General features: G+C 50.3%; 7 protein-coding genes and 2 long non-coding RNA genes across 21 annotated transcripts; 6 read left to right on the forward strand and 3 right to left on the reverse strand.

The window, feature by feature from the left end:
* Positions 1 to 22,330: 22,330 nt before the first annotated feature.
* BEGAIN (brain enriched guanylate kinase associated) lies at positions 22,331 to 72,647 on the forward strand. Of its 7 annotated transcripts, none has more exons than XM_050796709.1 (7): positions 22,331 to 22,534; positions 41,958 to 41,986; positions 63,217 to 63,378; positions 64,707 to 64,773; positions 65,798 to 65,905; positions 69,199 to 69,282; positions 70,481 to 72,647. In XM_050796709.1, the coding sequence occupies exons 1-7, from the start codon at positions 22,493 to 22,495 to the stop codon at positions 71,825 to 71,827; spliced, it is 1,839 nt and encodes a 612-aa protein (XP_050652666.1). In that variant the 5' UTR covers positions 22,331 to 22,492; the 3' UTR covers positions 71,828 to 72,647. The 7 variants fall into 7 exon arrangements, with proteins under 7 accessions (XP_050652666.1, XP_050652669.1, XP_050652671.1 ...); XM_050796710.1 differs by lacking the exon at positions 22,331 to 22,534 and adding an exon at positions 40,919 to 40,997; XM_050796711.1 differs by lacking the exon at positions 22,331 to 22,534 and adding an exon at positions 41,405 to 41,453.
* On the forward strand, positions 60,606 to 278,528 carry WARS1 (tryptophanyl-tRNA synthetase 1). Of its 2 annotated transcripts, XM_050796736.1 has the most exons (12): positions 60,606 to 60,615; positions 233,402 to 233,461; positions 242,300 to 242,473; positions 250,155 to 250,368; positions 251,402 to 251,510; positions 258,309 to 258,428; positions 259,000 to 259,182; positions 267,383 to 267,483; positions 269,198 to 269,310; positions 270,011 to 270,184; positions 275,131 to 275,271; positions 277,296 to 278,528. In XM_050796736.1, the coding sequence occupies exons 3-12, from the start codon at positions 242,363 to 242,365 to the stop codon at positions 277,455 to 277,457; spliced, it is 1,428 nt and encodes a 475-aa protein (XP_050652693.1). In that variant the 5' UTR covers positions 60,606 to 60,615; positions 233,402 to 233,461; positions 242,300 to 242,362; the 3' UTR covers positions 277,458 to 278,528. The 2 variants fall into 2 exon arrangements, with proteins under 2 accessions (XP_050652693.1, XP_050652694.1); XM_050796737.1 differs by lacking the exons at positions 60,606 to 60,615; positions 233,402 to 233,461 and adding an exon at positions 234,087 to 234,450.
* WDR25 (WD repeat domain 25) lies at positions 80,049 to 233,288 on the reverse strand. 3 transcript variants are annotated; one of them, XM_050796731.1, is made up of 7 exons: positions 233,217 to 233,288; positions 228,258 to 229,094; positions 138,716 to 138,863; positions 125,789 to 125,919; positions 84,586 to 84,756; positions 81,138 to 81,278; positions 80,049 to 80,528 (listed from the first exon to the last, which is right to left on the reverse strand). In XM_050796731.1, exons 2-7 carry the CDS (start codon positions 229,053 to 229,055, stop codon positions 80,307 to 80,309), a joined length of 1,611 nt encoding a protein of 536 aa, XP_050652688.1. In that variant the 5' UTR covers positions 229,056 to 229,094; positions 233,217 to 233,288; the 3' UTR covers positions 80,049 to 80,306. The 3 variants fall into 3 exon arrangements, with proteins under 3 accessions (XP_050652688.1, XP_050652690.1, XP_050652689.1); XM_050796733.1 differs by having other exon boundaries at positions 233,015 to 233,236; XM_050796732.1 differs by having other exon boundaries at positions 232,911 to 233,236.
* Positions 278,529 to 281,581: 3,053 nt separating the features above from the next.
* On the reverse strand, positions 281,582 to 288,687 carry SLC25A47 (solute carrier family 25 member 47). The gene is made up of 6 exons (XM_050796762.1): positions 288,566 to 288,687; positions 286,157 to 286,200; positions 285,762 to 285,833; positions 284,605 to 284,787; positions 282,931 to 283,249; positions 281,582 to 282,615 (listed from the first exon to the last, which is right to left on the reverse strand). The coding sequence occupies exons 1-6, from the start codon at positions 288,591 to 288,593 to the stop codon at positions 282,335 to 282,337; spliced, it is 927 nt and encodes a 308-aa protein (XP_050652719.1). The 5' UTR covers positions 288,594 to 288,687; the 3' UTR covers positions 281,582 to 282,334.
* An 18,637-nt stretch (positions 288,688 to 307,324) lies between these two features.
* On the forward strand, positions 307,325 to 322,012 carry SLC25A29 (solute carrier family 25 member 29). Of its 4 annotated transcripts, XM_050796765.1 has the most exons (5): positions 307,325 to 307,660; positions 314,260 to 314,303; positions 318,094 to 318,189; positions 319,742 to 319,825; positions 320,087 to 322,012. In XM_050796765.1, the coding sequence occupies exons 4-5, from the start codon at positions 319,763 to 319,765 to the stop codon at positions 320,843 to 320,845; spliced, it is 822 nt and encodes a 273-aa protein (XP_050652722.1). In that variant the 5' UTR covers positions 307,325 to 307,660; positions 314,260 to 314,303; positions 318,094 to 318,189; positions 319,742 to 319,762; the 3' UTR covers positions 320,846 to 322,012. The 4 variants fall into 4 exon arrangements, with proteins under 4 accessions (XP_050652722.1, XP_050652720.1, XP_050652721.1 ...); XM_050796763.1 differs by lacking the exon at positions 318,094 to 318,189; XM_050796764.1 differs by lacking the exons at positions 307,325 to 307,660; positions 314,260 to 314,303; positions 318,094 to 318,189 and adding exons at positions 317,308 to 317,490; positions 318,933 to 318,973.
* Positions 322,013 to 326,546: 4,534 nt separating this feature from the next.
* LOC126958458 (uncharacterized) lies at positions 326,547 to 335,459 on the forward strand. Its single transcript, XR_007727197.1, has 2 exons — positions 326,547 to 327,068; positions 333,391 to 335,459. It is a non-coding gene; the product is annotated as an uncharacterized LOC126958458 (long non-coding RNA).
* On the reverse strand, positions 330,842 to 376,391 carry YY1 (YY1 transcription factor). Its single transcript, XM_050796759.1, has 5 exons — positions 375,613 to 376,391; positions 351,134 to 351,296; positions 338,716 to 338,776; positions 336,824 to 336,982; positions 330,842 to 336,027 (listed from the first exon to the last, which is right to left on the reverse strand). Exons 1-5 carry the CDS (start codon positions 376,289 to 376,291, stop codon positions 335,845 to 335,847), a joined length of 1,245 nt encoding a protein of 414 aa, XP_050652716.1. The 5' UTR covers positions 376,292 to 376,391; the 3' UTR covers positions 330,842 to 335,844.
* A 44,027-nt stretch (positions 376,392 to 420,418) lies between these two features.
* Positions 420,419 to 431,537, forward strand: LOC126958457 (uncharacterized). The gene is made up of 3 exons (XR_007727196.1): positions 420,419 to 420,493; positions 421,458 to 421,574; positions 431,172 to 431,537. It is a non-coding gene; the product is annotated as an uncharacterized LOC126958457 (long non-coding RNA).
* A 3,323-nt stretch (positions 431,538 to 434,860) lies between these two features.
* DEGS2 (delta 4-desaturase, sphingolipid 2) lies at positions 434,861 to 448,021 on the forward strand. The gene is made up of 3 exons (XM_050796760.1): positions 434,861 to 435,064; positions 444,433 to 445,175; positions 447,533 to 448,021. Exons 1-3 carry the CDS (start codon positions 434,983 to 434,985, stop codon positions 447,677 to 447,679), a joined length of 972 nt encoding a protein of 323 aa, XP_050652717.1. The 5' UTR covers positions 434,861 to 434,982; the 3' UTR covers positions 447,680 to 448,021.
* Positions 448,022 to 449,425: the final 1,404 nt, after the last annotated feature.

Genomic DNA, 449,425 nt, shown 5'->3' on the forward strand with positions numbered 1-449,425 from the left:
ATTCTCCGACGCGCAAAGCCGGCGCATCAATGAGCCTCTGATTGCAGCCACGCTGCGCAGCACAGCCGCCCAGCAGGACCAGCGAGGACATGGGAGGGAGGACCCGCCTCTCAGAGGGTCTGAGCACCGGGCTGAGGGAGGTCCCCTGGCTCTGGGGTCACTCTTCCCATCCTGGGTGCAGGGCCCCTCACATCCTTGCCTGAGTTTCTGACCCTGCTGAGCCTCAGTTTCCTCACATGTAAAGGCGGGTCCCACTGCTGGCGAGGCTGAGCCAGACCAGGGGTCAGCACACTTTTTCAGGGACAGATCGTAAATATCTTAAGCTCTGTGGGCCAAGCCGCCTCTGTTGCCTCAACTCTGCCGCTGAGATGTCAGAGCAGCCACAGATGGGACAGGAACCAGTGAGCTTGGCTGGGCTCCAGGAGCACTCAATTTGTGGACACTGGATCTTGAATTTCATATAATTTTACATATCATGAAATATTCTTCTTCTTTTTTTCCAACCATTTAAAAATGTAGAAACCATTCTTAGTTTGTAGGATGGACAAAAACAGACAGTGGCCCGGATTTGGCCCACTGAATTAGGTTACAGAAGGCACCCTAAATGCAAGCCTTCTCTTCATTTCCAGCATTAGTGTGTGTTTCTGGCTATCTCCAATCTTCCACTTGGAGATTTGATATTAAAATAATTGTTTTGTTTAGTCATTTACTCAACATGCAGTATTTGTTAAGTAGCTAATACATTTCAAGCAGTCAGGGACATCTATAGATGGAGCTGGTTGCTGCAATGGTAGTGAGCTCCCCATCTCTAGGGGCATGCAAGTGGAGTGGAATCACTGGGGTAGGAAAGTTGTAGGGAGTATTTAGGCATCAGGTAGGGAGTGTAAGGAAGTGTCCATCAAACACCAGATCAGGTACTGTGTGCTGGCCTATGGCCTCAGCTAGACCTGGGGGGCCAGGCCCTCTCTTCCTCCCCTTGCCCTCCCCACAGATCCTGAGCCAGCACAGAGAACACTCATGCAGAGGTTAAATAAAAAGTCGATGCTCAATGTGCCTGGCAGCACATTGTACCTGGATACAGGAGGGTCAGGCCCCAAATGTTGCTCTCTTAGTTTGAAGCCCCTAAGTCAGCCCTGAGACTAGCATTTGGGTACCAGTGGCTTACGTGGGAGGTGATTCCAGGAAGCGTGTGCAGAAGCATGTGCAGCAGTGGGGAAGTGAGACAGGGTGGGGGTGTTAGTGAGCAGGTTAACTCTGTGGTGACCGGGGCTTAGCCTGCTGAGGACCCTCCAAGTGGTGGTGCAGAACATACCCCGGAGTTGTGCCACTGCAGAGCAAGGAGGCTAGGGTATTTGTCCACCACTCCCGCCCCTTATTAATTGAGGGTTTGCTCCAGGGCTGTTATCTCTGGCACTTCCAGCCTGCCCAGTGCCTGCAAGCCTAAGTGCGGGGCCATGACCAGAGAAGCCCTCAGTAGGACAATGTAGGTGCTTGCATTAGAAGCCCACAAATCCCAGTACCCTCTGGGGTGGGAAGGGGACATAGTTCAGGAAACACTGAGGACCTAGTTCATGCTGGCTTTTAGCTCCGGACTTGCACAAAGCCCCTGCTGTAAATGGAAAACCAGACCTGGGCACCCACCTCGATTCTGTTCGAGTTGTGGGGCCATCGCTGCGTGGCTGTGTGGTGACGTGGCTGCACCCATCACAGCTTTAGCCTCCTTGCTGGTAAGATGAAGTCCGGAGTGCTCCTCTCTCAGGGCTGTGATGAAGATTAAATGGGACTGTACCTATGAGGGCAGCAGATAGATCCTGTATATCACAGGTGCTCAATAAATGACAGTGTATTGCCTGTGCTGCCTGGGCTAGGTGACTCTAGTGGACTTTCGTTGGTCACCTCTTCTTTCTCTGACCAACTGAGACGCGACTCTCCAAAACTGACTCTAACTCCATTCTAAGCGTGGCCACCATTGGCTTAAGCCAATCAGCACCTCCCACCCCTGGGTACAGGGATTGGTTAGGAATGGGCATGTGGTCTACTTTTAGCCAATAAAGGAGGCAATTTCAGGATTGTCTGGTGTTACTGAAATTGATCCTTTCTTCCCCAGAAAGGAGTGGTGAGGAGACCTAAGGGTATGAACTTGCAGTGTGGGCAGACATTTTACTACCAAGAGGGGAGTGTCTGGGCATGCTGGGGGCACCATTTGGATCCCAAGGATGAAGACGGAAAGAATACGGCTGGGTCTGTGGTGACAGTCTTTTGAGCTTCTGGATCAAGCCTTACCTGAAGCTTCTGAACTCTTCATTTACATAAGTCAATATATTTCCTTTATGTTGAAGCCACCAGGAGTTGTATTCTTTGTTTTTTTGCAACCTAAACAGTCCTGACAAATAGGGCATCTCCCTGGTTGCCTGAGACCCAAGAGCGGGAATGTAAAATATGAGATTCCCTGAATGGACAGGAAGAACAAGCGCTTTCCAGTCTGGAGCCAGTGGGTGGGCGAAGAGGAGGCTGAGAAGCTCAGCTGGCTTCCTGCTTCTTGCTGCAGCAAAGTCACTGTTGGCTCAGCTACTGTGATGCCCTGAGAACACCACAGAGGTGCCTCGAATGACCAAGTGGTCGGCTAGGCAGGCAGGGGCCTCCAGTTATAACCACAGGCCCCAGAGGCAAGGTGAGGGCAGCAAAAAGGTGGGCGTTATCCACACACATGGGCCCACTCCACCAGCATCCGTTTGACAAGCACGCCCACAGAGGACACGCAGGGGCTCTCGCCTTCCCTCTGGATAATTTCAGTGTGAAGAAAACCTCCGGTGACGCAGCCCACGATGATCACTTTGCAAAGCCTGGAGACCTTGGGAGTCGCTCTTCGCTGGGGAGCTGCGGCGGGGGAGAGAGGCATGTGGGAGGAAGGTGGAGGCTGGGCGGCCTGGGGCTTGTGGAGCTTAGAAATCTCCAACTTTGCCTAACACAGTTAACTCATTCGTGCCTCCAGAGACATTGGCAAGGAGGATGGGGGTGAGAACTGCCGGGTTTTCCTTTCCGTAACAACAGTGAAATAGCCATCCTGCGTTCAGCCCCTTACCGGTACATTAACCGGCACTCCTAACAGGTTGGGGCAGGAGGTTCAGGACAAAGAAAGTATACACGGGATACCAGAGCCTAGCTTTCAGGGTGGCGGGCTGCTCAGTGCGTGGGTGGCCTGGTGGCCACAAGGCCTCAGATAAGCCCAAATAGAGACCAAGTACATGGCCAGAGCCAGCAACAAGGCCTCTTGAATGCCTGGTGCTCAGAGCCAGTGACCAGCCTGCCCCGGAGGCAGGAAGGGGAAGTACTTACTGAATAAAGCACCAGGGTGTCCTGTGTTCTTTCGGTAACCCCAAGTCCTCCATAACACATCCATTTTACAAAAGGCTACACCTGAGGCTGGAAGACAGTGTGGTTCGTTCAAGTCATTCAGACTTTCTGAGACCCAGAGCAGGACAAACCCAGCTCTCCTTTTCCCCCTCGGACATGCACCCACCCTCCTCAAACCTGCTCCCAGCCACACTCTGGGCCACCCGCCCCCTGCCCTGCAGATCCCATCCCTCCGCACCCCCAGCCCCCAGCCCCTCTGCTCTGAGCTGGCTCCAAGTTACCCTTTGCTGAGTCCCCTCATGGACCCAGCACCCAGGAGGGGTGGGAACTCCCGGGCTCTGACAATAGCAGAGAGACAAGCAGCAAGGCCCGAGGGAGGCCCAGGACACTGGTTGGAATGGGGAGACCTACTGGGCAGGGGTGGGTCGAAGCCTCCTGACACTGTGCGTGTGTTGGGCCTGACGGCTGCTCTTTGGGGCCCTGATGAGGACATCCCTTGAAGCCCAAACAGTAGGACGGGACCCCTAGTTACACTGGATTTCTTGATAGCACCCCTCTTCCCCAACACACACAGAGCCAGGGGGCTGCAAAGCTGCTTACGAGAGAGAAGCAAAGAGAGTGAACCTTCCCCTTGATTCCCTCCTCCCTGTGGAGACCAGGACCTCCCCAGCTCTCAGCCCATAGCAGCTTCCACAGCCTCACCCAGAGCTGCTGGCAGACCACAGGCCCTGCATGGTGCAGGGAAAGAAGAAGTGTGTAGGGCACCCAGGTGGCCCTCGGAGCCGCCATCTGCTCCTCTGCTCCAAGCACGAGGGCTGCAGGGAGGAGCGTGAGCTGGCAACGCTGGCAAGGACAGGGACGGGGAGGACGCTGGGCTGAGCCATCCTGAAACCAGAGCAGAGGACACTCCGCTGCACCACGCGGCACCCGCAGGCCTGCAGACCGGGCACGGGGGGTGGGGGGAGGGCAGCTCTGCTTTTCGTTTTATTTCATTTCGGAACAGTACGCTGAACAAAGCGCGCACAGCTGTGCGCCCGCCACACGGAAAGGACAATCACTAGCATTCTGTCCCGATTGTTTCAACTCTTTCCCTTTTTTAGAGCAAAATATAGAAACACTACAAATAATATTGAAGTCTCTGTGACCCGGGGTGAGGTGGGGACCATCTGGGACCCATATTCTCTTGCCATCTCCACCCCCACTTCAAGGAAGGAAAACAAGCCCTTCTGGGGCGCATAGTGTGTCCACAGCCTGTCCCGGGAGCCCCCACCATGAGCCCTTTGCTCCTCCCGATGACACAGGCAGGCGGTGACTCTCATCCTCGCATCACAGCGATGAGGAGGGCCTGCTTCCTAAGGAAGGGATGCAGATGGGGATATCTCAGCACCTCGGTGGCTTCATCGGGGCCTGGGTCCTTCCCTCATCTGCTCTCCCAGCCTTGGTGGCTCGGCCTCCATCCCGCATGTCCCAAGGTGGCCCTTGGTTCCAGACGTTGCCTGCACATGTTAACACACCCTCAGGGAGCAGTGACGCAGTGACAGTCTGTCCTGTGAGTCTTTTTGATGGGTGAGGAAACATTTCCCCAAGTTCCCTGGCACATTTTCTTCCCGTCTCCTCGGCTCTGCCCCAGCCACCTCCTTCCCCATCCTCAACCGTTGCTGGCAAGACCAGTGGCGCCATGATTGGCTTGGTGGCCATGTGCAAGAAACCAGGTGATCAGCGCAAATCAGGGTTCTCTTAGTCAGATGGAACGACAGGCAAGGGAGTGAGGAGAAGAGTATCAGGTGGCAACACCCCATAGGTTGGCCACCGTTGCCAGGGGGACAGCAGTCTATGGGAGGCAGGAGTGAGAGGGAAGTCTCATCGTCCACGCCAAAGTCACCCCCTTGCACTGCACCCCACCCCACCACCAGGACTCCCTGCACTGCCTCTACTACCCACCAAACTGCCAAACCACCCCCATGGCTCCACCCCTGCACCAGTCACGCCACTGCCCCCACCCGCGACTGCATCCCACAGGGCTACCGACTGCACTATCCCCACCACTGCTCCTTGCAAGGTGTGTGGGCCCAGCGGGGCTGGGCCAAGGCTGGAAATGATATTTGAGGAGCACGGGCAGGATGGAGAGGCAGGATTGGGAGCAAAGGCCACTTGTGAGCCAGCATCAGGAAGAATGCCAAGACCTCAGCCAGGGAGACTGGCCAGGGGAGGAGCCACCACTCAGAGAGGAGGAAGCTGGAATGAGAGGTGGGAAGCAACAGGGAGGAGGAAAGCCGGGCAGAGCAGGGGTGGGAGGGGTCCTGGAGAGCAGTGGCAGCTGCCGCCTGCTGGCATCAAGTCCTAACTGAGCAGGGGAAGGGGTCATCACAGAAACTGAGCCAGCTTTGTCACTCCCTGCCGTGGGTCGTCATCCTCTGGGCACTCTCTGGCTGGACACTGGGGAGATAAATTAGGATGTTTTGGGATGGGGGCTTCTGCGTCCATTAGAATTAGGTTTGGCTACAAAACAGGAGGCATAGAATAGCACAGGATTCAACACACAAGGATTTATTTTCTCCAGTAAAATAACTTGGGACATCAGCCATCCAGGACTGGGGTGGCAAATCATCAAGGACCCTGGATCCTTCCACCCATCTGTTTTTTCCCACATCTTCGGCATATAATTTCCATCCCTTAAAAAACCTTCTGGTCTAAGAAAGATCTTGGAACTCCAGCTATTACATCTTCATTCAGGATAGCAGGAAGGAGAAAAGGGGGAATGCCAAAGAAGGCTTGGCCTACTTGTCTGTTCCCTTCTGAGAAGTCAAGCTAAGAACTTCCATTGCCTGGTAAATTGAGTAAGAGGGATCAGATTTACCCTCCCACCTTACTCTACACACACACACACACACACATGCACGCACACACACACACACACAACCTTATACTACACACACACACACACGAAATTACAGTTTTCAGACACTGGATGAAAGGTAGCTCAGAAGAATGAGTTCAAAGCAAACATAAGCAAGCCAGGTGAGCCCTCTGACTGCCCCTGGAGAGAATTTCCAGGCAGTATTCCTAGGAAGAAAAATCCAAAGAGAGCCCAACAATCTCTCTGAGTTGGAACACAGAGCTCAGGGAACAAAAGACACCCATAATTCACAGTGTAGAACACCAGAGGTGAGAATGCTGTAGAGACAGAAAGAGTGTTAGAGATCTGCAGAGGTTTTCTACTGCAATCTTTAGCTAAGAACTGATCAGTGCATGAGCTTGAGGAAACTGCCAAGACTGAGGAAAGGGCAATCAGAAAAGAAGAGGCAGAACAACCTTATTGAGAAATGAAAATAGTTTATCTTCCCACTAGCCAGAGTAAAAAGACCTCCTAATGATAGAACATGGAGTCTTCAGAAGGGTGTTGCCTCAGTCGTGGGGTCAAATTAACTCTGGACTAAATGCTGACCTGGATCTGCCTCCGAAGCTTAAAAGTAAGCCTTGAATGGACCAAACTGTCTCTGAGCAACTTAACTGTGTCTTAGAACACGTCCAAAAAACATTTAAAGGAAAAGGAAACCTCCAGCACCTAACAAAGTAAAATTACAATGTCTGGCATCCAATCAAAAATTACTAGGCATGCAAACAAGGAAGAAAACATGGCCCATAATAAGAAGAAAAATAAATCAATAGAAACAAACCCAGACAGGATCTGATGTTAGAATGAGTAAAATAGGTGGTAAAATAGGTATATGTTCGAGAAGGTAGCAGAAATCATAAGTATAAAAAAGAAACAAATGAGCCAGGCATGGTGGCTCACACCTTTAATCCCAGCACTTTGGGAGGCTGAGGCGGGTGGATCACCTGAGGTCAGGAATTCAAGGCCAACCTGGCCAAGACGGTGAAACCCTCTCTCTACTAAAAATACAAAAATTAACTGGGCAAGGTGGTACATGTTTGTAATCCCAGCTTCTTGGGTGGCTGAGGCATGATAATTGCTTAAACCCGGGAGGCAGAAGTTGCAGTGAGCTGAGATAGCACCACTGCACTCCAGCCTCGGTGACGGAGTGAGACTCCATCTCAAAACTTAAAAAAAGAAAGAAAAGAAAAAGAAACAAATAGAATGTATTTTAAAAGGCCCAAATTGAACTTTTAAGAGTTGAAAAATAAAATGTGTAAGGTAAAAAATACACTAGATTAGATAAGATTAACAGCAGATTAAATGGGATTAACAGAAGATTAAACACTGCAAAAGGAAAGATTAGTGACTATAAAGGTATGGCAATTGAAACTATCAAAAAGTAACAGTGGAAAATTACTGGGGAAAAAAATGAACAGAGGATAATTGAGTTGTGGGGCATCAAGTGGCCTAACACATGTGTAACCTGAGTCCTAGGGAGCAGGGAGAAAGGAAGGGAACAGAAAACAAAAATTGAAGACTTAATAAACAAATTTTCTTCCAAATTTGATGAAAATGATAAATCTACAGATCCAAGAGTCCCAATGAACCCTAAGCAGAAAAAAGAAACAGGAAGAAAACTACACCAAGCTACATAACAACCAAATGCTGATAACGCATAAAGCAGAGTACAGAGACACGTTATGTAGAGAAACAAAGAAAAGAATGACAACAGACTTCATATTGGAAATAACCTAAGCCAAAAGAAATGGCACAACATCTTTATTGAAAGGAAAAAAAAAATCAACCTAAAACGTAACACTCAACGAAAATATCTTTCAAACATGGAGGTGAAATAGAGACTTTTTCAGACCTTTTAAATCAGAGGGAATTGATCACCAGCAGTCCAGATCGAAATGTTAAAGGTAGTCCGTCAAGTAGAAGGAAAATTATACCGGAAGACATCTGAATCTACCCCAAAGAATGAAGAACACCAAAAATGGCTATCATGTGGGAAAACATAAAAGGCTTTGTTGGGCAGATCCTGAGGTCAGGAGTTCAAGACCAGCCTGGCCAACATAGTGAAACCCAGTATCTACTAAAAATACAAAAAATGAGCCAGGCATGGTGGCAGGTGCCAGTAATCCCAGCTACTCGGGAGGCTGAGGCAGGAGAATAGCTTGAACCCAGGAGGTAGAGGTTGCAGTGAGCCAAGGTCGCAACACTGCACTCCAGCCTAGGCGACAGTGCAAGACTTCGTCTCAAAAAAAAAAAAAAAAAAAAGAAAAAAGAAAAAAAAAAACTCTTTCCAAGATATGTAACTTTCTAAAGCAAAAATGATAACAATGTATTTTGGAATTTACATATAGAAATAAAACGTATAACAAAATAACTCAAAATCTAGGGTAGGGGAAAGTGGAAGTGTATTGTGATGAGGTTCTTATATTACTCATGAAATAATCTCGTATTATTTGAAGAGAGAGTGTGATAAGTTAAATACGTAAACCACTAAAGTGAGTTAAATAGATACACCTAAGTGAAATATGTATACCTAAAGTAATCACCAAACAACAGCATATGTATACACATAAAACAAAGAAGTATAGCTGATGAACCAACACAAGGGTAAAATGTAATCATAAATATTACTCTAATCAAAAAGAAGGAAGGAAAAGAGAAAAAGGGAACTAAAAACAAACAGGCCAAACAGAAAATAAATATTAAGACAATCGAATTAAACTGAACAAAATTAATAATCAAAATGTAAATTGTGCAAATTCACCAATTATAAGATAGAGATTGTCAAACAGAAGAAAAAGCAAGACCCAATTATACAGTGCCTGCAAGAAACCCACTATACTTTCATGAAACCCATTACACATAAGTATAAAGGCACAGATAGACAAACAGTAAAAAACATAGAAAAAGATGAACTATATTAAAACTAAAAGAAAGCTGGAGTGTCTATTATCAGACTAATATCAGGCAAAATAGATTTAAGACAAAAGAATATTACCAGAAACAAAATGGGTAGTTTTGTAATGATAAAGAGGACAATTATTCAAGAGTTCATAATAATCTTAATGTGTGATACAAAAACCAATAGAACTGCAAAGAGAAATTAACAAATACACAACCGTAGTTGGAGCGTTCAACACTACTTTCTCAATAATTGACAGAAGCAGACAGAAAATCAGTAAGGATATAGAAGATCTGAATAACACTAACAATGAATTTGACATTTATACAACACACCACCCAACAACAGCAGAATACACATGCTTCTTAAGAGAACACAAAACCGTTATCAAAAGAAAATATGTTTTGGGCAATCAACAAGTCTCAGTCAATTTTTAAAGAACTGAAATCCTACCAAATATATTTTCTGACCACAATGGAATTAAATTAGAAATCAATAACAGAAATATGCCAAGAAAATCACCAAACCTTTGGACACTCAACAATAAACTCCTAAGTAATCCATGAGTTAAAGAAGAAATCACAGTGGAAATTAGTAAATGTTTTAAGTTGAATACAGTGAGAACACGGCATATAAAATGCAGCTAAAGCAATGGTTCGAGGGAAGTTATAGCACGAAATGCTTGTTATAAAGAAGAAAGTCTCAAATCAATAACCTCAGCCTTTACCTTATGAAACTAGGAAAAAAGAAGAGAAAAATCCAAATTAAGCAGAAGAAAGGAAATGATAAAGATAAGAACAGAAATTAGTGAAATGGAAAACATTAAAACACTAGAAAAATCAATGAAAACAAAAGTTGCTTCTTTAAGAAATCAATAGAATGACTAAACCTCTGGCCAGATTGATCAGGAGAAAAACAGAGAAAACACATATTACTAATGTCAGGGATGAGAGGCATCATTATGGATCCCACAGACATGAAAAGGATAACAAGTGAATATTCTGAACAACTTTTTGCCAACAAATTTGACAACCTAGATGAAGTGGAAAATTCTTTGAAGCATGCAAACCACTGAGGCTTTCTCAAGAATTAATAGGTCTCTGAACAACCACACATTTTTTAAAGAAATTGCATATATAATTTAAGAATCTTTCACAAAGAAAATTCCAGACCCAGATGGCTTTTCTGGAAAATTCCACCAAAGCACTTAAGGAAGATATTGTATCCATTCTACAGAAACTCTTCCCAAAGATAGAAGTGAAGAGAACTTTTGAACTCATTTTTTGAGCCTGCCATTACCCTGATACCAAAACTGGAAAACAACATCACAGAAGAAAGCTGCAGACCAATATTTCTCATGAACATGGACACAATAAGTCTTAACAAAATATTTGCAAATTGAATCCAACAAAATATAAAGAGAATGACATTATGTCAAAATGGGGTTTGTCCCAGCAATAAAAAGTTGGTTTAACATTTGAAAATCAATCAGTATAATTCAGCATATTAACAGGCTAAAAAGAAAAACACAATCATCTTGGTAGATGCAAAAAAACATTTTTTATAAACTTCAACTTCCATTTCTAATAAAGACTCAGCAGACTAGGAACATACAGAAACTTTCTCAGCTGGGCACGGTGGCTCACAACTGCAATCCCAAAACTTTGGGAGGCCAAGGTGAGTGGTCTTGAGCCTAGGGGTTCAAGACCAGCCTGGGCAACATAGCAAGACCCCCATCACAATATATTTTTTTATTTTTTTAACTTGGGCTTTTCTGAGGCCAGGCATGGTGGTATGCACCCGTAGTCCCAGCTACTTAGGAGGCTGAGGTGGGAGAATCACCTGAGCCCCGGAAGTTGAGGCTGCAGTGATCTGAGATTGCACCACTGCACTGCAGCTTGTCTCAAAAAAGAAAAAAGAAAAAGAAAAAAAGGAAAGGAAAGAAAAGGAAAAAAGAAGTGTTCTCGACCTGATAAAGGGTGTCTAAGAGAAGTTTAACAGCTTAGTAGTACATTACACTTCATAGTAATGGACCAGAGCTTGCTTTCTAAGATAGGGAATAAGGCAAGGATGTCTGTTCTCACTGCTGTTGTTCAGTATTGCACTGGAGGTCCCAGATATGCAGTAAGGCAAGAAAACAAAACAAAACAAGAGGAAAGTCATTCAGATTGTAACCCAAGAAGCACAGCTGTCCTTACACGAAGATGACATGGTCATCTGTATGAAGATTTCTAAAGAATTTGCAAAAAACCTACTGGTACTAATACATAGGACTCAAAAGATTGCCAGATACAGGGCCCATTGACTTCTGTATACTAGCAACAAACAACTGGTGAGGAAAGTTGTCTTAACACAATAAACACGAACTATGAAAGAAAAATCAATGAAGTGGACTTTAACAAAATTAAGACCTTCTTTTTCTCTTTGAAAGTCACTTTTAAGAAAATTAAAAGGCAAGTAAAAGGCTGGGAGAAAATATTTATAAAACACTTCAACTGAAATTAAGGCTGTTGAGGCAGAAATAATTTGATCAAGGTTTGTTGGAACCCAAATGTAAGGCTCAACCCGGGAAGACTCACCAACAAAGTTGGGCATATTCCAAAGTGTGTTACTGGTTGAAATGCTTTTAGAAGAAATGTAGCAGCAGGAAGGAGGGCTCCTCATATTGCAGTTGCCCTTTTTTGTTTTTCTGAGACAGAGTCTCGCTCTGTTGCTCAGGCTAGAGTGCAGTGGCAGGATCTCAGCTCATTGCAACCTTCACCTCCCAGCCTTCTGAGTAGCTGGGACTATAGGCATGTGCCATCACACTTAGCTAATTTTTTTTTTTTTTTTTGTAGAGACAGGGTTTCACCATATTGCTCAGACTGGTCTTGAACTCATGGGCTCAAGTGATCTGTCTGCCTTGGCTTCCCAAAGTGCTGGGATTACAGGTGTGAGCCATCGTGCCTGGCCGGAGTTGTCCTTTTCCATTGGTGGGTATATTAATACAGAGGTTACAATCATTGGCTGCAGATGACAGCATATAGGCTAACACGTTCCACGTACAAGACATTCAGCAAAACTTCACGATTTAGAAACAAATCCGTGTCCTTGTTAGCGCCGGTGGGTTACGTATTAATTGGTACGTCAACAGTTTGGAGGACTCACGTTAACATTCTTTGCTCAGGAACAGAGTGTAAGCCATGAATCGGAAGACGTTCCGTGTCAGTTAATTCGGAAGCCTGCCAAATGTGACCTGTAGGTCATCAACATTTATCTGACAAATAACTTACATCCAGAAGAGATGAAGAACACCTACAACTGGATACCAGTAATACAAACAATCCAATTAAGAAATGGGCAGACCGGGTGTGGTGGCTCAGGCCTGGAATCCCAGCAGTTTGGGAGGCTGAGGTGGGTGGATCACCTGACGTCAGGAGTTGGAGACCAGCCTTGCCAACATGGTGAAACCCCGTCTCTAATAAAAATACAAAAATTAGCCGGGCATGATGGTGGGCACCTGTAATGTCAGCTACTCAGGAGGCTGAGGCAGGAGAATTGCTTGAACCCGGGAGGCGAAGGTTGCAGTGAGCCGAGATTGCACCACTGCACTCCAGCCTGGGCAACAGGCTTTCATCTTGTTTCGTTTTGTTTTCTTGCCTTACTGCATATCTGGGACCTCCAGTGCAATACTGAACAGCAGCGGTGAGAACAGACATCCTCGCCTTATTCCCTATCTTAGAAAGCAAGCTCTGGGTCCGTTACTATGAAGTGTAATGTACTACTAAACTGGTAAACTTCTCTTAGATGCCCTTTGTCAGGTCGAGAAGGTTTCTTTTTTCTCTCCTTTTCTTTTTTTTTTTTTTTCTCTGTCTCAGAAAAAAAAGGAAGAAACGGGCAAAAGATTTGAACAGACAGTTCACTAAAGTAGGTTTCTAGCATCATCTGTCATTAAGAAAATTAGAATTAAAACCACAGCAAGCTGTCACTACACACCTATTAGAATGGCTCAAATTAACAAGATGCACCATACCAAGTGTCAGCAAAGATGTGGAGTAACTGAATCTTCATACTCTGCTGGTGGAATATAAAATGGTGCAATCACTTTGCAAACAGTCTGGCAGTTTCTTAGCAAGTTAGACCAACCATCTCCTGTACAACTCAACCATTCCACTCTGAGGTGTTTACCCAAGAGAAATTAAAACACTATGTCTTAACACAAAGACTTGTACACAAATGTTCAGAGAATCTGTTTATAACAACCCAAAACTGGCCGGGCGCGGTGGCTCAAGCCTGTAATCCCAGCACTTTGGGAGGCCGAGACGGGCGGATCACGAGGTCAGAAGATTGAGACCATCCTGGCTAACACGGTGAAACCCCGTCTCTACTAAAAAATACAAAAAACTAGCCGGGCGAGGTGGCGGGCGCCTGTAGTCCCAGCTACTCGGGAGGCTGAGGCAGGAGAATGGCGTGAACCCGGGAGGCGGAGCTTGCAGTGAGCCGAGATCGCGCCACTGCACTCCAGCCTGGGCGACAGAGCGAGACTCCGTCTCAAAATAAAATAAAATAAAATAACAACCCAAAACTGGAAAATCCCTAATATCCATTATTAGAAGAATGGTTAAACAAATTATAGCGTATTCATACGGTAGACTATTACTCAACAATAAAAAGGAATGAGCTATTGATACACACAGCAACATGGGTGAAACTCAAAAATCATTATTCAGAGTGGAAGGAGGCAGACCACCCCCCTCCCACTGCACAAAAAAAAAAAGTACATACTATAGGATGCCACTCATATAAAATCCAGAAAAATGCAAACTAATCTCTAATGACAGAAGGCAGATCAGTGATTACCTAGGAACAGGGGTGGAGGGAGGGATGGTTTACCAAGAGACACCAGGAAATGTTTGCAATTGATGGAAATACACGTTATCTTGATGGTGGTGATGGCTTCAAGAGTGTGCACATGTCAAAACTTATCCAATGATGCACTTTATGAGCAGTTTACTGTAAGTCAATTATGCCTCAATAAAGCTGTAAAAAAACGACAAAGAGAATCTGTTTCAATGACTTCTTCCACAGGATCCTGGTCGTACCTGGCTGCAAGGGTGGCTGGGAAATGCACCTGCTGGCTGGTCCCATTCCTCCACTAGGCTTGCAGGGCTTCCATTGGTGAGGAAGGAGCCGAAATGGATGGGGAGGCACGTGACACTCGCCAGGCTCTGAGATCAGAGGGACAACTGGGCCTGTCCAGCCTCTGCCTTCCTGTTGTGACAGCAGATCCCAGTTCAAATCCCAGCCCCTGACTGCCGTGGAGCACACTTACCCCGTGGTCCCACACCTCGGTTCCCCAACTGTAAGGTGGGGTTGAGACCCCAGGGGAGCTGGACCCATGGTGATGCAGAAAGGGCTCTGGTGGCCACGTGAAGCTGCTCCATGAACTTTTCCTTCCTGCCCCTCACTTTCCATGTGTGGACCCCAGGGTGAACACATCGGCCTGGTTTGGGCGTCACCAGCACAAAGCCCAGAGCAAGGTGATCATGGGATAGGGGGGCTGTTGGGAGAGCCCTGTCACCTGAGAAGGCCAGAGGTTGGTGGAAGAAGACTCGGTCCACAGGCCTGGGCCAGGATGGCTCCTGCCTCCTGCCTCCTGCCCTCCAGTCCTGGCTGGAGCGGGATATCCGTGTCCACACTGTGCTTTTCAGGCTGGCTGCGGCCACCATTCCATGAGCTGAGCAGCCCCTAGATCCCTTGCAGGCACTAGAAGCGGCTGGAACACAGAGGAACGGCGGAAATAATTTTCCTGCCCAGTGGAGTGAGGCAAATTGATGGCCACCTCTGTGGCCCTGTTTCCAACAAGGGCAGCCTGGAGCATCCCGCAGCAGCCCTCCTGCCACCTCGCATCCCTTTACAAGGAGCTCAGTGTCTGGCACAGAGGGTGCCCCAGCATCAGAGTCTCCCAGTTATTTGCCCCTAGGACTGAAACTGCGAATGCCTCCTGGACAAGCCTCTTGTTTGCTGCCTCATCCCCTCCTCACAGGGAAGGTTTTCTGAATAGTCATGTGAGAAGTGGACCACGGCTGGCGGTGCATTTCCAGTCCACAGAAGAAGAGACAAGGAAACTGAGCACAGAGAGGAGAATGTCTTGCCTGGGGCAGTCGTGGGCAGGCAGGACCAGGCCCAAGGTTTCCTGGGGCCCCGGGCAGGCCAGGCCAATGGCCCTGTGGATATGTGGGGGATGTACGGGTCATCCATGCCTTGACTGGCACTGTCCTGTGTAGGAGCCAGAAGAGCAGCAGAAGCGGGCATACCCTCGAGGGGCCACCGTGAGGCCAGGAGGAGCGCATGTGGGGCCATTAAAGGATGGAGTGGCGAAGCCAGGTGCATCTTGTGGGCCAAGAAATGGTGGTCTGGAGAGAGGTGGGGGGCACAGACTGAGCCCCTCCCCCCACCATTCCAGAGACCCTGGATCACATCAGTCTCGTTTTTAATTCCTTTTTTAAGAGACAGGGTCTTGCTCTGTCAACCAGCCTGGAGTGCAGTGTGCAATTACAATTCACTGAAGTCTTGACCTCCCACCTCAGCCTCCTCAGTAGCTGGGCCCACAGGCACCCGCTATCATGCCAGGCTAATTTTTAAATTTTTACTTGTTGTAGAGATGGCGTCTCCCTATGTTGCTCAGGCTGGTCTCGAACTCCTGGGCTCAAGTGATCCTCCCACCTCGGCTACCTAAAGTGCTAGGATTACAGGCGTGAGGCACCGGACCCGATGGAGCCTCTTTTTTTTATAGGAATGTTGCCTCCTGTTTTGAGCAGGGACAAGGGGAAAGGAGGCTGAGTGTGCGTGCCTGTGGGTGGACGGGGTGGAGGGCAGCCTGCAAGGGGAATGAGGGGGCAGGAGAGCCTCAGCATCTGCCAAGAGGATGAGTCACATCAGAGACACCAGTGAGCCCATGGAAGGCCTTGAGTGCCTGGATGGGATGCGGCAGGCAGGCAGGTGAGAGCCATGGCAGGTTCTTGAGCAGAGGAGGGACAGGGTGAGAGGATGCTGGAACAGACACAAGGCAGGATTCAGAGACAGGAGCAGGCAGGAGACTATGGGGATACCCAGAAGGAGGAGGGAGTTTCTTGGCTGGGAATGGGGGATGTGAGGGTCTGCCAGGCTCTGGGCACCCTCGGCTTCCATCTTTCAGGCCAGCATCCCAACTCCACACTGCCTTGGTCTCCACCTCCAATCCATACCACTCAAGGCAGTGTCAGGCAAGCACAGCAGGAGTTGATGTCCAGCCTCCAGGCAGCCTGGCTTGTGGCCATCCCTGACCTCAGGCACTGCTTCTTGCCATGTTCCTGCCACCTAAGGCTCTTAGAGGCCTAGGATCCATCTCGCTGCCCTAGAGTCCAGGCCCCTGCAGGACACTCCTCCTTCCACCAGCTTGGCAAGGTTTCCCTAGGCCTGGAGTCCTGCCCAGAGGCACTGACCGCACTGCCGTTGTCCGGATGCCACATACACCTGTGGGGCAGAGTGCAGGGGGCAGGTGTGTTCTCCCTGTGGTCCTACTGCATCAACCACAGAGGAGTTGATCGGTGCCAGCCTCTGGCTTCACGCTCTGGTATGGCCTGCCATGTGCCGAGGCTCTTGGGGAACTTTCTTTAGCCCTACCAGCTGACTCCCCCTCACATTGGGGTTCAGCCCTCTGGTGTTCCCATGGTCACTCCATTCCTCCCTCATTCATTCATTCATTCGCTCATCTCTGCCCGCACCTTCAGTGGTCTCAGCTCTGGGCAACAAGCCTCTGTAGGTTTGGGGAGGCACCTGGAACCAGGGCCAGTCCTGCCTGGAGGGCCCATGGTGGGGCAGAGAAGGACATCCCTGGGCAGGGACACTAACTGAGGTCAGAACCAAGCTCAAGGACACACAGAGATACACACCAACTAGGGATCGGGGAGGGCTTCCTGGAGGAGGGGGTGCCTGAATGGAGACCAAAAGGCCTAGCTGTAATGCAGGAGATGAAAGGACAAGGAAGGCTGCTCCATGCTGAGGAACAGTATGTGCCAATGTCCCCTAGGGGTCCTTTGCTGTAGCTGTCCCCTGCAAGCTTGGTGAAGACCCTGCTGAAGAAGGGGCCCATGTTCTGCCTCCTAGCCTGGGCTGATGGGATTGAACAGCACCCAGGATGGGGCCCCAGTCTGGGCCTCTGGAGGGGCTGATGTGTGTCCTGGAGAAGGGACTGGGAGAAATGGCTAGGAGAAGACGGGAGGGCACTGGTGGTTTCCAACTCCCTGAAACACCGTCCTGCCTTGGCAGAGGGGTTAGCCCTGCCCCTGTGGGGCCACAATTGTAGCTCAGAACTTTCTAGGCCACTGTTGAACTGTAGAGGCTTCTTCAGGGAATTTCTCGTCACCTGAGGGTGGGGAGGCTAGATGCCTCCTTTAGCCTGATGTATGGATTTGACTATGAGCCTTGCTGGGCGTCAGCTGTGGGGTAGGTGGGAGAGGGCTAGCTGGGAGCAGCCTGGGAAGGCTTCCAAGAAGCAGCAACTTTGGGGGCTGAGATGAAGAGGTTTCCACATGGACACTCCATAAAAGGGCATCTCAGGATGAGGGAACTCCGTGTGCAAGGACCCAGAAACAAAAGGTATGGACAGGGCTGATGTAGGCGGAGCTCAGCCTGGCTGGGGAGGGCACCACAGTGGAAGCAGGGCCAGGCCTGGCCCAGGACCTAGCAGGGGGGCCCCTGAAGGAGCGCAGGTCCCCAGGTGGTCTTGGTGAACACCTGCTGACTGTCCACAGCAGCATCATACACCCAGTGGCAGTTTCTGTCTCAGTGAGGCCACCTCGGTGCCATCCCCTGCTCTGTGTCCCCTCCCCTTGCCCAGGCCCAGGCATGGGAGGCCAAAGACGGTGCCCTTCGTACCCAGGCCCAGTGCCTAAAGAGACAAGCCCAGTCACACTGAGATGAGGCGGGATTTTGCTTTGGTAAATATTTGTTTGAAAATGGTTTCCCCTATTTACAGTTTTGAAGCCCAAACCACCTCCACCTGCTGGGAAGGCCTGACATGGGGTCGAGCCCCAGGGAGGCCACTGCTGCTTCCCATGGGGACAGACCAGGGCAGGCAGTGGGGTGGGGGCCAAGGGGCTCAGAGCACCACCCCAGGAGGAGCAGTGGGCCGGACCCCTGGGCCTGGGACCTACCTCAGACAGAGCACCTATGAGGCTCCCAGCTGCCCCTGCCCACTTCCTACGGTCCCAGGCACCCCCATAGTTGCTCAATTTATTTTAGAAAATGCTCCTAGGACAAACCGGTGGAGGAACAGGGCAGCAGGGTATGGTTAGGGTTAGGGTTAGGGTTGGGGTTAGGATTAGGTTTAGGGTTAGGATTTGGTTTGGGATTAGGATTAGGGTTGGGTTGGTATTAGGATTAGGTTTGGGGTTGGGATTACGGTTAGGATTTGGGTTAGGGTTGGGGTTGTTGTTGGCAGTGTTTAGGGTTAGGGTTAGTGTCGGGGTTGTTGTTGGCAGTGTTTAGGGTTAGGGTTAGGGTCGGGGTTGATGTTGGCAGTGTTTAGGGTTAGGGTTAGGGTTGGGGTTGTTGTTGGCACTGTTTAGGGTTAGAGTTAGGGTTGTGGTTTTTGTTGACACTGTTTAGGGTTAGAGTTAGGGTTGTGGTTTTTGTTGACACTGTTTAGCGTTAGGGTTTGGGTTGGGGTTGTTGTTGGCACTGTTTAGGGTTAGGGTTAGTGTTGGGGTTGTTGTTGGCAGTGTTTAGGGTTGGGGTTAGGGTCGGGGTTGATGTTGGCAGTGTTTAGGGTTAGGGTTAGGGTTGGGGTTGTTGTTGGCACTGTTTAGGGTTAGGGTTAGGGTTGGGGTTGTTGTTGGCACTGTTTAGGGTTAGAGTTAGGGTTGTGGTTTTTGTTGACACTGTTTAGCGTTAGGGTTAGGGTTGGGGTTGTTGTTGGCAGTGCTTAGTGTTAGGGTAAGTGTTGCGTTGGGGGTTTGGTTTAGTGTTGCTTTTGCGATTTGGTTTTGGGTTGGCGTTTGAGTTAACTTTAGGGTTTGGTGTGGGTTAAGGTCATTGTTTTCCGGCAGGATAGTGTTGGGGTTAGACTTAGGATTAGGGTTGGGGTTACTGTTATTGGTCAGGTTAGCATTGGGGTGGGGTTAAATTTCATTTTGGTTTTGGGTTCCATTAGAGTTAGGTTTAGCATTTGATATGAGATTGGAATTTGGGTTAATATTGCAGTTGGGGTCATTGTTAGATACACACTTGGGCCAATTCAGGGCCTTCTCACCACCTGTGGAGGGCAGCTGTAGCCTGATTCTGCAGGGGACCCCAGAGTTTCAGTTGGAGCACCTGTTGTTTGTGGGAGAGTGGGAAGACACCTTTCACCTTCCCAGAGTCTCTAGGGCTCATAGTCAGAATCCTTGTTCATTCTGTTCTTGTGGGTGGGAATTAGAAGATTAGGCAGGGAACTGGTCAACACGGCTAGGTGATGCTGGAGCCCAAGAAAATGCCGCATCCTGGGCCCCTGTATGTGACTGTCTGCAGGTACCTCACTGTCAATGACCTCCCTGATGTGCTGTCCTTTCTTTTATACTCAGCCACCAGGGCCAGAAGCCTGGCATCACACCAGGCTGTTCCTATTGCCCCCTCCCCATCCATCCATCCATTCTTTGGCACATTTAACCATGAGCCCCAGTGTGGTGCCACTTCCTGCCCTGCTGCCCCCACCACAATAGAGGACCATGCATCCCGGGGCAAAGATTGATGTCCACATCAACAGACAGATCAGATAGCTCTGGAATGCAGTAAGAGATATACAAAAAACAAAACAGGGCAGTGGGATTGAGCCATGGGGGTTGTGATGTCAAACAGAGTGGTTCGCAGAGGTCTGAATGAGGGCAGGGCCTAGGGAGAGGGTCCTCTGCAGCCCCTGGACATCACCTCCAAGTACTGCCACTTTCATCCCTTCTTCCCAACCCAGCTGAAACCTCGCCTCCTCCAGGAAGCCTGCCTGATGTCCCAGGCTGTGCTGCACTGACTGTAGTTTCCCCATCTACAAAAGGGGGCTAGTACCACTTCCCCTACAGGGGCATGACAGGGATGCTCCCAGACCCAAAACCAGTGCCTGCTTTCTCTCTGCCTTCCCAGCATGAGGGGTTGGAGTGGGAAGGATGGAAGAGAGGGCAGGGAGAGTGGGGACAGGAGGTGCGTGCAGCATGGGGGAGGGGCTCTCCTGGGGCCTTCCCAGGCAGGCCTGAGCTGAAGCCTGCAAGCTGCTGGAGCTGAAGCAGGAGCCGCCCCCACCCCACCCGCCCCTCCCCCGCCTCCCCAGCCATCTGTGGCGTTGGCAGCAGCAGTGCCAGGGCGGGCGGTGAACATTCTGGCACCATCTGAGCAGGACCAGCCTCTGGGGAAGGGCCACAGCCCAGGAGGAGGCAATGTGGGCAGAGCCCTGCCTGTACCCCAGGTTCCACATCCCCCAATGGTGTTTGTCCCCTTGGGGACTGGGGAGGGAAGGGACACTGGAGCTGGCAGGCTGGGCCCACACTACCTTTCATGGGCTGCCTCCACTGCTGTGTGCTGTGCTGCCTGAATGGTGTCAGAACCTGAGAGGCCAGAGTGGAGGTCAGAGAAGCTGTTCTGACTCCTGCTGGGGAAACCAGGGCTCCCTGAGCAAAGAGGCTGGTCCGGGGGTGCACACCAGGGACTGGGTTTGGAAGAAGTCTGTTCACGCTTCGAAGGACGGGGAGAGCCCAGTCCTGAGCTGCTACCTCTCATTTTGTCTTGACTGTGGCCGCGTGCACTTGGAGGCACCTCCCTCTGTCCATTGGTTACCCAATCATGTCCCTGGGACCTGAGAGTGAGCAGAGACCGGACCTGAGAGTGAGCAGAGACAGGACTTTGCTTGACACTAAATGGCTCCAGTCAGCTGCTGGTTCTTTTTCTTGTCTCCTTTTTATCTGGGTTTTCCCTCTTGCCTTGCTATCAGCGCCTTTTTTCAGCACTGACACTGCCTGAATGTAGCAACCCAGATTAAATGAGAGAGTGTAGAAACTGCAAAGCATACAACATACAGCATATAAGGATGGTGGTGATGGTAGCACAACAGTGGGAATTCAATGTCCCCAAACTGTACACTTTAAAAGTGGTTCAAATGGTAAATGTTATGTTTTCCATGTTTTCTGCAATTAAAAAACAAAAATGTACAAGGTACTCATTGGCAGCATCTTCTAATCTGCCATGTACCTGGAAATGATATAAGCATGTGTGAACCATGAGCCCATAGGTCCAGACAGAGGATATGAGCAAAGCACACGGGCTTTGTCAGCTCTGTTTCCACCATGCAGGACCCTCCCCGGCTGCCAGTGGTCCTCCCGGGGTTCCCACGCTGGCTGCTGCTGGCCTGGCTGGGATGGAAGACCCTCATGTAGCTGGCACCCTCAGGGCTGCCCCTTACCCGCTCTGGGAGGAAAGCGGAGGATTCACACTGTACCTTTACCAGGGCGGGACTGAGCCAGCCTGGGCGCTACCCGGGCAGGTCGGTGGGATGCTTCAGACTAGGGGGAGAGGCAGGGGGCAACACTGGTCCTCCTGAAGCCACCTTTCCTTCCTGAGAGCTCCCTGGGGAGAAAGAAGGCCCTGAAAGCCACCGACTGGGGGCTGGGGCAGAGCAGGGGCAGCTTGGCCAGGCGGCACCCTTGGGAACCAGGGTTTCCTCATCTGTAAAATGTGACTCTGCGAGGGCAGGAGCTTGGTTTCTCTGGCTGCTGTACCCCCTGGGGCCTAGAACGAGGCTGGTTGGTACACAGAAGGCGTCTAATAAATGTTGAGGGATTGAATGGATGGACCGATGAAAAGGTTGGGCAGGTTGTTACTGACGGCCTCTGGGTTTCAAGGGCCCATTCACTCTGTCACTCACCTTCGCGCCCGTGCATTAGTTCCCTCATTTATTCATTCCTCCCGCAGGCTCTACCGCACTCATTCATTCATGCACTCTGCCATTCATGCACGCGCGGGTTCATTCATTCCCTGCCCCTCTGCCATTCCTCGCCCGCCCCCCGCGCACGCCGCACCCCCGCGCCCCTGCCCGGCCCTGCGCCCACCACGTGCGCCCCGGCCGAGCGCTGCCGGGGGGAAGTGCGGGCTCAGCCGCGGCTGCGCGGGGCCGGGGCTGGCGGGGAGCCGGGCTGGGGGCGGGGGGCGGGCGCTCCCTGCGGGAAGCCGGGCGGGGTGGGGGAGCCCCGGCCGCGCCGGCTCCCGGCGCGCTCGGCCTCGGAGGGGAGGGGGCGGCGGTAGCGGCGGCGGCGGCGGGACCCGAGCGCGGCGGCGGCGGTGAGCGGCGCGGCTGCCCCGGGGCCATGTGGACAGGCGGTCGCCGGCCGGGCCGGCTGCGCCGGGCGGTGAGTACCTGCGAGCCGGGAGGGCAGGGCGCGGGCGCGGGCGCGGAGGCGGGGCGGGCGCCACCCACGCCTGGGGCGGTCCCTGCTCGGCGCCGGAGGTGGCCGGCCCCCCGCCCTGCTCCCCTCCGCGCGGCGCCCCCGCCGTGGCGGCTTCACTGGCCCGGGAGGAGCCGGGCCGGGTCTCCTGGGAACTGGGCACTCTCGGGTGGGGCGGGGATGCCCGGCCTCCGCGCGCCGCCGCGAGCGCCCGGGTCCGATCGCGGGGTCCTTGCGCCCTGACACGCGCGCCCCTGCGGCGGGAGGAAGGGAGGGGCTGGGGACCCAGGGCGCGGCTGGAGGACTGGGGACGCGCCGCTGTCCCAGGCGGGTGGCGAGGGTGCGGGCAGGCCTGGACCCGCCTGCGTCAGGGGGCAGGGCCAGCCCCTGCTCGGGAGGCCGGAGAAAGGCCCGGGAGCCGGAAGGAGGCTGGACCCGGGGCCGCCTCATTGAGCGTTTGCAGCGCGTGGGCGCGCACGAGCCTCGGACACCACCATCCCATTCAGTGCCTCGCGGCAGGTACTATCCTCCTGCCCCTTTACAGGCGAGGAAACTGAGGCTCAGGGAGGCCAGGGCCTCGCCCAGAGCGGCTCAGCCAGCGCGCTCACCCTCCCTGAGCCCCAGCACGTTGGATGGGAATTTCTGCCCCAGCGTTTCCGCTTCCTGCTTGGTTTAGAGGTGTTTCCTTCCTCATCTGTGCCCCACCCCATCCCCAATGTGGTTTCCTCAGGGCAGGAACAGCGTGGGCGACACGCTGGAGTCTCCTGAGCAGGCAGAATGGGAGCAGAGTGGGCACCCGGGAGCGGGCCGGATGGGTAGGGAGCATTGCACGTGCAGAGTCCGCATGGCCAAGGTCGGGCCAGTGCAGATTGGGGGTCCAGTCCTGGGGGTATGGGTGGGGCGGGGTCTCCACGGCCACGCTCCGTCGGAGGCCCCAGTGCTCTGGCTCTCTGGAGGCCATGGACAGGTCCTTTTCCTTCTCTGGGCCCCAGTTCCTCTGCCTGTCAAGAGCAGCAGCGACCCCCACCACTCCCAGGGCCAGGCTCCCACGAGGACTGTGGGCAAAAGCCCCTAACAAACTGTGGTGTGCAGCCCTGCCAGGCTGGGCTTGGTCTTGCCAACCGAGGCAAGTGGCCGTTGGGGGTGGCTCTGCCTGGCATCTGTGACACGAAGGGCGGGGAGACGGCAACAAGGGCCCCAGCAGCATCCTGCAAACCCTTAATTTTCCCGACTCTCACTATAATCAGGGCGGCTTGGAAAAGCAAGCACCGTGGCAGATGCGGCTCTGCCTGGGCTCGGAACGCGGGCTCGGGGCGATGGGCGGCTGCGCTGCTGCCCAGGGCCCTCCCCAGCTTTTGTCTCATATTTATAGATTCCTACGCTCCGCGTTCCGTTTGTCGTCAAAACCTGGAACCGTTCGCACCTGGGAGCTGAGTGGGGAGGAGGGCTGCCTAGGACCTCAGCTTGGAGGATGAGTTTTCCATGGGCTGGAGTGGAGTGGGGGGACACCTGTCAGATCCCAGGGCCGGGGAGAGGAAATGAGCCCTAAGCAATCTGGATGATCTTCCATCCACTCTCCCAAGACTAGGGCACAGGGTCTGGCCCACATAGCTGCCATTTATGGAACGCCTGCTATGTGCTGGGCCCTGGATCAGCATTTCCACGCATCATCTCCACGGCAACACTTTGAAGGAGCTTCCCTACTCCTGCAGGCACTCCTGATGTTGAAGAGTGGATGAATGGATAGATGGATGGATGGATGGATGGATGGATGGATGGATGGATGGATGGATGGATGGAAGGGATGGATGAATGGTTGGATGAGAGGGAGGGAGGGAGGGATGGATGGATGGATGGGAGAGAGGGATGGATGGATGGATGGATGGATGGATGGATGGATGATGGTTGGATGAGAGGGAGGGAGGGATGGATGGATGGATGGATGGGAGAGAGGGATGGATGGATGGATGGATGGATGAGAGAGAGGGAGGGATTGATGGGAGGGAGGGATGGATGGATGGGAGGGAGGGAGGGAGGGAGGGAGGGATGGATGGATGGATGGGAGGGAGGGATGGATGGATGGATGGAAGGGAGGGATGGGAGGGACTGACTGCAGCCCATGAGTCCATGACTATTGAACATAGTCCACAAATCATTACCCAGGGTCAGAGGAGGTGGGGCCCAAGGGCTGAGTAGTTGCTGAACAGATGAAGGGGTCAAGGCGTGTTACCAGAGCTTGGCCCAAGGCCTGAAAGTGATGGGGAGAGTGTAGAGTGTTCAAGTCTCAAGACTTAGAGAGGCTGTGCCCTGCTGGAGTGTGGAGGCCATGGTGATGGGGAGGTGTGGCTGCTCCCCCTAAGGGAGGTAAGGATCCCTGGGACAGATCGGAAGGTGACCCTAGGACTTGCCATGTTGGTCTAGAATCAGCCCGCAGGGTTCTCTCCTGGCTCCCCCTCCTGCCGAGAGCTGGTCACTAGCCTTAGTGGAGAGGCCTGGACGGAGGTCTGCAGCCCTGGGTTCTGGTTCTTCCTCTGCCGCTGACTCACCGTCTCCTCTCTAGGGCTCCGTATCAGAATCTTAACACCCATTACAGTCAGGGGAGTGACTACTGTGTCCTAAGAGCGGCACCAGATTGTGGCCTGTGGTGGGAGAAGCTGGCCAGAGGTGTCTCTATTGCTTTAATCATTATAGGAGTGAATGAATGATGAATAAGTGGATGAATTCTACACTCACCTAACATGCTGTCCCTAAGCACCCACTCTTCCCTGCTCATTGGGGTCGCTTAGGTGAGTCTGACACAGACCTTGCCCTCCATGAGTCCACAGTCTGCTGGGAGATGGACCCTGGCCAGTGTGGCAGGAGTCAGGAGATGCTGGGGCTCTTCTCTCCCCTCTAGCTAGGAAGGGAATTCAAAAGTGGCCCTTGCCTCAGCAGGCCATGAGTCTGTAGGACAGTACAACAGCCTCTGGGGTCTGCCTGGGGTGGGGATCAGCCAGGGCCCAGCTCTGAGCCAAGTGGGGGAATTGTAATTGTTGGTTCAATCGGCAATCCCTGAACCCAAGTCAGGGATGGAGATGAGTCAGGCCTGGGCTTTGCCTGGGGAAGCCAGACATGGAAACCCGGTCATCCCGCAGCGGGTGCATGCTGGGATTAAGAGGTATATGAGGTGGAGAAGCAACGCGGACATAATGAAGGGGACGCATAGGTGGATGATGCTGTATGGAAGGGAAGCACTAGCAGGATAGAGCAGCGGATGGATGGGTAGAAAGCTAGAGGGATAGGCCGGGTGCAGCGGCTCACGCCTGTAATCCCAGCACTTTGGGAGGCTGAGGTGAGTGGACCACCTGAGGTCAGGAGTTCAAGACCAGCCTGACCAATATGGTGAAACCCCATCTCTACTAAAAATACAAAAAAATTAGCTGTGTGTGGTGGTGTGCACCTGTAGTTCCAGCCATTTGGGAGACTGAGACAGGAGAATTGCTTGAACCAAGGAGGCAGAGGTGAGGTTGCAGTGAGCCAAGATCATGCCATTGCACTCCAGCCCCTGGGCAACAGAGTGAGACTCCATCTCAAAAAACGAAAAAGAAAAAAAGAAAGCTAGAGGGATAGATGGATGGGAGGAGAGGTTGATGGATGTAAGTAGCAAGATAGGGATGGATGGGTGGACAGATGGAAAAGTTGATATGGATACAGGACTGGATTGATAGAACAAAATATCAATGGATGATACATGGGTGGAGAGAGGGAGACTTCTGATACACAAGGCAAGATTGGTAGATGAATGGATGGGAGGATCTTTGGATGGATGGATGAAGGGATGGATACATAAATGGATACAGGTGGTGCCTGGATGCTGGGATGGGTGGATGAATACTTGAATACATGTCCACGAATGATAGATAGAGGAATGAATGGACACTGGAAGAGCGCATGGATAGGTGATGAGAGTATATTGATGGATATGTGGATAGAGGCCTGAGAAGGCAGCTCATTGCACAAATGGATACAAAGCAATGGATAGATGCATGGATACGAGACACAAGTAACAGAGGAATAGACAGACACATGGAGGGATGGGCGGGCGGATGGATGGAGACGGGAGTGAGAGGACCAGTGGACAGATGAGTGCCTGTCAGCGGGTGATGGACACAGACATAGAGGGATGTGTTGGTGCGTGGATGGCACCTGTAAGTGGGTGAGCGGTCACGGGTGGATGGTGGAGGATGGTTGGTTGAATGGGTGGAGCTTCAGGTCACTCGTGCCTTGATTTCCCTGATGCCAGTGTTTTGCTCACAGACCCCCATGTCCCTCTGCTTCAGAGACATATACTAGGTAGGCGCAGGGTCAGGAGGGGGCTGATCAGACACGGAGACTTGACCCCACCTTGAGTATTTGGTGGGAGAAAAGCCAACCCAAACTAACAGCCATTCGGCCTTTCCAGGCCCGCGTTGCCCTGGAAGACACACTCAGGCAATGAGGAAGCAGCAGTGAGGCCTCTTCTAAAGGTCAGCGGCCAGCTGGGGTTCCTGCAGGGGCGCCCTTGCCCAGGGATCTCCCTGGAAGGCCTGGACAGCTGTGTACGTGTCCTATCTGAGGAAGGAGAGCTGGGGCAGAATTCATGTGCCGATGGTACAGCCTGTGCTTGGGTGCTGGGGACTTGGAGACATCAAGACCATGGCTGCCCTTGGGGATTCTCAGGCCAGCGTGGGAAATCCAGGGACAGCAGGGCAAGTGATTAGGAGCACAAGTGTGCAGATTCCCAGAGCCTCAGTGTCCTCAGCTGCAAAAGGGGGATAATAATAGAAACTTCCGACCAGGCGCGGTGGTTCATGCCTGTAATCCCAGCACTTTGGGAGGCTGAGGTGGGCCGATCACAACGTCAGGAGATCAAGACCATCCTGGCCAACATGAAGAAACCCCGTCTCTACTAAAAACACAAAAATTAGCTGGGCGTGGTGGCGCATGTCTGTAATCCCACCTACTTGGGAGGCTGAGGCAGGAGAATCGCTTAAACCAGGAAGTCAGAGTTTGCAGTGAGCCGAGATCGCACCGCAGCACTCTAGCCTGGCAGCAGAGTGAGACTCGTCTCAAAAAAAAAAAAGGAAAGAAAGAAAGAAAGAAAGAAAGAAAAAAAAAAACTTCTGTGCTGGGACAAGGGGAAGGTTAGTGAAAGTGACCACACCCCTGCTGGCCTATGCTACAGCCCCTGGCGCATGCCCGCGCCATGGGGGTTTACCTGAGGCCCCTCAGAGCCCAGTTTCCTCCTCCATGAAGCGGGGTAGCTGTTCCTAGCTTGCAGGCCTGCTGTAACAATGAAGCAAGGTGATGTTTGGCACTGTTAGCAGAAGCCCAGCATGCCTGCCCACACGGCAGGGTCCCCCCAACATCCTGTGGCCTGGTCTTCCTGCTCCAGTCCCAGCAGGCAGTGGGCAGCCTCATGCCCCTTCTCTCAGAGCTGGCAGGAGCCAGCTTTCTGACCATGGGGGCAGCATGTGCCAGGCAGCAGGAGAGGGGCTTGGGCATCTGGAGAGGAAGCGGGTGTGAGTGCCTGACCTTTGGGGTTCCGTCCTGGGCCTGCCATGCCCAAGCCATGTGATCTCTGACAGGTCACTGCACCTTTCTGAGACTCTGCTCCTTTTAGCAGAAAATAGAGCCTTTGGCCATCGTGCTGCACAGGGGCAGGTGGGGATTTGGGGTGATGACGCATGCCCAGCACGGAGCTTGGCACGCGGGAGGGGCTTGGGAAGCAGGACTGAATCAGATGAGTCAAGAGGCAGGGGCTACGGTGCCAGGAGCTGGAAGCCGCTCCAGGAGAGGTCATCCAGGATGGTGGTAGGCGAGCCGGCCCAGGCCTTGAGCCCATGGCAGCCGGCAGCATCCTCAGAGCCTCAGGCCCAGGCGCCTGAGAGCCAGCAGGTTGTTATGACAACGGAAACTTGTCTGATGCAGCCTGAAACTCTGGAAGCAGCTCAGAGGACTGGTTGGCCAGGGCCCCCAGAACACTCCTGAAACCATGGATGCTAGTGAAATGGACACATCAGAGCCCCAGTGCTAGTGAGTCCTGAAATCCCTTGCTCACGCCACTTCCCAGCACTGCCATGGGCTGAGTGCTGTCCCATGCCCACCTGACAGATGAGGAGGGGGATGTGACTCGCCCGTGGGCCTGTTGGAGTGTTGGAGAAGGGATTTGAACTTGGATCTGCCAGCCTTGAAGTCTCTTTCTCACTGGTGATAGGGCAGGGGCTGAACGACTGCTGCTGGGGAAGGGCTGTTCAGGTGTAGAGGGGCGACTGTTGGGCACCACGGGGTGGGAGGAGGACACTGTGGCCTCCCAAGAACCTGAGATCCCTCCCCTATATTCTCATCCTGTTTCCGGTCCGAGTAGGCCCACACCAGGCTGGGGATGTCTGTGAACTGACAGCCTGAACCTGCTATGCCATTCATTCAGTCAGTCATTCAAGAACTACGTATTGAGCACCTACTATGTGCCAGGCCCTATGCAAAGAGCGGGGATACAGTGGAACTTCCATTCTTTGGGGGGACACACACACAGATAATAAATAATTGCAAGCACATTAATTACAGTTCGGGGCCAGGGCTATAAGGGGCTGCCGCAGGGGTGCTTGATCTAATCTGAGTGACAGAGGGGGACAGGCTGTGAAACTGGGACCCTGAAGGTCAGCTGGGAATTAGATGACGGGAAGGAGGGAAGGGAGAGAGTGGGAGTGTTTCCGGCAGAGGGAAAGCAAGTGCAAAGTCCCTGAGGTCAGGTAGAGCTTAGCACATTCAGGAACCTGAGAGACGTTCCTTGGCAGTGGGGAGCACAGGGCGGGAGGGTAGCAGAGAGAGAGAAGACACCAGCAATTGTCAGGGCCTTGCAGTGTGTATGAAGGTGTGAGGTTGTCTAGTCACCTGGCCTGTGATTTTATTTATTATTTATTTATTTCTGTATCTATTTTTTAGATGGAGTCTTGCCCTGTCACCCAGGCTGGAGTGCAGTGGTATGATCTCAGCTCACTGCAACCTCCACCTCCCGGGTTCAAGTGATTCTTCTGCTTCTGCCTCCCAAATAGCTAGGACCACAGGTGGGCGCCACCACACCCAGCTAATTTTTGTATTTTAAGTAGAGATGGGATTTCACCATGTTGGTTAGGCTAGTCTCGAACTCCTGACGTCAGGTGATCTGCCTGCCTCAGCCTCCCAAAGTGCTGGGATTCTAGGCGTGAGCCACTGTGCCCAGCCTGGTCTGTGATTTTAAAAGGTCATACTGGCCGTGTTTGTGGGATGGGCCGGGCTGGATCTGCATTGACTCAGGAGCCGCAGGAAGGGATGCTCGCAGGTGTCCAAGTGAGACGTGGTGGTGTCTGGTACCAGCAAAGTGATGGTGAGGATGCAGGGAGGTGGCCAGGCCTGAGAAAGGCTGAATCTCCAGGGCCTGGCGGCCAGGGATGGGTACAGGGAAGAGGGGGAGGAAAGAGTCGAAGCAGCCCCTGTTCCTGTCTTGGGTGGCTGAGGCCATGGTGAGGCCATGCACTGAGTTTTGCAGACTCAGTCGGGTGCCTTGGGCATCCAGCTGAACTCAGAAAAGCAGGGGTCCCCAGCACCCGATGGAGGCATCCAGACAGGGCCCGGGTGTACAGCTATGAGCATGCCGCGCAGGGCCTCAGCCTCGCTCCAAGCAACACCAGAGGCCAGGCCAGGGATGGTGGCAATGCGTGCCAGGCCAAGGGCCTGGGCTGCCACCCCTGGAGAGCCTTCCTTCACTCTAGCACCCCAAAGCCGCATCCTAGGAAGGATCTCTGCGTGGGGTGCAGCGGGCAGGTGTGTCTCCCTTCACACAAAGGATGGAGGGTCCAGGTCTGGCTCTAGCCCTTCTCTAAGTGTATCTCCCCTAGCCCACTCTCACCTAACTACACCCCAGGCCTCCATGTGCCAAAGGCTCTTGCTCATAGTGTTAGCAACCGCTTTTTCTCACCCTAACCCTGTATATCATTGGAGAATTGCACACAGCTGCTACCAACAGAGATGAAATAACCATAGCTTAAAGACAAGGGTTCTTTTTCTTTCAAGTTAAAGAACTACCAGAGGAAGGCCAGGCACAGTGGCTGATGCCTGTAATCCCAGCACTTCGGGAGGCCAAGGCAGGCGGATCACCTGAGGTCAGGAGTTCGAGACTAGCCTGACCAACATGGTGAAACTCTGTCTCTACTAAAAATACAAAAATTAGCCAGGCGTGGTAGCAGGGACCTGTAGTCTCAGCTACTTTGGAGGCTGAGGCAGGAGAATTGCTTGAATCTGGGAGGCAGAAGTTGCAGTGAGCTGAGATCAAGCCATTGTACTCCAGCCTGAGCAACAAGAATGAAACTCCGTCTCAAAAAAAAAAAAAAAAAAAACAGTACCAGAGGCAGGTGATGCAGGGCTGGTGTGATGATTCAGTGGTCATGGGAGATCCAGATTCCTTTTGTCTTTCTGCTCCTCCATCTTTTATACATGGCTTCTGCCACAAGTTTGTCTCATGGTGCAAAATGTCTGCCACAGCTCCAGCCATCACTTCCATGTTCTAGAGAAGCAGCAGGAGGATGGGGAATGGGAAAAGGACACAGGTTGTCTGTCTGATCTTTTTCGCAGAGCTCTGCCAGCAGTCACACCCAACTTCTGTTTATAGTTCATTGGCGACCTCCTGGCCTGGCTGCATAGGAGCCCAGGAAAGATGGTCTTTTAGCTAACTACCCTGTATCTCAAAAGAGAATGAAGGCTCTGTAATAAGGATGCATGGGAGGACAGTGGGCTGCCCGCGGCCTCTGCCGACCCCTCCCATTTGCTGGTTTGCTGCAGTTCCAGTTTGCCCTGCTTCAGGCCCAGTGCTCACGCTGTCATGGTGACCATCGTGGCCATCTGTCCACTGCCTGTCCTCTGTGCCCCTGCACCCTGGACTGCACCTGGCAGAGGAGATGTCAGAGTAGGAGAGGGGGAGGCCCAGTCCAGGGTCCTGTGTACCACAGGAGCTCACTCAGGGCGGGCTACCTCCCCAGGCAGAGCCCAGGACATGACCTTCTCCTCTCTAGCACTTTCTAAGCCCTGAAGCTCAGCTTCCATTTAGTGAGAATCGATTTGGGGGTGGGAGGCCGTGAGGCCCTGCCACTGGATCAATGGGCAGGCGGGCATCTGGCTGGTTGCCCTGGTCTGTGAGGACGGGAGGCACAGCCCCCAAGAGGGCACAGGGATCCCAGCCCCATGGGAGGAGAGGAGTGGGTCACGGCGCTCTTGGGGAGCCCAGACCTTGGACTGACTCAGGAGGATGTTCTCAGGGGCCAGCTCCCAGGTACGGGGCTCTAACCCTGCCTGTCCCAAGCAGGGCAGCTACAGCTCCCTCCTGGAGCCCAGGGCAGCAGCCGCCATCAAGGAAGCCCACAGACAGGACCTTCGAAGCCACATGCCAAGCCCCAGCCAAGGTCGGAATCCTGAGGGCAAATCATCTTGCCCCAGCTGGGCAGCTCGGCCCAGCCAGGAGATGGCCCAGGTGTCGCCAGTCCGGCCGTCCTCCCCAGAGTCCCTGAACACAGGCAGCCGGGCTGTCACAGGCTCCCTCGCACGCCTGGGCCGCCGGCGGGAGGCCAGACTGCCCTTCTCCAGGTTCCTGGATGAGGTCACTGTGCGGGTTCTGGACCCTGGGACCCTGGAGGCCTTCAGGGTACCCAGAGGCCGCAGCCCAGAGCCCTCCGCAGTGGATCGAGGCCAAGGCCTGGCCCAGGAGGCCCTTGCAGGAGCTGCAGCCCCAGGGGAGAAGGACCCGGCCCTGAGCTCCCAGCTTTCTTCGGAGGCGGCCGCTGAGGCTGCAAGCAGAGTGGGGCCAGGCCAGGCCGTGGGAACTAGTGGGCCTTGCTTGGGCAGTGGCAAGCGCGGAGGCCGAGCTGCCTCCCCTTGGAGGCCTCCAGGTCGGGTGAGTCTCAACCCCAGAGGTCTCTTCCCTCCTCATGTGCCGTTTCCCCACAGGTCCTGTCTGACCTGCTCCAAGTTCCCTCCCCACACCCCTTTTATAATATCTGTAATAGGAAAGGCCTTAATTGCCAAAGGAATGAATCTCTAAGGTGAAATTTCTGACTTTGGGGCAGGTAGACTATTTCTGTATGGAATGCACATGCGTGAACAGTAATGATAACAATTATCATAATCCTCTCCCCACTGTGGCAAAGCCTTGGTGGTTTACCTCGGGCTTTCCTGTGATTATCCTTTTACAGTTTTGAGCCTGAGACAACCCCACATGAGGCAGGCTGTCCCACAGGCTTGTCAGGCAGGGAGGTGAGCTTTCATAGCTGCCCCCATTACATGGAGTTGGAAACTGAGGTTGTGAGGGGCTGCCACTTGCCCCAGGTGACACAGGGAGTCCTGGCTTGGGCTGTAGAGCTCTTTCATCGTACCCCGTCCACACATGCACTCTGACCTCAGACAGACAGACAAAAGATGTGGTGAGATTTCCTTAGCTGTCCTGGGGACGGAGCTGTGCAGAGCATTGGGCAGGTGGGACCTCACTCAGGGACTGGCACCCCCACCTTGGTGCTGACCTTCCATGCCCTGCACCATCTGTGTCCCGTGGGCCAGGGAGGACCCCTGGGCTGCCTGGATGTTGCTCGTGCCCCAGTTCCACCTTCTCCCAACACGGGATGGAGGCAGAGGCGGTGGGCTGGGTTTGTGGGATATCAACCTGTAGCCTCCCAGGAAGGCTTTTCTGCTGGGAGGGGTTCTGTTCTGGGGACAAACCCCGGCTGAGTGCGGTGACTGATACTCACGGAGCGTTGACTAGTGTTCTCAGCTTCTGACCCCCAGCTTGGGCGCAACTCCAGGAGGTCAGCGCCATCATTATGTCCCCAGTGCACAGAGGAAGAGGGAGGTGGAGGAGCCGGATTGGGCCCAGGCACTTTGCCCTCCACCTCTGCACCTCTGCCACCTGTGTGCTGCTGGCCCTCAGGTCACCTGCTCTGTCCAGGGATGGCCAGGGACAGGCCGGTGGGTGGGAAGTTCTGGTGATTTGAAGCCCTGCCAGCCCTTTCCCCGTAGGTCTGCATGGCCAGCTGGGGCCAGGCAGCTCTGGGTGGAAGCGCATCTCGAGGGTCAGTGGCCTTCTGTGTGACTCTGGACAGGTCACCCAGCCTCATTGTGCCTCAGTTTCCCCAGCAGTGAAAAGTCAGTCATGGTCACAGGCACCTAATAAGCATTGTGTCCCCATCTGCTCCTCCAGGGGGTGGTGAGCTGGGAGCCCCGCTTCTCTGCTGCTCTTGGCTCCGCTTACCATGCAGACCGCCCTCTGGGGACTGCTGAGCCCCAGGGGAGTCCTGGTGCCGCCTGGGCCCTGGAAGATTCCATCCCAGGGCTTCTTGCACATATCTCTCGGGGCCTCAGGGCCTGCTGGGGCCCAACAGTATGTTCAGGGGGCGAGGCTGCACCCTGGGGCCTGGCCAGGGTGGCCCCACCCAGGAGCCCAGCTTGACTCCTTGAAGTGAGAGGTGGCATCAGCCTCAGCAGGAGGGGCTGGACCATACCTGGCCTCAGAGGCCCCGGTCTCCAGGCCTAACTCCTGCTACACCCCACCTTCTCCCACCAGTCCCCCAGGATCGTATCTCATGATGGGCGCCAACTCTGAACCCCCCAGCTCCAGCCTCAAATCAAATACAGCAAGCCTGTGAAAGGGATCCTAGGGTCAGGCTCGTTCCATAAAGCAGGCACTGAGGCCCGGAAAGCTGAGTCCAGCAGAGTCCTGGTTGGGCTGTGCCCTGGCTGAAGTCACACCCCCCCCAGTGTCTCCATGGGGACATTAGAGATAACTGAGGAAGGGCCCTGGCACAAGGTAGGGATTCAGCCGCCGGGATGATAGTGGTGATAAAGATAGTGATGCCAGCCCTTCACAGGGGCTTGTCTGTTGATTTGAGTACCCACTGTGTGCCCTGTACCTTCCTGGCCTGGACAAGCCTCTATCCCCAGAATGCTTTCTGGAGGGGTAGCTCCGGGGAAGCAAGGCAGATCCCGGGCTTCCGGTCACCAGCCTGCAGACCCTTTGTTGAGAGACCGAGCCTGGGGCTTCACCATGAACCAGTTCTGGGAGGAAGCTGCTGCCCCAGGAGAGCCCTGGGTTTCATTCCTGTCCTGTGCTGTCCTGCCTGGCTGAGTGGCCGTGGGTGAGTCTCTGGTCCTCCTCTTCGTTGGTCAACAAACAAGAGGCAGCTGTAGAAGGTCTCTGGGACCTCCGGTTATCACAGTCTTGGGACTGAGCCTCATTTATACTAGTGTGAATGACTCAATCCAGTGTTTATCTGAGAACAAAAGTCAAGACGGAGCAGGAAGCACAGGGCCAGGGGCAGAGCCCTGGGTGGGGTCGTGACAACACCCCCAATGCCAGTCCCCAAGGCTGCAGTTGGATCCTGTCTGAGAGACTTTCTGGCTGAGTGACCCTGAATAAGCCACTCTGCCCGCCTGGCCTCAGCCTCCCAATGATAGGGAAAGCTCAGATGTGGATGGCGCCTCTCTTGAATGGGGGACCCCCGAGGTGCCTGGAGAGGGGGCAGCTGCTTCCCAGCCCAGCTGACTGTTGCCATGTGGGAATGTGGGCCGACGTTGCCAGATCTTCCAAAATTTTCAGTAGAAGCCAAAAATACGGATTTTAAAATGTAAACTCCCAATTTTTAAATGTTGGCTCGAATGTTTAAAAAAAAAAAAAAAAAAAAAAGCCTTGTGCAGGCCAAATACAACATGTCGGTGGGCCAGATTGAGCTCTGGGAGGCCAGTTCGCTGTCACCAGCCTAGCCCGGCAGCACCAGGGCACAGCTGGGTAAAGGGAGGCCCTGTATGAAGTCACACAGAGCCTAGACAAGACCCAGACCTCAGGTGCGAGAGGGTCACCTCTGCAGCTGAGGCCAGGAGCGGGGATTCCCCAGGGAAAGGACATTCTTGGCCCCCTGTGGGGACAGCCCCAAGCCAGGGCCTGGGTTCAGATCCTCAACTTGCTGGATAACCCTAGGCAAGCGCTCTTCCCTCTCCCATTGATCGGATAAGGCCAGGAAAGCCCGCGGCTCATTTGCTGCTGCAGCTTGGGGATGCCTGGGGTTCACAAGGCCCAGGCACCTCTCCATCCTTATCCTACCTGTGGGTCAGCCCGTGACACCGATGATCCCGCTCTCCTCCTTGAGACAGCCCCCAAAGGACCACCCCCACCCTTACTGCAGACTCTCCTCCCATCTCCCACCTGCCCCTTCCCAGTCTCCTTGGTTAGTCCTGCTTGCCTCCTGACCCCCAACAGTGGCAGGGTCCCAGGCTCCATCCCAGCCCCCGTCCCCTTCCACCGTGGCTGCCCCGGTGGCCTCCCCAGTGTCACTCTGATCTGACTACTTTTAGGTTCACGTCTCCTGGAGCCTCCCCTGAACTCCAAGCCCATTTCCCAGCCCTTGGTGTCTCCCCTGGGATGGCCAAGGGGCACCACCAGACCTGAATCCCCCATGTTCCCCCGCCTGTCTCCAGCTGCTCAGGTCACAATGCTTCTGTCACCTCAGGGGTTCTCTTCCTTTGTGTCTGTTTCTAGACTGCCTGGGAATCCAAGAATCCCTCCCACCTCCACCCCAGGCTCCGTGGGCCTGGCTGGACGCCCTGGGGTCCTGCATTTGCCCATCTCCACACAGCAGTGTGAAGGAGACGCCTCCGTTCATCCCTCCAGGGACTCGCATCCATCTCATGGCAGAAGCCAAGGTCCTGATGAGGGCACACAAGGCCCCGCACCCCAACCGCTCCTTCCCACTGGTGACGGGGATGCTTCCCAAACTCACCAGACGCAGCCCCAGGGCTGCTCCTCCAGTGACTTCCCAGGACTCACCCGCCCCTCTTCTGGTGGTTCCCTGGGAACTCACCCGCCCCTCCTCCGGAAGCTCCCCGCTCCACTACCTCCACCCCCCCGCCCCCCCGCCCCCCACGCCCTGCTGCCCCAGGACTCACCTGCCCCTCCTCCGGAAGCTCCCCGCCCCACCAACTCCATCCCCCGCCCCACCACCTCCATCCCCCGCCCCCTCCACCCCGTCCTGCTGCCCCAGGACTCACCCGCCCCTCCTCCGGAAGCTCCCCGCCCCACCACCTCCATCCCCCGCCCCCTCCACCCCGTCCTGCTGCCCCAGGACTCACCCGCCCCTCCTCCAGCGATCCCCTGGGATTCATCTGCTCCTGGGCTCAGCTCACTTCATCTGGACCTCCGTGTTCATCACTGCACCTCTTCCCTGCCCCACCCTGCCTCCCATCGTTCTCTGTACACATATCCCCATCGAACACACAGGGTGGGAGGGATGGTTTACTGATTCCTCTCTTGAGGTGTCTCCCTGCATGAGAATATCAGCACAGTGACGGCAGAGAATTTCATCGTTTGACCAGTGCTGAATCCCCCGGAACAGGGCTCTGCCCACAGTAAATGTTGCCAAATGAATGTCACAAGCCAGGGTACCATGTAAAACATCTTAGAAAGCTGTCCACCCCAAGTGATCAGTTAGAAGGCTGACTCTTCAGAACAGCCACACCCCTTTCCCAGCCCTGTCCCCAGGATGGTCCCTTACACACAGCCACCTTGTCGCTCCCAGTGAAGGATTTTCCATCTTTCCTTCCTAGATGAGTAACTGAGGATCAGAGAGGTTGAGAGCCCTGCCCCAGGTCCCACAGCTGCAGAGGAGGCCCCACCCCCAAGGCCTCATCTCTGCCCTGCACATGTTAGGCTCATTCCCTCCCCTCAAGGAGGGGTAGGGGCAACAAGATTCAGGGAAACTCAGGAAGCCGGAGCCCAGCGTGTGTGTAAGGAGTCTCTGGGGGCCAAGCACAGGGTTGGGGTCGGAGAGGCCAGCCCCATGCCCTGAGGGAGGGTAGGGCTGGCCTGAGTCGGAGGCAGAACTGGGACAGGAACCCAGGCCTCTGTCCTTGGCATGGCCCTCAGCACCTGGCAGGCCCCCTGCAGAGGTGGGCTCACTCTCCTCTTCATGGTGTCAGAAATCAGCCAGATTTAGGGGACAGTGGGCAGCCGTGCAATGAGGCCAGAGGGTCCGGCAGAGGATTTATGTGCTCCATTATGGGGGCCACAGCAGGACTGACCCGCATCCACAAAGGGGTTTCCCAGGGCAGAGCTCTGCGAAGATACTGTGCCAAGTACCAAGGGGCTCCATGCCCTCTGGCACAAAGGCAGGCTTGAAGAAGGGACGCGGATGGTGTGAGAATGACGAGGGCCCTGCCGTGAGAGCAGGAACGATGCTGTCCAGGGCTGGGAGCAGGTGCCTCTGGCTGGGGATTAGGACGCACTGCATTCGTTCAGGCCAACAGCACCTGCTCACCACAGGGCCTCCACGCCAGGCCCTGGACACAGGGAGATGCAGCGGCAGAATGGAGGAACTCTGCTGTCAGGGCGCCACCGATGCTTTAGACGGGTAGTCGGGGAAGACAGGCCCCAGCCGTGCAGTCAGGGCAGAGCATTCCAGATGCAAGGAACTAGTGCAAAGGCCCTAAGACGGGGATGGGCCAGGTGAGCCTGGGGCCAGCAAGGCAGCCAGTGTGGCCAGTGTGTGCCTAGCGAGGGGAGGCTGCTGGGCATGGGGGTCGGAGGGTTAGGCAGGGCCAGGTCAGTATTGACAAACCCCTCATGGAGGCCTGACAGGTGGCACAGAGTCACCTCCTCAACCTTGTCTGGCGAGGCCCTACTGTGTGCCAGTGTCTGTGCCCAGGTGCCGCAGGGAGGATAGCGAGGGCCCTGGCCCCAGATCCAGATCCCCAGGCTCCTGCCTATAAACTGTAAATGCACAGCTGATGAGACCCATCCAGCAAAGCTGCTGTGACACTTCAGTGGAACTGATTTCTGTGACCGGGCCCAAGGCCACCCTGCGAACAGAGCAGCGGAGGAAAGGGTGGACGGGCATGTTTCTGACCTGGGCAGCCCTCCCGATGCTGGTAAGAAAAGGAAGTAGGAGGTGGGAGGGAGGCAGCCAGGAGCTCCACAGGGCTCAGCCCATGCACGGATGGGCACATCATCAGGACCCAGACGTCCACAGGTGGGAGTGAGGAGAGAGCAGGGGCCAGTGGCCAACAGGCAGGGCTCCTGTGAGGGGTCAGGAGATAAAGGTGGCTGCTGGGCTGGACCACCAGAAAGAGGTAGGGACTTAAGGCAGACATTGGGGAGAGGTGTGTTGCAGGAAGAGGCAGTGGGTATGAGTGTGGTGGGACAGCGCCCAGAGGTGGGGAAGTACTATGCCCTGAGGACTGTCCCCCGAGAGCATCCAGTGTGCACCCTGTGTTCCCAGTCTCCCTGAGGGAGATCCTGCCCCCTCAGTTCATAGTGGGAACCCTGGACACCCCACAGACTCATCCTCATGGCCCCCACCCACTGGCCCAAGACCCAGGCAGCACCACAGTGCTCCAGCCCATCAGGCAGGCCTCGGCTAACCTCAGGGGACTTGAGCAAGCCACTTCATGCACTGGCCTCGGTTTGCTCACCCATAGCAAGGGCCTCACAGAAAATCATCCAGTCCTGTGGTCAAGGAACGGCTGAATCAAAACTTGCACCTGGGGTGCTGGTCCTGTGCAGAAGCCTCACGGGAGACTGTCCCCGAGGGCACAGCACCTTGGCTGGGGAAGTTTCCCTGCTGTCTCCTCCCTCGCCACCCACAAAGATGCCTGCGTCACTCCTGCATGGAGAGCGTCAAGCACAATCCGCTTTTTAGTCCCCCCGCCCCTGCCAGGTGCTGGGCTGGTCCAGGGACACAGAGCTGGGACACAGAGTCCTGTCCCGTCAGGTGTGGTGGTGAACTCAGTGACTGCACTGAGTTCCCACAGAGGGCCGCGTGGAGGACACAGCCTTCAAGGGCGAGGGCAGTAGTTGTCCCGAAGGCTGTGGTTGGCCCGAAGGTAATGGGTCAGAAGAGGATTTGAGCCACAGTAGCATCAAAGCCAGGCTTCAGGCTCCGGAATAGGCAAAGTGTAGGGGCTGCCTGTTCCCTGCCTGTCTCTTGCCCTGCCCAGCCCCCACCACTTAACCAGGGCAGCTCAGCAACCTCCCCCGCCTTTCCCCCCAGTTCCCTTCTAGGGGTGGGGGGAATTCCCATACAGGCCTTTTAGAAGGGCTGAAACATTCAATGTAAATAATTAATGCTAGATTTTTTAAATTAAATGTTAATGCATTCATATTAATTATAGACAAACTCCCTGGCAGGTCATTTGCCATGAGTGATTGAGGCAACCAGAGACAGCCTTTGGGTGGGAAAGTCTCCTGAGCAGTGGGGTCCAGGTGCAGCTGGGCCCCTTCACCTGCGGGATCTCCAGCAAGCCTCTTCTCTCTCGGAGCTTTGCTCCTGCATGGGAGGTCCGAGGCTCTCGCAGTAGAGCTGTGGTGAGGAGCGCTGTGATGTGTAAGGGGCGGTAGACGTTATTGTTATGACTATCGTGGCCATTCTGCTGAGGGTGGCCTCCCAGGACCAGAGGAGGGGGTGGGGGTCTTCCTGATTAGCCCCTGGAGAGCAGAGCTTGCTTCGTCTGCTGTCCCCTCTCTGCTTCGTCTGCTGTCCCCTCTCTGCTGGAGAACTTAGCCCAGAGCGAGTGAATGAGTGGGTGTTGTTGGTGGATGGAGGAACACTTGGATTTCTTGGGTTTGGTTTGATCCTGGTTCAGGTCTGACCCTCTGAGCGGACGGCTCCTCCCACCCTGCTCTGGCTCAGCGCAGGCCAAGCCTGCTGGGTGCTGGGGGTGTCCTGGTGAGAACACAGGGCTCCTGCCCGGGAGCTCACAGCCAGGAGGGGAAAGGGCCGTGAAAGACAGGCTCCAGTGCCGTGGGATCCAGGCATGCAGTGTCCGTGTTTATTGAGCGCCTGCTGTATGCTGGGACCTAGCATGGGGACCCGGAAAGGTGGGCCTGGGGAAGAGAGCGGTGTGGGGGTCGCGTTGGCCGGCGGCAAAGTCTTCCCGGCAAACTCCTTGTCTTGCAGGAGAAGGGATTATGGAGGGGTCCAGGCTCGTGGTCTTGGATAACTTTTAGAGCGTCTGGGGAGGGGAACCAACATCCAGGCGCCTTGGGGATCCCTTCCCCTGAAATTCCTTCCCCCACCCCAGCCGCTCCGCAGCCCACGGGTGCTGAAGGGCAGTGGAGCGCCTTGTCCAGCTGCCTGCCCCTTCCCCCCAGCTTTCAGGTGAGGAAACTGAGGCCGGGAGGGCGCCGGAAGGAGGGCCCGAGCACCCGGGAAGTTGGTGGCCGAGCCTGGCCGAGGCCCCCGGGCCAGGCCTTCTAGGTTGGCGCTGCGGCCGGGCTGCGCCCTCGCCCGGCGGGGCGGTGGGGGAGGCGGCGTGGGGCCCGGACCCGAGCGGAGCGCGCTCCCGGCGGACGCGGCGGCGGCGCCTGGCGCGAGGGGCCGGGATGGGCAGTCATCAGTCTTCCCAGGTCTGTCGCGTGGTCCCTGAGCTCGGACCCCCGTCCCCCTTGAGTGCCAGTCACGGCACAGAAAGACGGGGAAAGCCCCGGGGAGCGGCCTCTCTCCCGGGTGATAGAGAGCCCGCCCCGTGCCCCCCGCTCCACGCAGGAAGTGCGATCCCGCCCGGGCCGCTCGCGGTCCCCGTCGCTCGCCCGCGCCCGCAAGGTTAACGGCGGCCGGTGGGTCCCCCAGCCCGGCGCGCGGAGGGGCTGCCCGGTTGCGCGGGGCTGGGCAGGGAGGGTCTCCAAGCCGCGCGCGGGCGGGTCTGCGCAAGCCTGACAGGGAGCCTCGCCGGCGAGCCGGGCGCTCACGGGTTAATCCCTGGGGCCCGGGAGGGGCGAGCCAGGCCCAGAACCCCAGAATCTGAGGGCAGCGGGTCCCTGATTGAGGAGTCGAGGCTCCAAATGCCATCACTCTGGGATTGTGTGAGTGTCAGGTTCTGCAATCCTGCACGGCCCCGAATTCCCCAACATTCTCCGACTCGGAGATACTGAGATTCCGGGGCTCGGTTTCCTCCGGGAGGGAGCGCGGGGCAGGAAGGGTTAACGGGCGGGGCGCGGGGAGCAGCGGGGCCGCGGCCGCCGGAGAGTTAACGGGGACGGGCCGAGTCCCCCTACTCCGGGCGAAGCCGAGATCGCCCCTGGCCGGGCCATCCCGGGCCGGGCCCCTCTTCGCCCCGGGGGGCGTAACTCGGCGCGGGGAGCGCGGCGGCCCGGGCTGGCTCACCTGTTACTCGGCCGCGGCCCGGCGCGCCCACTGAGTCACGGGGGCCGCGGCCGGGACTGGGGGCTGGGGACGCGCAAGGCCGGGCTTCCCACGGACGGGGCCCCGCGGGGTGCCCGGCCGTGCCCGCTGCGCCTGGCTCTGCCCGGCGTGGCCGCGGAGCGCACACCTCCTGCCTGCTGACCCTCTCGTTTGGTTTCTCGCAGGCCTCTGCCGCAGACATGGAGAAACTCAGGTGAGTGGAGCGTCTCCCGTGCCGCGGTTCGCGGGGGCCGGGGCGGGGGTGAGGGCGCTGGGGAAGGCGGGGGAAGGGGGCGCCACCCGAGCGCACCCCACTGGGCCCGCGGGCGGCCTCGGCGGGGCTGTGGGCCAGGTGCGTGTGTGTGGTGCGTGTGTGCGCGCTGCGAGGCAATGGGGAGCCCCGCGCGGGGGCTCCTCGGCCGGCCCGGGCCGCTGCGGCGGGGGCTGGGGCGAGCGCCACTGAGGGCCGGGCCGCCCCCCACCCGGGGGCCGCCCGGTCCTGTGCGGTCCTCAGCGCGCCTCTGCACCCTGCCCTGGACTCTCGCTGGTCCCCGGGGACCCTTCGGGCTCCGTTCGTGCCGTTCCGCACCGCCCCGGCGCTGGCTCGCCCCCCACCCACCCCCACCCCACCCCGCTTGCTGCCAGTTGCCTGGCTCTGAGCTTTTAAGTGTCCGCCTCTTGGGGGCGGGGGTGGGGGATGGAGTCCTCGCGGCTGGACCCGGCAGCCGCGTCTTGGAGCCATTTTGGGGGAATCCCGCGACAGCTTCTGGGGAGTGTCCCCCGCGGCCTCCCTCCCGATGCTAAACTTTAAGCCTCGGTAGACTTCACGGGGCCACCTGCACGGCAGGCCTAGGATCAGTCCGTTTGAATATTTGCCACTTCCTCAACGACTTCCCCTGGCACCCTGACCCCTACTTTGGGAACACCCCTCCCGTGTTTTCCTTCCGGAGCCTGAGCCGAGGCGTTGTGTGGGCGGCAGGCCCAGCTCTGGCTGCTGGGTCTCGGCACCGTCTCCCCTGGCCTCCAGGGTCTCTGTCCTCGCCACTCCCTCCCGAGGCCAGAACTGGCATCCTGGGGAGGAGGCCAGGTAGAGGAGCACCCCTCCCTCAAGGAACAGAGCCCCAGCAGAGCCCTGGCTGGGCCCAGGTCTAGGGGAGAGGGGCCCTGGGCCCTGCCGGCTGACCCTTAGTGGTGTGGGCGAGTGGCTTGGAAATACCCAGGTGGGAGCCTGGGGACAGGTGGGCTGGCACAGAGACCCAGGGTGGACTCTCAGAGCGGGGCAATCTCCTGGGCCACGGAGCTGATGTGCAGCCCCCAATGTGGGTCCCACAGGGACAGGACCCACATGTCTTGTGCTGGGAGGAGGGGTCCAGTCTCTGAGGTGGTACAGTTTCAGACCCCAAATACCTGATACCCGTCAGCCAGGCCCACCTTGTCATGGCCAAGGTCCAGGTGTGGGCAGTGAGGCTCAAAGAGCCACAGCCCTGGCTGTGGTCACACAGATGACCTCAGGCCCAAACCCAGGCTCTGGCCCAGGCCCGGGCCCTTCCCTGGCGCCCCACGTCGGCTGTCATTTCACCATCTGGGTTGTACCGCTTGTGGGGGAGGGAACGCTGCTTAACTCAGCTGAGACTTGAGGAAAAACTTAGCATTCATGGGGTGTCCTGAGGCCAGCCTGGGGGTTCCCCGCGGTGGTTCTCTTTCTCTTTCCCTCCTTCCCTGTGCCCGGCCAAGGCTCTCCGGCACTCACTTCTGTGTGCCAGGCACTGAGGACAGAGGCATGACCCCGCCCGACTGGGTGCACAGGTAGGCAGGTGTGCCAGGTGGACGGAGCTACTGCCTGAGCTGCTGATGGTGTCAGTGTTGCTGTCCCAGGCGGGCTGAGGCTTCCCTGGGCTAAGCCATAAAGGCTGGAGGCAGTGGCCAGGGCCTGGGCTCCTGGGCTGCCCTGGGCCATGTGGCCTTTCTGGAGTTGCCAGGGGTGGTGGTTGGGCAGGGACTCCTAGAACTGGGGAGGAGTCTTGCCCTCCTCTCCCTCTCACCCAATTAGTGTTCTCAGAGTTGCCTGAAGGGCTTTTCCAGAATCTTCCCTCCTGGTCAGTGTCAGGGCTGTCCCAGTGGGTTTCTGTCCTGCATTTGGTGCCCGGGATTCAGAACCAAAAGCCCAGGGGAGTGGAAGGGAAGTTGGTCAGCATGGCTTCCTGCAGGGAAGGGTGCAGGATTTGGGGTCTCACAGACCCAGTCACTGGCAAAGTCCTGGCCCTGGTTGGGCCTCAGTTTTCTCCTCTTTAAAGTGGGTGTCCTAACCCCAACCAGGTTGCAGGGATGTTGGGTGCCATGAGCCCCTGTGGTGGGAGCATCTCTCCTGGGACCTGGCCCAGAGCAGGCCCAGGTAGAAGGTCTCTGGGGAACGTCAGACCACACAGTGGTCATAGTGAAGGGGTCCTGGGGTGTCCAGAGGGATGACCCTATGGTCGGTCCTGCCTCCCGGCTCCTGGAGTATGGGGTCTGCACATCACAGGCTGGGTCTATGGGTCTGGAATGAGCTCTGAGCGCGCTGGTCCTGGCCCCCTTCTCTCCCAGATCCCTCAGGGCGTGGAGCCGGGACTGACTCACGGGACAGTCCTGTAAATATTCGCTGAAGAGCAAAAGGACCATGTCACCTGGTAGCACTGTGGCCCTCAGTGGCTCCCTTTGGTGGGCAGGTGTACATTGAGGGGTCTCTCTTCCCTGGCCCCTCCGGCCGGCTGCCCCTCCATGCTGTCGCCCTGCTTCCGCGTTCCCCACAAGCAGCCACCTTCATGCCCCTGCCTTTGCCCACCCGGTCGCCGCTGTAGAGAATGCCCTGCCCCTTCTTGTCCACATGACAAACTCTGTGTCTTCCCTGTCGCCGTTTCCCTGGGGTTTTCATGACACTCTTGCCCCTCCCTCCCAAGGGGACTCCGGCCCCCTCTGGGTACCGGCTCTGTGAAAAGACCCAGGTTGACTCCAGTGCCGGGGACAGAGGCCCACAACAGATCCTCCTAGGCTGGTGGACAGAATACAGAAAGGATTTGCCCGGAATGCGCTGGGGTCCCAGGTTATGAACCCTGGCCTGGGATATTGGGAAGAGCTTCCTTCCAGGAAGCAGGGACACTTGAGCTGAGGCATGAAGGATGAGTAGGAGTTTCCAAGGACAGACAGGCTGCCCTCCAAGAGGCGCAAAGCCCTGGGGGCTGCCCAGAGCAGATGTGTTTAGGGAAGACAGGTGAGGGATGGGGAGTGGAGGTCAGTGGGGCTCCCACTGACACCTGGGGTGTCCTCTGTCCTCCCCAGGGCCCCAGATGGGCACCCCAGAGAACAGCCTGGGTCTGGCCCCTGGCATTCTGGCAGCCCCAGTGCCTGGCAGAGGCTGGCACACAGTAGGGCTCCCACAGGCCAGGGGGGCACACGGTAGATATGCAGCCACACCATTTGATGGCCTGGCTCTTGTCCCTTGACCCTTGCTCAGCCACGCTCAGCTATCCTGCCTCCAACTGCTTGAAAAACTATTCTTGTGACACTCAAATATTTATAGATATTACCAAGTCCCGGCTGGCTCTCTGTGTGCTCAGAGCCGCTGCGCCTCTAATCCCTCAAATTAATCCCCTCCTCTCCCTCCAAACGGGGTCCCTCCTGCCCGCCTCCTGCAGCGTGCTGCTGGGCAGCCCCTTTTTCTGTTTGGCTTCGGTTCCCTCCTCTGCGAAACAGAGAAGTAGGTCAGTCGCCTCTCATGGCTCCCGGGGTGCCCAGAGCTACTCCTGTTTGGTGTCCACATTTTCCCCCCAAAATAGAACTTTTCAAAGTCCTGAACTGTGATAGGACTGCAGAGACATTAACAAATATCCACACAGTTCAGCGGTTAAGTTTAGAACGACCACCTGGCGACCACCACTGTGTCAAGGAGTTCAACATGGCCAGCCCCCAAGATCCCCTAAGACCCTTCCCCAAAGGCAGCCCCATCCTGCTCCTGGCCCGCCCCTGAGATCCCCTGAGACCCTTCCCCACAGACAGCCCCATCCTACTCCGAGCGGTCACGGGGACGCCGACATTGTGCTCAGTGGTTCCTTGCTGTACTCATGGTTCTGCCACCTGAGAGGGCATTCCCAGCAGGGACGATTGTGTATGGCCTGCTTTGGGACCACATACCTGGATTCCGTCAGCCTGTGCTTTCGGGGTGGCTTTTTTTCACCAAAACTATTCTGTTTGTGAGGGTCCCTTGTGGTGGTAGGTGGAGCTACAAGTTGCTGTTGTCATGGTAAATTGTCTTCCTGGTAGCTTCCCTGCAATCCGTTCGTTCCCTGGCAGACTGCTGGGCAGTGTGCAGCCTGGGCCAACTTGGGAAACTCCTGTGCGGGTGTCTGGGGATGTGGGCTGCGATTCTGGGCGTGCACCCTCAGTGGAACCTCCGAGGCACAAAGCGCGCACAGGGTCAGCTCTGGAAGATCGGGACACACTCTCGAAACCGCTTCTGCTCATCACCGTCCCTCCAGCGTTGTTGGGGTGGGCATAGCGCAAACTACACTGCCCTGGGTTGCTGCCCGCTGGGTTTCCTCACCGGCGAAGGCCGTGTGCACTTTCTACCAAGGTGTTTTGTGTTTTTCTCATTGATTTGCGGGAGCTCTTCACATTGTCAGTTACACATGCAGCAGACACACCTCCTGGGGGACGCCGGCTCTCGCTGTTCACACAGTTCTTCGATGAACAGAAGTTCTTAATTTTAATTTTGTTGAATGTCTTGGGTTTTTTTTTTTGTTTTCACGTTCTGATTAAAGCGTTGTGTCCTGTTTAAGGAACCCTCCTGAAGAATTGAGGCTATTGGCTTTTCATCCGCTTGAACTTGGGTTTCCCTGTGGTTAGAGGTCAAAGTTGAGCTCCCTTTTGGTGTTGGTTTTGGTTTTGCACAAGGACACCCAGGTGTTTGGGCCGCACTCTCTCCTTCACTCCTATGACCGGTGCTTGTGGTCCTCTCCATGTCAGACACTTGTCCAGGCTGAGACGCTCTGCGGAAATGCCAGGCTGATGTCACAGGGATGCAGACAGATGGACAGCAGGTGGCCTCGAAGGTCCCGGTCCTGTCCCGCCCTGCCCCTCCATGCCTTCTGCCGAGGGGGCACCCTCTCCCACCCAGGTCTCCCACCTGGGCCCCGCGAGCCGTCCCTGCTGCTCTCGTTGTTCACGATCATGGATTCCACACGCATTCACTGAGCACTAGAGGCTGCTGTAGGCGCTGAGGACACTGCAGTGACCGCACAGGCAGAATCTTCTAGTTGGCGGGAACAGAAAACTTTTTAAATTAAATAAATATCACGGTGACAAGTGCTGCGGGGACAAAAAGAAAGGAAGGCAGTGAGTTGAGGCGCGGGGAGTGGGTGACCTGTACAGCGTGGCTCGGGGAAGGCCCTGAGCGGGTGCCACCGGGTCAAGGCACCAGGAGGTCCAGGCAGATGGAGCAGCAGGTATACCGGTGGCCTGCAGGAAACAGCAAGGGCTGGTGGCCATGGAGGAGGGCAGAGGTGCTGCGTTCTGGATGTGTTGGAGGCTCGAGCGACGGGGTCTGCTGATGGGTGTGACGGGGGTGTGGGGGAAAGGAGGGTGTCAAAGGCAACTCCAGAGCATTGGACGTGAGCGACTGAAAGAAAGGATCGACTTTCTTCACCTGAGGTGGGGACAGCTGTGGGGGAGGAGCGGGTTTGGGGGCACACAGGCTTGAGGTGTCCCCTTTTATTTAGCAAACCCCTGCTGCACACCTGCTTTGGGCAGGCCCCTGTCCTAGACAGCATCCAGATTAGGTTCTCTGGGCATGCAGTAGGTGCTCATTGAGGGTGGGGAAGTGATTGCACTGTGGTCTGGGCTCAGGAAGAGGTGTCCTGGGGGTGCACCCACCTTCAGGATGGCTGTTGAGTTTCTTTGTCCCTTTCCCCTAGGCCCCCTGCTTCTCCATCTCTTGTCTCCTCCAACCCACCCACTACCCCAGCAGGCCACACCCCTCCCTGAGTGTGGTCCTTCAAGGCTCTCTATCCCACTTCTAAACTTGATGCTACTAGAGGAAGTCTTAGGGACTAATTCTCACTAAGGTGTGAATGACTGCCTCACTTTGATTTCTCCCTTTGCAGCTAGGGGCTCAGAGGATGAGAACTCAAGACACTGAAAGCTGGGGTATGAGTCTGGGAGTCACTCCTAATCTGGAGCAGTTCTAATGGTGTCAACTTGGGGGGTTGGGGTTACAGGTGGGGCCAGGGTGCCTTTGTCCCCACAGCCCAGTTGAGTTCCCATTCCTCCCTGATGGGCCTCCCTGATGGGATACGTGGTTAAGAAAGTAGACACACCTAGGTTTCAATCCCAGGTCTGTCATCACTTACTGACTGTGTGGCCGTCGGCAAATTTTTTTTTGTGTTTTTTTTGTTTTTTTTTTTTTTGTTTTTTTTGACAGTCTTGCTCTGTCCGCCAGGCTGGAGTGCAGTCCAGGGCTCAAGCAATCCTCCCACCTCAGCCTCCCAAATAGCTGGGACTACAGACAGACACGAACACGCTGGGCTAATTTTGTATTTTTGGTAGAGACAGGGTGTCGCTATGTCACCCAGGCTGGTCTCGAACTCCTGGGCTGAAGTGATCCTCCTGCCTCGGCCTCTCAAAGTGCTGGGATTACAGACATGAGCCACTGTGCCTGGCCTTGGGCAGCTTTCGGAAGCTTTCTGACTCTCAGTGCCACATCTGTAAATGGGGGTAGTAAAAGCACCTACCTAAGAAGGTGGCTCAGGGGAATCAGTGCACTCTGGGGTCATGCACTTGGCTGATGGGCTGGGCCTTGCTGTTGTGGCCTGTCTCAGATGGCTCTGCCCTGCTTGGGCCTTGCTGCCCATCCCTTGGGTGGTGACATCATTCCCGTGAAGGAGAGGGCCTGGCAGCATGGGGCCCTCTGAGGGTCTCTGAGCTGGGGGCAGGGCCAGCTCTTCTGCACCCTAGACTGTCCGCACTTTTTCCGGGGGGCCGTCGATGGTCAGGGCAGCGGCTGGGTGCTTTAGAGGAGGCAATGCCATGTACCTGTTTCTCAAGGCTCCATGTCAGGCCCGCATGGGGCTCCCTCTCCCCACCCCCAGCTACCACAGACAGAAAATCCTTCAGAGGGCTGGAGGCCTCTGGGCCTGAGCTCTGCACTGGGGACTGCCTGTCTCTGAAAGGCTTCCCCCTGTGTCTACAGAGCAACCTGAGAGAGGCCTCATGCCCCATCCCCTGACAGACCCACCGAGGCTCTGGGGCTCGTGTGGAGGGAAGCTGAGGTGTCTATCCTGAGCAGCAGCAGGACCGAGTTACAGGACCTGAGACGGGAAGCGGGAGATGGGGCAGGGGATGCTTGTCGGGTGAATGCAGCAGGGCCTGGGAACCAGGTCTTCTGGGCTCCTCAGCCCCACTTCCTCTGCCCCTTGTGGCCACTAGCACGGGTGATGGTCGGGGGTCTGCCAGGAAGTGGCCAGTGCCAAGTCTCTGTGTCCTGGGGGTCTGGCCGGACTGGGGAAGCAGCCACTGCTGGGTCTCTGTGTCCCAGGGGTCTGGCTGGAGTGCGAGGGACTGGTGGTGGCATGTGGATGGCCGTCTCAGGGAGGGGAGGCTGCCCTGGCCGCACACCACCCCAGGCTGCTGAGGTTGGACACCCCACAGGCGCCAGCCATGTGTCTGGGGGATCGCCAGTGAGGGCCAGGGGAGACACATGGCTGGGCTTCCCTGGGCAGGGCTTTGCCAAGCAAGAGAGAAGGAAAAGAGAGGCAGGGGCAGGTAGTGCTGCTGGGGACACAGGAGAACCCAAGACACAGAGCTGGGCCCGAGTCACCCTTCACCTGGAGCAGCTCTGAGGGTGTCAGCTCAGAGTGCGGTGGGGCTGTCGGAATGATCCCTGGATCTCAGGAGCATCTGAGGGCTGGCTGGGGCTTCTGCCCCCATTCCTTCTTGAGGAAACTGAGGCTCTGAGAGCTTGAGTGCCAAGCTCATTACCCCCAGTGGCCTGTGGCAGAGCAGAGACTGCTGAGGTTGGGGCCTGCTCAGCCACCCACCCTCTCCCGCCCACACCATTCAGCAGGGTAAAGAGTCCACAGGACCCTCTCAGCCCCCCGGGGCTGGTGCAGGGATTGGGGGATCCTCGACACCGCCAAAGGGAGGCTTAGGGAGCCCGGGCCTGGCTTCGGGAGGGAGGACAGATGCCACCAGTGCCCCCAGCTCTCTCCTTGGCCCCGACGCCTCCCTCCAGCCCTTGCTGCTGCTGACAGCCTTCCCCGTAGCTGCAGGCTCTTCTTGGAGACTGAGTCTCGCCTCTCGAGTGTGAGTGTGAGTGTGTGTGCACACCTATGCAGAGGCGAACGTGGAGTGGGACCAGCCAGGTACTGAGAGCATCCCAGAGAGGCCCAGGGCATGGAGGGGTCCAGGTCCTGCAGTCCAGGGTTACTGATAAGTGTCTGCCGCTCTGATTAGTTCTGTGATCCCTGGAATCCCAAAAAACAGGCCTCCTGCTGATCCAATTAATAAGTTTGCCCACGTCTGTTTGCAGTGGTGAGCAGGCTGGTGGGGTGGTCAAATTAGCAAAGCCAGCGTGGGTTCCTTAGTGGCCAGTAATGAAGCCAGTAATCGAAGTGCTGAATCGCAGCCCCTTCTCTCCTGGGCACCAGGGTGGGTGGCAGGTGCTGAAAGGTTCATTTGGGAGTCCCACAAGGAGCTCGTTCCTGGCTATGGGGCCGGCCCATGGCCATCTGTCTGCTCATGCTGCCCCTGCACACTGACTGTGGGTGGGTGAGACAGGGGCTCCAGGGCCAGGGTGTGTACAGCCCCACCCTCTGGCCAACCCCATCTTCTCCAGAGGGAGAGACGAGGGAGTAGTGATGGTGGTGCAGGCTGGTGCTGGGAAAGAGGGGCCCAGGCAGGGGTGCCAAGGAGCCTCCTGGGTCCACTGTGCAGCTCACCTTGGCTCTCGGAGACAGCCCCACTGAGGCTCCCTGCTCTAGCACTGCTCTCCCACCAGACGGACAGCCCCAAGCCCAAGCCAACTTCTGGAGCTCCTTGATGTGAGCATCTCGGTCCCCCAGGAAGAGGATCAGACACTTCAGCACACGCTCAGGGCCTTCTGCCAGCTGACCCCAGGCCTACCCCTTGTCTGCACCCCCTCCACAACCCCCAGGCCCGAGGCTCCGGCCACACCCATCTCAGGGACACGCCCTGGCCCCACTGGCATGCTCCCAGCTGTGTGTCCTGCACACAATGGCCCACCTCCCCATGGATGGGTCTGACGTTGGTTTCAAGAAGGTCTCGGGCTGAGAGCAGATGAGGGCAGGTGCTGGGGCCTGTATCGGGGCTGTGTGGCAGTCACGTGAGAGGAGTGGGCCTGGTGTGGTGGGTGGTCCTAGAAGGCGAGGCTCCTGGTATACTCCGGGGGCAGACCCTGGGGTTTGCTGCTGGCCTGGAAGGATGGGGAGAGAAAGAGAGGAGTCAAGGATGCATCGAGGCATGGGAGAGGACTTGTCTTGCTGCAGGATGTTGGGGGAAGCTGTGGATTTGTTGGGGCGATGGGAGTTCAGCTGCGCCGTGCAGATCTGTGCTGCCCATGAGACAAAGGTGAGGCAGTGGAGTTGGGGAGCCGCAAATGTGGGGCCTCAGCAGAGAGATGGTATTTGCCGGCTGGGGCTGCCACTGGTGAGTGCACACAGGGAAGGAGATGCTGGAGGCCAGATCTCTGGGACACACTGGTGCCAGGAGGCCAGGAGATGAAGAGCACCCCACAGAGGAGCCTGAGAAGGGGCAGCCGGAGAGCCCAGTGAGGGTGGGAGGTGTGGGAGCAGGGAGAGGTGGCATGTCCCTGACTGCTGAGAGCTCGGGTCAGGTGAAGGCTGAGACAGGACCAGTTCAGTGACATGGAGGAGACAAGATCCTGGCGGGTATTGGTCCTGTCCCAGCAGGCTAGGAGTAAGGAGGCAGAAGCAGCAAGATCAGACACTTCCATCAAGCGGGGAACAGGGACTGTGCCTGGAGGGTGAAGAGAGGGTTGTTCTCAATATGGGAAGAGCAACCACGAGTTTGCCTGCCAGAGAATGACTGGGAAGTGAGGGAGAAACGGATGGTTCAGGAGCAAGGGAGACTACCTGGAGCCCACCTGCAGCTGGGAGAGGCCGGTGGCCACGGTCCAGCCCAGCTGAAGGGCTGCCTTGGCTGGTCTGTAGGTAACGGCGGGTGTCACCAGGTGTTGGGCAGATGCTGGTAGGTGGGGCACGTGGAGGTAACATCTGGGGAAGTTCCCTTTGGAAGGTTTCACTTCTCAGCAGAAAGGGAAGAAATGGAAGCGAGGTCATCAGCCTGAGTGGGGATGGGGAGGAGGTGTTGGGGAGTTGGGAGGCAGGAGGGGAAGGTGTGAAGTCACTTTCCAGGAAAGTCGGTGGGGGGAATGGCACAGGCATGCCTAGGATTCCTGGGTAGGTCTGTGGATGAATGGAGAGCGAGGCCGTCAGCCCGCCGCTGTCTCCTGCCATCCATGTGGGTATAGGAGCCCAGTGGATGGAGAGGTGGGTTTGGCACCCTTAGTACAAGGAGGAGAGTGATGGGGAGGAGGCCGTAATGCCGTCATTGGCTGCCAACTGAGGGCAAGGCTGGTGAGGGGCTGTGAGAGCCCCCAGTGGCACTGATGGAGTGAGGGGCATCCTCAGGCCTGAGCTGGAAAGAGAGGGGGTGTCAGAAGTGGGACCACATAGGGGTCCGCATGGGTGGAGCACAGTGGGCATCACAGAGAGTCTGGGAGCTGGGCCTGACTCCCCTCCCACCTCCAGCAGGGCAGCCTCTGACATGGCAGTCATCTCTCAGCAAGCATGGCTTGTGTGCTTCTGCCCACTAGGCTCAGTGCCAGGGTCTCACACTCCCTCCTCCCAGTCCTGGGCTCTGCAGGCCAATGCACTCCCTGACTGTCTCCTCTCTGTAGGTTCTGTGGCTGGAAGAGGCCAGCAGAGCCCACGCTGGGATTGGGGGCCTGGGTTTGGCCGCCCTGACTCAGGTGTGGCTGGAAGAGGCCGGCAGAGCCCACGCTGGGATTGGGGGCCTGGGTTTGGCCACCCTGACTCAGGTGTGGCTGGAAGAGGCCGGCAGAGCCCACGCTGGGATTGGGGGCCTGGGTTTGGCCACCCTGACTCAGGTGTGGTGCTTTCAGCCATGCGACTACCCAGGGCCTGGGCTCTTCATCTAAAATCCAGGTTGGATAGAGATCAGTGGGGACAGCAGTGGACTGTGACCTGCAGAGAGGGGGCATGGAGGGATGCCCCGGGACATAGCCTGCTGCCCCAGGTGGTTCTGCCCCACCTACCCTCCTCGGACACTCAGCTGTCCCCTCACTAGGGGACAGAGTCCCCAGGCCTTCACCCTGCAGGCCTTTCCTGAAATCGCAGCTGGGAGCTCAGAGCTGGCTGCCCTCTCTTGGGGCACCTCCAGTCCTGCAGCAGGCACTGGGTCCCTGACCAGGAGGAGACAGCCCCTGTGCCCTGACCAGGAGGAGACAGCCCCCATGCCCTTGCACTGTAGGGCTGGGGTGAGGATGGAGAAAGGGCTCCTGACGCAGGGGGAAGGTCAGGGAGCCCTTCTTGGAGGAGGTGAACAGAGTGAACTGAAGTGCAGGGAAGGGCATGCTCTGAGCAGGGGGCAGCCTGTGCCAAGGTTCAGGGGTGACTCTGCAGCCACCCCATCTTTCTGCCTGGGTTGGCCTGCTCTGCCCTGGCCCTGGGCACGCCCTGGGTCTGCTTACCCTCCGAGGGCTCCCCAGGACATGGTGTACCAGCTCCCAGCACGTGGTTCTGCAGAGAGAGGGGGCATCGGGGCAGGGCTGCGGCTGCCCAATAAGATGAGGCGAGATGAAACATTTCCTGCTGCATCCAGGCAGGAGGCAGCAGCGGCGGCCGGCCAGGTCATCCCGGAGCGGAGGTTCCAAAGGGAGAGGTGGGGCCAGTGAAGGAGGGGGCAGGGAAGGGCGGGGGAGCAGGACGGGAGGTCTTGAGCCCAAATCCACACTGTCAGGGTGGCCCCAGTTGAGCTGGAGATGACCGAAGCTCACTCCTCTCCAGGCCATGCCTCCTGGCTGTGCGCCCTAGCTCAGCACCGTGACAGTCCCCTCCTCACTACATACACACCACGTACACACACAGGCACATGTATGCACGTGTCTTTCCCCCGGGACAGTCATACAACAGCGAGTGGCCGTGGCGATGACATTCAGAGTCTTCTCTGTGCAGGTGGAGTCCCGGTATTGCTGCAGAGGTCAGCCACGGGATTGTCCAGGCCTGGACGGGCACGGCTGAGCCCAGAGCAGTGCCAGCAGTGACGGGCTGTCCTGTTGGACTCCGGGGCCACCGTGGTCGACCCTCCAGCCACACAGGGGCGGAGGGCAGCTCGTCATAGTTGTCTCGCTGTGCGGGAGACACGCACCAGGATGGCTAAAGCGCTGCTATTGCATTAAAATCTGGCATCTCAATGTGAGGCTGGCCTGGAATGGAACCCCAGCCGGGCTGTGTGACCTCCGACAGGCCCTGTTCCTTGAGCGCTGTGAACCTCAGTTTCCTCATCTGGACAATGGAATGGGGTACACACCTCCCTTTCTGGGGTCTGAGGACTAAATGAATGGGTGCACATGGTGGGCAGGGGCTGGGGTGCCCCCCACCTTCTGTTGGGAGTGGTCTGCTGTCGGCTTCCAGGCGACACAAAGGACAGAGTCAGTGCAGCAGGAGCAAGTTGGAGGGGAAGGAAAGGCTCTTCTGAGCCATGAGGAAAGAAAGTGGCCATGGGCGCAGGGAACACAGGCTGCCGGCACAGGAAAGGCTCTGCCGGGCAAGGGATTCTGCCCACTCAGCCCGGGTTCCCACAGGCCTTGTTGCTGCTCCTTCAATGGAAGGCTTGGGCCACAAGGTCTTCTGCAGGGAGACCCCAGATGGCCTTGGCGGGGGCAGAAGCGGCTCTGCGAGGACTCAGCCCTGGGCCCGCAGCTGGCATCCCAAGGGTCTGATGTGGGCTTCCTCCAGGGGCCAACTGGAGGTTCTGCTGGGAAAGACCAGGCTGGGTGAGAGCAGCTTTGGGGACAAAGACCTCCCAGGGCTGATATCAACTCAGTGGAGGCTGAAAGGGTGGGTGTGTGACCCCCCTGCTCGGCCTGGTCCCGCTCTAGGCACTGCGGGGTGCGAAGGCAGGCTCTCAGGGGCATGTGCACAGCCCGAAGGCCAGCGCCTGGCGGGAAGGTGGGGGGTGCCAGCAATGGCGAGGATGGGGCTGCGGCGGGTCCCAGGGGATGGGAATTTGGGGTGAGGAACTGGCCTTTTAGTCTTGGTACAGAGAGGAGTTGGGGGAGCTCTGAGCCAGGGAAGAACATGGTCTGGTTGGGTCTAGAAATGAGCCGTCTGGGGGGGACTACAGTTTGGGGGGCCAGGGTGGGAACAGGAGACCTGGCACTGCAAGTCTCAAGGACAGGGCTGGTGGGGAGTGGGCTGGTGGGGAGTAGAGGCAGCAATCGACCTCGTCCAGGGCAGGGTGGGGTAAGCTGGGGTTTCAGGCCCCCTCAGGTGCTACATGGGGAGGAGTTAACCTGGAGCAGGAGGGAGGGGTGAGATCCTGGCAGAGGGGACTCGGGGACAAAGTCACGGAGATGAGAGCCTGGTTGCCTGCAGCCTGGAAGGGAGGAGGAGTAATTTAGTGTTGCTGGCGCATGACACTGTGGGGCCAGGCTGAGAGCCACGACCAAAGAGGGAAGACAGAGGCCGTGCCCAGGGCATGGTGGGATCCCACAACATGCCAGGGGCATAGGGCGGGAGCGGCTCTCGGGCCCTCAGCTGACTGTGCAACAGTGACAGCCGCAGCCCAGCCCCACCCCATTGTTGTGACGTCAAGTGGGAGGATGGGAGCCAGGCCTCCCCCGCAGCCTCCAGGAACCTGCTCAGCGCCCTCTGAGCTCCGGGTTCCCGTGTCCCCAGCACACCATGGAGCTAGAAAGGGTTTCCTCCTGACACCAGGGGCCCTGGAGCTCATGTGACTATCCTCCCCCAGCCCGGCAGGGCCCCATGGGCATCAGGGGAGCAGGAAGGGCACGGCCCCGGTGGCCTCACGTGATGGAGGGAGGACAGCAGGATGACAGACGCAGGGCCCTGGGGCTCCGGCCCTGACCCTAAGTGGACACTCACCTGCTCCACTGAAGTCACCCTGTCTGAACTCCATCAGCTGCGCCAAGACTTGCAGGGTGGTGGGAAGCCAGGGAGCATCCCTCCTGTTTGGAAGCGCCCTCTGGCTGTCTTGTGGAGTGGCCTAGCTGAGCAGAGGAGGGAAGCAGTATCCCAGCAGGAGGGTTGTGTCCAGCACAGGCTAGACGTCCAAGGTGAGGGGAGACACCTGGAGAGGAAGAGAGGGACCTTCAGCAGAGGGGACCGAGAAGGGCTTCCTGGAAGAGGTGGCATCTGAGCAAAGCCTCACAAGAGAGGAGAGGATCTGAGGACACAGAGAAGGGAGACGAGGACATGTCCAGGGGAGAGGACAGCATGAATAAGGGTCTGGATGGGTGTGGGGGCGGCCACATTTGGGGGAAATCTGAAGGCCTGCAGGGGACAGTTGTGCCTTTTAGCAGGGGCGAGAAGAGGCATCAGGCCTGGCTGGCTTGAGGCAAAATGTCCCGTCATTTTTCCTGGGGGCCAGAAGTGTGGTGTTGGGGTGTGGCCAGACCTGGCTGTCACCGTCTTCCTCCCATCTTTTTGCCCTGGAATGGGGTGGGGGCAGTCACAAGGTCCCACAGGTGGCCATAGGCTTTTCTGCATCTGTAGGATGGTGGCAATGGTGGCATCCCTCTCAAGGCTGACATGCAATGGGAGGGGCATCTCACCGGTGAGAACGGGACACGTGTGCACCTTGTGGTCCATGCCTGGTGCTTCCTGAGTGTCCCGTTCTCCTTCGCCACCCATCAAGGACCTGAAGCTGGCTGTGCAGCCCCTTCAAGCCATTCCCTGGGGGAGAAAGACAGGCCTCTGTTGACAGTGCTGCCCCCAGGGTCCAAGCCCTAAGAGGAGGTATGCCCTGGAGACATGGACACAACCTGCCCAGTCTCCTGTGGGGCTCCAGGCTTCCTGGGGTCATCTCATCCTGACACACACAGGGCCCAGGTGGCAGCTGCTCCCCACGTGACTACACCCATGTCCACAGAGGTTGCCAAGAAGCACCAAGGCGAGGTCTCTTGGCAGGTCAGCCTCGGTGGCCCAGGCCAACCCCCAGTCCATCTGTCTGTCCAACAGTCACCAGGTCCTTCTGCCAGCAGGAGCAGGAACGTGGTTCCATGCACCCAGCTGGAAGTGACACTGAGACAGGTCGTCCCTGGGGCCCGCGTGCTCTACTGGCTCCCCCTGGGGCCATCACTGGCTCTGCTGACAGCCGGGCCAGGAAACCAGTGGGAGGCGACTCATTCCCCCTTCCGAGGTCCCACAGGTCATGGCTCCCCTGCTCTCAAAACACTTCGGCAAGCCTCTCAGCTGGGCAGCCCTCCTGTGCCAGGCTCTCAGCGGCATGCCCCTGCCCACCCTTCCTTCGAAGGGGAGTTCAAGGAAGGGGAGGGCGGCAGCCCCAGCAGGACCCAACAGCCCTGGTTCTTACCTCATCCTCACCGAGCCTTGCTTTGTGATCCTGGGCCTCTTACTTTACTTCTCTGGGCCCCAGATTTCTCATCTCTAGGGTGAGATGGTCCACATGCCACAGGCTGGGAATGAGAATTTCCATCCAAGTGTTGTTACCTGGCTCGGAACCAGAGCGGGTCACCAGTGATGCTTAGTAAATGTCCTGTGAGAGACCAGAGTCAGAGCCTGGGTCAGGTCACAACCGTGCCCCCACTCACTGACTCACTGCACCTGCAGGCAAGCCCTGCCCCTTCCTGGGCCTCAGTTTCCCCTGGGTCCTAGCCTTTCTACTCTTAGCACCTTCATTCTTCAGCAATCCCACCTACCATAAGGCCCCTGCAGAGGGGACCTGCTGGGGTGGGGTCTCCTTGGCAAGGGCTGGGAGGAGGACGCTCATGGGAGTCGCTGACCTTGGTCGGGCCTCGGAGGGAGGGCAGTTGTTCCTGGCAGCCTCAAGTGAACGCACTCATCCCGTCCTGTTTTCTGTTTGCTCGGCAGCACTGGGGTCATCTGCTGAGGGTGGACCTGGGACCGGATTTCCAAAGTCCAGTCCAGCCAGAGGCCAAGCCCACCGCCCTGACCCACTTCACCTTCCCTACCATGCGCTGGGGCATCAGACCCCTGCCCACTTCTGCAGAGCAGCTCAGGAATCCGGTGATCAATGTGTGGCTCGTGGCCAGCACCAAGAGCTTTCCCTGACCTCTGCTGCCCCCTCGGCCTGACCCATGGGAGCGAATGGTGACTTTTGGAGTGGGGGTACCAAAATTTGATCTTCAGCAATTTTTTTCTCTGATTTTTGATCCTCACTGTAGAAAATATGACAAATTCAGAAAAGTATAAAAGAAAAATGTTAAATTACCCAGCATTTCACCAGCCAAGTATAACAACATTAACATTTCTTTGCTTGCATTACTGTCCGTGGCTGTCCATATGCAGTTATTTTTTCAATGGGATTAGATTATACAGCTCTGTTTCTGAGCATGCCCATCTGCCCGAATCTTGAGGCACTCTTTGAAAGCCTGATTTCTGGGGCAGCATCAGAGCCTTATTGATGGAACCAGCTCCTCTAGGCAGAGGTCAGATCTCCCGCTTTGGCGCAGAGTCAGCAGGGCTGCCCAAGCGTCTCCGCGAGCCCGCCAGCTGATCCCCAGAGAGAACCCGGGAGGGGGACAACCAAGTGGGTGCTCGTCTGGGCGCTGTGTCCTCAAGCAGGCCAGCACCCTAGCAGGGCCGGGGCGGGCGCTTGTCCTTCCTCACACCCATCGGTCCAGCCAACGCAGGCCACAGGCAGAGGCAGAGGAGCAGGGGCCCCATGGCAGGGTGAAGTGGACCCCGGATCCCTAACATCTGCCAGGTCCCGCAGCCTACAGGACACTCCATACATCAGCCATCAGGGCCTCCTCCTGACCGGCCAATCCTGCATGCCAGGAACCCAGCCCTACAAATGCAGGCACCCGACAGATGCAGAGCTAGCAGAGAAGGGGAACTTGCCCCCGTCACTCCCCTCTGAGGCTGAGACAGTGGACCAGACCCCACCTGTGTCCTGTGAGGCAGGGCTGAGGGTAGACCTGCTGCCCTGCAGGGAACAACTGGCTTCAGAGGCTGCCGCCGCCCCCCACCCCTGCAGTGATGGGAAAGGATGCTCAAAAGAAGCACTGAGCGAGTGACCAGTGACCCTGCCATGATGGGACTCAGTGCCACCGCTGAGCTGGGACCCTTCAGAGTGAGGAGTGAGGTGCAAGGCAGGTGCAAGGCTGGGCCCCCGTCTCTGGTACCCACATCCCCAACCCCTGCTACTTTGCAGATGACAAGGAGTTTTCTTGGCAGGGGGTGGGGACCAACTCCCCATCTCTGTCGGTCTCACAGCCCTCCAAGGGGCTGTGGCTGTGCCCCTGATGGTGGGCCACGCATGGCCCCTAGCCCTGCCCACCCCGACCTGTTCTGAGCAGCTCTGTCCTCTTTGCCCACAGGCTGCGCAGCCCCTGGGTGCCCTTGTGCCTCGGGCAGCCCCGAGTCCTGCAGGGCCGGCTGGCCAGGTCCTCGCCCTCGATCTGGGACAGGTAACACACCTGTTGTCTCCCCTGGCTCCCTGGTGTCTCTGCGTCTGTCCCCAGACATCTGTCCCGTGTCTATGTCCAACTCCCCGAGACAGATGCAGAGGCCCAGAAGGTGAAGGTGAAGGCCTGGGCCAGCAGCACAGCCTCACAGCCCTCACCCCAGCAGCCCAGCCAACGGCTCCATCCTTGGACTTGGGCCCCCTGCAAGTGGCCAGAAGAGGCTCCCGGTGGAAGGCAGAAGGGAGATCCCTCAAGGCCTCCCCATGTGCCAGGGGAGGTGGGCACTCATCCCCATCCAGGGAATTCCCACAGGCAAGGAGGGAGCCAAGAAGCACATGCGCATGCACACACATACGCACGCACGCACGCACACACAGGCACACGCACTGCCGGTTAGCCCCAGATCCTGGTGTGACTCACCAGGCAGCAAGCCCAGCAGGGCCCCCCCCAGGTCCCCAGACCTGGACGGGTGACCCCAGCCTGGAGGGCGTGGCCGTGGCTGCTCTGGGCACCACACTCCTCCGTGTGTGTCTGCTAAGGAGCTGTTTCCAGATGCTGGGGACTCCCTGACCCATCTCAGCCCTTGCCAGGCCACCTTTTCACCCAGGGCAGGGGGCAGAGGCCTCTGAGCCGCAGGCCTCCAGCAGTTTCCCCCAGACTGCCAGTGGCCTGGTGACCCCACCCCACACAGTGCCATCTCTGACACTGTCCACCGTGTGGGGGGTGCTACCATGTAGAATGTGGTCCAGCGACAGCCCTGCCCACGTCTGGGTGCATCACTCTGTTCTGCAGATGTGGAGACTGAGGCTGCTGTGGCCCGGCAGGGCTCGGGTTAGTGTCTGGTGTGGGGGACACTGGACAGGGAAGGAGGTACTGTCTGGGCGACCGCAGACCCTACGTGCACAGCCTGGACCGGGCAGAGGGGACACGTTCAGAGGTGTGAGAAGCTGAACCCCCAGGCCTGGGTGACAGGGCTGTGAGGGGTAAAGAGGGGTCACCATGGCCACCCCCAGGGTGGGGAACGTGGAGGGCAGTGAGGGTGTGGTGGATGTGGCTGCACTGGACGGGTTGGGTGTTGAGATGCCTGAGGGCCGTAGGTGGGTGGCTGGATGTGATGGGGGTATGGAGCCTGACAGGCACCCCGCCGGAGTTGGATGGAAGCCTGGGAGGGGTCCTCGTGCAGCTGGCGTAGAGGGGATTCGGCCTGAACATGCAGGACGGGGGTGCAGGTGCAAACCAAGGCCTCAGGGAATAGCCCAGGCGAGGTCAGGAGGGGCCTGTAATGTTACCGCCGGACCAGCAGAGGTGGGGAAAGATGTGGCAGGAACCCTGGGGCGGCCAAGTGCGGGGCATCAGCTATGCCTGGGGACGGGGTGCGTGTCCGTGGCCGGGTGCCTGCCGCAAGCGGACACTGAGGCAGAGAGGGGTGCGAGAGCCAGGGGCCGGGGGCACTGCTGGCCCAAAGATTGTTTGGGTGTAGCAGGTGGGTGAGTGTGAGGGACTTGGGGAGGGGGGAGCAGTATTTAAGGGCTGGTGGAGCAGGGAGTCAACTGCTATATCTGGAAGGCCATCCGAAGGCCGGGGTAAACTGAGGCTCTGTGAAGCTGCCTGACTTGTGAGATGTCTGCCCCGAGCCCACCCCACAGCCCCTTCGTCCTCCCTTCCCACCCCTGCCCCGTGGAGAATCCCAGCCGCAGGCTGCCGAGGCAGAGGCAGGGCTTCTCTTACTCCTGGCTGTGAGGTCTCACACCGGTTGCTGGCTCTGAGAGGTTAGGGTAGGGCCTCAGGGTGCCCAGGAGGGGCAGGGCTGGGTGAGGGGGCACAGTGAGCTGGGGGTGCAGGTCTCAGAAGAGCGAGGGCCTGAGGCTGGTCAGTGAGGCCTGGGGTATGGCTGGAGAAGGGGTGAGGACTCGGGGCTGAGGTGGCCACGTGGGTGGATGGACGACGCCCTCACCTCTTCCCGAGGGCTGTGTGCACACCGGGAGGCCTTGCAGGGAGCAGTGGACTTCAGGGACTGCTGCCCAGCCATTGTGCCTGCCCTGGGAGCCCTGGATGGCACAGGAGTCCCCGGGAAGCTCACCACCTCCCTGGGGAGGACAAGCCTGTGCTGGGAAGCAGCCTGGAACCTGTAGCTGTCAAGTGCTAGAAGTGGGGTGGCCACGGAAGGCTGCCTGGAGGAGGTGGAAGGAAGCCTGAGCACTGTCCCAGAGAGCGCTCCTGGAGGCAGACCCGTGTGGGCAGCTGTGGCACTTTGCCTCGGGATTCCCTCTTTGCTTGTTACTCTACATCCTCTTGTGGGGACTGACTCGGGAAGACCCGCCCTGCCCTTCTCTGATTTTCTCAAAAACGTAAGCAACTCTTTATTTTTATTTATTTTTAAAAATATAGTCCTGGGCAGGAATCCAACAGTGCTTCCTGGAGGCTTGCTGGGTGTGTGCCCGCGGTGCCACATGTGGTTTACTCACAGGGCCCAAACAGAAAATGCCTCTGCTCGGGGCTGGGGGACAGTGGTGGCCCGAGGAGGACTGGGAGCCTCCTGCCTGCCCTCTACTCCCCTCACTTGGGTTTGGGTCGGGAATGTAAGAACTCGGGTTCTTGCCCAAGGTCCCACAGCACATCCAGACAGAGTCAGGGTTCCAGGCCCTCTCCCACACCTCAGGTTTCCTGCATGACACCCAGGACTTCTGTCTTGTCCCGCCCCCATCTCACAGCAACACCATCCTAAAGATGTTGGTCCCAGATAGCCCCTGGGCTGTGCACCCATCGCAAGGAAAGAACTGCTGGCTGCAACCCGGCTCTGACCCAGCCAAAAGGAAGTGTAGCCCCTGCCTCAGGGAGCTCAGAGCCCGCCCTGTTGGAGGCCCCCACACTACCCTCCTGCCTTTGCACAGCTTTAGTTCAGGTGAATTGTTGGCAGGCGGTTCGGAAGAGTGGGTGACGGTGGGTCTCTGTTTCCTGAGCATGTGGGGCTCTGCATCCTGGGGGTCTCCTGCATCCCAGGAGATCCCGTTCTGGGGGAAGAAAATAGCGCCTCAAGAGCTGTCTGGGTTTCTGGAAGGCTTCCTGGAGGAAGGGGAACTTGAACAGGCCAGGACCTTGCCAGGTTTCCTGTGCTGCATGCAGCTCACTGGCCATGGTGGACACTGCCTGGGCATGGGTCATCGCCACCAAACCTCTCTCTGGCCCAGAGAAGTGACCCAGGGTCCCGGGGCCACACAACCATTTTGGGGAAAGCAGGTCTGGTCTTGGGCATGGCACTGCTGACTGGGCCTCAGCCATCCCACCCTAGCGCTGCGGAGGGGCAGGAGTGAGGGCCCTGGTCACCTGCGCCACCAAGGGCCAGCTCCGTGATAGACAGCCTGGGTGCTGATGGGCGCTCTTTATACCGGGGTCCTTTAAACCACCCCCAGTGCACTGGCCAGGTTCTGGGGTCAACGACTCCTCCAGCCACCACCTGGGATTTACCTGAGAGGGGCACTGGTGGAGTCTGAGGAACCGCCGGGCCAGACTGGCTCAGGGTCAGAGTCCCTAACTCTGGGGCGCCGTGGTCTCCAGTGACGCCCGGGAGGCTGTGTGTGTGTGTGTGTGTGTGTGTGTGTGTGTGTGCGCGCGCGCGCGCGCAGGTACTCGCGTGTTAGTGCGGCACGCCCTGGCTGGCCCGCGGGCCTCAGTTTCCCCCGCTCAGCGCCGCGGCCCCGCCCGCCGCCGCCATGTCGTTGCAGCGCGCTGCAGGAGCAGAAGGGCGAGCTGCGTAAGCGGCTGTCCTACACCACACACAAGCTCGAGAAGCTCGAGACCGAGTTCGACTCCACGCGCCACTACCTGGAGATCGAGCTGCGGCGCGCGCAGGAGGAGCTGGAGAAGGTCACGGAGAAGCTGCGCAGGTGAGGGGCGGGGCGAGGGCCGGGCCGGGGCGAGGGCCGGGCCGGGGCGGGGCGAGGGCCGGGGCGGGGCGGGGGGGGGGCGAGGCCCGGGAAGCCCCACGCGGTGCTCCCCTCCCACCCTGGCTGTTGACCCCACTCAGATGCGGAGTCCAGAGGTTCTGGCAGGGGAAGCGCTTCCTCCAAAGTCACACTTTGGAGCAGCCGAGCCAGGATTTGAACCCCGGCAGATGTCCAGACCCTGACTGGTCCACCCGGAGCCCAGCCATGGTCCCCTGGGTCCTGATGGGAAAAGCTGTGTCTAGCCCGGAGATGAACCAGTTTAGGGACCATTCCCTTGAGCGTGTGCGGGCTAGTGAAGTGTCGATCAAGGTGTGCCGGACTCCCTCAAACACCACACTTTTCTAAAAGCAGTTTTCTTGTGCACATTTAAAATGGATGTTTTTCTGAAATGTAATATGCACTTTCCCGTCTTCTTAAACAGAAGATGAAAGAAGCATGCAACCTTTGCTGTTGGCTTTATTTGCCTCCCTGTTGCCCCCCAGGGAGGACTTGCCATAGGGAGAGGGTTTGTTCCTCTCCGAACGGCCCCACCTCCTGGGTGTTTTGAATGTTACCCTCCATTCATATGGAAACCAAGTTTGGGCAGTGCGGTCAGATCTCAGTTAAAGTCTGGGCCCTGCCCGTTACTGCTTTAAGTAATTAAAGTTTCACCTCAGTTTCCCTATTGGCAAGACAGGGGCCATAACACAACACATAGGTTCTCTGAGGCTGGACACCATCCCCAAGCCCCTCCCACCAGCAATAGAATCTCCAAACACCTGATTCCCACCTGACACTCGGCTCCACTCCTCCTTCCCGGCAGAACCGGCAGAACCGAGTCTTGTTCACTGTGAGGTCTCCAGCCTTACCCCAGGGCCCCTCACATAGTTAGTGTTAAGTCTCTTCCCTGCTCATTTGCATTTGAACTGTCAACCCCATAACAGATTTGTAAGAATTGTGGGTCAAATGTGAGTAAACTGGCTCCACGTGCAGTGGGACAGAGTCTCTTGTGAATAACAAGCCTTCGCTTCTCATCTTCAGGGGATTCTGGGGTGGAGGGGGAAATACAGTCCTGGGCCCTGGCCTAGGAACAGCTTCTACCAAAGTTTGCTTTAATGGGCTGTTTTCTGCTCTGTGCAGAGGGGCACAGATTCCACCAGGGTGAGACTGGTGGGGTGAGCTCGGGAGGTCCAAATTCAGTGCCATCCTGCTCAGCAGGCTGTGCAGCCATGAGGGTCGTGGGAGGGCCAGGCCTGGCATGGCAGTGACCCCATTGCCTCCTGCGCCAGGATTCAGAGCAACTACATGGCACTGCAGAGGATCAACCAGGAGCTGGAGGACAAGCTGTACCGCATGGTGAGGCCGCCAAGCAGCACCCACTCCCCCACCCCGCACCTCCTCCCCTGGGGGAGCCACCCAGCTGACACACCTGGCCCACTCAGGAGCTGGGACACAGGTCTTGCTGGTCCCACCCCTTTCTCCACGGAACATGTGGAGCCGGGTGGGTGCTCTCCGGCTAAGTGCGTACTTGGGTCCAGGGATCCCCCGTGCTGCCTGAGCAGCGGGTGGGAGCACTCTAGCCTGGGGGCGTGTAAGAGGGGCTGTGGACGGAGGACATAAACTGGGAACCGGCCCCCCAGCTCAGCCTGCCAGTCCAAGGACCTGGGCCCAGGAGGATAGAGAGGCCGAATTCAGGCCCTGGGTAAGCCAGAGGCAGGTTTGAGTCCCAGCTCCACTCTCATGGGGACCCTCACACCACCTGCAGATGACCTCAGTGGGGTTGCCATTTTCTCTGTGACCGCACCACCGGGATGTGTCCAAGAGGGACAGGGTGTGGGTTTCTGGTGCCACCCCCTCACTAGGATGAAGAGGTTTCCTTTCTTTCTACTTTGGTGACCGGCTCATTTTGTTTTTGAAAGCAACAACCTGCCCACCTTTGCGGTGCTGTCGGAGAGGCGGGGTGGCAGGCCTGGGGACCGGGCCTGGCTCTGCCTGGGTCCCTGGACACAGGCCCTTTCCTTTCTGAGCCTCAGTTTCTCAATCTGTCTAGTGAGGTGGGCTGGGCTGTATGCCAGGCGCAAGTCATCTGTCCTCCGTCCCCACTCCCAGCTGCTGAGGCAGGACGCTGTCACCTCTGTGTTGCACATGAGAAACTGAGGCTCAGGGTGGCAGTGACATCCCCAAGGCTGTCTGGATTGGCAGTGTTGGACCCAGGAATTGAACTAGGGTCTGTCTGTGCTCATTAACCCCGCACCCTTGGCCCTTCAAGTGTCTTGTCATTCATAGCTACAAGAGGCAACACAGGGGTTGCAGTTGAGTGACTGGGCTGGCCCACCAGGAGCCAACCACAGACTTCCTCCTCCCACTGTCCCACCCCCAGGGCCAGCACTATGAGGAGGAGAAGCGTGCACTGAGCCACGAGATTGTTGCCCTCAACAGCCACCTGCTAGAAGCCAAGGTGACCATCGACAAGCTGTCGGAGGACAACGTGAGTGCCGAACACACTTGGCCCGTGGAGGGCTGCTGGTGGGCCCAGGCGAGGGCTTCCCAGGATGCACTGGGAGTCACAGTCTGACTCTGAAGGGGACTGAGCTCAGCTGCTTCAACCCCAGCCTCAAGGGGCTGGCACAGGGTACAGGTGGATGGACAGGCCGGTCAGGGCTTTGAGAAGGACCTAGTGCAGTTGGGGAAGGATGGGGCTGCCTCGCTGAGGACGCCAAGAGTGTCCTTAAACAGACCCTCTGCCGTGAGGACTTGAGCTAGGGGATGCGGGGCCATATTATCCCATTCAAGGCAAGGCTTCCTGGCCCCAGGGCGGGGTCACGGCCACTCAGGACTCCTGCCCTTGGCCTGTTCCAGTGTCGCATCACAGCCGTGTGGCTGCCCATGGGGCCTAATTTCAGGTACCCTGTGAGATGGGCCCAGTTGCCCTCCACAGACCCCGGACAGCTGCCTCTGAATTCACGAATTAGCTTCTACTCCTTGCCAGACCCTACTAGGCTCCAAGATGATGGTGTGAACAACACAGGCAAAAAAAAAAAAAAAAAAAAAAAAAAACCACGTCTGCCCACGTGGAGTTCACATCTGAGTGGGGCAAACTCTGGAGTGCGTGAGACGTGTGAAACGCTGTGAGAAACAGGAAGTGAGGAACGGCACCAGGGAGTCGCCAGCTGCGGGGCCTGCAGATTTCAAGAGGGTGCTTCTGGAAGAGGCTGCTGGGCCAAGCCCTGAGGGAGTGAAGGAGCCAGCCATGCAGACACCCGTGGGAAGAGCGTTGCTTCCAGGCAGAAGAAAACGGGGGTGTGCAGCTGTACCTGGTTAACTTGGAGGACCCCAAAGAGGCCAAAGAGCGCCCAGCGGGAGGGGGAGCCAGGGTCTGAGGTCAGAAAGACCATAGGAGGCAGTGCTGCATAGGCTCCTCTCAGAAACCTGGGCTTTATTCTGAGTGCAGTGGGGAGCCATGGAAGGGTCTTAAACAGAGGAGCAACGTGATTGCATGTGCAGCTTCCCAGGGCTCACGTGGCTGCCGTGCTGGGAACAGGCTGTACGGACGAGGGCAGGAACAGAAGATCAGGAGGAGTCCAGGGCCATAGTCCAAAGGATGTTGGTGGCTCAGGCAATGGTGGAACTGGGCAGAGGGCTGAGATTCTGGTTGAGTTTTGAAAATAGAATCAACAGGACTAACCAAGATTTAGGATGTGGGTTGTTAGAAGAGCTGGGTCTAACCCAGCTACAGGGTTCAGAGCCCAAACAAAAGGAGTTGCCTGCCATTTCCTGGCTGGGGATAACTGGGGAGGGGCAGGAGCTGGGTGGGAGATGCATAGGAGCCCTTCGAGGGGAGATGTCACCAGGGCAGCAGGAGGTCCGGGTCTGGAGTTGAGCGTGAAGGCCGGCATGCCAGTGGAGACTGCCGAGGCAGCGTGCAGATAAGAAGCAGGGAGGCCCCAGGACGGAGTAGGGACCAGCAAGGATGCCTGGGAGGGAGTGGCCAGCAGGCGGGGGGACACCAGGCAAGTACAGTGCCCCGACAGCCACTTGAGAAGGGGGCTGCAGTCAATGCCCTGGCCGGCTGACTTGCCAGCTACTGAGAGACCAGGTCAGAGGGCAAAGAAGAGGCATTGGGATTTGGGGAACTGGAGGTCGGTGGTGGAGTGGAGCAGTGGTTCCAGGCACAGGCCACCCTTCTGAGGAGTGTGGCTCTAGCAGGAGGAGGACAGGAGGACATGGGCTCGGGACAGGAGGTGCTTCTTAACGTGACAAGGCCAGGCCCCTTACGTAAGTGGGCACTAGTCCTGGGGGCCTCTCTGCAGGGATGGTGCACATAAGGAAACTAAGGCATGGCCAGCTTCAGTGGTTTCCCAGGTAACCCAGGTGGTCGCTCGCAGACGGGGCCAGAACTCAACCTCGGGACTCTTGACTCCAGCAGCCCTGGGCCCTGGGCGGCCGGAGCGCTTGCCTCCACCTGCTTGCTCTGCCAGAGTGTCCCATGAGCATTTCCTCCCCAAGCCAACAGCTGCAGCTGCTCAGGAAAGGCTCCCAGCTGTCCCAGAGATGGCCACCTCAGACACGAATAGCCCAGGCGGTTGGGTACTCAGCCAGGTGCGCCAGGGGCTATGGACATGGCACCGGCTTCCCAGTGGCAGCCACTCCTGGCTGTGGCTGGTGGGGCTCAATGGCAGACCTGGGCTGGCTGGGCAGTGCCTGCAGCCCTCTGGTGCCAGGGGCAGCTGATCGACTGGGGTCACACAAGGGGCCAGTTCTCAGCTCTCAGGCAGTCGTGCTGTTCTGTTCCTAGGAGGCCCAGGAGGGCACTGAGAGGGGCTTGGTGACTCCAATTCCCTCCACCGTGTAGGCCAAGTTGGGGGCACCAGCCTTCAGTGAGGGAGGCTCCAGGGCCGTGGTGGGGGGACAGAAAAGTGCCTGTGTCAGAGACAGCCTTCCCTGGACAGCAGGACGCCTGGTGCTGGTTGGGTTGGGACTGTGGCCAGCCTTGCCAGGAGCAGCCATGGGGCAGCTCAGGTGGGTCACAGGGCCTCCGGGCCACCCCAGGGCTAGCTGTCAGAGCCCTCGCAGTGGGGACCCCTGTGGGGCGGGAATGCAAGCCCCAAACACAGGCACATGCAACAGAGATTCTCAGTGGCGAAGCCACACCCCTTGAGTCCTACTGTTTGCATCTGTTTTCAGCTCAGGAGGCTGAGCCAGTGCCCGCCTGGGCCTGGGGTCACACACCTGCCCGGTCCCTGCCCAGCCCTGCAGCCATACTGTTTCCAGGCCACACTTTGGGAAGGGGGGTGTGAGCAGCAAGTTTGAAGTACGGGGTGGAAGGTGCTGGGGGCTCATCCTGCCTCCCATTCCTGCCTGGCACTCCCTCCCAATCATCTTTGGAAGGACTCCGGGAGCCTGAGGGACAGGTAGAGGGAGACCAGGCCTGCTCTATGAGCCTGGGGGACCCCCGGGAGCTCAGGGCCATTGGGGCTCCTTCTTCTACCACTGCCCCCCACCTTATGGGAGGTTCCCATCTTGGCAGGGTCCCGAGGGCACCGGCTAGGGCAGCGGCAGGGCCCTCCATGCTCCAGCAGCCCCAGGTCAGAACGAGGCCCTCATTTTGCAGGCAAGAGTGTGGAACCCAGAGAGGGCCGGAGCCAGCAGTGGGTCCCTGTCCTGCCAAGCGCACAGCAGGCCCTGTGCACCCCACTGCCCCTGCTGGCCACTCGGCACTGGTCAGGGCGGCGGGGCCTTGGCTGGGGTGAGTGGCGCCGAACGCCTTCTCTTGTCTTTTAGGAGCTCTATAGGAAGGACTGCAATCTAGCGGCCCAGCTGCTGCAGTGCAGCCAGACCTACGGCAGGGTCCACAAGGTGTCTGAGGTAACGTGGCCCCGCAGCCAGGCCCACCCCACCCCGGGACCACCGGGCTTCTTTTGTGCCAGTGCCACCCCAAGGCCATTTCCCAAATATCTTTGAGGAGGAAGATGCCAGCTGAGCCTGAGCCTCCTCTATCCCCCTCGCTCATGTGGGGCCATGACATTCCTGATGGTGGAGGGGCTGCCAGAGACACCCCACCTCACACAGCCGTGCAGCCCCTGGCCCTCACCAGAGTCCCTTTGGCCCACCCCAGCTGCTGGTTGCCCTCTGTTTCCTTCGAGGGCTGCTCCAGGTCCTTGCTTCCACTGAGCACTGACACGGCAGAGTGACCTTTGCGGAACTTTGCAGGAGCCTGTGGTTGGGCACGATGATTGACGGTGCCTATTTCAGAAAGAAAACGTTCAGGAAAGAGGGCGGGACTGACGCCACACGGCGGGCAGGTAGCAGAGCCGGGACCCAGAACCAGGCCTGCCCGATGCCAAGGGCAGATGGGCCAGCGGCCCACCCCGGCCTGCCTATGGCCGCCGCACCGGGCGCACCCCGCCCCCCAACCCTCCCCTCACATGCAATCTCCCAGCCAGGCCTGTGTTCCTTTCCCCTGGTCCTGGGCCATGCCTGAGACACTCACAAAATAGATCAAACAGTAGCGGGACACCCCCAATGGCACCAGGCACTCTCAGCCCTGGCCCTCAATCTTTGTTGCATCTGTTTCTGAGTCTGTCTTCTTCAGGAATGCTCCAGCAGCATAACTGGGAGGCTGGGGAGCAGGTCATGCCCCCAGGAGAACCCATAGAACCCATGGCCCTGGGAGAGCAAGTCAACCCCTTGCTGGGCACAAAATGGGTGGCCTGGGGCTGGGAGTGGGTGCAGCCTTGAGTGGGACCTGAATCAGACCTGGGTTCTGGCTTCTCCAGGCGACTGCAGCTTCTGGGCTGTCCTGGGTGCAATGGGAGTGGGGTGGGGAGAGATGACCCAGGATCCCCAGGCACTCACAGCACCCACACCCCTGGGAGCTTGTTCAGTACATCGTCCTGGATCCAGGCTCCCCGTGGTGTGATTTGAGAAGCTGGGAGGCCCCGTTCGTCTGTCTGTCTGCCTGTCGGTCATGGCTAACCTCAGTCCTCAGCTTCGGGGCCAGGGCTGGGCCACCATGCTGACAGTGACCCTGTCCCTGCCCTCCCGCTCCTCCCACCCGTTCCAGCTGCCCTCAGACTTCCAGGAGCGCGTGAGCCTGCACATGGAGAAGCACGGCTGCAGCCTGCCATCCCCGCTCTGCCACCCGGCCTACGCCGACAGCGTCCCCACCTGCGTCATTGCCAAGGTGCTGGAGAAGCCGGACCCCACCAGCCTGTCCTCGCGCCTGTCCGATGCCTCGGCCCGCGACCTGGCCTTCTGCGACGGGGTGGAGAAACCAGGCCCGCGGCCCCCCTACAAGGGAGACATCTACTGCAGTGACACAGCCCTCTACTGCCCGGAGGAGCGGCGGCACGACCGGCGGCCTAGCGTGGACGCGCCCGTGACCGACGTGGGCTTCCTGCGGACCCAGAACTCCACCGACAGCGCGGCCGAGGAGGAGGAGGAGGCCGAGGCGGCGGCCTTCCCGGCGGGCTTCCAGCACGAGGCCTTCCCCAGCTACGCGGGCTCACTGCCCACGTCCAGCTCCTACTCCAGCTTCAGCGCCACGTCGGAGGAGAAGGAGCACGCGCAGGCCAGCACGCTGACCGCGTCGCAGCAGGCCATCTACCTGAACAGCCGCGACGAGCTCTTCGAGCGCAAGCCGCCCGCCGCCACCTATGAGGGCAGCCCTCGCTTTGCCAAGGCCACGGCCGCGGTGGCGGCCCCGCTGGAGGCCGAAGTGGCCCCAGGCTTCGGGCGGACCATGTCACCGTACCCGGCCGAGACCTTCCGCTTCCCGGCCTCTCCGGGTCCCCAGCAGGCCCTGATGCCCCCAAACCTGTGGAGCCTGCGGGCCAAGCCGGGGACCGCCCGGCTCCCCGGGGAGGACATGAGGAGCCAGTGGCGGCCCCTGAGTGTGGAGGACATTGGCGCCTACTCCTACCCAGTGAGCGCTGCCGGCCGTGCCTCACCCTGCAGCTTCTCTGAACGCTACTACGGCAGGGCCGGGGGCAGCCCGGGCAAGAAGGCGGACGGCCGCGCCAGCCCGCTCTACGCCAGCTACAAGGCCGACAGCTTCTCGGAGGGGGACGACCTCTCCCAGGGCCACCTGGCAGAGCCCTGCTTCCTGCGGGCGGGCGGCGACCTGAGCCTCAGCCCCGGCCGCTCGGCTGACCCACTGCCCGGCTACGCACCCAGCGAGGCGGGGGACGGGGACAGGCTCGGGGTGCAGCTGTGTGGGGCCGCCAGCAGCCCTGAGCCTGAGCAGGGTTCCAGGGACTCCTTGGAGCCAAGCTCCATGGAGGCCTCCCCGGAGATGCACCCTGCCGCCCGCCTCAGCCCCCAGCAGGCCTTTCCGCGGACTGGTGGCACGGGGCTGAGCCGCAAGGACAGCCTCACCAAGGCCCAGCTCTACGGAACCTTGCTCAACTGAGCGCCTGCGTGCAGGCCTGGCCGTGGGCCCCTCCCCACCAGCCCACGGTGCCCCAAAGGGGCCGGCCCCACCTCTCCCCAGCCCCCGCTGTTCCCCCGCCCCTGCCAACAGGAGTCTGTTCCTCCCAGCACCTCCTCTCCTCCCCAACCCTGTAGGCCTGAGAGGAGGATCCCCCACACCGCGGTGTCCACCCAGCCCCGCCCCGTGGAACTCCACTTAGAACGTTTTTCACACGTCCTTCCCCCATGTGAGAGGAGCATCCCCCCTTTTATAAAGCGAAACTATTTTTATAGAGAAAAAGGGTCTTTCTTAACGCACTTGGCCTCCAGCTCCCTGGACGGCTGCCTTGGCGTTTTCAACACAAAGCTCCTTTATTTTTTGGGTGAGGGTGCGTGGGGCCTGCCCCTTGGAAGGGAAGGGAAGGACGGTGTCCTGTGGAGACCAGACTCTGCAAGTAGGAAGTGGCAAGACCACCCCCACCAGCCAGTGACAAGGGAACCCTGAAGTGTCCACAAAGAGGGAGCTGAAACGAGTTCGGGGCTATGAAGTGTTTTAAAAATCCATTTTTCGCAGTGTGGCCACCACACCGCCCTGAGCCCTCCCACGGCCCATAGTCCCTGGTGGGCCGGGATGATGCCCCAGTGCGGCCGGTGCTCATCTCCGCCCCCCGGGTCCGCCCCCTGACACCGTCTACTCTACCTCAGACATGATGAGGCCCTCCACTCCTGGTTTCTGTAGCTTGCATTCCTGTCGTCTCTGATGCATGCCCTGTCAGTTAGTACTGTATTTTGCATTCATTAATAAAAGACGCTGGTGGAAAGAATCTGGGTTGGGCTTTTTCTCCACCTCCTGCCTTTTGGTCTTGGGAACCTGGGGCCCCTGGTGTCCCTCCCCAGCTTTGTTCTCTGCAGCCAAGTTGGGCCCCTTAACTCCACTTCATACCCCATCCCCATAACACCCGGTCCCCACCCCGGCATCCAAGTTCCTGTCTAGGGTGTGGATTCTCCTGCTTTTCCCAACCCACCGGATACAACAGCTCTTTTATCTCATGCTCCTGTGCGCTGCCCCACCGATTTCCTGGCCTCTAATCCTCGTGTCTCAGACTTGGCTTCTGCTCCTTGAGAGGTACCGGGGGTGCAGACGGCATGTCGGCAGGCAGCCTTTTCCCTGGGCACACGGGACGCTGCCGCTCTGCTCTGCCTTCCTGCTGGCACTGGGAACTGGCTGTCAGTCCAGGAAACGCTCCCCTTTGGTTAGAAAACAAAATTGCTTTCTTTTCTCCAGCTCTTTGAGATTTTCTCTTTGACTTTGGCTTTCTGCGGTTTCCCTGAGGTGTGTCTGGGTATGGAGTTCCTTCTTAGGAATCCTTCTTAGGATTCTCAGGGAGTCTCACATTGTGATTGGTGTACTTCACCAGTTCTGAAAAATTCTCAACTATTGTATTTTTAAAACATTTCTCTGCCCATTCTGTTTTCTCCCTCCGGGTTTGTTCCCCAGACCTGTGCCACCTCAGGCCTATAGTGGCCTTGTCACCCCCACCACTGTGCCCTGTGCCACCCCAGGCCTGTAACGGTCCCTGTCACCCTTCCCCACACCCTGTGCCACCTCAGGCCTGCAACAGGCCCTGCCACCCCTCCCCACACCCTGTGCCACCTCAGGCCCACAATGGGCCCTGTCACCCTTCCCTGCACCCTGTGCCACCTCAGGCCCACAATGGGCCCTGTCACCCCTCCCCCACCCTGTGCCACCCCAGGCCTATAACGGTCCCTGTCACCCTTCCCCACACCCTGTGCCACCCCAGGCCTGTAGTGGGCCCTGTTGCCCCTCCCCACACCCTCTGTGGCTGCTGTGCTCTCCCTGCTACACTGTGCATCATCTGTCTTCTAACTCACTAATTCCCTCTTGTGTCTATTCAGCCGCCACACACAGCCACTGAGGTTTTCATTTCAGTTATTCATGTTTTTCATTTCTGGAGTTTCTACTTGGTTGTTTTACAAATCCACAGTGCCACTTTCTTAGCTTCCCATTCCCTGGAGATATTTTCCAGCTCATCTCATTTCTGTCAACATGGTGGGCACAACCATTTCACAAGCTGGTCTGGGACTGGACCATGTGTGATCTGTGCAGGCCTCCTCATGGTTCCTGCTCCGGCAGCCCTGTTTCTCTGGACGCCTGCTCATCTTGGACACACACTCATCCCTGCCCTTGAAGATGTGCATGTGTGGGTTCAAGGCTGAGGATGGAGGCCCCTCCCCAAGGGGGCCTTTATGGCTGTCCCTGTAGGTGCCTGGGGGCACGTCCCAGTGGGGAGCACCTCACCCCAGGCTCATGCCTGGAGGGTCCCTGGCACACCTGGCTTTGTGTGTAGCTCTAGCGTTGCTCTGTCTCTGGTCAGATGACTCCAAGGAGAGTGGGCATCAGCCATGGCTCCCTGCATCCTTGCCCTTCCGCTTCCTCTGCAGAAGAAGCCAGAGCCAGCCTGGCTGTGTCTTCTCCAGCCATAAGTGCCGCCCCAGGAAGCAGCATCCCTGAGCCAGAGGAAGCTTGGAGAGGTTCGGGATTCTGGTCTCCGCTCTGGGGCCGTGGACAGAACAGGAGCCACAGCCCTCACTGAGCTGGGGGCAGCCAGGAGGGCAGGAGAGAGAAATAACTGCACCCGGTGGGCAGAGGCATCCCCAGAGGGGAACCCAAGCCTCAGCTGCCCCAGTGTTAGCTGCAAGATTTCTGTCAGACATGGGAAAGCTGAGGTCAGAAAGAGGGGCGCTCTGGCTCTCCCACCTCTAGGTGACAAAGGCCCTGCTCAGCTCTCCTGGGGGCTACTGAATCAGACATACCTGCCCTGGGTGGCAGCCTTGGCCCAGATCTGGAGGGCTAGATTCAGGCTGTTGGCCCCCACATTGCCACCTCAGAGCCTGCGGTCCCCAAGATGGCCTCTGCACCTCACAGGGCTCTCCTGCCTGGGCTGCAATGCCTACCACAGCCGGGCCTGCAAGGTGTCCTGTTCCCAGAGCAGCCAGCACTATTAGACCCTTGCCTAGGACTGGGTAGGAATGGTGACTCTGGTTGCAGAGCCAGGCAGCCTTCTGACTCAGGAGAGAAGAGGAAGGAGAGGGTCCACACGGCTTGCAGCAGCAGGGTCAGGCTGACACCCCCAGGGTCGGGAGTAGTCAGGACACTGCTCCTTGTGGTGCTGAGGCTGGGGAACCTTGGTTCACCACCCCCAATTCTCATGGCTCAAAGCTGGCTCAGCAGGGCCCTGAGACAGGAGCACCTATGGCTCTGACTGGTGATTCTTTTCTCGCAGGATCCCTTGGGCTGGGTCTCGGTGCCCCGCTCCTCTCCCTGGTGCTGCTGTCAGCTGGCAGCCTCATGATGGCCTCAGGGACCTGGCTCTGCCCACAAGGAACTCAGAGGTAGAGGGGGAAGGCAGACAGTGTAACACTCAGCTCAGGGCTTCCAGAACACAGGGCCTGTGGGCATCTGAGAAGGGAGGGCCCTCATGCTCCAGGGGGATGAATGAAAGGGGTCAGAGGAGAGGATCACACTGGGTGCTGAAAGATGAATAGGAGTTCAACAGGTATTTTAGGCAAATGGAACAGAGCCATGAAAAGGCACAGATCTGTGACAGCTGGAGAGTTCCAGAAACTGTTCAGTGCTCCCGTGGGGCTCCCAAGGGGCTGAGCTCTGGAGCTGGCAGTTTCCCTCTGGATCTGCCCTTCAACGTTCTGCACTTGGACTGTCCCCACAGCTGGACGGGAAGTCCTGGGCAGTCGCCATCTACCCAGGCAGCTGGCCATGGCATGGGGTTCCCTGCTCCACCCCGACCTCTCCCTGCACTGAGATCCTGCCTTGTCTTCAGGGCGGCCCTGTCTGCGCATCCACCACCCGCCCGCACATCCATGTATGTTTCGCCTCAGCTCTCAGTAGGGCAGCGCAGGGTTGGGCTCTGCCACCAGTTGACAGTGCCACCTTGGGCAAGACCCAGGCCTGCCTGGCCTGCTTCCCTTTTTGGAGCCTGAGGACATTCATAAATGCAATTTCCAGGGACCCTCTAGGTAGCTTGGTCTCCCACCGTACAGAAAGCCAAAGTGAGGTGGAGGTGGTGCCCACAGGAGGCCATTTGGGAAGGGATCCCAGGTGCAAAAAAGAGCACAGGCTTGGGGTCAGAGGGCCCTGGGCACGGCTCCCTGCCCTCAGGGCAGCAGTTTCCTCTGCTGGACAGTGGAGTCATGGACACCCTGTCAGGAGCTGTGAGCACCAGCTGCACTCAGAAAAAAGTCACGGCCACGCCTGGCATACAGCAGTGCAGCCAGCACACGCAGTCTGCACGGCCACGCCTGGCATACAGCGGTGCAGCCAGCACATGCAGTCTGCACGGCATCTGGAGGTGAAGCCGTTTTCTCCACGATGGCTTTGGATCTGGCATCTCAGATTTTCTAGGAGAGGATGAAGGTGAACACTCAGCCCCAGGAAGGTGGGTGGAGGGAAGAGACCACACTCCTTTTTCATTCCTGCTCCACATTTTCTAAATTTAGCTTTCTTATTTTAAAACTGCAAACAGTGAACTCCCTGACACCTTGCCGAGGATCAAAGTCAGTCTTTAAGAATGTTCTTTGGAAGAAAGTGTTTGGAAAAAGAAACAGATAAAAGCATGGTGCACACCTGCCATTCTTCCCAATAAAATGACCTAAAAAGGGAAGGGGCTGGCAGCCAGCTGGCACCCACAGCGGCCTGTGTTGAGAAATCAAACCCGCAGAGGGTGGAGCTAAGACACCACCACACTGGGTTTTCTGCGAAGCCCTGGGTGGCCCCGCGGCCCCAGAAGGGTCAGAGCTTTGGGTTGGTTCAAGGCCACCAGCTTGGAAAATAAATGGACTTCAGGTGCACAGAAGTGGAAGGTGTTTGTCCCAAGTGAAGGTGGGTGACAATCTGCAAAGTTCTTTCCTTTGCCTCGTCTCTCCTCATCCCCACAGACCCACTTTACAGATGAGAAAACAAGGCTCAGATAAGCAAGGCCCCTGCAAAGGTCTCAGACCAGCAGGAAATGGCCCTGGGACATGAACTGGTCTCCTGGCTCTGAGTCCCACAGGTGGCAGGCAGTGATGTGTGCCCAGCACAGGAGCGGGGCCAGGAGCCCAGGTAGACAGGAGGCCTTTCAGCAGCTGTATCCCAGCCCTCGGAAGCCTGACGCAGTGTCATCTGTGACTGATGCTCACGCTAAATCAGTGGCAACATGAACATACAATGGTAGGGAACAATCACCAAATGCTGCGACGAAATTCTCAATCACAAAATCATCATCAGGAAGGTGGAAAACCACTGGGGTTTGCACTGGGTCAGGAAGCAGAGCATCCAGACTCCAAGGTCTGGGGCTGGCAGTGAGGTGTGGAGATGGGAAAGGCAAATGAGAAACGGCCTGAGAAGCCCAGGCCTCCCTCCACCCCGACCACTGCAGCTTTCCCTCCCCAGTGTGTCTGGGTTCATTCGCACAGCATCCATTCATTCCACAAACACGTGCTGAGGCCTGCTCGGGCCTGGAGCTGGGGAGACACACCCTCATGAAAATACTTGTAGGAGGGTCCTGCACTTGGGGAGGAGACCACTTTCCCTGCTACAAATCACAGTTCCCACCACACCTGCCCAAGGAACCTGGGTGTGGAGCATGGGTGTGACAGAAGTCAACCAATCTGAGTCCTTCCCTGGACTCGTCCAGTGGGAATGAATGAGGGTGGCAGCCCCAGTTGGTGGCTTCTGCCGTTAGATCGAACCCGGACAAGGCCAATGCCCAGAGAGTGACAGGGACAGCAAGGGTAGGAACAAGGGCCCACCACCCCATGGTCCACTGTGGCAAGGTCTGAGAAGGGAGCCACATCCGCCCTCTCCCCTAAACTGGCTCAGCTCCTGCGTCAAGTGGTCAGCCTGACACTAAGTCCCAGCACCACTTCCTGAGCGCCTATGACACACGGGCCCTACCAGGAAACACACAGACACAGTCTCATGATCCCCACGCGATGTGTTCTTGTTTCACAGAAGGAGAAACTGAGGCACTGGGAGCTAGGCAGCTTGCCCAAAGTCACACAGCAATGAAGGACACCGACAGGCCCACGTCCTGTCACCGGGCCACACCTGCAGTCACTTGTGGAAGGCCCACTCTGTGCCAGGGTCAGGCACCAGCACGGAGCAGGAACCCCAGCCTGGGGCATGTGCTCCACTGCAAATGCAGGTGGAGGGCATCAGCGGGGCTGGGGGCTCTGTGGGGAAAGGGGTCTGTGGGTGAGGGTATCAGTGGGGCTGGGGGCTCTGTGGGGAAAGGGGTCTGTGGGTGAGGGCATCAGCGGGGCTGGGGGCTCTGTGGGGAAAGGGGTCTGTGGGTGAGGGCATCAGCGGGGCTGGGGGCTCTGTGGGGAAAGGGGTCTGTGGGTGAGGGTATCAGCGGGGCTGGGGGCTCTGTGGGGAAAGGGGTCTGTGGGTGAGGGCATCAGCGGGGCTGGGGGCTCTGTGGGGAAAGGGGTCTGTGGGTGAGGGTATCAGCGGGGCTGGGGGCTCTGTGGGGAAAGGGGTCTGTGGGTGAGGGTATCAGCGGGGCTGGGGGCTCTGTGGGGAAAGGGGTCTGTGGGTGAGGGGAGCTTTCATGAAGATACCATCCAAGCAAGCACTGAGGGAAGGAGGCTGGGGAGGGGGATGGTGGGCCCAAAGGCCGTGAGGCACCATCAGCCTGCTGGGTGGGGGTGATGGGATGGGCCCCACAGGTCACAGGAGCTCCCCTCTCAGAGCAGGAGGAGAAAGGGCAAACGCCAGAGGCGTGACAAGAGGGAGGCCCCAGCAGCCACATGGGGCAGAGGGCAGAGACTACCCATCTCCCACACCAGCCTCAGCACCACCACCCCCAACCGCCTTGCTCAGGCCAGTGGCAATCTTCCCTTTCGCCAGTGACCAAGCTCGCCGGGCACAGGGTGCAACTCTTTTCACCAAAACAGCCGTTCTTGAGCCTAAAAGAAATACACAGAAGGTGCTCCCACTGTGGGTCATGAGGACGCTGCCCCCACATGGGCCAGGGGATCCCACTCACCCTGTCCTCAGGGCACCGTAGGGGGACACTGGGGCCGTGCCCTCAGCACCCCGAGTGCTCAGCTCCAGCTTCCTCTCCCACAGACAGGCACACAGTAGGTGCTGTAGACCCAGATGCCTGCCATGTGTCAGGCTCTGCGGTGACTGTCGGGCAGGAGGGTTCAGCCCTCAGAAGCCCCACCTCGGGGCCTTTGCACAGCTCCTCCCTCGTCTGGGATACTCCTCCAGAGGAGCCCAGGGATCCCAAGGACCCCCTGGACACACTGACACACAGGTCTTCACCCACCGGCTCCAGGCCAGCTTCAGCCCCCTCCTAGGACACTCCCAACAGACTTGACCTTCTCTGACCCTAGCTGTGAGCCTGCAGGCTGGCTCTTCCGATGCCCCACTTTACAGATGCGGAGATGAACCTGGGAGAGGAGTGGTGCCTTGCCTTGCCTCTGCTATGGCGACAGTGGAGCGGGGACAGAATCAGGGGGAGGGAAAGCCAAGTGCCCACCTCTTCCTGCGTCCCCCACTGCTCTGGTCCATGGGCAGCCTCTTCACATTCTCTGCCTTTCTCCACTGACTCCCCTGCCAGGGACACCATCTTCACCAAGTTGAGGTCTGCCTCCTCCAGGAAGCCTTCCAAGGTACCCGTGGGCCCCACCCTCACCTGTCAGCAGATCCCTGGGCTCCTGGAGTGGCCCCTCAGTTACAATTCTGTTGGGGTTTCCATCTAGTCAGCCTGTGCAGGCACCTGGGGAGCCAGGCCTCCTCCCAGCCCAGCTCCTCCGGCTCCTCAAGGGTCCCTCCCTCACTTCTCCACGAGGCTCCCTCAGCAGGTGAGCACACCTGCGTGTGCAGCACGCACACTGGTGGGGAAAGAGGCGGCCCAAGGGGCCCAGGGCTTGGGCCAACCAGGGGCCCAGCTGGCCACAGTCCTGGGGAGTGCAAGCGGCTGGGGCCTGTGAGGCTGGTGGGGCACTGAGCTCCAACAGAATCCCTGAGGGCAGACCAAAGATACAGACTACCCCCACTTCAGGACTCCCTTGCTGGGACCCCCAGAGCGAGATGATCCCATCTCAAGCTCGCACAGTTCTCTCTGTCTCCAGAGCTCCAGCAGGCCTGGGAGGAAGGAGGTGAGAAGAAGCCGCTAATGCAAACTTATTGCTGAAAACACTTAACAAATAGCAAAACACACGTTTATTAGGCATCGCCGGCCGCCTGCCAGGCGCTTTCACTATTGTAGTCCTCACACTCCTGAGGCAAACAGACTTTTGTCCCCACTTTACAGATGAGGAAACTGAGGCTCAGAGGGTGGTACCCAGGACCCACAGCCAACCTCTGTGCTCATTCCTCTCATACACCCTTGAGGAAGAGGGGAGTCCCAGAGCCCAGCTGGCAACGGGAAGGTTCAGTGACACAAAGCTCAGTGCCAGATCTTCATGTCCCCTCCCCAGGAGCAGGTGGCGAGGACGGAGGGCAGCACGGGGTGGTAGGTGGTGCCAACACAGGCCTGCGTGTGCCCCTGCAGTGTGCATGCCCGGCTGGCCGTGCGGAAGCTGTACATCAGGACCCGGCCATCGGCGCTGCCCGTCACCAGCAGGTCACCGCCTGGGGAGCACTCACAGCCCACTGAGTAGCCCTCCACCTGCAGAGAGGGACACAGCGGGTGAGTAGGCTGCACCTGTCAAGCTGGGGTGAGTACACCCATTCTACAGAGGAACAGGCCGAAGCCCCGAGCTGACAGAGCAGAGCTGGGCTTCACACCCCATTCCCTGAGGTCAAAGCCCAAGTCCCACCCATGAGGCTGTAGAGCCCTAATGCGGGCTCACATCCCAAGGCCAGTTCAGCAAATCCAGGGAGATCAGCTCCAGCCCAGCTGAGGGGTCTGGCCTCAGGGACAGTCACCCAGCCCCCAGCCCCTTTCACCCCATCAAGGCTGGCCTCACTGTGGAAAGGGGAGGGTGCAGAAATGACACCCATGACCATTCTGTCCTGTTCCCGCCACCCACCTCTGAGACCTGTCTGTGTGAGCCAACTACTGCTTCCTGCCCAGTACCTGGGCCCTGGGGTGAGGACCAGATGTGGCTCAGGGACTTGAAGAGATAGCAGGCCACATGGCATGCACTCACCCAGGAAACAGAAAGCAGGATCCGCCCAGACAGAAGCTCCATGCACCCCGGGGCCCATATCCAGGACTGCCAGGAGGCTTGGGGCTGGGGCTCATCATTCGCCTGGGAGACAAGGACAGAAGTACCTTGTGCCCTTCATAGCGCCGCCGTCTGCTCATCCGGTAGGGCCACACAGTGGAGAAAAGGGCCATGTAGTTGCCATTGGTCTGTGCCAGGAACACGGGCTCTCTCGGGTGCAAGGCGAGGCTGGGGCAGGTGAACCTCTCCTGAGAAAAGCAGAGCCACAAATGGGTCGGAGAAGACACCCCCTACCCGGCACTCCGCTCTGAGGGGAAGCTCCGCTCCAGCTTCCCCTCCCACAGACAGGTACACAGTAGGTGCTGTAGACCTGGGGCCTGCTTCCAGACCCTTGCTGGGTGTCTCCATGGGTTTCCTATCGCTGCCATGACAAATCGCCACAAGCTTGGTGGCTCAAGACACACACATTTTACATCACACAGTTCTGCAAGTCAGAAGTCTGAAAGCAGCTTCACTGGGCTGAACTCAAGATGTTGGCGGGGCTGGACTTCTTTCTGGAGGCTAGAGGGACCCAAATTTCCTCCATGTTTCCCAGCTTCTACAACCTGCCTGTGTCCCTGTGGCAGGCAGGAAAAAGCCCCCCAAAATATACCCATGTTCTAATTCCTGAAACCTGTGAATGTTACCTTACAGGGTCAAAACCAAGGGTCTCTGCAGACATAATTAAGGATTCTGAGATAAGGAGATGATCCTATGTCACGCTACATGCAGTCACGTGCAGCCTTACAGAAAGGAAGCCAAGGCTGGGCGTGGTGGCTCACGCCTGTATCCCAGCACTTTGGGATGCTGAGACGGGCGGATCGCTTGAGCCCAGGAGTTCAACACCAGCCTGGGCAACACAGCAAAACCCCCATCTCTACAAAAGAAAAAAAAAAAAAGAAACAAAGGGAAGGTGCAGAGATGTGACACACAGTGAAGGTGGTGTGAAGACGCTGGCTTGGAGGGCTGGAGAGATGCAGACACAAGCCAGGAATGCCGGCTGTCACCAAAAGCCAGAAGAGGCCAGGAGGGATTCTCCCCTTGACACTCCAGAGGGAGCACACCCTGCCAACAACTTGATTTCAGCCCAATCAAACTTAATGTTGATTACGAACTTCAGGCCTCCAGAACTGTGAGGGAATAAGTTTGTGTTCTTCCAGCCACCAAGTTTGTGTAATTTGTCACACAAGGATAGAAAAGGAATCTACATGACCATCTCGCCACCTCCACAGTGAGTCCTCAGGGACAGCCCAGCCCAGCCCAGCCCAGGGACCCACACAGCCAAAATGCACAGTAAGTGAGGAGGTAAGTGGCCAAATGAGAAAAGAAATGCAAGCACAAACCTCAAAACACAGGGGCACGAGATCTCACTGCTTCATTGACATGGTCCTACAGAAAGCACCCCTAAACTGCCCCCTCAAGCTGGCTTTACATTGTTCTAACTATTCTCCCTAGGCCACACTCTCTAAGAGAGCCCAAACTCAGAGGGCAAAGTGGGGAGCAGCAGGAAGCACAGCTGCAGGCTGATGTGCCCATCAGAGGCACAGAGGCTGCCACGGTCAGACAACGAGCTGCCGGTGTGATGGTGCCAGGCTGAGCACCTGTTCCCTCCGCACAGACAGCGTGCAGTGTAACTACAGTTCAGGCACAAGGCACCTTCATCTGCCTCACTTCCCCTGGGCTCCCGGAGGCAGGACACCCTCAGAGGTCCAATGTCCTGCCTGTCCTGCCCAGTGGGTTGCCCTGGGACACCCTGCAGTGGACGTCTAGAAGCAGGTTTGCTCAGGGCCACTTAGAACCCATTGAGAACAAGGAAAAGGCAGGGAGGAAAAGAAGGTGTATACAGGATAGATATTTCATGTACACCCACATATATCATATACATGACATAAAGTTTTAAATTCGGAGATTAGTCATGGATTAGTTGAAATCTCAAAAGATGATGATGATGATGATGGCGGTGTTAGTGGTGATGATGATGGTAGCGGTGGTGGTGGTGATGATGGTATAACAGAGATGGTGGTGGTGACAATCATGGTGGTGACGGTGTGACAGAGGTAATGGTGGTGGTGGTGCTAGACATGCTGGTGACAGTGGTGGTGATAGAGATAGTGTGGTGTTGGTGTTGGTGGTGGTACTGATAAGAGATGGTAGTGGTGACAGAGATGTGGTGTAATGGCAGTGATCGTGGTGGCAGTGATACAATTGGTGGTAGTGACAGAGATGGTGGTGGTGATAGAGTGGTGGTGATGGTGGTGGTGCAGCAACAGACATGCTGGTGACAGTGAAGGTGACAGAGATGGCAGTGGGGATGATGGTGATGGCGGTGGTGATAGAAATGGTGTGGTGGTGAGAACGAGAGTGGTGATGGTGACAGTGATGATGATGGTGGTACGGGAGATAAAGAGGATGGTGGTGATGGTGGTGGCGGTGATGATGGTGGTGATGGTGGTGGGTATACACATGGTGATGCTGATGCTGATGGTGGCAGTGCTAGTGATAACAGTGGTGGCAGTGATGGTGGTGGTGTGGTGGTACAATGATGGTGATGAGTATAGAGATGGTGATGGTGATGCTGATGGTGCTGGTGATAATGGTGGTGACAGTGATGACAGGAGTGGTGGTGGTGACAATGATGACAGTGGTGGTGGGTATAGAGACAGTGATGCTGATGGTGATACTGTTGATGGTGGCAGTGATGACACTGGTGGTGGGTATAGAGACAGTGATGCTGATGGTGCTGGTGATAACGGTGGTGGTAATGATGGTGGTGATGACAGGAGTGGTGGTAGTGACAATGATGACGGTGGTGGTGGTGGGTATAGAGACAGTGATGCTGATGATGGTACTGGTGGTGACGATGATGGTGGCAGTGATGACACTGGTGGTGGCAGTGATGTTGATGGTGGTGGTGGTAATGACAGTTAAAGTACAGAAGCACTCCCTGTACCTGGCACTGTGCTATACCCTTTACAAGCATTCTCTCTCTCTCTTAATTCTCAAAACTATTTTCTCATAAAAAAGTGAGAATCAAAGAGGCTAAATAGCAGGTCCAGGGCTCTCTGCCTTAGAAGGTCCTAGTGAATCCAGAACCTTAATGCAGGTGTTCTAACTGTGGGGCCCCTGCTCTGAACTCCTGGGCTACATCACCTGCCAATGCCACCGAGGGCCAGAAATCCCTTCTGAGTAGCTGGTTGTGGTGGCAGTGGGAGGGTGGGGTTTCTCAGGTTGCACTGCCACGTTCCCCATTGATCTGGACTGAACTGCCCCCCGCCCCGACCCTTACACTGTGGGGTGGCCGTGCTGGCACAAGAATAGCAGAAGGAGATTGCATCTGGAAGCCCACAGCAAGCTCTCCATGTGTGCGGTAGGCTGAGACCTGCCTACCCCCCTCCTGGAGATTTCAGTCAAGTGAGTCTCCTCCCACAGAAGGGACCTGGGACCTCAGATAGATCAGAACTACATGGATACACTCTGTGGCTGAAACTGACAGCAATGCCAAGTGGGATTTCTTACGTGAAAAATCTGGTTGGAGATTTTGGCAGAGGTCCGGAAATCCCAGGCAATAATGGTGCGGTCAGCTGAGTCACGGGTGGAAGCATCTGTGCTGCTCAGGAACTCGGAGCCTTCCCGGAGGAACAGGATGTCCAAGGTCTGCTGGATGGTCGCCTTGTAGCTTCTCATCACCTGCAAGAGTGGACACCAGTCATGCTGGCAGGCCTGGGAGCACGGACAGGCTCCTGCCCAGGGAAGGCCAAGGACTCAGCGGGCAGGCGGGTTTAGTGAAGTCTATGCTGGGTCACACACACCCAGGCTGAGCAGCATCCTCAAGCCATATGTGGAATCATGGTCCCTCCCGCCCCACGCCCAGGCTAGTGTCTGTCAACTTCTCAGCCCCCCTGCTCTATTGCCACATGGGCCCAGAAAGGCATTCCTACCACCCCTTGAGAGCAGCAGGATCCCAGGGAAAGTGCTAAGGGAAGGGCCCTTCACTCGCCAAGGGCACCTTGAGAGCATATTGACATCCATCAACACTGGGGTCATGTTTTGAGTGGGTCTTGCTTCTGAAGATGTCACATAATTCACAGCTTGCAAAGTCCCAGATTGTTGTCCCTGGAGGAGCCATAGTAATGCAGGAACAAGTGTGCTTAGGGACAGACCATAAAGCCAGAATCACAGGCCATATTTTAGCTTTAACGACACTTTGTATTGTTTTAGCATCATCACCGATACTTCACAGTCTCCTGTCTCATAAACTGACTTTATTAAGTATCGAGCAGTTGTTTTTCCTTTCTTAGAAGATTTTATCACATTCAGCCTCTGCTCTCAAATATCCAGCTCTGGTGGGGGGATGGAGAAGGGTCCCAGTACCAGGACTAGCAAGTAGCTCCACTTAACAAACTCACAGAGCACAGGACTTTAATTACAATACAGAAATAACATGCTGGGCACCCACTCACCACCACGGAAGCACAGCAAGGTCTCAAGTTGTCAGAGGGGCCAGCCGGTCCCTTTACCAGTTCCTGGGGCGCCACCATGTGGCTGCAGCATAAACAGTTCAGTCCCTGGGCCCCACCAGCTCAAAATGAGCCATCTTGACTTTTTAATTGGAGTTCACACCTTTCAAATTTTGCAGACATATTTTCTATCATCCTCCTTAAAATGTATATGTCAAATTCACATTAAATGTGGCACTCCATAATTTCAGTTTAGGTTAGAGGAGGAGGAGGTTGAGACCCATTCTCTTGATGAGGTTCACTGAGGCCCAGAAAGAGGTAGGGATGTGCTCAAGGTCACATGGCCGGGGCATGGTGGAGCCTCTTCCGCCCCCCCACGGCTTCCCTGGGACCCACAGTTCATTCTCCTGCTGGTCATTTCCTGCCTCCTGCCTCTGTAATTCCTCAGGGAGGGTGGGCAGCAGATGACTGTTCTTCTCTGAGCCTCTTCCAAAGCAACCCTCAACTAAGGAGATTTCAGAGAGGGCCCCCTGAAGCCTAAACAATGATCCGGGGTGGAAAAAACAGTTTTCTGAATGCAGGACAGGGAGACAAGCTGCCCCTCACGGCACAGCTGCCTGCCTTCCTCCGCGTACTGGATTCTGCATGCCCGTGCCTGCTCTATCCTCCCACGTGGCCTTAATACCACCGCCCCCACCAGCCTCAACACTTCGATCTCTAAGAGGCGGACCCAGGGAAAGTATGAGGAAGATGACGGCCCTCCCTGCCACTCGCTGAGTGCCCGTTAGGTGCTGGCCCCTGGCTGGGGGGTTCACATAAGTTATCTCATGACAAGAGCCCCACAGGTAGCTTCTCTCGATGGGCATGAAGTCTCAGAGACAGGCAACTTGCCCAGGAGCCAAGAACCACCTGCATGCCCCTGCCAATGCACCACCTGCCTCCCAAGACAAAGTTTTTGAGGAGAAGCAAAACAGTTGTTCCGTACATTTTCTGAGAATGGATGGAAATGGCCCAATTCATTAGAGTGTCATAAAAGTGAATGGCTGAGAAACAAGCCGTGTTATGGGCGATCCCTGCCAATAATGTGGCTGCAAGTGGAAGGCTGGCCTTTGAAGTGATCGCCGCCGAACATGATTTACTCGCCTTCACAACTGCTTGTGTCCCAGGAAAGAGCAAAGGGGCCATTTGTGTGTCTAGCTGGTGGGTTTTATGGCAACCTTAATTACACCAACAGCTGGCATGGGACAGTGCTACCCGAGCCTAACGAGCTGGATCCAAAAGGGAGCCTCGCTCAGACTCTTCTGGCAACTGCGGGCCCCTGGTGGAGAAGCAGGGACATGGTCTTAGGGAAAGCAGAAGATCGATCATGACACATGCAGGGGTTATGTCCCTACAATCTGCCCACTACTTGGCCTGCCAGCAAACCTGGGTGACGCTGGGCTGCTGCCGACTCGTCCAGAGCAATCTTGGGTTCCTGCCACTTCCAGGGTGCACAGGGTTGGGGATGGTCACTGGGCTCCAATCTTGGCCCACTAAGATTCACTATGTGCCTGGGGAAGGTTCATTCCCTCCCTGGGCCTAGCTTTTGAGTCATCAACACGAGGGGCCCGACCGCACCTCTGAGCCTCTAAGTACTCCTGGTCCTCAGAAAGGACTGGCGGATGCACCCAGCTATCCCTCACCCCATGCTGCTAGTCCTCTGCATGCAGATCTGAAGGACAGGAGGTGGGGAGGCATTGCTCTGGGCTCACACGCAGCCCTGTGCTCCTTTAGCTGCCCACCTCAGCCACCTGCCTAAGCCACAGGACTGTGAGCTCCTGGCACAGATGCCCTGCTGCCCACATTTCTGGGTTATCCTTGGCTAGCACTGGGTCTGCCCCCTGCAGGCATCAGTAAGGTGTGTCAAATTGATGCTGGATAAGTGAGTGGATGCATAAATGAATGAGTGAATGAACAAAAGGTCAACTACTTTAAAAGAAGCAATCCAGGGTCCTCTGGCTCCCAGCAACATCCTAGCACACAGGGCTAAGGCAACACACAAAAGCCTTTGCCACTGGCTCTCCCAGGACCCCCAGGTGAGATGGCATTCACTCACAGGTCCTTCCCATGGCCCTGACTGAGCCAGCCCCTGCCCTACCCCTCAGACTTGGAGACAAAGGAAAGCTGCTCCAAGACCTTGGTGGGAGGTGGGGCACAGCTGGACTGTGCTCCATGCTGCAGCCTCACAAGAGCCAAAAGCCCAGAGGTGGGTGGGGCCTCTCCTGGCCCTTGGATGAGCAGGGGTGAGATGACAAGTGGGAGGGTCCAAGTACTTAGGCAGACACCCTGGGGACCTGAGCCTGGCAGCCTATTACTGGCTGCATCACTGGGGCAAGTAACTTCCGTCTCTGTTCTTCAGTCTCCATACCTGTAGAGTAGGGGTAACAACAGGACCTCCAGCTGAGGAAGTAAGGGTGATGTGCCCAGCTAAATGCCCAACACATATGAGCCTGATGCTTGTAAACCTTCTCCTCCCCAGCCAGCCAGAGCTAGAGTCCCTCGGATAGAGCTGTGAGTTCTTGGGCAACTCTCAATAATAGATGTATTGTCTTCTTCTAGTGCCAAGATGCAAGGCAAAGTGGAAAGGTAGCACAGGGCCCACTGCTTTGGTTTAAACTCGCAAAAGCAGAAGCTGCCAATCACACAGGATGGTGGCTATCAAAAGCAATTGACATTTACATTCAACAAAGTAAACCATAACTATGAGGAAAAACACGATTCAATTTCTCTACAACCTGGGGCTAGGGAAAACTTTCCCAGCTATGACTCCAAAGCCAGAAGCAGTAAGAGAAAAGTTGAATAAATTGGACTATATAAAAACAATAATAATTAAAAAAAAAATACTTTGGGATGGCAGAAAGCAAGCAAGTAAATAAATAAATAATAAATAAGGAAAGCAAAAAAGACAAGTAGGAGAAATATTTACCACTTCTATTACAGGCAAAGGTCACTATCTGTAATATACAGATGGTCCCTAAAAATAGACGAAAAAGACCAATAGCTCTACAGAAAAACAGGCAAGTAAACAGAGCTCAGAAAAAAGGAAATGGTCCTTCCACTTTGCTCATAACAAAAGCAATGCAAATTTAAATCACATAGAGATACCATTACTTGCCTATCAAATTAACAAAATCCAAAAGTTTTGCAACACCCTTGTTATGTGGCTCTGGGGGTGTTAGGTATATACATATGGCTGCCAGAAATGCAAATGGTACAAGCCCTGTGCAGAAAGGATTTACACAACTTTGAGCAAAATAACATATGCATCGTTACTCGGCAATACGCATGACCCAGCAACCCCACTTTTAAGAACTAATCCTAAACACACTGGCAAAATCCCAAAGAGATATAAGCACAATGCCACTGAAAGCAGCACTATTTGTAAAAATAAAAAACAGGGAACAACCCAATGTTCATCAAGAAAGGACTGGCTGAATAAATTTCGGTACACTAATACTCTGGACCACTATGCTGTTGTAAAAAAGAATGAGGAACATATCCTGCTATGGAGTGATCTCCAGGACACATTGTTCAGTAAAAAAAAATCCAAAGTGGGAGAAAAAAAAGTGTGTAAAGAAGAGGTGATATGAACATGTGTGTGTGTTTGCTTCCACTAAGAAGCAATAAGAAGACAAATGAGAAACTAAAATAAGTAAATAAATAAGATTGCCTTAAGAGGAAAGGAGGGGAGCAGCCTGGGGGAGACAGAGTTAGAGGTGGAACATGGATGATTTCTCGAAATGCACCTTGTTTTGCAGATTTGACTCTAGAATTCTGTAAAGAGCCAGTCAGAAAATATTTTGGGTTTTGTAGGCCATATATAGTCACTGTTATATATACTTCTCTTTCTCTCTCTCTCTCTCTCTGTATGTGTGTGTCTGTGTGTTTGTTGGAGCTGGTTAAAAATGTAAAAACCATTCTCAGCTCAAAGACCATATAAAAACAGGTCACAGGCCAGATAAGGCCCATCAACCATAGTTTGCCAATCCTTTCTCTGGACCCACGTACACATTTTATTAAATTATGCAACAAAATTAACTTAAAAAGCAATCTCTAAAATGTGAAAGCAAAATTAGGCAAACAAAATTAACCACTTATTGATTTGGTAGCTTAACTGCACAAATAAGATTTCTTTTAAAAGACCTGAAGCACAGTAATTTAATGGTTAAATTAAATGGTTAGTTGAATATACATTATTAATAGAAAACGGCAATATGGTGGTAAAGCCTAATTAGATACACATTGTGAACAAAGAGAACTGCAAGAAATCTTAAAGTGTTTTCAGTCGTTTCATTGTTAGTGTCAATATATATAAAAGAAATGTGTTAAGGCAGATGGAAATTTAAAATTTTTAGCATAAAAGAGATTTTAAAAATATAAAAACAAAAAGTAAAGAAAATTCTGTAATCCTAAATTTGAATTGGAAAAATCAGTATAAACAGTAATATATTTTGTCTTCACAATGAAAATATTTCCCAGCTCTGTCCACAGAAGGAGCGTGGAAACAATCAGTAAACTCTGCACCTGGATTATAGTCCCTAAGCCCAGCTAAACTGACCAGAAGTGACATAGATAATAGACCAAGACACGAAAAGTTATCATAATTCCATAACATATGTTTAAGAAGGTAGAGGAGAGAGTGACCCTGGTAAGTAGAGAATGGAAGAGAATGTATATATATACACACACTTGTGTATATATATACACACATACATATATGTAGTCTTTGGATATATGATTATACATGTTTTATATAGAGAGACTATATGTATATATATAGACTACATAAATGATACAAAGACTATATGTAGATATAGAGATAGTCTTCCATATCTCTACTACCATGGTCAGTCTTTCCTCTACCTTCTTAAACATATGTTATGGAGTTATAATAACTTTTAATGAATCATATATACATATATGATCCAAATCACACTTCTAGAGATGAAGTATGCAATGTTTGAGATAAAAAATACATTAGATGGGATTAACAGCAGATGAGACACTGCAAAAGAAACCATTAGTAAACTAGAAGACATAGCAATTAAAATTATGCAACATGTACCACATAGAAAAAAATTCTAAACTTTAAAATGAACAAATCTAATGTAAACCTGAAATGGAGTAAACCCACTATGCCTCTCTCTCTCTCTCTCTCTCTCTCTCTCTCCCTCCTATAAATTACAAAAAAAAAAAAACTTTGGACAAAATTTTAAAAGCAACTACCTGAAGACTTTGAAAAGCCAATAATAGCAGGTGGGTTGGGAAGGGAAGTCAAAATTTGAATAAAGACCAGTATGGCAGATGAGGTTCCTAATTGGTATTCACTTTTGTGTTTTAACTCCTGATGTTGACCCAAAGACTGACTGGATTAAGGCAGTACATAGAGTACATAGTGGGCATGGACAGCAAACATTCTAAAATAAATCCATCATTCTGCCCAAATGATCAATCTGAAGAAAAAGTAAACAGAGCTATGGGGATCTATGGATAATATCAAAAGCTTAAATATTTTTGTCAACAGAGTTCTTTTTATTTATTTTTTTTTTTTTGAAGATGGAGTCTCACTCTGTGCCCCAGGCTGGAGTGCAGTGGTACGATCTTGGCTCACTGCAACTTCCGCCTCCCGGGTTCAAGCGATTCTCCTGCCTCAGCCTCCTGAGTAGCTGGGACTACAGGCGCACGCTGCCATGCCCAGCTAGCTTTTTGTATTTTAGTAGACACAGGGTTTCACCATGTTGCCCAGGCTGGTCTCGAACTCCTGAGCTCAGACAATCCGCCCGCCTCAGCCTCCCAAAGTGCTAGGATTATAGGTGTGAGTCACCGCGGCTGGCCATCAACAGAGTTCTTAAAGAAGGTAAAGACAGCAGTACCCAAAAGAAAGAATATTTAAGGAAGTATTGAGTGAACTGTTCCCAAATTTGGTTAAAGGCACAAATTTACGAAGTCAAGAGGCTCTGCAACTACAAAGAGGATAAATTAAAAAGAAAAAACACAATACAAACCAAGTTCTGCATATCCCAATCAAACTGCTAAAAACCTCAAAGAAAAAACCTTGACAGTGCCCAGGGGAAAAAAAAAATGAAGAATTACACAGAGGAGAACAATTTGAAATACCACAAATTTCTCATCAGAAACTATGGAGACCAGAAAACAGTGGAATATACTGAAAGTGGTAAATTAGTGTCAACCCAAAATTGTACAGACAGCAAAAATATCTTTCAAGAATAAAGATAAAATGAAGACCTTTACAAATGAAGAAGACCTAAGTGAATTTGTCATGAACAGACCTAATCTATCTAAAACAAATGCTAAAGGAAGTTCCTCAGGTTGACAGGAAATAATGCCAGAGGAAAACGGAGCTTCAGGGATGAAGGAACAGCAACAAAAACTGGTAAATGATTAGGTAAACATAAGAAACCATTTTTTTTCCACTTGTTATATGAAGTATGTATGACTCTTGAAAAAAAAATATATAGCATTGTCTGGGAAGGGGATCTTCAATGTATGTAGATGTAACCCATATCACAATTTTAACATACAGGGTAAGGGGTAAAAAGGCTTCTCTGGTTAGAAGAATCATGTTTGTTTTGTTTGTTTGTTACTTTGTTTGAGACGGAGTCTCGCTCTGTTGCCCAGGCTGGAGTGCAGTGGTGCAATCTCAGCTCACTGCAACCTCCCCTTCCTGGATCCAAGTGATTCTCCTGCCTCAGCCCCAGGAGTAGCTGGGACTACAGGCGCATGCCACCACGCCTGGCTAATTTTTGTATTTTTAGTACAGGCGGGGTTTCTCCATGTTGGTCAGGCTGCTCTCGAACTCCTGACCTCAGGTGATCCGCCTGCCTCAGCCTCCCAAAGTGCTAGGATTACAGGCATGAGCCACCGCACCTGGCCTAGAAGAATCGTACGTTTTACTTGAAGTGGTAAAATATTAACAATAAGTAGAATTGTGAAAAATTAGGCATGTATATTGTAGTCCTTACGGCAACAATTTAAAGGTATAATACAAAGAGACATAGCCCAAAAGCTAATAGATAAAATATGATATAATAAAAATGTTAAAATAATCCAAAGAAGGCAGGAAAAGAGGAAGTAGAATAAAAACAGAGGAGATATGTCAGGTGCAGTGGCTCATGCCTGTGGTCCCAGCTACTTGGGAAGCTGAAGTGGGAGGACTGCTTGAGCCCAGTAGGTCAAGGCTGCAGTGATCTATGATCATACAACTGCACTTCAGCCTGGGTGACAGAGCAAGATCCCATCTCCTTTAAAAAAAAAAAAAAAACAGAGGAGACAAATAATAAAATAATAAAATGACAGGCCAAATTCAACCATAGCAATAATTACATTAAATATAAATTGTCTAAAATCTCCAACTAAAAGACAGATTGTCCAATTGGCTTTCAAATTAACATTTCAAAACATCCAACTGTATCTAATCTACAAGGCGGCCACCTTAAATATAATAAAATACATAGCTTATAGGTAAAAGGATGAAAAAATATACCATATTAAAAATAACCAAATGAAGGCTGAAGTGACCATATTTATAGCAGGCAAAGTAGACTTCAGAACAAGTAAAACTGCCAGGAATAAGAGGAATACAACGAAAATGTAACAGTGTCAATTCATCTAGCAGACATAACAACCCTAAATATGTATATACCTAATAACAGACTTTCAAAATACATGAAGCAAAAACTGATAGAATTGAAAGGAGAAATCATACAAGTCCACGATTTTACCTAGAGATATTAACACTCCTTTCTTTATAATAAATAACACAAATATTAATCAGTGCATTCATGTAAGGAAACTACACAAACCAGGAAAGGAACCACCAAAAGAGAATAAGCAAAACAATTGCCAAGTTTCACACAGAGCTAGGAATCTTTCATTTTCCCACCAGTTACAGGGGGAAAACCTTGAAATACACAGGGCATTGGATAGAGTACTCACAAGAGTATTACCTCAGAAATGAGGCAAAATTAGCCCTAGTCTAAAGGCTGTTTTGGTTCCACCAAACAAAGCCTAACAGCAAGCCTCAGAAAAATCAAACCATTATCAAGCAATACAACTGCATCCAAAAAATCTCTCAAATCATGTAAAGGACAACAAAATATTGAGTACCCAACAAGTAAAATTCACAATGTCTGGCATCCAATCAAAAGTTACCAGATCTGGAAAGGGGTAAGAAAATGCTTCCCATAATGAAAAAAAAATCTGTCAATAGAAACAGACCCATGAGTGACACAAATGATAGAATAAATAGAAAAGAGGTCAGACATGGCGGCTCACGTCTGTAATCCTGGAACTTTGGTAGGCTGAGGCAGGTGGATCACCTGAGGTCAGAAGCTCGAGACCAGCCTGGCAAATATGATGAAGCCCCATCTCTACTAAAAATACAAAAAAAAAAAAAAAAAAAAAAAAATAGCCAGGTGTGGTGGCATGTGCCTGTAATCCCAGCTACTCAGGAGGCTGAGGCAGAATTGCTTGAACCCAGGAGGCAGAGATTGCAGTGAGCCAAGATTAGGCCACTGCACTCCAGCCTGGGTGACAGAGTGAGACTCAGTCTCGAAAATAATAATAATAATAAATAGAAAAGAACAATAAATCAGTTATAATTATATACTGTATGATCAAGAAGGCAGAATATAGTATGAGAAGGTTAAGGATAACACACATGAAAGACATCTTTTAAAGACGCAAATCAAACATGTAGAAGTGATATAAAACAATGTCTGCTACTAATAGATTAGAAATTGCATAATATATGATTACTAAATTTGAAGATATGGAAGAACAGAGGATCAGTGAGCAATGGAATAAATCCAAAAAACCTGAATATGAATATAAGTGAGACAGGGGGATGAGGGGTGGGGTTTCAGGGACAAACAAAATTGAAAAAACTATGAACAAAAATTTTCCAAATTTGATTAAACTATAAACCCACCGATAAAAGACTATAATACATTGATTAAAACTATAAACACATAGATAAAAGAAACTAAACAAAGCCTAAGAAACATAGAGAAAATTACACCAAGGCCCATTGTTTAAATTGCTTGAAGCCAATGGTAAAGAGAAAAATCTTAAAAAGCAGACAGAGAAAAGATGCATTACATACAGAAAAGCAAAGATGAGAAATACAGCAGACTTCTCACTGGAAACGGAGCAAGCTAGTGATAATTGAGTGACATGTTTAAAGTACTGGAAGAGAAAAAAAAAATCATCCACCCCAAATTTTCTACCTACCATAAATATATTTTAGACAAAAGACAAACTAAAGACTTTTCTGGGCAAATAAAAGCAGAAATAATTTATCACTAGCAGACCAAAAATACAGGAAATGTTAAAGGAAATTCTTAAGGCATAAAGAAAATGATACCAGATCTAAATTTACACCCAAAAAAGTGAAAAGCAATGGAAATAATACATATGTAGGAAAATAGATAATACCTTTTTCTTATTAAAATATTTTAAAATTATTGGCTACTTCCAGCAAAAATAATAACAACGTATTACGGAGATTGTAACATATGTAAGAGTTAAAAATGTATGCCAGCAACAGCACAATACATTGAGGGGAAAAATTGAGAATCTGTATATTGCTGTAACGTTCTTACAGAAAAAGATATATAATATGACTTAAAGGCAGACAATCATTTTTAAAAAAACAAACTCCACAACACAAAGCCACAGATGACAAATCAACAAAAAAAATTAGATGAAATCATAAAAATACTAAGTTAATCCAAGGGGAAAAAAAGGTTGGGGGAGAAGAGATGGAACAAATAAAAAAACATAGCAAGGTGGTAGATTTAAACCCAACCATATCAATAATCACAATAAATTAAAACAGGACAAATACTCTAGTTTGAAAGAAGAGATTGTTAGACAGGTTTAAAATAAGAAAGCAAGATCCAGCTATATGCTGCCTAAAAGAAACACACTTTAAATATAAAGATACAAATAGGTTAAAAGTAAAAAAGATATGCCGTGCTAACAATAATTAAAATAAGTCAGGAATGTCTACATTAATACCGAAACAGATTTCAAAGTAAAGAAGAAAGGGATAAAGAGGGTCTTTTCATGGCTGGGTGCAGTGGCTCATGCCTGTAATCCTAGCACTTTGGGAGGCCGAGGCGGGAGGATCGCTTGAGCTCAGGAATTCAAGACCAGCCTGGGCAACATAGTGAGACTCTGTTTCAAAAAAAGAAAAAAAAAAAAAAAAAAAAAAGAGGGTCCTTTCACAATGATAAAAGAATCAATTCATTAGGAGAACATAATAATCCTAATTGTGTATGCACCTAGTAACAACTTCAAAACAAACGCAGGAAAACTAACAGAACTAAAAAAGGAAGTAGACAAATCCACTCTTATAGACACAAATTGCAAGCCTTGTCTTAGTGCATTCCTGCTGCTAGGACAAAATACCTTAGACCGAGCAATTTATAAATAACAGAAATTTACTTCTCCCATTTCTGGATGCTGGGAAGTCCAAGATTGAGGTGCCAGCAGATTCAGTATCTGGTGAAGGCTTGCACCTTCTTGCTTGTCCTCACATGGCAGAAGAGATGGAAGAGCAAAAAGGGCCCACCTTGTTCCCTCCAGCCCTTTTATAAAGGCATTATTAACTACACTAACAAATGTGGAGCCCTCATGACATAATCACCCCTGTACGTGCCCCACCCCCAATACCATCCCTTTGGGGTTTAAGTTCCAACATATAAATTTTGGAGGAATACATACAGTCAAAGTGCAGCACAGCTCCTGTAGAATAGACAGAAAAATCAGAAAGGATATAGAAAATTTAAATAACACTATCAACCAACTTGATGTAACTGACGTTTATAGAACACTGTACCCAACAACCGCAGAACATACATTCTCTTCAGTGCACACAGAACACTTACCAAGAGAGACCATATTTTAAAACATCAAACAAATCTGAATAAATTTAAAAGAATTCAAATAGACAATGTATGTGCTGCGAGCACAATGGAATTGAATTAGAAAAAACAACAAAGAGGCATCTGAAAAGTTCCTAAGTGTTTGGAACCTAACAAACACACTTCTAAATAAATAATGGATCAGGAAGAAATCAAAAGGAGGAAATTAGAAAGTATTTTGAACTAAATGAAAATGAAAATGCAATATATCAATAGCTTGGGTCGTGCAGCTGAAATGCCTACAGAAAAATCAATAGTATTGAACATCTATATTAGAAAAGAATAAGTCTCAAAACCATCACTTCAACTTCTACTTTAAGAAACTAGAAAAAGAAAATAAAACTAAATTCAAGGTTTTTGTGAAAGAAAGGAAATAAGATAGCTAAAGAAATTAACGACTTCTGTAAAAAGCAAAGAAAAAGAGTAAAAGACAATAAAACCAAAATCTGATACTTGATCAATAAAATTTGTAAGCCTCTAGCTAGACTGATCAGAGTAAAAAAGAGAGAAGACAAAAATCACCAATATCAGCAATGAGATAAATGAGGTGATGTCACTACAGATTATACCGATTTTTAAAAATAACATTATAAAAAACTTTATGCCAAAAAAATTGGACAACTTTGATGAAATGGACAAATTTCTTGAAAGGCACAAGCTACCAAAAGTCACTCAAAAATAAACAGAAAATCAGAATAGCCCTATATTTATTCAGGAGATTTTATTTAAAATTTCACATCTTCCCACACAGAAAATTTCAGGCCGAGGTGGCTTCACTAGTCAATTCTAGCAAACATTTAAGGAATAAATGATGTCCATTTTTACACAAACTCCTCCAAAAAATGGATGAGAAATGAACATTTCCCAATTCATTCTATGAGGCCAGAATTACCCTGATAGCAAACCCAGACAAAGATATTACAATAAAAAAGTTCAGATCAATAACCCTCATAAACATAGATGCAAAAATTCCTAACACAACGTTAGCTGATATAATTCCAAATTATATAAATGGAATAATATATTATGATCAAGTGAAGTTTATCCCAAGAATGCAAGGCTGTTCTAATATTTGAAAATCAATTGACAAAATCCACCATATTAACAGAACAAAAAAAAACACATATGATCATTGAAATAAGTGGGAAAAGGCATTTGACAAAATCTAACATTCATTCAGGATTTTTAAAAAACTCTCAGCAAACTATGAATAAAAGGGAGTGTATTCAAACTGATAGGGACATGTACAAAACAACTAGTTAACATCATATGTAACTGAAAAAGAATACTTTCCCTCTAAGATCAGAAACAAGGCAAGGATGCACACTCTCACCACTTCTAGATAACATTGTTCTAGAGGTATGAGCCAGTGCAATAAGGAAACAAGAAAGGAGGGAAGGAAGGGAAGGAGAAAAGGAGTAAGGGAGGGAGGGATGAAGAGAGAAAATAGATGAGAGAGAGAGGATATGGATAGACAGATAGTGTCCAGATTGGAAAAGAGTAACTAAACCTGACTTTATTAACAGACAACATGATTATCTATATAGAAAATCTAACAGAATCTACAAAGAAACAACCAGAACTAATAAATGAGTTTAGAAGAGTTACAGAATTCAAGGTGAATATTCACATAGCCACAATTTTTCTATATACTAACCAGGAGCAACCAGAAGTTGAAATTTTAAAATACCACTTACAATAGCATCAAAATATAAATACTTGGGGATAAATCTGACAAAACAATGTGAAAGACCTACACTATGAAAACTACAAAACATTGGTGAGAAAAATCAAAGATTTAAGTAAATAGAGAAGTATACTATGCTTATGGGTTGAAAGAAACAAAATTGTTAACAGTACAATTCTTTCCCAAATTGCTCTACAGATGAGATGCAATATCATTTAAAGTTCAAGCCAGTTTTTTTGCATAAATTGGCAAAGCAATTATAAAATTGAAATGTAAATGCAAAGAACCTAGAGTAGTCAAAACAACTTTGAAAAAGAACAAAGGTGAAAGACTTATACTAGCTGATTTCAAGACTCATTATAATATTACAATGATGAAAACAACAGTATAAAGATAGACAAATCAATGGGGCCAGTGCGGTGGCTCACACCAGTAATCCCAGCACTTTGGGAGGTCAAGGCAAGAGGATCACTTGAAGTTAGGAGTTTGAGATCAGCCTGGGCAACATGGCGAGACCCTGTCTCTACAAAAAAAAAACAAAACAAAAAAATTATTTTATTATCATTTTATTTATTTATTTATTTATTTTCGAGATGTTGTCTCGCTCTGTCACCCAGACTGGAGTGCAATGGCGTAATCTCGGCTCACTGCAACCTCCGGCTCCCGGGTTCAAGTGATTCTCCTGCCTCAGCCTCCTGAGTAGCTGGGATTACAGGCACCCGCCATCATGCCCAGTTAATTTTTGTATTTTTAGTAGAGACGGGGTTTCACCATGTTGGCCAGGCTGGTCTTGAACTCCTGACCTCAGGTGATCCACCCACCTTGACCTCCCAAAGTGCTGGAATTACAGGTGTGAACCACTGTGCCTGGCCAAAAGAAATTTTTTTTAAATTAGCTGAGTGTGGTGGTGCACACCTATAGTGCTAGCTACTCAGGAGACTGAGGCAGAAGGATCGCTTGAGCCCAGAAGTTCGAGGCTGCAGGAGCCATGATCGTGCCACTGCCTGGATGACATAGTGAAACCCTGTCTCTAAATGGAGTCTCGTTCTGCCTCACAGGCTGGAGTGCACTGGTGCAATCTCAGCTCACTGCAACCTCCGCCTCCCAGGTTCAAGCAATTCTCTTGCCTCAGTCTCCCAAGTAGCTAGGACTACAGACACGCACCACCACGCCCAGCTATTTTGTGTACTTTTAGTAGAGACAGGTTTTGCCATGTTGGCCAGGCTGGTCTCAAACTCCTGACTTCAAGTGATCCACCCACCTCAGCCTCCCAAAGTGCTGGGGTTACAGGTGTGAACCACTGTAACCAGCCTACAAAAAAAAATTTTTAATTAAAAAAAAAAAAGAAATCAATGGAACAGAAGAGAGAGTACAACAATAAACCTACATCTATTTAGCCAATTTATTTCCCACAGAGATGTAAAGGCACGGATATTGTTTTCAACAAATGCTGCAGAAATTTGATTATCCATAGGCAAAAACATGAAACTACATCCATACCTGTGCCATACACAAAAAATTAATACTAAATAGATCACAGACTTTAATATGAAGCCTAAAACTATACAACTTCTAGAAGTAAACACAGGGGCACAAAAACTTTTGAAGGTAATGGATGCATTATTTATCTTGATTGTGGTGACTATTTCATGGATGTATACATATGTCAAAACTTAAACTGTACATTTCGAATATGTGCAGCTTACTGTATGTCTTTTATATATAAAAATATACTTTTATATTTCCATAAAAGTATAAAAAGGGCAGGACATGGCAAAAATGAAGGAAAAACAAAGAAATTTTTGATAAACAAAACAGAGAATTCCCCACCACAAACCTGTACTATAAGAAATGCTAAAGGAAGTTCTGCAGCCTGGGGGGTAATGATACCAGATTGGCACTCAGATCAACAAGAAGAAATGAAGACACTATAGCCATTAAAAAATAAGGTTAAAAACAATTGTAGGGAAACAAATTTGACAATTTAGATAAAATGGAAAAACTCCTTAGAAGATAAAGGATAACAAAAACAACTAAAAGAGAAATAGGACACCTGAATGGCCCGTGTTATATATACTTAATTTTTTTGTGATTCAATATCTACCTACAAAGAAAGTCTTGTGTCCAGATGTCTTCACTGCAGAATTCTATCATTTAAGGAAGAAATAATACCAATCTGACACAAACATTCAAAAACATAAGTAGAGAACATTTCTCAATTCACTTTTCTGAGGTCAATATTAATCTCACATCAAAATGAGACACAGAATATAGGAAAAAATGTATAGCTCAATAATCCTCATCAACATAGATTTTTAAAATCCTTAACAAATTATTAGCAACTTGAATTAAACTCCATATGAGGACAATATATCATAAAACCAAATAGGAAAGATATGGTTTAACTTTTAAAACAAATCAATGTAATTCAACATATTAACAGAATATAGGAAAACATATAGATGTAGTAAAATCATTTTTGACAAAATTCAACACCAATATATTTTTTTAAAATTCAGAAAACTAAGAATAGAAGGTAACTTTCTTGAACTGACTTAAGGTATCTATGAAAAACCAATATCTAACATCATACTTAATGGTAAAAGACTGATTGTTTTCCCTACAAAATGAGAAACAAGACAAAGATGTCTATTCTCACAATTTCTATTCAGTATTGTACTGAAGGTTCTAGTTATTGTAATACAGCAAAAAAAAATAAACAATTGCACATGCATTAGAAAGAAAGCTATAAAATAGTACAGGCAACATGAACATGTAAATTAAAATTTCTAAGTAATCTATGAAAAACCTACAAGGACTAAGAAGTGAATTTTAGTAAGGTCACATGATATACAGTCCATATTTAAAAAGTCCTGTATCTTGCCTGATTGTTCTGGTTGGAACTTCCAGTACTATGTTGAATTAGGAATGGTGAGAGTAGGCACCCTTGTCTTATTTCAGTTCTCAAAGGGAAAGCTTCCAGTTTTTGCCCATTCAGTATGAAGTTGGCTGTGCGTTTGTCATAGACGGCTCTTTTTATTTTAAGGTATGTTCCTTCAAGGCCTAGTTTCTTGACGGTTTTTATCATTAAACGATGTTAAAAAAACATCCTTTTTCTGTGTTTATTGAGATAATCTGAAAGCTTTTTCTGTGTTTATTGAGATAATCATATGGTTTTTGTTTTTAATTCTGTTTATGTAGTGAGTCACATTTATTGATTCGCATATATTGAACCAACTTTGCATCCCAGGAATGAAGCCTACTTGATCATGGTGAATTAACTTTTTGATGTGCTGCTGGATTTGGTTTACTAGTATTTTGTTGCGGATTTCTGCATCTATGTTCATCAGGGATATTGGCCTGTAGTTTTCTTTTTTCTTGCCAAGTTTTGGTATCAGATGTTGGCTTTGTAAAATGAGTCAGGCAAGAAAAATAAAGTGCATCGAGATAGGAAAAAAAGAAGTCAAACTATCTCTCTTCACAGATACTATTATTCAATATCTAGAAAACTCTAAAGACTATGCCAAAAGGCTCCTGGAACTAATAAATGACTTCAGTAAAGTTTCAAGATAAAAAACTCGATGTGTAAAAATCGGTGGCATTTCTATATGCCAATAACATTCAGGCTGCAAACAAATCAAGAATACAATCCCATTTGCAATAGCCATTTAAAAAAACATACAAATACCTAGGAATACATCTAACCAAGAAGGTGAAAGATCTCTACAAGAACTACAAAATACTGCTGAAATAAATCATAAACAACACAAACAAATGGAAAACCATTCCATGCTCATAAGATTGGAAGAATCAATATCATTAAAATGACCATACTGCCCAAAGCACTCTACAGATCCGATGCTATTCCTATCAAACTACCAATGTCATTTTCCACAGAACTAGAAAAAACTGCTCTAAAATTCATATGAAACCCAAAAAGAGCCCAAATAGCCAAAGCAATCTTAAGCAAAAAGAACAAAGCTGGAGGCATCATATTACCTGACATCAAACTATACTATGAGGCTACAGTAACCAAATCAACATGGTATTGTACAAACACAGACACATAGCCCAATCAAACAGAATAGAGAACCCAGAATAAAGCTGCACACCTGCAGCCATCTGATCTTCAACAAAGTCAACCAAAATAAGCAATGGGGAAAGGATTCCCTATGCAATAAATGGTGCTAGGATAGATGGCTAGCCATATACAAAAAAATGAAACTGGCCCCTGCCTTTTACCATATACAAAAATTAACTCAACATTTAAATGTAAGACATCAAACTTTAATACTCCTATAAAAATAAAACCTAGGAAACATCATTTTGGACATCAGCCTTAGGAAAGAATTTATTGCTAAGCCCTCAAAAGCAACTGCAATAAAAACAAAAATTAACAAGTGGGACCTAATTAAACCAAAGAGCTTCTGCACAGCAAAAGAAACTATCCAGAGAGTAAACAGACAACCTACAGAATGGGAGAAAATATTTGCAAACTAGGCATCTGACAAAAGTCTAATATCCAGAATCTATAAGAAACTTAAACAATTGAACAAGCAAAAAAAACAAATAACCCCATTTAAAAATGGGCCAAAGACACGAATAGACACTTCTCAAAAGAAGACATACAGGCAGCCCCCAAATATGAAAAAATGTTCAACATCACTAATCAGCAGGGAAATGCAAATCAAAATCACAATGAGATAATTTCTCACACCAGACAGCATGACTATTATTAAAAAGTCAAAAAATAACAGGTGCTAGCAAGGCTGCAGAGAAAAGAGAACACTATGCTCTGTTGGTGGGAATGTAAGTTATTTCAGCCATTGTGGAAAGCAGTTTGGAGGTTTCTCAAAGAACTTAAAACAGAACTACCATTCAACCCAGCAATCCCATTACTGGGTATATATCCAAAAAAAAATATTATTCTACCAAAGAGACACATGCACTCACATGTTCATCACAGCACTATTCACAATAGCGAAGACATGGAATCAATCTGGGTGCCCATCAACAGTAGATTGGATACAGAAAATGTGGCAAATATACACCATGGAATACTATGCAGTCATTAAAAAGGATGAAATCATGTACTTTGCAGAAACATGGATGAAGTTAGAGGCCATTTTCCTAAGCAAATTAATGCAGGAACAGAAAACAAAAATACTCCATGTTCTCACTTATAAGTGGAAGCTAAACTTTGGGTACTCGTGGAAATAAAGATGGCACAATAGACACTGTTGTCTAGAGGGTGGAGGGAGGGAGGGGGAAAGGGTTGAAAAGCTAACTACTGAGTACTATACTCGGTACCTGGGTGAAGGGATCAATCATACCTGAAATCTCAACATCATGCATTATACCCAGGAAACAAACCTGCACGTATATCCCCTGAATCTAAAATAAAAGTTGAAATTATTTTTTAAAAAAGAAAGTTAATAGTATTTCTATATACCAACACCAAACAACTGGAAAATGAAATAAAAAATAAAATTCCACTCAAATCAGTATCTAAAAACATGAGAAACTGAGGAATAAATTAATACAACATGTGTAACATCAAACACTGAAAACTACAAAACACTGCTGAGAGAAACTAAAGAAGAGCTAAATAAATGAAGAGATGTACTACATTCATGGAGAAGAAGATTCAACATTATTAAGATGTCAGTTATCCCCAAATTGATCTATAGATTGGACACAATCAGTATCTTTGTAGAAAAAGATAAATTGATTGTAAAACTGAAATAGGAATGTAAAGAACGTAGAATAGCCAGAAAAATCTTGAAAAAGAAAAACAAAGTTTGAGGCTTACACTTCTCAATTTCAAAAATTATTATAAAGCTACAGTAACCAAAAGAGTATGGCATTGGTAAAATGATAGAAACATCACGGAACAGAATTGACAAGCCAGAAAGAGATCCTTATGTGGCAAAATGATTTTCCACGAAGGCTCCAAAAACAATCTAATGAGGAAAATAATGTCGTTTCAACGAATGGTGCCAAAACAACTGGGTATCCCACATAGCAAAAGAAATAAATAACCATCAACCTTACCTCACACCATAAACAAAAATTAACTGAAAATATACCATAGCCCTGAATAAATGTACAGCAAAAACTATGAAACATCTAGAAGAAGACATAGGAGAAAATCTTTGCAACCTTAGGATAGGTAAAGATTTCTTAGAACACAAAAATCTATGTAATAGGAGAAAATAATACCAGAATATATAAAGACTCTTAGAACTCAATAATAATAAATTTATGTAGGCTAAAAAATTTGAACAGATCCTTCACAAAAGAAGACATTCAAATGGTCAATAAGCCCCACAAACAGATGATCACCATCATTAGTCATCAGGGAGAAGAAATTAAAGCCACAATCAGATACCACTGCACACCCACTAAAATAACTAAAATGAAAAAGACTGACAACACCAAGTGTTGGTGAGAATGTGAGGCAACTGACACTTTCCCACACTGCTGATGGAAATGCAAAATGGTACAAGCACTTTGGAAACAGTTTGGTGACTTATTAAAAATTTAAATATATATATACTACACCACTTAGCAATTCCACTCTCAGTTATTTACCCAAAGAAATAAAAATGTATATTCACATACAGACCTGTTCATGAATGTTCACAGCAGCTTTACTCATAACAGCCAAAAACTGGAGACAATTCAAAACGTCCATCCACAGGTGACTGGATAAACAAACTGTGGTATGTCCATACAACAGACTATGACTCAGCAACAAGGAATGCTGATACATACAATAGGGATGAGGCTTGGAAGCAGCAGCAGACTCACAAGCTCCCCCAGTGACCTGCTTTAAGATGAAACTACCAGTTCATAAGACATACAGAAGAACAGAGGAATGTGTTAAATTACACCAGAGGGATACAGTCAGAAAGATATAGGACAAAGAATTGATTTGTTAACCAATAAATAAGTTATAAGAAAAAGAAAGTAGGAAACAAATATATAGACTTAAGAGACTTAGCAATCAAATGTTAGGGTCCTGATTTGAACAAGGCACTGTCTAAAGCAAATTATGAGACAACCAGGGAAATTTGAACATGGATTAGAGAGTTGATGATATTAAGGAATTATTGCTAAATTACTAGATGGAATAATAGTTTTTTAAGCCCACATCTTCTAAAGAAACAAAAGTATTTACAAATAAAATGACAGGATGTCTGGGATTTGCTTCAAAATAATCAGTGCTGAGGGTGAGGAGGGTAGAGACCGTTAGGAAATGGGTAGGATTATGGATAAAATAAGCATGGCCATAATTTTATAATTGTTAAAACAAGATGCTGGTTGCATAAAGGTTCATTAATTAGTCTTTCTACTTTGGTATATGTTTGGATTTTTCAATAATAAAAAGTTTTTTTAAAGTGCTCTGAGGGGAGGAATTAGCTCCACAAATGTTAGTTCTTCTTATCAGCTGGGCCTGAAATAACAAGCAGAGTTGGGACCAACTGGAATCAAGCAGTGGGCACAGAACAGACACAATTAAAGCCAATTACACCTGTGGTAGCGCATCTGTCCCATCTGTCCAGAACCCAACCCCTCTGCCAAGGGGAATATAGCAGTCTTCGGGGACTGGGGCTGAGGCAGCTGGGGCTGGGGACAAGGTTGTGTTGTGTAAGTGAAGCTGGGGAGCCCAGCAATTCTCCTACCTAGGTGCTGGTGGTTTCTATAGAAACCACCAGAGAAATGATATTTCACAGAGCACAAAGCATCTCCACTGGCCTCCACTGGCTTTGTTCACACTTGCCCATCAGCATCTGAGATCCAGCCTATCAAAGTGGCCCTCACAGCTCACTTTTAAATAGGTACAGCTCATTATAAAGCACCTGCTTTCAAATGTTTCCAAGGAAACAGAGGCCTCAAGACACCCCTCTCTCTAAATTCATTAGCATTTAACACTCCTTAATGAGGCTTAAAGATGGCATGCGTTAATAACCACATGCGGGGGGCCGGGGGAGGACACCTTTCCCTTTTACATTCAGGTGTAACTGATGAGCTGGCTCAGGCTCCCAGGGGACACGCTTTAAAGGCAATGGTGACAGCATGCTGGGCATGTCTGGGGAGGTCTCCCTTATCTCTAACGCCTCCCTTGGGGTGTACAGCTCTGGGTCACAACCTAAAAATGGCTAGGGTGGAGACCCTGCACTGGCCGCCATGGGCAGCCAAGCCGACCTTGTTTCCTAACTCGCCTCTGAACGCACATGTGTGCACGCGCGCGCACACACACACAAACACACGGACACAGACACACACACATGCATGGATGGACACACACACATGCAAAGACACACATACATACAGACACACACACTCACAGACACACACTGCATGCTCTCCAGTGACAAAAAACCCTCACCATTCCTTCATGCGTTGTGCCCTTTAGTGCCTATGTGCCTTTATACATTCCTTATGCCTAAAATAGCCTACCTTGACTTGCTGCCTAGAAAACTCCTATGTATCCTTTGAAACCCTCTGCCAGCCAAGCCTCCCAACGTGGCAAGCAAAATCATTAGCTCCTTCTGTGAGTCTTTATCAGCCCCCACAGCCATTCCCACCACGATGCACTCTGTGGAGACTGGCTCCTCTCCTCGCCATGCAGGGAGGGGCCTCATGTTCCCCCACGCCGTGGCCATTTGGCCATGCGGTGGTTAATTCAGCAAGTGTCTACAGGACTCTTAATGAAGAAATTTAAAGTGAGCAGCTCCAGGACACTGGTGGAACTGGAGCTGGCAGGTGGGGAGCAGCCTGTGAGTGTCTTGGGTCCCCCAGCTCCCCCGACTCTAGAAGAGCTGGCTGACTACCGGCAGCAGGAAGGCCTTGTCAGGGTCGTTCCCAGCTAACAACCGGAGGTTGTGCTCTACACAGGTTAGGTCATGGAGTTTGGCCTGTTCCTGGCAGATGGGGAAAGTGAGGACCAGGGAATGAGAGCACTGAATGTGGGGGGCTCATGAGAGCCCCTTAAGCAGGGAGGTTGTGAAACTGTCCCTCGGACAATGTAGAGAGGTGGATGACACCAGGCTCAGAGCTGAGTGGGAGGGCAAGGGCCAGCACAGTGGGGGGCTCTGCTTGCACCTCCCACAACTATCAAGGGGCTGTGCCTGAGGCACTTCCAAGCAGAAGCAGAACATGTCCTCCAAGGACAGCTTTTCTAGGGGTGAGCCCCATCAAACAGCCCAAAGAGCTGTCTGGGGACAGGTCATGGGGCCTGGACCAGGGGAGGGATGGGGAACAGGATCTGCCAAAGGGTGGTAGGAGGGGACAGGGGAGGAGGGCTCCCTGGGGCTCCTGGAGAGTGAGATGAAGCTGGCCCTTGTCGGCTGCACAGCTCCAGGCAGACTGCACCGTCCTCCTCTCTGCGTTGCCTAAGGGACTGTTTCCCAGCATCCTCCCCCAAGGAAAAGGCCCAAATGGCCTTTGTGAGCCCCCACATGCAGTATCCCCATTCTCTGGTCCTCAGGTTCTCCATCTGTCAGGAAGGGTGAGCTGTACCTTCCTCTGTCTTGGAGGGTATCTACTGGCTTGTTGCCATGTGGGAATCACAGGGCCTCTGATAGCTCCTGGGGTGCCTTAGGCAGGGGTTCCCACAGTGACAGCTCCTAAGTTCCCATTTTAGGTTCTTTCCCCCACATCCTGAGCATCCTTATTCAGCAATAATTAATTCACTTCTCCCTTTAAAAAACTAATCAAAGACAGGGGAGAATGTGTATCTGAGCTTCTGATCAGCCTGAGATGACCGGTGTTATCACACTGGGTTAGAACATCTTCAGCCAAAAGCACAGGCCCTTGACATTTTGGCCAGGTATGCTGCCCGGCTCGGGGGAAAGTACAATGTCTGCTCCACTTTTAGCAAAACTGAAGACGGCTCATGATGGCCAATTATCATGAGCTCGTGGAGGGCACAACCCTGTTGTGATCATCATCTGAAGACATCAAGATAGCCAGGAGCATTTATTGAACACTCTAAGTGCCATGCATCTTGTTAGGTGCCTTACATGTGACCTCCTTAATCCTTGTGACCACTTTGGGAAGTTGGGCTTGCCACCTGCACTGTACAGTTGAGGACACTGAGGTCAGAGAGGTGAAGTGCCCTGCCCACGATCATGAAGCGAGGTGGAGGCAGAGCCACTGTCACACCAACTCCGTGGCCTGACATTCGAGCCGGACCCCTCTGTACCATGCACTATACCAGGTCGCCCAGTGCACACAGTAGCTGCTCAATTAGTGTTTGCTAAATTTGAATTGAATCTAAACATACCCACAGAGAAATTGTCATGTTGAAGACTGAAATTTTAAATTACAGATACAAAACACAAGGGAAAGGAAGAAAAGCAGAAATAGACAATTACACATGTATCTGTGTGCTGATCCTCTCAAGTGAAAAATTGGTTTTCGTCAGTTTATAGTGGAGCCACGAATTAAAAGTGGGCTCTAACAATGCAGCCACCCCCAACGGCAGCCCAACTCTGGAAAGCCCAGGCCCCTGCCTTGCAGCACCACCTGCAGCTGCCTCCTCCCCGTACCATCAACCCCCAGGAAGCCACATAGGACAATGGACAGAGGCGCAGGCCTACTCTGAACAGAGATGGAGATGGTGAGGCTCGCTTGGCTGAGCCAGCGTCAAAACTGTGGGGGGCCCCAAAACCCCAGGCCCTGCCTAGCCCCAGAGAAACTAACTAGGGCACTAAGGGGAGGGGTCTATCTCTCTGATGAGGCACAGGGTCAACAGGAACCAAAAAAGGCCACTTTGTGGTGCACTGGCCTTGGGCTGGGCCACAGAGAAAGGCCCGTGCCCAGCATGCCTCCATCTGACCATCTCCACCCCTCCTTCTCCACCTTCCACAGCCAGAGCCACTTCACTCTCCTCAGGTGCCTGGAAGAAGGAGCAGAAGAGGTGAGCTGGCCTGCCTCCAGGCCACTGAATTAGGGCAGGGCCTCCCCCAGGGCCCCCACAGGCCCTGAACCACACAGAACCACAGCAGGAGAGAAGTGAGGGCGAGCAAGCCACCCTACTCTCAGGCCCCTCCAGTGTTCTCACCAGAAGCACACACAATGCACTAGGAGGGAGCTGCTCCGTCCAGTCAGGCTTGCCCTCCTCCTTGGTGCGCAGAGAGGATGCGGCAGGTAAGAGAGAAGTAGGGGAGGACGGTTGTGGCACCTCTGGGAAGACAGCAACCAGATCCCAGGGAACCTCTGGGTGGAGTGGGGCCAGGCGGGCAGCAGGACCCCATTTCCCAACGCTTGTACCATCCCCCATCTCGGGGACAGCTCTGTCTTTGTATCCCACCTGACTCCGGACACTGAATTCTACATTCACCAGGTGTGCAGTGAACCCCGGTCACTCCTTTGAGTTCTGAGGTGCTTGGCTGGGCTGATTAGCAAGGACTGGGGGAAAGCAGAACACAGCGAACTTCACCCCAGAGGCCCACTCCACAGCCCAGGACAGGAGTTCCCGAAGGAAGGAGGCCTCCTGTGGCCCACCTGCCCGATCTCCCAGCCCCACTTCCTTCCTGCCTCAAGAAGGAGGTGGCTTTCTTCCCTACCCCCACCCTCAGCCACCACCTCACCTCCAGCCCACCTCTCTGCACCAGTGCCTTCCTCCAGGATGGAGGTGAACATGCATTAAGTCTCACCTATGCTGAAAACAAGCAAACTAACGAACGAGCCCCATTCTTCAGGGTTAGCTGGCAGCTCCTTCTGGAAGGAAGCAGGCAGTGGTTTCCAGAACCTAAAAACCATGCTTACCCTTCGATTAATTCTGCATTTAGGAATTTACGTGCAGAGACGTTTGCCTTAGTGTTGTAATAAGGGAGCCACTGGAAATCTTATAAATATCCAACAATAGAGAGCTGGTTAAATACATCTTGGTATAATATATTGGGTAATTATTAAAAATTATGCATCCAAAAACTGTTAAATAATATGAGAAATGCTAATGATTTTATAATAAGCTGAAGGACAATGATATAAAAATATAAATATATATGCATAAAACAATTGAATGAAGGATATAAACTGTCAATGGTGGTTATGGATGGGTTGAAGTTTAACAGGTTATCTTCTTTATATTTTTTTCATTTTCCAAGTAGCCAACAAAGACCATATATTCCTTTTCTAATCAAAACGAACAACTAGAGAAGTACCACCTCACCCTCCATTCTGAAGTCGTGGGCAGCACTTGGGTCTCCAGGTCTCCAAGGCCCTTTTTTGCCTCTACCCCTACACCCTGCTTGCACCCAAGTCACAGGAGTCCCCACGACAAACCCTCTCATTGGCTCACAGCCCCACTCAGGCCAAGTAAGAGACAGAAGGGGAGGACAGGGCTGCCACTGGCCCACATGGCACCTTGGTTCCTATTAGAGAAAGATACCCCTTCAAGTAGAAACCATCCCAAATCAGGGGCATGGCCTGGCCAGCAGGGCTTGGAATAGAATCCAGACCCCACCTACCCCTCAGCAAGGAGCCTCTCTGCACTGGTCAGCCTGCACACGTTGGTCCCAGAAGAGGAGGACACACGGACTGGGGTGGTGGAGAAGGGAGACCCTAAAGCTGCTGCAGAGGTTTCTGGCTGGGCCAGCAACTGGGTGGAGGTGGTGCCAGCAGCCAGCAGCAGGGCAAGAGACATTTCCTGCAGCTTCTCTGAATCCTCTAAACAGTGTTCAATGAGCAAATGAGTGAGGCGAGCCAGAAAACCAGACCTTTTTGAAAAAAAAAAAAAAACATTCAAGACAAAGACTGTAATTCAAAACCAAGAAATCTGTTTGGTGGAAAAGGGGCATGCAGAGGGTAAGGAGAGCTATCCACTCCTCATCTCCCTTCTGAACTAGGCGTGGCGATGGCCCGCTCATTACAGGACGTGGCCCTCGGTCTCTCAGCACATCCATCTCCCTCCACAGCCTCCGCGCTGGATTTGCAGAGAAGCACCAAGCAGGCTTCCTTCAGGGGTATGAGAAAAGGTTGTGGCTGCCAGGAAAGCCTGCCCACTGACAGAGTACAGGGAACATCCGTGTGCTTAAAACCACACAGCCATCAACACCCTCCTAAAACTGGGAATCTATTTGTTGGGGCACAAATTGAATTACACGAACTTTCCTGAAGTCATACAATCTTTGCAGAGTTATACTGCAGGTCCATGGAGGTTGGTACAATCACTTATTCAAGAAACAGTGACTGAACTGCTGACCAGGTGCCAGCACACACAAGGTCTGGGGATACCGGGTTGGAAGAGACCATCATGTCTCCCAGTCCTCACAGGGCTTGCATCCCAGTGGAAGACAACCAGGGGCTACAACCCAGGCTATCAGGCTGTGGAAGCAACACCACCTGGCAGGGGCAGGGGGACACCCAATCCAGCCGGGCTTGGGAAAATTTCCTGGAGGGAAGACATCACTGGAGACTTGAAGGACAGGTGATGTCTAGTCAAAAAGAAGGGAAATTCAAGCAAAAAAGAAAAATATATTCAAAATCGACCTGAGGCTAAATGGGAGCACACCTCCTGTAGTCCACCTCTCCACTGATGAAAATTGAAATTCTGGACAAAATACAAAAAGCAACTCCCTGAGGACTTGAAAAGTAAACAAGAGCAGGTGGCTTGTGAGAGAGAGAGAGAAACTCAGAGGAGTGACTAGTACAGAGGTGGGAGCCCGATTTCTTTTCTTTTCTTTTTTTGTTTGTTTGTTTCTTTTTTCTTATTTTCTCTAACAGCTTTGACCCGAGAGGAGGACTCTAGTGGAGTTGTGCTGGCAGCTTCAAAGTATACAAAGCAAAAAATCACAGAACTGAAGAGAAAAATACACAAACTCACAACTATAGCTTGAGATGTCAACACTCCTCTCTCAGTCACTGAAAGAACAAGTAGATTAAAAAAAAAAAAAAAAAAAAACAGCAAGGATGTAAAAGAACGGACACCATCATCAACCAATTGACCAAACTGCCATTTATAGAACATTCCACCCAACAACAGCAAAATGCACGGAGCATATGAAACGTTCAACACAGCAGGCTATATTCTGGGCCATAAAGCTAACCTTAATAAATTTAGAAGAACTGCAATACAAAGTATGTTTTCTGACTATAACAGGATTAAACTAGAAATTAATGATAGACAGCTATCTTCCAGCCTGACCAACACAGTGAAATCCCGTCTCTACTAAACACAAAAATTAGCTGGGCGTGGTGGCACATGCCTGTAGTCCCAGCTATTCTGGAGACTGAGGCACGAGAATTGCTTGAATCCGGGAGGCAGAGTTTGCAGTGAGCCAAAATCGCGCCACTGCACTTCAGCCTATGGGACAGAGCAAGACTCTGTCTCAAAAAAAAAAAGAAAAACCTGGCAAATCTCCACGTTTCTACATGCTTGGAAATTGAATAATACACTTCTAAACAGCCCATATGTCAAAGAGAAAGTCTAAAGAAAATTAGAAAGTATTTGTAATTGGATTAAAATTAAAATACAGCCAGCATATTATGATTAAAATTTGTGGGATATAGATGAAGCAGTGCTGAGAGGAAAATGTGTAGCATTAAAATGTTTATATTAAAAAAGATCTCAGGCTGTGCACGGTGGCTCACGCCTGTAATCCCAGCACTTTGGGAGGCCAAGGCGGGAGGATCACAAGGTCAGGAGATCGAGACCACGGTGACACCTCGTCTCTACTAAAAATACAAAAAAAATTAGCCGGGCGTGGTGGCGGGCGCCTATAGTCCCAGCTACTCAGGAGGCTGAGGCAGGAGAATGGCATGATCCCGGGAGGCGGAGCTTACAGTGAGCCGAGATCGCGCCACTGCACTCCAGCCTGGGGAACAGAGCAAGACTCTGTCTCAAAAAAAAAAAAAAAAAGATCTCAAATCAATGGCCTAACTTGCCTCCTTAAGAAATTAGAAAAAGGGCAAATTAAATCCAAAGCAAGCAGACAGAAGAAAATAAAAATTAGAACAGAAATTAAGGAAGTGGAAAAACAATAGAGAAAATCAGTATTTCTTTGAAATGATTAATAAGATTGATAAATCTCTAGTCACAATGACTAGGTAAAAAGAGACAAATATCATTATCAGGAATGAAAGAGGAGACATCACTATAAGCTCTAAAAATATCAAAAGAAAAAGAGAATATTACAAATCAGTTTATGTACATTGTTTCACAACTTAGATGAAATGAACCAATTATTTGAGGCATGTAACTACCAAGTCTCACTCATGAAGATATATACAATCTGAATAGTTCTATATCAAACCTCAAAGAGATCAAACAAGATACCACTTTGTACCCACTAGGATGGGACAAGTAAGAACAAGTGTTGGTGAGGATATGGAAAAATCAGAACCCTCATACATTGTTGATGGGAATATAAAATGGTGCAACCACTTCGGAAAACAGTCTGGCAGTTTCTCAAAAGTTTACACATACAGCTACCAACCATATGACTTTGCAATTCCACTTCTAGGAAGAACCACGAGAAATGAAAACATATATGCACACAAAAACTTACAAACAAATGTCCAAAAATGGAAGCAATGCAAATGTCCATCACCTAGAGAATGGAGAAACAAAATGTGTATATCCATACAATGGAATATTATTTGGTCATAAAAAGAAGTGGAAGACTTTCTGTTAATGGTCTGGCATGTAAGGAGCTTATAAATCAAAACTCTGTCCTAACAAGTAAAAAGAACAAACTGTAATACTCTTCTCAGATCCGGCCGGGCGCGGTGGCTCAAGCCTGTAATCCCAGCACTTTGGGAGGCCGAGACAGGCGGATCACGAGGTCAGGAGATCGAGACCATCCTGGCTGACACGGTGAAACCCCGTCTCTACTTTAAAAAAAATACAAAAAACTAGCCGGGCGAGGTGGCGGCGCCTGTAGTCCCAGCTACTCGGGAGGCTGAGGCAGGAGAATGGTGTGAACCTGGGAGGCGGAGCTTGCAGTGAGCTGAGATCCGGCCACTGCACTCCAGCCTGGGCGGCAGAGCGAGACTCCGTCTCAAAAAAAAAAAAAAGAAAAAAAAAAAAAAATACTCTTCTCAGATCCATAAAAGAAATGAGATCACAGGGCAAAACCACTGCCCCCAGAATTGGAGACACAGACAGGTGAAAAAACAATCACAACATATTGGAGCAGAAATTTCCATAGGAACCAGGGCCAGGAAACTGAATAATTGACAAATTGCTAGAGGCTCATTGTGGACAAGTTGGACAGATTAAAAACTCCGGAACACCTGGTCATCAGTGGCCCCCAAAATTTTGTGCATTTTACCTCCAGGAGCTACCAGGTTCTCACGGTGAAGACTGGAGAAAATCCCCTTATGTTTCCAGCAGAAGGAGAAAAGGAACTACTTTGTTTTTGTTTTTGTTTTTGATATGGAGTCTCACCCTGTAACCCAGACTGGAGTGCAATGGCACAGTCTCAGCTCACTGCAACCTCCACTTCCAGGGTTCAAACAATTCTCCTGCCTCAGCCTCCCAAGTAGCCAGGATTATAGGCACCTGCCACCACGCCCAGCTAATTTTTGTATTTTTAGTAGAGATGGGGTTTCACCATGTTGGCCAGCTGGTCTCAAACTCCTGACCTTGTGATCTGCCTACCTCAGCCTCCCAAAGTGCTGGGATTATAGGCGTGAGCCACCGCACCCAGCCACAACTACTTTGAAACATAACAGAGCATTCTGTTCTTCTTTTATGCATTTATTTTTGTAGAGTCAGGATCTTGCTATGTTGTTTGTTTGTTTGTTTTTGTAGAGTCAAGATCTTGCTACGTTGCCCAGGCTGCTCTCTAACTCCTGGCCTCAAGCAATCCTCTTGCCTCGGCCTCCCAAAGTGCATTCTGCTCTTAATGAGGTCTGTCCTGCAGAGAAATTAGTTAGCCAGAGTCTAACCTGCTGGGTTTATCACAGCCTAGCTGACCTGGGGGAAGGGGAATACCCAACCCCCACTGGCTCCCGCCTTTCACATCGGAGAAGGGAAAAACCCAATTCCTGCCCCTCTAGCCTTCTAGGTGGAGGAAAACACCCAGCTCCAGCCCATTCTAGCTGTCCTGTCCTATCTAAAGGGGAGAGGGGACTAAGAAGTACGTGTGAGCTCACAGTCCAGAAGCAGACTCTCTAAAAGACTAACCTAGTCGCAAGACGCTTCCCCCACCCCCCAACACTTCCCCACATTACTTAAGTCCTTTTTATAGCACTCCCTTTTACCTAGCTCATCTTGTCTGACTAGCAAGAAAGAATTATAAGGCATACTAACAGGCAAAAAACATAGCTTGAAGAGCAAGTACCAGAACTAGACTCAGACATGGCTGTGATGACGGAATTATCAGGCTGAAAATTTAAAACAACTATGATCAACACGCTAAGGGGTCTAATGGAAAAGTAGACAACACGAAGAACAGAGGGGCACTGTAAGCAGACAGACAGAAATTCTAAGAAAAGACCAAAAATAACTGCTTGAGATCAAAAACACTGTAACAAAAATAAAGAACATGCCCTGCTGGTGCAGGGGCTCACGCCTATAATCCTAACACTTTTAGGAGGCCAAGGTGGGAGGATCCCCTGAGCCCAGGACTTTGAGGCTGCAGTGAGCTGTGATCACAGCATTGCATTCCAGCCTGGGAAAGAATGCGAGACCCTGTCTCCAAAAATAAGAAATAAAAACTGAATGCTTTTTATGAGTTTAGTAGCATGGATACAGCTGAGGAAGGAATCTTTGAGCTTGAGGATATCTCAACAGAAACAGATCGGGTGTCTGGTGAAGGCACTCGTCCAGGTTTGCCAACGGTCATCTTTTTTCTCACTGTATCCTCACACGGTGGAGAGATTCATCTCTCTCGTGTCTCTTCTTATAGGAGCACTATCCCCAGTCCTATGGGCTCCACCTCATGTCCTAATTACCACCCTTCGACCCAGCAACTCCACCATCTAATATCATCACATTAGGAATTAAGGTCTCAACATATGAATTTTGGAGAGGATATAAACATTCAGTCTATATTGTACATGTCATTAAACATTTGTCCAAACTCATAGAATGTACAACATCAAAAGTGAACCCTAATGTAAACTACAAACTCTGAGTGACGATGATGTGTCACTGTGGGTTCACCACCTGTAACAGATGGACCACTCTGATGCAGAATGATTATGGGGAGGTTGTGCCTAAGCACGAGCAGAGGGTAAGTGGGTAATCTCTATCCCTTCTGCAAAATCTTTTCTGTGAACATAAAACTCCTCTAAAAAATAAAGTCTAATTTAAAAAAAAAAAACAAACATAAAATAAAGGAGTGAAGTCCTGATATAGGCTACAATGTGAATGAATCTTGAAAACATTATGTTAAGTGAAAGAAACCAGTTACAAAAGACCACTTATATAAAATGCCCATAACAGACAAATCTATACAGACAGAGTAGATTCATGGTTGCCAGGGGATGGGGAATTGGGGGGGACAGGCGTGGCTGCTAAAAAACATGGTTTCTTTTTGGGGTGATGAAAATGTTCTCAACTGCTGTGGCTGCATTACTCTGCAAACATACTAAGAACTGAGTGAATGAGTGAATGAGTGAGTTGTACAACACAGAATAAAGCTGTTACCAAAAAACATTTAATGAGTATTTACTTTTGGCTCAATGTGGTGGCTCACACTTGTAATCCCAGCACTTTGGGCTAACGCAGGAGAATCGCTTGAGGCCAGGAGTTCAAGACCGGCCTGCACAACATAGTGAGACCCCTTTTCTACAGAAAATTTAAAAATTAGCCAGGCATGGTGGCAGGCACCTGTATTCCCAGCTACTAGAGAAGCTGGGGCTGGAGGATCCCTTGAACCCAGGAGTTCGAGGCTGCAGTGAGATATGATCATGCCACTGCACTCCAGCCTGGGTGACAGAACGAGACCATGTCTCTAAAAATTTTTTTTTTAGTTAAAGTATATTAAGACAAAAAATAACTAGGGCATCAAGCCCATGATTTTTTGGACGCTATTAGTTATGCCAAGGCTAAAATAAGTTTTCAAGTAAAAGAATTGTAAATCAATAGCAAAAAAAATAAATAAATTTTTAAAAATCTTAAGCAGAAGCATGTTCAGTGCAGCACAGAGATTATTTTAGTGGCCACATGTATTATAGAAGATTTATAAATTAGAATTACAGAAACGTCATATTTAGAGAATCAGCACAGGTCCAAAGAACCTGCTTTATATTTTCTGAAATTGCCTGTTGCATTTTTAAGGGCATAAGTTATCAAATGGGGTGGGTGTTAATTAAAGTCTTGGAACATTGCCCTCTTGAGTGCCATGGACCTCCCACTGTCATCCACTAAGCTTGTTGGCAGCTCATGTGTGGGTTTTAAACAGGGGTCTTCTTACCCAGTCCCAGTGAAAGTGATGCAGAGGGAGGCTGAAGAGGAGGACTGGCTTGCAGGACAGGTCTCTAAGGTTCCAGATTCTGCGAACCAATTGCCCACTTCTGCCTAAGACTTTAGACAACCCAGGGGATGCACAGGGACTCCCCAGCCAACTGTGTGAAGGCAGTCAGTGAAGCTGGTGGATCCACTGAATATTGAAAGAAACAGATGTTCTCAGCAGTCCCTTCTACAGCTTTAAAACATGGACTGTCTAACTGGATTTTGTTGTCCCATGCCCTGGGACAATGCCTGGTTTCTGGTGGGGGCTCAGAAAATGTTTGTGACGTGGATAAATGAAATGTGTCCTCTTCCTGCAATAAGGAGAAGCAGAAAATAGAGGAAGACCTGGGTTCAGATGCAATCCCCCTCAATGGCTGCCTACCCTGCACTGACAGCTGAACCTTTCAGAACCAGTTTCCTTGCCAATGCTGTGGGAGCAGGAAGGCTGCTCTCACAGACATGTTGGGTTCTGTTTTCAGGCCTGAGGTTACAGGGCTGTGGTCCCTCAGAACAAAACCCACCACTGTCCCATCCATGGCCAGGTCCTGACAGCAGGTGCAGAGCTGCACGCGGCAGTGCTCAGCGAGCATGTGAATGCCAGGGCTGTCCATGCAGGCTTCTCCAAGAACAAAATGCACAGTCCTCACTGATAAAGATTCAGTCATATGATGCTTAACGACAGGGATACAGTCTGGGAAATGCGTCATTAGGCGATTTTGTCATTGCGTGAACATCATGCACTTACACAAACCTTGACGGTATAGCCTGCGATACACCTAAGCTAGTGGTCTAGCCTATGGCTCCTAGGCTATACATCTGGATGGCTTGTCACTGTACTGAACGCTGCAGGTGATTACTAGGTGATAGGAATTTTTCAGCTTCACTATAATCTTACAGGACCACTGTCCTATATGTGGTCTGACATTGACCGAAACGTCATTATGTGGTGCATGACTGTATGTTCATTCAAGACCAAAGCTGAATTCACACTGTGAACAAGAGGATCTGTAAGGGTTTAGGCATCAAACCACCCCAGTACACAGTCTTACCCCACTACAAACTGGCCGTGTGCTTGTGGTGTATAACTGAGTCCTTCCAAGCCTCAGGGCCCTGACAGAGGAAGGGGATGGTGGCAGCACCCAGTCCACCTCCCAGGAGGCCACAAGGAAACGAGCCATCGCACACACAGTGTGCACAGCGTGATGCCCGCAGGAGGCGCACTGTGGTCAGCACTGGCTGCTGAAAGGGGTTCTTGAGATCAGCAGGCGTTCCGCCACACCCCAGTTGACAGATGAGGAAACAGGAGCCAGGAAAGACAAGGAACAGCCTTGGGTCCTCTGTCTTTGCCACCATTAGGCTCCTACTCTCATCTGCATACAAAGTTTAGCTTGCAGCAAAAGCTTAGTCAAGACTGTGGAAAGCACAAAAAGTCCAAATAAAAAGTCGTTTTAATATAAAACAGATGAAAGAGACAAATGGAGAGTAATCAAAATCTCATTAGGGCAAATAAGCAACCTGCCTACAATGCCACAAAACTGATGGCACTTTGAGCCAAGTAGGCGAAGCCATCTCTTGGATGGCCACCATCATAGAAGTGCAAATCTCAAAGACGGTCTCATCCATTGGGGCAGAAGCCCCACAGAAACCACCTACACCATGGCTCCCAACTCTGGCTATACATTAGAATCACCTGCAGAGTTTTCAAAAACCTCAATGCCTAGGCCATCCTGGGCAGCAATAGTTTCTAATGCTCCCTGGGTAGCTCTGGCCCGTGCCCTAGATCAGTCAGGCCAGGCCGGCCCAGCCACCACCTGCTGCTTTACCAGCTCCTATTACTACCATCCTGAGACTACTCCCATCCAAGGAAGGATGCCCACAGGAGGGGAAGGAGATAAGCAAATTAATGACAGCGGCTCAGCCTCCATTCAACTGGCTGGGTTAATTACTTGTGATTTTAAGAATTGGTCTTGATTAGAGCTATCAGTCATTCATGCGACAGTCTGCGCCTCCCCTCCCTCCCTACTATGTGCTTAGCACTATGGTGGATGCTGGGAATACCACGGTAAATGAGGCACAACTCTTTCCCTCAGGGAGTCCACATGCCACCAGAACGCTACAGCATACTAGTGATGAGCTGGGCTCATAGGAAGCTGAGCTGAGGATCCACACAGGCCCAAGGGTGAGCCACCCACTCCCCTGTCATCTGCACATTAGGACACGTGCCTGTAGAGGGTGTGGGACAAAGTTAGAGAAGGAGGTCAAGAAACCAAGATCTGGAAGTCAAGATGTCCCTTTACAAATTTAAAAATAATAATAAAAGTAGGGAGAAAAGATGTAGAACAAGCATGAAATATTCACGATTAGTGTCAATGTGACACCAGGGTGTGCTGGAGAAAGTGAGCTGGCTTGTCAGAGCTGGTTTTATCATGAGAGTCCCAGAGTGAGCAGGGAATTGGGGTTTTAGAGGTGTGCAGCCTTCCCCGGAGGAGCAAAGTTGGCAGATCTGAACGCACCTGCAACTCTTTTTCTCAGGCGCAGAGTAGGAGCTAGACAACAAAAGAACCACTCGACCACTAGCCTGCCCAATGTCACCCTGCACATAGAAAGAGAGGAGGAACTAGGGCAGAGTCCAGGCTGCCAGCTGCAGGAACCACATGTCCTAGATTTTCCAGGGCTGCTCCAATTTCCAGTATTCAATCTTGCCTTAACTGAGAGGTAATTTGTTGAGGTTGGGGTTCCATAATGTAGTCCTGCAAAAAAGGTGATTCACCAAATTTGCTGTATATGCTTTCTTAACAAATCTGATTCATGTTACAAAAGGAGAATTTCTTTTTATTTTTATCCTAACTTTTGGTTCAAAATACATAGTCATCTTAAAGTGAACTTGAAGGTGGCTACCTTGGAACATTCCCCACACTGCTAGAGGGCCCAGTACAGCTGAGTCCGTGTCTTGGGCTTCTCTTGCAATTCTACAGCTTCCATTCTGTGCTGGGCACAGAGCCACAGCACCGCAAAGCTGGAAATGCAAGAAACTCATAACTCTGTTATCCACCAAACACTGGAGAGCAGAGGAGCTCAGCCTTAGTGGAGAACTACAGTGCCTCGATGGCCACACCATATCTCATCTAACACAGGGTCTCCCAAGTCCTCCTGCCTCTGTCCACACTTCTGGAATGACTCACTACAGTTGAATTCCAGCTAGCCTTCATATCCCATTTGTCAGAGGGGCCATGCCTTCTATGTAGATCCCAGGGTGGCCACTGCCCCTGAGGTTGTGGGCAGGTGGTGCAGGACCCCATCAGCTCACTCCAGGTTATCCTGAACACCTCCTCTGGTCCAGGCCCTGTCGGGGATGCCAGGCACAGAGGTGACTCAGGCTCCCACACCAGGCGGCTGTAAATAAACACCTGTGGATAAAAGCGCCCACAGATCAAAAGTGATCACTGTCCCTGAGATAGGTCACAGATGGTACAGGCTAATTGAAGATAAGGTTCAAATGAGAGAAGCAAGGGACTTCTAAGTTCAGAGGCCCTTTGGTCCTTAGCTTCTCAAGATGTTGTCCATATACTATCCTCCCCTTAATTTCCTGGGAGCTTGTTAGAAATGCAGGGTCTCATCCCAACCTGGACCTGCTGAAACAGAACCTGCATCCTAACAAAAGCCCAGGTGCTCTCCTACACGTGTGAGTTTGAGAAACCCTACTTTGGAGGTGCCACTTTATGATACCAATTAAAAAACTGTGGATCAGAGAGGCTTTTGCTTAAGGAATGTGCCCGAAATCACCCAGCCAAGCGAGTAACAGAGGGAGGACGTGAGCCCAGGTCTCCTGCAGCTCAGGCCAATGGCACTAGAGGCTCAGGGGGCTTCTGCAGAAATTGACCCTCATACTGTAAAGGTCAGACCACAAGCGTCCTGGGTTCCAGACCACACCCATGTTCAAGCAGACTGCCGGGAGGAGAGGGGTCAGAGGATGCTGCAGCAGCAGCAGGAAGCCAGCTTCGAGTAAATACACACAGCTGGCTTGTGCAGAACACGTCCTGCCGGCCTCTGGAGATGAAGTCAGGCACATTGCAGTGACGAGATGTGCTACAAACATCAAACCCGAGGTGGAGAGATCACCCGAGATCAGCCAAGAAGAGGAGACAGGGAGTCAAATAGCCCATTTGCTGTAATGAATTGGGCTAGACTACAAAAGTCCAGAATCTTAACACTTATCACTTGGCTACGTTTAAGGAATCATAAAACCTCATGACTGGAAAGTAACTAAAAAGTTATATGTTCCAACTACTCACCGTGCCCTAAGATCCCAGGGAGAGGTTGTCTGGCCTCACTCCCCTCAGTTCTGCTGGCAGAAACCTACTCCTTACCTTCAAAATGTAGGCTTGGTTTGACCCAGAAATTTTCATCCTGAGATTCAAGCTTAAGGAAATAAATCCCAAATGTGGAAAAAGCTATATGCACAAAGATGTTTCTTACAGTGGAATGTGTAATAAACTCAACCTTGATAGTTTGTTTAGAGATTGTAACGAGAGAGAAACAACTTATATACCCTTGACTGAAGGAACAGTTCCCACCTAGAAAACACATTCTCTGAGCACCTGGTTTCTGCAAGGAACACAGAATGGGGCAAGACACCCACCTTGTCAGCCAGCTCAGGAGGATTAGTCCTGACAATCAACAGGGTGACAGATGTCAGAATCACATCTCTCTCTGCCAAGGTCAGCCCCCAGATCTTAAACATCTTTAGTTTTGTGGGCTATGTGGTCTCTGTTGCAACGACTCCACTCTGCTACTATAGTATAAAAGCAGCCACGGATGATACATAAATAAATGAGTGTGGCTGTTTCGTAAACCTTTATTTACAAAACTGGCAGCAAGCTGGACTAGCCTCGGGCTATAGTTTGCTGACGGCTGATCTCTATATTCACATCTATTAATTTTAAATGGCAACACAGGGAAATTTAAATGGCAACACAGGAATTTAAATGTCTAACACAGGGAAATGGTTTAATATGTTAAAGCATGGCTTAATGGTTTAATATGTTAAAGCATTCATCTGATTCATTTGATCCATAGATACTTACTGAGTTCCTGCCTAGGCCAGCCATTGTTCTGAGTCCTGCGGAGACTCGAGGCAGTGAGTCAGGGACACCCTGAGACAAAGGAATATGACTGAAGACCTTATGAGAGTATGCTCTAACAAAGAATATCCTTCTAATGCCACATGAAAAGCAAAATACAAAATTGTGTATAAAAATAAGACCAAATAGTGCTTTTATAATTTTTTTAAAAACCACAAGGGAAAAAAAAAAAAAAAAAAAAGAAAAGAAGAATATCAAAATGTTGCTAATGTTTACCTTTGGCTGCTTGGACTACCCCTCCTCTCTTTACCTGAATTTTCCAATGTTGTCATATGATTACATATTACTTTTACAACAAAACATTCCTTCCCCACTGTATTTAAAAGGGAAGGCCTGTCTTGGTTTAAGCTAAGGTCTGTGTCCCTCCTACTTCCACCTGCGGTTCCCACCGCAGTCCCTGAAGGCAGCTGGAAAAAGTCAAGCTGCTTGCTTCTGGATGTTCACATACACGCCCAGGCTGAGCCAGAAGGTTCAGCACCTGGGACAGCGCCACAGGAGCCCACAGGGATGAGAAGGGAGCAGCCCCAGGCGGGAGCCCCTGGAGGGCAAGGGCTGTGCCTCCTCCCTGGTCCTCCTGCTGAGTTCATTTGAGACACATGGGCAACACCTGTCAAAGCAGGAAAGAGTGTTGTCCCCTGAGCCCAAATGATGCAAATGGAACGAGCCCCGTGACCCGGCGGGGGAGGATTGTTGGTAGAAAGGAAGTAAAAACAAATACTGCACAGATCCCTTAGCCACATTACTATCTTGGGAGAGACTCGCAAACATGCCAACACCAGTCACAGCAACATCTGCTTCTAATTGCTTCTCCCCCAGCATTTTCAGAGCTCGTCAGCTGGCATCTGCCCTAGGAAAAAATCCAGTATTTTTAACAAATGCTTAAATCAGATGGCGTCCTTGGTGAGTAATTTCTTACGTGTTTGGTCTTTGAGGCTAAGAACAGTAAGCGCACCCATAAGGGACGTGGTTGTCAGGAGTGGCTGGGTGCTCAGGAGGTCCCACTTCAAATGGTATGACTAAGAGTTTCCAGTTCACAAGGCACGTTCAAATGTTTTCTTTCACTTGTCATGTATTTGTATCCTAAATATAAAGTGTTTTGGCGGGTTTTTTTAAAAATGCCACTGTGTCCACTTCTTTATGGGTAATTTCCTCTCTTTTCCAAATATTTTTATAAGAAAGTTCCTTTGTAAAAGAAAAATGTGTGATTTTTTTTTAAAGACTACATCTATCTATGCTCCCACTTGTGAGTACTTCAAGCAAGATCTCATGTACAGACAAAACTTCCCATTCTCTGTCAAGAAAAGTCTCTGCATTTAGGCTCTCCTCAAAAAACCCACAGCCCCTTCCAACTGCCTGTCGGGAAAGGGTCTTCCTGTGCCAGCCAGTCTGAAGCAGGAAGGCAAATTTGGAATCTAGGCCTTCAGGGCTCTGTCTCACCCTCCTCCCTCTGGAACACATGGACAGCCTCTATTCAGGACAGACCTGCTTGGACGCTGCACCTATCTAGGACCAAGGCAGGAGATGTTCACAAACCTCCCGTGGCTCCCCACTGTTGAGACCAAGACACACAGCGTTGAAAAACTCTCTGCCCAGGCCACCTTGCTGTGTGAAGCCCACGCCCAGCCAAGTCCCCACAGGCATCCTGTGTTCCCACCTCCTGTATCTGCACTCTCTGCATGACTCTCTTCCTCCGTCATTTACTCATTCAGTCAATCATGATTCACACAGTGCCTACTATGTGCCAGGCACTGTTTTAGAAGCCAGATGTCAGCAGCAAACAAAACTCTCTGCCCTCAAAGAGCTTACATTCTAGAGGAGGGAAATAGGCAAATGAATGAACACATAAAATCCGTAATACGTCAGGTGATGGTAAATGCTATGGAGAGAAATGAGATAGCAGAGGGGACTAGCAGATGCTAGTGGGTTGTGGGCAGGGGGCACCTCATGGAGAGGTAACATGTGAGCAGAGCCCCACGACAGGGGGCAGCAAGCCTCTACCTAGGAAACAGGCAGAAGAGCCTTCCAGGCAGAGGGAGTGGCAAGTGCAAAGGCCCTGAGGCAGGAATGTGCTGGTATGTTCAGGGAAGGCAAGGAGCCTAGTGGGGCTGGCACTAATGGCACCCAGGCCAGGGAGGTACATTTGGGCCTTGTGGATCATCAGAGACATTGGCTTTTACTGCAAGATCAGAGCCTGGAGGATTCTGATGAGAGGAGTGACATGTCTGAGTCACACTGTAACAGACCAGTGTAGTGGCTGTGTTGAGAACAGCCTGCAAGGGGCAAGGGGGAAAGTGAGAGATCAGATGGGAAACTCCTGCAACCATCCCAGTGAGAGACAATAGCAGAGCTACAAGAGCTGATGTGGGGAAAAGTGTCCAAGTTTTGGAGAATTTGCTAATGGTTTGCATATGGGGATATGATGCAAAGAGCAGAGACAGTGCTGATTCTGATGTTTTTGGCCTGAACAACTAGGGTGGAGCTGCCATCTAGTAAGTGGTGATGGTAAAAGGCTCAGCAGGTTGTAGTAAAGGATGGGTATGGAAATCACAACCAGCCTTTAAGACCCAGGAACAGTGGCTCCTCTAAGAAGCCTTCCCACAGCAAGCTAAAAGCACTTACCTCCTCCCTTCCTCTCTCACAAGCATGCATACAAGTGCACACACACACACATACACACACACACAAACCAATTCTCTGTACCAAAGTTATCTGTATCCACACATTATTCCCTTGAGTAACCTAGCAGATTCATTTTATATCATCTGGAAGCATCTGTGCACAGTAGGTGTTCAACAAATATTTTTAGTAATATGCTGCATAAAATTGCACCTATGATATTTTAAGTCTGACAACTCAAGAATGTTCTTTCAAAACATCTAAAAATTATGCTTAGCACTGATTAAATATTAAGTGGTAATTATTCCACCTCAAGGGCCCTATATATAGATGCTGACCTGCCCCCAATTATTCAAATTGTCGAAGCAAGCTCTCCTGTGGAAAGACCAAGTTAGGAAGATGGCTATTACCTTGCCAGTCCTTATATCCCAAGCTTTCATTTCAGAGCTGAAGCCTCCACATAAAAAAATGTTGTGGTCTTTTGGATGGAATTTCAAGGTAGTGATTCTAAAGTCACTTCGACCACTAAATAGTTGGATTCCTACAACACAAAAAGAGAAGAGAGGGTTAGAAAACTTAGGTCACAAAACAAATATCTTAAAACTAAGATGCCATCTGGTATGGGGCCCATAGCAAACACAGCTTCCCTGGGCCCAATGTGGCCCAACGGAGACTTTCTGGAAATATGACAGTGGCAGCAGCAAGATTTGCCCTTATTCTCTGATTCTCTGGCCAGCCCACCCTTGACTAGCTGAACATCCCCTCCGCCTGGGCTGAGCTTAGATGGGTGGATCAATGAGTGCACCTTTCATATTTGCTGTCAGCATGACATGCATTAGCTCATATAAACCACACAACGACCCTATGCCCACTTCACAACCAAAAACCAAGCCCAGGGAGGTCATGGAACATTTCCAAGGCTCCACGGTTAACACAGTAGATTATTTACCTGGGAGTCTAGAAACCAAAAACAGGACTGCTCTAAGGTGATACTTTTCAGGATCAGCCACCTTATAATAATGGATGAATGGTCTGCTATGGAGCATGGCAGGTGGGATGGCCTGAGACGCTGGGCGATAAATGAGAGTGGCCATCATAGTGGCCCAAGCACAGATTGGACAGAGTGATGTGGGCCATTGGGGGTCTCACTGGCTCTACAGGACATGAGGCAGTCCTTGTCCTTTATAAATACATCATAAACTGTTGTCAAGCATTTATATGCATTATGGTAAGTGTCTGTGTGTGTACATATATACACATATGGTGTGGAAAATGTCTTTTTTATCACTATGATCTTTTAGAGGTAAGCTATATAAACTTCGAAAACATCAATCATTTGGAGCAGGTCAAAGCTGGTCCTCCTTCCACTACCCAGTGCAGCCCCTGTGTCCCAGAGCACTGGCTGTCATTCTTGTCTGTCCACACCTCATCCATCTGAAACTACATCAAGAAGGCAGACCGGCCTTGGCAGGGTGTTCTCACCATGGGAGTCTCTGGGTGCCACCCCATATATGCCCCCCACAGGCAGGGCTCACACACCAGGCAGAGCACCTGCCACACGCCACCCAGTCAGAAACGTGGAGCAGGCTTCGCTCAGAGGTGCCATGAGGGCTCTCACAGCACAGGAGGAAGAACCTTGACTGCCTTGTACCCATAGAAACTCCCCCATGGGACTGAGCAGTGGGCTACTTAGGGACACGGGAAGCTGGTGGCGAAGAAGACCATGAAGACACCGAGGTCTCAAGCATCATTTCCACTCACAAGAACCCAGGAAACAGCACTTGCTCATTCAATTCAGAAAGCACAAAAGGTTGCCCAGCTTTGTGTTCTGTGACCCCCACACATTAGTGAAGGCCTCTGCCAGCTCACCAGGTGTGGAAATGAAAGTCATCAATCAGTACTCACGACAGTCACAGCGGGAGGCTTTCACAGACCCAATCTGCCTAGATCCATGGTCTCCAAACTATTATAGTTTGACGGTACACCCCATCCATGAAAAACCTAAGGCACACATCACCAATATATAGATATTTGTTTTAAGTTGTATAATGTGCTTCTGTACCAACATATTATAAACATTATTAAAATATCAAAAATAGAACACTTTAAAGGATGATACAAGGATAAAATAGTCAATATTTTAAAATATATTTTAATATACCCTTATATGTGCCTATGCCAGGGACTCAGAGCAGCAATGTGGCAGCACAGAGGCCCCAGGACACTCACTTGAGCCACGTGGCTGGGGGGCATCTGGAGACTGTCAGAAGGGACCACCATCACATCCCCTAGACAGAAAAGGAGGACACGGATGCCACTGCAGTCCCCATACCATCAAGAAGGCCCAGGACTGCCAGACTCTTTCCCCCCACAGGGAATACTGCACTTATTGCTGAGAACATTCAGTGGCCGGCTTCTTGCTCACTTGGCATTCATTGCCAACCCTTAAATCCAAAAGGAAACATAAACTCTATCTGCCTGGAGAAAAAAATGTCCCTTGTTTTTGGACCATAGCATATAACCATATGCTTAATTTCAGAAATGACAGTGAATTATCCATATGTTTTTTCAAAAGTGCAGTGATACAGTCTTGCCAACAATGGGGAAGAAAGATGAGAGAAAACGTGAAAGCTGAATTGCTAAAAGATGATGATCGAACTTTTTCTGCTAAAACAAACAAAAAATCTGAATGTTATTTTTCCTCAACCCCCTAAAGACATTGAAAATCTGTCTTTTTAAGTATTTCCATTTAGAAGATAAGCTGTAGTTTATACATCTTTCCTATTTTTACTTACAATAACTAGGCCCTTACTGCTTTTCTTTGTTAAAAGGGTTCAAAACTACAAGATTTTTAAATTTTTTAGTAAGTTTCTAGATACCTAGTGAAAACACTAAGGTAGAAATCTTGCTAACTAAGAAGTTCTCAAATAAGACTTTGTTTCAGAGATTAGGACCATAGCCATCATTATCTTCATTATCTGGCACAATGTTGGAAGCAGGAGATGGTATAGTTGAGGAGTTCAGAGCCATGCAGACCCAGATCCCATCCCAGCTCTGTCGCTTCCAGCGGAGGGGCCTTGCACTGCTGTGTCTCACACTCTTACACATGTAAGGTTGTCATGACAGCTAAATGTAACATGGTGCATGAAGCCTTCCACAGAGCATGGCAAACAGCAATCCACAAAAGGGAGCTATTAGAGTTTACAAAATTAAACCCCAAATTATTGAATTCATCATTGGTTCAATTACAAACTAAAACCAAGGGATACAGGTTTGTTTTTTGGTTTGTTTGTTTGTTTTTGGTTTTTTTTGAGATGGAGTCTCGCTCTGTTGCTCCGGCTGGAGTGCAGTGCCGTGATCTCGGCTCACTGCAAGCTCTGCCTTCCAGGTTCACGCCATTCTCCTGCCTCAGCCTCCCAAGTAGCTGGGACTACAGGTGCCTGCTACCACACCCAGCTAATTTTTTTATATTTTCAGTACAGATGGGTTTCACCGTGTTAGCCAGGATGGTCTCAATCTCCTGACCTCGTGATCCGCCCACCTCGGCCTCCCAAAGTGCTGGGATTTCAGGCATGAGCCACCACGCCCGGCTGGGATACAGGTTTTTAAATAGCAATAACCTCCAGAGATTAATGCTTTTGGGCTTTTCCTATGAGGCTTTGAAAATACAACGCCCTGGGCTGCCCTTTACATGTGTTAAAGAGATATGGGTAAAGTCTGGAAAATATTCATCAGTGAAATATTTTGAACATGAACACTAGCCATGCCAGAGGAGAAGGTCTTAACTTGTCAGACAGGCTCTTCCTCTCTACCTTTTCATAAATTAAGGAGCTTGTTTATCATATCCTCTCCCGGGCAATGTTACTTTCAGCGCAATGGTTAGCTGTTACATAACCTTTAACCTTAAGACCATCTTGCTTGTTTACCTGTTTGTTATAGAAAATTCTGTTTATTCACTGTATCCTTATTATAGGAAACTGAGTTTTAAAATGTTTAATCCACTGGCACTGACTTTATTGATCTCATTATAATGAGCTCAACCAGTATAAAAACTGTTTGGATCTTCTTGGAGCTAGTAAAAATCACTTATTTTCTCCTTGAATCAATAATGATACAAATAAAAAAATTGTTAAAGCAAAAACATGTTTAAAACACAATACAGAAATTCCATTTGTTCTGCTAACTCTATGACCAGTGCTTCCATCCCCATATGACTGTGATAAGGCACCTGGGAACTCTGGAATGGTGGCTCCCCCAAGCTGCCCCTCTTCCTTTCTCAGGTGGAGACATCAAGCTCCCCAAGGTGGCCACCCATGTGGCCGGGGCAGCACCACCTGTCCACCCTAACATCTATGCTTGGAATCCTATCATCACTCAGGGCTCCAGGCCCGTGAGGGCCCTCCTCTTCCATTCAGCATGAATGACTCCCAGTCTAGTTCCTGGCACATAATAGGTATTTGATCCAGGTCACATGAAACCCAAGTATGGGTCTCCAGGAGAGAAAAGAGAAGCTCATGTCCCCCTCTCCAGGGAGCCCAGAGGCAGACCTGGCAAAGCAATTCACAGTCAAGGAGGGGGAACGACATTTATCAGGAGCCTGTTACCTCCAGGCCTGTCTGGAGCTTGCACACATCACACAGCAACCTCGGTGGTAGGTGTAATTAACCCATCTCTCACAGCCAGGGAAACGGAAGCTCAGCGAGGTGAAAGATTTGCCCAGAGCCACATGAGTCAGCCACGCTGAGACAGAGACTGGCCCTGTCTAATCTCAAGGCCAGGTCTCGGCACCCTACCTTGCATCCCCGCCAGTTATTCGTGACCTTTCCTTCTCCTAGTGCTTTGTTCACATCCACAGACTCATGAACACGTAGGAAAAATGTTGACAAGGGAAAGCTTATGCTGTTGGCTTGTGGTAATTGAGCTTGTGTTCCCAGGCAGTAGGCATATGACTCATTTCGCTAAAATCAATATCGTTACACTCATCCTCTGGGAAGTATTCAGCCAGCTGTAAATTTCACCATCCTGACTCAAAGTTAACGAGAAAAGAAGCTTACTAACTTTCAAAGCAAACTCTGTGCATCAGAAACAGAGGCCATCTTGGTAATCCGGGCAAAGGCCTGGGAAGGGTCTGGCCTGAGAGCCAGCTGGGCCCGCATCTGAACATTCCCTATCAGCTGTGGCCCTGCATCAGCCAGCAATCCTCTCCAGCCCTGGTATCCTCATCTGTAGACTCAGGATCACAAAAGGTGATTGTGAGAATTAGAAATAATGTATGTAGGAGATCTAAGCCCCAGACAAATGATAGGGCCCAATAAACAGTAGCTGTAGCACTGCAATAATAGTAATAACAGAAGAAATAGTAGTAGTTGCAGTCATTTTTTAAAATTTGTCTTTCTTTTTTCCATTATACTTTAACCAAGTTGGAAAATTTGTCTTCTAATGACGTACTTACACCTGCTCTTTCCTTCCCATTCTTTTTTGTTTCATTTTAAATTTAGTTTTAATTGATAAATAATAATTATATATATATAGGTGGTACAATGTGATGTTTTGATCTGTATATACATTACAGAAAGATTCAGTCAAGCTAATTAAGATATCTATCACCTCACTAATTTTTTTTTTGTGGAGAGGATGTTAAAAGTCTATTATTTTAGGATAGCAGTTTATGATTAATTAATTTAGGATTAGCAGTTATGAAATACACATTATTAACTGTGGTCATCATGCAGTACAATAGATCATTAAACTTATTCCTTCAGTCAAACTGAAACTTTATACCCTTTCATCAACATTTCCACTTACCCTATCCACCCCTACCCCCAAGTCCCTGGTAACACCGTTCTACTCAACGCTTCTAGGAAATCAACTTTTTTAGATTCCACTTGTAAGTGAGATTTGTCTTTCTGTGCCTTTGCTTATCCCACTTATTGTAATGTCTTCCAGGTTCACCCGTATTGTCAAAAATGACAGAACACTCTTCTTTTTTAAGGCTGTAGAGTATTCCATTGTGAATATTCACCACATTTCCTTCATCCACTCATCTGCTGATAGACACCGAGGTGGCTTCCATATCTTGGCTACTGTGAACAGTGCTGCAATGAACATGGGGGTGCAGAGATCCCTTCCACACACCAATTTCAATTCCTTTGGAGATACACCCAGAAATGGGATTGCAGGATCATGCGGTAATTCTATTTTTAGTTTTTTGAAGAACCTCCATACTATTTTCCAAAATAGCCATATTCATTTACATCATACAAGGATTCCCTTTTCTCCACATCCTCAACAACACTTGCTATCATTTGTCTTTTTGAAAATAGCCATTCCAACAGGTTTAAGGTGATATCTCATTGTGGTTTTAATTTGCATTTCCCCGATGATTACAGATGTCGAGCATTTTTTCATGTACCTGTTGGCCATTCATATCTTTTCCTTTGAGAAAAGTCTGTTCAGATCCTTTGCTCATTTTAAAAATCAGGTTATTTGGCTTCTTGCTGTTGAGTTGTTTAAGTTCCTCATGTATTTTCCATATTAGCCCCTCATCAGATGTATGATTTGCACACTTTCTCTCCCAGTCCATGGGCTGTCTCTTCACTCTGTTAACTGTTTCCTTTGCTGTGCAGAAGTTTTTTAGTTTGATGTAATTCTATTTGCCTATATTTGCTTTTGCTGCCTGTGCTTTAAGTCCTATCCGAAAAATCATTGCCCAGACCAATGTCAGTCACTGCTTTTAATTCTCTGGACAAGACCAAATGTTCAAAAATTTAAAAAATAACAAGAGTTCTAAACTTGCAAACAAGGTGTATCCCAGTGCTTTACTAGTAAGTTGGTTTTTTGAAACTCAGAACTCGCCATTCCAATAGCAAACATGCCATAACCACGTTTGGGCTCCAGAGTCAGTCAATAATGGCAGCCTTACCTGACAAGGGCACCAAACTGTGATGCAGCTGCAACCAAACACACACACGTCAGACATCACCACTGCGCACTCACGGTCATGAACAAAACAAGAATTTGGATTAGAAACCATCTTTTCTTTGTCTGGGAGCTGGCGTGAGCTGTGTTTGTGGAGATGTGAAGGATCTCTAGGCACTTTCCCAAGTGGCAGTTAAGGGCTGGCATGGTGTTGTAATGAAGTTTAATAACATTTGATTTAATATCCGTAACTAGGGTCAGCTTCTCACTCCAAAGAAGTAAGGAAAGAGAAAGAGAAAACAAGATTCAGACAGAGGGGAAGCACTTTCAGAGTGAGAAAGGAAGGATATTTGTGGGAACAGAGACTGGCCTTGGAAAATAGACCCACTCACAAGTGGGCAAGAAAGTAGGCGGCTGCTCACTGGACAAGGAGGCACTTGAAGGATGGCAGCCAGGGAACCCTCATCAGCTCAGACCTCGCTAGGCTGTGGAGCCCCTCTGAGCCTTCACTTCTGGATCAGTGGCAACAATCCCTAGGACTCAAGGAGCATGTACATATAAGTATCAGATGCTTTGTAAATGTGCCCACAAGCTTCCTTCTACTTCCTCTGGGTCTGTGGGTGCCTGAGGGATACCTAATCAAGTCCTCCTGAGCTATGCTAGGGAAACTCCAGCCACAGTGCCAGAAAGCCAAAGAACCGAGAAGCCCAGGTCCCTCTGCGGCACTTCCAAGGACCGGCAGGAGCCAGCACCACCTCAAAGGCTTAGCACAACAAGAAGCCTCCTTCTCTGGCCCTTTCTCCAAAGCCCAAGAGCTCTTGGGGCTCTTTGCCATGGATTTCATTTGGACACTTCTCACCCTTCCCATGCCAAGTGGTCTGAAGTCGTCAGGGCTAGCATTTATCCCACTGGAGCGTGGCCATCCATCGCTGGAGGGGCATCTTTCCTTCATGGACCACTTAATTACAGGGATCAGTCCCCCTCAGTCTGGGGCACTCCTTCTTCCCAGAGGCCACAGGTTATCTTCTGCAGGTGGCCAGCTGCTGCCCAACAGGCTCCCCAGAAGTCAGGTTAAGTTGGGTTCCCCGTTGTTTCCCTGTTTGCTCACAGCAGGGAAACAGATGTGGGGAGAGCATGCCACACCATGCCTCAACAGCAGGAGCTCTACTAGTCACAGGCCAGCACTGGATCCCAGCTCTGTCACCTCTGGCTGGGAGGCCTCAAGAAAGTCACTGACCACTCTAAGCCTCAGTTTCTGGGTCCATGAAATGGGGATAAAAATACTCCTCTCACAGGCTAGTGGGGAGACTAAACGTGTCACATAAGCAAAGCATCTACCATCCACTCACTCATTTCAGCTCCACACAGGCCAGGCAGCGTGTTGGAATCCAGGGCACACAGCCCAGGGCCCAGCCCACAGCAAGGGTTCGATAACCTGTCATTCTCTTTTTCCTTGTAGCATTTCTGTGATGGAAGCACCCGGTCATAGATTGAAAACAAGGGAGAGACCAGAAGACACCTCTTGGAAAGCAAGGAGAAATGGTCATTTATGAGCCCAGTCCCAGTTGGCTGCTCACTTCCACACACCATGACTCCCACCAAAAGACACTGAGACCCCAGGGCGGGACGAGCCAGTCAGAAGCTGGGGACAGCAGAGCTGTAGGCAACGGCACCTGAAGGAAGAGGGCCATAGGCCTTCTGTAGCGATGAGTGCCTGGGGCTCTGGAGAGGGTCAGGCTGGGCAGGCTGGGGGTCTGCATACTCACTCGAGAGCCCTAATAAAGGGCGTGTGTTGTTCCATCACCAGGAGGAAGGGAAATGTGGAGGAGATGCTGGGAGAACCCATGATGGCCCAAAGCCTCCTCCCAGTCTGCCCCCAAGACCCATGCATGAGACCAAGGGCACATCTGTAAGCTCACTGAGGGGACGAGCAGGGGCTTCTGGATGATGATCAAAAAGTGGCCCCATGTGGGGAAATGGCCCACCAACAAGGACCGTCTGGACAACTTAGCAGAACAAGGGCCCCATGGGCTGTGACAGAGGAGGAGAGGAGCTCCTTGCTGAGGACCTACCACGCGCCAGGCATTCTGCAAAGTGCCCTAAATGTGTTATCACAGCTGCTTCCTTCAACAGCCCCAGCACCAGGTGGTGTGGTAGAAACAGGTGAAGAGGCCTGGCTCAGGGAGGCAGAAGAGCCAACACCTCTACCCTGTCCATGTGCCCTCTTGCACATGCTGCCTCCAGGATCTGGGAGGTAGAACCAGGTGACACTGCACAGATGGCTCAGATGAGCCAGCACACATCAGGAGAGCTGGCCCATGCACAGGAAGGAGGACAGGGTTCCCTGCCCAGCCAGGGCCCCAGGGCTCCAGGAAGAGGAATCTACTTTGCAGCCAACAAAGGTAAAGGACAGAGGCCCTGCATGCCTCTACAGCTGCATCCTCGAGGGTCAGGCTGGGACACCTGCCTCAGGGCCTGGAGTCTGCAGTAAACATGACAGGACCACTTAGAACTGAGCAAGCTCTACGGGGGATTCTGAGGAGACTGGCTGAGCTGGCGTGTGGCACAGCTGACTCATAAGACAGGCGACACTCAGGGCCCTGGTGGAGTCAGCCAGCGTTCCCTGAGGCCACCTCAACCTAAGGTGCCACAGACGTTTTGTTAGGAAGATTACAGACTGAAACAAGAGCACCAAAAATAATTGCAAGCAGGTTTTATTTAAGTGTTGATTCATGGTTGTTCTATAAGCCAACAGCCTGTCAGAACTATAAATTAATGAGATAAAATGTTGCTGGCCCTCCATATTTCAGGCCGGGTATTGACATTTTAGAATCCACAGATTTTTAACTGTATTGATTGAGGACACCAGGATAAATGGCCTTGGCGCCAAATTCCCATTAACGACAATGGGCACCAAGTGACTAATTCCCAAAGCGCTGCGGTGAGAACGCCCTGCACTGCTTTCTCCTGGCAGGGAGTTCTAATTAGATTGAAATGAAAAAGCCAAATCACCAAGGGCGGAAAAAGGCAGATCCAGTAAAAAGGGAGATCAGACTCAGCGAAGAGAAAGGACAAGGTAAGTCCAAGCAGGACAAAAGCCACAGGGGCTGCAGAGCCCACCCCAGTGGCTAAAGAGAGCACTTACCAAAACCCGGGCTGGAGGTGGGATGTGCACAGATGAGGTAGGAGACATAGGGGGAGACACAGGTGGAGCCCTGGCAGTCCCTGATGGGCTTCACTGCCCAGGTAGGAGGACCTGGCAAGGACCAACCCAGCTCATCTTACCCACACAGGCACTGAGCAGCTGCTCCAAGCCAGCCCTGGCCAGAGGATAGAGACACAAAGAGCACCGGGACAGGACCCCATCCTCATGGAGCTCCCATGCTAGCCAGGGAGAGGGACATGGAAACCAACCACCCTCAGCAGAAGAGGCCCTGTCTGAGTGTGGGGAGCTTACCCAAGGGTGAGGTCCAAACCCCTCAACCATTCTTTCGCAGGGACCCACCATACTCTCCACTGTGGCCTCAGCACCAAGTCTTACATGCAGTGGGTGCACAGTAAGTAACTGCAGAGTGAATGAAACTGGGCCTTCAACAGATGAACCCAGTGGTGAGCGCCATTCCTAGCAGAGGGATGGAGTGAAGAAGTCCTCAATCACCTCCCCCACTGGATGGCAATGCCCTGGGGGCAGGGCCATGCTTTTCTTTACCCACAACACACCATAGCTAGAGGGGCACATTGGGCCTGGGGCCAGACAAGCTGTTCTCCAAACGCAGTCTCGGCAAGGCATTCTACCTCCCACTCCAACTCTCCACCAGGGGCTATAGGTCACCCAGGACCAGCGGGAGCTACCAAGGAGGTCTACTCAAAGCACAGATCGAGCCCTGACTCTTGCCTGCTTCAAATTCAGCAATGGCCTCCGCCTGCCACCTGCTATGGTGGTCCCTGACTCGTCAGGCAGGAGGACCCTCTTTGAATGTCTAAAAATTTCAGAACCCCCTGTCAAGACACATCCACACATACCCACCCACACACACAATTGCATGCATTTGTTTAACATCTGTTGATTGAGAGAATAATGCTTAAGGGCCACTATGAACCCATCAATGCCATCAAATGAATTTGATTTGAGTAACCCAACAGTGTGAGTGAGTGAGCTTGTCACTCTGTGAGCAGTGTGCTACCCACATGTGCTCATGTGACCCACAGGCTGGGGTTTCCCCTCCTGCACTCCTCAGACTCATCTCCTCCAGTCCCAGGACCCCATATTACATCCTGCTTTGGTTTCCATGCATACTACATGGAACCCTGTTCCTGTGACAACCCTGTCCTTGTTCCATCTGCAAGAACCTACTTTCCTCCTCATCAACCATACCTCCTCCATCCTAAATCTCTGTCCACCTAATATGTGGCTCAGCTCAGGTTTCACTTCCTCCAGGAAGTCTTCCTTGATTTTCCAAGCTAGATGTTCTTGTAGTTCCTGTGTCTTTCTACATCACTGCAATTTGGGATTGACTGCACTTCTGTCTTCCCCAGCAGACAGGAGCTTCTCCAGGGTAGGCACTGGGTCTTGTTCAGCTGTGTCTCCTCTATCAAGCATATCTTATGGGACATGCAGACAACAGTGTAACAGTCAGGCAGCAGGCTTTGGGGCCTGGCAGACCTGCGTGCATCCTGGCTCTGCCACTTGCTGGTTTGTGCCCCTGGCCAGCGTGTGTACAGCTGATTCTGATGGCGCCTGTCTCAAAGGTGAGCGGGGCCTAAATGAGACGCTCTATAGAGGCTGCAGAAGAATGCCCAGCACATAGTGGGTGCTCAGTAGTTAGTGCTGCCATCATCAGCCCAGTCATCACCATCAACAAGTGGCATTAAACTCCCTGAGTCTGGCCACTCTGCAAGGGATTAAGAGAATCAGCAAGACCAGGGAAGTGCTTCATGAGAAGAAACCGCCACACACATGGCACGGTGGGAAGGGCACAGGATCTGCAGTTGCACAGACATGGCTTCAAATCCCTGCTGGCTATGCACCACTGGGAGGCACTGAGCAAGCTGCTTCGCCCCTCTAAGCCTCAGTTTCCTCTCCTTTAAAATGGAAATAATCACTGCCGGCAGCTGCAGTGAAGATTAGACATGCTGTGTGCAAAGCCTATAGCACCTGGCAGGGGGCCTGTGACCATCAGTATTGTCCTCTCCCCTACTGAGCATGCAAGGAGCTGCACGGCCGCCCACATGCAAGGTGGAAACAAACCACCCTCTCCATTTTCCCTCTGCGTCTCCTCGGGGCTGCTGGGCATGAGCAGCAGGGGTTGGACCAGCAAGTTATCATCTCCGTCTTGCCAGACCCTGGGAGAGGCAGGCCCCAGAGCCCCCACCACTGCAGGGCCAGGCAGGCAAGATGCTGGCCTGAGGGCTCAAGGGGAGCCCCAGGGACTGGTGTGAAGTCTGGCCTCTCCCTGGGCTCCTGGCAGTGGAGCCCAGCAGAAACAGGACCTAGGAGGAGCTCTGGGGAGGAGGAAGTGTGGTGCTGAAAGAAGCTGGATCCTGCTTATGGAGGGGGATAAAAACGTTTTTAAAAAGGAAAGGAAGAAAAGAGAGAAAGAGAACAGAGAGGGGAGGGGAAGGGAGAGTAGGGGAGGGGAGGAGAGAGGGGAGGGGAGAGGGGAGGGTTGGGGAGGGGAGGGGAGGGGAAGGATGGGGAGGGGAGGGGAGGGGAAAGGAGAAAGAGAGGAAGGGAGTCAGATGGCAGAGGTGTGAATCCCAGCTCTGCCACTCCCTGGCTGTCTTCACTGTAAACCCCGGACAGGGCCCACTGGGGGCCATGGCTGCAGTGGGTGTTGACAGTGCCTGTTGCACAGGAGCGTTCAGTAAGGAAAGTTCCTTCCACTGACTTCTCTCTCCTTCTCACCCTGCTTGTCAAGAGCCCCCTCAGGATTTACCCAGCACGAATCCATCTTGCCCAAGTGCCTTTTCAGTGTGGGCATTAAAGCAGAACTCGTTTGAAGACTTTCCTTATGAGCTGGAATCATTTCTCACAGCCTTTCAACGATAATGAATTGACAGGAATTCTAACCTGATTCCAACCAAAGGACACAGTGATAAAGTTAAATCTATTTCAGCACAAATTGCATGTCAGAAGTAGATTAAAAAGCCACCTCTTTATCCAGCCCCATGGCTTGGGGCTCAGACAACCTTGGGGCTCTGTCCTCTGTGTTGGCTGGCAGAGGCCCACCCTCTGTGGGGAGTCGCAGTTCCAATGGGCAAGCAGTCTGGAAGCCCTCTCACTGAGCACAAGCCCACCCTGAGGCCCCTCTCCCTCTGCCACACAACCGTATACAGCTTGTGGCTGGATGCCCACCAGAGAATCTTCCCCAGGGAGAGAGCTACCAGCTCACCTCAGGGTGGTGATATAAGAAACGCACCTGTTTCAAGGTCTGTTAGGTGCAGGGCGAAGTCAAAGCCACCGCTGAGGATGCGCCGGCCACAGGGAGCCCAGCGGGCGGCCCGCACTGCCTCTGTGTGCAGGGAGTATGTCTGCAGGCAGTGCCCGGAGTCCACGGCGTTCCATACCTGCAGGCAAACACAGACGGCACCAGGCGTCACAACAAGGGCCTGATCTACAGGACTAAGCTCCACCCCTCTGTAGAAAGAAAAAGGTCTCGGTGGAATTAGATTCCCATTATTTTACCATCAAATCTATATCTAGATGTTAAACTTTTCATTGCAGAAATGTAAAGGCTTGGGATTGGTAAGTTGGGAGGATCATTTCCCCAAATTTTTTCTGGGGTTAAGAAAACAGCATTCTGGACGGGTACGGCAGCTCACACCTGTAGTCCCAGCACTTTGAGAGGCAAAGGTGGGCAGACTGCTTGAGCTCAAGAGTTCGAGACCAGCCCAGGCAACATGGTGAAACCCTGTCTCTACAAAAAATTAGTTGGGCGTAGTGGCACATGCCTATAGTCCCAACTACTCAGGAGGCTGAGGCAGGAGAACTGCTTGAGCCCAGAAGGCAGAGGTTGCAGTGAACCATGATTGCACCACTGCACTCCAACCTGGGTGACACAGTGAGACTCTCTCAAAAGGAAAGAAAAAAAGAAAATAGCATTCCTGTGTCTGCCGGTCACCTACCCAGCCCTTCCCACCTGCTTCATCCCTGCGGCCAGGAGGGAGTCCTGGGCCCTCAGCATTCACAGCCCTATCCCAGTTTCACCTGCATCCCTGGCATCTTATCCTGGGCTCCCCTGCATCCCCAGCATCTTATCCCAGGCTCACCTGCATCCCTGGCATCTTATCAGGCTCACCTGCATCCCTGGCATCTGTCCTGCCACGGACACTGCCCAAGGCCAGGCTATTTTCATGGTTCTGCTGTAAGACTGAGATCCAAAAAGGAACCTGCCACACTCGTATTTACAACCAGTCAAAGTACAAATATCTGCCATAGGGGCAGCTGTCCTTTTGTTGGGGGAGAGAAGGTGCTGTCTCTCCTTCCCACCCTGGCCTTCCATGAGGATATGAGGTTATGAGGCTCGTGGGAGAAAACCCTGTTACACTCAATGACTTCTGAAAAATTACCTAAGATATCACGTATAAAACTGCATGTTCCCAGAGCCAGGGCCACACCACGTGAGAGCCCCTGAGCTTAGCTTTCCACCAGCTCTCCCAGCAAATGCCGCCAAACACACCGTGCAGCCCAGGGGAACAGCCACAGAATTCGGAATATGTCAGGGTAGGCCCAGGGCCTGACACACAGAGGTACTCAGCAGTGCTAGTCCCCTACCTTCTTGTCACTGCAGGATGAGGGCAATGCTCTCACCTACCACCCAGGTAGCTCAGAGGCTGAACCCGAGCAGAGGAGCACTTGTAGCCAGCACGTGGGAGTCAGAACTAAGGCCTCCCACCTGATACGGCTGCTGGCAGGCCTCGGGCCTTGGCTGAGTGGCTTTGCCTCTCTGGGCCTCAGTCCCCCTCTCCCTGAAGTGGGGATAAGAAGGGCGTCACCCCAAGGGCAGTGGTAAAGGCTGAGGAGGTAATGGCTACACAGCACATGGCATAATGGCTGGCACATGGCTGAACGTGGATTCCAGACCTGTTCCATTAGGAAAACCAAGCTTCATTTTCTTTAATAAGAGAAAAACCCAAACAAAGTACACCCATGCACTTCTACAAACCTGATCCCAGGGATAACCTTCTCATTAAAAATGAGAAAATTCAACCTGCCAAGTCCTGAATGTTCTCAGAATGCAAGGATCAGAGCTCTGAAACCTTGTTTCCTGGGATTATGTAAATGCCTACACTTAAGAAAACAAAAGGTCAAGAGTAGCCTTCAAAAAATGTGAAGAGAGCTCAGTTTCTTTCTTCCTCACTAAGGGTCAATAGCTGGGGTCTCAAACTGAAAAAATCTAGAAACAGCAGTATTTACATTTAGAAACACGACACAGCCAGAAGACTTCAAAGTGGAGTGAGAATTCATGGGAGAGAGATGGGGCACAGGGAACTGCTGCCTTCCAAAACTATGTACGAATATGAGTTTAATTTTATTTAAATAGTAAAATAAGCTAGATCTACAGGGTTCACATGGTTAAACAGTAAAAAGTTAATATTAAATACGTAAGTCAAGCTGCATATATGAAGTACAATGCCATTTAAGTTTTTACATGAAACACCACCTCGTACCCATTAGGATGGCTGCTATCAAAAAACAGAAAACAAGCATTGACAAGGATGTGGAAAAACTGGAACCCTTGTCCGCTGCTGGTGGGCATGTCAAATGGTGCAGCCACTGTGAAAAACAGGATGATGGTTCCTCAAAAAATTAAATGCAGAATTATGACATGATCCAGTCGTTCCACTTCTGGGTAAATGCCCACAAAGCTGAAACCAGGGTCTCAAAAAGATACTGTACATCCATGTTCATAGCAGCATTATTAATAACAGCCAAAAGAGGGGAGCAATCCAAGTGTCTATGGACAGATGAATGAATTGTAAAAGTGTGTTCTATCCATACAGTGGAAGAGTATTCAGCCTTAGAATGGAAAGAAGCCTTGGCACTTGCTACAACATGGATGAAACTTGAAGAAATTATGCTAAGTAAAATCAGCCAGACACATAAGGACAAATACTATATAACTGCACTTCTATGACGTAGCCAGAATAGTCAAAATCATAGAGACAGATAGAAAGTAGAATGGTGGTGGCCAGGGCTGGGGGAGGGGGAATGGGGAGTTGTTTAATGGGGACAGAGTTTCAGTTTTCCAAGATAAAGAGTTCTGTGGACAGATGGGGTGCAGGCTGCATAACACTGTGAATGTGCTTAATGCCACTGACCTGTATGCTCAATAAGGGTGAAGATGGTCAATTTTATGCTGTGTATTCTGCCACAGTTTTTAAAAATACACGTACAAAAAAAAAAAAAAAAAAAAAAAAACAGATCTCATTTATTTGTGAATTTGTAGCCAGGCTATAAAAACATGCATGAGGAGGGCCATCACTCCTGGGAAGGGAGGGAGAGGGGCAAGGCTAGAGGAAAAAGCTATGAACACTACACAGCAGCTCTTCCAAAGAGAGGGTGGAGCATGTAGGGGAGAGCAGATAAGGCAGGGGAGATAAGATGGGGTAGGGGAGAGGAGATGGAGTAGGGGATGTGAGATGGGGTAGAGGAGATGAAATGGGCTAAAGGAGATGAGATGGGGTAGGGGAGAGCAGATGGGGTAGGAAAGAGTAGATGGGATAAGGGAGAGCAGATGGGGTAAAAGAGATGAGATGAGATGAGATGAGATGAGATGGAGTAGGGGACATGAGATGGGGTAGGGGAGGATGAGATGGGGAGGGAAGGGGAGATGAGGTAGGGGAGATGAGATGGGTGAGGGGATGAGATGGGGAGGAGAGATGGGGTAGGGGAAGTGAGATGGCGTAAGAGAGGTATGATGGGGTAAGGGAGGTATGATGGGGTAGGGGAGATGAGATGGGGTAGGGGAGAGTAGATGGGGTAGGGGAAGTGAGATGTGGTAAGGAAGGTGTAATGGGGTAGGGGAGATGAGATGCGGTAGGGGGGATGAGATGGGGAGGGGAGAGGAGATGAGGTAGGGGAGACGAGATGGGGTAGGGGAGGTGAGATGGGATAAGGAAGGTGTGATGGGGTAGGGGAGAGTAGATAGGGTAGGGGAGGTGAGATAGGGTAGGGGAGAGTAGATGGGGTAGGGGAGGTGAGATAGGGTAGGGGAGGCAAGATGGGCTGGATAAATAAGATGGGGTAGGGGAGAGGAGATGGAGTAGGGGAGGTGAGATGGGAAGGGGAGAGGAGAGAGGTAGGGGAAATAAAATCGGGGATGGGAGGGGAGATGGGGTAGGGAGGTGAGATGGGGTAGGAGAGATGAGATGGGGTAGGGGGAGTAGATTGGGTAGGGGAAGTGAGATGGGGTAGGTGAGATGAGATGAGGAGGGGAGGTAAGATGGTATAAGGGAGATAAGGTAGAAGAGGTGAGATGGGGTAGAGGAGGTGAGATGGGGTAGGGGAGATGAGATGGTGAGGGGTGATGAGATGAGGTAGGGGAGATGAAATGGGGTAGAGTAGATGGGGAGGGGAGGCGAGATGGGGTAGCAGAGAATAGATGGGGTAGGGGAGGTGAGATGGGGACAGGAGATGAGATGGGGAGGGGAGATGAGATGAGAAGGGAGATGAGATGGGGTAGCAGAGATGAGATGGGGAGGGGGAAATGAGATGGGGTGGGGGAGGTGAGATGGGGAGGGGAGGTGAGATGGGGTAGGGGAGGTGAGATGGGGTAGGAGAGATGAGATGGGGAGGGGACGGGAGATGGGGTAGGGGAGGTGAGAGGGGGACAGGAGATGAGATGCGGAGGGAAGATGAGATGAAGAGGGAGATGAGATGAGGAAGGAGATGAGATGGGGAGGAGAGATGAGATGGGGAGCAGGAGGTGAGAGGGGTAGGGGAGGGGAGATGGGGAGGGGAGATGAGATGGGGAAGGGAGATAAGAGGGGGAGGGTAGTTGAGATAAGGAGGGAGATGAGATGGGGTAGGGGAGAACAGATGGGTTATGGGAGATGAAACAGGGAGGGGAGATGAGATGAGGAGAGAGATGAGATGGGGTAATGGAGAGCAGACAGGGTAGGGGAGATGAGATGGGGAGGGGAGGGGAGATGAGATGCGGGAGGGGAGATGAGATAGGGTAGGGAAGATGAGATAGGGAGGGGAGATGAGATGAGATGGGGTAGGGAAGATGAGATAGGGGAGATGGGATGGGGAGGGGAGATGAGATGGGGAGGGGAGATGAGGTGGGGAGGGGAGATGAGATGGGGTAGGGGAGATGAGATGGAGAGGGGAGGTGAGATGGGGTAGGGGAGATGTGATGGGGAGGGGAGGGGAGATGGGGAGGGGAGACAAGATGGGAAGGGGAGAGGAGATGGGGAGGAGAGGGGAGATGAGATGCGGTAGGGGAGATGAAATGCACTGGGGTGATGAGATGGGGTGTGGGAGATGAGGAGAGGGAGAGATGGAAATGCTCTGAAGAAAACATGCCCAAATGTTTCCTCTGAAACTCATTCATTTATTCATTCATTCAACAAAGATTTCCTGAGGACCTGCTATTAGCCAGGCATTGTGCAACAGGAAGCAAATAAGACAAAAATCTCTGCCTTCAAAGAGTTTATATTCTAGTGAGGGAGACAGACACTAAACAAATAAAAATCCATAGTCCTTACGGCAGTGGTGAAGACTGATGTATTAAAAAGTAATCAGGAAAGGGCTCTATAAGGCTAAGGAAAGGCGCTGAAATGGCGGCCACGGAGGACCTCTCTGAAGAGGTGACTTTGGAGGAAGTCCTGAAGGGGTGAGAAAGTCAGCTATGCAGAAATTGAGAGAAGAAGCTTCCAGGCAGGGATAGGAGTATGCCTGGCATGGCCAAGCAACAGCAAGAAGGGCTACTGCAGCTAGAGAAGTGAACAAGGCTCGGGATTGGCAGGGAGGTGGTAAGAAAGGGACGAAGTCGGAAAACCACAATCCGTTGGCGCATCCCAGGGTTCTGCAGGTGGAATGGAAGGGAATGAGGGCCAGTTCCACTCCAATAGGACCACTCCAGCTGCCATGCAGGGAGGAGAATGAAGGGCAAGGGAGATGAAGGAAGACGATCAGGAGGCTTCTGCAAGAATCCAGGGAGAGAGGAAATGGTTGGGACCAGTGGGAGGCAATAGAGAAGTTGCCTGCCTTGGAGGGTAGAACCAACAGGATTTCCCTGGACTGGAAGTAAGATATGAGGACAAGGGAAAAGCCCAGGGCATATTTGAAGTTCCTGGACCGAGCACTGAAAGGGGTGGAGTTGCAGGGATGGGTCAGTCTGCAGAAGGGGTAAGTTTGAGGGAAGGAGCACCTGGAGCTCAGTTTTGAATGACAGAGAGCAGACAGTATAAAGACTCATCCCATACCAGTGTGATGTTCAAAAGAGAGGTCCAGGGCAGAGGCTGAGCTGTGGATGCCATTGTGGAAATGGTGCTGCAGCCATGAGCAGGATGAGCTCTCCCAGGGAGCAACGCAGACAGGACAGAGAGGAGTCCCACATTTCAACCCTAGACCTCCAAAGTTCACAGGCTGGGAGCCAGGGGAGGAGAAGGAGAAACCAGAAAGGAGTCTAAGAAGAGGCCAGTGAAGTGGAAGGAAAAAAAACAAAACAAAACAAAACAAAACAAAACAGAAGAGGAGAGTCCTGGAAGGCTAGAGAAGAGAGTGTTTTGACAAAGAGACTGGTCACCATGTCAAATGCTGATGGGTGGGCCCGCTGAGAACTGAGAACAGACACCTGGGGATTTGACAATCTCAGTGACAGGTGTATGGGTATCTTACCTTCTAGACTTTTGAGTATGTTTAAAACACTTCATATTTAAAATAAAAAGTTAAATTAACAAGAGGGAGAGGAGGCAGAGAAGAAGAAAAAAGGAAGGGAGAGAAGAAGTGATGGAGGAAGTGGGGAGAGGAAAGAAAAAAACACAGGATGGGAAATGGAGGGGAAGGAGAAGAGAAGGGAAAAAGGAAGGAAGGAGCAAGGGGAGAGGAAGGGGTGAGAGGAGAAGAGAAGGGAAAAAGGAAGGAGCAGGGGGGAGAGGAAGGGGGAGAGGAGAAGAGAAGGGAAAAAGGCAGGAGCAGAGGGGAGAGGAAGGGGGAGAGGAGAAGAGAAGGGAAAAAGGAAGGAGCAGGGGGGAGAGGAAGGGGGAGAGGAGAAGAGAAGGGAAAAAGGCAGGAACAGAGGGGAGAGGAAGGGGGAGAGGAGAAGAGAAGGGAAAAAGGAAGGAGCAGCGGGCAGAGGAGAAGAGAAGGGAGAGGAGGAGAGGATGGAGAGGAGGAGAGGAGGGAGCGGGGAGAAAGAACATGGTAGTCATGCAAGAAAGAAGAAATTACAAAAAACTTGAACTCTATGACATCCAAGGCCAAAAGCAGCAAACGGGAATGTTTGAATTCTTGTCCAGGGGAACTCCCGAATCAGCCACGGAAACATGTAAGGAAGATCCATCAATCTGTAAATCCTGACAAGTTCCCCCTGAAGTGAAAAAGGCACACTTGGCTCTCCTAGTAGATGCACAGACAATGATAGCATCTGAATCAATGCAGACCAGTCAGCTGCCTCTCAAAGCTACCCAGGGTGAAGGAGGGAAGAATCTTTGCCAGTCGGTCTCCTTAATTGAATTTAATGTTCACTGTCAGGTTTTAAAGATTAATTCCCCAACATTGAAGCAGACTGAAGTGCGGGCCTTTTTTCAATTAAGTAATTAGAGATCCCAAACTGCCTTCATAGAATTAAGGAGTTAAATCTTCTGTCAAATGTTCCAAGATGATTTCATGTATTAACTAGAGACGTTCTTTGTGTCCGACAAAAGTAACAGATTTGAAAAGAACATGACAAGTAAAATATGGTGCAGTCACTTGTTGGTGCCGTATTTACCACGGTTTCTGTGTCCTTGTTACCAAGACATGGCCCTACCAAGAGTTCCTCACAGTCTCCAAAGACTGAACAAGTATTGATCTAGCCACAGGTCATGTCCTTCCTGCCTGCCAGCCTTTTGTTTTTGGTTATAAAAAATACAGTCTTCTTGTAAATTATTCAAACTATACAGAAGTGCAAAAACAAAATCCCATAGGAAACAGCTACAGGATTGTTGCTTCTCTGATTTCATTGGAAATATGTGTGCTCTGTCCCCAAAAAAAAAACAGAAAAATACAACAAAAATAAGAGTCATCCATAACCCCATCACCTAGCCGTCAAAATTCTGGGTGAACCTTTGCCTCCCATGTGGCCCTATCCTACTCACTCTTATCTCAGAGACCCTCCTAGTCAGGCCTGGCCCCTGGCCTCATCCCACCTCTTGACAGTCCCTGTTGCCCCAGAAAATAATTGTAGAGACCATTCTCAAACTCACACAGCTCAGCACAAGCCTGTGCAACCAGTGCCTAACCCTTTACCAAACGGATGGGATCAGTCCATTTGCCAAATCTTTGAGAATCCTCCATGATGTTTGTGTTCTACAGCTGGAATTGCATTGATTCTAAAACATTTGGGAAAACACCTTAATAATATTGAGTCTCCCATTCCATGAACAGATGTCTCTCTCCCTTTATTTAGGTCTTCTTTAATTTCCCTAAGCAACAGTTTGTGGTTTTTTAAGTGAAAGGATCTTGAATGTCTTTTGTCAAATTTATCTCTAATTATTTCATAGTGTGACACTATCATAAATGTTATTAACTTTTATTTTCAGATTGTTCATTTCTCGTATGTAGAAATACAATTAATTTTGTATATTGACCTTGGATTCTGCAACCTTCCTAAACTCACTTTTTAGTACTAGAAGCTTTTTAAAATAGATACAGTGGAATTTTCTTTTCTTTTCTTTCTGAGTCAGGGTCTCGCTCTGTTACCCAGGCCGGAGTGAAGTGGTACGATCATAGCTCACTGTAAAACTTTGAACTCCTGGGCTCAAGCAATCCTCCCACCTCAGCCTTCCGAGGATCTGGGACTGCAGACACACGTCACCCAGCTAATTGTTTTTATTTTTATTTTTGTAGAGCTGGGGTCTCACTATGTTGCCCAAGCTGGTCTCAAACTCCTGGCCTCAAATGATCCTCCTGCCACAGCTTCCCAAAGGCTGGATTACAGCATGAGCCACTGTGCACAGCCTGGAAGTGTATACAGATAATCATGTTATCTGCACATAAAGGCAGTTTTACTTCCTCCTTTCCAATCTGGATCCTTTTCTTATCTTGTCTTATCACACTGGCAATCTCTAGCAGAATGCTAAATAACTACGGGGAGAGTGACACCCTTGCCTATTCATGATCTCACTGGGAAAGTGGTCAGTCTTACACTGTTATAAACGACACTAGAGCTAATGGTTTTGTTGGTACCCCTTATCAGTTCAAAGGAGTTCTCTTCTATTTCTAGTTTGCTAAAAGTTGTTTTTTTTAAATCATTAATGAATGTTGGATATTGTCAAAAGCTCTTTTGGCATCTATTGAGATGTTCATATGGTTTTTCTTTCATAATTAATCATTAATATTATAGTTCAATCATTAATGCTGAGTTACATTGATTTGCAAATGTTAAGGCAAGCTTACATTCCCGGAACAAATACTACTTGGTCATGATACGCATATATATAGTTGGATTGATTTGCTAAAATTTTATTTAAAAATTTTGTATCTATGTTCATGAGAGATATTGGTCTCTTGCTTCCTTCTCTTATGATGTCCTTTTCTTGGTTTGATACCAGGGTAATAAAGACCTCATAGAACGAGAGTGTCCCCCTTCTTTGCTATTCTGGAAGAGTTTGTGTGTGTGTGTGTGTGTGTGTGTGTGTATATCCATTTCCCAGGGCTGCCATAACTAGAGTACCATAAACTGAGTGGCTTAAACAACAGAATTTTGTTGTCTCACAGTTCCAGAAGCTAGAAGTCTGAAATCAAGCTGTTGGCAGGGTTGGTGCCTTCCGAGGGCTCTGAAGGAAGGATCTGTTCCAGACCTCTCTCCTTGACTTGTAGATGGCTGTCTCTGTATTCACATAGCGTTCTCCCTTATAGAAAGGGGAGATTCAGAGATAGACATTCATAGAGAGAGAATTGGATAGGATGCACCCTAATGACCTCATTTTGACTTGATTACCTCGGTCATGACCCCATCTCCAAATAAAGCTACATTTTGAGGCACTGCGGGTTAAGATTTCAAAATATAAATTTGCAGTTGGGGGTAGGTACAATTCATCCCATAACAAATTGGTATAATTCTTCTTTAAGTGGTAGAGTTCACTAGCGAGTTTTCAACTGGAGTTTTCTTTGTGGGAAGGTTTTTAATCATGAATTCAATTTTTTAAATAAATATGAGGCTTTGGGGGTTATCTATTTATTCTTGAATGAGCTTTTATTGTTTGGGTCTTTCAAGGAATTTTTCCATATCATCTAAGTTGTAGAATTCATTGGCATAAAGGCATTGGCATAAAGGTGATCATAACATTACCTTAGTGTCTTTTAAATGTCTGCAGTATCTATAATTAGGTCACTTCTCTCGTTCCTGATATTAGTAATTTGTAATTTTTCTCTGTTATTTCCCATGAGTCAAGCTAAATATACCTTTCAATGGTCTCAAAGAACCAACTTTTTGTTTCACTGATTTTCCTCTACTATTTTTCTATTTACCATTTCAGTTATTTCTGCTCTTATTTTTATTTGCTTATTTGGGTTGAATTTGCTTTCCTTTTTCTGGTGTCTTAAGGTAGAAGCTGAGATCACAGATTTGAAAATTTCTTCCCAACTAATATAGACATTTAATGCTATAAATTACTATCTGAGCACTCTTCTAGTAACATTGCACACATTTTTTATATGTGTTTTCATTTGCATTCCATTCCAAATACTTTCTAACAACTCTATCTGTTTCTTCATTGACCCATGGGCTATTTAGAAGTGTGTTAGTCTCCAAATATTTAGAAATTGTTTAGATATTTTTGTTACTGATTTTTAATTTAATCCCATAGTAGTCAGAGGATATACTTTGAATGATTCCAATCTTTTTAGATATACTGAGACTTGTTTTATATGGTCTCTCTTAGTGGACATTCCATGGGCAATTGAAAAGAACGTATATTCTGCTGTTGTTACATGGAATGTTCCATAAACGTCAATTAAGCCAAGCTGGGTGACAGTGTTGTTCAAGTCTTGTAAATCTTAACTGATTTTCTGTCTACTTGATCTATTGATTATTGAGAGTGGGGTGTTGAAATCTCCAACTATAATTGTGGATTTTACTATTTCTCCATTCAGCTTCTGTCAGTATTGCTTCATGTATTTTAGAGCTCTCTTATTATTTATGTAAATATTTATGCACCTAATGTTTATGCAGCTGACATTACACACCTAATGTTACGTCCTTTGATGAACTGACCCTCTTGTTGTTATGAGTCTCTTTATCCTGGTACTATTCTTTGCTCTGAAATCTGCTTTGTCTCTGTTAACTCCAGCTTTCTTTTATTACTATTAGTATGATATATCTTTTTCTATCCCTTTACATTTAATCTTTTTGTGTCTTTATATTTAAAGTGGGTTTCTCATAGGCACTGAGTCTTGACTTTTTATCCAACCTAACAATCTTTGTCTTTCAAATGGGGTGGGTAGAACATTTCATCCATAACTGATATGGTTTGGGTTTAAATCTTGCTATTTGTTTTTATTCCATCTGTTCTTTGTTCTCTCTTTCCTAATTTTTTTGCCTTCTTTTGCATTGAATATCTTTTGTTATTTTATCTCCCATTGTTAGACTTATAACCATAAATCTTCGTTTTGTTTTATTACTAGTTGCTTGAAGGTTTACAGCGTACATCCTTAGCTTATCACAGACTACTTGCAAGTAATATTATCGCTTTCCCTATAATATAAGAACTATAACAATAATATACACAATCTCCTCCATCCTAGCCTTTGTGCTATTGTTACAGTGTATTTTACATCTACATATGTTATAAACGGCACAATACATTATTATGTTTTTACTCTAAACAGTCAATCATCATTGAAAGTGATTTTTAAATAAGAACAAAAAACATCTTACATTTTCCCACACATTTACCATTTCTAGTGCTCATTATTCCTCTCTGCAAATGTAGATTTCTCTCTGGCATCATTTTCCTTCCGTGTCAAGGACTCCCTTTATTAACATTTCTTATAGTGCAAGTTTGCTGATGGCAAATCACTTCAGTTTTAAAATGCCTGAAAAAGTAATCTGCCTTTCTTTTTTAAAAGATATATCACTGGATATTAAATTTGGGGTTGATAGTGGTTTTGGTTTTGGCTTTTCTTTTCAGTGCTTTCAAATGGTGTTCCACTGTCTTCTGGCAGTATTTCCAATGAGAAGTTTGGGTCACTCTTATCTTTGCTCCTCTGTATGTAATGTGCCTTGTTCCCCCCTCTGGTTACTTTTAAGTTTTTTTTTTCCCCTTTAACAGTAGTTATAAGAAATTTCAGGCCAAGTGCGGTAGCTCACACCTATAATCCCAGCACTTTGGGAGGCCGAGGTGGGTGTATCACTTGAGGTCAGGGGTTCGAGACCAGCCTGGCCTACATGGTGAAACCCCGTCTCTACTAAAACTACAAAAATTAGCTGGGCATGGTGACAGGCGCCTGTAATCCCAGCTACTTGGGGGCTTAGGCAGAAGATTCGCTTGAACCTGGGAGGCGGAGGTTGCAGTGACCCAAGTTCACACCACTGCATTCCAGCTTGGGTGACAGAGTGCAATTCCGTCTCAAAAAAAAAAGAAAAGAAAAAAGAAAAGAAAAAAAAAACTTCATTATAATATACTTTGGTGAACTTTTTTCTTCATGTTTCCTGTGCCAGGGTTTCATTGAGATTCTTGAATCTATGGATTTATGATTTTCATCAAATTTAGAAAACTTTCAGCCATTATTTCTTTAAACATTTCTTCTGTTCTCCCCTTCTTTGAGGACTCCACTTTCACATATATTGGGTGAACCTGAAGTTGTCCCACAGCTCACTGATGATCTGTTCTTTTTTCCCTCAAGCTTTTTGCTCCCTGTATTTCATTTTGGATAGCTTCTATGTCTTCAAGTTCGCTAACCTCTTTTATAGTTTCTGATCTGCTGTTAATTCCATGTACTGTGTTTTTCACTGAAGACTTTGTTTCATCTCTAGAAGTCCAATTTGGATCTTTTTTGTATTGCCCATGTCTCTTCTTAATAAGCTCATGCTAGTCCCTACCTTTTTGCATATATGTAATATGTTTATAATAGTTGGTTGAATAGTTCTTGTCTACTAATTGTATCATCTGTGCCATTTCTAGGTCTGTATCTATTGACTGATTTTTCTTCTCATCATGGTTCATATTTTTTTACTTCTTTGCATGTTTTGTAATCTCTATTTGGATACTAGACACAGTAAATTCAGGAGGCTGAGTACTCCAGCCTGGGTGGCACAATCACAGCTCACTGCAGCCTTGAACTCCTGGGCTCAAGCAATCCTCCCATCTCAGCCTGCCAAGTGGCTGGGACTACAGGTGCACGTCACCATGCCTACCTAACTTTTTGAGACAAGGTCTCACTGGTCTTGAACTCCTGGCTTCAAGTGATCCTCCTGCCTCACCCACACAAGTAGCTGGGAATACAGGCATGCACTATCATGCCTGGCTTCACATTCATTCTTGAAGGATACAGAATCATGAGTTGACATGTTCCTAGTTTTCTATCTTTAGAGATGCCATCAAAGATACCCCACCTCCTCAACTCCACCTCACACCTGCCATACACATACTCCATTACTCCATTTCAGTCAAATCTTCCCCACACCCAGCCTCCTGATATCCTGATAGGAATATTTAGGAGAGTGAGGAGATCCAAGTATTTGTTTTATGGGTGAGCCATTGTGTCACAGATAACAAGAAGGCCAGCGGTGATCTACAAACTGATCTCATTCATTGTATGTATGAACTTTAAAGATACCATTTTTAGTTTTCTATCTTTAAAGATCCCATTCCATTGTCTCTGGACTCCATTATTTCTGGTGAGAGGTGAGTAGTTTTTCATGTGATTATTCTCCTCCACGTGACATTCTTTTTTCTCTGACTGCTTTCAAGATTTTCTCTTCATCTTTGGTCTGACCACCATATGCCTAGGTGTGGTTTTCTTTGTATTTGTCCTGTTTGCAATTTGCATGGTTGGAATTGTTTTTCTTTTAAAAAAGAAACTCGCCAAATTTGGGGCATTTCCTGATATTATTTGTCCAAAATATTTTTCTTTCCCATTCTCTCCCTCTTCTCCTCTGGAACTCGATTATTTATATAATAGATTTTCTGATATTGTCCACAGTTCTCTGAGTATCTGTCCTTCTTCTCCTCCATCATTTTTCTCTGTTTTAAGGTTGAATACTTTTTATTGATCTATCTCTAAGTTCACTGGCTTCGTCAGCTCCCTCTGTTACGGAATCTAAATGGTGAATTATTAATTTCAGATACGTATTTGTCAGTTCTAGAATTTAACACTTGTTTTTCTTGTAGCTTCTATTTCTCTACTGAGATTCCCCATTGTTCTACTTGTTGTGAGGGTATTTTCCTTTGTACCCTTCAGCACATCTATAATAACTGTTTTAAAATACTTGTCTGCTAATTTCAATATTGGGATCATCTTGGCGATAAGCTCCTTTGATGGTCTTTCTCTTGAATATAGGCCCCCTTTTCCTGTTTCTTGCTTTATCTAGGCATTTTGGATGGAATACTGAACATCACAAAATGTATATTATCTCTAAATTTTTTTATGCTCCTCTGAAGAATATTGATTTAAAAAAAAAAAAAAAACAGGCAGCTAACCTGGCTCTACTCAAATTTCAAACTCTGTTTCCCCTGCAGTGTGCAGCAACAGAAATTTCTATTCAGTTCTCTTCGCCTTTGTTGAGCTGCTTAGAGTCTGCATTCAGAGATTTGGGTAGAGTTTATAGACACTTTCCAGCTTCTGTGGTTACCCCAAACTCTGTCCTCTGGCTCTTTGAGCCAGTAACACTACAGGTTTTCTATACAAATTTTTAGCAGCCTATCTGGCACAGACTGGAGCCTATGCTTAGACAAAACAAACAGGCAAAAACATAAAAGTCAGAAACTCATCCAGTACCATTTCCTTCTTCGGAGGGTAGACTTCTGTCCAGTCTCTGCCTGCTTTTTATTTTGCTCTTGAATACCTTCAGGTAGTTTTGTTGTTGTTGTTGTTGTACAGTTTATAGTTGTTAGCTGTGGGAGGGTTAGTCTGCCGGAACTACTGCTTCATTACTGGAAGCCAAACCTAATTTTCAATTTTAAGCATCTGTTTTGCAGTAATTATAAAGTAATACTTCACCCCACCTCCTCATCTCCACCCTCACACCTGCCATACACGTACTCCATTACCCCATTACTTCAGTCAGAATCTTCCCCACACCCAGCCTTCTGGCAGGAATGTTTAGGAGAGTGAGGGGATCAGAGTATTTGTTCTGTGGGTGAGACACTGAACACCACCACCACCACCTTCACAAAAATTTGCAGAGAACCTGGGAACACTTCAGGGTTTCTAGGATACATGGTATGGGAGTTTGAGCCAATTTCATTTGCATCTCCAAGGGCAGGGTACCCAAGCTGATATCTGGGTTACAAGGGGCTCAAATTTGCAGAAATAGCAAGAACAAAAGCAGCATTTTCATTTTACACCATCTTCCTAAGTGCTTCCTAAAGTGTTTTCTACACCAAATGATGCAAGGTCTCTCAAAGTAAAGGTTGAGGAGAAACTCGATCAGAATCTGTAAGTACATGAACATTCATTATACAGAGAATTCCAAGAAATTATTCTCTCTATTCAATAAGGTCAGAACAAAAGGAAAGAATTTTAAATGTCAACAGAAGATGTAAAAGGGCAAAGAAGAGTTTTCTTAAAGCAAAAAGGATTAAGAGCAAGACATATCACAGAGGGAGCTGAAGAGAGTGTGGAGAGCTGGAGGCAGGGGCTTCCGGGGACCATCAGCTACACCTGCCTCACAGAGTGGGAAGATCCCTCCACAGCCTGCCCGGCCCCCCAGCAGGTGCAGAGCCTGTCCAATGGTGGGAGTACAATGGTCTCAGGAGGAGCCAGTGCACCTTCTGAAAGCATCATAATCTGGGACTTCATATCCGGGACATTTGAAAGCATCATAACCCAGGGCATTATTCTAGGACCGCCTCCAGGTAACAATAATCATGTATTGAGCATGTTACTACATGCCACACATGCTTTTCAGCACTTTACAATTGAGTTAGTTGAGTGAACTGAGTTAACTGAATTAACTCAATCCTCACCACAGCCCTACAAAGTCTAAAATTAGGTCCGTTTTACAAATGAGGAAACTGAAGCATCGAGAGGTTGCCTGTCCCAGGCCATACTGTGAGAGGTGGGGCAGGCACTTGGACCAAGGCGCTCTGGCTCGAGAGTCTGCAGGCTCCAGCACCACTAACGCTCTTCTACCTCCCACCTGCAATACCCCTCAAGGTCCAACCCACTGCCCTAATCCGGTGCTCCGGAGAAATACAACTCAAAGCCAGACTAACCCCTCTTCCTACTGCCAGCCTTTAGGTTGTCTCATGGTGAGTTCCCCACTGAATCCCTGTCTCCTAGTTTGATTGTCTAAAGTGCTAAGGTCCTCTTTTATGCCCTTCCCCATCACTTGTCAGCTCTGTCAACCCAGCCACTTCTCCGCGCTTCTGTGGCTCCATCCTCTGAGCACCGTCCTCTCTCCCCAGCACCACTGCAACAGCCTCAAAACCGATGTCTGAAGTTTCACAGGATGAAAGCGTTATGGAGAGGATGGTAGTGATGGCCACACATAGATACACTATGAATGTATCTAATACCACTCAACTGTATGCTGAAAATGTAACCTGGTACATTTTATGTGTATTTTACCACAGTAAAAACGTTTTTGAACAAAATAAAAAACTAATTAGCCGGGCATGGTGGCGGGTGCCTGTAGTCCCAGCTACTCGGGAGGCTGAGGCAGGAGAATGGCGTGAACCCAGGAGGCAGAGCTTGCAGTGAGCCGAGATTGCGCCACTGCACTCCAGCCTGGGCGACAGAGAGAGAACTCCATCTCAAAAAAAAAAAAATACAAAGAAAAAAACAAAAAACTGGTATCTCAGCTTCCACTCTTGCCCTACAATCTACTGCCACACAGCAGCCAGACTAGACTCTGCATAAGAGTCGAGTTATAGTCCCCCACCCCACAAACTCTCCAGTGGCTTCCCATCACACCTGGAATAAATCCTGTGTCACCTGGCCTAACTCCACTCTAGCAGCACTGGCCTCCTGGCCTGTCACACTCCAGCACCTTCCCCCTCACGCCTGGGCACCTGCTACTTCTCTGTCCAGGTGCTCTTCTCTACCCAGCCGCTGGGCTCACTCAAGTCTCTACTCAGAGAGATGTTCCCTGAACCACATGATCTAAACATTGCTCTCATCACTCCCCTTCATCTTAGCTGGCTCTACTTTTCTTCAAAGCATTATGTTACTGCCTAACATATTTATTTATTTGCTTGTTTGTTGTTTCTTTATTTCTCCCACTAAAATTAAGTTCCACGGGGGTAAAGACACTATCTCTTCATTATCTGTTTTATTTGCTTCTATATCCCCCAGTGTCTTGAACAGAGTCTGGCATATACTAGAAGCCCAATGTCTCTTGAGTGAGTGATGGCATTGATGGAATAAATGGATGGACGGATGGATGGAGGGATGGATAGAGGGATAGATGGATGGATGGATGGATGGATGGAATGGATGGATACATGAATGAATGGAATGGAATGGAATAGAATGGAATGGAATGGATGAATGAATGAATGAATGAATGACATGGAGGGATGGGTTATGAATGGATGATGGATGGATAGATGGATGGATGGATGAATGGAATGAAATGGATAGATAAATGAATGGGATGGAGGGATGGGTGATGAATGGAGGATGGATGGTTAGATGGATGATGGATAGACAGAAGGATAGATGGACAAACACGTGGACAAAAGAATGGCTATCCTAGCTTTGGGTCATCTGCAGATTGGAAAGCAGACCTCCCTTCTGTAACATTACCCAATTTATTTATTATCAAGCTGTGGAAAAGAATGCTGAGTACAGTACCCTTTAGTCATGAGAGACCTCCTCTATTCTGAGAGTAAATAATTAATTCTCAGAGTTGAGTGCTCTTGTTCAACAAGCCATAGGTCATCCAGTTGGACTGTACGACCTGGTAGGTACCTCTTTATCTCTCTCACCTTCTCAAGAACAGTCTGAACCTCTCTGGCACCACAAGGACCTTAGGCTGCTTTCTGCTCTTCTGTAAAACAAGGATGTGATGCAATCACCAAGGCTCTAAAGGCGTGAGGCTCTGAATGTCAGCACCTTTCCAAATCAAGACACACTCAGCCTCTGGCCTCAATACACATAGATCCTATAAGTCTAATAGTTCATATAAGAATGAATGAGCCAGGCACAGTGGCTGATGCCTGTAATCCCACCACTTTGGGTGGCTGAGGCGGGCAGATCATTTGAACCCAGGAGTTCGAGACCAGCCTGGGGCAACATGGAGAAACCCTGTTTCTACTACGGTGGCACACAACTCTAGACCCAGCCACTTGGGAGTCTGAGGTGGGAGGATCACCTGAGCCCAGGAAGTTGAGGCTTCAGTGAGCCATGATTGTGCCACTGCACTCCGGCCTGAGTGACAAAGTGAAACCCTGTCTCAAAAAAAAAAAAAAAAAAAAATGAACGTTTTGGCGAATGAATGCTGGCTCCTGACAAGCATATCTGTCTTTTAATCCTGCAAGGCCATGAATTCTACTGCCTGCCTGGTGTTCATTTTCTCTTTCTCTAGTATAAGTGTCCCTCCCCAACTCAGTCACTATGGTACATGGGGCTTCCAAAACTACTTTTTTTCACTCTTGGAAAACGGGTTTTCCACTTGGGCACCTCTAGTCTCCCAGCTCTCTCCCATTCTCTGTAATTTCTCAGCACTCTCACGTGGATTGGCACAGCTGGAACCCCTGAGGTCTAAAGCCTGAGCTGCTTTGACATTGTTAGGTGTTCTTTCACACCTGCCTCACCTGTAGGGACTGTGAAGTGCTTTTGGGGCTGCATGTCACATCTTCCCTCAAGCCACAGGCCTCTTTCTTCCTTGGTGTGCTTAGTCTGCACACAGTAAGAGGGGCTCTGGACTGCTCCTACTCTCTTATTCTAAGACATACTCCCTCTCTCAATAACTGGGAGGAAGAAGAGGTTGTGACCTGATTAGAATGAGTAGCAATAATGTTATACCTTTATTTTTGTGTATCACTTTTCACATTCATGTGCCCCTTACACAAACCTGCAAGGTTGCCAGGGAAACTGTCATCTCCATTTTACAGATGGGTAAAGAGAGGCTTACAGTGATTGGGTGACTCATTCACTCGCTAGGTTTGTTCAACAGATATTTACACTAGTCTGCTATCTGCCAAGAAATTTGCTCACTGCTGGAACTGCTAGAGAAGAAAATAGCTCATGAGAGTCTAGTGGAAGAGAAAGATATTAAGCACACACAAACAGCTCTTCTAACTCAGACCAGTGCTGTGAAGAACAGAACTGGCTCCAGGAGATGACAATAGCAGTTGGAACGGATTCACCTTGATTTCCACTGGGGAGGTCGGCAGGCTTCTCTGGAGGAAGGGGTGAGGTGGAGAGGGCCTGAGCAAGGCATAGTCACACAGCCTGGGGGACTGAAGGCCAGTGTGGCTGGAGCCCTGTGTGAAGGAAGAAAGCAGCAAGAGTGGGCAAAACACAGATCACTCAGGGCTTGGCAGACACTTGCAAAAGTTTGGAATTTTTCCCTCCATGGAAAATGGATGGGTTTTTAAGCATTGGAGCAAAGTGATAAGCAGATTTTTGTTTTTAAAGAGCACACCGGCTGCTATAGGAAAGGCCAGAATAACACAAGGTGACCAGCAAAGAGGGTGCGCAGAGGGGACAGAGCAGGCCTGGGCCGCCGGACTGTGGACGCACTGAACACCCAGTTTAGAGAAGAATCACTGGGACTTGCGGGTGGATCAGAGGGGAGTGAGGCAGAAGAGAAGCAGAGGAGAAGGCAGGGTGTCGTGGCACATGGCGGAACAGCAGGAGAGAGCCCCCTTCCGATCACACCCTAGCAGAGGCAGGGAGAGCCAGAACCTGGGACGCCTCATTCCTATGACCACACGATGGTGCCATCTCTAGAAGTGAGGGCAGACGTCACCTAAGCCAGGACAAGGAGCTGCATTAAAATCACTCTGTCTGCATCATCCACGTGCGGGGACTCAGGGATGCTCTTGGCAGTTACTGAGTGGGGGCTCCTGGAAGCATTATCTGATTTAGTTCTAATGGCCTCCAACTTAATTCCTTCTGAAGGCCCAGTCTGGGCAGGGTGTCCTGGCTGTCACACATAGCCATGTCCCAGGACACAGACCTCCCGAGCTCAGCTTTTCCAGAGACCCAGCTAAGACAGCCTCTCCTACCATCATGCAACAGCCAGCCGGGGCAGGGCCCCAGAACAGAGGTGACCACTCTCAGAAAGTGAGGTTGCTCGGGTCCTGCTGCCATGGCAACCGCCACAGGCCAGCACCAGCCTGTCTCTGCTCCCCAAGGAGGCCTCCTAGGGCAGCCCTGTGGACAGGCTCCAGCAGGCCCACGCCATTACCGAAGCCACAGTTCTCCCTGGCCCTCCCTGATGGGGTTGGGATGGAAGTGATTGTTTTCATCAAGATTTCTCAGTTTGCATAAAAATGAGCACTAACCCTTTGCTCCAAAAATTCCATCCAGAAGCCCAGTAAGGGGTGCTCTCCGAGCCTTCTAGCCATAAGGCCTTATCTTACCAAGCACATCCCAGGGGCTTAGGGGGGTATAAACAGCTACAGTGGGAAAGTCAGTGGCTGAAACCAGAGGCCTCACTCACCTGCCCAGCCTCATCTCCCATCACGATCTTCCTTGCACACCACTTTCTAGCCATGTTTCCCAAACTCACTCTGTTCCTTGAACCTCCAGCCTTACATATGCCTTCTCTCTGTTTGAAGTACATTCCTCTGTCTCCAACTGGTTGGTTCCTACTCTTCTCTCCTCTCTCCCATGAGATACTCCTTCCTCCAGGAAGCCCTCCTGACTCCTGTAAGCCAAGTTAAGGTCCAGTGGATGTTCCTACAGGTCTCCATGCAGCTAGGTAGACTGCATTGTTTCTCCACCTCCAGTCATTGCCCTGTTCTTTTATGTGTAATGTTTTTCTGGTTGTGAAAGAAACAATGCATTTTTATAATGACCCCCTCACCACCACAAGGCTATGGTTTATCTAGACTGCCACATGCCCACACTGCCAGGTGTTTATACAGGTGATGGAGTCTTGGCAGTGCCCCTCACTCCTCTGAGATAGTGTAACTGGGCCACTATACAGATGAAGAGAATGGGGCTCCTAGTAGGAAAGAAGTTGCCCAAGGTTATACAACAAGCAGGTTAGCAGGCCCACAACCCAAGGCCAGCATACATGTGCTTCCCTTTCTGGGGTGCTTCTCACCTGGGGACCAGGTGTCACCACCTTGGGCAATGGCTAAGATACTGAAAAGGAACAGAGGTGACACTGGATCTAATCCCTGCACTCAAGCACAGGTAAACCGTGCAACCTGCTGGCAGTCTCCACAGTATTTTTCTATGCAGACACTGTTTTTCCTGAGATCCTACTGAATGTATAATCTGGCATCCTGCTTTCTTCACTTAACAGTTTCCAATGTTCCTAAAATCTTCTTTTTTTTTTTTTTTTCTTTTTTTTTTTTTTTGAGACGGAGTTTTGCTCTTGTTTCCCAGGCTGGAGTGCAGGGGCATGATCTCAGCTCACCACAACCTCTGCCTCCCAGCTTCAAGTGATTCTCCTGCCTCAGCCTCTGGAGTAGCTGGGATTACAGGCAAGTGCCAACACGCCTGGCTAATTTTTTGTATTTTCAGTACAGACAGGGTTTCTCCATGTTGGTCAGGCTGGTCTCGAACTCCCGACCTCAGGTGATTCGCCCGCCTCAGCCTCCCAAAGTGCTGGGATTACAGGCGTGAGCCACCGCACCCAGCCCGTTTTTTTTTTTTTTTTTTTTTTAAGTGCAGTTACTCATCAATTCCCAAAGAAAAGAGCACAGATTTGGCAGGGGCCTTGAACTTGACCATTTTTCCCTGGTGCCAATAGCTCTGTGCACACAGCAAGAGGATTTAACAGCCTGATTCAGCACGGTGGGAAGGAGTAAATTGCTTAAGTCTGGGAAATACATTACCTCAATCTCGCAAATGGTTTTTGAAAATCATTAGGCCACAGAAGTGTCATTCTGCAGGCCTGGCTTTTGCTGCCTCCCCCACCCTGCTCAATACCACCTACCTCACCATGTCTGGTGCCACCAAACAGAGCACTCAAGTCTGGGTGACAGCTGGCTGAGCCCCTTGGCCCAGATTACCCCAATATCCCTCCTGAAAGACAAGTAAAATGTGACCTCAGGCTCCCCAGTTTGTTCAAGTCAGAGATCAGAAAAGAGCTGCAGACACTTGGCAAAGAGCAGCCCCTCCTCCGCTGCAAGGCTGGCACCCCCACGCCTCAGCACCCCACGCCTCGGCTCCCCCACGCCTCAGCACCCCTCTGCTACCCAGCACTGCTGCTAACTCGTGGGAAATGGTCTTTGTGGGCTCCAGGTTGGTGTCCAAAAATAAAATCAGAGTAGATTTATGGGTCTCCAGTCCATTTCTGAGAAACAATCCCCAAGTTTAATCGCTTCTAAAAAATCCACCTAAGTAAGGACAAATGGAACAGCTTCCAGTAGTCTCCAGTTCACTCAACACTGCTCAGCATCCAAGCTCATGCGCAAACCTGGGGTACTTTTGGGTTGAATATGCAAGGTTCCCTAACAAACTGCACTTAGAATGCATTAGCTGTTATTATAAATGGAGCCCAAAAAATTTCTAATAGCTTTGAATTAGTCTGTATAATTACATTACTTCAATGAGCACGAAATTATTTTACCTACAAAAGTTTAACAAGTGATTCTAAAGGATTAAGAAGAATCATGTGATGGGATAATAATGATGACTCTGTAGCACTTAGTCAAGGATTTCTGTGGCCACAGCCTATAATTTTCAGAAGCTGCCTGGCCATATAACTAACAGCCAGGAATCCCCGCATCTGTGCAGTGCTGACAGCAGCAAGAACTCACAGGGTTAGGGCATAACCACGCCCACAGAGCCAGGAGTGACCAGTGACACCTGCCCAGATCACAGAAGCCCTCTATCTGTTGGCTGATATGCCTGTCACTCCTCCTCATTCTTACTCACAAGCTTTCAGATACAGTGTGTGGCTTCTGATATTTCTAAGAAACAGCACAACTGCTGATTAATTTCAAGCTGCTGCTTTTGAAGTGAATTATGCTTGATATTGTGTTGCTTACCATGTGTTGTGACTTATACATTTTTACATTTTTTTTTTTTTTTTTTTTGAGATAGAGTCTTCTTCTGTCACCCAGGCTAGAGTGCAGTGGTGTGATCTCAGCTCACTGCAACCTCTGCCTCCCAGGTTCAAGCAATTCTCCTGCCACAGCCTCCCGAGTAGCTGGGATTACAGGCGCACACCACCATGCCTGGTTAATTTTTGTATTTTCAGTAGATGGCCTAACCGTGTGAGCCAGGCTGGTCTCAAACTCCTGACCTCAAGTGATCCACCTGCCTTGGTCTCCCAAAGTGCTAGGATTACAGGCTGGAGCCACCACAACCAGCCCATTTTTGCTAATTCTGATCACTGACATCAACAAAGCTACTTGCCACGGCTCTGTGTCACTTGTGACCACCACCTCAGGACCCCAGAGGCAGGGGCTCACAAAGCCAGAAGGCTCCTCCTCTGTACTCCAACTGAGCTTCATGGCTACCCTTCCCCACCACACCAGGAAGAAGGTGGAGCACAGCACTGAGATAGTCAGGGGGTACAATATCTGGGGCAAACAGCAAACTCAGCAGTTAACCTGAAGGCTTGGGGTCATCCTGGGTTGAACCTTCTTTTCTTTTTTTTTTTGAGATGGAGTCTCGCTCTGTTGCCCAGGCTGGAGTGCAGTGGCGCCATCTCGGCTCACTGCAAGCTCCGCCTCCCGGGTTTACGCCATTCTCCTGCCTCAGCCTCCCAAGTAGCTGGGACCACAAGAGCCCGCCACTTCGCCTGGCTGTTTTTTTTTTTTTTTTTTTGGTTTTTTTTTTTTTAGTAGAGACAGAGTTTCACTGTGTTAGCCAGGATGGTCTCGATCTCCTGACGTCGTGATGCACCCATCTCGGCCTCCCAAAGTGCTGGGATTACAGGCTTGAGCCACCGCACCTGGCCGAACCCTCTTTTCATCTACCAGGATGGCCAGCCTCAGATCCTTTACCTCAACATTGGTATCGCCGGGCCTCACCCCGTGTCTTCTTGGAGGGGCAGCATGGGTTGGAATCGCAGGGTTCTAAACCCCAACTGCTTCTTCCAACTGTGGTGGAAATGGGCTCTGACAGGATGGCCCAATGCCTGAGTCAGGGTGGAACAAAGGTTCTTTCTAGCCTGGTCCTTATTCTCCCAGACGCTTCCAAACAGGTTCTGTGCCCACCTCCTCCTACAGGGAGGTCAGAAGCTAAATGAAGCAACCTGGGGGTTTCAGAACAAACGCCTGGAAACTTCCTACTAAAATCAAAGATAAGAAGCCTAGAAGCCATCCTGTCCCCCTCTCAACCCTGGCAACAAGGAGGCTTTGGTTCACCTCTAAGGCCCCTGAGTCACATGGCTGCAGCAGGTCTTTCCTTCTCCACTCTCACCCTGCAGGCATGTGGCTTCCCGGTCTTCTTTTCACCTTAAAAAAAGGATGTTTTGAAACCCTTGTCATGTGTGAGTTTTTATGATAACTAGTCTAAAATCTTTTTTGGTAAGTTGTGGCATAAGTTATAGAAAAAGACCAACACAGCTAAGGCTCTGAGGCAAAATTTTATTACCACCTTGAAGAAGTTCAGCATCATTTTTCTTCCAGTAAACATGTAAATCTGGTGTCCAAAACAACACAAGTTGCTTTGTTCCATGGCTTATTTGCATGATTTTTAATGACAAATAGTAATAAAGTGTAACCAAATCCTCTAATTCTAAATTCATCCAGACTTTGCTGCAGAGAAATGCATTGATAATAAATTCTAAAGTTTTGTCTGAGAACTCATAGGTGAAACTCTGAGGTTGCTGGGAGACAGGAAAAGAGTGAGTGAGAGGGGGCCTGGTGGGGATATGAGGTGACAGCAAGAACACGGAGGCCCAATTCCACGGGGGACTTGAGGGTCAGACACCCCTGAATCCTAACTCTGTTCTGCCCCTTCAATCCACGTGGCCTGGGTAAATGACCATTGTCTCTGAGCCTTCATTTCTACAGCTAGAAAATGGGGCTAATCCTCCTACTTTCCAGAGCGGTGGGGAAGCTTAAAGGGAATTAGGTCAGGCGCGGTGGCTCACGCCTGTAATCCCAGCACTTTGGGAGGCCGAGGCGGGTGGATCACGAGGTCAGGAGATCGAGACCATCCTGGCTCACATGGTGAAACCCCATCTCTACCAAAAATACAAAAAATTAGCCGGGCGTGGTGGCGGGCGCCTGTAGTCCCAGCTGCTCAGGAGGCTGAGGCAGGAGAATGGTGTGAACCCGGGAGGGGGAGCTTGCAGGGAGCCGGAATCGCGCCACTGCGCTCCAGCCTGGGCGACAGAGCAAGACTCTGTCTCAGAAAAAAAAAAAAAAAAAAAAAATGGGAATTAAAGTGATTAAGTAGAAGGTGCCACAGAAGGCACTATCAACTTTGGTTCTTCTCCTGTCCTTCACTGCCTGCTGCCAAGAGAGCGTAGTGTTCGTACACCAGGCTCAAGTCCCTAGGGACGTGAGGAGAAAGATGAGCTGTTTCGCTGCCTCCTTCTAGACACAGTCCTCCAGATGAGCCACTAGTACTGTGAATGCACCAACTATCCACCCTCTGTATAGTCCCAGGGGCCTGAAACCAAAGGCCCAGCCCAGGACTTCTGTAGGCCATGGCAGGGCATCAGAGGCACTTCACCTGCCAGGTATGGTGGGGCCTGGGGCCAGTGCAAGAAGGAAGTCACCTGGACCCAGATGTGTCCAGGGAAAGGTAGCAGCTCTGGCATGGGCCTTAGCTAGGGTAAGGGGGGCAGCAAGCCTGACGGGGCCCCATACGCCTGGGTTCTACCCTTCACTACACGCTTTAGAGACATCCATGCTGCAGTTCTCTGCAGCAGCCTCCCTGACCCACAACTAAGTGGCATAGACATGCTTGCAGGCATGCCCCTCAGTGGCTGCAGGGCTCCCGGGAGGACAAACTGCTACCTTCGAAGCAGCAAAATTTCCAGCAGCACCAGTGAAGCTTCAGCTCCCTCTGACTGCCACTTTCCTTCCATTTTCACGGGTTCAAATGTTTCCTCTCAGCCCCAAATTCAGCCAGACATAACTTAGTGCTTCTCAGGCATCCCCTGCCTGGTGTGCCCATCTTCCTGTGGGCTACCCCTTGCAGAATCCTGAGGCCACAGCTGCTGGTCTCAAGGCCAAGTAGGGCTATGGACAGGACAGGGCTCTGGGGCTGGGCTCCTGGTGTCCAGGCCTGGCTCTCCCTCTGGCTAACAGGTGGCTGTTGGTTCACCTCTCTGAGCCTCAAGATCCTAAGCCACAAAACAGAAAAGGTGGTATCTCCTCCTCAAGGCTGTGGGGAGCACAACAGAGAATACGCATGAGGACCATCTAGCCAGTGCCCGGCACTAAAGGACAGTGATTATTATTACTCATGTTCTAATCACTCAGCACATATTCCTCATGCCTTCCAAATGCGCTCATTTCACATCAGCCCGGAGCGCTCCCAATTAATGAAAGAACAAATTAAACTGTCATTACTTTGGTTTAATTCTGTAATTAAAGAACTTCAAGAGGCGACAGGCTCTAAATAATGCATGCTTTTGTCAGAGATATGTTGAGTTCTGGGCAGAGAGAGAAAATAAAGGGGGAAAAGCTTTGGGGAAAAGGAGAGGGAGGAGACATGAGGCCGCAGCAATGATATTTATCCCCCAAAATCGGAGGGAACAATCGAGTGACAGCTGAAGGACTCAATTCGTTTTTGAATTAAGGCTTCGGCTAGCGCAGAAAGCAGAGAATGGAGGGCCCCACCCCCCACTCCCACCCTACATCTGCCATAAACAGAAATGGTGTCAGGAGGAATTCAATCGGTGGCTCTTCCAGTAGAGGGGGCGAAGCAAGACAGTCATTCTGACATCTGCTTGTGTGTGACTCTCCTTTTTATCTCAGTTCAGGGGAAAGAGAAATAAAGAAAGGAAAAGCATGTGGCACGTAAATTTTTCTAAATGTGTGTCTCTTACCCAGCAGGTCACGCAGCTGCCACATATTACAAACCTAACAAGGTTGTTATATGCAGTGGTGGAGAAAGACAGGCTTGAAGCCAGAAGGGCAAAATTCAAACCCAGCTCTACCTTGCCATGGCCCAAGGTGTGAACACACCCCACAGAGCACGCCCAGGTCCCCACCTGCAGCGGGGTCAGGACTCACAGAGACAGGGAGCAGTGGGCACCTGTGTGCGAGTGAGGCCTGCCGAGCAGTGTGGTAGGTCTGAGTGGGGAACCAGCCAGCAGGCCTGTGACTCCAAATTAAATAACTTACTGAGCTGTTTTCTTCTAGTTAGGCATGAATGTTACCATAAATCCCATACACTGTGTAATTGCTATGTCCTGATTCTCTGAATCACATAAAGAAATGGCTTTCAGACATGGCCTCCATTTATGCTTCTATTAGCCACAGAACCCAAAGGATGAAATGTTATTAAATAGAACGTTTTTTTTTTCCCTGCAATATCGCTAAGTTCCAAGAACAGCTTGGAGGTTTCCCTGAAAAGGTTGGCAAATGTGCTTAGTACACAGAATAGCAGCTGCTTTACAAACTGCATACTTTTATTAAATTACTGCCCCTGCAACATCCTGCCAGCCACAGGATTAAAAGGAAAAAGAAATTAAACTGATGGGAATGATTCCTGAGCAACAGGTCTAGATACAAGGGGACAGATCACCTTTGAAATCTATGCAGTTCAGGGGCAAGAGAGAGAGTTCTGGTCTGGTTTTGTGTGGCAGGGAGAGCCTAGCATATAAAATGTTAATAACATAGACCCACTGTTTCAACGCTGAAATATTGCTTATCCGCAATGCTAGATGTGTGATCTTTTTCCTTCCTTCTTTCCCTGCCAGCCTGGGAGCTCCACCAAGGTGAAAACACAACTCTGGTACACCACCATCTACCCAAGACCTGGTGGACCACATGGCATGCAGTAGGTGCTTACTAAATACCCGCTTTGTGGCTGAGGGAATGTGTGTACCCCCAGCAGAGGGCTGGCCACAAAACAGGTGCTCAGGAAGTGTTCAATTTATCAGTCCATCCAGGAGCAGTGTGACAAGCACACTGTCCCTGTAAGACCCTCTGCAACCCAAGCCCACCCCTCCAAAAGAAGAGCTCAAGCATGGCTCTGGCCACAGTCAGAGCTGGCCCTCCCCATGGCCCTGCTCCTCCTGGCGCCTCCCAGCCCCTGCACTGCTGAAAGGAAGCCCTTGGGAGCAACAGCCTGGTGTCAGATCTTCTCTCTGCCTCTCTCTATGTGTGACCCTGAGCAACTGCTTTACCCTCTAAGAAGTTTCTCAGCTATAAAATGGGAATAAAAATACCTAACAGAGAGTCAGCGCAAGGCCTTCAGCCCAGCGCTTGGCATGCAGTAGGTGCTCACTACCCGGCCACTGCTACTGAGACTGCATCTAGGAAGGAACCTCCCTCTGCCTCCTCCATCTCATCACCACGGCAGATGCTTGTTGACTAGGCTCTGTATGCCAAGCACCAATCAGGGGCTTTCCTCCTACTGTCATTTCATCCTGCAGCAGCCCTTATGATAGAAGCGAAAGTAGGATTGTCCCATTTCACAGATAAGGAAACCAAGACCAAGAGCTGCAGTAACTAACTCAGCATGCAGGCTAGGAAGCAGCAAAGTCCATACTGCGCTCCATGTGGACCCCAGCCCGTCTGCAGGGCCCAACCAAGCTCTCCTGTGTGCCTTCCACCCTCCCCTGCTGCCCCTCTGTGTGCGCGCAATCTGACCCACACTCTCTGGGCACTGCCACTTCCGGCCTCTGCCTGGAGAGCTCCAGAGGTAAGACCTGTCTGGAGAGGAGACCCCCTTCCTGTAAGACGCAAACCACCCCCCGCACTGCCTTCCCTGTCCCACCCCACCCCCTGGGCAGTGAGGCAGGCCCAGTCTTCCCCTAAAGTGCTCAGTTCTCACAATCATCCCCATAAACATCTTTCTGGCCCCCATTCTACAGTGACCACCCTTCAAGGAGACAGCGCCCAATATCACACACAGGACCTAGCACACAGAAGGAGCTCAACAAATGTTTGATGAGTACGTGGTAAATGAACAGAGTGCCTCCTACGTGTCCCTCATGATGTCCATATCAGAGTGTTCTGGAAACCTAAGCCAGGAAGCAGAGTCTTATCTCCCTGGCCCAGTTTCAAGACCAAACCAGGAAGGGCTCTGTATGTCTTGGTTGATTAAAGTGATGAACAGGAAGAAAACACAGGCTGTTTATTGGCTTCACACAGAATCCCTTTCTCAAAATGCCAGGGACCGGGTACTTTGACACAAATTCAGCAGCAGCATCTTTAATCATTTCAGGGTTAATAAAAAATGTCAATTACATTTGTCATCAGGACTATCCTGGGGGAACAATCCCAGTGCAGACAATCTCTGGCCAAATGACAGCCTGGTCTGTTTGTCACACATCCCTCCAGCTGCCTCGCTGACGAATTTATCGAGTTGGTTACCTCCCCCGGCCAGTCCCTTCGTAAATAATCAGAAGTAATATGGATCTCCTAAATAATCCTGACCTGAGAATTGCTGCTCTGGCTCTCCCTAAATAAAATAAGGGAATAAAAACAGGGAATGAGACTAAATAAACCAGAAGATGAAGGTTGCCTGGAAGGGTGAGTATAGCAGCCAGGGCAGCTGGGCTCCTTCCACATGGACAAAGCAGGGGCCTGTGTTTTTCTCCCAGTGTCCCTCAGTGCTCAGCACAGCCCCCAGAGAGCTAGCATGCTGAATCATGACAGTCAGCCCCTCCCATGCCCCAAAACCTTGAGGGTCCCATCCTACAGCCCATTCTATCCGCCTGTAAACAGCTGCTCAGAACAGACTAAGAGGCATGCCTCCACGGGACTCAAAGCCAGGTGTCTGGCGCCACCCTGCTGCCGTGGCCGAAGGGCTCCCTGAGTGTGGCTGCCTGTCTGCATCTTGAGAGTAGCTATTTTGCAATCAAGGAATTCCTGCACATTCATTTGCCAGGTGCAAACGCATCCAAGAGGAAAACACTCCCCTGCTATGACTGACACACATAAAGAGAGGAATGGAGTCAGGTTGAAACTGAAAAAGGAAAATGCTGTTTTCCACCCAGGACTACTCCAAATGTTCTGAAATCCTGAAATGTGCCTAAATGAAGTGTTCTATCTTTATCAGATAGTGACTCGAAAATGACTATGCTGCTTTTAGGGACTCTCACATGACAGTTTCCCACATTTGTTTCTTAACAGTGGATCCTTTCCTTGACAAGTGGACCTGAACATGCACTGGAAGTCAGGAAGTCAGGGCCCAGGCTTCCTCCTACTGCAAGTGGGGTTTGGGCAACTCCCTCAGCCTCTGCCACAGCGCATGAGAGCGCTGCCAGCTAGTTCACTCCCATACACTGCAGCATGCTTTACAAATGGGAGGAATTTTTGCTATAAAACCCTATAAAAACCAAGATAATGTTTATTATCTTGAATGAAGAAAATATGGAGAGTGTGAAAAATATATAACTGTTTCTAGTATTCATTTTAAAGCTATGGCAAGTCAAAGAGTTAAGCTGAGCACAATGCCTTGAAGACCACTGTTAGTTTCTCCAACTCACTGTCACATAAAAAGCGTCCACTCCCACCCACATGGCAACCAGGGGCTGCCCAGCTGTCCTTCCAGAGAGTTCTGTCTCCAAGGAGAAATCCAGGTGACGCTTTTTCAGCAGCCCCACAGGCATTAGGTTTGCAAGTTAACTTTCACGAGACAGGCAAAGGCTCTTATTTTGACGGCTTCCCTCCATCTCGGCAATTTTATCACCTTCATAAACACTAATGGCTCTTGAATACCTGCTGTGGGCGGGACTGAACTGTGCCAGACTGAACTGCACAACGCCACACAAAATGCCATCAGATGAGTCACCTGTCTGCACTGAATCAGCTCTGTGATGCACAGGAGTCCGGGGGCTGAAGTAACAGCAGCTTCTTCACTGAGGCCACAGCCATCCACGCATTCTGACAAGCAACAGATGCCAAAGGGCAGGGTCTTTCACTTCCTGAGTGCCCACCAAGTGCCAGGTGCCTCACACATGTTGTCTGTGACCCTAACAATAACCCAGGAGGGTATTCTACCACCAATCACAAGTGGGTGCAGTGAAGGTCAGAAAGGAGGACTTCACTTGCCCAGGGCATAGAGCTAGGAAGTACCTGGGAAATCGATGACCAGCCCCACTCCCCACTGCTCCTCACCTCCAACTGCAGGAGGGTGCCCTAGCCACCAGGGCCAGGCCATTTTTGTGGGCAGGTCAATTGGCCATGTGCTAAAGGAAGTGCAGACCCCTAGAGGGGTTCTAGAAGGAACTCTGGCCTTGCAGCCAGGCAGTTCTGAGTTCAAATCCCAGCTCTGCCTCTTACCAGCTGTGTGACCCTGAGCATATCACCGTACCTCTCTGAGCCTTACTTTCCTCAGATATAAAATAGGAAAAATGTAATGAACCTCACAGGGCGGCTGAGAAGACTAAACAATATTCAATGAAATAACATGAAAGTCACTCAACCTCTCTCTTCTCCTTAATCAAGTCTGCCTATAATCAGCTTTGGATGAAAAAGCCAGAGAATCAAACCTAACTTCAAATCCCACCTCCCAGGTTTGCCAGCTGAATGATCGTGAGCATGGGGCAAAACCTCCTCTGGCTCAGCTCCCCATAGCCACCTACAGGGCAGTGCAAGGGTTAAGGAGCCGGTGTCTGGCACAGAGTGGGCGTTCAATAAAAGCTCATTCAATTCAATTTGACTTAATTAAAAAACCTTACTCATAGCCTCGAGAATGGCAGGAGCACAGAGGGCTAAAACTACAAACAGAAATCCATTTGAAGCCCATAAATTTTATATCCTGCCAATGAACGCATTTTCTTATTAAGCGACAATATTATAAACCTCTTCCGAATTCCTGGCAATGCCTAAGAGTCATATCTTCATTGGGCTGAAAGCTATTGTCAAATCACAAAGAACTTGAAGGGGTTCTAAAACAACTCATGAAAAGGAATAACTGAAACCAAGTTTACTGAACAAATCAAATTATTTCATTGCGTGCCTGTCTTTGCAAAGCTTCTCCAAATTACACTTCATTACAAGACTCAGAAATTAGACACCAGCAACAAAATAAGAAAGCCAGAACACATAAATATGTACATAATCATCAGAATAATAATATTCTCCTGTGCAAATCTACCTACTACTTTGTTTATTCTTATTAACTCAAGTTTAGAAATGGGACAATCATCTGAAACAGGGCCCTGGGGATTTCTTTCCCAGACTCCAACTATTTCTTTCTTTTGCAAAAACAATGGTGTGTAAGGAGAGAAAAGGATGAGAAGGCAAGGACAGAGGGAGGTGCAGTGCTCCTTGAGCCCCTTAGCATCCTTGATGGTCAGCTCAGGGCTCAGAGCAGCTGGGCAGATAAATGCTCTGAGCTGGCTCCTCTCTTCTCTTCTTCACTAAGGGGGTGTATAACACCAGTGCTGTGTGTGAAAGTAGGGGTGGAGAGGTAGAGGGAGAGAAAGGGAGTTAACAGTAGTGGTGACAGTAACATCAGTAGTAGTAACAGTAAAACTACTACTAATAATACTAATAATACTAATAATACTACTAATAATAATGGTAACCAATGCCCAAGTGTCTGGGTGCTGGAAGCATGTCATCCCAAATCCCTACAACCACTCTCTGCTTAGTGGTATGTCTCTGCTTTACAGTAAGGAAATCAAGGCTGCCAGAAGTTAAGCAACCCACCTTGCCCAAGGCCACACAACTAGTAAGTGCCAAAGCTAAGGTATGAGCCCAGGTTCGGGTGGCTTTTTTATGCTGCTATAATACCACTTCTTGGGCACTGAAACCCAAGAACTGAAACAGTGAGACTCAACACTCAGCGGGCTCAGACTGGAATCTCAGATATGGGTCTGGGTCTTGCTAAAGTCAAGCTGTGGGGCCTCTTGAGGAGAGGACGGGGCTAAGGCTGGGCTGTGGGGGACTGGGCAGAAGGGACCTGCTCTCTACAGCCAGGTGCTCTTCCACGAGCAAGACCAACGTGTGGGCTGGGCCCTGAAAAGAAGTCCCTGCTCTGGGCTCCACCTCCTCCTTTCCTGCCACTCTCCTGAGCCCTCAGCCACAATAATCAAACATGCACACAAGCATTCAACACACAAGTACCAGGCCCTTACTCCAGTTCCAGCCCCTCACCAAGCACTGAAGGGACACAAATGGCTAAGGCACAGCCCTGGTGCTAAAAGGCCTTCAGTGCTCTTCTAGGCAAGACTCTAACTGTTGTGCCACATTTTCCAAAACAAAAAGGCAGAACAGATGGCTCACCATATGGTGTGGCACAAGGACAGCAACTGAAAGCAGGGCCAACCTAGCAAATTGAGGCCCTCTGGGAGCCAGAGCTTTTGCTTCCGGGGTGTGCATGTACCCTCCACAGCTCAGGGGGCTGGAGGGAAGAGACCCTCTCTTCTGCACATATGATGCCCAGCCAGATGTTCCTAGGTGAAACACAACCCCAGGAAGGACCCAACGACATGGCAAAGTAAAACCAAGCTACACAGGATGCCGACACACAGGAAACTTGTCCCCGGTGTGCAGAGTCCTCCACAACCCAAGAGACACCAAACACCTAACTCAGAGAATGCCTGGCCGGCCTAAAGGGAAATCCAGGCCATAGTTCATGGCCACTCTGCGATATAGTGCTATTATACAGGGAACTTAGAATGACAAAAGTATCGGCTGCAAATCCATGGAGACAACATTAAGATGTCATTAAAACATGTAAGCTCAATGTAAAACTATTTCATTGCAAATTACACCGCTGTAAAATAAACAAAGGAAATGAATTCTAAAAAGCATTAAAGTGGGCCGGGCGCAGTGGCTCAAGCCTGTAATCCCAGCACTTTGGGAGGCCGAGATGGGCAGATCACGAGGTCAGGAGATGGAGACCATCCTGGCTAACCGGGTGAAACCCCGTCTCTACTAAAAAACACACACAAAAAAAAAAAAAAAAAAAAAACTAGCTGGGTGAGGTGGCGGGCGCCTGTAGTCCCAGCTACTCGGGAGGCTGAGGCAGGAGAAGAGCGTAAACCCAGGAGGCGGAGCTTGCAGTGAGCTGAGATCCGGCCACTGCACTCCAGCCTGGGCGACACTGTCTCTCAAAAAAAAAAAAAAAAAAGCGTTAAAGTGACATTAAAGCAAACTGAACTCCTTTCTCAAGTACAAACAAAATCTAAGTATGACAAGCACACACAGTCTGTGGTGAAAAGGCGGGCCAAGGTGTAGCAGTCATCCCTGCGTCCCTGCTCCCACTGGCTGTGGGGCCTTCCATAAGTGCTTCACCTCTCTGAACCTCAAAGCACTCATATGGAAAATGCTAGATGGGAGGGTTCAATCAGATAAGGTGAGAAAGAGAAAGTTAGCAAGGCTCAGACATAACACATCCCAAGGACACATGGCTAGTCAACAGAAGAGCTGAGAATTTGATACCTGAATCTGGCCTCGGCAGATGCAAAGAACTTGCTGGAGAGGCCAATGGTACTATCCTTCCCCATTACAGAGAAGACAACTAAGGCCCAAAAAGATTAATGATTTGCTCAGAGTCAACTCTTCCACGGTGCTGACCAGCAGCTATACTCCCTCCCCTCCAAGCCTCACACCAGAGGACTCACATATACACTTAGGCATCACTGTTCTCCCTGGAAGTCACATCTAACCCCCAGACCTCACTTACAAGCCCCTCCTAGGTGACCCACGGCACCATGTCCTTCCCTGATAGGCCTCACTGTCCTTCCAGCCATGAAGATCCCTGTCTGGACTTGCAGATGCTCTCTGAGGTCAGGGCAGCACCCTCCTGCTCACTGTGTTAACCTCACTGCTCAGTCATACTGAATGAATGAATGAATGAATGAATGGATGAATGAATGAATGAATGAAAGAATGAATGTCTTGTTGCCCCCATAGCAGGAGCAGGTGGCATCACAAGCCCTCATCTCTGGATGTTAAGGCCAGACCAGGGCTCTCTCCACTTCAAAACAGCTGAGTGAGCTTCTCTTTCTGTGATCTCCAAACTTCTTTGATCACATATCACTATTATTTTTTAAAATTTGTTCTGAGCACAGAACTTTGGGTACATAAACCCTATTCTACCGATACGTTATACTCATTACAAAACACGTACACACAACAAATTTTAAAAGAATGATGAGGAAAGCAGTTATAAGGGGAATAGCTCCTCCTTTCTCCTGGGTTATCCTTCCCTCCCTGGGGCCTTTATCCTTAGCACCCAGGATGATGCGAGCCCTGCTCCTGGCATCTCAGGCATGCAGTGAACCCCAGCAGGAGGAGCAAGTATACCCGTCATCCACAAGTTTCAGCTCTGGCACCAGACAGTCTGGCCTCAACCTCTAGGACCAGCTCACAACTGTGTGACATGTGGTCACAGGACTACTTTGAGCCTCAGTTTCCTCCTCTGCCCACGTTACCACTCTTCCAGAGTCAGGTGGAAAAGGCACAACGCTGGGTAAGGGCTGTGCTGTCATTAGCACCTAGGCGCACACTGCACAGTTCTCATGCACCTACATAACAGCCAAAAAGGAGACCATAACAGACCCCTCAGGAGCAGAAGGAAGGATCAGGGACCCTCGGGACTAATGGAGCCTGCTCGGGCACACTGTTAAATGAGAAACAGTAAACTGTGAAAGAGGATTGAGAATATTCTACTTTTTATGAAGAAAAAGAGGGGAATAAGAAACTACCCATTAGAGCAAAAAGAAACATAGAAGGAAAAAGCACAGAGTAATAAGACTGGTTCCCTACAGGGCACGGTGGGAGTTGGGTAGAGGGCACAAAGGGATTGGAGTGGGAAGGAGGGGGAGCAACTCTCTGAAAAGAACTTTTTGTACAGACCTGCCTTTTGGAAAGGTCCGTGGTTCACACAAAAGGGAGGGAAGAGAAAATCCCTGAAATTGGGGAAATCTTTCAAATAGAATACAAAGAAACAAAGGAACCAAATTGTATTTCAAATGAATAACACAACCACACTGAAAGGGGGCAGCCGGGAACAAACCTAAGAAACACCTGAAATGTAGACTATATGCTCTCAGTCTAAAGCTGAAAAGAGCTCTAATACTGAATTCTAATCACTAGACCTCTTTTTGCAGAGGTTAGCAATTTTGAAACTACTTTTTGACATTCTAGAATTGAGCAAATACATAAATATATTGTGAAAACCAGGAAGCCAGGTTTCACTGTTGGAGAGGGGAGTGACAAATATGGAAATGGAAAAGGGCAGAATGAACCCCGCAGCACTGCATCAGGATTAGAGATACCAGTGTAAACTCACGGGTTCTCCTGGAAAGAAGTGAATAGAGGCATGTGTGCATGTATAAGCAGACATCTCTTGCCAAGATCTGTCTTCTGAGAAGCAATGACCCCTGGTAGCAATGAAGCAATGAGCATATATAATACCCAAATCCCAAATCTTGGTTTCTCTCTCTGTGTCTCTCTTTTTGTTTCATGTTTTTGTTGTTGTTTTTTGTTTGTTTGTTTGTTTGTTTTGTTTTGGTAGAAACAGCTTTTCACTATGTTGTCCAGAGCGGTCTCAAACTCCTGGCCTCACGTGACCCTCCTGCCTGAGCCTCCCAAAACACTGGGATTATAGGCATGAACCACTACGCCTGGCCAAAATCTTGGTTTCTAAATGCCTTTCTCCACTAAAAGGAACCAGAGCTCCTTGGAGATGGCTGATTCTAGGACTGGGGCAGGAAAAGAATAAGTGAGCCCAGAACATCTTGTTGTGCCAAAAAGTCAAGTCATGTTCAAAGAATATGGAGACAGGAGCTAGCGTGAAGAGACTTCTCTTATCAAATGACAAAAATGTATTATTATAACTTACTGTTAAACTAAGAAACTAGGAGTCCGTGAGTCCACATGGATACAAAATAAACAGACTAATGGGGGGAAATGAAAACTTTTCTTTCTAGTTAGGATGAGAAATCCCCACGTGATAAGCGTGATCATAGGGATTGACTCAGGTAAGAATCATGGATGGATGCTAAAAGGAGTTGATGAGAGGTTGAGGAATAACAGTATATTTACATTGTCTCAAAGTGTCTCTCCATATGACACTTTTTAATTGCAAAAGGCAAAATATTAACTACACTGAAGAAACCCAGCATCTCAGCCAAGTGATCAAAGTTAACACTGCCAGCAATAGGACAAACCAACAACACGTGCCTCCTGGTAGGAAGCACTGAGAGACACAGCATCACCCAGAACACTCCTGCCAAAGGGCATCACCTGAACCTAATCACAAGGGAACACTAGACACACCTACATTGAAAGTCAAAAAATAACTGGCTTGTACTCTAAATGTGAGTGTTGTGAAACTGAGGAACTGTTTCAAACTAAAGGAGACTAAAGAGATAGAATGATGAAGGGAACACATGACCATGAATTCTCTTTTGCTATAAAGGATATTTTTGGGACAGTTGACAAAATATCAGTAAGCTGTGTACAGTGGATAAGATCATACAGCTATGTGCTACATAACAACATTTCAGTCAATGACGAACTTCTTGCACTACACTGGTCCCATAAGATTAGACTGTATTTTTACTGCACCCCTTCTAAGTTCAGTTATGTGTAGATACACAAATGCCCTACAGTATTCAGCACAGCCACATGCTGTACAGCTGTGTAGCCTAGGAGCAATGGGTTATACCATACAGCCTGGGCGTGTAGTAGGCTGTGCCATCAGGTTCATGTAGGTACACTACATGGTGTTCCCACAACAACACTGTCTAACAATGCATTTCTCAGAACATAGCTCCATTGTTAAGCAACACATGACTAGCGCTTCAATGTTATTTTCCTGATGCTGATGATGACACTGTGACTACATAAGAGAATTTCTTGTTTTAGGAAACACACACTGAAATATTTGGGAGTAAAGGACTATCAGTCTTACTCTTATATGGTACCAAAAAATATATATATATGCATGCTTATACATGTGGGATGGGGCATAAAATGATGTTAACATTTGGAGAAACTGGGTAAAGAGTGTCTGGGGATACTTGGTATTGCTCCTGCAGTATCTGTAAGTCTGAAATTACGTCAACATTTTTAAAAAGGGGAAGAAAGGTGAGAAAATGGATTTTTTTGTAGGCTAGTAAACTTGATGGAGTTATTTGCAAGGTCTCTTTCAGCAGGCTACATTTTTGGAAGATTCAGGCATCGTGACAGTAAGCTTTCTAAAAATAACGAATGAAAGGAATTGACTCTTTTATAAGTGAGATAATACCCATTGACTTACTGTATTTTTATAATGAGTGTTTCTACAAGATATTTTCCTTTCCTTTCTTTTCATTTTGTTTATTTTCTTTCTTTTCAAATTGATAGCTTCAGCAGACTTCCTAACCCAAGTAAGATGAGAATGAAACACCTGAATTCTCCTTGGTGCTCCTATTTCAACCAGTCATAATTCACAACTTGCTGTTGCTGAAACTGGGATGTACAAGTGTAACACATCAACTGCACAGAATAAACTCAAGGAAGAAAAGCACTCATCTTTGAGGAAGAATGGCAAAAGAAATTACCAACAAGGCTGGGTGCCGTGGCTCACACCTGTACTCCCAGCACTTTGGGAGGCCGAGGCGGGTGGATCAGCTGAGGTCAGGAGTTCGGGACCAGCCTGATCAATATGGTGAAACCCCATCTCTACTAAAAATACAAAAATTAGCTAGGCTTGGTGGCAGGCACCTGTAATCCCAGCTACTCGGGAGGCTGAGGCAAGAGAATCACTTGAACTTGGGAGGAAGAGGCTGCAGTGAGCTGAGATTGTGCCACTGCACTCCAGCCTGGGCAACAGAGAGAGACTCCATCTCAAAAAAAAACAAACAATCAGCTGGGCATGGTGGCAGGCACCTGTAATCCCAGCTACTCAGGAGGCTGAGGCAGGAGAATCACTTGAACCCCCACAGTCGGAGGTTGCAATGAACCGAGATTGCCCACTGCACTCCAGCCTGGGCAACAGAGTAAGACTCTGTCTCGAAAAAAAAAGAAATTACCAACAGAAATGCACGCCTATGTCTCTAGGCCAAATAGGCTTTCCAACTATTATATTCTCTGCATATCATCCTCAATATTAATTCAGCTCTTATGGATTATTTCCCAATACATAAAGAAGGAGGCTTTTATAAATAATCCTTCAACTGCTTTTATCAAATGTATATTACTTTTAATCTGTATTTAGCAAAACCAAACGAAAAACCAATTTCTTTTGGTTAACTAGGGAATTAAAGTACCTTGCCAGGCAGTTATATGATTCTAGAGAAATCCTTTAGAAAATATAATTAAGTCTAAATGTTCTAAAACCACTAGTCTTATCAAAAGTTATTTTATTAACTGAAGTTCCAAGGATACAGATACTCAAATCAATTCATGTCAATATTTTAATATCATCCATTAATTAGCCATACTAATAAAATAAGAACGCACTTAATTATAAATGTCAGGGGTCAAAGAGAATGACAGGTTAGCTAGCTGAGCAGAAAGGGCATTGATTTCAATCCGTAAGTGTGGTTAATGTGTCCTTCCATCGACTCACTCAGGAAACACCTACTGAAGGCGGGCCACATAGAAGCCAACGATGAGGCCAGAAGGAAGCCCTTCACCAGCTATTTATTCCTGCAGGCTGAGGCCAGAGGACATCTCTGGCACTACAGGAGTTAGTGGATGAAATGACCCACAAGGAGGGGAGTGGGCACCTCTTAGGCCTCTCCTCGACAGCCAGAAAGGTCCAGGATGCCAGGTTGGGGAGTACACAGCAAGCCTCATCTGTGCAGGCCCACTCGGCATGTCAGCATGGGCCTCCTGCATCTCCACCGTCCCTTCCCCAGAGCCTATCGAGATGCAGCCTCCCTCACTGGGCCACCTATAACAGCCTCTGGTTCTCTCTGTGCCTCAGTGTCCTCATCTGCAAACAGGCACCATAGTCCTGCCTGGCATAAGGTACAAGGTTATCAGTATATGAAGCCATTTTGCACATCAAGACTAGCTGTTATTTTAATTAAATCAACACCCAATGAGTGAGCACTTACTTTGTGCAGATGCCATCTGACGTGCTAATGATAAAACACACTCCCTGCTCTCATGCAGCTTTCATTACTCAGCTGTAAGGTATTATTAATGAATAAACAGACTAGGAATTTCAGCTTCTTGGTATATGGCACCAGTAGTAGCACCCCATCACCTAGGGCAAATGTCACAATTCCTCCATTTCCCCAAAGAGCTAAGGAGATCAGGGAGCAGGAGGTCTGGAGGTGGCTCTGACTGGCTGGGAAGAGGTGGAGCTCATCTCCAGCCTATACCCAACACACCAGCCAGAGCCAGCAGGCCAAGCTTAGGATGTGCCTTCCTGGGAACACACACACACACACCTACACACCAGGCCCCCTCGGTCTGCAAGATTTGCCTAGAGCCTCTGGGGCCAAGTCCATCTCATCTTTCTGGAACTTTTCAGATTCAAATATAACAAACATTCACAGAGCACTTGCCATGTGTCAGGCAGCATACTAGGGGTGTCATGGATGTGTCTTCCCCAAAATTCATATGTAGAAGCCCTAACCCCCTAGGGTGGCTGCATTTGGAGATGGGACTTCTAAGGAAGGAAGGAAGGAAGGCTAAATGAGGTCATATAAGTTGGGCCCTGATTCAATAGGATTAGTATCCTTATAGGAAGAGACATAAGAGCCCTCTCTCTCCCGGCCCCAATTCCCTCCCACTGCCACCACCCCACCCCAGGAGCACACACACACCAAGGAAAGGCCATGTGTGCACACAGTGGAGAAGGTGGCTATGTGCAACCCAAGGGGAAAGCCCACACCTGACACCAACGCTGCCGGCTGATCCTGGACCTTGGACTTCCAGTCTACAGAACTGGCAGAATATAAACTTTCTGTTGTGTGAGCCACCCAGTCTATGGTATTTTGTTATGGCAGTCCAAGTAGACTAAGACAAGCAGTGTCACCTGTATTACGGGGTTGGATATTTGATTTTCTGAAGTTCTCAGAAGCTGTATGTATAGGACTGCCTAGGCCTCCCCCTAGCCACTGGGATCTTGTTTATTAAAGGCCTCAGGGCAGATGAACAGTGGACTCTGATATAAGATGAACAGACATATCCTGAACCACTTCAACCCCTTGGCCCAAGGAAGCAGTTCCTTCTCCTCTTTCTTTCACACCAGGTCCTGCACGCCTGCTTATAGGTAAGTCTCCTGTTAGCCCCATAGGGATGGAAGCACACACAGCCCACCTCCCCATGACAGGCTGGCCTCTGCTGCACCACCCCGTTTCCCAAGGAAAGAAGAAGCTGGTGACAAGCTGGGGTCAGAGTTCTAGAAGGTGGTTGGAGCACCTTCAGTGGAGCTCAGGGTCACTCAGCACTGTGAGTCAGGACAGGTCCTGTTCTGCAGCCTAGATCAAAACCTGGGGACAAAACACAAAGTGCCAAATGGAAGAAAATGTTCTAAAATGTTACAATCGAGTATCCATGGCACAGTGGAAACTTCCCAATGACAGCAGTATGCACTGATTCAATAAGCGCAGGATCTGAAATGACTTATGTGAAGTGAAGCTGACACGCTCGGGAAACCATATTAGATGACTCAGAGTGGCTCGGGGGATGACGCCTCTGGTGCCAAAGACGCAAGAGGAGCGCGAGTGATATTGCTTCATGAAAGGGAAGAAGAAAAACAAACCAATATCATGAAATTAATTCATATGAGATTTTAAATATGAATGTGCAACTAAATTAAAGTTACATTCAAAGTAGAATAAAAGCGAAGGTACAGCACTTTTGAAAGAAGGTATCAAATGTTTAAAAATACATCCACTTGATGAAAGAAGTGAAATGGCTCCTCACAGGGGCAGCTCTCAGTAGGGCACCTCTGAGGGATAAGACCAGGGAAGAGGGGGCTCCGCTGATGAGGCCCCAGTACTCTCCTGGACAGCACAGGGCAGGCCAGCAGGTCGGCCTCAACAGGGACCACCACAGGGGCCACCTCCACTAAGAATGCAGGGAGACAGGCGCTGTATGCAGCCCCCAGCGCTCAGGCACTGTCCCCCCTCCACAGAGGAGGACGCTGAGGCCGAGAAAGGCTAAAATGGCTGCTCACACCAGGCTGGTGAGTGGCACAGCCAGGACCCATAGCCAGGCCACCTAACTCCAGACGCCATGCTCTGACCAGGCTCGCTACACACACCAGGAAGAGGAAAGGACAACGCCCCAGCTCAGTCACCCCACAGGGCCACCTGCCTCCCAGGTCACACTCACTGCCTGTAGGCAGAGGGAGACCCAAGACAGGCTGAGGCACAGCCTCAGCATCTCACCTCCACTCCACATGCAGAATTCTAGACGCGTCAGTGCCTACGCTTTGGTCAGAGCACACGACAAACATTTCCTCAGATGGGAAAAGTGACCTTGCATGAGTGCTCCCAGGGGAATTGTGATGAGGCCCTGCTGCAGGGAACCCGGCTCCCCTCAAAAACGAAAGGAAAGGGAGTGTGTTGGGGTCTCAGGAGGAAAAGGCCTGCAGCCCCATAGAAGGAGCCTCAGCCTGAGGGCACAGCAGTCGCTGCAAGGCCTCTACTGGCTGTTCTGGGCAGATAAACCCACTCCAGCACCACATCACCAGGAGAAACAGCAAGGGTGTGGAGGGAGCACAACACTGAGAGTCAGGAGGCCAGGGCTCCCTGGCTCTGGCCTCATGTCTGGGCAATGGGTGGGGTGGTGGCAAAGATGCCCATCAACCCTGTACTCCTGCCAGAAGCTATTTCTCTCACAGCCCAGACACCCTTGAATTTGTACCTTAAAACAAGCTATTTTTCCTTCAGTGGTGAAAGATGTCAGGTGATATGACCAGTTTAACAAAGCAAGTGATGACAGGATCCCATAGCACATCCTTCACCCACACGTCACCCCCGGCTCCTGCCTGGACACCTGCCATTAGCATGCTGATGGCCTCCAAGGCCAGCACCTACTCGGCACTGGGACTCTTGCCTCACGGAGACGGCACCTTCCTCCAAGGCACCGTGTGTCACTTTGCAAATGTTTCAAAGTGCCTACTGCGCCCTGCTGACTGTGATCAAGCTGGGGATACAATGCAGTGAGCAAGACACACAGGCCCCACGGTGAATGGGACACAGTTGGAGCGGGACAGATAAGTGCTGCAAGAGAGGAGATCGAGAGGCAGTAGGAACACACTGGTGGGCGCATCTAATGCAGCTGGGGGGCATGGAGGGCTTCATGGGAAAAGGGCTCTCATAAAGTCAAGAAGGATGGAGCTGAAGAAAAGAGTAGGAGGAAGAAATGTCCCAGGCAGAGGACAGGCACAGGTGAAGGCCGGCCAGGCAGGGTGGAGGACAGCACGGCTTCACATAGCCAGAGCAGCAGAGAGGAGGACGAGGGCCCTAAGGTGGCAGGGACAGGTTCCAGAAGGCCTTGGAAGATACAGTGATGGACCTGGCTTTTATCTGGAGACCAAGGGGGAGTTGCTGAAGGGTTTTAAGCAAGCCCCCGAGTGATAAGCTCATGTATGAAACTCTCTGCCTGAGATTTCACCAGCTGCCACTAGAGAAACCACCACACAAGTAATAGACACTGGGCCCCAGCTGGCACTTTCCTAGGACTGGGACGCCAATGGCAGGGCAGCACCCACACCAGGCAGCACTGCTAGGGCAGGGACATATCTTTCATTTCTGTGTGCCCGGTTGCCTTGCACAATGCCTGGTACCTAGCAGGCCCTCAGTAAATGGGGTGGGGGTGGGGGCGGCAGTCTTCCTCATCTGGGAAAGATGGACAGCTGCACTCTGGGACCAGGGCACTTGCTCCAGAGGCTCCAACAGATCCCATTCTAGCTGTGGAGCCCAGGGAAGGGGCAGAGTGAAGAGCTCTGGAGAACTTGGCTCTAATCCGCCTTCCAATCCTGCGCAAAGTACGCAGAGAACACTTGACAAATGCGGGCTGGGCGTGAGCAGGCGTCTGAGGACTTTATTGACTTTTGACAGCTCTACACGCCTGCCTGAAATACAGTGTCACAGTGCCATTGTCGAAGATTCATGCTTTCTTCAGAGAACTTGGGGCACAAATTTATAACTTGTTGTCAAATAGATGCCCACTGTTCTTTGGAAGGGCAATCCCATTTGGGAAAAGTAGCCAATAACTCTTCCGAGTTGGAAGCCCATTCTCAGGTTGATTTCCCAAAGCACAAAAAAAGAAAAACAAAGAAAAGTGTAATTGCAGAAAACAATAACCCTATAGACGTAACCCAATATACAGCCCATTATCTTCTCTACACTGACTTTTCAATAATTTTGTGATGGATTCTCCCGGAAAGCTTAATTTGTACTTTTAACCACAAGAGTTAGTGGGCCAGAAAAAATTAATTCCAAGCTTTGGCTTGTAGAGAGAGAAATAAAGGACATATCTATTAATTTTTTAAACTACCCCATGTGAAGCTGTGGAATGCATATTCACAATGACGGCGTGCAGAGAATAACCCTGCACTCATTTGGGCTTATGCAAGTCCCATTTGGGGTGGAAATGTCAGGACGGCGCCCTTGCAAGGCCCAGGGTCTCACCCTGGCCCCACTGAATACCCCTTGCCTCATGTTGAGGGTCAGCTTGCCCCAGGTGATTTCCCTGGCTGCATATCTGTGCCTGAAACCAAGCTGAAATTGCTTTAATTCTGTCCCTAGGTCATCACATGCCAGAGCTTGGATAAACAGTCCAGAAATTTCAGCCAGGGAACACTATTAGATTAACAAAGACCCTTGAAATAAAACCTGTCATTTTCAAGAACTCCTTCAAAACGAAAGCTTGCCAGGACCTCATCAATGGCCTGCTGAGCCTGTGTCAGCACAGGGCCCGGCCCCCACCGTCAGTGTCCGACAGTGCTGCCTGATGAGCTTCGTGTTTAGGAGAGCTGGGCTGCCAGGGACCTCTACTGTAACGTGCAAAAGTCGGGTTCTGTCCTGGGTATATTTCCCCATCAAACATATTTCACAATCCAGGGGAAGGAGTAAAAAGAGCAGGGGCTTTGGAATACAGCAAATGTAGATTCAAATCCTAGCCTCCCTAATTTTTAGCTGTGCAACCTATGGCAACATTTGTATATCCACCCAACAGCTCCTCCTGTGTGTGTGCCGCCCCTGTGCCAGGCACTGGGAGAGGTCAGGGCAAGTGACAGCCCTGCCCCGTCGTAGCCTAGGCCCATGGGGTGACAGGATGTGCACATTAAGGGAGGTAAGATGGAGAAGGGCTGACACAACCAGCCTCCAAGGACCCAGGACCCACATCAAGGAAGAGGGACTTGATCCTGAGCCCTCCAGGCCATGGGGCCAGCAAGGGACACACCCAGGTGCACAGTTTTTAGAAAAATCCTGGCTGCCTGGGGGCATGAAGGGGAGGCAGGGGAGAACATTTCTGAGGCTGCTGCACTTATCTTGGCAAGATATGATGGTAGCCTGGGCCAAGAAGGTGTGGATGAACAGAGAGACAGACAGACCCAAGAGATGCTTCACGGGGAAGCCATGGGCTGTGTGACTGACAGGCCTAAGCCACCAAGTAGGAAGTGGCATATTATGCCAGGACGGGCAGGGCAAGCGGAGCATGTGTCCTGGGAAAGGCATCGCCTTGTTGAGCCTGAGTTTCCTTGTCAGTGGAATGGAATGATCAAACTCTTACTCTGCTAGACTACAGGGTGCCTGGCAGAGGCTGCTCCATAGTAGATGGTCACCAGGTGGTCACGGCTGCCACCACTGCTGAAAGGAACCCTGAGATCAGCCTAACTACCGAATCACACCAAGATTCTAGGAAACCAAGACACCAGGGCAGGATGGGCTGGTCCCAGAACCTGGGCTCCAGATCCCCAGGCCTAAGACATTCCCACCCAAACACTGGACAGGCAGCAGGGTCCTGGGCCCCAGATCCCACAGGCAGTTAAACCCCTTGGCTGAGCACAGGCATGTCACACCTGGTGTGGGGTCTGCTCCCAGGTCCCAATCTCATGCCATTTTGTTCCTCTTGATGCAAGAAAGCCCTGGGGTCAGTGGCAGGTCCCCAGTAGCAAAGGATTGTCCTGGTGACTCTTAACATGCAAACAAGGTCTGAGGTTTAATTAGGATAACAGGTGCTGATGTTTGTTTACACAGGATGCAAACTGTGAGGTGTGAACAGTCTGTCATGGAAACAGAGGCTAATGCCCTGCCCCTTGTTAGACTTCTGCTGGCACCTAGAATGTGGTGTGAAAACAACGCAGGCTCTGAAACTCAGCTCCCTGGAAGTAGTGCGGGCATCGAAGTGCCTGGGCTCAGGAACACTCACCCAGCCAGCCTGGGAGGCCTCACCCGAGGTGCCTTCCTCCCCTTAAAACAACAGGTAACGAATGCCTTGTTTATACCCAATCTGGTTGGTACAGGGAGGCCCTGTGAGATGGCCTGTGGCACACCTGGCTGTCCCCACTGTTCTGAAGGGCAACATGTGTCATCTGCCTCCCTGGGACCAGCACCAAGCCCATCCTGGGCAGCTGCTCCACCTGGGACTCCTAGAGTGCCCCATGCCCCATCACAAGGTGTGGACAGCAGTGCCAGTGATGTTTTGAGGACACACTGCACCCACATAATTCAGAACAGTAGCCCCTCAAGATGCAGATGCTGTTTCCTGAGTGCCTGCAAAAGACCTGGGCTGACTCTCAGTGCGTAGACAAGGTCTCATTTCTGCAGCACAGGCTCTGGTTCTTAACACAGATAAGAAGCCAAACACCGCTTAGGAGGGAAGCAGAGAAGATAAATATTCTCCAGCATGCTGCAAATAGTGTTCAGAGTGTTCAGATGGAACCAGATTAAATTAAAAGTAGTCAAAAGTTCCATTTTCAAGGAAATTCATCATAAAATTCTTGATCCGACATGGCTATTTTCCAGATGTTTCTGAGAGAAGTCAGCAGGTTATCTTGATAATTATAATAACTGAACATTTTGAATTATTTGGTTCAACACGTTTCCTAAACACTCCCCAGTGCCAGCCTTTGTGCCAGGATCTGAAGGGACTTTCCTCTACAGCCTCACAGTATGATCTGAATAAGGTGTGTCTGACTAATTGGGTGCTATGTGGCCCAAGGAGGAAGCCCGCAGCCAGGGTTCACACCCATACCCATGCCACAGCCCATACCCGTGGGTCCAGGTATGCCCACACTGGGGCCTGCCAACCACCGACAGCTTCCATCCTCAGTGGCATTTTCCACAGAAGCTTTGTGCGCACGCTATTATAACAGGAGAGATCAGGCTGGGGGAAATCAGTACCAGAAGTAATTAAATGACCAAGAAGATAGCAAGAGCTGGAAGAGAGACACATATTGGCACCATTTCTTATTACTATTATTGTAATAACACATACTAAGAACAGGGCTCCCAGACAAAGAGAAAGCAAGCTTCAGGGCATTTTTAAATTGGGCAAATTATAGAGAGGTGAGAGATTAAATGAAAATCTATCACATTACAAATACAGCCTGCAGTTACTGAAATCATATTTTTTTCATAAATGAGTCATACCAACAGTAACTCCAAGACCTTCATAATAGTTTGCAATAAACTCTGTGGGATGCTCGCCACTTCAATCCTGAAAAATTGACATCATAAGCCAAAAAATAGCACTTTGACGTTTCTGTCTTCTTTAGGGCACCCAGCTGGAAGGGGAATAAAACACCACCCCCAGGAGGGAGCACAGGGCCTGGCCTCACCAGTGGGCAGGCAAATTAAAACAATAAGATCCTACTTCACACCCACCAGAGGGGCAAAAAATCAAAATCCCTAACAGCAAATGATGGAGAGGGTGTGAAGAAATGGGAACGCTCAGTACGCTGGTGGGCGTCTATGGAACAAATACGCAGGAGGGGAAGCTGGCAACACGTGGTTGCGTCAAAGAGGGCCATCTCGAAGGCCCATCAAGTCACCATGAGGGGTCCCAGCCCCAGAAGCTCTCACGGGGGCGTACAAGGAAGTACATCTATAAATGCTGGAATGAAAACAGGTCTACCAACTCTGTGAGGCTCGTCCCGTTGAAGATGGAGTCCAATCTCCCATGCCCTGAATGGGGAGGCAGCCTCAATGACTTGCTTCCAAAGAACAGCATGAAGACAACAGACGCTGCCTGGCCTTTGAGGCTGGGTCACAGAGCAATCTGGTTTCAGTATGGGGCCTCTCAGGACACTAGCCCCTAGAACCCAGCTGCCATGGGATGAGGAAGCCCAGGCCACAAGGAGAGGCCGCGTGCAATACTCCAGCAAACAGCACAGCCAGGGTCCCAGCAGACAGCCAGAACCACTCATCGGATTCTAAGCGAACAGACCTGCAGATGCTTCCATTTCTAGCCTTTGAGTTGCTCCACATGACACCAAGTGGAGCAGAGATGAGCTGCCCACACCAAGCCCTGCCCAAACTGCAGATTCAGAAGCAAAATAAACATTATTGTTTTAAGCTACTAAGTTTAGAGGTGGCTTATTAAACAGCAATAAATAACTGAAACACATGTTCACTACAATATTGTTTGCAAGAGACAAAAAGTAAAAACAACTCCTTCCAAGAGTAGGAAAATGAATAAATAAACTTCAGCTTATTTATACAGTGGAATCCCACACACCAGTGAAAATTGAATGAACTGGACGGAGAGATGGATGGATGGATAGAAAGATAACAGAAAACATAATGTTGACTACTTTGCAAATTGCAAAAGGACACAGAGTGTAATAACATGTACATAAACCTTTAAAATACAGAAGTATTACATATTGTTTATGTCATTCATAACATATGCAGGAAACATTTAAAAGCATGCCCACCAACGTCAGGAGAGTGGCCACTAATGGAAAGGGAATGAAGTAGGGTTTTAGCTCTATCTGCCATATTTCATTCCTTACAAAACAAAAAAGAGGGACCCAGTATAAATATGGAAAAATGCTAATAACTAAAACCTGGTGGTACGTCTATGCAAGTTTATTTTATTTTTTTGTCCTTTTCTGTAGGATTAACATAGGTCACAAATCACTCATTTCTACTCAGCCAAGGTTCAGCTTGGTTGACACAAGGGTAACAGTGTGATAGGGCAGGGGTAAGTCAGCCTGCTTCCTCCCCTCTTCTGTGAGCTTCCGGAAGGCCACGATTGTGGCTCACAACCCCTGCTGCATATGGTAGGTGCTCAATCAACCTCCCTTTGTAAGACTGACTGGGGGACCAATAAGCGAGGACGATTCTGTCCCCTTCTCTGGTTCATAGGAACCAAGCAGAGAGCAAAGGATATTTTCTAACCCAAGGGACTCTGCAAACTCGAAACACAGGGATGAAAGATTATCCCATTAATAACAAAGAGGAGCTCTTGGTCAGGCGTGGTGGCTCACACCTGTAATCCTAGCACTTTGGGAGGCTGAGGCAGGCGGATCATGAGGTCAGGAGATCAAGACCATCCTGGCCAACATGGTGAAACCCCGTCTCTACTAAAAATACAAAAAATTCGCTGGGCATGGTGGCAGGCGCCTGTAGTCCCAGCTACTCAGGAGGCTGAGGCAGGAGAATGGCATGAACCTGGGAGGCGGAGCTTGCAGTGAGCCGACATTGCGCCACTGCACTCCAGCCTGGGCGACAGAGCGAGACTCTGTCTCTTAAAAAAAAAAAAAAAGAAAGAAAGAAAGAGGAGCTCTTTCCTAGTCCCGATGCATACTCTTCCTCTTCTCTGTCTGTACACTGTTAAAATTCCAGCTTTGGCCAAATGGAAAGTCACAAACACAGGTAGTTGTAGATGAGGGACATGCAGGAAAAATAATCATATTTCTCCTTATAATGACCCAAAATGCAGGAGATACACTGTTTCAGCAGACGGAAATAAAAAGACTCACCCAGCCAGAGGTAAGAAAGAAAGACTGAGAGGAGGAAGGCATGGTGTAGACAAAGGCCAACAATATCCAGGACAGTGGGACAGAAAGATGCAAACAGCCAGGGTCGCTCACAGCATGGCTTCACCTGGGTCCCGCCCTGGACTCTCCCTCAAGCCTCCTGTTCCCTGAGACAAATGAGCCTCTCTCCACCTGTTGAAGCCACTCGAGTTGGGTTTCCTGTTATCTGCAGCCTCATACACTCCTAGCTAATACAGTGGTGAACACTGCATGATGGGACAGCTGGGCATCTTTATTTTCCTTTTTCTACCTTTTTCTGTTCTTCAAATATTATTACTATAAGAAGATTTTAATATTTTTTTAAAAAGTTGTTCTTAGTCTTGGCTAGCAATTCCAACCCTAGCAATAGAGCCTAAGAAAATAACTGCACAGAAGCTAAATATTATGTACATAAAGATGATCACTGCAGCACTGCCTATAACACAACAATAAAAAACCTGCTGGAATAAAAAGCTCAATGTTCAGCAACAGGGATACAACTTAGCAAATTGTGGTACAACCACATGATAGAAGACGACTATCCTGAAGGCTGTAAAAACAGGGATACTGAGCTTTAAAAACAGTATCCAAAATGATATATGAAAAATCCCTATAGAACGATTTAAAAAAAAAACTGTGTTCACAAGTGAAAGGTAAAACACAAAACAGAAGTTACTTGCTGTGGGCCTGGATGCCTGAGCCAGTGGAGGGAGGTGGGGAAAGGGGATGCCAGAGCCTGAAGCCCATGTGCAGATGGGGGCTGTGGAGGCAGTGAAGGCCTCCTTCCCCAGGAAACAGCAGCTTCCAGGCTTCCAGACGACCCCGGGAGATGCAGGCAACTAGGCCTTGTGAGGGGCCTACAGGGTAGGAGGCTGCTCATGGCCACAGTTACAGACTGACCACCAGGTGGGCCCCACGGGCGCCCGTTCACTCCCAGGTCCACTCTCACATAAGCCCAAGGCAATGAGGCAACCTGATACAAAGAACCCAGGAGAAATTCCAGAGCATGTGCTCCTGTGTACCAGATTCTTGAGAAAAGACAATTTCCCATTAATTTCAAATGTGTGTGTTCTCTGAGGATTTAATACAGGGAGAGTTTCCAAGCATTTGCATCTCTGTCCCATAATATAAAGCATGGGCCAGAGGCACGAACTGTCTGTGTTCACAACGTCATCCTATTTGTGACAGATTAGATAAATTAGATGTGAGGTTCCACCTCCCTACCTGTGATACTTCTCCACTATAAAAACAACTCTTGATGTCAGTGTCTGAAATTACTTGCTCAAAATTATAATTATTATATTAATGTGACTAACTGTAAAACTATACCTCGGCTTTCTAAATGAGAACACCAGGCTGCCAAACCTTCTAGAAGAATTTAAACTAGTAATGTGATAAAGACTATTACATCTCCAAAGACATTACCATAGAATTTTTCCCCCATTTCAACAAGAAAAGATGCTGGACTATATTGGAAGCCTCTGTGAATTGCCTAATTATAGTTAATAAGGTCATCATCTTCTCATGAAATAGCCTTTTCTGTTTTCCAACAGAGCATTCAACAATTCTAAACACTGTTCATCTGAACACTCCCCAAGAAGGCTATCACATCACAGGGTAGACAGCAGGAGAAGGAAGAAAGAGGTAGGCGGAAGGAGCGAGGCCCCAGGAAGCCACAGAGAGACCCCTATGGAGAAAGGAAATAGAACTTTTTTTTTTTTCTTTTTTTGAGATGGAGTCTTGTTCTGTCTCCCAGGCTGGAGTGCAGTGGCATGATCTCGGCTCACTGCAACCTCTGCCTCCAGAGTTCAAGCGATTCTCCCGCCTCAGCCTCCCAAGTAGCTGTGACTACAGGTGCACAGCACCACACCCAGCTAATTTTTTTGTATTTTTAGTAGAGATGGGGTTTCCCCATGTTGGCCAGACTGGACTCAAACTCCTGACCTCAGGTGATCGCCTGCCTTGGACTCCTAAAGTGCTAGGATTACAGGCATGAGCCACCACGCCCGGCCTAGAAATAGAACTTTCTCAGAGCCCATCATTTCAAGGCAGGGTCCCAGGTGAGGCAATGGGAGTCACAGGAATTGTGGGTGTAGGGACCACTCCACACCCCTGCCTGGCAACCTGGGTCCAATGCCAGGTCCCTCCCAGAGTGAGTGTGGTCCGAGTGGGACCCCCCCCACCGCCACCCCAAACTCCCAGGGATGTCCCATAAACTCACCTTAGCATAGACCCTGACCTTTGTGGCTGAGACTGGCAGGCTGCACTACTATGCTGTTGTGCAAATTTCTCACTTTTTTTTTTTTTTTTTTTGAGACGGAGTCTCGCTCAGTCGCCAGGCTAGAGTGCAGTGGCACAATCTTGGCTCACTGTAACCTCTACCTCCCAGGTTCAAGCGATTCTCCTGCCTCAGCCTCCCAAGTAGCTGGGACCTGTACAGGTGTGCACCACCATGCCCAGCTAATTTTTGTATTTTTAGTAGAGAAGGGGTTTCACCATGTTGGCCAGGATGGTCTCCGTCTCTTGACCTTGTGATCCGCCCGCCTTGGCCTCCCAAGGTGCTGGGATTACAGGTGTGAGCCATGGCGCCTGGCCAAATTTTTTCACTTTTAATAGTTGCCTGAAAGTCAGAAAGGCCAGTGCTAGGTGACGTTGTGTGTATCATGTACAAAATCACGGACAGTGTGATTTTGTAATCACAAAGACGTAAGATAAGATGTAAGGTCAGGCGCAGTGGCTCATGCCTGTAATCCCAGCACTTTGAGAGGCCGGGGTCGGGGGAGGTGGATCACAAGGTCAGGAGTTCGAGACCAGTCTGATCAACATGGTGAAACCACATCTCTACTAAAAATACAAAAATGAGCCAGGCGTGGTGGCGGGCGCCTGTAATCCCAGCTACTCAGGAGGTTGAAGCAAGAGAATTGCTTGAACCCGGGATGCAGAGGTTGCAGTGAGCCAAGATGGTGCCACTGCACTCCAGCCTGGGCGACAGAGCGAGACTCTGTCTCAAAAAAAAAAAAAAAAAAAAAAAAAAAAAAGACATAAGAAAACCAAGAACAACCTTCACGAGAACCTATAAGCACATGCAAGAGCCTAAGTGGCCTGTCCACAACAGAAGTGATGGAAGGCTAGGAACTGCTCAGGGTCACTGTAGCCAGGAAGAAGTCGGGCAGAAAATGCAATGTCAGCCCTGTGTCTGTCTTGCAGACCAATCACACAGTATCAAAGTAAGGGCAATTTGTGCAGTCGTGCTCCTGACTCACTCTCCAGAGCCTCACTGGCAGAGAGAACAAGAAAAAGGCTCGGTCTCTAGCACCCCCATCCGCAAGCAGAGGTAATGCTCAGGCAGCTCTCTCCCTCCCTGGAGGAGGAAGGTGACTTTCAGTAGCCTCAGAGCTGGAAGCGGGAGTCACCAGGGAAGAGTGGCTAGAGCAACCAGCCTGGCTGCTCAGGGTCTTAACAGGGTGGTGGGGGTGGGAGGGGGCACCTGGGTCATGGGAAAGAGCCTAGCCCCACACCTCGCTCCATCTCTAGCCCTGCGCCCTCACCTGACCACCATGGACCTGAGATACTCAGTCCCACAAATCCCTGAGTGACTGGGAGACTGAGAAGTCTGCAAAGCATGTGGCACGTGCCGAGTGTCCTACTAAGCAGCTCCTCCAGGTACGGCTGCCTCTCTCCCTGAGCTAGTGTCAGCACCAGGCCTGGCATAGGAGACACGCACAGGCAACAGGTGGTGAGGAAATGAGCAGAGGACTCCGGCCATGCCACACACCAGCACAGCAACCCTAGGCCCACGGAGAAGGGAGGGGCAGGGCCCAGGCTTGGCTCACCAAGGCTTGGCCCCTGGCCTGCAGTAGCTGGATTGTCCCTGGAGGGACTCTTTCTCCCAGAGTCAAATAATTCTGTTGAGTCACCAGTTTTCAGGAATACTGTGACTTCTAAATCATCTACCCAAGATCTCATCCCTGGGCGAAGATGGGCCTTCCAGACCAAGGTTTGTGAGAGTGACTCTCCCTGGGAAAGGTATTGACACATTTCTCCTCGGTTCAAATCAAGTACCTCATGACTGTGAAGTTACTGGGTCCCACAAGTGAGCCCCAAGTGCCTGCTAGAGAAAAGTACCCTACAGTCAGTAACGAGCACCAGGCTTCTCCCTGGACATCTGGGGATGATGCTCCAGTGCTCCCTTCCCAGTGAGCCCAAAGACAGAACACTGCCGGGGCACAGCCCAGGTACACGTGATGCTACAGCAACACAGGCCACACTACCATTTATGCAGTCTGGAGACAAGGGAGAAATGCAACCTCAAGGAATGGGTAGAGAGGAGACCCTCGAGCCAAGTCCAAGGGGATAAGGAAGCCTTTGCCTGAAAAGAAGGAAGGAAAGGGCAAAGGCCTGAAAGGGTGTGTCATGTTTGGGAAAGAGCTGGAAAGAATTCAAGGCACACAGCAGGCAGCTTGTGATAAGAAGAGAAATCGGGGCAGGGTGAATGGGCCAGTGACACAGGTTGGTTTGCATCCTGTACTGTTTGGGCTGCAACCTATATTGTAGTATGAGGGCAAACAGCAAAGGTTTTACATCAAGGAATGACAATCAGAGTTGAGAATAAGTAATAATAGAAATTACAACAGCAGTAGTCACAATTTGGGCATTTACTATTTACCAGGAACTATACCAGGCACTTCCCTTGTACTGCCTCTTACTCTTACAACAACCATGAAAACGAAAACCCTTCACAGGGAGAAACTAAACGGCAGCGAGGAATGAGATGAATTCGATAAAGATGAGCTAAGTAGAGAAGTCACAACTGAGTGGCTGACTGGACACAGAGACTGAATGACATGTGCTCTGTGAGGGCTAGAACCATATCTGGCTTCCCACTCTATCTGCTGCCCCTGGACCTGACACCCACTAGGTGCTCAGTAAAGATTCCAGTGGCAGTGCACTGACAGAGATGCAGAAGAAAAGAAGGACAGCGGCAGAGCAGGGAGGACATCAGCTGTGCGAATCATGCTTGGCAACCAGAGGCACTGTCATGAACTGTGTGGGCTTTGAGACAGTACTCTGCTAGCAAACTACCAAGTTAGCCTGCAACAGCTTCATACATACTAGCAGAAGGCATGAGATCCCTGGGTCAGAGACTGAAAACAGTTTATTACTCACAGCAGTAGTAGTAGCCTGGGTAACACTGCTGCACCAGTTCCTGAAGCCCCAGTTCCCGAAGCCCCAGTTCCCATAGTGATCCCATGAAGGCAAGGTGTTACCTATACACACAGTGGGATGCATTACAAAGAGGAGTCCTGACGTTAGGATGCCCAATCTTATATAAGCAGCTGCTGATAAACCTGCCCAACCTCTGCTCCTAAGGGAGACATTGTCTTTGTTATCCTGGAATATAAATAAATCTGCTCCAGAGAGAAATGCTATCTCCACTCTCCAAGGCTGCATGCTATTCAAACATCCTTGAAAAGACAGGCCAGAGCAAATCAGCTGTTCATGCCTTGCTCAGAAGACTGCATAGAAATATGACAGACCCATGGAGAATTGTGTCCCAGCAGGTACTGTGCACATACGACCAGCATGCCTACGTACCTCCCATACACATACGCCTTTAGACTGCCTGTTGACCATCTGAGCCATTTCCTCCCCTTCTCTGGTTAGTTTATAAACAAAACTAATATTTCTTTGCCTGTCTTGCTTGACAGAATAGAAGTAAGCCTCAGAGAAATTAAGTTAACATGCTCAAAGCTTCCAGGGTCCTCTCTTTTCTGTGAGTAGCACCATCTCATCCTTAGTAGCTTAAGCCAAACCCTGAAATCATCTTTGACTCCTAGCATCATCCAGTTCATCACCAAGCTTCAGCTACTCTGTCCCCAAACCACCCGTGAGAGCTAGCGCCTTCCACTATCCCCATCATCCTCAGCAAGCACTGGCCTTGCTCACCTGACAGCTGCCTCTGCCCCCTTGCTGCTCTCCCTGCCACCCCAGTCCCTCATGACCCATTCTCCATCTAGAAATAAAGGGACCTTTTAAAGATGTAAATAAGATGGTGTCACCCCCTTACTCAAAGCAGGTGGTTTCTTACAAAGCTGAACACATAATTACCATATGAGCCTGCGGTTCCACTCCTGAATATGTACCTAAGAGAGATGAAAACAAAGTCTAGTCCACACCAATGTTCATTTAAGAACTAGCTCTAGGCGGCCGGGGGCAGTGGCTCAAGCCTCTAATCTCAACACTTTGGGAGGCTAAGGCGGGTAGATTACCTGAGGTCAGGAGTTCGAGACCAGCCTGGCTGACACGGTGAAACCCCTGTCTCTACTAAAAATACAAAAATTAGCTGGGCATGGTGGCACACTCCTGTAATCCCAGTTACTCGGGAGGCTGAGGCAGGAGAATTGCTTGAGCCCGGGAGGCAAAGGTTGCAGTGAGCCAAGATCATGCCACTGCACTCCAGCCTGGCTGACAGAGCGAGACTCTCTGTCTCAAAAAAAAAAAAAAAAAAAAAAAAAGAACTACCTCTAGGTTGGGTGTGGTGGCTCATGCCTGTAATTCCAGCACTTTGGGAGACCGAGGCAGGCAGATCATGAGGTCAGGAGTTCAAGACCAGCCTGGCCAATATAGTGAAACCTTGTCTCTACTAAAAATAAAAAAAATATTAGCCAGGCGTGGTGGTGCCCGCCTGTAGTCCCAGCTACTAGGGAGGCTGAGGCAGGAGAATCGCTTGAACCTGGGAGGTAGAGGTTGCAGCGAGCCAAGACTGCACCATTGCACTCCAGTCTGAGTGACAGAGTGAGACTCCGTCTCAAAAAAAGAAAAAAAAAGAACTACCTCTAACAGCCCACTAGAAACAAATCAAATGTGTCCATCAACAGAAGAATGGATAAACAAATTCTGGTATTTTCATACAGTGGAATACTACTCAGCAATGAAAAGGGATGAATGGCTGAACATGGATGAATCTCAAAAACATTCTGTTAAGTGAAAGAAGTCAGACACAAAAGGCTACACCCTGCATGATTCCATTTATATATTTCATTCTAGAACAGGAAAAACTATTGGGTTGGTGCAAAAGTAATTGCAGTTTTTGCCATCCAAAGTAATGGCAAGGTTGGGCGCAGTGGGTCACGCCTGTAATACCAACACTTTGGGAGGCCAAGGTGGGCGGATCATGAGGTCAGGAGATTCGAGACCATCCTGGCTAACACAGTGAAACCCCGTCTCTACTAAAAATACAAAAAATTAGCCAGGCGTGGTGGTGGGCACCTGTAGTCCCAGCTACTTGGGAGGCTGAGGCAGGAGAATGGCGTGAAACTGGGAGGCGGAGCTTGCAGTGAGGTGAGATTGTGCCACTGCACTCCAGCCTGGGTGACAGAGTAAGACTCCATCTCAAAAAAAAAAAGTAATGGCAAAAACCGCAGCTACTTTTGTACCAATCTACAATGACAGAAAGCAGATCTGTGGTTGCCTGGGGCTGAGGTTGGGGGTGGAACTAAAAGATGGGCTGATAAAGGATACCCAAAACACTGTGGGCCAGGGGAAAGGTTCCGTGCCTTGATTGGAGCGATGGTTGCATAAGTGTACAGCTTTGTCAAAACTCATCTGACAGTGTACTTAAAAGGCTGCATTTTATTGTAAGTTATATCTCCTTAGAGTTAATTTGCCTTTTCAAAAATTAAAAACATTCAGGCCAGGTGTGGTGGCTCACGCCTGTAATCCCAGAACTTTGGGAGGCCAAGGCGGGCAGATCACTTGAGGTTAGGAGTCCGAGGCCAGCCTGGCCAAAATGGTGAAACTCTGTCTCCACCAAAAATACAAAAATTAGCCAGGCCTAGTGGTGGGCGCCTGTAATCCCAGCTACTTGGGAAGCTGAGGCAGGAGGTTCACTTGAACCCAGGAGGTGGAGGTTGCAGTGAGCCGAGATCACGCCACTGTACTCCAGCCTGGGTGACAGAGCAAGACTCTGTCTCAAAAACAACAACAACAGCAGCAGCAGCAACAACAACAACAACAACAACAAAAACCACATTCAGCAGCTTTCCATTTCATTCTGAATAAAACCTTAAGGCTTACTGTGTCCTACAAGGGTCTTTCGTGATCTGGCCTGCCTGTAGCATCAACCCCATCTCAAAACACTCTTCCCTTTGCTAACATCCCAAATATAAGTCAAACCACAGAGACTTTACCCATTTTCCCAACAAAAAGATTAAAAACACAACAGAAAGGTTAGAGACAAACAATTAAATACAAATACATGTAGAGATGTTGAAGAAATAACTGAATGTCTGTATTTATGTTTAATTTATTAACTTAGATGCACACTCATACTTAAAATCACTTGGTATAAAACGCAGAAATACTGTATTTTTCCACTTTCCTCTCATGAAGAAAGTAAATGCACCTCTCCCTAGACATCTTCAAGAGCAGTGTTTTCACCACTCCTAGACACGTTTCTAGGTCTGCTAAAGGGAACCCTGGAGATTGAGGGCAACAATGATTCCTGAGTACCTAATACCGTTTCCTTTCATCTTCACTAAACCAAACAGGTCAATACTATCACCACAGTTCCCAAATAATGCACCACGGGATATTTTACCTTTTTTTCTTTTTTTTTTTTTTTTTTTTTTTTTTGAGACAGCGTCTCACTCTGTCGCCCAGGCTGGAGTGCAATGGCACAATCACAGCTCACTGCAGCCTTGAACTCCTGGACTCAAGCAATCTTCCCACCTCAGCCTCCTGAGTAACTGAGACTACGGGAGCCCACAACCACACCCGGCAAATTTTTTCTATTTTTTGTAGAGATGGGGTTTCACCATGTTGCCCAGGCTGGGATATTTTACCCTTCTAAGGGCAACAGCAATATCTGCTAGACAACATGCAGACTCTAGCTGAGGTTTCAACATTACATTCAACATTGGATCCTTTGCATTGCTTTAGATGACATCGTATCTCTGCAAAGCTGGGTTTTCAATAGGTGCTGTGATAAAAAGCAAAAATCAGGCAGGGCACAGTGGCTCATGCCTATAATCCCAACACTGGGAGGCCAAGGCGGGTGGATCACCTGAGGTCAGGAATTTGAGACCAGCCTGGCCAACATGGTGAAACCCTGTCTCTACTAAAAATACAAAAATTCGCTGGGTGTGGTGGTGAGCACCTGTAGTCCCAGCTACTCGGAAGGCTGAGGTAGAAGAATGGCTTGAACCTGGGAGGCAGCGGTTGCGGGGAGCCAAGACTGCACCATTGCATTCCAGCCTGAGTGACAGAGCAAGACTCTATCTCAAGGGGAAAAAAAGTGAAAATCAACGTGGAACAGGCCACGAGGGTGGCAGCATCCAACCTACTTTCAATGTTTGCGAACAAACAGGTGTTGTTATAGCGTAAGTATTTAAGCTGTTTGGTCCTCACTCCTTAGTAAACAGGACTGTTAATTAAGTTGTTTGATTTGGCCTAGGAGTACTGTGAAAAACGTTACAGTGGCACTGAGGGAATTGCGACCCAAGAGCATGAGACCCTCTGTGCTATTTTCTCTATTTCACACATGGGGAAACAGAGGCACCTTGGGGTTGCTTGCCCAGCAGCACAGAGCTAGGAAGCTGGGGTCTGAGCCTAGCACAAAGCAACATGGCCTTCAGGAATGGATCTACCATTAAATGGCTTACCAGAGACTATTTAAACATGTGATGGGTAAATATTTGAAACAAATTACTTTCTGGACAAAGTATCAAAAGATGTGCTTTGCCAGGCAGGGTGGCTCACACCTATAATCCCAGTACTTTGGGAGGCTGAGGCGGGCAGATTGCTTGAGCTCAGGAGTTCCACACCAGCCTGGGCAACATGGCAAGACTCCATTGCTACCAAAAATACAAACATTAGCCAGGCATGGTGGTGCACACCTGTAGTCCCAGCTACTCAGGAGGCTAAGGTAGGAGGATCGCTTGAGCCCAGGAGATAGCGACTGCAGTGAGCCATGATTGCACCACTGCACTCCAGTGTGGGCAACAGCGTGAGACTGTGTCTCAAAAAAAAAAAAAAAAAAAAAAAATCTGCTAAAACTTCACATCCAAAAGTAAGCGTCCTGTAGTTTAAGAAAGTTCTTAAAGGCCCAAGTATAAAGCGAACACTCTCTTTATAAGGAATAATCTGAAGACAAATCTTGCCTTGCATTCTACCTCCTGCCACACCAAGCTCTTCTCAGCCTCTGCACTGGCTGTTCCCTGAGGAAGGACAGACCCATGTCTTCCTCAGGCTTCCAACCTCAGCTTGCATGCTGTCTTCTCCCCTACCCACCCAGCCATGTTTCCCTATTTCCCAGGAAATACTACTTTGCAACTTGTAATTACCCTGTTAATTAACTGATTTATTAGACTGTGAGCTAGGTATTGCTGGCCCCTCACATGGTGCCTAGTGGTGGGTACAATTCTCAATGTTCTCTCCACCCCCTGGGCCCACAGGGTCAAGAACCAAACACCAGCAGCATAGGGAGGCCAGTCCTCTGTGTCCTCCACCGTCTCCCTGGGAGGCCCTTGCCGCATACACCCTCACTCCAGATTCCAGAGCATATGTAAACTTAAGGAAGCCAGTTCCCAGAGAGCTCCCTAGGCCAGGGACCAGCACTGACGTGTTTTGACGAAGGGAGCTCCGGCTTTTTCCTAATCTCAGTGGCCACTGCCCCCAGAATCACTTTAGCAATAGAGCTTTGACTATCTCCCTCTGGAAACTCCGATGGGCTTTGGCCCAGAGTATTCTTATTTTAAAACACTTATTTTCTGAAATGGTAAACTTTTGTGGCTACTGAAAACAATTAAAACCAAGAGAAATCCGTGGAGACATGGAAGGGGGTGAGTAATTATTATCAACAAAACCAATGAGAGGGAACAAATGTATTGGGCCAAAAATCTAATAAACTAAGTATGAGAATTCTGGAGCAGCTCCGCAGGAAGCAAATTACTCTTCTGCATCTTCACAGACAATACACGCGAGAGGCAATTTATTAACTTGAGCCACATTGGCCTCAACATTAACCCATATCCCTAAAGTACTTAACTCTTACCCAGGAAACTGCTTACTTAACTTGCATTAGGACACACAGGGCCAAATGCAGGTTTGCTATTCACAGCTTCAAATTCAATTTAAAGGGATCCCTGTTCCAATTTCCTGTAGAAAGTTACTCCATGTTCTAATACATCAGTGTCAGGAAACACAGCCTTTACTTAATTTCTTCTCATTATTCATATAACCAGGGATCACCCAGAGCAATTTCTCCTCCTTTGTGCACCTAACAGCAATGATGGGGCTTTTACTTCTCATCTTTTCAAGAGCCAGTCGCTCTGCAGTGTCCCCTTCCCTCAAAAGAGAGCCCTTTAGAGACCCTTGATCAGCTTCCTGGGGTGGGTGGAGGGGTCCTCTGCATGGTGACATAGCTTGTGACAATGGCATTGAAGTTAAAATGCCAATATTTCTAACTGATTCATACACTAAAAGGCAATGCAGGCCTAGAAAGCATGAAGACTAGCCCTAAGCTACCACATCACCTTGCACCAGACACACGTAACCAGTGGCCTCCAACTCCTCACCTGTAAAATGAGAGGCTGGAGCCAGATTACTGGGTCTCCAATTTGATAAGCCCTGGAGTCATTCTCTCAGAGGCAGCCATGTGAAAAAGCCCAGTCGTGAGACAGAAAACGGCAGAGCTGTTTGGAGGGAGGAACCTGGGGGTGGGTCCTAAGCTCCCCAAATCCCCCACCCTGGAGGCAGCCTCTAGAAATTTCTATGAAGCCCTTGGAGTCCCCAAAGCACAGGCTGCAACCCACTGATCTCAGTTATCTCGACAAGCGCCTCAAATAAAATAAGTCTAGCGCTCCAAATCTCCTTTGCCCAAGCAAAACATTCCTAATAAGATTGTAATGGAAAAATAATTCATGCATTTTATTTCCCATTTAATGCATTTATGTATTTTCTACAATGAGCATACATTATTTTAATAATCAGAATAAAATAAACATTACAAAAGGGAAAATAATTCACATAAGTTTTTCAAAAAACAAAACACCCAAAAGGCACAGAAAAGATGAGCCGGAAGGTTTGCGTACTCTTCTGGCGTCATATACTATCGTTAAGTGCTAATTGCTTTCGGCCCTTCAGAGGAGAAAAATATCACAAGTGTTTGGAGAAGGTCTGATGAGTCACCAAACACTTGCGTGGCTCTCAGCTGCGTCACTGAGCTCTATGCTGGCCTGCGTAAATATTCACAACCCCACAGTTTGCCTTGGCCTTCAGCTATAGAGACTGGGGGGAGCAAGGATTGGAGGGGGGAACGGAGGGGGCGCTGGAGGGAAAAGAGCACTGAGGGCTACAGACCATCCCTAGAGAACATGGCCTTCTGTCATCTCAGGTCTCCTCCACCCTGACCCCTCCATACAGAGTTGTGCAATGTTGAAACTCAGTACATGTAAATTAAGTGGGTTCTCAATAAATACAGGAGTTTCTAAGCCCCTAAATCGTACTTACATTGATTCTCAAATCGTGGGAATCTACAGTGATGGAGGGGGGTAGTAGCAGAGCAATCTAAAGTTAGGGGTAACACAAGCATCCCAATCTGCCAATCCTGAGGCCTAGATTATCACAGGCGTGTCAGATGAGGTCTCCCTAGGGTTTTTCTCTTCATTTTTACACACCAGTTCACGAACATTCTATGGCTCCCCGTTCCTATAGGAAAAACTCCAGATTTACCCACATCCCTCAGAAGGCCCCAAGCCCCATGACTATAGGTTGTTACCATCACCACACTCTCTACCCCAACCCCTACCCCCAGTGCCTGGTATGCAGGCACTTGTGCTCTTGCTCTCACAAACCCTCCCCTGTCCCAAGAACCAGCTCTTGCACCCTCTCCCACTCCCATCAGGATCAGAGTCAAGGGTCATTCCCACAGCTCACCGTGACATATGTGTCTGGGAGCCCAGCATACTCAGCACCACCAGCTCCTGAGCGGGGATGGGCCACATCTCCAATCCCAGCTCTCATCTCTGGCACCCAGACTCAACCTAGCCAAACTGGGTGTTAGGGCCTGTTTGGGTACTGAAGTGTGAAACTGTGGTCCTTGCTCTTAATAATTGTATGCTTTGGGGGACAGCTGCTTCCAAAACCTGCAGAAACAACATACCCAGAGCGCCCAGGGTGCATGTGGTCCTTGGGTCTTCCTTGATCTGCATGCCATAAGCAGCCTCCAGCAGCTCCCCTGGAAATGCACTGGCTTCCCACAAGGGCACACTGAAGAAGGGGGCAGAAGAGCCTAAAACCATCCATGAGCCCCACCTATGACTGCCAGCCCCCTCCAGAACCTGACACCCAACACCCAGAAGGCTGGCCTTGCTTAGCTTCAGCCAGACCAACTTTCTAGTCCCCGTCTCACCTGAGTTGGGAAGATGGATAGGGCTTTGAATTAAAAGCTTTCCCTCACTGTCTCCTGGACTCTGAGAGGTATGTGAGCCTGAGAGTAAACAGGGGGGTTATTAATGTCAAAGGAGGACAATTACCCCAAAAAATGTGAGCACATCAATAAGAATCTGAAAGCAACTTTTCAGGAATATAGGACACAATGCAAATTAACTGTCTGAGCTCTGAGTATATATCATCACCTAATCTCTCAGAAACTCCGGTTACTATTAAGATGTTAACTGCAGGCTCAGCCCAGGCATTGATCTTCTTCTCCTGGAAGGACTTCAACGACCTTTGTCTTCGGGCTCAACTCGTTCCATCCGAAAACTGCTGCCACCCTCTTGCTGACTCCATGCAAACCAGCTCCTTGAAGCTGCCCTGGCATGGCAGGGTCCTTCTCACATCTGCAGCTTTGCTCCTGCTCCACAGCCCTCTGACCAGAGAGCAATTCTGAATCCCAAGAAGGAAGGAAGAAGGGAACAAAAGGAGAAGGGGGGCCTAGCCACAGATTTACTGCCAAGTCTTTAAACCACATTTCACATCTGCCAACTGCCCTGGGGCCTGCCCCTTACTTTTCTATCCCCATGGTGTATCTTTCATTCACTCACTCACTCTTTCACGACACAAATGTCTGTCCAGCACCTACTCTGTGTAAGGCAGGAAGTGCAGGGTGTGGCCCTGACCTTGACCAACTCACAATCTGGGCTCCTACAGCTGCACACATGTGACAGGCCAAAGCTCTCAAGAGGCACAGGGAGTAAAATGTGTGAGGATGAGTGGCGCTGATTCCAGCTCTGCTACTTGGTAGCAATGTAGCCTTAGACTCTGATCCTTGGACAAGCCACCTAGGAGGGAACTGGTGCCACTGTCCTGCTGCCATAAGGGCATTCTCCACTCAATTCCCGGCTCTTCACACTAAACAAAGACACCACCATCTTAAGTATCAACTGCTTCAACTGCAAAATGGAGATAAAATGCCTAAAAGTGACTCCCATGAAAACTGACGCTGTCCATGTGAAGATCTGGCACACAGCAAATGCTCGGGTAACAGCAGCACTTTGACTACTCGAATTGTGCCACTGACTTGCCCTTCATACCCGTCCTGAGTACACAAGAATGGCAAACACACCTGCCTGTGCTCCTCAGCCAAACCCACACCATCAATATTCAACAGTCCAACGGGCCTGCGAAGCCAACTGCTCCAGGTCCCAGGGCTGGGACACCCATATCAATGTCAGAAGGAAGGCTTTAACCCTCCCTTTTCCATCCCCTGCTTTGAACCTGGGCCCCACATGCCTGACATGGGCTTCTGAAGCCTCTAAGCCTTGAGGAGCCTGTACCTCTGTCCACCACACATTCCTTCCCACAGCTCTGCTAACCATCTTCTCTGAAGGCAAGCCCGTGGAGCACATCTCCATTCTGAGCTGGACCCAGGCCCACAAGCAAGAAACAGATTGATTGCATCATCATTTTGAGACCCATGTAAGCACCTGAGAAACTCAAAAGCCTATGCACAGCCTGGCCCTGCCTCCAAATGGCCAGTAACAGAGAAAAACATCCAGGTAGGTTTCCTTGGGAATGGCATTTCTTAAGCACTAATATCCACCCTTCCCCAAAGAAAACCTAAAGCCAAGGCTCCTCCCAGCCTAATCACTAAGAGCTGCTGCCAGGAAGGGCAACTGGCACACCAATCCACACACCACAGAGCTAGGCCCTGCAGGCTACCCCACCTCCCGACGGCCAGCTCTGCTTCTGCCCTTGCATGTTTCTGTTAGTGCTGGCCTCCAAGCAGGGCTCCCAAATGAAAACAAAAGCAGAATGCAGCCCAAAATGAGATTATAGTGAAGAAATATAAGAGTTACTGATTAATCCTCCAGGGGGCACAGCCTCCCTCCCCATCCCCTGCACCCCAGCCCCATCCTTAGGCCCCAGGGTGCCTATAAGATGGGGCAGAGAGGCCGGGCGCGGTGGCTCATGCCTGTAATCCCAGCACTTTGGGAGGCTGAAGTGGGTGGATCACCTGAGGTCGGGAGTTGGAGACCGGCCTGGCCAACATGGAGAAACCCCATCTCTACTAAAAATACAAAATTAGCTAGGTGTGGTGGCGCATGCCTGTAATCCCAGGTACTCGGGAGGCTGAGGCAGGAGAATCCTTTGAACCTGGGAGGCAGAGGCTGCGGCGAGCCGAGATCGTACCATTACACTCCAGCCTGGGCAACAAGAGCAAAACTCCATCTCAAAAAAAAAAAAAAAAGATGAGACAGAGGGAGGATTCCTAGGCCTCTGAGCTCAGCGTCCTTGTTGAAGCCTTGCCCAAGACTTAGGCTCCTCGTTTGGCTGCCAGCTGCCAGCTGCCACCTTCCACAGATAAAAAAATTCATTTCTGAGAACGAGGGGGTGAGACTGGAAGAAGCCTCTGAGGTGGAGGCAAGAGGACAGACAGATTCTGCGAGCACAGGAAAGACAGAACTAGCATGGGGACGCAAGGCAGGAGGGCTAAGAGGAGGGGCCCAAACACACCAGGGCCAAGTTCAGACAATGATACGAGGAAGGAATAACCACGTCAATCACAGGAGGGATGGGCCCAGCAGAGGCCACAGCTGCAGCGGAGAGGGGTGGGTGCCCCCAGGTTTAACAGAAGGAGAATGCAGGCAGGAGGAGCGAGGGGTGTACACTTGGCTTTTCAGAGTCAGGATCATGGCCCTAGAGAAACAGAGTCAGGTCAACACCTCCCAGTCAGCAGACTGAACTGGGACAGAACATTTGCACACGAAGCGAGCCCCATGGGAACGCCAGGCCTCTGGCGGACCCTATGCCTGAGAGGAAGCACTACAGAGATAAGGATGCATTTGCACTTCCCCCAAGGGCCTTGCTGACCCTCCTGGCCCACGCAGACCACAGGTAGGGGCCCCTGTTTCCCAGCCAGGAACACCGGAGGGGTGTGCGCTCTGCCTCCCATGGTGGTAAGGCCCAGGTGAAAACCACATGAGAAATGACACTGTCAGTGGTAAACCCAGCTTTTGGGACCAGGCCCTCACTGCCATGAGTAACACTGATTCTACAGGAAAATGAGAACCCAGGTTGCAAACATCTGCTTTACACTTACAGGCTGGCATGGGAGAGTGGAATGAACGTAGACGTAGGGAGCAAACAGCCCTGGACTCCATTCCCAACTCTGCCACCTTGCAGCACCGTGCCCTGAGGCCCTCTCAGCCCCAGGTCCTCGGACGCAGGTTGGGGCATGCCATCGGCACCTCAGAGGTTTCAGGGGACCAATCATGTGTGTATGGGGCCCAGCACTGGGCTGGACACATGGTAGAATCTCAGCAAGTGGGAGTTCTAATTGCTACCAAAAGTGAATGTCAGGGAGCAGCCACCTTGAGTTCCTGTGATACTGGGTAGAGCCCATGATAAAATCCGCACCAACATTGCCTCATTCTACTCAAGGCACTTCATCAGGCAGGCCAGAACCCAGGCAAACAGGAATTAACTTAATGCTCTGTTTGGCAGTACTTTCCCTGGGTCCACCATCCATTCTTATTCCCCGGAAGCTGCCAGCCAAGCAAACTGGAATATTGATCACTGCAATCATCTCGATGGAAGTCTGAGGGCCAAGCACTTCATGTGCGTTTCAATTAGAAGAGTGGGCCTGCCATTCTAATTCTGCCTCATTCCAGCCAGCTTCACTCTAAGCAACAAACGGGCTCCTAAAAAGTTGAGTTCATCAGCAATCTATTAATGGAATCACACCTCCACATTGATTTTACATTATCATTGCAAAATGATACATATTCATTTTCCATCTTCAAAGGAACCGGAATTGCTGTCTCTGTGCTAAGCTCTGGGCACCACTCAAGGCCGCTGTCTCACTGACCATGCACAACAGCCCTGCAGGCTAAGCATGCCAGCCCCACTTTACAAGAAACAGTGGGGGAGAAGCAGAGGACCTTCCCCAGACCTAGGGTAGAAAGAGCCACGGCTCAAACACAAGTCTGCCCAGTTCCTTCCCAGGAGTCCCAACAATCCCAATAATTCCAAAGGCTTTTGCCTCCAATTCACTCCCCCAACATTTGGCCATATGTGCTTTGGTTGGAAAGGCAGCCAGGTCATTCTAATTCAATGCAGCCCCGGCCCGCTTTGCTTCCCGCAGCAAGGCTGATGCTCCCTAGGATCCAGAGACGAGCCACATACGGCCTCTCCAGATCCAGAGCATGGGAAAACGACTCAGTTTTCTCTGTACATCAAATACCAATTTGTATTTCTATTCTTAAAAAAATCAGTTTTCAAAGAAATAAAAAAGAATGGTCTCTTCCCCGAGAGGAAGCCTGCTTGGTAGAAAGGATAGGACACTATCCGTAAGAGAAAATTTCATTCACCCCAACAACCATTTATTGGGCACTGCTGATACAGAAGCCCTGAGGTCGGCAAGACAGGGTCAAGAACGTAATGAAGCTCAGTTGTCAACCCCTCAGAGAGGGCTGGACCCTTCACAACCTAAGGGTGTCCTCCTAGCAGATCTCCTTCAGTGCTGGCTGGCTGCACGGGTCTCATCCCTATGGCATTTTATTTCATGCCCCTGGCTCTGCTCCATGGTGGTCAGGAGGTGTTAGTAACTTCTTCTCTGCTTAGTGACTTCCTCTGGAGCTCACTGGGAGAGAAAACCGATTCAGAATCATGAATGCTCATTTCAACTACCCTGCAGGAAGAGTTCGGGGGACACCTGTAATTCTATCATTACCTCATTTAGCTACAGTTAGTTTGGAGATCACAAAACTACTCAGCTTAAAAGGGTCTCAGAGAACACAGTTGAGCCTCTATGTTTGCCAAAAGAGGAAACCAACATCCAGAGATTGCCTGGCCTGCCGAGGGCTCAGTTGGTAAACAGCAGAACCCCATGTGGCCCCCTGGCCCCTGGCTGACAGCACATCACTCTGTCCACCCCCGTGTCCCACCTGTCTTGTCCCTGCTTACGTCAATAACCTTGCAAAGGAATGAGTCACTCCCAGCCCAGATCATGCTTTTAAAGCCAAGGGGATTTTTTGGTTTTTTTGGTGGTGTTGTTTTTTTTTTTTTTTTTTTTTTGGAGGAAGTAATAACAAAGAAAAGTGGGGGAGGATGTCTTAAATAAAGATTGTCCCTCTGACGTGCTGGATGGAAAGCTTTCGGGTGTGAGACGGAATGGTGCATGATTATAGCCAGGTAATAATGGCTGTCACATATCAGGAGAGAAGATGTCACTACCTTTTGACAGAGGACACTTGGGAAGAAAAAGTTACAAATAGAAAGCTTTCCCTTTACCTTCTGAGGGGTAGAATAATAATTCACCTGAATTGTCAAGATCTGTTCCAGGAGCATTTGTGCAATAAAGAAAGATTCAGAAAACCTCCTGTGCCATTATGGGCATTCATGGGAGTAGCAGTAATAACTGGGTTTTAAAAGCCTCGCACGATTGAGCAAAAGTGCTTTTCAGCACTTCCTACTCCTTCATCAGCACCTACTAATGCCTGTTGTACCCCAGGAGGTGCACCAAGGAGAATGTAACTGAGCCCCTCCCAGGTGTCCATGCTAAAAATGACATACAAGCCCTCGAATTCCACAGAGAAAATGGCAAGTGCCTGCATACAGAGAATAAGCAGAACTAAGACACATGCAGAGCCACCCAGGAGGAGAGAAGCCAGGTGCAAGTTCCAGGGGATGAATTGTCCTCCCTACTGCCTCTCAGACTCTCTGGTACTTTTCCATTCCTCTGTATGAACATGTTTTTCTTCCTTTAGGATCAGAAACAAACTAAAAAGAAGCCCAAAAAAAGAAAAATGTCAACCAACAAATTCTCTCTGTAATTCTCTTACTACCACCAGAACCTGCTGGTACAAAGCGCTGGGAAGGAAGAAATGACCAATCCCCAGGCCGGGGAGCCTCCTGGAGGGGACCCAACCTGAGGCAGCCCTGAACAGCAAGGACTTGCCTCCTGGGCACATGGGCAAGGTGCTCAGGGCCACCCCTGCCAGGGAAGTCTAAGACACAGGGGAGGAGGCAGGGGACCAGCCCCCCCCGACACTCAGACCTCAGTGGACAGAACTGGTCTGAGATGCGTGAATTAACAAGAGAAGGTGATAAGCAAGGAAATGCCTGATGAGGCAATGCAAGGAGGATCAATGTGGACTGAGGCCACGAGGAGGCCGGCGGAAGCAGAAACTGGGCCTCTCTGGCTCTGGCTCGGGGGAGCAGAGGCTGCAGCCACGGGGAGGGGGAGGTCTCTCCCGCCCCAGGAACAGCGAGCAGCCGCCAACGCGCCCGGAGGCCCACAGGAAATATTATTGTGAGACAAAAACTGAATTATGAAATCCGCAAGCAATAATTAGTTTAAATTACTACTTCTACTTGAATAATTAAACACGCTTATTTTCACTCACTGATGTTTTATTCATTACCATACATCTTTCTTGAAAATTGTTTTTAACGTGAACATTCTTTTATTTGCAAAGATCCCACAGAGATTTACTATGCTAATTTCAAACCTTTCCTCTAAAATAAAAACAATAACAAAAACACTCTTAGATTATCATACATTAGTGACTACTGTGTGGGGTCCATTATCAACTTAAGTCATAGCAACTGGAGAGAAATACTGTGGGTAATTGTAAAGTTATTCACACACCAAAGCTTCCTCCCTTTAAAATTCACTACTGAAAGGGCAATATTTAAATCAGTGCAAAGCGATTATGAAAATAAAAAGACCCGAGTGGAGAAAGACTACTTAGCCACAGATGGAAAGTGCCTTTTGCTTTTTATCACACCCTGTATTAATGAAAATGTTTTTGCATTTTCACAAATAATGTTTGGATTTTATAAGTCTTATTTTTACACACTGGAGCCAGGATACCCAGAAGCACAGTAATAAGGGCTTAAGGTTTTTATTAAACAAAGTTACCTTTGGGAATAAGTACTAACTTAAATATAATCCACGAACTAACTCTTCCTTGCTGGGCTATTAGCTGGTGCTGGCTGCATGGCAAAACTCCAAATCCTAGCTAATGCCAACAAGCTGGGCCTGAGTCAAACCCGGAAAGGAGCAGCAAGGCTGCCACCATCATAAACCAGCTCCACTGAGGACCAGGAGCCAACAGCCCTCCGAGGGGGCCACAAAGCCCAGTTAATGTGCAGGCCTGTGGGTTGTACTGCAGAACTGACAACAGCTGCACTCATTGGATTACCATGACAAGTATCAAGGAATGTCACTGCAGTACAGGACACACATGCCCCAGCTCTGTCACTTAAAAAGCCACTCCTCCAGAGGAGGAACTGTGCCTTTCACACTCCTGGTGCCCTACAGCACCTGACCCCATGTCTCGGAAATGGCCAGTCCTCACTGAACATTCATTAAATTAAGTATCTTTTTTAAGGCCTCAACTGTACTTCTCTTTCCCCCAAGTCCTTTAAAAGCAGTCATTCAGCCCAGTAATTCAACAAATGCATCTAACCCTCTCCCATGTGTAACTTAAGTTATTCCTGGAACCTGCAGCACCCGCACCCCCTTCATCTAGTATTTTTCCCTCAGTTAATATAAGTAAATTCAAGTAAGTCTTTTTCACATGGTTGCAACCAGTCTTCTGGAGCCACAGGGAAGCAGATTACTCAAAATTTTGAAGTTTCAATTTTGAAATCAAAAATGACCATCTACTAACAGAATGATGAGCTGTGGCATCAGCTTGGCCTTTGGAAAATGAAGGGACTCCAGAGGCCACAGGCCAGGGCTTAGCTGATTCTAGAAATCAACATTATCTGCGTCATCATCGTTAGAAGCATCCGGAAAGCAGAACAGAGCTTCTGCTGGGCTTCTGTTTCCGTGGCAACAGTTTCACTGGCCTGTTGCAGGGAAAGGCATAGAAGATGGGAACTGGCAAGAGAGAGAGAGAGGGGCACAGGGGGATGGAAAGGAGGAAATGCAAAGGAGAAAAAGGAAGGCAGAGGCAGGACCAGGTGGAAGGCCAAAGGAGAGCAGAGTGAAAAAAGTACAGAAAAAGACATGAGAGAAAGAATGAGAGAGAAAGAAAAAGGGGAGAAATGCAAGAGAAGGAAGGGAAAGGAATGGAAGGAAACGTCCCAAGCTGGGGCTTTTGTCTGAAAAAATCACCTACAGATGTGCATCTATCAGTATGCAAAGAATGCTCTAGTTTCACTCATTAAATGCAACACATTTCCACTCAGTTACTGCCTCAAGACACACTCAATTATCCGATAAACCACAGGAAGGTTGTGTAAAAACGTCAATGTGGTAAGCAGTCTAAATCCGAATTCTAGCTAATGTCAACATTAGCCCAAAAGGCTGGCTGGGTTAAATCCAAAAGGAGAAAAAAAAGAAGAAAAAAAAAAAAAGAAAAAAGGAATGAGAAACCTGTTATCACTAAACAGCTACCATTAAGGACAAGTCACTATTGGCACTTTATAAGTGAGTGCTCTGTAAGTCTCATTAAGGTGCAAACCTTCTGCTTGTCTTGTTCATGACTGAACTAGGAAGCAAGTCTTGAAAACCAAAAGATATCCAGTCTGAGCTTGACTGTAGCTTCAAGGCTCTGGTCTCCTGATATGGGACATCAGCCAGGATGTGTGGGGTTTGCTCAGAACAGGGAACTCAAAATTAGTGGCCAGGACAAGCTCCAGTCCATTCCTTACTGCCCAGTCCACTCCCAAAAAAATAAATTATTTATTAAATAGCAAGAGCTCTCTAAATGCAATACGGCATCCTACCTTGGATCCTGAAACAGAAAAAGGACATTAGTGGAAAAACTGGTGAAATGCAAAAAAAGTCCATAGTTTAATTAACAGAGTTGTACCAATGTTAATTTCTTAGTTTAATAAATGCACCAGGTTATGCAAGATGTTACTACTCAAAGAAGTTGGGTGAAGGGTACATAGGAACTCTCTGTATTATTTTTATACCTCTTCCATAAATCTGAAATTATTTTTTAAAGTTTTACAAGAAAAATAACAAGGGGTGTTTAAAAGTTAAGACTCCTGTTTTTCTAACAATGATTTATCTTTTTCATATAAAACCAATGCTCCGATAGGGCTTAACTATCATAAAATTTTACTGGAATGCTGGCTGAAACATTATAGTGAAGGCCATACTCCTGCAGCAAAAGTAAATTATTAAACTCCAGTGTGTTAGCAGTGTCCCTTCCCTCTGAAGCAAGAACAAAAGGAGTGACATGCCTCTGCATGTCAAGAAACACGGCTCTATTGGGCAGAAATGGAATGCACTTTGAAGAGTGTGCATTGCAACCTCTTCACACTCCCCACTCCTGATCAGAAGTCTTCTCCGGGCCGGGCGTGGCAGTTCACGTCTGTAATCCCAGCACTTTGGGAGGCCAAGGGGGGTGGATCACTTGAGGTCAGGAGTTTGAGACCAGCCTGGCCAACGTGGTGAAACCCCGTCTCTACCAAAAATACAAAAATTAGCCAGGTGTGGTGGTGTACACCTGTAATCCCAGCTACTCAGGAGGCTGAGGCAGGAGAATTGCTTGAGTCTGGGAGGCAAAGGTTGCAGTGAGCCGAGACCACACCACTGCACTCCAGCCTAGGCGTCAGAGCAAGACTCCATCTCAAAAACAAAAAAAAGTCTTCTCCAGCCTGTCTTGCTCCTCATGCTTTATGCATCCGATGCCCAGCCTCATCCAGCTACCTTGCAGTTTGCTGACGGCAGCATGCTCTTGTATACCTCCCTGCCTTTGCACACTCTGTTCCCTCTGCTAGAATGCTCTTCCATTGCTTTGCTGCTGAGCAATGGCTACCCATCCTCTAGGACTCCTGTGACTCGCTGACACTCCCCGTCCCAGGCTGTTCTTTATGCCCCAGAGCACCTTACCCACCACCCTTCAGAGCAGTCATGACGCTGCGCTATAATGATCTGTCCACCTGCTTCTTTCAATGAGCCAGGAGCCTTTCCAGAAAGGCTATATTCATCTCTGTATCACACTCCCATTCCTAGCACCCAAGACTCACAACAGATGTTGAATGAATGAAATACTATGTCAAGAGTGCAGGCAATTCTTTAAAGAGAAAATACCAGTAACAACTTTCCATCTTCTGTTAAAAGGCCAAAAAAAGTCTATTTGTAAGAAGTGAAGGAAGTAAGCCCTTTTAAAAGAAACAGATTTTGTTACAGAACGACAGGTCCATTTCCACCGAGCACTGTACAAGTATCCTCTTCCGACCGAGAAGCTGAAAACCTTTTCAAAGGTTTTGGTTTCCTTGACAACAGCATTGCTGGAGACAAGCAGGGAAATAATTAAAAAGTGTGTTCCCTTTGCTTTGAACTCCTGAAGTGTTTTTAGGCAATAACAAACAGGCCACACTTGACAACATCAGTGTGGACAGAGCCAAGGGCATGAGTGGAGACCCCATCTTGCCACCCCTCCAGCGGCACCTCCTCTGAACTTGGGGACCTGAGTGAAGGACTTGAGCCATTTGAGAAATACAACATTCACCATGAGAAACACAGACCATACAGTTCAGGTTAACAAAAGCACTTTGCAAGGTCCAGGTCCCTGGCCAAAACCACAACACTTATCCTCACAACAGTTCTGTGAGCTAAGTATTGTTACAGCCACTTGGCAGGAGAGAAACCGAGGCACAGAAAAGAGCAAAACAACTCTGGCAGTCTGGCCCAGGGACCTGTGGCCCTGCCACAGCCCACCCTAGAAAGAACATGTGACCTCTCCTTAACTTGACTCGGACAGAGATTTCCCCTGGCCTCTCCTATGATCTTCATCTCCTCCCTGGGCAGCTGAGACAAGAAGCTAACTGCCTTTCCTCTGAGTGCCACTGTCCTGCCATCCCACATGCCTATGTGAGGCCACTTGTATTGGCTTCTCTTGGACAGCAAGAACCGGACAACCTTGTGCCACCTGCCTTGGGTCTGTGAGAACACAGCACGCAGAACAAGACGTGAGGCACCAGCTGGGAACAGCGGTCAGTTCTGTGTTTGATTGACAGGCTTCCTTCTCCTTTTGGGGTGGCTTTCCATGGTCTGTCTTGCTTTAATAGCTTCACTTTGTTTGTATCTTTTATTGTAGGCTTCCTCAAGTCCTTTCTGGATTTATGATTTATAAATAAATAATAAACAAACATACAAGCTGCAAGCCCATGACCATTACCTGACAGTGTAAATACAAACATTTCAACAGATGTGGAACAATCATAACTTTGATTTAGCTCCCAGCAAAGTTTCCAAAGCCCTTTCACAAACCTGGCCACATTTAACCAATCCCCAGTCCCCCACAGGGATGCCTCCTGCACAGACTGGAGGTGAGGGCTGGGTGGGGGAGTGCAGTTGGACCCCTCCAAGATTCTCCACATCCCAAGATTCAAGGAGACCCACAAAGAGCGTGGTCGACTGAGCAGGTGCTATGCATTCAAACTGGAGAAAACAAGGGAAGAAAACAAATTCCTTGCCCTCATGGAACTTATATCAGAGCTCCTGCCATTTTACAGATGAGCTCATTAAGACACAAAAAGATGAAAGGCCTTGGCACAGTTACACGACTACCTTTTTGGAGCTCCCAAGCAGGGAGGTGACTAGAACAATCCCAGAAAGCAGAGGCAGCAAAGGTGAGTTCAAATACCAGCCCCGTGCTTAGGAGCTACATGTCCTTCAATACCCCTCTCTGGTCCTCAGTTTCATCTGTAAACGGGGCATACAGATGCTGAGGCTGCCCCCAGCTTGCATTATGGAGTGCCTGCCATACGCCTGGCATTCTCCTGAGAGTCTGCCATGGGTTCTCTTGTTCAATCCTCAGAAGACTGAGGTGGATGCTGTTATTATCCTTGACTTATGATGGGGAAACTAAGGTCCAGAGAGTTAAGTAACTTACCCTAAGCCACACAGAAAGCACAGGCGCTGGGGCTGAACCCCAAAGTAAGACTCCCGGAGCTCTGCTGATTACCCAGCTGAGGGCAAATGAGACGTAAACCCCCGTGTGGTGGCTGACCCGGCACAAGTACAGGAAGCGCCAGCTGGCCTTGGGCCACTGACCATCCAGGGCTAAAGCTGACGACAAGCCCAAGCGCTTCACCTGGCCATCCTCACTGACCCCTCCCCACAGCATGCAGAGCACAGAGCTGTCCTCCCCACCCACCTGGCTGCTCCTCATCAATGTCATTGTTGTTGCTGTTTTTTGAGATACAGGCTTGAGTGCAGTGGCACAATCATGGTACAATCATGGTTCACTGCAGCCTCAAACTCCTGGGCTCAAGCAGTCCTCCTGCCTCAGCCTCCCAAGTAGCTGGGACTACAGGCATGTGCCACCACACCCAGATAATTTTTTAATTTTTTGTGGAGATGGGTATCACTATTTTGTCCAGGCAGGTCCCGAAATCCTGGCTCCTCATCTTCTAAAACCCAACTCATCCTTCCCCTTCCCTGAGGCTTTTCCTGTCCTCTGCCTCCAGCACTGACAGACCTAGCCCACTCTCCTGTATATTCCTGTTCCCAGCACAGATAGCCCTGGAGGGCCTTTCTCATCATCCCTCTCAAGTCTGCTTTGATGTCTGTGCCTCATTCACCTTTTGCCAGCAAAAATGAGGTCCCCTCTGATCCCAGGGCCTGGCAAAGAGCCAGAATTTAACTGCTAGCTGGACAGCCATACAGATGACCAAATGAAGGAAGAAGTGAGGAACCGGCCCTGCTGACACTGCCACTGAGCGCCCTCTCTGTTCACAGCAGAGACAGCATAAAGCAAGGCCCAAGGAATTCACAGGCCACACAGCAGCAAGTCCAGAAGCCTGGCTCATGGAGACGTCCCAAGGCTTATCAGCTGAGCCGTCCCCCAAGTCCACCACCCCAACCACTGCCAGCCATGTCACACTGCTGGGCCGGAAGACAGGAAGCCACACCTAGAGGGACCTGAGCTCCTCAAGAGTCTGCTGGGGTCACTGGGTGCACACCAGATTATTTGATCAACGAATCAAGGCAACTGGAGGCAAATTCGATTGCAAGCCTCACACGCTTAGGAACTCGGCTTAGGAGGCAATCACAGAATAAACCCCGGCTTGGAGTTCTTGATAATACCTTCCATTTGTAAGAGCGTAACCGTTTACAGAGTGGTTTCACACATCTAACCTCCTCTGATCCTCACAGCCCTGCGAGATAATTATATCACAGATGAGAATGCTGAAGCTCAGAGAAATTAGAGGAGGAATGTGCCTGACTCTCTTTTGAATATGCAGTGTGTGGAGCACTGTGCTCCGCTTGGGCGAGGCCCTAAGTGCAGTATTTCAGGGCAGAGTAGCTCACAGCCACCATCTTGGCCCTGACCACAGGACACCCAAGCCATTAAGGGCCTTGGAGCCCGAGGCCTGAGTGGCTGACCCAATGCCAGCATCTACTTCCCAGCCCTCCAGCAACATGGGCTCCAACCTGCACTACACCCCTCCATGCAAAACGGCCCTCACTCCCTTTCCAAGTAGTCTACTGCCCGAGTTGCCCAGCTCTGAGCACCGGAAAGTTCTCCTTCACCATGTGCTGACCTCTTCCCCCAACACACACACTTTCCACCATCTGTCCTACTCCTGCCCTGGGAGCAAACCCGAATATACCCCGTTCTCCTCCCACAGCAGCCCTGCCAGCACCTGATGACAGCCACCATTCCCCTGTCCCTGGGCTAACAGCAACGCGGCCAGGACACCCAGGTACCAGAAGCATATCAGAACACACTTGAATGAGAGAAAAGAACATGAAAAGAAGCCAGGACGAAAACAAACAACTTTTCTAAGCAAAGGTTACAATGAAAATCTGTTTTAATTTGTGTTTTTGTGCCTTTCAAAATAACACTTCAACTAGTTCAGAAAGAGACCGCTTCTGTTTATAAAACGCTCTTTCATTTTCCCTACAGTTGTCAGGCTGTGTAAACACACCGCGAGTAGGGAGAGAGAAATTGCTACTTGTGAAACTTTTAATGCTAGCATGTATGTGAATTAGAATTCTAAACTCAGCAGGTTAAGAATGTTCTGAAAGCAATTTTGGTGTTAGTCTAAATAATTATAGATCACATTCACTTAGATAAGGGCCTTTGCCCCCTTGGGGCTTCAAGGGAAAATTCTAGGCACGATAGTTAAGCAAAATGGTTGGTTATTACGCAAGCTTGGCGGTGGCAGTGCAAATTGGTATAATCCTTTTGGAAAGCAATCTGACAGGAGATGTATCTGGACCCATGAAAATGTACAACCCTTTGACCCAGCAGTCCCACTTCTGGGAATCAATCCGAAAGAAATAATCCAACAGAAAACAGTTTCATGCATGAAGATAACCACTTCAGCATTATCTATAATAGCAAAAATTAGAAACCACCTAAGTGTCCAAGGGCGGCTAAGTAAATTACAGTTAATCAACTCGATAGAGCGTCATGGAACCAGTGAAAATTGACAGCCCTCCAAAGACGCGGAGGCGGCTGGTGGCACGGTGTGGTGCAGGCAGGGCTGGGGGAGAATGTTAAATGGAAAGACAGGCTGCAGAGCTGCATGCACACTCTTGACAAACACAGCTCGTATGGACCAGAAATGGATGGGAGGGTGTTCAAAGGATACTCATAATTTCAGTGTATGGTCGAGTTGGGGAATTTTGCCTATGGTTTTGAAATGCTGCTGAGTCATCTCCACAAAGGGCAAAAGGAAGGGCAGAGGAGAAGGGGCGGGGGGTAACAGAGGCTTGGACCCCTGGGATCACGTTTTCATCACACAGTTTGGAGAGCTAACCAAGCAGAGTAAGACAGAGACATGGCTGGAAAAGAACCCACTCACTTAACCCACGGCTGGGATGTGCTGCCGTTTTTACCAACACAATAGTGAGATTCCCCCAAAATGTAATTACAGATGTAAAGAAAACAGTGGTCCCCAATTACACTGTCTAAAATGATTGAGGACCCCAAAGAGCTGTTGTTTTTTCAGATTATAGCTATGGGTACTTAGCATATTAGAAGTGAAAACTGAGGACATTTTAAAATATTTATTAATTTATGTAAAAGTAACAACAAACCCACCACATGTTAACAGAAATAACATATTCTTATAAAAATAACTCTATTTTCCAAGACCAAAAAAAATTAGTGAGAAGGCATTGTTTACATTTTTGCAGATCTCGTTAATGTCTGGCTTAATACAAGACAGCTGGGTTCTCAAAGCTGTGTCTGTATTTAATCTACTGCAAAAGCACATGCCCCATAGCCTCTGGAAAACTCCATGTACACTCAGGAGAGAATGAGAATGAAAAAGGCAAATAACTCCTAGGTATTATTATGAAAATAGTTTTGACCCCCTGAAAGGGTCTTGAGGCCCCCCAGGGATTTGGAGACCACAGTAAAAACCACAGCAATACATTACAGCATTAAAAACTGCTACTGCAGTATGTGGAGGGAAAGAAGGGTTTAGATTAGATGTATAGTTGGAGCTCTACTATGTTGAATCTTTTTTTTTTAAGGCTGGATGAAAATATACCAAAAAGTCTGCAGTCATTGCCTCTGGGCGGAGAGAAAATGGGCAATTTGTTTCTTCTTTATACCTTTCTGTTCTTTCCAGATTGCATTTCTTTTATGGTCAAAAACAACATTTCTTTTTTGAGGAAAGGTTTGGGAAGCTGTGGCGTACCCATGCCCTGCGGAATAAGCCGGATGAGAAGAAGGTCATTTTAAATCATGAATAGCCAGCATCATTGTGGGGGAGCGTCACGAAGCCGGCTGCTGGGGACCGCGGCGCTGCTCCTTAATACGCCCATCGATCCCTGGCACCACGCACACATTCATCATGGTGGCACAAGGCCTGCCTGGAACCCACTGACGAGAATTGAAACTGGCTCAAGCTAATCACTACTAGATGAAGGTCAAATATAGGTGACGATTTATCAGATCTCAGGGTGGGGGAGGACATGCCATGCTCTAGAGCCACGGACAATTACAAAGGGACAGGGCCAGAGACTTGACAACGAAAAATGTCAGGTTTTCTCTGTTAAAAAAATAAATGAAATACCAAAACTCAACATCACACAACACCCTGGTGGGGGCAGAGGGTAAAATATGATGAAAGGTCAATATTGTTAGTATGTAAATTGCCCAGATAAGAGAAACGCTAAGACCACAGGAGATGAATGGATAAGAACCAGGATAACAAATGCTTGTTTAGAATGAACGAAGTGCCAGGCCCGTTCTAAAAGAGTTGTACGTAAATGAACTCACTTGGTTCTCAAACAAGACACCATTAAATTAGCAGACATTTTCAAAAGGTAATAACTCCGCCGCTGTGGAGGGTGAGAAGACACAGCCACTTTTATACAGAAATGATGGTATGTGTCAGACACTGAGCACTACAGAGTCCCCAAAAAGAGCGGCACAGATCTGCACACTGGTGGGAAAAGACGTGCTAGACAGTGAGAAAACCAAGCTGGAGGACAGGATGGAGAGTACAGTCTGCACACTAAACACGGAGACCTTGACCCTCTTCCCCAGCTCAGATGCAGGAAGGCTGGCAGCAGGCCAAGAGCCCACCCAGAGAAGACGCCTCCCTGAGAAGCTGACCAGGCTCAAGGAAATACATAAAAATAATCACAAGTGGGTTCCTATGATGAGCGCCAGCCTGCCGCCTCATAATCCCACATCCGGCCCGCTGCAAACAAAGTCCCTTTGCCCCCACACCAGTGCATGTGCGTGCACACACACACACAGCTTTCGGTCAGGTCAGCTTTTTAGGGCCTCCCTCCCTAATTGGAATGAGCAGCAGGAAATCTCTTAACATGGAATGCAGACACCAAAACAAAAAAAGACCAAAGGAGATAAGAAAGAGACAAACATTTCAGAAAACAGGAAAACTTTCAAAGAACTCAAAGAGCTAAGAAAAGACCTTGTAAATATACAATAAAAAACAATATGTTATATTTTTAAAAAAAAAGGAACATTCAGAAAATAAGAAACAGCTCTTGGAATGTAAAAATATGACGGAACAGAACACTTCCCTGAATATATATTATGCTTCAATTTAAAAGTTTATGACAGCAGAAATACAAATTCAAAAAAAGCATTGAAAGATAGATAAAGTGGAAGAAATTCCCCAGAAAAATAAAACAGAAAGGCCAAGAAATAAAGAAGAGAAACCCAGAAGCTCAATCCAGGGACATTCAGGATGCCCAAGCAATCAGAGTCACAAAGTCAACGACCTTCACCAGCAGCAGCCCCCCAGGGTGCCGCTCAACTCTGTATGGCCCTCGTTCTATGGGGGGCCAAGGTCCCCAATGCCTCACTCCCAGCAAGGAAAGGCAGGCCTGGAACAGCTCCACGAGCCCTGGCAAAGCAGAGTTCTAGCACCGCTTTGGTTGTAGGTTTCTAAAGCCCTTCTGGTCCTCCCTGCAGTATCACAGTATTCCATGTAGAAGATCAAGATACACTATCCTCTGCCAAGTTCAGGAAACTTCAGGAAGCTTGCCAGAGTGGAAGCAGGCTTCCAGGTATCCTGGGCTGACACAGTTGGTCTCACTCACATGTACCTTCTGACTGCCCCTCAGTGCTTCTGTCCCCCAACTTGCTCCACTCCCCCCCAATATATGATGGGTCTGCATGAGAGCTGTGTCCATCTGGGAGAACAGACAAAAGAAAACACCTGATGAGAAACAGCAGAAGCTAGAAGAAAAGCTTAAAAGGTTGGAATGACTTACCTAACCCTTCTCTTAAGAGGGAAAAATACTAACAATCTGGGGGAGAAATGACCATCCTGTGATTTTAAATGCAGGCTACGAAAACAACGTACCTACAGTATGATTAAAACTAGTTGATATATGTAGGGAAAAAAGACTAGAAGGAAATGCTGCTTGCAAAATGTTCACAGTCATTAGGCTTGAATGAAGGGTCCATGGTTTATCTTTTAATTTCTGCCATCTTCTTGTATTTTTCTCCAAAATTTTACCACTTTTATGATAAAACAAATTAAATCTAAAACAACTCATTTGGACACAGGCCATCACTGGGCATTAGACAGGCACCTTTAAGAGTCTACTGTCTCCAAGTTTTAAAAGCAACAAGAAATAATTTACTAGACTGTCTCAACCCCTAAGTGCGCCAATTTTGCAATCTGCATTTTTCAATTACATTAAAAGCATTTTTCCAAATTGCTCTATCCTTCCCTTAATGACATGGGATGAGAGTGAATGAGGCTTGCTTCTCGAGGACAGAACCTGTACCTTCATACGGCTGTTTTCTTCCTGTCAACATCTGGTGAGCACAAGGCCCTGCCCTTGGTACACCGAACTGTTTAAGTTAAACGGAATGAACTTATTAAAAAGCAGAAAACACAGCTTGGGTTCTGCTACACTTTAGTTTTCTTATTCCTCTCCAACCCGAGGTTTTTTCTGTAAGACACAAGATTGTAAGGCAATTGGAACTGGGAAATGTCTCATTTGTTGGCCTCAGAAACGTCGCGGCTTTCACATGGGGGAGGAGGAGTGTCAAAAACACTTCACTTCCCACGAAGAGAAGATTCCAGCTCTGAATCTCATGGCTCTTCCCAGAGGCTCCACAGCCCTGCTGCCAACCAGTCTAAAGCCCCTCACTCCCAATCCTGGGGTAATTCAGGTGATTCTGAAGTTCCTCTGGAAGGTGGGAAAGAAGAAAAGCAGATATAGCGCCCAGTCCAGGAAGCATCCAAACACCTACTGCGTGTCCTCGGGCAAGTGTCTTCCCCTCTCTGGGCCTCTATCAAATGAACCAGATGAACGCTATGCATGCACGCACATGTGCACACACACATCACCCATTCTCTCCTCACCTTCATCTAATTACCCTGGATGCACTATTAATCATTCACTCCCCAAATACCAAAGGACCACTACCACCACCCAAACCTCCTTCCCAGCTGCGCCTCTCATTTCCAATAGATTTGCCTCGTGCTTAGAATAAATTGCCAATCATCTGCATAATGCTCCACGACTCCTCACTCCACACATCAAATCATTTCTCAGTCTCATTTTGTAAAATCCATCAAGAATAATTCTTTCAAAACTGAAATAAACCCTCACTCTGGCACTTGGAGCCATAAATTCCTTGTCTTTGAATGTGAAATATATCACTTTCTACAAAGCACATCTAAGATACCCTAATATAATCAGATTCATTAACAATGATAAATCAACAGGATCCTGTAATACATAAAAATGCAAATCCAAACCACCCCAGAAATCATCTCTTCTCCATACGTCCCTTAACAGAGCCATAAAATTTGGAAGCTGGGATGGAGCTTGACCACCACTTGGGTGAAGGGGATACGCTTTTCCATCCCTTATTCTCAGAGGCAGGAGGGCAGCGTGGGGGTGGTAGCTCTTTCTGCTCAGGCTCTGAGTCTGAAGCTTCCCTGCTTGCCCCTATCATTTACTTGTCCGTGTGACCACGGATAAGTCCCTTGACCTCTTTGTGCCTCAATTTCCTCATCTGTAAAATGGGAATGAGGACAGAAGTGGCCTCTCAGGCCTGTAATGAAGAGGAGATGGAGCATTTAGAACATGCCTAGTACATGGTAAGCGCTCAGCAATGGCTCAGCAATGGCTAGTGCTCTCCATTCTCTCGGATGAGAGAGAGAGATGCTTTAAATGTGACCAGTTTGGGGACAGGGACTCAGCTCTCCAACACAGACCTGCCAAGTGTTCAGTACATGAAAAGGGAGTGCATGAATGGCTTGGCACAGACAATCCTCAAACTCTTTAGATTCTAAAAGTATTTATCTCAAGAACACAGAGATTGAAATGCTTTAAAAATGTGTGCATAGAGACAATGAAAAGATTCACAAAAAACAAGAGTTACAGTAAGTTGGAGGATTCTGGGTGATTTGTCTTTTCTACACTTTGTTTTATAACTAATCAATACAGGTACAGGGGAGTCAGAAACATGCTTCCTCAGCCTCTCCCTTGTCAGGCACTAGGCTGGATCTTCTCATTACAGCTCTACAGCAACAACCATAATTGGTGGCCATTTGCCAATTATCCCCATTTTACCAGTGAGAAACTAGGGGATCAGAGAGCCTAAGCGATCTTCCCAAAGTCACATAGCTACCAAGCAGAAGATTTGGCATGGGAGCCAAGGAGTACAACAGTGGCACTGAAGGTTTGCCTGTCTACTCAGGTCTCACTCACCACACACAAGGGCTTTAGCTAATGCCCGGGTGTAAATCAAAGCCCATCTTAACTGCATTAAGGCAGCAAAAAAAGACAACATTTATGTACAGCCATATTCACTGCAATACTGATTATTTTTTAAACAAAAGCAGTAAATCATAGGAAGCAACATGGAAACAACGAAGCAAAGTATGAAATTTGAGACAGTTATAAAAATATATTTGGGGAAAAGTTTTTTTGTTTTTTTGTTTTTTTTTTTTTTGTTTTTTTTTTTTTTGAGATGGAGTCTAGCTCGGTCGCCCAGGCTGGAGTGCAGTGGCCAGATCTCAGCTCACTGCAAGCTCCGCCTCCCGGGTTTACACCATTCTCCTGCCTCAGCCTCCCGAGTAGCTGGGACTACAGGCGCCTGCCACCTCGCCCGGCTAGTTTTTTGTATTTTTTAGTAGAGACGGGGTTTCACCGTGTTAGCCAGGATGGTCTCGATCTCCTGACCTTGTGATCCGCCCGTCTCGGCCTCCCAAAGTGCTGGGATTACAGGCTTGAGCCACCGCGCCCGGCCAGAAAAGTTTTTAATAAGGTAGAAAAATTCCCCTTACACATTACAAAAGATTGGGCAGCAAAGAAGAATTCAAAACTGCACATACTATGCAATAAGCCCAATTATGTAAACAGATAGGAATGCAGGGCCGCAGACCAGGGAGGCCCCTCATGTTAATGAGGCACTGACTTGGGGTTGAGAGTTATCAATGATTTCTGTTTCTCCTTCATACTTCATATTGCCGCATCATCAGAGTTTTTCACAATAAGCATCTATGACATTCATGATCAAAAATTAAAAGGTTTTTTTTAAAAAGTATTTTAAGGAAGCTTGTTACTGGAAGAATTTCTAGAGCAAATTATTCTGTAAAGCAAATAAACAACATCTAACTCATATATTTTCTTTAAAAACCTTCTGTGTTTTAGAACTGCAGGTTTTCATACAGGTACAGAAGGTCCCTGGAAGCAGAAAACACATCTTATTCCTTTGGGACTCCTTCTCAGCGCCTGGCAGAGGGTTCTATACATGGGAGCATTCAATAAAGGCTGGTTGTATTTGGTTAAAGCAGGCCATGTACACGTTTTCCTTCAAAAACAGGCATCAAAGTCTGAATTTCTACCTTTACGTGCAGTGGGTGTTCAAACACGTTAAGCCGAACGAGTTCACTGGGAGATGAAAAGAGTATATAAAATGTGGGATCACAGCTATGAAAAAAACATGCACGTTCACAGACAGGGGCAAGAATGGATCGTCAGGAAAGAGCCGTGGTGCAGAATTATGAGTCATTGTTTTATTTTACTTAATTTATCTAGCTGTAAATTTTTCAAAACTAATAAAAGCATATTTTACAGCTCACAGAACATTTAGAACATATTAAAATAAGTATCTTTCCACTGTAATATGCCCAATTGAAATTTATGAATTCTAAAGCTACATTTTAAGGAGATGAAGGAACTGGCACTCCATGTTCTTTAGATTAATAAGTTGGGCTATGTTGTTTTTCTCCTGATCAGAAAGAAATCATTTTTCAGTAAATGTTACCTTGAATCAAGGATTCTTCCACATTCTAGAAGCTTGGATGAGCTGCTTATATTAAGTCTTACTGTGCCCCCTAGTGGCGAATAGGATTGATCCACTCAAAAGACAATCCCTTCCCAAAGGCTTGCGATAAAATCCAAAAAATTTGTTTTAATCTTTATCGATCGTACACAATTTTGTGCCAGATGCTGGAGAATATAAAAATGGGTTCTGGCTCAGGAAGCTTAAAGTCTAGCTAGGTGAAGCTGATATGCTTCCATGGCTACATATGTAAAATAAGACATCAGCACAAGTCAAGGAAAGAAAATTCTTGGGGAAAAGCACTAACTCGAGCACACACTAAGTGCTGCTATGTGCCAGGCACTGCGTGATTCACAACTAATATCGTTTACTCTTCACAAAAACCCAGCAAGGCATGTTTAATTCTCTCCACTTTACAGATACTCAAATGAAGGCTCAGAAGTGAGGTAACTTGCCAGAGACCACACAACCAAGGGGCTGGCCGCAAAGGAAGGACCCCAGCAGGTCTTGTCACCCAGCCCCAAGCTCTTCTCTCCTTCCTGATTCCGCAGGGGCCCAGAAGACACTGGCAGATTTTAACCAAAAGGCAGGGGGAAAGCACCCTGGGAAGGGTACACTGCTGCACCCACCTCTTTGAGCTCCTTCCCCGCTGTGCCCACCATTTCCTCTCCTCCAGGGACTGGGCTGCAGCCAGCCAGGACTCCTGCCTGCACCTGAGGCCCCATCCCCACTCCAGATCCACGCCCCATAACCACACACTGCCTTCCCCAGATCACTAGGTCCCCAAGATCTGCCATGCTGCCCCACCTCTGACACCAAGGAGGGAAAAGAACACCATGTGCTGCCCAGCCAGGCCACGCACAAACCTGGTGGCCCAGCAAGACTGAGGCCTCAGCCAGGACTTCTGGTCACAGCTCCTGCCTGGCTCCCCACCGGTTCCCAATTCATCTTCCCATCCTGGCTCCTCCAGCCCCTGCCATACACTCTTCACACTGAAAAGTTGTTCAAAGTCAATTTGCCCAAAACCAATTTGCCAAATAACCCCATCACTGAAAATTGTCAAATATCTTAAAACAGAGAGAGGGCCCTGGCTCACCATTTGTATCTATGGCTTATAAAAGCCCTAATGTTCACAACACCACAGTAAAAAGAGGGTCAGGAGACGCCAACCCTAGCAGCCATGCTGACCTTGGCCCAACCTCACAACAGCAGATGTGCTCTGCCCTGGGAAGGCACCCAGGGCGCACAGTGCAGTGGGTGGGGCTCCCAAGAAGCTGCCTGGCAGCCCAAGAGGCCTGTGCCGGTGTCATCACCTGCAGCACACACAGTCTCCTCAGGACAGGCAGGCACAGCAGCGGCGCCTGGCCCCACCCAGGGTAGCCCCACAGACCTGGACCCAGGTCTCTGAATTGCCCAGGAGCAGGGCATTCCTACCACAGTCCCTCAGTCTGAGCCACCCTCACTGCCATTCCAAACTGGGCCCGCTGCGCCCTCTTCTGGTCATGAAGTGTCACAGTTAGTTGGCTGCTCACAGTTTCCCCTCCATGGGGGCAGAAACATCTCTCCCCCACATCCCCAGTGGCACCGTCCCTGGCATATTCGTCTACTCCACAAGGCCAGAAATCAATGCCTCCACTCAGGTGCTCTCTGCTCAAAAACTAACGTGGGGATGCTTCTGTTTAGGAAATCTAAATTTCCCAGGCAAAAGTGACCCAAGCTGCCCCTCTGCCAGCAGGGCCCAGGGAGCGCTTCACACCACCAGGCGGAGGCCAGTCCCACAGGGCCCCAGGTCCACCCCTCACCATCAGGAGAACTCCAGAGGTGAGCAGGCAGGTGGGCATCCACCAGGACACACCTGCTGTCCCCACATCTCTCCAGGAGGCAGTGCCCTGAGTGGAGGACACGCCGCCCATCTCTGCCCATAGCAACCCTCTCCTCCTCTAGCCTGTGCTGCCTTTGGCCAGGCTGCCCTCTCTCTCCCTCCGGGTCCCTCAGAGAGGACTGCCTGTGCCCCTCAGGTGGCTCACCCCACAGCCAAGGCTATCTTCCACAAAGCCCCTGCTGCGTGCCAGCCCCTAGACTGGGTGCCTTGGATGCCACTGTTCACCCTGATTCCAGCCCATCGGCTGCACCATGGTGCTGCCCCAGGAGGCGAAGCTGCAGTCACCCCTGCAACAAGAGACAAGGGCGGGAGGCCCCTGGCCCTGCTCCCAAGGCCCACGGGCAGCAGTGGGGAGCAGAACATTCAAACAGCAGACAGTCATGAGGGACGCCCAGAGGTGAGAGGCTGGACATCAAGACGCCCTGCCAACCTGCCGGCTTCTCAAGTGGGGGGATTTGTGTGTCTCGATCAATGCTATTTCTCTAGCGCCTAAAACAGGACATTGCACAAAGCTAGAGCCCACTAAACACGTATTCAGTGGACCCAACAGGGAGCTTTTCAGAGAAGATGACTTTCCAGACTGAGCCTCGGCTGTTGAGCAGGAACCTAACAGGCAGGAAAGCAAAGGCAGGAGACCCTGGAGAGGGTGGGGCGCGAGAAAAGCATGGAGGAAAGAAGGCCTCAACAGGAAGGTGAGCGCAGGGAGGACAAGGGCCACCACTCGAACTGGGGCCAGCCAGACACTGCGCAGGCCCACCAGCAACCCTCCGGACAGGCTTCCCACCCTCCAGCCCTTGCAGCGCAGACTTGGGAAGCAGAGCGGAGAAGCCCCAGGGCCACAAGATCAATCCCAGCAATGCTGTGATCCACACCAGAGATGCCAGAAGCCTCCGCACACACTTCACAGCCCCCAGAGTGGCAGGAAAAGCACCAAAGACCTGAGTGAAAAATCCTGGAACTCCAGGCTGAAGAGAGAATATGACTCTCTCTCCCACAGGACTCTGAGTCTTGCTGGAAAAGAGCACAGACAAGCCACTTCAGGCTTTCACTTCACCACTTAAAAATGACACCCATCAATTCAGCTCATTTCAAAGACATCTCTATACTTGGAGCTTCCTTTCCTCACTTAAGAAACTGCTTCCGAGGGAGAAAAGCTCAAAATGTAATTTGCAAGTGAAAAGATCTAGGAAAGTTGGTTCCAGAACTCTGAGGTAACAAAGGCAAGGGAACCACCATTTACTGAGCGCCTATGAGGTACCTGGCTCTGTGCAAGGCACTTTTTCAGCATTTTTCTCACATGAGCACATGACCCAGGTATGATTTTGCCCTTTTACAGATAAGACACCAGACTCCACAGGAAGGCAGCTGGCCAGTGGTCGACCAGCTAGCTACTCTGCAGCAAAGCTGGATGTGAAGCCAGGTCCCTTGAAGTTATTTCCTTTCCAAGAGCTTTCTGTTCAGCTTGCATTTAGTTGGCACCCGCTACATATCAGGTGCTTTGCTAGCTGCGAGGAGAGAGAGGAGGGGCGCAGTACACAGCTTGAAGGGCTAGAGACAGGTCCCCGGTGGGCACAACGACCTATCACACTGTACTTGCATACTGTGGGGACTGCATTACTATTACTTCAGTAGCCTGTAAAATAAATAAGACAATGCAAAAAGGAGTTTCCATGTAAAACCAGAAGTCCCCCGAAGGGCACGTGCAGCTCCCCCTGACCTTGCTTCCCCAGCCTCCAGTCCCTCATGCTTGAAGCCAGCTCCCAGGCCCTCATGCTTGGAGCCAACACATACACAGGGCTCCTGCAGTCAAACACACCCTTCCACCCCCATCACCAAGTGAACCTTCCCCTTCCTCAGGAGGCCTTTGCCAAGCCCTCCCGGGCTGGGCTGGTACCCCTCCTGTTGGGCTCCCAGAGCACCTGTGTGTCCTACTGGGGGCCCATCCTCACAGCCCAGGTTTGTGTCTGTCTACTTTTCCATGGCTCCTGCCTCACTGTGCAAGCCCTGACACCAGGGGCTGGGTCTACCTACCTCTCCTAACAGCTCCTGAAACCGGCACAGCACCAGGTACAGAGCTGGCATGGCTCAATGCTCCACAGGGTCACCGAGGACATCCCCAGTCCCCAGGGTTTGGTCCTGGGCCTGCTTTTCTTCTCCCACTATCTGACCTCCTCCCTCACGGCCTCTGAGAGGGATAAGAAACAGTATCCTCTGGTGACCTGAGCAAGGCAGCATCAGGGAAGGGTTGGGGCAGGAGGAACCTACAACCCAGGGCTGACCACAGATGACCCTTTCTCAAATGTGACAAAGAGAATTACAGAAATCTACACCAAAAAAAGTTCAGCCTATAACCTCCCTCCACTTCACTGTCATTCCAGCAGTGTATTCCTAAGAGCATCTGAAAGCAGAAGTTTTCACTCAAGTCTTACCTTGAAAGTTTTATCCATAGAAGTGGAGAGAAGCATGTGGCTCTTAGAAAGGACTGGACACCACTGAATGGTGTTGACAGGGCCCCTGTGCCCTCTTAGGTGGAAAAGCACTTTCCTGGGAACCGTGGTTTCTTTATAATGGCTGTTCAAATACGGTTGAATAAACTCAGACACTCTAGGGCCCACATAGAGAGGGGCTGGGGCACGCCCTGCAGGGGGCCCCTGTGGCTCCATCTCTTTACTGTTGCCTGTTTCCGTGCTTAATGCCTGCAGTTGTCTTAGTCTTTTGGGGGTATAGGGTACTACACAGTCCTCACACTTTTTCTTCCGAAAAGAGCTGTCATTTTTACCTACAGTTTCAGATTCACTTTGAGCACAGAAAGATGACTTTGGAAAGTTCCTGGAGAGTTTTACTTGCTTAAAGCGTGCAGCTGCCAGGGGTATGTGGCTGGCTGGAACATGGCTCGTCCACAGAGAAGAACGAGAAGGCTCTCTGATGGGGAAGGTGACTTGAGGCTCCTTCCCAGGCCACTGTAGCCTCTGGCTGGGGCAAGAACCCCGATCGCTTCTCCCAAGCTGAGCCAGTGGAAGGCGATGGCCCCCTGGGTCTTCACAAGAGCCATGCTTTGTGGGCTGTACCCCTGCTTTGGGCACATCCAGTGTACCAGATGCAAAATCCTTCTCAGGTGGTCCGGCCACACCAGAAGTGTCTTTCATCTGGCCAGTGGCATCAAAACTTCCTGCAGTCTCTCTCTCAGCCTCCGAGTCCGAATCATCATACGCTACCAGCGAAGCCATTAAAGACAGAGTTCTTGCTGTCCTTCAAAGCCAAACCACCTAAGATCAAACAAAGTCAAGCATGAGAAAATGTACATGGAAGAATATGTATGTAGTTATAAGAAAACATGTCACCTAGGAAATCCAACAACTCAACACTCATAAGAATAAACACAGGCCAGGCACGGTGGCTCATGCCTGTAATCCCAGCACTTCAGGAGGCTGAGGTGGGTGGATCACCTGAGATCAGGAGTTCGAGACCAGCCTGGCCAACATGGTGAAACCCTGTCGCTACTAAAAATGCAAAAATTAGCGAGGCAGGGTGGTGGGTGCCTGTAATCCCAGCTACTCGGGAGGCTGAGGCAGGAGAATCATTTGAACCCGGGAGGCAGAGGTTGCAGTAAGCAGAGATTGTGCCACTGCACCCCAGCCTGGGCAACAAGAGGGAGACTCTGACTCAAAAAAAAAAAAAAAAAAAAGAATAAACACACACAAAAAAAGGCTTTTCTACACACCAGGCCTAATTAGTTAGAAGATAAAATTTTTGAAATGAAAACTATGGAATAGCTGGGGGTAAATCTATAAAAAATGAGCAAGACCTACGTGGAGAAAACTAAGACTGGGTGCAGTGGCTCACACCTGTAATCCCAGCATTTTGGGAGGCTGAGGGGGACAGCTCACTTGAGGTAAGGAGTTCGAGACCAGCCTAGCCAACATAGTGAAACCCCATCTTTAGTAAAAATACAAAAATTGGCCAGGCCTGGTAGCACACAACTGTAATCCCAGCTACTTGGGAGGCTGACAGCTACTTGGGAGGCTGACGCAGGAGAATCTCTTGAACCCAGGAGGTGGAGATTGCAATGACCTGAGATTGCACCACTGCACTCCAGTCTCAGCGACAGAGGGAGACTCCATCTCAAAAAAAAAAAAAAAGCACTGGGTACGGTGGCTCACGCCTATAATCCCAGCACTTTGGAGGCCGAGGCAGGCGGATTACAAGGTCAGGAGTTCAAGACCAGCCTGGCCAACATAGTGAAACTCCATCTCTATTAAAAATACAAAAATGAGCCAGGTGTGGTGGTACGCACCTGTAGTCCCAGCTACTCGGGAGGCTGAGGCAGTAGAATCACTTGAACCCAGGAGGCGGAAGTTGCAGTGAACCGAGATTGTGCCACTGTACTCCAGCCTGGGTGACAGAGACTCCATCTTAAAAAAGTAAAATTAGAAAAAGAAAAAAAAGGAAAGAAAAGTAAAACTTTTATTGAAGGACATAAAAGAAGACCTAGGCTGGGTGTGGTGGCTCATGCCTGTAATCCCAGCACTTTGGGAGGCCGAGACCGGTGGATCACCTGAGGTCAGGAGTTCAAGACTAGCCTGACCAATATGGTGAAACCCCGTCTCTACTAAAAATACAAAAATTAGCCGGATATGGTAGCAGGCACCTGTAGTCTCAGCTACTCGAGAGGCTAGACAGGAGAATCATTTGAACCCGGGAGGTGGAGGTTGCAGTGAGCTGAGATCATGCCACTGCACTCTAGCCTGAGTGACAGAGTAAGACTCTGTCTCCAAAAAAAGAAGAAGAAGACCTGAAGAGACAATGCCTACAGAGAAAGGGACAGGACTTTAAACATGCCTTTGGAAGGTCCATTTTGGTCATATGTGTTACAAGTTTAAACACATCATTTTCACCTCACCAACCCCACTGTAGAACTCTATCCTACACAAATACTAGCATATGTTTGCTAGATGTATAAATCCATGAAGATAAATGTATAAAGAAAGCCTGCTGCACTGCTTATTAGCAACCAGTGAGAACATATGCTCATCATCATGAACAAGGTTAGGTCTGAAAATACTGAAATCAAAAGATGTCCAGGATCCATGGTGAGAAAGGCCTGCCACGCTCCTCTGCATCCTTTCCCTGTGCTCCAGCCCTTCCCTCTTTTCTCTCTGCCTGAAACATTCTTCCCCCAGATATCCCATCTCTGTAGCAGCCAGCTGGAGGCCTAAGGTGTTGGTCCACCCAAGTGTGCAGGGAGCAATTCTGAGGGCATGATCCAAATTCACCCGTTTCACTCCCAACACAGATTCACGCTGCAGTGAATTTCTACTTGTTAAAAAAAAAAAAAAAAAAATCTTTTCTGGGCAGGGCATAGTGGTTCACGCCTGTAATCGCAGCACTTTGGGAGGCCGACGTGGGCAGATCACCTGAGGTCAAGTTCGAGACCAGCCTGGCCAACATGGTGAAACCCTGTCTCTACTAAAATACAAAAATTAGCCGCGCATGGTGGCACACGCCTGTAATCCCAGCTACTCAGGAAGCAGAGGCAGGAGAATCGCTTAAATCCAGGAGGCATGTTGAGCCTCCTCACTCCCTCCTTGCAGTGAGCCGAGATCGGGCCATTGCACCTCAGCTTAGGCGACAAGAGTGAAACTTAGTCTCAAAAAAAAATTCTTTCTGAAATTCTGAACCTTCATGCACAATACATTGTTATCAATTAGTTCCCAGAAAGAAGTGCTTTGGTCTGGATCAATGTTTTACTTCTATGCTGTTAGCACCAAGTACAATCCAGAGAAAAAGAAGGGTGCTGGGCACACCCAGGACAGCAGAGGGCGCGGTGGAACAGCACAGAACGCTCAGGCAATAGACTAACTTCCAAGAAAATCCAGTGCACCCAAACTTAATCAAACAGGCCAAGGTCCGCCTCCATCTCCCAACAGGTGGAGTCAGATCATATTAAACAGATTCCCTCCAAGTCCTTTGCTAAGTCATTCCAGACAGCCTACTACCCATCTCTTCTGCTAGACAATGGGTTTCAATGTCCCCTGGAATCAACCACCCAACCCCTTCCACACCTTTCCCCCAAATGGCACCATTCGCCTGAGGGTTCCACTGGTCTACAAGTCAGGTCATCATTCCATAAATGTCTGTAGTCAGTCTCCTCTAGTAATGCCACCCCTGTTCACAGCCCATTCTAGGCAGGTAACAACTTCCACACACAAAGCCAGAGTTCAAATAAAATGGGTGGGCACAGTGGCTCACGCCTGTAATCTCAGCACTTTGGGAGGCCGAGGCAGGCAGATTACCTGAGGTCAGGAGTTCAAGACCTGCCTGGCTAACATGGTGAAACCCCACCTCTACTAAAAATTTTTTAAAAATAAAAATAAAAATAAAAAATAAATTAGCTGGGTACAGTGGCGCGTGCCTCTAATCCCAGCTACTCTGGAGGCTGAGGCCGCGGAATTGCTTGAGCCCGGGAGGCAGAGATTGTGGTGAGTGGAGATCACGCCACTGCACTCCAACCTGGGCCACAGAGCAAGACTTTGTCTCAAAAAAAAAAAAAAAAAAAAAAAAAAAAAACAAAACAAAACTTCTAAAGCCAGCCAGCCAGCTCATCTCAGATGGAACTAATATAAAAGACTAATTATAAACTAATGGAACCGTGCACTGCAAATAATTTGGCATTTCTGTTCTCCAAATGCTAAACCTGGTCCCCAGGCCACTCTCAACTCCTCTGCCCAGGCACCACCCACCACGCACCCGACTCCTTGCTGTCAAAAGGATCCCACAGATTCCCACCACCAGAGTGCCCGTGCTCCCTCTGGAAGGTGGTGAGGGATTAAACTAAGAGGAACTGAGACAGATGGAAGGGAAGGCAGGGACACTGGAGAAGAGTCTAAGGAAGAAGCGAGTGACTCTGACAATCACTATCAGCATGTCAGCCCCATGAGGACAGGGCTTTCTGTGTTTTGTTCACTATTCAATGCCCAGCGTCCAAAAATATTTCTGGAATGCAAACAGGTGGGAGGGGGAGATGCTGAGGAAGTAAAAGAAATAGGATATTGCCATTCAACAAACATTTCCTGATTACCTACTCTTTGTCAAGCCCTATGCTGGGTCTTGTGTGGGTGGAAATTAAACACAAAACACAGATCCCCCGGAGGCCCCAGACTGATGAAGGCAACAAACAAGATACGACCAGAGATGGATTTTGAAAGATGAATAGGAGTTAGCCGAGCTGTCAATAGTAAGAAGTAAGGTTGGTCCAAGGCACAGCGCTTTCTGAAGGAACAGGAAGTGATAGGAAGGCGAGCGGCTATGAGAGACCGCGTTAAGAGGCGCGGGGCGCTTATGGACGCTGCCCAGTCCCGGCCCCCTCCAGCCCGGGGCCCGCCGCTCACCACACGCACCGGAAGCGCTCGGTTCTCCCGGAGGCAGACCGGCCAGCACACCACTGTCCAGTCACGTTGCGACGCGGCCCCGGGGCCGCCAGCCAATCAGTGGAGCCCTCTGCCCCGCCCCCGCGTGAACAACCAATGATGGCGCCGTCGGGCCGGAAGTTGTTCCGTCCGGATGGCGTTTCCACGGACGCCCCGGAGACAACCCGTGGCTGAGCCGGGAGTGCTGACGGGCCCGGGTGGGCCGGGTAAGCGAGGGGAGTGAGGCCGGGGCGGAGTGAGGGAACAAGGGAGGGAGTAATGGAGGGACGCCCGCGCGGCGCCCAGCGGCCTGGCCCTCCAGGCAGTATCCTGAGAGCCCGGCTTGCTGCTCGCCGCGTTCTGGCACCGTGAAGGGCGCGGATCCTGCCACCGACCCCTTGCTCCTTTCCTGTGAGCGCCGCCGACCCACCCCGTCCCCCTTTCCCACCGGCATCAACCCTTCATCATCTCCACCTCTTCTCTTTTCCCGAGAAGAGAGGCCCCCATTTTTATTTAGCGCTTGCCATGTGCCAGAGACTTTGCCTAGTGTTGCACTTAGTCCGCTCAATGGTAATGTTAGCAGGCTTCTCCATGCCCATTTCACAGATGAGGAAACCGAAGGGAAGCAGAAAAGTAATGTGACCCTTGCCCAAGGTTTCGAATAAGTCCAAGCTGGGATTGAAACCCAGGCGTCTGTGACCTCAGAACTCCCGATCTTTCCACTACACTGCGCCGCCTCGGTGAACAAATGCGGGGAATTTACGGTTTCTCTTTCTAACGCCCACGACTCCACAAAATCAGTCACACTGACACTGAGGGTGGGGAACGGGAAGAGGGTGGAGAGGTTATTTGGAGGCCAGCGGGGGGTGAGGGGTGGCTGATGCAATGCCCAGCTAATGGCTCGATTCTCAGGAGGGTTTCATTGGTCTCAACCTGGTCCCAGGCAGCCCACCTCTGATTGGACAGTCTCATCAAGAAGGTTGGTCAAGAGCTCAAGTGTTTCTGAGAATCAGGGCGATTTATAAGAAAAGCTTAGCTGAATGCAGGGTGGGGACTGGTAAACAAAAGGAAGAGAAAAGCCTCTTTTTTCAGAAGGGAAACTGAAAGAAAGAGGGGAAGAGTATTAAAGACCATTTCTGGCTGGGCTGGGCATTCTCAGCTGCTCAACTGCCCAGCGTGACCAGTGGTCACCTCTGCAGAGTCTTCCACAACGTGGGTATGTATTGCCATCTTTGCCAGGCTTAGAGCTTGTTAGTGTTTTTACCAAAGTGCTGAAAACCTTGGTTTAGGGGGTCAGGACTTGTGTCTTTAGGATTAGGGTGTTATGCATTTTACTTCTTCCATTGACCGAAAGTTCAGGTAATTCACTGCTCCCATAGGGAATAGAGATCCTGGCTGAGCAGTCGCGTGCTTGGATTTGTAGCTTGCCTCCCAGCACTCTCATGCTGTCTGTCATAGTTTTCACTGATGCAGCCCCCTTCTGTGCTCAACATCAGAACGTATTGTCATTCTTGTTGTGACACCCCAAAGTGTCTAGTGCCTGGCTTCATATAAATTAATGGCTTTGCCTTTTAAGATAATGTTCATTTGTCATTTGGAGGGGAAAGCGATCTTTCTTTTAGTGTTTAAAAAAAAAAAAAAAAAGTGGAACATAATGGGTCCCAGAAGGTGTCAAGAAATCCTTGCTCTAAAGAAGTCATTTTCTTGTCCTCTGGGAACTTTCCAGTCCAAAGGCATAGTGACTTACACTCTGGGGCCAAGATTTAAAGGATGGTATTCTACCTCCTGGTGATATTCCAGGGATTCAGAAACACTCCTGGGCTACATTTTCTTCTCAGCTGCTCCAGAATTGGCTGTCTTGATGCCACCCTTCCCCAGATTGCAGAATCAGTGTGTCCTGATCTTCTCTGTGAGATGATTTTTATGCAACCCAAGTCTTTATCATGTTGTTCTGTTAAACAATTCTATAATTCTTTCCACTCCTCATCCCAATACAATACCCAGTTTCTTTAAGTGCCTATTATGCTCCTCCACAACAGTGGAAAATTTCACAATGAGCACAAGATTCAAGTTCTTGAAAAGGGGGTTGGGGGTTAATTTTCAAGAGCCTTTTTAGCTTTCTCCTTGAAGGTCTGCTGTGATCTGCTTTGGAGTAGGCAGTTTTGCTCTTTACACGCCCAGTACTTTTGTTTAGGGAAGATAATAGAGTACTTCACTGGTTATAACTGCATTTCTTTGTTTCAGAGTGTAGTATTTGTTAAACAGGTAAATCTAATTCTCTTAAAGACTTAATGTTCTATTTGCAATTTATTTGGTAAACACTGAAGACAATGGTCCTTAACCTTTTGGCATCTCAGCCTCCTTTGGAAAGGTTACGAAGCCAGGAGACGAAGCCAGGAGACGTTGCTCAAAACCATGCACATACCAATGTACTTGCAAGCATTAATGTAATTTCAGATGTTCATGAACTTCAAGTTGAAAAACATCTGAAGTTCGGCCAGGCGCGGTGGCTCAAGCCTGTAATCCCAGCACTTTGGGAGGCCGAGACGGGCGGATCACAAGGTCAGGAGATCGAGACCATCCTGGCTAACATGGTGAAACCCCGTCTCTACAAAAAAATACAAAAAACTAGCCGGGCGAGGTGGCGGGCGCCTGTAGTCCCAGCTACTCGGGAAGCTGAGGCAGGAGAATGGCGTAAACCTGGGAGGCGGAGCTTGCAGTGAGCTGAGATCCGGCCACTGCACTCCAGCTTGGGGGACAGAGCGAGACTCTGTCTCAAAAAAAAAAAAGAAAAGAAAAACCTCTGAAGTTCAACTCAATTCTGAAAGTCAACAAAGAAATAAAAGAGGATGTTGATAGGTACGGGGAAGAAGAACATTTACACAATAAATGGGATAAACTGATAAATGCATGAAATGAGGAAGATGGTAGTTCCATTCTCCTTGTCTCTGACCACACAGAAAGTTGCATCATACACACACACACACACACACACACACACGATTTCAATAGTGTGGTTGATTCCCACACAAAATATATGCCTTGTGATCATAATCATTTGCTATTTCCTCAGTCTAATTTCATTCCCATGTGCTTCTTTTTTTTTTGAAACAGAGTCTCGCTCAGTCACCCAGGCTGGAGTGCAGTGGCGCGATCTCGGCTCACTGCAAGCTCTGCCTCCCGGGTTCACGCCATTCTCCTGCCTCAGCCTCCCAAGTAGCTGGGAGTACAGGCGCCCGCCGTCAGGCTCGGCTAATTTTTTGTATTTTTAGTAGAGACAGGGTTTCACTGTATTAGGCAGGATGGTCTCGATCTCCTAACCTCGCGATCCGCCCACCTCGGTCCCATGTGCTTCTTAAATGGAGTTCTGATAGTTATAGACACATGTTTTTCCCTGCAACAGGGACCCTAAATGCAAGTACAGTTTATCTAGCTGATCCTCTAGCAAAGAAACAGTTATCTATTCTATTGCAATGGGAGATTGGCTCTCCTGGGATCACCCACGCATTCTACCTGGCACTTTCTCCAGGGATTTTTAAGAATAATTTTTGGCCGGGCGCGGTGGCTCAAGCCTGTAATCCCAGCACTTTGGGAGGCCGAGACGGGCGGATCACGAGGTCAGGAGATCGAGACCATCCTGGCTAACACGGTGAAACCCCGTCTCTACTAAAAAATACAAAAAACTAGCCGGGCGAGGTGGCGGGTGCCTGTAGTCCCAGCTACTCGGGAGGCTGAGGCAGGAGAATGGCGTAAACCCGGGAGGCGGAGCTTGCAGTGAGCCGAGATCGCGCCACTGCACTCCAGCCTGGGTGACAGAGCCAGACTCCGTCTCAAAAAAAAAAAAAAAAAAAAAGAATAATTTTTATACTTGATTAACTTCAAAACCTTACTGCTGCTGCTTTGTTGCCTTCCACGCAGGGCACTGCTTTTTTTTGGAAGGACAGGGTAAACCAAAAGGAATTCCAAAAATAGTGACCAGGATGGTGGGCAGATGTTAGCAGAGGGTGAAGAAACCAGACTAGGGATGGGAGACCTGGAGAAGACCCCAGGAGACCAGCCTGGCTCTCCACAGATCTGGGAAGGCTCAACTCAGTACCAGTACATTAAACAAGAGGCCATCTAAAGTCCTGGGGGAATCAGACTTCAACTGGAACGAGTAAAGACATTCTACAGATAAACCTGAGAGGAAAAAGTTGAACTAGATGACTAAGGAGATTCATTCATTAGGTAAATATTTTTTTATAAGCTGTGTGTCAGGTACTAGAATTACACAGAAGAATAAACCCAGTGCTTACCTTTTCTGTCTGCTGGGGAAGACATGAGTAACTAAACTGCAGTGTAAGTGCTTTCATAAAAGTTACTAAAGGAGTGTTTGGGGATCACAGAGGATGGATCAACCAACTTGGTCCCAGAAGCACAGGTGTCAGGAGAGGCTGTGAAGAGCTGAGTTAAAATTGGAAAGAATCAGCAGAGTTCAGGCAGAGAAGGGTGTGAGACATTTCAGGCAGGCAGGCAGCAGGGAGCAGCAGGGCTTCTGAGAAAGCACATGAGCGAGGGGGCTTGGCAATCAGATTCTGGCTTAGCTACTCCCTAGCAATGGAGCCGTCAGCCTCTTGTCTGCTATTGCAAGGTGTATAGAGTAACACCCAGCTTTGAGAGTTGGGAGAATTCAGGATAAGTATCTGGACATGATGTTTGATGATTTGTGGCTAGAAGTAATTTTCATGAGTTTGATTGTTATTTGATATGGGCAAAGACCTTAGAGAGAAATGGATAACGACTGATTTGCTCAGCTTGTTGCTGGGGAGGGAATGGGAGAGTCTGGGAGTTCTCCTCTCTAGCCCTAGGCAGAGGGTACTTCTGCATTCCTCCCTAAACTGGATGCTTTCTTATCTGAGTCAGTTATCTCACCAAACCTCCCCTTCTGGGAATTGAGGTGGTTCTCATCAAGGAAGAGAAAGAAACTGGCTGCTGTCCTATCCTGGTTTTCAGTGTTATACTTTCATTGACTTAAATAAATTTTGATTTACATACCTTTTTTCTTTTTTTTTTTTTTTTTTTTTTTTTTTTTTGAGACAGAGTCTTGCTCTGTCACCCAGGCTGGAGTGCAGTGGCCGGATCTCAGCTCACTGCAAGCTCCGCCTCCCGGGTTTACGCCATTCTCCTGCCTCAGCCTCCCGAGTAGCTGGGACTACAGGCGCCCGCCACCGCGCCCGGCTAGTTTTTTGGGTTTTTTTTTTTGTATTTTTTTTTTTTTTTTTTTTTTGTTTTTTTTTTTTTTTTTTGAGACGGAGTCTCGCTCTGTCGCCCAGGCTGGAGTGCAGTGGCCGGATCTCAGCTCGCTGCAAGCTCCACCCCCCGGGTTTACGCCATTCTCCTGCCTCAGCCTCCCGAGTAGCTGGGACTACAGGGGCCCGCCACCTCGCCCGGCTAGTTTTTTGTATTTTTAGTAGAGACGGGGTTTCACCGTGTTAGCCAGGATGTTCTCGATCTCCTGACCTCGTGATCCGCCCGACTCGGCCTCCCAAAGTGCTGGGATTACAGGCTTGAGCCACCGCACCCGGCCTTTTTTTGTATTTTTAGTAGAGACGGGGTTTCACCGTGTTAGCCAGGATGGTCTCGATCTCCTGACCTCGTGATCCGCCCGCCTCGGCCTCCCAAAGTGCTGGGATTACAGGCTTGAGCCACCGCGCCCGGCCTACATACCTTTTTTTCAATTTTTGTTTTTTTATAAAAAATTTTTGGAGAGACAGGGTCTCACTATCCATGTTACCTTTCACTTGTGTCACTTGTGTCCGTGTGAAGAGACCACCAAACAGGCTGTGTGAGCAACAAGGCTGTTTATTTCACCTGGATGCAGGCGGGCTGAGTCTGAAAAGAGAGTTAGCGAAGGGAGGTGGGGTGGGGCCGCTTTATAGGATTTGGGTGGGTAAAGGAAAATTACGAAGGGGGTAATTCTCTGGCAGGGAGGGGCGGGGGTCACAATGGGGAGCTTTTGAGCCAAGATGAGCAAAGAGAAGGAATTTCACTAGGTAATGTCATCAGTTAAGGCAGGAACAGGCCATTTTCACTTCTTTTGTGGTGTAGTGTCATCCGTTAAGGCAGGAACTGGCCATCTGGATGTGTACGTGCAGGTCACAGGGGATATAATGGCTTAGCTTGGACTCAGAGGCCTAACATTACCCAAGCTACTGTTGAACTCCTGCGCTCAAGCAATCGCCTTAGCCTCCCAAAGCACTTGGATTGCAGGTGTGAGCCACCTCTCACGGCACCCATGATTTACATACTTTTTGGAATTTTTTTGGTTTTGAGACAGTCTTTCTGTTGCCCAGGTTGGAGTACAGTGGCATGGTCTCGGCTCACTGCAACCTCTGCCTCCCAGGTTCCAGTGATTCTCATACCTCAGCCCCCCAAGTAGCTGGGACTACAGGTACATGCCACCATGCCCAGCTAATTTTTGTATTTTTAGTAAAGACAGGGTTTCACCATGTTGGCCAGGCTAGTCTCGAACTCCTGACCTCAAGTGATCCACCCTCGGCCTCCCAAAGTGCTGGGATTACAGGCATGAGCCACCACACCTGGCCAATTTACATACTTTTTTTTTTTAATTGAGACAGAACCTCTCTGTCACCCAGGCTGGAGTGCAGTGGCGTGATCTCAGCTCACTGAAACCTCCACCTCCCAGTTTCAAGCAATTCTCCCACCTCAGCCTCCCAAGTATCTGGAACTACAGGTGTGCGCCACCACACCCAGCTAATTTTTTTGTATTTTTAGTGGAGACAGGGTTTCACCATGTTGGCCAGGCTGGTCTCAAACTCCTGACCTCAGCCTGGCCAATTTACATAATTTTACAGCAAATATTTAACAAATGGATAGGATAGAGTAAAATAAATGACACCACAAATGTATATGTTTGATTCATAGAGATAAGTCATTTGTAGGATAATGGTTGAAAGTGTAGGCTCTAGAGTCAAACTACTAGAGTTTATAGCACACCTCTGCCATTTCCTTGTGATGTTAACGTGGGCAAGCTTTTATTTTATTTTATTTTTATTTTTTAGAGACAGGGTCTTACTCTGTCACCCAGGCTGGAGTAAAGTGACGCAAACATAGCTCACTGAAGTCTCAAACTCCCGGGCTCAAGTGATCCTCCCACTACAGCCTCCCAAGTAGCTGGGATTACAGGCCCACCACCGTGCCCAGCTAATTTTTTTTTTTCTCATTTTTTTGTAGAGTCTCACTATATTGCCCAAAGTGCCAGGATTGCAGGTATGAGCCACCATGCCCAGCCGTGGGCAAGTTTTTTTTAACCCCTCTGTGCCTCATCTTTGAAATGGAGATAAGAAATCTATTTCATAGGACTGCCACAAGGCTTAAGTGAATTGATACATATAAGGTGCTTAGAACAATAACAGGTACAGAGGTGTTCAAAGTTAGCAGCTCAGGCACTAGCCTTGTCATTTTCCTTCTCCTCCAAGGTTTTACAGCAAGCTAAAATGAAGCTGGAGTTCAGCCAGTCTTTGAAACCCTAAGAAACACAAGAAATTTAATAACAGTACTCGTAACGTAGTTACATCTTGCTTTACAGTTTACAAAGTGCTACCATGCCTTTTTTTCCTCATTTCGTTCTCATAAGAGCCTGGGGTAGAGGAAGAAGTTCCTGGCGGTGCCATTTTATAGGTGAGAAAACTTGACACTTAGAGGAAATGATTGAGCCAAGAAGGGTTTGATGGCAGCACAGTCTCTGTCTGCCCTGTCCTCACCTTCTGCAAGGGTAATAGTGAATCATAACTAATAGGAGGTACAGACACACCTTCTCCAAAGGTTCGTAGTTAAATAAGGCAGCATGCGGAATGGACAGACTGGAGACAGTCCTTACGCCATGTGGAACCTAGGACAGGTAAGGCCCTGTCCTCCACCCCAGAGCTCACTTTGAAAGCAGCTGGCTAGCAGTGGAAGACATTTGCTCAGCGATATATTAGTTATGGGTCCAAAAGCCTGATAATTCATTCCCAAGGCAATTAAGATAAACAGCAAATAGAGGATGGGTGCCTTGGCTCACACCTGTAATCCCAACATTTCCAGAGGCTGAAGTGGGAGGATCACCTGAGGTCAGGAGTTCAAGACCAGCCTGGCCAACATGGTGAAACCCTCCCTCTACTAAAAATACAAAAATTCGCTGGGCATGGTGGCAGGCAGCCTTGGGAGGCTGAGGCAGAAGAATCGCTTGAACCCCAGAGGTAGAGGTTGCAGTGAGCCAAGATCGCGCCACTGCGCTCCAGCCTAGGTGGCAGAGCAAGACTCCATCTCAAAAAAAAAAAGAAAACATCAAATAGTAATTTGCCAGAAGTTTTTGGCACTAGTGAACTTAGGTTTATTAAAACACATTGGTATTGGCCGGGCGTGGTGGCTCACGCCTGTAATCCCAGCACTTTGGGAGGCTGAGATGGGCGGATCACGAGGTCAGGAGATCGAGACCATCCTGGCTAACACGGTGAAACCCCGTTCTCTACTAAAAATACAAAAAATTAGCCGGGCGTGGTGGCGGGCACCTGTAGTCCCAGCTACTTGGGAGGCTGAGGTGAGAGAATGGCATGAACCTGGGAGGCAGAGCTTGCAGTGAGCCGAGTTGCCTACTGCAGCCTGGGCAACAGAGCAAGACTCTGTCTCAAAAAAAAAAAAAAAAAAAAACACATTGGTATTTAGACCCTGAGCAAACAAGAGTCCTCCAGTGCTCTGGGCACTGGGTGGGGCACAGGGGGCATCACCAGGTGCAAACTTGATCTTGACTAGGAGGCCCCTCTTTTGCAGACCTTAAGTCAGTAAATCCTAGCCACTCCTTTAGTCTTCAGCATTGGCATTTGATGGTTTTCCTCTTCTTCATGGCCCCGAATTTCTGCTTCTCTTTTTATTATATTATCCATGTCCTTTATTGTAACTCACCTCACAACCTTTTCAGAAAAAAGGACTCAATACAGGAAAGGAAAAACAGCTACGATGTTTTGTTATTCTCTCGTTTTTCTTCTCTCTCCTTCCCCGTGCCCCCCACCCCGCCCCGCCACCAGTCTTGACTGTCTGCTGAACGAAGCCTCTGACCTCAGGCCGGCCGTGAACATACTTCCTGAGAGATGGCAAACATGCCCAACAGCGAGCCCTGTGCCTCTCCGCTGGAGCTGTTCAACAGTATCGCCACACAAGGGGAGCTCGTGAGGTCCCTCAAAGCGGGAAATGCGTCAAAGGTACATGATTTTGCTGGATTCTCCACGAAGGCAGCTGAGCCTCCCAAGTCTGTAGGGTTGTGTTACTCTAGAATAGATGGTTTCCTCAATGACTGAGGTGTTTTGGTTATAATTTTTTTTTTTTTTTTTTGAGAGGGAGTTTCACTCTTGTTTCCCAGGCTGGAGTGCAATGGCGCAATCTAAGCTCACTGCAACCTCTGTCTCCCGGGTTAAAGCGATTCTTCTGCCTCAGCCTCCCAAGTAGCTGGAATTACAGGCATGCGCCACCACAACCAGCTAATTTTGTATTTTCAGTAGAGATGCGGTTTCATCATGTTGGTCAGGCTGGTCTCAAACCCCTGACTTCAGGTGATCTGTCCACCTTGGCCTCCCAAAGTGCTGGGATTACCAGCATGAGCCACCATGCCAGCCTTGGTTATCGTTTTAAATGTATTTTTCCCTTTATCAACATTGGGATGCCTGCCGGGCGCGGTGGCTCACGCCTGTAATCCCAGCACTTTGGGAGGCCGAGGCGGGCGGATCACAAGGTCAGGAGATCGAGACCATCCTGGCTAACACTGTGAAACCCCGTCTCTACTAAAAATGCAAAAAATTAGCCGGGCGAGGCGGCGGGCGCCTGTAGTCCCAGCTACTCGGGAGGCTGAGGCAGGAGAATGGCGTGAACCCGGGAGGCGGAGCTTGCAGTGAGCCGAGATCGCGCCACTGCACTCCAGCCTGGGCGACTAAGCGAGACTCTGTCTCAAAAAAAAAAAAAAAAAAAAAACATTGGGATGCCTGTGGTGTAAAGAGTCAGGGGTTCTCAAAGCCTTTGTGAAGTACAGTGGCCCTCCAACCCACCTCTCCCTATTTCCTGCTCAATTCTTTTAGCCAACCTTTTGGTTATGTACGCCCCATATCTGTAAATATTCTGCTTATTATATTGTTCCTTGTTGATTTTCAAGTTGGGAACTTTCAGGTGGAAATGAAGAATTCGTACTTCACAACCACTTGCCATCCAGGCAGTCTCCCCGTCTGTATTGCAGTTGTAGTTAGGTCAGTATCTGTACACTGACATCATTATGACCATGGAAATAGACGTGGACAGCTGAACCATCAAGGATAGAATGAGTACTCTAACTTTCTCGCCCAGCTTTTGTTTTCTCTGGAGTTAATATTTGTCTTAATTTCTGTTTGCTTGACTTTTATGTCAGTGATACTAATGATAATGTATCTCCAAGCCCTTTCCCTGTCCAATGAATCTCCTTTCAACACACATCAACTAGTCTATCAGGTTCATCTTTTTGAGGAGATCTCTCCCAAAACCTTCTGCCTGCTTCCCGCTGGACTGGTGACTCGCGTCCTACACTGCCCATCTTGGCGTCTTTCTTCACTGTCGACCCAGGGGTTTCTTTCACCCCTGTTGATTGGGTGCCCCGTTTCCTGCTCCTTCGTCTTATTCCTCTTTGCTTTACTCTTCGGGCAGAGCAAATCTTCCAATTGTTTCTGAAAAAATACTGCAAAGGAAATATTTCTGGGGGGATCTTGCCCATCTGAAAGTGTATGTATTTTACCTAAAATGTGATTGATAGCCAGGCTGGGTGTAGGGTTCTAGCATGGAAGTGATTTCCCCTGGAAATGCTGGAGCCACTGCTCTACTGGCACCTAGCTTCTGGGCTTGCTGCAGAGAAGTCAGTTGCCATTCCTTTGTTTTTTCTTTTTGGAAGTTGGCAGGATCTTCTTTGTTCCAATGTTCTGGAATTTCATGGCATGTGGGCTCAGTATGCCTTTCTTCCCTGCCCCACCCCCTGACCCCGCCCCGCAAGATGGAGTCTCGCTCTGTCACCCAGGCTGGAGTGTGGTGGCACAATCTCGGCTCACTGTGACCTCTGCCTCCTGGGTTCAAGCAGTTCTCCTGCCTCAGCCTCCCAAGTAGCTGGGATTACAGTTGTGTGCCACCAGGCCCGGCTAATTTTTGTATTTTACTAAAGATGGGGTTTCGCTGTGTTGGCCAGGCTGGTCTCAAACTCCTGATCTCGTGATCTGCCTGCCTCAGCCTCCCAAAGTGCTAGGATTACAGGCGTGAACCCCCACACTCAGCCTGCCTTTTAGACTAGAAACTCATGACCATTAATTCTCAGAAATCATGATTTCTTTGATCTCTTCTGTTTTCTCTCTTCACAGACTTTTTTTTTTTAATTCAGAGACTGTTTCTCTGATTTTCTAACCCTCCTATTTTCCATTTCTGCTGTCATTTTTAACCTCCAGGAGCATGTGTGCTCCCTGAATTTTCCTCATAGCACTCTGCCCTGACTTACAGTACAGTGCCACCCTTTTCTGTCCGAGATCTTTTTTTTTCTTTTTTTTTTTTTTTTGAGATGGAGTCTCGCTCTGTCGACCAGGCTGGAGTGCAGTGACCGGATCTCAGCTCACTGCAAGCTCCGCCTCCTGGGTTTACGCCATTCTCCTGCCTCAGCCTCCCGAGTAGCTGGGACTACAGGCGCCTGCCACCTCGCCCGGCTAGTTTTTTGTATTTTTTAGTAGAGACGGGGTTTCACCGTGTAGGCCGGGATGGTCTCGATCTCCTGACCTCGTGATCCGCCCGTCTCAGCCTCCCAAAGTGCTGGGATTACAGGCTTGAGCCACCGCGCCCGGCCTCTGTCTGAGATCTTAATGGTAGTTTTCCATAAGTCCTCTACATCCTTTATAATCTCAGTTTCTTCCATCATAATTTGTTTCCTACCTGCCTTTCATATTAGAGGCAATTCTCAAATGTTTGGTGTTTCTTGGCTGTTTGCTTGTGTTTTGGGGGGTGCAGTAAAAACTGCTGGATGTACTTTTCGTTGGGGAGGATCTTATCAACATGGGTTCCACTTCCTGGAGAGTGATCAGGCTGCTCCCCTTTTGTTGGGGAATATCTTTCGTGTCAAGGTCTTTAGATGATCTTTTCTTTTGTCTTTTTTTTTTTTTTTTTTTTTGAGACAGAGTCTCGCTCTGTTGCCCACAGGCTGGAGTGCAGTGGTGCCATCTCAGCTCACTGCAAGCTCCGCCTCCCAGGTTCATGCCATTCTCCTGCCTCAGCCTCCCGTGTAGCTAGGACTACAGGCACCCGCCACCACGCCTGGCTAATTTTTTTGTATTTTTAGTAGAGACAGGGTTTCACCATGTTAGCCAGGATGGTCTTGATCTCCTGACCTCGTGATCCACCCATCTTGGCCTCCCAAAGTGCTGGGATTACAGGCGTGAGCCACCGCACCCAGCCTGGATCTTTTCTTTAGTTAAGTGAGATTCCCTAGAGAAAGATCCCCCAGTCCACTGTTCAGAGGGGGTGAGTCCCACTGCCAGCATTCTACAGCTGAGTGGGAGAGAAGGGCTGGGCTGTGGGATCCTTCCCCGAAGCTCCTTATTCTCTGTGTGCTGCCAGTGCCCCAGCTATGCAGATTGTCCCCAGTCTAGGGACCTGTAACTCTGTCCTCTCTCGACGTGAAACCTTGGAATGGAGGGGAAACTGTGACACTCCCAAGGGGGTCTCAATAACTTCTTCTTGAAGAGACTTCAGCCAGCACTCCTGTTTTCATAACCCGCTTTCCCCCCAACTCCTGTAAGCGCCCAAGGTCACTAAGGTCTGAACCTTTGGGCGATTCCATAGCAGTGTACACTCGGTCACGTTCCGGTATTTCCACGGTGTCTTAGCATTTGTTTTTCTCTCATGCTTTTAGGCACTGGTCATTCATCAGCTTTTCAGCTTCTTTGAAACCTTGTTGCTGTCGCCCTCTTCTTGTTTCCTTTGTCCTTGCGGGATTATGCTTTAAAAAAAAAAGTCTCGGCTTTTGTTGTAGTAGATTTCAGAAGTGTCATCATCAATATGTATCTTTAACTAGAACATAAGCATTTCATTTCCTTCCGGGGTGACTCCACTCCTAGGTCCCCCAGCTTCTCTATGACTTCCATCACTTCTCTTTTTTTTTTTTTTTTTTTTTTTTTTTTGAAGCAGAGTCTCACTCTGTCGCCCAGGCTGTGCACTGGCGCGGTCTCAGCTCACTGCAACCTCCGCCTCTTGAGTTCAAGGGATTCTCCTGCCCCAGCCTCCTGAGTAGCTGGGACTATAGGCACCCGCCACCACACCCGGCTAAATTTTGTATTTTTAGTAGAGACGGGGTCTTGCCGTATTGGCCAGGTTAATCTTGAACTCCTGACCTCAGGTGATCTGCCCGCCTCAGCCTCCTAAAGTACTGGGATGACAGGTGGGAGCCACCACGCCCAGCCCAACTTCCATCACTTTCAACTCCTGTTACCTGTTATCTTTTCAAACACCTTGCTTGTCACCAGATGGTGTCAACCATCTCACATTCCCCAATAGTTTACTTTGACTATTTGGGACCCTGATTTAAACCATTATTTGTGTGTGTGTGTGTGTGTGTGTGTGTGTGTGTGTGTGTGTATTTTTTGAGACAGGGTCTTGCTCTTTCCATGTTGGAGTGCAGTGGCAATCCTAGCTCAGTGCACCCTCGAACTCCTGGGCTCCCACCTTAGCCTACCAAGTTGCTGGGATTATAAATGCAAGCCACTGCACCCAGCTCATATTTTAAAAGAAATAAACAGTACTGACAGAAAGTAATGTCAAAAAAAAAAAAGAAGTTACTTTTTCACAGAAACAGATTTACTCACCAGGTAGGGCTCAAAAGATTAAACCAAGTTATTTTAAAACAAAGGGATAAAATAAATAAAAGACCCAGTGGGGTTATGTAAGCCTATCATTTTGGGAAGTTGACAGTGATATTTTTGTCCATTAATATCAAATTTGAATGACACTTAGTAAATGTTTTTGGTTTGTAATTCTTAGTGACTGCAGTTATGTTCATTATTTCAGTCAACTTGATACATTTTATAATAACTCTTCCAAGTGTATCATTTGACTAATGCAGTTGGCTGGCACACATTAAAGACATCAGAGGTTACACAATGAGACCAGAGTTAAGTGATGAAAAATTCAGAAGTACATTTGTATCTGACCCTGAAATGTCTTGGTAGTAGAAGCACTTGATGTTTTGGAAATTTTAAAAATTAACTTTTAGCAAAATAGTTTGAACCACACTGGGAGTGCCAGTTCTCTGAGAGGGCACCACCAGCTCTTCCTTGGCCTGCTGTTTATCTAGGCCATGGACCTCAATGGTCTTTTCTGCTCCCGTGTATCTAAAGAATAAGAGCCACGTCCTTCAGTAGCAGCAACTCATTAAAGCGGTGAGTTTCCTAGGGAGGAATAAGTCAGAATCTGAGGGCTGTGAGGGGAAGTAGTTTGAACAGGACTGAAGAAGCAATGCTAGGTCTTAGGTATTAAGAAAGAAAGCAGAGCCTTTTTCTTCTCCTTTTTGTTTAAGTAACTTCTAAAATCAAAATATACCATTCATACAGAAAAATATGCTAATCATAAGCAGGCACCTCACTGAATTTTCACAAAATGACCACACCTGTGTAATCATCACCCAAATCAAGAGCAAGCATAGAGCACCTAGAAGCCACCCTCACGCCCCTCAGCCTCTGCCATGACTCCTCCCACCAGGGGTAGCTCTACCTGTGTTTGAACTGTATGTAATCAGGTAGTATACAGTTTTGTGTCTGGCTTTTTTTTTTTTCTGAACATCAACTTTTGGCCAGGCTCTGTGGCTCATGCCTATAATCCCAGCACTTAGGAGACCAAGGCAGGAGGATCGCTTGAGGCCAAGAGTTTGGGACCAGCCTAGACAACATAGTGAGACCCTGTCTCTACAAAAAATTTAAAAATTAGCCAGACATGGTGGCATGGTGGCACACACCTGTAGTTCCAGCTACTTAGGAGACTGAAGTGAGACCCTGTCTTAAAAAAAAAAAAAAAAAAACTGATGTTCTGGGGTTTTTTGGGGGTAGGAGTCTCACTTCATCACCCAGGTTGGAGTGTAGTGGCACAGTCTCGGCTCACTGCAACCTCTGCCTCCCAAGCTCAAGCAATCCTCTCACTTCAGCCTCCCGATTAGCTAGGAACACAGGTGTGTGCCACCATACCTGGCTAATTTTTTCTATTTTTGGTAGAGACAGGGTTTTGCTGTGTTGCCCAGGCTGGTCTCGAACTTACGAGCTCAGACGATCCGCCCGCCTTGGCCTCCCAAAGTGCTGGGATTACAGGCATGAGCCATTGCACCCAGCTAACATCAGCTTTGAATCCTGTTTCAGTGTCCTGGTTCAGACACTGATTAAGACTGATTATAAGAAAATAGATAAGGTGAGCCTGCTTGTCTTATTTCAGTGCTATTCCAAAATGCAGATGGTCCTTGAGCAGGGACGTTGGTTAAATGTTTGACTTTCGCACAGCCTCCTAGTTACAAGCAGAATTAGACCAGATAGAGTATGAAATGTCAACAAAGCTAGTTATTAAGGGATACTGACCGCAGTGTACTTCAAAGCAAGGTAAGCCTTCCCATAAATAATTGGATAGATTATAGGTACTAAACTTACTTTTTGCAAGTACTGAGCCTAGGTACTACAGAAATGAGATGGGTGGAACATACTTACCTGTCTAACCTGGGCAAACGTCTCATCTATGAATTGTATCCATTGGGTTACTGATTCCACAAATCTGGCTCATTTAAATGATGAGTCTCAGATAATTTTTTAGTTTGAAACACAGATCTCTCCAGAATCGCAGTCCTCTGTGGCCCAGGTGCTGTATCTGATGGAACTGTTATCTCTGAATGGAGGTTGATGTTTATAGAACATTCTGTATATGGTAAAAGGAATTTAAGGAGATTTAAAAAAAAGAATGTTCTGTATAAACTATAAGTGGAAATGTTTGTATTTCCCTTGGTAAGCAAATTGGACTGTGTATATTCTTTGTTTGTGATCTAATCTAGCAAGGCCAATTACCGGAATAGAGCTTTAGGGCATAGAGTGACTAATAGGCTTAATTAGGCCTGCTTTTCTAAACTCCAGGCTTCTAGGGATGGCCACTATGAACTCCTGCAAAAGAGTCTTTAATAGACTTCCAGACTACCCAAGGGTGCATTTTACCTTTGGTTTTTTGGTTTTTTGGTTGTTGTTTTTTTTTTTTTTTTTTTTTTTTCAAGATAGTTTGATAAGACTCTAAAATGTGGTGATATAACTATTTCCCAATGAATCCCTCCTTAATTTATAACCTGAGAGCCTACATTTTTTGTCCTTGCTTTTATCTGTTTTAGTTGCTCTTACTATCCTTAGTGGCATCATTGGTTAAGTTTCCATAAATACTCATCTCAACCTGTGTGGAATGTAAAAACTAGTTCCAACACAGAACTCCAGGATACTCAGTTAAAGGAGCTTGTCACACACATTCTCTGGCATCAGTGGTGTTTGAGAAATCTCTAGTATATGAACTTTGTCATAAATGACAGTGTATGTTGTGTCACTGCTACTGTCCCAAAGTGTTCGTGGTAGCACTAGAATAACAGATGAAAATGAAGTGTTTTTGAGCCAATGACTTGCTGTGATTCTATGGGTAAACTCCTTTACCTCTCTGAGTCTTAGATTCTTGAGCTGGAAAAGGACAGTGACAACAGTGCCCGCCTCGTAGGGTTGTGACACTAACTAATGTAACGTGTGTGAAAGCATTCAACATAGTGCCTGCCATAGAATAGGCATTCAGCAAATATCAGCGATTAGTAATGTTTTTAGCCATCACTTTTGTTTCCTTTCTCAGGATGAAATTGATTCTGCAGTAAAGATGTTGCTGTCGTTAAAAATGAGCTACAAAGCTGCCATGGGGGAGGATTACAAGGCTGACTGTCCTCCAGGGAACCCAGCACCTACCAGTAATCATGGCCCAGATGCCGCAGAAGCTGAAGAGGATTTTGTGGACCCATGGACAGTACAGACGAGCAGTGCAAAAGGCATAGACTATGATAAGCTCATTGGTACGTCCTCTGCTTTCTTTCCAGAAAAAGCTTCAACTTTTAGAAGTGGTCCCATTGAGTTGATTGCATTGATGTTTTTAAATTTTGAATTAATCATAAATTCAGTGAAGCTTCAATGCCAAGTAAAAATGGATCCTAAAACCTTTTGATTGTGCATTATATTCCCAAAGGATTATTTTAAAATAAAATAACAAAATATATTTCAAAATAATGATCTATAGTAGACAGCTTAGTAGAAGCTCTTCCCCTTTTTTGAGCGCTTCAGAACTTGGGAAAGGTCTTTTGAAATGGCCGTTTATAACATTTAGTAGCTACAAGTCAATCATAGATTACTTAGGTTTCCCAGTGATACTGACTATGGACCTAGAAGGCTGGAAGTCAGCTTAAGAGCGGTGACTTCTCACAGCGGGCCAGTTCCCACCATCAGGCCCTTCCTTGAGGGCCTTCCTGCTCAGAAAGACTGTTGCCATTCCATTGAAGTCTTTACTCTGAGATCATTACTAATTGTCAGAGAAGAAACAGAACTAAAATGTTTTCATCTAAGTCAAACCCATTTTCCATGATTTGAGTATAGACTATCAATCTATCAATGAAGGAAAATTCACTTGAAGACAGACATTAATTCAGTTCAACAAATAAAGAGTGTGAGCAATCATGGTTGCCAATGAATATAAATTTTACCTTAATAAATATATATATACATATTTTTATTTGTGTATGTTTATATTTTGTTCAAAAGTTGCTAGCTGGACTGCATTGTGGGTATGTTTCCCATCAGAATCCAGTCTCAGGCAAAACAGCATTTTGTGTTGTAATTTATTTCCTGTTTTGTTGGTTGTGTTGATCTCAGATGTTGTTTTAATACAAAGACCTTTTACTTTATGTTGGGGGTAAGGACCTTTAGCAGAAGGCCTAAAGAGGTTTGTGTTCATTAAGATTGTGCATGGATCACTCACTTTTCACCCTCATTTCAGTAATATCTAATCACTAAACCTCCTGCCACCTGAGAAAGTCATCTCTTCCTTTTTTCCAGTTCGGTTTGGAAGCAGTAAAATTGACAAAGAGCTAATAAACCGAATAGAGAGAGCCACCGGCCAGAGACCACACCGCTTCCTGCGCAGAGGCATCTTCTTCTCACACAGGTCAGGGGCTCCTCACCACAGGCCTTCTCACCTGTCCTCTTCTTTTAGTTCAAAAAGTCACAAGACACTCCCTTCATAAGCCACCTGGTACTGTGGGAAAAGTGATGGCCAGCTGTCGGAAGACTGACATCCATCTTCTGTCCTGTCAGTAGCCCACTGTGGGATCATGCTTGTCCATTCACCCTCAGGCTCTTAGTTTTTTCATTTGTAGATTGCCCACCTCACAAGGTGAGAATCATATTAATAGCAGATGAAATTCTTCCCAGATTACTTGCTGTGAATAAATTATAAAATGTCATGAAAACAAAAGAGAATAATATGTCCAAGTTCAGCATTTCCCACACGACAACAGTAGGCTTCCTAAAATTCCAAACCCTCTTCCTCCTATTGTATCAACTTGCTCATAAATAATACCAAGAGACAAACCAACAGAGAATGCATGGAACAGATTATCTGTACCTTAGGCCATAAATTCCATGCAGATAACATCAAGATATGGGCAGGTTCCAAAAGAGTTTCTGCCTCTCCCAACCTACAGTTAATCTGGGTTGAGGCAGCCCCATTTTTGAAGCTGTGTCCATGGAATTTATGATCTGAGGTAGGATTGTTCTGTTCTACTGGTGCGTCACGGTTACAGGAGAACACCCCCAGGACAGAGCCCAGCAGTCTGCCCAAACACTTCAAATTCTACCTGCAAAGAGCTCCAGGCCTTGCTCAACCCACTTTCTGGGCAGATTAAAGTATACAACTAAGTGGGTTTTAGTATATTCACAAGGTTGTGAGACCATCATGACTATCTAATTCCAAAACATTTCATCAACCCAAAAGGAAACTTCTACCCATTAACCCATTTATGCCAGAAGTTGCAAAAATTTTTTGTGAAAAATCAGACCTTGGCAATCACCTTGAGCAGTAAGATATAAATAACTCCCACAAGTTTAGCATTCCAATTATGGAACACTAGGTATAAATGGGTTAACAATCATTCCCCACTTCTCCCTCCCCACTGGCAACTATTAGTCTGCTTTCTCTATATCTAGATTTAGGCATTTCATATAAATGGGATCATATAACATGTGGCCTTTTGTGTCTGGCTTCTTTTACTTGGCATAACATTTTCAAGGTTCCTCCATGTTGTAGCATGTATCCATACTGGATTCCTTTTTATTGCCAAATAATATCCCATTGAATGGATATACCTCATATTTTGTTTATTCATTCATTAGTTGATAGACATTTGAGTTATTTTCACTTTTTGGTTATCAGCAATGCTGCTCTGACCATTTGAATACAAGTTTTTGGGTGGATATATGTTTTCAATTCTCTTGGGCATATACCTCAAAATAGATTTAATGACTTATATAGTAATTCCATGTTTAACTCTTTGAGGAACTGACAGACTTTTCTACAGCACCTGTATCATTTTACTTTCCCACCAGCAACATAGGAAGCTTCCCATTTTTCCACATCCTCACCCACTCTTGTTATTTTCCATGTTGTTGTGTTTTATAGCCATCCTAATGGGTGTGAAATAGTATCTCATTGTGGTTTTGGTTTGTATTTCCCTAATGACAAGGATGTTGGGAATCTTTTCATGTGCTTATTAACAATTTTTATATCTTTAGAGAAGTGTCTATTCAGATCCTTTGCCTACTTTTTAATTGGGTTGTCTTTTTATTGTTAGCTATAATATTTCTTTATATATTCTGGATACTAGTTTCTTATTCATATATTACTTGCTCCCATTATATAGGTTGTCTCTTCACTCTACTGATAAGTCCTTTGAAGTATAAAAGTTTTTCATTTTGATGAAGTCCAATTTATTTTATCTTTGATTGATTGTGTTTTTGGTGTCATATCTGAGAAACCACTGACCAATCAAAGGTTGTGAAGATTTACAGCTATAGTTTCTTCTCAGAATTTTGTGGTTTTAGCTCTTTCATTTCAGTTTCTGATCCTTTTTGAGTTAATTTTTGTTATTTGTGAGGTACAGCTCCAACTTCATTCTTTTGCTTGTGGGTATCCAATTGTCCCAGCACTCTTTTTTCAAAAGACTATTCTTGGCCAGGTGCAGTGGCTCACGCCTGTAATCCCAGCACTTTGGGAGGCTGAGATGGGCGGATCACGAGGTCAGGAGATCAAGACCATCCTGGCTAACACGGTGAAACCCCATCTCTACTGAAAATACAAAACATTAACCAGGCGTGGTGGTGGGCGCCTGTAGTCCCAGCTACTCGGGAGGCTGAGGCCAGAGAATGGCATGAACCCGGGAGGTGGAGCTTGCAGTGAGCCCAGACCTCGCCACTGCACTCCAGCCTGGGCTACAGAGCGCAACTCTGTCTCAAAAAAAAAAGAAATAAGAAAGAAAAGAAAAGACTATTCTTTCCTTACTGAATCTTTTGGCATTTTTGCCAAAAATCAATTGGCCATATATTTAAGGATTTCATTCTAGACTCTCAATTCTATTCCACTAATTTATATGTCTATCCTTATGCTAGTACTACATAATCTTGATTACTGTAGCTCTGTAGTGAGTTTTGAAGTTAGAAAATGTGAGTACTCAAACATGGTTCTTTTTCAAGATTGTTTAGGTGTTTTGGGCCCCTTGCATTTCCATATGAATTTCAGCTTTTCCATTTCTGCAAAAGCAGCAGCTGGGATTTTGATAGGGATTGCACTGAATCTGTAGACTCATTTGTAGAGCATTGCCATCTTAAAATATGAATTCATCTAATCCACGAACATGGGATGTCTTTTCACTTCTTTCATTTCTTTCATTGATGTTTTGTAATTTTCAGTGTATAGGTTTTGCACTTCTTTGGTTAGATTTATTCATAAGAATTTTTATCTTTTTAATGCTATTGTAAATGGCATTTTCTTAATCTCATTTTCAGATTGTTTGTTGTTACTATATAGAAATACAACTGATGGCCGGGAACGATGGCTTACGCCTCCCAACACTTTGGGAGGCCAAGGCAGGTGGATCACTTGAGGTCAGGAGTTCGAGACCAGCCTGACCAACATGGTGAAACCCTGTCTCTACTAAAAATACAAAATTAGGCAGGCTTGGTGGCGGGCACCTGTAATCCCAGCTACTCAAGAGACTGAGGCAGGAGAATCACTTGAACCCAGCAGGCAGAGGCTGCAGTGACCGGGATCGTGCCATTGCACTCCAGCCTGGGCAACAAGAGCAAAACTCTGTCTCAAAAAAAAAAAAGAAAAAAGAAAGAAATACAATTGATGTTTGTGTATTAATCTTATATCCTGAAATTTTGCTGAGTTTATTAGCTATAATGCTTTTTCTCTTTTTGCTGATTCTATAGGATTTTCTACGTATAGGATTATATCTCCTATGATTAGAGACAGTTTTACTTCCTCCTTTCCAATTTGGATTTTTTTCTTTCCTAATTTCTCTGACTAGAACTTTCAACCAACTAAACTAACCGGCCAACAACCTAGAACGTTCAATAGGATGTTGAGTAGTAGTGTAGAAAGTGAGCATCCTTGTCTTATTCCTGATCTTAGGAGAAAAGCTTTCGGTAAAGACTGAATATACACCATTTAGTATAATGTTAGCTGTGGGCTTTCTATATACCCTTCAACATGTTAGTGTTTTTATTATGAAAAGATATTAGATTTTATCAATTGCATTTTCTGTGTTTATTGAGATGATCGTGTGGGTTTTGGCCTCTGTTCTATTAGTATGGTATATCACATTGACAGGTTTTTGTGTGTTGAATCAACCTTGCATTCCTGGAACAAATTCCACTTAATCATGGTGTTAAAAATCAATTGATTTTCAATCATGGTGTATAATCCCTTTTATATGTTGCTGGATTTGGTTTGTGAGTTGCTGAGGATTTTTACATCTGTGTTCATAAGGGATATTGGTCTATAGTTTTCTTTTAATGTCTTTGGTTTGGTATCAGGGTAATACTGGCCTCATAGAATGAGTTGGGAAGTATTTCTTATTCAATTTTTTTGGAAAAGCTTGGGAAGAATTGGTGTTAATTCTTTTTTGAACATTTGATAGAATTTACCAGTGAAAATGGGATTTTGGGCTTTTCTTTGTAGAAAGTTTTTTCATTACTAATTCAGTCTTTTTGTTTGTTCCAGATCTGTTCATATTTTCTATTTTCTTCTTGGGTTCATTTCAGTAGTTTGTTTCTAGGAATCTTTCTATTTCATCAAGATTATCTAATATGTCGGCATACAGTTATTCATAGTATTCCCTTATACAGTAATCCTTTTTATTCCTATAAGATCAGTAGTAATGCCCCTTCTTATATTCCTGATTTTGGTAATTTGAGTATTTTATTCTACCCCCCCAACACACACACACCCAGTCACTTTAGTTCAAAGTTTACTAATTTTATTGGTTTGTAGTCAACGTTTTTTATCTTAGCATTGCATGGTTCTTCTCACTGCCTTTGTGACTTATTTATTGACTACAGTATAGTAATCCTGTAGCCACTTGGCTTAGGAAAGCATAGGACCTGAGGCATTTGCCCATTCTCAAATTTCAGACTGCCCCTCTGTCTAATTTTGTCATCTATAAAATTAGAGATTAAATGAGATCTACCATGCACAGTCAAGCTTCAAGTGGTGGGCAGGTGACTGGGTTCCCTCAGTAGCTGAATGAGCCTCTCCTGGAACCCATCCTCATAAAACAGGAGCTCAAAATTGGAGCCCAGTAAATTTCTGCACGCTTGTCAGGAGCACCTCACCCCAGGACCGAGCACACAGTGAGTTCTCAGATGCTCCCCATAAACACAAAAAAAGCAGCTCATGGGACAGTTGCATTTTTTTTCTCTTCTGTAAGCCCATAAAAGTTTAATTTGGTTAGTTGTGAGAACCAAAGAAAGATTCTTTCCTTCCAAAATTATGGGTTATTTTCTTTCCTTATTTCAAAAGCAGTATGTGAGCATTTCATGGGAAAAAAATGAAAACTAAGCCCAAAAACCAGAACACCCACAATTGTATCTGTCCAGAGATAAGCAATGGTGACCCTTGGCTTGGGGAATATAAGGAGAAGTCACTTGGCCGGGCGCGGTGGCTCAAGCCTGTAATCCCAGCACTTTGGGAGGCCGAGACGGGTGGATCACGAGGTCAGGAGATCGAGACCATCCTGGCTAACACGGTGAAACCCCGTCTCTACTAAAAAATACAAAAAAAAACTAGCCGGGCGAGATGGCGGGCGCCTGTAGTCCCAGCTACTCGGGAGGCTGAGGCAGGAGAATGGCGTAAACCCCGGAGGCGGAGCTTGCAGTGAGTTGAGATCCGGCCACTGCACTCCAGCCTGGGCGACACAGCGAGACTCCGTCTCAAAAAAAAAAAAAAAAAAAAAAAAAAAAGTCACTTTCAGAATACCGTTCTCTAGATTCTCCTACCCAGACCTCTGGAAAAGGTAGTTATTCATCTTGTATTTGGGGACACTTTACCCAGAAACAAAGGACATTCATCCTGGAGTGTTGGTTTCCCACCCTGCTGAACATTGGAACCCCTCATGGAGCTTTTTAAAAATACACGTTCCCGGCTGGGTGCAGTGGCTCACACCTGTAATCCCAGCACTTTGGGAGGCCGAGGTGGGTGAATCACGAAGTCAGGAGTTCGAGACCAGCCTGGCCAACATGGTGAAACCTGTCTCTACTAAAAATACAAAAAATTAGCTGGGCGTAGTGTCGGGTGCCTGTAATCCCAGCTACTCGTGAGGCTGAGGCAGGAGAATCACTTGAACCTAGGAGGCGGAAGTTACAGTGAGCAGAGATCGCGCCAATGCACTCCAGCCTGGATGACGGAGTGAGACTCTGTCTCAAAAATAAATAAATAAATAAATAAACAAACACAGTCCCAGAGAGCGCCTCAGATCCATTCAATCAGTTTCTGGAGGTGGGGCACAGGCAGCTGTGATTGGAAGCAGCCTGGTGGGGAGGGGGATGACTCTAGAGTGACTTGCAGATGAGGATACCTAGTCCCAAGCTGGCTGAGGGGCCCAGATAGATCTCCAACTGGGGACGTGACCTCTGAACTCCCAGAGGAAAATTCTTACTTTCCCTACTAAGCCAGGACTGTCTGGTCCCATGCAGTTTGCCTGGTCTTGGTCTGAGAGTCCTCGGGGCTGGGTGATTCTGAGCAAAGATCATATGGTGTTGGCCTAGTGTCCCCAGGGAAGTGTACCAAGGTCACAGTGTGTCGGCACTGATGTTTGGAGGGATTCCAAGAGTCCCAGTAACTACACAACTGGATCCATCTTTTCAACACACACATTATTCCAAACTTACACTTTTTTTTTTTTTTTTCCCCAGACGGAGTCTCGCTCTGTCACCCAAGCTGGAGTGCAGTAGCGCAATCTTGGCTAACTGCAAGCTCTGCCTCCCGGGTTCACGCCATTCTCCTGCCTCAGCCTCCCGAGTAGCTGGGACTACAAGAGCCCGCCACCATGCCCGGCTAATTCTGTGTATTTTTAGTAGAGTCAGGGTTTCACCGTGTTAGTCAGGATGGTCTCGATCTGCTGACCTCGTGATCCGCCTGCCTCGGCCTCCCAAAGTGCTGGGATTACAGGCATGAGCCACCGTGCCTGGCTGCAAACCTATACATGTTATCTTTTAAAACACTCACAGGAGAAACCATTTCAGTAGAAGTTTCCTGTCCTTTTTGTATCATAAGCACTAAAGGTAACAAACTCTAGTTATTCATGTTGTTTTGTCTCTGTCTATATTTTTCATTTCCAAAAGTACACTAGTGCCTTGATATTTTTCTCAGAAAATTACACTATTCCTCTTCTCCTTTTTCCTTTAGAGACATGAATCAGGTTCTCGATGCCTATGAAAATAAGAAGCCGTTTTATCTGTACACGGGCCGGGGCCCCTCTTCTGAAGCCATGCATGTGGGTCACCTCATTCCGTTTATTTTCACAAAGTAAGTATTGGATCTTATGGCTTTTCTTACTCTCTTAGTGAATTGAGAATGTTGCTTATAAACCATGTTTAGAACTGACAAGATCATGCTAGTTCATTTGCTGAGCAACCAAGATACCAAGAGTTGGCACTTTTTTGGCTTCCATTCACTTTGTTCCTGGGCTCACTTTAGAGGACCATGGAAGGATGGGGAGAGTGAAGCTTTGGAGTCAGCCAGGCCTGCTCCTCTTCTCATCCTGCTCCCTGTCCGCATGGCCATGGGCCGGCTACTTCTCTGAGCCTGAGTTTCCACATCTGCAAGATGAGAGTGAAGATACCTACCTCATAAAACTGTTGTAAGGCTTCAAAACAAAGTGTGTGGAGCAGCTAACACAGAGCATACAGGGCCATCTTGGTCAATAAGTGGTAGTAGACCTTATCATTATCCGTAGTCAAATTCATATCATGATTCAAATTGTGATTTTGTAGGCAAGGAAGTTTTAACATACATTGTAAGTAGGAACTGTGTTTTCAGATGGCATTCCTCCACAGGGGAGATGAGACGTTAGCTTTCTTCCCCTGTGTTTCTTTAGGTGGCTCCAGGATGTGTTTAACGTGCCCTTGGTCATCCAGATGACGGATGACGAGAAGTATCTGTGGAAGGACCTGACCCTGGACCAGGCCTATGGCTATGCTGTGGAGAATGCCAAGGACATCATTGCCTGTGGCTTTGACATCAACAAGACTTTCATATTCTCTGACCTGGACTACATGGGGTAAGGAGAAAACGTCTGGCTGCCTTTTCAATATGTAGAGGTGGATGTCAAGTTTTCATGACCACAGCTAAATTCAAAACACCTGAAATGGTCTTAAGACCTGGTAAATGTTTTTCTTCCTTTATTAAATGCTATGAGTGGCCAGGCATGGTGGCTCATGCCTGTAATCCCAGCACTTTGGGAGGCCAAGGTGGGCGGATCACGAGGTCAGGAGTTCGAGACTAGCCTGACCAACATGGTGAAACCCTATCTCTATTAAAAATACAAAAATTAGTCAAGTGTGGTGGCACGCACCTGTCACCCCAGCTACTCAGGAGGCTGAAGCAGGAGAATCGCTTGAACCCGGGAGGTGGAGGTTACAGTGAGCCGAGATCGCACCATTGCACACCAGCCTGGGTGACAGAGCGAGACCCCGTCTCGAAAAGGAAAAAAAAAGAAAAAAAAAGCTATGAGCTGGTTTATTGGTTTTATTTGCCAATAATTTTGAAAGTGAAAAGCTGTGTATATAAATAGAAAGGATTAAGTGATATCAGTATCTTAAAGACTCAATTATTCCCTCCATAATTACATTTACAGAAATTTAAAATATGGACTCAGCCACAGCATGATGGCATCTCAGATTTTCATCCTCAGTTGTGCCAGGAAGTCCTGCCTTGCCATTTCTCACCAAGGATAGTCAGTCTTCCAGAGTTATGTCTTCCTCCTTTTCAACGCACCTTTTCCTCACAGAGAAAAGACTCAGTGGTTACACAGTTCCCTCAGTCTAGTTCTTTTAATCAGCCATTTAATAAACCAAAATATTTCATTCTGAAAATCCTTCAAGTTTCATCCCAAATGAATACCAAGAAATGTGTTAGAAAGATAAGACTTTGGTCAACCATTACAAGAAGGATGCTATCTAGTTCAACAAATATTTCTTGAGCACCTAAGTTGTGGTACTCCCCTAAGGCAAGATACTCTCCTAAGTCATGGTATTCCCCTAAGGCGTGGTACTCCCCTAGGGCATGGTACTCCCCTAAGGCAAGGTACTCCCCTAAGGCAAGGTACTCCACTCCCCTAGGATGTGTTACTCCTCCCCTAAGGTGATTCCCCAGGAGGAGTGGGTTCATTGCTGTGCTCCTGCAGCCCAGGTTGGGCTCTGAGCAGGCCCTCCCCTGTTAGCTCACCATCAGAGAGCAGGCCGAGGCAGGATAAGAGGGATACTAGAGGGGCAGGTGAGCAGTGAGCACAGGCGGACTTGCTTAGAGCCACATCCCCAGGACGTTCCCTTTTATAATACCTTAAAATTGAGTAGTGGCAGCCAGGCGCGGTGGCTCACACCTGTAATCCCAGCACTTTGGGAGGCTGAGGTGGGTGGATCACAAGGTCAGGAGATCGAGACCATCCTGACTAACACGGTGAAACCCTGTCTCTACTAAAAATGCAAAAATTAGCCAGTTGTGGTGGCACGCTCCTGTAGTCACAGCTACTTGGGAGGCTGAGGCAGAAGAATCGCTTGAACCTGGGAGACGGAGGTTGCAGTGTGCCGAGATCATGCCACTGCATTCCAGCCTGGGCGACAGTGAGACTCCATCTCAAAAACAACAACAACAACAACAAGAAAACAAAACTGGGTAGTGGTTTTATATCTATTGAGAGCAATGTATGCCCTGATAGGAAATCTTGCCCCTCTATCAGCCAGTAAAACTGTTAGCTTTCTAATTTTACCTGTTAGAATTTTTTGTTTGTTTGTTTGTTTGTTTGAGATGGAGTCTCACTCTGTCACCCAGGCTGGAGTGCAGTGGCATGATCTCAGCTTACTGCCAGCTCCGCCTCTCAGGTTCACACCACTCTCCTGCCTCAGCCTCCCAAGTAGCTGGGACTACAGGTGCCCGCCACCACGCCCGGCTAGTTTTTTGTATTTTTAGCAGAGACGGGGTTTCACTGTGTTAGCCAAGATGGTCTTGATCTCCTGACCTTGTGATCCACCCACCTTGGCCTCCCAAAGTGCTGGGATTTCAGGCGTGAACCACCGTGCCCGGCACCTATTGGATCTTTTAAAATTACTTCTCTTTGTTCAACCATGTGAGCATGGAGGCCCTGTGGCATCCTTGAAGGAAGGGAAATAGAGATCCAGGTCCTGGCACCTGGGTTTAGTGGCTGCGTGTCATAGCAGCCATGTCCATGAAATAGGATCAAACAAGAACATAGATGTTGTCATTAGTATAATTTTCTTTTTTTTTTTTTTTTTTTTTTTTTTTTTTTTTTTTTTTTTTTGTGTTTTGTTTTTGAGACAGAGGCTCACTCACGGGTTTTGCCATGCTGGCCAGGCTGGTCTCGAATTCCTGACCTCAAGTGATCCCCCAGCCTCGGCCTCCCAAAGTGCTGGGATTACAGGTGTGAGCCACTGTGCCCAGCCGTATTAGTATAATTTTCATGTCACTTTATTTCCTTATTCTCACCCCATTCCATACAATGATTCAACTGATTGAACCTCGGCAGAGACAACCATGAGTTCTGCTTCTCCCTTTCCAATCAGGCAATGCTGCTGGCATTGCCCAGTAGCTGCTATCCTCTTCCCACACCACCGCTGCCCCCACCAGCCACTGATCTCCCTAAAACTCGGAGCTAATCTCATCTTCCACTTGCGGGTCTTTCCCGGTTCTCCTCCTTAGATGACAGTGAGAATTCTCACCTTTCGCTTAGCACACGAGCCCTTTCGTGATTGGCCCTGTGTTCCTCTCCAGCGTCACTGCTACCTCCAGCTCAGTGGAACAGCTTGCAGTTCCACATCCCTCTCCTTTGTACATGCTCTGTGCTGCCCAGAATTCCCACCCACTCTCCTGACCCTGCCACCCCAGCTTAGCTAATTCTTACACTTCCTTTTTTTTTTTTTTTTTTTTTTCTTTTTTTTTGAGATGGAGTCTCACTCCGTCGCCCAGGCTGGAGTGCAGTGGCGGGATCTCGGCTCACTGCAAGCTCCGCCTCCTGGGTTCACGCCATTCTCCTGCCTCAGCCTCCCGAGTAACTGGGACTACAGGCGCGCGCCACCAACACCCAGCTAATTTTTTGTATTTTTTTTTAGTAGAGACGGGGTTTCACCATGTTAGCCAGGATGGTCTCGATTTCCTGACCTCGTGATCTGTCTGCCTCGGCCTCCCAAAGTGCTAGGATTACAGGCGTGAGCCACCGTGTCCAGCCAATTCTTTTTTTTTTTTTTTTTTTTTTTTTTTTTTTGAGACGGAGTCTGGCTCTGTCGGCCGGGCTGGAGTGCAGTGGCCGCATCTCAGCTCACTGCAAGCTCCGCCTCCCAGGTTTACCCCGTTCTCCTGCCTCAGCCTCCCGTGTAGCTGGGACTACAGGCGCCCGCCACCTCGCCCAGCTAGTTTTTGGTATTTTTTAGTAGAGACGGGGTTTCACCGTGTTAGCCAGGATGGTCTCGATCTCCTGACCTCGTGATCCGCCCGTCTCGGCCTCCCAAAGTGCTGGGATTACAGGCTTGCGCCACCGCACCCGGCCTCAGCCAATTCTTAATACTTTCTTCCAAAGGCATGATCAAGCATCACCTTTTCCTAGGAGCTTTCCCTCCCCACAGCCAAATTTAGATGCGCCTCTCTGGTCCTCCATCACGCTGGGCCTTACCTCTGCCACATCTGGTACAGCGTGGCCCTCTCCCCGCTAGCTGAGTAAGACACACAGTTCCTGAATTTGCTGTCTGTGGCCCATCCCCTCCTGGGCCCCACAGACACAGCAGAAGCAAAGCTGAGCCCCTTCCTCGATGGATATAAATGCTGGTGGCAAGACAGGAGCAATTGCCCGTAATAGTCCATGAAGCTGATTCAGCCAGTAGATGCGCGATGGGGTAGATGAACTTTGGAACAGTCCACGTGAAAAGACCACCACCTGAGCAACCCCACTGTCAGCGCTCTCTGAATATGGAGTGAGGCCACTGTTCCCCGTGCTGTCTCTTTGGCAACTGCGGTTGCAGCTCCTGATCAGCCTCCACCTTCACTAAGTAAGAACTTCCCTTTTTTTTGTTTGTTTTGTTTTGTTTTGTTTTCCTTTTTTGAGATGGAGTCTTGCTCTGTCGCCCAAACTGGAGTGCAGTGGCGCGATCTCGGCTTACTGCAATCTCTGCCTTCTGGGTTCAAGCAATTCTTGTGCCTCAGCCTCCTGAGTAGCTGGGATTACAGGCGCCCGCCACCACACCCAGCTAATTTTTGTATTTTTAGTAGAAACAGAGTTTCACCATTTTGGCCAGGCTGGTCTCGAACTCCTAACCTCAAGTGATCCGCCTGCCTTGACCACCCAAAGTGCTGGGATTACAGGCATGAGCCACTGCACCTGGCCAGGAACTTCCTTTTTCTTTACAAACATGGAGTAAAGATGAAACCCAGACAGTACGTCAACCAAAAGGGTCTATGATATCTTTTCTTTTTTTTTTTTTTTTTTTTTTTTTTTTTGAGACGGAGTCTCGCTCTGTCGCCCAGGCTGGAGTGCAGTGGCGCGATCTCGGCTCACTGCAAGCTCCGCCTCCCGGGTTCACGCCATTCTCCTGCCTCAGCCTCCCGAGTAGCTGGGACTACAGGCGCCCACAACCGCGCCCGGCTAATTTTTTGTATTTTTAGTAGAGACGGGGTTTCACCGTGGTCTCGATCTCCTGACCTTGTGATCCGCCCGCCTCGGCCTCCCAAAGTGCTGGGATTACAGGCGTGAGCCACCGCGCCCGGCGATATCTTTTCTTGAAAGGCATTTTATGTTGAACCTAAAGTGAGGAGAGACATTTTAAAGGGTAAATCCTCTATTCAAACATTTTACTTTAAGAGTTTCTTGTAAACACTTGAGCATTTTACTTTTCTTTCTTGAATTTAACTCAAAATCTGTATCTTTGGCTTAATAAAGCTCCTTCCTGGCGTTTGGGAGCTGGAAATTCAACAAAGCCAGCCATCGCCCTCTTCGAGTCGGGGGGAGGTGGGAAGGCCTCCATGAGGGAGGAAGCCAGTGCAGTTCCCCCTGCACATTGCATGTGGCCCCAGAAAGGCCTTCCCGCCCAGGGCCCTGAGGGATGCACAGGCACTGAGCTGGGAGTCTGAAAACTTGTGTTCCAGACGCAGCTCTGCCCCTGCCTGGTCTTGTTCCCTTGGGCAAGTCCTTAAATCTCTGAGCTTCCATTTTCCTGTGAGGAAGGGAGCTGGGTGCTAGTGGAGGACGGCATAGCAGAGGTTGCAAGTGCTCTGCTTGACGGCCGTCCACTGTGTGGCCTGGGCATGGGAGGAGCTCCTCTCTGCCTGCTTTCTCCACTCTGCTCATTTGTTCTACAAATATTTATTGGACATCTACTGTATGCCAGACTCATGCTGTGGGTACAGCAGGGAGCAAAACCATTATCTCAGCAGCTGTGTAGAGCCTCTCTTCTAATGGGGAGAATCAGCTAACAGGTGATCAATGAGGTGATAATGAGTTCTACGGTGATAATAGGGACAAAGAGCAGGGTTAGAGAAGACCATGGTCAGGAGATGATAGTGCCTGCACTGCATACAAAGTGCTTCAAGCCACGCCTGGCACCTGGGGAGCGCTCAGTAAATGTTGTAATCTAAAATCTCTTCACACTTTAAACCCTCTCTGAGACTGAAAGGCAGGTGCCCTCCCTGGAGTAACTGGTCATTCATCCACATGTGGTGTACAGTTATGTGTGTTCACTGAAGACAGTGAGAAGCCTCCATGTGCCGGCACTGGCATGGCTGCTGTTGCGTGGTGGGTCCATCCCAGCTGTGCCATGGGACAGCCGTCCCTTGAGGGGAGGATCACGCATGCTCACGGTGCAGTGCCCGCATTCACCCTGCAGCCAGCACAGTGGCAGCAGCTTGCAGCAAGTAATGACCAGTCTTCTGGCCGGGCGCGGTGGTTCAAGCCTGTAATCCCAGCACTTTGGGAGGCCGAGACGGGCGGATCACGAAGTCAGGAGATTGAGACCATCCTGGCTAACACGGTGAAACACCGTCTCTACTAAAAAATACAAAAAACTAGCCGGGCGAGATGGCGAGCGCCTGTAGTCCCAGCTACTTGGGAGGCTGAGGCAGGAGAATGGCGTAAACCCAGGAGGCGGAGCTTGCAGCGAGCTGAGATCCGGCCACTGCACTCCAGCCTGGGCGACAGAGCGAGACTCCGTCTCAAAAAAAAAAAAAAAAAAAAAAAAATGACCAGTCTTCTAAGAAAGGGCAGCATTCTCTAACTCAGAAATAACAGTCACACGCCGTGGAGCTACAGTCCTGCCACAGTTTGGGAGTACTGGAGACTTTCCCTCCTTGTAGGGGTTAGGGTGTCCCAGGTGCCTCAATCCCAATGGCACATGGAGTCTTTGCTGCAGCCCATCTCCCCAGGTGACAGACAGCTGCTGTCCTTAATGGCTGTGAGGCCTGCTGTGGTGCCTAGGCGGGACCCTCCCTGCCCGCGGTGTTCCTGGCTTGCTTGGCAGGAAGACAAAGGCCGCATCTTCCCAGGCGGTGTCGTTGTTGGCTGTGCTCTTGCTCTCTGTTGTTTCCATTATGCTGAGTGAGTGACACAGATGCTGGGTTCTCCTGGCATGCCCCTTCATGGTACTGCACCTGCCCTTTCCAGTGCCCCACAGGGCCTGAAACTCAGCCAGCTGCTAGGCGAAAGACACAGTCCATCCCTCCCATGCTGCCTCTGCTGAACCTGGACAGACCTTGGCGCTGACCTTGACCGTTACAGGCCTCCCAGCATTATGCTTCACCCAGCCCAAATGGCCAGTGTCCCTGCACTCCTGACACCCCACCCCACCTGCACAAAGACATTCAGTAGTTCTCCTCCCTATCCCAAAGGTCTAAACTCTTCTACAGGATAAGAGGTGGTGGGAAAAGCATAGACTTTGGGGCCAGGTGAATCTGTGTGGGGATCCCAGCGCCTGTACTCACTGGCCTGTGACTATGACCGTGAACTTCTTTGAGCCTAGTCTTTAACTATAAGGTGGAGGCAATGCTACTACTTTGAAGGGGATTTTGGCAGTGTTGACACGTATGCAGCACCTAACACAGTTCCTGCCACGTGGTGCAAATACTTAAAAGACACCAGCCTTCCCCCTTTTCCCTCGTAGTGTCTGACACATGGTAGGGCCTAAAGGAAAAGCTACTGAATATAGTAATGCAAAGATGCAATATAAGAAGCCACTTGGCCCGGTGCAGTGGCTCACGCCTGTAATCCTAGCACTTTGGGAGGCCAAGGCAGGCGGATCACCTGAGGTCAGGAGTTTGAGACCAGCCTGGACAACATGTTAAAACCCCATCTCTACTAAAAATACAAAAATTAGCCAGGCGTGGTGGCAAGCAGCTGTAATCCCAGCTACTCAGGAGGATGAGGCAGGAGAATCACTTGAACCCAAGAGGTGGAGGTTGCAGTGAGCCAAGATCGTGCCACTGCAGTCCAGCCTGGACTACAGAGTGAGACTCCATCTCAAAACAAAAAAAATGAAGCCACTCTGGGTCCTGCCAGACCCATACACCCCGCTGTGTTTGCTTCGTCTTCAGCCTAGTTCCCTCTGGTATCAGAATGGCTGCCACAGATCCAGGCCTGGTACCCACACGCCTCACCATCCAGAAGAGAGAGTTGGGTTGCTTGAATCAGCCACTGTGGCCTAGCCCTGTTGCTGGGGATAGGGTCAGTTCTGCCCAAACAGCAGTGGGGTGCAGTGGCCAGAGGCTAGGAGGACCAGCTGCACTGCGACAGGCCTTCCTCCTTCTCGGGCCATGGATTTCTATCCATATGCTCATCTGACAACAAGCAGATAGTCTCCTGCAACACAGTATGTCTCAACTAAGAAGCTCCCGGGGGCTCCCAGACTTGAGCTCCACAGCCCACTGAACTGCTGACCCTGGCAGAATTTAAATTTTTCATGCTAGCTGCGAGTCTCTGAATCTGCTTGTGTTCTTGCCTTGTTTGTGTGTCTGCTTCACGTTGGTTTCACACTGGTTTCTGCCTTTCCCAGTCAACTCCACAGGTAAACGTGTGTCTGCTTTGCCTGATGCAGGTATCTTTGCCTACAGATGACTTCCTGGCACCTTCCTGGTGCTTATGTGTTGACCACAATGTGGCCCCAAGTCTGGGCCATGCCACTACTCCTTGGCATCCAATTTTAACAACTGTGACTTTGCCTTCAGTGAAGGCCGCCCTCCAGTTTGGGATTTCATTCCCATTGTCTTTGCAGGATGAGCTCAGGTTTCTACAAAAATGTGGTGAAGATTCAAAAGCATGTTACCTTCAACCAAGTGAAAGGCATTTTCGGCTTCACTGACAGCGACAGCATCGGTAAGGGGCCCACTGCTGCCTGCGCCTTTCAAAACGGAGCAGAGTTCTGGAGGAGACACATGTCTGGTTTAAATATCTCTGAGATGTTAGCTTTTGCAACTGTCTCTTTAAGTAGGACACCCAGGCCTGGGCGGGTCGTCATCGTCCTGGAATCTGACTAGCTAGTGTAATGCATTGAGCAGCTTCTCTGGGTTGGGTGAAGCTGCACTTCAGGATGTAAGTCTGTCCCTCTCCTGTCACCCATCTTAAGGTTTAGAAGAAAGAAAAATCTAAGGATGATTTTGGAGTTCCAACAGCTCTGGTGGGACCCCAGTCAGTGTAGAACTTGGGTGGAACCAGGGGTGATGGAGAAGGACAGCTGGATCTGCTGCCCATGAGGGAGCCTTTGAGTCTTTGTCTCCCTGGGCCTCAGTGTCCCCACATGTAAGATGAGGGGCTTGACTCGAGGTCTTCTGGAGCCTTCCCATCCCTGCCCTGCTCTCCTTCCATGGCTCCAGCCCAGCAGATGTGCAAATGGTTTGCCTCCCACGTGCATGCCTTCTTGGCCCTCTCCGTAAATTTCCATGTGTCTTTCAGATGCATTGGCCTTGTAGACTTTTAGACTTTTGGTCCTTGAGAGTTGTGGCTGGGCCTTCTGATCCCCTCCTCTACTTGACGTTTGCCACATGGCTTCAGTCCTAGCAGGCCTCTGAGGCCTTCAGTCAGCTGCCAGCCAAGACAGCTCCTTAGGATGTGCTGCTGGGGCTGTCCATGGAGAGCATTCACCCTGCTTGGAGCCAGAGCCACAGTGGTGTGTGCTCCACAGCATCAGGGTCACGCTGGGCCAGCCGCGTGCCCAGAGTCCAGAAACATCTGAGCTCACCCAAGGGCCTGGGTACCGCCACTCAGTGGGGGCTGGCGTGGCATCACCTGTCAGGGGCCCCAGAGAGGTCAAAAGTTCTTCTGCAGGCCTAAGCAAATACTGATGACAGTAATAACAGCCACAACATCCAAAACACTAAAACTTTTAAATAGCAGATACATTCATCGTAACTTATGATAATTAAAGGTGGAACAACCTGAATGCCCAGTGGTTAGAGAGTGGTTAAATAGTATGTTACATTGACAGGATAGAATATACTTAGTAACAACATGGATAGTCATTACAACGAAAAAGGCAAGGAAGGCCGGGTGCAGTGGCTCACTCCTGTAATCCCAGCACTTTGGGAGGCCAAGGCAGGCATTTCACGAGGTCAGGAGATCGAGACCATGCTGGCCAACATGGTGAAACCCCGTCTCTACTGAAAATACAAAAATTAACTGGGTGTGGTACGCACCTGTAGTCCCAGCTACTCGGGAGGCTGAGGCAGGAGAATCGCTTGAACCCAGGAGGCGGAGGTAACAGTGAGCCAAGATCGAGCCACTGCACTCCAACCTGGCAACAAAGCGAGACTCCTGAAAAAAAAAAAAAAAAGAAAAAGAAAAAGCCAAGGAAAGACCAAATATAATGTAGTCACAATGAAAATGCATAGAGTAAAATATATAAACAAAATGGATGAAATGAGACACATTGCAGCTATACAGTTTATTCTTTTTTCTACTTTTCCGTATTTTTTAGGTTTTCTTTAATGATTATTTTATAACGGGGAGAAAACCTGTTTTTGTTCATTCCTTTATTAACTAAGCAGAACAGGAACTCATCTCACGTGTGAAAATATTTCTTTCTCACTTTCAGGGAAGATCAGTTTTCCTGCCATCCAGGCTGCTCCCTCCTTCAGCAACTCATTCCCACAGATCTTCCAAGACAGGACAGATATCCAGTGCCTTATCCCATGTGCCATTGACCAGGTCAGCAGGCAGAACCAAGGCTCTCTGAGTCTGGGGCATTGACAGCAGGTTCCTCTTACTCTTCAGCGGGGGAGAAGTGTTGAAAGATATGACGGGCAGCCGGGCAGGGTAGCTCACGCCTGTAATACCAGCACTTTGGGAAGCCAAGGCAGGCAGATCACTTGAGGCCAGGAGTTCAAGACCAGCCTGGCCAACATGGCAAAACCTCATCTCTACCAAAAATTTATAATTTAGCCAGGTGTGGTGGCAGGCACATGTAATCCCAGCTGCTCACCTCACTGGAACCCCAGAGACAGAGGTTGCAGTGAGAGCGCATCACTGCACTCCAGCCTGGGCGACAGAGCAAGACTCTGTCTCAAGAAAAAGGAAAGAAAGTTGGGGGGTGGGGGGCAAGAGAAGGGAGAGCGTTAGGACAAATACCTAATGCACGCGGGGCTTAAAACCTAGATGATGGGTTGATGGGTGCAGCAAACCACCATGGCACATGTATACCTATGTAACAAACCTGTGTGTTCTGTACATGTATCCCAGAACTGAAAGCAAAATAAAAAAAGGAAAAGATATGAAGGGGAGGAGGGAGTGAATTTCTTTAGTTGGAAGCATGAGGGCCTTCTGTGAAGATGTTCACAGGGACAGCTCACAGCTGAAAGCTGGCATGTTTTCCAACCGCCCTCATCAGGGTCCTTACTCTCCCCCACAGGATCCTTACTTTAGAATGACGAGGGACGTCGCCCCCAGGATCGGCTATCCTAAACCAGCCCTGCTGCACTCCACCTTCTTCCCTGCCCTGCAGGGCGCCCAGACCAAAATGAGTGCCAGCGACCCCAACTCCTCCATCTTCCTCACTGACACAGCAAAGCAGATCAAAACCAAGGTGAGCAGTGGTCCGGGCAGAGGGCAATCAGTGGGAGTAGAAACATGCCCTGGGGGCACACGCGCACACACACCACTGCACAGTGCTTTGGGCCTCAGCCACCGTAGCAATGCTGAACTCCAGGATTGCCAACTATGCTCCCTGCAGAACTCAAGGCACCCTGTCCTTCCCACATGAATCAGGTGAATTTGTTTTGTGTCCTTTCATTTAGGTAAATTTTTGAATTTTTTTTTTTTCCCTTTTCTGCTTTTCTTACCAGCACTGTTCTGGAAGCAAAGTCATGGCAGTTTCCTTAAAGTTATAATTACTGTGGATGTTATTAAACAATGGAAAAGATTTGTGTATATTTCTGATCATCAGCTGTGTTCCAGGGGCTGGACCCGGTGCCTTATTTATGTTTTCTCATGTTTCATTCTCACTGGGAGGTGGTGGTGCTATTCCCTTTAAAGATGAGTTGATGAGGCTTAGAGAAGCCCAGCCACTTGACCAAGTGTCCATCACCAGGAATCAGCAGCACTGCTCTCCTGACCATGAGCAGCCAAGCAGGGGTTAGGAGCTGGTTTTATCCCAGAGAGTGTTCTCACTGAGAGACACAGAACTGAGAAAAGTCCCTCCACGGGACAGTCCTGCTGGCCCCAGGAGGGATGCACGCAGCAGGCATTCAGCAAACATTTGACAAATCACTAGAGAAACTAAAAGGAGAAGTTAGTTTGAGCTTCCTTATTTTGCATGGCCCCAGTTCTGTTGCCTGGTTCCTCAACTGCCAGTGTATATTTAATTGCCTCACTGTTACACATAGCAGTTGACATTTTCTTTGGAATCAAGTGTGTGTTTGCAGGCTTGAAGATTGCAGTGGAAATGCTGGGAACTGTATTTGAGGCGTGTCGCATGCCCTCTGAGTCACTGCCCCTGACCCTCTGGAAAGTCCCAGGCAGGTTCTCGTTGACAATCGAGAAGTCTTTCATATCAAAACTTCCTAAGACATGGCCTCCACCAATTCTCCTCACTCAGTTGGAAGCTGGTATGATTGGAGACTTTTCTTTCCCTTTCACTTCTAGCCAAAACTTCCGGAGCACAGGGTACAGAATGGGCAGGGAAGTGCCACTGGAAAAGTCTGCTGTTTGATTTTGCTTCTGAGAAGTTGTTTTGAAAAAGTTGTTTATGGCCAGGTGCAGTGACTCTCACCTATAATTCCAGCACTTTGGGAGGCCGAGGCAAGGGGGATTACCTGAGGTCAGGAGTTTGAGACCAGCCTGGCCAACATGGTGAAACCGCTGTCTCTACTAAAAATACAAAAATTTGGCAGGCACCTGTAATCCCAGCTACTCGGGAGGCTGAGGCAGGAGAATTGCTTGACCTTGGGAGACGCAGGTTGCAGTGAGCCGAGATCACACCACTGTACTCCAGCCTGGGCAACAGAGCAAGACTCCGGCTCAAAAAACAAAAAGGAGAAAAACTTGTTTATGGATCTGGGACATTTATCATTCACTTAGGGACCAGCAGAGCCCTCGAGGTGAGCAGTTAGCATGAGGTCAGGAAACACAGAGGCCTACAGACGGTCACTGGGCCTGCAGGCTTCTTATGGGGCAGAACAGGGTCCGGCCAGGCCCTCACTCTAAATCCCCATGCCTGACTTCGGCTCCAAAATCAGAATCTCCACACCAGAGAAGAGGGCACATCTGCTCCGGCCTCCTCCTAAAAATAACAGGTTCAGGCAGGTTAGTGGCACCTGCCTGTAGTCCCAGCTACTCAGGAGGAGGGCTTGAGCCCAGGGATTCAAGGCTGCAGTGAGCTACTGTTGTGCTAGTGAATAGCCACTGCACCCCAACTGGGGTGGCACAGCGAGGCCCCATCTCTAAAACTAAAAAAAATAAAATAGTAGCACAGTGCTGATGATTCAAGTGGCTTTGCTGAGTGAGTACCTGCCACCTGCACAGAGTCAGCCTTTGTGATCTAACTGCATCCCAACTACCACCCTAGCTGGCCCTGTCCACTCAATATCATTTCCTGTTGCACAGAGTCGCACTGGTCACCCGCTTCCATCATCTTAGTTGCTGGCAGCAGTGCTGCATACCCACCCCCAAGTCGTCCCTCCATCTGTTTTCCTGTAAGTCAGGCCTGGTAGGCTGCTTCCTGCATCACTAAGGACTGGTCACATCAAGGAGGCAGAACTGAGCCACTCAGTTCTCGAGCTCCACCTGGAAGCCTGGTGTCCCAGGAACCAGCCTGGTCCTGCCAATCCCTGTCACATATGGCAGGTTCCTGACACTCTGGGCCTGATTTCCTTCACCTGTAAGATGGCAAAAGCACTACAGAGGTCATTGGGTTGTTGGGGATAAAATACATGTCACAACCCTAACAGCCAACATGGATGGCACATCTGCTGTGTGCCTACCATGGAACAAGGGGCTTCGCCTGGGAAGGGGGAGTGTGCAGGTGGTGGTGACGCCAGCGCATCCTGAAAAACGTGCAGCAGACACCAGTTTCCTTATTCTCCTCTCAGATAAAGGGCTGGGAACTGGCCTTTCAATACCCTCTTCAAACTGCCTCAGGAGCCCAGGACCCATGTTCCCAGACTTTCTTCCTGACACTGGAGCTTCTTCTCCAAGGCCCAGCAGGGAGGGCTGTGGCCACCACGCAGCAGTGACTCCGTCAGGCACTTTCTTCCTCCTGTTTATTAGTATTTTCCATAGTTTTTGGTTCTATAACTTTTTTTTCTTTTTTCTTTTTTCTTTTTCTTTTTTTTTTTTTTTTTTTTTTTAGGAAAGGGAAGGGAAACGTCCCATTCGTTAGCTTTTTTCTTTCAGCCCTGCAGGCCTGCCCACCAGCCAGCCGCACAGCGCCAGCCCCTTGCATGGGCCTTGCCTGAGCCTCTCGCGTGACTACTGCTTTCCCCGCCCAGCCTCTCAGCAGTGCCCTGCCACGATGGAGACTGGCACCTTTGCCCCAACACTCGTCTGCTCCCTTTGCACGATCCCAACTTATCTAGTTAGGAATCTGCTCTGGAATGTGTGTGTGTGTGTTGTGTGTGTGTGTGTGTGTGTGTGTGTATGAGATGGAGTTTTGCTCTTGTTGCCCAGGCTGGAGTGCAATGGAACGATCGCGGCTAACCACAACCTCCGCCTCCCATGTTCAAGTGATTCTCCTACCTCAGCCTCCCAAATAGCTGGGATTACAGGCATGCGCCACCACGCCCAGCTAATTTTGTATTTTTAGTACAGACGGGGTTTCTTCACATTGGTTAGGCTGGTCTCAAACTCCCTACCTCAGGTGATCCGCTTGCCTCGGCCTCCCAAAGTGCTGGAATTACAGGTATGAGCCACTGCACCCGGCTGCTCTGGAATTCTTTTGAGGAGACTTACTAAACATAACAACTTAGAATTTCTTGACTCTGCCTACCATTTTTCCCATAAAAAAATGTTAAGGCTGGGCACAGTGGCTCACTCATGTAATCTCAGCACTTTGGGAGGCCACGCAGGTGAATCACCTGGGGTCAGGAGTTTGAGACCAGCCTGGCCAACATGGTGAAACCTTGTCTCTACTAAAAATACAAAATTAGCCGGGCATGGTGGCAAAAAAAAGTTAAGGGCCGAGCACAGTGACTCGTGGCACAGTAATCCCAGCACTTCAGGATGCCAAGGCAGGCAGATCACTTGAGCCCAGGAGTTCAAGACCAGACTGGGCTACACGACAAAACCCGGCCTCTACAAAAAATACCAAAAAATTAGCCAGGCTGGTGGCACACACCTGTACTCCTAGCTACTCAAGAGGCTGAGGCAGGAAAGTAATCTGAGACCAGGAGGTCAGGGCTGCAGTGAGCCGTGATCACACCACTGCACTCCAGCCTGGGCAACAGTCTAGAGATCCTATCTAAAACAAAAAAATTAGGGTGACATTTGTGCATTGGAGGTTTCTCAAATGCTCACTGAAAGAATGTTGAAGGAGTTTTGCCTATTTTTTCTGGCTTTTAGTAGCCCTAATTACTCTGTGATTATCTTCAATTCCTAAAAGGCATTGCGTTTCTGAGTTTTTCAGCTCTGACAGCATTGCCTGTTTGTAAGTGGAGACCTGCCTGCAGGCCCCCCTACCCGCGCAGTTCCCGTGGGTTTGCCTTCCCTTACTGCCTTACCCTGCCCATGCCTTCTTGTTCTGCTTTCTGTGGGAGGCTGGCCGCTGCTTTCCTGTCCCTGTTAACACTGCAGTACCCATCCCTAAGAGAGGCTGCCCTTCCTGCCATCTCCCTTACTCTGAGGATGACTTACTCATCTTTTTATTTATTTATTTTTTTAGTTTTTATTATTTTAGAAACAAGGTCTTGCTCTGTCGCCCAGGCTGGAGTGCAGTGGTGCAATCACGGTCCACTATAACCTCAAACTCCTGAGTTTGAGCAATCCTTCCACCTCAGCCTCCCGAGTAGCTAGGGCTACAAGCGCACGTCAGCACACCAGCTAATTCCCTTTATTTTATTTTTTTTTTTTTTCAGAGAGGGGGGCTCACTAAGTTAGCTGACTGGTATTGACCTCCTGGCCTCAATTGATCCTCCCCCCTCAACCTCCCAAAATGCTGAGATTACTGGCACAAGCCACTATGTCCAGCCTTACCCATCCTTTCTCTGAAGTTTGTCACCTGAGGCACTTGTCTCCCCCAGGTTTCAGTTCAATCAGTGCCTTTGCTTTCCCAACTCTATTCTCCTGTGTCTCTGAGGATGAGGGAGTTCAAAGCTCATCTGCCCCCACCTCTTCTGCAGTGAGCCCCATGGCAGCCCGCACCCAAGCCTCACAGGAAGAATAGCAGTGGGGCCCCCACCAGCTCTGCACCTTGACCTTTCTCTGGTCCAGAATCTGACAGCACTCACACCTTTGACTTCCGCACTTGGGCTTCTCGCCAGCGTCCAGGCACAGGATGAGCAGGACTGACGAGTGTGTTTGTGTCCTCTTCTGGTGCAGGTCAATAAGCATGCGTTTTCTGGAGGGAGAGACACCATCGAGGAGCACAGGCAGTTTGGGGGCAACTGTGATGTGGACGTGTCTTTCATGTACCTGACCTTCTTCCTCGAGGACGACGACAAGCTCGAGCAGATCAGGAAGGTGAGCAGGGAGCCCCAAGGGCCCACAGCTGCCTCCAGCCAGCCACTCCTGCCCATGGGGCCTGGAAGGCTCCAACAGCCGGGCATGAAGGGTTGGTCGGAAGTGCTCAACTGAAACAAGGTGAAAACTGAGTAGAGTCGCCCTCATAGTTTTTAGACCTGGGCTCAGAAGCCTCATGAACAAATCACGAAAGAGCAGATACAAATTACTATTCATTTGGGAGTCACACAAAACAGTCTTGCTTTATTAGTCATCAGAGAAATCTAAGTTAACGTGATCAAAGCTAAGACAGTTCAGTACAGAATCAGTAGGGGCTTTTGTGTGGCCATTGACTGTGTTCAGTGATTGTGAAGCAGACGCTTCCAGGCACACTCATGTGAGCAGAGTGTTTATCGGCACAGCCTCGTAAGCAGTTTGGTGATGGGTACAAAGAGCCCAAAAATGTTCAGAGCTTCTCCTCAGGTTTTCTCATTCTTAGATTTTTTTCCAAGGAAATAATCCTGAATAAGAGAAAGCTTTCCACACAAAGATGTTAAAAATGATAATAGCAAGAAGTTCAACACAGACTTGATACAACAGAGGAAATGTTAAATAAATTAGAATTGTTACAGGGTGGATTATTATGCAGGCATGAACTCTTTTAAGAGTGTTCATATGCAGAGCAAGGTGGCACACATCTGTAGTCCCTGCTACTTGGGAAGCTGAGACAGGAGGCTCCCTTGAGACCAGGAGTTCAAATCCAGCCTGGGCAACATAGCAAGACCCTCTTTTTTTTTTTTTTTTTTTTTTTTTTTTGAGACAGAGTCTTGCTCTGTCACCCAGGCTAGAGTGCAGTGGCACGATCTCGGCTCACTGCAAACTCTGCCTCCCAGGTTCATGCCATTCTCCTGCCTCAGCCTCCCGAGTAGCTGGGACTACAGGCTCCCGACACCATACCCGGCTAAATTGTATTTTTAGTAGAGACGGGGTTTCACCATGTTAGCCAGAATGGTCTCGATCTCCTGACCTTGTGATCTGCCCGCCTCGGGCTCCCAAAGTGCTGGGATTACAGGCGTGAGCCACCACGTCCAGCCAAGACCCTCATTTCTTTAATAAAAAAAAAAAAAAAAAGTTTTAGTGACACAGGAAAATATGCCTATGATAGTGAAAAAAGGATACCAAATGAAAACTCAGGGAGCAGTTAACTATGTTTAAATGAAATGCACATGAAAAGAAATGTAAAAATATTCACCAAATGTTAGTGGCAGACCCCACCTCTGGGCACTGTTTAGGTGGGCAATTTATAGGTGATTTTTCTTTGCTGCGGCTTTGTGGTTTGGGTACTTTATTAAATTTGCTTAATGAGCCTCCATTACAATCAGAAAAAGAGAAAAAAATCAGCAAAATTTGGCCAGGTGCGGTGGCTCACGCCTGTAATCCTAGCACTTTGGGAGGCCGAGGCGGGTAGATCACGAGGTCAGGAGATTGAGACCAGCCTGGCCAATATGGTGAAACCCCATCTCTACTAAAAATACAAAAATTAGCCAGGCATGGTGGCATGTGCCTGTAATCCCAGCAACTCAGGAGGCTGAGGCAGGAGAATCACTTGAACCTGGGAGGTGGAGGTTGCAGTGAGCCGAGATCACACCACTGCACTCCGACCTGGCAACAGAGCAAGACTCCGTCTCAAAAAAAAAAAAATTAGCAAGATTTTCCAGAAGCCGTAAGGCTGCCAGGAATTGTTGTTTAGTGCCTGGGGGAACGGCGGCCCCTAGCGTCGGTAGGGTTGGGGACTGCCCTCCCCATTAGCCCTTTCACTGTGAGAGACCAAGTCATGGCTACCGTCAGAGCCAGGTTTCTAGCCGTTTTAGGAAAAGTGTAGCTGAAGGTATAGGTTATTGTGGTAACAACACATCTCACTTCTGAGTGCCACCCACGTGCCAGCCTCTTCTTGGGTGGTGTGGGCTTAGCTGGTGCCTAAGGCAGGAAGGAGCCGCTCAGGACATATGGAGCCATCTCTCACATGGCTGTCTCCCTCTGGGCAGGATTACACCAGCGGAGCCATGCTCACCGGTGAGCTCAAGAAGGTACTCATAGAGGTTCTCCAGCCCTTGATCGCAGAGCACCAGGCCCGGCGCAAGGAGGTCACGGACGAGATAGCAAAAGAGTTCATGACTCCCCGGAAGCTGTCCTTCGACTTTCAGTAGCACTCGTTTTACATATGCTTATAAAAGAAGTGATGTATCAATAATCCCAGCCCAGTCAAAGCACTGCCACCCATAGGCTTCTGTCTCATAATTATTATTGGGCCTGGTCTCTGTAAGCCTGTGTATGTTATCAATACTGTTTCTTCCTGTGAGTTCCATCGTTTCTGTCTCTTACGGGCAAAGCATTGTGGGTGATCGGTGCTGGCTAACATTGCATGGTCAGATAGAGAAGTCCAGCTGTGAGTCTCTCCCCAGAGCAGCCCCAAGGAGTGGAGCCTTTGGCTGGAAGTCCATGGGCCACCCTGTTCTGGTCCGTGGAGGACTCCGAGGGTTCCAAGTATACTCTTAAGACCCACTCTGTTTAAAAATATATATTCTATGTATGCATATATGGAATTGAAATGTCATTATTGTAACCTAGAAAGTGCTTTGAAACATCGATGTGGGGAGGTTTATTGAGCACAAGTTGTATTTCAGCCCACACCCCCTCCCAAAAGAAATTGGTAAGTAAAAGCTTTGCTATACATTTGACTAAGAAATCACCCAGCTTTAAAGCTGCTTTTAACAATGAAGATTGAACAGAGTTGGGCAATTTTGATTAATTGAGACTTGGGGGTGAAACTGTCCAGTTTACTGAACTCCAGACCATGCATGTATTCCACTCCAGAAATCAGCTCGCTTCCCTTGGCATACCAGTATTCTCCCGCCAAATGACCCTAGACCCTCTGTCCTGCAGAATCAGGGTCGCTTTTCCCCTGACTGTGTCCAATGCCAAGGAGTCCTGGCCTTTGCAGATGCTTCGTTTTGACCCTTGGCTGCAGTGGAAGTCAGCACAGAGCAGTGCCCTGGCTGTGTCCCTGGACGGATGGACTTAGCTAGGGAGAAAGTTGAGGCAGCAGCCCTCGAGGCCCTCACGGGTGTCTAGGCAGGCCTCATTTCATCATGCACCATGAGCAGGTCTGGAAGAGCAAAGCCAAATCTCAGGGAAGCCCTTGGTTGATGTGTCTGGGTCTCCTCTGGAGCACTCTGCCCTCCTGTCACCCAGTAGAGTAAATAAACTTCCTTGGCTCCCGCTCTTGGCTCTGGCTCTTGTCATTGTGCTCTGTCTGGGAGGTCTGAGGAGGGAGCAGAGACCCCTCCCCTCACCCTTCTGTGTATGACCTTGAGTCTGCTGGAGTCAAAATTTGGGGATGAAAGTGCACAGTCCCGGGAACCCCATGGTGTTGTGTCACAGCTCCCAGGAATGGGCTCGTGCTGGGAGAGCCCTTATCAGCATCCCGGTGCGGGCTCCGTCTCACACCACATTTCTCATTTCCAGCAGCTGATGGAGAACACAAGCAGAGGTTGTCCTCGCTTTTCAGAGGAGGGGCTGGCCGTGGGGTACTTGGTGGTGCTGTGTAGTGACAGGGAGCACAGGCTGGGAGCCAGGCCGGGCCCCGTTCACATGAGGCCCAGGGCAGGCGCCGAGCTGCAAGGCAGCCCTGGGCTCATTCTACCGGCTCATCCTCATTTTGCAAGTGGGGAAGCTGAGGCTTAGGAGAGGAGAACATGACTTGTCCAAGGCCATAGGGTGACTCTGACACAGCAAGTCTGTCCTGACTCTTGGGAGGCTGGAGGCCTGGGCTCGAGTCCCACTCAGGTACCCATGTGCACCATGACCTCACCTACGCCTCCTCCCTGTCTCAACTCCTGCTGAGCTGGGCCCCACCCCTGCCCTCCCCTGCTCACCTGGCTGGCTATGGCCAATGGGGGTGAGCCACCCACAGAGGCCATATAGCTCACTAGCCTGTTGCCCTGGGCAACTAATGTGACTCCTTGTAGCTCTACTGCACCTGTGATGCAAGTGCAGTGAGGGGTGACAAGTGACGTCAGTGACAGCCACTGCTGTCGTTGTCCACCCAGCCAGAGCATCTATTGGCAGGGCCCTGGTGAGACCCTGGCCCCAGGGAGGAGTGAGCCAACACCGACCAGCTTCTCCCCTCACCGGCTGTGTGACTCTGGCCAGGTCACTTAACCTCCCCGGACCTCCATCTCCTCCCCTGTAAAAAGCAGTGATGCCTCTTGTTTAGGGTCTTAGGAGGGGTGCCCTGGGTGCAATACTCAGGTGACTTGCCCAAGGCCACTGCTGGTCAGGACACAGGGGAGCTGCACGTCTCCCAAACCTCCCCCATTTTGCTAAAAACCAGTGGTTTCTGAGAGAAATGTTCCCTGAAAGGCACGGGCATGTCTGGATTAGGACGGACAGGTTGCAGTGGCCCCATGGGTGTTTGGGGATGAGGCATGAGGCTGGGTGCCAGCACCACCGTGGTGCCGTAGGCTCTGCCAGAAGAGCACTCCTACTCCAGCTGGTGATGTCCACCCGGCAGACAGATGTGGGGCCGGCCCAGCTCAGCCTCTCTGCCCCGTGGCCTCCAGCCTGGAGGAGAGACCAGCTGAGCCTGCCTGAAAGGAGACGGGGCCTGAGAAGCACATAAAACAGCACTGGGTGGGGAAGCAGGGCCAGGAAGGAGGGTGGCTGAGCACACGGGTGGCTGTGGAACAGCTTGCTGCTCCAGGACAGCACTTGGCAAGCAACAGGCCTGCCTCTGGCCCCCAGTGCCCACCTGCAGCATCAGCAGCTGTGCCCTCCCCAGGGTTACGCTGGCTGGGCCTTGAGGCCCAGGACTCTCTGGTCATTACCATAGAGGTTGTAAAGACAGTGAGGACAGAGGCCCTTCCTGCAAACCCCCTCCCCAGTGACAGGCAGAGCCAGCTGCTCAGTGACACAGGCTCAGGGAGAGCCAAAGGCCCCACCTCCCAGAGTGCAGCCACTGCCAGAGCCGGGCCAGGAGTGCTGCCAGGAACCCTCCTGCCAAGGCCGAACAGGTGGGGTCTTCTCAACACAAATGGTCCCAGGGTCAGTGTCTGATGAACGATGGAAACCGGTTAGCACCTGCCCTTTCCCAGCATTTGGCCACAGCATCTCAGCCTCTGCAACTCCTAAGCTGGACGCACTTCCTGGAATCTACTGCAGGCCTTATTCATTCACTCACTCACTCACTCATCCCACACCCGCTACCGTACAGCAGCCCTGGAGCTGGATGGAGTCCTTGCGCAGCTCACAGGCTCTTGTGGCTGAGGAGAGGCAGACGAGTGACCACACACCCAACTAGGTCCCCACGGGAGCAGAGCAGGAGATGCTTGGGAGCAACCCAGTGGTCAGGCAAGGAGAGCTTCCCAGAGGAGGTGGCACCTGGGGTGTGGAGCCAGCCAGGCAGAGCAGGGGGAGGGTGTTCCTGGCACAGGGCACAGGGCATCAGATCAGGTGTCCACAGCACCACACATATGGGGAGTGGCATAACAGGAGCAGACCCAGGAAGGGGGGTCCACCCCTTATTCTGGGAGCAGAAGAGTTCTGTTCGGCAGAACAGAGGACAGCGTTCAGTGCACAGACACAGTCAAGGTCGGTGTCCCTGAGTGACTATAGTCAATGCAGGTGGCCTCCAGCCCTGCCAGAGGGCTGCTGTGGTGGAGACCCGATGGCTTCACACTGGACCTGCCAGCCCTAGCCCCTGATAGCCCCCATCAGTGGAAGCCACATGATTGATACCAGGAGGAGGGTGCTGGAGCCTCAGAAGCACGGGCTCCAGTCCACCCACCCCTCCTGATGCGTGACTGCAGGCAAGGCCCCCTCCCTCTTGGAGCTGTCTGCTCGCCTGGCATCCGGTGGCTGTGGTGAGCTGTGCAAGGTGCCCGGCACTCTCCCACACAGGGCGGGTGGGAGGGCCTGGCTGGAACCAGCTTTCGCTCAGAAAGTGGGTGGGTTTGGGATGAGGTGGTGAGGAGAGCAAGTACCCTGCTGAACAGCCCCCTGCAGCAGGACTCAGCACCATAGGCCAGGCCCCACAACCCAGAAGGCTGAGCGGGTGGAGCCCGCCAGAGCGCCAGGCGGTGTTTCAGTGTGCCCATCTGCACAGTGGGAGCGCTGGCAGCTTGGGTCTGGAGGGGGCTCGTCCAGCAGGAAGCGAGCAGGACAGGGCCAGGGCCCTGCACCTCCCAGGATAGGTGGGCAGGCCTCACGGGGTGCGAAGCTGCTGGGGGCAGGGAACGGTCAGCCCACGGCCATGGAGCCACAGCCCTGAACATCCTCAGAAACATTTTATTCACAACAGTTCCCAACAGAGTCTTTGGGGTCTTTGCAGCATTTTTGGGGTCTTTGCAGAGTCTTTGGGGTCTTTCCAGCGTCCACAGGCAGAGTGAGGGCTCCTGAGGAACCTCACCCCAAATTCCCTAACCGGGTGAGGACGGCCACCCCGGGCCCCTGCCAGGTGGGCATGGCAGTCCCGGCAGCACCCCTGGGAGCAGCCTGCTGTGGGGAACAAGCCAGGCCGGGAGCCGTCAGTCATGGTGGGCCAGCCCAGCTCATGCTCCCTGCCCCAAGGCCCCCAGCCTATGGGAAGCCCCTGCCTGTAAGGGACAGCTCATGAAGACAAAAACAGTGGTGGGGACGAGGGTCTGGGAATGGGACAGAGGTTGGCTGAGCACACACCTGACTCCCTGGAATTTTGCTCCAAAGACATGGGAGGCGGGGGCCACGGGGAAGCTGGGATGAACAACTGACTCCATGCGACACACGCCCTCATCAAAGAGGCCCGCTCCTCCCTGGCTCCTGCCACCCCAGGACAACCCTGGCTGATGGCCGGCGGGCCCCTCGACCTGAGGTCAGTAGCTGGGCAGGGCAAGCTCAGGCCTCGGCCGACTCACTGCAGGGAGGCTCCTCGTTTTCCTGGGCAACGGCCCTGTGGGGTCCCAACCCCAGCCACACTACCCCTTGCCTCCTCCAGCCACCACAACCTCCCACAGCTGCCGGCGGGTGGGCCGCTGGGCGTGGGGACCAGCTATGTGAGCAGACCCTGGGTGAGCCTCAGCACCGCCTCATAGGCGACAAAGACCACCATGTTGACAGGGAAGGCGCGGCAGCAGTTGAGCACCAGCCCCTTGAAAAGGACCCGGGGTCCCTCCTCCCGCACGCTGGTCACCATACAGTGCAGGAGGCCCCGGTAGCGCCTCTGGCCCTGTCCATCTGCCTGCAGTCTCGACTTGATCACGTCCATGGGGGTGGCCACAGCCCAGGCCAGGACTCCTGCACAGCCCCCGGCCACCAGCACGCCCAGAACATCTGCAGAGAGACCACAGTGCCTTGACTGGGAGCCTGATCGGGGCGCCCAGGGCAATGTGCCCTGGACTCACTCTTCCGGCCCATCCTCATTTGCAAGTGGCTTGGGAGAGGGGAAGGGAACTTGTCCACAGCCACACACTGACGCTGACACAGCAACTCTGTCCTGACTCTTGGTGTTGGGGGAACTGAGGAGCCCACCCTGGGAGGCAGGAAGCCGAGTTCAAGCCCCCACTCGGGTACTGGCGGGCAGCAAGACCTCACCTTGTCCTCATCCCACCGGGCTCCCCGCCCTGCCAGGTTCCAGCCCCTGCTCACCTGGCTGGCTGTGGCCAGCGGGGCTGAGCCGCTCACAGAGGATGGCGTAGGAAAGGAAGTAGGTGGCAAAGGAGTGGCCGTCCCGTAACAGCAGGGCCGAGCTGCCCTTGTAGAGGCCGCGCAGCCCCTCCTCGCGGGCTACTGTGGCCAGGCAGTGAAGCGGCCCGCGGTACTTGGGCTCTGGGCAGGCTGGGGGCGCAGGACACACGGGGGGCACAGCCGAGGGCCCCGAGGCCGAGAGCCGCCGCTGCTGCTTCTGTGCCTGTGTTTGCGTCTGCAGGCGGACTTTGGCCACCTCAGTGGGCGACGTCAGGAAGACCTGGAGCAAAGAAGGAGGCAGGGGTCAGCCACCTGTGGCTCTGCCCACAGCCTGGACCTGGCCTCCCACCAGCCTCATGTTGTCCACGGTGACCTCAGGAGGTTGGGCCCCAAGACCCTGCAGGCTGGCCCAGAGCTGGGGGGCCACAGGGTCCAAAGCCGGCTCTGCCCACCAAAGCTCATGCTTCCTCGGCAGCCACATCTCTCCCAGGCGCCAGCCTGCCGGACTTCTCCTGGGAGGTGGTAAGAAAATGTCGGTGACCCAGGTTCAAGAACGTATTTAATAACGTATCAGCAATAAAATAATATCACGGCCGGGCACAGCGGCTTAAGCCTGTAATCCCAGTACTTTGGGAGGTCAAGGCAGACGGATCACGAGATCAGGAGTTTGAAACCAGCCTGGCCAATATGGGTGAAACCCCATCTCTACTAAAAATACAAAAATTAGCCGAGCGTGGTGGCACGCGCCTGTAGTCCCAGCTATTCAGGAGGCTGAGGCAGGAGAATTGCTTGAACCTGGGAGGCAGAGGTTGCAGTGAGCCGAGATGGTGCCATTAAACTCTGGCCTGGGCAACCGAGCAAGACTCTGTCTCAAAAAAAAAAAAAAAAAAAAATCACTAGACATACTGGCTGCCACTTCGTGGGTACTCATTCATGTCGGACTCCACATATGTGTGCTGGGGGCTTTACCCTCATGATCTCACTAAATTCTCATCATGCCTCTTACAGATGGAGAGACAGAAGCTCCAAGAGTCTCCCTTGCTTGCCCAAGGTTGCTCAGCTCCTGAGAGTCAGAGCTGAGAGCTGGGCCTGGTGGTCTGGACCCCTGGGCCAGGCCTTCGGCCACTGGGCTGCTCCAGCTGGCTCCGTGCTGTCACCGTGTGCAGAAGTCTGTCTCCACTGCGGGAGCGAGGGCTCCCTGAGGGCAGACGGGCACTGCAGGTGCTCCACACACAGTTGAGGATGGAGAAATGCCCGCGTCCAGCAACAGCTGACTGTGTTCAGGCATCTCTGTGCCCGGAGCCATGAGTGCCCGGGGCCTGCCTATTCAGCTCCCCATGGTGGCTTCTAGGTGACCTTCTGACCGTGACGGGGAGGGTCCCTTTGGTCACAGCCCCCTTCCCCAGGGGGCCGTGCTGGGCAGGACAGCAGTGAGCCCCTCATCTGTGCACTGCTCAGGGGTTCTGGGCCCAGCCTGGGCGGGATGCCAGTTCCTCTCCCACAGCCCCTGGCTCCATGCATGGCCTCCAGTGTCTGCCCTCATCAAGCCTCAGTTTCCCCACCTGCCAGGGTGGATAACCCCGCAGATTCCGCAGTCTCTCTTGGGTCTTCCCCACCCTGGCTGCCCCTACTCACGCGGACGAGGCCGGAGGCGTATCCCGAAAGCGCGACGTCGGCCTTGGAGGGCTTGGCGTCAGGGCTGCCGTACCGGAGCTGGCAGATGTGCGCCAGGCTGTGGCGGTAGGTGCCGAAAGACACGGAGGACACCAGGGACACCGTGCACACAGGAAGCGAGAGGCCGCGATAGAAGCCCCACACCTAGCAGACAGGGTCTAGGTGAGGCCAGGGCCCCGCCAGAAGGAGGAGCCCACCGAGGGGGCCCACACTCAGCCCCGCCCTGCACTCTGCTGTTGGACCTCGGGAAGGTCATTCACAGTCTCAGGGCCTCAGTTTCCTCTGCTGTAGGATGGAGCTCACGAGGGGAGACCTGAAGACTCAGAGGACCAGGCCAAACCCAGCGCAGCTGCTTGATGATGATGAACTTTTTTTTTTTTTTTGAGACAGAGTCTCATTCTGTTGCCCAGGCTGGAGTGCTGTGGCAAGATCTCAGCTCACCGCAACCTCCACCTCCCAGGTTCAAGCGATTCTCCTGCCTCAGCCTCCTGAGCAGCTGCCTGCTCACCACCTCCAGCTAATTTTTGTATTTTCAGTAAAGACAGGGTTTCACCATGTTGGCAAGGCTGGTCTCGAACTCCTGACCACAGGTGATCCGTCTGCCTCGGCCTCCCAAAGTGCTGGGATTACAGGCGTGAGCCACCGCACCTGGCCTGATAATGAACTATTAACAGCATGTTATGCCTTTACTGCTTTCACAAGCTAGCTCCTGGCCTGCACCAAGCCCCAAGTTCACTTTAGAGAATGTCACCAAGTCCTGCCTCTGGACAGGTCTCTAAGCTAGACCCTGAAGACTCCACCCAACACTGCCTTCAAGGGGTACCTGGCCTGGAGGAGCCAAAAATGCAGTGCATGGGTCCCTCCTCTGACCTTCAAAGGCCTGAACGCTACCTCTAGACCCTCTGCTGGAGGTGGGAACCTCCTTCTGAGGCCCCTCTAGCTGCCAGATGAACTGGCTCCAGTCCTCAGAGGAACTCACGAGATTGGCAGAACTATTCCCATGTGGAAGGTGAGAGAGCTGAGACCCAGTGGGGAGCCCAGCATCACCTGCTGGGCAGTGGAGGCAGGCCCAGCATCCCCTCCCTGTCTCCCTGCCCACACCCTGGCCCCAGACCTACACGCTCTCGGTGATACGTATCCCGGATGCAGTGCCAGATGCCTGTGTACTTTGGCTCCGTCTGGATCCTGACCTGCGGGAGAAGTGAGCTTCAGGAAGGAGTAGCTTCAGGCCTAGGGCAAGGCCAGCAGGCCTTGGGGAAGGGGCAGAGTCACCCTCTTGATTGTCCCAGCCATGCTGGACGGTGGGCACAGCAGGGACAGGCAGCCTCGTGTTAGATGAGAAACCTGGGGTACAGAGGCGAGAGGGTGGGACTGACAGTCCCAGGGGCTATGGGGAGCCACTGAAGGCATTTGAGCAGGAAAGGGGTGGGTCTGTTTAGCATTCTGGAAAGTCTTCTGGCCATGGATGGGTGCAGGGGCCTTGGGATGGTTGGGGGGCTGGCTGCTGCCACACCTTCACCGTGTCCAGGGGGTAGCCCACAGCAACACCGCAGACGCCTGGAAGGAAAGCAGAGGCCCACGGTGAGGAGAGTGGGGCCAGCGAGCAGTTCCACCCCATTGCAGGGAAGAAGAAGCAGGTGCACACCAACTGGGCTCCCCCAAGGGCAGACCCATATTTGGCCCTTCTGGTCTGCACCAGGTCTCATCCCCTGAGGGCACCCTCGTTTTATAGATGAGGAAACTGAACCTCCGAGTGACTTCTGCCCTTTGCAAGCGAGTTCCCCTTCCCTGAGTCCTGGCCTGGGATTGCCTCATCCTCGCTGCCTTGGGCCAAAGACATGGCCCGGCCTCCCCACGGGCATCACGTTCTGAGAGAATGTCTGATCCAACCCTGGCTGGGCCCTGTCTCTGAGCCAGGCAGACCTTGCCCTCGAGCCGTCAGTCCGTGGAGGGTTTGCCTGTGAGCTAGGCAGTAACTGTGTTTTGGCTGTGTGGGTGGAAGGAGTGGGAGGCACAGCCTGGGCAAAGGCCAGGAAGAGGGAAGCCCAAGCCCACACCGGGGTTTGTGAAGAGCCAGGACTGCCAGGAATCACAAGTGCGTGTGGAAGAGAAAGGGCCGGGAGTCCACACCTTGAAGAGAGGCTTCAGGTGCCAGGCCTCAACATCCAAGCCCCAGCACTGACACAGGGAAGTCAGACAGGAAATAGGCTGGTCCCTGGGGGGACCATTCTCTCCCCTGAGGGTCAGTGGTAAAGGCCAATGGAAGACAATAGGCACATGGGGACTGTACCCTATTTACTGAGGCCCAGGACTCAGTAAATATGCGGGATGAAAGAATGAAGCGAATAAATGAAGTAAGGCAAAAGACCAAGTGGCTTGGAGAGAATGACCCTTCTTAACCCTCCCGTACACCTCATGCACCTCACAGAACTCCTACTCATCCATCAAAGCCCTGCCACAACACCACCTCCTCTCTGGAGCCCTCTCTGACCTCTGTACTCTGGGCTGCCTCTGTGCCTGGCACATGTTGAGCAGAGGCCTTGTCATATGGCCTTGCTGCTGTTGTATGCCACCGCCACCTCCAGAACTGGAGTTCTCCAAGGACATGGCCCAGGGCTGACACCCCATGACCCAGGGCCAGCCACAGAGTGACAGCCCTTTACCTAGTTCTCCCCATGGCTTCAGAGGAAAGATGCCAGACTCAGGAGCCCTTTCCAGCTGTGTGACCTCAGGCAAGTCCAGTAACTTCCCTGAGGAAGGGAGCGGCTGGCCCCAGGCTGGCACCTAGCTGGGGCTCAGAAAGCCTGCTAATGGAGGCCGGGCGCAGTGGCTCACACCTGTAATCCCAACACTTTGGGATGCTGAGGCGGGCAGATCACTTGAGGTCAGAGTTTGAGATCAGCCTGACCAACATGGTAAAACCCGGCCTCCACTAAAAACCCAAAAATTAGCCAGACATGGTGGTGCATGTCTATAGTCCCAGCTACTTGGGAGGCTGAGGCAGGAGAATCACTTGAACCCAGGAGGCAGAGGTTGCAGTGAGCCAAGATCATGCCACTGCATTACAGCCTAGGCGACAGAACAAGACTCCATCTCAAGGAAAAAAAAAGAAAAAGAAAGCCTGTTAATGAGGCAGGTACCCTGCCTTCTCCCAGGCCCAGAGCTTGGCCGCGCTCCCAACCCCCATGCTATTCCCAGAAGTACTGACGCCACCCACTGCTGTTTCACAAGACCAGCAAGGCCAGGAGTGCCCACTCAAAACAGTCCCCACAGCCCACGGGATGGAGCTGAGCCCGTGTCCCAGGGCCTGGTTATCTCACTGAATCAGTCTTTCACCAGGAGCCCTTCCCCGGGAGGGAGAACGGTTTCCCCAGCAGAGTCTGGCCCGAGAAGCAGGTTCCGGAGGCCCAGCCAGGCGCACACAGCCAGCGAGGCAGGTGGAGCCAGCTCGCCAGGTCTCTTACCGTCCTCTGCCCACCCCTTCCAGTACCTGCTGCAGGACCAGGCCCCATCTTCCCTACCCATCTCCCCGCCCTCTCGATGCTCTCCTGGGGTCTTCCTTCCCTTCCAGTGACTCAATCACCCCTCCCCACACCAAGAACTCCCAGCCTCCCTAGCTCTGCCTCCCGAGCGACCTCCATGCCTGGACCACAGCCCCATCCCCAGCCTGCCCTCAGCCTCCTGTCTGAGCCTCCCAGGCCATTGCAGCCCCCCAGGCCCTGCAGCACCCCTCATCCAGCCTTTGTCTCCCAGGAACCTGCTGTCTGCTCCTGCCACCCATGGCCCACACCAGGTCCTGGCAGATTCTGGGAGCTGGAGGTCTCCTCAAACCCCCCTGCTGCCCAGCACCTTCCTGGGCCTCAGCTCCTCCTGCTACCCCCAGGAGCAGCAGTGTCTGCACAGCCACCATCCTGTCTGTTACCTCCGATGGCTCCAGCAACAAAATCCATGAACAAGGTGTGGTGGGGAGGTCCTGGGTCTGCCTTCCTGAGAGGGCTCTGGTGCCACCGGGGTGGCCTCAACAGCTCCCAGCTGACCCCTCTCAGACCTTAAATACCTGTGGCAGGGGAGGGGACCGGAAGCAGAGCCTGCTGAGGCCACGTGGCACACAGCTGGACTCCCTCCCCTGCCCCCAGGACCCTTGTCCCAGTGCCCTCGGGACCCAGGTGTCAGGAAAGCACAGGAGAGAGCACAGGAGGTGGCAGACACCAGGGAGCAGGGTCACTGCCCCACCACATCCAAACACCTCCTGGGGAGGTCCAGAGATGGGGCTGGGACAGCTCCCGCCCTCCAGGTCCAAGCTCAAGCCTTCACTCTGTCCCCTGGGCTTTCCTGACTCCCTTGGATTTGCTCAGGACCCCTTGCCCGGGAAACTTGCAAAGCTCCTTCACTTACTCACTCAACAAACACTTCCTTTGCTGACACTACACCCAGGCAAGACAGCCAGTCCCTGTCCTCAAAGTGCTCCAGTTGTCAGGGAGGGAAGGGGTCGGGGGAATAGGCCTGAACCCAGGAACATCACCCACCATCTGTTCTCGCCCTTCCTGCTGCCCTGGTTCCCTGCTGTCTGCTCCATGGGAATGCGTCTCCCCGGACCCAGAGGCCAAGGTCAGGGCTGCCTCACCAGGCCCCCATGCCTGCATGAACCAAGGACAGAGACTCTGCCGATTCAGCCTCTGAACCAGCTGGCTGGGGCCCTCCTGAAGGGGAGACCTCTCCACTAAGAGGCTACTTCTGTCTGCTGGGCACTGTAAAAACAGGGACCTCCGGCCGGGCGCGGTGGCTCAAGCCTGTAATCCCAGCACTTTGGGAGGCCGAGGCGGGTGGATCACGAGGTCAGGAGATCGAGACTATCCTGGCTAACATGGTGAAACCCCGTCTCTACTAAAAATACAAAAAACTAGCCGGGCGAGGTGGCGGGCGCCTGTAGTCTCAGCTACTTGGGAGGCTGAGGCGGGAGAATGGCGTGAACCCGGGAGGCGGAGCTTGCAGTGAGCCGAGATCACGCCACTGCACTCCAGCCTGGGAGACACAGCGAGACTCCGTCTCAAAAAAAAAAAAAAAAACAGGGACCTCCTCGCCTGTGCACCCCACCTTACAGTTCACCAAGCTTCTCTCACTCTCAGGCTCTAGGATCCTCCTCACCGCCCCAGAAGGGAGGCAGCACAGCATTAGTGCTGCCCTATTTCACAGATGGGGCCACTGAGGCCCAGAAAGCGGGCTTGTTTAAGGCCACGAGGGCGGCAGGGCTGGATATGATCCCCAGATGCTCTCACACAACCCACCCTCTGGGATATTCAGGGCCCACCTGGGGAGGCCCCAGTGGGCTCTCAAGGCGACTCAGTGCATGCCACATGTGACCTGCGCTGCAGCCCTGTGAGATCTCCACAGGGGACACCAAGGCTCAGGGAGGCTGTGCAGGTGCCTCAGTCACACAGCTGCTAAGCAACAGACCAAATGAGTGCCCCACAGACTGGAATGCCAGCAGGATAGGGGAGGGGCAAGTGTTGACGCATAGACCCAGGCAGCCCATCTGGGTGGCCCTCAGGGCAGGTGGCAGGGCCAGGAGGCTGTTTGTCTACCTGTTTTCCTGTCCTCTAATGGCCGGACCTGCAGGCTGGCCTTGAGCAGGCTGAGAGTGGACGGCGGGACAGCCCCCTGACAGCCTAACTGTTTGTAGGCAAGTAGGAGACACAGGGTTAGCAGTGCCAGCTGCTATGGCAGAGGGTAAAGGGCAGTAAGTGGCCCATCCAAGGCCAGTCCTGATGCTAGTCCTGGCCCTCAAGGGGATGAAGCTTAGCGTCTGGTTAGAAGCTGGCTGCCTGACTTTAAAGCCCAACTCTGCCACTCATAGTTGAGACCACGGGCCAGCCCCTTGACCACTCTGTGCCTCCACTTTTGCATCCATGAAATGAAGAGAGTACCTGCCTCATATCTGCAACTGCTCAGGGCAAGGTCCGGACATGTCCCTGTGAGAGTGGCCAGCTACATGCTAAGGCTGCATTAACAGAAGCATAGAGTCTGGAAAGAAGGAGGTGACTGGCCTGTTCTCGGCAGGGCAAATACAGCTGAGACTTGGGTTCGATTGCTGATGCTGCACTCGAGAAGCCAGTACCTTGGGTGCTGAGGGAGTTTGAAGCATGGTGTCTAACTGACAGAACAGGGACCGTTCAGATCCATGTTTCCTGCAGAGCATCTAAGGCAGCAAGTGCCAGTCACCCACAGCACCTGAGCCACAAGTCCAGGAGTTGCCCTGGACACCTCTCTCTCTCCACCCCACATCCAGAGTCCCCAGTCCTATGTGTCAACGTCTTAAATTCACATTCAGATCCCTTCACCACTGTCAGTCTGCACAGCCCCAGCCGTGTCATCACCCCACGGACAGCGGCCTGCCCTGCCCATGCCCTCTACTCATGAAACCAAGGCTGCCTGTCGAGTTTTAGGCACTGAGACACATCAGTAAACACAACAGATAAAAACCCTTGCCCTGGGCCAGGAGCAGTGGCTCACGCCTGTAATCCCAGCACTTCGGGAGGCCGAGGCGGGTGGATCACAAAGCCAGGAGTTCAAGACCAGCCTGGCCAATATGGTGAAACCTCGTATCTACTAAAAATACAAAAAGTTAGCCGGGCATGGTGGTGGACACCTGTAGTCCCAGCTACTTGGGAGGCTGAGGCAGGAGAATTGCTTGAACCTGGGAGGCGGAGGTTGCAGTGAGCCGAGATTGGGCCACTGCACTCCAGCCTGGGAGACACAGCAAGACTCTGTCTCAAAAAAAAAAAGCCCTTGCCCTGGTGGACCTTATGCTCAGGGAGGAGGACAGCCAGTCAACAGATGAATAGCCAAAATACAGAGCACCCCCAATGGCAGCAAGTGCCAGGAGAGAAATAAGGTCTTGGGGAGAGGGAGACTTGCAGGGGGTGTTAGGGAGGCCCCAGAAGGTGACATTTGAGACAAGCCTGTTCTCTCAGTCATCACAGCCAGGTTTTACCTGCTCTTTGTCTCCTGAACGAACATGCCCTAGCTTGACCCTCTTCTCCAAGGCAGAAACAGAAAACAGGCCACCCCACCATTTAGGCTGCTCCGTGCAGGTCTCAACATCTCCCCACTCAGCTGTGGGCTTTGGGCAGGCAGGGTGTTGCTGGGTTTGTCTCCACACCCACGGCACTCAGCAGAGGCGGGCACTGGGGAGGCCAGGTAAATAAGTATGAGAGAAAATGAGTCAGTGAACAGATGGAGGGATGGATGGATGGGTGGAGGGATGGAGAGATGGATGGAGGAGGGCTGGACAGACAGATGGATGGACGGGAGGCAAATGGAGGAGGGAGGGATGGGCAGGTAGACAAATGGATGGATGGGAGGAGGGCTGGACAGACAGAGGGATGACTGGACGATGGACAGAGGGACCAGTGGTTGGATGAAGGGGTAGAGCGATGAAGGCATGGACAGAAAGACAGATGGCTGGAAGGATGGACAGGCTGGCAGGGGCCCCACAAGAAAGGCGTGAGACAGTGTTGCAGAATCTGGGACAGACCATCAGTCAGTCTACACCCTCAGTACCCTCACTGTGCCAGGCCCTAAAGATCAAAGGGACTTCAAGAGGATGTCACCCACCTACCCCCATCACCCCATCCATCCTTTCCACCAAGCACCTTCTCCTCCCCGAAGGTGTTCACCTGGAGGCCCTGCGCTCCCAGGTGTCCTCAGCTGGAGATAGCCAATGGCATTAGGTGACTTTACTTACTTTTTTATTTTTGATTTTTATTTTTTTAGATGGAGTCTCGCTCTGTCGCTCAGGCTGGAGTACAGTGGCGCAATCTTGGCTCACTGCAACCTCCATCTCCTGGGTCAAGTGATTCTCCTTGAACCAAGGAGAAGGAGGTTGCAGTGAGTTGCCTCTTGAGTAGCTGGGATTACAGGTGCATACCACCATGCCCAGCTAATTTTTTTGTATTTTTGGTAGAGATAGGGTTTCACTATGTTGGCTAGGCTGGTCTCAAACTCCTGACTTCAAGTGATCCACCCATGTCAGCCTCCCAAAGTGCTGGAATTACAAGAATGAGTCACCGCACCCGGTGGCATTAGATGATTTTAAACAATCATCATTCTTGTTAGGTGCAATAATGGCACCAAAGTTCTATGAGGAAATGCCTATATTTCTTAGAGATACAAACAGAAGTACATGGTGGCAAAAGGCATGATGGCTGAAATTTAATTTAACATTGTCTGGCAAAAAAAGAAAGGAAGAAAAGGAGAAAAATGATGAGTATGTGACCTTTGTTGTAGTCCGTGATAAAAAGTAGTAGCCGGGTGTGGTGGCGCATGCCTGTAGTCCCAGCTACTCAGGAGTCTGGCGGGGGAGGACGACTTGAGCCCGGGAGTTCTGGGCTGTACTGCGCTGGGCTGATTGTCCAAGAGGCTACAGTCAGCATCCATATAGTGACTTCCCAGGAGTGGGAGACCACCAGGTTGCCTAAGGAGGGGTGAACCTGCCCAGGCTGGAAATGGAGCAAGTCAAAACTCCTGTGCCGATCAGTAGTGGGACTGTGCCTGTGAATAGCCACCGCACTACAGCCTGGGCAACATCGCGAGTGGGACCCCATCTCAAAAAACTAAAAAAGCAGTAAAAGGGGGCCGGGTGCAGTGGCTCACACCTGTAATCCCAACACTTTGGGAGGCCGAGGAGGGCGGATCACGAGGTCAGTAGGGCGGATCACGAGGTCAGGAGATCGAGACCATCCTGGCTAACACGGTGAAACCCCATCTCTACTAAAAAATACAAAAAATTAGCCAGGTGTAGGGGCGGGTGCCTGTAGTCCCAGTTACTCGGGAGGGTGAGGCAGGAGAATGGCGTAAACCCGGGAGGCGGAGCTTGCAGTGAGCCGAGATGGCGCCACTGCACTCCAGCCTGGGCAACAGAGCAAGACTCCATCTCGGTGCCACTGCAGTCCAGCCTGGGCAACAGAGCGAGACTCCGTCTCAAAAGAAAAAAAAAAAAAGTAGTAAAAGGGCCACTGCACTCCAGCCTGGGTGAAGGAGTAAAGGCTCCTGTCTCAAAAATAAAAATAAAAATAAGTAGTAAAAGAACAGTGAACAAGAATGAAGCTGCTTATACCTTGCCCAGCCTCCTTTCAGGCCTCATCGATCCTGCCTGGTGGAGGGGAGGAGCCCTCAGCCTAGGGTCTGGCCTGGGGCTCTGCCTCTCCCAGCTGTGCTACCCTGGGCCAGTGGCATGACCTCTCTGGGTCTTGAATTTTCCAGCAGTCGATGGACCTGGGGTCTTCTGCGGACAGCAGGAGGCAGAGCCTGGGAGAGTCCACTGGAGCCAGCCGGCTGCTCCTCCGACAGGCATGGTGACTGCTAGGAGAGCCAGGCTGCCTGCAGGCCTCCTCCACCGGCGCCTGAGCCCACGCTGTGCGCGGCCCGGGCTGCCCTTGCGGGAAGGCTGCGTTGTCCCCTAGGGGGCGGCAGATGTTGCCCAAGCAACCAAGCCGCACTCCGCCGAGGGCTTTGGGAGGGAGCCTGCCGGTCCTGCTGGCTGGGCCACACATTCTTTTTTTTTTTTTTTTTTTTTTTTTTTTTTTTTTTTTGAGACGGAGTCTCGCGCTGTCACCCAGGCTGGAGTGCAGTGGCCGGATCTCAGCTCACTGCAAGCTCCGCCTCCCGGGTTCACGCCATTCTCCTGCCTCCGCCTCCCGAGTAGCTGGGACTACAGGCGTCCGCCACCTCGGCCGGCTAGTTTTTTGTATTTTTTAGTAGAGACGGGGTTTCACCGTGTTAACCAGGATGGTCTCGATCTCCTGACCTCGTGATCCGCCCATCTCGGCCTCCCAAAGTACTGGGATTACAGGCTTGAGCCACCGCGCCCGGCCTGGGCCACACATTCTAAAATACTCTTTTATTTTTATAACGAAAGGAGTAACTACAGGTTATGATTATTTTAATCCACACAGAAGTGATGGAGCCAGCACGGAAAGTGAAAGTCCCACCACTCAGCCTGAGGATCCACCTGCAGCGATCCCGCCAGCACTAGCCTTTCCTTTCCTTTCTTTTCCTCGTTCTTTTTTTTTTGAGATAGTCTCACTGTGTTGCCCAGGCTGGAGTGCAGTGGCGCTATCTCGGCTCACTGCAAACGCCACCTCCCCGGTTCAAGCGATTCTCCTGCCTCAGCCTCCCAAGTAGCTGGGATCACAGGCACCCGCTGTCATGCACGGCTAATTTTTTTTTCCACCTCCCAGGTTCACGCCATTCTCCTGCCTCAGCCTCCGGAGTAGCTAAGACTATAGGCGCCGCCACCACGCTTGGCTAATTTTTTGTATTTTTAGTAGAGATAGGGTTTTACTGTGTTAGCCAGAATGGTCTCGAACTCCTGACCTCGTGATCCACCTGCCTCGGTCTCCCAAAGTGCTGGGATTACAGGCGTCAGCCACCGCGCCCAGCTTTCTTTTGTTGTTGTTGTTGTTGAGATGGAATTTCTCTCTTGTTGCCCAGGCTGGAGTGCAGTGGTGTGATCTCATTGCAACCTCCGCCTCCCGGGTTCAAGCGATTCTCCTGCCTCAGCCTCCTGAGTAGCTGGGATTACAGGCACCCACCACCACGCCGGAGAAATTTTTGTATTTTTAGTGGAGATAGGGTTTCACCATGTTGGCCAGGCTGATTTCGAACTCCTGACCTCAGGTGATCCACCTGTGTCAGCCTCCCAAAGTGTTGAGATTACAGGCGTGAGCCACCGCACACGGCCCTGAGTTGTTTTTTATTGTAACAGATTTTGGCATTTTGGTGGGATTTGGAGGGGTCAAGGCAGGACAGTGAGATTTCCAAAGAATGGATCCTGACTCAGGGGCCCAGAGTGGACCCTGGGGGGCTGGCATGGCTCCAGAGAAAATTGGCAGCCCTGGCATTTCCAGAAAATAGGGCTCCTTGGCAAGTCTGAGCAAAGTCAGCAGTCCCCAGATTCTCACCTGGCTCCCTTAGTGCCTGGGAAGAAGCCACTGACCCACCTGAGCCTCAGTTTCTTCATCTTTAAAATGGGACAAGGGTCGGGCATGGTGGCTCCTGCCTATAATACTGGCATTTTGGAAGGCTGAGGCAGGAGGATCCCTTGAGCCCAGGAGTTTGAGACCAGCCTGGGCAACATAGCAAGATCCCTGTCTCTACAAAAAATAATCCCACCACTGTAATCCCACAACTTTGGGAGGCCGAGGCAGGCGGATCACCTGAGGTCAGGAGTTCAAGACTAGCCTGGCCAACATGATGAAACCCCATCTCTATTAAAGAATGCAAAAATTAGCGAGTCGTGGTGGCACACGCCTGTAATCCCAGCTACTCGGGAGGCTAGCCACGCATCGCGGTGCATGTCTGTAGTCCCAGTTATTCAGCAGGTTGAGATGTGTGTCAGTGTTCTCTAGAGGGACAGAACTAATAGGATATATATATATACACACACATACACACACACACACACACACACACATACACACACACATATATATGAGTGCAATGGTGCAATCTTGACTGACTGCAACCTCTGCCTCCCAGGTTCAAGTGATTCTCTTGCCTCAGCCTCCCAAGTAGCTGAGATCATAGTCACGTGCCACCACACTCAGCTAATTTTGTATTTTTAGTAGAGATGTGGTTTCACCATGTTGGCCAGGCTGGTCTCAAACTCCTGACCTCAGGTGATCTGCCCACCTTGGCCTCCCAAAGTGCTGAGATTACAGGCATGAGCCACCGTGCACGGCCTAAAAGGGGGTTTATTAAGTATTAACTCACACTATCACAAGGTCCCACAATAGGCTGTCTGCAAGGTGAGGAGCAAGGAGAGCCAGTCCAAGTCCCAAAACTGAAGAACCTGGAGTCCTATGTTTGAGGGCAGGAAACATCCAGCATGGGAGAAAGATGTAGGCTGGGAGGCTAGGCCAGTCTTGCCTCCTCATGTTTTTCTGCCTGTTTTATATTGGATGGCAGCTGATTAGATGGTGCCCACCCAGATTAAGGGTGGGTCTGCCTTCCCCAGTCCAGTGACTTTAATGTTCATCTCCTTTGGCAACACCCTCACAGACACATCCAGGATCAACACTTTGCGTCCTTCAATCCAATCAAGTTGACACTCAGTATTCACCCCATCACAAGGTGGGAGGGTCACCTCAGCCTAGGAGGTCAAGGCTGCGGTGAGCCATGATCACACTGCTGCACTCCAGCCTGCCAACAGTGAGACCTTGATCCCCAAAATAAATAAATAAGCAAAATGAAATGAGCCCAGCCCTGTGCCCAGGACATGAGAGGCTATATGCTCCAGGCTTGGCCCCTGTCTGCTTGGGTGTATACAATGCCCAGCTGGCTGCTGCAGACCACACAACCCCAGGCAGTGGGTGGGTGCAGTCTCACCCACTATGGAAGGGAGTGGGTGTGCTTCTGGGGTGAGATTGGTGTGTGGAGTGGGATGAGCCCCCACTCAGTCCTCGCAGACACTCTAGCCTCCCTCTGAAATCCTGACAGGCTAGGGCCCTGGGCCTGGGGTCTCTGAGCCTGTGTGGCCCCTGGGACAGACCTTCAACTTACAAAGGCTATCACAGGGCATTCGTGCTGCCTCCCCCTCCTTGGAAAGAGGGTGCAGAGGTAGGGCTGCTCCCAACTCCAGCTCCCACTCCTGCAGGAAGAGGCACTAGATGCCACCTTTCCCACTGAGCACATTGCAGGCGTCACACCCCACCCCCTGTGCCCATTGGCACTGCTTGTGTTACAGATGAGGACACCGCAGCCCAGACAAAAGCAGCCGATGAGAGTTCGGGAAAAGGGTGGGCGCCATGGCTCACACCTGTAATCCCACCACTTTGGGAGGCCGAGGCAGGCGGATCACCTGAGGTCAGGAGTTCAAGACTAGCCTGGCTAACATGGTGAAACCTCATCTCTGCTAAGAATACAAAAATTAGCCAGTCATGGTGGCACACGCCTGTAATCCCAGCTACTCAGGAGGCTGAGGCAGGAGAATTGCTTGAGCCTGGGAGACTGAAGTTGCAGTGAGATGAGACAGTGCCCCTGTACTCCAGCCTGGCCAACAGAGCAAGACTCTCTGAAAAAAAAAAATGGCCAGCTGTGGTGGCTCACGTCTTTAATTCCAGCACTTTGGGAGGCCGAGGTGACCTCCTCACGAGGTCAGGAGTTCAAGACCTGCCTGACCAACATAGTGAAACCCCGTCTCAACTAAAAATACAAAAAACTAGCTGGGCGTGGTGGTGGGTGCCTGTAATCCTAGCGACTAGGGAGGCTAAGGCAGGAGAATCTCTTGAACCCGGAAGGTGGAGGTTGCGGCGAGCCTAGATCGTGCAGCTGCACACCAGCCCAGGTGACAGAGTGAGACTCCATCTTCAGAAAAAAAAAAAAAAAAAAAAAGGTTCAGGTAAAGACCTGGAATTTGAGGCTCAGCTCTGCCACAGATGACTCCGTAGCCAATGGACTTAACTCTTGTCCCTCGATTTCCTTCTCTGTGAACAGGGACAACAGCCAGCTGCAGCAGGGTTAACAAGGTATTAGCAATCAGAGGCAGAAGTGAAGTCAGAGGGCTGACCACGCAGGTCAGACCAGGCCCTGCTGCTGGCGTTCCTGAGCCCCCACCACACCCTGGCTCTGTCTCTTCAGAGTCCCCAGGTCCCTAAGCCTTTTGGGGGGCCTGCTTCTTGCAGAACCTCCTGCTGCCCACATTTCTCCCAACTTTCCGCTTTCCAGCCCTTTGTGCCCTGACCAGGAGGCATCCTCAGACCTGGATTCCACTGGCTGCAAGGGCTGAGAAGGCCACTTATCCTGGACCTCAGGGTTCCCACCTGGATCCAATGCACAGGCAGGTTGCCTCCTATGGAAAGGGAGGCCCTCCTCAGAGCAGGGCCTGGGGCCCATCACATCAGCCTCATGTGGGCAGAGGAAGGGATTGACTTCTGTCAGTTATTCCTTCATTCATTCACTCGCATGCACCTTCTCATGCCAGGCCCCACGCTGGGCAGGGGAGCCAGAGATGCCACTGTCGCCCACCTGTGGCCCCAGCCTGGCTGAAGAGTGTGTAATCTATTACTGCATAACAAATTGCCCCAAAATTTAGCTGCTTTAAACCTCAGACATTGGCCGGGCGCGGTGGCTCACGCCTGTAATCCTAGCACTTTGGGAGGCAGAGGAGGGCGGATCACGAGGTCAGGAGATCGAGACCATCCTGGCCATCATGGTAAAACCCCGTCTCTACTAAAAATACAAAAAATTAGCCGGGCGTGCTGGCGGGTGCCTGTAGTCCCCACTGCTGGGGAGGCTGAGGCAGGAGAATGGCGTGAACCCGGGAGGTGGAGCTTGCAGTGAGCCGACATCGTGCCACTGCACTCCAGCCTGGCCGACAGAGCGAGACTCCATTTCCAAAAAAAAAAAAAAAAAAAGAAAATCAGACATTTATGATCACATAACTCCTGAGGGTCCAGAAGCCAGGAATAAACTGGCCGGGTGGCTCTGGATGAGGGGCTCTCATGAGGCTGCAGTCATCTGGAGACTAGGCTGTGTTGGGAGGACCCCTGCCAAGGCGACCCACTCACATGGCTGTGGGCTGGAGGCTTCAGCTCCTCACCACACTGCGACCTCCCCACAGCACTGCTTGGGCACCCTCACAACATGGCACTGAACGTCCCCCAGCACGAGTGATCCAGGAGAGCAAGGAGGGGCTGCAGTGCCTTTTAGGACCCAGTTTGAGAGGCAATGCACTGTCTTTGCCACCGTTTTCTATTCACTGGAAGCGAGTCACTAAGTCCAGCCCACACTTGCTGGGAGGGAAGTGAAGGTTTCACCTCTCGAAATGGGGGAGCACTAAAGACTTGTGGACAGATCTTCAAGTCACCACAAAGAGCCAGGAATGGAAACAGGTGAATGTGGCAGGCCCCTGCAAGGACCCTGGAAGCCTGTCTCAGTCTTGGCTGCTGTGGAGGTTTCAGCGAAGAGAAGACAGATGAGCCCTTTGGAAAGCGGATGGAGACATCCTCGCAGGCAGCATAGGAGTGTGTGCCTAATGGGCACACCGACCTGGACGTGCTTGGCAGGGAGTGGCTGGGGTGAGGCTGGCAGGCCAGCAAGGACTGGGAAGGGCTTGGAGCTCCCAGGTCGGAGCAGCACAGCACATCCAGGGAAGGCAGTGAGCCTGGTGGGGCAGTGGCAGATGAAGGAGGGGAGACAGGACAGAATCCCACGCAGGAGGTACCTTGGAGGGGAAAAGACAGGCAGCTTCGAAGGGAAGCCTCCTGCAGGCAGGCTCTCCAGGAGCCCCTGCTAGCCAGGCCTGGCACACAAAGATGCTTATGAAATGCATGGGCACAGTGGTTCACACTTGTAACCTGGGCACAGTGGTTCACACTTGTAACCTTGGCACTTTGGTAGGCCGAGGCATGAGGATTGCTTTGAGGTCAAGGAGGTCGAGACCAGCCTGGGCAACATAGCAAGACCCTGTCTCTAAAGAAAAAAAAAGAAAAAGAAAAAATAGCTGGGCATGGTGGTGCAGGCTGTAGCCCCAGTTACTTGAAAGGCTAGGGTAGGAGGATCCTTGAGTCCAGGAATTCAAAGCTGAAGTGAGCTGTGATTGTGGCCACGGAACTCCAGCCTGGGTGACAGAGACCCTGTCTCTAAAACAAAAACAAAAACAAGAAAAGGAAAAAAATCCACGCATGGACAGGGTGAACAGGAAGCTGCCTACCACCCTCCATTTGGACAGCAGGGCCTGTTAAGGAGTGATTGTAGAGGCGAACCGCCTCCCAGCTGGTCTTCATGCTACCACGTGTGCCCCAGTAAGATGCAGCCCTGCCCGATACTGGCACGTGCTGGGCAGGTAACTGGTCCCAACGCGCCTCGGGCTCAGTACACGTTGTCCTCTCTGCCAGCCGCCCCGCCCTCTCCCTCCCACTCCTGCCTCCAGGTGCCATCTCCAGCTCACTCTACCACTCCAACCCAGTTTGCCCTAACTGGAGGCCTGGGACTGCCTGCTCACCCAGCCATACCCACTGTGACAATGGGAACCTGAGAGAGGGCACAGCCAGGCCCCTGCAGCGGCCCAGGGTTGGCCCTGAGGCTGAATTCTGTGAGCCCTGGGCAATGTAGGAAGGCCAAGGGCTGCAAGCCCACGCTGTCTCCACAGATGCCTGGCCGAGCTCCTCTTGCCGGCCCCTCTGTGTCCTGGCCAGGTGGCCACACCATCCCTCTGGCCTTCTGGCTCTGGAGCATATCCTGCCCCCACTCTGCCTCCTTCAGCTCTATTTTTATCCCAGAGGCACTCGCCATGTGTTATTTATGTCACTCCCCATCTTGAGTTTCTGGTCCTCTCATAATCTGGCCCAAGCCTCCTCAGGCTTCGTGGCCCCCTTGAAGGCCAAGTGGGTTCTGAATGGTACCCGGCCTGCCCAGAGCCCACAATTCGCCCAAACGGTAGCTCTGGGAAACTAAACATTTGCAACCAATGGCAATGCAAGAAACCCACACATCATGGTGGCAACTGTGGGGTGGGTTGAATGTGTTGTGCCAAGAGGTCCCAAGCCCTTCACCCTCTGAGGCCCAGAGGGCATCCCCTGGCAAGGAGGGGCCACTCCCACTGAGTGGCTGAGAGGCTGGAGGGTAATCCAGAAGCAGCCCTCGGCAAAAGGCTTAGGGGCCTGGGGACTCTGAAGAGACAGAGAAAAATATTTATTCACAGCAAGAAAGAGACCAGTCGGGCAGAGTCATGACTTGCCAGTGCCAGGCCTCAAACCAACAGCCCGGGCCCCAGCCCCTGGCCACAACGCCACCTGACCTGTTCCCGGGTCTTCGGCAGCTGTTTGGGACCTTTGCTAGCTGGGGCCAGGAGCCCACTGCAGGGCCACGATTTCCCCCAACCCATCCAGACAGTCGAAGATGCCCTTAGGAAGAAGCCTTCAGGACTTCAGCTGATTAATTACATTCACACTTACCTTCCACTTCCTGCAAAGGTGTGGACGGCTATGGGTGGAGAGCCAGGGCATCTTGCCCTACAACAGCAGGGCGGGCACGCTCCCTGCTCCGTGCCAGCTTGGTGTGAGGCCGCCACATGCATAGACCAGCCCCTAGAATTCTCCCCAGCCCAGTTCACAGATGACAGACCTGAGGCAGGAAGGCTCATGGGTCAGCACAGCCAGGAGGGGTCCCAGCTGAGAATTAAAAGTAGAACTGTTTGAGTTGGATCTTCCTGAATCTATCCTTAGAAATGGTCTCAACCCAGTTTCACAGCCACCTCAGAACCACTAAAGAGCGTGGTTTAAATGCAGTTTTCGTCTCCACCTGCTCCCTGGGGCTGACTTCTTAGGTCTGGGGCAGGGCCTGGAAATTTGCCTTCCTAGCTGTTTGCCAAGGCGGTGGCGACTCAGCCCCACAGGGATCCACTGGCCAACTCCAACCCCAGAGGTCTACAGAGGGGAAACCTGTGGCCAAGGCCACGCAGCAGGACAGAGCAGAGTCTGGGTCCCCTCACCAGGCTGGGCTCCAAGGCTGCCTGCTCGCCCCTTAATCGGGTTGGGAGGAGGCGTGGCGACCTGCCTCTGTGGTTCCAGCTATTCAAGAGGCTGAGGTGCGAGGATGCTTGAGCCCAGGGGGTTGAGGCAGCAGTGAGCTGTGACTGCACCACTATACTCCAGCTGGGCAACAGAGCGAGAAACTTCTCTCTCTCACACACACACAAGGCACCAATCCCATTCCCTCATAACCTAATCACCTCCCAAAGGCCCTACTTCTCACGCCATCACCTCGGGGGTTAAGACTTCAGCATATGAGGAACAAAACACACTGGGGCCTACCTGAGGGTGGAGGGGAGGAGAGAGAGGGTCACTGGGCATTAGGCTTAATACCTAGGTGACAAAATAATCTGCACAACACACCCCCATGACATGGGCTTACCTATATAACAAACCTGCACATGTACCCCTCAACTTAAAAGTTTTTAAAAAAGACTTCAACATATGAATTTTGGGGGGACACACATATTCAGACCATGGCAGGTCAGCCAAGCCCCTTCTGAAGAGGTAAGCATTGAATTGAACAGGAACCCAAATCCCCCCTTTTTTTTTTTTTTGGAGATGGAGTCTCCCTCTGTTGCCAGGCTGGAGTGCAATGGCGTGATCTTGGCTCACTGCAACCTCTGACTCCCAGGTTCAAGCGATTCTCCTGCCTCAGCCTCCCAAGTAGCTGGGATTACGGGCACACATCACCACGCCCAGCTAATTTTTGTATTTTTAGTAGAGACGGGGTTTCACCATGTTGGCCAGGATGGTCTCGATCTCCCGACCTTGTGATCCACCTGCCTCAGCCTCCCAAAGTGCTGGGATTACAGGCGTGAGCCACTGCGCCTGGCCGGAACCCAAGTTCTAGAGATAACGATGCCAGGCCACGCAGAAGCTTCCAACATGGCAAAACCCCATCTCTACTAAAAATACAAAAAATTGGCCAGGCATGGTGGTGGGTGCCTGTAATCCCAGGCTACTAGGCCCTTTTCCAAGAACCCCAGGGACTCAGAGGAGCTGCCAGTGCCAAGGTCCTGAGAGGGGCACAAATTTAGAGGGTAGGCTCCAATAAGAAGGCCAGAGGGCATGAAAGGTGGGAGATGAGGTTGTAGTCTGGTTACCCTGGGCCTCAGACACCATGGCACTGAGCTCATATTCCATATGAGACAGGAGGTGATTGACAGCCCACCCGCCCCACCAATCTTTGGCCAGGAGTTTGCAACCTGCTCAGGTGGCTCCCATCCCAAGTCTACACCAGCGCTTGCAGCCAGAGCCCTTCTGGGCACTCTCCCCTGCGAAGCCTAATTCCTGGGAAGTTCTACACAGCTGGTGCCTCATCCCCACCCCCTCAACTTGCCCTCTGGCAGCCTGAGTTGCAGCCACCCTCCCCATTCCCAGCCCAAACAGCTCCTGCAGGGGGTCACTCAGCTCTAAGATTCCAGGGTGGGGACAGAAACTTGCGTTTCCTTTTTACCTGCTGGTGTTTCTGATTTCTCCAAACTGAACCTGTCTTGCGTGAGAAGAATAAAAGCTGTACACAAGGAAAACTCCAACACACCCTTTCCAGTGAGCTGGCTTGACCCTTGGTGCCCGGTGACAGTCCCTCCGGCTTTGTGATTCTCCTGTGCTGGCCTTGGGCCTGCCCTGCCCCTTAAAGGCTGGGGTCCTCAGGGCTGCACAGGGCCCTGCCTCCTCTGGCATGGGAGGTCCAGGGCTCTGTGGAACATGGGAGTTTGAGAAAGCACATTCTGTGCTGTAACCTTATCCTCGGGAAATGAAATAAAACAATAGACACTGATCCCAGCTGCTGATGTAATACTGCAGACTCCAAGATGTGGGCATACAGATTCATTTATTTGGCACTAACTTTTTCACTCCTCCTTTCTGGTCTCTCCTCAGCTCTGACATGAAGGTCACGGATTTGTGTCTGTCTTCTCCCCAGCACAGGGCACAGGGCACAGGGCACAGGGCAGTGTGCTGGCTGAGTGCATGATTCCCAGGCAGCAGGGAAACAGGGTGCTCAGGAAGATGTGGCTTTGCAAAGTTTAGTAACCCAGCAGCACACCTGCGTGATCCCTTCCCCTCCCAGTGCCTGTCCTCACCCCCTCCCTGATGTCCCCCACCCAATGTCAATTGTGCAGGCCCTGAGGACACCAAGATGAAGGGAACAGACCTGCCCTCAGGGTGCTTCCAGTTGAAGGCAGCCCCCTGGCACCCACATCCTGAGGTTCCCTTGGCGGGTTAGGTCAGGCAGACCTGTCCCAGAGCCCAGTCCTCCACTGTCCCCCACATGCTGACCTTAGTCCCCAAATCCAACAGCCCCCCCGCTCCACACACACACCAAGAACCCTGCCCTCCCCACAAACCAGCTCTTCCTCCAAGCTCTCCCTGCAAAGTGCACAGCTAAGGGCCCGCACTACTCATCTCCCAGGCCTGGCACAATCCCACTGTTCCCTCACACGGCCTGCCTCAGCTCTCTCACCAGGGGACCCTCCCTGCAAGGAGGTTTCTTTTTCTTTTTGAAATAGGGTCTTGCTGTCATCCAGGCTGGAGCACAATGGTTCGATCATAGCTCACTGCATCCCTGACCTCCTGGGCTCAAGCAACTCTCCTGCCTCAGCCTCCCGAGTAGCTAGGACTACAGGCCTGCAGGCATGCGCCACCACGTCCTGCTGATTTTTTTTGTTTATTTGTTTGGTGTTGTTTAGAGATGGGGCCTCACTATGTTGTCCAGGCTGGCCTCAAACTCCTGGCTTCAAGCGATCCTCCCGCCTCAGCCTCCCAAAGTACTGGGATTACAGGCATGAGCCACTGAACCCTCAAGGCGGTTTCTGAAGTTCAACTACGGAATAACTACTGTTTACCAGGCTACTAGGCCCCTTCCCAAGGACCCCGGGAGGTTTCCTTTTTTTTTGAGACGGATTCTCACTCTCTATCGCCCAGGCTGGAGTGCAGTGGCGCGATCTCGGCTGACTGCAAACTCTGCCTCCTGGGTTCACATCATTGTCCTGCCTCAGTCTCCCAAGTAGCTGGGACTACAGGCGCCTGCTACCACACCCGGCTAATATTTTTTTTTTTGTATTTTTAGTAGAGACGGGGTCTCACCATGTTAGCCAGGATGGTCTCGATCTCCTGACCTCGTGATCTGCCCGTCTTGGTCTCCCAAAGTGCTGGGATTATAGGCGTGAGCCACCGCGCCCGGTTGACCCCAGGAGGTTTCTAAGCTCAACTATGGAGTGCCTACTCTTTACCAGGCTACTAGGCCCCTTCCCAAGGACCCCAGTAACCTTCCCAAGGTTACTCAGAGCTCAGTGCAACCTGCCCCAAGCATAACTTTAAAGGCATGTGCAGTCTCTCAACAACAAAGCAAAACAGGTCATGCTTGTCTCCTTATCAGTTTCCATCATTTTCTCACTATTGCCAGGTGCTGTTAAGGTACTGGATTTTCCTCCCAAACCTCAACCAGGAATGAATGTGCAGGGATTTGTGGTTTACCTCATGAGCCCTCCAGCATCCCAAGGACACCCTGTTCCTAAGGTAAGTGATTAGATGTAGGCTGTCCAGTGTAATCACCGTGTCTGCAGGAGGCCTCCAGCCACCTGAGTAGCCCTACAGCCAGCTCCTGCCCTTTTGGGTCTGGGCTTTTCTTGGGGCCCCCATACCACTGCTTTTCTGGCCCATGGACCACTCTCCGCCATCCCCACACCTGCCTCCCTGAGGCACCCAAGTGGGTCAGAGAGGCTGGTGATATTCAAACCCAGGCCTCCAGACCCCTCGTTCAGGGCCCACCAGCCACCACGAGCCCTTGACTAGGAGTTAGCCGACCTAGGGTTTCCATCTCTGCTTAACATTCTACTTAGACTCTAAAAGGAAACTAATATGAGTATTGGGGACCCCCGCCCCTAGCACCAGGCTGCACTACTGACAATACCTACCTGTGTGTCCTGGTACCAAATACACAGAACCTTTCCGACCTGCCCCTCCAGGAGGTAGATACCCACTGGAATTCGGACAAAAGAACCATGGGACCCTAAACCTGGAAACGTGGCACACAGTATGGCCTTGCCTGCAGGCCCTAAAGAAGGAAGCTGGGCCCGGCCTAAGGCTGTGATCTGACTCCTACAGTGAAGAGAAAGCGCCTGGCCCGGCCCTGCTCCCAGGCTCCAACCCGACAGTCGACCTCCAGAGGCACTGGGGAAGGGCTGGCGGGAAGTCACCGACTGGGACCCTCCACAGGGACCAGGGCGGACCCTTGCCACTGTGAATGTCAGGGACTCCTGAGGGGCCGAGTCAGACTCGGCTCTCATTCATCCCCGCAGCCCATGGATACCCTGGTGACCCAGAGCCAAGCGCCCTCCGACTTCAGCGCCTGAGCGCGGCCCCTATCGAGCCCCTCCGGTCTTGCCCCGTCCGGCCTCCGCTGAAGGAGGCGCTGCGATCTGGCCCGGCTTCACTCCGCAGCCCTGTCCAGGAACCTCCCTCCCTCCACAACCTTCCGTGGCTCCCGCGACCCGCAGTCCACGGGAAGGAGCGGTCGCCCGAAGGCCTGGCTGCACCCTTTGCCCCACGGCCCCTTTCCCTTTTAAGGTTCCCTGCTCTCCGCCCAAATCCCAGCCTCAGGCCCCGCCGGAAGCGCCTGTGCGCGTCCGACCCTCAGAACGCGGCGGGTTCGGCCAGGAGGCCAGAAGCCCCGGAGGCCACCGCCGCCGCGGGCGCGCAGGCGGGACGGGCAGAGGCTCCACAGGGGCGATTCCCGCTCGCGGAGTTTCACAACTAGCGGCGTCCCAGCCTGCGGGCCTCGGAGGGTCCAGGCTCTCCACTGCCGTTATCGCGGCAGTGTCCGCACGGCACAGGCCAGGGCGCTGAGGTTCTGCGGCGGCGCCGGACTCCGAACCCAGGGTCCAGTTCCCGGCCCGATCCGGGCCAGCACCGCCCCGCGCACTCCGGGGGGTCCTCGGGGCAACCCCGCAGGCCTGCGCGTCCCTCCCGCCGGACCAGCGCACCCATCGCGCTCTTTGTCTGAGGCGCCCCCGCGCCCCGCCCGCGCGCCCGCCACGTCCCCCGCGCCCCGCCCGCCCGCGCACGACCGGCCAATGAGGCGCGGCGGCGAAGCGCGGTGCCCGGGGTGTTGTCCGCGCCGCGCCCGCCCATTGGCTTCGCTCGGCGCCCCTGCCCGAGCCCTGCCGGCAGGAGCGAGGGGCGGGGCGCGCGGCCCGAGGTGAGGGACCGCCGGCCGGAGGGGATCCAGCGAGTCCGCCGCCGCCGAGGGACCAGTGCGGGCCCCGCCGCTGCCGCCGTCCCCACCGTCCCCACCGTCCCCGACCGCGCCTGCCCTGGCTCCGCGCCAGGAGGGGCGGCCAGGCCCAGCCTCGGCACCGTGAGCTCCGGGACCCCGACGGCGCCCAGCCCGGCAAGAGGCCTCAGGGGGAGTACGAGGAGGAAGGGCTGCCTCGCCGGGGACCCGGCCATGGCGCTGGACTTCCTGGCTGGATGCGCTGGGGGTAAGGAGGCGGCGGGCCTGGGTCCGGGGAGGGAGGCCGGCCCACCAACACGCCCTGGCCTCGCGCCTTCCCGCTAGCGGGGGTCTCCGCGTCTGTGAATGGGGACCACAGTGCTCTTGCCTCGGGCGGCTCTCGTGGGCGTAAATTGACTTCAGACCCGGGTTATCCACGGTGGCAGGTGTCTTTATTCTCTCCGGGCACGCTCGGACGGGAGGTCTGGGGCGCCGGGGCAGCACCGTGGCTGGGCGGAGGCCAGGACTGCCGGGAGGATGCCCCACTGCCCCCCGCGCCGAGGTCCCGGACTCATCTCTCTCCCCTCCCCCATCCCCGTCCGGCGCGCACTGGAAACAGGGTCCCCTCCCCCGGCTGTATATTTGGGGGCTGACTCCACCCCGTCCCTCGCAACTGTCCGGCGGGGTTCGAGCTACGGGGCCGACCCCTTACTCGGCTGGCCTTGGAGGGCACTGAACCGCTCTAGCCAGACCCTAGGCGCCGAGTCACGCCTTGGAACGCCGCCCCTTCCTACGCGGTTTTGTGAGCTACTGGGGGCGGAAGGGGGGTGGTAGGTGGGCCGGGCGAGCCGGTGTGGGGCACCTTCTCCGAGGCCCGGCCGCAGCCCTGGGGTTTCTCCCATGCCGTTGTCCCCGGGGCGTGCAGTCCCGGCTCTCCCGTGCCCCAGCCGTGGGCGTCGGGCACGGTACTTCTCTGTTGGGCCTCTGGCTTCTCTGCTTTTACCTTGAGGGTTAATTTATTCACCAGGATTCATCGGGAGGCTAGGTTAGATATCGCGGGGGGGGGGGTGGGGAAGGGTGGTTGGCGGCGGGAGTTGCAGAGAGGACCGGCCGGTTGTCCTTGTTTGGTCCCACTTCTCTCCCCAGCACCTACCCTTGTTCGCTCTTCATCTACTTGAATTTGGCTTGAATAAAGCCTCAGCTCCCGGCCAGCGCTGAGAGCCCTGGCGGGAGTGGCTAGCGGTGGCCTTAAGTATTTAAACCTGTGGCGTCGGAGCCTGCTTCTTCTTGGGCGAGAGACTCGTTGAAAAGGGAGTGTGTTGGGGAAGTGATGTGCGTTGAAGGGAGTTAGAACTTCCCAGTCGGTCACCCAGTCAGAAGCTGCGGGGCACAAAGCCCAGAGTTTGCTGTTAATCGCTGGAGAGTTTCTCCCTAGCGCCGGGTGCCCTGGAGACAGAGGGGGCGTGTCCTCTGCGGATTCCATTCTCACCTTCCCCTCCCGCTTCCGATCTCGCTGTTTGCTCCACCCTTGCTCCCCACCCACTTCCAGCTCCAGTGGGTGGGGGGTGAGGGGCTGTCCCCAGGCCAACACCTCCTTCCAGCCTTTGGGGAGTGGGGATTCTTTCCCCGGAGGGACAGAGTTCCTTCTGCAGTTGCGCTACCGTCGGTGCTGCTCTCCTGGAAACACCAGGGTTTGGGGCAGGAACACTTTCCCTGAAGGCAGGCCTGCTTGACGCCTCCAGGCACACCTGTGGTCTCCTCTGCCCTTCCTTGCCTGGCCTGCCCTTCCTCTGCCTCCTTGCCTGGAATGTCCTTCGCTGTCCATCCTGATGGGCCCACCTGGGAGAGATCATATCCATGCCCCCTGCCCCAGGTTTGTGGGTGAGGTCAAGGACTGGCACTGTTTGGTGCTGTAGCACTGGGGCACAGGCCACCCCTCCACCCTCAGGCCCTACTTTTCGTGCAGGCCCCAGGCACATAATGGCCACCCAGCTAAGGCTCTACAAGCATAAGCCTGAGCCTCCCAGGTGGACAAGGACAGAAGTCACCTGGGGGCTCACTCCTGGTCTCATCAGAGAAACCTAGGCCCAGGGAGGTGGAGGGACTAGAGCAAAGTCACACCACGTGCTCTGCTGATGGCCAGGATGGGCCCTCAGGACAGTGAACTGACCGTGTCCCAGGCTCCAGGTCCCTGGCACAGCCCGGGTCACACTGACAGCCTGCCCAGAGGCACCCCACCTTGGGAACTGCAGGCTCAGGGCAGATGATACCAGTGCTTCTCCTTGGTGGCTGGGGAGGGGGACTATCCACTCCCTACTATTCACCTAGTGTGGGTCATGTGTTTTAACTTCTCAGGGAGGCGGGGCCAGCATCTTGACTGACAGCATCCTTGACGCCTCGCATGGTGGAAGGTTTCAAATGCCTCCCCCCTCTCCCCTGTTGGGGGATCATCCCAAATCTTGAGGCCACATAAACACTGGGCTCTGGATGGGGCATGGACAGAAGCAGGCACAGAGAGAAAAGCTCAGCCAGGGGTGGGAGAACCTGGGAGGAGAGGGAAACCCTGAGAAGGCAGCCACCTCTGCTGCCAGCCATCCCCAGGACAGTGGTTCCTCCCCATCCGCCCCAGCCCTTGAGGACCATTGGGTGGGGATTGCCCCTGGAGCCAAGCTTAGGGAGGACAGTAGACAGTGGCTTTGGAGTTGGGAGACAGGGTTCTGCTTCTGGTGTGACTGGAGGCCTCCTCGTGCGCTCAGGAAGGTGGTGAGGAGGCTGGTCCAATGGAGGCCGGCCCCACAACCCACGCCGTTCCTGAGGATGGGTTCTTCTGGGTGAAGGAGACCAAGCCCCTTGCCGAAGGGTGCTGAAACAAGTCAGAAGAGAAACTGGGAACCAGTGCCTGTCCTGGGAGACCTGAGTGGGGCCTCCCAACAGAGACAAGTGGGGTAAGGGTCTTTCTGCTCTCTCCGTCCTTTGCCCTGTTGCTGTTGCTGTCACCTGGGCAGGTCTGGGGCCAGAGGCATGACCATGCACCCACAGGAAGGGGACCCCACAGCTGGACCTAGCTTCAGGGGACATGGAGGGGCCTCGAGACGCCCCCCGCTGGAGGGAGAAGTAAAGTCCAGCGGCACATCCTGGGCAAGTGTTCAGTTTCCAAAACCCAGAGAAACCCAGATACTGCCCAAGAAAAGAGGTTCTAGAACTAGGATTTTCAAATTTAGAAAATTAAAAAGCTGAAGTGGGAAACAGGATGGATTTCCTGTTTCCAGGATACAAAGGCCTCCTAGAAAACCAGAAACCCAGATGGAAGTCACGAAAGAAAAGATAGGCTTGGTGGTTGCTTCTTCATCCGCCTGTGAATGTTAGAGGCTCTGGAAGAAGAGGGAGCAGGTCTGGAGATGATGAATATGATGAATAAATAATAGTGGAAATTTTCTGCACAGTGAAAGTGTTAGTATTGTTCCAGGAAGGGTTACTTTAAAGGAAAAGACACACCTTTGGCATCTCCTGGTGACATTCTTGAAATCCACAGATAAAATGTCAGTGACCTCCCCACAGAATTGAAAACCACCACCACCACCACCACATTGGCAGCAGATTTCTCATCGGTAGCACTGAAAGCCAGAGGACCAAGGCTGGCCTGGGCCCAGGATTCTCCACCAGAGTGTTCATACTGTTCCCCAACCAGATTAACAAATAGATTTTGAGCCGGGCTCGGTGGCTTATGCCTGTAATTCCAGCACTTTGGGAGGCTGAGGTGGGTGGATCACGAGGTCAAGAGATCGAGACCCTCCTGGCCAACATGGTGAAACCCTGTCTCTAAAAATACAAAAATTAACTGGGCGTGGTGGCATGCGCCTGTAGTCCCAGCTACACAGGAGGCTGAGGCAGGAGAATTGCTTAAACCCGGGAGGCAGAGGTTGCATGAGCCGAGATCGCGCCACTGCACTCCAGCCTGGGTGACAGAGGAAGACTCTATCTCAAAAAAAAAAAAAAAGAGAAATAGATTTTGGGCCAAGCTTGGTGGCTCAAGCCTGTAATCTCAGCACTTTGGGAGGCCAAGGCAAGTGGCTCACTTGAGGTCAGGAGTTCAAGATCAGCCTGGCCAACATGTGAAACCCCGCCTCTACTAAAATACAAAAATTAGCTGGGCGTGGTAGCGGGAGCCTGTAATTCCAGCTATTCGGGAGGCTGAAACACAAAAATCATTTGAACCTGGGAGGTGGAGGTTTCAGTGAACTGAGACCTCACCATTGCATTCCAGCCTGGGTGACAGAGTGAGACTCTGTCTCAAAAAAAAAAAAAAAAAAAATAAAAAAAATAAAGGCTCTAATGAAATGGCAGTTGATGAGTAGAGACCCCAAGATGGAAGGAGAGGGAATTGTGAATTGAGTCTCACGGTCTCTAGGAAAATGTCAGTGGAAGGTGGCAGGGATGGGCGCCTTCTTCCGGTAGCTCTTACTAGGGTGGGCGGGACAGAAGGAGGCAGACAGGGTCATGGGGGAGGCAGTGCTTACACTGTTTCTATATAATGATTAGAAGTATTAGAAACAGGAAGTAACCCTTTGCTGAAATTACAAATTAACAATTAGAAAGGGAATAAATAGCTGGGCGTGGTGGCTCACGCCTGTAATCCCAGCACTTTGGGAGGCCAAGGCAGGTAGATGACTGAGGTCATGAGTTTTAGACCAGCCTGGCCAACATGGCAAAACCCCTTCTCCACTAAAAATACAGACATTAGCTGGGTGTGGTGGGACAGACCTGTACTCCCAGCTACTCGGGAGGCTGAGGTAGGAGAATCAATTGAACCTGGGAGGCAGAGGTTGCGGTCAGCCGAGATTGCGCCACTGCACTCCAGCCTGAGTGACAGAACAAGACTCTATCTCAAAAAGAGAAAGGGAATGAATAGTAATTTTCCCAAACCATCAAAAATATGGAAAAAGGAGTAAAATAAACCATTCACATAAAATAAAGTGGCATAAAAATGTCAGATCCCTCAGTTGTTCCAGCAAAATCAGACTGCTTTAGAAAAAATCCAGTTATAGTTGCTTACAAAAAACATCTAAAACAAGATAGTAAGAAAAGGTTCAAAATTACACATTGGGCACGGTGACTCACGTCTGTAATCGCAGCACTTGGGGAGGCTTGGGTTTTCTTGAACCCAGGAGTTTGAGTTTTCTTGAACCCAGCCTGGGCAGCATGGCAAGACCTGTCTCTGCCAAAATTACAAAAATTAGCTGGGTGTGGTGGCACGTGCCTGTTGTCTCAGCTACTTGGGAGGCTAAGACAGGATGGTCGCTTGAGCCCAGAAGATGGAGGTTGCAGTGAGCCGAGATTATGCCACTGTACACTCCAGTCTGGGTGACAGAGTGAGATCTTGTCTCAACAAAGACACCAAAATTACAAGTTGGACAAAATCATACCAGTCACATGTAACCAAAGAGAAAGCAGAATTGGCAAAGTTAAAGTTAATATCAAGTGGGTTTTAGGGTCCAAGGTTTTTTTTTTTTTTTTTTTTTTTTTGACACGGAGTCTCGCTCTGTGGGTCACCTAGGCTGGAGTGCAGTAGCGCCATCTCAGCTCACTGCAATCTCTGCCTCTTGTGTTGAAGCGATTCTCCCACCTCAGCCTCCTGAGCAGCTGGGATTACAGGCATCCGCCACCACACCTGCTAATTTTTGTATTTTTAGTAGAGACGGGGTTTCACCATGTTGGCCAGTCTGGTCTTGAACTCCTGACCTCAAGTGATCTGCCTGCCTTGGCCTCCCAAAGTGCTGGGATTACAGGCATGAGTCACCACACCTGGCCAGATCCAAAATATTAAAGGATGCAGAGGATGTTAGGTAAAGATACAAAGTTCAATTTGTGGAGATGCATAGTAACTTCCACAGGCATTAAGTGGAAAAGTGAGAATGGGTTGTAATGTTAGTTTGTTACTCAACAGATGCTAGCTGTTTAATTATACATAAACACTACTGGCAGTAAAAGGAGAGCTTGAACAGATGTCCAGGTGAAACTCCAGGGAGAGGAGCAAGGGAGTCAAGAGTCAGTTCACTGAGCCTGTTTCTCCTGTGAAATGGATAATGAGGTTGCCTTACTCACAGTGGTGGCAAGACTCAGAGATGGTTGCCACCTACACAGTGTTTAGGACTCTGAGAAGTGTTAGTGAGCCGTTTTGGAGGGGTGAACCTTTGTCCTTCAAGAGGGGCTGGATTTTTGGCAGGACCTGAAATAATAACCAAGGATGACCGCACAGTCACAAGCTGTCTCCCTGGGCTCGAGGTGGCTCCCACCCAGGGAAGGGGACGGGGGTGTCAGCCACTGCATCACGACCTGGGGTCGTCACTCCCTGGGGGAGGGAGGTAAACCTTTACAGGTAAGGAAAGTGAGACCCAGAGACAGAGTCATTTGTGAGCACGCCAGGCTGATGCGTGGCAGGGGGAAAATTCAAATCTGGGGAGGGTCTGACCCCAAAGTCCAGCATCCCTGGAGCCTCCTGCTCATGTCAGGTGTTTGGATTAATGGGACCTCCCAGAAATAGTGTGTGCAGCCTCCCAGGGGACAGCTTCCCCTGTCAGGCACCCAGACCAGTCCGCCGTGGAGAGCAGCAGCCTGCAGATGGGTCACCAGCGCTCAATGGGACAGATGCTGGCATGGCATTGGGATGTCACATGCATACCCCCCCACTGGACATGAGGATTCCAGGGGCTCACGGGATCTGCCTGCTGCACCCACAGGTGCTTGGGCAATGCCCCTTTCCCCTGCAGGAGCTCCTGCCAGTCCTCCTTGCCAGCACCCCCTCATGCCCAGTGCCCTGCACTGCGTTTCTGAGGTATGTGGGTCACAAGTCCCCCTCTCCTCCTCCAGGTGTGGCAGGCGTGCTTGTGGGACACCCGTTTGACACAGTCAAGGTGAGTCTCATCGCTGCTTTTTTTTCTCGGCGCGTACATTGGAAAGAGGCTCGCAGGGTTGGGGTGGCTGGAAGCCCGTTTCCGTGGACAGCCCCAGGTGGGCAGCTGCTTTTACACCGCGCCGGACTGAACCTTCCTGCTGCTTCGTCCTGGCATCTCCCAGCTGGGGCTGATCCACATTCTGGGTTCATGGCCAAGTCCATCCTGGGCTTGGCCAGCTGGGACCGAGGTGCTGAGGTTTCCTCCCACCCAGAGCAAGGGCACCCACATTGTTCCCATGCAGAACTCCCCCAAACACTTCCTTGAAAGAAAGAAAAGTTCAGAGAGAAAATACAAAAAAGCCAAAACTCGTACCTCCCATGAACATGATCTTCACGGAGTGGTGATCATCCTTACGGAGAGTCCGAGTGATAGTTTCCCACGTGCCAGAGGCGTGAGGAAGGGCTCTGTTAGCCGGTTCCTTGACAACACCCCACACCTCCATAAACCGGAGTTCCAGGTTCTCAGACCCCCCTGAACGGAAACCAAGGAAATCTGTGTCCTCCAGCTGGCAATTCCCAAATAAATCCCCCACCCTCCGCTTGTGGTTGGGCTGTATGTTCTGAAAGTAGCGCAGTGGGGCCTTTCCTCACGCTTTTTCCTGGGCCCCAGGGCAAGCTGTGAGTGGCGGGCACCAGACCAGCCCTGTGCTTGCCGGCAGCACTACACGTGGCCCCTCTTCCCACTGAGGGAAGGCAAGGCAGGATGCACATCCTGAGCTGGGTTGGCAGGAGACTTCCGGTCTCCTTTTCTAGTGAGCCCAGGTGTTTGTTGGCAGAGACAGTGACTGCTTACCATAAGGCTGGATTGCATCCAGCACAAGTGAGGGCCCGGCCTTATGCATTGGCTGTGACCTTAAAAAGCTCTGTCCCTGGGCCTTGTGCAGGTCCAGGCCCCTCTGCCAGCTGGTTTTCTGCATGACCTTGGGCAGGTCCCTGTATCTTTGGGCTCAAACGTTGTCATCGTGCCAGTGCTCACCAGCATAATTTATGTTGGATTAAATGCTGGCTCTGAAAAGCACAACTCTTCCATCCAATTTGTGGAGGCGGCTGAAGGGCCAGGCTTTCTTGGCAGGCAGCGGCCCCACGTTTCCTGCACCAGCCTGCCGAGAGGGAGGCTGTGCAGAGCCTGCCCACACAGCCCCCGGCCCCAGCCGTGCCCACGCGCTGCCTGGCCAGGCCACCCGTGAACCCTCCCCCAGGCCAGAGCAGCCCAGGACAGCCTGGCAGTGTCCACGTTGCACTGTGTTTATATCTCGTCGTCATGTGTTGTGAATGCCTCTCGCAACCAAGAAGTGCCTCGCATTCACTTCCTCTTTCCAGCTCCGTGGAGGCCTAGGCTTTCTGAGCTATGAATCGGCCAGACCTGCTGGGCTCCTGCCCGGCCCCCTCAGGCAGCCCCTGGCAGGCCGGGGAGCACTTTCGTCCTGGTGCTCCGCCGTCCTGAGCCACTGAGCCCGCGAGCAGCATCCCTGGTGTGACTCAGGGACAGGAGTTTCTCCAGCCCATGAAATTTTACTCCCCAGACCCTACTTCACTGTCTGGAGGGTGGTCTTTGAGAAGATCTATTTGTGATCCTTTTTTTTTTTTTTGCCACTGTGTCGCTCCAGCATCACATCTGGACATACCTACCTTAAAAAGCCGAACTTTTTTTTTTCTTTGAGACGGAGTCTGTGTCTGTCACTCAGGTTGGAGTGCAGTTGTGCGACCTTGGCTCACTGCAACTTCCTCCTCCTGGGTTCAAGTGATTCTCCTGCCTCAGACCTCCCCAACCCCCCAAGTAGCTGGGATTACAGGCACGTGCCACCACGCCTGGCTACTGTTTGTTTTTAGTTGAGGTCCAGCGCATGTAGAAAGTGCACACATCCGGCCGTGCGCAGTGGTTCATGCCTGTAATCCCAGCACTTCTGGAGGCTGAGGTGGGCGGATCACAAGGTCAGGAGATCAAGACCATCCTGGCTAACAGTGAAACCCTGTCTCTACTAAACATACAAAAAATTAGCTTGGCGTGGTGGCGGGCACCTGTAGTCCAGCTACTCGGGAGGCTGAGGCAGGAGAATGGCGTGAACCTGGGAGGCAGAGCTTGCAGTGAGCTGAGATTGCGCCACTGCACTCCAGCCTAGGTGACAGAGCGAGACTCCGTCTCAAAAAAAAAAAGAAAGTGCACACATCCTAGGTGTACAAGTCATCGCAAAGCACAGGCGTGGGGAGCCGCCACCCAGGAGAAACAGAACATGGCCAGCCCTCTGGAAGTCTTCACTCCTGCTCCTATCAACTCCTCCCGCCCCTTCTTCCGAGGCTTCCACTGGCCTAACTTCCCCCCTTTTTTTGAGACACGGGTCTTGCTCTGTCACCCCAGGTGGAGTACAGTAGCCCACTGTAGCTTTGATTTCCCAGGCTCAAGCAGTCCTCCCACCGCAGCCTCTCAAGTAGCTGAAACTACAGGCAGACACCACCATGTCTAGCTAATTTTTTTTAAGTTATTAGTAGAGATGGGGTCTTGATACATTGTCCAGCTGGTCTCAAGCTCCCAGGCTCAAGTGATCCTCCTGCCTTGGCCTCCCAAAATGCTGGGATGACAGGCCTGGCCCAGTGTCCTCACTTCCAACACCACGGGCCCCTTTTGCCTGGTTTGAACTTAATATAATTGCAGCTGTACCCTAGAATCATCAGGGGCGATCTGAGTCCATGTCAGTCTGTACTGTCACATGGCCACAGACAATCTCATGGCTGGGACAGTCACAGTTTATTCCCCCAGACCCTTGGGACTGAAAGAATCCAAGATCTAGATCTCCTCTATAGCGTCCAGAACCACAGCCCCCGTCCTGAAGCACATGGGCCTTCACACGTGGTTCTGCACGAAGGGAATTTTCTGTCCTGCTTCCTTGGACACAACAATAATAAGGAAACAGTCACTTTCATCAGGGAGCAGTCATCTTGACCTGTGATGAGGGGGTGACCGGCTATCCCTGGGCAGGGGATGGGGAGGGTGGGTGGGGGCTGGCTGTGGGGGCTCCGTGCCTGGATGTGATGTTGAAATTTTGTGTTGCTTTAACCGCCTTTACTTTCTGAGCCAGGGGCTGTCTCCATCCATAGCAAAAGTGTAACTTTGTTGTAGATGGGCGTAAGCCTCACCCTGGAGAGCGCTAGTAAGTACAGACCAGGTGAACCAGACCCCAGCCTGGACCCCACCCTGTCGTGCCCATCTCCCCAACCCCAGAGTTCCCTCCGTAGCAGGCACAGGGAGGGTGTGAGACAAGCTTGGGCCCAGCACAGATCCTGGGGTGGGGGCTCGGGCTGGTCGAAAAAAATCAGCCCCCTCTGGATTGGGGGTCCTCATGTGGGGGTCTCTCAGCCCTATGGGGAGCTGGGAGCTTCCTAAACTTGTGTCCAAATGACTAGTTTCCCAGGGGTGGGTCCATTCCCATCAATCCTCAAAGGAGAGCCTATCACCCCAAGATTTTAAAAGCCTGAGCTGTAGATGACAAGACTTGGGATGCTGGGCCACAGTTCCTCTCCCAGAGAGTGAGGGCTCATCACAGACTGAGGGGTCAGAAACAAAGTAGGGAGAGACCTCTGCCCACATTGGTGGGAAAAGCTGAGTTGACCTGAGCCTGACATTCCCGAGCTGCTGGACTTGGGCATTCACCAGTGTATGTGACCTGCAAAGACTTCACAACACTACCCAGGTGGCATTGAGTATCCAACCTGGGAAGGGATAGCTCCACGTCACATCGGTTCTATTCACACAGCCCTCTTAGTCCCAGTGTTGGGCCTGCAGGAGGAACAGAGAGATCCCCCCAGAGACCACAGAACATTGAAGGGAAAGCAGCAAACCTCGCATCAAGGTGCTGGCCAAGAACTAGGCCTCCAGGGTGGGAGGGGTGCTTCGGGCCAATCTTGAAGCATTGGCTTCCAGCTGTTGAGGTCCTGGGCGTACTGAGATGGTACTTGTTTCCTAACAAAACATTTTTTGTAAGTGCATTCACCAATAGAGGGCCCACCTATTCTGGTGGAGAGAATTGGAAAAGGTTCCAGAATCTGGGCAGAAGCCTGGCTGTTCCCGGTGAGGGCTCTCCCTTGCCAGCACTCCCTCCCACCCTCACTCTGACCAACACAGCCACTCATATCACTGGAGAAGACAGCTTTGGCCAAGTTGTAAAACATCTCTGAGCCTCAGTCTTCCCATCTTGGAAATGGGGGCAGTTGTCCCAATGCCAAGATAATTGAGTGTGAAGCCCTCCCCTGTCCCGTGCTGCCTAGTACCGAAGGCACTTGCTTTGTGGCCCTGGCTGTATGAATGATCATTCCTGAGTCAGACCTAGGGAATCAGCCCCTGAGAATGTGACTTGACCTAGTTTACTCCCACCCCCCCGCCGCTTTGCAAGTCTGAGCCTCCTGTCGAGCAGAGATAAGCTCATAGGCAACAAAGAGCGCTTTGACATGGAAGAGGTTCTGGGCCACTGGGCTCGGAGGCGGTGGGGCCTGAGCAGTGTCCCGGGCCCCAGAGCTGCTGATGTGGGTCCCCAAGGAGGTTGTTGGCTGTTCTCTTGCCACTGCTCTGTTAACTCATAACTGCTGTTCTCACTAGAGGCTACTGGCAGAGACCAGGCAGGAGCTCCTGGAGCCAAGGTCATTGCTTATATTATTTATTTATTTATTTATTTATTTATTGAGACGGAGTGTTGCTTTCTCGCCCAGGCTGGAGTACAGTGGCGTGACCTCACTACATCCTCTGCCTCCCCGGTTCAAACAATTCTCCCACCTGAGCCTCCTGAGTAGCTGGGATTACAGGCGTGTGCCTCCACGCTAGGCTAATTTTTTTTACAGACATGGTTTCGCCATGTTGGCCAGGCTGGTCTCGAACTCCTGACCTCAAGTGATCCACCCACCTCGGCCACCCAAAGTGTTGGGATTACAGATGTAGCCACTGCACCCGGCCAGGCTCATCACTTTTTGCACCTATTGCCTCGAAGCCAGTCTGATGGGACATTAGGGCAGGGGACCTTCAGCCTGGTCTGGGACATGGGCTGCCCACTCAGCAGTATGACAAGCATCACCTGGAGAATGGGCCGGTCTCAGGAGGTCGTTCATGCCCCACCGGCAGTGCACTGTGCAGCCATAGTGTAAACAAGAGGCTTAACCTCAACTGGTCTGAGATCTTGGGGACCCCCTACCCTGTCTCCAGCAGCCTGTCCCTGTAGCTGTTTGCCCACCGGCACCCCATCCTGAAAAGGCATAGATACCCGGTCCGCCCTGCCCTGGAATTACAAAAGTCTTAGACTGTGCCTGAGTGCCCAGCCTCCTTAGGAGACCCTCCCAGGCAGCCTGAGTGCCAGACCCGGGAGCTGGGTGCTCTGGCCCTGCCTGCCTGCCTCTCACTGGACCCTCTCCTTCCAGGTGCGGCTTCAGGTCCAGAGCATGGAGAAGCCTCAGTACCGTGGGACGTTGCACTGCTTCAAGTCCATCATCAAGCAAGAGAGTGTGAGTGGCCTGGGCTGGTAGGGCTCGGGAGGCACAGGATGGGGAACCAGTCTCCGGGCTGCCACCACCCCAGACCAGAGAGCCAGGAAGGAAGGTGTCAGGATGGCCAGGAGGCCAATCAGGACCTAGGTTCCAAAGAAATTCTGCTTGGTCCTCAGGAGCCCCTGGGGTGGGCTGGGGCTGCCATCCTCCGACCCCTCTCCGCGTGGAGGGCCCAGGAGGTGCGTGTTGCCGGCTCTGATGGCGTCTTTGCCCCCGCAGGTGCTGGGTCTGTACAAGGGCCTGGGCTCGCCGCTCATGGGGCTCACCTTCATCAACGCGCTGGTGTTCGGGGTACAGGGCAACACCCTCCGGGCCCTGGGCCACGACTCGCCTCTCAACCAGTTCCTGGCAGGCGCGGCGGCGGGCGCCATCCAGTGCGTCATCTGCTGCCCCATGGAGCTGGCCAAGACGCGGCTGCAGCTGCAGGACGCGGGCCCGGCACGCACCTACAAGGGCTCGCTGGACTGCCTCGTGCAGATCTATGGGCACGAGGGTCTGCGTGGCGTCAACCGGGGCATGGTGTCCACGCTGCTGCGAGAGACGCCCAGCTTCGGCGTCTACTTCCTAACCTACGACGCGCTCACGCGGGCGCTGGGCTGCGAGCCGGGCGACCGCCTGCTGGTGCCCAAGCTGCTGCTGGCAGGTGGCACGTCGGGTATCATGTCCTGGCTCTCCACCTACCCTGTGGACGTGGTCAAGTCACGGCTGCAGGCCGACGGGCTGCGGGGAGCCCCGCGCTACCGCGGCATCCTGGACTGCGTGCGCCAGAGCTACCGCGCCGAGGGCTGGCGCGTCTTCACACGGGGACTGGCGTCCACGCTGCTGCGCGCCTTCCCCGTCAACGCCGCCACCTTCGCCACGGTCACCGTGGTGCTCACCTACGCGCGCGGCGAAGAGGCCGGGCCCGAGGGCGAGGCTGTGCCCGCCGCCTCCGCCGCCCCTGCGGGGCCCGCTCTGGCGCAGCCCTCCAGCCTGTGACACTCACCCCGCCCTCCTTCCCCAGGGCCCCTTCTCAGAAACCTGAGACATAAATTGGCCCCTGAGTCGATTGCCGTGCTCCTGCTCGGATGCCGGGGGCTGTGGACTCTCTCAGACCTGGGCTGAATTTTGCTGATCAGCCGGGTGGCTTTGGCCGAGAACTTCACTTGCCTCAGTATTCTCATCTGTGAAATAAGGACCCTCATACCCACATTGTAGAGTCACGAAGGTCAGAGATTATTCTGAGTGGCAGCCAGCACCTGGCCTGGCTGAGGACATTGCACCATTCATTATCCTGGAAATTGAGGCAGACACTCCAGCCCCTTTCTGGGATCCTGGCCACGCCACTGTGCTCCTGCCCTGCAGGCTGGCTCCCAGGGGTCTCTGATGGCCCACCAAGGGGCTGCCCAGGGACCTGACTCCATATATCCTCCACCCGGGAGGCTGGTGGGCCACCTCTGGTCTGTGTTAGGGACAGAGGAAAACTTGGTGTGCCTCCTGGTGTCGCAGAACTGGATCCTTTGCATACCCCAGCTTCTCCACATGCTACTGCTAGGGGTACCCTAGCTGCTGCCACTCCTGCTGGAGGGTGAACTGGGGACCCTCCACCCTCCGGGAAGCCATGGAGTCTGCTGGAGGCACCATATCAGCGAACGGGACTAGCGTGGGGAGCAGACAGACCAGTGGGTGGAGGTCTCGACAGTTCAAGTGTGATGCAGCTGTGGCAAGAAGAAATCCTTCCACCTCTGGGCCTCAAGCTGCCTGTCCATAAAATGGGGACATGGCCAGCTGATGGACAACTGAGTCTCTGGTCCACCCATCCCCGCCAGCCAGGACCCCAAGGTGTGCAGAGGGCTCAGCAGAGAACAATATGGGATCCCCCTCACCAGGGCTGGAACACCTCCAGCCACAAAGAAGCCAAAGGTCAGTTCCTCTTGCTCCCCAGCAAACGGTGCCTCCTAGGCATTCTCAGAGCCAGGGCTTCATCCCTGTGAAGGCACAGGGTCCGATAGTGGGCACAGGGGTGGCTAGTTGGGGCCTGGGGCAGGAGAAGGCCGTCCCAGGCATCCTGGGGAATGTGCTTGATGAAGACGACACTGGGCTTTGCACAGCCTCGTGTCACTGCACAGAAACTGTCAAGGGAATAAAGTTTTCTTTGTTTTTTAAGTGGTGAAGCTGCCTTTGCATATGGTGGAGGAAAGGGCTTCATTCAACACCCTTGCCCTGGAGTCGAAGGGGCCAGCTCAGAGGTGTGTGTGCCCTCGGATCCTGACAGCGGCCTTGGCCATGTGACCTGGGCAGTTGCTGATACATCTGAGAACCTGTTTTCTCGTCTGTAAGGCAAGCTAATGAAGGGCAAGAGGATTGGAATGTAAAGCTTATGAATACGCTGGTGCAGCCTGGCCATTCAGCAGAAGTGCCTCTGCTATCATCCCAGCAATGAGACGCCTGTGGTGAGGGACACTGGTGGGCGGGGCAGCAGGGACAGGGGGTGTCCCAAAAACAGCTTCCTGGAGGAGGGGAGGTCTGAGCGGAGCTGACCATTTCAGCCACCCGGGCAACTTGGGCACAACTGTACCTAACCTGACCTAGGAGGTCAGAGAGCGCTTCCTGGAGCTTTGCCAAAGGTGTGGTGTGGGGGTCTCAGTCTCACTGCATACCTCACCTGCAGTTCTGTTCAGCCTCCTGGAGTTAGCCCTCGGCATCCTGAGCCTCTGCAACCACCAGCCCTGGAGGCTGTCCCTCCCAGCTGCTGAGCCAAGAAGCTCTGCCCACTGACAAGGGAGAGTCGGGGAGGGGCCCCAGTTCCTGTGCCTGTTTAATCCTAGTGCCTTCCAGGGAGGCAGGAGGCTTCGAGGAAGCTGGCTGTTGACCCCCGGGGTCTCCTTGCCTCTCACTTCTCTTTACTGTGAAATAAACCAGGGGAAGCTCCCAGGGGTGAGGGACACACCCTGGCCATGGGCACAGAGAGGGGCCCCTTCCCTGGCTCCTCCATGTCCAGTTTGGCAGCCCCTTTGCCTCTGTAGGCCTGGGTGGCTGAATCTCTCAGGGCAGCTTTGGTCCGCCTGTGGCTGTGGTCCTCATCACCCTGGATCTCTCCACACATCTGCACTCTCTGGAAAGGCCCCAACGTGACCCTTGTCAGGAACTGATTTGAGCACAAAGCTTTCTCCAGCCCTGCTCACCCTGGGGCTTCTCCACGACCCCTGCTGCTGCCTGCCATCTGGGGACAGCACACAGACAGGCCAGCCATTCGGAAGTGAGGGGTGGTGCGGCAAGGAGCAAGGTGAAGGGGCGGGGGGCTTCCAGCTGCCTCACACTTCCCAGTCCAGCCGCCTCCCACGACCAACACATCTGCCAGGCAGGCAGCGGAGCTGCTGCTGTTTTTAATGAATTTCTTTTACATTTTCTTTTCTCCCTGATTTGAACTTTTTTAAAATTTTGAGATGAAGTCTCGCTCTGTTGCCCAGGCTGGAGTGCAGTGGCGCTCTCAGCTCACTGCAACCTCCACCTACTGGGTTCAAGTGATTCTCCTGCCTCAGCCTCCAAGTAACTGGGATTACAGGTGCCCGCCACCACACCTGGCTAATTTTTGTATTTTTAGTAGAGATGGGGTTTCACCATGTTGCCAAGGCTGGTCTCAAACTCCTGACCTCAAGTGATCCACCTGCCTCAGCCTCCCAAAGTGCTGGGATTACAGGCGTGAGCCACCACGTCCGGCCTCTGATGTGAATTTATTTGAAATAAGTGATCTATGAAGGTGATTAAAAATACCCCCAGAACCCAGGCTTATGCAGTGAAGAGGAAAACCTCCTTCCACCTCCCTGGGGCCAGCCTCTCCTGAGTCGAGGACAGTCTCCAGTTCCCGGAAGGCATCCAGCACATCTTGCACAAGTGCCAGCATGGCAGGCAGGGGGACATCTGCACCCCCCACGAAGTGTGGCCAAGGTCCTGACTGTTCTGTTCTTTGCTGTCTTCCCTTGACAGTGATCCTGGAGATTGCATCTGTCTCCTAGGGCTGCTGTAACGAAACACCACACATGGTGGCTAAACGATAGCCAAGTGTCCTCTGGGAGTTCTGAGGGCCACACTCTAGCTGCAGGCAGGGTTGGTTCGTCTGGGGGGCTCTGAGGGATGAACTGTTCCCTGCTTCTTCCAAGCTTCTGGTAGCGGCTGGTAATCCTTGGCTCCCTGGGCTCACAAGCGCATCACTCTGATCGCTGCCACCATCTCTTGCCCCCTTCTCCTGTCTGTGTCTCCATGTCTTCTCTTTGTGTAAGGGAACCAGTCACATGTGATTAAGGGCCCACCCTACGCTAGTATGACCTCATCTTAACTAAAAACATCTGCAGAGACCAGGTTCCAAATCAGGCCAAATTCAGTTGCCTGGAGTTAGGGCTTGAACGGATCTTTTTGGGGCCACAATCCAACCCTCAACAGGGCTCTGTATCAGTGTGTCTGAACTGTCCTCCTTCCTGCTGACAGCTGCGTGGCATATTTCACTGGATAAACTGTGCTTGATTTGCTTTTCCAGTCAGGTTTGGGAACGTAACTGGGAGACACGTCTCAGCAGAGTCTTAGAGGAAGAGCAGCAGCAGACGGGGCCGCAGAGGGACCACAAGGCTGTAGCTGGAAGGGCAGATGTAGCCAAGGTCCCGAGGTAGAAGGGGTCGGTGGGGGCTGGGAAGGGGGGCGAGGCAGGGCCTGGAGGACAGCAGGGCCACATGGCAGTGCCTTGAGGACAGTGGCAGATCCTCCTAAGTGCCAACTGCTCTTGAAATCTCAGCTTGTTCTGGGCTTCAGTATGTCCAATCAAAACACCTTCCCAGACTGTCTTTTTTTTTTAGATGGAGTTTCACTCTTTTCGCCCAGGCTGGAGTGCAATGGCACGATCTCAGCTCACTGCAACCTCCACCTCCCAGGTTCAAGCAATTCTCCTGCCTCAGCCTCCTGAGTAGCTGGGATTATAGGCGTAGCCACCACGCCCTGCTAATTTTTTGTATTTTTAGTAGAGATGGGGTTTCACCATGTTGGCCAGGCTGGTCTCGAACTCCTGATTTCAGGTGATCCGCCTGCCTTGGCCTCCTAAAGTGCTGAGATTACAGGCGTGAGCCACCGCGCCGGCCCCCAGACTGTCTTGCGGCCGGAGCTGGCCATATGTCTTGACAGCTTCTGAGAAAGCTGTGAAACAGGTAGAACACGCTGTGGCGCACCGCTTGACCTCTGATCTCTGACCTTGCTCTCTGCCTCCCGCTGAAAACGGGATAGGATGCCTGGAGCTGCAGTGGGAGAGACCACAGCCGTAAGCCACCGAGTCAGCCTGGCCTTGGAAGGCTGGTCACATCCCTCTCATTCAGTACACTGTTCCTGTCATTTGCAGCCAAATGCACCACCAGCCGCCATGCAGAACTGAGTTTATTTCATTGTGTCAGCAGCTGTGAGCAGGTTTTACCCAGGGAGTGACAAGATCCAATTTATGCTTTGGAGACCCCACAGGAGGTTAGGAGGCAATAAGAGGCAGGCCAGGGTGGGGCCAGAGGCCACGAGGGTGTCTGGGCCAAAGGACATCTTGAGGCCAGGAATGGGGCAGGGGAGTCCAATGGCAGGTAAGTGAGACCACGCTGGGGAGTAAACAGCAGAAGAAGCCCTTGGAGGTGTCGGGGGTGCACCCAAAGGAGGCGAAACTATGTGGCAGGAGCTAGAGTCTGAACTCCGCAGGGATCTGGAGTTTATGGCTCCTTCCTTTTTTTTTTTTTTTTTTTTTTTTTTTTTTTTTTTTTTTGAGACGGAGTCTCGCTGTGTCTCCCAGGCTGGAGTGCAGTGGCGTGATCTCGGCTCACTGCAAGCTCCGCCTCCCGGGTTCACGCCATTCTCCCGCCTCAGCCTCCCAAGTAGCTGAGACTACAGGCGCCCGCCACCACGCCCGGCTAGTTTTTTGTATTTTTAGTAGAGATGGGGTTTCACCATGTTAGCCAGGATAGTCTCGATCTCCTGACCTCGTGATCCACCCGCCTCGGCCTCCCAAAGTGCTGGGATTACAGGCTTGAGCCACCGCGCCCGGCCATGGCTCCTTCCTTGACCCCTTAAGGGAAAGGGCTACCAAACGGCACTGCCGAGGGATTTGTCTCTGGGATGGGAAAGAGGGAGGCTGAAAGCGTGGAAGGGCAGAAAGAAGGGGACAGGCCCCGTGAGGGCTGGTGCTCAGGTCCTTGGTGCAGAGTTCAGGCAAAGCAGTGGCATTTTGGAGAGTCCAAATCTGAGAAACTGTTTTTCCAATCTCAGAGCCCACACTGGGTTCGCACACAGACTTCCCCTTCCCTTTTCTTTTGATTCCTTTGGACATCAGGTGTCTGGAGTGAATGGAGCGTAAACCTCCTTGTGACCCTCTCATCACCAGCCTGAGCCTTTAGTGAGTCATTTCTCATAAAAAGCACCTGTGAGGCCACACTGACCCAGGACCTTCACCAGCCCTCCCTGTGCTGGGCAGGTTCTTGTGACTGTAGGGACGGCCTAGCCCTTTGCACACCCATCCCTTCATCCTCCCAACAGCCCTACAAGGTCGGTGCTGGCACTCCCGTTTTGCAGTGCAAGATACCAGTTGGGGAGGACCCCCGTCCAAGGCCACATGGCTAGCTGGTGCTGGAGCCAGTGCTGGGAGCCGGTCAGCCCATCCTTTGCCCTTCAGCAGGATCAGCTGGGGCCGGCAACCCTGGAGCAGCAGTGCAAGCACCAGAGGGGGCCTGGCCAGGGCCAGGGTCCAGGTCCCATGCTCCTGGGTCTCAGCTCCCTTGCTGCTTCTTGCTCACACACCCCTGACCTCATGGTACCCACCTACCCATGGAGAGGCAGACACATTGCTGGGTCCAGAGGCCACTTTCCAGGGAACTGGGAAAGGCTTGGTGGGGCCAGTGTCCACCTTGATCAGGGCACAACAGAGACAGGGCAGAGGCTGAGGGGAATGGGCCTGTGCTCCAGGGACTCCTTGCTCAGCCTCGCTCTCCTGCAACTTGACCTCCCCCAGGCTCGTGGGGAATGCCAGTCCCCCCCACCAGTGCCCCTCTGCAAGCAACACCCTCCCCAACCATGCTCTGCCAGGCCAGCTGACACCATGCCAACTGTAATGATGTCCCACAAAGTTTGGGCGAACGAATAAGTTCAGATTTGGCTTGAATGTCCTTGGGGATGGTGAGGACACAGGACAAAGAGCAGACACGGGAACATGGTGAGATCTGTTTGTTGTGGTGACAGTACTGGCCGGTGTCTTGTTTATCTCCCCAACCTCTACCTTAGCTCCATGAGAGCCAGGGGTGCAAAGTCAGCATGCTGAATGAATGAGTGAATGAATGCGTGAGGGCAGAGGCTGCTGAGTACAGGGCCAGGTTGGGTTTTGCCAGGCAATACAGAGACGGGCCAGGGAAGACAATGTACACTGTGAGGCCAGAACACGCTTGGGGGCAGAGGGTGAAGCGGTGATGGGCTGGAGAGGGGCTGGGGCGGCAGGAGTGGCTCCAGCATCTACAGGAAGGGTGATGGTAGGAGCCCCCGCCACGTCCGTGGTACGAGGAGAGAGGAAAAGCAGCCCCAGCTTGGAGGGCTCCAGAACGCCCCTTCGGGCCGGCACCCCAAGGCCCTGTCTCACCGCTTCCCGGGCCCGCCCCCTAATCCCAAGACGGCGCTCTCCCACCCCGTCCTCCAGGGGGCGCTGTTCCATCAGGATGGTGGGGGAGCGTGTCCCAGGGCCTTGTTCAGCGGGGGCCTCGTGGTATGTGGCCCCTCCCTCCTCGGGCGTCGCCGCCGCACCGCCCTGCCCCGCGTCCCTGGCGGCGGGAGTGTCCTCCGCCCGAGGCCTCGGGCAGGTCCGCGTCTCTCGGGCCCTGAATGTCCGCGCCGCCGTGGCGCTGAGCTAACTCCGCGCGGGGGACGCTCGTAAGCGGCGGCGGCTCGCGGGGACCCAACACTCAAAGCTTCTGGACAGCCCCCACCGCGCCTTGGGTCCCCGCGAGGTCCGGCCGCTTCGCGGTGCGCACGCGCAGCCCCTCCCCACAGCGGACGCGGCCCAGCCCCGGGGCCGACCGGCACAGCGCCCTCCTGCGGCCGGCGGCGGCAGCGCACCCTGCGGGCGGGGGCCCAGGCGCGGGTCTGAAGGCCCCCGGGGTCGCCCGCCGCCCGCCAGAGCAGCGTGGGGGACAGGCCATGGAGCACTGCAGGGTGGCAGGGAAGGGCTGGGGCAAAGGCGCGGCCCAAGAGCCCAGAAGGGTCTGGGGCGGGCGGGGCTGCCCGCGCTAAGTGCTGGCAAAGGCCAGGCGTGCAGGGGCTAGGGATGGCCACCAGCGACCGGGATATTCCTAAAGTCGGGTACAGACGCACGTGGCAGGCCAAGGCAAGGAGAAGCCATGCACACACCTGAGGAGCGTGCTGAGACCCCGTCCTGCCTCCTCTCCCTCCCTAGCCCGTATTTTTTATTTTTTTGAGACGGAGTCTCGCTCTGTCACCCACGCTGGAGTGCAGTGGCGCGATCTCGGCTCACTGCCATCTCCGCCTCCCGGGTTCACACCTTCTCCTGCCTCAGCCTCCCGAGTAGCTGGGACTATAGGCGCCCGCCACCACGTCCGGCTAATTTTTTGTATTTTTTGTAGGGAGAGGGTTTCACCGTGTTAGCCAGAATGGTCTCGATCTCCTGACCTCGTGATCCGCCCGCCTCGGCCTCACAAAGTGCTGGGATTACAGGCCTGAGCCACCGCGCCCGGCCTATTTTTTATTTTTTTGAGACCGAGTCTCACTCTGTTGCCCAGGCTGGAGTGCAGTGGCACGATCTCAGCTCGCGGCAATCTCCGTCTCCCTGGTTCAAGCGATGCCTCAGCCTCCCGAGTAGCTGGGATTAGAGGCATGTGCCACCACACCCAGCTAAATTTGTATTTTTGGTAGGAAGGGGTTTCTCCATGTTGGTCAGGCTGGTCTCAAACTCCCGACCTCAGGTGATCTGCCCGCCTCAGCCTCCAGAAGTGCTGGGATTACAGGCATGAGCCACAGCGCCTGGCCCCTAGCCCCTATTTATCACGGCCTTACCCTCCTTCCTCCAGATGTCATGCCAGTGCCAGTAGGGCAATGCCATTCCTGCCTAAAACAGGGTCTGGCACATAACTGCATTGATCGCATCAGTGCCCCTGGAGGTGGAGAGGTAAGCTTTGGAAACGAAAACTCCAAGAGGGAGGGGAGGGAAAGGACAAGAGGTGATCGATTAGGAAAGCCTGAAAAATGAGATAGAGCCAGGACTGGGCTCTGAGGGTGGGTGGGATTGGATTTTTCGGTAGGAAGTGGGGAACCGCTGCAGTTCAAATCAAGTGCTGAGAGACCCCGTTAGCAGAAAGGCCCAGTGTGGGGAGGTCAGCAAGGCCCGAGGGGAACGGCCGCAATGGCAGGCAGTCGGGGAGCCCTGAGGGCCCTTCCAAGGCCAGGAGGCACCACTGCGCCAGAACAGAAAGGGCCGCACACCAGGGAGGCCGATGCACTGCTCCATAAACAAGGGCCAGGGCTTTTTTGAAAGGGGACAGGAGGAGAATTCAGGCTAAGGAGCCAGTGGCAAGCAGAGTACCCTGGAAGCCAGGCAGGCTTGGGCTTTGGATTCTGGCTGCCTGGACTTTGCAAATAAATCTGAGCCTGTTCCTCTCTCACAACATGGTGATATTGCTAGCTAATTCATCAAAAGGTGGTTTGGAGGAGGGCACTGGATCCATCTGTATTCTCAACAAATGTTACCGGCTGCGCATGGTGGCTCACTGTAATCGCAGCTACTTGGGAGGCCAAGGCAGGAGGACCACTGGAGCCCAGGAATTCAAGGCTGCAGTGAGCTATGATTGTGCCACTGCACTCCGGACTAGATGATAGCAAGACCCTGTCTCTTACCAAGAAAAAAAAAAACAAAAAATTACAGCCAGGCAGAGACACTGGCAAGTATAAAGGAGCGATGCTGGTTTCATCTTTATCTAGGGGTTTCTAAAGAAAGCAATTCCAGGCCGGGCGCGGTGGCTCATGCCTGTAATCCCAGCACTTTGGGAGGCTGAGGCGGGTGGATTACGAGGTCAGAAGTTTGAGACCATCCTGGCCAACATTGTGAAACCCCCATCTCCACTAAAAATACAAAATTAGCCAGGCGAGGTGGCGCACACCTGTACACCTGTAATCCCAGCTACTCAGGAAGGAGGCTGAGGCAGGAGAACCGCTTGAACCCAGGAGACGGAAGTTGCAGTGAGCTGAGATCGTGCCCCTGCGCTCCAGCCTGGGAGGAAAAAAAAAAAAGCAATTTCAAAGCCTTAGTTCCTTCCCATGTAAAATCTACAGATTTTCCACCCAGGCTCTTGCTCAGCTCAGCCCTACCTAGGGCCTTCACTCAGCAGTTCTGGGCTTGCACAGGCCTGTGACTTGCCACCTCAGCAGCATTCTGTCAGCAGCCCCTTCTGTCACTAGCAAAAAGGGAGTCACATGTATCCAAGTAATAACTTCACGCCTCACTCTGAACCTTGCTCTGCAGAACATCAGACAGAACATCAGACACCAAGGCCCCAGCCGGGGGGAAGAAGCTCTGCTCTGCATTTTGCTTTTGGCTAAATCCTAAGTAGCTCTCAGTGTATTTGGTCAAGTTCTTGAGAGTTCATCCCTGTTAGCTCCAGAGCTTCCAGGGCTGACATGGGCTCACAGGTCTGGCTGCATGGGCATTTCACTGGGCTGTGCTTTCCGAACAGTAGGTGAGGCTCTCTTTAAAACACCCTCTGGCTCCTGAGCCCACCTTGGAGCTGAAAGGTTACAGAAGCATTGCTTGCTGGTGTGAGACCAAATCCTGGGAGTTCCCATTCCTGTGTGAGAAAGCAAGCCACAAGAACTGCCCCAGGCAGTTCAGGCAACTCTTAGACCAGGAGGGGTTCATGGCCTGGTTTCATGTGCAGTGAAACACTAAAGAAGTAGCTTAGAGGACTGAGGAACAAACAAGAACCACAGGCATTAAAAAGCTTAACATTATGCATTTATTATATTTTATAGAGCCATATTACACATGCTTGGTGCTTCAAACTGAGTTATCAATGTTTTTCTGGATGCAAAGCCATCTGATGCTGGATGCGGATGCCTTAAATACTATATTTCTGCATCTATGACCTATGAGCTAAGGAAAAACCAAGGACAATTCCAGAAATGGCAAAGAACACTTAAGAAAAAGATGTACATGAGACGAAATGCTAAGTCCTTGAGCCAGGGCCTACAGAAGTTACCAGAAAGCGAATAAAAACAGAATTTTTCTCACCACCTGTTGATAATATAGCCTCACATGTTGGGTATGGACATTGTAGAAAAAAGAGGTTACTCCGTTTGGTACTGATGCCTTTCTCCCCTCCATGATGTGTGTGGACATTAGGCGGCCCCCAGAGATAGCAGCAGATAGAACAGAGCATGGCAAACTGCCCCCTCAACACATCCCGGTAGTTTTTTACAGCGTCTGGGTGTCTCATGAAAAGTGGTCAATTTGATCGAACTTGCCACACCTGTGGAAAATCAGTGTGCTTCAGGTGAATGTGACGCTATCATACAGTCTCCTCTGACATCCAGAATGCTGGCGGGGAACATGGGGCTGGGTGCCTGCTCAGCCAGGACCAAGCTCTCCATGTGTCAACTCCCGCCTTACAGCACCCAGTTTGTGGGAGGTTTGCTTTGCCTGCTGACCTGATGCTAACGCTCAACTTAAAGGCTCCGTTCCAGATTTTATAAGGGGACTGGGTGATATGTGTCAAGTACCTGCTGCCCATACTTCCTATCAACCCTCAATACAGTCCCAGCTTAAAGATCCTCTCTGGCACCACACTGATCCCTCGGGCCTGGGGTGGATGCCAGGAAGCCTCTTGGCCACAAATCTGCCCTCTTGTGGGTTAGAGGCCAGCCCTCTCCTGCCTGACGTGACTTGTCTGAAAGGCCTGCACTTAAACCATCTTCAGGCAACCAGGGCATCTGAGCATAACCTGAGCAGTAACAACATAAATCAAGGGTCAGTAATATGGGGTGAATGAGACCTAGCCAGCCATCTAGTCAGATGCCGCCGTGCAGGTAAGTATGATTCTGAAGAAGGCGTAGGGTACCTTTTGTCCTGTAAAGTCAGAGAGCAGGCTAAGAAGTGCATGGCCAGAACCCCAAGAAAGTGCAGGTTGGGGTTTCGACTTCCTTCCCCACCACTTGGGTTAAAAGTTCGAGTAGAATGCACTTGCCAGGACCTGCTGGGCCTGAACTCTGAAGAAGTGCTGCAATCACATTACTGTCAGTGGATCCAAGACAAAGGGCCCGGAGCCAGACAGTTGCCCCCTACAGCCGAGGGTCCAAGGCAACCCCGTGACTCAGAGTTGGCTTCAGCAAGCCAGCAGAGCAGCTAGGAGGAAGCCTCATGGCATGGCTGTGGCATCAAGTAGGTGTCTGTGAGCAGCCTGGCTCTCACCAGTTTTCACCTCTGGTATCCTTACTCTTGCTGGGGATCCGATGTCAAGAAAATAGAAGAAACTTAAAGAATTAAAGATCAACAACATGAATGTCCCAAGCCAGGCTGATTTCCAGGTCACAGAAGTCAGAGACCCTGGAAGCAATCAACTCTCTCTGCCTCTAGTGGGGGTGGGAGGTGGGTAGAATTATCAGGTTTCCAATTCAAACACTTCTTTTAGGAGGTCAGGTTTTCCTGTGCCGCAAACATAAACTCTGGTCTGAGACCAATCTGGAGCACGTCTCCACAGTAAGTTTTGCAAGGCAGAGTGCAAACGGACGGGGGGCAGTTCTCCAATGTACGAACTCTCAAACACTGCTCAGGGAGGCTTCCCCCGACTGGAAGTGACTCTTATCTACTTGTGAAGACACGAACTTGAACTCTGCTTGGAAACATGGACAGGCATTGTGCACGCTATCCTGTGAAAGGGTCTTATTTAGCAAAATAAGTGACATTTAGAACTTTTACATGAAAACCAAAAAGAAAATTTAAAAATCCCGATTTTCCTCAAGTCCTCAGGCCTTGAAACTAGGCAAAGCACACAAACACCATATGTAACCAATAGCATGAGTTCAGGGTCATCTTGGAAAATAAATGTCACTCTGGGGTGACAGTTCTTTATACAAATAGTATGCTCCCCCTCTCAACCCCACTACCAAAAAGGGGGAAATAATAAGAAATTCAAAAATAGAAAACAACATCTTGTTAAGTGTAAACTTATCCTCTGGAGTTTTTATATTACATATGCTAGAAACATGCATTTATTTCTGCTCAGATGTACGAAAATATGTCTATCAGTATTACTTATAAATCAGATTAATCCTCAAGACAATGGACTTGCTGTTAGAACACCATTTCAAACCTTAGTAAATTACATCGTTAGCAAAGTTATAAATTCTAACCACAGGCAGAATGGGTTGAAGTTACACCCAATGAGAACTACCTCTACTCTTCATATTGTTGCTCATTTGTTAGTTTCCTATTGTTGCAAAGTCAGTGCTATGTTAACAAGGAACTTGTTTTCCTGGAACCCCAGATTAAACTCCTTACAGAAGTTAACTCTGCAGACTGAGAAGACATGTGAACAGAGAGAGTCAAGGGGAGTGATGACTACTTCAGAGACAGGAAAGGACGGAAGAGATGACCAAAGGCACCCCCAAGGGATCAAGGCACAGAGGAAGAGGGACTTCATCCACACAGGAGCCTGCCTTCTGCAGGCCATGGCATGGCTCTCGGGGCTGCCAGCGGGGCTCCCCATAACATAGGTATGCTCTGCGGTGGGCCCTTGGGCAAGGTCCTGAGGACAGTGCCAGGGCCAGGCTCCAGTGCAGCACAATGCTGGGCAAAGGACTCCTAACACAGCCATGCTGGGGCTACTCAACCCGACAGTGGGGAGGGAAGGTGTGGGTGCTCACAAAGCAGGCATCCATAGAAGCCCCTGCCCAGGTCGAAGTCAAAGAACTACACGTTCTCATCCGAGCCCTCGGCACTGAAGACCTCCACCATGGGCTGACCTCTCTCCTGACTGCCAGATACAGCAAAGCCTGGCTTACCCAGAAAACAGCTGGGGGCTTCTGCTTAACTGAGTTCCAAACTACCCAAGGGCTAACAGATTCTGGATAATTTTTTAAAGGGTCTCAAGTTAAATGTTTCATTCATGATTCACAAAAGGCACTTCAAAATTCCAGAGCCACAGGGTCACTGTTATTGGGTCTCCAGCCCTCCTGTACGGGACCGATGGAGAAGCTCTAAGACATCGGGCTATGTGTTTCACCTGATGGGGTCCCTGGCCGTTTGTAAATAAACCTCGGATATTAGCTAGTTTGTCATTTATCTTGTAGTCAAGCATACACAAAACAGAAAGACACAGTATGTTTGCACTTTGAATAAATGAGATTTTGCTGTATCATGGCAGTTTATAAAATATTCTCAAGTCTGTTATTTGACCGTAAGATCCAACATTGTAATTGTACATTTAAGAGGTTACAATGTGAGAGGTACTCATTGAGCACAATTTTTCTAATAATCTAATCACCTTGCTGATTTGCACCCAGTGTCCATTTAGAAACATGAAATTACGCTACTGGTACTCAATTGCCACATTGCTAGTATTTAATAAGGACTCCACTAGACGGAGGAACAAGGGCTCTCAAACCAAATAACCAGTGACCACAAGCATTTCCTGTCAGACAAGCCAAGGCCCTGCTGGAGCTGCCTCTGAAGGCAGCAGGGTGGACAGGCCTGGTCTTCCCTCTGTGTGCCCCACTGCCAGGTGGCACCTTACCTTGCACAGGCGCTCAGGCTGCACAGTGGATGCTTCACTCACACTTGCCGGGGGCTAAAATCACAGCCTATGACCAACCTGGCCTGGGGTGTTCTGAGGTAGTTCCTGAACTCGGGATGCCTGTTACCTACTCTCCTTCGGATGTCAGGACATGTAGGAAGTATTAAAATATCCATGCATCGCTTTCATCAATAATCACTGTAATTGAGTGCAAAATAAAGGAAACTTGAGTTGCTTTATTTAGCTTCCAATTTCTGGGAGGCTCAAGAATTATAAGTATTCTGGACAACAAAAGAAAATAAGACTGTGCTTACAGATCTTGTTCTGCCATATTCTTGCTTTAGGATTGCTATTTTATTGTTGCCCTTTCTGTTACATGGGATGTACACATCAGGTGTTAAAAGGTACAATACATTCTACAACTGAGCACCACTTTCTGTAACTGAACAGGCAAAGAAATTACACTGAACATCAGCATCTGGCAGTATTTTTTGGAAAAAAAAAGTGACTAAAATGGGTTTAAATTGATTAACACTATTAAATCACATCTAATATTTGATACTACATGATTCAATACAGCTATACGATACAATTATACAAAATGTGTTAACATCAAAGAATACAACCAAAATTAAGATAGCAAACAAAACCTATATAACTTTTTTTTTTTTTTACAGGAAAATACTTTTGAAGTATGCATGTAACTGCCCATTCTTTTAAAGAAAATCTACTGCAAGCAAAGTTATCAACCTCCAGAAAAATCACACATAGCATTACTAAGCATATCCCCAAAAAAGTGTACAATATGCACACTTGGAAAATACAAAATTAAAAAAATTGTAAGCAACAGGTGAGCTTCATATTTATAAGAATGTGAAAAGAAGTCCCATTTTTAGCACTGTTGTATAAAGAATTGTCTTTTGATGCGAAGTTCATGAATTGTCCTCCTGTTGGGACCACACTTTACAAAAACACTGTGTTTTTGAAACGAGATTACAGAGCAAGATAGAGCATCTTAGCAATGTCATCTTAGTAAAGTTTTTTTTTTTTTAAATTTTTACTACTTTATCAAAACATGTCCCTTAGGTGTGTAGGATTCATTTTTAAAATTCTTCCTAGAAATAATATACAAAGGAGGCATATTTATTCCCAATCACACTTCTGGAAGATGCTTCCCGTGGTCGAGAAGGGTCTTCTCTCTTCTTTTCACTGGTTGTTTTTGGCCTTAGCATGTGTTAAGATGTGAGATTTCAGGTTAGTTGACTGAGCAAACTTCTTATTACAACCATCGAAGGGGCACACATAGGGCCTGTCTCCGGTATGGATTCGCACATGTGTGCGCAAATTGAAGTCCAGTGAAAAGCGTTTCCCACAGCCTTCGAACGTGCACTGTCGAGGAAAGACCAGAGATCAACCCACTCAGCAACTCTGACCAGACCCTGGGAGTCAGTAGCTCACTGCTTTGCTAGAGAACAGCCTATGTATTTTACCAAACCCTTTTCATTCCTGCCCGGGGTGAACTTTGTAGATATATTCTAGAATCAGCAGGCAGGTTGGACAACCCCGAAAACCCAAGGATAGCCCTCATGAACTGTTTAAAACACTTGGCAAAATGGCAACTCTTCCTAAATGCAGGCTAGAGTGCTAGTGCTGCTGTAAACATCTGCAACGGTAAAGTACAAATGATTAAGGGTTCTGGTGTCAGTTGTCAAAAAGAACCATGTTAGATTTACTAACTGCACTGCTAGTTCTTTCACTTATTTATGGGCTAAAAACAAGACAAAATATTACCTATACTTACACTCATACAACAAAATTTTAGAAACTTTATCAATTAGTAATTATACTATTAACTACCAAAAATAAATTACTTCAATCCTGTAATGAATGAAGTAGAAATTGAGTTTTAGGTATGGTCCTGATCAATCCTGTTCTCCTCCTGCCATAAAGTATACTCCATCAACACCAATACATTCCATACCCAGGACCACAGAGGTTATAGACAAGGAAGTCCAGATCCCCAGCAACCCTTCCAAGAGACTCCCCAGGAGTTTTGTTTCTCACTAAGGAGTAATAAGACCCCGAGTCTCTGGGCTGGCACCTCCTGCCTCATCACCACACCACCCTACACTTGCAGTGTTCAGACAGGCAAGGCAGTGTGGGGAAGAGAGGGAACTGGCTCTACCTGAAAGGGCTTCTCTCCAGTATGAACCAGTTGGTGTCGTTTTAGTTTTGAACTCTCAACAAAGGCTTTGCCACATTCTGCACAGACGTGGACTCTGGGACCGTGGGTGTGCAGATGTTTTCTCATGGCCGAGTTATCCCTGAACATCTTTGTGCAGCCCTTAAAACAGAGAAAGCAGCTTAGAGGTTCACATTGCAAACTGTTAGAAAGGATTCAACCATTTAACAGCCTTTACTGACATACTAAAACAAAACCACCCCCCAACCTCCCATTTTAATTTTACTTAGTATTACGGTAGAACATTAATATCATTTAAGACAAAAAACAGACAGCTGAAAAAGTCATCATTTAATGCAAACCCTAGTTTTACAGATGAGGAAACTGAGGCTTAGAGATGTCTTTAAGTAGACTTGCCCAAGGTCACACTACTAGTAGTAGCCAAACTGGGAATAGAACCCAACACCCTGGCTTCCAGCTATACCACAGCCGCCTCACCCGACTATGTCCCCCAAAATGAAGTAACAAAAGCACTGCTAAGCAAATGGAGTTAAAATGACGGTAGTCCACCACTACCTTTGGTGGCCCCATATTCTGTGCTGCAACAATGGACTGTCATTCTCCATCGCCTACTGTTCCCTCTTCTCTCTTTGCCTCTTTCCCCTTCTTGACAGAGAAAGAAGCAAGAGGGTCTCCAAGGAATGGCAACTACAGAAGAAATTTATTTTGTGAGACACTAGGAAAAGGAAGAAGCAGGCAAACTGATACCAGTGCAGGGCGGGAAAGGCAGATGGATGTGTGGCACTCGAGAAGCATGTCCTTAACAATTTCTTCTGCAGTTGTTGCCCAGTAATGGAGTGAATGGGGAAATGGTAAGACAGCATGACAGAAGGACAGCACAAGTCACTAGACAGCTCACAGGCAGAAGAGAGAGGGAAGCCACAGTTTTTATGCCTTGACCCTTAGAGGTTGAATTTCCATTTAGAAAATGGAAATTTAAAAAATTTAACTGGTACACAATGTATACATGCATTGAAACATCACATGGTACCCCATAAATATGTACAAGTATTGTCCATTATAAAGAAAACTTTAAGAAGTATACAGAGAAGCTAAAGGGATGGCAGGCACTTCTGGCCTAACTGTTTTCAAATGCTTGTTATTTTGGCCCCGATGGAGATAGGTTTACATTGCAAATCGCCACATGAAGAACGCTGACAAACAACAGGAGGGACTTGCTAGTCACAGTCATTACAGGGATGAGACCGTGAGACTAATGTAGGCTGCTCCAATTGTTCATTTTTACATTCTTTCTTCCACTCAATCTCTCCTACTTTGTTCTCTGTACCTATGTGATACTTGATTTTTCTGTTAGTCTTATATCCAATTAAGTTTGAAAACAGCCCCCAACAAATACCTCAAAAGTACTTTTCAGGTTATCCTTTTATTTTAAAGACTAACTACATTTGAAAACAATTAAGTGCCTCTCTAGTAACACAAAATTATTATTAAGTCTTTATTTGGCTTAATTTAGCAACATCCAAAATAATTTCCAAATTTCAGTTACAAGCCTACATTCCCATAAAGGTCAATGGGTGAGACACAACCCAGGATCTTAAGACTGACTTGTTAATATAATCCAAAAAGAAATGAAACACTAACAGTAGAGTCAACACAGTAATCAAGCATCAGCTCCCTGCAGTCATCCCATTTAACAGTATTTAAGTGGGCTTTACTAAATAACAAAACTTCATCTCTTGGATTTAGAAACCAAAGATTCTAATTCCTTGCTTCATTTAAATTATCAAAAGCAGAAACAAAAGTGCAAATTTCTTATAAACTCTCTAAAACTTCATCAACAGTTTAATTAACACTCTCCCCCTAGCATTACTTACTTTATGAGGGCAAGCTATTGTTCTTGGAGCATCATCTTCTTTAATTTTTCTTGGCTTCATTCTTATCAAAAGAAAAAGAGAGACAGACAGATTTGTAGGAGCGGGTAGACTCAACTGGCATAAATCATATAGTCCCTAAAATGCTTTCCTTATAGGCACCCAAACTAAAATGATACACTTCCATGAAGGAGAAAGAATGAGACAACTCGCATTCACTAAGTACCAAAGACTGTGAAGCACTCTTCCCATCTTACAGATAAGGATGCTGAGGCTCAGAAACATCGAGTTGCTGCCTACATTCTCATAGCTAATAAGCTGGTGTAGCTTAGAATGGCACTATGATCTGTGTGATTCACATACCTGTTCTTAACTCCAAACACTTTTAAAAAACACAAAAAATCAACTCAGACAATCACAGACGAATCTCCTCATGAGAGGCAAGGGAAGATATCCAAAAGCAGCTGCTGCAATGATGAAGTGCCTTATGAAAAAGGAGCTGTAAACACAGGAGTGTCCTAAAATATCCATCTCTACACAAAATGGGTCCAATTAGTACTGACACAAATGATCTTTAAAATGTATCATTTTAAAGGGTACAAAAGAGTCCTTTTAAATCAAGATTTATAGACATTAAATATCAAATATCTCTGGAAGGACACACAACCAACCATTAGCACCAGTTACTTTGGGGAAAGAGTTCCTAGGGCCTGGTGGACAGATGGGAACACCACATCCTCTCATACTGTTACCCTGCTTCTGGATGGGGGCTTGGAAGTTCTCGTTTGTATCAAGTGTCCTGGTAATGTGGTAACCGTCTGGCAGAGCCCTATGTGAAATTACTATCCAGAGAGCCTCCTGGTTTGGTAACTTACCTACCTGCTTTTGCCACTGAATCAAGCTTTGGCCTTTTGTCAAAACTTTCTCTCCAAATATTCCCTATAGATCTGTTTGTGGTAGAAGGGTGAGAAATTAAGGGTTCCTAAAAAAACTGGAAAATAAATCTCGGAAACAGATTTTCTTTTTGTCCCTAGTTTTACCCATCTCACACCCCTCCATGATGGTTCATATTTAATGAGTACTAATCAGCCGGGTGTGGTGGCTCACGCCTATAATCCCAGCACTTTGGGAGGCCACAGTGGGAGAACTGCTTGAGTCCACGAGTTCAAGACCAGCCTAGGAAACACAGTAAGACTCTCTCTACAAAAAATAAAAAAATTAAGCCTGGGCAACATGGACAAAACCCTGTCTCTATCAAAAACAAATGAACAAACAAACCAACAAAAAAACAAAGTCAGCCAGGCATAGTGATGTGTGTCGATAGTCCCAACCACTTGGGAGGCTACAGGCAGGAAGATCTCTTGAGCCCAGAAGGTCACGGCTGCAGTAAACCATGACTGTGCCATTGCATTCCAGCCTAGGTGACAGAACGAGACTCTGTCTTGGATTTAAAATAGCCAAGTGTGGTGGCAGATGCCTGTAATCCCAGCTACTCAGGAAGCTGAGGGAGGAGAATTGCTTAAGCCAGGGAGGTGGAGGTTGTAATGAGCCGAGATCGTGCCATTGCACTCCAGCCTAGGCGGCAAGAATGAAATGCGGTCTCAAAAAAAAACAAGAACAAAAACAAAACCTATAAAAAACTAGCTGGGGGCCACTATTTTGAGTGAAGTAACTCAGGAATGGAAAATCAAATGGGGTATGTTCTCACTTATAAGTGGGAGCTAAGCTATGAGGATACAAAGACATACAGAGTGATATAATGGACTTTGCGGACTGAGTGGGGAAAGAATGGTGTGGGATAAAAGACTACATACTGGATACAGTGTACACTGCTCTGGTGAGGGGTGCACTCAAATCTCAGAATTCACCAATATAGAATTCACCCATGTAACCAAAAACCACTTATATGCCAAAAGCTATTGACATTTTTTAAAAAGTCAAAGTTGGAGGAAAAAAAAAAAAAAGCCCACTTAAGTGAATCCTTAAAAGCAAGAGCTAATTTACTACCACTCTTTTGTTACCAAAAAAAAAAAAAAAAAAACTCCTTAAAAAAAATTAATTCTGTGATCTTTTAAGTTTGTGAAGGCCCTAACAATGTCCTTCTTCACTTACAATCTGGGAAAAGGATTACCTGATCTGTAACCTGAACACATGAAATCATTGGTTAAACTTTCCATGCCCTGGAGGAGTATGTGAGGAACAACAGATCTGGTAACTATCACTTATCTCCATGGAGTTGGTTCAAGACTGTACATATTTGCTATTTTAAATTCTACGAGAACATTTTCAATTCAGTGTCCCCCCCTATCCCAACCCTGTAGATATTTGTCCTTTCTTGTAAATGGATTATAGATTGAGCATCCTTGAACATCCAAAATCCAAAATCTGAAACTATCTGAGTGCTAACATGACATACTCATGTGATGGGGTCACAGTCAAAACTTTGTTTCATGTACAAAATTATTTAAAATATTGTATAACAGCCTGGGCAACAAAGCAACACCCTGTCTCTAAAAAAATAAAAAGTTAGCCAGACGTGGTGGCATATGCCTACAGTTCCAGCTACTTGGGAGGCTGAAGAGGTAGAATCCTTTCAGCCCAGGAATTTGAGGCTGCAATCCAACTTCGGTGACAGAACAAGACCCTGTTTCAAAAAAATAAAATAAAAGTATAGAATTGCCTTCAGGCTATGTGTATAAGGTGTAATGAAACATAAATTAAGTTCAAATTTCGTGTTTAAACCTGAGTCCTAGCCCTAAGATAACTCATTATGCATATGCAAAACCCCAAAATCCAAAGTGTTACTGTTCCTAAGCATTTTGGATAAAGGATGCTCAACCTGTAACACCAGTGAGCAAGTATTTCATAAGTGCCTGTTGTAAACAGGACTCTGAACTAGCCTTTCTTATCCTTAAATACAAATAAATCCTGGAGTTTTGGTCTGAGTTCACAAAATCAGGTAGGACAAAATTTGGTGCCACTGTGCCACCTTGAGGTTACATCAGTTTGGAAAACAACAGTGATTGATATGCAAGGTTTCTATTCCACTCAAATATTATTTTTTTATTACTGATTGATTGACTGAGACGGAGTCTCGCTCTGTCGCCCAGGCTGGAGTGCAATGGGGCGACCTCGACTCACTGCAAGCTCTCCCTCCCGGGTTCACGTCATTCTCCTGCCTCAGCCTCCCGAGTAGCTGGGACAACAGGTGCCCGCCACCACAACTGGCTAATTTTTTGTATTTTTTGTAGAGACAAGGTTTTACCGTGTTAGCCAGGATGGTCTTGATCTCCTAACCTTGTGATCTGCCCGCCTTGGCCTCCCAAAGTGCTAGGATTACAGGCATGAGCCACTGCTGCCCGGCCTTTTTTTTTTTTTTTTTTTAAGTTTCAATCTTCCCAATTAAGAGTATTTATTCTTTGAAAATTTTTTTTTTTTTTTTTTTTAAGTTTCAATCTTCCCAATTAAGAGTATTTATTCTTTGAAAATTTTTGTTTTGTTTTTGTAGAGATCTGGTTTTGCTATGTTGCCCAGGCTAGTCTCAAACTCCTGAGCTCAAGCAATCCACCCGCCTAGGACTCCATGGAAACATTCTGTGTTGACTGTGAAGATGGCTACGTGACTGTGTTTGTCCAAATTCACAGAATAGTACATACATACCTAAAAGGGAATAGACTTTACCATATGCAAATTAAATCTTAGTAAATATGGCTTAGTAAGGGTCCTCTCCCATACATTTTCTTTTTCTTTTTTTTTTTTTTTTTTTGAGACGGAGTCTCGCTCTGTCACCCAGGCTGGAGTGCGGTGGCCGGATCTCAGCTCACTGCAAGCTCCGCCTCCCGGGTTCACGCCATTCTCCTGCCTCAGCCTCCCGAGTAGCTGGGACTACAGGCGCCCGCCACCTCGCCCGGCTAGTTTTCTGTATTTTTTAGTAGAGACGGGGTTTCACCGTGTTAGCCAGGATGGTCTCGATCTCCTGACCTCGTGATCCGCCCGTCTCGGCCTCCCAAAGTGCTGGGATTACAGGCGTGAGCCACGGCGCCCGGCCTCCCATACATTTTCTTTTTCTTTTTTTTTGAGATGGAGTTTCACTCTTTCGCTCAGGCTGGAGTGAAGTGGTGCGATCTTGGCTCACTGCAACCTCTGCTTCCTAGGTTCAAGCAATTCTCCTGCCTCAGCCTCCTGAGTAGCTGGAATTACAGGCGTGTGCCACCATGCCTGGCCTTTTTTTTTTTTTTTGTATTTTTAGTAGAGATGGGGTTTCACCATGTTGGCCAGGCTGGTCTGGAACTCTTGACCTCAGGTGATCCACCCACCTCGGCCTCCCAAAGTGCTAGGATTACAGGTGTGAGCCATGGCACCCGGTCCCCCATACATTTTCCTAGAGTTATTCTTAGTAACTTCATTTTTTTTTTTTTTTTTTTTTTTTTTTGAGACGGAGTCTCGCTCTGTCGCCCAGGCTGGAGTGCAGTGGCGCGATCTCGGCTCACTGCAAGCTCCGCCTCCCGGGTTCACGCCATTCTCCTGCCTCAGCCTCCCGAGTAGCTGGGACTACAGGCGCCCACAACCGCGCCCGGCTAATTTTTTGTATTTTTAGTAGAGACGGGGTTTCACCGTGGTCTCGATCTCCTGACCTTGTGATCCGCCCGCCTCGGCCTCCCAAAGTGCTGGGATTACAGGCGTGAGCCACCGCGCCCGGCAGTAACTTCATTTTTTAAAAGATATTTTATCATGGAAATTTTCAAATATGCCCCCAAAGTAAAGAGAAAGTCTCAGGTACCATTTACCCAACTCTTCGTTTGTTATTATAAGTGGTATTATTTTTTCTTAAAATGTCATTTTCAAAATGTGTGCTAGTATTTAGAAATATATTTAATTTTAGAATAAGAGTTTAAAATGCATTTGGACAAATACCCTTGGATTTAAGGAGTAAGTGGAAGGTTTAAATGCAGCTACTCTTAAGCTCCTTCGCAAATCATCCTCCTTCACACAGAGTGGCAAATGCAGCAGTATACGTTGGTACTTTTTACATTTTATTTGAATGCCAACAATGAAAAAGGTCATTTTCCAAAAATACACTTAGGTTAAAACAGTGTTTCATTTTACAAGTAAAGAGTAAAAATCATATACTACCACTGAGAACACCTTCTCACCCTCCTCAACTATTCAGAAGTAACTAAGATTTAAATCTTCCATTCACCAGCTGAGCACTCTTGAACCCAGAGAGTCCTTTTGAACCCGGAGACAATGATGACAACAGCATAGACATTATGAATGAGGCAGTATGGGATGTGTGACTTCGAGCTGACTTCTACTAGCTTCATGACCTTGAGCAAACTGTAACTTCTCAGCCTCGGTTTCTTTTTCTGTAAAAAGGTATAATGCTACCTACTTAAGAGATGTATGTTAAGCACTTGGGAAATGATAGCTCTTGTTACCATTGGCTATGTGTTAAATGGGTCTAGCTAAAAATGAGTTCACTCTTAACCACCCTTTGATAAAGGGCTGAGAAAGTGGAGAAAGCATGGCACTAGGAGGAACACACCCCTCAATGCAGTACCTGTTACATGGAGGAGTCAGGCACCCAACGACTCAAGTTTCCTGTCAAATAAAGAGAGAGAATACACTCCTAATGACATGATTGCCCGATGTATAATAGCTCATTCTGGCATATGTGGGAAGAACGTTGTAAAGATTGGACTTCAGAACCCAAACTTCTGGCACAGTATCAGCAGAGCACTATGTAAACCGAAGTTCTAACCAACAGATCTGCAAATATCCCAGAAAGGGAGATGAAACATTTTTGGAGCAGTGACTCTTTAATGCAAATAAGCCTCTTCCATACAAAACAAGGTTAGCTGACTTCCAGACCAGAACCATCCTCTCTGATGTGTGCTGTTGGTACAGAAGTTTCTGTGTAATACGGCTGCCATTTGCAAGCATGATTCACCTCCCTTCTTTGTGAAAAGGTAATATTGCCTTAGATAAAGTTTGTTCAATGAATTATCTCTTAAATATTAATATTCATGTGATGATATTGAAGAGTCTTGAGGTATTTTCATTTCCATTATCACATTTCATCTATACGTTAATACTGTGAAAGTCTCAGGGTAAGCAGTGAACGACAACAAAAAAACCCAGTTTGGGACTGGCCTAACCATTCTATTTTAATCTTTCTAGACCAAAGGTTTTCAAAGGTCTAACTTTATTTAGTGAAATACATACAAAGGTGGTCACTTTACAGGAAACAGAACTCACTGGACCCCACTCACTGACCACCTTTCGAAATATTTACTGAACAGACATTTCGGGAAAAAAAGTCATCCACAGCCTGTCCACCTTCCCAATGTCAGATTTTCCAATTAAAGTCATTACTGCTTATATTTTGCCCACGTGCATATGTAACTGATTTACTAGGCAGTCTAGGTTGAGTGTGGCATGAGCCTGAAATACTCTTTGGACAGTTTCAAGTCCAGTCCAGCACCCCATCACCCCAGTGCACAGAGGAGACAGAAAAGCAGCTTACATTCTACCTTAAGCCAACAGCTGCGGCTCTAATGCCACTTTGTGAGTGCAGGAGGCGAAGACTGGAGGCCACCAGGACAAGTTCTATGGGCCATAATTAGCGAAGATGTGGTCTGGTCCCCAAGAGGTTAAAACTCTTGGTGCCTCTGTATCTTCTGCTTTCAGAGTCCCCAGCATCAATTCCTGAGCCTCCAGAAAATCCCACTCAACTGTTACACACATCCTCAAAATGTGAAGATCTAACAAAAGAGGGCACCTAGGTGCAAACAGTTCTCACCAACACGACTGTGCAAATACAGAGATTTGTTTAGATGAACATAAGCTTCAAGAGCTACTATGTAGAGGCCGGGTGCAGTGGTTCATGCCTGTAATCCCAGCACTTTGGGAGGCCAAGGTGGGTGGATCACGAGGTCAAGAGATAGAGATCATCCTGGCCAACATGGTGAAACCCTGTCTCTACTAAAAATACAAAAATTAGTCGGGCGTGGTGGTGTGCGCCTATTAGTCCTAGCTATTTGGGAGGCTGAGGCAGGAGAATAGTTTGAATCCAGGAGGTAGAGAGGTTGCAGTGAGCCGAGATTGTACCACTTGCACTCCAGCCTGGCGACAGAGCAAGACTCCATTTCAAAAAAAAAAAAAAAAAAAGAGCTACTATGTAGAATATGGATGAGAGGGAGCCCAACCCTTGACCCACCTCACAGGGCCCAAACTCTGTAACTTTACTTTTTTTTTTTTTTTTTTGAGACAGAGTCTCGCTCTGTAGCCCAGGCTGGAGTGCAGTGGCCGGATCTCAGCTCACTGCAAGCTCCGCCTCCCGGGTTTACACCATTCTCCTGCCTCAGCCTCCCGAGTAGCTGGGACTACAGGCACCCGCCACCTCGCCCGGCTAGTTTTTTTTTTTTTTGTATTTCTTAGTAGAGACGGGGTTTCACCGTGTTAGCCAGGATGGTCTCGATCTCCTGACCTCATGATCCGCCCGTCTCGGCCTCCCAAAGTGCTGGGATTACAGGCTTGAGCCACCGCGCCCGGCCTGTAACTTTACTTTTTACACTGTCAAGACGAGCAAGATTACATTCTCTTCTATACAAAAATGAAATCTTTTAACAGGTTAATAAAAGAAATGCTATTTACATTCATATTGTGATTATGCAAACATTAAAACAGTGTGCTAGGATCACACTTAATGCTCTACAAGTACAACATAGGAGCTGCAAGGAGAGAATCTTCCCAGAGTCAGGTCAAAGGAGCTCTCTCTTTCAATACTGTCAAAATTAGGCCCTATTTTTTAGGCTATGGCTTTCTTTGCCCTACCCCTTCACCCCTTTTCATGGAGTTTCCAATTGCCTTTTCTTTTTCAGAAGACCCTTTTCCATACCACCAAGCTTCTTACTCACTCTACCCACTACTGAATGAAACTGACTTTTCCTTAAGAAATTCTTGGCCGGGCGCGGTGGCTCAAGCCTGTAATCCCAGCACTTTGGGAGGCCGAGACGGGCGGATCACGAGGTCAGGAGATCGAGACCATCCTGGCTAACACGGTGAAACCCCGTCTCTACTAAAAAATACAAAAAATTAGCCGGGCGAGGTGGCGGGTGCCTGTAGTCCCAGCTACTCGGGAGGCTGAGGCAGGAGAATGGTGTAAACCCGGGAGGCGGAGCTTGCAGTGAGCTGAGATTCGGCCACTGTACTCCAGCCTGGACCACAAAGCGAGACTCCGTCTCAAAAAAAAAAAAAAAAAAAAAAAAAAAAAAAAGAAATTCTTACAGCCAGCCAACTTTCTATTCTAAATGGAATACATTTTCTAGCCTGCTGCACAGCTGTCCTCTTGGTTGTTGTGCACTAGGAAATCTTCCTTCTGATGTTCATCCTCATTTCGCTATATTGTATCTTCAACTTGCCTCCTCAGAAAGGGTACATGCAACATAAATCCTTGGGTCTCTAAAATTGTCATCTCTTGTTCTTGTATGTGACTTGATAGCTTTGCTGGATCAAGAACTCTATGATGTTTACAGTAATTTTTCCTCTCAAAGCATTGTTTTATTGCCTCTAATTATCCTCTGCTACTGAAGAAAAGTCTCATTCAGGTCTATTATTCTTTCCAGTCGATGGCCTATCTCACTGAAACTTTTAGGTTCTTCAGTGTTGGTGTTTTGGATGGCTAGCTGGTACCCGGGTGCCAGTCTCTGTGGGTGGTCCCCTTCTTAAGGAGTTGGTCTAAGGTAGCCATGTTACCTTCCCCACAGTAACATGTGTCCCTGGATTTTCTGTTCAGAAGACTGGGGACAAACTTTTAGATCAGCTGCTCCAATGCTCCAAGGAGGGTAAGCAGTGCCAAGGGTCGCCAACACCTAACAGCCTTACTGCTCACCACACATAGACTCCTTCTCTCTTCAAAACCTTTCCCTCAGCCTCTGCCCTCCACTGCAGCTCCTTCACAATGTATAACCGAAAGGTTTTATTCCCCTCTCTAGTACCTCCTGAGTCTCCTTCTACTTGTCTGAATGATGCTTTTACTCTGCCACTGGGCTCTCTTACCCTCTGACATGGTTTCACTGTGTCCTCACCCAAATCTCAACTTGAATTCTATCTCCCAGGATTCCCACATGTTGTAGGTGGGACCCGGGGCGAGGTAACTGAATCATGGGGACCAGTCTTTCCCATACTATTCTCATGATAGTTAAGTCTCACAAGATGAGATGGGTTTATCAGGGGTTTCCACTTTTGCTTCTTCCTCATTTTTCTCTTGCCACCACCATGTAAGAAATGCCTTTCGCCTCCTGCCAAGATTCTGAGGCCTCCCCAGCCATGTGGACAGAGGAGAATCACAATTGTAATTTAAAGCTTCAAAAGGCCAGGTGTGGTGGCTCACACCTATAATCCCAGCCCTTTGGGAAGCCGAGGCAGATGGATCACGAGGTTAGGAGTTCAAGACCAGCCTGGCCAAGATGGCGAAACCTCATCTCTACTAAAAATACAAAAATTAGCCGGGTGTGGTGGCGGCGCCTGTAATCCCAGCTACTTTGGAGGCTGAGGCACGAGATCACTTGAACCTGGGTGGCAGAGGTTGCAGTGAGCCGAGATCATACCACTGGCACTCCAGCCTGGGTGACAAGAGTGAGACTCCATCTCAAAAAAAAAAAGCTTCAGTGGTTCTCGTTTGGGGCTCAGAGTAGTCAGTATTTGGTTTGAGATGCTGTTAATAATAAAACATCCATGTTGGACTTGAGGTGGTTTTCAGGAAGTAAGCTGGGGCTAGAGTCATCTAATGAGCAGTGGCTAAAAGCACGAAAATGTTAAGCATGCTCTTACTCCTACCCCACGTGCCCCACCAAGCACACAGTCAATCTGTTTCTAAATCTTTTCCATTATCTTTTGTAGTTTCTTTCCTTCCTTCCTTCCCTCTCCCTCTCTCTTTTTTTTTTTTTGGAAGGAGTTTCACCCTTGTTGCCCAGGCTGGAGTGCGATGGCGTGGTTAAAAAAGAAAAAAAACAGAACACATGGCAACATTAAACACTGGCGTAATACTTGACTCAACCTGTCCAAAAACTTCACAGTTGACTAAGAACCCTACAGATTCCATTTTTGTTACTTTTCTTGGGGAAAGGGCAGTTAATATTTACATAACTGTATCTGAAATATGAATGTCAATAAAAGCTGGAATGTCATTAACAAAAGGATAGAGCCTTCACTGTTTTAAGTCATGATAAACTAGAAATAATGCATATATTATAAATTATAGCTATAGTTTCACTGGAAAGAATAAAGGGTTGAGAACCCCCATGTATCAAATCACAATGGAATTCTTAATGCCCATTTGACAAGTGGGGAAAGGAGCTCCAGGTGGCAGGAATTGCCCACCTTGTTTTCGGCAGGGCCAAGAGGGAAGCCAGGACACTGAAGGGTCTCCACCTCTACTACTCTGCTCTCAAAAGAAAAAAAAAATGCAACTCACTCTGTTCTTAGAATGTGCAAGATTGGCCGGGCGCGGTGGCTCACGCCTGTAATCCCAGCACTTTGGGAGGCCGAGGCGGGCGGATCACAAGGTCAGGAGATCGAGACCACGGTGAAACCCCGTCTCTACTAAAAATACAAAAAATTAGCCGGGCGCGGTTGTGGGCGCCTGTAGTCCCAGCTACTCGGGAGGCTGAGGCAGGAGAATGGCGTGAACCCCGGAGGCGGAGCTTGCAGTGAGCCGAGATCGCGCCACTGCACTCCAGCCTGGGCAACAGAGCGAGACTCCGTCTCAAAAAAAAAAAAAAATAAATAAATAAATAAAAATAAATAAATAAATAAAGATTTACTTAAAAAAAAAAAAAAAAAAAAGAATGTGCAAGATCAAAAGGATTTTTCTTCTTGATCCTGCCCTTGCCGAAATTTCCTGAGCTATTCCAGGTTCCATTCAACCTCAGGTATGGAAAGGCATTAGGCTTTCTGCTCCAGAGTTTATTTTATTAGTTCATTTAATTTAAACGTTTACATCTTTGTGGGTATTTTCAGCTCCTTGTACAAACTGCCAAATAGTACTAGAAAGTAATACAAAAAGTAGGCTTCTATAAGAACCCAACCCACTTTAGGCAAAACAAACACACCCAACCAATGGGTTCAGAGTGTCTCCACTGCTCGCCACGTCCCAGTCATAAATAACTTCATCTCCTGTCATGCCAGCTTAAATTAGCATACCAGGAGCTTAACTGATGATAAGACAAATACAAATTTATGAAATCCTTTCCAGTGGTCAGCTGGATGAATCTAGTACAGACCCAGGTCTCCAGTAGCATAGACCAATACAACACACCCAAATTTAAAATGTGTACTACGGGCTGGGCACAGTGGCTCACGCCTGTATCCTAGCACTCTAGGAGGTGGAAGCAGGCGGATTACTTGAGACCAGGAGTTCGAGACCAGACTGGCCAACAGGATGAAACCCTGTCTCTACTAAACATAAAAATTGGCTGGGCGTGGCGGCACACACCCATAATCCCAGCTACTTGGGAGGCTGAGGCAGGAGAATCGCTTGAACCAGGGAGGTAGAGGTTGCAGTGAGCTGAAATTGCACCATTGCACTCCAGCCTGGGCAAGAGAGCAAGACTCTTGCCTCAAAAATATAAAAAATAAGCCGGGCGCGGTGGCTCACGCCTGTAATCCCAGCACTTTGGGAGGCCAAGGCAGGTGGATCACGAGGTCAGGAGATCAAGACCATCCTGGCGAATACAGTGAAACCCTGTCTCTAGTAAAAATACAAAAAAATTAGCCAGGTGTGGTGGCGGGCGCCTGTAGTCCCAGGTTCTCGGGACGCTGAGGCAGGAGAATGGCGTGAACCCAGGAGGCGGCGGAGTTTGCAGTGAGCCAAGATGGCGCCCACCGCACTCCAGCCTGGGAGACATAGCGAGACTCCGTCTCCAAAAATAAATAAGTAAATTAATAAATAAATAAAAAATAAAATGTGTACAAAGAAGCCACAAGGCAGTGTGGAAGATATCCATTCCAAAACAAATTACGGGCAATTTTATTTACTCACATGCAATGCCTATAAATAAAGGGTATTTGCTTCATCTTACTGCAAGGATCTAAAATGCTGCCACTTACATTAATAGCATAGCTACTACTAAAACTAAAACTGACTGTTAGAATTGCTTGAACCTGGGAGGCAGAGGTTTCAGTGAGCCGAGATCGCATCAATGCACTCCAGCCTGGGTGACAGAGGGAGGCTCCATCTCAAAAAAACAGAAACAAAAAACAAACAAACAAAAAAACCCAAAACGGACTGCTTTTGTTTTCAGGAATTGCCCTAGAGAAAGAATACAAACCACCATTTTGACTTAGGCACAGGAAAACATAGCTGTCAAGACTCAAGCACTTTCTATAATTAAAAGAAAGCAAAGTTCTTATAACTTACCTAGCAAATTCTGCCAGTTGTTTGGGATCTGAGAGGTCAATGCCAGGTATTCCTCCAGGAGGAAGTTTCTTTCCTGTCATATATTCTGAATAATCAGGAGGTGAGTTCTCGCCAATGATCTGTTCTTCAACCACAGTCTCATGGTCAATATCTTTTTTTTCATCTGAAACACATCATGAGATTGATTATCTTTAGCTGAGTAAATAGATTTTAAAAACTACAAAAACTGCTTTCACCAGTAACTTCTTAAATGGGTGATTTATAGCCACCAGCTCAATTGTTTTCTTTTTCTTTTTCTTCTTTTTTTTTTTTTAGGGAACGGGTCTCACTGTCACCCAGCTGGAGTGCAGTGGCCCAATCACGATCACGGCTCATTCAACCTCAAACTCCTGGGCTCAAGCAATCCCCACACCTCAGCCTCCTGAGTAGCTGGGACTACAGGCATGTGCCACCACACCCAGCTAATTATTTTTTATTTATTGTAGAAACAGGGTCTCACAATGTTGCCCAGGCTGGTCTGGAACACCTGCACTCAAGCGATCCTCCTGCCTTGGCCTCCTAAAGTCCTGATATTACAGGCATAAGCCACCACACCCAGCCTAGATTTCAGCTTTTTACTCACACCACACACATTTCCTGGCAACTACCAATTCTGTGGTGCTGATTCAAATCTGATTTCATAGACCTCTTAGCTAGTCTCTTGCTACCTCTCCAGCCTCCTCCCTCTTCACTCCTCTATTGTGGCCCTTTAGCACCTCAATTGTATCATGGCCCATCTACCCTAACCTCAAGGTGTTTATTCATGCAATTTCCATTGACTACAATTTGTAATTATAGCTGTGTGGTTTTGTCAACTTCCCACTAGACTGTAAACTGCGTAAGGACATGAAGGTTAGTCAGTTTTGATCCCACGGATTTACAGAGCCTTGTTCAAAATCTGCAGATAGCTGGCCCTCAATAAAAATATGTTCAGCCCAGCACCAGTGGTTCATGCCTATAATCCCAGCACTTTGGAAGGCTAAGGCGGGTGAATTGCTTGCAGTTAGGAGTTTGAGACCAGACTGGACAACACGGCAAAACTCCATTTGCTTAAAAATACAAAAATTAGCCGGGCATGGTGGTGCATGCCTGTAATCCCAGCTACTCAGGAGGCTGAGGCAGGAGAATTGCCTGAACCAGGAGGCAGAGGTCGCAGTGAACTGAGATAGTGCCAATGCCCTCCAGCCTGGGTGACAGAGTGAAATTCTGTCTCAAAAAACAAAACAAAAGATAAAAATAAACAAGCATATGTTCAAACAAATGTACAACATCTCTACTTGCATGACTTACTATCATCTCAAATCCAACAGGTTACAAAAAATAGGCCACGTGCAGTGGCTCATGCCTGTAATCCCAGCACTCTGGGAGGTCAAGACAGGAGGATCACTTAAGCCAAGAAGTTCTGAGACCAGCCTGGGCAACAAAGGGAGAGACCCTGTCTCCACAAAAAAATTAAAATTAGCCAGGCATGGGGTGCATGCCTGTAGTCCCAGCTACTTGGGAGGCTGAGGCAGGATAATCACTTGAGCCCAAGAGGTCGAGGCTGTAGTGAGCCGTGACCACATCACTGCAACTTCAGTCTAGAGGAAGATTGCCCAAAAAAAAAAAAAAAAAAAGTGGGGGGGGGGCGCCGGGTACGGTGGCTCACACGGTCAGGAGATCAAGACCATCCTGGCTAACACGATGAAACCCCGTCTCTACTAAAAATACAAAATATTAGCCGGGCGTGGTGGCGGGCGCCTGTAATCCCAGCTACTCAGGAGGCTGAGGCAGGAGAATCGCTTGAACCTGGGAAGCGGAGCTTGCACTGAGCCGAGATTGTGCCAGTATACTCCAGCCTGGGTGACAAAGCGAGACTCTGTCTCAACAACAACAACAAAACAACCATATATATTTTCTATATATAAGTATATATATTATTTATATATATTTATTCATATATTCAGACCCCATATAATTCATTTTCCACATCTCAGACACCAAATCCTATTGATCCCCTTTAAAAGATCTCTCGGCCAGGGCACAGTGGCTCATGCCTGTAATCCCCACATTTTGGGAGCTCAAGACCAGCCTGGTGAACATGATGAAACCCCAACTCTATTGAAAATACAAAAATTAGCCAGCTGTGGTGGCGGGCGCCTGTAAGCCCAGCTACTTGGGAGGCTGAGGCAGGAGAATCGCCTAAACCCGGGTGGCGGAGGTTGCAGTGAGCCAAGATTGCGCCATTGCACTCCACCCCGGGTGACAGAGCAAGACTCCGTCTCAAAAGAAAAAAAACACACACAAAAAAAACAAAAAACAAAAAACTAAAAAACACCAGTCTTCTCTTTGATCCACTGCCATCAACTTATTTCCTATTATCTCAAACCAAAATGATTGTAGTAGTTTCTTAATTGATTTTCACAATTATGTTCTCTAGTGATACTGCAAAGGATAAATTGCCACAGAAAATATAGCTGATATATTCTCACCTATGGTATAATCCCTTCAATGCTGCTGTAAATTATTTCAGTCTGGCATTCTGGGTCCGATGCTGTCTGGTCCCACTTTAACAACATACCTGGTCTTACCTTCTATTTCTCCTTTGCACATGCCTTCTATATTCTAACCAGCTTTTCTCATGGGTTAAATTCACAAGTGCATGGCAGGAGGTTTTCAATAAGTGTGAGTTTTGCTCTCTCTTACCACCTCTCTTCTCAACCCAGCCTCCCCTCCAAAGTATAGCTCAAATTCCAGAGAATTTGAGGGTGTGTTGATTTTATCAGTCCAGTGTTGATTCCTACTTTTTCTTTGAGCTCCTAGATTATTTCCTGACTCAATCACTTCAGTTTAAATTTTTGTTGGTCTTGCCTCTTTTTTTTTGAGATGGAGTCTCGCTGTGTCGCCCAGGCTGGAGTGCAATGGCGCAATCTCAGCTCACTGCAACCTCCGCCTCCCGGGTTCAAGCGATTCTCCTGGCTCCACCTCCTGATTAGCTGGGACTACAGGCACACACCACGATGCCCAGCTAATTGTTTGTATTTTTAGTAGAAACAGGGTTTCACCATGTTGGCCAGGATGGTCTCAATCTCTTGACCTCGTGATCCACCTACCTTGGCTTCCCAAAGCGTTGGGATTCCAGGTGAGAAACTGTGCCTGGCCGGTCTTGCCTCTTAAGGTAGAGTAGAAGTGCCCAAAGGCCAAAAACAAGTCATCTTCTACCTTTGATGCCTAAATTAGAAACAGGTACTCCACAATTTTCAAGGCTAACTGCAAGTTTTTGTTTCTCAAACAAACTGTCTGTCTCACCAAAAGTAGTAAAATAAAATCGTTCAGAAGTGAAACTGGCTTCAACTCTTACCTTGAATTACCTTTCCACCAGTGTTAAAAATCAAGACCAAAAACCAAACCAAAACGAAATCTACAACCACCAAAAACTACATATAACTGCTTTAACACACAGCTTTCTGACCTCAGAGCAAAGCTGGAGTATGAGAGGAAGATCAAGATAGCACGGAGCTTCCATTTGATTCAAGTGGTCATTATCAAGTTCAATAACTCTCAGCAATGAAAAGCACTGAATGCAACTGTAAACTTTAAATGCCTCTCTAATTCCACCACTCTTCATTCTAGGAAACATAATTATACATCGTTACAAGGAATCACAGATTTTTTCATTTTACTGAGGAGAATGTGCAGGCACAGAGATGTTAAGTAACCTGCTCAGGGTTAACTGGCTAGGAAGTGGCAGATGTAAACTCATGAAGTCTACCCCTAAGATTTATATGCTTAACTGTTAAGCTCTGCTGCCTCTTGTTTGGAACCAGAAAGAACACTAGTGATAATATACCCAAGGTTATCTATTCACAGATGAAGATTATCTATCCACACAGATGGATGGTGGGGCCTAGGAAAAAAAATAACTGGATGTATTTAGAAAAAGGGACAGGAAATGTGGTTACTGACCCTAAGTCACAAAGTCAGGACTCAAATACCTTTTTTTTTTTTTTTACCGAGACGGAGTCTCGGTCTGTCGCCCACGCTGGAGTGCAGTGGCCAGATCTCAGCTCACTGCAAGCTCCGCCTCCCAGGTTTACACCGTTCTCCTGTCTCAGCCTCCCGAGTAGCTGGGACTACAGGCGCCCGCCACCACGCCCGGCTAATTTTTTGTATTTTTTAGTAAAGACGGGGTTTCACCGTGTTACCCAGGATGGTCTCGATCTCCTGACCTCATGATCCGCCCGCCTCGGCCTCCCAAAGTGCTGGGATTACAGGCGTGAGCCACTGTGCCCGGCAGGACTCAAATTAGTTAATTTCATTCCTGTTCCCAGGGCTGCCTGCTCCTACTGACACCCCCTTCACGTGCCACCGTACCCGGCCCAGCCTCCACTCTTTTTTTTTTTTTTTTTGAGACGGAGTCTCGCTCTGTCGCCCAGGCTGGAGTGCAGTGGCCGGATCTCAGCTCACTGCAAGCTCCGCCTCCCGGGTTCACGCCATTCTCCTGCCTCAGCCTCCTGAGTAGCTGGGACTACAGGCGCCTGCCACCTCGCCTGGCTACTTTTTTTTTTTGTATTTTTTAGTAGAGACGGGGTTTCACTGTGTTAGCCAGAATGGTCTCCATCTCCTGACCTCCTGATCTGCCATCTCAGCCTCCCAAAGTGCTAGGATTACAGGCGTGAGCCACTGTGCCCGGCAGGACTCAAATTAGTTAATTTCATTCCTGTTCCCAGGGCTGCCTGCTCCTACTGACACCCCCTTCACGTGCCTATCCCTCTAGCCTGGGCACATCTACTTCTATATCAAAACTTTCAAGTGGTACAGAAATACGTTGGTGGCCAAGGGAGCTATTTGTCCTCATGTTTTATATTTCTGTTGTTTTTTCTTTTCTTTTCGAGACACAGTCTCGCTCTGTTGCCCAGGCTGGAGTGCAGTGGAGCAATCATGGCTCACTGCAGCCTCGACCTCCAAGGCTCAAGCAATCCTCCCACCTCAGCCTCCCATGTAACTGGGACCACAGACAGGCTGGGCTGATTTTATTTTTTGTAGAGATGTGGTCTCACTATGTTACCTAGGCTGGTTTTGAACTCCTGGGCTCAAGCAATCCGCCTTGGCCTACCAAAGTGCTGGGATTACAGGTGTGAGCCATGTTTCGTATTTCTGATACAGAATGATAGCAATGTTGAGAATCAGTACTACTCTGAATAAGCTACTGATGAAAGTGTCTTAATCCATTTGGGCTGCTACAACAAAAACATAGATTGGGTGGCTTAAGCAACATTTCCCACAGTTTGGAAGCTAGAAGTCCAAGATCAATATGCCAGCATGGTGGTGTTTTTGGTGAGGGCCTACTCCCTGGTTTGCAGATAGCCATCTTCACATTGTCTTCTCATATAGTGTAGAGAGGACCAGAGAGCTAGCACTCTGGGGTCTCTTTTATAGGGCACTAATCCCATGCATTAGGGTTCCACCCTCAGACCTAAATTACCCCCCAAAGGACCTACCCTCTAATACCATCACACTGAGGGTTAAGATTTCAACACATGAATCTGGGAGAGACACAAACATGCAGTCCACCCCAGAGGGCATGTCTCAAGTGTGCTGAGACAGAAGACTGAACTCATGGCATAAAGGAATCACAGGCTAAATGACTTTCTTCATTAGTTCTACATATATTGAGGGCCTCCTATGTGCCTGGCATTGTTCTGGGTACTAGGAATAAAAGCTGGAAACAAAGAGTCTGCTCTCAAGGAACTTACAGTCCAGCGAGGGAAGTCAAATGAGGAAATACTTGAGTGGGGCTCAGAACCCAAATGTGAGCAATTCCAATATTGAGAGACTGAGGAAGACTTTGCAAGGGGACTGAAGAGGTATATCCGCAGGTAGGGAGACAACTAGCTCTGTCTAAAGAGAATTTAACTCAGCGACATATCAAGTGCAAGTGGCGTACAGTATCAACACCGAAGAGTATCAAGAACCCTCACGATGGCCACTAAAATAATTCAGAATCAGATACCAAAAAAACATATGAAAGAAGCCTAAAGTAGATGCTGACAAGACTTTATGACCTATATCAGGAATCAGCTAGTAAAGCCAGTTGGCCAAATCCAACCTCTTTATTTCCACGGTTTTCATTAAAAAAAAAAAAAAAAGGTGGTAAAATACACATTACCATAATACTTACCATTTTAACCATACGTAAGTGTACAATTTAGTGCCATTAAATACATTCAGAATGTGTAACCATCACCACTATCTATACTCAAATGTTTTCTTCATTCCTGCAAAAAACTCTATATCCATTACATAAGAACTTTCACTTCCCCTCAGCACCTGCTAACCTCAATTCTACTTTCTGTCTCTATAAATTTGCCTATTTCAGGTACCTCATACCAGTTGAATCATACAGTATTTGCCATCCATGCCTGGTTTATTTCACTAAGCATAATGTTTTTAAGACCCACCTGTTGTAACACGTAACAACATTCCATTCCTCTTCATGGCTGAATAATATTCTGTACATACATACCATTTTGTTCATCCATCTGTTAATGGATGGAGAAATAAACATGGCTAGATAATGAATCAGATGGGTTGGGGAGGAACAGGGATGCCAAGTATGCCACCTGAGTTTCTTGCTTGTAATTCTTAGAAGATTGTGGTGTCATTTGCTGAGATGGAGGACAAGAGCGGGAAAGAGATGACGTGCAGAAGATTTAGAGTTCCTCTTTGGTTTGAGGTATCTGTGCAAAATCTAAGGGGCAGACCTCAAAAAGGCAACTAGATATGCAAGTACAGGGGACAAGAAACCTAGGTTACAGAGAATTATATGGGAATCTGTGAGAATCACTGGCATATAGATTTTTTTTTTTTTTTTTTTTTGACAGGGTCTGGCTCTGTTGACCAGACGAGAGTGCAATGGCACGATCATAGCTCATTGCGGCCTCAAACTCCTGGACTCAACTGACCCTCCTGCTTCAGCCTCCCAAGTAGGTGGGACTATAGGCCCACAATACCATGCCTGACTCAGACTGCACTGAAAGCCACAGAAAGACATTGTAAGATTATCTACTGAAAAAGAAAATAGTCAGAGAGGAGAAGGCTTAGAACCAAAACCTGAACAATTCTAATATTAAGAGAATCAGGAAGACTTTGCAAAGGAGACTGAAGAGAGATGTCCACAGGTAGGGAGACAACTAGTCCTGTCTAAAGAAAATTGTACTCAGTGATGTATCAAGTTTGCTAAGTGGCATACAGCAAAAGCAGTCTGCCCTAAGCACAGAAAAGAGAGGGCTGCATGGTCTGTACATAATTTTAAAACCGTAATAAAACTGGCTGAAAATAAGTGTACTCTTGATCATTACCACATTACACACTTACCCATCCATCCATCCATCCATCCATCCATCCATCCATCCATCCTGAGACGGAGTCTCCCTCTGTCCCCCAGGTTGGAGTGCAGTGGTGCGATCTTGGCCCACTGCAACCTCCGCCTCCCAGGTTCAAGCGATTCTCCTGTCTCAGCCTCCCAAGTAGCTGGGATCACAGGGGCACACCACCACGCTCAGAAATTTTTTGTATTTTTAGCAGAGATGGGGTTTCACCACATTGGCCAGGCTGGTCTCTAACTCCTGACCTCAGGTGATCCGCCCACCTCAGCCTCCCAAAGTGCTGGGATTACAGGCATGAGCCACTGTGCCTGGCCCTCCCACACTTTTAAACAATATCAGTTTCTTGCCTTAAAAAAAAAAAACTTTTGTTGGTCTAAGTTTGAAATAATTTTTGTGGTTATTGTATGTTTTCATAAGATACAGATTTAAGACACACATTATCACATGTTTATGACTTATTCCTTAAAAAAGAGTGTTTCCTGCAAGGAAGAAAACTAGAGGAACTCTCTGAAGACCAGTGCACAGAAATTGTGAAGAGGGTTAACAAGAAAATGTAAGAAAATAGGCTGGCTGGGCACAGTGGGTCACATCTGTAATCCTAGCACTTTCGGAGGCCAAGGCGGGTGGATCACGAGGTCAGGATTGTTTGAGACCAGCCTGGCCAACATAGTGAAACCCCATCACTACTAAAAATTAAAATAAAAAAAAAAAGAAAAGAAAAAAATTAGGGCCGGGCGCGGTGGCTCAAGCCTGTAATCCCAGCACTTTGGGAGGCCGAGACGGGCGGATCACGAGGTCGGGAGATCAAGACCATCCTGGCTAACACGGTGAAACCCCGTCTCTACTAAAAAAATACAAAAAACTAGCCGGGCGAGGTGGCGGACGCCTGTAGTCACAGCTACTCGGGAGGCTGAGGCAGGAGAATGGCGTAAACCCGGGAGGCGAAGCTTGCAGTGAGCTGAGATCCGGCCACTGCACTCCAGCCTGGGCAGCAGAGTGAGACTCCGTCTCAAAAAAAAAAAAAAAAAAAAAAAAAAAAAAAAATAGATGGGCGTGGTGGCAGGCGTCTGTAATTCCAGCTACTTGGGAGGCTGAGGCAGGAGAATCGCTTGAACCCGGGAGGCGGATGTTGTAGTGATCCGAGATCACACCACTGTACTCTAGCCCAGGCAACAGTGTGAGACTTCGACTCAAAAAAAGAAAAAAAGAAAAAAAAAAGAAAAAAGGGGGAAAAAAAAAGAGGAAAAAGAAAAAAAGAAAAAAAAAGAAAAAAGGGGGAAAAAAAAGAGGAAAAAAAAAAAAAAATAAAGAAAAAAAGAAAATAGGCTGGGCCCGGTGCCTTGCACCTGTAATCTCAGCACTTTGGGAGGCCAAAGCGGGCTGATCACCCAAGGTCAGGAGTTCAAGACCAGTCTGGCCAACATGGCAAAAATCCATCTCTACAAAAGTCAGCAGGCATAGTGGCACATGCTTGTAATTCCAGCTACTCGGGAGACTGAAGCAAATGAATTGCTTGAACCAGGGAGGTAGAGGTTACAGTAAGTTGAAAGCACGCCACTGCACTCCAGCCTGGGTGACAGAGTAAGACTCCGTCTCAAAAAAAAGGAAAGGACAGGACAGGATAGGAAAGGAAAAGAAATGAAACATACAGGAAAAAAATCAAGCTGCAAAGAAGACTTCTAGAGAAATGACAAAAGACACTAGCTTTTGTTGCCAGAAGAAACCAAAAGGACAATATTTGACCTGCCTCATTTTCAAAAGCTGGACACACAGTAAAGCAATACATTAAATAATGTCAATATTTGCTATCATTTGGCCATTTTACTAATTTTTGCAAAAAGAAAATCAGAAGTTTTTACCAGATAGAATAAAAATTTATGATGCTATAAAAGAAGCTAGTAATTTTTATTTATTACATTACAGGCCATACGTACATGTAAGTTTCTTTGTTCAAAAAAATATCTTGGCCAGGTGCAGTGGCTCATGCCTATAATCCCAGCACTTTGGGAGGCCAAGGTGGGAGAATCACTTGAACCTGAGAGGCAGAGGTTGCAGTGAGCCGAGATCACGCCACTGCATTCCAGGCTGGGCAACAGAGCAAGACTCTGTCTCAAAAAATAAAAAAGATGAGCCTGGCTAACATGGCAAAACTCCATTGCTACTAAAAATACCATTCCCTTCATAGTTACTACTGAAAAAGATTTTGCTACATAGAGGAAAGTGTTTATTGACCCACTATGAATGTCAAATTATGCTATGAATGTTATTGATTTCTATTGACTAGCAATGGGGTAATATCAAATGTACATCTAGGTAAAACATGTTCAGGAAGCAAATATCTAAATCTGCTTTAAAAATTGGCCGGGCGCGGTGGCTCAAGCCTGTAATCCCAGCACTTTGGGAGGCCGAGACGGGCGGATCACGAGGTCGGGAGATCGAGACCATCCTGGCTAACATGGTGAAACCCCGTCTCTACTAAAAAATACAAAAAACTAGCCGGGCGAGGTGGCGGGCGCCTGTAGTCCCAGCTACTCGGGAGGCTGAGGCAGGAGAATGGCGTAAACCCGGGAGGCGGAGCTTGCAGTGAGCTGAGATCCGGCCACTGCACTCCAGCCTGGGCGACAGAGCGAGACTCCGTCTCAAAAAAAAAAGAAAAAAAAAAGTTTCTATGGGTTTCTTTCTTTCTTTTCCTTTGAGACAGGGTCTCACTCTGTTGCCCAGGCTGGAGTGCAGTGGCACTATCACTGCTCAAAGCAGCCTTGACCTCCCTGGCTCCAGTGCTCCTCCAGCAACCCCATTCTACCAGTAGTTGAGACCACAGGTCCACCACACTACCACACCCAGTTGATTTTTTTTTTTTTCCCTGGTGGAGATGGGGTCTCACTATGTTGCCCAAGCTAGTCTTGAACTCCTGGGTTCAAGTGATCCTCCTACGTTGGCTTCCCAAATCCCTGGGGTTAGAGGTGTGAGCCACCATGCCTGGCCTGAAATGGGTTTCTTTAACCAATATAACTTAAGTTGACGATTGTTAATTACCAGAACACAACTGGGTAAGGCAAATTAAAGCCAATCTCAGAATTCCTATTTGGAAAAAGCTGAGAATACAAGTCATTGATTCAAGGGGGTAAGGTGATGTGGGCAACCATCACGTTAGGAACTTCTACCCAAAACTGTCCATTAGGTAACTACAGTGCTCACTAACACTCTGGCTAAATGCAATGACCTAAAACAACTAGACCAAGACTAAATTGGCCTAAGATAGAACGCGTGGAAAAACAAAATCTAGCCAACACTAGTCATATATGGGGAAGGACAATTAACTCACATTTAATAGCTTCTATTTCTGCATATGGTACTATTCAAAAGGTTGAAGGTATTATATAAATAAACCCCTGGCCCATCCCAATCTCCCAGCTGCTCAGTTTCCTTCTATGTTACCAAAGCAATAATCACTCCCAGTCTAGTTTGAGGAGCAAAGCAAAAGACTGAGTTTGGCCGGGCGCGGTGGCTCAAGCCTGTAATCCCAGCACTTTGGGAGGCCGAGACGGGCGGATCACGAGGTCAGGAGATCGAGACCATCCTGGCTAACACAATGAAACCCCGTCTCTACTAAAAATACAAAAAATTAGCCGGGCGAGGTGGCGGGCGCCTATAGTCCCAGCTACTCGGGAGGCTGAGGCAGGAGAATGGCGTAAACCCGGGAGGCGGAGCTTGCAGTGAGCCGAGATAGCGCCACTGCACTCCAGCCTGGGCGACAGAGCAAGACTCCGTCTCAAAAAAAAAAAAAAAAAAAAAAAAAAAAAAAAAAAAAAAAAAAGACTGAGTTTGTAGACTCCAATTTCCAGTCAAAAAGATATAATTAAGGAACTAAATAAATGGAAAGGTGAGAAGCACTCTACAAGTCCAGAGAAGTAAAAAGATGGAGTCTCACCTCCCCTCCAAGCTCCAAGCAAAGTGATTTTCTCAGTGTCTAGTAAAAGGTACTCAATACAATTTACCCTCCTGCCTTCCTCTCGTGACCTATCTAAGCCCAGTCCACTCTCCAAAACCCAAATTAAGGTATCTTCCCTTCAAGAAGCCATTCATTCCTGTCACTCCAGCCTCCACTGTTTTCTTTTCTTTCTTTTTTTTTTGTTTTTGAGACAGAGTCCCGCTCTGTCTCCCAGGCTGGAGTGCAGTGGCAAGATCTCGGTTCACTGCACACTGCTCCTCCTGGGTTCACACCATTGTCCTGCCTCAGCCTCCCGAGTACCTGGGACTACAGGCGTCCGCCACCACGCCCGGCTAATTTTTTTGTACTTTTAGTAGAACGGGGTTTCACCCTGTTAGCCAGGATGGTCTCGATCTCCTGACCTCATGATCCGCCCGCCTCGGCCTCCCAAAGTGCTGGGATTACAGGCGTGAGCCACCGTACCCGGCCCAGCCTCCACTCTTTTTTTTTGACACGGAGTCTCGCTCTGTCGCCCAGGCTGGAGTGCAGTGGCCGGATCTCAGCTCACTGCAAGCTCCGCCTCCCAGGTTTACACCATTCTCCTACCTCAGCTTCCCAAGTAGCTGGGACCACAGGCGCCTGACACCTCGCCCGGCTAGTTTTTTTGTATTTTTTAGTAGAGACGGGGTTTCACCGTGTTAGCCAGTATGGTCTCGATCTCCTGACCTCGTGATCCGCCTGTCTCGGCCTCCCAAAGTGCTGGGATTACAGGCGTGAGCCACCGCGCCCGGCCCCAGCCTCCACTCTTAACTTGCCTGGTTTCCTCATTTATTAAACAATAAGGCCAGGCACAGGAGCTCACACCTATAATCCCAGCACTTTGGGAGGGTGAGGCAGGAAGATCTCTTGAGGCCAGTAATTAACAGACCAGCCTGAGCAACAAAGAGAGACCCTGCCTCTACAAAGAAATAAAGATAAGAAAGAGAGGGAAAGGGGGGGAGGGGAGGAAGGATATCACCAATCTTACAAGGCTAAAACAAGGTAATGTGTTAAATGCCAACCATCATGTCTGGGAAATTCAGTAGTGTGCAAAAAAAAAAGCCCATTTATTCTACTTCCCCTCTCTCCTAGTTTTAAGGGGGGACAGTAAGTCTTGTGCCTTGCACATTAATAGGGACTTGCCAAGGTCAGGGGGTGCTAGCACATGTATTACTTTCCTAATTTGGTGGTTTGAAACAACAGGAATTTATTCTCTTCTAGTTCTAGAGGCCAGCAGTGAGAATCAGTTTCAGAGCTATAAAGTCATTGTGTGGGTTCCTTCTGGAGGCTTCAGTGGAGAACCTGGTCCCTCACATATTCTAGCTTCTGAAGGCTGCCTACATTCCTTGACCTCTTCTCTTCACCTCACTCCAACCTCTTGCACCTCTCCTACTTCCTCTTTGGCAATCAATCTCCCACTGCCTTCCTGTGAATACAAGGACATTGTGTGATTACATTTGGTACCCACCTAGATAATCCAGGCTACTCTCCCTATTCCAAGAGCCTTGGTTTAATCACACTTGCAAATAAGGTTAACACCCACAGGTTTCAAGAATTAGGATCTGGCCATCTTGGGAGTCATTATTCAGTCAACCACAATATGTTAATCAGAAAAATGAAAGGCCTTATATATTATTTCTCTCTCTCTCTCTTTTCTTTTTGAGGCAGAATCTCACTATGTCATCATCCAGGTTGGAGTGGAGCTCACTGCAGCCTTGACCTCCGGCGCTCAGGTGATTCTCCCACGTCAGCCTCCTGGGTAGCTGGGGCTACAAGCACATGCCACCACCCTTGGTTTTATTTTTTAATTTCCTGTGGAGACAAGGTCTTACTATGTTGCCCAGGTTGGTCTCAAACTCCTGGCCTCAGATCCTTCCACCTCAGTCTCCCAAAGCGCACCATGCCCAGCCACGTTCTATAATACATTTTTTAGGCATCTCTAAGAGAGCACTGTGAAATTTGTCATTACGTTGGCTGAAAAATGCCAGCACTACCACTCAGTGGCCCCCTTCATACACGAAGGGAATTCATTGCTAAGAAATGCTTTATTTACTCAGAATTAATATCAGATAAAGGTAATATAAGTTCCTTTTTTTTTTTTATCTTGACTGCCAGGAACCTCATTAGGGTTGATGGTAATTTTTCCTGTGATCCCGATCTTCTATTTTCACCTTCACCAACTGACATATTTATCTATGTATGTATGTATGTATGCATGCACGCACATATTTGGCTACATTTTATTTCTCCACACCTTCTATCTTAGGCCACTCTAGGATACTTCTGGCAAAAAAGACAAAACAGAGTCACAGCTGCCATCAGCCAACCTTTCACTGAAATGGGGGAGAGCTAAACATTTGTGATTCACTGCTAGGCAATAGGTAAAAATCAGACATAGGTTGTTTCCCAGTTTTTCCTACTAATAAAGACCTTAAGAAACGATACTATCCTTTATTAAGTACCTATTTCATTCTGGCAACTATCACATTTCTCAATCCAAACACTATCTTTAAGGTATTAAACCCTATGTTTTGGCTGAAGAAACTGACCTCAGAAATGACAAGCCATGTATCTAAAGAGCAGTAAGTAGGCCAGGCGCGGTGGCTCACGCCTGTAATCCCAGCACTTTGGGAGGCTGAGGCAGGCGGATCACCTGAGGTCAGGAGTTCAAGATCAGCCTGACCAACATGGAGAAACCCTGTCTCTACTAAAAATACAAAATTAGCCAGGTGTGGTGGTGAATGCCTGTGATCCCAACTACTTGGGAGGCTGAAGCAGGAGAATTGCTTGAACCTGGGAGATGGAGGTTGTGGTAAGCCGAGATCGTGCCACTGCACTCCAGCCTGAGCAACAAGAGCAAAACTCCATCTCAAAAAAAAAAAAAAAAAAAAAAAAAAAAAAAAGGCTGGGCGCGGTGGCTCATGCCTGTATTCCCAGCACTTTGTGCGGCCAAGGTAGGCGGATCACAAGGTCGGGAGTTCGACGGCAACCTGGCCAATATGGCGAAACCCCATCTCTACTAAAAATACAAAAATTAACTGGGCGTGGTGGCAGGAGCCTATAGTCCCAGCTACTCTGGAAGCTGAGGTAGGAGAATCGCTTGAACCTGGGAGGCGGAGATTGCAGTGAGCTGAGATGGTGCCACTGCACTCCAGTCTGGGTGACAGCAAGACTCCGTCTCAGACGAAAAAAAAGCGGTTAAGTAGCAAATCTGGGATTTGAATCGAGAATTGACTCTAAAGCCCATGTTGCTTCTAAAACAGAACGCTTCTCCACCTTCTCTCGATCCCTAATACTCCTTTTCCACCAATACAGGAATAGACCAAAATAGCATTTTGGCATAAGCCCTGATTCTGCCTTACAGCACAGATTCCATCCATTCATTTACTCAATATTCAAAGTTCAATACTCTCCTGAAGACAGATCCTGACACCAAACAGAACAGCTTCTTGCACAGCAATGGCAGCCCCTTTCCCTGCCTCACAGATCTTCTATTTGAGGAGGGGAATTAATTTACACAAGCCGGGCACAGTGGCTCACGCCTGTAATCCCAGAACTTTGGAGGCTGATGCAGGTAGATCACTTGAGGTCAGGAGTTCGAGACCAGCCTGGCCAACATGGTGAAACACCATCTCTACTAAAAGTACAAAAATTAGCCGGGTGTGGTGGTGCAAGCCTGTAATCCCAGCTACTGAGGAGGCTGAGGCAGGAGAATCGCTTGAACCCAGGAGGTGAAGGTTGCAGGTGAGCCGAGATCATGCCACTGCACTCCAGCCTGGGCAACAGAGCAAAACTCTTGTCTCCAAAAAAAAAAAAAAAAAAAAAAAAAAAAAAATTACATGAGAAAGAGTCTATCACAAATAACCATTTATATTGTTTTAATGTTTAACCACATCTGAAACTACTGTGTAAAACTAAAGTAACTGAATGGCTATTAAGAATTTAACTGGCCGGGCGCAGTGGCTCAAGCCTGTAATCCCAGCACTTTGGGAGGCCGAGACGGGCGGATCACAAGGTCAGGAGATCGAGACCATCCTGGCTAACACGGTGAAACCCCGCCTCTACTAAAAATACAAAAAACTAGCCGGGCGAGGTGGCGGGCGCCTGTAGTCCCAGCTACTCGGGAGGCTGAGGCAGGAGAATGGTGTAAACCCAGGAGGCGGAGCTTGCAGTGAGCCGAGATTGCACCACTGCACTCCAGCCTGGGGGACAGAGCAAGACTCCGTCTCAAAAAAAAAAAAAAAAAAAAAAAGAATTTAACGTGGCCGGGCGTGGTGGCTAACCCCTATAATCCCAGCACTTTGGGAGGCCCGAGGCGGGCAGATCACAAGGTCAGGAGATCAAGCCCATCCCGGCTAGCACGGTGAAATCCTGTCTCTACTAAAAATACAAAAAATTAGCCGGGAGTGGTGGCAGGCACCTGTAGTCCCAGCTACTTGGGAGGCTGAGGCAGAAGAATGGTGTGAACCCGGGAGGCGGAGCTTGCAATGAGCTGAGATCACACCACTGCACTTCAGCCTGGGTGACAGAGTGAGACTCCGTCTCAAAAAAAACAAAAAAAAAAAAAAAGAAAAAAAAAATTTATTCAAGCTGGGTGGAGTGGCACACACCTCTAGTCCCAGCTACTAGGGAGGCTGAGACCAGAGAACCACTTGAGACCAGGAGTTCAAGGCTGTAGTGCACAATGATCATACCTGTGAATAGCCAGTGCACTCCAGTCTGAGCAACACAGCAAGAACCTGTCTCAAAATTTTTTTTTTTTTTTTTTTTTTTTTTTTGCTCAAGGGTTCCTAATATCTCATTTGCCAGGTCACCTTAAAATGGAAGACTCTTGCTTTAAGAAATTGAGTAGGCTGGGTACAGTAGCTCATGCCTGTAATCCCAGCACTTTGGGAGGCCGAGGTGGGCAGATGACTTGAGGTCAGGAGTTCAAGACCAGCCCTGGCCAACAAGGTAAAACCTGTCTCTACTAATACAAAAAATTAGCTGGACATGGTGGCGCACACCTGTAATCCCAGCTTCTCAGGAGGCTGAGGCAGGAAAATTGTTTGAACCTGGGAGGCAGAGGTTGCAGTGAGCCAGATCAAACCACTGCACTCCAGCCTGGGCGACAGAGCAAAACTCTGTCCCCCCCGCCCCCCCAAAAGAAAGAAAGAAAGAAATTGAGTATATTGTTCTGTTCGTAAAGGAATAAAATAAGGATACTGCTACCCCAACTCATTTTACAAAGATCCCAAGGTCAGTCCCCTCTAGAGAGGAAATATGATGCTGCTGGGTTTCTGTTCTTGATAATTATTCATGAAGTTAAACAGAACAGAACCTACTGAGAAGATACTTAGAACTAGGAAATGGCTTGGTTCCCCTTATGTGCTGTTACTGAAGTCCATCACACATGAAAAGGTGCAAGCCTATCCAACAGTCAGCTAACTTCTAAGATCACCCTTGGCTCTTCCTAATACTCTGCAGTAATTACATTAATGTTATTTTCTACATCCAAGCCATGATTCTGATAACCCTGTCTCTATAAAAAATTAGCCGTGCCTGGTGGTGTATGCCTGCAGTCCCAGCTCTTGGGGGACTGAGGCAGGACTGCTTGAGTCCAGGAGGTTGAGGCTGCAATGAGCTGAGACTGTGCCACTGTACTCCAGACTGGGTGAGAAACTGAGACCCTGTCTCAAAAAAAAAGAAAAATTCACTTTTGCTTACTCTTCCTATTGTAAGTAGTAACAGCACAGAGAGAATAAAAATGGTCACCTGAGCAGATCAAGAGTTAAACAAAAGAATGCAAATATTAAGTAATATTCATTGCAATAATTGTTTTTGCTAATATAAGTTTCCCAGCCTTAAAACAGACTGACCTTGTTAAGCAGGTTTCAAAAACAAAATAGAAATGCCTTTTGTAAATATCCACCTAGGAGTCCAACATGGATGTTTTTAAAAACTTACCCTCTTGCAAAAGCCTAAAATGCTAACTGTAGATAGGACAGGAACCCTGACCTTTTCCTGATATGAATTTTTCTTTTCCCACTAGGGGGAGTCAGTTGTTGATAGTGGGAGGGAAAAGGCAAGGTTAATAACCTGGAGTGGAGAGTCTGACAGCACAAGAGGTTTTATTAGGAAGCTAAACTTTTCAGAGCTACTAGATCAGGATTCGAGATCTATGACTTAGGCTGCCCTATGTAGGTCATGAGGTTGAAGTGATTACTTTGGAGGGCTTTTTGAGCTTGGCTCCACGGAAGTTCATGTTTATTGCATCTCTACTTAGTGATAAATAGCAGTTTTTACTGGGGAGGGAGGGTGTGAAAAACCCACAGAGGAATGGCAAACGGTCATGACTAGTGATTTTTGGCAAACCTGCATCTTCCGAACGTATAAAATTGAGAAAAATTCAATGCATTTCAACTTCCTTGCATTTACTGATTTTATATCAATTGTTTTCTGGTATTACAAGTTTTGCTTAATCCAGCACAAGCCGCTTCTCTATTCAGTGTAACAGAATAATAATAATAATTTTTGCCTCTCCTTCAGCAGTTTAATTTGTCTGCTCTCAGGTCACAGCTCAGGTGGGGTCTCACCACCCCACATCCCAACAAGGTCCAAGCAAGGGTTCTCTACCCGGAACATGAGGCCGACCTGGGCACACCAGGGGAGGGCCTTGACTCCCAGGCATGAAGGAGGTGCCACTCAGCTGCCAGCACTTTGAGAAGGCACAGGTCCCCCCTGTAACCCCCTGTAACCCAAGCTGTACTGACTGGCAGGGGACAGAATGGGGGGAATACTGTCCCCACACCTGTGCTATCCTCATTAGCCATGGGCAGGCAGTATGCACATGCTGGCCTCGCCTCACAAAACCCATGTATGGAAATGGAAACGGGGTGGGGGTGACCATGGACATGCTGGCTTGTTCCCAGGATTCCAGGCATCTATGTAGCAGTTTTGCACAGGGCAGTGCAACTTCTGCTCTGAATTAAAATATTAACAGCCTTAGAGAGGGTCAGTTTCTCACCACCTGAAATCTCAAGATTTTAAAATCACCTAGATTTATCTCTGAACTAAACGTTTTAAATTTCAGTTTTTATCATTATCTTCCCTATTAAATGCAATGGTTAAGTGGCTTAGTCTATAATTAACTAAGTTATAAAACAGTTGTTCCTGGCTGGGTGCGGTAGCTCACATCTGTAATCCCAGCACTTTGGGAGGCTGGGGTGGGAGGATCACCTGAGGTCAGGAGTTCGAGACCAGCCTGGTCAGCATGGAGAAACCCAGTCTCTACTAAAAATACAACGATTAGCCGGGCGTGGTGGCACATCCCAGCTACTTGGGAGGCTGAGGGAGGAGAATTGCTTGAATCTGGGAGGCAGAAGTTGCGGTGAGCCGAGATCACGCCATTGCACTCCAGCCTGGGCGACAGAGCAACACTTCGCCTCAAACAAACAAAAAACCCCACAACTGTTACTCCTATGTAATAGCATTAATATCTAGGGAAAAAATATATAGTACTGTGCCCAAATCTGTTAATACTGAAATGTTTTTTAATTATATATAGTGAAAAAGGCCAAAGTAAACACTGGCATCAAAGCAACTGATTAAGATTATTCAAAACATAGTTGAAGCTGAGTGTCTATAGTCCCAGCTACTCAGGAATTTGAGGCAAGAAGATAGTCTGAGCCCAGGAATTTGAGGCAAGAAGATAGTCTGAGCCCAGGAATTTAAGGCCAGCCTAGGCAACAAGGCAAGGCCCCATCTCTAATTTAAAAAGCAACAACTAAAAAACTCCCAGATGCAGAGTTCTCTTGACACATTAAACAGCTAAGCATATTCATTCAGGTTAAATATAGAAGAAACTGGCGGGGTGCAGTGGCTCATGCCTGTAATCCCAGCACTTTTGGGAGGCTGAGGCAAGCGGATCATGAGGTCAGGAGATCGAGACCATCCTGGCTAACACGGTGAAACCCTGTCTCTACTAAAAATACAAAAAATTAGCCGGGCATGGCCATAGGCGCCTGTAGTCCCAGCTACTCTGGAAGTTGAGGCAGGAGAATGGTGTGAACCCGGGAGGTGGAGCTTGCAGTGAGCCACTGCACTCCAGCCTGGGTGACAGAGCAAGACTCCGCCTCAAAAATAAACAAATAAATAAAGAAGAAACGAAACATTTGTATGAGAATTAAAAATTTAGGAAAAAATAAAGAGGCCAGGCACGGTGGCTCACACCCATAATCCCATCACTCTGGAAAGCTGAGGCAAGAGTATTGCTGGAGCACAGGAGTTTGAGACCAGTCTGGGCAACATAAGGAGACGCCATGTCTGAAAAAAATTAATACATTAGCCTGTGGTCCCAGCTGCTTAGAAGGCTGAGGTGGGAGGATTGCTTCAGCCTGGGAGGTTGAGGCCCACTGCACTCTAGCCTGGGTGAAAGAATGAGACCCTGTCTCAAAAAAAAAGTGGGGGATGTCGGGGGGCAGGTAGGTCGGTAATCCCAACACTTTGGGAGGCCAAGGTGGGTGAATCGCCTGAGATCAGGAGTTCAAGACCAGCTTGGGCAACATGGCGAAACCTCGTCTCTACCAAAAATACAAAAAAATTAGCTGGGCATGGTGGCACCTGCTACTTGGAAGGCAGAGGTTGCAGTGAGCCAAGATCTCTCCACTGCACTCAAACGTGGGTGACACAGTGACCCGTCTCAAAAAAAAAAAAAAAGCCAATCTCTTAAGGATCCCATAAGGCCTAAAACTACTAAAAACTATTAGATTCCTATGCTGATATTACATTCAAAAGATGCCCGCCAGAGTGTTGTTACTGTGGGAAATTAAAGGAAGATGGCATGCAAGCAAAAGAAACCCATTTGGTTTCCAGAAATATGGTGACTCCCACTATTTTTTTTTTTTTTGACACAGTGTCTCACTCTCATCCAGGCTGGAGTACAGTGGTGTAATCACCGCTGACTTGCAGCCTCGATTTCCCAGGCTCAGGCGATCCTCCCACCTCAACCTACCAAGTAGCTGGGACTGACTACAGGCATGTGCCACCACGACTAGCTAATTTTTTTTTTCTGTTTATTTATTTATTTTTTTTCTTCCCAAAGCGGAGTCTCACTATATTGCCAAGGTTTGTGTAGAACTCCTGGGCTCAAGTGATCCTCCTGCCTTGGCCTCCCAGAGTTCTGGGACTACAGGTGTGAGCCACTGCACCCAGCCTGATTTTTTTGTTTTTTAAACCAAGAGGGTCTAAGAGGTAACTAGACCCTCAGGGAATACCCTGTATGTACAACTATTTTTATAAGGACTTCAAGTAACTCAGCTTGGGGCTTATGCAAAACTGTTACTTCACGGTTCATTCCAAACTAAAGGGCTATTTTAGTGAAACTATAGCGTGGGCCGGGCGCGGTGGCTCACGCCTGTAATCCCAGCACTTTGGGAGGCCGAGGCGGGCAGATCACAAGGTCAGGAGATCGAGACCACGGTGAAACCCCGTCTCTACTAAAAATACAAAAAATTAGCCGGGCGCGGTTGTGGGCGCCTGTAGTCCCAGCTACTCGGGAGGCTGAGGCAGGAGAATGGCGTGAACCCGGGAGGCGGAGCTTGCAGTGAGCCGAGATCGCGCCACTGCACTCCAGCCTGGGCTGGGCGACAGAGCGAGACTCCGTCTCAAAAAAAAAAAAAAAAAAAAAAAAAAAAAAAAGAAACTATAGTGTGGTTAAAATCTTCATGCCTAGGATCAAATGAGATCAAGTACATGAAAGCAGTAATGCTGCCCACCATGCTCAACCTGTATGTACACATACATACTGATTTATCCAACAATTAACCCACTTTCATTTCTCCACGTTATGGAATTATACTGATTATATCATGTCATTTCAGTTCTGAAAATGAAATCATTTTCAGAATTTGAACTTGGGAAATACAGTTATCCATAAGCTCTTTAGCTTCTCTTTAGTAATAATTCCAAATCACAAGGAAAAGGGGGATAGTTTACCACAAAACACATGTCTGACAAACAGACAATCCTATGTTACTGCCATCAAATATTTATAACCACCTTTATGCACAGCATACTCTACCACGCTAACTAGACAACCAACGCTTTAAAGAAATGGACATTATAGCCAGGGGTGGTGGTGGACACCTGTAATCCCAGCTACTTGGGAGGCTGATACATGAGAATCGCTTGAACCCGGGAGGTGAAGGTTGCAGTAAGCCAAGATCATGACACTGCACTCCAGCCTGGGCGACAGAGCAAGACTCTGTATCAAATTAAAAAAAAAAAAAAAAGAAATGGATGTGAAAACAACCCCAAACTGTGCCACCTTAAAAGCAGCCACTTGGCTGAGGGGGGTGGCTCACGCCTGTAATCCCAGCACTTTGGGAGGCCGAGGCAGGCGGATCACAAATTCAGGAGATCGAGACCATCCTGGCTAACACGGTGAAATTCCATCTCTATTAAAAATACAAAAAATTAGCCGGGCGTGGTGGCGGGCGCCTGTAGTCCCATCTACTCGGGAGGCTGAGGCAGGAGAATGGCATGAGCCAGGGAGGCAGAGCTTGCAGTGAGCAGAGATCTCGCCACTGCACTCCAGCCCCTGGGCAACAGAGCGAGACTCTGTCTAAAAAAAAACAAAAAACAAAAAAAAACAAAAAAAAAACCACTTGCACAGGGGAAGTAATGACTTTTAAAATGCTCACTTAATTGTAAATTGACTTCCATCAGTCAAGCCCCTCAGACTTTCTCTAACTGGCTGACTTAATACACAGCACTTCAGCACGCAAAGCTATACACTACACCAAGTTCTCTGGATGTGGAAAAGTGGACCAGTAATTTGTTAAGATAAAATGCAGAACATATAAAAATACGTTGGTTTTCTAAATTACTCTAATTCCACACACTATGAGAAAAAAAATAAATTTATTTTTAAGTGGTTAATGTATCTTTACCTAAATATCTAATTTCAAATCATATTCTGAATTCTGCAAATTAATCAATAACTAAAACCCCCATCCCTTACTCACTGTTAATAACAACAAAAAAAAAGGCCCCCTCCTTTTTCTTTTCTTTTTTTTTTTTTGGAGACAGAGTCTCGCTCTGTCGCCCAGGCTGGAGTGTAGTGGTGCAATCTCGGCTCACTGTTAACCTCTCTCTGCTTCCTGGGTTCAACCGATTCTCCTGCCTCAGCCTCCCAAGTAGCTGGGATTACAGGCGTCCACCACCAAGCCCAGCTAATTTTTGTATTTTTAGTAGAGACGGGGTTTCACTATGATGGCCAGCTGGTCTCGAACTCCTGACATCAAGTGATCCGCCGGCCTCAGCCTCCCAAAGTGCTGGGATTGATTACAGGCGTGAGCCACCGCGCCACGCCAAAACCATGACTTTAAGTTCCAACATGATCAGTGTGTAACCTCTTGAGCTACCAAAATACATGGAAGTTATCTTTTGATAACCATTAAGTACTAAAGTATTCATGTTTCATTTAAAAACAGTTTCTGCTAAACTCAAACTACTATGAGTTCTACAACGCACCGTGGATGCAGGACAGCGCCTGTTAGCACTTCCTATTAGATTTTGACAGCTCCTACGTCCCTTTTGCTCAGGCCTCTTTCAATCACAGATCCTTCCAGCTGTAGTTGTCTCACCTTGAGGCTTTCACCAGATATAAACAAACTAGCTTTTTCAGTCCAGCGTTTTCATTTGTTTCGTTCATTCCTCCGAATTTTAACGATCTTTTAATACTCAAAGGTCACCATATTTTGAGTCTCCATTCAGTTCTGAGAATTTATGAAATAGCTTTAAAGTAATTATAAGGGAAGGGACTCCACCGCTTATACGGAGTACTAAACGTAACCATCACAGGCATTAGATTAACTATGAAGGCAGGATTATTCTCAGTCTATTTAGTATCTCAGCAATTCAGCTAGGTAGCATATGAATATACTAATACAATACCCTAAAAACCAGCATTGAATAATTGCCTTTGTGAAGTAAAAACAAAGATTTTACACATGCAGATAGGATCTTTTTGCTGTAGATGGGTTTTCCGGCCTTCGTTAAAAGTAGTATTAAAACAGTAAAACAAAACCCAAAAAAACCCGCTTTCTAGAATCTTTCTTTTCGTGGGGAAAATAGATACCTTTCTACAAAGTAAAAAGTATACAGGCTTAAAATTAAACTACCCGATTTTATTTACGGGCAAATGTCCACAGTTGAGTAACCCAATCTACTCACAAAGAGCTAAATACTTGGGGGGGGGGGGGGGAAGCTTTCCCAAAACGTAAGTGACTAAGAATTATCCGCTAAGATTCACAGGCCCTTCCCACTAGGTACCGCAGGAAGACTAAAGGGCCAGGAATTCGCTGGCAACGGCGGTGACAGGCTACGACTGACGCTCGGAGCTCGCACACGCGAGCCCTACGTGCAGCCCCAAGTCCCGCCCCGCAGCAAACGACGCCTCGGGCCAGCGTGACCGCCGGGGCAGGGTCCAGCCCGGCGCTGGGTGGGCGGGGAGCAAGGAGGCCGGAGGCGCCCACGCGTGCCACGACCCCCCTTCTGGAAGGTGCCTCCCGGGAGCAGTTGGGAGTCCGGGGAAGTTGGGGCCGGGCGGGGCAAGAGCCCGCGGCGCCCTCCAGCGGCCGGCGGGGTAACGGCAGCGCCGGGAGGGGGCGCGCGTCCCGGAGGCAGCAATCCCTGGCCCGCGAGGCCGCGGCGCAGCCCCGCCAACGCCCGCCCGCCTCCCGCCCGGGCCGGGGGCGCGCGGCTGCCGCCACAACGGGCCGGCGGGCGCGCCCGTTGATGCGGGCGCCGGGGAGCGAGCGCGCCGGCCCCTCCCCCGGCCGTCCCCGCCCCGCGCGGCGCTTCCCCCTCTCGGAGAAACTACGCCATTGCGGCCTAGCCGGGCGGCGCCGGCCCCTCCCCCCCTCGCGCCCGCCGCCATCTTCGCGGCCCGCCGCCGGCCGCCGCCGCCGCCGCGCCCCCGCCGCCGCACGGCCCGCCATCTTTTGGGGCCGCCATACTTGCCCTGGCGAAGAAGATGGCGGCGCCCATCACACACATAAAACATGGCTTCCCTTCAAAACAAAAACATCCCGGGGCCGGGGCGCGCGGCCGGCGCTCACCTGAGGACCACATGGTGACCGAGAACTCGCCCTCCAGGGTCTTGATCTGCACCTGCTTCTGCTCCCACTTCTTGTTGCCCGGGTCGGCGCCGCCGCCGCCCGCCGCGCCGGCCCCGCCGCTGAGGTAACTCTTCTTGCCGCTCTTCTTGCCGCCGCCCTTCTTGACGCGGCCGCCGCCCGACGACGAGGAGCCGCCGCCGCCGCTCTTGCCGGCCGCCGCCACGGTGACCAGCGTCTGCTCAATGTAGTCGTCGTCGCCGCCGGCCGGCGCGGGCACCGGGATGAGGATCTGATCCTCGAAGCCGTCCTCGGCGCGCAGCCCGTCCGAGTCGTCGCCGCCCACCACCTCCTCGCGCGTCTGCACCAGGATCACCTCCTGGTGGTGGTGCACCTGGGTCGGGTCGTCGGTAACCAGCGGCTGCAGCGCGATCATGGGCGGGTGGTGGTGGTGGTGATGGTGGTGGTGGTGGTGGCCGGCGTGCCCGTGGCCGCCCCCGCCGCCGTGGTCGCCGCCGCCGCCGTCCTCGTCGTCTTCGTCCTCCTCCTCCTCCTCGCCCACCACTGTGGTCTCGATGGTCTCCACCGGGATGGTCTCCACCTCGATCTCGTGCAGCTCCACGATCTCGGCCGGCATCTCCGAGCCGTCCGTGGCGATGTAGAGGGTGTCGCCCGAGGCCATGGCTGAGAGCTCCGCCGCCACGGCCGCGGCGGCCTCGGCTCCTCGGCTGCGGGCGGGCGGGCGAGGAGGCGGCCGGCCGTGGGGAAGGAAGGCAGAGGGAGGAAGGCGGCGAGCGGGCGGGGGGAGAGGGGGCGGGCGGCGGGGGAAGGGGCGGGCGCGGCGGCCGCGGCGGCGGCGGGGCTTCCCCGCCTCCCTCGCCTCGGTGCGCCCCGCGCTCGCTCGGCCGCTGCTCGTCCCGGCTCCCCGCCTCGCCTCGCCGCAACCGCCCGCCCTGGCCGCGCCTCCTCCCGCCCTCCGGGCCGGCGCTCCGCTTCCCCCTTCCTCCTGCGCCTCCGCCTCCTTCCACACAAATACCAACTCCTCAACCCGAGCCCAGATCTCGCCGCCGCCGCCGCCGCCACACTCTGCTCGGGCCCGGCCTCGCGAGACTTCCGCGCTGGCCTCAGCCCGCCCCGCCTCGCTGCCACTCGCCCGCTCGCCCTCTCGATTCTCCCTCTCGGCCAATCGAGCTATCCGCTGGCCTCTGCGGCCCCGCCTACTCGCTGGGCTCCTCCCGGATTGGGGCCGGTGGGACCGGGGGCGGGGCGGCTCGCACGCGCGCAGGCTGGCCCGCGGCGCGTGACGTCAGCGCGCCGCCGCCGCCGCCACCGCCTCCCGCCGCTCGGAGTCGCGCGGCTCCCGCCCTTCGCGGTGCTACAGCCACAAAACACGCCGCCTCGGGCCGGGGCCGCACTCGGGAGCGTGGCGTCGCCGCTGCAGCCGCCGCCTTGGGAGCCGGTGAGCGGTCCGCGCGGCCCCGGGCACCACGGGGGCGGGAGCCTGAGGAGAAGGGAGGGAGGGGCCGGCCGGGCGCCGGGTTGAGGCAGGTGGGCGGCCCGGGGACCGAGCGGGGAGCGGCCGGCGCGTGCAGGGCGGCCCAGTCGCCCCAATAAAGTCTGCTTTGACGAGAAACGCCTGTGCTTCCTTTTTCGCGTCGGGCGGCGTTTGCTCTTGGCGCCTGGCTTCGGGCGAGCGATGGCCGCGGGGTGAGTGGAGGGCCGAACGGATAAAGACGGGCGACGCGGGCAGCGTCCCGCATCTCGCCGCGAGCTCCTGGCTGGGTGCGGGGCCGAGCGCGGGGTCGGCGCGAGCTCGACGGAAGCGCCCGCGGAGCCCCTGGGCCACCGTTGGGAGGATGTCCGTTATTCTTTTGTGACCCGCGGAAACCTGAGACGCAGCCGTTGGGTGCCTGTTTCCCCGTAGATCTTAGAACTACAGGGTCCTGGCGGCTTTCTAAATTTCCTCTTGAGCTTCCCCTTCTTCGCTCTCCAACCAGCCATTGTTTTCCTTGCCCACCATTTCCCCCTATTTGTCACTTTCATATGTACTCCTCCTTACGCCCGCCAGGTTTTGCATTTGTCTGGTTGAAAAGTCCAAAGTTTTTCGGCCGTGTCCTGCATTATACCTGCAACAGAGCATAGATTTGTTTATTTATTTATTTTGTGGCACGGATTAGCGGCGAGTTAAACCTTCCTGAATGAGGTATACTGCAGCGAAGTGTTTTTGCTCTTATCTGTCCTTTTGGTCGACCTGACAGTTTGCCTTAAAGCAAAACAAAGATTTCCTGATTTTTAAGGAAACTATGACAATTGAAGATTTGGACAGGTGTGTCTTTGTTGTACTCGTTTGGCCGATTTAACGCCTTTGTGAATTTGTTCAACTTGAATATTCTCAGCATTTACTGTTTTGTAATAGTGTTCATGCAGTTGAGGCCCATGATTATTCTGAACTGTACGCAATACATTAATCTTAGGCTCAACTTGTTAAAACAAGTAGACTATACATTCTCATTGAAAGGCGACTTTGTAAATCCTAGTTCCTTCTTATTGCTAAATGATATTGCACTTAATTTTTGAGAATATTAGTGGAAGGAGTGACAAATTAGATCGTTTTCTTTTTGAATCTGAGCTTTGAAACCTGAATAATTCCCCTTGGAGTACTGCACCCACACAGTTTGGAAAAGTCAAATCTGTTGAATTAAGTCATTTCTGGCTTTATAGCTTATAAACTCTGCATAAATATTTCATGAATGAAAACCAGTTGTGGGAGAACTTTTACATGTCTTAATGCTTTGTAAATTTCACTTTCCCCACTCTCTAGTAATTGATGGGGAAATGGCATTGCAAGTAGTTGATACATCCCCATAAACACCAATTGTCAGAGCAAGAGAAATGAGGTAATTACCCATTAAGCATCCTGGCTTCTGAGCTGTAGATCTGTAGATGTTCACATTCAAGTGGAGAAAGCGAAAAAGGATTCAAAGCTGTGAGGAATGCTGGTAGGTCAGAAAGCACTAAGATGCTCCTGAAGGCCATCCTAGTACCTGCTCCAGAAAATAGCTTTTTAAACTTGCCCCATAGGAGGTTGCCTGTTAGGCAACCTCTAGTGGGAGATATTTCTAGTGGGAGATATTTCTCTAGTGGGAGATATTCTTGTCTTCCACTGTTTAACTGTGGAGTATCTTAGGACTAGACATGCAAAGATAATGTGTTGTGTGACTCGCCTGCTTGCACTTGCTAAAGGTAAAAATTATTTTAAAAGGACAAGTCAAATTGCGGTTTCAGAATCATGGAATTCTAAAAGAGGATAGGCTGGGCGTGGTGGCTCACGCCTGTAATCCCAACACTTTGGGAGGCTGATGTGGGTGGATCACCTGAGATCAGGAGTTCCAGGCCAGCCTGGCCAACATGGTGAAACCCCATCTCTACTAAAAATACAAAAATAAGCTGGGCGTGGTGGTGCACGCCTGTAGTCTCAGCTACTTAGGAGGCTGAGGCAGGAGAATTGCTTGAAACCAGGAGGCCGAGGTTGCAATGAGACGAGATTGCTCCACTGCACTTCAGCCTGGGTGACAGAGTGAGACTCTGTCTCAAAAAAATAGTAATAAAAGGCCGGGCGTGGTGACTCAAGCCTGTAATCTCAGCACTTTGGGAGGCCGAAGTGGGTGGATCACGAGGTCAGGAGATCAAGACCATCCTGGATAACACGGTGAACACTAAAAATTAGCCGGGCATGGTGGCAGGCACCTGTAGTCCCAGCTACTCGGGAGGCTGAGGCAGGAGAATGGCGTCAAACTGGGAGGCGGAGCTTGCAGTGAGCCGAGATCCCGCCACTGCACTCCAGCCTGGGCAACAGAGCGAGACTCTGCCTCAAAAAAAAAAAAAAAAAAAAAGTAATAAAAGTGAGGATAATTTAACTGCTGTGTTTTTTTGTTTTTGTTTTTCTGAGGCAGGGTCTAGCTTTGTCTCCCAGGCTAGAGTACAGTGGCACAGTCATAGCTTACTGCAGCCTTGAATTCCTGGATTCAAACAATCCTCCCACTTCAGCCTCCCAAAGAACTAAGGACTACAGGTGCACCACCGCATGCCCAGCTAATTAAAAAAATATTTTTTTAATTATTAATTTTTTTTTGGATATCAGGTCTTAAGGGCTCTGTTGCCCAGGCTGGTCTCCTGCCTTGGCCTCCCAAATTGCTGGAGTGTACCTAGCCTCCCTACTTTTATTCCGTTCTGTTTGTACAAAATGCATTGGGATTCCCTCTGAACTCCTAGAGTCCTTTTATTTTGGTAATAATTATTGTCTCTCAACACCTATTTGAGCAAAGGCCATGGTTGTGTCTGTCAGCTCAATGCCTTGTACATGAAGTGATGCTGTGTATATGAAGCTTGCTTTTTTTTTTTTTTTTTTGGAGCTGGAGCTTCGCTCTGTCGCCCAGACTGGAGTGCAGTGGTGCGATCTCGGCTCATTGAAACCTCCACCTCCAGGGTTGAAGCGATTCTCTTGCCTCAGTCTCCCAAGTAGCCGGGACCATAGGCCCGCGCCACCATACCTGGCTAATTTTTGTATTTTTATTGGAGACGCGGTCTTGCCATGGGTGGCCAGACTGGTCTTGAACTCCTGACCTCAAATGATCTGCCCACCTCAGCCTCCCAAAAATGCTGGGATTACGGGAGTAAGCCACCACGCCTGGTGATCGCCTGCTTTTTGATTCATGCAAGAAGATGAAGTTTAAAGCACCACGTCAGAGGGAAATTCTGTGTGGTACTGCTTGACCTTCACCCCACCCCCCAGACGGAGTCTTGCTCTGTCACCCAGGCTGGAGTGCGGTGGTGTGATCTCAGCTCACTGCAAGCTCCGCCTCCCAGGTTCACGCCATTCTGCTGCCTCAGCCTCCCGAGTAGCTGGGACTACAGGCGCCTGCCACCACGCCTGGCTAATTTTTTGTATTTTTAGTAGAGACAGGGTTTCACCATGTTAGCCAGGATGGTATCGATCTCCTGACCTCATGATCCGCCCGCCTCGGCCTCCCAAAGTGCTGGGATTACAGGTGTGAGCCACCGCGCCCGGCCTGCTTGACCATTTCTTGGTCACTGCAACCTGCATCTTCTGGGCTCAAGCGATTCTCAGTGCGGTGAGCCGAGATCACGCCATTGCACTGCACTCCAGCCTGGGCAACAAGAGCAAAACTCCATCTCAAAAAAAAGAAAAAGAAATTGAACATCAAGAACTATGGAAGAAATAATATTAGATATATCACAACAGTTGTGCAAAGCTTTCTAGAATCTCCAAGAAATCAGAGCTTACTAATGGCTGAGGAGATGCAGTGACAAATACTCTACAAGGAATAGTCTGTTGACTACCTTCTCAGCACAGCAGCAGGACAAAGATGTGGACTGTTAGCTGACAACTCCTTTGCCATCTCCTCACCTCCCTCATTTCCCATTCATTCATTTTCTAAACTTTCATTAAATACTCAAACTTGGGTTCAAGGAAGGAGGGTGAGGGTTGAGAGTAACGAGAATAATAAAGGCTATTAAGAAATGCTGATACCGCTCCTTCCTTGCCTACTCCAGACAGTGTCTTCTCCTTTATTGATTACAGGGAGGCTATTAATTCTGATTCAGCTATATCTCTAACAGATTGGGATTGATTCAAGTCATGAACTCATGCTAAATAATTTTCCTTAATACAACTAATTTGGCTGCCTCATGAAATGGCTTTTTGGTTCTAATGTTTAGTTCTTTTGCAGTTCCTTCAAGTGGGAAGGAAATAGGTGCTCTGCATCAGTTACAGTATTGAGACTGTTAGAGCCAGATGGAGCATCTAGTCCAGACTTCATTTTGCAGACAAGGAAACCACCTAATAGAGGAGACGTGCTCAAGGTCACATGGCAGTGTGGTAAAAAGGTAGTGATTGAGGTGAAAAGCGAGAGCTTGACTTTCCTGCCTTTTGTGAGACTGCAAAACCTATGTAAGTTTCAGAAGTGTGATCCTGTTCCAATTCACATCCACGCCCAGTTTTCAATGAAATGTTTACAGAAATCAGAATGAAAATTTTTGTGCATGCATCTAAATTAGTTACCCCTAGTTTGGATCCAAATTAAATGAAAAACTAGGTATGTACATGTTCTTAACTGTCTGAACTACAGATATCCTTCTTGGTTGTGGAATCTTTGAAACCTGAGCTATTAAAGGGATACTTTTCCCACCAAATCAATTCATATATTAGATTTGGAGTTTAAATTATGGTGAAATACCCTGTGTTTGTTGTTCTTTTTTTAGACAGGGTCTCGCTGTGTCACCCATGCTGGAATGCAGTGGTATGATCTCTGCTTTCTGCAACCTCTGTCTTCTGGGCTCAAGTGATTCTCCCAGCTCAGCCTCCTGAGCAGCTGGGATTATAGGTGCATATCACCATGCCCTGATAATTCTTTTATTTTTAGTAGAGTTGGGGTTTCACCATGTTGCCCAGGCTGGTCTCGAACTCCTAAACTCAAGCAATCCACCTGCCTTGGCCTCCCAAAGTGCTGGGATTACAGGCATGAGCCACTGTGCCCGACCCCTGACTATATACTATGTATGTTTATATGGAGGTTTTTTGGTTTGTTTTTTTTGAGATGAAGTCTCGCTCTGCCACCCAGGCTGGAGTACAGTGGCGCAATCTTGGTTCACTGCAACCTCTGCCTCCTGGGTTCAAGCAATTCTCCTGCCTCAGCCTCCCAAGTAGCTGGGATTACAGGCACGCACCACCACGCCCTGCTATTTTCGTTTTTATTTTTAGTAGAGACAGGGTTTCATCATGTTGGCCAGACTGGTCTTGAACTCCTGACATCAAATGATCCACTGGCCTTGGCCTCCCAAAGTGCTGGGATTACAGGCGCCAGCCACCACACCCAGCCTCCTAACTAACTATATGTTAATAGGTGAACTCTCACGTCTATAAAGCTGATACCTTTCATGTAGTATTTTATGTCCTTTTATAAGATCTTAGCCAAATTCTTTTTCTTAGGCCAAGTGGTTTAATTACAATGATTGAACCTGATTATTGCCCATAAATGTAAAGAAAGTTGACATCTTTAGTAACAGATTAGCCTCTGCTTTTCTCTGCTTTGCTAGTATAACGTCCCTCCAGAAAAGAAGCTAAATCAACTTACTTGTACTGCAGTTGCTCCTACTGCCTGCCCATCCCAACAAATATGGAATACACAATTAAACAGAATAATGAGTTGAACTTTTTTTTTTTTTTTTGGAGACAGTCTCACTCATCGCCCAGGCTGGAGTGCAGTGGCAGGATCTCAGTTCACTGTAGCCTTGACCTCCCCAGCTTAAGCGATCCTCCCTCCTCAGCCCCCCTATAGCTTGGACTATAGGCATGCACCATCACGCCCGGCTATTTTTTGTAGAGACAGGGTTTTGCCAAATTGCCCAGGCTGGTCTTGAACTCCTGAGCTCAAGGGATCTGCTCGTATGAGCCTCCCAGAGTGCTGGGATTACAGGTGTGAGCCTGGCCAATCTTTAATCCATGGTAGCTTTGATAGCCACACTTGTTTTCACAGAAGCAGATTTATTGCAGTGTGGAAAATGCAGGAAGTTGATTCAGGTATTTGTGTGTGTGAGGCAGGCAGGTGAGCATGGTGGAGTGGGAAGAGCTTATGTGATTTGGGAGTTAACTTGTCCTCTCTATGAAACTGGGCAGTAACCTTTCTGATAGGAATTTTTTTCTGTTTGTCAGAAAGGAGTGACGCCCCACAGGGAGTTAGGTGAGACCAGCTGTTCAGTTACCATTTACCTCGCACTTGCAGTGCAAGGTCCGAAGGATAGATAGAACTGTGAACAAGAACAAGGCAAGCACGCCTGTCTTCAAGTCTACAGGCCAGAGGGAGTTCAGCTGTGAACAGGTAGTTCACAAATACATATCTACAATTTTTTATTTTTTATTTATTTAGTTTTTGAGACAGAGTCTCACTCTGTTGCCCATGCTGGAGTGCTGTGGCACAATCTCAGCTCACTGCAACCTCTGCCTCCCGGGTTCAATTCTTCTGCCTCAGCCTCCTGAGTAGCTGGAACTACAGTCACACACCATCATACCCGACTGATTTTTTTGTGTTTTTAGTGGAGACGGGGTTTTACCATGTTGGCCAGGCCGGTCTCGAACTCCTGACCTCAAGTGATCTGCCTGCCTCGGCCTCCCAAAGTGCTGGGATTACAGGCATGATCCACCACGCCCAGCCCATACCTAATATTCATTTATAGAAGTCCTACAAAGAAGTGAGAGTTTAGGGACAGAGAATCTAGCCTAGCCTAGCAAGGTAAAGGCCTTTATGAGAAAGGGACATTTCAACTGTGACTTGAAAGTTGAACAGAACATGAAGTGCCCATCCCAATGTTTGGCTTTTTTTTTTAGTGTTAATATCTGTGTGAAACAGGAGTAGATAAAATAAATCAGGTGATAGATCTGTAAATATTTGGAATAAACCCAGAGCGCTCAGTATAAAAGGGCTATATTTAGCCCTGGAAAATCAACAAATTAGTTCAGTGAAACTGCTACTGAGGATGGCTGAGGTTTTCCTCAGCACTTTATTAACATTAGGTCCTACTTTTTAATTTTTACTTGTTTTTTATAAGCCATTTCTTCTTCCAAGTTCCCATTGAACTTGGGGGTCGATAGTGGAAATTGTTTTGGAGTTCTGGGCCTTGGAAGGTAGACCAGCTGCCAAGGAAATTAGAAAGGTACTTAGCTGCAAAACTGGTAAATGGGAAGAACAGAATGTGGAGTCATACCAATTTGGGTTCAGGTCCTGGTTCTGCCATTTATTATCTGTATAACTATCAGAAAAACTTATAACTAATCAACTCATCATTTTTTCAGCTGTAAAAGAGGAATAAGCTGTGTGCAGTGGCTCACACCTGTAATCCCAGCTCTTTAGGAGACCGAGGTGGGCAGATCACTTGAGGCCAGGAGATTGAGACAAGTCTGGCCAACATGGCGAAACGCCGTCTCTACTAAAAATACAAAAAAATTAGCTGGGCATGGTGGCACATGCCCGTAGTCCCAGCTACTTGGGAGGCTGAGGCAGGAGAATCGCTCATACCCAAGAGACAGAGGTTGCGGTGAGCCAAAATCACGCCCCCACATTCCAGCCTGGGTGACAGAATGAGACCCTGTCTCAAAAAATAAATAAGCAAATAAAACAGGAATAATAATACCAGTCTTCAGGGGTTATAGAAATCTGTAAGGGTAAGTAAAATACCTGAATCAGGCATGCAAATTAAGGAAGAAGGCACAGTGTTTGTACTCCCCAGGACTGGTTCTGTTTCCTTACCCTTGTTGTTCTTAGGTGAACTGGCCTGGCCACTCACATCTCAGCATCTGTGTTTGTTCTTTGCATTCAGGCACTGCTGACTTCAAGATTAATGCTTGTAGACAGGACCCAGTGTTCACTTAGTTTCTTAAGGTAGATGAGGACACACTGCTAGCCAGACCCCTTTGTTTTTTTTTTGGTTTTTTTTTTTTTTGAGACGGAGTCTGGCTCTGTCGCCCGGGCTGGAGTGCAGTGGCCGGATCTCAGCTCACTGCAAGCTTCGCCCCCCGGGTTTACGCCATTCTCCTGCCTCAGCCTCCCGAGTAGCTGGGACTACAGGCGCCCGCCGCCTCGCCCGGCTAGTTTTTTGTATTTTTTAGTAGAGACGGGGTTTCACCGTGTTTGCCAGGGTGGTCTCGATCTCCTGACCTAGTGATCCGCCCGTCTCGGCCTCCCAAAGTGCTGGGATTACAGGCTTGAGCCACCGCGCCCGGCCCCCTTTGTTTTTTTTTAAGAGATTTGCTGAATTAGTGATAAGTTTTTTATGTCTGAGCAAGGTGAATTACTATTAAAAATGGAACAAATGATCTGTTTTAGTGTGTTCTGTGACAGTCAATTTCTCAACGTTGGAGTTCCTTTTGGAAGTGTTTATGTCTATGATCCAGCTGTTGGGGTCTGATGGGTATTTTTTACTTTGTGACGCAAAGGTGCTTTGGCCAGAGAGGGTAAACCCAAGAAGACTTCACAAGGGCATTTTCATGATGGGGGTTCATCAGCTGCCCTCAGGCACAGAGCAGCCTAGAAGTGGTGAGACAAGGAAAGAGGAAGACACCTCAGTCTTTTCTACATTCCAGCAAACCGCATTCCTTTCTTTGCACTTCATATTATCTGTTGCTTCATCCCTGGGGCTCCTGCCTTGGCTATCTTAACTGCTTTTTCATTTTTCTCCATTTTCTCGCTTCTAGCTTTTCCTCCTCTTGCCACTCACCTTGTTCTGCATGATCTCCTGGGTTGTCTGATCCATTTTTGTGGCATTAACTGCCACTTACATGCTGACCTTTTTTTTTTTTTACTTTTTTTACTTATGTTTTGTTTGTATTGATGAGGTCTCACTATGTTGCCCAGGTTGGTCTCCAACTCCTAAGCTCAAGCAATCCTCCCACCTCAGCCTCCCAGAGTGCTGGGATTACAGGTGTGAGCCTCCGTGTCTGGTCATGCTGACCGTTCTTAAACCTCTCTGTCTAGTCTGGAGTATTCCCAGAGCTCTCAATCCATGTCCCACTGTTCTAGTTCACCAGACTCAGTGTCCCACAGGCATCTCACACTTGCTTGATCTAGCTGACCTGAGCTTTCCCGTCCCCTCTGCAGTAGACCTGCTTCCACTCCAGCACTTGCTCTCACCAGTCACATCCAGTTGCTCAGGACTGAACTCTGGAAATCATGCTGCAGCACTTGCTCTCGCCAGTCACATCCAGTTGCTCAGGACTGAACTCTGGAAATCATGCTGCAGCACTTGCTCTCGCCAGTCACATCCAGTTGCTCAGGACTGAACTCTGGAAATCATCTTGACTCCTTTTGCTCACTAATTCTCCATATGTAGCCACCAAATCCTGATGTATTTACCTCCTAGGTATCTCTCAAACCCAACTCTTCTCCATGCCTGTGACTGCTGTCCTCACACGGGCTCTGGCTGTCTCCCCTCACCTCTGCTGACCAGCTGCTCTACCTGCCTCCAGTCTTCCTTCCCCAAGGCACCCCTGGCTTTTCCTAGCATTAACATGTAACCATATCACTGCCCTGGTCAAAATCTTCAGGGGCTTCCCAGGGCTTCAGCTTCTTAGCAAGGCATTCCCAAGCCTTCCAGCCTTATTCCCCATCCTTCCTATTACCTCAAGGTGTGTGGACCATTACAGTTCCTATCTTTGTTTTCAGACTGATCTTTTCCTCTGCCTAAAATATCCTTTCCCACCTTCTTCAACTTCCAAGACAGCCTGGATGACCTCTGTAGGACACCTTCCTTGAAAGGGTGTTTCCATAGCATTCTCCCCAAATTGTTGTACATTATAATACGTGTGTACTTACATTGTAATACATGTGTCCATTAATGTTTCTGTTTTCCCACAAAAGCACACGAGGTTCTTCAGGTTCTTCAAGGGCAGGGATGGTGTCCCATTTGCCTCTTATTTCCAGAGGGAAAAGAGTCAGCCCAGTCTGGACACACACGGTAGGCCCTACCTGAACAGAGATACCTGCTGATGCTACTGCCTCTGCCCTCCTTCACCACCTATTGCCTGTAGGGTAGTCCAGAATCCTTAGCTGGGCTTTAAGCAAACATGGTATGGCCAAAAAAAAAAAAAAAAAAAAAAAGGCCTGATTTGAATATTTGTTGACTATTTAGTCCATTGACTAGCTGAATGATCTTAGAGGAGTTTCTGAATCTCTCTGGGCCAATTTCTTCATCTGTAAAAAAGGAATATTACTGTTCAATATTGTTATAAAGTGTGATTGAAATAACATGTACAACACTCCTGACATGTAATAGGTGCTAAATACATTTCCTCATCTCTTACTCTTTTTCTCCCTCCCTCCTGCTCTATTCCGAGCAGTCTCCACCCCCTGCCACACACACACACACACACACACACACACACACACACACACGCACTGAAGTCACAGACACTCCGTTTTTGGTAAATATATCCCTCCATTTTTCATCCCTCCATTAAGGGATGCCTTCTTCACATCAACCTACCTCTACTCTGTTCAGATCCTGCCTGAACTAAAGGCTTGCCCAGATCCTGCAGTTAAAAGGAATTTCTTCTCCTTCCTTTCCTGGTCTATTTCCCTAGAGCATGTAATATTTCTAATTTATTAGTCAGCTATCTTATTTTAATCACTTGATAGTTAACTGGGCTGGAAGGTTCTGGGGAAAAAGGATATTTCTTCTGCATTTTTGTAGCTCACTGTGGTTCTGAGCACTCTGGGCCTGGAACATGTGAAGTGTTACATAAATGGTTGTTCACTTAAGGCCGGGGAGTTGGGGGATGATAGGAAAATGCTTCTCAACCTGGCTAAACAGTGTCTTCAGAGTCTTAAAGGAATCAGACTCTCTGGGAACTCAATTTTAGCTTACTTGTCTTTAAGACTTTTTGAGTGGTATTAATCTCTACAATATCTGGAAATTAGACATAATTCTAGAAAATCTGTTATTGCAAACACAATGAAAAATCAGTCTTGGAATTCATTTATAATGTGATGAAGGTAAAGAAAATTGCTTGCCCCAAACTACATGAAAGTGATACGTATTTCTAATTACATTCTCAAAGGGATATTCCAAAAGGAGTTAGTGCTACGGAAATCCGTGAAGTAGATTGTGTTTTGGGAAAATCATTTCAACCTGCTCAGATTCAGCTGGCGCAACCTTCCGTACAGCCCCATGAAAGCAAATGGTATTACAAGTACCACAACAAAGAGGGAGTCCATAGAAAACAACGATTTCCAGTCTTACTGACTGATGTATTAAGACAGTTGTTAGTAGGGAACAGTGTGCAGTTTGTGTTACAGGTAGTTAGGGATGTTTTATAGATCTGCTCACACATACCTCTTCTAGCCATTAAGTAGTAATTTCCCTTGGACTCTGCTCATCCCTTTTTTTCTTCAAACCTTTAAACTCTAGATGCAAAGCTTCCTAGATGGAGAATAGAACTGTTCGACTTCTGGCTTCTACCTGGAGTAAGTAGCCGTGTCCAGCAGTGAGTTCATGCTGTCAAGATTCATTAGTACCATCTCTTCCAGTCTTCAGAGTCACAAACTAGCCACGCTTGCCCTCACACATGTATAACTCTTAAATCACATTTCCTCATCCTGTATTTGGACTATTGTTCTTTTAGGGTCCAAATTTAGTAGCTTTCGTATTATATAATAAATGTAATGTGTATATTTTCATCTTATTGGATATATCTGTCATATGAACTTATTGATGTTGGGGGGAGGTGTCTTGACTCTTATTCAACATATTTGTTACCTGCCAGCTTGATATTAGTAATAGCAACTAACTCTCATGTAGCCCTGACCATGTGCCAGGCATTGTCCTAAGCACACATATTAACTCATTCAGTTGGCACAACTGTGAGGTATAGGTACTGTTAACTCCATTATATGGTTTAGAGATATTCAGATGTGTGATCAATACACAGTTTATGGGATGCTTTTTCAACATTAAACTTAGTAAAACCTGGGTTATGTGTCATAAATACCTTCTAGAAGCCACCTAGGGGAGATGGTTGGATACACTATCATGTGCGTGTGTGTGCCTTCCCTGTGGCAGTCACTTCATTGCCTACCCAACTACTATTTTTTCTTTTTTTTTTTTTGAGATGGAGTCTCGCTCTGTCGCCCAGGCTGGAGTGCAGTGGCAAGATCTCTGCTTACTGCAACCTACACCGCTGGGTTCAAGTGATTCTCCTGCCTCAGCCCCCCAAGGAGCTGGGACTAGAGGCGCGTGTGCCACCACACCTGGCTAATTTTGTTTTTTTTGTTTTTTTTGTTTTTTTTTTGAGACAGAGTCTCGCTCTGTCGCCCAGGCTGGAGTGCAGTGGCCGGATCTCAGCTCACTGCAAGCTCCGCCTCCCAGGTTCCCGCCATTCTCCTGCCTCAGCCTCCCAAGTAGCTGGGACTACAGGCGCCCACCACCTCGCCCGGCTAGTTTTTTTTGTAGTTTTAGTAGAGACGGGGTTTCACTGTGTTCGCCAGGATGGTCTCGATCTCCTGACCTCGTGATCCACCCGTCTCGGCCTCCCAAAGTGCTGGGATTACAGGCTTGAGCCACGGCGCCCGGCCTAATTTTGTATTTTTAGTAGAAACAGGGTTTCACCGTGTTGGCCAGGCTGATCTCTAACTCCTGACCTCAAGTGATCCACCCGCCTCGGCCTCCCAAAGTGCTGGGATTACAGGCATGAGCCACCGCGCCCAACCCCAACTACTCTTTCAACAACCAATGTTCCTTCCTTACAGAGCCTCAGTTTTTTTCTTTTCAGATATGGAGTAGAAATCTTCTGATCCCTTGAGAGGGAAAGAATCTACCTTAGCTTGACAGATGAATCCTGATTGGTTAAAAAACCAAGGCAATCTTACTCCCTTCGGCCAGTGGTGGATCTGCAGAGTAGGGGAGAATGTGACCCAATTCTGGCCAGTGAAATGTAAAGGGAAATGTGTTATTAGAGAAGCTTCTCTTCCCTAATAAAAAGATAGAACTTCAGAATACAGTCCTCTTTTTGCCTACCTGAAAAGCTGTGTGATGGCCAGGGTGACGGCCGCCACCTAAAGAAAAGGCTAAGAAAATTACAGTCATTGGTCAGGCACTGTCAGTCATGACCTCACTACCACTGGGCTGCACATGTGAGCCACTGTACAGAGGTGTTGGAAACTCGAAATGGACCTATTCCTAACTGATAGTGATGCACATCAGACTGTCAGTAGTTCCCTGTGGAACTACTGTGGAAATGGGGGGTAGGGCATTGTAAGGGAAGCTAACTCGGCTGTATGGCAAAAGAGTGTCCTCTTGGGAGTTTTATGGGCTACCTATGTGCAATCCACCAGATATAAATAACCACAGATTTTATAAATGGTTTTAACATGAAAAGGGACTATGATAAAATGAGCAAAAATGTAACGTAGTTTGCTTCTGCAAACTAGGATTTTGGTAATTGGGTTTATTTGTTATTTTTATTTTTTTGAGATAGGGTCTCGCACGGTTGCCCAGGCTGGCTTTTGAACATAGCTCTCTGCAGCCTTGACTTCCCAGGCTCATGTGATCCTCCTGCCTCAAGCAATGCAGCCTCCTGAGTAGCTGGAACCACAGGTACACACTACCATGCCCAGCTTTTTTTTTTTTTTTTTTTTTTTTTTTTTGAGATTGGGGTATCACTCTGTCAGCCAAGCTGGAATGCAGTCATGTTTTTTTGTTATGTTTTCTTTTATTTATTTATTTATTTATTTATTTATTTAGAGATGGAGTCTCGCTCTGTCATCCAGGCTGGAATGCAGTGGCACAATCTCAGCTCACTGCAAACTCTACCTCCCGGGTTCACACCATTCTCCTGCCTCAGCCTCCCGAGTAGCTGGGACTACAGGAGCCCGCCACCATGCCCAGCTAATTTTTTTTTTTGTATTTTTAGTGGAGATGTGGTTTCACCGTGTTAGCCAGGATGGTCTTGATCTCCTGACCTCGTGATCCGCCCACCTCAGCCTCCCAAAGTGCTGGGATTACAGGTGTGAGCCACCGTGCCTGGCCGCAGTCACATTTTCATAACTCACTGTGGCATTGACCTTCCTTGCTCAAGCGATCCTCCCACCTCAGCCCCCTGAGTTGCTGGAACCACAGGTACACACCACCATGCCCGGCTAATTTTTTGTATTTTTTTCTAGAGACAGGGTCTCGCTATGTTGCCAGGGCTGGTCTTGGACTCCTGGGCTAGAGAGATCCTCACGCCTCACCCTCCCAGAGTCCTGGGATTCAAGGCATGAGCCACCATGCCCAGCCAATTTTTAAATTTCTTTTGTAGAAACAGGGTCTCCCTATGTTGCCCAGGCTGGTGGGCTCAAGCAGTCCTCCTGCCTCAGCCTCCCAAAGTGCTAAGATTACAGATATGAGACACTGCACCTATTGGTTTATGTTTTACTTCGTATGTGTGCAGTAATCAAACATGCATTTGAAAAATTTTATTATAAAATGAACATAACAAAATTTACCATCTTAACCATTTTATGTTTTTTTTTTTTTTTTTTTGAGACAAAGTCTTGCTCTGTTGCCCAGGCTGGAGTGCAGTGGCACAATCGCTCACTCAAACGATTCTCCTGCCTCAGCTTCCCAAGTAGCTGGGACAGGCACTCACCACCACACCCAGCTTATTTTGTATTTTTAGTAGAGATGGGGTTTCACTATGTTGGCCAGGCTGGTCTCAAACTCCTGACGTCAGGTGGTCCACCTGCTTCGGCCTCCCAAAGTGCTGGGACTACAGGCATGAGCTGTTGTGCCCAACCTATTTTTTTTTTTTATACAGAGTCTCTGTCGCCCAAGCTGCAGTGCAGTGGCACAATCTCGGCTCACCGCAACCGCCACCTCCTGGGTTCAAGCAATTCTTGTGCCTCAGCCTCCCGAGTAGCTGGGACAGCATACACCATCATGCCCAACTAATTTTTGTATTTTTAGTAGAGATGGGGTTTCACCATGTTGGCCAGGCTGGTCTCGAACTCCTGACCTCAAGTGATCCGCCCACCTTGGCCTCCCAAAGTGCTGGGAGATTACAGGCGTGAGCCACCAGGCCTGGCCATCTTAACCATTTTTAAAATGTACAGTTCAGTACAACATGAGTACATTCATATTGTTGTGCAGCCATCACCACCATCCATCTCCAGAACTCTCTTCATCTTGCAAAACTGAAACTGTATACCCATTAGATAATAACTCCCCATTCCCTCCTTCTCCCAGCCCTGGTAACCACCATTCTAACTTTTATCTGTATGATTTGTACTACCCTGGGTACCTCATTTATATTGGTAAACTCATACAGTATCTGTGTTTTTGCCTGGGCAACATAATGAGACCCCATGTCTCCAAAAAACACAAAAATCGGACAGACACGGTAGCATGTGCCTATGGTCCCAGCTACTTGGGAGGCTGAGGTAGGGATCCCTTGAGCCCAAGAGGTCAAGGTTGCAGTGAGCTGTGATTGCGCTACTGCACTCTAGTCTAGCGGGCAGAGTGAGACCCTGTCTCTCAAAAAAAAAAATTAAAAAAATAAAAGCAGCCGGGCACGGTGGCTCAAGCCTGTAATCCCAGCACTTTGGGAGGCCGAGATGGGCGGATCATGAGGTCAGGAGATCGAGACCATCCTGGCTAGCATGGTGAAACCCCGTCTCTACTAAAAAATACAAAAAATTAGCCAGGCATGGTGGCGGGCGCCTGTAGTCCCAGCTACTCGGGAGGCTGAGGCAGGAGAATGCCATGAACCTGGGAGGCAGAGCTTGCAGTGAGCTGAGATCCAGCCACTGCACTCCAGCCTGGGTGACAGAGCGAGACTCCGTCTCAAAAAAAAATAAAAAAATAAAAATAATAATAAAAAGCTGTTGAAGCCAAATCATCTATTTTGAGTTTATGCTTTTTCCCTGATTTCTCATTTTGGAGCTGATCTTTCAGCTACTTTAGCCAACTGTAACATTTCCCTGCCAGAAGGAAAAATTACAGCAGAAAGCTGGTCTCCCTGTTTGAAACCTAATAGTGTAGTGACATGGTTAACTGTATTTTGTGGTTAACTGAATTCAAGAGCTCTACCTGCTTCCTACTTCCTTCCCTCCCTCCCTCCCTCCCTCATAGCTAAAAAGTTTAACTTCTCACCGCCTTTATAATTCTCTAAAAAATGTTGGCCTTCTTTGCTTCTTTGTCTCTGAAACTGTTCCCCGGAGAGTCACTGTGTGCCCGTAGTCTGGGCATTCCTTCATTGTACTGACTATGTTGTAACGGAATCATCAGTCTGTTTCCCCAGTGAACTATATAGAAGACCAAAAAAGCAACCAGTTCAGTTCACTAAATATCAAGTGCTCCCATGTGGCAGCCACCACTGGGCACCCAGAGCTCAGTGATGATGAGCCAACTGGGTACCAAGACACTCTTAATGGAACCTCTCTTTTTTAAGGTGGGAAGAGGTGGTATTTAGATTTACTGATTTGCTGGGCATCATAGAATTTGAGTGAAAAGAGACCCTGGGCCGGGCGCGGTGGCTCAAGCCTGTAATCCCAGCACTTTGGGAGGCCGAGACGGGCGGATCACGAGGTCAGGAGATCGAGACCATCCTGGCTAACACGGTGAAACCCCGCCTCTACTAAAAAATACAAAAACCTAGCCGGGCGAGGTGACGGGCGCCTGTAGTCCCAGCTACTCGGGAGGCTGAGGCAGGAGAATGGCGTAAACCCGGGAGGCGGAGCTTGCAGTGAGCTGAGATCTGGCCACTGCACTCCAGCCTGGGCGACAGAGCGAGACTCCGTCTCAAAAAAAGAAAAGAAAAGAAAAGAGACCCTGGAGCTGATTTAGTGCAGTTACTTGATCTGTAAGCACCGTCTTGAGATCGACTGTTGAACTGCAAGGGCTTTTTCTGCTTTCATCCTGGTTGCTCAGTGTGCCGTAATGAATGCTGGTTTTCTTAAGTTGGCTCTCTGGCCCTGATCTTCCTCTACTCAAAAGCTACCACCCTTCTGTATATCTCTTCCTGGCAGTTACACCATGTTATCTGCCATGTCCCAGCTGTCTCCTTGCCTTGCCTTCTACCTGGAATATCTTCTTCCCCACGCTCTGCCTCTGGACACTTAATCCTTCAGCTTCCGCCTGAGATGCCACTTTCCTAGCATTCCAGCCCAACATAGGCCCTCCCTCTTGAGCGACCGTATTCCCCTGATCAGCATGGTATGTGTGTTACACATGGCTTTGGGCTTTGAACTGTACTTGTACGTCTCTGTTGAAACCTGCCACTCCTATCAGTCCAGCTAGCTGTGTTGATACGTTACGTGAGCACAAAGAAAGGAATGGGAGATACACACTCATTAGTTAATAATGGTTACCTTAGGCAAGGCAGGGGAGAGAATAAAGAATTAAAGATGAAACTCATCCACTGACCTCCCAGCAAGTGTGTGCAATAAGAGCTCACCCTTCAAAGCTAGGAGACGTGGCCACATTTGGGTCACTGGGAAGCGGATTGAGAAGTGCATCTAGGCTATTCCAGCTGGTACAGGTCACGTCAGCAACTCAGCTGAGGATTTAGACTGCTTCCAGAAGCATGGGATAGCCTTTACAGTGAATCAAACAGAGCTCCTACTTAGGGGACAAAGAGCAAAATCACTCCTCGCACCTCCTTGCATCTCTGTGTCTTTGACTGCAGCTGCCTATTCACTAGTTCTCATCCTGTCTGTGACCCAGCTCTCCCGTCTTCCCCTGTAGGTCTCTCGCAATCTCTTCCTGTCCTCCTCATGGTGTGTCAGTTTTTTCTTTTCCTGTCCCTGGTATGTCTGTCTTCCCACCCTGCTTCACCCCCTCCTCCCTTTTAATAGAGGCACTGTGTGTATTTCACACTTACTCTGTTTATTGGCGGTGCCTTTATGTGTTATTAATAGAGCCAGTGGCCAGTAGATGCATTGTGCTTTGGGGCTTTCTTTTCCCCCTTGAAAAATTCCAGCTTAAGTTATTTTTCAGTGAGTAAACAGGCTTTAATTGATGTCTCTCCCCGTGGGTCAGTGATCTATAGAGAAGCACTGCGTTCCGGTCCCCTTGAACCACAGGGCTGGAAAAGGCCAGAGCCTCTGAAGCTCTTCATGGGACCCCACAGCTGAACCCCTAGCCTGCCCTCGCACTCTGTCATCTTTCCTTCCTTCCCTCCCCCCATCCACCCACTGTACAAATCAGAGCCTTGGGGGCCGGACTGCATCTCCACACCTACTCCACGGACAAGCCAGGTCCCTGCGGTGTTTCTCCTTCTCCCCTCTTGGGTGCTGGGAATGGGATGGGCTGGGCCTCCTCTTCAGCATTTCCTCTGGGTCTGCAGACTGGCAAGGTAAAAACTGTTTCCCAAACTCTCTGGGAACTGGGGTCCCAGGAGAAAACTGGGCTCCTTCAATCAGATGTCCAATTTTGGAAGGCTGAAGTCAGCTGGATTAATAGTCTTCCACCTATCTTGTTTTCTGGCAAGTTCATGGAGACATGGAGCTCATTCCGTGTCTGTGCCTCGGTTTTGTGGGCGCCAGGAGGAAGTTGTTGCAGGAGTGGTCACATTGTTTTCTGACCCCCTGGTCACCCCACAGCTGCACACCCTTGAACTCAGTAATGCCCGTGGAGGGCCCCTGATCCCACCTTCCTGACTTGGGCTCTTTTTGGTAGGTCAGCTATTCCTGGATCCCCAGCCCATTGTTTTCAGCCTATCCCATAAGCTCCTAATTCCCTGTATTAACCTTTGTCAGTTTAAATACTGAGAGTAATTTCCTACATTTCCCACATCAGATCTGCACCCCAAGCCCCACCCCCGGAGCTCCCCTGTGGCCTCCCAGCTTCCGCTCATCACTTACCCCCTCAGCCCATGGCATTTTAAAGACAAATCTAATCTTGGAATTCCCTTGCTGAGAACCCTTCAAAAGACAGTTTTACTGAAAAGGAAATGGAACCCCCTGACCAAGGCTTAAGGTGTAGCTCCTCCCCTGCCTGCTTCAAGTCCTGTCGTATGCCCCTCACACAGGCCAGATTCCTCGAACACACCACACTCTCCTTCCTCATTGCTTTAGCACATGTGGTTCTCTCTGCCTGGAATGCTCTTCCCTTGCTCTCCTGTTTCTTTGCTCTGCTAGTTCCTCTTCTCCAGATCTCAGCTTAAATATCTCCGTTGGAAAGAGCCTCTGCTTACCGCGAGCCGGGCAGCTCCACCCTCACCAATATTCCTTCTCCCTCACCCCATCTGTGTTTTCATAGCAGCACAGTTTGCAGTTCTATGCTGGTTTGGGTGCTTGGTTATCTCTCCCTGTTGGTTGTGTCGGTTGCTACTTGATTCCACTGTTGCTTACAAAGAGCGGCTCAATCAATGCTCCTGAAGTGAAAGCCTGCTGAGGCAGTGAGGCCACGCCCAGTTAAGAGCAGCCTTTGGGGCTGTGGTTGTTAGCAAACAGCTAGTATCGCAAGCCTTGCACAGAGAGGTGCTCGATATCTGAACTGGATTGAAAGTTACTTCCCCTCTGGGAGCCTCTGTTTTTCCAGTTCCCAAAACTCAAGGGCCCTGGTTCTCCCGGGAGGAGAACCAACTTCCTGCTGTAAATTCAGCCTGTATTGTACACATTGCATATGCTTGGGCTTAGTTTAAACTGTCCGGCCTGCTTTAAACCAAGTTACAAGGGTCAGATCATACAAACAACCAAAAGAACTCCTTAGCAGAGTGGGGCCTGGGTCATGGATGTAACTCTGTCCTAAGGGCAGATTTATGGGCCTACCTTGGGGGCAAAGTAACAACTCAGCCTTAAATCATAAAAGTTATGAAAGCAGTAAGGCTGCTTCTGGAGTGGGCAACTGTCCCGGAAGCTCCGTGGTGATGGAGAGCCGCCTGCACGAGCTGGAAGAGGTCAGGGCAGATGTGGGGGAGCCCACTTCCTGGGGCACCTACTGGGCAGCTGCCTCCGGTGTCAGCTATTCTGTGTCTGCCTGTATTTTATTTTTTATTTTCCAGCAGTCATGGTGTCACTCTGTCTTCCAGGCTGGAATGCAGTGGCACAGTCGTGGCTTACTGCAGCCTGGCACTCCTGGGTTCAAGTGATCCTCCCGCCTCAGCCTCTTTAGCAGCTGGGACAACAGGTGCACACCACCACCATGCCTGGCTAATTTTAAAAATATATATATTTTTGTAGGCTGGGCATGGTGGCTCACATCTGTAATCCCAGCACTTTGGGAAGCCGAGGTGGCTGGATCACTTGAGGTCAGGAGTTTGAGACTATCCTGGCCAACACAGTGAAAACTCTTCTCTATTAAAAGTACAAAAATTAGCCAGGAGTGGTGGCACATGCCTGTGATTCCAGCTACTCGGGAGGCTGAGGCATGAGAATTACTTGAACCTGGGAGGTGGAGGTTGCAGTCAGCCGAGATTACGCCACCACTCCAGCCTGGGCAACAGAGCAAGACTCTTTCTCCAAATAAATAAATAAAGATATGCCATGATCGTGCCATTGCTCTCCAGCCTGGGTATCAGAGTGAGACCGTGACTTGAATATACACACACACACATACACACATATATATACATATATATATATACACATACACATATATATATACACACTTTTTTTTTTTTTTAAGAAGCAGGATCCTGGCCAGATACGGTGGCTCATGCCTGTAATCCCAGCACTTTGGGAGGCCGAGGCGGGTGAATCACAAGGTCAGGAGTTTGAGACCAGCCTGGCCAACATGGTGAAACCCCGTCTCTATTAAAAATACAAAAATTAACTGGGCATGGTGATGGGCGCCTGTAGTCCCAGCTACTCCAGAGGCTGAAGCAGGGGAATCGCTTGAACCCGGGAGGCCGAGGTTGCAGTGAGCCGAGATCACACCGCTGCACACCAGCCTGGGCGACAGAGCAAGACTCCCATCTCAAAAAAAAAAAAAAAAAGGCAGGATCCTGCTATGTTGCCCAGTCTAGTCTCAAACTCCTGGGCTCAAGGGATCCTCCCACTTAGGCTTCCCAAAGTGCTTGGATAACAGGAGTGAGCTATCACACCCAGCCCTGTGTCTGCCTTTAAAATGACCTTAGACTTTGCAACAAAAACACAGGAGTTAACTGGGACAAAGAGGTATGAAGAAAAGGAAACTGACACCACAAGGAAAAAAGAGCACAAGGCCCGGCAGTCTAGGCTTGTATTAGCTCGTGGCCTTGCATAACATTGGGCCTTGTGCCTAGAGCCTGAGATGGCTTCACCTTTTGGGGAGTGAGAGCTCCGAGTCTGGTGGTGCTTTGACATTTTAACAAACTGGCAACATAACATTGGTGCCCCTTGTGTCTTCCCAGCACTTGCCCCCTTCAGCTCAAATTCCTTGCTTCTATTGCTGCATCTGAAATTATGTCCGAGCTGGAAATGAATAGAAGGAACACAGAACTGCTCCTGCTTCAGTCCTCACTCTTACTAGCTATGTGACTAGGACAATTGACCTAACCTCTCAGCCCCAGCAGAGAAGCAGGCCTGGCTTTCAAGGCGATTGTGAGAATTAAGTTAGATGGTACATATAAAGCACCTTAGCTTGGTGCCTTCTTCCTGGTATATCCTAAGTGTGTTTCCATGAAAAGCAGTGGGATGTTGCTATGGAAGCACAGAGCAGAGCAGAGGAGGGGTGAGCACTGGCCAACAATCAGGAGACCTGAATTCTACTCACCACTGCTGCCAATGCAGTGTGACCTTGGGTACGTCCCCTCTGGGTTGAAATAGATTTATATGTATGAAAAGTGCCCTAAAAAGTCACAACTGGGCTGGGTGTGGCAGCTCACGCCTATAATCCCAACACTTTGGGAGGCCAAGGTGGACAGATCACTTGAGGTCAGGAGTTCAAGACCAGCCTGACCATTCCCGTTCCAATGAGGCATCGAAGCTGACACAGGGGACTTTGCTGGCCTGCAATGGGTGTTCAGGATGGGGCTCAGAGGTTGGCACTTGGCAAGCAGAAGGGTCACGGGCTGGCCAGTAGAACAGCGCTGGGGTGCAGGAGGCAAGAAGCAGAGATGAGTCACTGAGAAGGGCAGAAGTAGGGGGACCTGTTTCCAAAGCACTAAGGCTGGTGGCCAGAGCCCTGCTGGCTGTATCAAGTCAGGAGAGTGCACTCCTGGAAGCATGGGCAAGCAGGGGGGATTCAACCTTAGTTCTGAGTCCAGAAATAAAATGGCCCTTTATTACACAGTTATCTTTGACTCCTCAAGTCCCTCTTGCTTTCACATTGAGTCACCAAATGCTGTTCTTTTTTTGATCATCCCTACGTTTTATTCCTTTGCTTTCAATTTGGTGAGAAAGGCATACATACAGAAGTGTATACATAAACTGTGCAAAGAAGTTAGAGAATAATTGTATCATGAACCAGCACCCAGGTAAAGATATAAACACAGCCAACATCCCAGAGGCTGTGCCCCAGCCTGACCATGACCTTTTCTTCTCCCTACAGGTCCTAGTGCAGTTTTGTGATACTCACAGCCTTGCATTTCTTTTTTTTTTTTTTTTTTTTTTTTTTTTTTTTTTTGAGACGGAGTCTCGCTCTGCCGCCCAGGCTGGAGTGCAGTGGCCGGATCTCAGCTCACTGCAAGCTCCGCCTCCCGGGTTCACGCCATTCTCCAGCCTCAGCCTCCCGAGTAGCTGGGACTACAGGCGCCGCCACCTCGCCCGGCTAGTTTTTTTTTTTGTATTTTTAAAGTAGAGACGGGGTTTCACCGTGTCAGCCAGGATGGTCTCGATCTCCTGACCTCGTGATCCGCCCGTCTCGGCCTCCCAAAGTGCTGGGATTACAGGCTTGAGCCACCGCGCCCGGCCTAGCCTTGCATTTCTTTATAGCTTTGCACCATTGGAGTTTTAATTGGGATTGCATTGATCTTATAAATCACATGGAGAAAGTGGACTTCTTTTAATGTTAATCCATGGACGCGGTAGTATATCTCTCTAGTTACAATGTCCTCTTTATCTCACAATCAAGGTTTCTGATTTTCTCCATAGAGATCTTGTACTTTAACAAAAATTGTTTTCTTGGCTAGGTGTGGTGGCTTACGCCCATAATCCCAGCACTTTGGGAGGCCAGCGTGGGTGGATTACTTGAGGTCAGGAGTTTGAGACCAGCCTGGCCAACATGGTGAAACCCCGTCTCTAGAAAAATACAAAAATTGGCTGGGCATCATGGCGGATGCCTGTAATCCCAGCTACTTGGGAGGCTGAGGCAGGAGAATTACTTGAACCCGGGAGGCAGAGGTTACACTGAGCCAAGATCGTGCCATTGCACTCCAGCCTGGGTGACAGAGCGAGACTCTGTCTCAAAAAAGAAAAAAAAATTGTTTTATTTCTTTCCTGAGATATTTGCATGTACTTGTTTCATTAAGAGGTCTGTGATGTTATTATAAATGATTTTTTTTTTTTTTGAGACGGAGTCTCACCTGTCGACCAGCCTGGAGTGCAGTGGCGCAGTCTCGGCTCACTGCAACCTCTGTCTCCCGGGTTCAAGCGATTCTCATGCCTCAGCCTCCTGAGTAGCTGGGACTGCAGGCGCCCGACACCGCGCCCGGCTAATTTTTTGTATTTTTTAGAGGAGACGGGGTTTCGTCATGTTAGCCAGATGGTCTTGATCTCCTGATCTTGTGATCCGCCCACCTCGGCCTCCCAAAGTGCTGGAGTGTGAGACACTGCACCAGGCCTATAAATGATTTTTCTTGCTGGATGTTTTAACTGTTACAGCTAGAACTTAAAAATGCAGCTGAGAGTGCCTATAGTCCCAGGTACTCAGGAGGCTGAGGTGGGAGTATTGCTTGGGCCCAGGAGGCTACACTCTAGCCTGGGCAATACAGCAAGACCCCATCTCAAAAGATAAAAATTTTAAAATGAAAATGCAGTGGATTTGTGTATATTTTTATATCTAGCAAGCTCACTAAACTCTCATGGTAACTTACCTTGTGATTCTTTGGCTTTTATATCATCTCTAAATAATGACAGCTTTTTTTTTTTCCTTTCATATCTTTATATCCTTTTTTTTTTTCCTTGCCTTTCTTCCCTGGCCTGGACTTCCAGTACAATTTGCACCCTACTGGAAGTGGTGACAATGGGCATCGTTGTCATGTTTCCATTCTCACAGGGAAAGCTATCATTGTTCCTCCACTATCTAGGATGTTTGTTATGGGGTTTTACAGCTACCCTTTGTCAGGGCAAGGGAGTCCCTTCCATTCTTAGGTTGCTAAGAGTTTTTCTCATGAGTGGATCTTTTAGTTTTCTCTAGGAGCCTAGACAGGATGGTGTGACTTCCTTTTTTCCATTAAAGTGATAGATGATGCTGAGTTTTCCAATGCTGAACGGACCCTGTGCTCCTGGGAGAAAACAGGCTTGACTGTGTTGTATTGTCTTTTTTAGAAGCTGCCAGATTCAGTTTGTTACTCATGTAGGATTTTTGTGTCTATTTTTCATGAATGAGATTGCTCTTTTTTTTTTTTTCGTATTTCCCTTATCAGGTGTTGGTGTCAAAGTTATAATTGCCTCACAGAACCAGTTGGGCAGTCCCCTCTTTTTCTTGTTCTGAGTTTGTGTAAAAGTGGAACTCTTTGTTCCATACATGTATGTTAAAACTCACGGGGGATGCCGTCTGGGCCTGGAGTTTGCTCTGCAGGAAGGTCAACTCCTGATGAGCTTGTTCTTTCATGAACCTCCCATCCTCCCAGACCAGACCACCTCACCAGTGGACCATGGTGGCACCCTAAGGGGCACTGCACCAGGCCTCCTCCCCAGCCAGTCCTCCTGATCCTAGCTCTCTACCGGTCCCCACTGTCCCCTGATAAAAATCTAGATTTACCGTCAGACTCAGGGCCCTCACCTGTGGCCAAACCACTTGCCTATCCCACCCTTCTGCTGTGTCCTGCTGAACTGGAGGCAGGCCTGGGCCTCCTGTGCTGGAGCCTCCGCCCACGTGTGGCCCATCCAGACTCCTCCTGCCTCTAGGGCCACCTCTTCCGGGAAGCCTGCCCCCTTCCCTTTAACTGCAGGGCCATGTCTCCTATAGTTCCCAGTTTCCATGTATGATCAAAACCGCTGTGAAGTAGAATTAGAATCACTCCCTGAGTACTCAAGTAAGTGATCCGAGACGATGGGTATATGCTTCCAATCATTTGCTTATTCTGTCAACAAAACATGCGAAGCTCCAGGCACCATGTGGAGCTGGAATACATCAATAACCAAGACTCCCAGCTTCCAGTCTCCAGAGCTCTCCAGTGAGTGGAAATAAGACAGCTTTCACTCGACAGGTAAGCACTGAAAAACGAGTTTTAATCACCCAGAATCCCACTGCTAACGGATCACAGCATTTCTTCTCTGCTTTTAAAAAGGCATATAATTATCTACCTGAGTAGGTACAAGCTACACACTACCCTAATTTACTGATAAGGAAACCGAGGCGTGGGGCACTGAGGCTGAAGCCGGCCCGACTTAGGAATGCTTGGGGTCTGGATTTTGAGTCAGCAGCCTGACTCGGAGCCTCCCTGCCTTCTTGAAAAAATATGTGTTGAGCTGTGTCCTCGTTTGGGGCCCCGAGTTTCACTTATCTTACTACAGACACCACCTTGGGAACACGAAATGTGCATCTCGCCCCTATCTGGGTGTCACCCTCACCGGCTCCCTTGCCGCCTTTTCGGGTTGTGGGGGCAGAACCCAGCCCGGGAGTCCGGAGCCTGGGCTCTCCCGGCGCTGCCACCAACTCCCTGCGGTCCCAGCTCGTCACTCGGCCTCTCTGGGCCTGTTTCCACCTGTGTTAGGCGGGTCTGGGATTCCGTCCCCCGCGATGGGCGTCGAGGATCCGGCACAGCGGGGGCAGGGCTGGGCGGGCGCGGGGGGCGGGGAGCGAGGGGCCCCGGGGAGGAGGGCCGGGCGGGGCACGGCACGGGGGTCCTGAGAGCCGGAAGAGCGGGGCGCGGCCTGTGCCGGGTGCATCCTGCGAGCTCGTCGCAGCTAAGCCTCTGTCCCGGTCGTACCCTCCGCCCTCAGCGCCGAGAGCCGCCGCCGCCCGGGGCCTTCGAGGGCTTCTCGCCCCTGCTTCCTGGGAGACCCTCTCCGCTGGGAGAGTCGCAGTCACGGAGCTGGGGACACCCGTACAGGCAGGCGGTCGGCGAAGGCCCGGCCAGAGAGGAAGCGGGCCCCGAACTCCGCAACTGCCTGGGAAGGGGCTTTGCGTGTGCGCGGCGGGAGTAGCGGGCCATTGCCGGGCCGTCTCAGGCGCTCGGGGCACCTCCGCCCTTCTTCCTGCCGCGGCTTCCTCGTGGGCACGGGGAAGGGCGGCGGGAACGCAAGCGCTGCTCCGAGCGAAGGCCGCGGCGCTGTTCTCATCGTCGGCAACTGAGAGTCTGGGGCTGGGCCACACCGACCCGAGCGGGGGCCGGGCGCGGGCCAGGCTCCTCCCTCCTCTCCGGCTCCGTGGGCCGCTTGGCCGCCCCTTGGCAGGCCCTGCGGGGTCCCCGTCCCTGCCTGGGTAGTGTGCGCCGTTGCCGTCTCGCCCCGCTTCAGGCCCTGCGGTTAAGAAGAACACGCCGCCCGGCCGGGCGCTGTGGCTCAAGCCTGTAATCCCAGCACTTTGGGAGGCCGAGACGGGTGGATCACGAGGTCAGGAGATCGAGACCATCCTGGCCAACACGGTGAAACCCCATCTCTACTAAAAAATACAAAAAACTAGCCGGGCGATGTGGCGGGCGCCTGTAGTCCCAGCTACTCGGGAGGCTGAGGCAGGAGAATGGCGTAAACCCGGGAGGCGGAGCTTGCAGTGAGCTGAGATCCGGCCACTGCACCCCAGCCTGGGCAACAGAGCAAGACTGTCTCAAAAAAAAAAAAAAAAAAAAAAAAAAAAAGAACACGCCGCGCCCCGCCCCAGCCTGGTCGCTCTAGATCTCGACCCTGATGCAGTTTGGGGAAGCCTACAAAGCCCTTCTCAAAATAAGATAAGCCCTTCATTTTTAAGTGAATAAAATAAGATAAGGAAGGAAGGCTACTATGGTAAATAGTTGACCAGGCGCGAGGCTCAGGCCCGTAGTCCGAACACTTTGGGAGGCCGAGGCTGGAGGATCGCTTGAGACTAGGAGTTGGAGAGCAGCCTGGCCAACACAGTGAGACCATCTCTACAAGAACTTTTTGTTTAATTCGCCGGGCGTGGTGGAGCACAACTGTGAGCCCAGCTAGTGGGGAGCTGAGGCAGGAAGATCCCTTAAGCCAGAGAGGTCAAGGCTGCAGTGAGCCGAGATCGGTGCCACTTCACTCCAGCCTAAGAGACAGAGTGAGATTTGCAGAAAGAAAGAGAGAAAAGAAATACAGTAACACAGTTAACAAAAGTCTTAACACACATGTAATAATGTATTTTATTCACACATTAAATAACAAGACTAAAGTTGCAAGTCTAATATTCACCATGATTTTGAAATACCAGTGAGTATAAATGATATTTAGAGATTTCTGCAACAGCTGAAATGTGATATGAATATATCTGGGTTTCTCTTGGTGACAAAGTCACAGGGACAGCTAACACCTACTACGGTGGGGATTTAATATCAGTTAGAAGTGGGTGAAAATGAGATCGCATACATTCCTTCAGCCCAACTTCAGAACCCCCCTGGCTTCTATCCTCTGACCTCTCTTCCCCTCCCCTCTCTCTGTGGATCCCAGGTTAAGAACCTCCACCCAGGTGACAGGGTGTGAAGAGCTCAGTGGGAGGGGCAGAGAGGAAGAGCCTCCCTGACCCCGGTGTTTGCCTAAAGACAAGCACAGAGCCAGTTTTCATACTCTGGGCCTTTGCACATGCTGTTCCTCTGCTGGGCCTTCCCAGCCCCCTGCCCCCTCTGCTACCCCAACCTCCTGTCTCCTTGAAAATACCCTACCTTACACCACCCCCAGCATGGGGTTTCCTCTCTTCTCTTGCTGTCTAGTATCTTCCCAGCTCCACTCAGAGCCTGTGTGTTGACATCAGGGGTTTGTGTTCACGCCTGGCCTCCTGCTGGGCTGAGCTAGGCAAGGCCTGGGCTGGGGCTGCTCCATCGCTAGGGCCCATTTCAGTACTGGTGCTCAATGCATGTTTATTGAATGGATGCAAAAGGTCATGCCCACCATGTTCTCTAAGCTCCTTGCAGTCAGCAGCCGCCTGACTTATCTTTGGGCTCCCTCCCCTGGCAACAGCAAAGGCTGTGTCACCAACCCCTCTAACCATGCTCCCGAGGGGGGTCTTGCATACTTTCTCACAGGTCGTGTCCCAAGAGCCCATTTCACCAGTGGGAAACCTGACCCTGGGAAAGGTCGAGGCTGGCTCCCTTGGTCTGGGAGCTGGCAAGTGGTGCATGAGGAATTCCACCCAGCCCGCCCTGGCCACACTGCCATTCGGTACATCAGCTCAAAGGGCCTCTGCAGAGGCCAAGGTGATGGGAGAGTTGGCCACATGTGAGAATAAGCCCATGCCCTCTGGAGGGGACTCTACTTTGAGTGATAACACTTCTTAAAATGGTTAAGTCATCATTAAGACAAAAACCAAATACACTTCTGATTTCATTCACCCTGTGCACTCGTGGTCACCCCAGCCAAGGGAGACTCAGTGATGCAGGGGATTGAGAAGCAGCCACTGTCTCGATGCTCCCAGCATGGTGGGGGCGTCAGGGGTGTGAGCTGGAGTGGGGAAGGGGAGGGCAGGGTTCACTGGGGCAGGCTGAAAGGGCTTCACAGAGGAGGTGCTGCTTGGGTGAGGCCTAAAGGTCAGTAGGAATTACCTGTATGCAAGAGAGGATGGAAGGGAGGAGGACGACACAGTGGTCCAAAGGCCAGAGGGGTGAACCTGTAAGTCCCATTCGGACAACTGAGCTCAGCTTGGGGAGCTTGGCCCTCAGGAGCCTCCAGCACAGCACACAAAACCAGTCAGCCACAAAACCAGGAAGTGGGTGTTAAGCTGCTTCTACCCATGCAGGTAAGTTGGAGAACCGGTGAGGTGATTTCCTGCGGAGAGGATCCTGGAGCAGAGTCCATGGCTGTGAGCCTCCAGACCTCAGGTGTGAAAGGTAGTGATGGGAAAGGGAAGGGCACCCCAGGTAGAGGACACAACCTGGACACAGGAGTGGAGACTGGATTGGGAGTAAAGGAGTGAGGCTGCCTGGTGCCTCAGAGCTGGAGGAAGAATGACAACTGAGACCAGACAGCTGGGCTGAGGCAGGACACCTGGGGCTGGCGGGCAGGAGGGCACGTGTACAGGGAGAGCCGTGGAGGCCTTTGGATACTCTAGCACTGTGTGGAGGATGGTGGAGAAGAGCTCCCGCTGCCCCCAGAGCCCAGCATGGGGATCCTGGGTAATAACCACACCCACCCACCTACCCAATGGGTACAGACCTTTTATCTCATTGGATTCACCCAATATCTTATGAAGAAGGCAGAAAAATTTATTCATTTTTCCAAAAAACATGATGCGTTTAGATCTGAGCTGGAATAACAGAATTTTCTTTCTCTTTTTACTTTTCCCTCCCTTCCTCCTTCCCTCCCTTCCTTCTCTCTTTCCTTTCTTTTTTGACAGGGTCTCATTCTGTCACCCAGACTGGAGTGCAGTAGCACAATCAGGGATTGCTGAAACCTCAACTTCCTGAGCTCAAGTGATGCTCCCACCTGAGCCTCCTTAGTAGCTGGGACTACAGGTGTGCACACCACACCCAGCTAATTTTTGTATTTTTGTAGTGACAGGGTCTTGCCATGTTGCCCAGGATGGACAGAGAACTTTCACATTCTGTATTATATATTTCCGAATTATTGTAAAATTTGATAATGAGCATATATTACCTTTGAAAAAAGACAATAAAGACTTTTTAAAAATAATGATCCAGACCGGGCACAGTGGCTTAAGCCTGTAATCCCAGCACTTTGGGAGGCTGAGGCGGGTGGATCACGAGGTCAGGAGATCGAGACCATCCTAGCTAACATAGTGAAATCCCGTCTCTACTAAAAATACAAAATATTAGCTGGGCGTGGTGGCATGCACCTGTAGTCCCAGCTACTCGGGAGGCTGAGGCAGGAGAATGGCATGAACCCAGGAGGTGGAGCTTGCAGTGAACAGAGATCGTGCCACTGCACTGTAGCGTGGGTGACAGAGCGAGACTCTGCTCAAATAATAATAATAATAATGATCCAGGCCGGATGTGGTGGCTCACGCCTGTATTCCCAGCACTTTGGAAGGCCGAGGTGGGCGAATCACTTGAGGTCAGGAGTTGGAGACCAGCCTGGCCAACATGGTGAAACCCCATCTCTACTGAAAACACAAAAATTAGCTGGGCATGGTGGCATGCGCCTGTAATCAAATCCCAGCTACTCTAGAGGTTGAGGTGGGAGAATCACTTGAACCCAAGAGGTAGAGGTTGCAGTGAGTCAGGATTGCACCACTGCACTCCAGCCTGAGCAACACACCAAGACTCTCAAAAAAAAAAAACAAAAAAACAAATTCAGGACTAGGATACAAAATTGACTCTCTCCCAGATTAGCTGGATTTTCCAAATGTCCAAATATCACAATGCACACCCTCTTCATTCACACAGGCCCCTTCATGGAGACTCACAGCAGAGGTTGCCCTGAGGTCTCAGTAATTGATAAGATTCTTAACCTTAGGATCCCTATCTAACCCTGTTTCTCTTTTGTACTGGCCACGAGGAAGCAGGATGTCAAATGTGAATTTCCCCTCCTTCTGCACTTGGCATTTGTGCAGGACCTTCTGCCATGTACTTTTGTTATTTGTTTTTAGAGACAAGGTTACTATGTTGTCCAAGCTGGTCTCAAACTCCTGGGCTCCAGGGATTCACCTACCTCAGTCACCCAAAGTGCTGGGATTCCAGGTGTGTGCCTTGACCGAGCCCGGCCTGCCATCCATTTTGCATACTAACTATACTCCTTTGTCTGACTCCTCTACCTTTATTTTACTTTATATTCATTTTTACTGAAGCTGCCTCTTCCTTTTGGAATGAGACAGGACACAAGTTGATACTTTTTTTTTCCTTTTGAAACGAAGTCTCACTCCATCCTCCAGGCTGGAGTGCAGTGGGCTTCAGCCTCCAACTCCCCGATTCAGGCAACCCTCCCATCTCAGCCTCCTGAGTAGCTGGGACCACAGGCGCACACCACCACACCTAATTTTTGTATTTTTTAATACCCGGCCACCATACAGGAGCCACCATATCTGGCCGGTACATTTTTTCCCTTAAAAACCATAGAAAAGCAACTGAAAGGGAAAAAAAACCTAACTAAAAGAGGGCAAGCACATTTGCTGGGTACAGTGGCTCACGCCTGTAATCCAAGCATTTGGGGAGCCGAGGTGAGAGGATCCCTTAAGACTGGGAGTTTGAAACCAGCCTGGGCAACATAGTGAGACTTCATCTCTACAGAACATTAAATTAGTTGGGCATGGTGGAGCAAACCTGCAGTCCAGCAGCTTAGGAGGCTGAGGTGGGAGGAATGCTTGAGCCCAGGAATTTGAGGTTACAGTGAGCCACAATTGCACCATGGTACTAAAATCTGAGTGACAGAATGAGACCCTGTCTCTAAAAAAGAAAAAAGAAGGCCAGATATGCTGGCTCACGCCTGTAATCTCAGCACTTTGGGAGGCCGAGGCAGGTGGATCACCTGAGGTCAGGAGTTCAAGACCAGCCTGGCCAACATGGCGAAACCCCTTCTCTATTAAAAATACAAAAAAGCAGCCAGGCATGGTGACAGGCACCTGTAATCCCAGCTACTCAGGAGGCTGAGGCAGGAGAATCACTTAAACCTGGAGGCAGAGGTTGCAGTGAGCCGAGATTGTGCTGCTGCACTCCAGCCTGGGCAACAGGGCAGGACTCCATCTCAAAAAATAATAATAATGATAATAATAATATGTTTTGGGAGGCTGAGGCAGATGAATTGCTTGAGCCCAGGAGTTCAAAACCAGCCTGGGCAACATAATGAGACCCTGTCTCTACAAAAAATACAAAAATGAGCTAGGCGTGGTGGCATGTACCGGTAGTCCCAGCTACTCAGAAGGCTGAGGTGGGAGGATGCTTGAGGCCAGGAGGTGTGGGTTTCAGTCAGCCGAGATCACGCCACTGCACTTCAGCGTGGGCGACAGAACCAGACCCTGTCTCTAAATAAATACATAAATAAAATGAAAAAGGTAGGTAATGTATTCACATGAGACAACAATTTAAAGGCACAAAAGGCTAGTGTTTCAGAAAGACTGTCAAGCCACGTCTTTCCCCTGCTCTCACACCAACACAGCAACCATCAACACGAAAGATTTCTGTGACCCCAAAATATATGGGGATTTCTCCCCACCAGCAAGCAAGCAATCAGTTCTGCAGCAGATGCCAGCTGGGTGTCCTCCAATTCAATTCCGACACCATCTATCTGGAGCTGGCCTCAGATCCCACAGGTAGCCACCCCCCTTCTCACATCAGTTGCCAAATCTGGGCCTCCAGAGCTTCTGGCTTCAAGTTGGGGTTCCCACAACCTCTGCTCTGGGTTTGATTTACTGGTGTGGCTCACAGAACTCAGAGAAACCTGTACATTTGCCAGTTTACTGTAAAGGATATTGTGAAGGATACAATGAAGAGACGCATTGGCGCGGTATTGGGGTAGGGCCTTGCTGGGCACACCACCCTCCAGGGGCGCTCCCAAGCCTGTCCTCTTGGGTCTCTATGGAGGTTTCCTAATGTCAGCATTTCTTCCCCCAGGGTATGGGGTGGAGCCTTCTCTGGAATGAGGGTCTTAGGACCCAAGATCAGAAAGGAGGACAAAGATTAGGGTCCTGCCTTGGGCAGATGAAAGGAGGCAGGAGGCCGGGCGCGGTGGCTCAAGCCTGTAATCCCAGCACTTTGGGAGGCCGAGGCGGGCGGATCACAAGGTCAGGAGATGGAGACCACAGTGAAACCCCGTCTCTACTAAAAATACAAAAAAATTAGCCGGGCGCGGTGGCGGGCGCCTGTAGTCCCAGCTACTCAGGAGGCTGAGGCAGGAGAATGGCGGGAACCCGGGAGGCGGAGCTTGCAGTGAGCCGAGATCGCGCCACTGCACTCCAGCCTGGGCGACAGCACGAGACTCCGTCTCAAAAAAAAAAAAAAAAAAAAAAAAGAAAGGAGGCAGGAGAAGACTGGAGAGATGGCCGGGCGCGGTGGCTCAAGCCTGTAATCCCAGCACTTTGGGAGGCCGAGACGGGCGGATCACGAGGTCAGGAGATGGAGACCATCCTGGCTAACACAGTGAAACCCCGTCTCTACTAAAAAATACAAAAACCTAGCCGGGCGAGGTGGCGGGCGCCTGTAGTCCCAGCTACTCGGGAGGCTGAGGCAGGAGAATGGCGTGAACCCGGGAGGCGGAGCTTGCAGTGAGCTGAGATCAGGCCACTGCACTCCAGCCTGGGCGGCAGAGCGAGACTCCATCTCAAAAAAAAAAAAAAAAAAAAGAAGACTGGAGAGATTCCGTTTCCTGAGGCCTAACACTCCCAACATTCTTTTTTTAATTATTCTTTGTATTTACTTACTTTTTACCTTTTCAGTGGTGCTGACACTCCCAACATTCTGACAAAAGACTAACAAGGGCTCTGGGAGTTATGAGATAGGAACCATGGATCTCACACACACACACACACACACACACACACACATAAACATAGCCATGGGTAACATGGCTAAACCCCATGTCTACAAAAAAAAAAAATTAGCTGGGTGTGGTGGTGCACCTGTAGTCCCAGCTACTTGGGCGGCTGAGGTGGGAGAATCGCCTGAGCCCTGGAGGTCGGGGCTGCAGTGGGCCAAGATTGCACCACTGCACTCCAACCTGGGCATGGGAGTAAGATTCTGTCTCAAAAAAACAAAACAAAACGTATTCTCATCACACCATAGCTAGTCAGTGAAAAGCCAGTCTTCCCCCAACTCTTTCCCCCAGCTCACCTCTCCAGAAGGGACGACTCCTAGCAGTTTCTTGGGTGTCCCCTCCGGAGACAGTCCTCACAAATATATGAAACGTACGTAATATTCTACACTTTGCTTTTCACATAACACTGGAGTGGAGATCTTCCCATATTACAGCACAGAGCTTCCTCACTTTTCCTGGCTGTGTCATTGGCTATTGGGGGACACTAGGGTGCTGGGAGGGTGGTGCACCCCAACTCCAAGGGACAGAAGCTCTTGCACTTGGGACCTTTCCAGACCTTGCCCTATGCACCTCTTCATAGGGTGTTCACCTTTATAATCTCAACCGTAAATAATGACATTCAGAAATTATGATTGGGCCAGGTGCGGTGGCTCATGCCTGTAATCCCAGCACTTTGGGAGGCTGAGGCAGGCAGATCACCTGAGGTCAGGAGTTCGAGACTAGCCTGACCAACATAGTGAAACCTCGCCTCTATTAAAAATACAAAAATTAGCCAGGTGTGGTCACACATGCCTGTAATTCCAGCTACTGGGGAGGCTGAGGCATGAGAATCGCTTGAACCTGGGAGGTGGAGGTTGCAGTAAGCTGATATTACACCATTGCACTCCAGCCTGGGTGATTGAATGAGACTCTGTCTCAAAAAAAAAAAAAAAAAAAAAAAAAAAAAAAAAATATATATATATATATATATATATGATTGAATTAAGACTTTACTTCAGGCTAGGCATGGTGGCTCACACCTGTAATTCCAGCACTTTGGGAGACCAAGGCAGGCGGATCATGAGTTCAGGAGTTCGAGACCAGCCTGGCCAACATGGTGAAACCCTGTCTTTACTAAAAATACAAACATTAGCCAGACATGGTGGCGTGCGTCTGTAGTCCCAGCTCCTCGGGAGCCTGAGGCAGAAGCATCGCTTGAACCCAGGAGGTGGTGGTTGCAGTAAGCCAAGATCACACCACTGCACTCCAGCCTGGGCGACAGAGTGAGATACTGTCTCAAAAGAAAAAAAAAAAAAAGAGTTTACTCCAGCTCAAAGCTTGAGGCTGTCCACCTGGGGAACACTGACTTCAGAAGAATGAATGGGTCAGGTCAGCTTCCAAAGCGGAGAAGGGAAGGTTTTGTTTATGTAGGCAGTTAACAGGATTGCAGCATTTTCCATGCAAGGTCAGTACATATGTTATGGCAATTTGATTGGTTATAGCTTGTCACATTCCAAGGAAGATTGCTTTAATATTCCGTGAGGAAGGGTGCTGATTTGAGGGGATCTATTTCTGGAGCCACAGTGCTTTTTCTAATCATTTATAGGAAAAGGCAGAAGCTGTAGAAGCTGCTACCTGACTCAGGCCACATAGCCACATTCCTTTCACGGCTCAAAATCGTTTTGGCTGGGTGCCGTGCCTCACCCTGTAATCCCAATGCTTTTGGCGGCCAAGGCAGGAGGATAGCTTGAGCCCAGGAGTTCAAGGTCACAGTGACTATGATCACACCTCTGCACTCCAGCCTGGGCAACAGAGTGAGACCCTGTCTCTATAATAATAATAACTTAAAGTTCCAATAGCTTTAGGTTTGAATTATTTAATTTCATAATAATAAATCAGCATATATAAAGTGTTTCCTTAAGCCGGGCGCGGTGGCTCACGCCTGTAATCCCAGCACTTTGGGAGGCCGAGACGGGCGGATCATGAGGTCAGGAGATCGAGACCATCCTGGCTAACACGGTGAAACCCCGTCTCTACTAAAAATACAAAAAATTAGCCGGGCGCGGTGGCAGGCGCCTGTAGTCCAGCTACTCAGGAGGCTGAGGCAGGAGAATGGCGTGAACCTGGGAGGCGGAGCTTGCAGTGAGCTGAGATCGCGCCACTGCACTCCAGCCTGGGGCACAGAGCGAGACTCTGTCTCAAAAAATAAAATAAAATAAAATAAAAAATAAATAAAGTGTTTCCTTGAGTTTGTTTGTTTTAGAGATGGGGTCTCACTATGTTGCCCAGGTTGGAGTACAGTGGCTATTCACAGGCATGGTCATGCACAATGACTGCAGTCTCAAACTCCTGGGCTCCAGTGATCCTCCCACAGCTTCTCTGTTACTTGTGACTACAGGCATGTGCCCCCATGCCTGCCTGGCTCTATTTCCTTAAGTTTTTTTTTTTTTTTTTTTTGAGAAGGAGTCTTGCTCTGTCACCCAGGCTGGAGTGCAGTGCTGCAATCTCAGCTACTGCGGCTTCCACCTCCTGGGTTCAAGCGATTCTCGTGCCTCAGCCCCTCAAGTAGCTGGGATTACAGGTGTGCACCACCATGCCTGGATAATTTTTGTATTTTTTGTAGAGACGGGGTTTTGCCACGTTGGCCAGGCTGGTCTTGAACTCTTGACCTCAAGTGGTCCTCCTGCCTCAGCCTCCTAAAGTGCTGAGATTATAGGCATGAGCCACCGCACCTGGTCCTATTTCCTTAAGTTCTATGAGTCATTCTAGCCAATAATTGAACCAGAGGAGGTGGTCTTGGAAACCTCCAGCTTACAGTCGCTCAGTCAGAAATACATGAGGATGGATTTACATTTGGCTTCTGAAATGCGGGCAGTTTTGTGGGACTGAATCCTTAACTTGTGGAATCTCATGTTAATTCCAGGTAGATAGTGTCAGAATTGAATTGAATTCTAGGACACTCAGTGTTGGTCAGAGTGGGGAAAATTCACACACGTGGTATCAGAAGTACTCTGTGTGAGTGTAGACCAACTGTTTTCACAATGCGTGACCCAGGGATGCTTCTGAAACTTCATCACCCATGGGTGTCTTTCATTTATAGAGCTTCCTTGGCACAGAATTTAGGTATCGGACGCTGATTGGTGATTGACTTGTGACTGAACAATGGCCATGTTGAATTCATGCTCTGAAATCCGCGATACTGCAGTCTACGATTCATCCTTTCAACTTCCCGTAGTAAAAACTCAGGAGAAAAACAGCCTGATTCTAAATGGAGCAGCTCCGCTGGGAGTTGGTAGATAGGACACCCAAACTGCAGAGAAAACCCAGAATAAAGTGAAGCTCATTTTAAGAACTCTTGAGTCCAAAACCTTAAAAACACATGCACTTTTCGGCCCAGCAATTCCACTTCTAGGACTTTCCCAGGGTCATAAACCAGAGACTCAGATACTCCCCCAGGGTGGTTTCCACTCAAATTGGAAAAAAACTCAGTGTCCACAGAAGGGGGGCACAGAACTGGGGCAGTGGGGTTGTGGTTAAGTAAATGGAGATGTAGCCCTGGGACTGGGTCCCCTAGGCCGAGGGAAACATGAGCAGGAAATGGATAAATAGAAAGATAATCAAGTTTTAAGTCCCCAGAGAGAAGGCTGGTTACGAAATAGTATATGCAATGTGATTTTTTTTTTTTTTTTTTTTTTTTTTTTTTTTTGAGGAGTCTCTCTCTGTCACCTGGGCTGGAGTATAGTGGTGTGATCCTGGCTCACTGCAACCTCCACCTCCCGGGTTCAAGCGATTCTCCTGCCTCAGCCTCCCGAGTAGCTGGGACCACAGGGATGCGCCACCATACCCGGTTAATTTTTGTATTTTTAGTAGATACGGGGTTTCACCATGTTGGCCAGGCTGGTCTCGAACTCCTGACCTCAAGTGATCCACCCACCTCGGCCTCCCAAAGTGCTGGGATTACAAGCATGTGCTACTGCGCCCAGCCTACAATGTGGTTCTAATGTAAGATAACAAGTACTCTGAGGGGGTGGCCTGCCCCTCCACACCTGTGGGCGTTTCTCGTTAGGTGGAACGAGAGACTTGAGAAAAGAAAAGAAATGAGACAGAGACAAAGTATAGAGAAAGAAAAAGTGGGCCCAGGGAACCAGCGCTCAGCATATAGAGGACCCACGCCGGCACAGGTCTCTGAGTTCCCTCAGTATTTATTGATCATTATCTTTACCATCTTAGAAAAAAGGAAGTGGCAGGATAATAGGATCATCGTAGGGAGGTCAGCAGTAAGACACATGAATAAAGATCTCTGTGACATGAATGAGTTTAAGGAAAAGTGCTGTGCTTGATACGCATATGCAAACATCTCCGTAAACCTTTTTAGTGTATAAAGAGCAGCATTGCACTAGCACGTCCCACCTTCAGCCCTAAGGCGGTTTTCTCCTTTCTCAGCAAACAGAACATACAACATACAACATACAAACAGAACATACTCAGGTTTTACACCAAGATGTTCCATTGCCCAGGGACAGGCAGGAGACAGATGTTTTTCTCTATCTCAACTGCCAAGAGGCCTTCTTTCCTCTTATACTAGTCCTCCTCAGCACAGACCCTTCACGGGTGTCAGGCTGGGGGATGATTAGGTCTTTCCCTTCCCACGAGGCCATATTTCAGACTATCACATGGGGAGAAACCTTGGACAATACCTAGCTTTCGTAGGCAGAGGTCCGTGCGACCTTTGGCAGTGTACGTGTCCCTGGGTACTTGAGATTAAGAGAATGGGGATGACTTTTAACCAGCAAGCTGCCTTCAGGCACTTGTTTAACAAAGCACACCCCGCACAGCCCAAAATCCTTTAAACCTTGAGTCACCACAGCACATGTCTCTTGCAAGGACAAGGTTGGGAGTAGGGTCACAGATTAACAGCATCTCAAGTACAGAACAAAATGGAGTCTCTTATGTCTACTTCTTTCTGCACAGACACAGTAACAGTCTGATCTCTCTTTCTTTTCCCCACAGTACTCATAGAAAAGAACAGATCGAGGCTGGGTGCAGTGGCTCATGTCTGTAATCCCAGCACTTTGGGAGGCCAAGGCGGGCGGATCACCTGAGGTCAGCAGTTCGAGATCAGCCGGGTCAACATGGTGAAACCCCACCTTTATTAAAAGTACAAAAAAAATGAGCCTGATGTGGTGGCAGGCACCTGTAATCCCAGCCACTCGGGAGGCAGGAGAACCCAGGAGGCGGAGGTTGCAGTGAGCTGAAATCACGCCATTACACTCCAGCCCCAGCAACAAGAGCAAGACTCCATCTCAAAAAAAAAAAAAAAGATTGAAAAGATGTACCAGAAAGTATTAATGGTGATTCTATTTGGGAGGGGTTTTCGTTTGTTGCTTTTGTTTTCTAACTTTCATGCATGCGACAGGTCATCATTGAGCAGATACTATGTGCCTGACACTGTGCTGGGCAGGTTCTGGAGACACAGCACGGAACAAAACAAAGGTCCCACTTCCCTGGGCTCACATTGCAGGGAGTGCTGCCTGCAATAACATATGCATGTCACCTTCCTACTATGGGTTTGTTTGTTTTTTGAAACTGGGTCTCGATCTGTCACCCAGGCTGGAGTGCAGTGTGACAATTGTAGCTTACCGCAGCCTCGAACTCCAGGGCTCAAGCTATCCTCCCCCATCAGTATCCCAAGTAGCTGGGATTACAGGTGTGTGGCACCATGCTCGGCCCTCTTTTTAGATTTTTCTTTTTTCTTTTTTTTTGTTTTGGTAGAGACAGGTTTTCACTATGTTGCCCAGACTAACAATATATATATTTTTTAAAGTTATTTTTTGCATTCTGAGTTAGGAATTAGTAAAAATAATATTAATTAATTAATTAATTTAAAAAATAAAGACTTGAACCTCCTATCTCCCTCTCCTCTCCCTGTGAAGAAACAAATAAATTTTTTTTTGGTAAAACTTACCTTTTTGGTTTTTTTTGAGACAGATTCTCATTCTTTCACCCAGGCTTGAGTGCAGTGGTGCAATCTCCGCTCACTGTGACCTCCACCTCCCGGGTAGACGGATTTCTCCTGCCTCAGCCTCCCAAACAGCTGAGATTATGGGTGCACACCACCACGTCCGGCTATTTTTGTTTTGTTTTGTTTGTATATATATATTTTTTGAATATAATTTTTGAGATAGAGTCTTGCTCTGACACCCAGGCTGGAGTGCAGTGGTGCAATCTCAGCTCACTGCAGCATCTGTCTCCCGGATTCAAGCAATTCTCCTGCCACACCCTCCCGAGTAGCTGGGATTACAGATGTGGGTCACCACGCCCGGCTAATTTTTGTATTTTTAGTAGAGACGGGGTTTCACCATGTTGGCCAGACTGGTATCGAACTCCTGACCTCAAGTGATCTGCCCGCCCTGGCCTCCCAAAGTGCTGGGATTATAAGCGTGAGCCACTGTGCCTGGCCCAAAATTTAAAAAATTTACTTACGCAATTCAGCAGATGTTTATGACTGAGCAGCTGCATTGATTGAGCGCCTGCTGGGTGCTGGGCACTGTGCCACAAGCTCCAAGTATCCAGGAGGTCATTTCATCCTCACGCCGGCCCAAGGAGAGAATATAGGTTACAGATGAGAGTCCAAGAGGTGGTAGATGCAGCAAGGAAACATGTAGGTATTTGAAGGTTTTTTTTGTTTGTTTGTTTTGTTTTGTTTTGTTTTGAGACGGAGTCTCGCTCTGCCGCCCAGGCTGGAGTGCAGTGGCCGGATCTCAGCTCACTGCAAGCTCCGCCTCCTGGGTTCACGCCATTCTCCTGCCTCAGCCTCCCGAGTAGTTGGGACTACAGGCGCCTGCCACCGCGCCCGGCTAGTTTTTTTTGTATTTTTTAGTAGAGACGGGGTTTCACCGTGTTAGCCAGGATGGTCTCGATCTCCTGGCCTCGTGATCCGCCCGTCTCGGCCTCCCAAAGTGCTGGGATTACAGGCTTGAGCCACCGCGCCCGGCCCTGTTTTGTTTTGTTTTTGAGACGGAGTCTTGCTCTGTTGCCCAGGCTGGAGTGCAGTGGCACGATCTCGGCTCACTGCAACCTCCGCTTCCTGGGTTCAAGTGATTCTCTTGCCTCAGCCTCCCAAGTAGCTGGGATTACAGGAGCCCGCCACCACGCCCAGCTAATTTTTAAAATTTTTTAATTTTTTTGAGACAGAGTTTCGCTCTTGTTGCCCAGGCTGGAGAAACTGCGCGTTCTCCAGCTAACCGCAACCTCAGCCTCCTGGGTTCAAACCATTCTCCTGCCTCAGCTTCCCGATTAGCTGGGATTACAGGCATGTGCCACCATACCCGGCTAATTTTTTTGTATTTTAAGTAGAGATGGGGTTTCTGCATGTTGGTCAGGGTGGTCTCGAACTCCCAACCTCAGGTGATCCACCTGCCTCGGCCTCCCAAAGTGCTAGGATTACAGGTGTGAGCCACCGCGCCCGGCCTATGTGAAGGTTTATCTAAGCCCTCACCTCTCAGTGGTAGGCAGTCATTCGATAATACCTCAATGTGAAAAAATCAGTAACCATTAATACTGTGTAAACCTGTCACTTCCACGTATGGAGGGGAGAACCAGAAGAAACATCTAGAAGAGTACAAAATGGCTGCCTCTTCGGGGAGGACCCAGGTTGGGCAAAGCAAGGCAAGGGACTGCCTTTTCTCATTGTAAGCCTTATAGTTCTATTTGTCTGTTAAAAATATGTACCTGTTATTAATTTTATTGAAAAGAAAAAGCTAAAGTAAAAAAGAAAAAAGGAAGAAAATGAAGGATCAAAGAGGTGAAGTGATTTCCCCAAGGTAACACAGGATTCAGAGCTAAGTGTGTCTGAGTTCATACTTGGGATAGCCACAACCCTGCAGCCTTGCCCAGCCCTTGGCCTGTTGCTGGAGTTGGGGTCTACGGGACCAGCCTCCAACCTTGAAGACAGATCACCTTCTGCTATGAGATGTTGCTGATGTGCAAGCCTGTTGGAGACATTAACCTGATGAGCCTTTACGAAACAGAAAGGCCTTTTCACTTGTCTGACCTTGCAGGCTGATTTGTGGGGATTCAGTGTCCACCAAAGCCCCAGCCCAGTGCCATCAAATCAGTAGAGCGTTCTCTAAGTTGGCAGCATTGTTTTGCGAGCCCATGGATGAGCTGTTCTCCAAGGTCAGCCACAAATGTGTCAGAATTCAAACCCAGGGTCTGGGTGTGAATTCAGGTCTCAGTACCTGATGATCCTCAGCACAGTGGTGGGGCCAGTACTGAGAAGTACACGGAGTCTGGAAAGTACGGCCTGGTCTTGGCAATGTGGTGGAGGTGGGGCTGGATGGACCCTGGAGAGAGCAGCATGTGAAAGGCCCAGGTGCATGGCCTGGGAGCTGACATGGGACAGTGTAGCTGGAGAATAGAGCACAGGGTGGGAGAACCAGGGGGTTGCAGCGAGAGATGGGCAGAGATGGAAGCAGGGCTTTGAAGGGCCTTGCAGGTTGCCATTGGTCCCTTTGGCCCTGATATCAGGGTAGCAGTGAAGGCTCGTGGCCATCACAAATGACTGTCTATGCTCACCTCTCCTCTCCGCTTTCCTTCCCACCCCCACCCCCACCCCCACAGGCCCTGACTCTCCCTTCCAGAGGCTGCCCATCAGTTTTCACCAGCAGAGCTTCAGGCCCCAGGCTGCCTGGTATGAGGGTGCCCTCAGCTCCCCAGGCCTGTCCCCAGACAGTCCAGCTGGGGGACCCAGGCAGTCATTCAGCCTCTGGGGCCTCCACTGACTCCCTCCCAGGGCTGCCATGGGCCTGAACACCAAGTAGCCTCTAAAGTGCCTGGCAGGGGGTCTGGTACTCAGATGATGCCCAGAGATGTTAGTTCCTTAGCCATCGTCCCGCTCCTTGGTTTATATCAACACAGGTATTAACGTGCCTTCTGTGAGCCACTCTCTGCTTACTGGGGAGATACAGAGATGAAAAGTCAGTGGGTGTAGACAAGCAGATGGCAGCACAGGGTGGGGTGGTCGGTGCCAGTGGGAGGAAGATGCACAGGGTATGAAGAAGCCCCAGAAGGCCCTTAACCCAACCCCAGCGGGGGCTGCAAAGAACAGTCGGAGCAAGCGAGGGGGAGGGGAAGAGGGAAAGGGCGTTCTGAGCAGAGGGCACAGTCTGGGTGAGTCTACGCCGGCAAGGAGCACGTGGCACGCCGCGGGGGTCTGGCGGGAGGCCTGGCAAGGATTTGTGTCTTTATCCCCAAAAAGCCACTCCGGGGTGTGAAGCACCGCCGCTAGGTGGGAAGGGAGGCGACAGCAGCGGCTCCAGAGCACCTGAGCGCAGGTCCGAGGGCCCGGAAGAGCGGAAGCAGCGCCGCTCAGGTCTCCGGCCCCGCTCTCTGGCCGAGGTGTCAGGCCTGACGCCCCGCCCACAGCTCGCTGAAGGGCTACGGGACGCGTGGGTTCAGACTTTGCCCCCCTCGCTGGTTGGCCCGAGCAGAGGACACATGACCCAGAGCGGCCAATCCTCGCGCCTCAGGGACCCATGCCCACTATTCCGGAGCCCGGCCCGCCTGATTGTCCCGCGCGGGAGCCTTCGGAAGACTGGCCGGCAGGGGGCGACAAAGGGCAACTTGAGCCGCCGGGACGCGGTTGTGCAGGCCCCACGGCTACCGGGCAGTAGCGATTTCCAGGACGGCCGGGCGACCAAGTTAAGTGACCTTTTTATGGCGTGTGTGGTCGCCGAGGCTGCCCCGCGTCTGACATCCCCGGGGCAGTGGGCCCTCCTTGTGTGGCCTGGCGCTTGGTTGCTGGCCCACCCCGCTCTACCAGGCCTCAGTTCCTAGTCTCTTGAGGGTCTGGGCTTCTGCAGGGACGTAGGAGTTACAAAACGCGTCCTCTGCCCATGTCCCCCCGTGTTTTTTGAGGTCTTGACCTCCACCTCCCAGAGCTCACGCTGCTTCCTCCAGGAAGCTTGTCTCACTCGAGCCCCACCCCTGACCCCCGTGCTCTTGGGCCCACAAACAGGCCCCTGGGCCTTGACGCATGGTCATCTGGGGACGCCTGTCCCAGAACGCAGAGCCTGGGCAGAGCCCCCTCCCCAGCCAAGGCCCCAGGTTCGTTGGGGGTCCTGAGGCTGGTAAAGGCCGCCTTTCGTCAGGCTGAGGCCATGAACTTGGCATGGGCCATCACCATCCACAGTCGACTAGGAGGAGATGCAAAGGGAGAGGCCCCTGCCGAGGCCTGGGGTCCCCACGAGGCGCGGGAGTTGGGGAGCCGAGAAGTGTCCCCTGACTTCTCCCACCCCGCCCTGAGCCTGTCCCCATCTGGACTTAAGCTCTCGACCACTTCAGAAGTGGGCGGGTGGGGGGTGATAATTTGCCAAGACATGCACAGAACAAAGCTTCTGGAAACAGGCTCTTCCAGAATTCAGCAGAGCCTGCTGGGAAGGCCACTCACCCCCGCGGGTGCAGCAACGGTTTTGCCAAAAACACGGGACATGAAATTAAGCCTTACCTATTTATCTTGGTGATAGCCTCTCCCAGAGAAGGTCAGCTCTAAAAGGGAAAAAAAGTCTATCCCCTGTTATAAATAAATAAATAAACACACACACACACACACACACACATATATATATATATATATATATATTTTTTTTTTTTTTTTTGAGACAGAATCTCACTGGTTGCCCAGGCTCGAGTACAGTGGCGCAGTCTCGGCTCACAGCAAGCTCTGCCTTCCGGGTTCAAGCGATTCTCCTGCCTCAGCCTTCCGAGCAGCTGGGATTACAGGTAATGGCCACCATGCCCAGCTAATTTTTTTGTATTTTTAGTACACATGGTGTTTCACCATGTTGGTCAGGCTGGTCTCAAACTCCTGACCTCAGGTGATCCGCCCACTTCAGCCTCCCAAAGTGCTGGGATTAGAGGCATGAGCCACCGCGCCCGGCCTGTTACCATTTTATCGAGTGTCGTATTTTTAATATATATATATATATATTTTTTTTTTTTTTTTTTTTTTTTTTTTTTTTTTTTTGAGACGGAGTCTCTGTCTGTCGCCCAGGCTGGAGTGCAGTGGCCGGATCTCAGCTCACTGCAAGCTCCGCCTCCCGGGTTCACGCCATTCTCCTGCCTCAGCCTCCCGAGTAGCTGGGACTACAGGCGCCCGCCGCCTCGCCCGGCTAGTTTTTTGTATTTTTTACTAGAGACGGGGTTTCACTGGGTTAGCCAGGATGGTCTCGATCTCCTGACCTCGTGATCCGCCGGTCTCGGCCTCCCAAAGTGCTGGGATTACAGGCTTGAGCCACCGCGCCCGGCCTTTTTTTTTTTTTTTTTTTTTTTGAGACGGAGTCTGGCTCTGTTGCCCAGGCTGGAGTGCAGTGGCCGGATCTCAGCTCACTGCAAGCCCCGCCTCCCGGGTTCACGCCATTCTCCTGCCTCAGCCTCCCGAGTAGCTGGGACTACAGGCGCCCGCCACCTCGCCCGGCTAATTTTTTTTGTATTTTAGTAGAGACGGGGTTTCACCGTGTTAGCCAGGATGGTCTCGATCTCCTGACCTCGTGATCCGCCCGTCTCGGCCTCCCAAAGTGCTGGGATTACAGGCTTGAGCCACCGCGCCCGGCCTATTTTATATTTTACTCATTTTTTTTTTTCTTGACTAGTTACATTAACTATTGATTTATACACACACACATACACATATTTTGCATGAATAGTTCTGTTGGCCAGGCGTGGTGGCTCACACCTGTAATCCCAGCACTTTTTTTTTTTTTTTTTCCGAGACGGAATTTTGCTCTTATTGCCCAGGCAGGAGTGCAATGGCGCAATGTCGGCTCACTGCAACCTCCTGTGCCCGGGTTCAAGTGATTCTCCTGCCTCACCCTCCTGAGTAGCTGGGATTACAGGCATGTGCCACCACTTCCGGCTAATTTTTTGTATTTTTAGTAGAGACGTGGTTTCTCTATATTGGTCAGGCTGGTCTCGAACTCCCGACCTTAGGTAATCCACCCACCTCAGCCTCCCAAAATGCTGGGATTACAGGCGGCTCCGCCGCGCCCAATCCCAGCACTTTGAGAGGTCGAGGTGGCCGGATCACCTGAGGTCAGAAGTCCGAGACCAGCCTGGCCAACAGTAGAGATGGTGAAACCCTATCTCTACTAAAAATACAAAAATTAGCTGGGCGTGGTGGTGGGCGCCTGTAGTCTTAGCTAGTCAGGAAGCTGGGGCAGGAGAATCGCTTGAACCCAGGAGGCAGTGGTTGCAGTGAGCAGAGATCGCACCGTTGCACTCCAGCCTTGGCAAGAAAGCAAGACTCCGTCTCAAATTAAAAAAAAAAAAAAAAAAAAAAAAAAATGGCCGGGCGCAGTGGCTCAAGCCTGTAATCCCAGCACTTTGGGAGGCTGAGGCGGGCGGATAACCAGGTCAGGAGATTGAGACCATCCTGGCTAACACGATGAAACCCCGTCTCTACTAAAAATACAAAAAAATTAGCCAGGTGAGGTGGCGGGCGCCTGTAGTCCCAGCTACTCGGGAGGCTGAGGCAGGAGAATGGCATGAACCCGGGAGGCGGAGGTTGCAGTGAGCCGAGTTTACGCCACTGCACTCCAGCCTGGGTGATAAGAGCAAAACTCCGTCTCGCGGTGGCGGGGGGGAAGTTATATTGTTTACCTCTTTTCTAAGTCATCATTTTACACTTTTTATTATTTCTTTCCTTTTGTCTCCATTGATTTTTTTTGTTTGTTTTTTTACCCCTAACTTCTTTTTTTTTTTTTTTTTTTGAGACGGAGTCTCACGCTGTTGCCCAGGCTGGAGTGCAGTGGCGCGATCTCGGCTCACTGCAAGCTCCGCCTCCTGGGTTCACGCCATTCTCCTGCCTCAGCCTCTGAGTAGCTAGGACTACAGGCGCCCGCCACCAAGCCCGGCTAATTTTTTGTATTTTTAGTAGAGACGGGGTTTCACTGTGGTCTCGATCTCCTGACCTCGTGATCCGCCCGCCTCGGCCTCCCAAAGTGCTGGGATTACAGGCTTGAGCCACCGCGCCCGGCCACCCCTAACTTCTTGAGTTAGATGCTTCGTTCATTAATTTTCATTCATCCTTATTAACATGAGTATTTAAAGCTATGAGTTTCCCTCTGTGTATTGCTTTAGCTGTTTATCTTAGATTCTGATATGCAGTGTTTCAGATGTTGTTTTCTAGATGTTCTGAAGTTTCAACTCGATAGCCTTTCTGATCCAAGAGCAACTTAAGAGTTCTTAAACTTACAGGTAGTTAGGTCATTTTGTTTTCTAGTTTCTTTATTAATTTCCAGTTTGATTTGCATTGTGATTAATGCAGTCTGTTCTACATATATTTAGAATATATTGATTTTTAAACAATAATTTAATATGTAGTTGATCTTTCTGAATGTTGAACTGTCCATCTGCAAAGGTGTAGTCTGTTTTTAGAGTAGAGGGTTTGATATAAATAAATCTATCTCAATAATTATATTATTAGGTCTTCCCTAAACTTACTTAACTTTTTGTACACATACTCTGTGAGAGGTGAGTTAAAATTTCTTACCACTGGTGTTTTTATTCTTTCTCTTTGTATTTCTTTTGGTGTATAAATGCAGATACTGTGTTATTGGTGCATATTAGTGCATGTTGTTTGGAATATAGTAGATGATGGTATATAGTAGATGATGAATGCAAGTCATTGTGACTTACATTCATTATTATTATAAAGTGCTCTTCTTGGTCTCGTGTTTTGTCCTGAATTTGATCCCTGCTTTCTGTTTGTGCACATTTGCCTATTACCTCTTGTACCATCTTTTTATTTGCATTCTTTTTGAGTTGACTTGTTTGGGGAGTGTCTTTTGCTTCCTGCTTAGGGTTGAATGTCAGCAGGCATTTCCCTTTAAAGATGAGTTTAATCCAACTGGGCACAGTGGGTGATGCCTGTAATCCCAACACTTTGGTAGGCTGAGGTGGGCAGATCACCTGAGGTCAGGAGTTCGAGACCAGCCTGGTCAACATAGTGAAACCCCATCTCTACTAAAAATACAAAAATTAGCTGGGCATGGTGACACGTGCCTGTAGTCCCAGCTACTCAGGAGGCTAAGGCAGGACAATTGCTTGAATCCAGGAGGTGGAGGTTTTGGTAAGCCACAGTCATGCCACTGCACTCCAGCCTGGGCAACAGAATGAGACTCCATCTCCAAAAAAAAAAAAAAAAAAAAAGGTCAGGCACGGTGGCTCACGCCTGTAATCCCAGCACTTTGGGAGGCCGAGGCGGGTGGCTCACGAGGTCAGGAGATTGAGACCATCCTGGCTAACATGGTGAAACCCTGTCTCTACTGAAGATACAAAAAATTAGCCGGGTGTGGTGGCGCACACCTGTAGTCCCAGCTACTTGGGAGGCTGAGGCAGAAGAATTACTTTAACCTGGAAGGTGGAGGTTGCAGTGAACCAAGATCGTGCCACTGCACTCCAGCTTGGGCGACAGAGCCAGACTCCCTCTCAAATAAATAAATAAATAAATAAAAGAATAGATTAATCCATTCGTGGATTAATAAATTAATGGGTTAGCATGTGAGTAGAACTACATAGATGCCTGAGGGCTTGATGGAGGGCTAACCTTGAGAGTAATTAATTTAGGTATCTGGCAGAAGAAATTTATTTCTCTTCTTTTCTTTTTTTCTTTTTCTTTTTCTTTTTTTTTTTTTTTTTTTTTGAGAGGGAGTCTCGCTCTGTCGCCCAGGCTGGAGTGCAGTGGCGCGATCTCAGCTCACTGCAAGCTCCGCCTCCCGGGTTCAAGCCATTCTCCTGCCTCAGCCTCCTGAGTAGCTGGGACTACAGGCGCCCGCCACCGCGCCCAGCTAATTTTTTGTATTTTTAGTAGAGACGGGGTTTCACTGTGGTCTCGATCTCCTGACCTTGTGATCCGCCCGCCTCGGCCTCCCAAAGTGCTGGGATTACAGGCGTGAGCCACTGCGCCCGGCCTTTTTTTTTTTTTTTTTTTTTTTTTGAGACAGGGTCTAGCTCTGTTGCCCAGGTGGAGTGCAGTGGCACAATCTCAGCTCACTGCAACCTCCACCTCCTGGGCTCAAGTGATCCTCCCACTTCAGCCTCCCAGTAGCTGGGATTACAGGTCCACGCCACCATGGCTGGCTATTTTTTGTATTTTTAGTAGAGACGGGGTCTTGCCATGTTGCCCAGGCTGTTATGGAACTCCTGGGTTCAAGTGTTCTTCCCACCTCGGCCTCCCAAAGTACTGGGATTATAGGCTTGAGCCACCTTGCTTGGCCAGAAGAAATTTCTAAGTGTGAAGTGAAATAAAATGCAGAGACGAATCTCTAAATTGAAAGCATTTTATTTGAGAAGCAAGAATGGCAATTTGGGGCATATAAACAGACCAGGTAGTTTTCAGTATGTCTGAAGAACAAAGGGAAGGTTGGAGGTTTTATAAAAGAGAAATGTTATACGTTGTTTTAAAAGGAAGTTCATGGCTATTAGTAAAGTTTTGGGGAGCTGACAAGCTTTGGTGAGCAATGAGGATGCCGTGGGTAAAACTAGTCTTAGAGTTGCACCAAGTTGTTCCAGTAACCTGTAGGTAAACCGGTGTCAGGTTACAACAGGCAGTTTCAGCAGCCAGGTTTGCAGAGAATGACGTTCTTGGAGCAATGTTATGTGACCCCAATGCTTTTTCCTCCTGGCCTCTCAACTCTGTTTTAGTTGGATCTGGCAACAGTATCCTGATTGTATGATCAACTTTCACATTAGCAAAATGGAGACGGAGCTGCATGGTGACTTATACTAATTATTCTTTTTTTTTTGTTTGAGATGAAGTTTCGCACTTGTCACCCAGGCTGGAGTGCAGTGTCGTGAATTCAGCCAGTGCCACCACACCTGGCTAATTTTTGTGTTTTTAGTAGAGATAGGGCCTCACCATGGTTGCCAGGCTGGTCTTGAACTCCTAGGCTCAAGTGATCCACCTGCCTCAGCCTCTCAAAATGCTGGGACTATAGGCTGGGCCACCATGCCCAGCCCTGCCTAATTTATTTTAAAAAGGAATTTATTTCTTACAGTTACAGAGGCTGAGAAGTCCCAGGTCGAGGGGCCACATCTGTTGAGGACCTTCGTGTTGGTGGGGGCTCTCTGCAGAGTCCTGAGGCAGTGCAGGGCATCACATGGTGAGGGCTGAGCATGCTAGCCCACTCTCATGATAACCCGTCAATCCAAGAGCACACTAAGCCCTCATGACCCAGTCACACCCTAAATGCCCTACCTCTCACTATTGCTACATTGGGAATTAAATTCGAACATGCATTTTGTTTGTTTGTTTTGTTTGTTTTGAGACAAAGTCTCATTCTGTCACTCAGGCTGGAGTGCAGTGGCACGATCTTGGCTCACTGGAACCTCCACCTCCCTGGCTCAAGTGATTCTCCTGCCTCAGGCTCCCAAGTAGCTGGGATTACAGGTGCCCACCACCACTCCTGGTTAATTTTTGTATTTTTAGTAGAGATGGGGTTTCACCGTGTTCGCCAGGCTGGTTTTGAACTTCTGACCTCAAATGATCCACCGGCCTCAGGCTCCCAAAGTGCTGGGATTATAGGCGTGAGCCATCACGCCCAGTCTGAACATGCATTTTGGAGGGGACAAATATTCAAACCATAGCATTCTGCCCGTAAGTTCCCCAAAACTCATGTCTTTCTCACATACAAATATAGTTATTCCATCCTTGTAGCCCCAATGCTGTAACTAATTCCAGCACCAACTCAAAAGTCCAAAGTCCAGAGTCTCATCTGTAATCCCATGAAATCAAAACAAGTTATCTACTCCCCAGATATAATGGTGGCATGGGCATAAGGCAGACACTCCCATTCCAAAGGTAGGAAGAGGCTACATGAAAGGAGGAACAGGTTCCACGCAGCTCTGCAACTCAGCTGGGCAGGCATTAAGGATTAAAGCTGGAGAATGATCTCTTTTGACTCCATGTCCTGCATCCTGGACACACTAGGACAGGTTGGGCCCCAAGGCCCAGGCAGCCCACTCCTATGGCTTTGCTGGAAGCATGTCTGGCTGTCTGGGTTGGAGTGCAGTGCCTGAGGTTTTCCCAGGTGGATGTGGCATGCTGCTGGGGCTCTGTAGTTCTGGGGGCCTACAGTGGTCCCACTCCCATGGCCACACTAGCCATTAGCCTGGTGGGGACTCTGTGCTGCAGCTCAGACCCCACATTTCCTCTGGGCATTGCTCTACGGGGGGCTGTCTGTGGTGGCTCTGCCTTTGTGACAAGTCTCTTCCTGGGTCCCCAGGCTTTCTTTTTTTTTTTTTTTTTTTTTTTTTTTTTGTTGAGACGGAGTCTCACGCTGTTGCCCAGGCTGGAGTGCAGTGGCGCGATCTCGGCTCACTGCAAGCTCCGCCTCCTGGGTTCACGCCATTCTCCTGCCTCAGCCTCCTGAGTAGCTGGGACTACAGGCGCCCGCCACCGCGCCCGGCTAATTTTTTGTATTTTTAGTAGAGACGGGGTTTCACTGTGGTCTTGATCTCCTGACCTTGTGATCCGCCCGCCTCGGCCTCCCAAAGTGCTGGGATTACAGGCTTGAGCCACCGCGCCCGGCCTCCCCAGGCTTTCTTTTGCAATCTGGGTGGAGGCTGCCAAGCTTCACAGCTCTTGTGTTTTGCAAGTCTGCAGAATGAAGCTGGGCACGGTGGCTCATGCCTGTAATCCCAGTACTTTGGGAGGCCAAAGTGGGAGGATCACGAGGTCAGGAGATCGAGACCATCCTGGCTAACACAGTGAAATCCCGTCTCTACTAAAAATACAGAAAAATTAGCCAGGTGTGGTGGCAGGCGCCTGTAGTCCCAGCTACTTGGGAGGCTGAGGCAGGATAATGGTGTGAACCCGGGCAGAAGAGGTTGCTGTGAGCCAAGATTGCGCCACTGTACTCCAGCCTGGGTGACAGAGCAAGACTCCATCTCAAAAAAAAAAAAAAAAAAAAGGAAAGAAAAATCAGCTGAGCGTGGTGGTGGGCACGTGAAGTCCCAGCTACTTGGGAGGCTGAAGCAGTATAATGGTGTGAACCCGGGCAGAAGAGGTTGCTGTGAGCCAAGATTGCGCCACTGTACTCCAGCCTGGGTGACAGAGCAAGACTCCATCTCAAAAAAAAAAAAAAAAAGGAAAGAAAAATCAGCTGAGCGTGGTGGTGGGCACGTGAAGTCCCAGCTACTTGGGAGGCTGAAGCAGTGAAACAGGAGACTCGCTTGAACCTGGGAGGCAGAGGTTGCAGTGAGCCGAGATCACATCATTGCACTCCAACCTGGGGAACAAGAGCTGAACTCCATCTCCAAAAAAAAAAAAAGTCTGCAGAATGAGCGCCGTGTGAACTTCTGCCAAGGTTTACGACCTGTACCTTCTGATACTGCAACAGGAGCCGCACCTGGGGCCCTCTGGAGCCACAGGTGAACCAAGCATGGAGCGCCGTGCAGGGGTGTGGGGAACAGTCCCAAGGCAACCCTGGGCAGCAAGCCCATGGAGAGCCACCCCCACCCCCAGGCTTACCCCCTGACACCACTCTGCCTCCTAGGTCTCTGGGCCTGTGACGGGACGGGCAGCCTCCGTGCTCCAGGGCTCTCTGCGTGCCTTTGGCAGTGTCTTTCTTTTGTCGTCTTGAGGCATGACACCTGGCTTCCTTCTACGTGCTAATCTCTTTAGCAAATATTCACTGGGCTACACCCATGGTTTCCTCTCCTGAACGTACTTTTCTACCCTCTATATGGCCAGGCTGAGAGTACTCCAAATCCTCCTGCTCCGCTTGCCTTTTTTTTTTTTTTTTTGAGACAGGATCTCACTGTGTTGTCCCAGGCTGGCGTGCAGTGGCGTGATCTCAGGCCACTACAGCCTCAACCTTCTGGGCCCAAGCGATCCTCCCACCTCAGCCTCCAGAATAGCTGAGACTATATAGGTGCACACCACTGCACCCGGCTAATTTTTTGTATTTTTAGTAGAGATGAAGTTTTGTCATGTTGCCCAGGCTGGTCTCAAACTCCTAGATTCAAGGATTCCACCCACCTCCCCCTCCCAAAGTGTTGGGATTACAGGTGTGAGCCACCAGGCCCTGCCTCTGCTTTCCTTTTAATGATTAAATTCTGTCTTTAGATTATTCCTCTGCTCCTGAATCTTTTTTTTTTTTTTGAGACAGAGTCTCCCTCTGTCGCCCAGGCTGGAGTACAGTGGCGCAATCTTGGCTCCTGCAACCTCCGCCTCCCAGGTTCAAGGTATTCTTCTATCTCAGCCTCCTGAGTAGCTGCAACTACAGGCACATGCCACCACGCCCGGCTAATTTTTGTATTTTTAGTAGAGACGGGGTTTTACCATATTGGCCAGGCTGGCCTCGAACTCCGGACCTCGTGATCCACCCGCCTCAGCCTCCCAAAGTGCTGGGATTACAGGCATGAGCCACTGCACCTGGCCTCCTGAATCTTATACTAAGAATAATTAGTGCCCGGGCGCGGTGACTCACATCTGTAATCCCAGCACTTTGTGAAGCTGAGGTGGGTGAATCACTTGAGCCCAGGAGTTCGAGACCAGCCTGGCTACCCATGGCAAGACCCCATCTCTACTAAAAATACAAAAATTAGCCAGGTGTGGTGGCGTGGGGCTATGGTCCCAGCTACTTGGGAGGCTGAGGCACGAGAATTGCTTGAACCAGGGAGGCAGAGGTTGCAGTGAGTCAAGATAGCAGCACTGCATTCCAGCCTGGGCGACAGAGCGAGACTCTGTCTCAAATAATAAAATAAAATAATTTAGCCAGTTTTAGATGTTCTGTTGTAAGCAACAGAAAGAAGACTAAGACATCACATATTTTATATATATATATAATATCCTTGTGTCAGAGGTGTTTGAACTAGAGTGATTCCATCTTGAATAGGAGCCGGGTAAAACGAGACTGACACCTGCTGGCCTCATCCCAGGAGGTTAGGCATTCTAAGTCACAGGGTGAGATAAGAGATCATGAGAGAGACAGGTCACAAAGGCCCAGCTGATAAAACTGGATGCAGGCCAGGCGCGGTGGCTCACGCCTGTAATCCTAGCACTTTGGGAGGCCGAGGTGGGCAGATAACCAGGTCGGGAGATCGAGACCATTCTGGCTAACACGGTGAAACCCTGTCTCTACTAAAAATACAAAAAATTAGCTGGGTGTGGTGGCAGGCGCCTGTAGTCCCAGCTACTTGGGAGGCTGAGGCAGAATGGCGTGAACCCGGGAGGTGGAGCTTGCAGTGAGCTGAGATCACGCCATTGCACTCCAGCCTGGGCGACAGAGCGCGACTCTGCTTCAAAAAAAAGAATAAACCAGGTAACATATGCCTGTGGTCCTAGTTACTAGATCATCTCTTTTTTTTTTGACACAGGATTTCGTTCTGTCACCCAGGCTGGAGTGCAGTGGCGTGATCTCAGCTCACTGCAACCTCTGCCCCCTGGGCTCAACTGATCCTCCTGCCTCAGCCTCCTGAGTAGTTGAGACTACAGGTGTGTACCACTATGCCCAGCTATTTTTTTGTACTTTTACTAGAGACAGGGTCGTGCCATTTTGCCCAGGCTGGTCTCAAACTTCTAAGCTCAAGGGATCCACCCATCTCAGCCTCCCAAAGTGCTGGGACTACAGGCATGAGCCACCATGCCTGGCCTGAACAACTTTTTTCTTTTTTTGAGACGAAGTCTCACTCTGTCGCCCAGGCTGGAGTGCAGTGGTGCGATCTTGGCTCACTGCAACCTCCGCTTCCCAGGTTCAAGCGATTCTCCTGCCTCAGCCTCCTGACTAGCTGGGATTACAGGTGTGTGCCAACACGCCTGGCTAATTTTTGTATTTTCAGTAGAGACGGGGTTTCATCATGATGGCCAGGCTGGTTTCGAAGTCCTGACTTCAGATGATCCACCCGCCTCGGCATTCCAAAGTGCTGGGATTACAGGCGTGAGCCACCTCACCCGGCTCGGATGTGGTTTTTAAACAAGCACTTTTTAAATGTCTATCTCTAGTTTAGTCTTGGGAGCCCTGCTCCCAGTCCTCCATCGGGTCTGCTTTCCTCAACGTCTGTTTGTCAGGCTCTGCTCCTTCTTGGGTCCGTTGCCCCTTTCATGCTGTGTGTGCCGTCTCCGGGTCACGGGCTGTCTGACTCCTTGCTGGCTCTTGGGAGGTGTGGGAGGGCAGTGTGGAATGTGTTCTGCAAACACAGGGCAGTGGAGGCCTTTCTGCAGGGGCAGCCAACACTGTGGTGGAGGCTGTTGGGTGGAGGCCCACCCTGTCCTGGCAAAGCACTCTGGCCGGGGATTTACAGTCGGGGCCCTCTCGAGAGGTAACCAACACCCCACCCCTGCTGCTGCCTCGCCCAGGGGCAATGGGGGTGTGGAGGGAGGCCAAGGGGCCACTGAAGAGTAGCTGGCCATGGCAGCCTTCCTCTCAGTTTCCAGTCCACAAGAGTCCCTGCTTTCCAATGCTGTGTGTGTGTGCGTGTGTGTATGTGTATACACTCCCAAACTTTATATTTAAAATAAACTGTATTTTGGCCCAGTGGGGTGGCTCATGCCTGTAATCCCAGCACTTTGGGAGGCCAAGGTGGGTGGATTCCTTAATTCCAGGAGTTCAAGACCAGCCTGGTGATCTGCCTGCCTCGACTTCCCAAAGTGTTGGGATTACAGGCGTGAGCCACTGCACCTGGCCTAATAAACTTTATTTTATTTATTTATTTATTTATTTTTTTGAGATGCAGTCTTGCTCTGTCGCCTAGCCTGGAGTGCAATGGTACAATCTCAGCTCACTGCAACCTCTGCCTCCCGGGTTCAAGCAATTCTCCTGCCTCAGCCTCCTGACTAGCTGGGATTACAGGTGCCCGCCACCACGCCCAGCTAATTTTTGTATTTTTAGTAGAGATGGGGTTTCACTATGTTGGCCAGGCTGGTCTTGAACTCCTGAGCTCAGGTGATCCGCCCGCCTCGGCCTCCCAAAGTGCTGGGATTACAGGCGTGAGCCACCGCGCCCAGCCATAAACTTTATTTTTAAGAACAACTTTATATTTACAGAAAAACTGTGATCATAGTTTAGAAAGTTCACCTATATGCCACACCCAGTGTCCTTTATTTTAATATGATAATAGGGTGCGTTTGTTGCCTTTGATGGACCAATGTTGATACACTATGATTAACAATGGTCCAGCTTTACTAGGCTTTCCTTAGTTTTACCTAATGTCCTTTTTCTGCTCCAGGATCCCATTCAAGACACCACATTACAAATGAAAATGTATTTTCTGTCATTTCTGGGACCAGGGACAGGTTGAGGAGGCAACACCGTGAAGCTGGGTTTCTGGCTCCCCAGGGACTTGGGGAGCACTTGGCAAGGGCATCAGGTTTGATTTCATGCATCCTGAGTGTCTGTTCCACACCCAGGTCTCCTTCAGTGTGTCCTCTGACTCGTCCCCTCTCTGGCATTGGTTTCCTCATCTGGAAAATGAGGGCCTGGGTGAGTTTCCTCTGGATAGGCGGTGGCCTGGGGCCGAGGGAACTGGCAGGCTTGGTGTTGTCCTGAGGGTGGAGCTGGGGCTCAGGGCGGTAGGTCTCACGGAGTTCAACACAGGGGTGAAGGCTCTGATTTTGGAAGCTTTTTAACTCAAAGGTCAGGGGCCAGAGTCCTGCCCCAGCCTTGCTGTTAATTCCTCTGTGCCTCAGGCAAGGCGCTCCTCATCTCTGGGCCTCAGTCTCCTGATCTGTAAAGTGATGGCTGGTGGGACGGCTTCTGAGGACCCTTCTGGCTGGGAACAGAGCAGGCTGCCCTGGGAACAATGAGTCTTCTCCCAAGTGTGCAAACTGGGCTGGGGGGCCTGCTGGGTGTGGCAAGGGGTGATGGCCATGATGGCACTGTGGGTCCTCCTGCTGATGGAAAATCTGGCCTCTGTGCCCACCTTTCCCATGGCTATTTCAGGGGATGGTGGCTGGCGGCTGCAAGACACCCATGCCCTCCTTCTTGGCCCGTTCCAGACTGCCTTTGGCCCTGAGTTAAAGGAGGCCTGCCAAGTGCACCAAATCCTGGGCCATGGACTTCCGCGGGATGCACAGAAGCGCACCCTCACTATGTGTGAGCCTGTGGCAGCTGTGGCTGCTGTGTCAGTCAGCTCCCAGGCAGCTGCCAGCGGAGGCCAGGCTCTGGCACAGCAGGTCCACCCTCCAAAGATCCAAGGGAGTGAGAGAAGGAATAGAGGCATCACTGAGAAGGTGAAGATGAGGGGCCCTGTGCCCTCACCCCCCAAAAACCAGACTTTCCATTTGAGAACATTCAGGTTCTTCCTTGTTTTGAAGCCTTTGCATCTGCTGTTCCCTCTACCATCAATGTCTTTCCCTTTTCTAGTTGTTTAACTCCTACCCACCCCTAAAGGCCCAATGCAAAAGTCCCTTCTACTGGATCCTAGCTGCTTCAGGGCCTACCTGTGTCATGGCACGTATCACCCTGAATCGTAACAGCCACTTCTGTACCTGTGTCCCCATCCAGACCTCAAGTTCCCTGAAGGCAGGAGTGGGTCTGACTCATTGTGAGGTTGCTGCATACGCATTATCTCCCCTTTGCATTATTGGTTAAACGGGCGGGTGGAGGAAGGGAGGATTGCTGCACGAACGTTTCCTAAGCTCCTGTTTACTGGCGCATCCATTCCACGCCGATCCTCCGCAGTCCCTCTATCCTGCCAGCGGCTCCTCCGTGGGGCAGGGGCGGCGGGAGTCACAGGGGCGTGCCCGAGAGCGGGTCGGGGCTGCGGAGAGAACGGGGCCGGGGGAGGGGGGGAACCCGACGGCTGCCTGCGGGTGAGCGGGGCGCGCAGAGCCGGTGGGCGGCCGCGACGGCAGCAGTGGCCCCGGCGCATCGAGGGACCCAGGGACTCGCGCAGATCGCGCGCGGCCACCTTGGTCCTGCCGGGGAGCTTTATTTCCAACCGAGACAGCTGAGGTTCCCAAAACCCCAGCGACCTGTCGGGGTCTGGAGGGCGCCGGGGCCCGGCCGCCCAGCCCAGCCAGAGGTGCCCCGCCCCAAGCCTGGCGCACCTGGCCCCGCCTCGCCGGGACCCCGCCCCCGCCCCCGCCCCCGCCCCCGCCCGGATCAGAGTCGATTCCGCGCCGCGGCTGCAGCTACAGGTGCAGCAGAGCCGAGCCGGCCGCGCTCCGAACGGCACCTCCCGCCCCACCATGGGCAACAGCGCGAGTCGCAGCGACTTCGAGTGGGTCTACACCGACCAGCCGCACACGCAGCGGCGCAAGGAGATACTGGGTGAGCGCGGCGCGGGGCTCCCGCCGGGTGGTGACCACCCCGTTGGCCTGTCTAGAGTCGCATCGGGGAGTCGAGCCCAGATGGGCCGCTCCAGCTCTGGCCCAAATGCCGGCGGGCGCTCCGCCATTGCTGCTCCCCTCCCCGGAGTCCCCGGCCGGCTCCCCGAGGGTCCCCCACCCTGGCCGGCTCTGAAACTCCCCGGGACCTGAGGATTCCGAAGACCCGAGTACGGGTCCGTGCGCCAGGGAGCGCGTCTCAATTGCTCCTCGCGGGTCGCGGGACACGAGCCACTCCCGGGGCCGGGGCACTGGGATGCTGGGACGCGAGGGCGCAGGAACGGCCCCGGGACGCGCTACGAGGCGTACGCGCTCCCTGTCGCGGAGGCAGCTTGCGCGCTGCGGCGCCTCCACCCGCAGTCACTGGGCGCCTGCTGCGCTCAGAGCCCTTGGGTCCCGCGGCCACGGGCGCCCCAGCCTGGAGTTCAGGGCGGATGATCGCCAGGAAGGGAGCAAACGCGAATGAGAGGCGCGCGTGTTTTTCTTTGAAAAAAAGCAAAGATTGTACTAAGGAATCCGTCTATTCTGGCATGTCGCTTATTACGTGGCGGCTGTTTTCCTTGTCGCTTCGTGTCCTCTGCGAGGAGGGCATCTTTACCCACTCGGAGTCACTCTCGTTCATGTCAGAGGCCCCATCCAGCCCACAAGCAAGGTGGCCGCAGTGAGTCGTCCTTGGCCAGGGCTTACGGGGTCAAAAGGTCAGCGTCTGGAGAGTGGCTTTGGCCAGATGCCACCAAATCGCCGCAGGCTGAGACAGGCCCGCTCCCACGCGGGAGACACCCCTGCCTAAGTCAGCACCGCGCGTTGGCACACCTTGTAATCTTCAATCAGATCGGGGAAACAATACTATTACATTGTGGCTTTAATTTGCACTTATTTGATGGATGGTTTCACATTTTAATTGGGTGTTTTGTTTCATTTTATTTTATTTTATTTTATTAATTTATTTATTTAGAGACAGAGTCTCCCGATCTCGGCTCACTACGACCTCCGCCTTCCAGGTTCAAGCGATTCTCCTGCCTTAGCCTCCCGAGTAGCCGGATTACAGGTGTATGCCACCACACCCAGCTAATTTTTGTATTTAGTAGAGATGGGGTTTCACCATGTTGGCCAGGCTGGTCTCGAACTCCTGACCTCAGGTGATCCACCCGCCTCTGCCTCCCAAAGTGTTGAGATTATAGGCATGAGCCACTGTGCCCAGCCAACTTTTTCTTTCTTCCTCTTTTTTTAATCCCATGGCAGCATACTGAGATACCATGACTTTTAAATGTTTGAAACCCAAGATATATTGGGTGGCTTGCCTGTGACTGCATCCCGAGGTAGCTGGGGACTCAGGAGCTGGAAGCCTCTGTGTGGGTTTGTGACTGCTGTGGTTTCTCCTGGGAGGTGAGCTGCAGCCCAGCATCGTCTGGTCCCAGCAGCGGTAGCTGCCTCCCCTATGCGGTGGAGCTCCTGGGGAGGGCCAGGACGAACCTTGGGGGTCATCTGACCCTCCCTCCCTGCTCATGATGTGAACAGGGCAGGTGTCCTGGCTACTGCCCCTCAGCAGGTCTGAGGTGGGGCTGAGGTTGAAGCAGAGGCCTGCTTGGCCCTGTTTGCGTTTCTGTCCCCTCCCCTGGTTGTCCCCAGCTTCCCCTCACAGGACTCACTGGGTATCTGGCCCCATGTGGAAAAGGCAAGAGGCACATGGCAGCCAGTGTCCTGGTCCCTAGGAACTCATATCCGTAGAATAGGAGCTGGGCCTACCCAGGGCCACCTGGAGGGACCCAGACACTCTGGGCTGTGGCCTCACTTTCCCAATCTGCAAAACGGGCAGTCGTCCTACCAGGCAGAGTAGGTGTGAGGACGAGATGAGACCTCAGCTGGGAAGGTGCCCGGGATGGTACCTGGGCCTCCGGGACATGGGAAGGAGCTCTCTCTAAAGAGGGAAGCCACAGGCCCTGGAACCAATCCAGGAGGCTTTCTGGAGTGGGTGACTAGGAAGGCTGAAAGACTTGGAAGCGGGAGAGGCACCTGGGGCCAGGGCTTGGGGATCACAAGTCTGCTCAGGGCCGGCTCTCCAGCTTGACCCACGCTCCTTTTCCTGCGTGGAGGAAGCAGGGGCTTCCTTTCCACCTGTTGTTTTCAGCTAATATGCTTGGAACGTGCCATTCCCTCCCTCCCTGGCACTGGCACAAGCTGTTTCCCGGGTGAATGTCCCTCCTCCCTGTTCTGCCAGGCTCTCTCTTGGTTAGCTTTGCTCGCTTAGTTCAGTCCCACCTCCTGCAGAAAGGCCTCCACTGCTCCCAGGCCTGGTCCAGCTGGATGGGGACCCCTCCTCTGGGTTCCCCTCCATGGCTACAAGCCCTCTGGGCCCTGGGCTCTTTGGGGGCACAGTTCAGGAGCTTGGATGTGGAGCTGAACTCCTGGCAAGGACCCTGACACCCACTCATTAGCCACGGATGAGTCTGTAAACAGAGGAAGGAGTTGAGGCCTGGGCGAATTAAAAGGGGTTAATAAGTCATACCTTCCTAATGGGGCTGTTGTGCAGATGAAATGAGGTGATACGTAAAGTGCTTATTCCCGGACTCGTGAGTATCAGCTGCGATAATAGTTAATGTCTCAGAGATAGACCTGGCAAGGCCTGTTGTTTCCCTAAGGGCAGGGAATAGTCTCCATGCCTGTGCTATTCCCAGTCCTCGCAAAAATGCTGTGAACTGCCAGCATCTCTCTATAGAAGAGGCAGGAGTGAGGCTCCGAGAGGGGTAGCAACTTGCCTGGGAACACACGGGCCAGGCTGGTGCTCAGGCAGCCTCCTGCCCCACCCAGTTGGCTCCTGCAGCCCATGCCAAGCTCCTGGGTGCTCAGGGATGTTCAATAAAGATCATAATCTCAGAGTCAGAATCCAGGAAGTCCTTGCAAAGAGCTGGCTCCAGGAGCTCTGTGGGTTGGGGCCAAAGTCCGTCTCCAGCTCCTGCCTGGGAGGGAGACATGCTCCCCAGCACATAACTTCCTACGAAAGTGGGGTCTCCTAGGCCAGGGCTGAGGCTCCCTGGCCTGAAAGGGCAGGACCGGAGCCAGCAAAACTGGTCCCATCAGAGATCCAGCCAGGCGTGGCCGGTGGAGTAAAAGGCAAGCTCTGGGTTTGTTTGTTTTTTTTTGAAAATGAATAGCTTTGTAATTTTGTTTGTTTTTAAATTATGAAAGCACGGCACACATGGTAATACAAAAATTCAAATAAAGAAAAACAAAAGAGGAAAACCCGGAAGCGAGACTGCTGGCCGTTGCTAGATTGCTTCAGAAAGGCCGGGACTGGGGCTCTGTCAGTGGTAACTGGTAAAATCCAGAACCAAACTGCCAGAGCCACGAGAGGAACTTGGGGCTCCATCTCCCAGCCACGGAGCTGCATGGCTGCAGCGCAGCCCCATCTCTGTAATGTACAGGGGCCTGGCTGCTCCCAGACCTTCAGAATATATTTGTCACTGGAAATGAAAGGCAGGTTTAGTGAGCGGCCGGTGAGAAGGTGAGCACTTTCCACAATTGCCAGATCCAATTAGGTCCCAGGGTGCCTTCCACAATGGACAGGGTCAGGCTTGTCTCTTGGCACAAAACCTCAGGTGGCAGGGATGGAAGCTGTGGGTAGGTGGCTTCCCGGAGCATTAGGCCAGGGCTAGGGAGGGAGACGTTTAGGAGGGAGGGGATTAGGAGGACTTTGCTGCCTTTGTGAGGAGAGGCTTGTCCCAGGTCGGGTTGCTCAGCCGCGGATGGGTGGGGGAAAGGCCACGCTGTATGGAAGCACTTCCTGCTGCGGCCACCAGGTGACATTGTCAACCCTGAGCAGCTTTGTGGTGGAACAGGGAGCTGGGAAGCAGGTGGCAGCAGAGGTGGAATGATGGAGTGATGACAGGCAGTGACAAGGGGCACCTCCCATATGGCCAGTGAGTGACTGTCATGCGATGGCATTTGGCCTCCCTGGGAAGGTGGTAGAACAGGTCTCCCTAGATGTTGCCAGAGCCAGGGCTTGGGGGCTCAGAGGGGTCCAGTGTGGAGGTAGTAAGAGGCCCCTTAGCTTTTGGTAACCCTGCTGGGGACAAGACAAAAGTGACTTTATTGCCAGCCAGTCAGGAGGGGCAGGGGTGGAGTGGCCTGCGACTGAGAGGAGTCTGACATGGGGTGGGCCCTGTCTCTGCCACTCTTGGAGGCAAGGGCACAGCAGCCTCTCTGGCCTGGCTGTCTGTTTCTGATGCAGTCCCTCTGCTCAGTGGCTCAGTGGATTTGTCAGGAGAATTTCTGGGCAAAAGTTGTAACTCATCAGAGTCGCACCAGGGTGATGCAACTGTCCTGCGGGTGCAGGGAGCTTTGGGCTGGCCTCCCTTCAGCAGGTCCTGCCTCCGACTCTGCCCTCTGGAATTTTATGAGCGAGCCTGCTAACTGATGTAAGTGTGCAGATCTGCTGGTGCCAGACGTTTCACACCTTGGCACCGGCTGCCCCTTCTTCCCCATGGGCCCCTAGGGAAGACCCCATGTCCATATGCTCACAGCCACAGAGGCTGTCAGAGCAGATGCCTTACAGATGGAGACTGAGGAGACAGGTCCAGAGAGGGACAGGGGCTTGCCCAAGGGCGCACAGGAGTCTGATTGAGCCTGATCCATGACTTTTTTTTTTTTTGAGACGTTTTGTTGCCAGACTGGAGTCCAGTGGTGGGATCTTGGCTCACCGCAACCTTTGCCTCTTGGGTTCAAGCAATTTTCCTGCCTCAGCCTCCCAAGTAGCTGGGACTACAGGCGCATGCCACCTTGTCCAGCTAATTTTTGTATTTTTAGTAGAGATGGGGTTTTGCCATGTTGGCCAGGCTGGTCTTGAACTCCTGACCTCAGGTGATCTGCCCATCTTGGCCTCCCAAAGAGCTGGGATTACAGGTGTGAGCCACTGCGCCCAGCCCTGATCCAGGATTTTCTCTGGGTGCTTTGTGGCAGTGTAGCCAAGCACTGCATCACTGCTGATGGAGTCCGAGTCCATATCAGGGCCCTGCTCAGCATTGTGCAGGCCTGGAGTCGGGGGTCGTGAGTTCAAGTCTTGGCTCTGTCAGCCTTGCTGCACGTTCATGGGCCCTTCTTTGCACCTCCCTGGACCTCAGACCCTTCATTTCTGTGTCCTGCCTGGACAGGGTGACTTCTAGCAACAGCTGTTGTTCATGGCCACCTGCCCAGATGCCTCGTGCCTCACCTGGGGCCACTGCTGGAAACTGTCTGTGTGGATCTGTGTATCTTGGTTCCAGGTGGCTGTGCACGTCGGGCTCTGTGCTACCCCACGGAGCAGAGAGCCCTCAAGGCACATGTGTCACCCAGCTACTCCTGCCATCCAGGCTGGAGGTCTGGGAGGGCAGAGTCACTCCGGAGGTCAGCTGAGTGCCCACAGCAGGACAGAGCTCCCCGGCTGGGCGAGGTTTGGGTGTCTAGCCAGGAATTGCAGGTCTGCAGTTGCAGGTCTGCAGTTCCTCGCGGGGCTGCCAGGGAGCTGTGTTTCTCCCTGTCCTTCTCTGCCTTGGGCTTTCCCCTCTCTTGTGACCCAGAGAAGATGGAGCCCAAGGCCATGGAACCCATTGACTCCCACTCCCCAGTCCCACCCATTCTCCCTGTCCCCCTTTCCTTGAGCCCCTGGAAGAGGCCCCGAATTGGTCAGTGTTCTCCAGAGACAGAACTGATAGGATCTATGTATCTATATATGTGTGTATGTATCTCTCTCTCTCTCTCATCTATTATCTATCATCTATCTATCTATCTATCTATCTATCTATCTATCTATCTATCTATCTATCTATCTATTTATTTTTGCAATTACTGTCACCCAGGCTGGAGTGCAGTGGTGTAATCACGGCTTACTGCAGCCCCGAACTCCTGGGCTCAAGCGATCTTCCCACCTCAGCCTCCCAAGTAACTGGGACCATAGGCACACACCACCACACCTGGCTAATTTTTAAACTTTTTGCATAATAAGGTCTTGCTGTATTGCCCAGGCTCATCCTGACCTCCTGGGCTCAAGCAAACCTCCTGCCTCAGCCTCCCAAAGTGCTGGGATTACAGTGTAAGCCACCATGCCTGGATCTATCAATCTATCATCTATCTATCTATCTATCTATCTGTCTGTCTGTCTGTCTGTCTACCTACCTGCCTACCTACCTACCTATCTACCTATCATCTATCCATTCAAAGAGGGGATTTATTAGGGGAATTGGCTCATGTGATTATGGAGGCTGTAAAGTCCCATGACAGACTGTCTGCAAGCTGGAGACCCAGGGGTGGCAGTAGGGGTAGCATGGTTCAGTCTGAGTCTGAGGGCCTCAGAACCAGGGAACTCGATGGTGGAACCCTCAGTATGGTATTGAAGGTCTGAAAGCAGATGGAGGGTAGGGGGTGCTGGTGTGGTTCCTGGAGTCCAAAGGCTGGAGTTTTGATATCCAAGGACTAGAGAAGCATGTGTACAGCTCCAAGAGAGGGAAGCAGGGGGAGAAGGAGAGAGGGATGGGAGGAGGGAGAGAGGGAGGGAAAGACAGGAGGGAGACCCTTGCCTCTGCCTTTTTGTTCTCTCGGGGCCCCAGCTGACTGGATGGTGCTGGTCCACATTGTGGGCAGGCCTTCCCCACTCAGTCCACTTACCCTCTGCCAGTCTGGAAACACCTTGACAGACACACTCCATAGCTCTTGAGGAGTTCCTGAGTCCCCTTGGCACTCAGCTCTGGTGCCCTTTGCCTTCTCCACGATGCCCACCCTGGCATCTCCATGACGCCCACCCTGACATCTCCTTCCCATCCTGCCATCCTCTGGTGCCTTCCTGTTGCCCTCCCTGCCCGATGCCCTCGACGGACCCATCCTCGCCACCTCATCTCACCCTTGCCTTGCCTTGGGCTGCACCGGAACGGCTCCTGCTGAGACGCCATGACCTGGCGAAGTCCAGGGACGCCTGCACTCTCTTCTTGTCCCTGAACCTCTGTGACCCCTAGCAGCTACCCACTTCCAAGCCCTGGCTTCAGTTACTACCCCATCCTGACTGCACCCAGGGTGACCTCAGCCACGGCCCTCTCCTGCACATCCAATCTGCACGGCGTGGTCGCGAGTGTTCCTGGCATGTCCCCACTCCCACTCCCCCAGGGACCTGGGCGCTCTGAAGCTGAAGATGGTAGATCTTTGCGATCTTTGCAAAGAGCGTGGGTTGTTTTCTCCTGGCAAGGAGTTAGTCAACTGACCTTCTTGGGTGGGTGCAGAGTAGACCCATTCCTAAGACAAGGCTTCTGGGGGGCCCACTGGAGGCTGGGGTATTCAGTGAGGCCTCTCTGCCTCAGTGGGTTGGGACTCCCAGCCTATGCCACCTCTGGAACTCCTTGGGTGCAAAGCTCCAGAAGCTACTGTTTTCAGAACTGTCACGGGGCTCCTGCTCTAGCAAAGCTTCTCTGGGCCCCGGGCCTTTGGCAGGAGCCCCTGTACCAGCGGTGTGGGCGTCTCGGGCTCCGAGTGCCATTCTCTGCTCTTTCAGCTCCTTGGGGGTCCCTCAGCCCCACGCTGCAGTCCAGCAGGTGCCTGCAGGCAGGTGAGGTGACCTGGGGCTCCCTGCATCTGTTTCCTCCTTGAGTCACGCCTGTGCTGCCCGTGCTCAGCTACCTCATGCACTGCCCAGTTTTTAGTTACTTCCAGCTGGCGGCTCCCGGGCCTGTAAGCTTTGGGCCTGCTCTTGTTAAAACAAGCCAGGGCTGGGTCATTGCCCCAAGACCAGCTCTTACTCTCAGAGCACCTTTAATGACAACAGCACCAGCTCGTGCCTACTGAGCGCTGGCACCCCCCGGGCTCAGACTATCGTGCTGGCCTCCCCACAGCCTGATGGACATAGAGGAACGGCATCCCCATTTCCCAGATGAGAAGACGTAGGCTGGGGGGGCCCCTGCTGTTGGCCAGGTCATGGCTGGGGATGGGCCCCTGAGGCTTGTTGGGACCTGCCTGTACTAGGCCTCCTGCCAGATGCGCCAAGTTAGAAACAGCCCAGAGTTCACGCAGAGGGGACTTAGGGGCATGCTTGTGGGATGGGCCAGCCCAGTGGCTGTTTCTGGGCTCCCAGCGGCTCTGGAGGCCCCAGCACACCCACAGGAGACAGGACCAGCCCATAACTGGGGCTGGGTGAGGGGCTGGCAGGGTGGGCACTGGTGTCCTTCTGTGTGCAGGTTTCTCCTCTCTGGTGGTCCAAAGTGGAGTCCCTGAAGGCAGGCTGGGGCTTGGAGGGCAGCTGAGTCCTAGGAGGTGCCGAGGAAAGCAGGAAGGGCACGGGGCTCCCTGAAGGTGGGCTGCACAGGGCGTGGGGAGGGACCCTGAGGCCGCACCACACAGGGAGAACTTAGTATCTCCGTTTAGCAGATGAGGAAAGTGAGGCCCACTCTCCAAGGTCAGGGCTGCCAGGCTCTGTCGTGGCTCTCGCTTCTGAAGGGTGCAGGAGTGGCTGATGCTTGTCTGCACCCAAGAGCTGGAGGCCTGGGCTGGCCCTCCCCAGAGCTGCTTGCTTGTGGCTCACCTGGCACAGGTGTGGCCTGCCCCTCCCTCTTGCCCCAAGGCTTGGCCTCCTTCCAAGGGGAAGCAGCAGCTGGTTGCCTGTGGAACGGGGACTGGGAGCGGGGCCGGGCTTAGGGTGGGAGTGGGGCTGGAGCTGGCCGGCCCCCAGGTAGGTTGGCTACTGCCCTGGGGGCAGGGGCATCCCTGGGTAAGAGGGAGGCAGTGGGCAGTGGTGCCCTTGGACCTGCGGTCTCAGCCTACATCCAGGCACACAAAGGGGACTTCGCATGCGACTCCTTAGCCCTGTGCCTGGGCCAGAGCCTTCCTGAGTGGGAGCTGCCAGTAGGTCCTCCTTGCTTTGCCTGACAGGAGACATTGCTTCCCTGCCTGGGACCACTTTGCTGCGGGCGCTGGGCCCCGACCTCTGGGCTGAGGCCCCCAGTGTGCCTGAATTGAGGCATAGCCTCTGAATCGTCCCCACTGGCCTGGACCTACTAGGTGGGAACAAGCTGGGATGAGGCCTGGCTCAGGGAGCAGCAGGGCCTGGCTGCCAGCGTGGGCTGTATGTACCTCTGCTGGAGTCCTGACTTCTGAGTCTGGCGGGATGAGGCTCGGTCGGGGGAGGGGGGCAGCAGGCCCTCAAGGGACAGGGCCTGTGTGCAGGGGCAAAGGGACCAGCGAGGTTTGCTGGCCACTCCTGCCTTCTCACCCCTTGGCCACCGCAGTGGGAAGGAGCGTGCGGAGGAGGGTGGGGTGCAACCCCACTGAGCAGGGCCTCACACCTCCCTGTCTTCCTTGCAGCCAAGTACCCGGCCATCAAGGCCCTGATGCGGCCGGACCCGCGCCTCAAGTGGGCGGTGCTGGCGCTGGTGCTGATGCAGCTGCTGGCCTGCTGGCTGGTGCGCAGGCTGGCCTGGCGCTGGCTGCTCTTCTGGGCCTACGCCTTCGGGGGCTGCGTGAACCACTCGCTGACGCTGGCCATCCACGACATCTCACACAATGCGGCCTTTGGCACAGGCTGCGCGGCGCGCAACCGCTGGCTGGCCGTGTTTGCCAATTTGCCTGTGGGTGTGCCCTATGCCGCCTCCTTCAAGAAGTACCATGTGGACCACCACCGCTACCTGGGTGGTGATGGGCTGGACGTGGACGTGCCCACGCGTCTGGAGGGCTGGTTCTTCTGCACGCCCGCCCGCAAGCTGCTCTGGCTGGTGCTGCAGCCCTTCTTCTACTCGCTGCGGCCGCTCTGCGTCCACCCCAAGGCCGTGACCCGCATGGAGGTGCTCAACACGCTGGTGCAGCTGGCGGCCGATGTGGCCATCTTTGCCCTCTGGGGGCTCAAGCCCATGGTCTACCTGCTGGCCAGCTCCCTCCTGGGCCTGGGCCTGCACCCCATCTCGGGCCACTTCGTGGCTGAGCACTACATGTTCCTCAAGGGCCACGAGACCTACTCCTACTATGGGCCCCTCAACTGGATCACCTTCAACGTGGGCTACCACGTGGAGCACCACGACTTCCCCAGCATCCCGGGCTACAGCCTGCCCCTGGTATGTGGCTGGGGCGGCAGGGCTGTGGCAGGGCAGGACTGCACGGCCATCTGAGGAGGTGGAGGCCCTGGAAGGGCCTTGGGTCATACCCAGCAGCCTCTCCCTTTTTGTGCTGGTCATGGCATGGCCACTTGCACTTGTCCCCAGGGCAGGAGGAAAGGCCACACAACACAGGCGAGGCCTCTGCTGGAGGCTGAAGCAAATTCAGGGAAGTAGGGTCTGAGAGGCATTTCACAGTTCAGGCTGCCTGAAGCCGCCATGACACTGACGGGGTGTCTTCCTTGAAGCGGGGCGCATAGCAACACTGCATGGGGAGCAGTACCCTTCCCATCTGCAGGCTCTTTCCCTGTCATTCCTTGCCATTGCCCTGTGACCCTCCAGGGGCCAGAGAGGACAGGGTGGGCCCCGCTCTTTGCAGCCCAAGGGGCTTGGCCAGAGCTGATGGGGAGTGGAAGTCCCAGGTATGGGCACCTCTGCCTCTGGAGACCGGGAGCTGGAGAATTTCTGAATGAGAAAGGAGGAAGGGGAAGGGGGAGGAGGAGCCGTCCCTCAGCCATTGCCAGCCTGCGCCTTGGTAGCCTCTGGCTGTCTGGAAAGAGCTGGAGTGACCTGCAGGCAAAGGGGGCAGGAGGAGGTGGCACTGGGGAGGTGTTCGAGCGCCTGAGTGTGTGCCTGTGTGCACCGGGGTGTGCCTGTGTCTGTGTGTGAGCAGGTCTGCCCTGTGACGGTGTGTGGATGCCTGCCCACGTGTGCAGGCATTTGTATGTGTGCTGGAGCATGCGCGCCCGTCTCTGTGTGTGTGGTTATGTGTGAGCGCTTACCCGGGTATGCAGGTGTTTGTGCATGTGTGTGTGCACCCTGGCTTGTGTGACTCTGGAATCCCTCAGACCGAATTCCAAGCCTGGGCCATGGCCTGTGCCCTCCATTCCGGCTGGCAGTACCAAGGCGGTGCTCTGCACCAGGCATCATCTCACTTGAACCTCACCACAGCCCAGGAAGCAGCTGCCTCCTCATCCATTGTCCCTGTTGTATACATAAGGCAGAGGTGCAGGGAGAGACGTGCCCGCCTCAGGAGGTGACGGGGCGGAGGGGAGAGGTGCCCGCCTCAGGAGGTGACGGGGCGGAGGGGAGAGGTGCCCGCCTCAGGAGGTGACGGGGCGGAGGGGAGAGGGAGGTGCCCGCCTCAGGAGGTGACGGGGCGGAGGGGAGACGTGCCCGCCTCAGGAGGTGACGGGGCGGAGGGGAGACGTGCCCGCCTCAGGAGGTGACGGGGCGGAGGGGAGACGTGCCCGCCTCAGGAGGTGACGGGGCGGAGGGGAGACGTGCCCGCCTCAGGAGGTGATGAGGCACAGGGAGAGAGGTGCCCATCTCAGGAGGTGACAGGGTGCAGAGGGGAGAGGTGCCCATCTCAGGAGGTGGCAGAGCAAGAATCTGGACCCAAGTTGGCGCGAGTGCCTGCTGTTAGCCACGAGCCTTTACCTCTCCTGAGCAAAGTGAGAGGCTCTGGGTACCTGGTGCTGGCCCCGCCTCCTGTGGCCCTGCTGCCCTGGCTTTGCGGCCGGGCTCCCTGCGTCCTGAGAGCATCCTTAGGAGGTGACGGGGCGCAGAAGGGGCAGGAAGGGCATCCCTGTGGTGGAAGCTGGGCCAAGGCTGCATGCTGTTGAGCAATGGGGTGGCGTGGTGGTGGTGCAATTGCAGGTGCTGAAGCTGGGAGCACTTCCTGGAGGAGGTGGGTGGGGGTGTGTGTGTAGAACAAAGGCTGGAGGGGACAGCAGGTGCTCAAGAGGCCCTTGGAATGTGACAAGCAGTGAGGCTGGCTGAGGCCCAGGTTGGCGGGTCACAGGGCTGAGATGCATGGGCATGACACCGTGGCTTGGCAGGACTCAGGTAGGCACTCAGCACTGTGCAGGCACCGCGGGGAGAACCCCCCCCCAGCGGTGGGGTCTGCCAGACCAGAAGGTGGGGTGGGGCCAAGTGGAGTGGGGCACTGAATTCTGCAACTACCACCTGGGGCAGGCGCTCCGAGCCGAGCCTGTGGGTGCCTCTGCCATAGCGTCCTGGGCTCAGCTCAGGCCACCAGGCCCTCCAGCAGCCAGCACCAGCCTTCTGGGCACCCAGGGAGTGGTGGGTGGCAGGGAGGGCCAGAAGGGTGGCCTTGTGTTTGGCTGAGCTGGACGTGGGCACCCCAGAGGCGACAATGTGTGTGCATTATGTACACCCGTGTGTGTGTGTGTGTGCACGCAAACATGTCTGTACATGAGTGTGTGCACGCCTGCCACGTGTGCGGGTGTCTGAGTGTGCTCACGGGTGCGGCCCCGAGGAGAACCAGCCCCTCAGCCCCGGCCTCCTCTCTACAGGTGCGGAAGATGGCGCCCGAGTACTACGACCACCTGCCGCAGCACCACTCGTGGGTGAAGGTGCTCTGGGATTTCGTGTTTGAGGACTCCCTGGGGCCCTACGCCAGGGTGAAGCGGGTGTACAGGCTGGCAAAGGACGGCCTGTGAGCCCGGACTGCCTCCTGGTGGCGGTCATCGTCCCCCACCGGCCCCTTGGCCTCATGCCCCAGCACCGAGGGGCTGCATTTCCTTCCTGTACCCTGGACTGCTGCCCTTGTCCCCGAGGAGTGTCCTGGGCAGCCACGCCTGGAGACAGCAGTGTGGGCTTCAGGGCTCCACCTGCACGTGGAGTTGCCCTGGACCTTCAGCGTGGCCCTCCCTGTCTGGGCCTCACCAGGTGAGACCTAGCCCTGCCCCACTGTGACCTGCGTGCTCTGAGCCCACGGTCCCCACGGAGCTGACTTCTCTGAGGTGCCTGTGCCCTACATTAAACCCAGCGTTTGTTTCACAGCCCGTGGACTGTGCTCTGAGGGGGTGGTCTGGGCTTGAGCCTGGCCACAGGGAATGGGGCGCTAGGCCACCCCAATGGGTGGAGCTTGAGGCCTGAGTGCCGCTTCCTCCAGGCCAGGCCCAGGTCCTGCCATGCACTCCTGGCTCTTTGTGGGATGGTGGCTGCTGCTGGGTGGTGCTCCCTGAGGGCCTGCCACTGTGATGTGCACACACACTGAGGTGTGGACAGCAGAAAGCTCACTTTGGTCATCTGTGTGGCCCAGAATCCCCTCCTAGCAGCCCGGGGACCCCACTGCTCCCTTGCCTGGCTAAGCCCTGCAGAGGCTGGCTCCCCCATCCCCCTGAGCCCATACCACCTGCCTCGCCCACACCCCTCAGGCCTGTTCACCTCCTGCTCTCCCTATCCCCTCCTGCAGCGGGGAGCATCCCTGAGCCCAGAGAGGGTCTGTACCCCATACCAGCTAGGAAAAGGGGCTGGCGTGGGGTGGGTCCTGATGTCCCAGAGGTGGGCAGGCAGCAGGAGGGGTCCCTGGGTGAGGCCCTCCCTGCCAGAGAGGGATGGAGTGGGCCCAGCCCTGCAGCTCCCACCACAGCCCTGGGGAAAGGCAGCGTCAGCCTCCACGACTTAGGAAGGGAGACTGAAGCTATAGTCAGGGCTTGAAGGCCTCTCCATGAGTGGGGTGCCAGGGGCCGTCCCTGCTGACCTGGGAGATACAGGCCTCCCCCTATACCTGGGAGTGGCCCCACATGGTGCTGGGCTCCTGTGTCCCTGAGTGGGCAGCTTGCTGAGTGGCGCAGGGAAGGGGCCTGAGCCCAGGACTTGTTCGGCGAAGGAAGTGCCGCTGGCCCCAGCACCAGGACTTTGAGCCGGGCAGCCCCTCCCTGTGCACACAGGCACACCCACAGGCCAAGGGGAGCCCCAGAGCACCCACTCCTCCTGCTGTGCCTGACAGGCGCCTCGTCCAGCACACTTCTGCAGACGGCGCAAAGGGACATGTCCCGGCCTCACCCACAAGCTGGAGGCTGGGCCCAGGGTCGGAGGGTGGCTCTGAAGACAGTCCTTAGAGCTCTCCTGGGGAGACTACAGGACTCCTGGCCTGGGGGGCAGCAGGGAAGCAGGAGAGAGCAGCTCTGAGCTGTGGTCTGCAGGCCCTGGGTTAAAAGTGCCACCAGACCTAAGCGAAGCCACTCAGAGAGCTGAGCCTCCTAAGGGGCAGAGCAGTCCTATTCCTGTTGCTAGGGCTGCCAGGAAGCCCAAAGACATGCAGTGTGCTAGGAGCTGGCCCTTGAGATCAGCCACTGGGTCCCAGCCCGTGCCATGGCCCTCGGGAACTGCTGGGCACACTGCTCTGTGGCCGCGGGAGGTCATGTGGGAGAACTAGGGGCATGAATGCTCACAGGATC

The sequence above is a fragment of the Macaca thibetana genome, chromosome 7, assembly GCF_024542745.1.
Source record: "Macaca thibetana thibetana isolate TM-01 chromosome 7, ASM2454274v1, whole genome shotgun sequence".
NCBI classification, from domain to species: Eukaryota; Metazoa; Chordata; class Mammalia; order Primates; family Cercopithecidae; genus Macaca; species Macaca thibetana.

Coding starts and splice junctions, on each gene's coding strand:
- BEGAIN (XM_050796709.1), top strand. CDS start 22,493: ATGTGGACAGGCGGTCGCCGGCCGGGCCGGCTGCGCCGGGCG. Junction 22,535..41,957: donor CGGGCCGGCTGCGCCGGGCG/GTGAGTACCTGC, acceptor GGTTTCTCGCAG/GCCTCTGCCGCAGACATGGA. Junction 64,774..65,797: donor AGGACAAGCTGTACCGCATG/GTGAGGCCGCCA, acceptor TCCCACCCCCAG/GGCCAGCACTATGAGGAGGA.
- WDR25 (XM_050796731.1), bottom strand. CDS start 229,055: ATGGCTTCGCTGGTAGCGTATGATGATTCGGACTCGGAGGCTGAGAGA. Junction 138,864..228,257: donor CTATGGATAAAACTTTCAAG/GTAAGACTTGAG, acceptor GTTTGCCTGCAG/GTATGGAACGCCGTGGACTC. Junction 125,920..138,715: donor CCTAACAGACCTTGAAACAG/GTGCGTTTCTTA, acceptor TTTGTGTTGTAG/GAATCCAACTATTTAGTGGT.
- WARS1 (XM_050796736.1), top strand. CDS start 242,363: ATGGCAAACATGCCCAACAGCGAGCCCTGTGCCTCTCCGCTGGAGCTG. Junction 250,369..251,401: donor AGACTATGATAAGCTCATTG/GTACGTCCTCTG, acceptor CCTTTTTTCCAG/TTCGGTTTGGAAGCAGTAAA. Junction 275,272..277,295: donor AGCTCGAGCAGATCAGGAAG/GTGAGCAGGGAG, acceptor CCCTCTGGGCAG/GATTACACCAGCGGAGCCAT.
- SLC25A47 (XM_050796762.1), bottom strand. CDS start 288,593: ATGGATTTTGTTGCTGGAGCCATCGGAG. Junction 283,250..284,604: donor ACGCCTCCGGCCTCGTCCGC/GTGAGTAGGGGC, acceptor TCTTTGCTCCAG/GTCTTCCTGACGTCGCCCAC. Junction 282,616..282,930: donor CGCTGGCCACAGCCAGCCAG/GTGAGCAGGGGC, acceptor GTCTCTCTGCAG/ATGTTCTGGGCGTGCTGGTG.
- SLC25A29 (XM_050796763.1), top strand. CDS start 307,627: ATGGCGCTGGACTTCCTGGCTGGATGCGCTGGGG. Junction 307,661..314,259: donor CCTGGCTGGATGCGCTGGGG/GTAAGGAGGCGG, acceptor CTCCTCCTCCAG/GTGTGGCAGGCGTGCTTGTG. Junction 314,304..319,741: donor ACCCGTTTGACACAGTCAAG/GTGAGTCTCATC, acceptor CTCTCCTTCCAG/GTGCGGCTTCAGGTCCAGAG.
- YY1 (XM_050796759.1), bottom strand. CDS start 376,291: ATGGCCTCGGGCGACACCCTCTACATCGCCACGGACGGCTCGGAGATG. Junction 351,297..375,612: donor GGTCACCATGTGGTCCTCAG/GTGAGCGCCGGC, acceptor GATGTGTTTCAG/ATGAAAAAAAAGATATTGAC. Junction 338,777..351,133: donor CAACTGGCAGAATTTGCTAG/GTAAGTTATAAG, acceptor TCTTTTGATAAG/AATGAAGCCAAGAAAAATTA.
- DEGS2 (XM_050796760.1), top strand. CDS start 434,983: ATGGGCAACAGCGCGAGTCGCAGCGACTTCGAGTGGGTCTACACCGAC. Junction 435,065..444,432: donor GCGGCGCAAGGAGATACTGG/GTGAGCGCGGCG, acceptor TCTTCCTTGCAG/CCAAGTACCCGGCCATCAAG. Junction 445,176..447,532: donor CGGGCTACAGCCTGCCCCTG/GTATGTGGCTGG, acceptor TCCTCTCTACAG/GTGCGGAAGATGGCGCCCGA.